General features: G+C 39.3%; 2 protein-coding genes, 1 long non-coding RNA gene and 1 other non-coding gene across 13 annotated transcripts; 1 reads left to right on the top strand and 3 right to left on the bottom strand.

Annotated features, from left to right (window-relative positions):
• Positions 1 to 5379: 5379 nt before the first annotated feature.
• LOC145545859 (uncharacterized) lies at positions 5380 to 10050 on the bottom strand. The gene is made up of 2 exons (XR_014082399.1): positions 9789 to 10050; positions 5380 to 6695 (listed from the first exon to the last, which is right to left on the bottom strand). It is a non-coding gene; the product is annotated as an uncharacterized LOC145545859 (long non-coding RNA).
• A 124629-nt stretch (positions 10051 to 134679) lies between these two features.
• Positions 134680 to 162088, bottom strand: LOC145538280 (uncharacterized). 8 transcript variants are annotated; one of them, XR_014076757.1, is made up of 9 exons: positions 161358 to 161474; positions 160835 to 160916; positions 147546 to 147607; positions 146546 to 146630; positions 146003 to 146069; positions 144383 to 144523; positions 140017 to 140162; positions 138327 to 138379; positions 135411 to 135840 (listed from the first exon to the last, which is right to left on the bottom strand). XR_014076757.1 is itself a non-coding variant. In XM_081570067.1 (8 exons), the coding sequence occupies exons 2-8, from the start codon at positions 160842 to 160844 to the stop codon at positions 135809 to 135811; spliced, it is 450 nt and encodes a 149-aa protein (XP_081426193.1). In that variant the 5' UTR covers positions 160845 to 160924; positions 161358 to 161453; the 3' UTR covers positions 135577 to 135808. The 8 variants fall into 8 exon arrangements, 3 of the variants coding, with proteins under 3 accessions (XP_081426193.1, XP_081426183.1, XP_081426173.1); XM_081570067.1 differs by lacking the exon at positions 140017 to 140162 and having other exon boundaries at positions 135577 to 135840; positions 160835 to 160924; positions 161358 to 161453; XR_014076759.1 differs by lacking the exons at positions 146003 to 146069; positions 147546 to 147607 and having other exon boundaries at positions 160835 to 160924; positions 161358 to 161481.
• A 129453-nt stretch (positions 162089 to 291541) lies between these two features.
• Positions 291542 to 565373, bottom strand: MLLT3 (MLLT3 super elongation complex subunit). 3 transcript variants are annotated; one of them, XM_081570026.1, is made up of 12 exons: positions 565175 to 565373; positions 564715 to 564785; positions 563584 to 563764; positions 412919 to 413001; positions 403643 to 403786; positions 362421 to 363128; positions 313304 to 313373; positions 311377 to 311506; positions 307908 to 308007; positions 302321 to 302392; positions 301099 to 301170; positions 291542 to 292818 (listed from the first exon to the last, which is right to left on the bottom strand). In XM_081570026.1, exons 2-12 carry the CDS (start codon positions 564715 to 564717, stop codon positions 292687 to 292689), a joined length of 1695 nt encoding a protein of 564 aa, XP_081426152.1. In that variant the 5' UTR covers positions 564718 to 564785; positions 565175 to 565373; the 3' UTR covers positions 291542 to 292686. The 3 variants fall into 3 exon arrangements, with proteins under 3 accessions (XP_081426152.1, XP_081426143.1, XP_081426159.1); XM_081570017.1 differs by lacking the exon at positions 564715 to 564785; XM_081570033.1 differs by lacking the exons at positions 563584 to 563764; positions 564715 to 564785; positions 565175 to 565373 and adding an exon at positions 461784 to 461931.
• Positions 373214 to 373341, top strand: LOC145521842 (small nucleolar RNA SNORA24). The gene has a single exon (XR_014065732.1). It is a non-coding gene; the product is annotated as a small nucleolar RNA SNORA24 (small nucleolar RNA).
• Positions 565374 to 576716: the final 11343 nt, after the last annotated feature.

The raw sequence follows: 576716 nt of genomic DNA, 5'->3' as shown, positions 1-576716 counted from the left end.
GTATCTTAAAGCCAGAGCAAGGTCTTTGCTCTGAGCAAACACCATTTTAACTCAAGAATCCTTCAGCATCATACATCTGTATTCTCAGCTTCTTTGGGCCACATTTGCAGCTCTATCTTTACCCACTTAGCACTCTCTCCCAAAGAAAAGTGAATCTCCAGGTCAAGGAAACAGTTTCTTTGCTGTAGGGGCACTAAGGCAGCAACATCATCCAAGTTCTAACCACTTCTCACCCTGTTTTTACGTCCATGAGCCTCAAGTTTGAGGAATCCATTGCAAATGTCAATTTTACTGAAAACAGAAAAACTTTTGTAAAATTATTGCAAAGCAGCTTTCAAGAATAAGGAAGAAATTGTGAGCCCTGTAGAAATAGTCCTTTATTCACATCTGGAAACATTTGGTAGAGGCACAAGGAAGGACAGATGAACTCTAGGTCTATATGGGAATTTAGGGGCTTTCTCCTTTTCTTGAACCATTTCTCTTCACAACCTCTATGGCTCCTTCTTAGTCTTCTCAGATAAGTCACATTGGAAACCTGCCCTCACAAAGTTCTCCCTGCCCCAATTTAATTCTCTTTCCCTCCTTTGTAGCTGATTTTGAGCCACACAGCCCCAGATGGTCAGTCTGGGAACAGACACAGGCTTTTTCAAAGAGACAATATTGATTCCCTCTAGACCCACAACGACCTCTTTCTTCTACCTCTTCTTACTCCAGTTCACAAGGCTTTTAATCCTCACTGAACACAGCACCCCAGTATGGATCAGAGAATGGGCCACAACTCAAAATCAAATGTTCCGATCCAGGAAGCTTTGACCAGCACAAGCAGTGTTCCATTAAGCAGGGTCTGGTGCCATTGTTTTTTACAAGGCTCTCACCAGCTGGCCTTGCTATGCTTGGCTAAGAATTAGACAAGGGAGGGAGGATCTGGCTTGAATAGGAGAGACAAGCTGGCTTTAGACACCCTAAGGACAAGCTTGAAGGGACAGGGAATAGGCGATGTCCCCCACGGGGTGGTTCTGCTTTTGCAGAAGAACCAAGAAGGCAGGAGAGGTACAAGTTTACACATAATTATCTGGCTCTGAAACAAAACCAAGATTTGAAGAACGGAATCCACTCACTCCAATTCATGCATGCTCCTTTGACTCCAGCTCTTAGGGAAAATCTATGAGGAAATAAACCAAGATTTTACTTAAAACTTTAACTTTTACAATAGGTATTTGCAACACAATGATGCTCACAGCCATCACATTTTCTTTTGAAAGCTGGCTTTCTTGGTATTCTTTTTGAAGCATCATTTATTCAGCAGCCAAAAAAAAAAAAAAAAAGAGTTGTCCTGTTTATGAATTCCACAGCTAACACACCAGCATTTAAAAAATCTGAACAATGTTAGATAAAAAATTTTAATAAAATATGTTTGTTATACACACTCAGAATAATAAACAGGATGTACTGATATTATTCCACATCTGTTTAAACAGTTTCCCAATCATTAAAACCTTGTACAAAGAGTTTTATATAAGGTTGGGATAACTAACTCTAGAATCAATAGAATTCTGCCACAACTAAGTACCTCGGAAGAGTCTCTTAATTTCTCTAAGCCTCATTCTTCCTTTGTAAATGGAGGCAGAGGATACCACCTACAGTGAGAGTCAAAAACATAATATACAATTAGCACAATGCTTGCATAAACACTTAATAAAAGACATAATGTTATTTTTGTTACTCATTTCTATTGATTTGGGAGTCATCATAAAATGTGTCAGTTTTTTTTACATAAGTGTTTATTAAAGTAGATATTAATATTGTAAAGTCCTTCTAGGCTGTGCTTTATGCTAAGTGATCTGTCACTGTTCCTGATCCTTCCTGTTTCTTAGCTTTGGCATCTTAGCCTATTATTTTTTAGAGTCCTTCCCTTTGCTGCTTTTAATCTGATCCTGCCAATGCAGGAGATGCAAGAGACACAGGTTCGATCCCTGGGTGGGGAAGATCCCCTGGAGTAGTAAATGGTAACCCACTCCAGTACTCTTGCCTGGAAAATTCCATGGACAGAGGAGCCTGGCGGACTACAGTCTGAGGGTCGCAGGTCAAAAAGAGTCAAACACAACTGAGCAACTAAGTGTGCGCGTGCACACACACACACACACACACACACACACCCTGTAAACTAAGAATACTCTTTAAGGAAACTAGATAATCTGGTATGTTTAAATCTCTGGCTTTAAATTTCCACCTAATTCTAAATAAGCAGACCAAGATTTCAAGACCTTCCTTTAGAGAGAAGCACATGGGCTTTATGAAATTTATTTCTATTCAGCCTGCTAGAAATGTCTTGGTGTGAGGACATATCCACAGGAGGAGGGGAGAACAGTGCTGTGCAGAGAGAGAACAGAATGCAAAATCATGGAGACAGGCAAGGGGGCATGTTGGAGAAGGGTGAGATGTTTGGGATGACTGGAACATAGGTAACTGTGAGGAAAGCCTGTACATTGATGAGTTTGAAGAGCTAGGACTCAGTTATTCAGAGTATTGTATAATGTTAATAAGAATGGTATAATTGTAAGTATTTTCAATATTTTTGGTGCTGGGTTCAGTATTCTACATCTTTTATCTGATTTAATCCTTGCCACAATCCTGTTAAATCTAAACTATAATTACACTGATCCTATAGTGACAAAATTGAGGCTTGGGAGGACTAAGTAAATTGCCCAAGCTTTATCCAGGACTATTTGATTTCTAATTCTATTCTTTTAACTCCCATGCTATATTCTGCCCTAGAATTAGTGTCTGTGATGATCACGCTGGGTTCCTTATGTGGGCAACGGGGAGACAAGGAGGTGTTTTAAGTGAAAAAGTATTATGATGAGATTTATTTTTAGGAAAACAACTCTGAATTATGGATTCTAGAGGAGAGAGGTGATACCATCCTTTCAGCCGAGAGATGGCTGGGAGAACTGAAGACTTTCACAATTTGTCTGGACATTCAAAATAAACCTAAACAAGACTAGAGCTAGGGCTTTGGCAGCAGAGATGAATGTGGGGCAGGGACTCTAGAAACATCTACAAGGTAGAAGCAGTAGGACTTGGGGACTGGCTGGATGATGGAAAAGGAGAAGCAGAATAGTACACTCAGGAGTTTAGCTCAATGAATAAGTGGATGGTAGGGCTACATCTATGTTGGGGCAGCGTTTTTTATTGTCTTCTAGGGAAGAGATGGCTACGATGGCGCGTATATTGTCACCCTGCTTATCTAACTTACATGCAGAGTACATCATGAGAAATGCTGGGCTAGATGAAGCACAAGCCGGAATCAACATTGCTGGGAGAAATATCCATAACCTCAGATATGCAGATGACACCACCCTTATGGCAGAAAGCAAAGAAGAACTAAAGAGCCTCTTGATGAATGTGAAAGAGGAGAGTGAAAAAGTTGGCTTAAAGCTCAACATTCAGAAAACTAAGATCATGGCATCTGGTCCCATCACTTCATGGCAAATAGATGGGGAAACAATGGAAACAGTGACAGACTTTATTTTTGGGGGCTCCAAAATCACTGCAGATGGTGACTGCAGCCATGAAATTAAAAGACACTTGCTCCTTGGAAGGAAAGTTATGACCAACCTAGAGAGCATATTAAAAAGCAGAGACATTACTTTGCCAACAAAGGTCCATCTAGTCAAAGTTATGGTTTTTCCAATAGTCATGTATGGATGTGAGAGTTGGACTATAAAGAAAGCTGAGTGCTGAAGAATTGATGCTTTTGAACTGTGGTGTTGAAGAAGATTCTTGAGAGTCCATGGGACTGCAAGGAGATCCAACCAGTCCATCCTAAAGGAGATCAGTCCTCAATATTCATTGGAAGGACTGATGCTGAAGCTGAAATTCTAATACTTTGGTCACCTGATGCAAAAAACTGACTCATTTGAAAAGACCCTGATGCTGGGAAAGATTGAAGGTGGGAGGAGAAGGGGATGACAGGAGGAGATGGTTGAATGGCATCACCGACTCAATGGACATGAGTTTGAGTAAGCTCCGGGAGTTGGTGATAGACAAGGAGGCCTGGCGTGCTGCAGTCCATGGGGTCACAAAGAGGTCGGACTCGACTGAGTGACTGAACTGAACTGAAGGGAAACATTAAAGTTATTCCTCAGAAGGAACACATTATCAAACATGCTTGGGTTAAGTAGGATTGTTTGACACAGGACTCCTCAACGTATGGCAACACTACTGTGTATTAGGTATCACCAAGGGAACAGTGCCTTAGGCCTTGGGGGATGTCCTGGCAGTGTGGGTCTGGTGCTGGCTTGGGGGTAGAAATTTTGAGCATTATTTCCCCCAGCAGATCTTTGGCAGCATTTCTGTGTCTGTCACAGGGCTTGCTCACTTGATACGCACTGCTAAATAAAGATATCTAAAAAATCCTGAAACCAGTAGCTATATACCATAAGTTGGAAATACAGTGTAGGTGAATACTAAACTGTATCTACCTCTGGGTGGAACCAAATACCTTTTTATACAAACTATGTACCACCCCAATTAAATTATCAGGCTCTTGGAATTGTCAGAATAAAGTGTTTATCAACTGAATTAAAAAAACAGAGATAAGATTTGATTAATTATTTCATGTACCTCTGGAAGAATCAGGGGAGCCCAGTACTTCACTGGAGCCAACAAGCATTCAGAGTAAATTCAGCTCAGTTGATTAGGGTCTTATTTGCCCCACAGGAAAAACACCACCTATGCCTTTGTTTGTAGAATCACATCAGCATTTTACATTGGCAGAAATATGCTCCCAGCTGCCCAAGTCTGTGGTTTCTCTAATCATACATTAAAGGACTTGCGACCTTAAATAACCCACAAGGGCTTGAATAACAGAGCTGGGAATCCCTTCCTGGCAACCACAGTGGAATCTGTTGATCTATCATTTTGCATCATGTTGGGTAGGTTAACACTTGCTCTCAAAGACCTACTAGATGGTTCACTTAGTCAGTGGCAGCCCCCAGACCAATATGACCCTCATGGGCTTTGGGCTTTTTTTCTTACTCTAAATGAACTTTTAACATATGCCAGGCAGTGTTACAAATGCTTTATAGATATTAATCTTCATTCAGTTCAGTTCAGTTGCTCAGTCACGTCTGACTCTTTGCAACCCCATGGACTGCAGCACGCCAGTTAGGTAGCATCATTATTTCTATTTAATAAAAGAGGAAAATGAGGCACAGAGAGGTGAAAGCAACTGCCTAAGACCACAGCTTTATGCAGTAGAGAAGTGAAGATTCCAATTCCTATCTTTTCATTCACAAGGTATCCACAGACGAATCCTATTCCTTCCAGCAGAGTTTTCCAAAATTCAGCCATTCACATACCACACAGGACTGATTGTTGACATACCACAGACTACCTTTAATATCGCTTATTTAATATATTTTTAAAAATCAATACATTTTTTAAAAGCTTTAGTTTTTTGCCAGGGTATAGAATATACAAACTCACACAATTCACGTGTTAATTTTTTTCTAATCCACATGAAAGTCAATTTATAACTCTTAAAAATGTTGTCCTTGTCCTTCCTAAAATTTTCCCTCTACCATCCAGGGACATTCAGTTTTCCTCTGCCTGGGCTGTAAACTAGAAGTTATTTGTTCTGCACACTAAAAATGTACAATCATTCAGCACAGTTAATCGTCACAGGGTACCTGCTATGTTTCAGGCAATGTGCTGGTGAAGACTTCATTCCACATCACCTCCTCCATGAAGCTGAGCCAGATAACCAGAGCCCACACAGATTTCTGCCTGCCCTGGGTCCAGAGTATGCACTGGGTAATTGAGAGTTTTACTGTAGACAGTCCTACTGTCTATGTCTTCTCTCCTCAGTAAGATGCTAAGCCCCTCTGGAATATTACCACTTGATCCCCAAAACCACAAACAAAAGAGCCTTGAATATATGCGTAGTGATTGATTAAAGAACAGTGTTAATGCCCATGGTGAAAGTGATCAGATCGAGACACAGGAAGAGATCAAAGACAAAGCCCCTAGTCTTTACCAGGCACCTTTCCACCATTAACTTATTCATTTGGAATTAATGTCCACAGAAGCTCTGTGTGGTAGGAAACTGAGGTGAAGAGTGGCCAAGTAGATTGCAGAAGTTCATGCAGCTGGCAGGGAGCGGAGTTGAGAATTGGCTGATTCCAGGTGAGCAGCTTTTCTACTGCAGCAGCCTCTGCACTCTGCTTCCAGCAGAAAAAGACACTTTGAGAGGAGAAGTGAAGACAGACTTCCCCATCAGGGAGAGACTCTGCAATTCCTCATTGCCTCAAAACAAGAGTCCTCTCTGCCAAGAGCTAAATTAATCAGCAATAACAAATTGTGACCATTGGCAAAAGGCTATGGAAAGAGAACTTTAGCATAGATGACCAGGGTAATTAACCACCAACACAGTTCTGAGAACCAGAGTCTTGACTAGGCTCCCATTCTCCACTCTGAGTCATCCAAATTCCGGGCTAGAGCATGGCCAATCGGTTTGTGCCTGAATGGGCTGGGCACCTGTGGGTCCGGCAGCTGCAAGGTTGTTGTTGTTGTTGTTGTTGTTGTTTTTAATCTTGGCTCCTTCACTGGGACTTAACCAGTCATGCCTGGGAGGAAGGGATGACGAGGCTCTTGACTCTGTTCAAACTCTTGGTTGGAGAGCCAGGTGGGGGCTGGCAAGGAAGAAGAAAGAAAAAGAAGAGAGCTGAATATTTGCTGCAAGTTCAAGTACAGGTCTTCAACCCTTGCTCCCACAATAATCCCACGCAAAGAGCATCATTATCCTTACGTGGAGAAAAAAACCCTAAATCCCTAAACTATGAGCTCACACCAGGATTAAATCTCCTCACCATCCTGCAAATTAAAAAAGACTGGCATTTGCTTCTACTGAAACTCAATATCCTTGATGTTTTAAGACAAAAGATGTTACCTTTAGTTACTTTTCATTAACACAATCTGCATTCTCTGGAAACAGACCCCTCAAAGTCTCACCCCTCTCCCTGCATATTTGAAGAGACTTCTAGAGTAAAGTGTGTCTCTCTCTGCCGAGTGGCCAGCGCAGGCTGGCTTCGAGTCAGGCTAAAGGAAGAAGGTGGAAAGGTGGTGAACCTTGGCACACAGAGCCACATTGTCTGCAGGTCAGCGAATGGCGGCCAGGACCTGTCCTCACACCTGCTGAGGTGTTTAGAGGCCACCAAGAAACTGCTCTGCTCCTCACTTGGGCATTCCCTTCCAGCTTGACTGGCAGGGACTTAGAAACAATAAACTGGGTATGTGAATTGTGTCAATTAAAAAATCGTAATCTTACTCAACATTAAACTCTTCCTTTTCAAACTTTTCCTTAGAAATACGTTCCTGTTTCAGTCACTTTTTCAACACACATGCCCCAAAGAAAAGAGAGGGTGGAGGTTGTGGGTATGTACATCAGAAAGTCCCTGGTCCTCTGGAAGGGAAAAACAAAAGAGCTGAATTTATCTCCCAGAATATGCTTGTCCTTGAACCACAGCATACAGGCTGTGAGGGCACCTTGTGAGTATGCCTGGGGACCAAGATAATTTCCATGAGGACATTACATATTTTGAACAAATTTTCTCCTGGTGGAAGCAAGTGTTTAATGATAATAATAGCTAATGTTTGGTCAGGTGTCAGTCTTTGAAGCATTTAACATGGTTGAACTCTTGGCCCTTCATAATGAAATTGTTATCTTGCTATAATCGCCATTCCACAGACAAGGAATTGGAAGCACAGAGTGTTTGGTCCAAGATCCATCCAGTGGAGAAGTAGGGGAGTCACATGCAACCTAGTTGGAATATCTATAGCATCCAGTCACTCACTCTTTCCTAACATTCAAGAGATGGGGCAGGATATGTGCAGTCAAGGCAGGTTAGCCTCTTCCTCTGCCCACTTTGGAGATGAACAGGCATGTGCCCTCTGCTGAGCTAACCTCTTGGATCCCACTCTCAACAGGCAGCTGGACTGGGCTCTCTAGGTGAGGAAAAGGGAAGTTTGCACAAGAACAGCATGGTCCAACTGTTAAAGATGAGTGCCAAAAGACAGGTCTTTCAGAGACATGGAGTTAAAGGGGTGGCGTCAACAAAGACACTTGTAACTGGGGTTGTTCATGAACTGTACAAAGTGAGGAGTGTTGTAACTAATGAGGAGGGGAATTAAATATGAAGCTGGGAAGGAAAAGCAGGCTCCGGGATCTCAGAGAGCTTTGCACCAAGGAATTTGATTTTATCCTGCAGGTCAGTGCTTCACCTATGCTTCCACTTTAAAATCTTAAGGGAATGATTGCCTATCTCTGTAAGTTCCGGGTCAGGAGCCAACAATCCCAAGTGTGAAATTCCTCTGGAATTCCATGTTTTATCTTTAATAGCCAGGAAACTTATGTATTCTACTCCATAATATGTTTTCATTTGTTAATGTAAAAATTACATTTTAAATTTATCACTAATGGCATTACAAAAGATCTATTGTATTTATCATGTGCCCTTGCTTACACCATGAGGCTCTTCACCTGGAGAAGGACCCCTCCCCTGGTTTGAGAATCACAGGTTTAGACAAGAGGAGCCATTGAAAGGTATTAAACTAGGAAGGGACATCATTCAATCTGAATTTTAGAAAGCACTCTGTGGCAACAGCATGGGGAATGGAGTAGAGAGGAGGGAAGGCAAAGGAGAGGGAGACAACCAGTTAGGAAACAATGCCAATATCACAGGTCAAAGATGGTGTAAAAAGCCAGAAAGAAAACAGTATTCTGAGCCCTTTAACTAGGTATGTCTCTGGAGAATAAGAACCAAAAAGAGGTATTTTTCTCAAGACTGAAAGAAATGTCTAGAATTCAGTCTAGAAGATGATCTTTGCTAGTTCTTTTAAAAAATTTTTATAATCTAATGTTGGTGCTGGATTCTCAATATTCAGACTCTGCATGAGTTTAGGGCACCAGCAAAGTAGGGGTACAGAGAGAGAAGGAAAGAGAAATTAGAATACACCATAGTGCCATCCTACATCTAAGATCTATGTCATTTTGAGAGATGAGGTTATTTAATGATTCGATACTGTTTTCATTTTTACTTGCTTAAGGGAGTGTGGGCACTGTAATCTTTCAGGGTGATGCTCCTTAACTTTAATCTAGTCCAGGAGGAGGACACCGAGTTCCCATATTTTGGGAGCCTGAGCAGACCAGAGGACACAGTAGGAGTCATGCACACTCACCCAAAGACAGAAGGGTTTTCTCAATCACCGATGCACTTTTATTGGTGGGGAGAGTCACAGAATTTACTGAGTAGTTACAAATGGTTCCACTGCTGGAAAAACTGGCATACAACAGCACCTGGAGGCCTGGCAAACAAATGTCTAGGCTTCACAATTCTACACAGGCTCACTTCTTAGATCCCATATGATGACATGGTTGGATTCAACCAATACATTTTCTCTGCCAATGGAAATAGTATTTGTATAAACAGTTAATTTGCCACTGTTTCTCACTGCAGGAATGAAACTCTTATTTTCCTTCCCAACTTAAGCCTAACTTAAATCCTGGTTTTATCAAGAGAAGATAAATTGTTAATTTTCTCTGACTCTTTCCAACAGGGCTTCCTAGTTGCTAGCTCATCATATCTGACATCTTCATTTTCTGGGCAAAAATATAAAAAAAAACCCAGTAATATTGGGGATAAGTTGTAAAATAATAAAAATTATAATAATAACATGTCTCTTATTTAGCACTTATTCTATGCCAGAGCCTGTGCTAAGTGACTTACTTTCATTGTCTCAGTTGATCTCCACAAGAAATCAATAAGATCTGTAATCATAATTATCAGAGACTGAGGCTTTTAGAAATGGCAAAGCTGAGATTCATACCGTGGCAGACAAATTTCGAGTCTGTCTCTCTTCACCTATGAGCTATATTGATTGTTCTTCTGCCAAGAAGCTTGGGTCTTCCATTCAGGGGATAACTCAGCCAGAATTGGCCTACACACATCCCATTTTGAGCTCAATATCTTTCTGTTGGTAGTACTTCCTGAAGCCTTTCAGTGATTCACTTCCGGGTCACCTCTACCCTCTGCGAGCCTTGTGAGACCTTTAAACGTCAGAGCCACATTTGTTCTTTTGAGCTACAGCACTTCTTTTCCTGGGGACATGCTATTTTCATTAGGATTAAAACTGCCCTCAGCAATAAATATTAAAAACCTGCCCAGTGAAAAGAGCAGCTTCCTCAGAAGCTTATGAGGATTAGAATTTTTAAGAAGGCCCTGCTACATACGACCACCCCTCTTCTTCGCTACCCTTTTGTGTGCTCCTGCGTGGGTGTGCTTTCAGCATCAATCAGATTTGGTATTTTGCTCAAATCCGTTCATACTAATTGTCTGCCCATATTGCTGTATGCTTTGGATAGAATGGCCGGGGGGAAATGGAACCTCACGCCTTCTCCCACCCCTGGGGGGATTCAGATTTTGTGTGCTTGATCTTCGTTGGTGGTGAGATGAAAATGCTTGCTATACACAGCGGCTTTCCTCCCTGACATTCAATGGCAGCCCTGCTGATGGGGGACCTCAGCCATCTTATTTGTTAGCGAGCCACCCACGGAAGACTCAGACCAATACAAGCCAGGAATCAGCTAGCTGGGGCATGGAGTCTCTCTGTGTGTGGTGAGAGACTTGTGCAAGTTGATTATTTGGGGTGTGGATTGTGGTTCCACTGCCTCATGGTATGAGATAGTGATCCCCAGTTTACTTGTCTATAAAATGAAGATGATAACACCTACCCATTGGGGCTGGCTGCTGAAATAATTAAAGGTGTTATAAAAAGTGTTTAGCATAAAGCTTGGAGCAGAAGAATGCTGAGTGTTAGCTTCACCCCGCTCCCCTCTCTGGCTGGAAGCCTTAATGTTAGATGAGGCATTTGTTATCCATGTTCCTAAACATCCCCAAAGACTTGTGGTTCCTGCATCGAAAACCACATTCCCTATTCCCAGCTAGTTGGGTGTCCTTGGGCCTGAGCGTCCCCATATGAATATATGAGTGTGGAATTTTTTTTTAAGTATATAGTAATTACATTCTTGGACAAATGGTACATTTTCTAGAAATACACAGAGAATTCTTTCAGCACCCAAAACTGGGTAGCAATTGCTTGATATATGGGTAGCAACTCAGAGAAACTAATGATTTACAATAAATACTGTAAAGAAAAGAAAAGTCTGGGTAAGCTCTATATTTCATCCCTCTGGCAATGAGCTATACAAAGGTTTGCATCTTAAATCAACTGGTGGTTGTGTACCAGAAGGATGTGGTCTAAATAGATTTGTATGACAGGGCAGTTACTCATCATGGAAAGGATCCCAGCTGTCATCATGGCTTCTCCCTAAGCAGTCAGTGAGCAAGCAGTTATGGAATTACAGGGCTGACCTCCTGTTTACTGCCCCAAAGTTCTCTGAGCCAGAGTCACAGAGGAAGTTCATCAGCAAGACCCAGGAGGTGCAAAGTGCAGTCAGTGCCCACAGCTGGCAATGTGACATCTAGGAGGAACCTGTTTTCCCCACTCCTTCTCGTGATTACTGGTGGCGATTTTGACAGGGGACAGAAGAGCCATACTGGTACTCTCTCAATTCAGGATCTTCATGGGCTAAGGGCTAGCTGTGGAGGGGCGGGGGGCGGTGGGAGGGGTGGGGGGAAGGGCAACATGGAGAGGAGCAGAGACGGTAGTCTTGGGGACTGGAATCCCAACTCTGCTAATCACTGACTGTGTGACCTGGGACAAGAAAACTACATTTCTCTGACTGACTATTTTTCTAGCTAAAAAATGGAGGTGATAATTCCTACTTACAAAGATCATTGTGAATGAATGTGTATAAATGTGACTGGTACTCAGCGAATGTCATTCTACCTTATATTAATGATAGTTAATATCCACACAGTGCTCCTATACGCCAAGAGCTGCACTAAGCACAGGACATGGATTTTGCTCACAACAACTCCCTATTTGATAGACAAGGAAAGTGAAAGAACAGAGGGCTCCACTGACTTGCCTGTGCATAGCTAGGATGGAGCTAGCAAATGGCAGAGACAGGCTTGACCAGGCAGATTGGATCCAGAATGCCTTGTAGTTGTCACAGGGAGGAAACTTACCTTGGATTAGAGCTTAGGGAGCACCTTCTGTGCTGCCTGTAAATATACAACAGGCATGATCTCCATCCTCAAGGATTCTACTTAGTCTCGCTGCAGAGCGAGATAGAAATCTCAGAAGTCACCATGACATAGAAACCCACAGGGACTGGAAGCTCAGAGGGAGTTGGTGACCACAGGAGATACCTATTCCTTCTCCTATGGCTTCCAGTTCCATCACTTTTTGCATCTGGGCACGGGCAGGTGTTCTGCTTTGCACCACAAGACTTCAACATCAGAGGAGTAATATTTAGACCAATAACACTATCACCCTGTGCCTCCTCAGCACTGTGTGTATACAGACTGATGAGCCTGCACTGCCTCACCAGCAATTAGATCATGTCTCTGTACAACATGTGTTGCTTCTGTGTTAGAAAAAAAAAAGCATTTTCTTCTACACTATCTACTGCTTTTTCCCCCTAGTAAAAATAATCAGTTTAATGTCCACTTGAAAAGATAACAGTGTAACACCAGGAAAATCTACCGATGACCCAAAGGGATGATCAGACAGGAAAATAGAAAGATCTTTCCTACACTTACAGTTAAAGCAAACCATATAAGACGGGTACTTTTATTAAACCCATTTTGCAGCTGAGGAAACTGAAGGTAACTTCTCCAGGATCTCATAGGCAGTCAGCAAGGACTTCAGCTCAGGCAGTTGGACTCTGAGAGCTCATGCTCTTAACCACAGAAAGGACAGGTAGGTGATGGGGACTCCAGATTGGTTTATTCAGAGTGACTGTCATTGAGGAGGCCACAGAAGTGCCTGACCTTCCCTCTTCTTGATGTCGAGTGGCCAGATCCTTCTTCCAGATGTTTCTGCCATCCCTGCCCACTCCCTGTGTCTGATGGTTCCAGCAGGGCTTGCCTGTAGGGGCTGACTGTCCTCTGCACAGCAGGGTTCTTCTTAGCTGTGGCCTCCATACACACACTCTGCCCACGTGTAGGACTGGCTTCGTGGGTGTGCATTCACACAGTGCCATGCACTGAGAAGGGTGCTGTGCTTGGTTCAATGCTAGGCTGTTGCTATCTTGAAATTCTTAATAACTTTTGCCATGTTCCTGTAGGCCTCACAGATTATGAAGCTCATTCTGCCTGCTTCTTTGGTGTTCATTTTATGTTTGTCAAAGTGGTAAGATTGTGGTCAGGTGATTTCGTGTGGCAAATCTCATAAGACAGAATTCTCTACAAAGTGCATGGAGAATGGTCACTGCAGGTGATAACATGGCAACTAGCCAAAACATTGAACACATAACACATGCTCACATTGGAAAACTATGGCTGTGACAATAGGTGCAAGACTAAAACTATGCCCCTGAGACTCTACTCCTGCAATTAGCTATGTATCCACAGGTCAACCCAAGTCCACAGCTGTTCTGTGTCCATGTGGTAGACACCCTACTGTTAGAGAAACGCACCATTATGAGACATACTGCTTTGTTTCATGAGATTTTAATGAGATTATGAGCTATCAAAGTTTTCATACCTGATATAGTAATCCTACTTTAGAGGATTTAGGTTAAGGAAATCCTTTTTTAAAAAAGAAAAAAATGTAAAAACCCTGATATTCAGTGAGGTAGCAGCAAGAAGAAAAGAGAAATGAAACTAAATATTCAGAAACATGGGGATGGTTAAATAAATTATAGATCTCAACTAGATGAAAAGTATGTGGAGGTTGATGAACTTTTTATCTAAAGGCCCAGAGGGTAAATATTTCAGGATTTGCAGGCCATAGGGTTTCTGTCATAACTACTGCATTTTGCCGTTTGCAACGGCCATAGTCAATACGTAGACATGACTGTGTTCTAGTGAAACTTTATTTACAAAAGCAAAGAATAGGCCAGATTGAGCTAGTGAGAAGTAGTTTGCCAACTCATGGTACCATCACTGAAATGACAGTTATTAAGACTGTATTAACATGAGATAGTTAATGAAAAAAGCAGGATAAAAAACAGCATAATCTCAATAATTACAACTGTGTATAATGTATTTGTCTATATTTTTAAAGCAAGTAGTAGTTGGGCTGGAGAGCTAGGATTATGAGATGATTTTCTTCTCTTTGCTTTGAGGGAGATTTTCCTAGTCTTGATATTCTTTCATATGTTTAACTCTGAATATGTACAAAGTAGATTCAGGTCCCTTCAAACCAAGTCTTTCTACCAAGCAGTCAAAGGATGATGAGAAAGCATGGACTGTGATCACACATAACAGGCTTTGCTCCCCTAATCTTTAAACTCCTATCCTTAGATGTTTCCCTCTGACTGGCATAAAATCACGTTTGCTGACCTGGGCTCAGCTGGGCCTGTGGTCACTGTGACGGTTGCCCTTATCCAGGGAAGCTGGGTGCACCACTGGGCACCTGAGAACTTGTAGAGAATTCTGTCTTATGAGATTTGCCACACGAAATCACCTGACCACAATCTTACCACTTTGACAAACATAAAATGAACACCAAAGAAGCAGGCAGAATGAGCTTCATAATCTGTGAGGCCTACAGGAACATGGCAAAAGTTATTAAGAATTTCAAGATAGCAACAGCCTAGCATTGAACCAAGGGAGGAAAGGGAGGAGAGAGAAGTAACATTCTTTACAAAGGAAGTAGAACAGTGTTGACTCTGTCTTACCGTGAATCCTTCCAGTTGATAACCGAACACAAGCTATCATGAATTTGTGTTACGAGACCACCTGCCTAAAAGACTCACTTGTTTTGTTTTGCTTTATTGAACTATGGGGTGGTCCCCATTAGTGGATTTCACTGTATATAGATTTAGTCAAAGCCATTATTATATTTAAATTTGTTGAGCTGGAGTTTAATAAGGGATTTATCCCCAAAGGAAATCAACTTGGCTTTGTATATGTGTTCATTTCAAAATACAGTATCTTGTCTCATTAAATCCCAAAGAATGGGGGATTATAACAGAAACAAAGCAGGCACTGCTTTTATTAAGCAGTCCCAACAATGTGCTGCGAAGACGGTGAGCTTTCTTTTCTTTCTTTGGGATTACATAATTGAACTTGAGTTGATATAAAGAGAAGATTTCTGAAAGAGGCAAACTTGAAAACAATATCATTTCTTAAAAAAATCTTTTTTTTCTCTTTCCTTCAAGGATCTAATACTAAATAAGAAATTTTTCTTTCTAGTGCTCCAGTCTGTTAGTTAGCACAATGAAATAATTTCCCAAACTATAGCTCTTGTTACCAATTATCGTGGAAATAGATGGGCTATATCCAAAGTCGAGCATTGAAATGTCACAATAAAATTCATGGAGAGAAGAGTGCCTGGAGCAGTCTCTTTAATTTTAATCTGCATGTACCTGATAAGCACCTCAAAGATAAAACATTACCATTTCCTTCATCCACAATTGATCATAAAGTCTAACTGGGAGGCTCTTTTCCCTTTGTACAAACTGTTGCATCTTGGAAATTATCCATGGCAAGAATGGGGACAAAGACAATCAATCACCTAGCAATCCTAAAAGTAGAAGGGCATAGGGAGTAGTGGTAATAATTAAACATGATTTGAGGGCTTGCTCTGTCCCTTATACTGTACACGTGTACATGTGTTTAGTTGCTCAGCTCTCCAGGCTCCTCTGTCCATGGGGATTCTCCAGACAAGAATACTGGAGTGGCTTACCATGCCCTCCTCCAGGGCATTTTCCCAATCTAGGGATCAAACCTGGGTCTCCCGCATTGCAGGCAGATTCTTTACCGGCTGAGCTATCTGGGAAGCCCATATGCCTTAGACTATATGTTAGCTCATTTAATCTTCTCAGTAGCCCAAGATGTAGACACTAATGCTGTACCCATTTTACAGATGAGGAAATAAGTTCAAATATCTTGCCTAAGGTCACAGAGTTAAGAACTTGCTTTTTCTGAAAAAAAAAAAAAAAACAACTTTTATTTTACTTTGGAATATATAGTTGATTAACAATATTGTGTTAGTTTCAGGTGTATAGCAAAGTGATTCAGTTATATATATATATATATATATATATATATATATACACACACACACATATATCTATTCTTTTTCAAATTCTTTTCCAATTTAGGTTGTTACATAACATTGAGCAGATTTCTGTGGGCTAAAAAGTAGGTCCTTATTGGTTTTCCATTTTAAATACAGCAATGTATACATGTCAATTTCAAACTCTCTAACTAACCCTCCCCTACTCTCTCTGCCCCCCCACCCCCAACGATAACTTTTAGTTGTATCTCTAAGTCTGTGAGTCTGTTTCTGTTTTGTAAATAAGCTCATTTGTATCATTTCTTTTTAGATTCTGCATATGAGATATTTCTCTTTCTCTGTCTTACTTCATGCAGTATGACAATGTTACGAACATATTGAGCAAAGACTTGAACTCAGGTCTCTGAGATTCCAAAACCTTGGCTTATCCAGCATGCTTCCTGCCCAAAGGGAGAGGTCCCAAAAGTTCAGGAAGGGGGTGCATTTCTTGAGTGTATCGAAGGAGGCTTTTCCCAGAAAAAAGTTCTTTTGGGTGGGGTGGAACAAAATAATTCTACCTTGTTGGCTGAATGTGAAATTATTCTATGAAACTAAGGGCCAATGATTGAACCAGGTGCTCAATATGGAGTAGAGATGGAAAAAAGATAAATAGTTCAAAATGATCAGAAACTCCAGGATCTCATACCCTGCTTCTAAAAAAATAAAAAACTTAAGGCTATTGATCATATATATGAAAATGACTTGAATTCTGGGGGTGGGAGGCATAGGATCAGCTGGTAACTAGCATTTTAATAGCTTCTCTTAGGAAATTCATACTATATCCTGTCATATCACATACATGAACTTACACACAAGCGTAGTCACTCAATTTATCTGGCTTAATAGTGGACTACATGATATACTATATATAGTGTGTTGCTGCTGCTGCTGCTAAGTCGCTTCAGTGGTGTCCGACTCTGTGCGACCCCATAGACGGCAGCTCACCAGGCTCCGCCGTCCCTAGGATTCTCCAGGCAAGAATACTGGAGTGGGTTGCCATTTCCTTCTCCAGTGCATTTAAGGGAAAACTGAAAGTGAAGTCGCTCAGTCGTCTCCGACTCTTAGTGACCCCATGGACTGTAGCCTACCAGGCTCCCCCGTCCATGGGATTTTCCAGGCAAGAGTACTGGAGTGGGGTGCCATTGTCTTCTCGATATATAGTGTAATATAGTATATATACATCGACTCTTCTTTAATATTTTATAGTATTTTAATTTCAAATATTAAAAATTCTAATTTACCTACCTTCCTCACTTAAAGAGCATGTTAATTAATGTTTTCTTAATGACAGGGTAGTCATCAGAAACTATGCATTATTGTTTTCTAAAATGATGCCTTTAAGTCTCATTGAGGTCTAGGGACTATCTGCTCCTACATTACATGACACCAGGCTGCTATTCTCTTGGAAATATGTAAGCTGCAATTTGGAAATTTCTTTGTGGTGCCAAGAAAATAATATGTGCTTTGGAGATTTAAAGACCTGGATTGACTTCCAGCTGTGTGTTTTGGGGTAAGTCATTTAAGTTCTATGACCCTAAATTTTTCTCATCTACAAAATGGGAATAAATTGTAATACTTGTACATATGACTTGCAACAAAGTTAAAAATATAAAGTAAATGGAAATTATTCTTACTATGTCACCTTTTTTGTCACTATCCTGGCTTCCTACTATTAGTGCTATTTACTCTATAAAATCCTCACTATTAATTAGCTTACTCTTTCATGCTGTGGACTGACATACTAGGTGACAGCTGGTGGTGGCTTAGTGGTAAAGAATCCACCTGCCAATGAACGAGACAAAGGTTTAATCCCTGGGTTGGGAAGATCCCTTTGAGGAGGAAACAGCAACCTACTCCAGTATTCTCGCCTGGGAAATCCCATGGACAGAGAAGCCTCGTGGTCTACAGTCCATGGGATTGCAAAGAGTTGGACACAACTTAGCAAGTAAACGACAACAAAGAATAAATAGGCTCTGAGCAAATAAAAGGCATAGTTTTCATGGCTGCTTAAAATCAGACTCCCTGTTCCAGATCTGTGATCTAGCATCTTGAACAGGATGATAAACAAGTTTTATCTTGTATGCCAACTCTGATCTCTTGGAAGTGGCTTCCTGGAATGTTGGCTTGGAAAGGACTCTGCACACTAGTCCTGGCTCAGTGTGAAAGAGGGCAGTGATCAATTAGTAATGTCTGCCTTGGGCAAGGGATGGAGGTGGGTGAGATGGGTGATACATGTACCACATATTTGCTGAAACTAATCTAGGTTCTCAAGCTTTCCTATCCAACTCAGTTATCTTCATATAAACGAGGGGGTATGTACATATATGAATATATGTGTATATAAATCCACGAACATATCCGTATGTGTATATAAATCCATTTATGTGTCTATAAAGTATCAATTTTATTGAAGTCTGAATGCATTGGGGATTCTAACATGACAAGGTTTTATTTTTCACTAATCACTGTTCTCAACTGTTATGTCAGAGGTCCCTTTGGGCATATCCCATTAGTTTTTGTTAAAATGTAGCTATTTAAAAAGGAATTAGTTCAGCCCACTTTGAAAGTCTAACCCCCGAAATATTACAGATCTCCTCTCCTTTTCTCTGCAGCACAGGCTTAGTCTATATTTCAAGAGACTTGCAGAAGTGAAGTCAAGTGGGTTTCTCCTTTAATTCCTTTTCCTACTTTCTCTCCTGGGTCAGACTCTGGGACACCCCTCCCCTAGCCCCATCCACTTCTGGGTCTTTAGATCCTCTGGAAAAGGAAAGAGCGGAGAAGGTAGGGGCCCTGACTGCCTGTCTATAGTGGGAGGCATCTTTGGTCTCACTCTGGCTTGGTCTGGTTTTGTCTGCCACTGGTAGCCTGTGCTCATGGGATGATCTCTTCATGGTTTTAGGAGGTGATGGCCATCTTCATTCCATCCCTCCATTGCTGAAGGACAGTCACGTTACTTCTGTAGACAGAGTTCCACACCTTCAATCCCTTCTCCAGATGGGGCAATCATCAGTTGGTAGCCACCTTGGGGGCCCCAGGCCTTCTGCTTCCTGCTATGGAGCCCTGAGGAATCCTTTTACATACTCTCAAAGATAAGGTGGGTGGGAATTTGTGCCTGATTTTTTCTCAAGCACAATAAACTGCTGTGGGCTATCTTGCTGTCATCAGAAACATCCAAGAGTGAGGCAGATCCCAGACTCCATAGTCACTCAAGCCCCAAACTCTAGAGGATGCGTTGAGCTCTCCCATTTACTCTCTCTCCACCCTCTGCTCCACCATGCTGGCAGGATCAAAGGGAGTCTTCAGGATCCCCATCAAAACAGCATGCATTTAACTGAAGAGATGCTGGTCTTTCCTTCACTGGGGAACCTCCAATCTCTAAATCATTCTCTTGAGTGCTCCTTTATGTTCATATGATTTGTTTATAGCTGTACCTTTTGAACCTGATGCTGAGCCTAATATCAGCAGGTCAGGCAGTCAGAAGAGAAAGAAGGAAGTAAAGTAGGGGAGAGAAAGGATGAGTTTCAACCCACAGGGATGAACTGGAATCTGGGTCAGTCTCTCACTGTCTCCAAGTCTCCAGCTTCAAAGACAGGACTCCTGTAGAAGCTGGTGCCTTTTGTCACGGCACAGAAGGCCCATCTGACCCAAGAGTTCAGCTGAAGCAGGAAATCTCACAAGAACTAGAAGAGTCATGGGCTGGGCTCTTCTGCCTTATGCCTGGAAATCAGTGAGCAGGTTCCAATAGTATGCTTGAGCTGCAATAGCATCTCATCTTCTGAAGATTGGCTGCTGCCTCACTTCTGCCTTTTGTTCCCAAGAGAATTTCTCTTGTGGCCAACCCTAGCCCAGACCTTACCAAGAAGGGGATTCTGGGAAACTAAGTTCCAGTTAGTTTGATCCAGTGTAAAATACCCCCAGGCTTAAGACTTTTAACTCCAGTGTTTCTTTCATCTCTCCATGACCCTGTCTTCCTGTCTCTCATATAGATGCAAATGGATGTAAAAAGTGGGGAGTGGATGGTGACAGCAGAGCTGATCTCTTAGTAGACCTGGGTGAGAACCAGTCCCAGGTGTTGGAATGTAGGGACCTTGATTCTTCTTACTTACAGTTTCAGGCCCCAGTCACCATTTCCAAGGCAGCAGGAAAAGTCCCACTATCTAAGACTGTATTTGCATAAGATTGTATTTTATTATAGCACTTAAGCTTCTAGCTTACAATCCCATTACATAAGACTTTTTCTATTTTAAACGAATTTTTCTGAGTGGGATGAGATCAGTACTGGAATGTGCCAGTATAGCTTTAGCTATTTAGACATTTCTATGATCACCTGAAAATGTTCACAAGTGAAATAAGCAAATTTTAAAAAGTATACATGAAAATTTTACTAATGTAGGTCTGTACCACAGAATGCAAAATCTAAACCAGTGCTTTTTAAACTATGAAAGGAATGTAAAAAATGATATCAAGTAGATCCTTGTTTATCCTAACTGTATAATCCATCCCCTTTCTTAGCAATATCAGATTTCTACAGGATCAAAATGTTATTTTTAGCTTGATTCTATTGTATTATTAAAGAACTCAGAATCCTTTCATTAGGATATTGTTTTTAGGAAAAACATATAAATGTAATAGATACTCTATTGATAGATACATACAATATCTAATTCTAGGACTTGGATTAGAAAGATATTTACTCAAGATATAAGTGAGATGTATAATAGAGAAACTTATGAAACAGTTCATGAGGTTAAGTGAATGGTGTTCTACATTGATTTCCAAGTGATTTCCTGAATATGTTTTGCTTATAATTTTTGCTACATTCACCCATATCCATCCACTACCAAAAAGGATCTGAGGTGACTGATTTTCTAGATTTAACCTAATCCTATGCATAATTCAAGATAAATAAACTATGAACTATGTATGATTTATTTTACTCCTCAACTAAAGCTGTGTAAATATTTTCTCTAAGTACTAAGTGTTTTTAAATCATAGAGGATATATTTAAATTCAGTGACTGATTTGTTGAAAGTGAATATAACAAAAAACCTCCAACGACATACACACACATAAATGTTTAGGATAAGGTAAGAGAGGATCGACTTCCACCTGTGAGTGGCAGATCTTTGGGGAGGACGCTGAGAATGCACAGGGAGGGAGAAGGGGGTAATTTGGTATTAGGGGAGATAAAAGAGGGCTCCCTCTTGTAATTTTCACAATATAAATGTGTGTTTTATTTACTACTTGTACACTTAAGGAAACAAATACTGTTCTAATGAAAAGATGACAGATTTAAACTTCAAAAAGGCATAGATCTGAATCAAAATAAAATCAATCTAAATATTCATAATAACATGTGAACGTTAATAATTATAATCTTTTCAATTTTAAAGTATAATTAATTAAAAAATATTGAAAAGCATGCCTTGGGTGATTTCAATTTTATAAAACTATTACCTGTCTACCTATCTACACATCTATTATCTAATCTATCTGTGTACCTATCTATCAAGTATGTGTCTGCTTGTGTTTCACATGTGTGTGTGGAGGAATTGGTACAAGGCTAATGTATACACTAAAGCATTAAAAAGCTCATCTCTATGTGGAGAATGCAGCCTGTCTTCCTCCTCTAATGCTGTCTGTACCTTTATTTTAAAATTTAGGTAAAAATTGTTAAATCATAGACTCCATTACATTCAATGATGTTTAAATGAGAATATGTGGGAAGAGTACTTCCTACCTGGCACTTTCCTTCTAGTCTTTATTTTTCATTTGTCCCCTTGAAGATCAGAAGTTGAGTCATCATGTACACTCATATCCTTTTGAGACCACATACTGTGTGTATAGACACAATATGAATAAGTATATTTATATATTTTCAGTATATACATATCGAAATACAGGAGTAGTAGATTGAAAGATGAATATCTTCATGTTAAAATAAGTAACTATTATTATACAAATAATTAAATATCTTCCCTTTTTTGATGAGTTACATAAATTGGGAGGGATGTGTAGGTAGATGTGCATGTACAATCCATTTTTTTCGAACAAAAGGATATAGTGATATTTATTTCCTTCTTTATGAGGAATTGTGGGAAGGCTATATATATATACAGATATATGTGTGTGTGTATAATTTTACACAGATTCATGCATATACACAAGATAAAATCTAAGGCAGCTGTCACAGTTGTAGTAATCCAAGCAGGTTGACAAAAGCTGCAGTACCTGGAGAAGGAGCTCTGTTTCTCTTTGCCCTGGAGTGTTTCCATGGTGAGAAAGTCGTTAGGGAAGAGACAAAGCAATGGGGCAACACAGGTTCACTCAGAATCAGACTGCAGACTGCAGTACCAAAGAATTTTGCAAGCACATGGATGGGTTCAGTACAACCTCCTGTATGGAAAACTCTGTCCATTGTCCTTGTGGTATTTTCTCTCCAACTTCCTCCCAAACTCCAGCTCAGATTGTAGCCCTCATGTATTGGGCTACTCCTAATAGCCATTTACTTCTTTTCCATCTGGTGTCTCTCATTATATTATTATTTGGTCCCCTCTGCACTAGCATCACTTCCCACTCTACCTGTCAGGAGCTGGGAGAGGACAGTCTGTGTCAGTGTTAGTTCTCAGCAGACTCGCCTCCATGGTTGAACTCTAACTGTGACCCAAACTCAACTCCCTCAGGTCCCTCCCTCTAAGGGACCTTAATCCAAGAACTTGATGTGAGGAAAGTGAGTTGGTTGTTACTAAAAACAAGCCAAACTAACAAACCTGGTGTGATGCTATTATCCAGCCTTGGATAATCCCTTGAACAGGCATTTACTTGCTAATAAGGATGAATATTACAGATCTGAAAGGGGTAAAAGCATATACTGAAGTACCTATTATATACCAGACATCTGTCTAGGCATGTTCACCTGAATTAACTTTTTTGATTTAAGAAGATGATAACGGACTGGTATGAATGTGAAGTGGGAGGAGGTCTGGGGTCAATACCAAAATAATCAGAATAAAATATTAAATTTAACTAGGGATATATGCTTCACTTACTAACATAAGAGAAATGAAATGACACTGGGTCTACTGTCATTCACATACTGAACAGTCTGAAAAATCAGCCTACTCAGTTATAAAAACTACAACAGACAGGACTGTTAAATCACACTCACCATATGTTTTCACAATTGATTTGAGCAAGAACATGGAAATAAAATGCTTGGTCAAAGGTTTGAAATGATCCATTTGACATAATATCAAAGTAGTGCAACAGAATATAGTTAATAAAATCAATTCACAAAGGATGGGTTTCCCATACCTGCTTTTAAAGCATATTTAATGTTAACCCCTCTGCATTTGCATGGAAACACAAAGGGAACTCCCAAGTGAGGTAAACAGAAGGTGATAGAGAAAAGGGATAGAATTACCAGCCTTGGTTACTGTTAATAATTACCTGGGTAGCAATGATTGCTTTTGGAAATTAGGCAATCTTTGTAGCTGTCACTCATTTGTGACCTCAGATTTCACATGGACTGGAAACCAAGGAGTTTGGTTCATTTCACAGGCATTCAGAAACTCCCCCACCTACCATCACCAATTCAAGTTATGTTCAAGTACTTTTTCTCTGATCTTGCTTAGAAAACATTCATCTGTGGGAGAAAAGGCACAACCTGCTTGGCCTTAAGTTACCTACTTTTTCATTTTCCCAGCTTTGGCTCCTGGTGATTTTGTTCAGGATTAGAGAAGAGTTAGCCAAATGCCCAGAGAAGCAGCTGTTTCTCAAAAACAAACCAGGAAGGAAAACAATAGGACCTCCTGCCCCTTAATCAGAGAAGGCAAATGGCTGGACAACGTGTCCAAAAAGGGATGTCTTTAAGGAGTGCCCACCATTCCAATTGAAAACGTATTTTCCAATGAGCTAAGGCCCATGGACATCCTAGAGCTAGGAACTTCTGTAAAAGACTATGGTACTTGGGCAGAATAAAGAGCCAAAGAAGACCAAGCTGACTACTCTAGCCTTTAATTTGTCACATCTCCGCGGAAATGCTTTCCCATTTTCCCAGTTGTCTCTGTAAATCAATTTAGAGCTGCTTTGCTTAGACTCCAGGCAGACAGAGTGGAATCACAGCCCTTCCAAGAGGTGTGAATTTCTCCCATTTATCATCCTGGGGGCTTGCTTCAAAGCCTGGTTGGGAGACTACTTAAAGGGACACAAATCCAAACAAAATGGGACTGTGCTGTCTGGATTTGGTTAAAAATCTTGAGAATGTGTGGCAGAAAATTCCAAACACAGACCTGGAAAGCAATTGGCAAGAGACCTCACAAAGGGCTTAAAAAAAAATAAACAGTTGTTGAACTCCCATCCACAAACACATATACACACACGCAAGCGTTGGGACTGGAATAGAAATGTGAACTTTGTTGGAACCCACAATTGGTTTTTCCGGCTTTGGCCTTCAGCAAGTAGGTTACTCCTGAATTACTGACACTGCTGCCAAACTTGACAGCCTTTTCACATTTATTGGTTCCCATTCAACCCTGTAAATATTTAAGCTGTCGGTGGCATTGGAATGTGATTATATGATCTTTCGTGATTAGAGTTAGTGGATTCTCTGATAAGAAAAGCCTTGGAGTTTATAAATGTAAAGAAAGTATAACAATATATACATGTATGTGGTACATGTGTGTGTTTGTATATCTGGATAATTTCAGTCACTGTGAAAAGAGGAGACAGTTTTAAGGCCAAAAAAGAGATCTAGTCCCGAAGCATGAAGCATCTGAAACTAAAGAGCTTCAGACTAGTATTTTCAAGTGTTTTTCAGTCTGTGGACATCTGTTGACTTACTGAAAAACACCTGAGGGGCAAAGTAAAGCCTTGTAATTCAGCCATCTGGTCATCTTCTTGTTCAAGCAGCTGTCCCTCTATAGCCTCTTCCCTAGACCACCAGACCAGTAGCTTTCAATGCTTTTTGATCTCAGTCTTTTGTAAGAAATGCTTCTTATAATGCTATACAGGATGTTCATGATGCATTCATAGATCCTGTGGAAAGAAATGTTCATAAAATAATACCTGAAGTGCATTTTGATATTTTCTATTTTATTCTATTCTGTTTTATTTTCTTTAGTGCTTGTCAAGACCCACTAAATTAATTTTATGTCTCACTAATGAATTGTGTACTGCTGTTTGAAAACCTTGTAGCAGAATTTATACTAGAAATTATAATCGCTCTGTATCCCAGCTTCTAATACTTGCTCACTTGATAAGCATTTGTTAAATAAATGAGTGGTGAATAAATAAATGAATAAGCTGAGGCTAATATTCTATATTCAAGATATATAAGGCAGGAATGTTGGCCAACCTGGAAAACGATAATTTATAAATTAATCAGAAAAGATACAAGCATAAAACAAAAGGTAAGTGTCACCCTTGGGTGGTGGGTGATTTTGGATATTTGGAAGACCTGTTGGCCAGCTCTGCCTGCTGGCCAGCTCTGACCTGTTGGCCAGCTCTACCTTTGTTGTCATTGTCTTCACTGTAGTAGTAGTACTGGTATTCAGTTCAGTTGCTCAGCCATATCCAACCCGTTGCTACTCTTTGGTAATAATATTAACTAAGATAGGAGCAATCATACTGGCCCACTCCTGTTGATCAGTGGCTGTAGACCAGTTTCTATGTCACCAGATAAAGCCATAAGATGGATACCACTAATGACGCTCTTTTGTTTTGAATATTAATTTGTTTACTTGGCTGCACCAGGTCTTTGTTATGGCATGTGGGATCTTTCGTTGTGGCATGTGAACCCTTATGTGCAGCATGTGGGATCTCGTTCCCTGTCCAGGGATCGAACCCAGGTGCCCTGCATTGGGAGTACAGAGTCTTAGCCACTGGACCGCTGGGAAGTCCCACCGTCTTGTCTTAAAAAGCTTCTACTATGGCACTTTTCTCATGCATCTCCCAGTCCAGAAACCAAAGGAACTGAAATCCTAATCACAGGTGAGTTTACAGCTGTTGGCCGGTATAGAAAAATGGCAGTGAGGTCTGTGAGAGAAGCAGAGGTGGGAGGGTCAACACCCCCATGCCAGCAGCTTTTACAGACAGCTGCTCAGTGCACAGAGAAGCGAGGGGACAGGAAAGAAGGGACGATGCATCGTGACCATTGATGAAGTGTTCTAGACAACTCTTTTGTCCTTAAAGAAAAATACTAAACCATCCTGTGGAAAACTTGCCATGACAGTAGGGAATACAATGTATTAGTTAAGAGCTTGTTCCCTGGTCAGAAGAATTTGTTTTCAAATCCTAACCTGCTTACCAACTGTGTGGCGTTGGTTAAGTTGCATATTCTTTCTTGGCCTCAGTAATAAATTGGGGACTATGTATGATCTATTTCATCGGTTTTAGGCTGTTTGAAAGCAGAGGTCACAAATGCAACTGCCTCCAGGGGTCTGAATTGAAGGGGGTCAAAATTAGGGAGTGCTGTAAACTATAGAAAACTGAAGAACACAGGTCCCATTTAAAGACATTCAGATTTACGTGCAGAAAACAGTTTCCACCTACGCCAGTTTGGCCTGCATGCCACCAGTTTGCAATTATTTAAGACAATTATCATAAAACACTTCACATAGAGCCTATCACATAGTAAGCACTCTATAAATTGGAGCTATTATTAGCTATTATTTCGTCACTTAAAAAAAAAGCCTCTGCAACTATTTGCAGATTCTCTTTAAGAGAGAAAATAAATGGCCTCAGAATTATTCCTTTGTATGTCTCAGTTAATGGCATCATTAAAAATAAACAGGCCTTGGGCCAACCCAGGGATGAAATAAGTAGAGGAGCCTGTAGTCTACTGTCTGCAGATGAGAGACTGTATATAAACTCATGGTTAGAAAGCCAGAACCATTCCTGAGGGGCAAGGAACTCATAAGGGAGACCCTTGGACCCACGTTTTGGGGACCCGTATACTGTCATAGGACCTCCCAGGTGGTACTAGTGGTGTAGGACCCACCTGCCAATGCAGGAGATGAAACAGAAGAGACACAGATTTGATCCCTGGATTGGGAAGATCCCTTGGAGGAGGGCATAACAACCCACTCCAGTATCCTTGCTTGGAGAATCCCATGGATAGAGGAGCCTGATGGGCTACAGTCCATAGGGTCACACAGAGTTGGACACAACTGAAGTGACTTAGCACGCATGCACTCATTGTCGCAACAATGAGCAGCAATACAGTCCTTTAAGGGAGTAGAGAAGAATGCATTCCTACCAGCTGATATTAAACTCCAGCCCTCCTTTCCAAAGCAAAGTGATACTAGACGGTTTTAGAATCAGGCAGACATGGGTACAATCCTCAGTCCCCTCCACTTGCAATATACAAGGTGGATTCAACCAGTCAGCCCCCCAGGAGTCTCCTCTGTCATGTCAAGGATGGTAATGGGCTAGCATTAGTGATCCAGCCACATAAGAGGGGCTCAATACTTTTAACCTTCCTTCCTCCTCATTTCCTGTGAGTTGCTTTAAGTTGTTGAGGCTTATTTTTTGCTCAAACATCATCTTGATTTGCGTCTGTGTAAAAATGGGGGCAGGAGAGTGCCCAGAGTCTCATTTGCCCTGTAGGTTCCGTACCCCTCCACTCCCTTCCCAGATTAACTCCCATGGGTCCCAAATGACCCAAATGGCTTCCCACCCTTTCCTCACTCTGCCATCCTTCAAAGAAACATGCCATTCTGCTGGGGCTTCCGCCCTGCTCACGGAGCCCATCAGGTTTACTAGTAAGCTCCCCAAAGGGTAATAAAAAGTTTATGTCAATCTCACGCCCACCTGCAGCATCTCTAGAGTACACATCCTCCTGTCCATCCTCCTCCTTTGATTCCGGGCTTTGTAAATCTTTTACCAGATGTTGTCAAAAGCCTGGCAGATCCCCAACTCCTTCCCTGATAACACTTGGTCTCTTTAAACAACCTGGCAGCACTTCTAAGTGAGAAAAAGCCCTAAAATAAAATACACCATGTTTAGTCTCTAAGGTCATTTCCTGGCTTTGTCCTGCAGTTTCTGTTTCCTCTAACTAATCACCAAGCGACAGTCCTGGATTTATTGTGGAGGCTACTTGAAAGTTTGGGTGAGCTTCTCAAGCAGACTACACACCCCCTCCATCACTCTTCCTCCCATTCGCCAGCCATTTATCACTCTCTGTGATTTAGTGAGGAGGCTTGAGGTGCGACAGTAGCAGGAGCCAGATCTTTGTCACTGAAGCTTTTCAGAAGGCAAAGGGCTAAACCAACTTGATCTGCAATGTGGAGCATTGTGGGCACAGTGTAGCCTGTGGATCACTGCTGCTCAGGGCAGCTCCCTGCCACATCCCTGGCAGAAACTGTCAAGGGGAGTGGTGTGTTCACCTTAACATGCTCATCATTCATTTCCAACTTTTATAGTGATACCTAACCTTTTTAAAAGATTTACATGGGCAAGGTGAATCACTTTATTTCATTAGTATCCACAGCAGACATGTGAGATAAGAACTCATATTATACAATTTCTTAGACTCCACAGCTCAGTATGGCAACCTGAGTGTCTTACTGCAGAGTTCATTTTCTTAACCCAAGTCTTTGTTGAGCTGTCCTATACTTGACCTGCTGTACCGATCCTCTAATGTTGAAGGGTTCCAGATTGTGAAGAAAAATAATATAGTAAAATTTACTTAGCACCTATGAAATGTCAGGCAGTTTTGAGAAACTATGGATTATTACATTTAACCCTCACAATAATCCTAGGAGTGCTTGCTCTTATGAGATCTATCTTACAAGTTCCAGTTCCATTGCAGAAGCAGAATTTGAAGCCTTTAATTCTGATCCTAGCTAGTTACTGGGACCTGTGTGTATGTCTGTGTCTGCATGTATGGTACGGTAGTGAAATGAAACAAGCAAACAGTGTGACAAATATTACAGTGTGACTAGGCTCATGTTAGAATTATACAAAGGGTGCTCTGCATGCAAAGAAAATGAGCCTATTGTGTTAGTCCATTCACACTATCATAGCAAAATATCACAGACTGGGTGGCTTACAAACAACAGAAATTTAGTTCTCACAGGTCTGAAGACTGGGACGTTTATGATAAAGGTGCGTAGTTTTGATGTCTTGTGAAAGCCCACTTCCTGCTTCATAAATGGCCATTCTCTGCTGTGTCCTTACATGGAAGAAGTTTTGAGGGGGCTCTCGTTTGTCAGACACCAATCCCAGTCATGGGGAATCCATCTTCTTTATCTTATCACCTCTCAAATGTTCCTCCTCTAAACACCATCACATTGAGGGTTAGGTTTTAGAACACAGATTTTGGAAAGACACAAAGATTTATGGCACTCACATTAAACTGGGGGTTTTGGATTGGCATCACAGAGTAGGTGATATTAGAGGTGACCTTCGAGGTGTCACCACCGCATTAGCATGTTCAATGGGATCTCTCTGGAGCCCACATGGCAGACATAGGGAACAACATATGCAAAGGCCTAAAGCCAGGGGCAGGCTTGGGCCAGGTGCATTGTGGCTGAACGGAAGGGGTGTGGTGTGAAGTGGCTTTAAGAGTAAAGCAGAGGCCAGACATGAAAGGCCTTTTTAGCTGTTCTATTGCATGAAAGGTATAAGGAGGTTTGAAGGGTTTTGAGGAAAGGAGTAGGGGGGGTCACATGTGTGTTCTTGATAAATTACCATCTAAGGGAGAACCAAAGAGAGGAAGTCATACTTGAGGTCTGTGGAGGGGGAGGCAAGGAAGAGGCTACCATAGTTACTGAGCTCAGCAGTTACTTAGGGAGAAGAACCTGAACTCCTCTCATATGATTACAATCACGTAGGAATGCATGTCCTGGCTGGTACAATTGCTTCCCTCAGGAAGACTCCAAATCAGGGGACCAAAGAACTGGACCCACAGGGTGAGCCAGTTACTGGTCACTTACCATGTTTCCTCTGCTCCTGTGGGCTCTGCGGCCTCCACACAGTTTCCTGCACAAACCCCACTCTTTCCAGCTCCCTGTCTTTGCTTAGGAAGCAGCAGATACATTGTCTCTTAGAAGGTGATGCAGCGTAGCTAAGTGATGACTTTCCCCAGCCATGGCTCCCATTTACTCCTACCTCACACCCTCACCAGTACTTTCTGCCATAGAAATCCCTCTCTGTGAGGAACATGTTTGTTACCCAGCTTAGTCTTGGCTCCCAATAGAAATGTCATGTATGCTGTGGCAATGCCACCCTGCCATTGATAAAACATAAAAGAACCAAGGACATAAATTTCATTCTGAATGCATATGTACACATACTTCATAAGCACAAAAAATCTTATTTATTGAAATGCTAAGAATTTGTTTAATTACAAAAAAATTAAAGAGTAAGCCACTAACATTATAAATAAGTTTAAAAGTAATAGAGAATAATTGTGAGGGAAGTGTGTACTATTTTTTTTTTTTTAATCAAAAGATTGCTGGGAACAGTAACTGTCTATGACGGAGTTGTTTGAGGATTCAATGAGATGGGCTGTGCACACGACTGGATGCGAAGCACAGACTTCCAACATATCAGGTCCAGGAAACAGGTTCCGAGGACAGAACTCTAGCTTGCAGGTAAGCCTCAAAGCTGACCAGGACTCTAGCCCGGGTAGACAGACAATCCAGGATTCAGTCACAAGTTGTCTCTCCTTCTCTAGGGGTAGTAGTATGTTGGTAAATGCTTAATAACCAGCACTAGGGGGAGAAAGGAAAAGCCCTCATTTGAGAGTGTCCCAATTTCTGAGGTGTAAATACTACCGTGATGACTGATTTCAGGCTGCTAATGTGATGTCAAAGGAAGCAGAGTTGGGAAGATTTGCATAGCTGTCCCTTGTGAGCCACTGTCTGTTTCCAGCACACAACTGCTTCAGGGGACTCTAGGTGTCCAGGCTGACTGGCTCCTGCCTTGCTCCTAAGCCCTGACCTATACCTTGGAAACCTGGTTATTAACCAACCATCTAGTCTGGTCCTTTGGTGGGTATTACCCTGCCCCGCTGTAATTGATTCATGCTTTGGTAGGAATTGAGGTTGGAGCTCTTGTCTCTTTCAAATGGGAGATGTGTGTGTGTTAGTTGCTCAGTCATGTTGGACTCTTTGTGATTCCATAGACTGTAGCCCGCTGGTCTCCTTTGTCCATTGAATTCTCCAGGCAAGAATACTGGAGTGGGTAGCCATTCCCTTCTCCAGGGGAACTTCATGATCCAGGGATTGAACTCAGGTTGCCTGCACAGCAGGCAGATTCTTTACCAACTGAGTCACCAGGGAAGCCCAAATGGGAGATACTCTAATTTAAATTCCCTAATTTTCTCTGTTACAATGATTTTAAATCTCTTCACTGTTTAATTAACAGAGAAGATTTGTTTCTCCTGTATTTTTGGCCCAGAGCAATTAAGCCACCAGCAAAGTTTGCAGGGGAAGGAAGGATGATCATTTAATTAGAGGTTAAATAATGAATTATTAATTATTGAATTGAGTTAGCATTCATTAATTAGTTTGTAAAGTGCAATAATTACATCTTTTGTGTTTTAATATGGAACTATTTTATAATTATCTGCTAAGTCGATTATGTAGCCATTAGCATTTTGCCCAAGGGTTAGGTTACCATTGTTTTTTGTCTTCTGCAGACTGCAGATGACAGAGAAATACCGTAACTGGGTTCTTTCACATAAATGGCATCCTGTTTACAGTAAAATGTTAGACAACTTGGGTCACTGAGTCAACTAACTCACTGCAGTTATGTAGACAAAGGGACAGACAACTCTGCATTATTTACAGTAAAAAGAATTCTGTTAAAAGAGAGTTTCCTGTTGTGAATGAAATGGTGGTGGGAGCTGGTTCTTGTGGGAAGGACCAGGCCAGGGAGGAGTGGTGGGGTGAGGTGATGATGGATGTGGGGGTGGGGAAATACACACAATGTGAGGACTACTTCTGTTTCAAGCTGGCTGAGTGCAGCTTGTGTACTTTGTGTCCAGCTCTTTGTGACTCTAAGGACTGTAGCCCACCAGGCTCCTCTGTCCATGGGGTTCTCCAGGCAAGAATACTGGAGTGGGTTGCCATTTCCTCCTCCAGGAGATCATCCTGACCCAGGGATCGAACCCAGGTCTCTTGCATTGGCAGGTGATTCTTGACCACTGTACCACCTAGGAAGCCCTTATGATGACCTAACTATTCCTCATTCCCAGCAGCTGATCAAAACTAGAAAGTGACAAGGCATAGTTCCAATTTCTTTCTTTTTCAGCTAGTATTCTTTGCTGTGTTGGGGCGAAAGACCCCTTTGAGAATCTCAAAGATACTCTCGGAATAATGTACCCAGCAACACCTGCACCAAAGTTTGAGTGCAGTTTCAGAGTTCATAGGCCCCTGAACGCCCCTCCTGAACTCATCTAAGCATTCTCAAATTCGGATGTGAATGACGATTATTTGGGGAGTCATGTTAAATGCAGATTTTGAGCTCTATACCCACAGATTTGGATTTCCTGGGTTTGGAAATCTGCATCTTAAACAACCACTTAATGGAATTTTGATGTGTCTGAGAAATGTGACCCATGGTTCTTCAGGTTAAAAATCCCGCTTAGTGTTTTCAAAAAGACTTTGAGCAGCATGAAAATAGTAAAAAGAATAAGAGCATCCTACTCAGACAGACCTAGATCCAGAGTCAAATTTCTCCACTTAACTGCTAGGCATGTCATTTCATGGTTTTAGGGTTCAGTTCCTTCATCTGTGAAATGGCTATGATACCTAACTTGCATGGCATCTAAGAGAGAAATGAATGAGAAAACCAATTGGAAAATGCTGGCCATAAGAAATGTTCAGGATCTCTCTTTTAATCTTTAGTAGATAAGGCAGAATCTTGACAGAAACAATTTGTAACAATGGAAAGAATGCTCGTTTCAGTGCCTAGGAAAAACTGAATAGTTGCTGAAGAAGTGCGTAATTTTTACTATATGTTTGTGGTATCTGCTATCAAAGTACATCATTCTAGCTTTGATACGGTCAATTATAAATATCAAGGCCAAGGGCGAAGGGCATTAGAGTAGAAAATATAGGGACCACCTTAGCACTATAAATATTTTTTAAAACATCATTGGAGTAGTGAGGATGGAATTGGCCAGAGAGAGAAGGTTACAGACATGGGGGTGGTTTTATCAAAGATCTGAGAAAGAACTGAATACATCTCAGAAACACAGCTCCAGACCAGAAGTCCTCTGTGCTTGGTTATCAACATACCCCTTTCTTACAAAATGGTTTCAATCTGCCTAAAATTTTTCTTTATCACAGGAATATTCTTCAGGTTTTGTAACAAAAATCAATACAAAAGCATAAGATTGGCTATACACAAATTCCACTTGTGAACTACATCTCAGATGAAATGAAAGATGCTTGTATTGATTTTTCGACAGCTTTCTTTAAGTCACTGCATTACATTTGTCTTCACTCCATTCTTCAAGATATTTTACAAATTGACTGAGCTACAGGGGAAAATGTGCTTATTTGTAAGCACTATGGTCACTTTAAGATTCAAAAAACCAGTAGATACTGTAAAATAGTATTGATTCCACATTTGGTGTGAATGCTCAATAGGAAAAAAAATCTCAATTTTACAGGAGTTTATATTACAAAATTATATTGGTGAACACGGGTGTTGGAAATTCATACTGTGTTTCCTCTATGCAAATATCATAAATCGTGACATTTCCCAGGTTTTCTCAAATAACCCATTGTTCTAGAATGTAGTTAAAATATACTATGTAATTAAGTAGAAAAGATAGTAGAGAAAAATGCTATGCTAGTTTTAGAAGTATAGTATAGCAGGGAAAAATAGAAGCAATAAATTTAGTGAAATATTTTTGACCAAGGTTTGAGTCCTAGTTCTGTCTTTTCCTGACTTTAGGAAAAAACATTTAAGTTCTCAGAATGTTCACATACTTTGATATTCATACCCTTAATTTGATGTCTAGAATGATATAAATTCTAAATAACCTTAAGTTAAACTATGCTGATTAAATAAGATAGTTACTTGTAAAGCACTTAGAGTACCCATCATAAAGTAAATACTCAGTAAATACTAGCTAGTATTATCAATATTCTTCCTTTTGAATTGTTGAAAATGTAATTTATAGGTTTGCTAAGAATATGCTAGTTCCTGGAAAACAGAGACCTGCAATGAAAAATGGAGCTGCAGAAGAAAATTTCTATCCAGATTTTAAAAGGGACATCTGTCTACTTTTGAAAGGTTTAAAAGCTGATGATGCTAGGTTGGTTTTCACCTCACCCAAATTTCTCAGCAACACATGTGCCTTAACTTTTCCTGGAAAGGGAATTATCAGTAACAGAACAGTTCCTCCTTATATGAAATGGCTAGGATTATATTTTAGCTCATAGGAGTAAAGAGGGCAAAGAAAAAGGAAATGGAGAAATAAAATGACTTACTAAGGTAATTGGAAAAGAATTAGTAAAAAGAGAGGATGTAGGGAGGGTATGAGGTTGCTAAGAACTTAGTGATTCTCTCTAAGGAGAAGTTGTGGAACTCAAGAGAAGTGGATTCGAATATGTCTGTATGCCATCTCTCAAGTGGCGAGGACATTTTGCTTAAGCTATTGGGCAAGAATGAATAAAGCACTGGTCCCATACAGACTATTTACAAGTCAGGTGCTTAGGGTTTGGGCAATGTCTAACACAGTGGTTCTCACCTAGGGTTGATCTTACCTCTCAGGAAATATTAGGCAATGCCTGGAGACATCTTTGATTGTCATGACTCTTTAGAGAAAGAAAGGAAGAGCAGGATCTGAGATGTGTTCTCAGGGTCTGGTGGGTAGAAACCAAGGATCCCGTTTGACAGTCCATGATGAACAGCCCAGCTTCACAACAAAATGGTCCAGCCCAAATGTCAACAGTGCCGAGGTTAGAAATCCTGACCAAATGCTAGCTCACAACATTATTTTTAGGATTATGATGACAATATTATCACTTTAAAAGGCTAGGTCCAATAATATCAGAATTGGCAGTTTAGAGAAAAAAGTGATAATTCTCCCTTGTTTGATAAAGTAAAGGTTTTGGCCTTTTGGGCTCATCTTCATTCCAGAACATGATAAACTATTTTAAAATCGAGTCTTCTCAGAATATTTCTGAAAACTAGGGGTACTGGCTATGGATCTAGGCTTCCTGGATTGAATTCCAGCTCAGCCATACTAGCTGTTGAAGCCTGGACAAGTTACTTAACCTCTGAGCTTCAATTTCTTCATCTTTTAAATGGAGATCATGAGGAGACCACCCTCAGGAGGTTGTGGGAGATAAACAAGCTGAACAATGTAACATACTTGGCCCCAAACCTAGCAGTGGAAGTGCTCCTTACATATTTGTTATTACCCTACTCACTGTTCTAATTGTTCATCCTCAGGCTGCCATGCCCAATAGCCCAGTAGGGATGTTCTTTTATTACTTCTAAGGGTTGAAGCGTGCAGGTGAAAAGTTCAAGACAGGAAGCCTGACTCTCAAGGCAGAGCTCTTTGCACATGACCCTTTGAGTAAAAATTCAGTACATACTTCAGAAACACTGAGGCAATCTGACATGTGGTGCTGTTACTTCTCCTGCCTTCTTCCCTTCTATGAGCTTTCTTCAGCTGAATCAGTAAAAATACCAGAAAAAAAGACTTTTCCCCCAAATATAAAATCAGGAATTAAGCTAAAACCACCAGCCTCCTCATTTACATTTAAAAAATACTGGCTTTACAAAAAGGAAGCAAGAATGGATTGTTAGATTACAGGCTTGATGTTATAGTGGCACGGATAATAGGGATAGCAAAGCTACATCGAGGCAGAGGATAATTTCTGCTGCTAAAGAGGCAGGAAAGATAAGCCAAGAAATGTGCTAGAATGAAAGAATCAAATGGAATTTTTTCTTAAAGTTATATAAATTTTTTAAAAAGCAGACTCAAAGTGTGTTTTTTAAGTAAGAAAAATGGATGAGTCTTAAATGGAAATGAAAATTCAATGTAATATAAAATGTCACAGGAATAATAGACTAAGAGGGAACAGATGTTAAAACTTAAATTAAAAAGGTGTGGGTGAGGGAGAAAAAGAAAGCAAGAGGAAAATATAGACAGAGTGGGGAGAAGGAGGTGACAGAGTGTGGTGGAAAGATGTTGAACCAGGCTGGACCCGTGGGTCCTAGCTTTGGTGTGTCTCACTCTGTGACCCTGGCAAAAATTCCTGAACTTCCTTGGTCCATGACCCACATGAGGGGTGAGCTAGATGGAGTCTGCTGTGTCCAGAGCACTCTGGGCTTGCCTTGGTTAATTGCAGGAGTCTAGGACAGAGCTGGAACTGGGCAAGCCTGCTGGAGTAGGGAAGTTAGGGGAGGGATTGGGTGAAAGGATGGAAGGAAGTGCAGTCCAGGGCAGAATCTAGTGTCTGGAGGGTACAAAAACAGTGGCGGGCACTAGGGGACAGAAGGAGCTGCACGTAGCAAAGGTGTTCCTATGGGTGACTGGCTCCAGCAGGTGAAGCAGGCAGGCAGGAGACTGACATTGTGGAAATTGGCAGTGAGACCCCAGTTCCTGGGCTCTGGTTTGTGGGCATGATGATACTCCTTAGTGACTCATTGGTGAGACAACTTGGAGCTCAGTGCTGGAGACATGGAGGAACTGGGCATGGGAGAGGACAATGGCAAGCAGCTGTAAGAACTAAAGGACACAGTGGCCACCAACTCACAGAAGGGAGGATAAAAGTCTCTCCCGTATTGGGAGGGGGCAGGGCTGGAATTACAGGGAAGGAAGAGCAAGGATCAAGGGTGACGTTGAGAAAGTTCTCTCAAGCTCTAATACTCATCCATTCATTCACTCAGTCTTGGGTCAACATCATATGCAGGGCTCTTAAAGTTGTGCTGACTTGTAATCACATCTCATGGCTGCTACTTCACAGCTTTGTGACACTGGGCAAGTGACTGGACATTTCTAACAGTCTATTGTGAAATAAGGTTGAGAATATCTACCTCATAAGGTTGTTGTGAAGTCTTTAAATATGTGCTTGGCACAGTCCCTAACACAAAGTATGTCCTTCGTAACTGTAAACGATCCTCATGCATGCAGTCAAGATTTACTCAACACTCGCCATCTTATGAATCTAAGTCAAGAATGATGGAACATTTTGTTGTTGTTGTTATTTAGAGAAATCTTGGTGCTAAAGAGAACAAAAGCAGGTATATGTGAGAAGTTTGAGAGTGATTTTTGCTCTGAGGAATGTGAAAAGCAGCAGAGAAACTCATGCTAATGCATACAGTGTAGAATGATTCCAGGTTTAGGGTGGGAAAGAGAGGTGGTTAAGATGGAATACAATGAATCAAATGCTGGCCGTTTTGTTGCCAGGACTTCTGAGCTTACAGCAAGACGAAAGAGGGCCTTGCCAGCTCCATCCCAGTGTGCGTCACCCAGTTCTTTTGAACTTCCACCAAATGACCGAGGCAAGCATAGCTTCAAGTACAGGAATCTGAGTTCCATTTGGGACTGCTTCTGCGAGTTCCACTGTCAGACTTGTCCTTTGTGCCTGCAGGAAAATATATCAAGTAAGTTGGGTAGTTGCAGAACTCTCTGGGATTGTCCAGAGTTCCCCACAGCTTCCACTTGATCATGGAGAGGTGAGTCAAGTCAGCCAGCAGGGCTGTTGACAGCTGGCGTCCCACCTGGCAAGCTGACCCAGGGAAGGAACACTACTTAGAGCCTACTTGAGGTGGTTTCCATATACCCCATGTGCCCGAATCCTCACACCAAACCTGAGAGTTAAGCCTTTTGTCCTCTGGTGTCAGAAGAAGGCTAAGAGTTAACTCATTTTCTGTGGGTCACATGGGCTATACAATTGGGAGCCTTGAGCACAGGCTTGCTTAACACTCTCAAGGTAGTGCTTTCATTCTTTATTTTACAAGAGGCCTCTCTGCTAATAATAGGCTCTGAATTTTTAGAACATTTAGTTTTGTAAAAGAAGGAAAGTCTAAAACTCAGGCAAGTTAACCTGTATACATGCACATGAGCTGAGTGGCGTGTGTGAAAAAGAGAGAGAAAGAGAGGGAAAGAGAGTTATTTCTTCTTTTACGTATAGAGCAACAACCCCTCTCCACTCGTTTTCATTCCAGTGTAATCTATGCACATGCAAAATAATTACTTCTTCCTGTAGGAAGTGTCAGTCCTCCAAGCAAAGAAGAAAAGGCTATAGCATATGTTACCGACACATGTTTTCGCTAGTCTTGTCTCTGTTCCGCCTGCTGTGGCAATCAGCTTTTGCAAATACTGTCACTTACCAAATACAAAAAGCATGTGAATGCCCAGCCAATCGCCTGGGATAAACACAACCAGGCTTTCTGACTTGGAACATCCACCCAGAACAGAGTCTTTGTTTCAAAAGAACAAAACCAGCCTTGTATCATCAAAATTAGAGGGGGCAGTGAGGGTAGAGGAAAGACATGGACCCAACCCAACACATGGCTTTGGGTCAACCTCATACATATGAAGGAAAATTGATAATATCTGATAGTGGGTGTGCTCAATGCAGCCAAGCCAAAGATGGGGTGGGCTCAAAAGCACTGCTGGAAGAGTTGGGATCTGGCCAAATGTCTAAGTAGCAAGTTGGGGGTCTGAGAAGCACATGCACAGAAGGGCTTTGAGCTCTGCCTCTTGGCTGGATGCCCACTCATCAAGTTCTTGCAGAGGGTGTGTTGGCAATCGGCACTTCTAATCCCAGAAGCCCTTGACAGGTAGGCTATCTGCCGAGACCAACCAAGCTCCCCACCAATCCCCCTCAGGTGCCAGACTGCACTTCGGACACAGCAGCTCCAAGAACAACGATGAGACAAAGGAGGGGAGTCTGGCACTTAGAGGGGAGAGCCTGTTGTCACGGGCATTTGTTTGGTGCTTCCTGGCCTGGTGAGTGTGGTGCTGAGAGGTGCATTGTCCCTGGTGGGAAGACTGTGGCAGGATTGGCTAGGGTCAAGAGGGCACAGCTCTGGACATCTCCAACCTACCATTAGTCTAGCACTTTCTAGAAGGCAGCCTCTAAGTATATTTATATAGTGAACAGTGACAAGAGGGTGGAAACTCCTGGTATTGGGGAAAGGACAAGAACAGTTTCATTTAAAGAGTGTCCCAAGAGACTGACATATGTGCGTGCATGCATACCTGCTGTCGCTTCAGTCATGTTCAGCTCTTTCTGACCCTATGGACTGTAGCCCGCCAGACTCCTCTGTCCATGGGATTCTCCAGGCAAGAATACTGGAATGGGTTGCCATGCCCTTCTCCAGGGGATCTTCCTGACCCAGGGTTTGAACCAACATCTCTTATGTCTCCTGCATTGGGAGGCAGATTCTTTACCACTAACGCCACCTGGGAAGCCCAACTGACATTTACACACTACTTTATATAAAATAGATAACTAACAAGAACCTGCTGTGTATAACACAGGGAACTCTACTTAGTGCTCTGTGATGGCCTATATGGGAAAAGAATCTAAAAAAGAGTGGGTGTATGTATATGTATAACTGAATCACTTTACTATACACCTGAAACTAACACCTTGTTAATTAACTGTACTCCTATAAAAATGAAAAAAAAAAGAGTGTCACAAGAAAAATCTGAATTAAGTTTGCTTCCTGTGGAGCTCTGGGATATTGAGAAGGCATCAGGGATTCCACTTGTATAAGGACATTTGAGCCTTCTGGAAGAAACACTAGAGAGAACTTTCAGAGTCTACAATAAATACTACAATCCCTAGGACTAAGCCCCCTGAAGGGACAATGGAAACGAAAGTGGCCTAAGCCTTGAGGACTGAGGCCTAGAGGATGTACCGCTTCTTCCAGGTAGGGCTGGACAAAGTGCCAAAGAAACACAAGTGATTCTTTTCTACTGCATAATCAGAACTCGTCTGATTATCCTATTTTATTTACTTGTCTGTCTTGATGCCATCATGCATACAGCTACTACTAACTCACTGGGCTTCTGTAATCTCTAGCGAAGCCAAAATCACCACAACAACTCATAAACTGGTCATTGTTAGACTTGCACATGGCTGATAGAAGCTTCATCTTGCTGTGCTGTGATTTGTCTGATGCTTGGCTGTTGACCTCTGACTAGGGCTTTTTGAGATCAAGAACCATCCTTTCTACGTCTGCCTAATGATTGGCTAATAGCACAAGGTCTGGTACAGAGTGAGTGCTCAGTATATATTTGTTGAATTTGATACAAACTTACTGATTTAGTTGCTCTAAATGTTTCTGTGTGGGGATCACTCACTCATGCATTTGGCAAAAAATTATTGAACGTCTACTATGTGCTAGAGTCTGTGTCAGTCACTGGGTATACAATGATCAAAGGGAGGTCACAGCCCAGTGGAGAAGACAGACACACACACCAAGTGGTTGCATTTATAAACCTATGATTGTGAAAGAAGAACAGATTTCTCTGAGAACATATAGCAAAGCGAGGTGGAGAAATTTCCCTTAAAAAGTGACACATAAGCTGAGATTCAAAGGGAGAAAGGATGAGGATTAACAAGGTTAAGTAAGACATAAAAAGGGAACACTTACATGCTACTCTTATGTGCCAAGACTATTCTGCTTACTTTACATACATGTGTATTTTATTCTCCCAACAGCCCTAGGATGGACCTATCATCATTATGTCTAATTGTGTAGGTGAGGACATCAAGGTGTAAGAAGTTAAAAACTTGACTGAGGTCACAGGCAGTGAGTTATAGGTGAACCTGGTAGCCTGGCCTTGGAGTCATGCTCTCCATATATAGAAGAGTTTGTACAAAGGGCCTGGGGCTTAGCAAGCAACAGATCTTCTTAACTCCAGGCTAGACAGGCTCCCAGCTGTCATCTTATCAAATCCTTCCCAACACTGACAACTCTCCTTTCCTCAGAAGAATTCTGGCAAGGGCAATATTTTTCCCTTTTGTTTTATTTGTTAGGCATCTTTCACGGTGTTAACTCACAGCCATTTTTAGAGCCAAGTCACTGAGGATGAGTGATCTAAAGGAAGGAGAAAAGGCAAGTGCCCACTCCGTGGAGTGGCCAGAAGTGTCTCATCACTTGTTGAGAGGCTTGTTGGCATCTGCTAATTGCTTTGGAAAAAGAGAAGAAAGGAAAGGAACAGGCTGACCCGGCAGATTTCTCCATTGCATCTGGAGACTATAAGTCACAGAGCAAGGAAGTATTTAGGTGAACAAAGCCAAACCTTTGGCCAGAATGGTAGCACCAAAGGCTTTTTCATGGGCACTTGAAACTGGTTGTCAACAGAAATGCAAATTGAGCCCATCTTTGTCTTGAAGCCATATGTCTTCTGGGATAGAAACAACATTTTCCCTGCTGAGAATGCTGTTCAGGGTTTACTTGGTTACAGCTTGAGCAAGTACTGCATGGTAATCAAGGGGGAATGGTAAAGGGAAAATAGAACACTCAAAGAATTATAACCAAGCTTAGACAACCTTTAGAAAGAAAAAAAGAATTCACAAGCTACTCATCTCCTATCCTCAGAGAATCTCATTTGCTGTTTGATCTCACTTACTGTCTTGCAAAGTTTTCTCTCTCCTTAAAAGTGTTTCTTCACAGTAAATTTCCAGGCTATTATCCTGTCTATCTACTTTCTCTTAAAACCCAGGACTCATTTTGTTTTTTAATTTCTAATTCCGGTCTCCACATGGAACAACCAGGAAGATCACTTAGGGAGCCTTTGTTTCTTAGGGGATTGCTGTTCCTCTCCTTGATTATGTAATTCTAGTTCATGGCACTAGAGCTTGGGAGGGGGTAATGTTCACCAAGAGTCTATCAAGGAAGACTGATGTTCAGAACAACTTCTGCCTGACCTAGGATTATGGATTATCCTATTGCATAGGATCCTGTCAGATGATCTTTAGGAAGTGCTTAGCAAAGCATATCACAAGAGTGAAAAGTCAGGTTAGATGTTAGCTATTATCATTATTAAGATAAGGGGACCAAAAGCAGTAACTGGAACCAAGATTAAAGTAAATAGGTTAGTTGTGTGTGATCAGTGAACAAATAATATGTGATCAGTCGCTCAGTCCTGTCTGACTCTTTGTGACACTTTGGATTGTAGCCTACTAGGCTCTTCTGTCCATGGAGTTTTCCAGGCAAGAATACTGGAGTGGGCTGCCATTCCCTTCTTCAGGGGATCTTCCTGACCCAGGGATTGAAACTGCATCTCCTCCATCTCCTGCATTGCAGGTGGATTCTTTAGCACTGAGCTGTTGGGAGAAGATAATAATATGAATATATAAGTAGATAGGCTGGTAGTTAGGAGTTAGGTTAGAGTGCATAATATGGGAAGAGAACACAGGGTGGGGAAGGATCAGGTGGATTGTATACCTATCCCTGCTTGATTCCTTGTGTGTTGGTTGCTCAGTAATGTCCGACTTTTTGCAACTCCATGGACTATAGCCTGCCAGGCCATGGAATTCTCCAGACAAGAATACTGGAGTGGGTCGCCTTTCCCTTCTCTAAGAGATCTTCCTGACAGAGGGACTGAACATATGTCTCCTGCATTGCAGGCCGATTCTTTAACATCTGAGCCACTAAGGAAGCTTGATTCTTTACAGCAGGGAAAACTCAGGATCAGGATGTAAATCCCAGATTATCAGCCATAACTGTCATGTATTGAGCACCACTATATGCCACGAATAATGCAAAATGCTTTACATAAGTTGTTTAAATATAATCCCCATCAAATTGTGAGTTTAGTTATTATAACCTTGGAATGTCTAGCACAGTGCTTGGCACATAGTAGATGTTCGGTACATATTTGTTAATTTTGAAACATTTTGCAACATTCTTAGTTTATCCCTTTTGAATGCACATAATTTGCTTGGCAATTCAAATATGGAAGCAATATTATAGACGTTTGCCTTTTAAGCATCTGAAGTACAGAACACATGCTGATGTTAATAAAATTTATTGCTAAGATCTTTCTTCATCGGTGAGAAGGCTTTTCTACATTGGCCTAGATTGAAAGAAAGCACCACAAGCCAATGATATGTCAAAGGGGATATTATGAAGAGAGATTGCTTCAAGTTTTACAGACTAAATTGGTAAATGAATAACAAAGTAATTAAGGGAGTCAACATTCAAAACAAGGAAGTGAAAATCTGAAACAGGCACTGAGACAAATAAGAGTATGGCTTCAGCTGGAAATACCAATTGATAGAACTATTCAGATACTAAAAGGAAAAAAAATGAATTTTCTAATATAATTCCTTTTAGTATTTTTTCTTTAAATAAGGATCTTCATTTCTCATGTGAAATAATTTTATAAGTAGTGAAACCAAGGTTTAAAAATTCTCCCAGAATAATTTAGGCCTAGGATGCTTCCCTCCAGTCCTATTTTTAATTGTTTGAGGGTAGTTTATCAACAATCCTGGGTGTTGGGTGACTATTGGAATCTTCTATCCCATTTAGAGGACAGGTATCATTGTTAAGAATAACTGTATGTTCCCTGGGATTTATCTAGAAATATAAAACTTATTGAGATGGACAGCAAACCCTATTGCATTTCAGAAATATAAGGATATAGTCTAAGCAGGAAATAGATTATTTTCTGTTTTGTAATTTTATAACGGCTATTGTTCCAGAAGCATCACATCAATCAGTCAACAGCTATGTGTTTGAACACCTATGAAAATGTCCGTATAGTTCAGAATGTCACAGTCACTGAGTAGGTATATTAAGTCATTCAGTGACTCCAGTGATTTTTTTCCCTTGGAGATCTTGCTAGCTCGTAGTTTAGTGGCTCTAATATTTTTTGGCAGTGTATAGGAACAGTCACTAAAGTGGGTGACTAATTCATCCCTAAATATAATCAATCTCTCTCACTTTCTTTGTCTCTCCCTCCTTCCTTCTTTCCCTTCCTTTCTCCCCACCCACCCCACCACACACACACAAAATCACTCACATGGTTTCAATCATGGTCCAACCAGGGAAACTGAAGCCACACTAAGTATTTATACAAAAAGGCATTTAATCCAGGTGACTGGTTACAAAGATGATAGAATATGTGAGAAGTTGCATGGCAGCCATGGAAGTAACCCAGAGATTAGCAACATCAGAAAGAACTACCATCCTGAACTGGAAGGATTTTAAAAACTCAACCATAATCAGAAGTCACTAAGTGGAAGCTAGAAATGAACTGCATCTGTTCAGAGGAAATTGGAACAATAAACCAGAAATAGCCACTTGGGAAGATAAGTGTATACCCATGTAAGCATGTGCATGCACACACACACGACTTGGTTCCAGCACCAGAACTGTCCCTCTTTGAATCTGAAGATAATTGAATCAATACAAAATAAGGCTAGCCATTCACAAAATAATTTGACTTTTCAAGTCTACTTGACTCTAAGATTCCAGAGTATTGTCTTTTAATCCAGAGTATTGTCTTTTAAGGTAGAGCCTATAAAAAGAAAGGAGTAATAGGAACCTAATAGTTACCATGTATTAGGATCAGTATTTAGTGCTTTTCAACATTATATCACTTTATCTTCAACCCCATAAATTTATCACAGTTTAAGCTTATAATGGTATATCTACCTCATTGCAGAAGTGAAAAAACTGAAGAAGGTAAATACATTGTCCAGGATAAGTTTTGAAACCCACATAAGATAGTCTGACTTAAAATTTTTACTGACAATATACAGGCTGTGATGCAACTGATAAAAGGTATAAGCTGTTCATTTGCTTTGTATTTTGCTGTTTATTGTAGTGATATAGCTATTGAAAAGAGGAGAATAACAACTTGAACTAAAGAATAATGAAATATTATATGACTTTCAAATTAACAGGAAAAATGGGAAAAATTAAATAATCAGAATAAGGGAAGAAAAGAAAAGATTAACTTTAAAAAAGAAGAATTATTGGAAAGCACATAGAAATATAGTAGGTTTATATATGTCCCTGATTCTATTAAATGTAAATGGACTAAATGCACCAACTAAAAAATTATCAGACTGGCTAAAAACATAAAACTAACAATATGCTGTTTCAAGTGATACACAGAAAACAGGATACAGATAATTTAAATGTAAAAGGGTAGAAAAAGTTTAAATATAAGAGGATAAAAAGAAAAGTTATTTGGATAGCAAATACTAACTAAAATAACAATGATAATAATACCAAGCAAAATGTTTTATTAAAAATAAGGAGGAATATTCTATAATGATAAAGTTTCATCAGACTTAAAAACCAGTCTAAATTTTATACATTATGTAAAACCTTTAGAGCATATAGAGGAAAACTGACTGAAGTATAAGAAACAGACAGTTATCACAATACCAGGATATTTACACATCTGAGTAAGTGGTAAAACAGACAACAAATCAGTATGGATGGAGAAAATGTGAACAACATGATTAACAAACTGAACAGCGTGATTTAAAAACTTGACATAATGGACACATATAGAACAGTATTGCCAACAACTGCAATAGAATCATTATAGTGAAGCATATGTTGAAATTCTCCTACAGGTTACCATATACTGAGCCATAAACTAAGACAAAGGCTCTCTCTGACATGGTGGGTTTCTTTTTCTTTTTTTAATTTCCCACCCCTCTTTACTTGCCTTGGTCTTCATATTTTATTTTGAAGTATTTCTGAAATTTATGGTGATGTTCAGCTATCTACTAATACTTAGGAGTGAAACACTAGACAGCTGGTTTTAAGCTCTGAGTATGGGAAGCAGGGCTTTCCATCATTCATTAGGGGACCCTTACTGTCACTGTATGTGGTCATTTCAATGATTCAGTTTCACTGAGAAAGTACCTTTAATCCCCTGTTTTCTCGTATGTAAACTCAGGATAGCAATTGTCCCTAGTTCATAGGGCTATATTGTAAGGATTAATGAGACAAAGCACTTGATGTGTTTCTGGCATACTGAAGTATTTACTATATATTAGCTATTATTATTTGAAGTTTTCAACTACTCTCATGGTTTTGGTATCATTGATTCAAAATGTTGATGGTACCCAGATGTGTATAAGCAATCATTTCTGTAACATGAAGATGTTATAGAAATGATTTCTTTCTGTAATATCAGCCATTTCAAACATAACATCCACTCTTTCTTCACTCAGTAAATAATCACTCAGTAAATCATCACTGTCTTAGCAAGCTCAAGCTGCCATAACAAAATACCTTAGACTGAGTTTGCATAAACAACAAAAAATTATTTCCCTCAGTTCTGGAGGCTGAAAGCCTAAGATCAGAGTGCCAGCATGGTCAGGTTCTGGTCAGGATCACTTTCCTGGCTTTCAGATGGTCGCCTTCTCACTGTGTCCTCATGTATTGTAGAGAGTCAGTTTAGTCTCTTCCTCTGCTTATAAGGACCCTAATCTCATCATGGCCTCCCAAAGGCTCCATTTTCAAATACCATCGCATCAGGGTTAGGGCTTCCACATAAGAATTATGGGGGAACTAAACAAGTTTATAACAACCACTTTTGTAATTGCTCAAATGAGAATCCCAACTCATCCTTAAATCTTCTCTTTAATTAGTTTATGGCCTTTTCTCCCCTAATCAAAATGGAAGCTACTAGACAGCAAAGACATTCCCTGTCTCCTTTGTGGGGGGTAATGGAAAGTGTGTCTGCATTGACTGTGTCTGAATCAGCATGTAAAATAGAATAAAGGCACTGAAATAAGGAGCCATCGTACTTTACAACACTGAGTTGTGAAACTTCATTCTTTAAAGGCTGGATTTGTTTCCAATTCCTTGATCTTCCTTCTTTCCAAGTCTTTCTGTTTTTGTTTTCACTTGTTTCATTCACTTCCAATTACTTTGAGATAGAGCCTCATTCTCTCCTCCATTTAGATTTTGTTTAATCTTTAGTTCTCTCTCCTTTGTAACATTTGCTGGTGAGAGCTTTACTTAGTTCCGAATTATCATGTTCTGACTGCCATTTCCAGGGCCCCTGGGCATCATAAAAAAAAAAAGTCCTTAGATTCTTGATGGTAGACTGTTGAATTTGGAAATGTAGACTCTTTTCAGTTATTTCTGGCTTTCTCTTTCAGACTGTGCTGGTAGGCCTTTGGGGCTTCATATTGCTTATTCTTGGAGACTTCCTGCAGCGTCAAAAATGACTTAAAATGATTACTATGCTGTGCATCCACATATATGACATTCAATCGCCCTACTCTTAACTGAATTTCAATGAGATTTGTGTAAATGAATCAGCAACATATGGATTTCATCCTCCCTAACTACCTCTACTCTTTAAAAAAAAAAATCAGGAACTCCACATTTGTGTTTCACTGGATATGAAAGGTTTGAAACAGAACAAGTTATGGCAAATCTGAGTGAGAGAGGCTTTCCCATTCCTGATAGCCATCTTGTCTCTCATATATCATCCTAGTCAATGATTAGGGGTTGTTAATTTCTGCTAAACTTCATTGTCCTCTTGCCTTGAGATTTTCCTTCTTTACTACAGTTCCCTATAAACCAACCCCCTACCTTTTGTCCTTCTGTCCTAGAAATAGTTACCTGTTGGTCACTTCCTTGCCCTCCTGGCACTCACATCCTAGAGAGATGACAGAAAGATACATTATTATATCCAAGGTATTCTAACACATTGTGAAGGTGCCACAATAGAGGAGCACAAAAAGAATTCTGAGGAGACAGCAACATTGGGGGCATTTTGTTTTTTCCTACCTTTTGTTTGCTTTACTTTTTACCTATTTTACTTTATTTCCTTGCTCTGGTTTCCATTTCTGGTCTTTCCCCCCCACCTGAGTTTTCTCCAGTCACATTGGCTCTTTCCAATTCCTTGTAAAAACTCTTTCTCTCCTTCTAGTGCTGCATATGCATCAAGGGTTTGGTACTTTCCTCTCCTAAACTCTTCTCCATTGTCCTGAGTGGAAACCTCACAGTTGGAGCCTTTTGCTGCTCTTAGGCTGCCTCAGTCTGATGTAGGTCTCCAGAGAACAGAGCCAGCTCCTGTGGGGCGCAAGCTGAGCGACTGCATTGAGATCTCCAGTTGCACAATACAGAATATGTGCCATGAGTGGCCAAGACTGATGAAATTCTGTCACAGTGAGGAGACAGAATGAAGTGTTGAGTTACATGAGTACCTATACTCGTAACAGATACAGTACATAGGATAGTCAGCAAGTCTGATTAATGTTGCCCTTTTCCCCGCCAATACGTGTGTTAACTTAGTCATAATGCCCCCCCAAAAAAGAAATATTCCTCTATGTAGTTTTTTTGTTAACTACAACAGTGATTGTGTCATTTCTCTACACCTTTACCACATCTGAAGCATTCTGCTAAAAGACAAGTTAGTTCTATCAGTCATGTATATGTCAAGCCAGAAGGTTCAGATTCTCAATAATGTCCCTCTAAATCACTCATGCTATTTTTAATGCTGTCATTTCTAAAAGACTAAATTTGAGAATATGACAGTCTTTACCATTTATAAAGTATTAAATAATTAGTTTTAAATATTAGTGGTCTAATCTCTACTGTTTCGGTGTACCTGACAAAGTACTTTACTAGCATGAACTTTGCGCGTATAACCCATCCATAAAGGAACTTGTGTCTTTAGCTCCTGTCTTCTATAGTAGGGGTAGATTTGCCTATCCAGTCTTTCCTAACCAGATACCAGTGACTTGTGAGACAGCTGATTATAGTTGGGACTGTGGTTAAAAGTGGAGAGAAATCTCACTGGCTCACATGGAGATAAATGGATATAATGTTTGCATTTGTCCCATTAGCCTCCTAATCTAGACATCTGAAACTCATTGTATCCTCAGATGGAGTTCCTATTCCCACAGAATACATTCATTCTTAATGATGATAATTCACATATGTGTAATTCCATTAATACCATTAAAGTTGAAGTTGTTTGTTTGTTTTCATTTGAGAGGAGTGATGATCCATTTCATTTGCTTGGTATTTGACAGTGTTCAGAACATGTTCTCATAACTCTTAAAACTGTCTGAGGTGGATATTATAATCCTCATCTTACATATAAGAAAACTGAGACTTAAAGAGATTATTTGACTCCCCCAAGCTTCTGTAAGTTGCAAGCATCAGAACCGGGATACAAAACCACATCATCAGACTGTACTCTAGTAGCTTATCAAAATTATTCCCATGTTACTTTCCACTGCACTTTGTGGTCACCTTTCAAAATTTCTCATTTTGGTAAAGACTTTAAAATAAAGTCTAACAAAGGAGCTCAACACTCAACATTAAATTTACTGTTCAGAAACTTCCTGGCTCACAACTAGAGACTTCTAAGTGATGGAAAGAGGGCAGTTAACATGTTGCGATGTTCTCTCTTTCAGCCATAACTTTTCTTCTAAGTTTATGGTTATGGTTTGGCTTTGGAGTACAAAGCCGTAAAACTTAATTGAATATAAGTCAGATCAAGGTCTTTTCAAGCTGGACATAATGTGTGTAACACAAATAGATGAATCAATATTTTTTTAAAATTTCAGTTACAAAGACCTCAGTGGAAAACATAACTCCTCACTTATAAAATCTGCCCACCATGAAGCTTATATTGTGTGACATACACAGAATTAGGCCCATAACTATTATTATTAAAAATTAAAAGTGTGCCATTAAACTCATATCTAGAGGCCCAAAGTACACTTCTGATTCAAATCTATGTACTTCAAAAAAACCCAGAAATATTTGTGGGTGAAAATGCAGAAGAAAAATGACTTCCCCATGTAAAACCTTTTACCAAGTCACATTTAAATACATTCAATTCAATAAATACATTAAATATAGTTTCCTAGTCTAATTTCTACTGTCCTAGAAGTTAAGCCCCTTTTTATTATGACAGAATAATATCCACATTCTGATATTTTAGAACGCTTCAAAATGCTACTATGATGTTATATTTTGCATCATATTATTGTAGTTGCATGGTCTTTTCCCAGTTTCTAAATCAATGCTGTCCTATCTTAAAGGTAGAGAGTGTGCCAACTACAGATTAAGTATTTAAGTATTAAGTATTTAAGCTAAGACTAGATAGTTACTACGGTAACGGTCTCTCAACTCTGTTCACTTCCTTTCCCTGGAACCTGTAAATATGTCCCCTTAAAAAGAAAAAGGAAGGTTGCAGCTCTGATTAAGTTAATTGTGAGACAGCAAAATATCCTGGATTATTTGAGTAGTCCCAATGTATTCACAAGAGTCCTTGTAAATAGAAGTAGGAAAACATCTAGAGAAGAGATTAACAAGGATAAAGAGAACTTGAACAATACTATAAACCAACTAGTAGACCTAACAGACATATAAGAAACATATCATCCAATGACAGTAAAGTACACATTCTTCTCATGTGCTCAGAGAATATTTATTCTCCAGGAAATACCATAAAACCACAGAATAGATCTCCATAAATTTGAAAAGATTAAAATCATACCAAATATCTTTTAAAACCACTGTGGAATGAAACTAGAAACCAATAATAAAAGAAAAACTGAAAAGTTTACAAATATGTGAAAATTAAACACACTAAACAACCGATGGATCAAAAAAATCAAAAGGGAAATTAGAAAATACTTTGAGATGAATAAAAATCAAAACACAACATACCCAAACTTATGGAATGCAGCAAAAGCAGTGCTCAAGGGAAATTTATAGTTGCAAAAGCCTACAGTGAAAAAGAAAACTCTCTCTCAAGTCAATGGCCTAACTGTACCTAACTTTACTCAAAGAAAGAGAAAAAGAAGTGTAAACTAAACCTAAAACTAGCAGAAGGAAGAAAATAATAAAGAATAGAGCAGAGATAAGTGGAACAGAGAATAGAATAAAGTAGAACCAACAAAATCAAAATTTGGTTGTTGGAAAAATTCAGCAAACTTGACTAATCTTTAGCTATAATAACTTGAGAAAAAACACAGAGGAGACAAATAACTAAAATCAGAAGTAAAAGTGGAGACATTATTATCAAATCTCACAGAAATAAAAAGTGTTTAAAAGAAGAATACTATCAATAGTTAAAAGCCAACAAACTGGATAACATAGATGAAATGGACTAATTTCCCAAATCATATAAATTACCAAAATTGACTTGTGAAGACCTAGAAAACTGAACAGGTTTATAACAAGTAGAGAGATTAAATCAGTAATCAAAAACACTCAACAAGGAAGAGTCCAGGACCAGGTGGCTTTACTAGTGAATTCTACCAAACAGTAAAAAATTTTAAACCAATCCTTCTCAAAATCTTCCCCAAAAACATAGGGAGAGAGAACACTTTCTAACTCATTCAACGAAGTCAGTGTTATCCTGTTACTAAAGCCAGACAAAGACATCACAAGAAAACTATAAACCAGTATTTCTCATGACCATCATTTCAGTCGCTCAGTTGTGTCCGACTTTTTGCGACCCCATGGACTGCAGCACACCAGGCCTCCCTGTCCATGACCATAGATTCAAAAAATTCTTAAAATATTAGGAAACCAAATTTAGCAATGTACAAAAATTATTACAGTCAAAAACCAAGTGAGATTTATCCCAGGAAAAAAAGGTTGACTTAATATGTGAAAAATCAACTAATATAATACATTATTGTAGCATAATAAAGGACAAAAACCTATGTGGCCATCTTACAGATACAGAAAAATCACTTGACAAAATCCAACACCCATTCATGATTAAAATCTCTCATCAAATCAGGAATAGAAGGGAATTTCCTGAATATGATACAGGGTACCTATGAAAAATCTTCAACAAATATCAAACATAATGGATAAAGACTAAAACTTGTGTACTAAAGAAATTAAAGGAGGGAAGTAGACTATTTGCAGATGACATCTTCCTATACATAGAAATTCTTAAGGAATACACACACATATGGACACACAATGCAAAACTACTAAAACAACTTTATGCAAGGTTATAGGATGCAAGAGCAATATGAACCACTCAATTGTTTTTCTGCAAATTAGCAACAAGAAATCCAAAAGTAAATTTAAGAAAATAATTCCATTCACAAAGAATGAAACAGAATAAGATACTTAGTTCAACAAAAGAAGTTGTACAATGATTTGTACAATGAAAAGTACAAAGCACTGCTGAAAGTAATTAAAGAAGATATCAATAAATGGAAAGACATTCCACTTTTATTGATTAGAAGATTCAAGAACTTTTTGTAGAAGTGACAAGATAAGGTTAAGATTTATATGGAAATGAAAGAATCTAGAATAGTCAAAATGATTTTAAAGAGAACAAAGTTTACTTACTATAAGGTTACAGTATCAAGGTAGTATAGTATTTGCATAAAAATAGCCCTGAGGATCAGTGGAATAGAATTGAGTTCAGAAATAGAACCTGACATTTATGGTCAATTGATTTTTAACAAAGGCCCCAAGACAACTCAATGAAGAAAACATAGTTTTTCAACAAATGTTTGTACCAGCACTACACACAAAAAATAAATCAAAGTAGATCATAAGTATCAATGTAACAGCTAAAAATATGAAACATCTTGAAGAAAACATAGGAGAAAATCTTCGTGACCTTTGGTTAGGTAATGATATATTAGATATGATATCAAAAGCCCAAGCCATAAGAGAAAAACTGATAAATTGGATTTTATCAAATTAGAGCTTTTGTACTTTAGAAGACACCATTAGGAAGATGCAAGAACAAGCCACTGAGTGGGTAAAAATATTTTCAAATCGTATGTCTGATAAATGCCTTGTATCTAGAATATATAAAGAAATCAATGTTCAATGAGAAGACAGTCCGGTTACAAAGAGAGCAAAATTGCATATGACTGGTTAACAAGTACAGTAAAAAGTGTTCAACATCATTAGTTATTGGAAAAATTAAAACCACAATAAGTTACCATTGTATACCCACTGAAAGTGAAAGTGAAGTTGCTCAGTCGTGTCCAACTCTTTGTGACCCCATGGATGGTAGCCTACCAGGCTCCATCCAAGCAGGCAAGAATACTGGAGTGGGCTGCCATTTCCTTCTCCAGGGGATCTTCTCAACCCAGGAATCGAACCTGGGTCTCCTGCATTGCAGACAGACGCTTTACCGTCTGAGCCACCAGGGAAGCCCACTAGAATGGCTCTAATTCAAAAGACAGAGAAGGGAATTCCCTGGCAGTCCAGTAATTAAGACTTGGCCTTTTCACTGCTATGGGCCTGGGTTCAATTCCTGGTTGGGGAATTAAGACCCCACAAGTCACACAGTGCTCCCCTCCCCCCAAAACATGCAACATCAAGTGTTGGTAAATATGTGAAGAAAAATGTACAGCCACCGTGCAAAAGAGTTTGGCAGTTTCTTAAAAGATTACACAAGCTTATCAAAGGACTTAGTGATTCCAGTCTTAAGAGTCTACCTGAGGAAAGAAAACATGTACAAAAACATGAACATAAATGTTCACAGACCCAGTGCCACAACCCAAACAGGAAATAATCTAAGAGACTAGCAACCTGACAGTGGCTAAATAAAACATGGTACTGGCACACATTGGACTATTATACAACAGTCAGAAGGAATTAAACAACAATACACACAGAAACAAGGATGAGCCTCAAATATGCCATAGTAAATGAAAGAGGCCAGATCTACAAGAAGATACCCTGTGTGATTTCATTTGTATGAAATGCACGGACATGCACATTTATAGAAACAAGTAGATTAGTGGCTGCTGAGGGCGGGGGTGTGTGAGTGAGGATTAACTGCAAATAGGCTTGTGGAACATTGTGAAGGTGATGAAAAGGTCCTAAGATCAGATTGGGATGATGGTTGCACAACTTTGTAAATTTACAACAAAACACTGAATTATGTACTTATAGTAAATAAACTATTTTCCAATAAAGTGGTTTTAGCTGTTAGAGGGAAAATAAGTTAGCCAGGGGAAAAACAATGAAGATTAAGCTCTTCTTTGATCACATAGCCTGCTGTGGTTACTTCTGTTCCAGCAGTTAATAATACTCTTTTCAAATCAGCTGCCTTATTCTCTGATTTACATTCCCCATTAGAAAGGTAAACAGAGCAAATTGATGAGTCTGGTAACTATTCTTTCCTGCTCAGGAAATTATTCCACAGTAGGTCTTTAGGTGGAGTGTACCAGTCTTGGCCAACTGATATCTCAAGCACCTGGCACTGAAGCCAGAAACAGAAATCAGGAAGAGCTGGAGACTACAGAGAACAAGGGCACACGATCTGCAGTTTCCAAGAAGATGTGGTTCGTGGAACTGTTCAGTGGCCTCCAAGAGCCCGGGGTGAGAATTGACTATCAATGTACCTGCCAGTCAGCCTGAGGCAGGGAAGGGATCCCAGCACAGAGGAGGAAAGGGAGAGAGAGGACAGGAGGAAGTGAGGAGAGAGAGCAAAGTGTTGTCAAATCACCCTATTACAGGCAATTTCTGCTACTCCTAAGACAGTATCCAACTGACGAGCCTCCAGAGACATGTGAAGGCCATTTGTATTATCAGACAAACTGAAAACATTTGGTTCAGGGCCCTAAAACTGAATCCTAGAACCTTATGATCGCATTTCATAGCTGTGGGGAAAATCAGAAAAGGAAAGACTGGGCAGAGGTTCAAAGAGGAAACGCCTTCTGCCAAACCAGGTCACTCGAGCTTCCTGTCTAAGCATGGACCCAAGGAGAGTGGGTGAGACAAAGGGTCTTATTCGTGAATCAAAATTTACTTCAACAGCAAGGCAGGCTGGGGCAGGATGGGACCGGGTTCACATCTCATTTGTACTTTTCCCTTGAAAGGCAGAGGATGCAGTAAGAACGCTAGTCCCCTGTATGTGTGTGTGGATGTTTTCATGGGCCAGGCAGAGGAAGAAGAGACACATGGGAAGAGGCGATGCCCAGAGGATGCACTTGTTTCTTGAGGGCCTGCATGATGAGCCCTGTTGGGCACTTTTCCTCTATTTAGTTCCTCTGGCAACTTTGTGAGATGGGTGTTATTATACCTACCTGACAGATGAGGAACTGAAGCTCAAAAGTTTCTTTCCTACCTGTAAATTAGGTAACATTATCCATGATACACATTATTTACAAGTAAGAACTTCAGGCTCCAAATTTTGAATGGCCGTATTATTGTTGTTCAGTCGCTCACTTGTGTCTGACTCTTTGCGACCCCGCGTATGGCAGCATGCCAGGCTTCTCTGTCCTTCACCATCTCCCAGAGCCAGTGTTACATGCTTAGTACGTGGCAGAGCTGGGCTTTAAATTTAGGTCCATGTGAGCCCAGAGCTCCTATTTTTCTTTTATAGCTCACTGCCCATTCAGGTTTGGATAGTTTAAAAAAAATGTTCAGCTTTTCAGCTTTGGCTCTATTTCTTGTTTCTGGATGATAATAAGCCAGCCAACAGTCCTCCTGGGAATTCTTTTCGCCTCTAGGGCTAGAAGAATAGAAAAACACCACCATGCCCTTGAAGCCTCACTAACAATCACGACTATAAAGGCTGGAGTCAGTGCTGAGAGGATATTATTAACAAATGGCTTAAGAAAAACCTTCAGAGCATTTGCAGCCACCCACACCATTTGTAAAATCTTAGGGAGGAAACCTGATCCAGAAAATGGTTGGAAAGAAACAAACCCCAGTATCAGAAAAATAAAAGGAGGGGGATCATTGCCTTCAGACAACTTGTTTTATCGAGAGCAATAAAAGCGTTCCAGTTGATTCAACAAAAAATAACCAAAAACAAGGTCATTTTTTTTTAAAGGCATTTACAAGACTGTGGGTTTCATTTCCTTTGCTTTTAGATCTTTAGCCTCTTATTCTGAGCAGCAGATGCGATGCTGTCGTATAAGGAAGACCACCTGCTTTCCAGGGCATCTCTGCAACAAATAGCTTTGAGGGAGAGAAGAAAGATCACAGGATGAAAAGGAAAGAATTAGAAAGGGGGAAATGGGAAATTAAGAAGTTGGCTTAATGCACATCTTCTGAATTATTCAACTGCTAAAAAGCCAACAGATTTCTTTTGACACTTGACTGTCTCACAGTGTCGATATCCATATTCTACTTTTTAAGGACCTACTTAAAGAGAATTCTGTCCATCTGCACAGCCCAGCTTTGTGACAAATTTATCTTTCTTTGCAAAATGGAGGCATAAAAAATTTATAGAACATGGGTATTAATTAAATGGTGTTTTAGTTGAGGAAAGTTGCTCAGCTTTAAAAGGATTCCCAAGGGTGGATCTTTTTGTAAAAGAAAGACTCTTTTGGAAATTAAAATAACTCACACTCACTCACTCCTTCTCACCCACTGCCACAAAAAAAAAAAAAAAGGCTTAGTATTTTAAAGTTTCAGAGTTTCTAAAAATGTGTTAAAAACTCTTACTTGAGGCAACAGGTATGACTTGATTCACTTGAAATTATAACATCAGGGGCTAATCGTTTGGAGAGAACTGTGTCCCCAAATGCCAAGGGAAATAAGACATTAAGGGAATTATTTATACAATTCTGATCATATTAACATACTCACCTGAAGCACACCAGTAATAAAAGTAATAACAGGAAAATGTCTACAGTTTGAAGTCTCAGGAAATAATTTGTTCTAGAAAGCTGTATTTTCCATATAGTGAAGGTTTTCCTTTTATTAGACACACAAATATTATTTTAAGTTTTAAATAGTTTTAAGATTTTTGTCAAATATATCATGCATTGCTTTGCCTTCTTAAACAGTGCTTATTTAGTTATAATTCATTCTATTAATACTTTTAAAAAGAATCTCAGAGAACTATTAAGCTATAGTCTAAACATAATTAGAACTCTCTTTGGTGTTGCAGGATCTTCATATTAAACATCAAGCAATAGCACAAGACTATAATAAGGCAACGCCCTTAGGAAGATAAACATACTTGGTCCTTTACTCTGTGGTGGGCATATCCTCCTTTAGTGTTTTAATTCTTGTGTCTGCTTCTTGAAGTTGCTCTGTCTCTTCCCTTATTGTCAAGCAATCACTTTTTGTTCCTGTTACAGGGCTCCTACTGACAGTACCCTCCTTCTCTTAAAAAATATTACCTCTAATATTATGCAAGCTCAGAAACCAAATGATCCACTAGAACAAAAAGGTGCTAAGTAAGGACCAAGAGAGAACCTGGTCTTCTAACATATAGCCCAGCAACCAGAAAAAAGCAGGTTGGAATAGGTTTTTTCTAAGAGTAGCATTGACAGAAGACATTCAAGGTGCAATATTTGGGACATGTTGTTTTTGTTTAGTCACTCAGCTTTTGGGGGGATGCAACACTTACTTGCATGGCTAAAGGAAGAGCCTTGGAGCTAGGCTGGAATTTTTTCTTTCTAGATTTTGCTGATGTTCTTGTGCCTATGTTTTCTGTGCTTGGGCATTCTTAGAACTTGAAACTCTTTGAAGAGCATTCTTTGTTTCTGTTAATGTAGTTGTTTAAAAGCGACTTCAGTAAACACATCTTCAAATGTTGATTTTGGGGGGGTTATTTAACCTCCTGGAATCTACTTTGCAAAATGAGCATTAGAACTCACATTTTTTTTTTTAGCCTGTTAGCTTGCTTCACTCAAGACACTGCCAAGATACAGAAGTTAAGGTCTAAGCCTTTTGGCAAGGAGATTCTTTGATGGGGCAAACTTGGCTGTCACAGTACTTCCTAGGCAACACCACCAATATCTCGAGGAGAAGAGAATCCAATCAGAGTCACACACAGAAAAATCTGAAAACTGTGGATGATGTAACGTTGATTTTGATGACACATATGCCCAATAACCATAGCTTTCTTTTTGGTTATTAAATATATTCCAGATAAAATAGTTGACAATAATTGAGATCTGGATAAATAAAATGTTTCAGCACTAGAGAAGACTAGATAAGTCAGAATAATTCTCTGCTTCAACACACAAAACACAGATGAGGCTATCGCTTCTGTGGTATTACTGCCAAAATGTAGAAGCCAAATCTAATTATAATGAAATAAATAAATACCAAATAAGGGCCATTTCTATAGAATAACTGGCTTACACTCTTCAAAAGTGTCAAGATCAAGAAAGACAATCTTAGGAACATTTCCAGACTGAAGAGTTAAGAGACATGATTAAAAAACAAACAACCCCCCCCAAAAAAAAAACCTTAAAATTGAAATACAAAGAAATTTAGGGCAAATAAGTAGGAGAAATATGGTAGAGAAAAATGAGTGACTACCAATTCCTTTTGATAATACTGCTTCTTAGAATTTGCTCTATTCAGATTCTAAAAGCTATAGATTCAGTTCATAAATGTTGTAGGAAAACAATATATCACAAAACTACATTGAATCTCTTCTTTAGACACCTTCATAATGATAAACCCCCAATCCATTTATCAAGATCCAAAAGTTTTCCTGAAAAATTCTTATATCTACATATCTTTTAAAATGAGCTGAGACTGTGGGCCTTCCACTTTCCAATTCTTCTTATATAAGGAATATGAAAATCATCACTCTATTCTCACAACAAGTAAAAAGATAAACAGACTGAAAAATTAACAACTCTTCTTGGATACATAAGAGAAGAGACAAAAAATAGACCTCTGTGCCCTAGATTGGAGAGACAGACAGGTGAATACAGGGAGTCATAGCTTACTGGAGTAGAGATTCATGAGTGGAAATCATCTGGTTGGAAACTACTTAAGTTAAAACTGCTCAGGAACAAGTGCCAGGGCAGGAAAACCTAAAGTTTTATTGACAATTACTGTAAGCTTAGTGTGCACAATGCTGAGAGTTAAAAAACTTCAGGTGACTTAGTAATTGGCAGCCCCTCATGCTTTTGTCCCTGGACAAGGGAAAGGCTACCCACTCCAGTATTCTTGCCTGGAGAATCCCCATGGACAGAGGAGCTTGGCGGACTTCAGTCCATGGGGTCGCAAAGAGTCGGACACGACTGAGTGACTAAGTACATGCTTTTGTAGGGCTTCCCAGGTGCCTCTAGTAGTAAAGAACCCACCTGTCAATGCAGGAGACATGAGACTTGGGTTTGATCCCTGGGTGGGGAAGAACCCCTGGAGGAGAGCATGGCAACCCACTCCAGTATTCTTGCCTGGAGAATCCCCTGGACAGAGGAGCCTGGCGGGCTACAGTCCATAGGGTCTCAAAGAGTTGGACATCGCTAAAGTAACTTAGCATGCATGCAGGCTTTTGTAAAATTTACCTCCAGAAACTCAACCATGTTCTCATAATGAATATTGAGAAAAATATCTTACTTCTGACAAGGGTGGGAAAAAGTAACCAGTTTGAAATACATCAGAGCATATTTCCTAAGGCCTGCTCTTAGGAGAAACTAGTTGGCTAGAGCCTAACATGCTGAGATGTTATGAGGGAAGTGTCCAACTGCAGTCAATGTTAGCCTTCTACATGGAGAAAGAAAGTATTCAACACTGGCACATTCTAGCCATTCTGTGTCACCTAAAAGCGGAGAAAAACCTGAGAAACAATTGTGAAGTTCACAATCCAGAGACATAGGTTCACTAAAAGACTAAGACCTAATCATAGGATTACAAAATTCTTCCTCTTTCCCCACACCATGCCACCACTTTACTAAACGCCTATTTATAGCAGTTCCTTTCACACAGTATGTCATGTCCAACTATTAAGAAAAAAATTAGAAGGCATACTAAAATGCAAAAAAAAAAAAAAAATACAATATGAAGAGACAGATCAAGAATCAGAAGCAGGCATGGCAGGGGTATTGAACCTATCAGTCCAGAAACTTAAACCTATTTTGATTAACATGTTAAGGGCTGTAATGGATAAAGTAGATACCACATAAGAACAGAGGGACAGTGTAAGCTGAGGGATGGAAATCCTAAGAAAAAGCAAAAATAATTTCTAGACATTAAAAATATTGCAACCAAAATAAAAATTCCTTTGATTGGCCTATTCTAGATTGGACATGGGTAAAGAAAGAATCCCTGAGCTAGAGAATATATCTATAGAAGCTTTTAAAACTATTGAACACAAAGACTGAAGAAAATGGAGCAGAATATCCAAGGACTGTGGGATAACTACAAAAGATGTACCATATGTATAATGGGAATACCAGAAGGAAAAGAGAGAAAGGAACAGAAGAAACACGTGAAACAATATTGACGAAGAATTTCTACAAATTAATGTAACAAAATAATCCATAGGTCCAGAAAGCTCAGGGAATAGTAAGTAGGATAGATGCCAAAATACCTACACCTAGGCATCTCATTTTCAACCACAGGAAGTCAAAGAAAAAAATCCTGACAGAAGTATGAGGGGTAAACAAACCTATTAAGAAACAAAGAAAAGAATTATATCTTCCTTCATCCCAAAAATCATGCAAGCAAGAAGAGAGTAGAATGAAATATTTAGTGTTGAGAGTAAAAACCACAACTACAGAATTCTGTCCCCTGAACAGTTACCCTTGAAAAGTGAAGGTAAAATAAAGACTTGTTCCGACAAACAAATTGGAAGGAATTTGTTACCAATAGACCTACCTTACAAGAAATGTTTTAAAATGCTTTTTTATAAGGAAAGAAATTAATATGTCATAAAATAAAATCTTAAAGAGAAAATAATGTAAATAAATTAAAAACTTTTACTTTTCTACTTAATGGATCTAACAAATAATGTGGGCTTCCCCAGTGGTAAGGAATAAGAAAAAGTGGTAAAGTGGTAAAGAATCTGCCTTCAGTGCAGTAGAACACCCGTAATACAGGAGACACGATGATCCCTGGGTCGGGAAGATTCCCTGGAGAAGGAAATGGCAAATCACTTCAGTATAAAAACTTTTATTTTTCTACTTAATTGATCTAGCAAATAATAGTTTGAAAATAACAATAACAGCAATGTATGTTTACATATGTGTATATATATATAATTTGTGTGTGAAATGAATATAAGAGATAAGAGAAGGAATTAATATTATTTTTATAATATGGGGTTGCACAGAGTTGGACATGACTGGAGCGACTTAGCAGCAGCAGCAGCAGCAACACTACCTGTGAACTGATAACGTTATTTGAAGGTGGACTTCAATTAGTTGTAGTTCCCAGGTGGCACTAGTGATAAAGAACCTGCCTACCAATGCAGGAGATGAGAGTCGTGGGTTCAATCCCTGGGTTGGGAAGATCCCCTGAAGGAGGAAATGGCAACCCACTCCAGTATTCTTGCCTGGAGAATCCCCTGGACAGAGGAGCCTGATGGGCTATCATCCATAGGGTTGCAAAGAGTCAGACACAACTAAAGTGACTTAGCACTAGCACTAGTATATTGCAAATTCTAGGGCAACCACTAAAGAAAAAAAGGAGTTAAAAATAGAAATATAATATGCTAAAAAAGAGAATGAATCAAATAAAATTCTTAACTGAAACCATGAGAGGCAGAAAAAGAATGGAAAACAAAAATAAGAAAATACAAAAGTGACAAATAGAAAATAGTAACAGACATGGTAAATAATGGGTTTCCCCAGTGGCTCAGTGGTAAAGAATCTGCCTGCAATGCAGGAGATGCAGGAGATTTGGGTTCAGTCCCTGGGTTGGGAAGATTCCCTGGAGGACGACATGGCAACCCACTCCAGTGTTCTTGCCGGGAAAATCCTATGGACAGAGGAGCCTGGTGGGCTCCAGACCATAGGGTTGCAAAGAGTAGGACATGACTGAAGCAACTGATCACACACATGGTGGATAATAATCCAACTATATAATCAATCACTTTGAATGTCAGTGGTCTAAATACACCAATTAAGAGATAAGATTGAGAGTGAATCAAAAAGAAAGACTCAACTATATATTGTCTACAAGAAAAATCACTTTAAATAGAAAGACACAAGCAGATCAAAAACAAATGGATGGAGAAAAACACAGCATAGTGACACTAATCAAAAGAAAACAGGAATAGCTATCTTAATTTCAGGTAGAGCAGACTTCAGAGTCTGAAGCATTATTAAAGAGAAAGAAGGGAAACACATAATGATAAAAAAGAGTCAATTCTCCAAGAAGACATAACAGTCTTTAATATGCATGTATCTAACAACAGAACATCAAACTACATGAGGCAACACCTAATAGAATTGCAAGGAGAAATAGATTAATCTGCTATCATAGAGACATCAATGCCCATCTATCAGAAATGGACACGTCCACCAGGCAGAAAATCAGTAATGACATGGTTGAGCTCAATAAGCCCATCATTCAACTGGGTATAATTAAAATCTGTAGACTATCTCACTTAACAAAGGTGAAATACACTTTCTTCTTGAGCTCACATAGAACATTCACCAAAACAGATTACATTCTGGGCCATAAAACACACCTAACAAAATAAAGAGTAGAAATCATACGATGTCTGTTCTCAGATCACAGTGGAATTAAACCAGAAATCAATGCAGAAAGTTAACTAGAAAATCCCAAAATATGTGGATAACAAACAACACACTTCTAAGTAACACATAGGTCAAAGAAGAAATCTCAAGAGAAATTAAAACATTTTGAACTAAATGAAAATACAATTTATCAAAATTTGTGGAAAGAAATTGAGGAAGGCACAAATAAATGGAAAGATATTCTGTGTTCATGAATTGGAAGATATTGTTAAATATTTCATATGCCCAAAGTGATCTACAGGAAAGCAATCTACATTCAGTGAAGTCCTATCAGAATCCCTAGGACATATTTCAAGAAACAGAAAACACAATCCTAAAACTTGTGTGGAACCACATAAGACCCCAAATAGCCAAAGCAATTTTGAGGAAGAAGAATATAGCTAGAGGCACTCACTTCCTGATTTCAAGCTATATTACAAAGCTATAGGAACTAAAGCACATTGGTATTGGCATAAAATAGACACAAATATCAATGGAAGAGAATAGAGAGCTCAGAAAAAAAAAAAAAAACACACATGAGTATCAATTGATGACTAAGAGGCCAAGAATACACAATAGGGGAAGGATAGTTTCTTCAATTTTGGACAGCTACATGTAAAAGAATGAAAGTGGACCACTATCTCATACAATTCACAAAGATAAACTCTAAATAAAAGACTGGAACATCAGACTTGAAACCATAAAACTCCTGGGAGAAAATATGGGTAAATTTCCTGACATCAACCTTTGCAATAATTTTTTAATTTGACACCAAGAGCAAAGCCATCGCTGGCACTCTCTTTGAGCACTGCCGTCTCTATCTTTGTCTTGTTGTGTCCACCGAAGGTAAACTTTTGAATCACAATTCTTTCCCAATCCTAATCAAGCTCCCACATTGAAAGTGTTGCCTTAAACCAGACTCTAAAACTCCATAAATATTCTGATTTTGCCCTCTGCCCTCTGAAAGGCACTAAAATTCTGTCAAGACAAGACTGCTTAGCCCATAGTTTATGCTTTCTACAAAAAAGTGAGGATACTTTCAGGGTGCTTGGACAAATATGTTTCATGGTCAACAAGCTTACTAATGCCTCAAGCACATTGAGCTTGAGAAATTGGGAGTTGCATTCATTAGCAGAGGTATAGGGTCCAGAGCGGCAATTACACAACTATTTGTACTGTAAATATTACCTTTAGCGTGGGGAAAATAAACTCAGATTTGTCTTATTAAGAGATTGTTTTGATGATATTTTCAAGGAGCCATCATAGTACATTTGATTGAGTTTGTAAATGAACCAAAGAGACCTCAGGCAGCATGTTCAGGTTAGAGAGTGTGTTTTGGCATAGCACAACATTCCTGTGAACTGCTAAAGCACCTAACACTTTGTAAAGAATAACAGAGAGGCAAAGCTTTCCATGGAGATCAAATTATAAAGGCCTGATACTTAAAGTTTCTATTTAATGCAAGGGCATTAGGAAAGTCTGGACAGATCCACAGAATAAGATATTAATATTAACGATTCACAGCAGCTAAGGAGCTACAAATAGTTCTTTAAAACGAGACTGCTTAGCCCACACTTTATGTTTTCTACAAAAAGGTGGAAAGAGTACTCTCAGCATGTCTGGACAAATTTATTTCATGGCCAATGAACTTTCTAATGCCTCAAACACACTGACTTTGAGAAATTGGAATTACATTCATTAGAAGAGGTAGGGACTCCAGAATTCCTAACCATTGCCATCACTATCATCAACAATGCCTCATCGTCATCCTAAAGTCATCTCAGGATAAAACAGTGCAGTGGCTAAGACTTGGGCACCTTAGGTTGGAGAGACTGTATTTGACATGTGAGATGGATATGAATCATCGGGGAATAGGAGGTGGACTGTAGTTGGATGAATAATGACCCACCAAATTTGTCTACATCCTAATTCTCAGAACCTGTGACTGTTACTTTATAGGGTGAAAAGGACTTTGAAGATATGACTGTTAGTATTGAGGTGGGAAGATTATCCTATATTACCTAGTTGGCCTGATGTAATTAAAATAGCTTTATGAGGGACATCGGAGAAGTCAGATAGATTATTAGAATTCAGAGTCAGAAAGTTCAGATTATCAGAAAGTTCAGAGTCAGAGAAGGTGAAATGACGATGGAAGCAGAGAGGGGAAGGATGCCCTTTGAAGACAGAAGAAGGGGGTCATAGCCAGGGAATACAAAAGCAGCTCACCTTAGAGCATTCAGAAAAAAGCAGCCCTGTTGACACTTGAATATTAGCCCAGGGAAACTGATTTTGGACTTCCGAATTCCAGAGCTGTAAGAGATAAATCTGGAGTGGTTTAAACCACTAAATTTGTGGCAATTTGTTACAGCAGCCAGAGGAAGCTAATACAGACAGAGACATTATACACAGTTCCACTAACTAAATTTAGATACTACATTCGTTTTTGACTTCTCATACTTCTAGGATTGCATAACAAATTATTACACATGTGAAGTCTTAACACACATGTATTATCTATTTTCATAGATCAGGAGTTCAGGCATGTCTTAGCTGGGTCCTTTGTGTTGGCTGGGTGTCTCATCTGTGGCTTGAGATCCTCTTCCAGCTCCTGTGGTTGTTGGTAGCATTCATTTTCTTGCAGCTGTAGATCTCAGATGTCTTGGAAGTTGTCTGTTTCTTCCATTTGACTCCTAGAGACTCTCTTTTAAATGACTCATGTGATTAAGTCAGGCCCACTCAGGATAATCTTTCTTTTGATTAATTAAAAGTCAAATAATTCAGGACTTCAATTAATCTTCAGAATCTTCTCACCTTTGCCAGGTAATAAAACCCAATTATAGGACTGATATCTCATTCTATTGGCAGATCCTGCTTACACTCAAGTAGGGGATATCATACAGTGTATATAAGGCAGTGAGAATATTGGGGGCTCACTTAGAATTATCCCTAACACAGATGCATAAAATGTCATTTTTAAGACATTTTAGATGACATAAAATGTTAGATTCCTAAACTAAAATTCTCATACTTCTAGGATTTACAGAAAATCTAATCCTAGCAATTGAGGAAGTTATTTCTGTAGATACATAAATATGTTCAGTGTATGTGTAGATATACAAAATATTAATAAAGTTTTACATCTGTCTGTATCTATATATTGGAGAAGGCTATGGCAATCCACTCCAGTACTCTTGCCTGGAAAATCCCATGGACAGAGGAGCCTGGTAGGCTACCGTCCATGGGGAGTCGGACACGACTGAGCAGCAGCAGCAGCAGCAGCAGCAGCATATCTATATATTCTTTGGCAGGAAATTATTGTTTTACTCATTAAGAATCTTAGTCCAACAAATCAAATTATGAAACAAGCAATCCACTGGAGGCCTAGGCTCAAAATTCAGATCTCAACAACTCTTGTTTAAAGTTCTACCCACTATACCATAATATAATCAGTATTTGATTATCAGGAAACACATTATAAGCTCAGAATTCAGATTTATATGGTGTTGATGTAAATAATTTCCAGCAGAAGACTATAATACAAGTCCTTATAAATGCTGGTGTTTTCCCTTCACGCCCCAAGGGAAGCTTTAATCATCCAACATTATCAAGTAAGTGCTAACACCGTGTTCTTATTGCCTTTTTGTAGGTATAAGAAGTTGACATGGCCTCATTACTCAATGCACACACACTATTTATGAGGTTCATGTCCTTACCATTTAATCATGGAGCCCAATAATTTATTATTCATTTAGGACAATTAATACTTTTGTTGACAAATCACTTTGAAGCTATAATTTGGCATTCCTGATTAAATCATGGCCAGTAGCCTCATGAAACTAATCAGGAAGAAATAAGAAAGGGGGAGGGAGAGAGACAGACAGACAGAAGCAGAGAGGGAGAAGAGGGGGGCAGAGAGATAGGACTTGCATCTTTATTTTTCAGTCTTTTTACTCACAATATTTTCTGGTAGAAGCCAGCCTGTCAGTACAGATCAAGTTTTTATTCAATGTGCAGACCCTCTAGTCATAGTAGGGATCTAGTAGGATTAGAATTTTCTGTAACATCCCATATTGCTTCTATTTTTCTCTCCTCATTTGTCTTTTCCTGGAAATAAGAATTTCTACTGCAACAGATGAAACTCTAGGACAGAAGCTAGGGGCTGTGGCTTCTGGTTTCAACTCTGCCTCTAACAGCTTATGTGATCTTGGCAAGTTATTGTTGGCCTTGGTTTTGCATCTGAGAAATATCAGAAGATTTTTAAACTCCATCTAGTTCTAAAATTGTATGATTCTCAATTGAACTGAATCCAAGTGAAATTCAGCATCTATTTAGTGAAACATTATTTTGTATCACAATTTTGGTATTACTACTTTTATTGCTTTTTAATAGCTTGGAGGCAACTCATATTAAGTATAACAGCAAAGTAGAAATGAAACTGGGAGCAGAAATAATGATAAAACTGCCATCTAATGAGCACTTAGTATGTGTCTGGTGCCATGCTAAGTGCTTGAAACACTTTATTTACTCCTCAGGACAATATTCTGATAGGATTATTAGCTCTACTTTACAGATGGAGAACTAGAGGCATCTTAGAATGGTTAGGTGACCTCCCCAAGCTTGCATTGCTAAACTAGTCAGCAGCAGAGCTCAAATTTGCATCTATACCACTAGAGTCTGAAGACTGTGCTTTTGAGGTTTAAGCTCTTCCAATGTCACCTGCTCCATTCACTTGCATTATGGCCAATCAAACCCAACATTGTTAGACAGTGAGGTTACCCAGACTAGGCAGCATATGCTGTTGTTCACACTCTCCTCCCCATACCCTTTGGAGCACACCAGTGGGAGACTGAATGGCTTGCAAGTGTGGGCTCATTCCTTCCTGCTTTCAAAAACTCCATAGGGTCTCTGTTTCTCTTGTCAGCATCACCATGGCTTTAAGAATCAGGGAAGTTCAAAGGCAGATCTTCCTCTGGAAAAATCTGGAAGACCACTTGCGCTACTGCAGTCCAAACAACTTGCTCTTACTAATGTACAATTGCTGGCAGAAAGTGACCTATATTTCTTTCCCATTTTAAAATAAATTATTATAAAGTTAATACATGACATAAAAATTTAAGACTGATTAAAAGGGTAAAAGTAAAAAGTTAGAGCCCCCTAGAATGTGATAGTTGGATGAACATGAGAAATCACCCTGATCCTGGGAAAGAGTGAAGGCAAAAGGAGAATTCTCAGACAGCAGAGGATGAGATGGTGAGATAGCATCACTGATGCAATGGACATGAACTTGGAAATACTCCAGGAGATAGTGAAGGACAAGGAAGCCTGGTCTGCTGCAGTTTATGGGGTCTCAAAGAGTTGGACATGACTTGGCAACTGAAAAACAACAACAACAAAAATATGTTGGTGAGTTTGTACAAGTCACTCAGTTCCTCAGTCTGGTAGGAATAGAACTAGTTCCCTGACTCTCCTGCTTTGGTGCTTTTGCTACTGCTGGAGAGTTCTGATTAAAGAAAGAACACAATATACACAAAAAGAGAATGCCATGGAAGGACCAAGGTAGAGATTGAAAGAGGCAGACATTGTAACTGCAAGCCAAGGAGTGCCAAAGAGTGACTCACCAATATATGTCCTCTTCTTTCAGTCCTGAGGGAAGACCAACCTCCAGCTGAGTACCTCTTGCCTCCTAGTTGCCCCCAAATTTCTGGGGGAAATATGAGATGGAGAGAAGCTCAGAGGCATTTTTTAGAGTCTCATTCATAGCTTGACCAATGTAGTAATGCTCTGACATCAAAGAGTTAGACATCCTTTGCAGCTGAAGAACTTTGGGGAGGAAGAGACCTCTATTACCTGGAAAAGCTCCCAAGAGCCTCCAGTGGCTGCAAACTTGATTTCTACGATTCCCAGGTCAGCCCTAGTGAAGCCTTTCTGATGTTCTTGTTTGTTTGTTTCTTCCCAACTAGCTCACTCTCTGCCTATTCTCTCTGAAACATCCCTTCCCAAACACCAGGGAGACAAAATAATACAGATGGAAGAACTGATTCAGAACTGGAGTTTAGGCTCCCTCAAAGAAAATATGTAGGGAGTATGTAAGTGCTGGTGAAGGTGGTGTACAGAGGGGCGCAGCTCTGGGAGAGGGTGTGGGGTTTGTTCTCTGGCACTGGATGGCACAGGGTTTTCCAGTAGCATCTGGGGAAAAGGGTTTTTTTCAGCCTGTTAGCATCCCTGTTCTTTATGAGTGCTGGTGGAGGGAATCCCCACTGGCCTTGTGCTGGACTGGCTTGGCCAAGCCTGTGTGCTCCACGTTCACTGTAAGAAGTAGGAGAGAGCCTGAGCAGAGTCCCTCAGTGGGAATTATAATTTTTCTATCCTCCCTAGAGAATATTTCTGGGGTCACTAAAGGACTCCCCATTACTTTCAGCCTCTCCCCTCCAGGGTGGGTATGGAGGAAATTAACCAGAACGGCAACATCAGTTGTTATTCCTTATTCAGCAGCTCAGTCATGTCCAACTCTTCGTGACCCCATGGACTGCACCATGCCAGGCTTCCCTGTTCTTCACCAACTCCCAGTTTGCTCAAACTCTCATCCATCGAGTCAGTGATGCAATCCAACCATCTCATCCTCTTTTGTCCCTTTCTCCTCCTGCCTTCAATCTTTCCCAGCATCGGGGTCTTTTCTAATGAGTAGGCTCTTCACATCAGGTGGCCAAAGTGTTGGAACTTCAGCTTCAGCAACAGTCTTTCCAATGAATATTCAGGATTGATTTCCTTTTGGATTGACTGGTTTGATCTCCTTGCAGTCCAAGGGACTCTCAAGAGTCTTCAACACCAGCAGCATCAGAGCAGCTCCTATTCTATCCTCTGCAGAGAGCCTGGTTCTGTGCTCAGTGTGGGGCTTCCAGCCCATCTCCCCACGGGTGAAGTGACCTGAAGCCTGAAGAACAAGATGGTGACGTTCATCTTCTTGTCCTTCTTCCCTTCTCCAATACAAAAATAGTCTTCAGTAACTCTAGCAGTGAGACAGGCACCAAAATCCCACTCAGGCAGGCCGTGAATATGAGCTAGCTACTTCCAGAACCATTCCACACTCCTCCAGCCCCTTCCTACTATTCTTTCTGTGCTAAGCTGGCTCCCTCTCTCCTCTGCTTTCCAGTTAGCCTCTGATCTTTCAAGTCACCTACCCTGGTTGCTCTGACCTTTTCTTTTTTCTGAAAACGAATCCCTCCCTGTCCCCAAATCCTAATCAGTAAACATTTCCCATGGCACCCCTCAGTCTGTACTTAGGAAGAAAACAACTGGGAGATAAGCTGAAATAAAGAACAGTAGATACTTTCTAGTGAGCTTAACATGGCTGTGCTTCCTGGAGTATGTATACCTTAAAATACTAGTATCTTGATGTAGTGAATTAAATGTTTGTGCTTGCATGCTAAGTCACTTCAGTCTGGCTCTTTGTGATCCCATGGACTGTAGCCCATCAGGCTCCTCTGTTTATGGGATTCTCCCCATGGGAATACTGAATGGGCAAGAATACAGGAGTGGGTAGCCATTTCCTTCTCCAAGGGATCTTCCTGACCCAGGGGTCAAACCCACCTCTCTTATGTATGTCTCCTGCAGAAGAGTTCTTTACCATTAGTGCCACCTGGAAAGCCCCAGTGAATTAAATGGTCCCCTTCAAATATATACCCACACCCTAACCCCTGGAGTTTGTGAATATGACCTTATTTAGAAAAATGATCTTGGCATATGAGTTAATTAAGGATTTTGAAATGAGATTATCCTGGATTTATCCTGGTGGTCCCTAATCCACTGACAAGTGTCCTTATAAGAGACAGAAGAGAAGAAACAAAGGAGCACAAGGCCATGTGAAGACAGAGGCAGAGACTGGAGTTTTACAGTCACAAGCCAAGGGTCTCCTGGAGCCACCAGAACCTTCTTAAACATAACCATGTTTAGCAGGTTTTTGCATAAGTCTTCCTGCAAGTTGCTGAGCAAATATCAACTTACGTGTGCTTATTCTTTTGTTTAACACAAGTGGGATTATGTTATCCTGTTGTACCTCTTGTCTTTTCCACTTAGTATATCATGGATATATTACACATTGGCCATAAAAAGATTTGCTCACCTTTTGATGACTGTAATATTCTCATTGTATGGTTCTATCACAATTTGACTATTCTCTATGGAAGGACATTTAGCTTATTTCTAGAGTTCTGCTCTTTTAAATAATGGTATGATCACAGCAGTATACAAATATCTTTGTGGTTTTGGCAACATTTTTTAGAAATGGAAGACATTTTTTAGAGTAGGTCAAAGGCCTATGTCACCCAGTTAGCTTCCAGAAGGATTGCACCCAGTTTTACTTTCACAGGATTTGAGAGGACCCGTTTCCCACATCACTGACCATATCAGGTACGATCAGCAATTTTAACTACTACTGGCCTGTATTTTTCATATTTCTCAGATGTTATTGGGTGGGGATAGGGAGAAAAATATTCCATGCCTGGGAATTATGACCTAAAACTCAAATAAAAATTCTAATTAATGGTATTTCTTCCACCTAAGGGAAAATATCCTCCCCAGACAGATTATATTGTAGCTTTATTCCCTCAACCCTGACATGTACTGTTGGGTTAATCCCAGCTGTTCCTCATCACCTTTCAAGGGATTCTCACCGTGACCTGAAAAATATTTTGACTTTTCAAATCCTGATGTGATGACTTGAATGGATTTCATGCTACTCCATTAATCTTATGCCAGAGAACCTTGTCTGTAGCACATTGTACCTGAGGTCTCTGTTCCAGTTGGCTCAGATTTTATTTGGGGCTTGTTTGACGATGATTGACAACATTCCAGGAAATAAAGATGCAAACTTGATATCCTCAACCAGAGTGCCTGCCAGAGAAACACAGGCTGCTGTATGTCTTTGGGATAAATTTCCTCCTATTAACCCTGATTTTGTGTTTGTGCACTTAAGGCTTCTCAGTTGCACAGCAGCAGATCCAGGTCCTGAAACCTCCCTTTTAAGCTAATTTCTGATTCCCAGTCCTGTCACATGGAAAGAATATGTTGGAGTGCCCCACATAACCTCCGTCTTATTGCAGTTTAGTCACTCCTGTTTGCAGAGCTTTGTGACTGACACCCAAGGCAGCAGATTTGCAGTTCTGCAAACCCACCATTCTCCTTGCATTCTTGCCAGGAGTGCTGTAGCCGGAGATCCCACAAGCTCCCACGCTCTGCAGTGATTTTCTCTCTGCATGGCTGCTCCCCAGCACCATTACCGGTTGGCTGCCTGTCAGCACTGTGAGATGTGCATGTTCCTGTGCTCCGCCCTCCTTTCCCATCTCTGGACATTTTGCTGTCATCTAGGGATGGAGAGAGAGGATGCTCTGGATATCCCACCTCTCTTCCCCATGGTGAGGGTGGGGGTATGCTGCTGACTGTTTCTTAGAAATGGACTTTAACTGCTTTCTAAGAACCAGTTAAGAATGTCACGCTATGTATATTTTACCCAGTAAATAATAACAGCCCCAAACAAACAGAAAAACAAATTAACAGCTGAGTGTGTGTGTGTGTTAGTCACCCAGTCATATTCGACTCTTTGTGACACCATAGACTGTAGCCCCGCTAGGCTCCTCTGTCCATGGAACTCTCCAGGCAAGAATACTGGAGAATTCCCTTCTCCAGGGAATCTTCCTGACCCAGAGATTGAACCCATGTTTCTTGCTTTAGAAACACAGTCTTAATCACTTGACGGCCAGAGTGTCCCATTATTTTCCTTCCAAAAAAGCCACCAAAATAAAGTGTTTGATCTGTCTGTTCCTCTGCGTTATTATGTGTCTTAATAGAAAAACATGAGGGCAATTGGGCCTCACCTTGACATGACTTCCTTGATGTCCAGGGTGCTGGTTAGCTAAGCTAATGAGGTAGTATAGTATTGGTACTGGGGATATTGAGCATAGCAGATTTCACTGGGGCAGCACATGGTGAGATCATGAATTCGAGCTTCTGAAACTTTTGTCTCTTGATTACAGTAGAGTCATGGATATTTTCTCCTCTGGATCCCCTCTAAGTTTGCCTTTGATAACACTACATAGTATCAGATCACATGAAGTCAGATGGGAGGCATGATGAACACAATGCTTTGCCAGACCTTTCATTCTTCTTAGCCTTGCTACTTCCTCTCTGGAGTTTCAGGGAAGGCTGCCTTCTATCTCTGATTTCCCCTTCTTAGCAGCTCTGCAGCACCTCACAACTGAGAATAAATGGCAGACCACGTCTTTTTCATACTGCAGCTCAGGTATGAAAGGAACCAAAAAAAAACGTGAAAGAAGTAAGAAGTGTGCCAAAAATTGGATGGAGGTCAAAGATGGAAGTGAAAAGAATCATGAAAAAGGATTTTGATCCTGGCAATGTGGCCTGATTGCAGTACCTTCTTCTGTACTGTATTAGAGATGCATTAGCAGTTGAATCACAATTTCTTTGGCCTACTGGTGTCTGGAAATCATTTTAAATACCATTTAGTAGCATTTAGGTTATTTTATGATAACACAGTACCCATTGAAAGGATTATTAAACTCGTATGTGCGGTGGCCTGGGAAAAAAAAATAATAAAACTTATCTCTTTGGACGATAATTCCCACAATTGCCCCTTCAGCAATTATTCATTTAAAAGCCCTTCTGCCTACATTAGAACCCGAGATAAATTGTCATATACTAATGCAGGGTTCTGCTGTGGGTTTCTCCTTTAGGAGTTCAGGCTGTCATTACCTACCAACTGATGCTCAGAATCCTCCACCCCATTCCCTTTAGTTTGTTGTCACTGTCATGCTGTTTTCTCTGAGCCAAAGTCATTTCTTTTCTATTCCATATACGTATTGCTCCTCTGACAATGGGTTTCCAGGGCAATATTGCAAATAATAAGACCATGGCCAGAGCTCTCTTGCTTGCCTCCCCAAATAATACCTCATTAGGAAAAGGATCTCGGCCTTTCACTATGCAATGGGGGGGATTTTGTAAAAAGCATCACTTTTCATGGCTCACAGAAGCCCATAACTCACTGGAGGGAGATAATGTTGCCAAGTAACTCCTCAGCTTCTCTGTGGATAACTGCAAGAAGAAGCAGGTTAGCAGTGTGCTAGATGACTCGGTGTGCCTTGGGAGAGTCCACATTGATCATCTCTCCCCAAGGCCAGGTTTAGTGACTTGTGTGTGTGTGTGTTAGTCACCCAGTTGTATCCAACTCTTTGCGACACCATAGACTGTAGCCCACCAGGCTCCTCTGTCGATGGAATTCTCCAGGCAAGAATACTGGAGTGAGTTATGATTCCCTTCTCCAGTTGGTGACTCAGGGTAGCCTGTAATTGGCTGGGAAAATTGGGAAACCCTACAAACTAGAATTTCCTTCCTCCATCCTTTCCTTTCTGTCTTTCCTGCTTTTCCCAGAGCTGATGATTAAACCTTTGCCATACACAACCACCTCAATAGGCTCTCCAGAGTGAAACTGTTCCCCAGACACAGCTGGGTAGAAACCAAGACTTGTTTACTGCTGGAGGCTCACTGTGAAAGTGGGCTGCCAGTTCTCTTCCCTGGGTAGCAGCACCAACTCTTTCCTGGCTTATTATTTTTGTGCGACTTATTCAGTCCAGTACCTATACCTTTAGCTTCTCACATATTCATCTGAATCATAACCAAGAAATTTCTGCAATGAAAGTACCATGAGCCTGATTGTACTTGGTTTTGAAAAGGAGAAAAAAAAAATCTTCTTCTCAATAATTTAATTATGAAAGATGTTGAGAGGTTGGGAGCACAGTTGAGGGTTTTGAGAGGTAGAGGAGAAGGGGAAAGGATTGCTTCTATTATTACATCTATTGTTTTCCTAAAACATGGTAAGCAGGACAAGTCCCAACATCTGTTTTAAATTTCTTTAACATAAGGCTTTAATTATTAGTGAATCAAAATTTTATTATTTAAACTCTTATCTTTACTATAATGTACAAGAGAAAGATTTTGATGGAGGATGAAAGATATGGAGGAAAAAGGGTTTGTGAGCATGGAGCTCCCAAATAAAAAATTTCCCACTTTATTTTCTCATCATAATTCCTAGAACTAGCCTAGACTATAATAGTATTGTCTGACTAATATTTTAATTACATTGTTATACTTAAGTATCATGAAGTACAAATGAAAAGTAAAGTTTACTCCCCATCTTACTTTTCATAATTAATGGCAAAATTTTATTGTGTACCTTTCCAATCAAAAATAGAATATTTGAATGCTAAATAGACTGTTGCATTTGTTGATTAAATATTCATTACAAGCCCTCAATAGTTTCAAAGAATGTTTTTCCAAGTATGTTTTTACTCAGACATACAGACATCAAACAATGCTCATTAATATTAAAAACCTGGCTAGTTTGCTGCATTAATTACAAAAGCCTGTGGTTTTGTTGCTTTCCCTTTGGAATTTTTTTTTTCCAAAGTAACCTGAATACAGTAGAGGAAATGCATGGGAAGTGAGAGTCCAGAGCTGACTTAGCTTCTCTTGGCAGGATTTTTTGCCCTGAAAGATACAGGATTCCAGAAGAGTGTACCCTGCCTACCCCCAGGTCCTCCTACACCACTGGACTCATAAGACCAAACACCACCACCTCTCCTCCCCCTCAGACCAAAGGACACTTCAGTAGAGTCATATCTACCAAGAATCTCACAAAATGTTCATAATGGCAGCCATCGGATATCTCCTCTCCGGTAGTACTAATGGCCTGTCCTCAAATGCTCATTCCTCCTCTCTCCCACTGTTTCATTTATTGGACCACAGGGGCTATGTTGCCAGGGCATCTGCTTCAGGGCCTCCCACTTCCATCTCCCAGGGCCCTGAAGCTTGAGATTCTTCCAGGTGAAGAGGAAAGGGTGGGGTTCTGATCCTGTCAAAGTGGCCCTTACTGCCTTCACTTGTTTAGACATAGCCTCTGGACAGTTCTTCTGTTAGGAGAAGTGGGAGTGACCAAGTTCCTAGCTAACGGCTCCTCTGTGGCTGGGGGACCTCCCCTCACAGGTATTGTTTCCATTGTTAGAATCTCATCTGTCTCAGCTACAAAGCATTTACTTCTGGGCCTCTAGCCTTTGCTACTTCATTGCTTCATCCTTTTCTGGGTAACTCTCAGCTTCCTTGTGACACACGGGTCCTAAAGCCTGAATGTATTGTCACTCCGTCATGTCCAACTCTTTGCAATCCTTTGGACTGTACCCCAGCAGGCTCCTCTGTCTATGGGATTTTTCAGGCAAGAACACTGGAGTGGGTTGCCATTTCCTCCTCCAGGGGATCTTTCTAACGCAGGGACTGAAGCAGTATCTCTTGTGTCTCCTGCATTGGCAGGTGGATTCTTTACCACTGTGCCACCTGGGAAGCCCAAATAGCCCTAACCTATTTGATATTACAGTCATCTTTTTGCATCTTATTGAATTCATTCATACCCTTAAGCACATGAAGGCTTTCCTGGTGGCTCAGTTGGTAAAGAATCTGCCTGCAGTGCGGGAGACCTGGGTTCAATCCCTGGGTCGGTAAGACCCCCTGGAGAAGAAAATGACAACCCACTCCAGTATTCTTGTCTGGAAAATCCCATGGACATAGAAGCCTGGTGGGCTACAATCCAGGGGATCACAAAGTGTCAGACACAACTGAGCTCATGACTGAGCACAGAGCCTCCAAGGGTGGCCGTGAAGATTAAATTCGCCAGAGTGAAAACAGTAGCTGAACCACATCTACCTGGTTCTTGTCTGGAGTTAGTGCTGATTTTCACTGCCTCTCCCCCTCCCCAACACACTAGTCTAAGGATTAGAAGTTAGAGAGAGAGACCTTTGTTCATTCTGGCTTCAAACAAGGACATTCATTCACTCAATAAATATTTATTGAGCACTAAGTCAGATATTGTTTTAAATCCTAGAGATATCAAGGAAGATTCTCAATCCTCCTTAGGTTCCCCATAGTACAACTGAAACAAGAATGGAATGTTTACATAAGAATAGATGTTACTAACAGGGACATAAATACAGAGAACCCAAGAAATTGAAATTATTTGGTTGACAAGATACACTTGATCTCTGTGTAGATCATGTATCAGGCCACATGTGAAATCTCAGCCTTGATTTTAGATCCAGCACTTGGGAAACCATTTACATAAATCTACTGCCTTCAAAGCCTAAACCCCTTTGCACAAGTCTCAAAGAAAGATAACATTTCCTCTCCCTACAGCTGAAATCCTGTCTTACTCTGCCTTACTCTTACTTTGCAGGAGGCAAAGTTGATATAAAATCATCGTGTATTATTTGTATGCTCTATAGCCGGTCTTTCTTTTCTTCCTACTTGATCTAAGAAAGATTTAGAAAAAGATTTGTTGGTCTTCCATGTCTAATTATCTTTCTTTCAATTTCTACTTGTATTTGTATGCCTATTTTTATTGTTTGCTTTAATCTATAATATATTTGGTTCATAAAGCTTTAGGGCAGCAGCTCCTTCTTTGTAGAATGAAACCATGGCCAAGAAAAATAGCTGTCTTGGTTCTGTTTAATGATTTCTGATGTGAATTATACTTTGATAATATTTTGATTCTTGCTTCCTTTATATTCTCAGTTTTTTAAATATACTTATGCATCCTTTTCATTTTTGAGTCACATTTTTGATGTCTCTTTGAAATAACATATAAATGAATTTTGTTTTCCATGAAATATTTTTCTTTTAAGAGGGTAGGTAATACAAACACCAAAAAAATGTAAGACATCTTGGGTTACAAACTTTGTCTCTCATAATTTCTATTGCTCCATTATATTCTCACATTTAAAAGTTTTACATGTGAGAATACAAAGGTTTTTAAATGCCTCTATAGTAAACCTATTTTTGTCTGTCACGATGCTTCAGTTCAGTTCAGTCACTCAGTCCTGTCCGATGCTGTGACCCCATGGATTGTAGCACTCTTCCAGGTTTCCCTGTCCATCACCAACTCCTGAAGTTTGCTCAAACTCATGTCCATCAAGTGGGCCATCCAACAATCTGTCATCCCCTTCTTCCCCTGCCTTCAATCTTTCCCAGCATCAGGGTCTTTTCCAATGAGTCAGTTCTTTGCATCAGGTGGCCAAAGTATTGGAGTTCAGCTTCAGCATCAGCCCTTTCAACGAATATTCAGGACTGATTTCCTTTAGGATGAACTGGTTTTATCTCCTTGCTGTCCAAGGGATTCTCAAGAGTCTTCTTCAACACCACAGTTCAAAAGCATCAATTCTTCAGTGCTCAGCTTTCTTTATGGTCAAACTCTCACATCCATACATGACTACTGGAAAAACAATAGCTTTGACAATATGGACCTTTGTTGGCAAAGTAATGTCTCTGCTTTTTAATATACTGTCTAGGTGCTCAGAAAGTAGTGATTCTAGAAGTGTGGTCTGAGGACCCATGGTGGTCCCTGAGACTATTCAGGAAGTTCATGAGGTCATAACCATGTTCATAATATTACTAAGATATTCTTTTATGGTGTTGACATTTGTACTGAAGTGCAAAAGCAATGATGCCTTAGCAAGAATCAAGGCAGTGGCACCAAACTGTGCTATTAGTTATTGTATATTCTATTTAATGATAAGGAGAGGAACACAAGGCATTTCTGTAGCACACCTGAGTATGATGACTGACTTGAGGAAAACCACTGCGGCAATTGTTTGAGCAGCAAACTGAACTAGCCACTTCACGAAACACTCCTTTTCTCTTGAAGGAACAACTAAGAGACAAGCTATGGTAAATCAAACTTCAGTATTTGTCAGGCATTGTCTTTCAAATGGACTGAATGAAATTCATTTTCAGGAAAAGAACTGACTCTATTTGTTGTCAATAATAACATTCAAACTCCAAAGTGAAAAGTTAGAGCTCTGGAAAACTTTTAAATGACCACTGTGACCTTGTTAGTAATTCATAGAAAAATCCAATACCTGGATTTTTCTGATGATATCAGTGTTGATATTAATGAATGTGATCTTTAAAATTTGTATAATGAAATGTGTCACATTTGGAGATCTGTATAACTCAGGGAAACAATATATTTTCAAATGATTAATGAATGAAGTTGTAATAATAATATATAGTGAAGATCCATCCAAAGTGTAAGATAGACTAATGGATTTGGCTATAAAGAACTGAGAATGAAAAGTTACTTAATATGATTTCAATTTCCATATCACAATTAATTAACCTTTAAAAGCTACTACATTTTAAATTTGGGTGCAGTATTTTAAAAATATCTACAATTGTCTGAAATGGCTTATACTCTTTTTACCACTACGTATCTGAGTGATGCTAGGTATTTTTCACATACTTCAACCAAACAGCATATTAAAACTAATTGAATGCAGAAGTAAATGTGACTGCTTCTGTCTTTTCCTAAGTTAAACACTGAAGAGATTTGCAACAATATACAATAGGGCCACTCTTTCCAGAATTTTCTTTGTTTTGGAAAATAGAGGGCTCTTTTCTCACAAAAATATGCTACTTATGTTAACATGAAATGGGATTAAAAAATAAATACAGAAATGTTTTCGTTAAACTCTATTTTAATTTCTAATATTGTAAATGTTGATTAATACAAACTATATATAAACAAAGTCCTTTGGGGTCCTGAGTAATTTTTAAGAGTGTAAAGCCATTGTGAGATCAGGAAGTTTGAAAATGTTGTTATACAGTATGAAACCTTATATGTTAAAAGTACTGCCAGAGTGTGACCAAAAGTCTATAGACTTTGCCTGGGTTAGCCACCTTAATCTATAAATCATTCTTTCTCTCAGGCATATCTCCTTGTGTGTATCATTTATTGTTACTTGCTATTTATTTACTATCCTTTAGGGACACCAGCTATCCATGTTGAATCCCCATTTTCCATCCTCCTCATCCTCTCTCTCATCAGTTTTACTTTCCTTTTTACTTTATGCTATGGATTTCAAGTCTGTTACCGTATTTTATACACCTTTTGTTGAAACTTATGTTGCGTTTTTATCCCAGCATTTTATCTCTTCTTGGCTTTCTATTTCTATTTCTTTATTGCAAATAGTTTCCTGATAGTTTTTTTCTGGAATAAAATCTTATAAAAAAGAGAACATTATTTTGGAAATTTAACTTTTCTCTGTCTTTTAAAAAATTATTATGTAATATTTCTTAGGTTCAGGCTGGATTTTCCTTTTGTCTTCCTTTTTCATGTTTGTCTTTGTTAGTTTTTAATTAAGTTCTTTTAAAATTTATTTGTTTTATTTCCAAAAACACAGTATTTGGCTGAGGTGACATTGGGCCTGCTCATCGCTTTTTCTGTGTTAGTCCCTCCTGTCCCCAAATCCACACCTGAAAGGTACAGTGACATGTGAGAAAAGTGAAAATGAAAGCGTTAGTCACTCAGTTCTGTCAGACTCTTTGCGACCCCATGGACTATAGCCTGCTAGAATCCCACAGAATTCTCCAGGCAAGAATACTGAAGTGGGTAGCCGTTCCCTTCTCCAGGGGATCTTCTGACACTTAACACACTGACATTGTATTAAGTCTTAATTCAATTTCCAACTTCCTGTGAACTTTCCTCTAGTTCAAAGCTACTTTACCAAGGGTCCTTTTTTTTTTTTTCCTCCACAACCTGATTCTTGGTCACTGTCAATCAATATTAAGTCATGAGAAACTATAATTCTTGGCTTATACTTTATAATAAATATAGTCCACTTCTACCCTACCTACAACCTTTTACTTAGGAGCTACAACTATGAGAATTAACTGTGCCATCACCGTTACCCCTCATCTGCCTCCTCTAGGGATCCTTAATGTTAACCTATACCTCTGATGGGAATAATCTAATGGTTGAGAGTGAGGTTGATGAACAGAGTATTCAGGTTGCCCAAGAATTCATCACACCTTGAGATGCATTCTGAGAAATTCATTTTTAATATAATTCAGCCCGTCTACATTTAGAGTCAGCAAAGATTCACTTCCAGATACTGGCAATGGGTTATCTAACAGATTTAGTGTTCAGTGTTAATGTGAGTTTTTTCTCTTTTTTCTGTTTCTTTATAAATACTCTAGTGGATACTGGGAAACAACATAATAGAGACTAATAGATTCCACTTTGAAACTGTCGGCAATACTAAACCAGTCTCCAAGTTACTATAACTCTGTGTGTGTGTGTGTGTGTGTGTGTCCCCGCGTGTGTGCATGCACTCAATCATGTCTGACTCTTTGCGACCCCCCTGGACTGAAGGCCACCAGGCTCCTCTGTCCATGGAATTTTCCAGGCAAGAATACTGGAATGGGTTGCCATTTCCTACTCCAGGAGATCTTCCTGACCCAGGGATCGAACATGCATCTCTTATGTTTCCTGCATTGGCAGGCTGATTCTTCACCACTGTGCCACCTAGGAACCCTATGAAATAGTCCTACAGTTTCTTCTACTGAAAATACAGATCAAACTTCTTGTAGGATAAACAGGGTACCCAAACTTCCCCTTAAGGTGGCTGGGGCAATCACGATATGGATGACACCCAGGTAGACTAATATCAAGATTGGATCCAGGGCTTCAGGGTTTTGAACAGTCTGAAGCAAATGGCACCAGGGTATAAATATAAAAGTAGGGGGAAAGACTCTTGGGTCAAAGCAGAGACCACTTAGTCATTAGTTCTTAGAAAGGAGAAAAGGGCCAGATATAGCTAATGAAACTCAAGGTCATTTATTCAACAATATTATTATACATATTTGCTAACTGTAAATTATATCATCAGTGCGTAAGCCTAGGAAATGTAGAAATAAAATAAGTGGGGGAGGTCTAGAACTTGTTGGAAATAAGGCTATGATGCCCAAAGTGTTTTCTTCTCAGTTGCTAGGTATCCTGATTTTAAAGATTTAAGAACTAGATACATACTGAAATATTTCCACGGCATCATACACACCCTATGTATCTTTATTTGATCTCCTATCAGTACCAACTGAATTCAGATCAAACCCAGTTTGTTCAAAGAAAAAACTGACCCTGTGTTCCAAATGTAAGTAACTCAGCATTGTGCATGACCGTTCAGTCATGTCTGACTCTTTGTGACCCCATGGACTATAGTCTGCAGGGCTCCTCTGTCCATGGAATTCTCCAGGCAAAATACTGTAGTGGGTTGCCATTTCCTTCTCCAAGGAACTTGGCATTAGGGTCTAGCAAAAGGCTTCTGGTCAGCCCCCCAAAGATACTGTCTGGCTATTTTCTCTTTATCCCTAAAGTGGGAAGAAACATTCGGATCCATCTTATCTCTTGAATAAACATGCTAGGTTATAAGTCTGCCTGCAAGTGATTTCTGAAGAATCCATATCCCACTTGTGGCTGTCTCTTAGTAAAAAGCAGAATAAAGATACCCATAAATCCAAGTCAAGCTCCCTTGCAAAACCTCTCATATTTTCTTTACTTACGCAAGGAGTAGCCTCGGGGTGGTATTTTCAGAGGTGCTCCTAGTTTCTCTTCTTTCCTCCTCTGTCACTAAATTTTGGATGCAGTGCTCCTTTTCAAACATTGATTTTAGAATACGTGTAACTTAATGAAAAGAAAGCCAAAGAGAAATAAAAGCTTTAAGACATGCAGCTAGTAATGCCTTAGCTGCTTCTGCTGTCAACAGAACAAAAAGATAAAGGTATATGTAGCAGCTGACAAATTTAGGTTAGACACCAGAGGAAATGAATATTACCAATCAAAAGATGACAATAAGAAGATACAGGTTCCCCGAGGGAGACTGCATGACTTCCTTTGTAGGTTTTTGAAAGAAATGGTTGACAATTCTATTTCTCATAGAGAATAGAGGATAGATAGATAGGGGGAAATACCTGATCACTCTCTGCCCATCCCTTACCAACAATAATTGTAAATCATATAACTGTAATAATTCATTCACCTGGAAAAGGACACTTGCCTTTATGGCCTTCTCCCTTAATTACCTTTCTGAGTTGAAATCTGCTCATGGGTTGGTTTTGGGTACTGATTTTGCCATTCTTTTACCAGGCTGATGAAAGTGTATTTATCCCATAAAGTCTTTAAACTGTGATGAACTTCTAGAACTCTTCCCCTCAAATGAATAGACAAAACAATGAAAATAGTAGGTTGCTGCAGGAGAAAATGAAGACTAACTGTTTCTTGTTTGTGTCTGAGGTCAGACCCCCAAAGCTTTCCCGAGGTTTCTTCCATGCTTCTTCTAGGGCCAGACTGAACACCAGACCTACATAAAGCAATCAAAGATTGGACCTATAGTTTGTTTTTTTTTTAATGCCTGCAAAGTAGCCTGACAAGACTCAACTGTACTTTCTAGATACCTCAGTTCTGTGATGTGTACTGTTTGGTTCCATAGAAAAATAGCTTTGATATGTAATGCTTTGATAATGATGAAATGTTAATAGGATTTTTTTCCCCTCCAGTCCTCTCCTACCCAGATATGCCCAAATTCTATCTTTCCTGACAATTTCATGTCTCCTCCCATAACCACTCACTCCTGAGCATGTTGTGCAAAATTTCTGTGTTGTGCTGGCAAGTTGCATTTTAATCCCTTGTCATGAAGTTCATTTCCATCTCTTCTCTTTTATCTCAGTTCTCAGAGTAAATGCCCCTTTCTCACAGAAGATTTCCCTGATGTTAAGATTAGATTAAGTATCCTTACTGCACACTCCATGCTCAGCTACATTTCCCTTGCACAGCTTTCATCATAAGTGAGAGATATTTGAACAAAATCTGCATCTCACTAGATTCAAAGTTCATGAGGGTCGGAAGCTTGTCCAAGTTCACTGCTGTATTACCAACATCTAACACAGTGCCAGACACTTAGTAGGTATTCAGCCAAAGTTTTAAATAATTCATTCAGTTGTAAATTTTGAATAAACCCATGCCACCATTAACACTCAAGAAGGTCAATAATACTCCTTACTACCACGTTCTCAAGTTTTCAGGCTTCCCTGGTGGCTTAGGTGGTAAAGAATCTGCCTTCGATGCAGGAGACACAGGTTTGATATCTGGGTCGGGAGGATCCCCTGAAAAAGGGATTGACTATCCACTCCAGTATTCTTGTCTGGGAAATCCCATGGATAGAGGAGCCTGGCAGTCTACAGTCCACAGGGTCGCAAAGAGTCAGGCATGACTGAGCGATTAACACACGCAAGTTTTCAGTCTTAATATTCTATTTCACAATTAGTATTTATTTAAAATTCCTTCCACCCTGATTAATTCTCTTGTTAGGGATGGTTTCTAGGTCTTGATTTTGCATTTTGTTTTTCTTTGTCATTTCCTCCCACCACCATGTCATCTTCCTGGCTCTTTCAGTTTGGAAACATGTAAAATGAAAAAAAAAAAAAAAATTTTTTTTATCCTTTCTTGGGGGGTCCATTCTGTGCAGCTTGTGGGATCTTAGTTCCCTGACCAGGGATTGAACCTAGGCCCCCTGCAATGGAAGTGCAGAGTCCTAACCACTGGACAGCCAGGAAATTCCCAAGAAAGAAGTAGCATTGTTAACGATACACTTTTCCTAGTTCGTGGAGACTGCTTACCTTGGAGCAGGTCTTTGTTCTCAGAGGACTTTTGTAACCAGCCCCCTGAGGTAGGAAAATAGACAAGAAATATTTATTGCTCTTGAGGAATGGTGTGATGGATCACTTTTGGCCTCATAAAGACCATCCCACCCAATACCCACTTGGAGATTGAACTCAGAGCTCTCTGGTCAGGCAAATTTATAAGCAGGCCAAGGAATTTCCTGGAAGGAAAGGAATGGAGATTTGACCCTTTCCCTTTTGAAAATGAATGATGCTATAACCTCTAATAACTTGAAATGGCATCAGCTCAGTTTGAAAAAATTTTTTTAAGAAAATGATAGACACTAAGAACTGCCAAAATAAACGGACCACGAGGGAAGACAGAGTACAAGCATGGAAGAGAGATCATGGTGGAAACACGGCCTCACTAATGAAAGCCTGGATGAAGAGCTGAGAACCCTGAAGTCTAGGCTTCTGGTGACACAGGATTAATACATCTGAGATTAACTCTAAGGAGAAAGACCTCCTTTTTCTCCTTCAATAATCCTTGAAGCCTCCTTTATTCTAGTGAACAGGGACAATATCTTATGGTACCAGCTCTTTTATTTTACAATACCATACCAAGTGGTAACCACAGAAGCTACAGGTCAAAGCCTGGGTTCTCTCCAGTGGACTAGATTCCTTAGTTCTTTCTTTCTCTGTAAGGAGTTGAAATTTAGCCTATGCCTTCTGCAGTGATTACGTCCAGAGTATACTGGAATGAGGACTCCCATAGCCCATGGCTGGGGCAAAAAACTTTCCATGAAATACATTAGATTTTCTGCTTCTCTGGGCAGAGAGAGTTTTGAAAAATTAATATGAATAAAAATAATTCAAGGAATATGCATAACCTCCAGTCTTCCCCAGACTGGTTAAGCAAGTCAGACAGAAGAGAATTAACATAGTAGGCCTGCAACTTAGACTTAAGGCCTGTTACCCTTAGAAAGACTCGTTCGCAAGACTAGCCTTTGGCTGGCATCTGGTGGCCTGGATTTCAGGAATGTTCCCATGACCCTAACTGATAAGAGGGTCTCACTGTTCCTAAACTGTTTGTACAACCAATATGGTTTATACTGAACATCTGCTTTCCTCCTGGGAGTCTTGCAAATTTCAGTACATGCTAAGTAGGGGGTATCTCTATGACCAGTCCCCATGAAAACCTTGGACCCTGAGTCTCTAAGGAACTTCCCTGGCAGATGTCACATGCATTGTCACAACTCATTTCTGGAGGAATTAAGTGTGTGACTCCACTGTGAGAGCGGAAGCTTGTGCTTGGTTTCCTCCAACTTTGCCCCATGCACATTTTCCTTTTGCTGGATGGGCTATGTATCCATTTGCTGTAATAAATCATAGCCATGAGTCTGACTGTACACTGAGTCCTCCTAGGGAATTATTAAACCTGGGGCATTATCTTGGGAGCCCAAGAAAAACACAAAAATAGCATACAAGTAATATCCATCACACGGGATGTCACTTTTTCAATGTGAGTAGCAGATTTTGCCAGATATTTCCATCAATATTTTAAAACATTTTCTCATTTTATGTTTTGTTATAGTATTGTTTTGTGTACAAACTTTTGACTTATTTTCCTTACACATTAACAGAGTTATTTTAATTTTTTAAAACGGTTCCTATTTCAATGTCAAGCCATTTGAACCGGAAGAGATTTTAGAAGAAATATAGTCCTACTTGCTCATTTCAAGAAGAAACTGAAGCCACAGTAGAAGAAATAAAAGATGGGCTTCCTAGCTTTAGGAATGAGGACTCTGGACATGTGGCTTTTGGAAACCACTTAAACCCTACATATGAAGTCATTGTTTATAATATTTGAATTTGTGGAATTAAAGAAAGAAAAATAATTGATGTATAATGTATTTATAGAAGGAAATTTTACTCTTACTTTAAAATTGACCCAGTTATGTTAAGAGTTCAAGAAAATCTGATGATATGTGGTACCATCAGCCTGGTAAAATGTTGTATAAATACTTAATCAAATCAACTCCAAAATAAAATCTCACCCAAAGTTGTCCAACTTCTGCTACTATATCTACTGCTTTTTTCACTCTTACCTTAACCTAAATAATTGTACAAAGGCTGGCATGGCTACTTTTATCATATTACAGCCCTATCATTCTTCTCCTCTTCTTGGTCTCCAAACTATAAGAGCACAAACTACATGAGAACTGTCTGCAACCCAAACAGTAATACGTGAGGCTATTGTTCTTATATTTTCCCTTTGGTGGATTATCATGACTCATTGGTGCATCAATTAAATTTTAAATTACTTTGAGGGAAGAGAAAATGTTGGCCCTTTGAAAATTCATTAGCCCAAGAATACTGGAGTGGGCAGCCTATCCCTTCTCCAGCAGATCTTCCCAACCCAGGAACCGAACCCGGGTCTCCTGCATTGCAGGTGTATTCTTTACCAGGGAAGCCCTTGCATCCAATTACTCAAATGATTATAAAGTTTCACATTGATCTTTCCTTGGTTTGGGGCAGGATTTAAGAAAAACACACTTCTGTGTTTCACCAGTTCTATCATATACATTTTTTTCAAGTTTTAATCTCTTGAATCAAGATTCATTTTACAATCAATGGCATATCAGGGGTTTAATTGATAGCACTTTTCCTTGAAGTAGTGTTAGTCGTTCAGTCATGCCCAACTCTTTGCGACCCCATGGACTGTAGTCCTGCCAGGCTCCTCTGTCTATTGAATTCTCCAGGCAAGAATACTGGAGTGGGTAGCCATTCCCCTCTCCAGGGGATCTTCCTGACCCAGGGATCAAACCTGAGTCTCCTGTATTGTAGGCAGATTCTTTACCATCTGAGCCAGCAGGGAAGCAAGAATGCTATTGGTTATAAGATGAAATACAGCAGGCATGTTTAATGTATCTATTAATTCAAGTAAAATATGCTGTTGGATATGTTCCTGCTCTCCTTCCAATTCTACTTTCCCCTTCTCCATCTTGCTCGGGGTCCAGGAAGCTGAACTGTGTACATGGCATCAACCAGGCTCCCTTGCCATACTTGTTTTTGGTTAGATATGGTTAGAGGGAGGCACTGGCAGGCAAGCTGGAGGGCAAGGGGAGAGTGAAGTGGGATATATATTCCCATTCTTCCCCCTTAAGGATCACCATGAATTGGATGGGTCCCCCCATTGAAGGCTAAGGCTGCTGAAAGTCCATCCATCACCCTCCAAGTTGTTCTTTGTCTTTGATCCTTGAGATCTAGGGTTAGTGTCACCATACAGGTGTTAATAGTCCTGGGTATTGCACCATCTCTTGTTGCTTCTCTAAATAATGTCTACACATCTATAAATAAGTCCTTTATTAGTCTCTCCTCAAATTTCAATCTGAATATGCCATCTATTTTTTCCAGGGCCCTAACTGATACATACTTCCTTTAGCCCTTGGACTAGAAGCATCTTCATCAGTTGAGAGCTTTTTAGAACTGCAGACACTTGGGCTCCTCCAAGTTCAGTTCAGTCACTCAGTCGTGTCCGACTCTTTGTCACCCCATGGACTGCAGCATGCCAGGCTTCCCTGTCCATCACCAACGCCCAGAGCTTACTCAAATTCATGTCCATTGAGTCAGTGATGCCATCCAAACATCTCATCCTCTGTTGTCCCCTTCTTCTCCTGCCTTCAATCTTTCCCAGCATCAGGTTCTTTTCTAGTGAGTTAGTTCTTCACATCAGGTGACCAAAGTATTGGAGTTTCAGCTTCAGCATCCGTCCTTCTGGTGAATATTCAGGACTGATCTCCTTTAGGATGGACTGGTTGGATCTCCTTGCAGTTCAAGGGACTCTCAAGAGTCTTCTTCAACATCACAGTTCAAAAGCATCAATTCTTTCGCTCGCAGTTTTCTTTATAGTCCAACTCTCACATCCATACATGACCACTGGAAAAACCATAGCTTTGACTAGACAGATCTTTGTTGGCAAAGTAACGTCTCTGCTTTTTAATATGCTGTCTAGGTTTGTCGTAGCTTTTCTTCCAAGGAGAAAGCATCTTTTAATTTCATGGCTGCAGTCACCATCTGCAGTGATTTTGGAGCCCAAGAAAATAAATCTGTCACTGTTTCCATTGTTTCCCCATCTACTTGCCATGATGTAATGGGACCACATGCCATGATCTTAGTTTTCTGAATGTTGAGTTTTAAGCCAACTTTTTCACTTTCTTCTTTCACTTTCATCAGGAGGCCCTTTAGTTCTTTGCTTTCTGCCATAAGTGTGGTGTCATCTGCATATCTGAGATTATGGATATTCCTCCTGGAAATCTTGATTCCAGTCTGTGCTTCATCCAGCCCAGTGTTTCGCATGATGTACTCTGTATATAAGTTAAATAAGCAGGGTGACAATACTTGACGTTCTTGACGTACTCCTTTCCCGATTTGGAACCAGTCTGTTTTTCCATGTCTGGTTCTAACTTTTGCTTCTTGACCTGCATACAGATGTCTTAGGAGGCAGGTCAGGTGGCCTGGTATTCCCTTCTCTTGAAGAATTTTCCACAGTTTGTTGAGATCCACACAGTCAAAGGCTTTGGTGTAGTCAATAAAGCAAAAGGAGATGTTTTTCTAGAACTCTCCTGCTTTTTAGATGATCCAGAGGACGTTGGCAATTTGATCTCTGGTTCCTCTGCTTTTTCTAAAACCAGCTTGAACATCTGGAAGTTCATGGTTCATGTACTTTGAACCCTGGCTTGGAGGCTTTTGAACGTTACTTTGCTAGTGTGTGAGATGAGTACAACTGTATGGTAGTTTGAGCATTCTTTGGCGTTGCCTTTCTTTGGGATTGGAATGAAAACTGACCTTTTCCAGTCCTGTGGCCACTGCTGAGTTTTCCAAATTTGCTGGCACATTGAGTGCAGTACTTTCACAGCATCATCTTTTAGGATTTGAAATAGCTCAACTGGAATGCCATCACCTCCACTAGCTTTGTTAGTAGTGATGTTTCCTAAGGCCCATTTGACTTTGCATTCCAGGATGTCTGGCTCTCGGTGAGTGATCATACCATTGTGGTTATCTGGGTCATGAAGGTCTTTTTTGTATAGTTCTTTGGTGTATTCTTGCCACCTCTTCTTAATATTTTCTGCTTCTATTAGGTTCATACCATTTCTGTCCTTTATTGTGCCCACCTTTGCAGGAAGTTTTCCCTTGGTATCTCCAATTTTCTTGAAGAGATCTCTAGTCTTTCCCATTCTACTGTTTTCCTCTATTTCTTTGCATTGATCACTGAGGAAGGCTTTTTTTTTTTATCTCTCCTTGCTATTCTTTGGAACTCTGCATTCAAATGAGTATATCTTTCCTTTTCTCCTTCACCTTTCACTTCTCTTCTTTTCATAGCTATTTGTAAGCCTCCTCAGACAACCATTTTGCCTTTTTGCATTCCTTTTTCTTGGGAATGGTCTTGATCATTGTCTCCTGTAGAATGTCATGAACCTGCATCCATAATTCTTCAGGCACTCTGTCTATCAGATCTAATCCCTTGAATCTATTTGTCACTTCCACTGTACAATGGTAAGGGATTTGATTTAGGTCATACCTGAATGGTCTAGTGGTTTTCCCTACTTTCTTCAATTTAAGTCTTCATTTTGCAATAAGGAGTTCATGATCTGAGCCACAGTCAGCTCCTCCTAGACCTACTGAAATGGAGTCTTCATTTTAACAGGATCCACAGATGATTTGTGTGTATATTAACGCTTGAAAATCACTCATTTAACATATCAGTGGATATAATCAAGTATAATATAGAATGTTAACAGCTTATTCCGAGACTATTTTCTGGTCCTTACTGTCTGTTGATGTATGCTTCCCCAGCTCTTCCTCCATTCTTTGAACCAAAACGAAAATACAAAATTTAAAGTGAAAATGTCCTTATCTGGCAAACCTAAAGAATCTTATGTAAGAAGTTGTTGATTCTCATCTCAAAATAGTTTAATTTTAATTTCAGTGGAGCTTTTGGAAGAAAAAGGAGAGGGAAACAGTACATACAGATATAGTAATGAACAACAACTTGGCCCGTCTATGCCAAACACCACTAAAATAAGAAAACAGTAGAGTTAACTGGACAAAAATGTTTGCCACATTGCATGCAAGTATTGGTAATTGGAGCCTCGTTTGTCAGCACTAAGCCATTCACATTGATTTTTCTACTTCTGCAAACTGGAAGTCGGGATGCAGAATGAAGAAATAATTGTCAACAAGATCTCTCTGGATAGAAAAAAAGAGAACATTAAGTCAAATTAAGAAAGCAATCCTCAGTAGTTTTTGACACTTGTCTGGATATAGAAAGCAAGGCAAAATCCCCAGGAGGTTTTAGAACCTGCGAATTTGCTGGTCTGTTTAAAATGCTCCACACATTACTCAAGGAAAAATCAGACATACCATGTAAGCAAGTAGCTTTTAAGGCATCCTTCCAGGTTCAAGAAATTTATGGGAGTGCAGTTGCAGTTATTCAACCTCCTTATCATGTAAGATTACCTCACTTTGTACTAGGTGTTCTTGAAAATTATCTAAAACTTCCTTACATTAAAGGAGAAATGTTTGATTTATAACTTGGGTTTAAACCTATAATGAGGCATTCCATTCTGAGTGATCTCATGTACCCGAAGCAATGATAGATCCAGGGTTTCAGTGAATGAAGAGCCCTGCCTGGATGGACTTTCCTCAGAGTTTGGGTCACCCCTTTTTCTCCCTGCTCACAAAGTATGGTCTCTGGGGCTCTGAGTAGGGGCTTGGCTGAAGGTGAATCACCTCAATTTTCATGGGTCCATCTTGAACAGCCCTTCCCCTACCCTCATGCAATGTCCACCTTCATCCTTAACATCTTTCTTCTGTCTAGGTGGTAGGAAGCAAGCAAACAGGGTTAGGCCTTCGATCTCTAGATGACAGGCCCACAGTTATGTGGTGGGAGGCTCCTGGTTAGAACGGGAAAAGTAGAAGTGAAGCAGGTAGCTGTAGGTTCACATCATGGCTCCGTTACATTAGCTGTTTGGCCCCGTTGACAACCTGGTCATCTGCTTGATGCCCAGAATTTTTCTAACACAAAGCCTTCTCTTGCAATTGAGTACCTTCCAATTTCAGTGCTGATGCCTTGGTCATTCAGGAATCACCTGGAAGGGCTCTTTCCCAGGCTTGGTCAAGAAAGCTTCCTTAGTCCTTTCTACCTCATAGTTCTAGGCTGCAAAGCAGCATAGCGTGGTGACAAAGAACAGACTCTGGTCTAGCCTGCCTAGGGTCAGATCCTGACTTTGTCATTTAGTAACTGGAGAAAGTGACTTCCATGCTCTGCAGCTCAGTTTCCCCTATGAAGACATAATTATTACTCTTTTAAAGGCTTGTTGTAAGGATTCAATGATTAGCATATACAAAGCACTTAGAACAGTGCTTGTTGAATAAAAGTGGGCTTTTATAACGTTTATGATTATTAGGTTCATTAAAATAGATTCTCCAATAAACATCATGACTTATGGTAAAATTTAGCTTTGCTGGTCATTTCTTTACTGAAACTCTCATTTTTGAAAAGTTTTATTAATATTTTTACTAGATAATTATTGATTATAAAAATTTGAAGAATGCAGCGCTGTTAACGTTTTAGTGGATTTGCTTTCAAATCTTCTTTTCTGAACATGTTTTTGATTCAAATTGAAATCATAAAAATAAATTTACATGTACCCTTTTAAAACAAACATAATATCACAAATATATTCCCATGCCAGTAAATATTCTTTGAAAATGTATTTTGAAATGGCTGTATAATATCACATTATACTGATACCATAAAACACATTATATGGATATCACAATTACACCATCCTGTTTGCTGTTTTTATCCACTTTTATCCTGCTTTTTTTTGTCTATTTCTAATTACTCTTCATAAACAATAATGCTTTGATGAATGTTCTTCTACATAAATTTTTATGCACTGACTTCTGCTTTCAGTCAAGATGGAATAACAGAGCTCAGATTTAATATTCCCACATTGAGACCAAAACAACAACAAAAAAATGAAACAATGGTTTCAGACATTGAACAACAGGCAACTTAGGACAGTGATTCTTGGGAGTGGAGAAACAAATGAGATAAATCTTACAATTTAGATTATTACCTTAAAAGAGGTTCCAGATCATATCCCTGGCTGGGAGAATCCAGGTGGAAGACAGTGGTTATACTATGCTGTAGAGATGGGGTTGGGAGCTCAAGAAGTCCAGGTGGCAGAGTGTTAAAGAGGAGAGAGCTAAATCTACTAGCTGGACATTAGACTGGCTTTTACAAATAATGTTGTGGGAGGTCTGCACAGGAATCCCACCCTTACCCAGTACGTGTGTGAGAAAACACTCTCTGAGACCAAGGAAAGAACCACATAAAGGAGCAGTTGGAATAACACACGCAACTCACCCAGAGCCAGGGAGAGTTATGTTCCCACCAACCCTATGCAAAAACCTCATAATACCTGGAGTATCAGGAAGAGTACTCAAAAGGGAATCACCTCAGTTGTGGGGTAAAATAAGCTGTAGAATAAAGGCTGCTCTGGTCCCACCTAAAAAAGCCTAAAAGCAAAGACCAGAAAGAATAAGCTTTCCAAGGAACTTAACTGTATCACTTGCTAGTGTTTTCTCATAGATGAAATCGGAGGAATGAAGTACATAATCACAAAAGTGCCACACTGCACCTAGGGAGAAATGTCTGGAGGAAGACAAGCCTACACTGCTGTAGAGAATGGGCAATGTTCTGGCCCAGCTATGTTCATTCATTTGTTCATTCGCTCATTCAAGTATATAATGAGCACCTATCATGTGCCATGAGCCTCCATACATTTTAGCACAAAATAGTGGAATCAGTCCATTTATAGCGCTGGTGAAAGTGAGTGTTAGTCGCTCAGTCCTGTCTGACTCTTTGTGTCCCCATAGACTGTAGTCCACCAGATTCCTCTATCCATGGAATTCTCCAAGCAAGAATACTGGAGGGGGTAGCCTTTCCCTTCTCCAGAGGATCTTACCAACCCAAGGATTGAAGCAGGGTCTCCTGCATTGCAGGTGGATTCTTTACCATCTGAGTCACCAGAGCTGGTGCTCAGTCACTATTTTAGGAACCAGGACATGGCCAATTGAATTGCACTCTGGCCAGCGTTTCTGGAATATATCTGTAAAATGAAGGGAGAGAGAAGTATCTGACGGACAATCAAACTTGGTTTCCTAAGATCAAACTGCTTCCCCTGAACGTTTGATTTGATTTGTACCAAACTCACAAAAGGATCTGCTGGTTGAGACCACCCTGTTATGAAATTTGCTGATGCAAATTTCTGGGGCAGTACACACTGAAAGTTCTGTTTTTCTCCTGTTATTGGATCACAGGCTCAATGAATGGGCTGTTTGTGGTGTGTTGAATTTCTCCCATCTTCTTTATTCCAAAATTGTCTATTAGATGGTTTCAATTTGAGACAATTTTCAAGCAATGATTGCATCAAACTAGAGTCTAATTGGGGGAAAGTAATTTCTGGCAAAATCCCAAGCCAGGAGATTTTCTATCTGAGAAAATTATATACTGAAGCTGCCAACTCAGAATGGAAAGCTTAGCAGCCTTAAACACAACTCTGCCATTGTCCATTTCTGTGCCCTGTGTTTGGTGAAGAGCCACACAGGACAAAGCAGAAGTTACTAGGATCTATTCTGCAGTTTTCTCAAGACCGCAGAATAAATATTTGTTCCATTGAAAGGAAACTTAGTGGTAATGTCTAGTCTATTCTCCCACCTCAGGAACTCAGCACAGACCATGCTATTGTTCAAACTGCTCCCTCACTGGATTGCTATTCTCACAACTCTAAATCCATCCAAAACTGGTTGAAACTTACCTTATCCAAAAGCTTTTTCTGTCTGCTCCAGCCCTCATGTATCTCCTCTCTAAATGCCTGCAGATCTTAGGATCCATAAGCATTTAGGGAGGTGTGGATTTCAAAAGAGCATTCATGGTTTATGGACTGTTGTGAAGGAGAAGGCCAAATCATCCATCATAGCACGAATCCAACTCAGAGTCTACCTCCTCCTCAAGTGGTATTCTCCAATGGGCCCTCACAGTGTCCCAGGCTGACTTCCTTTCCAGTTCCTACTGCACTGTGTTATGGTCTTTACAATGCTGGTCTCTCTCAACCACTAAACAAAGAGTTCCTTGAGGCCTGAGATCATGGCTAGAATGTATTAACATTCCCAGGATATAGTACAGAGTAGCACTGCAATGGATATTCAAGGAATGAGTGCCAAGTGAGGGAATAAATGAATGCATAAATGACTGAATTCTAGAAGCTCAATTACTCCTTGCTGATCAATTCATTGATTCTGGTACAAGGGAGCAGAAGAAGGATTGTTTTCCTCTGTGCTTAATGAAATTTGAAGATGGTAGGTAACTCAGATCATCCTTAGCAAGCATGCGTTGTACTAAGGGAAAGGAATGAGAAAAAAAAGCAACCACAGTCATTTCATAGTCATGTTAAGCCCTGTTAATACCCAAAATATATAAGATCAGTTATGTAAGACCTGTCTCCATCTTTTGTACAATTGAACACTGTCTTTTTTTTCCTACTCTTATCCCCTAGGAAACTCACCTCCACCACTTTAGAGGGAAATCAAGCCTGCCCCTCTCACTTAATTTGGTAGGATTAGGCTAGAAATGTATTTTGGCAGAGACTGATAGCCCCATGTACACTGATTATCATTTCCAGCCGAAAGTAACAGCTCCTTTCCTACCAGCTGGGTGTGGTCAAGTAACTAGGTTCTGGCCAGTGAGGTATGAGCAGAGGGGAAGCATATGACTTCTGAAAATTTTCCACAAAAAATGGAAGCGTGTTCTTCCTTCCTTTTTATCCATCTCCCAGAGGCTATAATGTGGAGGAGGACAGAGCAACAGCATGGAAGGAGACTGCATCCCTGATATTAGGCTACATAACAGCTCCTTCCATGAAAGGAGATAATTTTGTTATTTTATGATTTCAGGGTTTTTGTAACAGTGGCCTAACCTATATCTTAACTACTACTTGTTCTTTAGGCAACAAGAATCTAGCTCCTACTTCTGTATGGGATAATACTTCTAAGAGGGGACTAGAGAAAAGATATTGTATGACAATCCTAGAAAGCACTTATAATAGTCCTCCTTTTGGAAAATGAGGACACTGAAGTTCAGAGAAATCACCTACTGGCACAAGGTCACATGGAAACTAAAGAGCTTCTTGATAAAGGTGAAAGAAGAAAAAAGCTGACTTAAAACTCAGCATTCAGAAGACTAGGATCATGGCATTTGGTCCCGTAACTTCATGGCACATAGGTGGTGAAACAATGGAAACAGTGACAGACTTTATTTTCTTGGGCTCCAAAATCACTGCAGATGATGACTGCATGAAATTAAAAGACACTTGCTCCTTGGAAGAAAAACCTAGACAGCATATAAAAAAGCAGAGACTTACTTTGCCAACAAAGGTCCATCTAGTCAAAGCTATGGTTTTTCCAGTAGTCATGTATGGATGTGAGAGTTGGACTATAAAGAAAGCTGAATGCTGAAGAATTGATGCTTTTGACCTGTGGTGTTGAAGACTCTTGAGAGTCCCTTGGACTGCAAGGAGATCCAACCAGTCAATCCTAAAAGAAATCGGTCCTGAATATTCATTGGAAGGACTGATGCTGAAGCTGAAGCTCCAATACTTTAGCCACCTGATGTGAAGAACTGACTCGTTTGAAAAGACCCTGAAGCCGGGAAAGATTGAAGGCGGGAGGAGAAGGGGACGACAGAGGACGAGATTGTTGGATGGCATCACCAACTCAATGGACGTGAGTTTGAGTAAGCTCCTGGAGTTGGTGATGGACAGGGAAGCCTAGTGTGCTCCAGTCCATGGGGTTGCAAAGAGTCGGACACGACTGAATGACTGAACTGAACTGAACTGAGCGACTGAACAACAGCAACAACCCGGGTCTAATTGAGTCCAAAGCCCATACTCTTTCCACTTTATAATAACAGGAATAGTGACAGTAATATTGATAGCTGACATCTACTAAATGCTTATTACATGTCAAAATCTGTGCTGAGCATTATGTGTGAATTATCTCATTTAATTCTCAAAACAGCTCTTTGAAATACCAGCTACTATAGTGCCATCGATTTTGTAGATGAGGCAAGGGAGTTTACAGTTTAATTAAATAACTTTCCTAAAGTCATAAAGCTAGTAAGAGTCAGTTTAAAGTGTCACAGTTTAAACTGTTGTCTGACTGACTTGAGCTACAGGTCCCACCCTCTGCTTGACTATGAGTACATCCTTAGATTAAATTCTTACTCAGTTAGAAAAGGAATATCCAGCATGCACTTTTTGCCTTACCCTGTAGAGTAAGTCATCCTTCTGAATTCAAGGGTCTAATCACCATTTGGTGATGCACATGTGGCCAGTTTGACCCCAATGTAGAGCTGGTGAAAAGTAAGAGGGAAAAAACCCCCACATTTTTTTAAGTAATTTAATGCATGGGAACTATATAGTAAGACTCATTTGCCTACCTGCCACTGCCAGTGTATAACTTCTTCGCACAGTTGGTAACTTATACATCCATATCAATGAGTCATTGAATAGAAGTTGAAAGAAATTCACTATATACCTTTAGGTATTTAAGTTTAATCCTGCTAACATCCTATCAAGAAGCTAGGGATCTTATGAAGGATGACTGACAAACTATAGACATGAATAAGCTTTCATAGGCCTTTGACTGAGGTTTGAATGATGATCAGTACTTTTTTAGTGGCCATTGTGGACTTCCTCTTTTATAAAAAATAAAACTATTAGTGTTGTTCTCAAATGTAGTTTTGTTTCTGCTTTCATTTTAAATAAAATATTCTACTCTTCTATGATTCTTTTAAGTCATATGTTCCTATCAACAATTCAACCTGGTATTTGCTTCTGAAAGTCAGTTGAAAATGAGAAAGAGAGAAAGAAAAACATGAGAATAAAAAGCATTTTCAAAATTGATCTGCATAACTCAAATAACAAAACCTGACAAAGACGTTATAAGACAAGAAGATGGTAAACCAATATCTCTCATGAACATACATGCTGTGATAAACAGATCTGTGGGAGCTCCTAGTATTCATGCCCTTGTATAATCCCCTCTAATTTGAGCGCTGTGGGAACTGCAGCTTGTTTTCTAATCAAAAGAATATGGCAAAAGGAATGAGATATCACTGCATGACATTTATGTAATATGTCTTGCTAGTTGGGAGACCCACATGGCAAGGAAGTGAGGATTCTCTCAAAAAACTGAAAGCAGTCTTCAGACAATAGCCAACAAGCAACTGGGGCCTTCAACTGTACAACCACAAGGAAATGAATTCTGCCAACAACCTGGAAAAGCTTGGTAGGATATTCCTCCCTAGCTGAGCCTTCAGATGAGAATACAGCATGGCCAACACCTTGACTGCAGCCTTGTAAGACCTTAAGCTCGGACCCAGTTAAACTGCAACTAGCTAACCCATAGAAAACTGTGAGATAAGTTTAAAACTGTGTTTTAAACTTTAGGTAACTTGTTATGCAGCAATAATACACATGCGAAAATTGTCAAAAAAATATTAACATATTAAACTCATCAATACATTTCAAAATTGTGAAGTTGGTTCAACATTCAAAAATCAATTAAAAAATTTGTCACAAATGGCAAATGAGGTAGCATCATATCTTAAAAGGTGCAGAAAAAGCACTTGACAAAATTTGATACCTCCATAATAAACATTCTTAAGCGAACTAGGGGAAAAAAACAAAAACTTCTTCAATTTGATAAAGGGCAGACCTACAGCTAACATCATATTAAATGGTGTAAAACAGAATGCTTTCCCCAAAGATTTAGAACAAGACAAGTATGTCTACTCTGACCTTTTCTGTTCAACATTGTACTGGAGTTCCTGTCCAGTGCAATAAAGAAAAACAAAGAAGTAAAAGTCGTAAAGGTTAGAAAGTAAGAGGTAAAGTTGTCTTAATGCAGACACAACATGACTGCTTACATAGAAAATCCTAAGGAGTTAGTTTCCTATTGCTGCTGTAACAATTACCACAAACTTGGTGGACTTAAACCACACAAACTCATTATCCTCATAGTTCTATAGGTTAGATGTATATGAGTTTCCACATGACTGAAATCACAAGTGTTGGCAAGGCTGTGGTTCTTTCTGGAGGCTCTCAGGGAGAACCTGCTTCCTCAACTCTCTGCCTTCTAGAGACCACCCACATTCCTTGGCTTGTCACCCCCTTCCCCACCTTCAAAGCTAGCATAATTGCATCTCTCTGAACATTATTTGCATACAAATATTTTTTTTCTCCACGAGTATTTTACCTTTTAGTTTTCTTAGTGCTGTCTTTTGAAGACTAGAAATTTTAAATTTTAATTAGGCCCATATAACATATTTTTCTTTTATGGTTAGCTCTTTCCTGTGCCCTTTTAAGAATCTCTGGCTAACTCTAAGTTCCATAGGTTCTACAAGGTTTATAGTTTTATCTTTTGTATTCAGGTCTATGATCATTTTCTGATCCATTTCAAATGAAAATTTTTGTATGGTGTGTGAAAGGGGTCAAGTTGGCTATCCAACTGATTCAGATCATTTGTAGAAAAGATTAGCCTTTTTCCATTGAATTACCTTGGTGCCTTTCTTGTAAGTCAATTGATTATTTATGTGTAGGCCTGTTTGTAGACTATTCTATTCCTCATATATTTGTCTATCTTTTACCCAATATCACACTGTCTCGATTGAGTTCAGTTCAGTCGAGCAGTTGTGTCCGACTCTTTGCGACCCCATGGACTGCAGCACGCCGGCCTCCCTGTCCACCACCAACTCCTGGAGTTAACTCAGATTCATGTCCATCGAATCGGTGATGCCATCCAACCATCTCATCCTCTGTTGTCCTCTTCTCCACCTGCCTTCAATCTTTCCCAGCATCAGGGTCTTTTCAAAAGAGTCAGTTTTTCACATCAGGTGGCCAAAGTATTGGAGTTTCAGCTTCAGCATCAGTCCTTCCAATGAATATTCACGACTGATCTCCTTTAGGACTGGTTGGATCTCCTTGCAGTCCAAGGGACTCTCAAGAGTCTTCAACACCACAGGTCAAAAGCATCAATTCTTTGGTGCTCAGCTTTCTTTGTAGTCCAACTCTCACATCCCATACATGACTACTGGAAAAACCATAGCTTTGACTAGATGGACCTTTGTTGGCAAAGCAATGTCTCTGCTTTTTAATATGCTATCTAGGTTGGTCATAACTTTTCTTCCAAGGAGCAAGCATCTTTTAATTTCATGGTTGCAGTCACCATCTGCAGTGATTTTGGAGCCCCTAAAAATAAAGTCTATGACTGTTATTTGCCATGAAGTGATGGGACCAGATGCCATAATCTTAGTTTTCTGAATGTTGAGTTTTAAGCCAACTTTTTCACTCTCCTCTTTCATGTTCATCAAGAGGCTCTTTAGTTCTTCTTCACTTTCTGCCATAAGGGTGGTGTCATCTGCATATCTGAGGTTATTGATATTTCTCCTGGCAATCTTGATTCTAGCTTGTGTCTCATCCAGCCCAGCATTTCTCATGATGTACTCTGCATATAAGTTAAATAAGCAGGGTGACAATATACAGCCTTGACGTAATCCTTTCCCAATTTGGAACCAGTCTGCTGTTCCATGTCCAGTTCTAACTGTTGCTTCTTGATCTGCATCAGGAAGATTGATGACAGTTGGTAACAGATTTCTCAAGAGGCAGGTCAGGTGGCCTGGTATTCCCATCTCTTGAAGAATTTTCCACAGTTTGTTGAGATCTACACAGTCAAAGGCTTTGGCATAGTAAATAAAGCAGAAATAGATGCTTTTCTGGAACTCTCTTGCTTCTATGATGGTCCAGCGGATGTTGGCAATTTGATCTCTGGTTCCTCTGCCTTTTCTAAATCCATCTTGAACATCTGGACGTTCATGGTTCATGTACTGTTGAAGCCTGGCCTGGAGGATTTTGAATATTACTTTGCTAGCGTGTGAGATGAGTGCAATTGTGCGGTAGTTTGAGTATTCTTTGGCATTGCCTTTCTTTGGGATTAGAATGAAAACTGACATTTTCCAGTCCTGTGGCCACTGCTGAGTTTTCCAAATTTGCTGGCATATTGAGTGCAGCATTTTAACAGCATCATCTTTTAGGATTTGAAATAGCTTGACTGGAATTCTATCACCTCCACTAGCTTTGTTCTCAATTATTGTCTCAATTACTGAAGTTTTATTGTAAGTCTTAAAATTAAGAAATGTGGTTCCTCCAACTATGTTTTTCTTTCTCAATCTTTTCTCAAAATTCTTTTGGATGTTCCAGATGCTTTGCATATCCTTGTACATTTTAGCATCACTCTGATTATTTCTACAAAAAAGAAAAAGCCTGCTGGTATTTCAGTTGGAGCTACACTGAATTTATTTAGATCAATTTGGAGTAATTGACACATTAGCAATATGTAGTCTTCTAATCAGTAAACACTGTATAGCTCTAATTTTTTAAGGCCTTAATCTTTTAGGAAATATATAGTTTTCAGTGTAGACATTTTAGATTTATATGATGCTATTATAAATGGAAATTTTAAATGTAATTTTACCACTGCTTGTCCAGGGGCCAGCAAAAAACAAAAAACTAAAAACTAAAACTAAAGTTAAAAAGCTTAGGTGCAGATTGCATTTACAATGTCCTTTAACAAAAAAATTAACATCATATTTGATCTCACACCTGTCAATAAAAGTTGGTTGAGTGCCTACTAGTTGCAAAACTCTAGTTACCCCAAGAACACAAAGTTGATTACATACAAATAGATATTTTGGAGATGTTATGTCAGTGTTTATCAAAACCATCCACTTCTCCCAGTGAGTTTTTAACTCAGTGGTTCCCAATCATGGTTACACATTAGAAAGACCTGGGGTGCTTTAAGGAAACACCGATACCCGTATCCCACCCAAAGCTACCCATAAACAGAAATTCAAAACTTCTCTCTAGAGAAGTCATTCTGAAGTATTATTGTCCTCAGCATATTCATTTTGGCCATAGTGCTGTTATTCTTCCTTCTTAAAAAAAACACTCAGGCCCCTTTTTACTGTATTACTTTCCTTCGTACTCACCTAGAGCTTTATACATAGCACGCATTATACATAGCCTCAAAGAATGGGTGAGTGATCGTTTGCTAACAAAAACAAAAAGAAAAGGGGAAATCTGCTAAAGCAGCATTCCAAGCCATCTCCTGAAAATGTGTTCATTGGACTGAGGACATTTCAGTGAGGTGAGCTAGGAGACACCAAACGTTCCAAACAAGCCTGGCTGCATAATTTGCCCAGCCAGGTGCAAAATGAAAATGGAGGTGTCGTGTTCAAAAATTATGAAGCATTTCGAGACGGTGATAGGAGAGTATTTTTATCCAAGCATGGAGCCCTTCTAAGCATTGGTTCCTTTCTGACTGCACAGCTTACTTGTCCATGAAGCCAGCCTTGGTTCCCAGGACCAGAGCACTTTGTTTACACTCAACAGTTATGCATACTTGCTGGTAATCAGGAAGGCAAAGTAAAGAAGTTGATTGTATTTCCATCCCAATTGCCTTGTCGAAAACAAAAAAAAACCTAGTTCTTAATTTTTGATTTATCCCTACCTTGACTCCTAGAGAATTCACTGGAGACAGAACCTGTTCTTGTTTTGAATAAACATACATATTTTTAGAGTTGTGAGTTTTCTTTATTGACCAATATCCATAAAGCTTAAAAATCTGAGTTAAGGACTCAGTTCAGTTCCACTTTTTTTACCCAGAGACAGTCACTAAATGCCATTCCTGTAGCTTTCAGCTTTTAGCTTTTAAAAAAGCAATATCTACTGAGAACCCTCTAAATGCTTTATATTAATTTTCCCCCTCACAATAAAACTATAAAGGAGGAAATATTTTCTCTACTTTTCAAAGGACAAACTCAAGGCTCAGAGAGGTTAAATGATTTGTCCAAGAGGGTATAGAGAAATAATTAAGATCATAAACTTGAAATCAGGCAGATCTAGGTTCAAATCTCATGTTTGCAGTTGTACGTATGAGACTTGGAAAAACTACTGAACTCCTATGAACTAGATTTTCTGTAATTATATGATGGAAAGAGTAATATCTACCTCATAAGATTATCATGTGGATTGAGATAAGTAAAGTGCTTAGTACAAGGTAAGCAAACCATAAACAGTAGTGCTTATTATTAAAGTCACACCTAGTAAGTAGCAGTGCCAAATTTTTACTCTCTGTCTGAAGACAGCATTGGTAAATTTCCACTCTCTTGTTTTGGATTAAAGAAAAAGCAATAAGCATCAGTTACCTTAAAGTTGAGCTTGAGGCCAGGACAAGAAACTTCTAGAGGTAAATATTGGGGGAAATCAAAATACAGTGCTGACTAGCATTTTGAAAATAACACACCTAAGTGTTCAAGGTCTTGACTTCTCTTCCCTATTCCTGATGATTAGGCTTAAAACACCAAAAATATCTTCAACTCATAGAAGAATATAAAATGTTATCTTATGAATGCACTTACATGAGTTGACAGCCTTTCCAGTACTTTCTATCTATTCCTGACACAATGATGAACACCTGGCCCTTGTTTCCTCCTATTATGATACAGCTTTTGATGAGAAACGGCGAGGAAAAGAGAATGGGACCAGAGGATTTTCCAGGTTCCTCCAGCTCAAAAATAATCTGTGATTTTGTACTGCAGACCTATAGAGAGAAAGAGCAAATATGTCATTTTAAAAATTTAAGCTTACCAGTTTTTTTTTTTTTAATTACCAAAAAACACCCTGCTTATTATGAAAAAAATATATATCGGATAATATGAGAAGTTAGAAATTTCAAAGAAAATGTCGGCCAAGTTTCTACCCTCAAAGCCAATCTTATTGTGATGCCTTTTCTTCGGGGACTTTATCACCAAGTCTTTGCCTGTACCCTTCTGTCCCTTTCTTCCTCCTTCTTTGTCACTTACCTAGGTCTTCATGCTGTCTTTCATTATTACCACCACCCACACACTCCTTGTGTGCTATGGTCAAGCATTGAAACCTGACCTCCCAGAGGGTCCCCAATCCTCCAGACTTCTCTAATCCTCTCATTCTCTAAAAGGTTTTGAAAGCACTGGGCTTCCTTCAGGGCTTCAGCCCTCTGCCCAAGCTAACCTGGTAATGAACCTGCTTTTGGTTGGCAACTATACTCCATGGAGGCCTTACTATATTCATAAGATAAACCAGAGGGTAAGAATTTCAGGTAGCCCAATGAAAGATCCATTCAGTGGAGATGAGACCATTGAATGTATTAAACAAATGTGTGCTCAATACAACTGGAGGCAGCATCATGGCAGAGTAAAAAGAACATGGACAAACAGATGTACATTTAAATCCAACTGCTCACTAACAGGCAACTGACTTAACTTCTCTGAACCTCTGAGAAGTGGTAAGGCCAACTTCATAAGCTTGCCATGGAGCTTTTAAAAATGCAAGTATAAAATGCCTGGTCTATAAGAGTTCCTTTAAAAGATTAAATTAGTGAAAAGTGCTGTGAAATTTTTTAAAATGAGTCAGACATGATTCATGTCCTCAGGGAGCTTACTATCTAAGAGAATAAATAAGACATACATAAAAATAACATTAATATTGATTTTTAAAAACTCACTAAGACCCAGGTCCATAGACTCATTTTATAGATGAGGAAACAGAGGCTCAGAGACAGGGTAATGACTTGACCAAGTTTACGTAAGTAGGAAATTGCAAAGCAAGAATTTGAACCTTTGTCTGCCAAAATGTATACTAATACACCAAAGGTGCTTGCTTTTAACACTATTTATAAGACTAATCCTGGATACCAGAAAATACCATCTTGCTCAAGCAAAACTATGGCTTCCCTGGTGGCTCAGTAGGTAAAGAGTTCATCTGTGATGTGGGAGACCTGGGTATGATCTCTGGGTTGGGAAGATCCCCTGAAAAAGGAAATGGCAACCCACTCCAGTATTCTTGCCTGGAGAATTCCATGGACAGAGAAGCCTGGAGGATTGCAGTTCAGGGGGTTGCAAAGAGTCAGACATGACTAAGCAACTAACTTTCATCTTCACTTTCAACCTTGGATGCCAGAAAATACCATCTTGTTCAAGCAAAACTGTAGGTCCCATTTTGAAATTTTTTCTACTGTTTAGGCTGTGGCCCATCACAGAAAAGGGTTGGGAGTTGAGGCAGTAGATTTAGGGTCTTGAATTTAGGTTGTTGACCCCCCTTTTCAGATAAGACTATATATACACTCACAGAGATTCACTGTGACAACTTCAATCACATGACTTAAAACTAGTCCTGCTACTGGTTCTGCAAGGTGGCTTACAGTGGTTCAATTTAAATATTTAAAACATACCACATTTTTATTCTGTTATTTTGTTATTTTTATCCTGAGAGCTTCAAAATATGGAAAAGGCTGTACTTCTCTCCATTAATGTTCTGATTTTCATCAAGGCTCAAACAGGAAAGAATCACACCATCATATATGCAGGGCCTTAATGCTTCCACACAGCCCAGTACTTCCTCAGTAACATTGCACCCTAAGAAAGAGGAGCAAAGATTTCAAAGACTAGGGAATTTCCTCTAGAACAGTTACTACCATTACCAGGTGGCCAGGCAGCAGGATGAGTCATCAGGGCCTCTGAGTCTCTATACAGATCCTCTGGGTCATACCCAGGTAAGGTTGTCACACATGCCAGGTAGCAGCATCTTTATTCTCAACCAAATTTTCTGATAACAGCATGAAAACTCTGGCCAGACTCACTTTGATGGTGAGGATGTCCATGCTGAATTGTCATAAAACTTTCTTTTTTTAAGAAAGGTTGTGGGACTTTCAGTTTCTGGTTTGGCAAGAAAGGAGCTTGGAAATTTCAAGTCTATCCTAATAACAAGAAAAAACTGAACAAACTTAAAAATCAGCAATTCTAAGAGAAGTTGGGTCATGGAGCAAACCAGTGCCACCCAAATGTGAGAGGCAGACAGACAGACAGACACAGAGAATCACAACTCACCAGAGCAGGAAACTCTTTGGGAACAAGTGCCAGGGTAGAAATATCTGAACTGTAATTGCTGAATTGCTGTAGGCTCAGTGTGGACAAGTCAGAGTCAAAACCTCCAGGGGTACCCAGCCATCTGGGATGGGGGCACCCACACTTTTATGAGTTTTTACCTCTACAAGCTCACCCTTCTTGCTTCCCACAGGAGGATTGGAAAATAACCACTTTGAAATATGCCAAGCACTGTGTTCTTCTTTAAAAGGTTGCTCTCAGAAGAAACTTTACCCAGAGCCTTTTCTGCAAGGGTTTTTATCAGAGCCTAAATGACCTGGTGGAAGGGAAAGACCCAACAACACCAGGTGGCTCTAGACTTTCATATGGATGAAAGGGAATATCCAACTCTAGCCCATTCTAGCCATTCTGTCCCACCTAAGAGGGGACTGAGAAGTACTTGTGAAATTTCACAGTCCAGAGGCACAGACTCACTCAGAGACTGAGACCTAATCAAAGGACTTAATACAAAGCTTGCCTTCCATCCACATGGCATCACCACATTACTAACGGCCTAGTTACAGCAGTTCCTTTTATCTCATGCATCATGTACAGCTATGAAGAAAAATTGCAAGGCATGCTAAAAGGGAGAAAACAAAGTTTGAAAAGATAGAGAAAACATCAGAGCTAGATTCAGATATGGCAGAGATGTTAGGATTATCAGACCAGGAATTTGAAAGAACGATGATTACTATGTTAAGGACTCGAATGGATAAAGTAGACAGTGCTACTAGCAAAGCAGTTACCAAACTCCTTCCCAAAGTGATTCGACCCTTTTATATTTCTCTGGACACTGTATGAGGTTCCTGTGGTTCTACATTCTTACCAACCATTAGTATTGTTCAAGTTTTTGACAGGTTTGTAGGTATGAAAACATATCTTTCTGTAGTTTCAAATTGCAATACATTGGTTAGGTTTAGCTTCTCTTTGTATGTTTCTTCTTCTGTGAAACCCTGATTATAACTTTCACCTTTCAAAAACTAGGTTGTTCGTCTTATAGTCTTGTCTAGATATGAAACTCTGTCAGTTAATTGCCTTTAATCTCTCCATTTCCACTAGTTTATTCCTGGAAGTCAATCAACAAGGTTAACTTTCTGTAGAAACTTTCATCCTACATGCTTACCTAATTGTCTCAGAATTCTTTTCAGAATCTGGCAGGTAAAATTTTAAAAAGACACTTGAACACAATTGGTACAACTAAACATACTTTTTCTTTCATTCTCACCCCATAGTTAGGGAAAGTGCCGGAAATGAGTGAGTCTAAGGATCAAAAGTTTTCAACAGAATCTTAGTGAGGAATTTTGCTAATTCGCTGCTCCTCTTTATATTTTTGGTTTGAGAGAACAACTAAACATACATATATTTTATATTCATGAGTAGCCTTAATTCCCCTAATTATACCAGCTCTGAATTGTAGCAGCAACAGAAGTTATCAGGGGAGGGCAAGGAGAATGTGGAGCCAGAGGCAGGAAACTATATTGACATTGCCTCTGTCTATAGGGTGTATCATATTTTTAGGAAGAGGAGGGGAAAACTCATTCTGAGCTGGTTTCAGTTACTTACGTTACAAAGGGGATATCCATGCCTAGAACAGCTTTCATGGATTTATTTGCCAATTGACATAAATTAAAACCAGACCAAACTTCATTCCAAATCTTGTTTTTTCCTTCCAATGATTTCCCTTGTCTTCTCCCTGTTCTCTCTATCCCACCCCAAACCCTTCTCCTCTTAATGTCTTTAAAAATAATTTTGCTTTGCATACGTTTTCTGCTTTCTCAAGAAAACATTTTCCTATTCCATTCTTCCTGAGGGAATGTTTTCTTCTCTCCTTCATTCCTTCATTGTAATCCTCTCAATTATCTATGAGTCTAATAAACATTTGGAAAGAGGGAGAGGGCTCAGGCTTGTTGATTGAGTGGTTTTGATGTTTTGGGGTTTTTTTGTTTTTGTTTTTGAGACCAGGAAACTTCAGTTTAAGTCTAACATCTTCTTTTAAGAAAACATCCTTTTCATATTAAGGCAGTCATTTACATTTGAGGTCATTTTAACAACAAATGAGAACTCCTTAAAATCATAATAACTTCTAAAGCACAAAAGCTTATCCAGCTCTGGAGAGACAGCCTGCAATGATGGAAAAAATAAAGAACATTATCCTTATTAAAACCTGTGTTCAAAACTCAGTTTTCTCTATTCCCAGCATAGGGCCTCCCTGTGAGCCTCAGTTTCCTTCTCTATAAAATATTTAATGCATAGCTATGTTGTGGAGAGCTTCCCAGGTGGCGCTAGTGGTAAAGAACCCACCTGCCAATGCAGGAGACATAAGAGACGTGTGTCCGATCCCTTGGTTGGGAAGATGCCCTAGAGGAGGGCATGGCAACCCACTCCAGTATTCTTGCCTGGAGAATCTCATGGACAGAGGAGCTTTGTGGGCTACAGTCCACGGGGTCACAAAGAGTTGGACTTGACTGAGCAACTAACTTTCACTTTCGCATGTTGTGGAGATTTACAATAAGCTGAATAAAAAGCAAGTGTTTTCTCATCATTCTAGTTAGAATTATAACTTACACTTGGTCTTAGCCAAAAGGCCAAGAAACGATTAGAGTTATAACTTAAAGTGATGGAAATTAGAAGGCTGATAAGACTAAGAGGTGAACGGAAAATGAGGAAACATATATCACCTGGAACATTAACTGCGAAGCTCTGAACATCAGCAGCTACAGTAACTCCAGGCAGAAGGCTTGGGAATGAATCAGCTAAAACCATTACTAGTCCCATGGCAGCTCCTTATCTGAAGGAGAAATGGTCCCCCTATCAACGCCCAAACCTTTCCCTGAACCAGACAGCTAATGTCCCAAGGAAAATGGGGATTCTTTTTGGAAGGGAATGAGGATGCATGATACCCAAAAATCAATGAGAGCTGTCTACACAGGTTATTAGACCTAATTTCATTCCCTGAATCTTGATTTTACTTAAATTCCCTAAAATAAAATTCCAAGGAGGATATTTAAGAGATATACCGACTTCATGTGAAATACGACAGTCAACCACGCATAATGACCCAGTTCTTCTGTCTGCTCAAATCTTAACATCCTTTAAGGTTCAATAAGTCATTACTTCCTCCATGAAACTTGCCTCTGCCATCCCAAATTGAAGGGTTTTCCTCTCTTGGAGCACCACCAACCCACACTGACACCAATACTGAACATACACATGTTGCATTCCTCGCTATTTGCACGTGTGTATGTGTGTGTGTGTGTGTGTGTGTGTGCGTGACACAAAAACCTTACACAATACTTAGCCTTAATATGTATGATTTCCCTTGTCTTCTCCCCATTCTCTCTACCCCACCCCAAACCCTTCTCCTTTTAATGTCTTTTAAAATAATTTTGCTTTGCATATGTTTTCTGCTTTCTCAGGAAAATATTTTCCCATTCCATCTGCCTGAGGGAATGTTTTCTTCTCTCCTTCATTCCTCAGTTTCCTTCTCTTTAAAACATTCAAATATTTTAAAGTTCTAATTATTTAGTCAGCACTAAATATTGATACTAAAATGATTTCACAATCCACTGATGAGTTTCACAATCCAGTGAGTTTCAAATAGTTTGAAAACTATCAGAGTAGTAATGGAATGTGGACTATAGACATAAAAGAACCAGATTCAAGACTTGGCTCTGTCACTCAGATGTGTGGGCTTAAACAAGTCACTTTACCTCTCTTTGATACAGACTGTATCAAATAGGAATCATAACAAACCCTTTCTTCTACCTAAAACGACTGTGAAATGATACACAAAAAGCATATAATAACATAGTGCCAGAAACATAGTAATGTTAGCTACTATTAGTATTAAGTACTTAATAAGTAACAGAATTGGAATCAAAGATTAGAAGACTGTGAAGTGGGAAGAAAAATGTAAACTCAAATATAGTAATTTTACATCATTCTTCAAATGGACAGGATCTTTCTACAAGCCTCAGGTGACTTCACTACTATTGGAAAACCCAGGAAGGGAAAGTCATGTGTCTAGACTATATAAAGCCTTTCTTTTTAGTCAGATTATCTGAATAGTTCTCTTTCTTGATCCTGCCATGAATAAGGATGGAGAGTGACCTGGAGTTTGGAGTTTTCAATCAGGTTATAAATGTCTTCATGGATCCATCATCTTCATTCCCATCCTCCCCATGTATGTGGCCTAGTCCCGTTTCACTTCTTGTTCTCTGTTTCCACTCTCTGTATCATAATCCACATGGTAGCTCAAACTAGACATTTGGCCTCACTCCTCAACAACCCAGTCTCTATCTCTTAACAACCAATTCTACCTTCATAATATTTGTATTCACACAGACATTGCACTAATTCAGACTTTGCTCAGTTTTCCCTGGACTGTAATAGTCTTTTAAATGGTCATCTCCCCGTCCCCAAACCCACTTTCTGCTTTCTACTGTGCTCCCTGAGTATTTTTCCTAAAACATAGATCAATTTTCGTGTAACTGTTTGTATCTCCCACTTCTGCCACCAACCTGGGCTTATATATGACCCATGGTTCCCTAAAGCCTGAAAGATAATATCCCAAATCTCTTTAGTATTACATTTGAGGCTCCCTACAAATTAACCCTTGGCTACTTTTCATTCTCACCTCCTGCTACCCACACACCCTCAGACTCTCCCCACCATTTGCCATCCAATCAATGAATCACACTCATTGCTCTGCACTGGTATAGTGCTGTCCCCCTAGCCTAGAATTCTCCTGTTCTCCTTTTCTGTATGGAAAATTCCTATCCATAATTCAGGTCTTATCTTGTCCATTTATTTAACAAACATTTGTAGAGCACATAAATGCTCAAAAATTCTTCTCAGCAATGGGGTATGAAGGTGAAGAGAGAGTTCTTACCCTCAAGGATCTCTGTCTAATGGAGGAGTTGTGAAGTCCTGGGGCAAGATTAATCACTGTCTTCTCCATGCTATCCAAATACTTTGTACATAACTTTTATTGATGCCTTTATCACCTTATACCATAGCTCTATGCTTATATATCTATGTCTCTCACCAAATAGTAAATGCTTCAAAAACATGAATATCTTTCAGATTCTTGCAATCCCACAATCCACCCCAGGGCCTGAAAACCCATAAATAATGCCCACCCTAGGAACAAGAGTATAAGCCATGTAAAATGGAATAGTGTGATCAGAGATTGATTTCATCAGGACTCGTATTATCAGCTCCAGTAGGCTGTTTAAATCTTCATGATAAAAGAAAGAGTAGGAAAGGCAGGTGATTCACATGACTTAGAAATGAGTACATATTATATTCCACACAATTTTTCTTCTCCCCTCTGTCCATTTTTCAGTTTTTGTAATTGTGGAGGGACTGGGGAAAAAATGGCATCTTCAAATGTGGCCAGATAAGAGACTCAGGCTCTCAGAGTGACATTAACCTAATATTTATTACTGGATCATATATCTTAAAAGATTCATGTAAATAGGAACCCCTTCCCCCAGGATCTCAAAATGTATTAGTAGTATCTCCATTTTTAAAAAAGTAAGATTTCCTATAGAATTGAGAGTCCAGAAATTAATCTATACATTTATAGTCAATTGATTTTCAACAAGGATGGTAAAACTACTCAATGGGAAAAGAATAATATCTGCAACAAATCATACTGACACACTGGATATACACATGCAAGAAAAAATGAAGCCTGACCCTTATCTCACACCATATACAAAAAGTGTATCAAAGACATAAAACTCTGAAGAAAAAACATAGGGATATGGGGATAAATCTTCATGACCCTGGATTTTGCAAAATATTTTGCAAAAGATTCTTACTTATGATACCAAGAGTAGGAACAACAAAATTGAAAATAGATAAAATGGATTTCATCAAAATTAAAACCTTTTGTGCATCAAAAGATACTATTAAGAAAGTAAAGACAATCCACAAAATGGAGAACATACTTGCAAATCACTTATCTAATAAGGATCTAGTTTCTAGAATATAAACAACTCTTAGAATTCAGCAACAAAAGAGACAAAAAAAAAAACCCCAATTTTTAAATAGGCAAAAGACTTGAGTAGACATTTTTCCTGAAAGAAATGAACATACAAGTGACCAAGAAGCACATGAAAAGATTTTATAAATCCTTAGTCATTAGGGAAATGCAAATCAAAATAAAAATGAAATACCATTTCATACCCACAAAGATGAGCTATAATTTAAAACAAGCAAAAAAAATTTTTTTAAACACATGAATTGGTAAAGATGATGTGAAGAGACTAGAATCTTCACACTGGTAGAAGTATGGTAGAAATGTGAAATGGTGCAGCTGCTGTAGAAACCCATTGGTGGCTCCCGAATAGAAACAGAACCAATAGGACAAATGAATAAATTTGTTGTAAGGACTTGGCTTACTCAATTATGGAGGCTGAGAAGTCCACAATCTGCCATCTGTAAGCTGGAGACCACAGAAATCTTGTGGTGTGATTTAGTCTGAATCCAAAGGCCTGATAACCAAGGGAGGTGCTGGTATAGATTCCAGTCCAGGTCTGAAGGCCTGAGAACCTGGAGCACAGAACGCTAGAGTAGATCAGTGTGCCAGCTCAGCAATCAGGCAGGAAGAGCAGATTTCTTCCTTTTTCCACCATTTTGTTCTATTCAAGTCCTCAATGGATTGGATGATGACCACCCATATTGGGAAGTGCAACCAGTTTGCTGAGTCCACTGATTCAAGAGCTAATTTAATCCAGAAACACACCCTCTCACACCCACTCAGAAATAATATTTAGACAAATATCTGGGCACTCTGTGATCCGGTCAGGTTGACACATAAAGTTAACTATCACAATAAGTTTAACATAGAATTACCGTATGACCCAACAATTCAGAAGAATTGAAAACAGGTGTTCAAACAAAAACTTATATGAGAATATTCATACAGCACTATTCATAAGAACCAAAGGTAGAAACAATTCAAATGTCTACCAGCTGATAAGTAGATAAACATAATGTGGTATATCCATAAAATTGGATATTATTCAGTCATAAAAGTGAATGGAGTATTGACACATACTACCACATGAACCTTGAAAGCATTATGCTAATTGAAAGAAACCAAGAACAGAATACCACATGTCGTATGATTCCATTTGCCTGAAATATTCAGAATAGGAAAACCCAAAAGATAGAAAGTAGATGAGTGATTTCTGGAGGTCTGAGGTAGAGAGGGGAATGGAGTGACTTCTTCATGGATATGTGGTTTCCTTGGAGGTGTTGAAAATGTTCTGCAAAGAGGCGATGATTGCACAACATTGTGAATCTACTAAACATTACTAATGGCAAATTTTATGCATCATTTACCACAATACAAAAAGTCAAGATTTCCTAAAATGTTTTTTTGGCCTACCATTCCCAGTCTCTTCAACCTGAAGCTGCTGTGAAGAGATTTTCTTCGACCCTAAAACAGTCCTTAGCCAAACACCTTTGTCACCTTACCTCAATTCTCCCATGTATAATTCTAAAACAAGCTGATAATTGTGTGCCAGGAATATTTTATTTGTTTCTTAATTACTTAAAAAACTCCTATTACATTACACCCTTTATATAAGAAACTGGAGATAGCACAGTGAACAAGACAAATGAGAAATCTACTCCCAAAGAACTTAAATCACAGGAAAAAGACAGGCAGGAAGTAGATAAATGAAACAGATAATTTTATGAGCATTCACTGTTATGAGGATGATAAAACAGAGTGACATGATGGAGAAGGATAGGGAGAGGGGAATCTAGTTGAGCTGAGATTCTAAATTCAGAAAGGAGCTGATTAGGAGAAACCTTCCAAGCAAAGGGAACTCACGAGCAAGAGTCCAAGGCAGGAAAGGCTCCAATTTGTTCAGAAAAGGCTACAGTGGCTGAAGCAGAGTAAATGAGAAGTGTAGGCATGCCTCAGATCCTACAAAGCCTGTAAGTTTATTGGGAAGCCACTGGAAGGTTTTAGGAGAGAGAAACCATGATCCGTTTGATGATTTTAAAAGACCACCACTCTGGCTGCTGCGTGGAGGCTCTGTAGGATGCAGAGTAGAAATGTGGAGACCAGGTAGGACAGAGTTGTGTTAGATTTCACATGAGAGACAATGGTAGTCAGAGCTGGGCGGGAGTTGTGGAGACAGAAAAATCACCCAGGACATCTTGCCCTGTCTCTTGCTTCTCATTTTTTCTTTTTTTCTTTTTTTTGCCACTCCTGCCTTTTGGACATCATATAATACTGTATGCCAAACCCAGTCCCAGGACCTTGTCTCATCAGACTTTCCACCCATTTCCTCTGCAGGACCTACCCTGTCCTGGTCTCTGTGTGAGGGCAGAGAGAGGCAGAGATCTGAGCACATCTATGAACAGCAACAATAACAAGAAATACAAGAAAGCACAGTAGCCAAGATTTCTTCTATTTTCCAGAATATGAGCTTTGTTGCAAATACACTGGTCCAGACACTTCCTGTTTATAGAAGGAGATCCTGCAGTTCAAAGCAGAGCAGGCTTTAAAAGGAGGCTTGGCCTCTGTCATGATTCCATGTGGGCGATCCCACAGACCACAACTTGGAAAGCAGTTTATTTATCCCATTATCAATGGGGAGGGTAGACTGGGTGCCCAGCTTCTGGTCACCTCAAGTTTTCTTTCTGCTCATTCTCAAACTGAACCAGAGGCAGGTAAACTAGACAAGGAACCCAAATTAGAGAATTTGAAGGAAGGGAAAATGACATTCATCAAAATATGTCTTGGAAAACAAAACTTCACACTTCAGCTTCCTTAGGGAAGGCCCAAGTTTTTAAAGGAAGATGCCTCACATGGAAGGCAATGGCACCCCACTCCAGTACTCTTGCCTGGGAAACCGCATGGACGGAGGAGCCTGGTAGGCTGCAGCCCATGGGGTCGCGGAGAGTCGGACACGACTGAGCGACTTCACTTTCACTTTTCACTGTCATGCACTGGAGAAGGAAATGGCAACCCACTCCAGTATTCTTGCCTGGAGAATCCCAGGGACGGGGGAGCCTGGTAGGCTGCCGTCTGTGGGGTCGCACAGAGTCGGACACGACTGACGCGACTAAGCAGGAGCAGCAGCAGCAGCAGCAGCCTCACATGGATCCTGTGTTTAAAGAAAAATATAACTTTGGTGTAATAAGAAGTCAACGGCTAAAAAGTAAGATGGGAAAGAGCTGGGGGCTACAGAAGGCTTCCAATTATACTTATTTCAATGCGTACAAGAAAATGGAAAGGAAGAGAGGCTGAAAGCTGGAGGGCTCCAACAGATATTTGCAGAAGTGTGGCAGTGAGAGGGACAAAGGTCACCCTAAATTTTTTTAAATGTATAAGCAGATAGCCAGACAGCATGTGCAGGCTAATGAGTAAAAGAAGCAGTAATCTAAGTGGGTTGAACACACAGGTTTAGCATTGTAACAGAATAGCATTTACTGGCAGGTTAATCTAACATATATAGCTAATGGAGTGCATAATCATGACTGTGCTTTGGGGTAATTAGGCATAAATGATAAACAGTTTACATAATTAAGCATAATTGGTTTTACCTTTACATAACTGAACACATTTTAGCTTTTCTTTTCTCACTTTAAGTTTTCCGCATCCATTCTGCTATTAGAATGGCTGATTTTCCCTGATATTAACACTGAATTATCAGTGTTAATATTGTAAGGAAGGAAGACCAAACCAATTAATGTATTACTATGAATGTTCAGTCTCTGTCTTCTGTCTTTGTCCTCCAGAGACGTTCCTTCTTGGTTAGAACAGTTATTGGGGCTTTTCTGTTCAGAAGGAGAAAAGAAAAGAAAAACTGATACTAAAAAATTAGTGAAAAATTTGCAGAGGAAATTGCAGAGGTGCAATGGAAGGGAGTTGGATGATAGACGAAAAGAAGATTCTTTGAGTGATGTGTTATTGCATGAGAAATATAAATAAAACCTTGAAGTTATTTTGAAATTTCTTTTGACGGCTAGATTTTTTTTTTTTTTTGCCATGATACAGCTTTGAAACTGGACCACATGGATCTTGATGGTGTTGAAGACATTTTAAGTGTTTTAATGATTGCCATTATCAAACACTGACACAAGTATCTTTTAAAGGTCTCGGATCTTACTCTATCGGAGACGGCAATGGCAACCCACTCCAGTACTCTTGCCTGGAAAATCCCATGGATGGAGGAACCTGGTAGGCTGCAGTCCATGGGGTTGCTAGGAGTCGGACACGACTGAGCGACTTCACTTTTACTTTTCACTTTCATGCATTGAAGGAAATGGCAACCTACTCCAGTGTTCTTGCCTGGAGAATCCCAGGGACGGGGGAGCCTGGTGGGCTGCCGTCCATGGGGTTGCACAGAGTCGGACAAGACTGAAGCAACTTAGCAGCAGCAGCAGATCTTACTCTATAATCATCTAAATTCTATTTTCTGTCATTCCCATACTATATGTCAGGGCTGAGGACTCTGGTGTTCTATCCAATTCTCTTCTGTCAGTCTCTCTCACCCAGGATTTTCATTTTCATATGTGGAAAGCTTTGTGCACAGAATAGACTATTTACAGCTATTTGGCTGATTATAACTGCTGAAACCATAAATACTAAAACCTTGGTTTCCTCATGTCTTTCAGTTCAGTTTTGTTCAGTCGCTCAGTCGTGTCCACTGTTTCTCTGTTTGCCATGAAATGATGGGACCGGATGCCATGATCTTAGTTTTCTGAATGTTGAGTTTTCTGAATGTTAAATTCTGTTGAATCTCATGTCTTTAGGTTCAGTTTATAAATGGTGTCATTTTATTTAGAAAACTAGAAATTATATCTCAAAAGAAAAATATAACTTGTATTTTTCTATTTTGTATTATGTTTAATTATAAATTTAACAGATTAGATGCCACTGAAGGGTCCAGTAAAAGTGTTAGTCACTCAGTTGTGTCTGACTCTTTGCAACCCCATGGACTGTAGCCCACTAGGTTCCTCTGTCCATAGAATTCTCCAGGCAAGAATACTGGAGTGGGTAGCCATTCCCTTCTCCAGGGGATCTTTCTGATCCAGGGATCGAACCTGTGTCTCCTGCATTGCAGTCAGATTCTTTACCATCTGAGCAATTGGTAAGCCCAAAGGGTCCAACCCATTTACAAATTAATTAAAACATCTTAAACACTTTATGATGGGGTTTTGATGTATCAACTTGGCTAGGCTACAGTTTCCTGGTTAATTAACCAAACGTTAATCTAGGTGCTGCTGTGAAGGGATTTTGCAGATGTAATTAGCACCCTTACTCAATTCACTTAAAGCAAGGGAGATTATTCTGGGAGAGCCTGACTTAGTTCAAAAGCCTTAAAGGCAGAACTGAGGCTTTCACAAGAGGAAGAAAAAAAGGAACTCCTCCTGTGGACAAAGCTTTGGCCATGTTTATGGAGTTCCAGTCTACATATGGTCTTCTCCCCTAAGGACCTTCCTAACCCCAGACTTCTTAGCCAGTGCCTACCATCACACAAGCCAATTTCCCTGTGATAAACCACACACACACATATCATACATTCTCCTGGATCTGCTTCTCAGATTGGACTCTAATTGATACACACATTTCAAACTTGGTAAAGCTGATTCTCTCACAAACTTCAAATACGTGACAGGGGCTGACTTATAAACCCTACGAGCAAAACTTTGATTATTCTAATAGAAGAAATGTTAAATTAAAAAAAAAATAACAAACACAAAACAGGTTTTCTTAACCTTGCAAAACTGTTTACAAAGCTAACCATGTTCTTGCTTTTTTCAAATTTAGAAAATCACAAATCTAATAATAATTAAGCATTGTAAATTAAAATCACAAAGCAAAGATGCCAGCTTCTCGAAGCGTCAAATTTTCTTAAAGTTTCAAATGCCTAAAATAACTGATACAATCATCATGATAATCAAAACTTTTTTCTTAAAAACACAAAGTATAATAACTATAGGTTTAATTTATTCCCCTATATCTATATTTATTTATATAAGTTGCCAAAATTGCAATATTGTTTACCCAATTTTTTAAAAAAATCATAAAAGTAAAATTAGACTTGAATCAGGGTAAGAGAATTTATAACTCAGGCAAATGGTACGAGCAACTGAACAGTAATCTCAGCCAGCCTAAAATATGCTCAAGAAACCTCATCTCACAAATGTGTCAGAGAGTTTTATAGACAAATACTTATGAGAAGTAGCTGAACATGAATTTCAGTTTGACCTAATAAGGTAAATTCTATTTGAGTCTTCCCTGTTTTGACAGAGGAAAAACTTCCAAAAAGCTGGAGGTGTCTGAAATGAAGAGAAGGGGATGTCAATGAAAGGAAACAGAAGCAGAAAAGAGAGGCCCAAGTTAGGGAACTGATCCAACGAAGGGCAAATATTTGTTATAACCTTCATGACAACTATAACACTGAGCCGACGCTGTACAAATGGAGGGCAAGGGAAATATTTAAGAAAGCTTCCTGTAGAAAAATAGGCAAAGCTTGGTGAGGCTACAGGAAAATTCTAGTATAATTTGAGAAATGATACTTCAGGTCAGTGAATTGATTCTAAACCCTACCTGTATCGGGACCTCCCTGGTAGTCCAGTGGTTGGGACTACATGCTTTCAATGCGGGAGGTGTGGAGGGGGGCGGGTTTGATCCCTGGTCAAGGAACTAAGGAACCACATGCTGTAACTAAAGCTCCTGCATGCTGCAGGATCAAGACCTGGCCCAGCCAAATAAGTAAGTAAATACTACCTATACCTCAACTTTAGAAGAACTATGCCAGATGAAGTTAAAGGGGATGGAGGGAAGGGAGGAAGAAAGGAAAAGAAAAACCAGCAGAAAAAGAAATTAACTCCCAAGGCTGAGAAAGAGAGGTCTGGAGTCTCAGAGGCCAGGAGAACCACAGATCCCCCAGCCACTTCCAGGAGAGGTGAAGTCACTGGGAACCCGAGAAAAGAAACAACAACAACAACAACAAAAGCCTTGGGTTAAAGGATCTAAAGAGAATTTTGCATACAGTTTTGAGAATGTGGATTTAGAGACTGGTAGGAGTGAGAGTCATTAGTTTGCCAACAAAGGTCTGTCTAGTCAAAGCAACAGTTTTTCCAGTAGTCATGTATGGACGTGAGAGTTGGACTATAAAGAAAGCTGAGCACTGAAGAATTGATGCTGTTGAACTGTGGTGTTAGATAAGACTCTTGAGAGTCCCTTGGACTGCAAGGAGATCCAACCAGTCCATCCTAAAGGAGATCAGTCCTTAATATTCATTGGAAGGACTGATGTTGAAGCTGAAATTCCAATACTTTGGCCACCTGATGTGAAGAGCTGACTCATTTGAAAAGACCCTGATGCTGGGAAAGACTGAAGGCAGGAGGAGAAGGGGACAACAGGGGACGAGATTGTTGCATGGCATCACTGACTCAATGGACATGAGTTTGAGTAAACTCCGGGAGATGGTGATTGACAGGCAGGCCTGGCGTGCTGCGGTCCATGGGGTCGCAGAGTCGGACATGACTGAGCGACTGAACTGAACTGAGGAGTGAGAGTAGCTAAAGATGTAAAAAAATTGGAAAGAGAGAGAAGAATTTTCCAGAGTGTTATTAGATTCCCTTTAATTTCCTTTGAAAATTCAAATAAAGTCCTGAACTACATTTTAAAGACTTTTTTTTTGGCTGGACTGTGCGTCTAACTACAACAGCAGACTAAGTCCGGACCACTAGGCAGCCTAGGTTTTATTCAGATCACATATTTTGGAAAGTGATTCACTTAATTCTTCGATGCAGAAATAGAGAAGAATACTTTCTGTTGCTGGAAAAAGTACAGATTTATCAGTTGCTTTTTCCAACAAAGCTGATCTGCTTTACACGGGGTCATCTCTATTCTTTTATTTGGGGACTAGAAACCTATTGTAGATATACTTCTCAGGCAACACATTATGTAGGTTTCAAAGAAAATCTATAATACTGGTGGTAGTGTCCATTTATTTAGTAAGTTATTCAGCAAACATCTGTGAAGAAGTTACCACATGCTTAGCACTGGGCTTAGGTTCTGAGATTAGAGAGATAAGACACAAACCGAGAAATCTGCAGGCTGGTGAGGAGCATTGTGAATTGAGTCCTCTAGTCGTTTTGGAAATTAAGTTTGCCACAGCTATTAAAAGGAGTACAAATTTCACCCAACTCAGTAAATCCATGCCCAGAAATCTGGCCAAATGAAATAATTTAAAATCTTTGACTCTTAATTTAATTTTTAAATAATTTCAACTTATTTGAAAATTTTTGTGTTGAATAACTTTAATCAGCCAGATGTCAGTTCAAATCCTGTTTCTGCCATTTATAAGACTATGACTTAGCTTCCTAGAGTTGTGCTATCGGTAATATAAAAATAAGGATTCTAGCACCTGGAGTCCTTGTAAGTCATTGTAATTAACTGAGACATGTAGAGTTTATTGTTGTGTCTGGGACATGAAAATGCTTAATAAACAATAATGTCTTCTCTGAACCACAGAAAGTTTATACTACATGTTGTTGTTGTTTAGTCGCTAAGTTGTGTCCAGCTCTTTGTGATGCCATGGACTCTAGCCCTCTAGGCTCCTCTGTCTGTGAGATTTCCCAGGCAAGAATACTGGTGTGATTGTTATTTCCTTCTCCAGGGGATCTTCCTGACACAGGGATAGAACCCACATCTCTGCTTGGCAAGTGGATTCTTTACCACTGAGCCACCTGGGAAGCCCTATAAGTTTCTAAACATGCAAATGAGGCTGAAAAAACATGTGCCTTTTGGATTGTTTTTATTTTTTTAAATTTTAATTTCCTACAGTGTTGTTCTATAGATGAAACTTTGAGCCCCAGATTCTGAATTATGTTAATATATTTCATTGTGTTGGGGAATGTAATGCTTTTTCTTTTTCCAAAGGCAAGACACATTTTGACACGTAACAAAGAAAGAGCAATACTTCTTGGTATCCATGTACCCTCATGGTTGGATGTTCAGCCTCACTACATTAGCCACTCAATAAACATTTATTGACGATCTACAATGGGCTAGACACTGGCCCAGGAACTGGGCATTCAGAATGAAACCATGTGATTCTTGTCCTCCAGGGGTCTATTTCTGGTATTTACAGACAAATAAATCTATTATTATAGGACAAGTAAATCCTACCACAGAATTATATCCAGTGCTACTATGGGAGCCTGGAAGAGAGGCACCTGAACCAGACTGGTTGGTTAGAGAGGGCTTTCTGAGGTTGTGCTTAAGGCTAGTCTTTAGGATGATGAGAAGTAGTGAGATAAAAAAAAGCAGAAGAGTCACTCCAAGAAGAAAGGAAAGTATATGCAAAGGCAAGGAAACAGCATGACTGATCCTGGACAGCCAAAAACAATCATTCCACACTTCATATTTACATTATGTTCTCTGGAATTGTTCTTCAGATGAATTCAAACCAATTTTCTCAATTACCAGATATTCTCACAAGACAAGAAAGGAAGACTTAACTCTGAAATTACCCCCCAAATATTCACCACTTTGCTCCTTGATGTTGGCCTCTCTCCAAGAAATACAGAACAAAGCAATGATTCAGAAGAGCAAGGAGGAAGAGCATCAACTAATACATTGGTTTTCTTGGCCATGTTAATTTGGCAGGAGATTGACTCCATTGGAGGAACCAAAAGCACTGAAGATTTACCCAAAATGCGTATGCACACTTTTCCTTTAGTGCCTTTCACCTCCAATCATGAACTTTTCAATTGCATTAAAGGTAAGAAGTGGGGATGGGTAAATTGAGAACAACTGGCCAAAAGGACATGTTTCTTGAAAATATAATAAATGGAATCACATCTCACAGAGGGTTTAGTTTTAACAGTTAGAAATAAGACACAATAAATGTGGTCAAAAGTGCTCTTGAATATCTCATAAGCCACCCACAAAGAATAACATGCCTATTTCATGTTGACAACCCTGTTCTTCAGTATTGTGTGTGTATAAATGTATAATGCTGGGAGGTGGGGCTAAGATGGCGGAGGAATAGGACGGGGAGACCACTCTCTCCTCCACAAATTTATCGAAAGAACATCTGAACGCTGACCAAACTTCACAAAACTACTTCTGAAGGCTGGCTGAGGACGTCAGGCTTCCACAAAAACAGCGCATTATCTTCAAAAGAGAGAGCAGAAATCCAGCTCCACCCACCAGAACACCGACACAAGCTCCCCCAACCAGGAAGCCTTGACAAGCCACCTGTCCAACCCCAACCGCAGTGAGGAACCTCCACAATAAAGAGGAACTTCATACTACCAGAATACAGAAGGGCCACGCCTAACACAGCAATCTAAACAAGATGAAAAGGCAGAGAAATACTCAGCAAGTAAAGGAAAATGAGAAATGCCCACAAAGCCAAACAAAAGAGGAGGAGATAGGGAATCTATCTGAAAAAGAATTTAGAATAATGATAATAAAAATGATCCAAAATCTTGAAAGCAAAATGGAGTTACAGATAAATAGCCTGGAGACAAAGATTGAGAAGATGCAAGAAATGTTTATCAAGGACTTAGAAGAAATAAAAAGGAGTCAATATAGAATGAATAATGAAATAAAGGAGATAAAAGACACTCTGGAGGGAACCAACAGTAGAATAACGGAGGCAGAAGATAGGATAAGTGAGGTAGAAGATAGAATGATGGAAATAAACGAAGCAGAGAGGAAAAAAGAAAAAAGAATCAAAAGAAATGAGGAAAACCTCCGGGACCTCTGGGACAATATGAAACGCCCCAACATTCGAATCATAGGAGTCCCAGAAGAAGAAGATAAAAGGAAAGGCCATGAAAAAATACTTGAGGAGATAATAGTTGAAAATTTCCCTAAAATGAGGAAAGAAATAGTCACAGAAGTCCAAGAAACCCAGAGAGTTCCAAACAGGATAAACCCAAGGCGAAACACCCCAAGACACATATTAATCAAATTAACAAAGATCAAACACAAAGAACAAATATTAAAAGCAGCAAGGGAAAAACAACAAATAACACACAAGGGGATCCCCATAAGGATAACAGCTGATCTTTCAATAGAAACCCTTCAGGCTAGAAGGGAATGGCAGGACATACTTAAAGTAATGAAAGAGAATAATCTACAACCCAGATTACTGTACCCAGCAAGGATCTCATTCAGATATGAAGGAGAATTCAAAAGCTTTACAGACAAGCAAGAGCTGAGGGAATTCAGCACCACCAAACCAGCTCTCCAACAAATGCTAAAGGATCTTCTCTAAACAGGAAACACAGAAAGGATGTTTCAACACGAACTCAAAACAACAAAGTAAATGGCAACGGGATCATACTTATCAATAATTACCTTAAATGTAAATGGGTTGAATGCCCCAACCAAAAGACAAACGCTTGCTGAATGGATACAAAAACAAGACCCCTATATATGCTGTCTACAAGAGACCCACCTCAAAACTAGGGACACACACAGGCTGAAAGTGAAGGGATGGAAAAACATATTTCATGCAAACGGAGACCAAAAGAAAGCAGGAGTCGCAATACTCATTTCAGATAAAATAGGCTTTAAAATAAAGGATGTGAAAAGGGACAAAGAAGGACACTACATAAAGATCAAAGGATCAATCCAAGAAGAAGACGTAACAATCATAAATATATATGCACCCAACATAGGAGCACCACAATATATAAGGCAAATACTAACAAGTATGAAAGGGGAAATTAACAATAACACAATAATAGTGGGAGACTTTAATACTCCACTCACGCATATGGATAGATCAACTAAACAGAAAATTAACAAGGAAACACAAACTTTAAATGATACAATAGACAAATTAGATTTAATTGATATTTACAGGACTTTCCACCCCAAAACAATCAATTTTACCTTTTTCTCAAGTGCACATGGAACTTTCTCCAGGATAGATCACATCCTGGGCCATAAATCTAGCCTTGGTAAATTCAAAAAAATTGAAATCATCCCAGCCATCTTCTCTGACCACAATGCAGTAAGATTAGACCTCAATTACAGGAAAAAAACTATTAAAAATTCCAACATATGGAGGCTAAACAACACGCTTCTGAATAACCAACAAATCACAGAAGAAATCAAAAAAGAAATCAAATTATGCATAGCAATGAATGAAAATGAAAACACAACAACCCAAAACCTATGGGACACTGTAAAAGCAATACTAAGGGGAAGGTTCATAGCAATACAGGCGTACCTCAAGAAACAAGAAAAAAATCAAATAAATCAACTAACTCTACACCTAAAGCAACTAGAGAAGGAAGAAATGAAAAACCCCAGGGTCAGTAGAAGGAAAGAAATCTTAAAAATTAGGGCAGAAATAAATGCAAAAGAAACAAAAGAGACCATAGCAAAAATCAACAAAACTAAAAGCTGGTTTTTCGAGAAGATAAACAAAATTGACAAGCCATTAGCCAAACTCATCAAGAAACAAAGGGAGAAGAATCAGATCAACAAAATTAGAAATGAAAATGGAGAGATCACAACAGACTCCACAGAAATACAAAGGATCATAAGAGACTACTACCAACAGCTATATGCCAATAAAATGGACAACTTGGAAGAAATGGACAAATTCTTAGAAAAGTATAACTTTCCAAAACTGAACCAGGAAGAAATAGAAGATCTTAACAGACCCATCACAAGCACAGAAATCGAAACTGTAATCAGAAATCTTCCAGCAAACAAAAGCCCAGGACCAGATGGCTTCACAGCAGAATTCTACCAAAAATTTAGAGAAGAGATAACACCTATCCTACTCAAACTCTTCCAGAAAATTGCAGAAGATGGTAAACTTCCAAACTCATTCTATGAGGCCACCATCACCCTAATTCCAAAACCAGACAAAGATGTCACAAAAAAGGAAAACTACAGGCCAATATCACTGATGAACATAGATGCAAAAATCCTTAATAAAATTCTAGCAAACAGAATCCAACATCATATTAAAAAGATCATACATCATGACCAAGTGGGCTTTATCCCAGGAATGCAAGGTTTTTTTAACATCTGCAAATCAATCAATGTAATACACCACATTAACAAATTGAAAGAAAAAAACCATATGGTTATCTCAATAGATGCAGAAAAAGCCTTTGACAAAATTCAGCATCCATTTATGATAAAAACCCTCCAGAAAGCAGGAATAGAAGGAACATACCTCAACATAATAAAAGCTATATATGACAAACCCACAGCAAACATTATCCTCAATGGTGAAAAATTGAAAGCATTTCCCCTAAAGTCAGGAACAAGGCAAGGATGCCCACTTTCACCACTACTATTCAACATAGTTTTGGAAGTTTTGGCCACAGCAATCAGAGCTGAAAAAGAAATAAAAGGAATACAGATAGGAAAAGAAGAAGTAAAACTCTCACTGTTTGCAGATGACATGATCCTCTACATAGAAAACCCTAAAGACTCTACTAGAAAATTACTAGAGTTGATCAATGAATATAGTAAAGTTGCAGGATATAAAATTAACACACAGAAATCCCTTGCATTCCTATACTCCAATAATGAGAAAACAGAAAGAGAAATTAAGGAAACAATACCATTCACCATTGCAACAAAAAGAATAAAATACTTAGGAATATATCTACCTAAAGAAACAAAAGACTTATATATAGAAAACTATAAAACACTGATGAAAGAAATCAAAGAGGACACAAACAGATGGAGAAATATACCATGTTCATGGATTGGAAGAATTAATATAGTGAAAATGAGTATACTACCCAAAGCAATCTATAGATTCAATGCAATCCCTATCAAGCTACCAATGGTATTTTTCACAGAACTAGAACAAATCATCTCACAATTTGTATGGAAATATAAGAAACCTCGAATAGCCAAAGCAATCTTGAGGAAGAAGAATGGAACTGGAGGAATCAACCTGCCTGACTTCAGGCTCTACTACAAAGCCACAGTCATCAAGACAGTATGGTACTGGCACAAAGATAGAAATATAGATCAATGGAACAAAATAGAAAGCCCAGAGATAAACCCACGCACCTATGGACACCTTATCTTCGACAAAGGAGGCAAGAATATACAATGGAGAAAAGACAATCTCTTTAACAAGTGGTGCTGGGAAAACTGGTCAACCACTTGTAAAAGAATGAAACTAGAACACTTCCTAACACCGTACACAAAAATAAACTCAAAATGGATTAAAGATCTAAACGTAAGACCAGAAACTATAAAACTCCTAGAGGAAAACATAGGCAAAACACTCTCCGACATAAATCACAGCAGGATCCTCCATGTCCCACCTCCCAGAATATTGGAAATAAAAGCAAAAATAAACAAATGGGACCTAATTAAAATTAGAAGCTTTTGCACAACAAAGGAAACTATAAGCAAGGTGAAAAGACAGCCTTCAGAATGGGAGAAAATAATAGCAAATGAAGCAACAAACAATTAATCTCAAAAATATACAAGCAACTTCTGCAGCTGAATTCCAGAAAAATAAAAGACCCAATCAAAAAATGGGCCAAAGAACTAAACAGACATTTCTCCAAAGAAGACATACAGATGGCTAACAAACACATGAAAAGATGCTCAACATCACTCATTATTAGAGAAATGCAAATCAAAACCACAATGAGGTATCATTTCACACCAGTCAGAATGGTTGCTATCCAAAAGTCTACAAGCAATAAATGCTGGAGAGGGTGTGGAGAAAAGGGAACCCTCTTACACTGTTGGTGGGAATGCAAACTAGTACAGCCACTATGGAGAACAGTGTGGAGATTCCTTAAAAAACTGGGAATAGAACTGCCATATGACCCAGCAATCCCACTGCTGGGCATATACACCAAGGAAACGAGAATTGAAAGAGACGCGTGTACCCCAATGTTCATCGCAGCACTGTTTACAATAGCCAGGACATGGAAGCAACCTAGATGTCCATCAGCAGACGAATGGATAAGGAAGCTGTGGTACATATACACAATGGAATATTCCTCAGCCATTAAAAAAAATACATTTGAATCGGTTCTACTGAGATGGATGAAACTGGAGCCCATTATACAGAGTGAAGTAAGCCAGAAAGAAAAACAACAATACAGTATACTAATGCATATATATGGAATTTGAAAGATGGTAACGATAACCCTATATGCGAGACAGAATAAGAGACACAGATGCATAGAACAATTTTATGGACTCTGAGGGAGAAGGTGAGGGTGGGACGTTCTGGGAGAATAGCATTGAAACATGTATATTATCATATGTGAAACAGAACACCATTCCATGTTCAATGCATGAGACAAGGGCTCAGGGCCGGGGCAATGAGATGACCCAGAGGGATGGGATGGGGAGGGAGGTGGGTGGGGGGTCCAGGAAGGGGAACACATGTAAACCCATGGCTGATTCATGTCAATGTATGGCAAAAACTATTACAATATTGTAAAGTAATTAGCCCCCAACTAAAATAAATAAATTTATAAAAATAAATAAATAAATAAATAAATAAAATAAAATAAAATGTATAATGCCTACAGTAATAAAAACCTATAGTAAGTGGCACATATGCAAAATAACATTTAAGCCATTTTAAGGTAAATTATTTAGAGGAGCACTTGGAGAGTTTAATTTAAAAACAAACATATGATGGATCTCAACTTTATAAATCCCTGTTCAGTATTTAATGTCAGTCCAGGAATTTAAGATCTTTGTAGGCCTAAGGACTAATTCCAGCAGAAAGAGCACCGGACTTGGAATCCGAAGACCTGGGATCAAGTCCTGCCTCAGTCGCTTACTGACACAAAGGTCCTAGTGGTTTATAAATCCTTTGGTATCAAAGCCTTTTATAGTGTTTGTCCATGACAGTAAATGTTCACGTTTCTGTTTGACATTTGATGTGTTGGTCCCATGCACCAGACGTGGATATAAAAGAGCACTAGGCAGCTCAGCCAGGAACCCAGGACTTCTACCCCTTTCTGTGCTTAGTGATCAGAACTAATCAAGGATCTTTTTATTTCCCTTGAGTACTTTCACTCATTCTCTTATTTACTGCTTAATAAATGTTTAGGCTATTTTTAGAATGGACTATTTAAAAAAATATTACATAATTTTTTAAAGAGAATTAAAGAGGTTTCCCCACTTTATATATGGAATGAACAACAGCCACAGAAATCATGTGTATGATAAGTTGACCACAAGTTATTTTTCAGAAAGCAAGTCTCATTCAGGATCGACAAAGACTGAGTTCAAAAATTAGGAAACAGAGCAAACAATGGAGCTTTAACCTATCTGCCAAATTGGTGCTAAGAGGGAGGGAGAAAAAAAGGGAGATGGAGACAGAGGGAGAAAAGGAGATCAACCTTGGCTTCACTGGCTGTGCCCTAAGAATTCTAGGAAGTTATGGGTATGATCATCACTGTCTCAGGTCCCCTCATTTGTGGATCCCTCCAGAACTTAGGAAAAACAGCTAACTTGAATCTTAACCTCTACATACTCTAGCAGTGATGGCCCTTTTTATATGAATGGCTATATTTCATTTTTCAAAGGTGGTTGGTAAACTGGGTTCCTTTGGGGATTTCTACAGTATCGTGGGTCTGTTTTCCAAATAATTCAGGCTCAATAAAACTGCCAAGTGTGCTTTGTCATTTGATTTTGTTTTTCAAATATGGGTAATTTAATCCATATGTTGCTCATTCATAAAAATCTCTACAATGCAGTTTAAGATATTTTAAGAGCCACTTGTTTTCCCAGGAGATACTGGGGCTTACTTAATACTTTTCTAGAAACTATTTTTAAATCAGATTTCAAAACAGGAGACTCTCTTTTTCTTATGAAATCTGGATCCTGAAATTTTAGGTTGGGTTTGAAAAGTGATTCCAAATGTTGGGTCTTGTATTTTGTTTGTAGGCCACTTGCTCTGAGACCCATTTCCGTGGGTAAGTCATCTCAGCTTTGTATGGAGCTTAAAATCTCTTTAAAGGAGAGAAGGGTGACCAAAGAATGCAAGCAATGTTAGTCAGATCCCATTGCACAACTGTTTTAGGAGCAGGCACCCCAGGAGCTAATGGAAAGATCCTAAATTTCCTTCCTTATGTGCCGACTGTATTTTCCCAGGGAACTAAGGTTTCATTTAGAAAATTACTTTTTTTAGGGTTCTAATTATGCTGCTGCCTTGGAAGCTTGACTCACATCATGCAGACATGAAATGACAAGTCAGTTTCAGCAAGAAGAACCCTCCCCCAATGGATGTGGCTCAAGTTTTAACCTCAGAGAAGTTGTTTCGCTTGCAGGCAAAGGCCTCCTTCATGATGCCAATTCAGAAGCTCTGCCTTATTTCCTCCTCTTTCCAACTTTAATCTTCAGAAAGATAAAATCTGCCTCAAAAACAGAACAGAAATCTGTTCTCACCCCCATTTCCCCCCTGCATCACGGTCACCCTCCACTTTCTTTGGTCTGAAAACAACTGTGTAAATGCATTCACTTCTACATTGCTAATTGTTGGGGAAGCTGAGCACTCAGAGGCTGCAAATGCAGCTTTGTTTTTCCTTGCCATTTTAAAGTAGAGCTAGTCTTTTAAATGCTTTGTGGGAAAAAACTCGACTACCCAAATGGAAGAGGCCCAAGAGAATTCCCTATTACATCATGATTAAACTATAGGGTCTCCAAAGCTGACTGCCCATGTTAAAATCCCAACTCTGCTACATACTAGCCATGAGACCTCAGTCACTTTAGTCCCTCGGTGCCTCAGTTGCCCGTATGTCAAATAGAGATGATGACAGTACTGAATAGATTACTCTCAGTAATGAATGAAATTAAACAGGCATAGAGCCAGGCATTCAAAACACACCGGTGTTACCAGGATCTTTCTCCCTTCTGACTAGTTTTGCCCTGTCAGCCAGCAACACCCTTCTGAGAATCTCCAAAGATTTGTTTCAGGGGACGTACACTCCATGTGTGTGTCTACTTGCCATTTATTCCACAGATATCTAGCTAGGTGGCAGACTCTGTTAAGCGTTGGTGTATTATTTTGTTCCCCTAAAAATATAGACTCAAGATTCACTTTCATCAAATGGTAACAGAGAAAACCCACTACTCCCTTCAGCCTGTCCCCAGCTTCTGTCTGATTCAGCATGCTGAGGCTGGACGACTCAATTTCTCCCAAAGGTTTGCCTACACCAGAGACTCATTAAATGAAAAGAAGCATGGATGCTTCTTAGAGAAAAAGGCTAGATAACATCACCACTTTGTATTAACAGCGTTCACCTGGTAGACCCAGGCTCCCGACCCAGCTGAGAAGCCCCTTTTGCATGGGAAGAGTCCACACCGCTGAAAGAGACTAAGTGATGTGTTCCCTTCCGGTGCCCAGGGACCTGTGTGTGCTGCTCATTAGTGGTAAATGGTAGCTGCGTGTGGAAATTCCTGCACATTGGGGAGAGACTACGACCCTCAGGAACCATAAATCACCTGCACTGATTCTAAAAATGACTGAGATGTGGCTGGAGAGTTGTTTGTTCAGAATTTAATTTGATGCACCAGCCATTGGACCAGCTTTTATGTGGTGTTAAACTGCTACACTTCTAAGCTACTGAAGCTGACTCAGGTGTTCTGGAGGTTTTGTCTTCCTCCTCACCCTGCCCCCCCACCCCCAACTGCCAGGTTTGCAGCAAAGAGAGTGGAATACATTTCTTTCAAATCTTGCTTCTGCCCATGTTGAAAAGCACCCGTGTCAGGGGGGAAACATGCTGATCAAGTGACACAGTAGACTGTGGTGCCTGCAGCAACTGCTGCACTCACAGCTGGGCACAGCTGGATGAGGGTTAGATTTGGCATCTTCCAGGGGTGACCTCTCTATACCCTTATAAAGACCAAGGTCCACTGGAAAATACAAGCCCGGTGTATTTGTAGCTGTTGGATGCAGTTCCAACAGCAGGTGAAAAAAGAAAATATGAGCCCCTTATTTCCAGCCCTCAGTTAACTAGCCACCTGAAATCCTGATCATAGAAATTTTCACCTTCCTGCTCTGCACTGCTGCTGCTGCTAAGTCGCTTCAGTAGTGTCTGACTCTGTGCGGCCCCATAGACGGCAGCCCACCAGGCTCCCCCGTCCCTGGGATTCTCCAGGCAAGAACACCGAAGTGGGTTGCCATTTCCTTCTCCAATGCATGAAAGTGAAAAGTGAAAGTGAAGTCGCTCAGTCATGTCTGACTCTTAGCGACCCCATGGACTGCAGCCTACCAGGCTCCTTCGTCCATGGGATTTTCCAGGCAAGAGTACTGGAGTGGGTTGTCCTGCTCTGCACCTCCATGCATCTCCTTCCACACTAGCTGCTCTCTTTACCAAGCTTAGCCTGAGCCACCCATGGTCATACTCCATCTCCGAGGACATGGTGTTCCTCCTCTCTGTCCACAGCTTCTCTCTCTCCCATGTCCCTGTCTGGCTCAGGTGATTCTTCCCATGCTCCTTCACTCACTCCCTACCTCAGCTGTCCACTGGCTGGCTTCTGGCTGCACTTGACCTCCTGGCTTAACCTGAGCTCTGAGGCTAGCCATATTTAGGTGACCTTTACTCATTCATCCCTTTCAGATGCTTCCATACCCAAATGGTAATCCACATGCCCAATCACTCTAACCATCTGTAGGAAATGCTCCATTTCTGAGCTTGTCCCACAGGACTTGAGAGAAGTCTTGAATTAATTATTGCAGTTACAGTGCGTGCCCATAGAGGTCATCCTTCTAGACTCCTCTCCAAGCCATTTCTTTCTAGATGCTCTTCTTGATGGTCTTAGCCATATTTGAATTCTCCCACCTGTGAATTCCTACAGCTCTTTTCTCATAAGCCTTTTACCTCCTTAAACCTTTTAGTGTTTCCTTTGTCTAAATTATCTTCTCTGCAAGATTATGACTCTCTGGATGTAGGAACTATGTTTTTATTCATCTCAAGCCTAGTCTTTTACTTTTTTCCATTGTACATGTGTTTTGTTTGATTAATGTGGACTGAGCAATCAAATTGTCACTTGACAGTACAATCTTCAACCTTTGCACATTGAAAGTAGATGTTCATAAATCAATGCTTTTTATAAGTGATATTTGCAACAAGTATTTCTACATATTTCTTTGCTGTTATGGCTAAGTCATGGAGCTTGAATAAGTGACAGAGAAGCTAAAATTGATGAAAAACCCCACCCAACAAGAAAGAGGAATAGCAATCCTTCAGCAAAAGAGAGGAATTCAAAGAGAAGAAAAGGAAGGAGATCAGAAATGGGAAGACATTGACTCACCCAGGATTGAACTTGCTTGGATGGGGTTTAGTGAGTCAGAAATTTGAAACCTTGGATGAATTAGAGAGAAAGGTAGACAAGTAGGAATTCTAATTTACTACGGTTATACTAGATAGTACAATCTTCATAGGAAGAGATGAATCAACAAGGTCACCTGGGAGTGGTGAAGTGGTGGCCTCAGAAAATTGGGTAGAGAGAGAGCCTGAATAAGCATATTCATTAGTATGTACAGTTGACTCTTGAACAACATAGGTTAGGGGTACCAACCCTCGAGTCTTTGAAAATCCACTGATAACTTCACAGCAGCCCCTCTGTATGTATATGTGGTTCTACATACGTGGATTCAACCAAATGTATGCGGCGTAGTTCTATAGTGCATATTTATTGAAAAAAAGCCAGTATGAGTGGACTGATTCAATTCAAACCTGTAGTGTTCAAGCATCAACTGTATATGCACAGTTGTGGGAAAAAATCAATTTCCTTTATTCCTACTTGAGGGACGCAGCAAGCTATAGCATAATATCATAAAGCTGTACACTGAAGTAATGAATCCATGCTGGCCCTATCCTAGGTTGGGACCAATCTTTGGACTTAATTTTCCTATCCCTGTAGTCAGCTGGTGGCTGCCTTCTGCCCCGTCTCTGGCCCCATCAAAGGCTTTATTATCTCCTGGATTTCCCACATTCAGAAAGTCAGTGTCCAAACAAGATTATTAGTGATTTTATGCTTTTCAAATCCCTGATGGGCTATTTAGAAGCTATGTGACCTTGAGCAAGTTTCAGTGTCTGCAAGCTGATGATCATTATTTCTATGACACTTAACTATTGTGATAATTAAGAATTAATACAACATGTGATGAACCTGCTTGGTACACCCAATTTCACTACATTATGAAATCAATTATGCTTCAGGTTTTCTCCATCTGCTACATGCGTTTGCTGCTTCCCATACCTATGCTCTCTACTTTATTCCCTTCCATCATTTTATGGACTTGCCATCACAATTATCCTTCCTCCCCCAGGACTGTTCATGGTCCTCTCTTTTTTGTGGTTTACCCCTTAATCATCTAACATACTCTAATCTTCCCTATCTTGAACAAAATCTACTCAAGTTCAACTATCTTGGCTTAGTATCATACTTTCACTTCCAAAATGATTGTTAAGAGTGTTCAGCTACATACTAACTCCATGTCACAGCCTACAATCTCAATTAACTATAATCTAGGTTATAGATTCTACTAGATTCTATCCTACTTGAAAATGCCCTTTCTTTTGATTCTTTTCAATAACCTAGTTTATCACCAAAACATTACTTGCATCCTTGAATCATGACACTTTCCTTTCTAGAAATTTCAGTGCCTTTAGAGAGTAAAATTCTGAGTCTTTACTTTAGCATTCACTCTCCATGACCCCAGTTTATCTTTCTACACCTGATATTTCCATAAAAACAAAATTAAAATAGAGTTTCCTGATGAAAGAAAGTTCAGAAAACTTTGCTTACTATTCCCTCTTTAGAGATTCTTAACATGTATTGTGATACTAATGGCTCTATGAGGAGCTCTGGGGCTTCCCAGGTGGCTCAGTGCTAAAGAATCTGCCTGCAATGCAGGAGACTCAGGTTAGATCCCTGGGTCAGGAAAATCCCCTGGAGAAGGAAATGGCAACCCACTCCAGTATTCTTACCTGGGAAATCCCATGGAGAGAGGAACCTGGCAGTCCATGGGGTCTCAAAATAGTTGGACACAACTTAGCAACTTAACAACATGAGGAACTAACTCTTCGGGAAAGAAAACTTATTCAATAAGTAATTGCCTATTGCTCAGTAAAATCTACAAAATGTTTTTATTACTATTTGACTTTTTAGTGAGCAAGTCTTGATTCAAGTTGTTTTTAAGCTACTAAAATAAGTATTTTGGGATCTATATTTGTTTGCAGACCTTTCCAAGCCTGTTCTAGGACTTAGACATAGTGTGTGACCAGTATCAACTGGGTTTCTAGGTTGCTTCCCATCACTAGTATAAGCATGACTTTTTCTTATTTAAAAAAAGTTTTATACCACATTTGTCCAAAATGAATAGGAAGGCAATGAACTATAGAGTCTCTATAACACAAATATTTTCTTTGACTCTCCCAAATGGCTCATTTCTCAATATCCTATATGACTCAAAGGGAGGATGAACAGACTTTTTAAAATTACCTCCTAGAGCCAGAAGTCAAGCTGATTCTGTTCAAGTACACAATGGTATGTATAATTTACAAGTTTATGAAACAGACATGATTATACACAATTTTACCAACGATAAACCAAGGCTCAGTGTCACCCACCAATTAAGTGACACTTTATTCAAATTCAGAAATGCTGGTTCTAAAAATCTTTACTCTTTGCACAAAACAGAAGCCTTTACCAATAGTGAGGCAAACAACAGTAGCATGCCAATGCAGGTGATGAAAAGGAGGCCACCCAAGAAAAGAAAACCATTTGGCCTGGGTGATTGTCTTTGCCAAGAGTGGTGGGAGGAGCAGGAACTGTAGGTACCAGGTGCCAAATCCAGTCCTACCATGTAGAACCAAAATGAAGGAAACCAAAACAAAGAAAAAAAAATCCAATAATGTGCTCAAATTGCCTCAACTCCTGCAAAGCTATTTGCTCTAGGAAAAAATCATCTGCAAGCCATTTTTCTCTCCCTGTCTTCATGCTGATTATCTGGTATCACAAAAATTTGACTCGACTATGCCAAGTAGGTTATCTGCTGCAGAAGATGATGAAAGAAGAAACTGTAAGCTTCCATTAGAGCCACTGACTGTGTTTTATACTCTTTTCTCCCATATGTGTTTCCCACTTCCTAATGATTAAATTTTTGAATATTCATTGAATGCTGCTTGAATGAATGAGTGAATGAATGAAAATAGGTTAATATAAGAGAACTATTTAAATTCCCTACCAACCCCTTCATTAGTTTTGGCAGCCTAAATATCTATGGGGGCTTCCCTAGTGGCTCAGATGGTAAAGAATCTGCCTGCAATGTGGGAGACCCAGGTTTGATTCCTTGGTCGGGAAGATCCCCTGGAGAAGGGAATTGCAACCCACTCCAGTATTCTTGCCTGGGAAATCCGTGGACAGAGGAGCCTGGCAGGCTACAGTCCGGAATAAGACATTTACAAGTAAAATGCTTTCAAAATGTGTATTCTGAAAAGAAGAAATATATCAACATTGCTTGTGGGTGGCTGAGTACATCAGTCATCAACATGTCAATATTTCTACACATATGAATGTAATATTTTGATAATGCATTATCACAACACCTAGTGTTCACTCAACACTTCCATGCATTCCTGACCTCAGAAGCAAATCAAACTGTATCTTGTGGATCTACATTGAGTGCAAGCCCTACTGATGGAAAAACCTCTCTGCCTACAAGACACTGATATTCTTTATATGTTACCTGCCAAGTTGGAAGAGTACAATGAAAAAATAGTGGCTTGGTGACAGCATTTCACTAGATGTTAGAATGACATGATCAGAAAATAAAATAAGAAAACTTTCATTCTTGATGCTTTTCACATCTTGGACCGTCTCTGAAAATCCAGTTCTATAAGGCTTTTTCTGCAAAATTATTGGCAGATAGGAACTTTTCAGCTAGCACGTGTCAAAGCCTCCGCCGGGAATGTAAACTGTACAATAATTTTTTTCTGTCTTCAGACACCTAGAACAGAAACCTTAAACACCCAAGTGTCAAAAGAAGACAGATAACCCAATAAATTTGCTAGAGCAGGGACAGGGAAAACAAACACAGCCCTTCTGTTATACAGACGTCTGTTAACTCGCTCGGACCACTAGCCTGAAACCTCAGCCTGCCACACGTCTTTCCTGTCGGGCTGTTTATTTAGACTCCTGTAAAGCCTCTTGGCACCCATTTTTTAATTTCAGCTTGCTTCTTGTTAGTTTTCTGAAAAGCATAGCAAGATCCACTGTTTAACAAAAACACACACAAACCAGGGAAGGAGGAGATGGATAGTGGGAGGCAGTGGGTGCAGGCAACTCCCAGCAAGTGCAAGAAGACCACATTCCTGGTCCCATTTGTTTATAATGGGGTGCAAGGTTTGCAACTCGGGTCATTCCATCATGCGTGCTTGGGTTTAACCCTCTGTCCATCCTCAGGAAGGATTTTGCTTCACGTAGGCTTGTAGTCTGCATTCACTCATGAAACATTTTCTTCATGCTCCTTGCTAATGTGGGTAAGAAAAAGAATCTTCAGTGGCACTTGATATTTCATCCTGGTGGCTTTGATCAGAGGGTTCAAGGAGGCTGCAAGCAGTCATCATGTCCCACTAAAGAGGAAAGATAATAGGCTTTTGAATTCAAAGATCATCATCAAGTAGCATTATTTTTCTTCAGTGTGACTGATAATCCATGAAGCAGCAACTGTTTATCAAGAAACTGTTGCATTCAAAGTGTTGGACCTGATCTATGGGTAAAGTGAACATATTTTGCGAACCAAAAATTGGAATTCAGAGTCTTGCATGAAATTACTGTGGCAGGTTCCAACTCAAGAGGCAGTCCAGACAATGAAGTGTGGGTGCCTAAAGTACTGGAATTTATAGGCATTTTGATGACTTAGGGGAACCATGTTAAAGACTGTTTAAAAGTGGGTTGCTTATTCTGCAAAAGCATGGCTTAGGGTCTCTGTAGTTATGGGGAATATAAAATTTCTTCATCTCTGCACTGTCTCTTGGCTCCCAGCCTTGTATAGTTGGAAGCAATCTCTCAGTTTTCTACAAGCCCAAAGACTCAATTTATACTTCCTTTATAGTGTTCATCAGTTTCTACAGTGAATAGTAATTTATCCTAGAACATAGTGATTTCCCTAAAATTGTGAGGTTGTCAGGGACTGTTGGGTAAGAGAAGGAAAGAAAGAGATTCTTCAAAAAAAAAAAGTAAATTTCACCCATAATTCCATTACATGTGTGTGTGTGCATGTATGTCTGTGTGCCCACATGCACATATGTGCATATAAAGGAAGAAGTGACAGTCTCAGATTATCTCTAACATACAATCCCACCCCTCCCCCAGGATTAATCACATTAGTATTTAAAGGCATTACTTTCCTAGATTTTGTTCTGGTGCTTAAATCTGATCTATAGGTATATACATATATGACACAAACAGCCACATATATACTTCTTTTCCACAAAGATGGAATCTACTATACCTATTGATATACAGCTTGTTTTTATAATACAATTATATGTATATCTGATGAAGTACATATTGTTCTATGCATTCTTTCTAATAGTTGCATAGCATACCTTTAAATAAACATACCGTCTTTTATTTAACTAATTCCCCAGACGGATGAACATGAAACTCATTGCCAACTTTTGGTTTGACAAACAAGGCTGCAATTAACATCATTATGTATATTTTTTCATGGTTGTTGTTGTTGTTTGTTGTTTAGTTGCTAAGATGTGTCTGACTCTTTTGAAACCCCATGGACTGTAGCCTACCAGGCTCCTCTGTCCATAGGATTCTTCAGGCAAGATTATTGGAGTGGGTTGCCCTTTTCTTCCTCAAGGGATCTTCCTGACCCAAAGATTGAACCCATGTCTCCTGCATTGGCAGGCAGATTCCTTACCAGTGAGCCACCAGGGAGGATGAAATGGTTAGATAGCATCACCTACTCAATGGACCTGAATCTGAGCAAACTCAGGGAGACAGTGGAGGACAGAGGAGCCTGGTGTGCTACAGTCCATGGGATCACAAAGAGTTGGACACGTCTTAGCGACTGAACAACAACAAATGTATTTTTTCACTGATTTTAGTTACTGTTTCTGAAAGATATTAATATCATCCTAGAAATAGTGATGCTGACAACCGGGTCTTGTCTTTAGTTATTCATGTCTCATAAGAAGGAATTTGAGATGGAAGGGGAAGAGATCATCAGCAACATAAACACAGAAGGTCTGGAAGATAAATGTTAGCAGGGTCCATCCATATGCTGTTGGGAGAAAAGGAAGCCTGAGTCTCTAACTTCTGGTGTCTGGTCTCATTGGGAAAGGATCTCTGAGCAAGCAATGCTTCCAGCTCTCTTACGTGGTCATTTTAATTCTAATGATTATTAGGTAAATTTAATAGCACTGAATTCCTATAACTCATTCAGATTCTATTCTCACTAAGCAACATTCTCTGCCAAGTCTGTCTTTTGGGTTTGTGTAACTCCTCCCTTGAGACATGGATCCTCCCAGCATGCCCATGAAATTCTTGAATGTACAGAATTACTGTCCTCTGGGCCATTTGAAAGCCATCTTGTCATTAATGTGGCCAACAACTTGCCCCCATGCTCTATCTTCAGTTACATGCTTGGATAGATGATGGCAAGCTTCTAGAAGGCAAGAGCCACAGTGGTTTGAGTTTGTCAGTCCTATAGCTAGAGAACAGTGGCAGAGGGGGCACTGACTGCTAAGTCGGTTTCTCAGCATCTTCACATTGAGATCTTCCTGGTGCAGGCTGTCATCCATGACATCAGTACTGCCTGCAGTTGACTCTACTGTCTTCAGTCTCACTCTCCTCAAAATCGCTCTTAAAGAGCATCCTATTGTTTATAAAATAAAGTATAATCCCCTAAGAGCTGACATTTAAAACCTGAGTCCATCTTAATTTAGTGGTCCAATTTCTCACTACATTACACCTTTTTTATTCCCATTTCCAGGTCTCTGCTTCTACTATTCTTTCCACTTGAAAGACGCTTCCATTCCCACCACGCTGCCATTGAGAAACACAAACTGTATTTGTAAGCTAGAAGGTAGAAAAGTCTCACTGAAGGGTGGGAACTTCTGTGGAAATGTGAAGGTTTGACAAGACTGGAGACTTCTGTAGGGAGAGAGAAAAGTTTAGGACAAACCAGTCAGAGACCTAGCTCCCTCCCTCCCATCCCTGGCTTTTCTTTTTGAGCTATGGTGGTTAACCAAAGAATAAAGTCTTTTAATAATTAAAAAACATTTTCATAAATAGTCACTATTGTGTATCTGTATTATTTTTATAAAGGTAAAATTGGCATTTTATCTCAACCTTTCTTGGGTGGCCAAGGTATAAAAGCTGTGAAACAGAAATTAAATCTGTATTTGTTAGATTAACATGATACTGTCCCTTGGGACTGAATAAAAAGTGAATTATTCAATGAGGGGGAAGAAAACTTTCTAAACTCGACCAACATGATGCTTATTTTCTTTTTGAACTTGGTTCGTTGACACCGCCACCAAGCAACCATTTATGAAGTTGTTTTAGAAATAACTTGGCCAAGTTGGTCAGATTCTCCATGTTAAACTCATTATAAGTTTAACATTTTTTTTCTTCAGAAAAACATAGAGATTTTTTAACAAGTCGTTAAATATTATTCTATAAGGCAATTCAAAATCTAGAGCACTTTATTCAGAAGGATTCTTATTTAATTTTATTATATTATGTGGAATATGTAATGTTTTCCAAGTTTCAAGGATAAATCTTTCCTAAAAGTTGCCCTGACTTGCTGTTTACCTTGCTGTAAAGAACAGCGAGAGACCCAACCATGAACCCATCTCAAATGAAGTTCAGATTTATGGTTGGATACCATTGCTGCCAATCAGTTCTGCCCCCAAGAAAGTTATAAAAAGATCCAGGACACCTCTCTCCTTTGAATTGGATGTCCAGTTTTCTGAATACCCCCACCTCCAAAGCTGAGATATCCAGATCTGCTATACTTATGAAAAAGGTAAAAAATTTCACAGAGCATTGAAAACTACATGGCAGTATATTTTGTGCAATAAAGCTTTAACACAAAAATAAATGGGCCACGTAATATCAACTTGACTGGTTTCTAGATCTCTTGATGTCTGGAGATTTCTGCTTTATATCTTATTTTGGGAGAAATAAAAATTGGGCCGAAGCTGGAGTAAGGAGCTAATTCTGAGTTTGGCAAGTGTCCAATACAGATGTGCAGTCAATAGGTGATCAAACAGAACACAGCTCTAAGATTCAAGCCCTTAATCAGAGCTAATGATTTCTTTCTAATGAAAAAATTCCGCTACCAGTTTCGGAGGACGGCCTGTGTTCAGGACCTATTTTACCAGTCTTGAGCGGATAGCATCATGAAACAGTGCAGTTAACCAGGGGCAAAGGAGAGGGTGGGATGAACTGCGAAAGCAGCATTTACATATGTGCACTACCGTTGTATAAAATCGATAGCTAGCAGGAAGCTGCTGTATAACATAGGGAGCTTAGCCCAGCACTCTGTGACTACCTAGAGGGGTAGCGTGGCAGGGGTGGGAGGGAGGCTCAAGAGGGAGAAGATATACACTTTCAACTGTTCGCATTGGTGTATGGCAGAAACCAACACAACTTTGTTGGAAAGGCTTTTAAAAGAAAACCAGCCAAGCACAAAAAGAATGAGAAGGCAAAACAGAACTATCTCAGGAGAGGAAAGGTACAAAGAGCTATCTGAGGAATCTGTTTCCAAACCAGATACAACTTACCCTTGAAGTTAGAAAAAACTATCCGCCTGTACCTTTGATGATGGCGCAAAGCCATGAGAGACATTTTTCCAGGGAGAGTCGAATGTGAATTATGACTAGTTTAGAAGAAAATGCCTTTCACAGGAAGTCTTTGGCAGCTGTGGAAGCTGGATTTAGAAAGGAGTTAATTTAAGTGCACAAATAAATGGAATCTATATACATGGGTATTAAGAATGTCATTTTTGACATTTAAAAAGAATAGATCTTGACCTCAGTTGGAATATATATGTGATGTGTCTCCCATCTCATTCCTAACATCACTAACTGGTGCATTACAACATGGAAAGTAAATGAAGAGAAATGGCATTCCGTCACTGGATCAACATGTTATTTTAGAAATCCCACTTTTAACACAAGGAATATGTTGACAATGGATGGAGCGTGCACTCTCTGAAAACCTCACACAGCGCTGGTAAATCACCCAGAAAGCCAATTCTATATAAATGCTTATGGAACCTCTAAGGGGAAATCCAAAACTTTTTTATTTTTAAATCACATCAAAAGTGAAACAGAGTCTTCCAGCAGCAACAGACTGGGAAAGTGAATGGCAAAACTCGGGTTTCTTCCTCCACTTGGGAAGCCAATCTTTTCTTCCTTTATCTTTAAGTTATTTATTTTAATGGGAGGCAATGAGGGCTTGTGTTTGTATCCAGGTTGATTCTAAAACATTGAGTGGATTTATGTAACAAATCCTCAGGAGGCAAAAGATCCTGATGAGAAACTCATCTTGCCTAACTTGTAACCACAGTATCTAATTCAGATGACCTCCTGGTAATTCCAAGAGCTTTCCTCTCTAATTCCAGTCCAACTTGGCTGTTGGGCCTCAATTTTCATCAAGCTTCTATTCAGGGCTCAGCCACACACACAGTAAATATGCACATCAACCATGAAGAGATTTAATATTTTTGTTTGTTGGTTTTGAATTCAATTGAGCTGAATTTGAAACATTTAGCAAATAATCACTTTCCAAGAGGAGATTTTTTTTCATTTTGAAATGACCATGGTTTTCTTTAGTGCCATGTCTAAGATCAGAGATTGGCCAACTTTTTCTGTAAAAGGCCGGATAGTAAAAATTTTCCGTTGCAATTCCTCAATTTTGGCGCCGTAACACAAAAGCAGTCATAAACAGTACATCAACAAGTAGGGCTGTGTTTCAATAAAACTTTATGTAGACATGTATTTGAATTTCATATAATCTTCATGTGTTAAACAATATTATTTTTCTTTGGCTTTTTTTCCAACCATGTAAAAATATAACAGCAATTTTTAACTTGCAGACCGTGCAAAAACAGCAGGACACATTTGGTCCAAGGCCCAAACCTTGCTGACCCCCGTCTGAGAACTTCAGAAGGGAAGAGAATGCCAAAGGACACTTCCAGGAGTTATTAAAAGATGCAGCCCCTTCCTCAAAGGTTAAGGTCAACTAGTTATGATAGTATTGTTGTCCATGAAATATTGTCTGATTTGTACCTAGGCACAAAGATGATAACATCATCCTTTCCCACACCTCTGTAGTCAGTGTGGTCACATGGCTTAATCTGGCCAAGGAGATATCAGAGCAAGTGACAGGTGCCCCCCGGGTGAAAAATGAAAGAGCAAATACATGACTTAACAGATTCCCTTATCAAGTTTAAAGCAGTTATAAATGGCAAAGTACCAACTACTGACCTTTAGAACAAGAAGTAAAGTTCTGTTGTATTAAGCCACTGAGATTTGATGGTGATTTGTTATCATGCTTTAGCCCAGCCTGTACTAAATGAAATCAGCTTGCTGTACATTATGATCAGAGAACACCTATGGCTTCTTAAAATGAAACATTTAAGCCCATTTCGGCAGGAGCCAGTCACTTTGCCAACTAAAAATCAGCTACTAAATACATCATGAATTTATTATCCTTGAGTCTTTTGACTGCAGAGAAAACCGTAAAAAGTATAGATAATTTTAAGTGATACTGTTCAGTGTAGATGAAAGTATTATAAGGTAGGTCATTTCATAATCTGCTGCTCGGAAAATAAACTTCTGGAACCTTTCTGGAAAGCCACTTTCCTATACATCAAGATCTTTTACAATTTTTCAAACTTTTTGACTTTGAATTCTACTGCTAGGAATCTATCCTAAAAAGATAATTAAGAATCCAGGCAATTATTTATGAATAATGATATCTATTCTTATTAAAATAGCAACAACAACAAAAATCTTGAAAACAATTGTACCCAACTTTACAGCCAGTAGTCTTGCCTGGAATCTCCAGGCAAGACAGAGGAACCTGGCAGGCTACAGTCCATAGGGCTGTAAGGAGCTGGACATGACTGAGCGACTGAGCACACACACTGTAACAACAAAGCTCAGTGGCTTAATGTATTCCCTGCTCACTTTACAGTCTGATCAAGTATTTGGGGATAGCCTCTGTCTGATATGCCAGCATCCAGTTTCTGCCATTTCATGGGACCACCATCTTCCAGGGCTCCCATGGTGGATCCACTGCATTCAGCTAGCCGTAAAGCAAAGAGAGCTAGTTAGGAGGAAATGGCATACACCATACTTTCATTCCATTTGTCAGAAGACAATCGCGTAACCCCATGTGACCACAGGGGAGGCTGGGAATGTAGTCTCCTTGTGCGTTCAGGAAGAGGGAAGGAAGTTGGGAAACATCTAGGCTGTTTTTGCCATGTTCACTGCAGGCAACTGCGATGGACTGTCTGCTTTCAGTTCTCGAAAATACATACTCTGCTTCAGCTCCAGTTCTTTACTAAATGGACTCTTCCACTCAGTCAAGCTTTTCCTGCCAGATTCCAAATTGGTTTCGAATCTGACCTCTGAGGAGCTTTTCTAAATTGCTCCAGTCAGAATGAACTTGTCCCTTTCTCCACGGTTCTGTTGCATGAATCTCTACTACAACCCTTCTCAGAGACTGACTTGTATTAGAGGAAATCATGTATGTTTCTCAATCAGAGAGAAGGTGCTCTGGTGCTTTCACACAATGGGCTCTCAGCAAATGTTAACTCCCTTCCTTTGCCTTTCAATCAACATCTGCTAAAGCTAATGGAACAAAAATGCACTGGCCAGCACTTCACATTAATGCTGCAGGTTTTAGCTCTCCCCCTTAGCAGATATTATATGAAGAACAGTTATAGGAAGGTCCAGAAGAACCATCCAAGAAGCTCATGGGCTTTAAACCCTCGTTGGGGATTGATTTAAGAACCAAAGGATCTAGCATAAGATTTCTTATTCCTCTGATAATCCTGTCGTATTTTGCAGATTTTAAAACCCTCTGTGGATTTTTCCTATTCCTGGAAAATCCAAGTTCTTCTGTAAATCAACTTTTCAGCCCAGTGGGTATAAAAACAGCCTGTGTAGTGAATGGGCTTCAGCTTTGCTGAGTTTGCAGGCAAACGGAAAGAAAAGCAAAGAAATAAAATAAAAGTGAGAGGTGTGAACCTTCCCCATCCATCTTAATGGAGTGCTAACCTTCCTGCCTCAAGGTGACCATTTGAATTCTAGAACTATTAAACAATGAGCTGAAATCCAAACACTCAGTCTGGGAGTGAAGTCTCCTTGAGAAAGGACAGCTGTGTCCAGTTTTGACTACAGTTCGGGCTTAAGAAAACAAACACACACCAAACGAAACTGATCTTGGCTGTCCTCTGTCAGCTTTAGGCTCTAGAATCTCCCCTCTTTGCTCTGCCCTGAAAAATTCACCCTCTTTAAAAGGTAGATGGAATGCTAAGCATGGTCTTACTGTTCGAGATGGCACCTGAGTTGGGGAAACTTAAATCAGAGACTATCTTTCATCAAGGAATGTACCTCTTAGAATTTAGAATCTCAGCAATGGTTGGTGTTCACCATTTGGAATGATTGGTATGGTGCCAAGTATTATACTTGGCCCTGCTCGTTTGAATCAGGGGTCAACAAACACACATGGATGATATGGTAGAAAGGGGCCAAAAGAGAACAAAGACTAGCCGAAAGAGCTTAACAAGAACCCAGAAAGAGCGAACAAGAGTACTCGTTTCTAGAGCATTCTGTTTGATAGCCTCCTCCTTTACAAATAAAAGAATTGGAACCAAACAACAAACAACTGCCTCTTGTTTCTGATGTTTGGTAGCGGGGTGAAAAAAGAACACCTGCCTGGAAGTCAAGTCAGACATGGGCTTCATTCCCAGCTTTAGGACTTAGCAAGCTGCTTTACCTCAGGAAAATGCCTTAATTTCCCTGACCTAGGCACCTCATCCTTAAAATATGAATTACAACATTGCTTTGTAGTTTTGTTAAATTTTGAGAACTAAAGGATATCTTGGATATAATCAGCAATCAAAATTGTACTTACTCGTCTGTGATGAATAGGGACTCAGGAGAAATTTTCAGGGAGTCTTTCCTAATAACAGACATCCCTTTAGATTCTCCTACCACCTTCATTTTGCCTGGCCAGTGGCTGCAAACAAACCAACAAGCAAAATCCCACAGGAATCTATATGAAGAAAAAAAATATTGGAAAGCAAAACACCAAAAGGTGAACATCATTTTGGATTTCAGGGAGTTGGCTGGTTTTTGGTTTTTCCTCTTTGTCTGCAGTTTCCAAATTTCCTATGTAAGCATATATTAAACATTTTAATAAATATTTTTGACCAGAAAGAAAAGAGTGAAAAATCAACAAGCACAGAGTAATCAGTAGACTAGTTTATTAAGCAGCTGTTTGCAGGTTGTTAGACATAAACCATGCAAACCTACTCTCCAGGTTTTATGGGCGAGTTCTAAGTGTGGCTATTCCATTCCGTGTGTTTGATTTGCTTCAGTGTATATGGTTACTCTATATACCAAATGCTGTAACACATTAGGGAAAACACATACAATCCCACCTATCTGAAAATCTAGATCCTAAAAAAGTCCTGTGTGCATATTAAAATGATAAAATCAAACTATGTGATGCCTAAGCAAAAAGTGAGCACATTGGAAAGTGGTAAGTGAGGAAGTTATACTAAATACAGACAGCACAGTGTGTTTTTAGGCAGAGAACTCCAGTTCCCATGGAGTAATTCGTGTTGGTGGAAGAGATGGTAAAGGAGTAGAGAATCCAGGGTAGGTGAAAAACAAATTAGAAATGATTAAAGACTTTACACTGAGGATGCAAGAAATGCAACAGAGAAGGGATGTTGGGAACGGGATCCTGGAATTACGATGATTGTAGAGAAATTCACATGTCTTCGGCGCAAAACAAAAGAGTTGTGATCCTATAGTTTTGTTAGGTAACAAAATTACCTATGATGCAGCTATAATCATGTTAACTTTTTTGCCAAGTTAGTGTTGTTTAATGTGGAAAATTGGATACCCTACTTAATCAATGTGTTTGGCTGTATATAATAGAATGTGTCACTAAAAGTGATTTGAATAACAGAAGCCTAGAGGTAAAGTGGTCTCAAGGTTAATGACTCAGTAACATCAAAGATCCAGACTCTTACAGGTAGTTTTCTCTCTGCTACCCTCTAAGTGCCATGACTCCCCACATAGCTGCAATATGACTGTGACCATTCCAAATATCATATCCCTATACAATCTCTGACTCTTTGTAGACCCCATGGACTGTAGCCCACCAGGCTCCTCTGTTCATGGAATTCTCCAGGCAAGAATACTGGGGTGGGTAGCCACTCCCTTCTCCAGGGGATCTTCCTGAACCAGGGATTGAACCCAGGTCTCCTGCATTGCAGGCAGATTCTTTCCTATCTGAGCCACCAGGGAAGCCCTGTACAACCTCCTAGAAAGTAGGAAAGAGTCATAATGGAGGTGGGCAAGGAAAGCCAGAGTAGCAAAGGATTTCTCCCCATATGTCTCTCCATCTTTATCAGCGAGAAAGGTATTTCACAGAAATTCCCCCAACAAACTCCTCTGTATAGTCAATGGTCACCACTGGGTAAACGGCCACTTCCGTCAAGGAAGGTAGGAAAGCAAGTACCTGCATTTTCGATTTCTGATGTGGGCTGTGGTCTCTACCGCCATGAAAAAAACAGGGTAGCAGTTAGCTGTTGTGTAGAGAATCAACAGTAGGCATTACAACTACTGTTTGTAAAATAAAACACGTTCATTCTGTTAATTTACTTTCAAGTTCTCTATTCCTGCAAAAAATTTGCTATTTCAGCAAGTGATTCAATGGGGTTACTTTAGCAGATATTTCTTAAAATAAAAGTACCTGGACTCCATACTACGCCCCCACCACATACACACACGCATACACACACACATACATGCACACACAGCAAACACTCCTAATACTTGCCTCTATTTTATTTTGTTTTCTCTTTGCTCTTTCTAAAATATTTGTTCCTTGGCTGAAATTACAGAATAAGATAATCTTACAATTACAAAAGATAGTGTTTATTTCTTGTCCTTTGGATTTTTGTGGACTTCCCTTTTTGGTTTCAGATGATATTACAGAAATTGTGATAACAACAACAAAACCCCCAGAAGCCAAGAATATGTGGTTTCTATGACTGTTTACCTTTTTTTCTGCAAAGTTTGAAAGCAATATTTCGCAAACACTTTTGAAATCCCACCATAAATGATGAACATTTATTCATCAAGCACTGAAAGAAAATTAAGCAAAAATAGAAGTTAGACAAAAATATAGTGCATAATTAAAGTAGCTTCTATTAACTTACTCAGATGCCATGAACATAATTTCAAACACCAAAGGTGAATATACATTCACAACAGTTTAATTTTTAAACAAATAAAAATGATGTATGAATATCATTTGAAATCAAAAGCTGCCGGTCCTGAAGGGGTTAATAATAATTAAACAGTGAAACAAAAAATAGGCGACAAATTTTCATCTGTTTTGTTTTACTTTCAAATAAAAACTAAATGGAACACAAAATAAGAAGAGCAATTTAAAATTGTCATGCATTATAGTAATTGCTTTGTAATTAGAACACTTCATCTTTTATAAGAGCTTATTACCTGTATAGTGCATTCATCTGCACAAATATTCCTGAATTCCCTAAGGTAATTAGTTTCATGAAATATTGCTGGATGGCACATCCTCCCTCTTCATTACTCCTGAGATTTTATAAAATACAAGAACTCTTACCACAGTGTTATGTTGTGAAATGTAATTAACAGAAAATACTGTATGATAATCCATGCCCATTACTTGGGCAAAATGCAGAGACCCTAAGTATTCCTAGATGACCTAATCAACCAAACCAAATTTATCTCACAAACCTTGACACCTTAAACCTTCACCAGAGAAGATATTAAAGGCCTTGGAAAGCATCTGATTTTGTTAAGCATCTCTTAACCACACAGCTTCCCAAGACTCCATACCACACAATGAATCTATGAAATGACCCAGGAGAATTCCCTTCAGCTCCTTTTCAGTGAAGTCCTCATCTCTCTAATCCACTAGAGCCAATCCCACTTCCCTACTGGCTCCTCTTTATGATGTCTCTATTACTGTCTTCTTGGAAGCCATAGACCATAAGAGATCTTTCACTCACCAGTACTCCACTCAAGGAACATATGTTGTTGAATTTTCTCCAGTAATTCAGAAGAGAGGAATCTAGAAAGTAGGAAAGGTGACAGTGCTAGACAGTGACATCATATAGTTTTCTTTCCCTTTCCTGTTCATATTGAATCCTGCATTTGCTCTTCTATCTACTGATTGTTCCACCAATGTCCAGAGTTTACCTGTGTGTTAAAGTCTTGCACCCTTGCTCTATTCTCTTAGTACTCAAGACAAGAAAATTATTTCTTTTTAAAGGTAACTATTGTTCAGCATTCCAGCATATCAACGAACATTTCCCCAAGTCAATAGCACAAAGATCTAAGACCAAGGTAAAGGAGGGAAAGGTTTTGATTCATCAAAATCAGAATTGCAATTGCTTTTCCAGTTAAGAGCAGCTGTCATGAGAAGTGATTGGTTCTGAGACTAGGGTGTCTACTAAAGCCACTATCACTTGTGTCCAAAGCAATAAGACAATAAAAATGATTTTTAAACATTATTATAATTTTCTTAGATCAATTCATTTGTTGGACACCAACTAAGTCCTCATTATTTTGATAAATAACTAGGGTCAAGACATAGGAAAAATAGAAAACGCAATAATTTTGTTAAAATGAAAATATTTTCTATTCAGGAGAATTATTACCAATGGAACCAAATCTCCATAAAAAACTATAAGATCAACAAGAGGGAATAAATAAAACTTCACATGATCTACACATTTATCATTATCCAAAAATGCTACACACTTCAAATTACCCATAATAAATAATACCAATTTTCAAATTTCCTCAGAGCTCCACTTTTACTACATATTTATGAATGTAGAGAATAGAATGAGGTGGCTTGAGGGACTCCGTGAGAAGGGGTGAAGAGAGTAGAGTACCTGGGATGAAACACAGAAAAACAATCACTCTCAAAAAGATAAAATTATTATTAATTGCTGAAAGATGTGTCTTGATACATAGTTGTGAAAGGGACTTGAAAGTAAAAGATGTTGGGGAGGGCAACTTCAGAGAAGCATTGCTTCTAAAGGAGAATCAGATAAATACAGAAAATAAGGTGACCTTTGGAGATGTAACAATGAAGAGAAAGAAATAGAAAGGAGAAATAAAAATTAATATTCTACAGAAATTAGATAAATAAGATACCGTAATCATTCTTCCTACCCTTACCACCATCAGCATCATACATTACAGAAATTTCACTACATGATACTAAGGAGGGCACTTTTGAAACTAGAAAACATGACCACAAAATACCTAGAAATGAAATCTAAAAAGCAATCCAGATTAATGCAAAGATCCTCCAAGGATAACATAAGAGAACAAAAACTGACTCTCAGTTGAAAATTCTGTCCCATGAAACATAGGAAGAAAAAACAATAACCCTCAAAGTAAATGAAAAATCCTTGAGCAATTATTTAGAGAGACATTTTAATGCCTAGAATCAGAAATTTAAAAACTAAAAATAGTGAATTGCTGGAACTCAGGAAAGAAATTAAAGAAAAAAACAATTATGAAACACTGAATAAATTACTAGTTGCATAAGGGAGACTAGATATAAATGAAAATTTAATAAGAGATATTGAGAAAAGTTAGGGAAACAAGAGCATGAAAATGAGAAAAGAAGGAACAATGACAAGAGTAAAGAAGGCAAAAAAAAGTCCAACATATATGTAACTGGAAAACAAAATTATGGCATGTTTGTACACGGTTAGTGGGAATGTAAACTGGTGCAGCCACTGTGGAAAATACCATGGAGGTTTCTCCAAAACTTAAAACAGAACTACCATATGAGCCAGCAATTCTACTCCTGTGTTTACATCTGATAAAATCAAAAACATTAACTCAAAAAGACACACACACCCCAATGTTCTTAGCAGCATTATTTACAATTGCCAAGTTATAAAAGCAACTTGTGTCCATCAACAGATCAATGGATAAAGAAAATGTGAATACACACACACAACACACACACAATGAGATACTACTCAGACATAAAAAAGAATGAAATTTTGTCATTTGCAGCTGGGTGGTCTGCATTATGCCCTCCAAGTGAAATAGTCAGACAGAGAAAGACAAATACTGTATGATATTGCTTGCTTGTGAAATCTAAAAAAATACAAAAAAAGAAAAAAACCTAGTGAATATAACAAAACAAGCAGATTCACAGATATAGAGAACAAACTAGTGGCTACAAGTATGGAGAGGGCAGATTGAAGAGGGGAGGGTACTGTAAAATACAGGGAAAATTGCCAATATTTTGTAATAATTATAAATGGAGTATAACCTTTAAAACTGTAAATCAATATATTGTATACCTGTAACATATAATATACATCAAGTATACTTTAAGGAAAAAATACTGGAAAAAATGCTGTATCACGGAAGTGAATATTTAAACTATAACCAAGTAAAATGTTCCAGAAATTAAAGAGCATTTAACTCTATATGTTGAAAAGACCTACCTTATGTTGGGAAAAATTGAGATAGAACTATTCTGACCAACCACTAGACCTAACCTATTAAACTATTACCTTTAAAAAACAAAGAAAAAAATCACCAGGAACTTCAGGCAAATGAACAAATTACCTATAAGGACCAAAAAGTCCTTAATCTGATACCAGAGTTTACAAGATCTATTTTAAAAACACATCCATAGTGAAGTCGAATTTTCAAGAAATTCCAAGGAGGAAGTGCAAGTCAAGAATTTTATGCCTATCCAAGGTTTGCTTCGAGTAAAAATTATAGAAAAAAATTTTGAACATCAGTAACTCAGGAAATATACACATGAGTCATTTCTAAAGAATCCACTAGAGCAATGTTTCTTAACTTTTTATTTTCCCATTATTGCCCCCTAAGGAGTCTTTTAAGTTATGCCTGCACACACACACCCACAATCATGAAATGTTAACATCTCACATGCACTGTTTATCTGTTTATGTACTGTTTTGTTTTTTTTTTCAAGATTATGTGCCATTGTATATCTAAGAAATTTTCACACAAGCCCCAAGAACCAACTTTTACTCTCTTGGATGTACTGAAAAACAAACTATTCTTCTACTAGGAGATAAATGAAAAATTTTGGAAAAGTACTGATGAAGCATATATTTCATTGTAAAGTTAGAACTAAAGTAAATGGTGGGGACATAAGTTGAAAAATAGTATTTAAACATCTTGAATTCTGACAAAGTATAAAGAATATTAACCATCTCTCACCAAAAAAAAGAAAATGAAAAAGGAAAGAGAAATGGTAAAGTCAAATAAAATCAATTTACTACTGTATAGGTAAGAGGTTGATGTCAACAGATACCTATTTAATATAGACAAGCCAGAGAATAAAAGAATAAGCAATATATATTTATAAACCACATATGAGATTCCAGACTGGAGGAGAAAAAAACACTATAAAGGACAGTACTGGAACAAAATTGGCATATGTTCAATAGATTAAAGCAATGTGTGAGTGTCAGTCTTGTATTTTGGTTATCGGTTCAGTTCAGTCGCTCAGTCGTGTTCAGCTCTTTGCGACCCCATGAATCGCAGCACACCTGGCCTCCCTGTCCAGATTTTGGTTATATCTGAGGTTATTGATATTTCTCCCGGCAATCTTGATTCCAGCTTGTGCTTCATCCAGCCTGACATTTTGCAGAGATAAAATTTCCAACATCTGTTGGATCATCGAAAAATCAAGAGAGTTCCAGAAAAACAACTACTGGGCTGGAAGAAGCACAAGCTGGAATCAAGATTGCTGGGAGAAATATCAATAACCTCAGATACGCAGATGACCCCACTCTTCTGGCAGAAAGCAAAGAAGAACTAAATAGACTCTTGATGAAAGTCAAAGAGGAGAGTGAAAAAGTTGACTTAAAACTCAAGGTTCAGAAAACTAAGATCATAGCATCCAGCCCCATCACTTCATGGCAAATAGATGGGGAAACAGTGGAAACAGTGAGTCTTTATTTTTTGGGGCTCCAAAATCACTGCAGATGGTAACTGCAGCCATGAAATTAAAAGACACTTGCTCCTTGGAAGGAAAGCTATGACCAAGCTAGACAGCATATTAAGCAGAGACATTACTTTGTCAACAAAGGCCTGTCTAGTCAAAAGCTATGGTTTTTCCAGTAGTCATGTATGGATGTGAGAGTTGGACTATAAAGAAAGCTGAGCACCAAAGAATTGATGCTTTTGAACTGTGGTGTTGGAGAAGACTCTTGAGAGTCCCTTGGACAGCAAGGATATCAAACCAGTCCATCCTAAAGAAAATCAGTCCTGAATATTGATTGGAAGGACTGATGCTAAAGCTGAAACTCCAATTACTTTGGCCACCTGATGCAAAGAGCCAGTTCATTGGAAAAGATCCTGATGCTGGGAAAGATTGAAGGCTGGAGGAGAGGGGGATGACTTAGGATGAGATGGTTGGATAGCATCACTGATGCAATGGACATGAGTTTGAGCAAGCTCCGGGAGTTGGTGAGTGACAGGGGAGCCTGGCGTGCTGCAGTCCATGGGGTCGCAAAGAGTTGGACACGACTGAGCAACTGAACTGAACTGCTTTATTGACTATGCCAAAGCCTATGACTGTGTGGATCACAACAAACTGTGGAAAAATCTTAAAGAGATGGGAATACCAGACTACCTGACCTCCCTCCTGCGAAATCTGTATGCAGGTCAAGAAGCAACAGTTAGAACTGGACATGGAACCACAAACTGGTTCCAAATTGGGAAAAGAGTATGTCAAGACTGCATATTGTCACCCCGCTTATTTAACTTATATGCAGAGTGATGGCTACACAACATTATAAAGCAATCCTAAAGGGGATTTGATCTGAGCTAGGAAGACATGGAGGATATGGAAGGGCAGAAAGTGAGGGCCCATTGAGCATGAAAAGCAGAGAGGACTTGACAAGTTGCATGCTTCCATGAAGCAACGTGGCACTAGGACATTTTTGTTCTTACCTTAAAGGCACTTCAATAAAATCTTTTCCTTCTAGAGTAAAGCCTCAGTGAAGCTCAGGTGGGTCAGGTGTTCAAATAAGCAGCTTAAAAATGGAGTAAGGAACCTTCTGTGTTACTCACTCAGTTGTGTCTGACTCTTTGCAGTCCCATGGACTGTAGCCCACCAGGCTCTTCTGTTCATCAATTCTCCAGACAAGAATACTGGAGTGAGTAGCCATTCCCTTCTCCAGGTGATCATTCCAACACAGGATTGAACCCGGGTCTCCTGTATTGCAGGCAAATTCTTTATCATCTGAGCCACCAGGGAAGCCTCCAATGAGCCTTCTATTCTTCTCCAAATAAGCCATTTTTCTGAGTAAAGTGATGTCTTCTGATTTAATTAATTTTAAGTTAGAGTCAAGTGATTTATGATTTACAAACTTGTAGCTGCAATTTTAGTTAGATGAGTCAGATGGTAAATCAAACCACAGAGAAAGAACCAAGAGCCTGAGGATCAATCAGAGACCATTCTAACTGAAATTTCAAGTATAAAAAGAGAGGTCAGCAAAGGTTTGGGAGAGTAGTAAGAAACCTCTTGCAAGAACATAGTCATTAAAATAACTTTGTGTAATCTCCCCCACTAGAAATAAACTCTGGAAGGATCTGGAAACAGCAACATCTTGGGAACACAGTGTACTATCTTGCAGATGAGAAATGCCAGCCAGAGACACTGTTGGACATGCATAAATTTTATTTCCAGGAATTCAGCCAGGGATACAAAGGAGAGAGTTAGTTGATATTGATGACTATGACTCTTAGGTCTATTTTGAATATAAACATCCATCTCCATGCCTGTTCTTCTCTCACTAGTTTGAGAAAATGGCTAGTCTTGATCTATAACATACTGAAGTTGAAAAATGAAAAAGCAAGTTGCAAAATCTGTAAATACACACTTAATAATGTAAGACTTTAAGTTCTGGAAAATATACACTAAACTTTTAATAGTTACTTACAGTGGGAGGTGTGTGGGGAGGATGGTGAAACAGGGAAAATTAGAACTTCCCTACTATTTATTGTTCCTCATGTGTTTTTTTCCCCTCATGTGCTTTAATAGTAGCAATTATTTATCAACACTTGATATGTACTAGGTGGGTTTCCCTGGTGACTCAGACAGTAAAGAATCCACCTACAACACGGAGTTCAATCCCTGGGTTGGGAGGATCTCCTGGAGAAGGAAATGGCACCCCACTCTAGTATTCTTGCCTGGAGAATCCCAAGAACAGAGGAGCCTGTCGAGCTACAGTCCATGGGGTTGCAAAGTGTCGGACATGACTGAGCAACTAACACTATGTGCTAGGCACTCTTCTAAGTGTACATCAGATGCATTAACTCATATAATACTCACCTAAACCTCATGAAGTAGGAACTATCATTATCCCCATTTTGTAAATAGGAAAACTGAGGACCAAGATTAGCAATTTGCCCAAGGTCCCACCCCTGGTATGTCAAAGAGCTAAGATTCAAATGCAGGTAGAATTGCTCTACTGTACTGTACCTTCAAGCACCCAACAATCAGATACTCAGAAAAGAAGCAAAATTATAACTCATGTAAGGAGTATGACACTTAGAAGGAACTATTGCTATCTGGACCATACATTTGTGAGTCCTCCTGCCCAGAACCATTATCATCCATGTTGGAGTTGCTGTTGAATTTCTTGGCCTCATCACAAATGCCTGAGCCTAGGGCCAGGATGGGTAGGACTGGTTGGTATGGGCAGAGCAGTGGCACCTGACTCAAGCTGTCCAGTCAGAATTGCCCTTCTGAGTTTCTTCAGCTGGACCTGGAGGGGCATAGAGATCCCCATTCGGTGGTGGGAGCCGTGGGCTATGAGGCTCCGAAGGGCTGGAGTAGCCATGTTTCCCATCCTTTGGCGGACACACAGTAAGTGAGAAACAAGGCAGCGAGTAAACTGAGAAGCATCAGAGAGGGAGAACTTCAGACAGGGATCGCCTACATCTTGAGCTACGGTGGCCCCCAAGGCCAAGGGGCAAGTCTCCTCTGCCGTAGCCTGTCTGTTCCACTCTCTGTCACTCCTGAGAGACCTCCCATCAACCTTACATTCCTTTTCTTGTCTATGCAATTTTGACCTGGGTTTTAAATGTTTTTGCCTCTACTATTTTGATCTGGTTATTGCATGCGGCAACAATAAATCATGTTTATCAAGGGGAAAGGGAAGCATTTTGATATTTTTGCTCTAAGGGCCCAGAATTTCAACTTTTGATGCTAAAAGAATTTCATGCAGTAGCTCCAGAGAACAAAGAAAAATGTATAGTCACTTTAAAGAAATAAATTTACTACTTAAAAAAGTCATTAATTCACAAAAACTTGTAGTTTTGAGCATAGTTATTCTGACTGTATGTCTCCATAGAAAATATTAGATGAACTGGTATTTATTTTTACTCATTTCTTTGAAGTGCTTTAGTTTTTTTTCACTTATTCTTCATAATATGGGTCTTTTGTCAAATATATGTGTGTGAATTTGTTTTATATTTTCATAAGACTTTTTATATAAACTTAAAAAAATACCTTATCAAACTTTATTTCCTGGCTCCTAAAATAGTCACCAAAAGTTCTGCTGGTACTGTATTTACTTCACCTATTTCTCTACTCACCGTCTTTAGAAGGAAATATTCATTTCCTTTCTATAAATTATTTCTCCCCAAGGAGCTACTTTGTCTTCTCTGAAGCAACAGAACAATACCTACTCTAAAGACTCAGATCAGAGCAGATAAAGAGGTACAAATGACCCTTTTTCCTGAGGAGCAGGACTTCAGGAAGAGGTGTTGACACTGGTTATGGGATCTGATCAAGTCTTGAGAGGAAGTGTGTGGTGTGTTTGGAACCTACAGCATAAGGCTGGGGAGCCAAATTCTAACCTGTAGTAGCTCAAGTGAATAATAAGTTAATTAAATACATCCTAAAATAAAAGTAAAATATGCAAGACAAGAAAACTAGTATTTATTGAGTGCCTATTATGCCATATGGGCTTCCCAGGTACCTCAGTGGTAAAGAATCTGCCTGCCCATGCAGGAGACACAAGTTCGATCCCTGGGCTGGGAAGATCCCCTGGAGGAGTACGTGGGGCAACCCACTCCACTATTCTTGCCTGAAAATCATGTCGACAGAGGAGCCTGGCGGGCTACAGTCCATGGGGTCGCAAAGAGTTGGATACCACCGAGCACGCACACATTATGCAATATATGGTATACTATGTGTAATTTCAACAAATACTCAGAGTAACTCTAAAAGCAAGAAATAAGCACCCCTCCTTTGAAGATGAGGGAAGCTGAGTTAAAGGAAATTACATAAATTGCCCAAGCAGACATCCTCAGTAAGTGGAGAGCCAGAATTTGAACCCCTAATCTGTAGGCCTCCAGAGTCCCTGCTTTCCCACTATATCACACTACCTTTAAGCAAGCCATTATTCTACTTCATCTATTCTAATAATTACTCTACCATTGATAGCATCCAATAGGCAAGAATTTGGATTGATAAGTTTCTATTTATTCCTTTTACTATAAGCTTAAATATTTTCAGTCGTACAGGTACAGGTAAAAAGGTGATGATTTGAACGCATCGTCATGAGTCTATATCCACAAACAAAATCACACTGGTTTTCCTAAGCCGATCTTGGCAAGACAAAATGTTTCTTTAAAGGCAATAAGTCATTGCAAGGGTCCTGCAGCCCATCAGCTCTAACTATCCTCGAGCGTGAGACTGCTGTCTGCCTCCCCACTGCAGCCTGCAAAGGGCTTTATTATTACCAGCCGAGAGCCACGGCAGCTGAAGGGCACATTGTCACTACAGTTTGCTCTCCCACATGTCAACATATTCTGAGAGCTAGTGACATCTGATTTTAGCTCTTTGCTGCCTTCTATTCCTCTGGCTTTGACAGATTTTAATGAGACAAATGCTAGCTGTGGGTTTCCTGTCTCCACCTTCCTCTACCTTACCCCTCAGAAACTCACTTTCTGCTGCTGTCTTTGGCAAAATGGCAAATTCAACACGACAAACTACTGATAAGGTGAAGTAGACTTATGCCCAGAGGGTAAACTTAGCAGAGCTTTCCCACCCCATCTGACATTGACCCCTGCCTTTACCTCTTCAGTACTGGCAACCAGACCTGCTCCTGACATTCAGGGATGTCAACATCCAGTGACTCGTGAGAGAGCAACAGTTGATGCTTCCATGACTCTTATGTAACAGAAATGCTAGGATATGTGTTGGGAATTGTGAAGTGACTTAGCAGCAGCAGCAGGTTCTTAAGCAAGATGATAGATTAGTGGTTTCTTAAGGAAACTTGGTTGAGTCAGCCCAAATACCTAGGAGGATGCTCAGAATAATGACCATTTATTGAGGATTAGTTACATGTCAGTTACTTTGTGTATTTTTTTTTAATCTGTGACTTAAGCTTTTTTTATTTTAAATTTATTTATTTTTTAATTGAGGGCTTCTCTGGTGGCTCAGACAGTAAAGAATCTGCCTGAAATGTGGGAGACCTAGAAGGATAATTGCCTTACAGAATTGTGTTGTTTTTCTGCCAAACATCAATATGAATCAGCCATAGGTATATTGTGTGTATTTTCTTAATTATTCTCAAGGTTGAACTATCAACACACTCCTATGATGCTGAAAGACCAGCTTTCAGGTTGGACAGACTTGTATCCAAAGTTATATTTCTATCACTTGGGGGGATTCCTTCAGTTTGAAAAGTTTCTTTCCATATGGCTGACCTTCATCTAGGTGAACCGAATTATTGTGATCGCCTCTTCCCTAATCTGCTACTAGGTTTCCTAATATCACAATTTAGATGCTCAAAGTTTGGGGGCAGCTGCAAGAAAGAGGAGATCCTAGAAATCCTGAGTAGGTGGGGCAAGACTCTTGGCACACACAAGGTTTAGGCCTTGCTCTCCTGGAGAGTGATCACTCATAGATTGCCCTGTGGTGCAGAGCAGTGGAATGTCATCAGGACAATGGTTCTGAGGTAGTGTTCCCCGTCCCCTCCAGCTTGGTCAGAGCATGTGAGATATTGAGAGGACAAAGGGAATGACAGACGTGGTCAGGGGTTCCTACAAGAGACCCAGACTATGACATCATCACAGCTGAGAGCCAGGTAGGATTGTCAAACACCAGCAGATGCTGGTGCAAGTCCAGAGGCCAGGTTGGGGCCCCTTTCACCACCAACAGAAACTGGAAAAGGACACAGAGGCCAGATAACCAAAATCTTAACAATTGATATATTTGAGCAATAATCTGATTTTCTACCTGTCTGAATGTTCTAATATCTCTTTAAGAGGCAAGAATTACTTTTTAAATTGTTTTATAAAAACTATTTAATAGTTCAGTGCTCCCTAGAATGATGATAAGACAGAAGTTTGTTTTTTTTCTTTTTTAAACTGTCTTGTTTTTAAAAGTTACTTAGAAGAAACACTTCCTGGAGAGAAGATAATGTTCGACTGACCCTAAAATCGAGATCCAACTTAGTGACTCATAACGGGATGTGGGAAAAGAAATTTTATTTCCATTTGAGCATGTATTGAGTTCTTTTTATGTGCTCAGTCCTCAGATAGCTGGGGGGAAGACTGAGTATAATACCTGATTCCTGATTTCAAGAAGCATTTTTTTAAATTAACTGCAATAAAAATATGTCCTATTTCATGTTATGAAATGTAAATACAAGAAAGAAGTTCAGAGAATAGGAAGATGAGCATGAATGGGAGCAAAATGTCTCCATGTATTCTCTACAGACACACAAGGGATCCCCCTCGAGGACAGTCATATGTTTGTTAGTATATTTAAGGTTCTGAGATGTCTACAGCAAAGGGAGGCATTTAACTTTGAATAACTATTAATACTATCATTTCCCAAATGTATTTGACAATAGGAGCTCTTTTCTCATGGAATACCTTTAGCATCTTGCAGAGTTGCCCAACTTCAGAGCTACTGTTGCCAGAAACAGATTTATGTAGGATACGCTGTGGAAAATTCTTCAAGAGATGGGAATACCAGACCACCTGACCTGCCTCCTGAGAAATCTGTATGCAGATCAAGAAGCAACAGTCAGAACTGGACATGGAACAGTCTGGTTCCAAATCAAGAAAGGAGTATGTCAAGGCTGTATATTGTCACCCTGCTTATTTAACTTATATGAAGAGTACATCATAAGAAATGTTGGACTGGATGAAGCACAAGCTGAAATCAAGATTGCCGGGAGAAATACCAATAATCTCAGATACGCAGATGACACCACACTTATGGCAGAAAGTGAAGAAGAACTAAAGAACTCTTGATGAAAATGAAAGAGGAGAGTGAAAAAGTTGGCTTTAAACTCAACGTTCAGAAAACTAAGATCATGGCATCCAGCCCCATCATTTCATGGCAAATAGATGGGGAAACAGTGGAAACAGCAACAGACTTTTATTTTGGGGGCTCCAAAATCACTGCAGATGGTGACTGCAGCCATGAAATTAAGAGACACTTGCTCCTTGGAAGAAAGTTATGACCAACCTAGGCAGCATATTAAAAAGCAGAGACATTACTTTGCCAACAAAGGCCCGTCTAGTCAAAGCTATGGTTTTTCCAGTAGTCATATATGGATGTGAGAGTTGGACTATAAGGAAAGCTGAGTGCCAAAGAATTGATGCTTTTAAACTGTGGTGTTGGAGAAGACTCTTAAGAGTCCCTGAGATGGCAAGGAGATCCAACCAGTCCATCCTAAAGGAAATCAGTCCTGAATATTCATTGCAAGGACTGATGCTGAAGCTGAAACTCCAATACTTTGGCCACCCAATGCGAAGAGCCAGTTCATTGGAAAAGACCCTGATGCTGGGAAAAATTGAAGGCTGGAGGAGAAGGGGATGACAGAAGATGAGATGATTGGATGGCATCACTGACTCAATGGACATGAGTTTGAGTAGGCTCTGGGAGTTGGTGATAGACAGGGAGGCCTGGTGTGCTATAGTCCATGGGGCTGCAAAGAGTCAGACACAACTGAGCAACTGAACTGCACTCATTCTGGGCCTTGAAGAATGGATCACTTTTTTGATGGGCAGAGGATGGAGGATGGAGAGAATCCTATGGAAGTGAAAGCACAGACTCAAGACATCATAATTAGGGTCCAGATTGATCCTGAGAGCTGAAAGCAGGCCTGGAGGGAGTGAAGGAAGTCAAGTGGTCCTTTTGTAAGGATCAGAGGGGTGTTGAACAGTGATTTACAAAACATGCACCTAGGACTACCTGCACCTGAATTTTCTGGGGTGCTTGTTGTAAACTCTTCAGCCTCAATCTCAGTTCTACCAATGGAAATTTGCATTTTATAATAGCAGCCCAAGTGATTCTTAAGTGCTCTAAAGTTTATAGAGTGAAAGCCAGGCTAGAGAAGGAAAAAAAAAGATTTGACAGGAAAATGAAGTTCAATGGAAAAGGCTGATACCCCACACTCGTGCTTCCATTCATCTAATGTGTATTGAGCACTTGCTGTATACCAAGACCAACCCGAGGTGCTGGGTCTACCTTGCAGGTTGTGACTGGAAAACCCCAGTCATGGTGTAAATTACATCCAATGATCAAGTATGATACACTTACCGTTTGTTTGTCTGCCCCAGGCCACTTGACCAGTTCTGAAATTTTGGCTTCTGTCTCATTCTCGAAACCCATCCCCACATACTCTGCCCCATTCAAGTAAGCAAATTTCTGCCCTGGTCCATTGCTTTGTGCCTTTCTTTTGTTTACCCACTTATTTCTGGCCACCTGCATCTTCTCTGCACTGCCTCTGCATTCTTGCCTTTCTAACTGAGCTCCTGCTAGCTAACAGACTGACCCCTCTGGTGCAGACTGCCTCCTCTCAACCTCCCGCTTGGAGCTTCATGAGTGTCCACTTGCAGACTCACAGTCGCTGTGCCTGGACTGCCTCACTACTCCTTCATGTTGAACCCCTTCTTTGCCGACCACCTACCCAAACTACAGTCGACTTTTGCTGTTGATCCAGGTGGTTTTGTAGAATCAGCTTTGGGGTCAGTCCTAAGTTCAAATCTTAGTTCCTACATTTTTCAGCCATGTGACCTGAGGAAATAGAATTATTTCTCTGAACCTTAGTTTTCTCAACTGAAAAAGGGGGATGGGTAATAATAACGCCATTCCAGATCATCAAGAATGAAACATGATGGTCTATTTTAAGCTTCTAGTGCAAACCCTGGCACATAACAGGTGTTCAATCAATGAGAGGAATTTTATTCATCTTGGGCATCTTTGCCTTCCAGATTGTAATTTTCTTTTAGCACCTACCTCCATACATGTTTCCACAACTTCCAGGGATGGGGGCTGTTTTCTGAGTCCTGGCTCCATGTACACTCTGCAAAAGTGGCACCTATATAACTTTTAAAAGATGATATGTGACTAGTCCACCATCAAGGCTAAGATTAAAAGCCATGAGAGGAAGCAGTGTGAAAACAAAACATCAAGATAGTGTCCCTCAACCAACAGAGCAGGTCCTGTTCTCCTCCACTCCCCATCCCATCCATGCACCCAGGCTTGTTTCCAATGGTGTCAGAACCATTTCAACCCCTGCCACTGCTCTACCACAAAACAGACCTTGGCTGACCACAAATATGGCATTATCCTGATAAGCTCATGGGTTCTAAATAACTCCTGTTTTTTTGAAGGCAAATTTCCTGTCCTTCATTTAATTGCCCTATAATTTGCCAACCACAACAAGGCTAACATTTCCAAGAACGGCTAGTAAAGAAATAATTCTCTGTCTACAAGTTCTTCTTTCTCATAGGTTAAATATCTTCTCTCCATCACTTACTTGATGAAGTCCGTACTTCTTAGCCTAGGGCACAAGGGCCTATATGATCAGGTGCATGTTGCTCACCTCAACAGCCTCACCTCCTGCCACCTTTCCATTCTTAAGCCTTTTGCTGCCGTCATTCTGAAATTCTTGCAGTTCTAGAACTCTCTTGTCTCCCTCTATTTGTACATACTGTTCTCTTTGCATCCTTTCCCCCAGTTCTTTGCCTGGAAAACTTCCATTCAGGCTTGTCATTTCCTCTAGAAACCATCCCATCCCCTCCCCGCCCAGCCTTGGCTAGGTGCACCTTCATGCTGAAAACATTTGTGGCTTTGGTGGCAAAGCACTTATCAGACTATCATAATGAAGCGTGGGTTGACAGTCAGTCTTGCCTACACCTTTGCCACTCAAAGTATTAGAAATGCAGAATTTCTAGGTCCTTCTCAGAGTCGCTGAATCAGAATTTTTGTTTTAACAAGATCTGCAGGTGATTCCTAGGCTCATTGAAGTATGAGAAGTCTTCTCTAATTTAAGACAGACTTTTGAGGTGCCTCAGGAGGAGAACTTGTCTTTCATCTCTGAATTCCCAGTACCTACGACGGTACTTAGAACATCATAGGGGCTTTTTGGCACCATGCCTGTACCTGAACCCCACCTGGCCTCCCGATTTGGGTTTGTATCCCTATTGAGAGAGGACTTGAGCAAAACCTGTTTTTAAGAGAGGCTTTTGTAGTACTCCTAACACGAGCAATGTTTTATGGGGCCCACGTGACAACATAGAGCCCCAGATCTGGGGCCTGACCAGGATCACAATGGTCCTTACAAGAGGGATGCAAGAGAAATCAGAGATGGAGGAGTAAGAGAAATGACAGCAGAAGCAGAGGTCAGAATGATGGAAGAAAGGGATCAGGAGATGAGGGATGAGGCCAGAGATCTAAGGGATGAGGACAGCCTCTGGAAACAGGAAAGCAAGGAAATAATTTCTCCCCTAGAGCTTACTGTAGAAACCAGCCCTGCTCAAACCTTGATTTTAGCCCAGTGAGATCCATATTTTAGACATCAATCCTATAGAACTGTAAGGAGAATAAATGTGTGTTGTGTTAAGTCTCCAGATTTGTGGTAATTTGTTACAGTAGCACTGGAAAGCTGGTATAAGTAGGAAAGCTGAGTAATTCTTATTAATCTGAATTTCTCTGTTTAGATAAGCTAGGGCATGAAGTAGCATCTGGGATACTCAAGCTAAGCTCCAACAGCCCTGGTCTGCCAGAAACTGGTTATATTTCCAGCGGATTGGCTCTTGGAAAGCTCTAGAAAGAAACCTACTCCCTTGGGTGGGTTGGAAGTGGGAGGGGAACAAGGGCCTGGTTCTATCTCAGTTTCAAAAGCATTTTTTGAGCAGATTTACTACTCCATGCAAGAATGTTCTCCCAAAGGCATCTTCCTAGCCTAACACCCCAAGCAGTTCTCGAGAGCTGAAGCTTCCAGAGAACAACGATGAATTTGTCATCCTGCATTGATAAATCAACCACTGAATGCTCTGGAGTCTTGATGGGGAAAGTTAGTCATCACAACCATGGAGTGAAAAGCCAGGGGACCATCAAGGCAGAAAACCAGTAGCTTCTATTAATAAATCAATCCTTTCCCAGAAGAACGTTAAAATTTTTTATGACTGTTGGTTTATGGAGAAACCTTAAAGAGAAAAAAAAAAGGAGCGAGCAATTTCAGATCTGTCTAGACCATGAAATCCACATGACATTATGATTCTTATGGGCCATTTGAGCTCTTCTCTTTGAAAGATCTCATTAAGAGTGGAGCTCTCTCTGCAGCTTTGAATTTCACATGGCTTGAGCCTCCCTTGGGAGAGCTAACAATGGTCTAGGTTCCAAAGAATCCCAGACGCTCAACAGTTTCCTTGGTGTCCACAGCTAAAGTGACTCTCAAGATCTCTGCAAATCGCATTACTTTAGCTACGGGTAACTGATCCTGAGCCCCTGTAGAGGAGGTTTCTCCTGAGTTTCCAACCCTACACAAAAATGGCAGTGACCGCCGCATGATATTGCTTCCAAAGGGGAATGCCCATCTCACCTGCTTAGAGCAGTGTTGTTCTCCGTCCAAGGGCAGCAGGGAGCGGAGGGGAGATGGGCTGTTTCTCAGGGTCTCTGACAGCCACCGACAGGGGCCCAAGCCCCGAATCCAAGAGGAATGACAGCTTCATTCCCAGTCCCCCACCGGGAAGCTGAAGCAGAGGTTAATTAACTTCCTCTCCAGCAGTTTCCTGGGAGAGTTTCCATTGGTTCCTAGATGTATGAACCCACAACACTCCCTGCAGGAGACCCGGAGAAGTAGGCAAAACTAGCTTGTTGCTCACTGGGTCTTTGTTTTGAAGTGAGTCAGATAACTAACTGCCTCTACATGGAAAGTGCAACGGGCAGCACAGTCTTCAGGGAAAATAGATGAGGTTTGTATCTGGCTTCTTAAAGGAATCCTTTTAGGATCCCTTCCTCTTATAGACATCTTCCTACTGCTCTCAGATCTATGTCCTGTCAAATGAATCCAGTTGAGACAGGTAATATATGAAAATTTTAATTGTTATATGCATTTAATAAACATATAAATATCTACTCTGTGCCAGAAACTGGAAAGAACAGGTTAATAAGGAAAACGACATTTAATGAGCGTCTGCTACATAATACATCGTGTGCTCCTTTATACTTACAACTTCATGGCCTTCCTTTTTTAGATGAAAAAAATGAGGCTCAGAAAACTTGAATAATTTACCCATCATTATGCAACTAGTAAATTACGCACAAAGCAAGAATTCAAGCTGATTCTCTCTCACTCCAAGCCTCGGGTTTTTCTGTACTAATTATGAACTAGAAATCTGGAATGAAAAACAAAACAAAAAACCTAGGTTCAAATCTTGGTTTTGCTATTTAGTTATTATATGACTCTGACCCAATAACTTAAATTCTTTAAATCTTAGTGTTTTCCTCTTCAAAAGGGGGATGATAAAAATAAAATCTATTTCAATGAGATAATGTTTATGTGTTGTTTAGAACAGTACTAGGTACACAAAAAGTTCTCAAAAAGTATTAACTATACATGATTGGATATACTTTCACTCTTCTAAAATTAATATCTGTGAATTGACTTTTGAAGATTGTTTCTCCAATAGAAAAATCTCAGATTGAGTGATCTCGAGTCACTCAAGCTCATAAAATTGACCTAATCAAGCTGTAGCCACCATGTTTTCTAGACCATTTTTTCTTGGGACAGACTTTTAGATCTCTTACTTCCACTCATGAAAATATCCATTATTGCTTTCAGTTTGTAAAGTATCCTTGATGATCTCCTTAGTGATTGTCAAGTTTTTTTATAGTCATTGTTTTAATAGACATAAAAATATCTCAAAGAATTTTTGTAGAATCACAACTTCAAGATCCTGACTCACTTTTTTCCTATAAGGTCTTGAGTTCATAAGTGGTGCCCTCCCTTGCCAGGATGGTTAACAGGGACTAAATCCTCACCAAGAAAAAGTGCACATATGAGGGGGTGGTTGCCTCACAGATGGGGAGCATTCTGGGAGTATCTGGTAAAGCCGAGAGAGCACATGTGACTAGGTAATCCCATTCTTTAGCCGCTATTTCAGAGAAATTCTCACATAGATCCATCTGGGCCTATGTACAAGGAGTGGCCCTCTTGAGAAAATATAGTTGTATTGACAGGTAGAATGTTGTGGTGAACGTCCCCTAAGGATTACTATGCAGCAGGTAAAAGTAATAAATCCAACTTAATTTCAGCAACATGGGTAGATCATTAAAAAATCTAGGGTTGAAAAAGAGTGAAACAACAAAAAAACATTTAGGTCAATTAGAAGCATCTACACACAAGACAACAAGACTTATTTTTGAGGGCATGCACATAATTTATGGATACTGTTCAAACATATTAAAGGGGCTTGCATTGACCAATGAAGATAATATGCTGTGCTGGGGGTTGGGGGCAGGATGAACTTAGCTTTCCATAGCTCAAATCCAACCAAAGAAAACAAAATACAAGAGAGATGCAGGTCAATTGCACTAGGCATGAAGAGAAAAGCATTATTACCCAAATCTGAAAAGAGGAAACAAAGCTTCAAGGAAGGCATGGCATTCTAGTAGCTCAGGAGCAGGATTTCCATGGGCCAAGGGGGAAAGGCTTTTGAAGGCAGAGGCACAAACAAAGACTCTGAAAGAAGAAGTTAATTCCAGAAAAGGATCCCACGTGTGTATCAGAGAGGGGTTGGAATGGAGATGCTGAGAAGGTCAAGGAGATGGGTAAAAACTGGAAGGGAAAGCCTTCAAAGCCACCATAAAGACTACATTTTGAATACATTGGGCAACCAGGGAATGTTTTAAATTTGGGAAGATGTACGTATTTTTAAAAAGATATTCCAAGAGTCAAGTTAAAAGTAGACGAGGAGAGTATAGACTACAGTGGGTAGAGCAGAAATAATTTAGATCACCATCATGTGGACATTTGTTATAAATGCAGATTCCTAGACCCTATTTCAGTTCACTGTGCCCGAAGGTGTCTAAGTAGAGCCCTGGAGTCTATATATTTTTAAACTAGCTCCCAGGTGACTCTTAGCTCACTGAGGATTAAGAACTATGTCATTTTCAACCATGGCAGCATACAAGAATCAGTTGGGAAAAATTTTAAATTCTTGATACCCAGGCAACTAATCAGACCAATTAAATTGAAATCTCTAGGGTGGGGTCTGGGCATCAGTATATTTTAAAGCTCCCTAAGCAATTCTAATGTGCAGCCCAGACTGAGAACATCCTGCACTCCAACAAGCCTTCTTTAGAAAACTCAGGAGCCAGCAAGACTTCTCTTCATTCCATCTTCATTTAATCTCCAGCTAATTTGATTCTCTGCTTAATTGGATCAAAGCCTCAGGCTCTAAATCACTTATATTAAAAATATAAATTACCCAATCTTTTATTTCAAGAACCCCCAGGCACGCAGTATAGTGCTTTTCCATCCCCGGTTCTGGGCAATTGACATTTGATTATCATAAAAGGACTAAAGTTGGAATTAAATACAAGTAGCAAGATCCTTGCTCTGGTTTGGTCTGATGAAAAGAAACAACGCCAGGTGGTAGAATATGGCCACATACTTCGTATAGTAAGTACACCTTGAAATTATATACATTTAAAACTCAAACATACACAGATATGAGATGCATACACCAATTAAAGTGACAGGAATGGGTTTGAAATAAAGAAAGCAACAGGCTAGATTTGCAACCTTGAGCAGCACTAAGATACATAAATTATGCCTTGGGCTTCTAATGTTTTTTGGTCAGTGAACAGACTTCTGATTTAAAATGATGCCTGGCTGGAGTTTCCTCCTGTATCCTCCCAGTTTCTCACTAAAATATCATCTATGGAGGCACAGGAAAACAAGGAAACTTGAAAACTCAAATCACCCAAAACAAAGACTGTCAACTGAGGGCCAGAATCTGGGAAGACTTGCCAAATATTAAACAGAAGGAAATAGAATGTATTTTTTTAAAACCCCACTGATATCCTCTAATGAAATGCAGCTAATCCTTTAATGCAAAAATAAATATCTATCAAATGAGATTCTAAAATTAATCCTGGATGCTGAAACCCATAACAAGATAGTTTGTTTAGAGATGAGAAATATTTAGGATGTTAATAAAGAAAAATAGAAAACATAATAGAGAAACATACAAAAATAATTGAATAATTGGAAACAGAAGGTTCTTGAGTAAGAAAATGCTATATTGCTACTGAAAGTAATCTGTGAATTCAGTGACTTCTCTATCAAAGCCCCAATGGGGTGTTGTTTTGATTTTATCTTATTTTGCTTTAAAATGTGGCAAAATGATTTTAAGATGAATTTGACACAATCATTGAAGAGGAAGTGGCAAGAAAATACTGGCATGAGAGATTTTTTCTTATCAGATTTTAAAAAGTATCTTAGAACAATAGTAATAAAAACATAGGAATAACAGAGGACTAGAACCAGTAGACTGGAGAGTATATAAATATGAAATTTAATATATGATCAAATGAGGCATTTTAAATTATCAGAGAAAAAGATTGAGCCGGCTCTCTGGGAAAACAAAATTGAGCTCTCCCTCTGTTTTTACCCTGGGTAGGATTCTAAGCAAATCAACGACTTTAAATGTTTAAAAATGAAGAAGAGTCTTTCAAGCATATTATGAAATCCAAAAATCAAAAAATAAAGACTAATAAACTTGATTATCTGTAAATCTTAAATTTGTGTGCAGAATAAAGAAGTAGAAGGAAGAAGAAGAGAAAATCCTGTCATCAACCAGTATTTATGGGCTTCAGATAGGCAGTACTCTTTGGAGGCTTAAACCCCCACTCCGGATTCTGCGAGACCCTCTGCTTTCTCCCCAAGATTTCTGTACACACCCTGCGCTCAGATGCTCATGGTCACTACTCAGCTTTCTTAAAGAACCCTTGATCTAACTCTACATATATCTCCCTCTCTTTGAAGAGAGAAATGAACCAATTTGGTTACCTTGCTTTGATTTCCTCAAAATCTCAGACAAAATATTTACATATTTAATGAAATTTATTGAATGTCTATGGTGAGGAAACATGTACAGCAATAGCAAATTAAATATTGAATAATTTTGTCCTAAAAACTACTTCATACACTCCACTGATTGGAAGAAATGATTAACAGTATTTTTCTGCAGGCTTCAGCCCCCAGCTATGTCATCTAGCTCCTTTTCTCCCAGTATTTTTCTTTACCTCCTGTATCCTCACTTCTCTGCATTTTTCTACTTCTGAAATTTCTATTTTATTGCTAAACGTAAAATACATCAGAAAAGTTTAAAAGTTAAATAGCAAACACCTACATCAAGAAAGAGATCATTGACACTCTAATACACTTCTCAAAAGAAAACCACACACACATACAAAAATACTCTTCCCCATCACAACTACTCCTTCTAGAAACAGCCAATATTTTAATTATTGTGCATTCTAAGCTGCTTCAGTCGTGTCCAACTCTTTGTGACTCTAGGGACTGTAGCCCACCAGACTCCTCTATCCATGGAATTTTCCAGGCAAGAATCCTGGAGTGGGTTACTCTTTCCTTCTCCAGGGTCTAATTAATTTTTTAAATAATTAGTAATCATGTCCTTGTTTTTCTTTGTAGGTTTACTACCTGAGCATACATCCCTAAACTATATAATTTAGTCTCTTTTTGACCTTTGTATACAAAGAATAACACCTGCTGTGTTCTTTATGCCTCTCTTTTCTTTCTCCCAGTCTACGTTAGTAAGATTTATCCATGTTGGAGCATGTAGCTTTAATGTATTTGTGTTCACAGCTGTATAGTTTTCCATACCACAATTTATCTATTCTGTGTTAATGGATATATGAGTTCTTTTCAGTTTGAGGAAATTATAAACAAGGCTTCACACACACATATAGATAAATATATCTTGATATAAAAAGTATGTATATTTGTAGAAATTTATATATGTATATATATATATATATCTCCATCTCCCTTGGTCATGGGATATATGTATCTACATTAGGAACTTTTCCTAAAGGTTTTACAGTCCCACCAGCAATTTTTAAGAATCTCTGATATTCCATATTCTCAAAAACATTTAATGGCAGTAAACATCTGATAGGTGTGCTTTTCTTTATGTTTTAATTTACATTTATCTGATTATTAATTATGTTTTAGAAATTTTCCATATATTTATTGGTTATTTGGATATTTTCTTTTGTGAGACAAACTCCACTATATTCAAATATTTTGTTCATGTTTTAAATTGGTTGTCTGCTTTTTTCTCTCAATTTGTAGGAGTTCTTTAAAAGTTGGCTTTGTTGGCTTAAAAAAAAAAGGAGTTGGCTTAAAACTTAGCATTCAAAAAACTAAAATCATGGCATCCAGTCCCATCACTTCATGGCAAATAGATGGGGAAACAGTGAAAACAGTGACAGACTTTATTTTTGGGGGGGGGGGGCGGTTTCCAAAATCACTGCAGATGGTGACTGCAACCATGAAATTAAAAGACGCTTGCTCCTTGGAAGAAAAGCTATGACCAACTTAGACAACATATTAAAAAGCAGAGACATCAGTTTGTCGACAAAGATCCATCTAGACAAAGCTATGGTTTTTCCAGTAGTCATGTATGGATGCTAGAGTTGGGTCTATAAAGAAGGCTGAGTGCCAAAGAGTTGATGCTTTTGAACTGTGGTGCTGGAGAAGACTCTTGAGAGTCCCTTGGACTGCTGCTGCTGCTAAGTCGCTTCAGTCGTGTCTGACTCTTAGCGACCCCATGGACTGCAGCCTACCAGGCTCCTCTGTCCATGGGATTTTCCAGGCAAGAGTACTGGAGTGGGGTGGTCCCTTGGACTGCAAGGATACCAAACCAGTCAATCCTAAAGGAAAACAGTCCTGAATATTCATTGGAAGGACTGATGCTGAGGCTGAAGTTCCAGTACTCTGGCCACCTGATGTGAAGAACTGACTCATTGGAAAAAAACCTGATGCTGGGAAAGATTGAAGGCTGGAGGAAAAGGGGATGACAGAGGATGAGATGGTTGGATGGCATCACCAACTCGATGGACATGGGTTTGAGCAAGCTCCAGAAGTTGGTGATGGACAGGGAAGCCTGGTGTGCTGCAGTCCATGAGGTCACAAAGAGTCAGACATGGCTGAGCGACTGAACTGAACGATAGGAGTTCTTTATATATACTGAATGTTAATACATGTCAATTATATGTGCTGGAAAAATCTCCCACTTTTCTCTATTTTGTTGTGTCTTTTGTTTATAATCTTCCAGCACTCTACTGTGTTTAGCTGTCTCTTTGCTTCATTGTTTTCATATAAACTGAACCCTCATGAAAGTGAAAGTGAAAGTGAAGTCGCTCAGTCGTATCCGATTCTTTGCAACCCCATGGACTGTAGCCTACCATGCTACTCCGTCCATGGGATTTTCCAGGCAAGAATACTGGAGTGGGTTGCCATTTCCTTCTCTGGGGGATCTTCCCGACCCAGGGATTGAACCCAGGTCTCCCGCATTGTAAGCAGATGCTTTACCACCTGAGCCACCAGGGAAGTCCAACCCTCCTATTTATGATCTAAATTACTTATTAATGTATTCTTGTAAGCAAAATTAAATTCCCACTTCAAAAACTATCATGGCAGGTATTAAAATGATAAAAAATTTTATCCCACTATACAAGGTTAAGAGACAAATGAGTAGTGTTTTTTAATTTTTTTTTTATTGGAGTATAATTGCTTTACAATGTTGTGTTAGTTCAGTTAATATTCTGAGTATACAAAGAAGTCCTAAGCCATAAGAAAAAGTCAAGAGACAATTTTTAAATGGATAAAAATATGAACAGGCAATATAAAAAAAAGTATTTACCAAAGGTCAATAAACACATGTCTGCTTAATACCATTAATTAAAGAGATGTAAGTAAATATAATTTTACATAAATATTCATCTCTAAAATCAATGATATGAAAAAGCTTCACTAACCTCTGTGCTGGTGAAAGTGTGAGAAATGAAGGCTCTTGTGAACAGTAAATATAAATATAAATTTGCTTGAATTTGGTGGAAAACTATTTGACATTATGCATTAAAGATAAAATCATGTCCATACCATTTGAATCTAAAACCCACCTTCGTTAAGTTCACCTTAAGGATGTAATTGCCTAGATATGAAAAGACAGACATGGGAGCCTCTTCACTGCAGCATTATTAATAGTAATGAAGAGAAATGACATGCCCAGCAGACCCTCAGGCTAATGGATGGTTTCACAGGATGACAATATGTCCTGCAGGCTTCAGCCTGCATTGTCTATGAGTAGATTTCAAAAGGATGACCAATAGCTGGGTTTTTTGTTTGTCCAACACTTGTAGTCAACTTTTTAAATGTAAGTTTATTGTCTTCATTTAAAAATTAGTAGATTTCACTTCAAGCATTGCCTTAGAATTTCTCTAGAAAAATCAGCAACTCTGAGCTATCTGTATCTCCACATGATAACAATCAGCTGAAACTGGAGATAATCTCCTCTATAGTTTGACATTTTCTTATACCATTCCTGGACCACTTGTGTATGTTAACTGCCTAATACCTGTGTTTTAAGTGTTAGGTATAATAGTAATTAGACTAATAATTCATTACATCTTGCCAGGGGCATTGAGCTATCAAAGATTTGATACACCCACCTTTTAAATAACTTCTTTCTCCTAATTATAAAAGTAAGGCATAGCTGCTATAGAAAAGTTAGAAGCATAGAAATGCATAAAAAAATAAATGTCAGTAATCTGATCCCTCCTAAAGATAACTCTGTTGGAATTTGTGTATATATAACTTGAAATCATGCATTGTATTCTGCCATTTTCCAGACTTGCATGTCCAAGTCATTGCAATGAAAGCAATATTGCATCATTTTGATAACTGTGTAATATTCCATGGTACAGATATACCATAGTTATTCTTCTAAAGTTGGACATTTAATTAGATTCTTTGTGTTTTGTGGGGGGAGGGGTCTTTTGGTGTTTTGGTTTTTTTGTAATATATAATGCTATACTGAAGATCTTTTACTATAGTTTAATGAGTTTTTGTAATATCTGTAAGAGGGATTCCCAGAAATGGTTCTTCTGGATCAAAGCATATGAGCATTTTTAAGGTCCTTGATATAGAGAGGAATGCCAAATTGTTTTCCTAAAGGTTAGTTGGATCAATTTGTATTCTCACAGTAGAAAACAGGCCCGTTCTTGTTTGTATGTTTTCCCCAGGATACAGATAGTTTGGGGGCCATATCTACTGTGATTGCTTCTAAAGTCAGTTTAATTCTGTTGATTGGGGTCATTATCTATATCAGTTAACACCTAAATAACTTTCATCAATCAGAGTCTTGCCAGACTCCAGAATGAACCAAAGTAGAACTGAACCAAAGAGACGAATATCATTTCTAAGATCAGGTCTGCACACTTGCCCACATGCGTAAAAGGTGGAAAATGAAAAGGTACCAGAAACAGTCACCATGACCTCCCTGACTTTCCCTACAAATGCTTTCCAGAGGGCCATCTCCAAAGGCACAAGTTCACTGAGGACTTTCCTGCCACTTGGCTGCATCAACAAGAGTGAAAGGAGTTACAAAGTGATCCACTTTCAAAGGCAGTTCCCTCCAGATGTGTCAGCCCCAGATACCAAGCCTCCATACCAGATGTGATCCCTGGGAGCTGAGGTGAGGGGAAGAGCTTGGTGTGCACAGCTGCAGGTGATGAGGTCATCAGCACAGTTTGGGGAATGGATGAGTTCACTCGGGAAAGGAAAAAAAATGTCACTTTTCTTTTTTCTTGTTTGAAGTCACTAAGCTTCAGGGTTCAGGAGGGAATTGTTGCTCTGACTTTATTCTCTGGGAGGCGGGTGGCTGCCTGCCAGAGGCAGCTGCACGCGGGGTCATTTGCATTGCATGTCCTCTCTGGTTTTGAAGGGGAGCTCTTCCTTCCCTTAGACTGTCTGCTTCTTTAGAGTCAGGGCCACTGCCTCACGCAGATTGTATTCTCCCTTTAATCTTTTCCCCACCCCTCTCTCTCCCTGACTTACTCCATGCAGTTTAACAAGCTTCCCAGACAGGTCCCGCAGACTCATCCCAATCACTTTGAAAGCCAGCTGGCAGACAAAGGAGGAATTATTTCCTACACTCCTGGTGGCTGGGTGCTGGAGAGAGGTACTTTGGGGGACACACGGGGGTTCCCTTGAGTCTCTCCCTCTCTCTCACCCTTCACCCCGAGGTGCTGACACCTAGGATCTGGGACCTCAGCTGGGTCTGACCTCCTGAAGCACAGTTAAGATTGCTGAACTTTCAGCTGGCCCTGACAAACCTAATGGGGCCCTGAGAGAGCAGTTTCCCAGAAGGAGAAGCAAATTCTCTTTTGTGTCTGGGCACATTCTTGAAGTTTCACCAAGGTGATGCCGGGGCTAAAAGAGATGGAGAGCTGGTTCTCTGATGTGGAGAAACTTGCTTGCAGTACAATGAGGCACCTCTTTTCTTTTGGAGGGTGCAGGGAAAAGAAAGCAGAGAGGAGTGAGACAGAAGATAGCCTAGGCAGGAGACAGGGACACAAGGCCTTTTTTTTTTCCCCTGCAGAAAAAAAAAGCTCATTTCTAGTGAGCCAATTGCTTATTAAGTGACAAGAATGTTTCAGGTGTCATTTTATTTTCTCTCTCCAGTTAGAGATGATTTCAGCCATTACTTTAGAAATGATACCAAATGGAGAATAAGTGGTCCATTTCAGTTTGATCTTTAAAACTCAGACTGGATAGAGGCCATGTACCTTGAACCAATCAAAAGAACAGAGAGGTGTAATAGTCACTGTTGAGCACCTATGTCACAGAACAGCCACCATGTTATTAAGCCTCAAAATATTCCTCCTATCCTTAGAGAATCTAGCAATCAATAAAGCGGAGAGCTGCTTGGTAGTTTCAGATGGACTTTGCTACTTCCCAGTGGCATTTGGGAGGTCTTGATTCTTACTATTAATGTTACTATGAAGCATCTTGAAGAGGCTTTAAAATTTTAATTATTTAGTGTGAGAGTACTTCTAATTATCTAGAATCTAAATAACCATTCTCCTCAATATTTTCTCCAACAATCCACTCTGACAGTAAACAGGCCAAAAAAAGGGGGAGCGGAAAGTAACATCAGACATTTAAAAAAAATAAAATGTTTCAAAGACTATCACAATCTCCCAAGCTTTCTGATATCCAGTTTTTATGGTGAAGATACTGAAATGCTTCAAGTAAGAAAGAAAAGAGCTAGGGCTTCCCTGGTGGCTCAGTGGTAGAGAATCTGCCTGCCAAGGTAGGAGACATGGGTTCGATCCCTGACTCGGTAAGATCCCATATGCCTTGGGGCAACTAAGCTCAAAGGCCATAACAACTGAGCTCTTGAGCTGCAACTACTGAAGCCAGAGTGCCTGGAGCCTGTGCTCTGCAACAACAAAAGCCACCACAGTGGGAAGCCCACACATCACAACGAAGAGTAGGCCCTACTTGCTGTAACTAAAGAAAAGCCTGCCCAGCAGCTGAGACCAGCACAGCCAAAATAATAAATAAGTAACCTTTAAAAAGCCTGTGTTTAAAAGGAAAGAAAAGAAGAAAAGTACCTTTATTTCCCTGCCATTTATACCAGATGCTGGTTAACACTGCCACACACCTCATTTTGTTTAATCTTCATAATAACTTGGCAATATATTTTATCCCCATTTAACAGACTAACTTCTGATTCCATACATTTCAAACCCAGTTTCTCCTCCGTCATTAAGTACATATTTTCAGTGCCAAGTACCAGGGGACATTTTCATATGGAGAGTTATCTTCTCCCTGTGCCCTACCTCTTTGTGTCACATTGCCAGTCTGAAGGCATGTACCTGGAAGCCACTCTTATACTAAGATGGACAGCGATAAAGTAACCATACGAAGAAGTGACTTTGATCCTCATAAATCTAACTCACTAAAGCCCAAACTGAATGAATCTCCAACTCAACTGCTTTGTATCACTCCAGCTCCCCAAAATGGGGGAAATACAGAAGTCGAAACAGAAGCAGCAGTCAACTCATTGGACTTAAAAATACCTTATTTTTGCTACAAATATGTGAACACATTGCTAGGATCCCTCTCAGGGCCTCAAAAGGGGCCCAGAAGCTTAAGCTTTATTAGCTTCATGGTAAATTGGCCTCTGCCCAGGGATCCTGCCATTGTCCACAGCTTTTGGCATTGACTTCAGAGCTTACTTCATGCTTGTCTGAATAGTTTTGCTGGTAGCTTTATGGGTTGATTGGACTTTGGGAAACAACCAAAGTCTTTTGGACTCAAATGTCATGGGGTTCAGGTAATTGGTCAGGCTGTGGAGTCCCCTTTTAAAGGCAAAGGGTTTTCTTCTGTTGCTCATTAACTATATCTGGGAACAGTTCTCTGAAACAGGGATTGGCCCTGCAAACCAAAAAATACAGCCCAGGATCATTCCAAGATCATTCAACAGAGTACTCGCATCTCTCAAGACCCAGAGTCCAGCCTGTAACTCAGCCAGTTGTCTTGTTCCTTCAAGTGCACAGAAAGCAGAACCCAGGGCTGGGCTGCCCCTTGGCTGCACACGCCAGACATGGGGGATTTGCTTATCCTTACAGCTAACAGCTCTCAGGAGCTGTCTTTGGGGAAGGGTTTTGTTGGGCCCAAACTTCATCCCATGGCTTTAATCCCACTGCATTTGTCATCTTCAGCCTCACTGAATACAGAGAAAGAGAGGCTTCAACCAGCTTGCCAGAGAGGTAAATAGGTTTAAACTTCACCACAGATGGCCTCATCTCTCAGTGCCAGATTTTCATCAACAACTGGTGTAGCTAGTGACATGGCAAAGAACCACTGTTAAGCCTGGCTCTTGTCCACCTTGCTGATAACAGAGACCACGTCGGAGAGGTGGGGGGGGGGGGGGGAGAAAGGGCCTGATGGTTTAGGGAAAAATGGAAGTGAGGGATTGAGGGGTGAAAAGGGAGGCATCGTGTTAGAAGCTGGAAAAAACGCTGCAACAGGAAAAGAATGAAAACCTAAGAATATTTTGTCTTATTTATTTATTTACTAATTGCCTGCCACATTCCATAAAAGACTGATTCCCCCCCACCCTTTTTCTTCTGAGTTAGAGCCAGACCAAGCTGTCCTTTTCGTTTTCTTCTTTGGGTTTATAGGGAGGGGAAAGGTAACGGTTAAAAATGACTTGTTATTTTAAAACTTCATTCTTTGTTTCTCCCTATGTCATCAGCCTCTACTTTCCCACTATTCTCAACTTCTTTTCCTCAAAAACAGGGCAATTACAGCAAGTATGCATTTGCCAGTGCTGGACGGCCATACTTCAGCAGTTAACTAGAATGAGGAGAAAAAGAGAGAATCACACACAAAAAATTAAAGGAAAGGAAAGGAAAAACATGAACTGACCTGTAATCTTTGAGAAGTTGCCAGAATCCTTGGCTAACAAACCAATTCCATTCCACGGTGCATGTGCATGGGTGTGTGTGAGTGCACTGCACATCTCTAAGCCCGAGTGAGCACAGAACATTCAACTCTCCATGAATTGCTGGGATATATGAGGCATAAGAAGTGCTACTAGTGGCAGTCATGGTCCACGCAATTATCAAAGAACTGCTCTCCTGATCAGGTTTTGTGCTAAACACACCAGAAAAAGAAAGGGAGCACCGATGGCTGCTTGCTTGGCATTTCTTTGTAGTCCGGGTCTTTTCTTCCCCTGAGGTGGTTGTTGTTGTTAACCGGGGTTGTGTGAAACCCCTTCTGTGCAGGACCGAGTTTCCGCTTTGAAGCCGGAGAGTCTTTGTTCTTCACCTAAGTTGGTGCCATTTTCGACAGGAGCATTTGTATTGAAGTCTGGTCAATGCCTGCCACCCAGAATTCAGTGAGGCTGTTTGCCAGGTGGGAAAACATTGTGATAGTCGGACCAGACGGGACAGGGTGGGTTGGGGGCAGAGGAAGGATGGGGAGGCATTGCCTGTGTGTAAGACACTGTAAAAGTTGGCTTGGATTTGGGGGGAGTCAGCGTTCACAGTTCTCCTCTGGGATTTGAATGCTCCAAAAAAAAGACTGTTTGGGGACAGAGAAGAAGAGGGGAGAAAAGCAAGTGGGATGTATTACTGGATTATAGAAAAAGAAGTGGGAGGGAAGGGTAGAAATGTATGTAATATATAGAATCCCTTGGTAACTGGCATTGAGACCAGGAATGGATTTAGAAGGTACGAGCATGGAAAGCAGTAGTTTTCAGGGTTTCCCCAAAATGCTTCTTCCAATTTTACTTTTTGAAATTTATACTCAAAAATTTTAATTTGGAAAACAATTAGAATGCGTTTTGAATCTCTAATGCACCAACATGAAGTGGATTCCCATTTACCCAGAGCTAGGTTTCAAGATTGGCAAATATTGCTTTTTAGCCAAATTGGCTTGTATATCTTTAAATCTCACATTAATTACATATATCCCTGAATAATGATGCTTATTCACACTAAAGCTGAAGAAGCACTGACCTAAAGGGATAAACAAACAAACAAAAAGAGTGGGTTAGCTTGTCTGTTATCCTTTCCCAGCACCATCCAGTCCAGCTGTGATGGAGAGTAGAAACCTCTCTGGGGCTTGGCAAGAGGATTTACTCCTACTCCTTTCAGTGTGGAGCCCCCATTATCTAATACAGAACATGATTCTTTAGTTGTTGTGACAACTAAGCTAGATGATGTAGTTCCTTCTTATGGCAGGGAGTTGTCCCTAAAGTTGCATGTAAATTTGCTCCTAATTCAGCTCCACTCTATATCAAAGCATTCACTGTTGGCTCAGTCAGTCCTACTGTGGATTAGCAGGTGAACTCAGGCAAGTCACTTAAGGTCTCTTCAATTCTATGTATCCATGGTCCAGATGGCTTCAGAATTCCCTTCAGTGAGAACTGTTCATGCTGCTATTAATACAATTAAAACCTCATCTTTAGGCTGACAGCATCATACTGGGCAGTAAGTGTGTGCTGCATTGTAGTCCCATGACAGGGTCATTCAGTTAGGGAGAGGTGGTCAGCATATGAAATAGCGAAATTTGCTCTGTCCTGGAGACAGAAGCTGTCCCTCACACTCTGAATGAACACCTACAATACTGGACTTGGGGCCCAGGGTAAAATGGGAAAACACATTATCACTAACTAGAAAAAAATACATCTCAACCCAAACTCTAATGCAGGGGCACTTCATCATTCCCGATTTTTGAGATGACCTGTAGTATATACACATTACAGGCTCAGTCACTCAGTTGTCCAAGTCGTTGTGACCCCATGGACCATAGGCCACCAGGCTTCTCTGTCCAAGGGATTTCCAGGCAAGAATACTGAAGTGGGTTGCCATTTTCCTCCTCCAGGGGATCTTCCCAACCAAGGGACCAAACCTACCTCTCCTGAGTCTCCTGAATTGGCAGGCAGATTTTTTACCACTGAGCCACTTGGAAAGCCCCACAGTGTGTACCCATTAGCAGATACCTAATGTGTGAAAAGGAACCCTTTCAAATCAACATTATTATAGTATTTATTCAACATTTATTTATGGATAGAAACTCTCCATCTAGTAACAAAAAAAAAAAACGTGTGTTCAGGAACAGATCCACATGACTAATTCTTTGGCTGAAATAAGCTCAATATACAAAAGAAAATTCAACAAAAGTTTATTAAGAAGCAGATTCAGAGTTTGAAGTTAAAGGACTTAAAAATATTTTAAGTATAGATGTAGTGAAGACTTAAAAGCCAAAAATTATTGCTTACATCCTTTGAACTCGAAATGAAGATGCCCCAGAGGCATCTTACAGGTTAAACCATCAAATTGCATTGGCTGGGAAAGCATATACAGTAGCTGAGACAATAAAGCCTTCTATAGTTGAATTGCTAAATACCTGCTATATGAAAAGTCAGTAAAAAGAATTCAAGCACCGTCACATTCCAATACTACAGTAACTCCTTGAATTAAAGGTTTAGCTGGAAACATGAAGACTGAGTTGCCCTCTTTTCTGTACAATTGTACTTTTGCCTCACAAATGGGAGAATCTACAAACAACGATTTTACTTGTATTAATATTTGTCCAATATCAGCACCAATGAATCATTAAAGGAGATTATCCATTATTTGAATGCCTGATAACAAGCATGAGTAGTGCTGAAATAATATTCCATACATTTTCTAAAAAATCTGTTGATTAATTTTGGAAAAACCACATTGACCTTGTGTTGATGTTACAAAATAATGGTGGATAAAACTGCTCACATAGGGCTTCCCTGGTGGCTCTGCTGTAAAGAATCTTCCAGCCAATGCAGGAGATGTGAGTTAGATCCCTGGGTTGGGAAGATCCCCTGGAGAAGGAAATGGCAACCCGCTCCTATATTCTTGCCTAGAAATCTCATGGATTTCTAGGAGGGGAGCCTGGCGGGCTACAGTCCATGGGGTGGCGAAAGAGTCGAACATGACTTTGTGACAAGACAACAATGACAAAATGTAGGTTACATCTCAATATACAGAAACGACCTTTGAAATACTTAGAACAATATGATCATAAGATATGAAAGCAAATAATACCCCCCAAAATTATAAACAATTGAAAAAAGCTGCTTGCATCTTGGCACAAATCACAGTGATTGCACCAAACTGTGCCAGGAATTACTGTATTCTTTACACACCGAAAGTAAAAACAAATGCTTGTTGCACTTAAGGTGATGCTTGATGAAGCAATAAGATTACTTTTTATTAAACTTGACCCTTCAGCCCACATTTAAAAATTCTGTGACAAAATGGCACGTAGACTCAAAGCACTTCTGCACATTGAGATACAATGATTTACTTCTATGAACATATTGAAGAAAAGCACTTATGTGCTTCAGTTGCTGAATTACTTTTTCCATGGAAAGCCATTTTTTACTTGAAAGAATGACATATAAAAACTGAGACTATTTCGAGCTGGGTATTTGGCTGATGTTTTCTAGAAAATGACCTAAGTAAACCTATAGCTTTAAAGAAAACAGCTGATACTATTCGTTGCCAGTGATGAAAGCAGAACTTTCAAACAAAACTGCAAATTTTGGTAAACTTGTCACCATGAGCTTTATGGTTTCCTGATACTTGTGTTCTCTTCTGATGACATCAACAGTGTTGTTTATGAATTTTGTAATGTCTTATGTTTGTGATATTTTATTATGTTATTACATATTTCGTTTATATTATGATTTGATGTTTTACAAGGAAACACATCTGTGGTTGACTCAGTGAACCAATATTTTCCAAATAACTAATACCTGATGTTACAAAATCCTGCCTGGTTAAAAGATCCATTCAAAGTACAAAGAGAACCAATAAATTTTTGTGTGACAGCATAAAAAAAAGGTTATGGATTAGTTTCAGATTCTACATTTCAATTAACTTTTAGGAAACTACCACTTGTCAAGTTTTGGTGGAGTGTCAAAGAATTTCCACAATCATCTGAAAAAGCTATTGAAACACTTCCCCCTTTTCCACCTACACAACTGTATGAGGCTGGGTTTTCTTCATGTTCTTCAACCAAAATAACATATTGTACACTTTTCAGTAAATTTTTGTGAAAGAAAAAGAGCAGTAAGATATAGTTACTTTGAAAATATTTATGCTAGCATGTAATTTCTTTAAGAGAGTCATTAAATTCATCTTTTACAAATTTGTTTTAATTTCTAATAATATATATAGCCCTCGTAAAAATTTGGGGAGGTATTCAATGATATTCAGGAGAATAAAGAAGCCCTAAAGCACAGAAAAATTGATGTTTTTGAACTATGGTGTTGGAGAAGACTCTTGAGAGTCCCTTGGACTGCAAGGAGATCCAACCAGTCCATCCTAAAGGAAATCAGTCCTGGGTGTTCATTGGAAGGACTGATGTTGAAGCTGAAACTCCAATACTTTGGCCACCTCATGCAAAGAGCTGACTCATTTGAAAAGACCCTAATGCTGGGAAGGATTGGGGGCAGGAAGAGAAGGGGACAACAGAGAATGAGATGGTTGGATGGCATCACTGACTCATTGGACATGAGTTTGGGTAAACTCTGGGAGTTGGTGATAGGGAGGCCTGGCGTGCTACGGTTGATGGGGTCGCAAAGAGTCGGACACGACTGAATGACTGAACTGAACTGAACTGGAAGCCAAAATACTTGAGAACTGTGGAATTATTTCATTTTATCTTACTCTGTCTCCCTCACTACACTGGGCTGCTCAAGAATACACACTGTATTCTATTTGAATCTGTAACTATCCTCCCTGCTTGGTATTTAGTAGATACTAAGTAAACAATCACTATAGGAATGAATGCATCAGTGATTCAACTTTAGTGTCTGAAATTTTCCTGCATTCTGTAATGCTGTTTTTGGCCTCACTGATCAAGAAAAACTCCTGCAATCACAATGTCCAGGTTGTGGAGAAAAACATAAAGGAAAGATCACACATTCTTTCACATGCTTTCCAAGATCCTCCATGACATCCCCTCTAACCTCGCCTCCACCACTCCCTGCCTGAGACTTTATATTTCAGCAGCATCAAAGTGCTACTAGTCACATGCTTGATTAGTGCCCCCAGCATCCACAATCAACACACACACACACGTCACAGTTCCAACCCTGAACTTTGAAGATTCAGATCAGGCTTGGACATGAGGCATCTCTCTATTCTCTGTGCCACCATAATACCCTATGCTTCATTTTCTCATTGCACATGCAATACTTTGCCTATAATTGCCTCTTTGTGTGTATGTCTTCCTTTCCCGACTATCACTTCACATATTCTTATATCCTCAGTACCACACATAGACTCTCACACCTAATAGGTACTTAATAAGAACGAATTACACTGAAATGCTTCCTCTTCATGATAAAGCTTAGGTGTAAGTCATCCAAACCCCAGTCAATTTCACTTCCTTTTATTGAACACTTACATGTAACAACAACTGTGGTGAGCATTCGGGATTATAAATATTTAAATCAGTGACCTTACAGTCCAATGGAAGAGAGAGAGACTTTAAATGACAGACTACAATAAGCAAGCTATATACACGTGTTTCTACAGAGCTCAGGAGAAGCATAGTCCTTCAACAGATACCTAGAACACCTTCCATGTGGCAAGACACTTGTGCAAGACCCTCATGGAAGCGTGTGCCCTCAGTAAATGTAAAGTCTTGTGAAGGAGACGGGCATTAAACAAACGTCACACAAATGAGATGCGTAATTACAAACAGTGAGCAGGACTGGGAAAGAAAGATCATAAAAAGAATACTATCATCAGGGATCAATTTTGACTGGGGAAGGAAAACAGATCAGATTAGGTGTTTTTGAGAAAGTGCCCTGAATGTGCAGGTGGGTGGGCGCGCGATGGAGTTAACCATCGGAGGAGCAGAGTACTGAGGAAAGCAGTGAGAAGGGTGGGTCATTGGCTGGGGCAGAAGGCTTGCCATGAACGTCAGCGCTTGCCAGGTTTGATGGGCTGGAGAGCTGGAGGAGGAAGGGAGGAACGACTATGGTGCAGCACCCAGGCCTGAAGAAGCCTAGGGCTGAGTTTGGATACTTCCGTTTTCCTCTTGTGATAGGCTGAACCGCGATTCTGCGTGGTCTGTATTCATCTCACATAAACCCTCACAAGATAAATAGAGCCTGTTTCCTCAAGTAACTACTGCTAAGAGAAAAGTTTTCTTATGTATGTTTCCATTGGCACTTCCCCATAGGGCACCTAAAAACTTGATTTATCATAAATGTTTCACCCAGAATACGTGTACAGTAGTATGAATGTAGCATATTTAAATGCACTCCTCAAACACATTTGCTGGCAGTGATCACAAACCATAAATAAAGGAAAAAAATAGCGCAGCTGTGGTTGTTTCCAGAATAACTAGATAGACCCATATTCGGGATACTGCCCAGAAACTGAAAAATAGCTGAAGAGAGTTGTGGCGATATTATGGAAACACTCATCTTGGGGCTGGGACCAACTCTTACTTAAGGGTTGGCCCCTCCAACGAGAGGAATACTAGCAAGGCTCCATAGTATTTTCAGCTGGTTTGCTAAAAAAAATAGGGAGGGAGAAACCAGGGCTGACCAGTGAACAACCTACGTTCTGTCGAGTAATTAAGGTCCACTGCCTAAGTGGCTCAGTGCCTGCCAAAGCAGGATATGTGGGTTTGATCCCTGGGTTGGGAAGATCCCCTGGAGAAAGAAATGGCAACCCACTCCAGTATTCTTGCCTGGGAAATCCCACAGACAGAGAAACCTGGAAGACTATAATACAGTTCATGGGGTGCAAAGAATTGGACACAACTGAGCAACTGAGCTTGCACACATCTTAAGGGTAAACCCCAGCTTAACCATTGAACTTGCCCTGTGACCTCGGTTGTTTAACCTACCTGTCACTCATATGTTCCTCTGTAAAATGAAATAATACCAGTCACAGGTGTTAACGGAGATAATGGAAATCCATGCTTAGCACAGCATTCACTACAGGTCATCTGTTCTTACCATGACTCCCCAGCCTCAATAAGTCAGCAAGGAGGGTTTCCAAGGCTCAATGTGCCAGGCCTCAAGACCAGCCTAGCTGTCTGCTTCACTCCCATCTGTAACCACTCATTTGGCATCTAAAGGACATAGTTATTGTAAGGAATCACCCCGTTTTTAGTCTTCGTGCAGATAGCACTCATTTCATGAAATCCCAGCCAACCAGCCTTGTGAGATTTTACCCTCTTCCTTATTGCTGTAACTTCTATACCCTGTAAAAAATATTCTAAGAAAGTTCTCTATTGAAATCTAAAACATGGTTCTAAAAGAGCCCTTTCTTCGCAGAATTTGCCAACTGCTTCCTTTACGCTTTTGAACCGACACTGCTGTCTTGAGAAGAGCAGCCCCCACCCCTGCCCCTCACCTACACTCCCAGCTCGGGGGCGCCCGAATCCTCGTTCAGACGGGAGCACTTTCACGAGCCCTCACTTGACACCCACCAACATCCTGAAACCAAACACCCGCCATATTCACCCAAGACTGGGCAAAGCATGAAGTAATCACAGATTTTGATATTTTTCCACCCTCAAGCCCCCTCAAGGTCTGATGTGTCTGTGTGAGAAAAGCGACTCTCTCTTACCTAACCCACAGTGGAACAAGGATCAGGAGAAACCACATCAAGATTGTGCTTGGTGAGAAGTTAGAAAGACTTTCAAAGAATGCATTTGGCTTAAACATTCCTGAAATATGAAATAACTGAAATAACATGCCTCCCTGACCTTTGCATAGGGCCTTTCATTGGAATATCTCAGGACCTCAAATGAAAGAAAGTACTTAGAATCTTGAAACACTTTTTTAAAACCTGCAGACAGCTTAATGTGAGGGGTCTTGTGAACAGTTCGTTGTCAGGAGTTTCTAGCAAGTGTTATTTCTTCCTGAATTCCAAGAACCGAGTGCTCTGAAGTTTACATTCACACAGGATGAACAAGCCCACCACAGCATTAAAAAGGACAAAATACCTGATGTGGTTTTCTTTGAGGGACAGGGTTAACACCGGTACACACACACCCAGACCCAGTTTCTGGCAAGGTGGCAGAGAGGCAGGTGGCCTCCCACAGTTAGGGCCATACTAACATCACTCACACAAGTTAAAACAAGTGCTGGGAGCCAGAAAAGTAATTTATGACAATAAACAAATGGCTCTTAAAAAAAAAAAAAAAACCTGTAGGGTGATAGAAAGCAGTGATAAAAGACAAACATTTGGCTAAACAGCATTTAATGAAGAAAAAAAAATGGACAGAATCATCATGCTGAAGGTTCTCATACATGTGAAGAGTGCTGAGTGATAGGGTTTGTGAGTAACAAGAGGGGAAGAGAAATCTGAAATGAGGTGATCATTGCAGTCACACTGCTGAATTCTTTTCTACTTCAGTCTGGACAGTCAACATAAATCCTTCAGCTCTAGAATGGGTCCTGGAACAGGCAGAGGTTTTGTAAGGTTTATGGTTTTTTAGGTTTTATGAGGAGAAACTTGACTTTGGCATTAGGAAGAAGAAAAAAAAAAATCATTATATTACAGCCATTAAGATGTATATCTGATTCCAGGACCTCCCTCAAAAAAGCTGCTTGTGCTCAAGGTAAGAAAACATTGTGCAAAGTTTTAATAAGCATTTGCTATTCTGATTGGTATGGGCACTTGTCTTTCCCACCTTTACAAAAAGCCCTTTTACTTTTATGATTATAAAATAATACACACTAATCTTACAGCTAAGAAACTCAGAGTGAATATTGAAGTCAGTTACACATGGATGTCAGTCTAAACAATTGCACTAATTAATTATGGCTGCAAAAGCAAGTGTTGTTTATAAATTATTCTTAAAAGATTAGGTATAAAATATAACAAATAATAATTATATCAATAATTGAATAAAAATAATTTAGTGTTAACTACTCAAATTATGTTTTCAAAAGTTGGGAAATATGAAACTGGAAGAAAATATGAAAAAATATAAGAATATTAAATTCTTTGTCTAAAATATAGGATTTCCAAAGATTCGTGTTTATTTTTTTACTAATAACTAAGGAGATGTTGGTCAAAGGACAATTTTTTTTAACTTTTTTATTTTGTATTGGGATATAGCTGATTAACAGTGTTGTGACAGTTTCAGGTGAACAGTGAAAGGACTCAGCCATATATATATACATGTGTCCATTCTCCCCCAAACTGCCCTCCCATCCAAGCCATCAAAGAACAACTTTTTAACTTAGAAAGAAATAGAACTGAGGTAGAAAATGAGCCTTCTAAGCACTGTAAAAAATAAAAGTAAGTAAGTTACAGGCTACATGGGGGAAAACAAAGACACCTACAGAGAATAATTAAAGTATGACATTAGAAGTAAAATCAAAATAGCTACATCAGTAAATGAATTGAAGTCATTAAAATACAAAGAACTTCAAAATAAATTTTTAAACTCAATGATAGTTTATTAAAAGTGAAAAATTTATTAAGGTTTATTAAAACATAAAGTAAAAAAGATTTAAAAATATTAAATGTATTCCCTTTCCTGCCCCCTGGAAAAAATATAGGTGTCACAATACTAGTACAATAAAAATGAAAGTTCATGGCAATAAACATGAGACACAATTATAATTTCATGTGGATAGGTGGTTCAATTCATAACGAAGACGTGAGTCAGCATATTTTGCGTGCCAAACTCATTACATACAAATGTATAAAGGAAAAATGTTTAAAATAGGGGAAAGTGACAGAAAAAAAATAGAACTGACCAATGAAAAGAAACCTCTCAGTTTTAGATGGCTCTCTAATGCCAAAGTACCTGGGACATGGAGGAGCTGAAAAGCAGCTATTGATAGGAATGATTTATTAAATCATTCTACAGATATCTACAGATATCCATCTCAAACATTGCAGAGTACAGATGACACTTTTTTGGCTCCTGTGAAACATTAACAAAACCAGAGAGGGTTGTGTACATGTATAAAATGTAGGTAAATACATATATTTATAAATAGTCACAATCAAATTTATATAAAAGATAAATATTTATAGAGAAGCTATGCTTTTAAGAAAAACAGAAATTTTATCAATCTCTTATAAAATTGACCATATTGTTAAAAATCTTTCATTTTATTTTATTTTATTTATTTATTTATTTATTTTTACTTTACAATATTGTAGTAGTTTTTGCCATACATTGACATGAATCAGCCATGGGTTTACATGTGTTCCCCATCCTGGACCCCCCTCCCACCTCCCTCCCCATCCCATCCCTCTGGGTCATCCCATTGCCCCAGCCCTGAGCATTTGTCTCATGCATCGAACATGGAATGGTGTTATGTTTCACATATGATAATATACATGTTTCAATGCTATTTTCCCAGAACGTTCTACCCTCACCTTCTCCCTCAGAGTCCATAAAACTGTTCTATGCATCTGTGTCTCTTATTCTGTCTCGCATATAGGGTTATTGTTACCATTTTTCAAATTCCATATATATGCATTAGTATACTGTATTGGTGTTTTTCTTTCTGGCTTACTTCACTCTGTATTATGGGCTCCAGTTTCATCCATCTCAATAGAACCAATTCAAATGTATTTTTTTAATGGCTGAGTAATATTCCATTGTGTATATGTACCACAGCTTCCTTATCCATTCGTCTGCTGATGGACATCTAGGTTGCTTCCATGTCCTGGCTATTATAAACAGTGCTGCGATGAACATTGGGGTACATGGGTCTCTTTCAATTCTGGTTTCCACGGTGTGTATGCCCAGCAGTGGGATTGCTGGGTCATATGGCAGTTCTATTCCCAGTTTTTTAAGGAATCTCCACACTGTTCTCCATAGTGGCTGTACTAGTTTGCATTCCCACCAACAGTGTAAGAGGGTTCCCTTTTCTCCACACCCTCTCCAGCATTTATTGCTTGTAGACTTTTGGATAGCAGCCATTCTGACTGGTGTGAAATGGTACCTCATTGTGGTTTTGATAAAAATCCTTCATTTTAAAAGTCGAAATAAGCATCAACCATTTGAAAGTTTTAAGATGTTCCTTTAAGCAACTCTTTATTAAAATAAAAAGTAAAAACTGGAATTATATATGATTCATGAAGTAATTAAATAAATACCATAACCTCTAGGATGAAGGCAAGTTTATATCAGATAAAACTTCAGTCTTAAATATTTTAATTGTTAAGGAGGACTAAATATAATAAGCTAAGCATTAAATTTAAGAGGCCAGAAAGCAACAAATTTGTAAGAAAAATTGGCAGAAGGTATGGAGGAAGAGAACATAAACAATTAACTTAAAAGTAAAAAAATCAGTAAATATATTCAAGCATAAAAATACTTTAAAAAGTTAATGTAATTTCCCAACTGCCTTTCCTTAAATCTAAAAAAGAGAAAAATAGGAAGAAAAAGGTGTGAATAACCATAGACGTGAAGATTTTTAAATTGTAAGATCATATCCTGATTTTGTATACTTTTATGCTAATGATAAATGGACAATATTCTCAAGAAATAGACATTATGAAACTTGGCTCCGGAACTTAAAAAAGTGTATAAACTAATAATCCAACTCAAAAAATTTGAAAAAGCTGTCAAATAATAGCAATAATATATTTTGAGTGCTTACTATGTGCTTTGCCTTAGATTGGGTACTTTATTCACCACCCCGATATAACAACCCAGTAACGTAGGTATTATACACATTGCTCTGATTCCTTATCACTCTGTATTTCTCTTATCAAAAAACTCATTACATTCTGCTGTTGTTATCTGTCTTCTCTACTAAACTCTAAACTCCACCAGGCTCAGTCCACCATGAGCAGCCCCTATATTCCCAGCACCTACATTCACATAAAGCCTGAGACATAAGGGTAACTCAACAAACTATTAAAAGAGTGAGAACACTGGGAACTCATATAGTATGTAGTGTAGTGTAGGGTAGTATGCTATGGTAGGGAAAAGCTACAGTCCAGTCTCACTTATGTGGGCTCCCTGGTGGTGCTAGAGGTAAAGAACCCGCCTGCCAATGCAGGAGACATATTGAGATGTGGATTCAATGCCAGGGCTGAGAAGATCCCCTGGAAGAGGGCATAGCAACCTGCTCCAATATCCTTGCTTGGAAAATCCCATGGACAGAGGAGCCTGGCAGGCTACACTCCACAGCACTGCAGAGTCGGACATGACAGAAGCGACTTGGCATGCACGCGTGCACTCACTTGAATGTGAAAACCCTACCTAACATATGTGTGTGTGTGTCTTTAACTGTGATGTAAAAGTTGCATTCCTAAGAAACCTCATATTATTGAGAAATGTTTTATTAAAAAATTCTTTCAGTGGGATGAAGGGGAAGACACACAATAACAAAGATGTTTTCCTACAGAAAGTTGAATAATTTTTAATAGAAAACAAAATGTGTAACTATAGCAAACTTACACCGAGCAAACCTATCCTTTGGTTATGATGCATGCTTAAGTCAAGCCTTTTCCTATATCACCCTGTGTTGTCATTAGCCCAGGCCCTTATACCACTTACTAATGTTTTCACCTTTATCAGACCACTTTTCCTTTTTTTCTTGTACTATTTCTATTGGTAGGCTGATGACTTGAGCTATCATCCTTATAGTGCTCAGCTGTGCTATGTGCTAAGTTGCTTCAGTCATGTCCGACTCTTGGCATCTCCATAGACCGTAGTCCACCAGGCTCCTCTGTCCCTGGGATTCTCCAGGCAAGAATACTGGAATGGGTTGTCATTTCCTCCTCTAGAGGATTTTCCTGTCCCAGGCTTATGTCTCCTGTATTGGCAGGAGGGTTCTTTACCACTAGTGCCACCTGGGAAGTCCAAGCCTGGTGTTTCCAACCCTTTTCTGCCCCTGAGGTAGAGGACCTGTGACCTAGGCTGGTCCCCTGAGACTGCCTCAGCCACAGTGAATGGCCCAAGAACTGAGCACTAATCCAAAATAGGTGGACCTTTTAACCCTAGAGAGAAAGCATGTCTGTTCCTCACACTTGTTCCTGGCCTTGTGGTCTTGCTGTTTAGCCATTACTTCAAGTCTTCGATTTTCTCAATATCCTCCCAATAAATCCTTTTGTGGTGTTGGCTGTAGTTCAATTTAGCCTGAGTCCATTTCTGTTACTTACAAGGGAGGGAAAAACACCTTAATTGATAGGCCTACTTTTTAATGATAAATCCTAAAGCCATTCAAACAAAACAAGAGGATTTTTCCTTCCATTTCCATTGCAGTGTTAATACCTGGTATCAGTTAGTGCCTTGGGCAGTTAGTCCAGTGCAAATGTGTTTCCTAAATAATGCATCATATTGTATCCAATTTGCCTCAGGAAAATGTGTGCTGTGAGAGAAACACAGTCCCTGGAAGAACAGGATGACCTGTCAATAAATTAAGCTTGATTTTGTTTTCTTTCTCTGTCTCCTCTCTCAAAGAGGAAATAGAACAGCCTTAGTCTCACAGAGTCGGACACAACTGAAGCAACTTAGCAGCAGCAGCAAGGAAGAGGTGAGGGGATGGAGTATGGGAATAAGCATATTTAAGAGACTTATACAAATCTTGGCCTCCAGAGGTAATAAACCTCTACAGATGTGAGTTGGACCATAAAGAAGGCTGAGCGCTGAAGAATTGATGCTTTTGAACTGTGGTTCTGGAGAAGAATCTTGAGAGTCCCTTGAACAACAAGATCAAACCAATCAATCCTAAAGGAAATCAATCCATTCCAATGAATATTGGAAGGACTGATGCTGAAGCTGAAATTCCAATACTTTGGCCACCTGATGTGAAGCGCCAACTCATTGGAAAAGACCCTGATTCTGGGAAAGACTGAGGGCAGGAGCAGAAGGGGGAGACTGAGGATGAGATGATTGGATGGCATCATCAACTCAATAGACATGAGTTTGAGCAAACTCCAGAAGATGGTGCAGGACAGGGAAGCCTGGTGTGCTGCAGTCCATGGGGTCAGATACGACTGAACGATTGGACAGCAAATCTATCTTTATCAGAGAAGAGAGAATTATCAAGTGTTCCTGTTACAGTGTCAAAAAAGAAACATTTATTTTTGATATTATGGCATACACAGACCATGATAATATTTGAATTGCACATTGGGGTGAAAAAAAAGAGGTTGGTCACCACCTTTGAAGTTAGTTGTGGGGTTCCCAAAAGACAATCCAGCTAACAGCCCTTGGTTCTGACCCCCCATCATTGTCTCTCATGAGGCAGTGATGATCCCCATGCCTCATCTGTAATAGGTTCAATGGACAGGTACCCTGTGGTTTTCAGTAGCCACCACTGAATAGAAAACTCGTTCAGTTTTGGAACAAAGGTTTCTCACAATATGCTCATAAATAAGCCTCTATAATAATGCTTCTGATCAAGCACATAAAGTTCCCGGCCTCAATTGAGAATAATAATTAATAGTCATGATTGGCTGTTTTCATCTTTTTTCAAGAAAGAGAGGGAGGAAAAATAATTGAATGTGTCTTGAGCCCATGAAACCTCAAACACATAAAGGAAATCTGAGCAGGTTATCTTGAAAGACTCTTAAAAGCTGGTTAAAAGACATGTGTACATATGCTCACCAGAAGAACACAAATTTTCATGACAGACCCAAACTGAATATATTCATACAATAGAATATTATATACTACTACTACTACTATATACTAATATTTATATATTTATATTTATATGTAATATAAATATAATAATAATACTAATACTATACTATAATGAAAATAGGAGATGTATAACAATGCAACAACAAACATGAAACTCACAAACATAATGTTGGATGAAAGAAGCCAGGTGTAAAAATCACCAACGATATATAAAGTTCAAGATCAGGCAAAACTGATCCATGCTATTAGCAGGTGAGTGGCGATCAGAAGAAGATATTACCATAGTGGGTGAGGGGAAGCGCTTCTAGAGTTCTGGTGATGTTCAACATCTTAATCTGGGGGCTGGTTAAACAGGTATGTTCAGTTTATATAATTCATCAAGGTGGAAATCTATTATTTGGGCTCTTCTCATATGTGTACAATATTTGATATTAAAATGTTTACTGATAATATTTAGAAAGAAGAACAAGCAGAGGATGTGTCTTCTAGGCCTGTGAGTCCTAACCTTTTTAAATGTATGGCACTGAGACAATGGTAATATTTGAATGCACTTTAGAGTGAAAAGAGAGATTGGGTATAGCATGAAGAACTGGCCCAGGGGCTCTGGCTTCCCTGGGGACTGAGAGGATCAATTTTTTTCAGAACCCTGCTTTGTCTTCATTAGCAGGGAATCTATGACTTTTCCTTCTAGTCAGAGAGATCTGAGTGCACAGACAGGAAGGACTGGAGGAACATGGCATCAGACACTTAGACCCTAAGAATCACATCCTCTCTTTGTATCCATTGACCTTCTGTGGCTTCCAAATTCAATTAACCAGGTTTGACCACTGCACAAGCATTAGAGACCCCATTTGTCTTAACTGTGTTACCCCACTACCCACTAGGGCTCTCACCTTACTACTTTCCAGATCTCTTTCTCCAGAAGAGTATCTGTTTCAAATTATCGTTCCCCATGTTTTGGATTCTCCTTCTCCAATCTGAATCACATCTGGCTATTTCCTGCCTATATTCCTGATCTCAGGCTGCTTTTGCTTTGCTTTGCTATATTCACTGGAACTTTCAACACCTTCCATTTTGCATCCTTCATGCATTTTGTTAAATCAGTTATATCTGTCTTTCAATGATCTCAAAGAAAACAGTGATCTGGGAATCAGAAGCCCCAGATTTATTTCCTGAGATGATGCTATGTGGCTTTAGGTTAGCAGTTTGCCTTCTCTGGGTATGACCTGTAGATTGAGGTGACCGTTTTCTTGGCTCTCCATCAGATAATTTTCTTTGGGAAGGAGGTTCCCATAGTGATGAACCTGGAGCTTTCAAAAGATATTCAGGGGAAAATTAATTTTAAACAATGAGCTGTGTGCCACCATCATTAGAACCTATATCTCCAAATCCATCCTTTCAGATACTCCTGTTGGTTGTCACATCATAGTCTCCATGGATTCTGCCTTTCATATTTGTCCACTCGTCATTGGTGTTTCCCATTTGACTGTTGGTAATGGAACACTTTCTACATCATTGATCTGTAATTAGACTTTGATATTCTTCTCTGTACTCACCTTGTTAATCTTAAAGCTGGAAAGAGAGATATTATCTTTGCCAAAATAAAAAACATGTTATCCTAAGGACCTGTGAGGCTTCATCCATTCTGCTTTGAAAAGCAATATTACTGACCATATGGTCCCTTTTCCCTGAAAGCTTGGAAACTGGGCCAAATTGGTAGCTGGATCACAGAAGCGTGCTCATTTGACCTGCATGTCTCCTTTCAAATTTCAGGGCACCTCTTTACAAAGAAACTGGCATTATCAAAAAATAGACCTCTGGCATCCTCCAGGCAATGGTCTGCTTCTGGTTTTTTCAACATCTCATCTTTGAATTATTGGTTAATGTTCAGTTAACAGTCCCTCCTTGATGCCTTAGAAATCTCAGTCATGTTTCTATTACTTTGAGTTCCTGCCACTATGGATATGCTATTCCTTCTGACAGATTTACTCTGGTTTGAAAAGCAATACTGGGATCTACATTTTATATTTACCTCATTAAGCAGATGATGCATCTTTTGTTGCAGGAAACTTCACCTTCCCTTTGTAAAATATAAAAAATTTCAAAAAAGAAAACTCAATATTTTAATTTCAGAACTTCAGTATGATGCAAAGGTAAAAATCTAGAAAAATGTTTTGTAACTTTCTAAATATATCTCTCCTGTCAATCATTGCCCTCTCATTTAAAATATATTCTTATGGCTCATATGGTAAAGAATTTACCTGCAATGCAGGAGACCTGGGTTCAAACCCTGGGTTTGGAAGATGTCCTGGAGGAGGAAATGGCAAGTCACTCCAGTATTCTTGCCTGGAGGATTCCATAAACAGACAAGCCTGGCAGGCTACCATCCATCGGGTCACAAAGAGTTGGATGTGACTAAGGAATTAACACTTTGATATTAATTAGACATTGAAGTGAAGCAATGGGGTAAAACTGTCAATCTAGAATTCTCACTTTTTTGAGACAAATTAGTCCCAAGTCAGTCCCTTCTTTACTCCTCTTGGGGAGATAGAGTCATCACCAAGCCCTTCAGCTGCTCAGAGTCCCTAAATGGCATATGGTGAGGTACGGATCCCTCCAGAACAGGATAGAGAAAGGAAAGGATGGGGAGATGCAAAGGACCCTAGATCTTTTTAGGTAAATGTGGGGCAAATGAGTAACAACAGCCCTTAGCCATTTATAGTTTTAATGGAGCCAAGGTGACCCAAAATCATTTGGTACTCAAGGAAAATGATTTTGTGTATGAGGGGACCCCAATGATGAAGTGTTGGTGGCTTAATTCGCATTTTTTTAAAAAATGAGAAAGTTAGGAAATTGAGAAAGGAGAAGTGTTAATGAAAGAGTACCTCTGTTATTGAGGGTGAGGGAGGTAGAGACCAGGGCTTCCCAGGTAGCTCAGCTGGTAAAGAATCCACCTGCAATGCAGAAGATCCCAGTTAGATTCCTGGGTCAGGAAGTTCCCCTGGAGAAGGTATAGGCTACCCACTCCAGTATTCTTGGGCTTCCCTAGGGGCTCAGATGGTATAGAATCCGCCTGCAACGCAGGAGACCTGGGTTCAATCCCTGGGTTGGGAAGATCTCCTGGAGGGGGGGACGTGGCAACCCACTCCAGTATTCTGGCCTGGAGAATCCCCATGGACAGAGGAGCCTGGCAAGCTACAGTCCATGGGGTTGCAAAGAATCGGACATGACTGAGTGAGTAAGCACAGCAGCACAGAGATAGAGACCTCCAATTATGATTTACTCAGTGGGGTTTTCTCCACTTCAGTATTCTTGCCTTGAGAACCCCATGAACAGTATGAAAAGGCAAAAAGATAGGACACTGAAAGATGAACTCCCCAGGTCGGTGCCCAATATGCTATTGGAGAGGAGTGGAGAAATAACTCCAGAAAGAATGATCGGATGGAGCCAAAGCAAAAACAACACCCAGTTGTGGATGGGACTGGTGATAGAAGCAAGGTTCGATGCTGTAAAGAGCAATATTGCATAGGAACTTGGAATGTTAGGTCCATGAATCAAGGCAAATTGGAAGTGGTCAAACAGGAGATGGCAAGAGTGAACATCAACATTCTAGGAACAGTGAACCAAAATGGACTGGAATGGGTGAATTTAACTCAGATGACCATTATATCTACTACTGTGGGCAAGAACCCTTAGAAGAAATGGAGCAGCCATCATAGTCAACAAAAGAGTCCAAAATGCAGTACTTGGATGCAATATCAAAAATGACAGAATGATCTCTGTTCATTTCCAAAGCAAACCATTCAATATCACAGTAATCCAAGTCTATGCCCCTACCAGTAATGCTGAAGAAGCTGAACGGTTCTATGAAGACTTACAAGACCTTCTAGAAGTAACACTCCCCTAAAAATATCCTCTTCATTAGAGGGGACTAGAATGCAAAAGTAGGAAGCCAAGAGCTACCTGTAGTAACAGGCAAATTTGGCCTTGGAGTACAAAATGAAGCAGGTCAAAGATTAACAGAGTTTTGCCAGGAGAACGCGCTGGTCATAGCAAACACCCTCTTCCAACAACACAAGAGAAGACTCTACACATGGACATCACCAGATGGTCAACACCAAAATCAGGTTGATTATATTTTTTGCAGCCAAAGATGGAAAAGTTCTATACAGACAGCAAACACAAGACCAGGAGCTGACTGTGGCTCAGATCATGAACTCCTTATTGCCAATTCAGACTTAAATCAAAGAAAGCAGGGAAAACCACTAGACCATTCAGGTATGACCTAAATCAAATCCCTTACGATCATACAGTGGAAGTGACAAATAGATTCAAGGGATTAGATATGATAGACGGAGTGCCTGATGAACTATGGATGGAGGTTCATGACATTATACAGGAGGTGGTGATCAAGACCATCCCCAAGAAAAAGAAGTGCAAAAAGACAAAATGGTTGACTGACATGGCCTTACAAATAGCTATGAAAAGAACAGAAGCTAAAGGTAAAGGAGAAAAGGAAAGATATACCCATCTGAATGCAGAGTTCCAAAGAATAGCAACGAGAGATAAGAAAGCCTTCCTCAGTGATCAATGCAAATAAACAGAGGAAAACAATAGAATGGGAAAGATTAGAGATCTCTTCAAGAAAATTAGAGTTACCAAGGGAATATTTCATGCAAAGATGAGCACAATAAAGGACAGAAATGGTATGGATCTAACAGAAGCAGAATGTATTACAAAAAGGTGGCAAGAATACACAGAAGAACTGTACAAAAAAGATCTTCATGACCCAGATAATCCCGATGGTGTGATCACTCACCTAGAGCTAGACATCCTGGAATGCGAAGTCAAGTGGGCCTTTGGAAGCACCACTATGAACAAAGCTAGTGGAGGTGATGACATTCCAGTTGAGCTATTTCAAATCCTAAAAGATGATGCTGTGAAAGTCTACACTCAATATGCCAGCAAATCTGGAAAACTCAGCAGTGGCCACGGGACTGGGAAAGGCCAGTTTTCATTTCAATCCCAAAGAAAGGCAATGCCAAAGAATGCTCAAACTACTGCACAGTTGCACTCATCTCACACACTAGCAAAGTAATGCTCAAAATTCTCCAAGCCAGGCTTCAATAGTACGTGAACCATGAACTTTCAGATGTTCAAGCTGGATTTAGAAAAGGTAGAGGAACCAAAGATCAAATTGCCAACATCCGCTGGATCATCGAAGAAGCAAGAGAGTTCCAGAAAACATCTAGTTTTGCTTTATTGACTACACCAAAGCCTTTGACTGTGTGGATCTCAACAAACTGTGGAAAATTCTTCAAGAGATGGGAACACCAGGCCACCTGACCTGCCTCCTGAGACATCTATATGCAGGTCAAGAAGCAACAGTTAGAACTGGACGTGGAAAAACAGACTGGTTCCAAATCGGGAAAGGAGTACGTCAAGGCTGTATATTGCCACCCTGCTTATTTAACTTACATGCAGAGTACATTGAGCGAAATGCCAGGCTAGATGAAGCAGAAGCTGGAATCAAGATTGCCATGAGAAATATCAATAACCTCAGATATGCAGATGACATCACCCTTATGGAAGAAAGTGAAGAAGAACTAAAGAGCCTCTTGATGAAAGTGGAAGAGGAGAGTGAAAAAGTTGGCTTAAAACTCAACATTCAGAAAACTAAGATCATGGCATCTGGTCCCATCACTTCATGGCAAATATATTGGGAAACAATGGAAACAGGCTTTATTTTGGGGGGCTCCAAAATCACTGCAGATGGTGACTGCAGCCATGGAATTAAAAGATGCTTGCTCCTTGGAAGAAAAGCTATGACCAACCTAGACAGCATATAAAAGAACAGAGACACTACTTTGCCAACAAAGGTCCATCTAGTCAAAACTATGGTTTTTCCAGTAATCATGGATGGATGTGAGAGTTGGACTATAAAGAAAGCTGAACGCTGAAGAATTGATACTTTTGAATTGTGGTGTTGGAGAAGACTCTTGAGAGTCCTTTGGACAGCAAGGAAATCTAACCAGTCCATCCTAAAGGAAATCAGTCCTGAATATTCATTGGAAGGACTGATGCTGAAGCTGAAACTCCAGTACTTTGGCCACCTGATGCAAAGAACTGACTCATTGGAAAAGACCCTGATGCCTGGAAAGATTAAAGGCAGGAGGAGAAGGGATGACAGGGGATGAGATGGTTGGATGGTACCACTGACGTGATGGACATGAGTTTGAGTAGGCTCTGGGAGTTGCTGATGGACAGGGAAGCCTGGCGTCCTGCAGTCCATGGGGCTGCAAAGAGTCGGACACGACTGAGCGACTGAACTGACTGAACTGACTGAAGGGGGTTTTGTAAACCCCAGGACATTCCCATTAGTGGATCATTTTGCAGACACATTGTTAACATGTATGGCAAGAGAAGACTGTGTATACTTGCTGGTGAAGTGAACCGAGGGACAGCCTCCTGTTAGCTGTGGATGGCCACAGTGCAGAGTGGGTTTCCAGGCAGACATGGGAAGCACACTGGGAGCCTGCAGCAAGGAGGTCTATTACCTCTGCCAGTGCTGGAGCAGGTCACTGATGTTAAGAGAAAAAAGAACCAGAAAAAAAAGTGAGAAAAAACAAAAGAGTAGGGATTTTTAAGTAAGTCGCCTAGAGCTGGAAGAAACATTGTTTTGTTCTTCTTGAGCCTCTTTGGCATGCTGCCTTGACACTAGGCCAGTCTTGGAGATTTTGATAAAATTTCCTGAATTGGATGGACTTGGGCATTCTAGCCAATACATTGTCTGTGCCAAGCTTCTCCTAACTGGCAAGTAGTGCTTATGTTAAGCAATTCTTAATAGTACCTTCATTGGTAGATTATTAAACTTTAGGTAAATCAACAGTAGCTCTATATCAAGAAGATCAATGAGCCTTAGCACAGGATAATTGCCAAGAACACTTGTATTTCTTGTTCTTGCATCTGTGTGGTCTTTGGACATTGGCATGTTTAGTAGGGCACATGATGGAATACTGCGTGCATAAGTACAGTTACTAAACTTGCTCCTGGGTCCAGTTGTGCCATGAATAGCTATGTGATGTTTGGAAACTGACAACTTCACAATTTCCTCAATTCGAGCTGTAAAACAGGAACTAATAGAATAGTGATTAAAAGCAATGAATGCATCCAGCACTATACTAGATTTTTGTGGGGCCAGGAGGGTTAAAGAAATATGGCTTACTTCCTGCTTTTAAACAGTTTGTTTTCCCTACCTAACAGGGTTGAAAATACTACATGGGGTGGTTTATATGCTTTGAAAAAGTGTAACATACTATATAAACACAATTTATTATTGCATTTAGTAAACAAAACCTGCTGGTTCCTATTGATGAAAATAATTTGTTTTCCTGACAACATGATGCTTCCATGTATTTCTCAGTGATTCCCCATCCAAGAAAATTCTGTTAAGGTCAGTGATAGCATCCTATAACACCATCACTGGGCAAAATGGAGGTCATCCTTTCTTCCTTTGTCATTCCTTCTTCTATTTCCAACTGACTCCCCTCTGTCCTCCCTTACAAGGGCCTGGTGGAAAAATAATCCCTTTGTTTCACCACTACCTTTGATGCACCCCCATGCTGACTCCAAACAGCTCATGTTCACTAAAATTGAGCTTTCCTCCTATTCTCACATATTCAATCAGAGCTCCAGATGGGTAAGCAGGAGATCCCAGATGGCCTGACCACTTCCTGGATCATAAAGCTTCTCAGTATATAAAATAGAAATCTCTTTGATGATCCATGTATTTGTCAGGATTTGTTACACAACACATGTCCCAAGCAAGTCTCCTGTGGTTTCCAGCACCTCTGTCATAAGCCCAGAAAGACAGTTGGTTAGTTTGTTTGTTTATTTAGCTTTCACTTGGGCAGTTGGTTGCAGAGTTTCCTATTTCTGTTTCTTCTGCCTGCCCCATCATCTTTTAACTTAGAATGCAGTCATGATGCCCTTCCTTTTAAAAAATACATGAATGCTAAGATCCAGGATGAACTGCTGATTCTCTGCAATAATACCATGTTCTTAATTATTGGAGATTATTTCTCATCATTTATTTTTAAATTTCTTGGCTCTCATTTACTTAACTGGAAAATATCTAATTCAAATAAATTTCATCCCCAAAGGAAATGGTCAAGACAAATCTTCCGTTAAATATATGTATTTATTTAACAAATATGTAATGAAATCTTACTTTGTGTCACACTGTTCCAGATGCTCAGCATACAGAGTTAACAAAATAGATGAAAATCCTTATCCTTGTAAACATACTCATTCTTATCTTACCAGAACTTATATATTAGTGAGAAAGAGAAACAGTGAAAAGAATAAGAATGAGAAGGGAGGGGGGAGGAAGAGGAAGAGGAGGGGAAGAAGGAAAAAGAGGAGGAGAAAAAAGAATAGAGAAGGGACCATATGAGGGTGTGTGTATTTTTTTTTTTTTAATTGTGTAAGTTCCATGGAGAAAAATGGAGAGGACAAGGAGGAAGCCAGGAGTGCAGATGCAATTTAAAATTTTAAGTGCGAAGACTCGACAATGGGGAACAAAGGAGAAGCAGAAAGATAGTAGTGGCTTAGGATAGGGTGGTGACAGTGAGAGTGGTGAGAAGTGATCACTTTCTGGGTTTATTTTTAAATTAGAGCCAACAGGATTGTTAGCAGACTGAATTTGAGAGAAAGAAAAGAAAGTTAACATGAGAGAAACTAACTTGGGGAAGAAGGTGAAGGACTTGTTTCAGATGATGAGGGTAGCAGAGGTGATAGATATTTGAAGAAAGAGAAGTTATGAAATAGTAATTTAGGAAGAAACAATGTAGGAGAAAAAATATCTGAAACCATAAGAAATAACAGTTTTCTAAAATCAAAAAAAGACATGAGTCCTCAGACTGGAAGTATATAAAGTCTTAAACTAAATATATAAAAATAAATCCACATGTTGCCACTATAATGAACCTGCAGAACATCAAAGAAAATAAGACTTTTAAAGCTCTCAGATAGCAGGCTTTTCCTTAGCTGCAATCAATGCCAAAAAATAACAATACTGTCTTCAGGGCTCACCGGAAATAACTGTCAATCTCCAATTTTATGCCCTAACAACCTTTCAGTTGTAAGACAAAAAAGAAGTCATTTTCGCCATACAAAAACTTGGAGTATTTACCACTTACTGATCCTCACAAAGGGAACTATTAAATGATCTACTTCAAGAAGAAAAATGAACCCAGAAGGAAGAAACAAAACAGCACACACACAACATGCACACATAAAAATAACTATTTATTTTGAATTTTTAAAAGTACAATAGAAGCTTTGAACTCAGTAAAAAGATGGGGTGGAGACACTGTTCCTTGGTAGTAGAAGCAGGCTAATGGATCTTGTAATGTTTGTCAGGAAGATAGAATTATTACATAGCTAAAGGTTGGTAGAAAAATGTATGGTTAAATATTCTGGTAAACATTTAAGAGTAATAAATAAAATGGCAGGAAAACAATCTAGTTTATAAAACAGAAGAAAGAAGAAAAGAATGTGGGTATCTGTCTATGGCCATACCCAGGTGAACACACCAAGTCTCCTCTAATCGCAGAAGCTAAGGAGGGTTGGGCCTGGTTAGTACTTGGATGGGAGAATGTAGGTATCTTATTAGTCTACTAGAAGAAAGGAAGTAAAAGAAAATAAGCAAGAATGAAGAAGGCAATCAGAAAACCTAAAATAAAAAAGGTAGAAGTAAACCCAAATAGGTCAGAACACAAGCAATGTTAAGTATTTTAACTTACCTAATAAAAAATGAAAATAAGAAGCATCAAACTTGAGAAGGAAACCTCAAACCTCTTTTTATTTATAGGTGATGTGATTGCCTAAAGAAAATAAGAGTCTACAAAGTTAGAATCGGTAAGAGAGCTCAGGAAGAGTTTATACAAACATCTGTCACGTTCCCATGAACTAGTAATAACCAAAGAGAAATGTAATAGAATAAAAGTTACCACTCAAAATATCAATTAAATGTGTTTTTTTAATCTTATGATACATCTAAGAAAAGATATGCTATAATTTTATGCAGAAGACTTTAAAATAGCATTGAAGGACACAGAAGCAGACCTGAATAAATTCAGGGATATACCATGTTCACTGAAGGAAAGTTTCAATAGCTAGAGATATCAAGTCTTCTAAAATTGATGTGTCAATTCAATTCCAAACAAAATCTAACAGAAACTTCCAAGAAATTTAATAAAGTTAATCATAAAATTTATGTGGAAGAAAAAAGGACAAAAATCACCTGGAAAATTTTGAAAAACAAAATGAGTAGTTGGACCCTATCAAATACCATGATTTATCATAAAGCTATAGCACATAAGTGATCATGATATTTGTGCAAGTGAATAGACAAATAGTTCAATGGGATAGGATAGCAAGAACTAAAAACAGATCTGTGTATAGGGGGAAAATGGACACATTACAAATTAGCGGGATAAGATGGATTATTTAATAAATGGTGCTGTGATAATTGGCTATTTATGTACAAAATAAAATTATATCCCTAAGCTACATCCTAAAAGAAAAAAAAAAACTATGGGTGGATAAAGATCCAAGTGTGAAAAATAAAAGTTTAAAATTTATTTAGAAGAAAATAGACTGTTTTTATATTTCCATGCTAGAGAAGAATTTCATAACTGTACCCCTAAAAACCACAAAACCTAAAGGGAAATATAGATAAATTTGACTTTATAAAAACTTTTAACTTTTGCACATGAAGAGACACCACAAAGTAAAAAGTCAAGTCATATACAGGGAGAAGGTATGATCAAAATTAACCCAAAACAAAAGGAAAAAACATATATATATATATATATATATATATATATATATATATATTCCCAAAATACATAAAGAACTCCTGTTATGGAACCAGTCTGCTCACCTGCTCAGTACAGCCGATCTACTGACACCAGGCTGTGGTGAAGGAAAGTGCAAGTTTATTGCAAGGCCAACCAAGGAGCGAGACAATGTGGAGTTGGCATCATCAACCTGGATCCACCTGGCCTGGGCCTTGTGGCAAGCATACAGTTAACTTCTTCTACCTTGTGGGGATTTCAGTAGCTGTAAAATAACTCAAGGATGTGGCTCAGAATATTATCTCTACCCCTTAGGGAGGAACTAAAGGTCCTTGATTTTGTTTAATGGCTTAACTACTAATATTTGTCTTGCTTGACTGTTTTCCTTTGTTTCTGCATTTTCTCACTTTTGGGATTAAATCTGTGCTTCAGAACTCAGGAAAGACCTAGGAAGCTAAAGTTTTTCTACAAACAAGAGGCACGGGGAGGACATAGGAGTGGGGAGGGGGTGGTCTGTGGACCAGAAGGCCCCATAGGGTCCTGTTTGATTATATTCCTAGAAGTCACCAAGAAGAACAAAAGGCAATGCATTATGAATGGTCAAGTTACAAAAGGGAAACAATACAGATTCACAAACCTGAGGAGCTGCTCAATTTGAGTTGTAATCAGAGCAATTCAGTTTACAACACTAACGATATAACCACTTCTCAACCATAAATTTAATAAAAATTAAAGTCTGAAAACAATAATAAGTATCCCCATTCATGGCGGGTGATAAAACCATAGCTGGTAGAAAAATAAATCAGTAAAAACTGCTTTGCAAAGCCAGGTAATATCTTCCAATGTAGATGCTATACATACCCTTGGCAATTCCTCTTCTAGGCAAATCCCAGAACGGTGTTTCTAAAACTTGAGGTTTTGACCCATTAACAGATAATGAGATCAATTTTAGTAGGCAATGAACAGAATGGAGGGGGAGGGGGAAGAGAGGAGAGGACAGACTCAACACATTTAGACTTTGCCTCGTCCATGAATATGTGTGTGTAGATGAGGGATATAATTTTGCTTTATTTTCTACATAAGCAGCCAATTATTCCAGCACCATTTATTGAATAATCTATCTTGTCCCCACTAATTCACTAAATTAACGAAATCAGTTTAGTGGGAATGAACAGAAGGAAGGGGAAGGGTGGAGGGGGAAGAAAGGGAAAGGTAAGAGGCAAGGTGGGGGGAGGGGAAGGGAGAGGGGAAACATCAGAATGTATCACAGGTTGGAAGATGCAATCAGTGCTAGCGGTGGCCTGCCCAGATCCCCTTTACTGGGTGAGCACACTCACCCCACCTGCTCTATTAGCTGCTAACTGCTCAAGCCTGCACTTTTACCGCGACTTGCCGGTAAACAGAGATGAGCCTCTTCACCTGGAGAAGTCTGGGCAGTTGCCCCGCCCCATCCCCACGCCCCCCAGGTGGCCAGCAGCCAATGGCTGACGCATGAGGGGTATAAAAGCCAGACTCGCCCCTGGCACGGTTAAGCAAACTTGCGGTGCCATTTGTAGCTCAGGTTTTTACGTTGGATAAACGGAGACTAGTTTTTTAGCAGAAACCGCATCTTTCCTAAGCTTCTTCGTCCCCTCTCTTGTCTTTCTCACGCCAGCAATACTGTCTCAAGCTCTGCTGTTCGGGGAACCTGACCTAAGGCCTAAAACGGGGGGTGGGGGGTGGGGGGTGGTAAATGCTTTTAAGGGTGTGTGTAGTTGAGGTCTGAGTGCTCAGTGGGTAAAGAATCCCCCTGCAATGCAGGAAACACAGGAGACGTGGGTTGAATTCCTGGATTGAGAAGATCCCCTGGAGGGGGGCATGGCAATCCACTCCAGTATTCTTGCCCGGAAAATTCCACGGACAGAGGAGCCTGGCGGGCTGTAGTCTATAAGGTAGCAAAAGCGACTGAGCACACACACACGTAGGTGAGAAGTGTAAATTAGGGTTTTAAAGATTTGAGCGCTTCTGCTCCAGAATTTTGTAAATGTGCACAAGGAGATAGGGACATAGGGTCTGTTGTGAAAACTCGAGTGCAATCTTCTAACAGTAAGAGCACAGATAAAATGTGTGTGAAAATAACAAACCCCTTGCTCACGTTCGCCTTACTCCAGGAAGGACTAAGGTTGAGGAAATGTGGGAAATTTCAGTCTTTACTGGAGGTGGGTGGGGGCACTGGTGATTCTGATATTTTTTATACTTCTCTTTTCTATACTTCTCTCTTTATTTGAAATATTTAATGAGCAAGATAAAGGCCCTAATCCTCATTCACTTGCCCACTCACCTTCTCTTATACACCCCCGATAAATGAGGAAGCAATGTGTTTCCCACTCTTTGATGTTATGTAACTTAAGTTTCTCTTGTTCTTTATTCTAAGGATACACAGGAGAACTGGGTTATACGGAGGCTCAATAATAATAAACTCCTGGTCTTTACAATCAGCTGGTGCTCTCAATTGCCATGGGGCTGAGGTTATTGTTTAATTGTGGTTCTTGTTTACTCAAGTCTTTTGTGAACTAAGAAAAATACGTAGGAAGGAGGGAAGGCGAGTTGGAAGGAAAAAGTCAAGTGAGAGAGCAAAAGAAACTGAATCCCACAGTTTGAGTGAAAACTCCGTGGTTTAACATGAGGATGGTTCATTTCCTTACAGTTCCTAAGGGTGAATCGGAACCGCTTGGGAGAAAGCCCCTGTAGTCAATTATATTTTTGACTGCAGGTGACTTCCTTTTTTGATTTTGCTTTTTGAATGCCTAAGGAAATCAAGGAAAAGCTGATGTTCCCTCCCTTACCAATTGTAGCTTCTCATGCCGCAGTTCCACAGGAGTAGAGGCTTCCCATTTTTCTGTGTAGAAGTTCCCAATAATTGCATATTTTCTTCCAGCTCATTTTGGAGTCTGGTGAAACATATGGGAAATTTGCAGGAGATTGAGTCCATCAGCCAGGCATCAATCTGGAATGATTTGTGGCCATGTACATATAAAGAGACCATAGTTGTCCGCTAACTGCATACATATGGCATCCGGGAATATAAACTCACAGCCTTTGCCTTCAAAACCACATGCTACCCAGGGAAGTAGAAGCGTGGTTCACAACATGTGGGTTGTGACCTGGAGGAGTCTGCCAACTTTTGGCAGGTGGGCAGCTAGAGATGAATTGTGTGCCTACTGCAATTTCCTTTCTTTGAGATTCCCTTGGGTGTACGTGTGCACATACTCTCTAGGCCATAATATATACCTGGAGTGGAGCTGCAGCAATGCTGATGAAGACTTGGACCAATACATATACATACTCCTGTCTCGTCATTTTGTGGGCACATTCTTCCATCTGTCTTTATTTTAAATACATTACAGATACATGTTTATATATTTCATGGACCTGTGCAATTTTTGTAATCTCTATCAACCATGTGTGTGTCTTACAGCCCCTATGGGGAAACCTGACCGTCTGCAAATACGTATATCTAGCCAGGGAGGTGGGATCTGACTAACATCAGGGAAATAATTTAAGACTAGAGTATTTGTTCTAAGTTTGAGTTAACAGGAGTAGGGGGTGTGAGGGAGGCCCTACTTGAATAGTGGTCTTTCTTGTTCTTGTATCAGAAGCAAATTTCCCAAATCTTTTCTAATCGATGAATTTTATTGTTCATTCTATAAATCCAACATCCACAGTAACTTCATCTTAGCATTGTGAGAAAGTGAGTCCCTTTTAGACTATTTGACTCTAGTTGGTTCTGAATGGCTTGAAATGTTGCCTCTTTGCAAATGGTCAGATTTTCATATATGCTATGACACAGTCAATTGCTTTAAAATATAAATATGTTATGTTGGCTCTGCTGCAGGAGTCAATTAAATATTTTAGCTGCACTTTGCCAATGAAAATCTTTGGTTTGTTTATGGTTTCTCTGGTATGTGATGGTGTGTAACCTCACTTTTCTTCAGGCTTGTGATGCTGTAGTAACCTGGCAAAGTGGTCCATACCTATTTTCATCATCTTTCTGGTGTTTTAATAACCATCCAGCCATGAAAATATTTAATGACAGCTCAGCCCCTTGAGTTGAAGGTCTTGTGAACTAATACATAATCTTTTGCAAGCTTACACGTTTCAAAGAAATAGCCTTAGCAGAATGAATTAAAGATGACTGCTGCAGAAGTCAACTATGTTTCTGTAATGCACTGTAACAAAAATAGTGTCTGCTACACCCTTCCAGGAGAAGGCAATGGCATCTCACTCCAGTACTCTTGCCTGGAAAATCCCATGGACGGAGGAGCCTGGTAGGCTACAGTCCATGGGGTCGCTAAGAGTCGGATACGACTGAGCGACTTCACTTTCACTTTTCCCTTTCATGCACTGGAGAAGGAAATGGCAACCCACTCCAGTATTCTTGCCTGGAGAATCCCAGGGACGGTGGAGCCTGGTGGGCTGCCGTCTATGGGGTCGCACAGAGTCGGACACGACTGAAGTGACTTAGCAGCACACCCTTCCAAGCACAGCCATCAGCATAACCTTAGGGCATTCCAGAACTATCTAGGCAGCCAATTATGTTCAATCACCTGAGCTCAGGCCCAAAGACTTGATCTCTTAATGTGATTGCCTGAAGTTTTCCCACGTCTCTATTGGGATAACTGCTTCAACCATGTCTCATACTCGCGGCCCAACAACTAACTAATACTACCACTCGGGGGATTGTGTGGTATGCAGTGTGTGTTTTTTCCTAAAACTAGTCTCAAAAAATTACACTCCATCTACCATGAAAACAAACTGTGCCGTTTTAGCTATTTGGAATTCAAGTCTAGACCCTCATTTTTGTCCAAATGGGACCTTCACTTCCCTCTACAAATGGGCTTCCCCAATAGCTCAAGCAGTAAAGAATCTGCCTGTCAATGCAGGAGACATGAGTTCAATCCCTGGGTCAGAAAATTCTCCTGGAGGAGGGCATGGCAACCCACGCCAGTGTTCTTGCATGAAAAATCCCATGGACAGAGGAGCCTGGCAGACTACAGTCACAAAGAGTAGGACATGACTAAGCACGCATGCACATTCCCTTTACGAAATCAAAGGGCCCGAGGAAGTCAGTCTTGTCAGGTTATCATTTCCCCCCACATCTTCACCTCTTGTAGCACAAAGAAATGCAAGAAGCGTTGACATGGCAAAATCCTTCACTTGCATATTCTAAGTTCACAAATTTTCAAACATTATGCACAAATTCTTTTAGTCACAGGTCTTGAACAAATGGAAGTTGCAACTGCTTTGACCTAATGTCTCCACAACTTGAAGATATGCTGAACTGTGTTTTCCAAAGATCAGACCTTATGGCTTGAAGTCAAAGGCCTCAGATTTCTTTTTCTTCTCTTCTGCAAGACACTAGCTTTTCTCCAGCTCTTGCTCTCAGGTACAGAGCACCGGCTCTGGTAGGAGGGTCACAGACGCATCAGCTGTGCATACAGTTTACTCAGTTTCATGTACATAGGCATCCAGAGCAGGAAAATTGATGGTGGAGTATGAATTCCCAATTACGGGAGTACACAATCAAATTAAAAGAAAAAAAGAGGGAAAACATTAGTGTGGAGAACAAAGAGGACAAAATAACTCAATCTTCCCAGGTGCGCAAGTGGTAAAGAAACCACCTGCCAACGCAGGAGACATAAAAGACTCAGGTTCAATCTCTGGGTCAGAAAGATCCCCTGGAGGAGGGTATGGCAACCCACTTCAGTATTCTTGCCTAGAGGATTCCATGGACAGAGTAGCCTGGCAGGCTACAGTCCACAGGGTCGCAAAGAGTCAGACACGGTTAAAGGGACCTAGCAAGCACCAGGGAGTTCAAGTGGAAGGGATAAACTGGTTTGCGGGAGGATGGGCACCAGGAGTGATGATTTCCTCAGATGCTCCCTACTATAGCCCTGAGAGGGAAGGAGAACCTCATCCTCCCTGATCCAGGAAGGGATTGAAGCCTAGACTACAAGCAGATTGTGATGGCTCTAAGATGGATTCAATCCAGTGTGGCACCCAGGCCCTAAACTATTGTTTACCCCCCAACCCCACGTGTAGCTGGAAGCACACAGAAGAGAGACCTCCTTCAGAGGAAGGAGAAACGATAGTGAGGCTGAGGCTGCTCACTCTGGGGAAGGGACAGCTGCTAGCACTCCATGCAGGATGAAGCACTGTAGTGCCTGTAGCATGTGGATTCTTCCAGAAGGCCCCAAGGCCACCAGCCAGAGCCAGTCATCTCTGAGAATGCAGATTTCCATGGAGTCATGGAAGAAGATGCCTGCTTTAGGCCAAAGAAAGGAATTTAGCAAACCTGAAGAACTTGGAGGCAGGTGATAAGGGGCAAGTTGTTATAAGCTATGTTATTTCTCTCCTTGCTCTTTTGTAACCCCCACCAATCCCTGGAGGAAGACATGCTATTGACATTTATTTCTTTTACATCGCCATAGCTCTTCATGTGCCTTGAGTCTGTGCAAAGCTTGTTAACTTGACTAGAAGTAGTGTATCACAGTGGTTAGGGATTGAGATTCTTAAGTCTGACCAAGGTTCAAATCCAGACTCTGCCACTCAGTAACTTGTGTATTATGTGATCTTGATGAATTGCCTTAGTTTCTTTGTGCATTGATTTTTTTTTAAATTCTTATTTAAGTAATGAAGGCACAGTGCTCATACCCACCTCAGACTTTAGGGGAAGGATGAACAGACTAATAGACATAAAGAACTAAAATAGTGTCTGGCCCATGTTAGACACTCCATAAACACGATGTACAAGTTTTTACTTGTTAAAATTGGAGGCCCTTGAGTAAAAAGGGCCTCATAAAAGAAATTTCATTCACACAATAGACTGCAAATGTCAGGCCTTGGGCAAGGATCTAGAGATAACAAAAAAAATTGTGCTACTCAATTCATGACTTTGTCAACATCTTCCTGCAACAGTTTACCATCTTAATTTCCTTATCTTATGCTCTTTTTCTTCCCTTTTCAAAAACTATTTTTGCAATAAAATATTAATCACAGTGGATAAACTTGGATTTTTCATGATTTTTCTTTAATATTGGTCACTTGCATTCGCTATAGGCTTCCCAAGGGCAGGGTCTGGGATCTGTCTATTGCTGTATCCCCACTGTCCAACCCAAATTCACATATGAGATGCTCAATGAAGGTTTGAGTGAATAAATGAGCCAAGAGGAGGAATTATCGTTTTCCAGAAGTTCTCACTAAAACTCAGCACAGCAACAGAGATAGGTGGTAAGTGTTAAATATCTTACCACCAGCAGTCATGATGTGCTTCCTGAGAGTAAACCACATGCTTCTCTGTGCTACATAAGTCATTTCTCTGAAAGATAACATGGAAACCCTGCCACCTCATCTTCAGGTTACTTCCTCATCTGAAACCAGGAAATGTGGCATCTTGGTAGCCAAGAGGTAGCTTGCCCTCAATTTAAATATTCAAGAGAGGATACATAGATACTATTTTAGTAGGAGACAGAGAGGAGAATGTATCTGAAATAAGTGTCCTCATTATACATGGATGGCTGTTTATTGATTTCCAAAAATCTTTCTGACAGTGTGTTGAAAGGGAAAGGGTCCTGAAAGTAAGCACTCTGCATAAACTACAGGTTGTGAATCAAATTTTCAAAGATAAATTTTTCTCTGCACTTATTTCTCTGCCAAAAGGATGGCCACTTCTCTTGTCCAGATTCACTGTCACGTTTGAGAAACACAGAGCCAACTTGAATCTCAACCAATCAAGTCTGGGCTTTCCGGCCAGCAAATGCTGAATTTACAATCGTGTACTCAGAAACCCCTGAATAATTGAACTAAAAAAAGACAGCAGCATCCTGAATAATTGAAAGGATTCTGCTGCATAAAATCAGTCTTCTCCAGCCCTGAAAAGTAGAATTGTTTTCACCTCCGGTGGGTGGAACTGTTTGCATAGTGGGTCACAGCAGGAAGCTTGTTGGGGCACTGGTACCAGCCAGTGGGGCGATTATGCTATCTGAAAGGTATGCGCCTGCGATTTCTTAATGATGGCTGCCTGCTTGTTTAGTCCTGCAGGTAATCAAGGATGGTTATGGGGAAACGTGAGCCAGATCAATGAAGGATAGAGGAGGTGGGGACAGACAACCACAGTGAGCCAGCAGAGCGAGGTGTGCCTCACATTGTCAGGCAAAGCTGGAGACTGAATCACAAAAGCCAGAGGCTCAAAGGAGCCCTCCAATCTGGGGACTCAGGGTTGGAGGGAACCCCCAAGTTATGCCTTTGGCTGACTGCTGCTTTTGTGATCCTGAAAAATTTGAAAAGGCGACCTTTCAGGAAGTGTTTCATTCATTCATTCATGTATTTATGCTTTATTGAGCATAAAGTATAATCTTATATATATTGGGCATTATCTTCAACAATAATGATGGCGCCCATTTAACAAGCACCTTCTAGGTGCCAGGCACTGTGCTAAGTGAAAGTAAGTAGTATTACCACTTTTATAAGAGAAACTGAGATGCAAAAATTTCAGTACCTTCCCTGTGGTGTTGGGGAGGTGGCAGAGCTGGGACCCAAGTCTTTCTGACATCAGAGTCCTTGTTTCCTGCTTCACAATATACCATCTTCCTCTTGAAGGTTTTCCTGAGGATTTCTAGCTGATAAGTAGAAGCTAATTTGTTGGGAGGAGGGGAAGAAGAGGGAGGGATGAATTAGGAAGATGTGAGAACATCAACTAGTGAAGACCAGAGATACCCTTGTGTTGGGAATGATTTGCTTTTCTCTTTATTCACCTGGTGCTGAAAAGAAGTCGGGCTTTTATTCAATAATTCTTAGTAAGACTTGATCTTAGTAGTCTTCACATAGTTCTGGGGAATAATCCAGACCTTTGTTCTGATGAGTGACTTAGCCCTGTCTTGGTGTGGAGGGTCCTCCTTGTCCCCCAGACAGAAGTCATCTCATAGGTCCCATGGTGTAGTGTAATTTTGAGTTGCAGACATGGTTAGATGGTTCTGGAAGGCCATGCTCCTAAGGTTCATTGATCAAAGTACTTCAGAAGGCCTGGATAAAGGTGACCTCGCTGCTCCATGACTCAGGAGCCATCTCGGCCTCATGGAAGATCCAAGGGCCCCAGGCTGGAAATGGAAGTGTGGGAGGTCCAGCTGAGCCTTAAAAAAAGAGGCCTGCTCCTGACTATGCAGACCCAAGTGCATTTATGAGGTTCGACACCTGTCAAGTGCTTGGATACTTTCATATGTTAATTCACTTCACCCTCACACTCACTCCAGGAGGCTGGGATATTTCTCATATGTTATGAATGGGGGAAAAAAACGAACTCAAGAAGTGTAGCATCTCATTCATGGCCAGGCACCCTTTACACAGACAAGTTGAAAACACAGACCCACACACCCAGCAGCTTGTTCTTTTTACAGACTGAGAGCCCCCTTAAGTCATCTATATCCACATGGAAACATCCCTTAGACTGGACTTCTGAGTACCTTGTTCCAGCCCCTCACCCCAGATCCAGCTGGAGGTGAGGTTGATGAAAGGGGTCATGTTCTGGAAACTCATGACTATGGAAATCACAAATGAGAACTAAGCTAGTTAGACAATAAAGCAGTCTATGCTTTAGGTGTGGTCTGGGGAACCAGCACATCCCTAACAAGGATACAAATGAAGGGCCTCACTTGGCCTCCTTTTTCCCTCCTCAGGCTCCTTCCAGCTCTGAGAGGGCCCTTGCCTGCCTGCCTTTGGACACTCAGTTGTGCACGTCCAAGCTCTGGGCAAGCGCCACCCAAACAGCCAAATCCTGGAAGTGGGCTGGGGCTAGGGTTGCCAGAAAACATACAAGATGCAGTCGAACTGGAATTTAGATAAATAATAACTTTTTAGCATTAAGCATGTTCTAAATATTTCATGGGACATAATTATACTAAAATTTGCTGTATCTAAAATTCAAATTTAACTTGGCAGCCTGTATTATTTGCTTCCTCTGGCAACTCCAGCTAGGACCCCTTGGTGAGGGAGTTCCAGGAGACTAGGTATCCAGTGCACAGTCTAAAATGTAAGGGGGGCAGGGGGGCAGCAAGTGGTCCCCGGGTAGGCAGAACTATCCAGTTCCCCAGACTCCTTGCCTCCCGGGAGGGGCCCTCTAAAGCCTGGAGCCTAAGGTAGGGACTCCTGGTGCCCAGATCTAAGAGCAGTACTGGTAGAAGGAGGCTTGGAAAGCCAGCACATGGGAGGGAAAGGCCTTCAACTGTGAAACAAAGAGACTGGGCTCCACCATGAGCCCTGGGCAAAATCACCTGAGCCTCACTTATCTGAACTGTGTGTAGAATGGAGGCTTTCCTGGATTCAGAAACCTAGCCCGTGCTCAACACTTAGTAGGTCTCAATACTAGCAGCTTTTATTATCACCTTAAAGGAAGATCAATAGTAGGAAAATGCTGTGAGTTCTTCTGCTTCCTGCTTTCTGTTGTTGAGTTGATTGACCTCAGCTGAGCTGGGAAAAAGTATCATATCAATGTTTCTACTGCTTATACCTGGATTAGGAATGATCACTCTCTGCTCAATGTAGCAGCCAATGAAGCTCAAAGAGAGAGACTGGGGCTAAATATCCCACAAGAGCTGAGGGCTTATTCTGTTCCCCACCTGCCCTCACTGTTCCTCAACACCTATATCTGGGCTGGTAGGTAGGTGAGGCACTGTCCTTTCCAAGGGGAGCATGGAAGGCAAGGAACAGAGCAGACACCTTGCCTGGCCTGAGGTGCCATGAAGTAGTTACTCACTTACCTCATAGACTTGTCTTCTGTCTTGTGTGGAGCCAGCCAGCCTTCTATGAGAATTTAAGCCCTATCGTTGTAACTCAGGGCTGCAGGGCTGCACACAGAGGGAGCCCAAGCAAGCTCACCCCCAGGCAAAGTGCTCAGTGTTTGAGGAGAGAGGTAAATGAACTTGGAAAATCATGAAAGCTAAGACTCCTTTCTTAATTTCACAGTCTCATTCCTAACCACCACCCCTTGGAATCTGACTCAGGGTATCTTTCTGCTTAAAAGTCCAGAGTAAGAAGTAAGTGAGTGGGGGTGGTAAAGGCAAGGTGGTTCAGAGTCAAACTGATCAGCTTCCTTTTTAACTTGGGTGATTTAATGGGCGTAGAATTTTTTTCGAACTTTAAGATATCCAGGTTTCTTTCTTTTGCAGATTACAAGAGTTTAAATTGACTAGGGGCTGAAATGACCTTGTTCAGGGGCTTGGACTGTCCCTAGGGCCATTGTGGTTCTGCATTTTGGTGCAAGCAGATGAGATGGTGAGGGGGTGGGGGTGGGGGTGGGGGTTCCCAGGAAGAGGCATTACCCAGAGTTCAGATGGAGATCTGTCAATTGAGGTGATAACACTTCTCCAGCCTCTTCTGCATCTCTGAGGGTCTCATGTAACCAGATGTAGAGCCTTTGTCCCTGAAAGACCATTGCATGAACGGCCTCTCTGCCACATCCAGGTACATTCACGAGTCTTCATAAAAAGTGAAGCTTCTTTTCCCTCCTTCCTCTCCTCCCTTCAGATCCACCCTTCTCCCAGAAAAGGGACTCTTCCTTCAACTTTGTTACAGTAATGAAGAAAATATAAATGAAATGATAAAGTGCAGATACCTTAGCTAATAAAAACCATATCCCTTTAGAACCCCCCCCACCACCTGCAAGGACACATAACCATTTCGCTCACCGGGTAATAATGCTGGGTTTTGTTGGTTGTTTTTTTTTTGCCCCTATTCATGTTAGTATCTATGAGAGTGACTGTTCAGACAAATACATGGCTTTTCAGGCAGGAAGGGAAGGGGGCAACAAAGGATGAGATGGTTGGATAGCATCACCAACTCAATGGACATGAATTTGAGCAAACTCCAGGAGATGGTGAAGGACAGAAGCCTGGCATGCTGCTGTCCATGAGGTCGCAAAGCGTTGGACACAATTTAGGGCTGAACAACAACAACAAACGGCTTTTCAGCTTGAATGAGTTTTGAAATCAAATAATTAAGCACCTACTACAAGTAATAAAATAAGTTGCCAATTCAATTCAGCAAATATTTTGACCGCTAGGGCAATGGGTAACGTGATGATCAAGAGCGAATCCTGACTCCACCACCTACTAGTTGTGTGACCTTGAGCAAGTTACTTTAATCCCTTCAAGCCCAGCTCCCTTACAATATGGATTACAAAAATACTGCTTCATTGGGTTGTCATGAGGAATCATTGAAATAATGTATGTTAAGCATCCATCACAGTGCCTGGCACTATTGATTGGTCAAGGAATAAAGATAATCATGTGGTTTCTGTCCTTTAAGGAGCTTACTACCCCAAGTGAGAATAAAGGCAGAAAATTGCCACCTCTGCTGGAAAAGGATATACTACTGTGCTCAGTGGATATATTAATGAGGATTCTTCAAAGAAACAGAGCCAACAGGATATACAGACATAGGGAAGATTTTTTTTTTTTTTTTTATGAGGACTAGTTAATGCCATCAGAGAGGCTCAGAAGTCACATCTTCTGCTATCTGCAAGCTGAAGGCCTGGGAAAGCCGGTGGTGTGGTTCAAGTCCAAATCTGAAGGCCTAAGAACCAGAGCAACTGGTGGTGTGTAAGTTCTAGTCAGAGTCCGAGGGCCCAAGAAATGTGGAAGCCAGTAGTGCAAGATCCAGACCAAGTCTGAAAGTCCAAGAAGAGGAGCACCAGTGTCCAAAGGCAAGAGAAAATGGATGTCCTAGCTCAAGCAGAGAGCAAATTCACCCTTTCTCTGTCTTTGCATTCTATCAGGCAGATAGGATACCACCCACCCACACTGGTGAAGGCAATCCTCCTTACTCAGTTTACCTATTCAAATAAAACACTATCACACACACACACACAAAAACAAAACACTATCACACATATATCTAGCAATTATGTTTTACTATCTGGGCATCCCTTAGCCCAGTTGAACTGACACATAAAATGATCACAGGGGTCCATGAGCCACTAAACTCCACACAGGCATAGGTGGACAGGAGGTAGAGGAGTTTAGGGGGCCAAGCCAGGCCTTGAAATTTTACTAGCCTGCACTGAACGGGTTGAAGGGACAGAAAGAGCAGAGGTAAGTCATACCATCATGACTTCTAAAAAACACGGTCACCGTATTTATTGTCTATTTCGACAAATACCTGGTCCCTTCTAAATCAAATTAGTTGCACCTACTCTTAAAGCTTACCCCTTCATTCTCCTTGACATTTTTCTCTAAATTTTAATGACCTCCCAGCCTTGTTCCCTAGGGGCTCAGTGGTAAAAGAATTTGCCTGCAATGCAGGAGACTGCAGGTTTGATCCTTGAGTCGGGAAAATCCACTGGAGAAGGAAAAGGCAACCCACTCTATTTCTTGCCTGGGAAATCCCATGGACGGAGGAGCCGGGCAGGCTTCAGTCCAGGAGGTCACAAGAGTCAGACATGACTTAGTGAGTAAACCACCACCAACAACCTTGTTCACCAAACACCTCTTCTGCCCTGAGTATCCTATCCACCATCCCCCATTCTAGTACTAAATTAGCATCCCAGCTCAGTAGTTCTGGCCCAGTTCTCAGCCAAGCTCCAGGAGATTTGACACTCTTTGTCTTTTCCACAATTTCCACATGAGCTTGGCTAAAATACTACTTTGCCTCAGTGTTCCTGTTCATAAACAGACACATGAACTCTGGCTACCTAGGTAAAAGGAGTCTGGTAAGGTGCACAAGCCTACAAAGTCTCAAGAAATAGAGTGGGAAAAAAAAAACCCACTTAGAAATGGGCTTCCCTGGTGGCTCAGTGGTAAAGAATCTACTTGCCATTGCAGGAGACACAGGTTCCACCCCTGGTCCTGAAGGATCCCACTTGTCATGCAGCAACTAAGCCCGTGCACCACAACTATTGAGCTTGTGCTCTAGAGCCCAGGAGCCACAACAAGAGAAGCTCGCACACTGTCTACAGTAGTAGCCCTGACTCTGCAACTAGAGAAAAGCTCGCCAGCAACGAAGATCCAGAACAGCCAAAATAAATAAATAAAATTATTAAATAAGGCCAAATTAAAAAAAGACAAATAAGTAGCGAAAAAGGAATGGCATCTGACTCGATTCACTGGGTTGGTGAATGCTGCTTACAGATCAGCTGGAGGCAAGGAAATCCAACTGAAAGCTCAGGCTCCAGCAAGATGGACCTGTATGTGTTCAGAATTATCCCCCAAGTTAACGACTAACTGCAGTTCATCCAACAGGAGATGTCAGATCTCCCATAGGAGGGTCCCAACCTCTAAGGCTCTAGCACAGGAAGGGGAAGGGACATTGGAAGAGACGGCTGGTGACTCTGGCTCACACTGAATGTGTTGGGGTTTTCCTCCCCTCACCACATCCGACTCTAGGATGCAACACCTGACAAGGGAAAGAACCTCCTCCTAACTGGCTGCAAGAAAAACATCCTGAGGCTAATTAAAAACAGACCTTAAGCTCAAGTAGAAGTAAACATCGCTCAATGAATGGCTTTGTCATTTGCCAAAACCTCACTTCTTTGCTGCCTTCATTTAGTTAATTAGCCTTTCACTGTCGATCTGCTGCTGTCAACTAGGCAGCGTATGCAAACCACATCTCTAGCTCCAGTGGGCTCCTCAGTCTTTGAAAGATGGGAGGGAGGGCGTTGTAACCAACCTACAAGCCAATTGCAAAATGAAAAGTTTTATTTCCCATGCATAAGGTGCCAAGATCTTTCTTCAATAACCCAGCAGAGTTTTCTTTCTCTGCTGGTGGAATTTCAAATTAGCAGAAGCTTCCGTGGTTTCTTGCAGACCACCTCAGTTACAGATGAGAGGGCCCCCCAACCCCCCATTTTGCGTGTTTTCACTTCTCCTTTTATTGCTAAGCTTGCCCTTACATTCTTAACTTTCTGTGCACAAGTTTTTTAAAAACTATAAATTAGCACCTTCATTCCCTCATAGTTGACATCTGCTGCATTTCAAGTGAGAATGCATTAAAATCACCTGTTCATGAAACTATCGTTATCATAAAAGCATATAAGCAGAATACTGACCTTCTGGCTCCGTCATTTTTTGTAATTGTGTGTATCAAATATTTCATAAATATGAGATATTATAAAACTTCATAGCATACTAAACAGTATATAACACTGTTGGTGAATACATGTATAGAAGTAGTACAAATATTCGAACATGCTTGAAAATGATAAACATCACTTTCAGCAATTGAGATCTTCCACCCAGGATACTTTTTTCTATCCAGATTGTAAACATGTTTACACACACACACTATTACATGTACACACACACTCTCAATTTCCTTTTATATATATATGTATATGAACAAAGCATTCTGGAGTTTGTCTTAGAAGACTTCATTCTACCTTTAAAAGAGAAGGAAGGCAGAGCAAGTGAGTTTGTTGATGTGGGGGGTGTTCACGACCTCACTTTCAAGGGTTTTGACTGCCTTCCAGTAGCTCCCCTCCTGGGTTCATTTTTTGAGGCAGGCTCAGGCTTGGCTCGAGGCCAGTGTGACAGTCAAGGCTGGCGAAGTCTCTTCTTTCAGAGATTATTTCTCAGGTTTCTTTGTTTTACTGGTGGACGGGAGGAGGGACAGTGAGCAACCGGGAATGGGAGGGAGAGGGGATCAAGCGGGAGTTTCTCAACTCAAAGCGGCGTGTCCTGCGGCTGCCCCAGCCCGAGAAGTTGTGCTCACATGGCCAGGCGCACAGCCCGGGCGGGAGGGCTTCAATTAATCCAGCGAGTCTGGGCAGCCAGACTGATCCCTTTGAGAGGCTCCAAACCCAGAGGAGCACCCCTGACTCCAGCTGTCTGGCCAAGGTGGTTTCGAAGAATGATGAACTCAAGGGAAAATTAAAAAAGAAAAGATAAAACTATCAGGTTAAAATACGTGCCTTTAAATAGCTATGGGCCAGACACCAAAATGAGTCTTTATAAGCTTCCAAGGAGACAATTAAAGGAATTGGGAACAAGCTGAAGAACCAGATGATTTCAGCGTTGGAAACAGCAGAAGGAGGGAGGAGGATCAGAAAGGGGGACCCCAGGCCAGCAGTGGGGGAGGATGAGCAGACCGACCTCACTTCCAGGCCAGCCAGAGGAGGCCCCCACCCCACACAGAGCCCTTGTGAAACGTGTGCCCCTAGATCCTGCCGGCCTTACACGGGCCTTCAGCGGGGACTGAAGAAGAGAGAGGGCACCAGCGCTGAACATCTTTGAAATTCTGCTTGGGTTCCAAATGAAAAATCATTCTGCCTTCAAAGCCTAATGGAAGTTTGGTAGAAACATGTGCTTCCCCCTTAGGTTCAAAAGACTAATATCCCTCCCATTTCTCTGTGCATTTATATTTCCCTTTCTCAAGCAGAGAGGAGAAATGATAAGAGGCATCCTATAAAAGTAGGTATTACAGAATAACAGTACTGCTCCTTTATAAAAGCAGATGTTTCCATATTTTCTTTAAAACAGAGAAACACAATTTGCTTTAAAGTCTACCATAGTACCAGTGTACTTAATACCAAAAAAAATCGGTTTTTGATAGGGAATCATGATTATTTACTTCTATTCCATTTAAAAACAGTGTGTTGGCAAGTCAGATGTCAGAAATGATGTCCATAAACCTTGGCAGGAAATAGCATTGGGTGCAGATTATAGGGAACTTTCACATCTTAAATCATTTATTCCTATAGAGATTTTCTTTTCTGATGAGAACATTTTAATTTTATAATATGAAAAACAAAATTTATTGAGCAGAAATCCTGTAATAGGCCCTACTAACACAAAAATGGTTAAAGATCTCACTGCCTATTTCTGCCCTAAAAGAGCTTGCGTCCAATAGGGGAAGAAAGGCAGGTGAAGAGGAGCAAAATGACAAGTGTTAAAATCGAGTTAGGTGATGACATACCTGAAGGAACAATTCTTTCTGTAGGATAACTACCAAAGAAAACTATACCTCAATGATACTGGTGAAAGCAGAAAGGTAATCAGAGACAAATAATAAAGGCCAAGAGGAATGAAAGTCTGACATTTTCTGGAAGCAGAAAGGAGCCTAGTGTGGCTGGAGTGTGGAGACAGGGAGAGACTGGAATGGTTGGAGGTGGGCTGGGAATGTGGACTTGGAGCTGGAAGGCAGTTCACCAAAGGCTTAGATTGCTGTGCAAAGGAAGGTGACTGCTAAGAAATAGAGGAAGGGAATAATCAGTTTAGAACCCCTTGGTCTTCAGAAGCTGTGTTGGAAGGGAAAGGAGTCTTTCAAAAACAAGAAGCATTTGTAGTATGACAGTGTTAGGGTAGACTGAAACAGGGAAAGGTGAAGTCAGACTGGATCTACTGAAAAGATAAGGTGAGCTTGAGGATCAAGTCGGAGAAGGCAATGGCAACCCACTCCAGTACTCTTGCCTGGAAAAGCCCACGGACCGAGGAGCCTGGTAGGCTGCAGTCCATGGGGTCATGAAGAGTCAGACACGACTGAGCAACTTCACTCTCATGCATTGGAGAAGGAAATGGCAACCCTCTCAATGTTCTTGCTTGGAGAATCCCAGGGACGGCGGAGCCTGGTGGGCTGCCTTCTATGGGGTCGCACAGAGTCGGACATGACTGAAGCGACCCAGCAGCAGCAGCAGCAGAGGATCAAGTTCCTAACGCAGTTCCTAAAGTGGTTGGCTAAAATAGGAAGTACTAAGTAACACTTAACATTTACCATGTGTTGCTATGTGCTAGATCCGTGCTAGTTTAATTCTCACAACAGCCATCTAGGGCAGGAGCTATTATTATAACCATTTTACAGATAAGTAAAATGAGGCAAAGAGAGGTGTAGTAAAGAGCTAAGATTACAGATGACTAGATGAGGCAGCCAGAATTTAAATGAGGGCCATTTAGTTCCCTGGACACTTACTACACGTATGCTCATGGAGAAGGAGACATAGTATTTAAAGGGAAAGAAGTGAGATCATGTATGAATGTAAATTTTGAAGTTGCTGAAAGATATCAAGACAGAAGAGGGCAGCAAAGGATGAGATGGTTGGATGGCATTGCCAATTCAATGAACATGAACTTGGGCAAACTCCGGGACACAAGGAGGTACAGGGAAGCCTGGTGTGCTGCAGTCTATGGGGTTGCAAAGAGTCGGACACAACTGAGTGACTGAAAAACAGCAAATCAAGACAGATGTCCAATAAATCATTGGAAAAATAGGCCTGGCACGTGGAGAAAGATTCATACAGCAAATATTTCTTGAGTGCTTATTAGGTACCCAGCTCTGTGTCAGAGTTGGAGTTATGACATCATCAAAATAGTTAGCATCCACAAATGGAAAGTACCTGTATTCCAGATTTTATTATTTTTGGCCACATGGCGTGGCTTGAAGGATCATAGTTCACCAACAAGGGACTGAACCTGTGCCCTCAGCAGTCAAAGTGCAGAGTCCTAACCACTAGACTGCCAGGGAATTCCCCTTCCCTTTTTTTTTTTTGGTAGAGTATATCAATTTTTTTACCCTGTTCCCTGGTAGCTCAATGATAAAAGAATCTGCCTGCCAATGCAGGAGACATGGATTCCATCCCTGGGTCAGGAAGAGTCTCCTGGAGAAGGGAATGGAAACCACTCCAATATTCTTGCCTGGGAAATTACACGGACAGAGGAGCCTGGCAGGCTACAGTCCATGGGGGTTACAAAAGAGTCATACATGATTTAACAACTAAACAAATACCAAGTTTTAGTCAAGCAAATAATTTTCATCACAGAACTGAACACATACTCTAAAACAACTCAAAGATAGATCCTTCTATAAAATAATTCATCCCTTTAGTACCTGTTTATATAACTTTGGAATGATGCCTACTGGTTTTCAATTAAAACAAAATACCTCATAAATGTGTAAAAATTCAGTTAGGAAGAAAGGGTTCATTTTAATTTTATAAACCACTTAGCACATGGTTGGGCTGGGGAAATAAAATGTCTCCATCACTCATGCTGATAGAACTTCATAGGAAGCCCACAGAAGTGAAGAGTTCCTCATAGGTAAATGGAATGCAGACCTCTCTCCAGAAAAGAGAGAAGAAAGTCAATCACAAAATTGAAGATCATGGGGAGGAAGGGAGCAACCCCTGTCCCTTGGCCTCAGCTGTACAGTCCACACAACCACCGACCACACCGTTCACAAATATTGAATACTACTTAGATTTTTGTGGGCTAGCAGGATTGCCCATGTAGGTTCTTTGCATTCATACCACCCTCAACCAGAGCCCCCCACCCCCACCCCAAACACAGCTGTTGAGTTAAATCTGCTCTCTGGCTCAGCTTTAAGGGGCTGGGGTACCAGGACCCATATCTAGTTCCAGAGAACACTGCTATCCTGTATTGTTTCTCAGTGCCAAATGACCATTACACAGTGTACTACTGCATTATTATAAAATGAGATTCCTTTCACAGAAAAGCATTTGAGACCGTTTATGTCCTGAACTTACTTAGCCCCCCTCTGCTAAGTACGTCAACTGACTCGCAGATACCATCTTATGAAATCTTCACAGGTTTCTTCACTGGAAATATTTTTATGCAGTGACTTGGAGCGCAAAGGCATTTCCATGAATGCATGTCCTGGTTGACAGCAGGTATTGATTTATTCTTCCACTGGAGAATCAGCAGATCATTTTCTTAAGCAAATCCTGTGGGGGTCCAGCTCTCACTCGGGCAGCAGTGGACCCTCTCATATAGTACATCTTGCCTCTCTCACCATACTTGCCTCTCTACTCCATACTTCTCACCACCAACAGTTTTCAATTTAGAGGCTTTTCAGAAGACTCACACACACACACACACACACACACACACACACACACACACACACACACCCTCAAGAGTTAACAGAGTGTAACAGTTAACAGCATATGCTTGAAATCAAGCTCATTTACTGTGTGAACTTGGGCAAGTTTTCTAACATCTGTAAAATCCAGTGTCTTCATCTGTAAAATGGGAATAATCACAGTCCTTCTCAATATGCTCAAGAGAGTTGTTATAACATACAAAGTGTTTGGACAAAGCTGGCAGGTGGTGAGTAGACAAAGCTGGCAGGTGGTGAGTCCTCCATGTGTAGTGGTTGATTAGATCCACCTGTCCGTGTGCGTAAAGCAAAGAGCCAGGAAGTGGATGTCAGAGGACCTGGATTCTAGATGCAGGTCTCCCACTCCCACTAACTAGGTGAGCTTTCTTGATAAAGTCAAGTTCTCTGAGACTCAGCCTCTGCTTCCTCAGGTGGAATGAATTATTCTCACAGGGGCTTTAGGGGAAGTAACTGCAGCTGGGGGCCAGTGGTGGATACAACGGGCCCTGCTAGGAGCTCCTGCTGGTCCACAATGGGTATCAGACGGTTCAGGAAGGTTATTGCCTCAGGGACTTAATACTGGTTGAAGAAAAATACCCCCAAAGAAAAAACATTTCTCTGGCTCTGCCTCACAAGCAGAATTCTGAGACTTCATTTCCCTCTCTTATCAGGAGTAAAATAACTACCCAGCCGCAATCCTATGTACAACTATATCTCTGGCATTTATTTTTCTGAGGCACCTACATGGCAGAGCTCCTGTAGGGTCTTTATAGACAATAAAGTATCCATTAGACAGTCATTGCCTCCAGAGATTTGCTTCTGGTTCTTCCTGCCCCTGCTCTCTTTCTCCCTCCTTTTAGAAGCTGCTCAGTGGAGCCACAGAGCAGCTTCAAAATTGGGAAAGGAGTGTGTCAAGGCTGGTTGATATTTAGACCACAGGTAATAATGAGCCCCCCTTCTCATGCCTATGGCAGACATCACCAATCAATAGTGGTTCTTTTCTAGTGAACCCAAGAATCTTTTCCAACACAGCCATTCAGGAGCCAGTATCACACAATTTAACCTGGCAAGTGAAGTGAAACTTGTGTACCTAGGCACTAGGCCTTAAGGAATGAAAACTCAAATCCCTCCAACAGGGACTAGGCTGATCATGGAAATAAAATGGGTGGGATGTCAGTCCCCATGGACACTTCATGTGAGAGTGCTGAATGAAGCATCATCTGTCCTGGATGAAGGAGCAGCCAAGTCGCTTCTGCTAATGTCTTCCCTTGTTGAAGTGCATGTTCAACATTGCTTTATCTTCATATTTTTTAATAAAAACCTGGGCATGTGAGCACGTATCTCAAAATCTCAATTTTTCAACACTATGCAGCCTAAACAAAATGCATGTTTGGGTCACACTCAGCTGAGAGGCCATCACTTTGTAACCTCTGCTATAAGCCAAGTCTGTAATCCTTGCCTTTCTCTGAATTCTGAGCATCTGGGTAAGTTTCATGACCTGATTTCCTGGAAGCACAGCTCTCACCTCGATTAATGAGATCCCTAAGATGCATCTGGATGAGCCACTTGTATATGCAAGGCACCAGCTGGCTCCAGTGTTTGCCTCCTCCAGACAGAAGGGTCAGCGCTAGTCTCTGCCCAGCGTGGCTCCCAGTGAACCAGACGACAGTGGAAAAGGAAAGGCCTGTTTTCCTTAACATTGGCAAGAGGAACCGGAGAGAGGGGTCTGACCAATGTTTGGGAAAATCTCAAAGGTTGCATATTGTCTGAGAATTTCCAACTCTATCTCTTCCCGAATGTCTTGGGCTCTGTGGTACTTCCTCCCAACGAGGTTTCCCAGATATGCCCTCAGTCTTACGGTAGTTTTTTCCTTCTTCTATACCCCCAGCTGTCTCAACACCTAGTCCCAAATTAGCAAGAATGTCTCCCAAAAATGTAAGACACCCACTCCAAATTGTCACACTCTAGAGCCCCTTCTGGCTCCAGGCTCCCCTATGAGCCTTCTGTTCTGCCTGACTAAGCAGCTGGTGCTTTGCTGCTCTGAGCTCCTGCCATCTCCCCTTTCATTATTTCCTCAAGGCTCTCTGACCTTCCAATGGGATCATTAGTTAATCTTATCAACTAATTTGCTGAGGAAAGACACAAGGCTCTTGGCCTTGTAGGGGAAAATAACAATGGAATTCTAGAAACCGGGCACCCATCTTTGTAGTCTGTCTCAGGGCAATTATCTCTGTAGCAGGTATTTGCAGGCAGGCTAGAGGGAAGGCTTGACCCTTAGACCTTAGGTGGGTAGGCATCACTCCCATAATTATCCTAAAGGAGGGGAAAGGGAACAGTGTGATACAGCCCAGAAAGAGGCCTGATCTTAGAGAAGACATGTCTACTATATGCATGCATGTGTGCTAAGTCGCTTGAGTTGTGTTCGACTCTTTACAACCCTATGGTCTGTAGCCTGCGGGCTCCTCTATCCATGGGATTCTCCAGGCAAGAATACTGGAGTGGGTTGACATGCCCTCCTCAAGGGGATCTTCCTGACCCAGGGATTGAACCCACATCTCCTATGTCTCCTGAATTTGCAGGCAGATTCTTTACCACTAGTGTCACCTGGAAAACCCATCTACTATATGATCTTACTATTAATATCTCAGTTCCCATTTATGAAATAAAGATACTAACTCCAGCCCAGCCCTCTTCCCAGGGCTTTTATAAGACTTTATCAAATCATTTGTGAATGAGTCTTGAGTTAAACAGATGGGTAGCTATTAAAGAGTTGCATTTAGGGCCATAGATGCTTGAATTTGGCATGACTTCAATAATCACTGCTTGCATTGTCTCACTTCTGAGGGTTACCAAGTGAACAAACGGAGAAAGACAGATCCCACTGCTATTTATCATAGGCTAAGTTTCCAGGGCAGGGGTCTCAGCCTAGACTCTATATTAGCATCATCTGGGGGAGGTTTATAGACCATAATGTCCTGAACCAATTAATTCAGAACCTAATCTCTTGAGGCGGTAGGACTCAGCCATCAGTACTTTTTTAATAGCCCCTCAGGTGATTCTCTGCAGACAGGATTGAGAACCCCTGCACCAGGGTAAGTCAGCAGCATAGAGATTAATGGGAGTCTTCTTCCTTCAATCATGCAACCACACTTGAGGGACAGAGTGACACAATCAACTCACCAGGGGTCAGAGCACCCTTGGTTTTCTTTCTCGGCAAGTGGGTCAGCATGCTACGTCATGACCCACTCTGGACGTTGCATTTACTCCTCAGAACTACTGGAGGTTTCATGTCAAAGGTTTTAAAAATGTGACAGGGGCTTGGAAGAGGGAGGGCGGTGAGGAAGAATCGTGTGGGAGAAAGGGAATATGAAGTTGAAAGAAAGAGATAAAAGCAAAAAAAAAAAAAAGAGAGAGAGAGACAAAGACAGGCAGGGGGTGGGGTGCAGAGAAGCAGCAGCAGAAAATAAAACTGCTGATAATGGCTTTCAGAATTCAGACCTGCTTTCAAACCATATGGCAGAGATATTAGCTTGCCTGTAATTACTACAACATTCTCAACTGCAGAATGACTTTCATTAAAACCCATGGATTGAGGCACTTAGAATTTGTGAATAATTTTGCTTTGAGCTCCAGCTCTATTATGCTTCTGTTTGGAGTTGATATTTTTTAGGGAGAGAGAGACTCCACTTGTTCATCAAGCAACTATTTTGGAAATAACGCTGTCAAAATCCACTTAACGAGCATTTGTTGAGCACCCATCATGTGCCAGGCTGTGTGCTAAGAGCTGGGTAGTAGGAATGGATAAAAAGGACTGATCCCATCCCTTGGCCACATCCATTCAATAACTATGTTCAGGATAAACAGCGTGCCAGGCACCCTGTGAGGTGCTAGGGGAGAACCCTAGAAACTGACAAGAATGCAGGCAACTACTTGTAGTAGGGTCACTTGAGTATAACCCATCAGATATCCATTAGGCTGCTTCCAGGGATGAAGGAAAGAACATGGTAGATGCATTTATCCTTGACTGCAGGGGTACCTAGAGTGACAAAAGTGACCACCACTTAGTGAGCCATGAAAGAGGCAGAGGTGACAACTTTCCATTTCCTGATGCAATCAGGTTCCAAGCAGATTCCGGCATGGAAAATGCCCCTCTCTTTCTAGAATGGAATGTGACCAAAAGAACTCCCAAGTTCAGGGTTTAGCGCATTTAATATCTATACCATCCTTGCTAGCCATTTGCCACTTAGCCCAGAGAGAACAAATTGCTTGCCATCCCTGATCAATTGGTAATGACTGCTCAGAGTACTGCTGATAAGGTTTCTGAGCTCAGAGGCAAAATGTTTGGAGACTGAAAGGTAATGTCTGCCATGGTGTGGCATTAAACCGTATAGTTTTCATCCCTCTCTCAGCCTCATCTCCTTTGTTATCTATTGCTGCACAACAAACCACTCCCAAAACAGTAGCTTATTTTCCTCATCAGTCTGCAATGTAGGCAATACTCACAGGAAACAGCTGGTCATAGATTAGGGCAGAAGATCTCCTTCTAAGATAGCTCATTCACACGGCTAGAACATTGGTCCTGCCTATTGGCTGGGAGCTCAGATGGGGCTACCCACTAGGGGCCTCGTTCCTTTAAGGAGCAGCTTGGGCTTCGTCACAGCATTGTGGCTGGGTTCCAAGAGACAGTAAATGAAACTTCTGGTATCTTACGACCTGGTCCTTAATACTGACCAAACATCCCTTCTGCCATATCCTGTTTGTTGAAGTGGTCACAGAGCCTGCTCAGGTTAAAAAGAGTAGAAAAAGCATCAACAAAGTTGTGGCCAGCTTTCTGCAAACAAATTTTTCTATTTTGTGAAGCAAATTGAGTCTAAGCTTCAACTGTTGGTTGAGTTTATCATAAAAGTGATGGGGTGGGGAGCTCGAGACTGATGACTTGGGGAAAATGGTTTAGAATGTGAGAACTATCCTTGCAATCGATTCTGTGCTGCTCTCTCTGATGTCCTTCCTGGTAAGTCTCTGCTCTCCTGTACCCTCTCAAGAACTTCAAAGGTTTAGTTCTTTGTGAAGGCAGAGCACTGCCAAGCCTTTGCCAGTCGTTCCAGGAAGTGGGCTGTCTGTACCTCATAATGTTTTCCTCTCTCTCTCTCTTTACCAACTGAGGCCTCCACTTTCCACATTGTGTCTTTTGCCCAACCTCTACTTCTAGGGGGTGATTGTCCCAAAGCTTCTCTTCTTGTCCCACTCTTCCAGGCTCTGTCATAGCAATATAAAGGCGGTGGCTTTCCAAATCTAGCTGTCAATTTCTGTGCAGGGGAGGGGATAGATCATGGTTTCTAGAGCTGTGCATTAGGAAGGGTTTTCTGATGAGCCCAGGGAAGGGAGAAGGTTATCCTACCTCCCCTAGGTAGTAGAAGCCACTTTTGGAATTAATAAATTCTAAACAAGTTTGTGGCTCTTTTTTATTTTTATTTGCTCCTGCCATGCCCATTGAGCATGAAGTGGCTCCCAAATAAAGAAAGGAAACTGGGAGAAAAAAAAAACAACAGAAAATTCTAACATGCACACTCTCTTCCCTAAGGTGAATGAATGTGCACTGACAATCCTATTCTTTTTAGAACAAAAAAATTCTTCTATTTGCCTTTGGTTACTGAAAGCTTAATCACTTCGTATAATCAGAGGGTTCAGCACTCTAAGGTACTAAGGTACTCTAAACCAGAGGCACTATCAACCTGGTTTTAAAATTGGTTGTGGGTTTTCCAAGGTATATTATTTCAGCTTATCCACAATGTCTAGGAATTCTCCCAAGACTCTTGGTCTGCCATATATACTACCAGACTGATTTGATCCTAATTACAATTAGTGATAAATACTTGGTAAAAAATTTTGAATTTAACGATTATAGATTTCCAGACAGGCTGCCAAAATAGAAGAAAACTCTCACCTAAGTTTTAGAAATGTAAAGCTCCTAAGATTAAAATCTGTCTCTTTGTTCTTCAATTTGGTTAACAACTACAATGTCATAACTGTATTTTTTTCATGTAAAATTTGCTATTTTTTATTGGTAAAGCCTGGTCTTTGGAAAGCATGGAAAACACCAAATTATTTTTTTAAAATCACACCATCGACAAAAGACAGCATTGTTTGCATTTTATTTCCCCAGAACTGATAGAAAAAGGAGAAATAACGCTGTAGTACATTATTCCTGGCTACCCAGATTACTCAGAATTTTACTTTTGAGGAAATAGAACTGACCCTCCCAAAGGCTTAGTGTTCCACTGGGGTCAGACGCACATAGTTTGAATCTTGGTTTTGGGCTTTTCCTACCTGAGCAACCCTGGCAAATCCATTACCTGCAGCTGCCTCAGTTTCTTTATCTGTAAATGAGAATCATCAGGACTGCCTTCTGGACTTTTGTGAGGGTTGGAGATATATATGTAAAGCTTCTAGCACAGTGCTTAGCAAAGGGAAGTGGTCAGTGTTGGCCCAAAATTAACTTTTAATAAATTTGTGAACTGGATTCTTGAGGGACTCCTAACAGATTTGCCAGCCACAGGAGTCTGAGCCACCTGCAACTTGGCTGCCAGAAATGGGCCTTCACCTCAGCATAGCCCAGAAATAATTAGGTCTTGCTAGTGGTAAAGAACTTGCCTGCCAGTGCAGGAGATGGAAGAGATGCATGTTAGATCCCTGGGTCTAGAAGATCCCCTGGAGGAGGGCATGGCAACTCACTCCAGTATTCTTGCCTGGAGAATCCTATGGACAGAGGAGCCTGGTGAGCTACAGTTCATGGGGTCACACAGAGTCAGACATGACTGAAGCGACCTAGCACACTAAAACTGGAAAAATGGCTCTTTTCCACTTGCTATGTTTGCTCTATTACAGGTACCCTCTCACTTCATATTTGGGCATCAGCCTATATAAAATGGAAGCTATCAAGCTAGAGCATCCACCACCTGGATGCTCCACTCTGGCTCCTCTTAACGGACTTCCTCTGCAGGAATGTTCTCCCTCATTCTCCCCATTCTTCTCATCATGGTCTCCTTGCCATCCACGCTGGAGTTGGTACATTTTTCCATTATCACATGTCTCTTTCTAATCTGCAAAGTTGGTTTTAATGTTTTTTCTTCAACAGGAATTTTATCTTCACCCCCCTACTACCCCCTGTACCTAGCAGAGCAGCACTTAGTAAATGTCAATAAACATTTGCTCAGTAAATGAATCAGAGTTGAGTAAAAGGGTGGATAAACAGAATATGTGTAGATTCATCTGCACCTACAATAATGCTGCGTGCTTTCCATAACCCAAGATCCAAGCCATTTTCCAGATCATGAATGATGGATGTTCACTGTTTCCTCTCTTCACTACTGATTTGTTCTGAGGTTAACTGGGGAGGTATTGATCAGCAAGGTTCACCAAGACCTGGGAAGGGGCGTCTTTAGGGGAGAATTTGTTACAGTTCAGGTCACCACGTGCTTTCTGGTGAGACACTAGGAAGCTTGTAGAATTCCAAGGGCACATTTTCCACTGGACTCCAAGTGAATGGTGGCCCCTGCATGACAGTGCCCTCTTTTTATGTGAATGACGCCCTCTGGAACAGTTATAGTACAGTGCTAGTTTCACCCTATAATGTGTGTCCCTTTGGGAAGAATTTTGCAATAGTGCTGCTGGAATAAAGCCAACCCTAAACACTTCCATGACTGTAGGGAGGAAACCAGCTTATCCACTTCCCTTGGGCCCTCCTGGTGTCCTCCTTCAAGCCCCACACAATTAAGGCTCTGAGTAAACCTCAAACCTGACAGAGATACACATCTCCTCCTCTCTCGCCCCGGGCTCTTACTGGTCTCATTCTTGCTCTGCACCTCTGGGCTGGCCAGGTGTCTGGAATGACTAAATTTTGACAAGAGACCCAGAAGCCACTTCCTCCTGCCAATCTGACTTCTATCACTGTCAGCCCTGAGGGCCCCCATCTCCAGCAATACCAGGCAAACTGTCAGCACTCACTAAATAATACAAGAGATCAGGAGAAGCTGATGTATAACAAAGGCTGTGGAGAACAGGGGCACTGAGGTTACTATGCCCCCATTCAGACAGCTCCAACCAAGCTGAGCCACTGACTGGGGTAAATTCCACAAACCACTCTGAGCCTCAGTTTCCACATATATAATGTTAGGATAATGATACCTACTCTACAGGATAGTTGAGGGAATTAGAGTTCCTATTCAAGTGTCTGAACAAAGCTGGCTCCTATTTAGCCCTTGATCAGTAATTGTGGGCTGTTCTTTCTCAAATAACTCAGTTTATCTCCTCCACTCTGGGCAGGACCAGCAAAAAGCTGCAAGTCAGATCAGTTGACCTTGGTTCACATACTACAGCTGAACCTTGTCCTTCCTTAAAGATTTTTTTCTTATGAAAACGCCAAGTCAAAGAATTTCTAAAACGAATCTTTCCTCCATGGAATGGTGAAGAGTTCAGCTAAAGCATTTAAAACAATTGATTCCATCACTCACTCACCAGAATTCGGGGCAAAGGGCAGTCTCAGGTTCAGGTTCCTCCTCTGAAGATGGGAGCAATGATTGATATCTACATCAGTTGGTCATTGCAAAGATTAAGTGAGATAATATGGAAGATCCTCTGGGACAAAATGTTAGTACTAGTTCCTCCCATTCCTAAAGTTTCCATTTTATAGAAAACTGAGATTTAGGGACTTCCCTTGTGGTCCAGTGGCTAAGATTCCACTCTCCCAATGCAGGGGGCCCATGTGCCACAACTAAGGTCCGGTGTAGCCAAATAAACAAACAGTAATTTTGTTTTTTTCAAAAACTGATGTTTAAAGGGTTACGCAAGTCACTTAATCTCTATGGATGTCATGTGTGCATGTTAAGTCGCTTCAGTCATGTCAGGCTTTGTGCAATCCCATGGACTGTGGCCACAGGCTCCTCTGTCCATGGGATTTTCCAGGCAAGAATACTGGAGTGGGTTGCCATGCCCTTCTGGAGTGGGTTGCCAGGGGATCTTCCCGACCCAGGGATCGAACCTGCATCTCTTACATCTCTTGCACTGGCAGGCGGATTCTTTACCACTATCACTACCACCAGGGAAGCCCCTCTATGAATGGGCATGCCTATAAAATAGGTTGATATAAAAGGCCTCTGAGGGACTCTCCATGCTAAAACATGTAAGTCTCTGAGCTACAGTTGAGGCATGGAGTCACCACTGTTATATCATCTTCCTGATGAGTGAGCACTGAAGTAGACCACTGAGTGTAGGACTCAGACCAAGATCCGGACCTTGGGTCCATCAGCATGGCACTGTTACCTTTTGAAGGATATTTCCAGGCCAGTCAGAGAAGCAGCACCCTGAAAATGTCCTGGAGCATGTCCCTGTTCTTACAGCACCCACAGCAGGGGAGCCACGTAAATGATTATCCATACTTTTGAGGTCTCTCCAGTCACATGAGCATCACAGCAAAGAGGACAGGTGTGGCTGCTGGCAGAGCACTGGACAGGCACTGTCATCCCCTGTGTGGATTCTGTACAAAGGCAGAGATTTAAGTGTCCCTAAGTGATGGTGACTCTTGAGAGTCCCTTGGACTGCAACGAGATCCAACCAGTCCATCCTAAAGGAGATCAGTCCTGGGTGTTCATTGGAAGGACTGATGTTGAAGCTGAAACTCCAATACTTTGGCCACCTCATGCAAAAAGTTGACTCATTGGAAAAGACCCTGATGCTGGGAAGGATTGGGGGCAGGAGGAGAAGGGGACGACAGAGAATGAGATGGCTGGATGGTATCACCGACTCGATGGACATGAATTTGGGTAAACTCTGGGAGTTGGTGATGGACAGGGAGGCCTGGTGTGGTGCGATTCATGGGGTTGCAAAGAGTCGGACACAACTGAGCAACTGAACTGAACTGAAGTGATGATGATGATAAAAGGGAGCTGAAACTATTTACAATATCTAGAACATGGAAGAAACCTAGATGTCCATCAACAGATGAATGGGTAAAGAAGTTGTGCTACATATACACAATGGAATATTACTCAGGCATAAAAAGGGAGCACATTTGAGTCAGTTCTGATGAGGTGGATGAAACTAGAGCCTATTTTACAGAATGAAGTTAAGTCAGAAAGAGAAAAATAAATATCGAATACTAACGCATACATACAGAATCTAGAGAGATGGTATCAAAGAATTTATTTATAGGGCAGCAATGGAGAAACAGACATAAAGAACATACTTATGGACATGGGGAGAGGGGAGGAGAGGGTGAGATATATGGAGAGAGTAACATGGAAACTTACATTACCATATGTAAAATAGATAGCCAGTGGGAATTTGCTGTATGTACCAGGAAACTCAAACAGGGGCTCTGTATCAACCTAGAGGGGTAGGACAGGGAGGGAGATGGGAGGTTCAAGAGGGAGGGAATATATGTATACCTATGGAGAAGGAAATGGCAACCCACTCCAGTGTTCTTGCCTGGAGAATCCCAGGGACGGGGGAGCCTGGTGGGCTGCCGTCTATGGGGTCGCACAGAGTCGGACACAACTGACGCAACTTAGCAGCAGCATGGCTGATTCATGTTGAGATTTGACAGAAAACAACAAAATTCTGTAAAGCAATTATCCTTCAATTAATAAATAAAGTTAAAAGAAAAAGAAGGGAGCTGAAGAAAAGTCATCCCATCCCTACCTTCAGATAACTGCTTTTCAAGGTTTCACAAAGGCCCAGGTTTCCTTATTGTACACATCCACTAAGCACCTAATTGGCTTCCCTGGTGACTCAGTGGTAAAGATCTGCCTGCCAAGGCAGGAGACACAAGTTTGAACTCTGGGTTGGGAAGATCCCCTGAAGAAGGAAATGGCAACCCACCCCATATGCTTGCCTGGAGAATCCCACGGACAGAGGAGTCTGGCAGGCTACAGTCCATGGGGTTGCCAAGAGTCAGACATGACTGAGTGATTAAACAATAAGCACCTAATACATGTTTCTTTCTAGGGCAATTCAGGAAACACACATCATCATAAGTCACGGTGTTCCAAAACTTCCTGAAACATGAGAGCTACATTTCACAACCTATATTCTTAACACCAAGAGGCTCTCCAAATTCAATAGGTCCCACATATGTGAGTTTGAAAATTTCTGCATCCCTAGAGATTTACAGTGCACTTCATCATGGCCAAGGCACTGAGCAAAGAAAAGAAAGAAAAGAAAGCTAGTTTGATTTTATTTAATTGACAGGTCAAAACTTAATGTAAAACCCAAGACATTTTTTTTAAAATGAGAAGCAAATGTTTTTCAGATCGAATTTGGAAACTACCATGCTATAATTTTTAAAAAACTTTTATTTTTAAAATATTTTTGGCTGTACTGGGTCTTCATTGCAAGGGCTTTCACTAGTTGCAGCGAGCAGAGTTACTTTGTAATTGCTCTGCGTGGGCTTTTCATCGCAGTGGCTTCTCTTATTGCGGAGAACAGGCTCTAGGTGCAAGGGCTTCAGTAGTTGCAGCTCAAGGGCTCTAGAGCACAGGTTCAGCAGTTGTGGTGCACAAGCTTATTTGCTTCGTGGCATGTGTAACTTTCCCAAACCAGGGATCGAGCCAGTGTCTTCTGAATTGGCAGGCAGATTCCTATCCACTGAGCCCCCAAGGAAATCCATCCTATAATTTTAAATGGAGATTAAATGCCCTCTTTTCACCACAAATAATGGTACATTCACTATGTTGCAAATGGTTTTCACCATCACTATCACCCACACACATTCCCATCCCTACCCATCTCAGGTATCATGTTGACTTTGGAATAAGAACATGGCAACTGCTTGCTCATATCCCACTTGGAACTCAGCCTCAAGGTTAGTGTGGCCTCTTTAGCTCACTGCAGGCCCAGGCCTCCCTCCCCTACAGCTGCTCTTTTCCTTGGGGCTGGGGTTGGGGGGAGCTCGAGTAGCAGTGATCCTCATTAGTGGTAGGGGAAAGACAGCATTCTGACTACAGGGATTCTGACCTTTAAAGGGGTGTTGGGTAGGCAGTCAGGGGAGACCCCAAGGTGAGGCGTTAGTTGTCCCACCCTTCAGGGAGCTCCCATACACCCTCTGAAGGCATGTTCCCAGAGCCTAGAGCAGAGTCTGCCGCATGCTGGGTGATCAATGATCAGTGAATGAATGAATCACTTTTGCGCATTGCAGGACATCATGCCCTTCCATATATGGGAGAATCTTTGCCTCTGGACTGTGACCCCGTAAGGGAAAATACATGTCCTCTTAGTTTTGTGCATGTCCACACTGGGCCCAGTTTGGAGACTGGGTGAATGAGTTGATGAGTGAATGACCTTGAGCTTCTTGGGCTTGTCTTCTGGGTGCCAAGAATTGGAGGTAGAGCACCCAGGCCTCTCTCTATTTTCTCTTCTCTCCCTTTCCACTTCCTCCTCCTCAACTGGGTTCTCTGCTACTTGGTTCCTGTGCTGGAGGGAGGGAGAGAGGGACAGGACTGGCCTGAGGAGAAGCAACCCCTCTAGCCATGCATGCATGAGGAGGTTCGCACTGACTGGGAACCAAGACTTTGGGATCAGCTCCCTCACTCTGAGTTGGTTCACAGCACTTTGCTGGAGGTTGCTCTGGAAAATTGGACATGCAGGAGGAGCCGGGAAGTGGGGAAGGAGAGAGGATGTTGGGGTTGATGGAGGACAGGCGTAGGAAGATGGGACAGGGGGATTGGGAAGCACCAAGGAGGGAGCTCCCAACCCCCACCCCAGTCACTGGCCACGAGCCCCAAGCTCTTCCTTTGCATCAGGCCTCTAGTCCCACCTCTTCAGGCTCACCTCTCTGCTCTCACAGGATGCAGACACTCTCTCAGGGCCCATCTGAAGACTTCAGTTAAGACCTTTCCCATCTGCCCACTGCTCACAGGAGGTAGTCCCTGAGCAGAAATAAGTGCTGTGTCAGGGGAGGAACAAGAAAGTGGGCTCTCAGAGGGGTGTCCTTCCAGGACACTTAGGACCTGCCATTCTGGGACATCATCTCCAACAAGGAGCCACAGGAGCAGCACTCACTGTGGACACTTTCGCAGCTAGGGATTTTTTTTTTTTAAGGCACAATTTTGCAGCTAAAGATTTGAAATTCGCTGCTTTGACATTTTGCAAGTGACTCCAGTGGACCACTGGGGAGCAGACTCCTTTGTCACTGTGCCTGAGGCATGAATTTCAATGTTCAAGAATCCAGGCTGGTATGGGGGGGGAGTCCTAGCCGGGTCCTAGATGTCACCTAAACCTCACCAGTTTTGTGGCTCACTTAATACAAATGTGTATGAAACTTTCACTTTCCCTGGTAGGGTAGCTGTTATTATTATACCAGTTGTATAGATAAAGAAATGAGATACACATGTGACGCAATGCTCATTTGATTTGGGGAATTATGGATATAATCCTCTCAGTAGGAAGAAGTGAAGTGAAAGTCACTCAGTCATGTCTGACTCTTTGTGACCATGGGCTTCTCCATACTGGAGTGGGTAGCTGTTCCCTTCTCCAGGGGATCTTCCCAAACCAGGGACTGAACCCAGGTCTCCCGCACTGCAGGTGGATTCTTTACCAGCTGAGCTACCAGGGAAGTCCATTGGAAGTGCATGCATACATGCTAAGTCACTTCAGTCGTGTCTGACTCTTTGCGACCCCATGGACTGTAGCCCGCCAGGCTCCTCTGTCCATGGGATTCTCCAGGCCAGAATACTGGAGTGGGTTGCCATGCCCTTTTCCAAATTAATTGGGAGGGCTGATGCTACAGCTGAAGCTCCAATACTTCAGCCACCTGTTGGGAAGAGCCAGTTCATTAGAAAAGACCCTGATGCTGGCAAAGACTGTAGGCAAGAGGAGGAGGGGATGACAGAGGATGAGATGGTTGGATGGCATCACCGATTCAATGGACATGAGTTTGAGTAAACTTCAGGAGATAGTGAAGGATGGGGGAGCCTGGAGTGCTGCAGTTCATGGGGTCGCAAACAGTCAGACATGACTTAGTGACTGAACAACAGCAACAAGCCACTCAGGAATATCCACATACTTGATTCTGGATCCAAACCCCAGTGCCTCATTTCTCAGTTCATCTTTCCCTCTCACTCCTTAATTTCCCAAACTCGCTTCTCATTCATCTGTTCTCAGCTCTTAAGTTCTGAAGGAGGTGGGGTACAGTGAGAAGGGGGATATGGGGAGAGAGCAGAGTTCTGGATGTCTCTTTTCATCCCCAACATCTGTTTCCTCTGCTTTCTTTGTCTCCCTGACATCAGCTATCCTTTAACATCCAGACAAAATCAGCCCCAAATCCCCTTTAACCAGCAGGGAGAAATACAAGCTCCCCTCAAGATTTCTTCAGCTTCTCAGAATTGTACCTTTCCCTAGTCACCTCTATCTCATACTTGGTTTTTACTGAATTTGTCAGTCAGGGTCATCCAGGCTTTTACTGTTGCTTTTTAAAAAAAATCCCCCTCTTGGTATTGACAGAGACAAAGAACTCAGCCCCTTCCTCTTAATGTCTTAATGTACTTCCCAGTCTCACTCACATGGAAGACTATATTTTTACAGGAGGTTGGGGATGATGGTAAGGTGTTTCTACACAGTACCGTCCAGCCTGTAATTGAAGAGCGTTATCATGACTATTTATAGCAAGCCTGTCACTCATCCTCTCCATCTCTCTTTGCTACCCAACCTCACAGCACCCGACCCCCCCCTCCCCCCCACCCTGACCACCACCAAGTTCAATTTTATTGTTTACACAAAGCCTTTAGTTGTCTCCTGGTTGCCTTTCCCCCCCCAGGTGACTTATCAAGGAATTCCTCTAAAATAAGGCTCTTTCCCTAAGCAACTCTGGTATCTACTGGAAAACCAGTAGATATGTTTTCTTTGTCAGCCCAAACTTCCATCCTACTCATTCATTCATTAGCCTAAATAATAAATATTTACTCAGTGCCTACTAGGTGAGAGTCTGGGGATGCAAGAGTAAACAGCAAGGCAATAATCCTTGTCTTCATAGAGATTACATTCTAGGGAACTCTGCAAACCCTCATTTGGGAAATAAAAAGGTTTCAACACAGTAAAAGCTTGAAAGTTGATGTCTTAGAATATTTAAGAAAACATTTAGAGTCAACCATAGCATGTTGCTAATTTTCCTATTTATTCCTTTTAAATGGAAGGGGGGATGCAGGGAGAAACTGGCTCCCGTTTTTTGGAATCCAGTTTCCTTTTTTACTTTCCTCCTCTTTGAAAGGACTATTTCCTCCTCTATTCTCTTAGGCTGTGCTAACCACCTCCTATTTCCTGCTTAACCCTCTCTGAGATACACAAAACTGCACTTCCTACCCTACCCCCACGCCATCTCACCCCTGCCTTCAAGGTTATTATATCTAAGGGTTCCTTCCCACTGAGCCCTGTTCCCCACTCATCTACCTCACCACGCTTTCTTCTCCCACCTAAATTAATTCTCTCGCCCTATTTTGAAGATGTTATCTGTGCTGGCGGGATGTGCGCCTTTGTAGGTCATTAAACCATCTCCCATATAATTTACAGATCCCTCCAATGATGCATGTCTGACTGTAGATGTCACCGACAGATGTCTGGGGAGTTCATTCTACCCAGAATATGCTCTCCTGCAGTTTTAAGAGTTAGACTGTGCATCTTTATTCTTCCTCTCCTCCTGGGCTAGTGGGTTTCACCAGACATGTGCTGCTGTTTCTTTTATGGGATTTCCTTTTTAATTTCTCCAGCCCATACCCAACAGATCATCTTTGGAAAGTCACTTTACAACTGGCTGAGATTATCAGGACATGGAAGGCCTCTGTCACAGCAATACTAGGTGCAACAGACGAGACCTTAGATGGGTTTCTACAGGTGTCTCTATTCCTGCGACATCTCAAGAAAGAAAAGCTCCAGCAGGAGACTGGTGCAGATGTCACAGATGAAAGGAAAGCATCTAACAACATGCCCTACACAAATGATTCTATACTTTTATTATTTACCTGGACTCTGTCTTGTTAGAAAAAAAAATTGGGGAGGGAGGCTTCAGAGGGAGGGGATATATATATACCTATGCTGATCCATGTTGATATATGGCAGAAACCAACACAATATTGTAATTATACTTCAATTAAAAATAAAGTTTAAAAAAATTTGAGGAGGTTTACAAAAGGGCACATAATATTATAATATGTAAAACCCAACAAAAAACAGGATGCAGCAACATGGATGGACCTAGAGATTGTCATTCTGAGTGAAGAAGCAGTAAATTGTATGACATCCCTTATATGTGAAATCTGAAAAGATATCATACAAATGAACTTATTTACAAAGCAGAGACTCACAGACTTAGAGAATGAACTTACAGATGCCAGTGGGGGACAGGGGGGTAGATAGAGGAAAGGGGGTTGGGACAGGTACACACTGTCATATTTAAAATGGACAGATAACCAACAAGGACTTAGTGTATAGCACAGATAACTCAATGTTATGCGGCAGCCTGGATGGGAGAGGAGTTTGGGGGAGAATGGATACATGTGTATATATGGGTGAGTCCCTTCACTGTTCATCAGAAACTATCACAGTATTGTTAATTGGCTATACTCCAATACTAAAGATTTTTTAAAAACAGTAAGGAAATTCAGTTAAAAAATAAGGATAGAAAAATGAAAATATCCTTTTGCAAGAAGTGTATATAACTTGCCTGTTATGAGAGTCTTTGTAGATCTTTGAAGGCACTGACTAGCTTTGGCTGTGAGCTTCCTCATGGCCAAAGCAAAGAGGAAAACACAGCTTCACATGAAGCCCATCTGGAGAGGGGAAGGAGGTCCTATTAGGGCATGTTTATTTTTTCACAATGACTTGAGAGTATTCTATACATCTAGTGGGTGGGGTCAGTAAGCCTAAGTATCCTGCAGTACATAACCCTCCACAGCAGGGTTGTCCCATCCAAAATGCCAATCACACACCTTTGAGAATGACTGACTTTAATGATTCATCGAGTCTAAAAGCCAAAAATTCAAACTAGTAATTCAGGAGAAGCACTGAGACCAGAAGACAATATCCTTCTGAGACCTAATAGGGACTCGGTGGTGTAACAGACAACATCAAGACCCTCTAACAGATATAAGGAGGAGATTTCTATCACCATTCCTAACATCATCCAGAGAGAATTGCTGTTGAGGGGTTTCATGGTTTGACGTAGCCCTTAATGGAAAAGTTCAGCCTGACAAATCTGTCCCACAAATGTGTGAAATGAGTGCCAGGTTCTGTTCTAGACCCTGCCCTGGTAACCCTGAGTGTTATAGACCCCATCTCTCTCTCAAGGAACTGATCTTCTAACAAGGCCACAAACCCTTCAAAAGCAAGTTAGGAAATTGACCAAATAAAACCCCAAACTGTCTCACTTATCTCTCTGATAAACATATAAACCAGTCTTTGAAATAAACCAATAGACTGATTAGGCAACTCAGAACAAGGAAGAAAAACTATGGCAGCAACCTCTGAAAAGTCTGTTTTGTTCTGGTCAGGGTGCTTGGTGCAAGCTCTAGAAATTTACTTTGGCTCCCATTGGCAGAAGAGAAATTTGTTGGAAGATTACCAGTGACCCTTGGTATGTGTAGGAAGCCAGAGCCAAGTGAAACATCAGTAGGAGATGCTCTACAGAGCCCAGCAGCGATGCCCTTGGTATGGCGCAGCTACTGTAAATGAAGATGAAGAGCCCTCAGTGCTTGTCACGCAGTCCTGATCCAAAATCCCAGGCTGGGATCTGATTGGCCAAGCCTAGGTCACACTTGGCTGCCAGGGGGAAGATGAAGAGCATCCACCCTCAGCAAATTCTACAGAGGGAGAAAGGCTGTGTGTCCAACTACTACCACACACAATAGAGGATGCACACAGCTGAAACATGACACTTGTCCCCAACACCTGATTTACATCTCCGCTCAATCAACAAATGTGTGCTTGACACTATTCTGAGCACCAAGGATGTGAGTGAGGAGACCAAAGTTTCTGCTCTCATGAAGTTTATATTCTAATGTGTGGGTGGGTGCTAGAGTAGATAACCTCACAAACTAATTAAGACACCATGTGTTATGGCCTCAAGGACTCTGGGTATAACAAAAAGTGGGGTTAGAAGAGCTGGGGGCTACAATTCTACATAGACTGGATGGGGGTGTCATGTCATACGGATGGGGGGTCATGCAGGTATCTGAGGGAGGAAAATTTCCAGCCAAAGGAACAGCAAGTGTAATGCCTGAATCAGGAGCACACTTGTTGTGTTTACAGACCAGCAAGGGGGCCTGTGGCTGGAGTGAAGTGGATGGTGAGACTAGACAAGCAGTGGTGGTGAGGAGATGATGCAGGGTGCTCTAGGCCACGTTGGGGACGTGGGCTTTAACCTTAAGTGAGCTTAGAAGCCCTTAGAGAATTTGATCAGAAGAGTGGCTTGATTCAACTAATGTTTGAACAGGATCCATCAATCTGCTGGGTTAAAGATCAACTTTTCAGGTGCAAGGGGGAGACCAGTTCACCCCTAGTCCCTCTCCCGACCACTGCCCTATGACTGTGGACTGAAGAGTTTATAGGCAAAGGGGACCCTGGCGAGGTTCCAGACAAAACTGTATTGAAACTCAGGAATGTGAAGGGCCCACTGCGTTTTACTGTCAGGGCTGGGGGGAAAACCAGGCCTCATAACTTGGTCCTTGGCTATTTTCACCAAGCTGCAATGACAATAGAGGAAGCTTGATGTCTCTTTTTTTTGGCCCAAGGATGATGGAGCATGGCTTACATGTTAGAGATGAAGAGACTGTGTCCTTCTCAGGCCTCTCCCCTACACTGGGAAAGGAATAGAAGCTTGAATGGCAGCACTAGACATAACAGTACCTTTTCCTGCTTCAGTCGCCATCCATGTGAAAGAGGTAGTCTTTATGCAACTACATGTTGTGACATGTGACTTTCTTCCTCAACCTTCACCCCAGCCTGACTCCGGACAATAGGTTCAGGCTGGACTCTTGATCTGAGCTGTGGAATCTGAAGGCTGGTCAGGCAGTTGAGATGACGCAGCCTGGCACAAAAAAGAAAAGAATGGCCAATCGGAATCCCTCTCTGGAATCTGAATTAAGAAATACCAATAAAAAGAGGTTCTCAGCAGTGGTATTTGAAGCTAAAAGTAAATATAGATGTAGAGCTGGGTTAAGGCTTATGGCAAACAAGTGGTGAAGGAGCGGACCTACAGAGAAAAGCACAAAGGCCATGAGTACTGTGGTACCTGTAAGAGTCACAGGAGAGGCTGGGTCATACTCATGCTGGAGCATTCACAAAGAGAATCACGAACCATCTCTGTTCAAATTCCCTTGAGTCACCTTGCCCTAAGACCAGCAGGGCTGCTTTTTCTGAAAATGGGTATATGTACAGTAGCATCTATTTCTGAATGTCCAGGCCTTAAAGTACCCACCTCTGCGTAGCCAGTCTCCACATAGGAACACACCTAAGATAATGTCACACATTCTCCTTAGAACCACCCCTTCATGTAAGTGAGATCATACAGTATTCTTTCTCTGATTGACTTATTTCATCTAGTTTAATACTGTCTATATTCATCCATGTTGACCCAAATGGCAAGGTTTTTTTCTTTTATGGCTGAGCAATATTCCATCATATGTGTATATATAACACTTTTTTATCTATTGGCACACACATAGGTTGCTTGCACATCTTGGCTATTGTAAATAATGCTGCAGTGAATATAGGGGTGCTGATATCTTTTCAAATTAGTATTTTCATGGGAAAAATACCCAGAGACAGAATTGCTAGATCATATCATAGTTCTGTTTTTAGTAGAACTCCATACTGTTTTCCATAGTGGCTACACCAATTTATATTCCCACCTACAGTGCACAAGGGCTCCCTTTTCTGCTCTTCTTTCTCAACATTTACTTCTTTTCTTTTTGGTAATAACCTTTCATACAGGTGTGGGGTGATATCCCATTGTGGTTCTGATTTGCAGTCCCCTGATTAGTAATGTTGAACATCTTATGTGTCTGTTGGCCATCTGTATGTCTTCCTTGGGAAATGTCTATTCAGATTCTCTGTCCATTTTTTTAATGGGTTATTTGTTTTTTTTCTAATGTTGAGTCATGTCAGTTTTGTTGTACATTTTTTATATTAGCCCCTTATCAGATGTATCATTTGCAAATATCTTCTCCCATTCAGTAGGTAGCCTTTTGGTTTTGTTGATAATTTTCTTTGCTGTACAAAAGTTTCTTCATTTGTAGTCCCATTTCTTTGTTTTTGCATTTGTTTCACTTGCCTGAGGAGACATAACCGAAAATATATTGATAAAATTTATTTCAGAATGTTCTGCCTATGTTTTCTTCTGGTGGGTAAATGTAAGACCTGACACTATAAAAGTCTTTAATAAGTTTTGAGTTTATTTTTGCATATGGCATGGGAAAGTCCATTTTCTTTTGCATGTAGCAGTCCAGTTTTCCCAACACTCCTTACTGGAGGCTGGACAGTAGCTGTAATTTTGATGTGTCTGTGGGAGGAGGTGAGCTCAGTGTCTTCTACTTTTGCCGCCTTGACCTCCCTCCGAATCTTCCTTTAAAAGAACTAATGTTGATAGTGTAAGTCCATCAGCAACTCATTGATCCATTTCTAACCAAGATGTCTGGACAATTCTCCTGCCAGACTAATAGCTCACTTGGCTCACAGAATTAAATGCTGGGGAGTTCTAGATTTTATACTATCTTGTTTAAAGTATAATTAGAAAGATAAGATCACATTTTAGAAGACAGAAAAATCTTTTCTCAGATGAATGAACTGATCATTTCATCCCCACCATAAAAATAAGTCTTCTTCCATTGGCTTGTGGGGCTGGTCACAAGTCCTGGCCTCAGGGACTCGCTCTCACGGCATTAACGATTTTCATCTTTCAAGCTAAGTATTTATAAAATTTTCCAGTAGAACCATCCAGGGTCAAAATTGAGATTCCCATCCTTAGGATCTTCACCTGTGTGCGCCTGCCAACTAAATGAAGCAGTAAGGACTGGCAGGAAATGTAGGCTGTTGCCAATGGCAGTCATTGTCTTAGTTTGGATCTCCAAGAAGCAAAGTCTGAGATGGGGATTCTTAAGAAGGCAATGTATTAGGGGAGTGTGCTCAGGAGAAAACGAGCAAGAAAATGAGAATAGGGCTGAGGAGAAAACTAAGGAAGGATATGGCTAAGATGGCTTCAGTGTGGTCCCATCGGGAGCCCTGGGACATAAATTGTACCACAAAGTTGATCTTATGTTCAGGAAGGATTACCTTCTACCCCTTGTCAGTCATCGGCCTCTGGTGGGAGGTGGGATATGCATAACCTCCAGATGGAGACAGCCCCCATGTGACCAAGGGCAACTCTGTGAAGATGGCAACTGTGAGTTGCTAGGAGCCAATAGAGAGCACTGGAAGACAGGGTGGATCCACCTGGTCAGGAAGGTCTGGGCCAGTCACCCACTCATCCTCTAGAAGCAGCAAGAAAGATGGGGTGCAAATTCTCTTCACAGGACAGAAGACACTTTGGGGCACCTGAGAATTCCTGAATGACTGTATAAACATCAACTGTGACCACTGTTACCAAAGAAGCAATCTCTAGTACTGGAGCAATGTCAGATTTTAGATTGATGGTTTTGATTATGTCTTTGTTTTTATTTTAAACCTGGGCCCCTATAGTGGGCTGAATGGTGGTCTTCCTCAAAAGACATATCCATGTCCTAAATCCCAGAAGCTGTAAATGTAACCTTACTTGAAGAAAGTGTGTGTTGGGGGGGAGTCTTTGCTGATATAATTAAGGATCTCAAGATGAATTGGGCTTAAATCCAAAAACAAGTGTCCTTAGAAAAGACAGAAGAGAAAACACAAACACAGAGATAGACATGTGAGGATGAAGACAGAGATTAGAGCCATGCAATCTACAGCCAAGGAATGCCTAGATAGTGCCCCCAGAAGCCGGAAGAGGCAGGGAGTGGAATTTGTTCCCTAGAGCCTTTGGAGGGGGTGCAGCCCTACCAAAACCTTGATTTTGGACTTCTGGCCTCCAGAACTGCCAAGGAATAAACTTCAGTTGCCTTAAGCTACCCAGTTTATGGTGGATTATTACGACAGCCTCAGGAAATTAATACAAATCTCTTATCTGCCTAGTGTTTTTCAAGTTAACTACTCAGAGCCTCAGCTTCCTAATGTGTAAAAAAGGATAAAGAATCTCATAATTTTGTTTGAGGGGAAAAAAGTACATGGGCACTCAAGAATTGACATATAACAGATGTTCAGTGAACCTTACTTTCCCATCTCTTTTCTACCTATACTGGCCCTAAACGAAGCTGTATGAAGGAGGTTCTCACTCTGTATTCCACTATGGCAACCCTAACACCGTAACCATAGAACCTTAGCCCCTTTCCTTGCACAGATGTATGATGGGGCTCTGCTACCAAAGATCAAAATAAGGCCAAACAGAAAATTTTCAGTAAAGCATAACTTCAATGATAGCCTATTGGAGGATCAAATATATACATCTTATTTGTAGAGAGTTTGAATTTCCACAAACTGAGCACGATTATGTAACCAGCATCCAGATTGAGACACAGAACATTACCAGCTTCCCCTCTCCCAGAAATTTCACTTGTAGTCCTTTCCAATCACTATTCCACCACAAGGGAAACCATGATGCTGATGAATTTTGCCTGTTTTTGAACTTTATGTAAGTGGAACCATATGTGTTTTCTTTTGTGCATGTCTCCTTTTGTGCCATGTAATGTTGATGAGACTCACCCATTTTATCTGTAAGGGTAGATTGTATGTTATCATTGCTGTATAACATTCCATTTGGGGACTATACCATAGTTGATCTATTTTACTAATGATGAATATTTGGGTTGTTGCCAATTTTGGCTATTACAAATGGTGCTACTATAAACATTCTAGTTTATATCTTTCAGCAAACATGCTTATGGGCTTCCCAGGTGGCTCAATAATAAAGAAACCACCTGCCAATGCAGGAGATATGTGTTCGATCTCTGGGTCAGGAAGATCTCTTCAAGAAGGAAATGGTAACCCACTACAGTATTCTTGCCTGGAGAATCGCATTGACAGAGGAGCCTGGCAGGCTACAGTCCATGGGGTCACAGAGTCAGACATGACTGCGTGACTAAACAACAGCAACAACAAAACATACATAATGGGTTAATCTGGGAAAACTGATCTCCCTATAGTATTAAATCTTCTAGAACATGAACATTTATTTAGGTGTTTTAAAATAATCTCTCAACAATGTTTTATACTTTTCTTTGAAGTCTGTCAACATCTTGCCTTAGATTTACTCCTAGTGTTTTATTAATACATTTTTGATGCTACTGTAAATGGTACTGGGACTCTGTGGGAGTTTAAGGGTGCTTCCCAGGTGGCTTTCATGGTTAAGAACCCACCTGCCAATGCAGGAGACATAAAAGATGAAGGTTCAATCTCTAGGTTGGGGAGATCCCCTGGAGGAGGAAATGGCAACCCACTCCAGTATTCTTGCCTGCAGAATCCCATGGACAGAGGAGCCTGACAGGCTACAGTCCAAGGGGTAGCAAAGAATCAGACATGACTGAAGTGACTGACTGACTGACTGGGATTTGAAGGAGATGGAAATTTTCAATAGCCTGAGCTTTACTGCCTCTGCAGACAAGGAATATAAGATTTCCTTTTATTAAAATTGTAGAAGGAGGAAAATTATTCCAAACTGTTAAAGCTGGCAAAGGGGAAAACTGCAAAGGGGAAAACAAATAGGATCAGAGGTTGCAATTAGTCCATTTCAGTCATTAATGACAAATTCCAATTTTCATCATCAACGGTATCTAATAAGCCCTAAGAAACCCTTTTCCAGTAAAGTACCCAAAAGAAACAAGTTGAAATTCTGTGGTTTATGTAAAATAGATTAATTCTCTTGATCTTTGGCCAGAGTTTAGTACTTTCTCTGATTTCAAAAATTTGAAAAGGGAGACAAAATCCAACATTTATATACTCTATTATGTGTCAAGTGCATTTACATAATTATCTCTTAATTCTCATGATAAACCCATATGCTGTTAGCATTTACTCGATTTTACAGTTGAGGAATCTGAAACACATAGAGATTAATGTCCCAAATCACACTCCATCAGTGATAGAAATGCAAATCCAGGCCTGACAGATGCCAAAGGTAATTTTCCCCTCCTTTAAAAGTACATTAATTAGTATCTTTTCAACTATTAAAGGACTGTTCATTATAGAAACTCTGAAAAATATAAAGTATGGACAACTGGTTTTTGTAAGTACATATTTTTCAGTTAATATTGCTTCATGGTAACTACCTTATAATTTTACATATCCTTCTGACATCATTCTAATGTCTGTATAATTTTTTATTAGTTAAATCCAGCATATTTTTTTAACCAAGTATCTTTCATGCTGGACCCTTAAATTTTTTGTGTGTGGGTTATTCTTTTTTTTTAAAATTAATCTATTTATTTTAATTGGAGGCTACTTACTTTACAGTATTGTAGTGGTTTTTGCCATACATTGACATGAATCTGTCACGAGCACACATGTGTTCCCCATCCAGAACCCCCCTCCCACCCCCCTCTCCATCCCATCCCTCAGGGTCATCCCAGTGCACCAGCCCTGAGCACTCTGTCTTGTGCATCGAACCTGGACTGGCGATCTATTTCATGATAGACCCTTAAATTATTTGTTTTTCATAGAATTGATAACTCTGCAATGAACTACATAGGCATTTATATCATTACAACTTTGCATACACTTACAATTTCTCCTTTTATGATAAATTCCTCAAAATATTCTCCCAGGTTAAAGGAATAGACATATGTGAAGGCTCTTTAATATACCTGACCAAGTCCTCCCCCCTACACCTGATGCCCCATGCCCTTGAGATGGGTCACTGTTCCCTACTCCCCACTGTCTGAGAGAGTGGCCACCACTTTGTCTTTGCCTGTGTTGGGTTTTATCACTTAGAAAAATACTTCACCAATTGGATAAGTTTAAATCATATAAATTTATATTTCTTAAATAATAGTGAAGTTGGACATTTACTTAGAGGCCGCGTGTATTTTCCCTTTTGGATGCCAGTGTTTCTCAGAATATGGTCTTCTGGATTACCTGTGTTAGAATGCTGAGATGCACAGGGAATAGGCAGATTCCTGAGTTTCAAACCAGACTTGATCAGACCCCCAGGTGGTGGCCTCAGAGGGGAATCTGATTCAGTTAGCGCTTTGTTATCAATTCATATGCTTCTAGACTTTGATAACCACCATCCTCCTCCATCCTGCTTCTGCCAAGTCTGTCCCTAGGAGCCACAAACCAATAGCCAAGTCTTCATTCCATGAGAAGCAATACTCCTCACAGGATGCTCTTGCTCATCTATATCATGTCAAATGTGCTTTCAGGTACATTAATAGTTGCAGAGAGATTTGTTGAATGTAATTGTTCAAACCTGGCCATGTGAATAAGCTTAGAACACAGTTTCAGTGGTTCAGGGTAGGCAGCCACTGTGAATTCAGCCTTTGTGCCTAGCAGGATACTAACTAGAGGACAAAAGGAGAGATCTTAAAAACAGAAGGTAAAATTTTTATTTTGAAGTGTTCAAAAAAAAAACAAACCTGAAAGCTACACCTAGAAAGCCAAGCAAAATAATATGCCATCCAGTGCTGGCCTTCGAGGGCCAGAGGGGAAGTACAGCTGGGCGGGCTGCTCAGCCTCTCTGAGCTCACCCCCCTCCACTGACTCTGGTCTCATCAAATAGTGACAAAGGAATTGTTTTTCCTGAGGATGGCATGCGTATGTTTACAGGCATTTGGTTTCCGTTTCTCATGCCTTACAGGGAGTTCTATGGACATAACATCTACAGTGGTATTATTTGGGGGCCAGCTATTTTTTATTGTGCCTTTGTAATTCAAATAAGCAAAACTTAATTTCTTTAGCAGTTTTAGAACTTTATAGCCCAAGGAGTACCTATGGGTTTTTATTACCAACAGGCCAAAAGACCCAGATCATAGACCAGGACTGGTAGGATGAGCAGTTGATGACACACCAAGTTCTAGGATGCAGACCGTGTGGGAACCTCTTAAGGAAACAAGCTAAAAATGTTCTCTTCCTGGGAAGGAAGAGAAAATAGTTTTATGTGTGGAGCCCCTTAGCTCTGAAGGTGCTACATGCTGTTCGTACACTCCCTCCTTTAGCCTCATGACACTGACCCAAGGTGGGCTGTTCATGTCTTCATGTGGTTGGTACCCAAGCCATGATGACCTGACCAAATGAAGGGTTGTTTTTACTTATGTGCAACATGTGTAGAGAAAGTGCCTTTGACAGAGTTGGTGTTCCATGGATGATTAGAGATGAATGAATGAACAAAGGAAGCAATGGCAGACACTGAACTGTGGTTTACTGATGCCAAACCCCTTCCTCCTGTTGCATCATGCTGACACTGAGGGCTGGGAGTCAGCAGAGTTGCCTTTTCTGGCCAGAAACTATGTGCTGGCTTGACCCAGAATGGACATATTGGAATGGTGGATTCATAAACATGCTCAAAAATTCAGAATTTAATCACAGGTCTCACACACACACACAGGTGCCATACAGTGATCATAATCAGGGCTGGAATGCCCACTTCTTGAGCTCTACTGCCCCAACTTCAGCTGAGCTCTGCCAGGAAGAGAGCAGACAGGGCTCCCTTCACCCTGCTCCCAACCCCGCCTTGAACCCTGCCACTTTCCCAGCCCAGCAGAACTGTGCTCGCTGCTCTCTGCTGAAACCCAGGGAGGGAAATCATTTTCTTTCTAGCCATGCTGAGTGCAGCATGCAGGGTAAGGCTGAACTCTGTCAAACAAACAATGCAGAAAACCCAAATTAATACTGAGATGGACCCAATTCTCTGACAGGCGTGTTAAATGTGATTAAAGCTGCATAGCATTCCCTGCATACCCATCTGCTGCGTCGAGGAGCCCACAGCTGTTCTAATTTCCGACGACGTACAGTTTCTTGTCAGTTGTGGCAAAAGCGTCTCATCTTGCACAGTCTCGGGGCCCTCCCTCCCTTGTCCGCTGGCCCTGGCCAGCTTCTCTAAGCAGTCGCTGATACCCACATGCCTCTGGCCAAGGGTCTGTGGAGGAATGTGTGAGCCCTGGCTGGTGCAAAAATGTGTGATCACAGGGAAAGCTTAGCGCTTTGGCTGCTGGAATGAATCTCTTGGATCCTAAGCTGTGGTGACGCCACCACCTGCAGCTCCTGCTGGCTTAGGCTGTGGGATGAGAGGAAAGATCAGGCACGAAACATTTTGGATGCTAAAGGGAGCTGCCCCTGAGCAGCCCACCAGCCACCACAGAAACAGCTACCATAGGAACAGATTCTGAAAGCTCTTGAAATCCAGTGAGATCCTGAAGACTGAGGATCCTGGGGAGAGGGAGAGAAGCAGAGACAGATGGGGTTCTACTGGGTGAGGGAAGGGGGGTCCACAGAGGCCATTGGAGACCTTGAGACCCAAGGGCACAGAAAAGGCAGAGGACAGCTAATTTGGGGATAAGAACCAGGCTGGCCAGCATCTTCACGAAAAAATTTTAAATGTTGCCCCCTGTAGGAGTGTGGCCTTGAGCCAGGATACACAGCCAGGCAAGCATAGGATTGTTGCCCTACTTGTCCCTTTGACCAGGAGTCCTCGTGCAGTGAACCACTTGTGCAACCATTCCCACCAGCTCTGGACAGAAGAAGAGGTCAAAGGTTGCCTGAGGAGATCACCATCTGAAGCAGGGAGACAAGATGAGGGGAAAAATACCTGCCCTCAAGCAACTAAAAGAATAAGGCTAGCATATGAACGTGGAAAATACAAGGGAGCCAAAAAGAAGAGCCAAGAGAGAAATAGGAAAACAGAGTAGCAAGTGGATTCAAAGAAGCTGAAGTGTCTTCTTAGCTTCTGGTGGTTTGCCAGCCAGCTCTGGCATTCCTTGACTTGTAGATGCATGTCAATCTCTGCTTCAGATGTCACAAGGCATTTCCCCATGTGCCTCCACCTTCCTGTGGCTTATAAGGACACCATTCATATCCAAAGGAATTCTTTCTAAAGGACTGATTGTTGCTTTACATCCCATATGAAACAAAGCATCATAACTTGCTCCACCCAGTTGACCAGCCTGGGCAGGGCTATTGTTTTCTATTCTGGGGAAAACCTGGGCTGGGGCTTTTACTTGTCTCTAAAACAATTCAAACTTTTCCCTCAAAGCCCCTGGTTTTTAGGTCTGATGAACCAGTACTATCACAAGCTAAATGCAGAAAAGAAGAGCTCTGGATTAACAGAAAAACCTAACTGAGCATAACCCCCTGAGTTCTATCAAAGATACCAGAAGTTACCTATTGATTTTCTTAAAGAAAAAAATATGAATTGAAAAAGAAAAGCTGGTCATTATATGAGAGCTACAGTTTAATTCAATAAACATTTGCTGGACAAATATTACATTTCAGGCAGGAAGGATGCAAGAAAAATAAGACATTCTGATGTCAAGGGGTGTCTGGTGGTGACAGAAGTACCACATGCAAGGCCACAGGACACCAAGAGACAATGTCAGGAAGTCACGTTCCTTCAAACCCAAGCTCTTCCTTCCCCTAAACTTCAGATCACATCTGTACCACTCTAAGGTAACTACAAAATTTCAGTTGTCAGCTGGTAACAACACCCATTTTAGATCAGGTATAAAAAATCAGAAACACACAGATCCATCTGTGTGAGTGTGTATGTATAATACACATAGACCTATACAAATACAGTGTGTGTATGGATTTTTAAAAAAAACCAAGTCGGCATCAAAAATAAAACCAACTTTATCACAGTCATCCTATGCCCCAATCTAAGTTGAGGTCAGCTGAGAATGTCAAATAGCACAGAAAAGTCACATTGAGGAAGCAAAGACATTTTATCCTTAGTGAGGATAAGAAAAAAAAAAATAGTCATGTTTGAGTGCTTATCATGTGGCAAGCATTTCATTTGTTTCACATCATTCTTTTATTTAATCCATGTATTTGGATTGTCTCATTTAATCCTTACCTCGACTCTGAGAAGAAGGTCCATAATTTCCTCTTTTTTACCAGTGAGCAAGCTGAGGGTTGACAAGCAATTGACTCAATAAATGGCAGAACAAGGATTCAAACCTAGGTCTCTTGCATTCCAAACACAATCTAGGGGAAGGTTCTAGAATGAGCCCCAAGGTCCAGGCTGGGCTCCAAGAGACCGTATCAGCATCACCCCAGTTTTACATTAATTCTGATGCAGGAGAGAAACCACACGAGGAGACCAAAGTAGCTGTATCCAGGGGCGAGGGTGAGGCTGTTAACAGGAAACCAGGCTGCAGCTTGGAGGCCAAGGGTTCTGAAACCTTGGAGGAGGAGGGGAATAGAAGCTGAGCCTGGGAAGGGTTGGACACATGGACTGTGAGTGAAGCAGGAGTGTCTGGGCTTCTAATTAGTCATTGGTGGGCCTGCCTGCCTAAAGGACAGTGCAGGTCTGGAAAACACCCAGAAGACTCAACAAATTCTCACTGGGCCTTCCAAGCAGCTGGCACCTCCCTGGCACATTTCCCTCTGCAGCAAATAGAAGTACTTACCCAAGAAAGAGCCAAAGCAGGCCCCATGCAGGCAGCTGCCAGGAGTCCCATGCAGAGTCGGGCAGAGCTGGGTCTGGCCTGTGACAGGTCTCAGATACATCACAGGTAGCTGCCTGGGGCGCTCCCTTGGAGAGGCCAAGCACAGTCCAAAATGTGGCCCACAGGCTTCAGTGGTCCTCCTGACCAAGCCTTTTTAGGTCACAGACGATGCTGTGTTTATACTCCCCGGGACAGAACATCCTTTGCTCATAGCCCACGCCCCACCCCCACCCACCACCTCCTTCCCTTTGGCAAATGGCTGGACTCTTAGCAATCTGCGCAGATGTGTTGTGAATCACTGTCAGTTCAAGTACACAGTATTCCCTGACTTGAACCCCCATCTGCTTGCCCCACATACCTCCCACTCTAAGTGCTGATGGAAGCCAACTCCACAAAGCAGAAGTTCCCTACTCTCAGCCACAGTCAGCCACAGCAGGCAAGGCAGCCACAAAACCAGCTGGCCAAGACCCCAGATACAGAGCCAGTGTTGCCCTAGAAGCTTGAGACCCCCACAGCCCTGTGAGCAAGCGCAGATCACGTCTATTACAAGGATGAGGAAACAGGCTCAGGGAGGCTGATCTGCACAAACGCTAATGTGAATGAAAGAGCTGAGATTCAAAACTGGATATGTTCTTTCTCATAGACAACATCTCAAATCAATTATTTTTATTAGCAGTCATAATAGCAGCAGCTTCGGGGCTACACCCTGTGTTAAGTGCTTCATATGTATTAAGTTATTTAATCCTTCCCAAGAGCACTGAGGAAGATAAGGATTATGATCTGTTCAGAGATGAGACTCGGGCACAGAGAGCTCAGCAGGCAGGAGAGGATGAGGAAGAAGATGGTGAGCCACCCATCCTCTGCAGTCCTCATTTCCTTGACTCCTCTCCTGGCAGAGGCTACTCAGCAAATCTGAGCAGACTGAGACTCATGTGACTTGATGTCCTTATTAGGTCCTCTACAGACCCTTGCTAGAGGTGGAAGGATCCGAGGGGATGGGCAGCCATGGAGTGTCTGAGTGAAGGTTTGGTGGTTGAGATATGTGTGTGTGTTGGGCTTCCCTGGTGGCTCAGCCATAAAGAATCCACCAATCAATGCAGTTTGATCCCCGGGTTGGGAAGATACCCTGGAGAAAGAAATGACAACCCACTCCAGTATTCTTGCCTGGGAAATCCTATGGACAGAGGAGTCTGGTGGGCTACAGTCCATGGGGGCACAAAAAGAGTTGGACACAACTTAACAACTAAAACAACAACAAATAATATATATGTATATATAGATATGTATTGGAAAAGACGATGGCACCCCACTCCAGTACTCTTGCCTGGAAAATCCCATGGACGGAGGAGCCTGGTAGGCTGCAGTCCATGGGGTCGCTAAGAGTTGGACACGACTGAGTGACTTCACTCTCACTTTTCACTTTCATGCATTGGAGAAGAAAATGGCAACCCACTCCAACGTTCTTGCCTGGAGAATTCCAGGGATGGGGAGCCTGGTGGGCTGCCATCCATGGGGTCGCACAGAGTCGGACACGACTGAAGCGACTTAGCAGCAGCAGCAGCAGATATGTATGTCTATATATACATTTCAGCCTCATAAAATTGCTCCCTGAGGAAAGCAGAGAAAGAAAAGGTGGGTTGGAGAGGTCTTGAGCTAAAGAGACAAAAATGTACATTGGAAAACTTGGAAGTTTCTAAAGACCATGGGAGTGGGCAGGATGAGGCAGGGCAGGATGGTCAAAGGAACAATAAAAACTAATGCTTCCCTGTGGCCAGCCCTTCATCCTGGGTCACAAAGAAACTTCACAGACTCAAATGCATATTTTATTTAGCAGAGACTCAAATATTCTGTGTATAAGGCAAGATGACATAGGGAAAAGGAGCATGGAAACTTGGGAAAGGATATTGAGCAGGTGGGAATATATGGAGGGTGGTCCCAAGAGGAGCCGGCCATGCCAGAAAGAATATTGATGGGCTCTGGAATGAATCAAGTGAGTGATGGCAGAAGCTATCCCAGCATCAGTCACATCCAGCCACACTCCTCATGCTCCCTGGAACACGATCCCCCCTTGAGAGGTGTCCTGTATCTCAGTTGGATGTTTCTCTACTTCATTGGTAATTTTGGCTCCCATGGGACAGGAAAGGATGGCTCCCAGCGAACTCATGGAACTGCTATATTCCTGAAGACCTAGAATGGTCCACAGGGGATTGGAGAACAAGCTTCTCTACTTCTCGCCCCAAGACCAGCACCAAATTCAGCTTTTATTCACCTTCACTAAGCATCTGCTAGGCCCAATGCTAAATGCAGGTCTAATTTTGAAGACAAGGAAACTTGCTCCGGGAGGGGGCATGCCCAGTCATAGAAATCATAAGTGGCAGAGCCAGGATCCAAACCTTAGACCTCATGCTCCACGTTCTCAACACGCCATGTTGCCTTTCAGAAACATCAGCCAACTCTGTGCTTCTGTGGCAAACATCATGTTCAATAATTCCAATTACTTTGAATTCAGAAAAATGCCTATCAGTTAGACCAAGATCCACAATATAAGCTTATCTTTATATCTAGTACTTGCTGAGAAAGAGAGTGTGTGTGTATGTGTGTGTGTATATATATATATATATATAATGGTATTTTGAAATAGAGATAGATGATTGATAGATGATAGATAATGGGTAGATGATGGAAAGCTAGATGGACTTTAAATTAAGCTTTGGTCTTAGCTCCTCCATCAAGCTTGGTGATCTTGAAAAAGTTTTCTTTTTCTGTAAAATGACCCTGTCAAACCCTCTCTCACAGGATTCTTGTAAGAACACAGTCTCTAACAATGCCTGGGTACTCATAGGCTCTCACTAGTCTTCTCTGTCTTAAAACTGCCCTAGAATTGTGTCCAAATTTCACAGCAAGAACCCAACTCAAACATTGTTGAAAACATGCAGAGCGTCTGTTTTTAACATCAAGTTGGCCTGGAGGTCTAACAGCCTGGTACCCATAACGTCCCACCCAAGAACCTTTCCTTCAAAACAGGTTCCTGTTACAGAAACAGCCAGGGTTTTCAATATACTCCCTCTCCTCATAAAAATGCCCCAACCAGCTAAAGCCATCCTGCTTAAAATATTCAATTAATACTCGCACAGCGGTCTGGTCCATATTAAAGACTCTTGGGGACCATGTCTTAGGGGCAGCTCTTTGTTCTAAGCAGCTCTATGTGTTACAGATAAAGTACTGGAGCGTGCTTTCTATTAAGAGCAGAGAGGCTGGTCTGCCCACTGCTGCAAACCCCTTTTGTCATCAGAGTGACACATTAAAGCATAATCCAAGAACAACACACAAACACAAACAGTGGAAATCCACCCACTTAGTAAAAGGAGTCCTGGTAAAACCGCAAGAAAGGGCTGGTGATTAGCCGAGGGGATTAAAACTTGGATGAGCGCTGCCTTTACCTCAGCTCCCCACTGAAGAGGCCACAAACTCATTCTGCTCCCCAAGCAAACAAGAGCCAACCTAGAGGCCCTCGCTGTGCTCTATAGTCCCCTCCAGCATCTTCTGGGCTTCAGGTAAGAGGAGCCTGAGCTAACAGTCTGCCCTTGTCAGGGGCAGGCCCACCCTCTGCCCACATTTGTCTCCCCAACTGGAAACTGGCAAATGCTTGCTTATACTTTTGGGTGTTAGAGAAGTTGTTGTTGGCCTTGTTGTTATAAAATAGTGTAAGCTCAATTTTGAAAATTTTGGAACAAACAGGAAAATAGGAAACAAAGATTAATCTTAATCCTTCCACTAGAGGTGTGCATGCATGCTCAGTCAGTTGTGTCCGACCCCTTGGACTGTAGCCCACCAGGCTCCTCTGTCTGTGGGATTTTCCAGGCAAAAATACTGGAGAGGGTTGTCATCTTCTCCAGGGGATCTTCTCCACCCAGGGATCAAACGGGCATCTCCTGCCTTGGCAGATAGCTTCTCTACCACTGCACCACCTGGGAAGCCTCAGGATACATCTCACTTCTTCTCTGTGCACAGTTTCACATGACGATCCCATAGATTTCCACTTTATTTCCTGCCTCTTGTCTTACTGCTCCTCACTGAGCACTTCCCTTTGTCATTTCTTTTTCCTCACGAAGGAGGAAACCACTGTAGACTGGCCCACCAAGACTATAAGCCACCATTTCCTTGTATAAACATGGAGATTCTTTGAATTTTTCACTACTGTAATCAGTGCAATGATAGCATCTTGCTACATCAGTCTTGGTCCATTTTTTGGATTATTTCCTTCAGGCAGACTCCCCCAAAAGGGTATGGCTAAATCAAAGACTAGGAATATTTTGAAAGTATTGGTGTCTTTTGCTAAATTTCTCTCTCAAAATGCTGTACCACTGTATTGCCTACATGTGAGAACGTATATGTCACTACACTTTAAAACTATTTTTTAGTTACTAAGATATATAGATAGCTACATTTTTTAAAGCAGAAAACCACCAGGAGGCTGCTGTCCTTTTTCATGTATCATAAGAGCACAGTTACCCCCCTCTGCTGCTCCTTCCATTTACACAAAACAGAGTTCTGCGCCCCCTAAAAGAAGGGGGCACCCCTCCTTCCACCTGAGTGAATTGCCAGGGAACACTGAGGGGTTTTGCAACATCTAACATGGTTGAGAGCAGGGATTTAAACTTTGGCCCCTGTACTGCAGCCAAGATCTTCGAAGAGTTTGTTTATTTTTCTCTACTTCTCCCTTTGAAAATCAACAAATTTAATGCATTCGTTTAAAATCCCACAAGTCTGTTCCCTTTCCCAGGAGCAGAATGAAGTAATCTAGTTCCCACGTTCTGACAGCCCGGTCTGGGGGCCACAAAAGATGATAGCCCCCAGCCTCCGTAGAGCCAGGGGTGGTTCAAATAACTGGAGGTTTGCTAATACAATCAAGCAAAAGGACGTCTGCACCAAAGCCTTGGAGATCTTCGAGCGCTTAGCTACCCATTATTCCTTCCTACCAGAGTTTTCTCCACCTGACTGTAGCCAGCGCTTGACATTTAACTGAGCTTTGCTATCAGAAGATTGCATTGTTGTCTTCTTAGAGTTGCATGTGATGTTTTTCTTGGGTAGGTGGAGCCTCTTGGTGTAACCTCAGTGTTTCAGGTCTCTGCATTCTGTTCGAAGCTAACACAGAGACGTGGAGGTGGGCGCTCAGCTCAGTGTGTGCCGAGTATTCTAGGCTCTGGGGGTTTGGATAGGTGAGACTTGGGAAGTACCTTTAGCCTTATCATCCCTAACCAACAGTGACCACACAAGATGTCCCCAGGCCCACTGAGGGTCTCAGTGAGGTTACATCTCATGATGTGGTGGTAAAGCCATCCCAGGCATGGATCTGTTAGTTTCAGGTTTTATGCTGAGTGACTGTGAGGCTAGCTTCCGTTTGCCCTCTGAGGGCCTGGGTGGGATTTGTTGCTGCCCCTACACAGTCTCAACCTGGGTCTATCCACTTAAGTGACAGGCAGGCAGGTTAACTATTTCACTGCTGCATACCAGCTCCATCCCACATCCCCCTAACTCCCAGCCCACAGCCCTAGGCGTCCATTCTGCAAATGCTTACCAGGCTCGGGGGGAAAACTGACCATCTGACCTGAGTTCTCCTTTTTTAAAGGAAAAGAAGATATTGAGAACGAGTTCATTGTACTGAACACATTTAAAATTTGTTTTAAAGTTTTAAAAAATTACAGAGAAGAATTTAAAAAACAAAACAACTCATCAGCCAAATATTCCTCATGGTTATTTTATATAAAACACATCTGTAAGTTTAGAAAGTTTAGGTTATTTAGAAAGGTACACAGTTAAAAGTGTGAAAAGGCAAAGTCTTACTTTACCCATCAGAATAAATATAAAACTCACAATATATTTTTCCTATTTAATTATGCACACTTTGACTCATACCAAGAGCACAATCCTTATATAAAATGAAACAGCCTTGCACTATTTTAATCATTCTGCTTTATAGAGGAGGCAACTAAGGTAAAGAGAGAAAAAAAATAAGTAACTTGCTAAAATCTCAGAGATACTAAGCAACAGAGCAAGGATGTCTGTCCAGAGTCACTGGACCATACATCCCAGCTCCTTACAGTTCACCTGGGTCATCTGATAACAGACCAGCATTTCTGCTGCCAGATCAAGCATCCACCAACCCATGCCCCTACTCAAGTCTCTTAATGTCTCTCCACTTCATATGCCCTCATTGGGGAACTGATTGGGTATGGGAAATACCATTTTGAGACATGCTTTTTAAAGAGAATGGACTCTATCAAGCAGGGTGATAACCATTTTAGTAGTTACAAAAGAGTTAGTGTAGGTGACTACCTCTTCCTGTTAAGGGCTGTAAGATAATAGCTATTAACATCTTAATAAGATTTAGGTCAAGAGTTGGCAGTAATAGTTGGTGGTGTGTGTATGGGGTGGTGGTGTTTGTTTTCATTTTTTTGTGTTTTTTTTCTTGCCTTACACCCCTTTTGAAATGGGAGGGAAAGGGAGATGGAGGTAAGCAATAAAAATGAAATAGTTACTAATTATTTCCAGTATCTACAGTGTAGTGGGCACTTTGCTAAGTGTTTTACATGTATCAGCATATTTAAGCACATAACTCTGAGGTGAAAACTATTATCCCAATATATGCATGAGGACACTGAGACTCAGGGAGGTTGTGCCATCTATCCAAGACCACCCAGTGGGAAAATGGTGTTAGGGTTAGTTTGCTAAGGCTCCCGTAACAAAGTACCACAGACTGGGTGGCTCAAACAATGAGCATTTATTTTCTCATAGTTCTGGAGGCTGGAAGTCTGAGATCCAGGTGCTGGCAGGGCTGGTTTCTTCTGAGACCTCGTTCCTTGACTTGTAGAAGGCTACCTTCTCCCTGGGTCTTCATGTGGTTGTCCCTCTGTGTGTTTCTATGTCCTCTCTCTTTTTATAAACTCACTAATCCTACTGAATTAGGGTTAGTTTTGTTCAGTCATGTCTGACTCTTTGCAACCCCGTGGACTGTAGCCCACCAGGCTTCTCTATCGATGGGATTTCCCAGGAAGAATACTAGAGTGGGTAGCCATTCCCTTCTCCAGGGGATCTTCTTGACCCAGGGACTGAACCTGAGTCTCCAGCACTGCAAGCAAATTCTTACTATCTGAGCCACCAGGGAAGCCCTATTGAATAAAGGCCCACCCTAAAGACCTCATTTTAAATTACCTACCCCTTTAAAGACTCTATCTCCAAATATAGTCACATTCTCAGGTATGGGGTTAGAACTTCAACATATGAACTGGGGAGGTGGGGAGTGGCAATTTAGTGGATAGTAAGTAGTTGAGTCAAATCTCAGCCAAATCTGATCCAAATCTGTGATGTTGGAATCTGGTTTTGTTTCTGTTGCCTTATGTTGCTTTGGAATTCAGAAAGATTCTTTAACACCTTTGGTCGGTTTCAAACTGATTAAGGGAAGGACAAAATTGACAATATCTATTGATATTTATCATCACTATAGCTCTTTTAACCATACTGAGCAAAGAAACTCGAGGCCCAAAGCACAGCAATTGATTTGTCTCTACAGTAGCAAATGCAAGATAATGAGCCTTTATGTAGCCAGATTGCTTATTTTCCCCCAAAGGCTCCACAGATAGAGAAAGACCTGAAGACATCTGCTTAGCCATGGATGGGATTTAGGTGCACATTCTTGGCTGGGATCAAGACTTATATCCACATCCTGTCTAGGGACCCTCAGGCAGAGTTACCAGCCCAGATCCAGCCATGTGGAGTGCCCACAGGTAGAGCAGGGCATGGCCAGATGGCTGGGTCGGGCGCCTTTGTTTCCCTTCATGAATAATACAGCCATGCCCCTTTACATTCCCTTATGTTCTCATCCCAGATGGACTCACTTGACTGTTACCTCTATAATTTTTACCATGCCTATATTCAACCTATGGTATCTTTTTGTGTACAACTGCTCTACAATGTGGGATTCGTTTCTGCTGTACAACATGAATCAGCTATATGTATGCATATACCGCCTCCCTCTTTCAACCTATATTATTTACTTTTTTTGAAATCATCTTATATGTTTTATCTAAATTTCTCTTCAAAAGGAAGATTTATAGAATTGTCTTAAATGAAAAACCTATATGTTCTGCTACAGATAAAAGGTAGCCACAAAAAAGTACAAGAAAACAACATATGCTATTAATGTCTAACTAGATAGAGTTGCCCATAGAGTTGCTCACTGTCTCTATCTGTTTATAAGGGGGGTGGGTCTGGGGGAGAAAGAATATGAGGAAATGTTAAAGAAGTGTTTGAGACATTTTAGTATTAAAGTGAGATTTTCTTCGAAATTAGTTGGAAGGTTGGAAATAAACTTAAAACGGGAATAGCTCTTACCCAATGATCGATGTTTTCTGGGTCTCTGTCCTACCTAAAATCAATTCCAGTCACATCTGGGAAATGCTGCTTTCTATTTTTCAAAGCACTCTCATGACAACCCTCTCACATAAGCAGAACAGATATTTTACCCTTGTTTTCTAAGTGGAGAAAATTCCAGCAAATTGTAGGCACTCTTAGAACCTCCTAAACCCCAGGCAAGCCTCTTAATTAGAGTTGAGAGCTGGGCGACTGTTCTTGGGGGCCAGGAATGCAATCCAGACCTAGGGAGGAGGGGACAGCAGGAAACACTTACTGCTGAAGAGATGACTTTCTATAGTTGGCTCAGCCCCTCTGCTGGTCTCGAGCCAAGTGCTACACAACTGGAAACCAAACCTAGGTTCATACATACACATGCTAGACCCAAGCTTCCGGAACCTTGTCTGACCAGGCTGTGGAGGGTGTGGGGACAGTTTCTGCTTATCCCAGGGAAGGAGGGACTGCTCTCTCTTCTCTTTGCTCAGCTGCAGCAATTAATTTGACCACAAGATTTACCAGGTCTTTCCTTCCCTGCCTTTGTTTTACAAATAGCTATCCCAGTTCTCAAGTCAGAGGACCCCTCAATCCTGGCTCTTAAAGTGTCACCTGGGAGCTTGTCAGAAATGCAAATCTCAGTGCTACACCCTCCCCACCACCCTCCCTACCACACAGGTCAATGGACTCAGAATCTCCAGCTTAACCAAGTCTCTGGGTGATTTGAGAAGCATTGCTTTAAAAGATGGCAGTCAAGACGTCATCCTGGACTCAGGCCATGGTTTGTTCAGCTGTGTGACCCCCAGGCCCAGAGCTAGGAGCCACTGCTCTGAATGTTGCAACAAGGACATGCATGGTTCTCACCCAGGGTCTCCTTCTTACCAGCTAGGGGCTATTGAACAAGTTACTCAGCCTTTCTGGGCCTTTGTTGTGCATACGTACATGCTAAGTCACTTCACTCGTATCTGACTCTGTGTGACCCTTGGACTGTGGCCCACCAAGGCTCCTCTGTCCATGGGATTCTCCAAGCAAGAATACTGGAGTGGGTTGCCATGTCCTATTCCAGGGGATCTTCCCAACCCAGGGATCGAACTCACATCTCTTAAGTCTCCTGCATTGGCAGGCAAGTTCTTTACTGATAGTGCCCCCTGGGAAGCCTGGGCCTCTGTTGGTTTCCCTGTAAAACAAGAAAAACAAGATCTACATCCCAGAGTAACTGTCCATGAGAAGCCCTGCCCAGCTCTTCCCCCAGTGACCCAGCGTGCTCATGCAGCCCACAGGCACGAAGCACGAGGTGTCCAGCCTCTTCTCCATGTCCTGGGGCTACAGCACTGAACAGGACAGAGAGGATCCTGCTCTCAGGGTACTTCCACTCAAGGGGCTAGAAAAAAAAAAAAGACAAGATTTTCAGTAGTGATAAGGACCTAGAACAAAACAAATCCCATGAGAGAGAAACAGGAACGGGTCTTGGCACCATGAACAGGGTGGTCAGGCATGGCGGGTCTGAGGAAATAACATTCCAGCCAAGATCCAAATGAAGGAAAGGGGCAACCATGCGGAGATGTGAAGGCAGAGCCTTCTGGACAGAGGGTACCATGGGCAGAGCTGGGACAAGCTTGGTACAGAAGAGGAAGAGAAAGCTCGGGCTGGCTGGTGTGGAGGTGTTAGGAGATGAGGCTGCAGAGATAGCTGGCTTCATTTCTATCACCATGACGATCTCTCCATGGGCTCATCCTTCAGCTTTGTGATCATTCACACCTGCCCATCAGCTCTACTCTGAAAGTCACTCATGTTCACTGGCAAGACAGAAGGCAGAGAGGCTCGGAGACCAAGAGAGCTCCTTGTCCCAGTGTCTGGCTTCACAGGGATGTACCTGCCTGTGTTCTTAATAGGGAAAAAAAACTGCAGACCACCCTCAAGCGCTTTAGAAGGGAGAATGAGACCCTCCCAGGAATATAGCCCCATGGGCTTTGGCTAGAGGGAGTGGATAGACATCTCTAGGGTGGGATGATTTTCTGCTAATTTCACAGATAAGCCAACACAGATGTCAAATAGTGTGAAAAGCATTCCCAAAGCCATCAATAAGATCAGATTTGGAATTTTCACCAAATTTTCACCAATTCAGGGTGTTAGCTCTGAGCCAGACCTGGTAGTTCAAGGTTGCCTCAATTGTGTGAGCCAGAATTCAGGGAAGTTTGGGGCAGAAGGGAAAACAAGTAGCTTGTCTCCGAGGCTTACATCTCACATGACACCATGTTATAGATCCAGAATCACAGTTCCCCAATAATAGTTGCTGCTCCTCACTTGATCCTAACAACCCTGGAGGCAGAGGAAGTCTCCCCATCACAAAGGACAGTTCTGATGCTCAGAACAGTCTGGAGGAGTCACCAGAACTCAAAAGCAGATCTTCTGGCCCCTGACCAGTGGCTTGTGAAGTGGATGAGATATAGCCATTGGTGGCATACCCATGTCCTTCACAAACTTTCCTTCAAGAACATCTTTCCCTATTCCAACCTCCTGCTGGCCCTTCCCACTATTGTCATTGCTAACTTTGGTTTACCCTCTCCTTGCTAGCTCCATTTTTGTCCAAAGCATAATCCAGGATAATCTCCCTAGTTTAAAATCAGCACCTTAGGGACTTTCCGCATGGTACAGTGGCTAAGATGCTGAGCTCCTAATGCAGGGAACCCAGGTTCGATCCCTGGTCAGGAAACTAGATCCCACATGCTGCAACTAATAGATCCTGCTTGCTGCAACAGAGATAGAAGATCCTGTGTGCCACCACCAAGACCTGATGCAGCCAAGTAAATAAAATAAATATTAAATCAGCATTTTCACTTCCCTTTGCCATGTAACCTAACCTACCCCCAGTTTCTGGGAATAAGGACTTTTTTTGGAGGGGGCTGACTATTTAGCTGACCACAAGCAGTATCCCCCTGAGCTGCCATTACTTGGCAATAGCTTTACACTGTGGAAGATTTACTGCCACACTTGAGAATTCACCACTGTCGTCATCACCTTCGCATGTCCAAACACTCAGCCAGGTGTTTCTAGTTTGGGGTGATTTCATCGTTAAGAATCTTTAATTCTGTAAACTCTATTGGCTCGATTCCTTTTTTAAAAACTCTTCCTACATCAGAAGCAAGAACAGTCCCTCCCTTACCTCTCCAAAATGTTGGGACTTAGAGAAAAGTTAAATTCCACTTTGAGTGCAAATCAAACCTGCAAGATTCAGTTTCAGGGGAAAAATGCACTCTGAGCATTTCAGCTGGAGAAGGGGTAGCCATTTCACAGTCTTAATGAGAACATATTTGCCTCTGACAGTCAACCTAGACAGTGTTAATAGCTGTACAGTCTCTGTGCAGTATGCAGCATCCCACCTCCACCCAAATGGGGCCATTTGCTTTGAAGAATGCCTCAGAGGCTGCACAAATGCATTCAACTAGTTCCTTTGCTAATTACATCACACATTCCGGAGGTACCGTGGCTGGCTGAATCTAATTACAGTAAATGCATCTACATGGAGATTTCCAATACACCCAGAGAGAGGTTTTGAAGATTTCAAGCTTTGGATTAAAAAAAAAAAGGCTGTAATGGAGTCTGGCCACATTGTTCTGTTGGTCTGGGGTAATATAAACACGAGGCAGGGCTCTGTGTATCTGCTTCTTCCTGCCATAAACCCTTGAAGGGGCCATAAGGAACAGTGTGCCTTCCTCACTGGATGGCTCCCCTTAGAGAATTCAGTACTAAGAGTACAAGTATCCCAGCTCTTTGGGAAAATTCAAGACTCACACCTGCTTCTTTCATTTCCAAACCTTTACTGAGCATCAGCCTTTATTAAGAGCTCTGGGTGGTGATATGGGGAAGACAAAGATGGTTAGGTAACTCAAGGTAGGCCAGTATGTGGATGATCCTGAGCAGTCTTATTATTTGATGCCACTTTTAATGAATATTCTTTAGGTATTTGTTAGATATTTACTTAGCGGGGATGGGGAGAACATGATTTAACAATCATTGCAGGTAGGAGTAAATTCACTCACTTGACCTCCACTGGCTAAAATAAAATATTCTTTAAAAATTGACCATTTTCTAGAATTTGGGGTTTTTTTCTCCCATTTTTAAATTATTATTTGTTTCCAAACCAGACTACCTCTTAGGTAGAGGGATACATTGAAGAGTTTTGAATTCAAGCAAGAAAATAATTCATCCATTGCCAATAAATATCCCCCTACCACCATTATGTGGTTTCAGAATTATGGCTGCCACCGCAGGCCACTCTCCCCTGGGTAGTATGGCCGTTGGTTCACTGTGAAAATTACACGTGTGTGTCACAAAAACTCTCAGCAAGCTTAGGTGGACCCTGGAAAGAGACACTGTCTTTCCATTCCAGGATGCTATCTACTATAGCAGGAGAGAAATTAACTCACATTTTGTCATATACATGAGTTCATTGGCACTATGCACATATTTTTTTTTCATTTATTCAGCAGATATTTATTATGTTTTTGGAAGATCCCAAATACTGAGCCTGCTCCAAAGAACAGCTCAAATAATGACCCTGTTCATATCGAGTTTGAATTTTAGTAAGGGTGTGGGGTGAAATAACAAACACTGAAATCTACAAATTTCAGGTAGTGAGAGGTTCTATGATGTACATAAAATAGGGAGAAGTGATAAAGAGCTAAAGTGCTGGGTATTTAAGAGCTCAACAGATACTCTGTGACTGTGGAATGGAGAGCAGATTTAGGTTTTTATTTGTAATTGAGCTGAGAAGTGACTAGTGAGGAGGATCTGCCCAAACAAAACCCTGAGAGAAAAGCAGTCCGGGCAGAGACAACAGCAAAGGGAAAGGCCGAGCTGAGCTTGTGGCAGGAGGAACAGACAGAAGGTTAGTGGTGCAGCAGCAGAGTGAACGAGGGGTAGCTGAGGAAAGAGAAGGGGAGAAGGGACCCAGACCTTACAGGCTATGATAAGGAGATTGGATTTTATCCTAAATACTAAAGGGAAACCACTAAGGGGTTTAATAAAGGGAATGACATGATCCAATTTACTCTTTTAAGAGATTATTCAATTACTGTATGGAGAATGGATTATGGTGGGGAAAGGAGTAGAAATGGGATGAATGCTTAGGCACATTGCAACAGTTTAAGCCAAAAATAAGGGCAACTTGGACTATGGTTATGATTGTCCAAGGGATGTGATGAGAAGTAGCTGAAGTCAGGAGATGTTTTGGAGGTGGAGCTTTGTGGATTTACTGATACTGCAGTGTTTAAGATGTGGGAAAGGAATCAAGGGCAACTCCAGTATCACTGGATGAGATGGGGCAATGTGGTGGGGTGGAGGGGGCTGTTGCATAAAAAATCAAGAATTCTGCTTCAGACGTGATACATACAGTGGTATGGCCTGGATTTGTATACATCAAGTTGGCAGTTGGTTGCAATTGCTCAGTGGACAGGTCAGGGAAAGAGATATCATTTTGGGATCATTCCCTGTAGACAGTATTTAAAGCCATGGGACCAAGATAAAAGTGTAGACAGGGGTTAAGTCTAGTGATGCATTAGTGTCCTTCATCACATAGGTGTTCCTGGAAGCTGTTTGGTGTGTTCACTACTTACCAAGCTCCAAACAAGGTGCTTGCTCTCTAAGGGAGCTCAGTGCATAAGGAAAGATGGCTGCTGCTAAGTCGCTTCAGTCGTGTCCGACTCTGTGCGACCCCATAGATGGCAGCCCACCAGGTTCCCCCATCCCTGGGATTCTCCAGGCAAGAACACTGGAGTGGGTTGCCATTTCCTTCTCCAATGCATGAAAGTGAAAAGTGAAAATGAAGTCGCTCAGTCGTGCAGGTAGTTACAAATCAGAGTATTATGTGTTACGTGATGTTAAAAGATGAGCTGAGTATTGTGGGAAGGTAGAGAAGAAGATGACTAATAGCCTAGGTCATAAAGAAGACGCCATGCTAAAGAAGGTATTTGAAAAGAGCTAATCTAAGTATGGGCTTCCCTGGTGGCTCAACGGTAAAGAATCTGCCTGCCAATGCAGGAGACGTGGGTTCAATCACTGATCCAGGAAGATCCTCTGGAGAAGGAAATGGCAACCCTCTCCAGGATTCTTGCCTGGAAAATTCCATGGACAGAGGAGCCTGGTGGGCTATAGTCCATGGGGTTGCAAAGAGTCAGACCCAACTTTGTGACTGAACAACAGCAACAAATCTAAGTATAGGTTTCTCAAATAAAGGAGAGGAAAAGAACATGTGCAAAGCATGAAGCAGGCCATATTGGTAAAGTTCCATAAAACAAACAAAATATATATCTGTATTTCCCATGCTAAAAGCTGGAGCCATGCTTAATGCAAAGACATGAAAAATATTCCCATTAAAATCAGCAACAAGGCAAAGTTTTCCATTTTCACTACTACCTTTTAACACTGATCTGTCAATACAATCAGAGAAGTTAAGGAACTAATGAGTTTAAAACTTGCTAGGTTAAATTCTCAGTATGTGTAGATGATATGATCATAAACCTAAGAGGAAAACATAAAAATAGGGAAAAAATTAAAATGAATATGAAAATTCAAAAAGGTTGTTATAAACAAAGTACTAAGAAATCAGTAGCTCTAAATATAGGAACAATAGTCAACTGGAATATATAGTAGAAGAAAAGGTCCTATTTATGGCAACCCAATGAATAGGCTAACTAGAAATAGACCTAAACTTTGATTTCAAAGAAAATACTGACAGAACTTTATCTCACTAAACAAACTAATTTTAAAATGTATATGAAAAATGCATAGTAACAAGAATATCTAGAGAATTCTGAAAAAGAAAAGAAAGGCAGACTGGTCCAACCAGCTGGTATTACATAAAGTTAGAATAATTAAAACATCATGGGACTGATTAAGAAAATAAAATCAGAAATAAACTCCAAAACATATGAGAATGTATAATATGACAAAGGTAGCATTTCATATCAGTGTTTGAAAAACACAATTCAGCAAATGATACTGAGACAACTAGGAAGCCATTTAGAAAAAAAAATAGTTGGATTACTAAATTTATTCATCAGATCAAAGTAAATTCTGGTTAGGGGGAAATCACTAAAAAAATACTGGAAGAATTATTTTATAATCTTAGAGAAGGAAAAACCTAAGTATGGGGGGAAATCTGAGAAACAAGAAAAGAATAAAATTGATAAACTCAAATGCATAGAAACTTAAAATTGCGTCACAAACAGAAGAAAGTTGAAAGACAACAGCAAGAGATGTAGGAAAGTTTTTATAACACATGTATCAAAGGACCAATTCTCTAAACACACACAAACACTGTAAATCAATTTTACAGAAAAAGACCAAAACACAATAGAAAAATGGACAAAGGAGCTGATCAGACACTCAAACAACACACACAAATGCTAACACACATCTATTACAAATAAATTTAGAACACCTAAAAATGTTTAAGAGATAGCAAATAAACCAGATTTCTCACATTTTAAATTGGCAAATATTAAACCCCTGAATGCAGCCCTTTTGGAGACAGTATAAGGAAACAGGCCTCACTGTGTTATTGCTGGGACTGTAAATTGACACAACCTCAAGGCAGGGTAAGTTGAATACTTCCATAGAAACCATAACACGTATATCCTTCAACCCTGCTATTCCACTTCTGAGAATTTATCCTACTGGCACATGTGCAAAAAGATATAGCCTCAAAGCTGTTCTTGCAGCATTGTTTCTATTAGCAAAGGAAATAATGTAGGTGATAATCAGTAAAAGACTGGCCTAATAGATTATAGCATTTCCTTACAATGTTTCAACAGAAGCCATTCAGAGATGATATGCTCTATCCGTATAAATATGGAATTACTATCAAGATAGTGTTTCAAAGTTTTAGAATAATGTGAAAATTTTAGAATTTATTATTCTAAATCTCTAATCTACCATTTCTGCAAAATCAAACAAACAAAAAAAATGCATGCATTTATGCATGTGTGTGTAAGAGACCAGTACCAGTGATTGCCTTTAGGGAGGGGAACAAGATGGTTGAGATATAGAGATGGGAAGGACTTAACTTTTCACATTTGGATCTCTGGAATCATGTGCATGCATTACCTCTTAAAAACCAATTAAGCAGCAGAAAGATGAAGACCATAGTCATTTTACCTTGTGATTTGAGATTACGTTATGCAGTGGGAGGAACGGAGATGAAACTGAATAACAAAATGGATCTTGTGGAACTATGAACATTAGAATGTTCTTAACACTTAGCAAAGTGCCTGGCCCATTTTAGGTGTCCAATAAATGTTAGCAATTATTACCCACAGATTACATAACAGAATCACACATCATTTAGTGAGGTGGGAGGTTTGATTTTGCAGGTTTAACTAGAGTAGAGTGAATTCTCCTGTTACCCTTTCTGTGTTGCACATCCAGATGGTGGAGTCTGGTGAGAGCCAGCTGTGAGTCCCGAGGGCCTGACTGTGAGGTGAGAGCTTGCGCTTGGCCTGGAGCCACATCTGGTACCCAAGTATCAGCCCAGAGGACATCAGGCCCAGAACACACCTTTCTTCTTAGGTAAACAGACCCTGCAGTAAACACCTGTCCATCCCTTAGCACTTGAAACTCCCCCAACCAAACGGGGCATGTGCCCACCTCTTGAGCACAATAAGGTATGGACACCTGACCCAAGCCAAGCCAATCAGATTTTCTTCTTTGGGAACACGGAATTTGAACCAAAGGAGAGTCAAGTTAGCTTGCCTGTGAGGCTAAAAGTGTAATCTGTACAGGTGGGAGTTGTGGATTAGAGCAGCAGAAAATTTCTGTCCTCCCTGAGGAAAAAGGAGGACTTTTACTTTTCACAACAGAGGGTTTCCAGTTTCTGATTCTAATCTCTTTCAGAGGCACAATTACATTAGTGACTTTGTTTTTCATCTGGGTCCTTAAAATTTGTGCCTTTTTACCCCCTTAGGCTAGGTTAACTTGATTTCTGTTTTTCTGTTTTTGTTTGTTTTCAATGAAAACATCCAAACCAATACAGGCAGTGAAAATAGTAAATCTCAACCTCTTGATAGTAACAGAAGATCGATCGTGGGGAGAGCCAGAGCCTGCCCATGGCCCTCCCAGCTCCTCCAAAGACTCACGTGCCCACAGCTGGCCTGGAGGCAGAGGAATATCTCTGAGTGGGCTGCCATCTTCGCCTCCTCTCCCATCTAACACCTTAGGCAAAATAGGATGTCCCTGGAGCAGGGGCCAGAGGCTCTCACCGCGTGTTAAGAATCCTCATGAAAGCCCTGGGCTTCCAGTACAAACTCAGGAGTTGGAATTTCCTGCTGCTTTGGCAGGAGGAGAGCTTTGAGTCAGCTTTGATTTTAAGAAAATAAATAAGTGTGCATTTTCACACAAGAATTGTGGACTGAGGTTCTCAGCCACTCGATTTGTTTCATGTCAGACTTCCCTAAGTCCCTGACAGCCAAGACAGTCAGCCTTAGCTTATGGCCCGGTGCACGACTAAGTGCCTGTCAATATTTGCTGAATTGAGCGAACGAGCAATCTTGGAAGGCAAATCTTGGAAGAGTGGGCATTGGCTCCATGAGGCCTCTGCGCTCACTGTCCTCTAAAGCTGGTTGCCACAGAGCAGACGTTGCAAGACGGCCTGGGTGGTTTCTGTCTAGGCAAGCATCCCTTCCTGGCGAGCAATACCTCCGAAGCTGCCTCGCATGTCAGGGCTTCATGCCCATCTTTTGAATTTTCAAGTGCCCCAAGCTATTGTGAATGCATTCTATGTTTATATTCCAAGCAGCTTGAATCTGTGCCTAGCAAAAATGCAAGTTGGAAAGTTAATTCATTCCTTTATGTCAAGGTAATTGCAATTTCACCCTAATCCTCTCTTGTCAAAGACGTTTCTACAATGCAGGGAGTTATCTTTTACAAGAGACACTTCAAGGTGATTTAATAACAGCACTTGCTATGAGTCACATTTTCCCTGTAGTCATCCACTCTTTGGCTTGGGAGAATAGAGTTTCAAGTATAGAAGACAAAAGGCATTTGGCTAGGCTCAGAACCCATTTACACGCTCTCAGCCAAATGCACACCTTAGAGAAAGAACACCCTAATAAGTACTTGTATCGAAGGTGCTAAACAGATCTTTCAAAGCAATGCCATTTTTGTTTGTTTGCTTTAGGGCAACTGCTATTCATGCAGGGCTCTGAAAATTCTTAAGACATTTAGGAGTTTGACAGCTGTGAACAAAGGGGAAATTCAATATTGAGATCAATTATTAATGCAAAAAATATTTTGAGTTTGGATTCAGGTGCACACAAGGTTTGCCTGCTAGCTGCCCTCACCCAGCTTAGAGTCTACTGAGTAGCTTCCTCGTTCTCACTTTCCTTCTCTCAATTGGAATACTAGGAATTTATGTACTAGAAATCCTCCTTTTTCTCTTTTTATTTATTTTTTACCCTAGCTTCCTAGTAAAAGGAATAAGAGTGGATTTCCTTGATCTAACAATTTTTCCCCTGCATGGTGGGGGAAAACTTCCATATGCTTTATGCTTCCTATTTCTCATCTCACACTAACTCATACCAAAAGGCAGAGAAAGAGCACTGGCTGGAATGTGGCTAAGGATGAGGTGACTTGCGTCTAAAAAGCCAGCAGGTGGCTCCATCTTGAAGATTTCTTGGCCCCAGAGAGGTCAAGTCTTCTCCCCACAGCCCTGCCTCTAGAGCTATCATCTAATGGTAACATCCACCCCTGAGAAATTCCAGCTGAAGAAGAGAACTCTCAGGAGAAACTATCTTCAAAAGACCAATCATAGTGTTTCCCAGAAAAATATACACAATACACTAAATCAAAACTAGACAATTAGGACAGGAGGACCCCTTTGCCAAGTGCCACCTACTCCCACCTCCAGTTGGAATTCCCTGGGCATGCCGGCACTGGCGTTACTTGCTGGAGGCAGATTCCTACCCATACTTACAAAAACCCAAATTGGCTGCTACTCATGGACTTCTTAGCGTGTCTCTTTCAACCGGATTTCTAAAACAAGGAACAATGTAATTGGCAGGTAACGACAGGTTAACAGGATTGTCTTAACAAGGTACTGGTGCATTTTCAGTTGACTTTCGCTGCCCAGGATGTTCTATACAGAAGGAAACCAACCTGTTTGAGCCACGGAAATAGATGCCAAAACACCAGAGAGCTGTAACCCAGACTAAAAGAGTCAGGCTTGTATCTTAATGGGGGGGGGGGAGGCTACTTATTCATCCTTGTGTGATGTCATACTTTGAATATGATAAGTTAAGATATAAAATTACTTAGGAGTTTAGCTGCCTTGAAACATTTGTGAAATGAAACAGGATAGAAGTGAATTAAATGGTGCAAGGCTTTAACTGTCTATGCGACACTTGCAAAACTTAGAAAAACAAAAGAGCAATAGCAGCTGTCTCTGTGCTGACAATCATTTCTTCTCCCAGAAATTGACTTTGCTTGGTTGAACCTATTCTTTCGCCTTAACTGAGAATCTAAACTACCAGCAGAGTACCCTTATGTCCAGGAAGGATTCCTGTGAAAATAGAGCAGAACCTTTGAACCGGGGCTCCTTACCACAGCCCCCTGTGGGTTTGAGTGTCTGAGTCTCCCTCCAAGGGTCCCACCGTGTCACCAGCCACAGCCCTGTAGGGAGCAACTCTCCACCCTTGCCTTCCGTAAGTTGTGTAACTCTCTCCCTGATGACCTTCGTATGAGCTAATGATCCCACCTGAAAGGCACAGACACTCCTTATGTGATTTCAAGACAGAGACTTAAGCTGCCATAACCACAGAGGGTTTAGTTAAAGCCCAACTAAATCTCTAGGTGTGGGGCCCTGGGTTCTCTCCAGGACTGAGAACCACTGATGTACATTAAAACAGCTGTCTTGGAACTTTCCTGGTGGTCCAGTGGCTAAGACTTCACACTCCCAGTGCAGAGGGCCCGGGTTCCATCCCTGGTCAGGGCACTAGATCCCACATGCCACAGCTAAGAGTTTATATGCCACAACTGAAAGATCCTGCATGCTGTTGTGATGATTGAAGATCCCATGTGCCATAACTAAGACCTAGTACAGCCAACTAATAAAATATTTAAGAAAGCGACTGTCTCTCTTGACCAAAATATGTGGGCCAATAATACACCCTGTCTTCCTGACAAATAATACAAAAAATTGTTTTGGCAAGGTCTTTCTGTCTCCCCCCAGGGGTGGTGACAAGACAGCTGGAGAAGGATGGCTTTGGGGTAGGAACACAGTGGTGCCAGGATCCAGACGTGTAACTCTCAAAGCAGCTGTCAGTGCCCTAAAGTGATCCAAAGGGAAGAGCTAAAGGGAGATCTTTACTATGAGATAGGGTGAGGAGCCCCAAAAGGAAGCTCAGGCAGTGCTAAAGGGGGACACAGAGCAGGGCTGTCAGCAGGGAAGGGCAGTGATGGTTTATAGACAGAAGGAAGTCAACTCCCACATGGCACACCCAGTGGGATGGCCATAAGCATGGACCTGCATCCCTGGGTACTCCCTCGCCTCAGCTCACTGGGTGCTTAAGGTCTTCAGTGGCTATAGTTAGGTTCTGCATATGAAAGGCAACTTGGAAGGGGATGTGGGTTTTAGTTCAGATCAGCAAAATACGTGTATACTTGCCGGGCATCAGGTCCTAGGGTTTCAAAACACTCAACATTGATACAACTCAATGATAAGAAAGTTAAAAACCGAAGCCACTCTGGAAAACCCACATGAATCAGTCACTGAATTATGGTTTTCCAAAGAAACAGAACCAATAGGATATCTACAGACATATAAGAGGAGATTTATCATAGGCATCAGCTAATGTAACACTGAAGGCCAAGATATGCTACCATATACTGTCTGCAACCTGCAAGCAGGAAAGCCAGTGGTCTAATTCAGACTGGGTCCAAAGACCTGAGACCCAAGAGTGGCAATGTTTCTGGGGAGAAGAAGAGAAATGTCTCAGCTCTAAGAAGAGAGAGAATTTGACTTTCTCATGACTTTCTGTTCTATTTGGGTCCTCAGTGGATTAGATGATGCCTGTCTACCTGGCTAAGCTACCTGTGGTCATTGGCACTCCAATGGGGCTCTGGCCATGACAACCTATTTGCTTTAACCCAACCACACTACTGGCCCAAGGATGGTCCATGACATTTGGGATGTCTTGCTCTAACAACTTTAGAGTAACCAATCCCACTTTTTTTTTTTTTCTACACTGCACAAAACTTAAAAGTATTCTCTTAGTAAATCATGTTGGGTCTCTGTTGCTGCTGCTGCTGCTAAGTCGCTTCAGTCGTGTCCGACTCTGTGCGACCCCATAGACGGCAGCCCACCAGGCTTCCCCGTCCCTGGGATTCTCCAGGCAAGAACACTGGAGTGGGTTGCCATTTCCTTCTCCAGTGCATGAAAGTGAAAAGTGAAAGTGAAGTCGCTCAGTCGTGTCCGACTCTTTGCGACCCCATGGACTGTAGCCCACCAGGCTCCTCCGTCCATGGGATTTTCCAGGCAAGAGTACTGGAGTAGGGTGCCATTGCCTTCTCCGTGGGTCTCTGTTACTGGGTCCTATATTCTCTCTCCAAGCTCAGGAGCCCAGAACTGAGTCTTAGTTGCATATTAGAATCACCTGAGAAGCTTGAAAAAGGGTTGGTGCCTGGTGCCCCACCACTCAAGATTCTGATTTAATTGTGCTGAGGTGGGACAACGATGATAGTATTTTTTTTTTTTAACTTTGCTAGGCTTCTTAGTATTTCAGCCAACTTCTGCTCATTGTTTTTAGTGAGTAGGCACTTATAACCAACCTCCCTGCCTGATTAAATGCAGCACCTATATTTCCTCCTTGATGCTGTTCAGCAATTAGCCATCTCCAGTTTCCTAAGTGGAAATCTAAAGATTACAGGGACCTTCTTGGCTCATTGGAAGCCTGATATTTTTAATGAAATTAAATATACCAACTCTTCTTGGTGAATTTATTCTAAGATGTTTCTAAGAATTCCCCATAACATTGAAGATTGGTAGTGTGAGTTTATTGACTCCCCTAGCAGGAAGGTGTGTTTGTGGAATAGAGTTCTCCTTGCCATCTTCCAAACCTCTTCCTACTATCTCTGTATTTAATGGCCTTAAAAGTACTGACAACGAGGCAACCTGCATTCTCAATCCAACTTTAATCCAAAAGTCTTCGTCATCAACAATGTTTTTATCAACTGCAGAAAAATCTACTCCCAAATTCTGCCCCATTTCTCTCCAACTTACAAATAAAAGAACAAACTAGTTGACTGACCCGCTTGAATCTTCTTATCTTGAGGAATTTTTAAGCAATGCTTATGTTACGGGTTGGGGAAAGAAATGGTGAGGACCGAATTCACTTGAGGCTCTCTTTTAGTTTCTCAGCGAACTTCAAATATGTCATCTCTTGATACTTATGTTTAATCCTCATTATGAAAGTGGGAAAGTGAGTTCTCCACCCTGCAGGAATTTCTCAAGGCTCTTTCAACCCAGTCAAAACACCAGGTCCTAGTTCTGAGATACTTTTCAGACTGCTGTGCCTCCTGGATTTTCACTACATTTTGTCTGTGTTGCTACAAAATTCATAATCATGGTTTTATTAGCTGGGTTTGTTTCCTGTCTCTCTCCCATGAGGTCCTTCAGAGCTGAGGCTGCATATTTTCTTCTAAATATATCCAACCTGACACAGGAGGTACTCAAATGTGTGGCCATAAAGAATGACCCAACAAATGAAGAGTCAGTTCCCTCCAAAGCTGGCTGAAAGTGGTCTAGTTGGAGGACAAGAGAGAAAGGTCAGGACCGCGGATGCCCTAGCAGGGCCTGGACTGCAGAGATTTATTGCTAAGTCTTCTGCTTTTGCCTCCATTTGTCCACTGTTGTTTTGCCAATCAATATCATTAGTTGTTGAATAACATTCATTTATACATTATTTAGTAGGGGCAATCAGTCAAAGTCCCCATGATTGTGGCCCAGCTTTTTAAACTTGCCTCTTATCTGTAAACACATTTCCTGAGCTGCTCTATCTTTTCATCTTGTCTAGGTGATCTATAGCAATATCCCTGAACCTGCCTATTTTCTTTTTAATCCCCTGATGGATTATAAATAGCATGCTCTCAACCTTCCCAAAGCTTTGAAGGCAAATTCCGGCTTCCTAAATTACTATCAACCCCTGGCTCCACACTCAGACCCCTTCAGGAGACTGCACTCCTTCTCCAGGACAGACACACAAAGCCTCCTACACTTCTGTGCCCTCGGGCTGAAGTAATACTACAGCAACTACCAATGTGTGGAAAGAAAGCAGGTGAAAGAGAACAGTGAGTAAGAGGGAAGAGAGAGCCACAAGAATAGATGTGAGGGAAATCCAAGGAATACAGACATGAGGCCAGGAAGGCAGAAATGAGCAGAGGGACCCCGGGAGAGCCTGGGCTTGCTCTCTTTGACATTAAGGCACCGCACTTGTGGTAAAACACCCAAGTTAGTCCAACCCGCTCTGATGTCAATGCCATTATAAGAGGCAAAATGGCCTGGAAAGAACTCAACTGTCTGCCTTACGGATCCTTTTTACTTTCTGCACAGAGAGAAAGAGCCCCATTACCCACCTTCCTAGATTTCAGACAAGTGCCTACATCAAGGCACATTGTGGGGTTTGGGACTACAGTTTTTTGTTTTAATTGGAGGATAATTGTTTTATAATGTTGTGTTGGTTTCCACCATACAAAAACATGAATCAGTCATAATTATATATAGGTCCTCTCTCTCTTGAGCCTCTCTCCCCGCTCCCATGCCACCCCTCTAGGTCATCACAGAGCACCATGCTGGGCTCCCTGTGTTACAGAGCTTTCAATTCACTTTAATGAACACCTCAGGATAATCACTTACAACAGGACTGAGCTTCCAAGACACCTTTCAGTCCCTGCTTGTAAAAGACACTCACAGGACAAAGTGGAATCTTCTATTCCCCAGCTCCCCAGGACTGCCACTCAGACCAAAGATGAGCAGCCAGGGTGCCCTTCTCAGGTTTCCATTCTTTCTGTGGATTCACTTTGCATTTCCGGGTTACAGCCTAATCCACTGAGAAGCACTTATTCTCAGCAAACCTCTTGAGCAAGCTCTAAGTTGCTGCTTCTCAGTACAAGCTCATTTAACTAGAATGTAGCTGCAAGAGGGGAGAATTTTTTGTTCCCTTCTGAACCCTAGCCGTCTAGAACAGTGTTCTGAATGAAACACTCCTGAATAAATAAATTAAGATATTATTCTTCCCTCCATTTTACAATTGAGAAAAGTTTAGGGTGACTGATTTTAAATTGTCTAGGTCATAGAGCCAATACATGACAGAGCTACACAAATAGTAGTAGGGCTTATCAACCTCCCTCCCCAAGCTCAGCATGCCTCTGGGAAACATTTTTGCCAGGATCACTTAACTGGGGGTTCAGTTCAGTTCAGTTGCTCAGTCGTGTCTGACTGCGACCCCATGAACCACAGCACACCAGGCCTCTGTCCATCACAACTCCCAGAGTATACTCAAACTCATGTCCATTGAGTCAGTGATGCCATCCAACCATCTCATCCTCTGTCCCCTTCTCCTCCTGCCCTCAATCTTTCCCAGCATCAGGGTCTTTTCAAATGAGTCAGCTCTTTGCATCAGGTGGCCAAAGTATTGGAGTTTCAGCTTCAACATCAGCCCTTCCAATGAACATCCAGGACTGATCTTCTTTAGGATGGACTGGTTGGATTTCCTTGCAGTCCAAGGGACTCTCAAGAGTCTTCTCCAACACCACAGTTCAAAAGCACCAATTCTTCAGTGCTCAGCTTCCTTCACAGTCCAACTCTCACATCCATACATGACTACTGGAAAAATCATAGCTTTGTCTAGACAGACCTTTGTTGACAAAATAATGTCTCTGCTTTTTAATATGCTGTCTAGGTTGGTCATAACTTTCCTTCCAAGGAGCAAGCGTCTTTTAATTTCATGGCTGCAATCACCATCTGCAGTGATTTTGGAGCCCCCCAAAATAAAGTCTGACACTGTTTCCCCATCTATTTCCCATGAAGTGACTGGACCAGATGCCATGATCTTAGTTTTCTGAATGTTGAGCTTTAAGCCAACTTTTTCACTCTCCTCTTTCACTTTTATCAAGAGTCTTTTTAGTTCTTCTTCACTTTCTGTCATAAGGGTGGTGTCATCTTCATATCTGAGGTTCTTGATATTTCTCCTGGCAATTTTGATTCCAGCTTGTGCTTCATCCAGCCCAGCATTTCTCATGATGTACTCTGCATATAAATTAAATAAGCAGGGTGACAATATACAGCCTTGATGTACTCATTTTCCTGTTTGGAACCAGTCTGTTGTTCCATGTCCAGTTTTAATTGTTGCTTCCTGACCTGCATACAGGTTTCTCAAGAGGCAGGTCAGGTGGTCTGGTATTTCCATCTCTTTCAGAGTTTTCCACAGTTTATTATGATCCACACAGTGATTTTGACCAAAAGAAGAAGCAGAGATGGAAGATGATGATCAAGAAATCAGTGGGAAGCCAGATCTAGAACTTGCTGTCAAATCTCACATTTCCTCCAAAGTCACTTAATGTGCGGGTTCTCCTCTCATCACTGTTGAGATGAACCACATTGAATCCTTCCTTAAACATATACCACAGAGCATTAAAGTGAAGATCACACAAAATTTTCAACAATTTGAGGAACTCAGTTATGTCTGACTCTTTGTGACTCCATGGATGGTTGTCTGCCAGGCTCCTCTATCCATGGAATTCTCCAGGCAAGAATCCTGGAATGCATTGCCATTCCTTCACCAGGGGATCTTTTTGACCCAGGGATCAAACCCAGGTCTCCTGCATTGCATGAATATTCTTTACTGTCTGAGCAGCCAGGGAAGCCCTTGTAAATAATTTGAAAATATTTGCCAGATGACATTTCTTAGAGAGGGAAAGGTTATTTAAATGAGATAAGGCAACTTCAGAATATGCTAGGGTCTGTAAGCTCCTATAGGGATGATACTTTGCTTTCTTCTCCCTGATTATCTCACTGAGATTGACCCATAGCAGACATTTGATAGATGTTTAGTAAACAAATTAATGTCACTGGAAAAGAAATTTTAGATTTTCCTAGAAAAATATTGGATACTGGTCATCTTGTCCGGGTCAGCCAATTACATCCACCTCCGTGAAAATGATGGTGACCATTTGAGAAATTTGGTTGGGGGCCATAGAAGCTAATCACATTTGAAAAGAAAGTCATAATCCTAATGGAAAGTTTGAAAAACAAAATATATAACTAATAGAATGGAACTTCCTTGATAACAAGAGAGAAACCCGGAGCAGAATCTGTCATGTTAGTTCTGCCCAGGAATACACAGGGATGGGATGTGAGTTCCACAAGTCAAGCTGGGAGGTGGGCTGCTTTCCAACTACTAAAAACATTCCAGAAGGAAAGACAAATGGCCATGACTTAGAAAGCAGAAAGTTGAGTTGGTGAAGCATAAACAGGCAGTCTACGGAAATCCAAGCTGACACCTTCTAATATATATATCTTTTCTTTCTCTGTTCCCCCATACAGGCTTCAGAGTTTTGCCACATTTCCTCTCAGGGGAGGAGGATGGAGACCAGCTAAGGAACAAAAATTCCTTCTCTGTTTCCTTGAGTCTGTCCAGGGTTCTGGGATATTAGGAAGTGCCTTCAAGTTCACAGCTCTTTCAGGTCAAGAAATAACATTGCTCCTTATCCACTACCAAGCTCCATCTGAGAGGAAGGTTAGTGCCCCAAATGAGGACTCACCCAGCTGGCAGCTCCAGATTCCTTTTATTGACAATGACAACAGAGGGAATCTCTCCTTAAGTGTCAATTGGATCTAGTGACTTGCTTCTTATGAACAGAATATAGAAAAAGGTAATGGATATCACTTCCATGATTAGATTATAAAAACAATGCCTTCCATCTTGCTAGCAGACTCTCGGCTTGCTGGCTTCTCTTTGCAAGCTGTCAGCTAGAGAAGCTCACACAGCAAGAAACTGAGAGTGTCCTCCAGCCAACAGCCAACAACGAACTGAGGCCCACAGTCCAACAGCCTGTGAGGAACTGAATCCTGCCAACAACCACTAAATGAACTTGGAAGCACATCATACCAAACTGGAGCCTTGAGATGACTATAGCTTAGCCAGCCAGCATCTTGACTGCAGCTCTTTGAGAGGCCCTGAGCCAGAGGACCCAACTAAACCAGGCCTAGACTCCATAGTAACTGTGAGATTAAAAAATCTGTGGTGTTTTAAGCTGCTAAATGTAGGGGTAATTTGTTATGTGGCAAGAGATAACTAATACAAGGGTAGCAAAAATATGAGATGCATGTTGCAGAGGTTCATGCTAAGGGTACCATGAAAGCACAGAAGTTTGGGGTCAGAGGATACTTAATAGTATACTGTTAAGTATACTGTGGAGGGAAAGAGTAGGGGACCCTACCTAACAATGCAAAGCTGGCCTTGCTATTCCTACCCACTACAGCTGCCCGTTTATCTGGTGGGTGAAGCCCAAATTTGTTTGTCTGGCAACAAGGATGGCCATCATGTGGCCTTTGCCTACTTTCCCAGTTTCACCTCTTGTTTTCCCCCTATCTGTAGCCTATCTTTGAGTCAAATCAAATTAGATGTAATTGTTCTCAGTACTTTCCCCTTTGTCCATAGTGGGCTCTCTTCCTGGAATGACTTCCCATACCAGGTGTTACATGCCTCCTGGGTTCTCTGTGCAACTCCATGCAAACCCCCGTACCTGGCCCTATGGTGACTCCCTCATACCACACAGTGCCCTACCTGCAACTTCTGTTTTTCTTGCTCTGTTTTGTTACATCTAGCTCTAAGCCCTGAGCCTCTTCTTTGAGCTGGTATCCTCCAAGTCAGCTCAAAGTCTGGAAAATCCCTCAGTCAGCAGCCAATGAAAGAATAACCATGGGGTGAACTTCTAGGAAGATGAACAATTATTTATTGGCTAAATTATAATTTCTATCATGCTATTTCTATCACCTGACACTTTTAAATCAGTGGCATCTTATCTTGTGGATGCCTTCCATTTTGAAGAAAGAGAAAAATTGATGACTTAGTTTGTCAAAAATTTTGCTTCCATACAAATAAACTTATTGTCCTGAGAAATTTCAAAGCAAGATCAATAAAGACCAATAATGACCCTTGGAGAAAAAACTTTGAATTCTATGAAAGTAGGATGACTTGAAAAAAAAAAAAAAGGATACTACTCCTCCTCAGTCAACTTACTGGGAATCACCATCATCTTTGGTCTACAGAAAACATCCAAAACCTAAGTTGACATCTCTGTTCCTTTAGGTCATAAGTCAACACTGTAGTCAAATTTGTGGAGATTCCACATGACAAGTGATTTTTGAGTTTTTATAAGTTGGTGAGGTATGAGGACACCATTAGAGGGCTGGGGACTGAACTATGTAAATGTGCTGGAAAACCACCTTTGAGGAGGATTGGATGATTCTGTACAAAAATTCTGGAGCCTGAACACCCATACCATAGATCATATTGAAGCTAATATAGTTACAAAGGAGAAAGTGACATAATTTCAGGGAAACAATTTTTCCACCTTGGTTACCGAGTTAAAGTCATGAGGAAATAATCCATTTACTGAAAGGCAAAACTAAAACAAGAATAAACAGTGATCTTCTTATGCTAGAAGTGCTAACAAATTGGATCGTATAAAAGAAACTAAAAATGTATACCTGGTGCAGGAAACAATCAGGAAACATTCAATATTTCAGTGCCAACATGTTGTCTCCATCAGAGGAAATTTGATTGGTGCCTTAAGTACCTCTGCTTTATTTACACCCAGATCTGATACGCCCCATTCCTATGCGTGGTACTTTAGAGTGGTGGTCCCCAACCTTTTTGGCACCAGGGACTGCTTTTGCAGAAGACAGTTTTTCCACAGACCAGGGGGTGGGAAAGGGATGGTTTCGGGATGATTCAAGTGTGTTACATTCACTGTGCACTTTATTTCTATTATTTTTACATCATTTCTATTATTTCTATTATTATTACATCAGCTCCACCTCAGATCATCGGGCATTAGACCCCAGAGGCTGGGGATCCCTACTGTAGGACATCCCTCCCTCTTTCTTGCTGTGAACTTATCAGATGACCTAACAAGGAAATGATACATCACTGTCCAGACAGCCATCAACAGAGCAGAAAATCCAAGGAGAATCAGTTAAGCAAACTAGCCCATGCTACTCGTGCAATGCCCCATCCTTGGTATGCCACCAAAGCAAGACCAGGGCTACTGGCCACAGGGGCAAATCAGCCAAATGCAGGGGATTGAGAGTGGATTTGTGGGCTAGATTATAAATCAGTGGAAGTAAAGGCACAACTTTAAGTTCTTGGCCTCAGGATCCTAAGGCCAAGTGGCTCTACAGTGCTTCCTACAATTTCCAGGTAAGAGTCACCTAGAGAACTTGTTAAACCTATAGCATTTTAGCTGCAGCCCCCAGAGTCTGGATCAGGAAAGCTGAGGTAGAGATGGTTCCAGAAATCCGCCGGAACAAGTCCCTGATGAACACTGGGGATCCCTGGGAAACACAATCCTGATAGCTGAAGGTGCCAGAAGATTGTTGCTAGGATTGTAGCCTCCAAATCTGGTGGCCTGTTAGAAACTTTAACCATCAGGATCTGTGGCCCCTATTCTAGGCTTATTAAATCACAATCTCTGGCAGTGGGAACCAGGACTTTAATTTTTACACTCCTATCCTGGCTGCACATTAGAATAATCTAGGGAGCATTTGAAATTACCGATATCCAAGGCTTCATGCAAATGAATTAAATCAGAGCCTCTGGAAAAGGAATGGCTTGTAAAAGCTCCCTGGGTGATGCTGATAAAATCAGACCACAGCTCAGCATATGGGAATCACTGGGCTAGATGGTGTAGGATGATGCTGACGTCGTCAGGTTCTCATCTTTATTAAACAAAACAGAGCAGCGAGGAGCAACTACACACTGACTGGGTGGCGGCAGTGCAGGGCTGGTTCCTTTGTTCTGTCAGCGCCCCAGACTGCTCCCTGTGCATTGTTTGAACTAGTTATTCTGATGCTGGGAAAGAGTGAGGGCACAAGGAGAAGAGGGTAACAGTTGATGAGATGGTTGGATGGCATCATGGACTCAGTGGACATGAGTTTGAGCAAACTCGGAAGACAGTGAAGGACAGGGAAGCCTGGTGTGCTGCAGTCCATGGGGTCCCAAAGAGTTAGACATAACTTAGTGACTGAACAACAACAAATTTACTCCAGGCCATTCTTTAAAAAGGTTGTGAAACTCGGATCAGATTAAGAAGTTTGCCATCAGCAATGGGAGTGAGAAGGCTGGGAGCCCAGAGAGGCTGTTTGGTCTGTCTGCCAGTTAAGGATTTGCATATTGCCCACATGATGATATTGTTGCTCAGGAGGAAGAGTCTCTGTCCCAACAAAGTGGGAGGGAAATTCTGTAGCCATCACAGCTACATTTTCACAAGCTCCTCAGGAGACTGGTTGGCATATGGTAGATACTCAATAAATATCTGTTGAATGACAGACTGAATTTCCATCACCACAGCCAGAACCTTAAATAACCTTTCAAGATGGTTCACTGTGGATTTTTCAAAAATCGTTACCACAGTCATCATCACAAAGTATGATGCCATGAACTATTAGAACTGGAGGCAAAATTACTTTCATTTTTAATGTGGGATGGACAAATTCTCCTTAGTTACCTAAGTAGAACTTATTTCCTTAAACTTCCAGAAGGATGGGGATTTCAATACTGGCATCTTCCCACTGTGGTGGACACAGTAATTGTCCCCCAAAGATGACCACATCCTAATACCTAAAACCTGTGAATATATTACCTTACATGGTAAAGGGGCAAGTTTGATTATGATTAGTAAAGAATCTTGAGATGGGGAAATTGTCCTGGATTCTCGGGATGGTCCAAAGGTAATTACAAGAGTTTGTAAAAGATGGAAGGAGGAGGCAGAAGGTAAAAATCAGGGAGATGTTTTGAAAAGCTACACTGCTGACGTTGAAGATGGAGGAAGGGACCGTGAGCCAAGAAATGCAGGCAGTCTCTAGAAACTGGAGAAAGGCAAGGAAACTGATTCTCCCCTGGAGTCTCTGGAAGACTTTGTGCAGCCCTGCTGACATTCTGAGTTTAGCCTGTGCTCAGTCGCTTCAGTTGTGTCTGACTCTTTTCAGCCCCTTCAACCACAGTCCACCAGGCTCCTCTGTCCATGGGATTCTCCGGGCAAGAATACTGGAGTGGGTTGCCACTTCCTCCTCTCCAGGGGATCTTCCCAACCCAGGGATTGAACCCACATCTCCTATGTCTCCTGCACTGCACACAGATTCTAAGTTTGCATTGTTTTAAGCAACTAAGTTTGTCATAATTTATTATAGCAGCAATAGAAAATTAACACATCACATAATTAAGAGAAAAAAGAATATAGGGAATAGTAGTCACTAAAGTGGCATTTCTTTGCCTTGCAACATAGCAAAGGGCTATACGGGGGTCCTCTACAAAGCGATATGCCCAACCATATCCCATCAAAACTGTGGTATGGCTTTTAAGAGTACAATACTGAAATAAGAGTTACGGAGATGCTTGCTATAAATCAGATCACAGGATTACAAAATAACAGTTCAACATGGTTTACATATCTGCTTTCAAAAACAAAAGGAGTAATATCATCGTAAGGTCTATATGACAACTGAGCAGAATGTCTGTCTAACCAAGGTTACAACCGTGGCCTATTCCAGGTGAAATCGCCAATAATATTGAGAGGATGGTCATCCAACCAAATACCCTTTACCAAAATAGTAAGCCACGGGTGCCTTAAGATGGCAATGATGATAACAGTGTACACTAATCCCCCTTCAGAAGATGTTATGAAGTCATATTTGAAAGGACAGGCTCTCTCTCTGTCCTTCTAAGACCCTGGGCTTCCTAAGACTGGAAAGTTTGTAGCCATACAAGGGGGAAAACCAAATGGGCTCGGAAAGGGGCTGAACCTATGACCTCAGCTTCACCAACATTATCTCCACCAAACAAGCTCACCAAGGGAAAATATGTTCAATTCAGTTTAAGGTGACCCAGCCCTGAGGCCAACAAGAAACCTGAACACTGTATCCTATTACCTCTGCCTCCTTTTCTTTTCCAAGGGCTGAAAACAGCTACGAAAGTAGCAGTCAGTTGTGTAACTGATAACTGTTTTGCAAAAACGTGCATGTGAGGATGGCCACTTCTCACGGCTGTTTGAATCATGGGCACATCACAGTAGGTGGACAACTAGAATAAAGACATTTGAGGCTGAACAGCAAACAGCAAAACAGGTCCTGCTATGTGTTGGCAAAATTCTCAACCACAAGAGTGAATCAGAGGCTCTCATCAGACTCCAATAGCAGAATCACAGTAAAAATCACTCCGTTGCATGTGAAGTGCTCTTACAAGTATCTCATCTGCATAACAACCTTAAAACAGAAGTACATTCTTATTCCCATCTCACAGATGAGAAAACCAAGTGTCAAGAAAGGTTAAGGCTTAAAGGACTAGGAGTGGCAGCTCTGGGGTTCAAAACCAAGCCTTTCTGACTCCAGCATCTGTGGTTTTTGTCCCCATAATACACTACCTTTAAAACAGTAGCAGAATAAGGGAATTTTGGAGAACAAGGCAGTAGAGTGATAATGTAGCTACCCCCTTGCAAGCCAAGAGGTTTATTTACAGTCATTCATTCATTCAACATTTTTGGAATCTTCGTTCTGTCTCTAGTAGGAATTATACCTATGCAACCTGGAACCACAAAAACATCAAAGGATATCACATGGCAGGGCATGGAGGCAGAGTAGAGAGCAGCGAAATTCCAGAACACACTCCAACAATGAGCAGGGAGAGGGTGTCAACCCCCAGGAAGCAGCAGCAGGAGGCAGAGTGACTCAGCAGGTGGCAATGAAGAGGTGACATTTGGTGCAAAGGTGGCAGATATCCTGTGTGGAAAAACACCACAACCTCAACATGCAATAGGCTCTGGGAACAGGGCCAGGGACCCAGCATGTCGGGTCCATACACATACCTGTATGGTGCAGGTATTATAGAAAGGACTGATCGTCTACAGCCTATTCACCTATTCAAATGATAGGCTCCGGTGTGGGGTGGGTCGGGGGGGCGGCAGCTGATGATGAGGGATGGCCCAGGGACCACTTCAACACCCATAGATCTTCAGCAACATTGAAAATGCCCTTTCCAACCTGGATCCTAAGGGCCTGCCCCTACCTTGAGGGGGATGCTCTTCTGTTACCATACATAACCCAACCACTCTTTATCATGTACAGGCAGAAATCTAAGGGTAGAAGCAGAAATCTGAGGGTAAAATTTCAGTTCTCCATGTCCAATAGTGCATTCCTTGGAAATACAAGGCCCTGCCACATATCCTAGTTTGCCAAAGACAACCCACTTTACTCACATTGACCTGGGATAATTCTCCAATATTCCAGTTTGGATGGTAAGTGGTCACCTAACCCAGAAAACAATTTCTGGGGATATTAACAGCTCTACTGTTCTTCTGTGAACCTGCAGCATCCCAACTTTAGGTTGTAAGCCTTGAATGAAATATAGTATAAAATTATGTTGATCAAGGAACTTTAAAGCAAAACATCTGTTACTGTCTTCTGCAACTCCTGTTGTTACATACAACATAAGAAATAGTGTTCAGGTTAAACCAGTTTGGTGGTTGTTGGCAGAATATATGACTTCCCAGAGATTTACTAGAGGAGTGTGTGATGAATTTCCAAGAGGGTCAGATACTGGGCAGTTTTCCCAAACTCGCTTTAACACAAAACCTTTTTTCATAAAATGTCATAAGAGGTCAGTGTTTTACAAAATACTCCATTTTCACTCAACAAACATAAGTACCTAGTTTGTTCAGGATTTGTTCTAGGTCCTGGAGTCAGCAGTATAACAGGACAAAGCCTTTGTCTTCATCAGGCTTACATTTCAGTTGCGGGGGGCGGTGACAGATAGGAAATAAACCTGTAAACAAGCATATATTATAATGTGGAAAACAATGATCTATTCCCCCAGTGATGGATATTCAAAATAAAGACCACACAGTCATCAATTCTCAGGAATATTCACGAAGCAACCTGTCTTCAGACAAAGATCCGTGTCTCTCAAAAGCCATGAATCGATGGGCACCTTGTTTTCTGAGTAGAAGTCTCCCAAAACAAGTCTCCCCCTTTGAACTGAGTGTACTTCCTTTGTCATTAATATATATGTGCCTTTGGGGGGAGTCTATCTGCCTTTGGCTTTTGTTCGTGGACCAGATTCATAACATGTGCTTTTAATACTCTTTCGTGTCCTATCTAGACTGAGGTATTATTTAAAATAGCATCCCTTTCCAAAGAAACGTGTATAGTTGCCTAGCACCCAGGGGATAAATTAGAACAAATGGAGAGTTACTGCATTCTATGCCATACATCCCATCCCCTGGAGCTGGGACACAGGACAAGGAGGTGCTTTAAAATACCCGCACATACACACAAACCTCCTACCCTTTGATTCTGTGCAGAACAGAGACTCATATTTAAATGAAGAAGCTAAGTTAAAACTTTCCCTCCTGGAACAAAGCAAAAGGAAAGCCTCTTTATGTTGCAAGGGCTATAGATGCCAGGGGCTGAGCCTGTCCCAAAGCTTCCCTCCGTTGCTCAAAAACTAAGCCAGCTTGCTGCATTTAGCACTTCTCCCCAGACCACCCACCCAGACACGGATACACAAACCACATGTGTGAGGAATGCTGTTCGGCTAGGAAATCGGTATCAGTATTTCAGCCTTATTACTTGCACAGACGGCCCTTTTAGTGCGACTCATTTGTTTTATCTTTTCAATAGCTTTGATTATTTTCTTTTAATGGCCTGGATTTATCCTTTTCTACCCTTTTGAAACTTCAGAGCTCCACAGTGGGGGCCACATGTGCTGGGAGACATGGTTACGAGGCAGAAGGAGCAAATTGCTTTGCCTTCATGCACCACCATCTCCCTGTTCCCTGTGGCCACCTCTTCCATTCACATGATCCCAACGCCCTGAGTTATTATCAACGTGGACTCAGGAGGCTTCTCATTCCAGCAGTAGATTATTTTAGGGCCCAGTTATAATTAATGGTGTTTTCTCATTTGTGCCTTGTATGTCTCTCCCTAGCGCTTGGGAACCACACTGGTTACCCTTCTCTAATTAAGGGGAAATTAAGACCAAGAGGCTGTGCCGACAGCCCAGGGCAAGTTAACAACCTCTGGAAAAGACTGGAAATGCCTCCAAGAGGAAGAGGCCACATAAACAGGAAGGTGTGGATACTATTACTGGGTGGAGAAAGCAGAAGCATTGAAATGTGCTCAGACTTTTCTAGTTGGGTGGTATTCCGGGCAAGGGAACCCATAAAATATCCTTGGTTGCTCCACTAATCAGAACAAATGAGTCCTTTCGTGTTGGACACCACATCCCCAAATTCCCAAGCAGAGAGGTCTGGGCATCAGGCCTCACTTCAGCTGCCATCTCTCTCTCCAGGACTCCCTGGGTATCCAAGTGGGAATGCGATTCTGAGTATGGCGCGCGGGGCAGTGGAGGGGGTGGGTGTGGGGGTTGGGGGGGAGGTTTTGGGGGAGACTGAGGTTCAGTGCACTTCCCATGTGAGAGCACTTGGGAGATGACATCCTATCTTCAGCAAGCCTGGGATGCTAATCCTGACTTTCTCCATGTTGGAGAAAATGCAAGGCCATTATTTTAAAATAAACAAATGAACATCTAGGCTGAAACAAGGGGAAAAGATAGTCCAATTCAAGCATGGTCATTAGAAAGCTTAGCTGTCAGATGAGCCCATCTGGGACTGAGGCTTCCACACCTAAAACCAGTTGCTAGTTGATAAGATACAAAGCAGTCCACTATCTTCCCCTCAAGGGCTTGTCACCTGAAGATAAGGTTTCTCAAATCTGACCTCTCTCTACTCTTAAGCAGCATTACATAGAGCATTACATCCAATCCCTTGGTTCCTTGCCAAACCAAAAGCATTCTCTGCTCTCTGTTGATGTAGTCTTTCTCTTTCCTGTCTAAAGAAGGTAGCATTTCTTGCCGCTAGAGTAAAGGCAAGACCTTTGTTAAGTTTGTAAACAGAACCTCCCAGAGAAAAAAGGGGAAAGAGAAAAAAATACCATATGCACAAGTAACCTGGTTTATTCCAAGAATGTACCCTACCATTTCTTGCCCAATCTTTGCAGAGCTTAAAAAATGTACTGGTTTTAGGACACAGAATACGGTGCTAGATCCTGGGGACTCAAAGATGAATGGAACAAAACTGCATCCCCAGCTGTTTCTCAACTCACCATTCATTCTTCCTTAAGACTAGCATCACTTCTTGAGAAAGGCTGGGGGCTCATTTTTCTTGTATGCAAAGGGAAACCAAACCTTGGTCAAATGACTCTTAACAAATCAGGAAGACTGTACACTGAAAAGAAAATGGAGCCACAACAAATTTGATATGAATTTAAGTAAAACACCTATTTCTGTCCATCTGTACTTACATTTCAACATGGGTTTTAGAGATGGGAAATACATCTTAACGAATGCCTTGTAGTTCACATAGTAGCATCTACACACACATACACAGTGTATCTTTCAACATAACTACACATACACACTCCATTAAAAAAAGATACTGACAGATTTGTAAAACGTACTGGCCTTGCACTGTTAATCTCAAGAATACAATTACTTAATTTATTTTTGCACTGCATGGTAGCTCTAGCCACCATTAGGGATCTGTCAGCATTTCCATCATAACTCTATTTTCAGAATACTGGAGTACAAGTGCCAAAATACATATTTACAGTTTACAGACATTGGTGGCTTTGTCTTCCTTTGACTTCTTCAATGCATCTTTACAAGGGATATTCAAGGATGGCAGTGCCTACATAATAAAGCATCATAGAAAACAAAAGAGGTCAAAAGATGTAGACTTCCAGCCCAAGACTAGACTAAACCATGGGAATCAACTCAACATTCATTGAAGTTGTAGTAGTCTGTACATCATACTCATAGCTTTAGAGCAACAGTCCAAAGCAAGATTTTAAGATGTGTGTACGTATGGAGTACATAGCATTAGTACACAAAAGTGCTGAGGGTGGAAAGTAACAAGCATACAGCAAACTACTCCAGAACAGATCACCTCCACAGTGAGAAAAATGAACACACACCACCCAACAGCAACACGGGCCATTTCCAACACGAAACATCCAACTCTGTTACCGAGGGACAGCTAAAACATTTTAAGAATAAAGTCTGTTTTAAATACAAGTATGTCAACTTATTCACACGTGTGGGGCTCTAAATAGTATGTGGGATGGTATGCTAGCTGAAACTTTTTTTTTTTAAAGAGTAGCTGAGTCTGTAAAAGTTACCAGCAGAAACATTTTTGGTGGAAGACATGTTTAGTGGAAGAAAACCAATTTTATTGGTTCTTCCCACAAAACAGGTGGGTAATTATTCAGATTACAGCAATTTGCTTTGCAATTTAAAAATGTTTAGGACACTCTCCTAGGAATTTTTTTCCTAGAGATTTTGTCTCCTGATCTTAAGTTTTTATGTTCTCCCCTACTTTGACACACTATGCAAGCATATATAGACATATCTATTTGTCTATATCTATTTGTCTACATAAACAGAGGTGGATTATAGTGAAGAAACAAAATAGCTGCACGCATTTTTGTTGCTAACATGCCTGCTATAAACTAAGCATACCTTTTTCTACATATCCAGCTGCAAAACCAGAGGCAAATGCTAATTGATGGGGGGGGAAGTTCTGTACATAAATTTTTTTCCCCTTTGAATTGCTGAGGGAAAATTTAAAGTTTATTATACTCTGGTTGGCTTAAACCATATTCACACTCACCCAATTAATTTTATTGGAAACATCTCTCTCTATATATATGTATATATATATACACACATAAAAGAAATTAAACCCTGCCATTTTCCCTTCATGCTTAAAAAAACCTGAAGCCACTGTTAGAACACACATGTCAAAAACATCTTAACAGGTTTCAAAGGTGAGTGTACGTAAACGTGGCAGAACTCAGTGGGTTTTTAAGTATAACTATTAGAATTTAATTGAAAGGGGATTTATCATTTCTGCATTTAAAAATCAGATGAGAGCAAGAGTTCAATTTCTAAAAAAAAGGTTAACAATATGACTCTTATTCTATTGGAATTTCATGGAAAACTCATTTTTTTGTCTCTGTGAAGGGTTAAGTTTTCCTGAATTTTATCCATTCCAGACAATATGCTGAAGACATTTGCTTTATTACCTAAATTTTAGGCCTAAAGTTTATGACTGTAATAGCTTCCCTTCTTACTATCCTTTTTGTCTGCTTGCTTCTTATGTTAACCAGTTTCTTGGTCAGTAACCTAGGGAACAAAAACATCTTTACATTGCCTAATCACAGTTTTGGTCACACAATTTAGACACAAAAATAAAAATGGCCCACACTACATATATACATTTCTAGTTAAACTGCACAGATATTTTAGTTAAACTACATACATTTCTGGCTTAATTAGAATGTGTGAATTAACATTTAGAAAAATTTCAAGATTTTTAAATGTCGCAAACAATTCCATATAAGCATTGTCCACCCCTTTCACCTGTAAAGTTAAAAAAGAAACAAAACACAACTAAAACCACGCAATTCATCAGTTACCTAATGTTCAAAATGACTCTAAGTTCCTCTGTGATTAAACAATGAGAAGTGGACTACAAAACAAATGCTTCAAGGATGGTCATGCCAATCATAAGAGTCATAACGTTATTGAAAAAGTACATTTGTCCTCAGAGCGGATGCTTTTGAGAAGTAATTTACAAGGAGCACGGCTGTATTATAATTTTTTTTAAGGAAAAAAATAGTGTCTTTGGATAGAAAAAAAAACAATGTAAAAAAAAAAAATCCCCTTTTTAAAATGCAGAAATAACTCCATTATCAATCTGCATTTACATTCCTGCCCAAAAGAATGGGTCTGGAAAGACCATTTTTTGTACAGACCCTAGTTAATCTCTGTATGAAAAGACAGCATCTGGCGTGGGAATCAACAAGGGAGATACTGGTCTATTAGCACACATAGAGACTTTCTTAAGGCTGATCCAGTGAACGAACCTTTGGATCCAGAAGTATTTCTTCGTTTTCTTTTCTTTTCAGTTGAATTCCTAGCACAAAAACTTGGTGCTGAGCTGTTCTTATTTTGCATGTCTCCACTTATGGAGAAGTTGGAATAATGACACCAAAATTACTTTGGGTTTTTTTTTTTCTTTTAAAAATAATTTGCTTTCTTTTGCATGCCACAGGACAAATTTCTAGTTTCAAAACAGGGTACATCAAGAACAAAAATATCCCCCCTCCCCAACCATCTTTATTGTCAACCATCTTTATTGTCACCAACACAAGAAATCCTTCTGGAAACGTAAGCAAGTGACTAAACAGATATTGAACCATTGAATCTACAAGTTAATACATAATCTTTTATGGCAGAATAATCAAGAGTTTTCCCCCAAAGAAAGATTTTAATTTTTCAAATATAAAAGAGTCTAAGAGGATCATATGCAAACAAACAAAAATCTCTTACTCCAGGTTTGATGGTAAAGATGGGTAACACACTGGCAGCTGAAGAAAGCTGAAACTCTTACTAATAAATAGATCCAAATTAAGAATTTCTACAACATTTCTTTAGAAAACAGAATCAGAATTCCTTTTTTTTTTTAAAAAAATGATGATCCTGTGGAATGCATTCACTTCCATATTTATCTAATATCATAACAGTGAAACAGACACAAGGATGTTGATGACAGCTCAACAATGTAGGATGCAGGACGTTTACAGGTACACATTTGTTTAAAAGTCCTACAGGTTTATTGACTAAGGCTAGACAGCAATTCATATGATCCTATTTGGTGCATTTACTACCATGGTCCAAGATCATTCATTATATGGATACAGCCAAGGACTGTAACTTTCAGGAAAAAAAGACCACAAAGAAGAAAATCAGGGTGGCTATTTGGTCCCCCCAGTTGATCATTTGTGTCCTGGAACTGGAAAAAAAGGTGGAAAATACAGACTGCAACGAGTTAAGGGACTTGGAAAAAGTTGCTGGAGAGTGGCACGGTATACGGAGTAAGGTCACTGGGCTTGGGATGGCAAGGGCGCTGCATTGAAAGAGCATCCACGGGACCGAGAGATTAGAATGTCTTGTGGTGTCATTCCCTCAACGACTCTATAGTATGCGATTAATAAATAGATCAGTTATGTAATAAGGCAGTGTGTTGAATATGCATTCGTCCTGTGGAATGAACCACCACAGAGAGAGACACGTGATACCATACACATTCTTTAAGTTTTCTCGTGTTGTGTTTGATCTGTTTGTTTTCAAGGCTATCCAGGCTGACTCTTCCCGGTGATTTCCTTGGAGAGAAGAGTGGTCCACTGAGGCTGGTTTGCTGAACCTCTCCTTTATCAAGAGATGATGACTGGCTTTAAAGAAAAATAAAGCTGAAGGTTGTTTGCTTTTTATTTTTTTCCCTTTTGGTTGCATCATTCTGAGTGTTTTCATATAAACAAACAAGGAAAAAAAATCACAACCCCCCAAAAAAACCAAAAAATAATAGTTTTTGATGCATCCAGTTGTTGTATCCTCAGGATGTTCCAGATGTTTCCAGGTAACTCTGTAGTTTACGAACTGTGGTTTTGTCCAGCGAGCAAAGGTCAAAATCAAATGTTGTGTTTGTGATATGAAAGTGTCCAGTTTCTTCTATAAGGTTCACAATCTAGAGGAGTGAAGAAGAGAAAGTTTAGGCAATAGGCATCAAAATGAAAAAAGAGAGGGAGAGAGTCAAGTATGGAACCCAAGGGGTTAAGAGACTCATTTATAGAAAGAAGGTCCCATATTAATGATGGCACCAAACTACCTCTTAGCCAGTTTGGTAGGTCAAAGGAATATTAACCCTTTGAACTTCTCAATGAAAGCAGATTACCTGTTCTCATCATTCATATTCTTTAAACTGATTCCTAACTTTTAAGTCATCAACAGACTATTTTACTATAGGGGTGGGAGTGAGAATGGGTAGTTAGTGGGAGATACAATTTCAAGACCCTTTTAAAAATTAGTTGCTGACCCAAAGGACAGTGGCTGTACTTAACAGATGAAAGGAAATTCCAGCCTAGGAATAACAAAACTCCTCATAAAAATATGTACATGCAGAACACATATCAACATAATGATCATTTTTCTTTCTGATTACCTTATTGTTGAAAGTTTAGAAAATGCAATAAACCAACCAAAAAAAGAAAAATAAACCATTTCCATTTCCACCTCCCTAAAGATATGGGTAGTGACTATAGAGGGGCTCAAGGAAGACTTCTGGGGTGATGGGACTATTTCATTGCTTGATTTGTGTACTGGTGACAAAAGATGTGTTCACTTTGTTAAAATTGATCTAGCTGCACATTTTGTTATGCTTCCACAAAAAATAAATAAAAATCTATATTCATTCCATCAGTCATGTTCAGTGGATGGCCTCAAGTATTTGGAGGTAATAAGTATTATCTACAGAAAGAAAGGATGCCTTTGTCTCCCTGTTTGGAGTAGCTATACCTCATTTCTTGAATTGGCTCCAACTTCCAGAAATATGATCAACAGAAGTGGTGACAGAGGCACTGTTGGTTTTGCCTGGTTTTCTGGAGGACACCTTCTAAGGTTTCGACATTAACAATGATGTTGGTTATGATTTGAAAGAATTTTTTATCCTGTTATGTGTCTTTCTAGTTCTATTTTACAAATAATTTTATCAGAAATAGATACTGTGCCTGGGTAGTGTGGGTTTTAGGTATGTTTGTTGTGAGTAAATAGGGATGGAGGGAGGTTAATTTTAGTAAGCTTTGTGAAGGAAAGAGGAAAGGCACCATCAAGATGAAAGAAAAACTATTTGTGCAGAGAAACCAACTGGCAACCCATTTGGCTTATTTGTAGTTGTCTGTTATCCTCTATCACTTGCTTCTGTTCTTTTTCATTCAATCATCCTAAGAGGAGTAATTTTAATTATTCAGTCTATTATTTATTCAATGAAGTTTTAGATTACCTAATCTGGAGTTGAAAACAGCAGAATGGAAACTTTTGACCTTCTCTTCTTACAATTAGTTTTCTTCAAAAAACAGTAAATTTGTGAACGGTTCCCTATGGGTCAGTGGCTCTCAACAGAAAATGCGCTCCCCATTCCTGACATATTTGACTGCCACAGAAACATAAAAGGCACAGTGAACCTCAATCCAATTAATTGCACAACTCCAGACTGAGCTGTTATTGCCTTATTCAACTTCCGGAACTATTTTTCACAGATATAACTATGGGTTTAATAACAAAACCAGTACTCCCCTTGCAAAATCGTGACAGTCACAGCAGACTGCCTACCTCCTATTGATGTGTCCCTTCTTTCCTAGCAGAAGCTTGACTTTCTGGGAGTGGCAATACACCCAGCTAAAACACTGGCCTCCCAGACCCACTGGCAGCACTGGGCAGACACTGCTATTCACAGTTTGTCAAAAGTCACTGGGCTTTTAGGAAAAGTTTCAGAAGGGTATGGACTATGGGCAGGTGGCTTTTGCCCTCTGCTCCCTTCCTGTCCGGAACGAAGATGCAACTCTGGAAGTGCAGCAGCTGTCTTCCCCTCATGTGGATGAATCAAAGATATGAAAGATGGCAGAGCAGAATGGCAATGAGTCTATGTCCTCAGTTGCATCTTTTAAGCCACCACACCAAACATGAATCACTTACCTCCAGGCCTGTTATTATATGGGGTGGCAGGGAGGCAGGATGCAGGAGTAGAGAGGGAGCCTTACTTGCTTAAACCACTAGACTCAGTGTTCAATTACATGCATCAAGAGATTATCTGAAGGCGTGTTTCTGATTATGGTTACAGTACGACATTCACGTAAGAATTTATCAAGCTAGATCTTATTAACACTAAAGATCTAAAATGAACTCTCATTGGCTTTATTAGTTAATAATGACAGGATAAGTCACCCCCATACATCTATATACATAGAGAAACACGCACACACAGCTATGTCCACAAATACAAGCCTTTCAAGGCAATCCAATAGTTACTATATATTTAACATTAATTGAATTGAGTACTTTCCAGAGTAAGTTATCTTTTTTGCTACATTGATTAGAAATACTAAAGACCAACTGAAAATGTGTAAACTTCTGTACAGCAATAAACCGCCCCTTCAGAGAGCTCTTTTAGGATGGAAACAAATAGCCTTTCAACTTACGCAATAGAAACAAATGACAATTATCCCAGAGTGTGGCTCCTCTTCTCAACCAGCTGGCCAGCAGGTAAATGGCCAAGCATTCAGAACAGAGAATCTGAATTTGGCATACTGAATCCTAACTCTTTTCATACTGTTCATGGGGTCCTCAAGGCAAGAATAATGAAGTGGTTTGCCATTCCCTTTTCCAGATCATGGCATCCAGTCCCATCACTTCATGGCAAATAGATGGGGAAACAATGGAAACAGTGACAGACTTTATTTTGGGGGGCTCCAAAATCACTGCAGATGGTGACTGCAGCCATGAAACTAAAAGACATTTGCTCCTTGGAAGAAAAGCTATGACCAACCTAGACAGCATATTAAAAATCAGAGACATTACTTTGCCGTCAAAGGTCCATCTAGACAAAGCTATGGTTTTTCCAGTGGTCATGTATGGATGTGAGAGTTGGGACTATAAAGAAAGCTGAGTGCTGAAGAATTAATGCTTTTGAACTGTGGTGTTGAAGAAGACTCTTGAGAGTCCCTTGACTGCAAGGAGATCCAACTAGTCAATCCTAAAGGAGATCAGTCCTCAATATTCATTGGAAGGACTGATGCTGAGGCTGAAGTTCCAGTACTCTGGCCACCTGATGTGAAGAACTGACTCATTGGAAAAGACCCTGATGCTGGGAAAGATTGAAGGCAGGAGGAGAAGGGGACGACAGAGGATGAGATGGTTGGATGGCATTACCGACTTGATGGACATGAGTTTGAGCAAGTTCCAGGAGTTGGTGATAGACAGGGAAGCCTGGCAGTCGCAAAGAGTCGGACATGACTGAGCAACTGAACTGAACTGATCCCGACTCTGCTTTTTGAATGGCATTGGACAAAACATCAGAACCTCTGAGCCTCAATTTCCTCATCTGTAAAATGGAAACAATGCCACCCATTCTACCTATCATGCAATGTTGTTTAGAGGATCAAATAATATACAGAACATGAAGCTTCCTTATAAGCTGAAAATTGCTACATAGATGAGGGCAACATGATTATGACTACCATGTAAACATAAACTTATCCTTAATTATCCAGGAGGTAACTATACAGCATATGAGTTTTCACACCCAGTGCTTTTTCCTCTGCCCCTCATTGACTGTTGGCCATTTCATCAGCACTAAAACAAATGAAGCAGGGAAAATGCCAAAAGCTAAAAGTCAGAAAAGATCTCCTTGAAATTAAAAAAAAAGTATAATAAAAGTTTGCAGGAGGGAGGAAAGAAAACAGGGAGAATAGCAGCTGAAGGAAAGGTGAAATAACAAGGGATTTCCCTGGAGGGTCAGTGGTTAAGATTTTGCCTTCCACTGCAAGGAGTGTGGGTTCAATCCCTGGTCAAGGAGCTAAGATCCCACATGACTCACGGCCAAGAAATCAAAACATTAAACAAAAGCAATACTGTAGTAAATCCAATAAAGATGTTAAAAATGGTCCAAATCAAAAACAAAAAAAATCTTTTTAAATGACAAACTAAAACTACGATGTGGGGGTAAAGAAGTACAGTCCTACATTTTCTCTTGAAAATGACAGGTAACTCACCACCATAAGAAAATAAAATTCTGTGACTCAATCTGCTGCTGAGTTGCTTCAGTCGTGTCCGACTCTGTGCGACCCCATAGAAGGCAGCCCACCAGGCTCCACCGTCCCTGGGATTCTCCAGGCAAGAACCCTGGAGTGGGTTGCCATTTCCTTCTCCAATGCATGAAAGTGAAAAGTGAAAGTGAAGTCACTCAGTGGTGTCCGACTCTTCTCGACCCCATGGACTGCAGCCTACCAGGCTCCTCCGTCCATGGGATTTTCCAGGCAAGAGTACTGGAGTGGGGTGCCACTGCCTTCTCCGGTGACTCAATCTAGTTGCTTACTAATTACTAAACAATAAGTAGAGGAAAGAATAATACGTTCTAGAAAAGGCCACTTGGTTTTAAAGCAAATAAACACATTTACCCACTAGGACATTCAACCCCGTCACCTCACGGGCATTGTACTATTTTGTAGGTTCCGGGGCTTCAATTACAGTTCTCCTGCCTCCTCCACAAACAGCGCACCCCATCCCGCCTGCAGCCACAAACACACAAAGAAACGAAGGGGATCTGATCAATCTCACTAAATGAGCCCTACATTTTTATGGGAGCTTGTAAGAATGCATCAAGGTGGAGGCAAAGACGGCCTTAGAGCAGTAGCAGTGCCAACAGATGGGGCGTTCGGGACTATTTGCCAATGGGAACAGCATTAATGATTTGAATTATTAGAGCATGAATCTATACCCTCAATTAAGTAAAGACTTCATAAAGAAAAATAAATGTGGGTTCCTTTCCAGGAATCCTGATAGTTAGAACATCAGAAACACAGCATTAACATGCTTTATGGTAATGACACAAGCCACACAGCCTACAGACACCACCCTGCTGGTCCCTGAAGGATGCCCCGCTGCCGTGCCATAGGATTCACCGATCTGCAAATGCACATGGTGCCACCCTGGTGTCGTTACCTTACATCATACTGCAATGATGAATCCAACTCCAAAATAATAGTAATAATAAAAGACAGAGTGACTGCAGAGTGGGAAAGTAGGCAAGGGCACACGGTATGTTATAGGTAGTGAAAGAGGAAGAGCATGTAAATGCTGAGCTCATTCTTCAGATGATGGTGGTTGTGACAACATTTGTGATGGATTATTGCCTGCCGCATCAGCTTTGGAGGGGGTACTATGCAGGTTTTTTTCTTTTAAAGGGTTAAGATCCACTTGTTAAGTCTATGGCTCCTTCCTCCAACCCTGGTTATAAAAGTCATAAAAAATTATAAAAGTAAATTATTTGTAGTCTGATTTTACATGTATTTGCATATATATATATATATATATATATATATATATATGTATATATGTATGTATGTATATAGGCTTCCCTGATGGCTCGGTAGTAAAGAATCTGCCTGCAAAGCAGGAGACGTGAGTTTGATCCCCGGGTTGGGAAGACCCCCTGGAGAAGAGAATGGTAACCCACTCCAGTATTCTTGCCTGGAGAATCCCATGGACAGAGGAGCCTCGCGTCTACAGTCCAGAAAGTTGCAAAAAGTCAGACACAACTGAGCGACTGAACACACATACACAGACACACAGACACACAGACACACACACACATACATATTTTAAAAGGATTCTTTTCACCCAAAGCAGCCTCTTCACTGAGTGAGAAGTCATGAACAAGTTTTGCTTCTGTCTGGAGGGGTGTCAGGGCTGGGGTGAGCTAGGTCTTCCTGCAGAATGGCCCCTGCTGTGCAGACAGGGAAGCCCCCTCTATGGCTGTGACAACATGTGCCCTATTGGGGTTAGGAGGTGGACCAGCAGGCTCCAATCTTCAAGGAATTCTAAAATACAACAGGAGATTCTCCAGGGTGGAGAAGATCATTTTCGGCAAAACACTTCTCAGGGAGAGTTTTCCACGTTGTTATAACACTCTGCCATACCATTTATTCCCCATCTCCCTAAAGAAAATTCTAAGAGTATAATAGCTGTTACCTAAAGTGCTGAACCAGCCTCTAAGGAAGCCCTGGTTTTCCTCAGAGGTTATTTTTTTCCTCCTGAGGAGGATGCAAGCCCAGACTCAGAGCTGGAACTGCAAAAGAGTTTAGAAGTGTTCAATCTCCCTTTCCAAATAAATGTTAAACATGTAGTTTAAAGAAGAATGAAATTATTAGTCAGTCCGAGGTACTGACATCTCTGGTTTTGACTGGGTCCACTGTACTACATTTTTACCTTACGGAAAAGGCCCTTAAGAACACAGCCTCTCTTGATCCAATGCTTTCTGTTCATTAACCTAGATGCCGGGTGCCAGCACTGCATGACCCCAGAGTAAAAGAGATAAACCACTCTTTGTGAGCCAAATAAAAATGTCAGGCCAGATTTTCTGATAGGATGCCTTTCATAGGAAAAGAACTGGGATGCGATCCCGGGCTCACTAGAAATCCTGTCTCAGGTGCTGCGGTCTGCATGGCAGAGAAGACGTAGACTCTGTGGAATGCAGTCCACAGGATGAGCAGCGCTCAAGGTGGAGAATAACATCAGTGCTCAATAGTGCTATGCTTTACAATAGGAATTAATTAAGCAGTAAACCGTGACAGGACATGCATCATGGTATCATAATCACAAGCCTCAGCTGCATTACAAGGCAAAAGGCCAAAGACTGAGAGCTTTCAACCGGCCTGGGAATGCAATTAGGTTGAAACGCTGTGGGCCCTGGAGTGCCTTTATGCCAGGTTAAAAATTCATAGATATCACTCTCTCCCTCTAGAATGCTAAAATAATCCACTTCCATGAAACTCTCCAGTCAAGCCACCTTCCCTCACAATGCTTTCAAAGGTCAAAATAAAGGGCAATGTGAAATCGGGAATCCCAAAGACACCCCATGGTAAGACCCTGCCCAATAGCCTAGTATCCTTGATTCACTGGCTGGCTTTCTGTGAGAAGGGGGTCCCAGCACTGCCTAAACATCTATCTTGCTCTTCTATGAGACACTATTTAGGCCCAACTTGTGCAATAATAGCTTTATTAGACAGCTTTTCCACAGTGGTTCAGAGCTGGTGCTCAGGAAAAAATGGGAAAATCAGCTAAATAGATTTACCATCACCATGCAGGCAATGGGCCCCAAATAATTGCCAAGTGGCAGGCTAATTGACTAATTTTCAGTTGTACAGAAAAAAACTGAAGACAAATACTCTCGATATACTAGGACATGTCTTAGAGTGAGCCACTCAGATCTGCTCCCTGACCTATTACACACTTAGATAGACATGCAAGAAATGCAACTTATCCTCAATTAAGAATTATAGGTCTCTAGTCTTCTGTTCAAGTCTGAAACTCTAGAAGGTTTAAAAAGCTTATCAGACCAATCAGGGAACTTGGAAAGTTTGAGAGTATGTATTTATAGATTTAACCAAAAATGTACACAGAATATAAATGTGACCATCAGCCATTAAATATTAAAAACACACACACATATACACACAGCTGGGGTAGATTAAGTACTAACATCAAGTCATTTGAAAGCAGTCTTTAAAAAAAATTCAAGCTGTGAAATAATCTACAAACCTACCCTGGAATTTAGAATACAACCTTCTCTTTGGGTTTTAAAGAAAAATTATTTTATCTTTAATTTCTGATGCAATGGGCATGCATGCTGTAACCGTATGAAAACTAAAAACCACCCTCCTTCTCAAAACATCAAATTGTACTAATAGAAATGTCCCCACTCTACAAGTATTCCACAGTTGAGTTCATAATAATAGAATGTATGTTAAACAAGATAAGACAAAAGAGGAAAATATTTATTTTCCTTAGAATAGCATTGGCAAAGGTTACTAAATTGAATCACAAATGTTTACAGCACTTGACTGCAGTTCTTATCACTGTTTTCCCATGAAACCAGAAGCCTGGCCCCAAAGGTTTCTGCATTCCTCCCATGTCCTCCTTCAGCCCACATGACAGCATCAGACGGCTTAAGATCAGTATATTGCAGCATCGTCACTTCCCCAGGGGCTCCGTTTTCATTGTCTGCGGCACCAAGGAAGCCCCAAAGCAGACTTCCAGGTAGCCTTGGAAATAAGCCCCCTCCCCAAACACTCTGCAGGTGGCACCGGCCCAGAGAGCATGTGGCCAGTGAGGCCTCCAGGTGCTATCACACCAGCGCAGGACAAACCAGACCTCAAGGCTTCTGGAAAGGGTGGTGTTCAGGAGCCTTCCTCACCTGCTGCAGAATGTGTCTTTCCCTCAATGTCATCAGCCTTCTGTGAAGCTCTACCAGTTCATCGAGGTATGCCTGAAAGAGAAGGGTGTGCCCCCAACGACAAGCATTTAGGAAGCAGTTCAAAGCTAAAAGGGTAAACAAGTAAGAACATACCAGAGGTGGTTAGAGGTTGCACATTCTACCTTCTACCCTAAGCTGTGTGGATGCACTGCCCAAGGCCTCTGCAGACCAACTCTCCTTTGTCCAAGTAGGACTTTTTCAAGGCAGCTTTTTCACAAAAGGCAATTTGTGAACTTATTTGCTCTCAGTAAGATCCAAGTGAACAGGATTAACCCTCTCCCAACAATGCCTCTAAAGAGAGAAAGGGAATTCAATGAAAAATTGTGCGCTTAAGCATATTATCACAGTACATATTCTTTTTTTCAATTATTCTTCCATCTTAGGCCTTTTTCTCTTAGTTATAATGTTTCTAAGTTTGAACATGGAAGTATCAATGCACATTACTAATTACATAATTAGGGCAAATTAGAGAGGGAAAAAGAAACACCTCTCCTGGTCATATCTAACATGGCCAGTGAACAGCAAGTAATAGGACAGAAGAATGTCTTATGAAAAATAGAAGTCACTATCCAAATTAGCACCTGGCTTGTCAAGAGTTCCCCTGAAAAGGCAGAGGTGCACCTTCATGTGCTCAGACTCGTGTCTTTGTTAGCATAAATGCATGGGTATTCTTTGTGCCATTTGCAATGAAAGCAAATAAAGGTTTGTGAAGCATTATCCAGGCCTACCCCGATCCTGCAAAACATGTGAGGACCCTGCTTACAACAGGACACAAACCCCCAACAACGCTTGAAGTCAGATTTTGGATGCGTGACTGCATACTAGGGGAAAACGCACTAGGATCAAATGTCCTGCTCACTTAAGTCTGAGATTCCTTAACCCTCCACCTCCACCACAACTCTCACCTCCTAATTCCACGTGCCTGAAATCCCTTGGCAATCATGGATAGCAAAAGGCCAAGTTTATCTTGTTTACTGGAGATGTAAACAAGACTTGGAAAATAAACTACAAAGCACTGGGAAGAAGCGCCTGTCATTGGGGGATTTCAGGCCCTTCTGATGAAGAAAATGAAATGAGAACCAGCAAGAATGATCAAGAGAAACACAAAGAAACAGAAGAGTGTCAGTGCTATGATACTCACGGTAACAGACTAGAAACCTACCTTGTCACATTCACCATTCTTTATTTGCTTATCTGATTTGCTTTGCTTTATTGGACTTTTCACTTCAAGAATCTAGGGATCAAAGAGAACACAGTTAAATTTGATTGCTAGCACTGCTTGGCTAATCTGCCACATAAACAAAGGCACTATGAATGAAATGCATAATAACATCACTTTCCAAAGAGCATTTCTCCTCCTCACATTTTCTTTCTTCTCCTCTAATCTGACTTTCTCTGGGAAAATAAATTACTTATATCCGAAATGCTGAGTCAGGGCAATAGAACTTAAAAAAAAAGTGACGATAAGGAAATTGATCTAAGCTTCCAAGGCTGCTTCTCTTTAGTGACAACACTCTCACACGTATGCACAGCAGCTGAGTTGTAGTGGATTACAGTCCCTTCCGGCAAGAAATTTTTCTTATTCATCCTGTTGTTTCAACATGACTACCCGTGCTCAGTGCAGTAAGGATGATAAGACAAACACTCAAATACCCTTTCTAGTACCTGCCTCTCAGATACTAAAAAGTACTCCTATCTACTAAATTGAGGAAGCTTTGGAAGTGGAGGTGGCTGCCACACTGGCTGCTCCCAACTTGGAATCCTCCTACTCAAGAAATAAAGAGCCAGGACCATCTTCTGTATTCTAAGAAATAACGTGTTTACCCATGATAAAATACCCAGTGCCTTTCCTTTGATCTGAACCAATTATAGCTTAGGTTATGAACAGCAGTTTTGCATACTGTTCAGACTGTGGGGAGTTACATTTCTAATTAATAAAAAGGAGAAATACATTATTACTTAATAAACACAGTTGATTAATTAGAATTTTCAAAATTGAGAATTATGGTTAAAATGATGAGAACCACTGAAATTATGAGTGTTTACGGACATATAAAAACATAAAGGCAAAGGTAATTTGTCTTTTTCATTATATTCTCATTATAATCTGAAGCTAATATTGAGGAAGAAAATGCCAATAAAGGAGATACTGAAGAAGTTTACTCTGGTTTAGCCCACACACAGTCTCACAGTTCTGTTCAAAGGTCTACCACTTCCAAAATGCACAGAAGATTTTTAAAATGAGTCCACATTTATTTTGTAATTTAACTTGTGGAGAGAGCATTAATTGGGCTCAGAAACCCAAGTTCAGGTACCAGCCCTATCACTCAATGTTTCTTGAACTTTGACAAAAATGAGACAAATAAAATGAGAGCTAGGAGCAAGGGAGCATCCAGGTTCCCATTTAGCCATGAAATGTTCTACTGCTAATAAGCACTTTACTTGCTGAGGATGACATTCTAGAAAAGACCAAATACTTCTCAAAAGGAATACATATTTGTTTGAATTTAGAAGTGAGCTCCTAACAGCATCTTGCCTGAGAATCGCCTTTCTTCCTTCGTTTTTAAGATTAAGACACCAGATGACCAACGTGACCAGGCTAATTTCAAACATAATGCTTCTGGCAACACAAGGAAATCACTTAATCGCAGAGGCAAAGCAATAGTTTTTAGTAAAGGAAACCAAACACCCCCACTACATTCAGAATTCCCTTCTCTATTTTGGCTGCAAATGAGACCTCGAGGGAATGTTCGTTCGCACTGAGACCTAGGAGTAAGTAGGTCAGTAGATGGCACTCCTCGCCAACTCAGATACGGGGCTGGGCCAAGCAGAGTCGATCTGCTGTGAATGCAGGCAAGAGGAAAAAAACAGCCCCTGTCTGCCCGCCTTGTGCATTAGAAAACTGAATTTTGTTCCCATCATATTCTTCCCCTGAGTACCCCGCCATTCCCTGCCCCAAGTCACTGTTCTCTGGGGACCAAGTGACCGAGAACTCTCTATGGGCACACAGAGTTGTGAACTAGGTTGAGAGAGTTCCACCACCTTCTCTTCAAAGCAGAAAATAGAACACGCAGGGCACTGAAATCCCATCCTACACATTCCATAAGTGCTGCGGCACAGGAGGCCCAATGACACTGAAATCCTGGTTTCTTTCTTCTGAAGCTGCAGAGGCAGGAACAAAAGCCCGGGGTGTCAGTGATCCGCCTCGAGTTACTGAGTGGCTGCCCAGAGAGGGCTCAGTTAATCTTCCTGCTTTGATCTCTCCCTGCTCCAAAATAAACAGCTTTGTCAAAACCTCATTCTGAGAGCTGATCCATGCTGAAGACAATTGTTTTATTTATGATCATTTCTTAAGGAAAAGACTCCAGAATAGAAAAATACGGCACCTTGTCTTCCACAGGCCGATTTCAAACCAGTTTAACTGGATGGACCCTTTCATTTCATTCAACACGCCTCGCAGGCTGATAGGTGATTTATGATATTCTGAATATTAACTTGGGTCCGAAGGATCGCTTCCTTCCTTTGAGCCTCCCCCCCCCCGCCCCGCTTCAATACTTTCAGCCAAAAAGGATCTATAATTTTGATTTTGTTTGAAATTCACGTAAAGAAGTTTGAAGTTAAAAAAAAAAACCACTTTGGTTTAAATGGCACAGCATTATTCTTCTCTATTAAGCTGTAGGGAGAAGAAACAGCCACCCAGACTGCTGAGAGGCACCATGTATGCACGTGATAGTCTCTGAAAATAGAACTATGATGAGCTGCACTTCTATCCTTAATCTGAGGATCTGGCTTGAGAATCAGATTTTCAAGATTATTATTTTTCTGTATTCTTTTGTGAGGACTGACAACTCAATTACTCAGCAGATGGATTCTCTACCGCTGGGTCTTTGATGTTAACGATCACTAGTAGCTCCTAACAATACTCAGGTTAATTACTTGCTTTGTTGACATATGGCTCTCTCTCTGTTCACTTTTTTTTCCAAGAATTAGAAATGTTTGACTCAATGAACACTTTCTCTCTTCCCCAGTCCCTAGAAAATTGACAAAAGGTAAGGAAACCATAGCTTTGCCTGGTAATAGAAACTTTGAGGCTATTATCAACCTACAGAGAGAGAGAGAGAAGAGTCAAGGGATATGAAAGAAGAAGACTCAAGAGTCTGCCCATTTCACAGTTTGGCTTTCCCGGTATGTTTTCACTTATTTTATGTGAAATTTCAGATCATCTCATCATCATCACTATCACACTCACAAACACACACACACACACACACACACACAAGACTAAACACACTCCAGTTCCAAGACACTGGTCCAAAGAGGAAAGCACCCTTGGGGTACCTATATTTCCTACCCTAAAAGTTAAAAGTAAAAGCATATGGACCTCCTTATTATGCTTATAGGTGTATGGAGAAAGTGACATATAACTGAGTATTCCTGACAGATTGATGACTCACATGTGTGAAGCTACATTTGTCAAATAAACATATGCCAAGAAACCAGTAGTATGTTGTTTAATCGGATAAAGTAATTTTTACCCTTTCTAGATAGATGGTACCATTTCAATTTTGTTTTGTTTTGTTTTTCATTCTGCCAGACAGTCAATAAAAAAAATGTCTGACAAAGAATCTAAATCTTTCCCTGAAACCAGGGCCAGGTCAAGACTGCAGCAGGTCCAGGAAGAGACTGGGGCAGTTCTGTCTGCAAGGCAAGATGATGGCTTGTTGGAGCTGCATTTATTTAGCAAGCATAGTTTTCACTCCACCTGGGAACAATGCTGAAGAAGACTTCTCTAAGGCACAAAAGCACATCCTATAATGCCCTGCACTCCTGGCCCTGCGAAGGCCACCATCACAGCCCAGGAAGAATCCTAATTCCAATACACCACCTACTGGAAGCAGAAATCAGGCCTACCTAAGTTGAAATTGGATATAAAAATATATTCAAGGTCCAAGTGCTATTCTACTGACAGCTCACACTGAAGCACACACTTACAAAAGAATCCTCAAAGTTACCTAGTTAGCTAGCCTAGGGCCCTTCTCTACTGACTGGCAATGATGATTATACCCGTGGTCCTCACTTTCCCCTGACATGCTTGACTTTGGAGTACTGGGCAGCCACACTTGAGGTGACAGCTGGCTGGGTCATGGGTATGGCTGGCCCTGGAGGTGGGGAGACACATGGAAACACGGACTGTTGGGAGTTAGGATAAGGAAGAAGAAAGTACAACTCCTTGCAGGCCAGTCTGTAATGGATGATGAGGTTGGGCCTGCAGTCACATGCAGGACACAAAGAAACTGCAGTTGAACTGTAACTGGTGAGGTAAAGAACACTGATATTATTCCTACTTAAAAATGGAGGCTTTAAGTTGTAGATCAATTAAATGAGGAATTTTAAATTTTAAGAGATTTTTGCTTTACATGAAATTTGAAATGAAAAAGTCTTCAGCTATAAAAATCACATTTTCCACATAAAAGAAAGATCACAAATTTCAAGGACAAGGCCATTTAAAACAACAGGTAGGACACCTGTGAAACAGAATAATTTTACAAACCACATTTTCAAGTTAACATTCATATGGTAACCTGAATTAAGCAATTATTGTGAGGTCTTGTGGAATCTGTCTAAATAAGGAAAAAAGAATAACATGGTAATAGAGAATCAACCCAATGCATAATGAGGTTTTTGACAATACTTGAAAACAGCTTATTTTAGCAAGTGTTTAAAATAATCATTCGTTTAACAAAAGCTCTTCATCACAGCTTTGCAAGCTTTGCCTAGACCTATCCAAATAACTATATTCTTTACTCTGATTATCAAATTAATAAGCTTTCCTTTAGCTGGATTTATAACAACAGTGATAATGACCATTGTTTACTCTATATTTTATAAATGATTCCTTACAATCCCGAGTGATAATCCTTTTTTCCCAGATAAGAACAGAGGCAGAGCACCTATACTAGCCATATATCATCAACTGTTTGCCAAGAAGTATGAACCATGTTTCATGCTCTTTACACATACTTTTTTGTCACCCTCTCAGTAGCCAGCCGGAGAAGGCAATGGCACCCCACTCCAGTACTCTTGCCTGGAAAATCCCATGGATGGAGGAGCCTGGTAGGCTATAGTCCATGGGGTCGCTAAGAGTCGGACACGACTGAGCGACTTCACTTTCACTTTTCCCTTTCATGCACTGGAGAAGGAAATGGCAACCCACTCCAGTATTCTTGCCTGGAGAATCCCAGGAACGGCAGAGCCTGGTGGGCTGCCGTCTTTGGGGTCGCACAGAGTCGGACACGACTGGAGCGACTTAGCAGCAGCAGCAGCAGCAGCAGTAGCCAGCAAGGTAGACATTAATATCCCCATTTGCAGATGAGAAAACTGAGGCTAAATTAAAACTTTTTTTGTACCAATAAACTACTATAAATCAGTAAAACAGAGAACCAGGCTTCATACTAGCTCCAAAGGTCATATTCTTCCTAATTGACGGGGAAAATATACAGAAATCAGTAGTAAATGGGCAATACTTTTTGTCACCATCCTGTCCTGCATCTATTGACATCTAACTAACTCATCCAATGTCATACTTTTGTGACAACTTAAGTTGTTTTACCCTGTGTGTTTAGTCCTAAGCTTGTAGATTCCCAGTTATTTACTGTCAAGAGGGACTTTGTTTAAAATTTAAGGGGTTAAAAAGCCTGGCATACTTTGAGTTCTGCAGAATCATGAGAAGTGCAGACCCAGAAGCTTACCTGGTTGTTGTTGGTTTTTAATAAGGGTGGCGGGGGTTCATGATGTAGGGGTGAGGAAGCAGAACTGCTTTCACTATCACTGCCATCACTTAAGCTAACTCTGAAAAGAAACAGAGAAGTCAGTCGCAGCATTACAGACAATTCTTGAAATATCCAAAGAATTAGGGTAGAGAGCAAGGCATCCAAACATTAATCATCGGGAACTTGTTTTAGCTCATACAATCGCTACTATGTGCTGGCGTTTACTTGTTTCTAGAAACAGGTTAAACGTTTGACTTGCTACTTCTCATTTAATAATCTCCATTTCATAGATAAGGAAACTGAGACAGACTGGATCATTCACATAGGGTCACAGAGGTAAGAGTGTTGGTTCTAGGATTCAAATCCAAGCAATGTGACCCACAGCCCTGGTAGTCAGCCAGTATATTTTGCTGCCTTCATTTATTCATTTATCTCCCTGTTCCAGCTCCATCCACCTACTGTCATAAGCTTTTCACCCAAGCTGGAAGTTCAGCAAAATCAGACAGTTCACAGGTTACTACCCTTTTCCCCCTTCCTTTCCCTCTGCCTATTTGTTACAGGTGAAAATTTTGTAAGTACGGCTAAAATACAGGGTGCAGGAATGGAGGTAACTGCTAAGAAGAATGTGGACCATGGCCCTGCAGGACTGACAGTTCAGGGTGACATCTGAGGGTGGGAGGTGTGAAGCTCAACATGATAGACCCATCACCAATCATTTCCACTGTGTCATGATGCAAAGTTGACCCTAGTTCCGATACAATTCTCTGGAAATACACCACAGAACGTGAAAAGACGGTGTGTTTGGGAAAACTGCTTTAGAAAAATACAATGTCTTTCAACAATGAAAGACAATAAAAATATCACCTCCTCATTTTCTTTTTCCTTTCCATTCAAAATGGAATTTTCTTTCAGCGAGAATAGGGGATATTTCTTTATTCACTCTGCTGAATGTATGCACTCTTTTAGAAATGTCCTTCAGTGTTTGCTCCCTCTCTTTGGTTATATAGTAACATAATACAATATTCTTCTCAGAAACAGAAAATGCTTTAGAAATCAGGATAGTTTTTCTGTTGTTCTGAATAGGCAATCACATTCCAGCCCTGTAAGACATTCAGATAGACAAGATACAAGACAGGAAATGAAAAGGATACACTGGGACATCCTTTTTGGAAAAAACTGATGGAACTTGTTTTTCTTAACTAAATTACATTAATGAAGTGTTCAGTTGAAGCGCCGCTTTAAAATGCTTCTTGACTGAAGTGGAAGGCTGAGTATTTAAACTGATTAAACAGTTGAGACTTCACAAGTGCAATGAAGATCAAATGTTACCCGGGCACGGGCTGTGCCAATAGCATATGTCAGGAGGGAGAGAGAGCCTTGCAAACAACATGCATCACACATCAGTCAATTCACAAACATGTATGATCTGACCCATGTTGACTCAGGGGACAAGGCAAAGAGGGGACAGGCCACAGCACATCACAGAGTATCTAGATCTTCTACATACTAATAGTAAGTTGGGAGATGTCTAAACTGGTTATGCATTTTTTCACCAGCTAAATGCAAAAGCAGTCAGTGGTCAGGATTTCGATTGTTATGAAGATGCTCCTCACCTACAAGTGTCAGTTCGTTTTTAGGTTTTTTTTTCTTTGCTCCATCAGTTTCCTTCTTGTCAGATTAAAAACTTGTAAAGGGAAACATTATAAGGCCAAGACCATAAGGTTCCTTATGTCTCTCTTATTTAAAAGGAATACAGATGGGCGATTTTGGGAGGTGGAGAAAAAGGAATTGAGTACAGCCATAAGGAAGAACCACTGAGAGATGTGACAGGGTATACATTCTAAGGAGATTCTTCTCCAAGGACACGAAGGAATTACCAATTAGCAAACATATGGTCTGTCCAGTTTAGGTTAAGATCACATCATTTTTGGGAATTTTAGGGCCTGCTACCCAGTAATGGATAATAGGAAAAGACTTAATGCAATATATTATCAGTGTAATTGGATTTTAAGTTCAAATAGATTCATATTTTTTCCTACTCAAAACCCATTAAAGTAAGCACAGCTATTTGTTTTCCTCATGATAAATAAAATCCTCGAGGCAATTTCAAGTTGACTATTAATTATAAGTGACATGAATTAGCATCTTTCCAATGCAGAAGTATGCCTCGCTGCATTAAAGCTACTTAAGTAATAGTCAGCACACTTAAAAGGAATTTAGTTTCTGGAAAACACACAGGTGATCCTAGTTTTAATTAGGTCACACATAATTCATTGAAATCAATCATGCATTTGTAACTACAAACAGCAAACACATTTCCTCAAATTCTGAATTATGAATACCTACAGCAACGAAGCTACACAAATGCTTCAAATGAAAGCAGAGTTCATTTCAGCAGCCAGTCCTGCCACCCTGACATTTACTTTGAAGAGCAAAAGCTTCCAATAGGACTTTTTCTCTGTAAAATTTACAGAGGAAAAACCTCTCTTTTCTGAGAACAAGGGATAAATAGTTCCCTGGGGAGCAGTGAGTGTAAGCATGCCAAGGTGCCCCAAGTTAAACTTTGTACGGTGTATAATCTATAAAAATAGTATATATTATATACAAATATCGTGTATTAACATCTATATATGGAATCTAGAAAGATGGTACTGATGAACCCATATGCAGGGCAGGAATAGAGATGCAGACGTAGTAAACCGACTTGTGGACACAGCTGCTGCTGCTGCTGCTGCTAAGTCGCTTCAGTCGTGTCTGACTCTGCGCGACCCCATAGATGGCAGCCCACCAGGCTCCGCCGTCCCTGGGATTCTCCAGGCAAGAACACTGGAGTGGGTTGCCACTGCCTTCTCCAATGCATGAAAGTGAAAAGTGTAAGTGAAGTCGCTCAGTCGTCTCCGACTCCTAGCGACCCCATGGACTGCAGCCTATCAGGCTCCTCCATCCATGGGAGTTTCCAGGCAAGAGTACTGGAGTGGGGTGATGGACACAGCACGGGGTGTTAAATAGTTAGTGGGATGCTGCTACATAACACAGGAAGCCCAGTCCGGCACTCTTTGACTGAGAGAGGTGGGATGAGGGGTGGGCGGAATCGAGGTTCAAAAGGAAGGGGTTTTATATATATATATAGACAGAGAGAGAGAGTTATGGCTAATTTGTGTTGTTGTATAGCAGAAACTAACACAACAGTATAAAGCAATCACCCTCCAGTTAAAAAATACATATGCTCTATACTATCAAATTACTATGCTGTACACCTGAAACTAACATAATATAGTAAGTCAACTATACTTTAATAAAAAGAAACAAAACAAATTCAAAATACTTAAAAAAAATGAATATGACTATTTACTTGCCATCGTTTTTGGTGTTTCACATTTTTGCTCTTAGATCCAGTGAAAAGGTATGATTCTATCCCAGGGAACCTCATCTCTACCAAGACACTCACCTGCGACTTCGGCTGCCCCCTCTATTTACAGGTCTCTCCATTTCGGAGTCATTGTCATTATCCTCTGCCTCATCTGATTCCTCCTCGTTGTCATCAGAATGCAGATCTTTCATTATAGATCTTAAAGGACCTGAGCAATGACAATGAACCACAGGCAATCAAATACACTTAGCCGTAGCCAACACAGGTGGATAGCTCACCAGCACAGAACATTGCTTAAAAATTACCATCATCAGATACAGTTATACAATTTACATGATAAATCTGGTAGTTTCTGGAATGCAACCTCTGCCAAAACACTACTGCTTTCATAATACATGTCCCAAAATGTTCTTTAGAAAATCTCTATTTCCTAGGAATTTTTTTCCTATGCATTTTTCTTCCCTAAGAAAAATCACACCTAAAAAGAAACAGAAAGATCTGTTAGTAAATTGAATGTTTTGTTAGGTTAATCCATGTATTGAAAAGTTGAGACTAATAAATCACCATGGTTGTAACTTGTTCTTAGCAAGGCAGCCTTTGTGTGGTAGTTTTTGATCTATTAAGGTTTAGCTGTTCCTTTTATTTCAAGGTCAATTTCAGGTCAAGCAAGCATTTCAGTCAAGTTCAGATTATAAAGTATTTCAATTCCATGGTTCAATGTCCTATTTCTGATCTTCATATTGATCTTGGACACAAGGTCTTGTTGCAACAATTTTGTGTAGCCAATTTTATTTTACTTTTTAAGAATTTCCTGGCAAAATATTAGCATGAATTTACATAAATAAGACCATGTAATAAATCAGTGCCCAGAATATTCAAAACAGTATCCACTATTAGATGGGAAAGAAACGTCAAGGCAGAACTAATTTTATTCTAGAATATAAAAAAAAAAATTAAATTCACAGAAAAATGCATTAATGTGGCTTATTTTCATCATACTATAAATGTAATGAAATCAAAATAGATATTTCTAATCTTAACAGAAGAGATTGTAAAGACAATGGAGAGAGTGAGAGAGGCACTTTCATCCTAGATCAGCCAATTCCTACAGGCTAATCTGTGATAGGAGTATCTGAGCTATCATTGCCTTACTTCTAAAATAAGTGTTGACTCTGTGTAATCTCACATTCTGCAAACTCCAAATTTCTCTGCTTTTGTAATGGGCTTTTATCTTGGGAAGTCAGTGGAACAAGAACTCTAAACAGCCAAAATGAACAGTGTCTTTTATTTTTTTCTGGAAGCTTAGCCTTAGCCTAAACGCACACAACACAATTTAATCCTTTTCAAAACATGCAAGGCCATCAGGAATTCAATGTGGTCAATCAAAAAAGGTAATGAGCAATGTGATGCCCAGAAACAGATTATTTCTTGGTATAATCTGTTTCCCTGTTTAAAAAAATAAAAAAATTGAAAAACGGGCCTGTGTTTGTAGAGTTTCCACACATGAAAAATGGAACATATATTTAGTTAATGTTTCAATTTAAATTTTTTTACTAAATTTATTTTGAGTTTCAGTAAAAGAAAATATATTCCAAAGACAGAAAATTAACACTCACAACAGAAAAAAGTCTATTAATCTGTAGAAAAATAATAAAATGAAAGATGTCGAGGAGGGGGACTAAAAACCTATTTCTCTCTGTCAAAGCCTCTCAAGTCTAGCTTTCGCTATTGTATTTCCTTTGGGAACTCCCTGGAATGGGCTGTGTCTATAATCCTTTTGTAAAATGGGACTCTGATGGCAGGGACTGGAAAAAGGGGAATTTCTAGAGGCTGGCCTCATACATCAGAACAATACTCAAGTGCATTCCTAGGGGAAATAAATACAACTGCATAAAAGCCAAGTTATCATTCAAATAATAAAACAGTAGAAAATAGGCCATAAATCAAGTCATTAAGATGTTTTATGAGAAAAATGTCTCTGAGCTGGCCTGGGAGATGTGGATACCTTGTTGCCTGGTCTGGGATGGTGTGAAGCTGGAGCTGGAGCTGGAGCTGGCAGGACTGGGTTGTTCAGACTTGAAATAAGAAGAGAAAGGCATCATCAGTTAATGTATAGGACGCTACACACCTAAAATTAGAAACACTATTGTTGCTCAAACAGATTTTGCCCTACAAAAACAGTCTGACACTGTGCAAGAAAAAGGACTACAAATTGCCTCATGTCAAAAATGCTAACACAGGAAAGTCAGTGTCCTTTTTGTTTTGTCCACAGTATTTTCATTAGATGCAGAAACAAGTGTAAAACCTCAAGGATAAAGAAGGACACACCTCATAAGGCAAGAAATCTGGCTTTGATTCCATTCCTATGTTTACTGTCATCCACATTGCTTTCTGAAAGATACCTTGATTACCCTTTCTGCAATGTTTGATTGACTCAACTGGTTAAAACATAGTGGTAATGAGGCCAAGGTCATTAGTTCAATCACATTATGAGCCAGTTAATTTTACTCTGGTCCAAGGCCATGACCCAACCCTAACCCCGTTCATCCACAGTTCACAAATGGAGACCAATGATTGCAAGGAGACCCGGCCAAGTCCCACAAATGAGTCAGGGGAAAATGTTCCCACCACTTAAAACAAAAAACACCCTTTAATTCCACAGCACAGTGATGCAGGGAAAGAGTATCATGTACACACCTCACTCTCAACGCATTCTCCTCATTCCTTAGTATTCAGAACAAGTCCCATATCCTCCTTGACCTACCAACTCAGAGTTGTCTTTCTTTCTCAAACCCACTGAAAATGTGGATCACCTGTTTGCTTGGAAGATCTGCTATGGAATCATGCTACCTCTGATGTGGATGTTTTTTCTTTCCAGTAACCTGCCAGCACTTGAAAAAGCTGGGATTGGAGCCTCTGCCTTTCACTTCTTGCTATGCCCTCATACTCAGCAACATGCACTGCATACAACAGGCACTCTTTCTCTCTGACATTAGGCCCTCTGGTCCACCATCTGGTTTTTTTTTTTTTTTCATTTTAAATTAATTTATTTATTTTAATTGGAGGCTAATTACTTTACAATATTGTAGTGGTTTTTGCCATACATGGACATGAATCAAGCCATGGCTGTACATGTGTTCCCCATCCTGAACCCCATTCCCACCTCCCTCCCCATCCCATCCCTCTGGGTCATCCCAGTGTACCAGCCCTGAGCATCCTGTCTCATGCATGGAACCTGGGTGGCGATCTATTTCACATACAGTAATATACATGTTTCAATGCTATCTGTTTTTATGAGACTTTCTGGTAGGTAACAATGGGAGGAGAAAACACATGGATAGAACTGTGCAGAGAAATTGATCATGCCATCCAGACACTTGAATTGTACATATTTAAGGCCCAGTTTGGGCTTCTCTGATGGCTCAGATGGTAACGAATCTGCCTGCAATGCAGGAAACCCGGGTTCAATCCCTGGGTCAGGAAGATCCCCTGGAGGAGGGAATGGTAATCCACTCCAGTGTTCTTGCCTGGAGAATCCCATGGACAGAGGAGCCTGGTGGGATATAGCCCATGGGGTTGTCATTAGTTTAAAATAACTTAATGTTGATCAATTTGGCTGGAAGAGGGCATTATTTTTCTCCCATTTTTAATATGCTCATAGTTTAAACTACATGCTCATGTCACTTGAGAAACTTCTGAGGTCTTGTCATGGACAGGACACATCTACGTTGCTCAGTGGGTGACTATGTTTATCACGGCCACATGGAGGACAACCTGGAGCACAATCAGAAGCCACTCCATGAGGACGAGAATCTCAGTTCCATTCACACTGCAGTTTCTCCCCCTTAATCTTCTCAGCTCCCCTCTCATCACTGAATCCACTACCCCCTCCCCTCCAAGCAGCACCAAGCTCCACAGACTCAGACACAAGGAAGCACTTTCAGGCATTCCTAATGCATACTTCATATCCCGAGGCTGGATGGGAAAACAGGTGTCAGCAATCTACCACTCACCCTCCAGGAAAAGAGCCAGACGGGACCTCTAATGAGCAGCAGGTGGCCCACCAACCCACCACCCCTGCAAGATTTCCTTGAAATTTGCAGCACGAGGTCCACATTGCTATTCATGACCCACAAAGAAGAGCCAGTAGACAAGTATAGAGGCCTGTGGGAGGGTACCCTTCACTTGGTCCAGTGTCTTCCACTTCCCAGACCCTGTGGTGAGGCACACAACTGAAAGCGGATGCGGCACAATGCCCAGCTGCAAACATTTCTCCCGGGGTCCGTGGAGCACTCCCTTTCCTCTCCATGTTGCTCTCTTCAACTATGAAAAGTGTCTGCAAACAGTAATGTTTTGATAGTTCTGGAAACCATTTTGGAGCCAAAAAAGAGGTTTCCTTAGAGAGAGCTCCAATCCCCATCCTGCCTGGCCAGTAAGTGCTATGCTGGACTTCGAGGAGATGTTCTGCCAGAGCTATTTGCTGTGAGTGACATTAATTAGGATCAAGAGGACAGTGGCCGTCTCTCCAACTCCCCCATGCTAAATGTGACCCATCTGTCTCAAGCATCATGCCAATGCCGGAACCAAACCTGGAGGCAGCCTTCTTTTAGTTTCCTAACCATAAACAAGGCTAATAATGCCACAGTTGCTAACCATCAGAAAACTGGCAAACGGTAAAGAACATAATACAACCAGAGCAAAAGGCTTTCTAGTCAGTGTTTATCATTAACACCCTGGCTCTTTCACCAAGCATTTGAAGGGGTTTACAGTAGAAGACACATTCAGTGAGAATATTAAAATGGAAACTTTAATATGGAAACTTTTCATGGTTGAAAGCAACGGAGGTGGATGGAGGATAAAAATGTTGAATGGTGGGCAGAAAATTCCCATGTCCAGAAAGTTTTTTGCAATCAGGACAAGGACTTGTAGAATGTGAGAGCTAAGGAGACCTTTGAATCATCAAAAGGAGTGATTGTCATACTTCCATGAGCAGTAGAGAACCAACTGGGAGATCTGGTAAAATGCAGATTCCTGGGCCCCACCCACAGTGTCTAAGTCAGGGATAGTGGTAAGAACCTGGATTTCTTACAAGTCCATTACAAAATGGATTTTCTATGGAGGATTATTCTTGTCCAAGACAAGTAAGAAAAACCGCATGTTTACAACTCCTAGAAGTTAAGTCCTAGAAGTGTTGTTGCTTCAAACAAGAACACCTGTCAATGTAGGTCACATGACAGGACTTGTAAAATCTGCCATTGTTCCTTATACTTGGAGGAGATTTCCTCCTTAGGTAATCAGAATGCAGAATTTTCATCTTTTCTAATGGGCAACTATTTTTTTTAACAAAATTTCAACATGATCTTTAAAACAATAAAAATAAAGAAAAGGTGGGAGAATTATATACACCTTTCTTCAAGAGAAAGGAAGAGGATATGGTATAATTAAATTATTTTAGACGTATTTTGGACATATTGCTACTTTATTTCCACAAATTTTCTATTTTGTTTAGAAAAAAAAAACACATACCCTGCAATAAAGATTATCTTTTCTTTGCACAAATATTCAGACTTTGTCAAGGATGAGTACTAATCAAAGAAGAAAACACATATGTAATACACTTTTAAAAGACTACCTCATTCATGATGGATATTAACTAAATTTATCATAGCAATCATTTCATAATATATACATATATCAAATCACTATGTTACATACCTTAAACTGATATGTTTTATAACAATTATATCTCAACAAAACTGAGAAAAAAAGACTACCTCATTTAGTTTCTCTACTATAAGAAACTGAAGATAATCAAACTCAACTTTCAAATAAACATTTGATTTTAAAGAAAACTGACATTCAACATCCATTCTAGACAATGTTCTTCATCCTATGAACACATTCTTATCTTACCAATTCCAATTAATAGATAATATATTGTGAGAGCTATGTCAGTAAAAGGTAAGGTAAAAGTTAAGCTAGGATATAAATATTAAAAGTTACAAAATAACACTTAAATTTAACAAGGTTAATGCAACAGTGAATTGTCAAAAGGCTAAAAACAACAGGGTTTTAATCTTCATTTGGTTTTACATTAATAACTTTTTCAAAATAAACATGCTAAAAGAACAAAACCTTATTATACAGAAAGGTATATGAAAATAAGATTGGAAAAATCAGTCAATAACTCTAGCCTCTTAAGGGATCTTTGTGTAGATCTATCATGGTCTTTATTTCATTTGTTCTGCCATGAAAAGGGCAAGTAGTGCTATGGACTAAATGTGTTCCCCCCACCCCCAAAAATTGTATGTTGAAGTCCTAACCCCCATGTGATGGTATCTGGAGATGGTCTTTGGGAGTAATCAGGTTAGATGAGGGTATGAGGGTGGGGCTCTCAGGATGAGATTAGTGCCCTTATTTAGACAAGACACCAGAGAACTTGCTTCCTCCCTCGCTTCTCCTATGTCAAGACACAGTGAGAAGGTGACCAGTTGCAAGCTAAGAAAAGAACCCTCACAGAGAAGCCAAATTGACCAGCACCTTGATCTTGGACCTACCTCCCAGCTTCCATAAATAAATATATAAATAAATTTCTGTTGTTGAAGCTACACAGTCTATGGTATATTATTATCGCAGCCAAAGTTGGCTAAAATAGCACAACACATTTTTAATCTCCATTTACTGGTGATGCAACTGAAGCACAATAAAATGAAGTGACCAATGGGGCACTCTGGGCTTCTCAGGTGGCTGAATAGGTAAAGAACCTGCCTGCAATGCAGGAGATATGGGTTCAATTGCTGGGTCGGGAAGATCCCCTGGAGGAGGGCATGGCAACCCACTCCAGTGTTCTTGCCTGGAGAATCCCATGGACAGAGGAGCCTGGAAGGCTACAGTCCATGGAGTTGCAAAGAGTCAGACATGAGTGAAGTGACTGAATATAAGCATGGGTAATATTTAGGTGGATTACAAGCAAGTTTTGTGACTTCTAATCTAGCCCTCTTTATACTACACCTATTAACACTGAAGAAGAGCTATCAGTTTAAAGCAGAGTTCTGAACATACTAACACCATTTTATAACACTAGGGTCAAGGAACAAAGCTTTCTATGTCACTGGGAAACTGAATATCCCTCTAAGGGACAGCTTGTGAGCAGCATCCGAAGCAAACCAGTGGTAAAAACACTTCACCCCTGGGGCTGTATGTCTGTATCAACTGCTTCTAACATTCATCCAATCAATACTACATTAGATCCTGGCTACTCACCTCACTAGTACAGTAAGTTTTTTTCTTTTTTTCAAAAAGCAAGTAAGTTTCCCCTGTAAACTATCCTGATCCTCTTGACACTGACATTGATCAAGAAGGCTGGCAAACACATCAGGCAACACACTACAATCATTTATTTTATTTGCCTTCAAGTGTGAACTATCGCTTTCCCCAAGCCTTCTATACAATTCCCATGAAATCTAGGGTTTAAAAAAATAGATTTAATGCTTTAAATAATCTGTTAACAACTCTTTCTTTGAAACCAAGATTTAATTGGAGAAAAGACACTGGAGTAGGAAGCTGGAACCCTTATTGCCAATTACTCAGGTCTGTGGAAGAAACCACACCTCTCTTCGGCAAAGCCTCTCCATTTATAAGTATTAGGACAACTTGAGTGAATTTGATGTTAAATTATAATTGTATTTAGTCTCTTGGGCCCTTGTGTTATCAAAAGCTATCATTATGTCCACCATGTGCTGGTAATAGAGGAAGATCCTAAGAGCTACCTTCCCTATGGTTAGCGAAACAGGAAAGATCTTTATTTCTATTATATTTTCAACTTACAAAGTCATTCTGGGTGCCAAGATAATTGGCTTTACACTGAGGTGCCTCTGTTTTTACAACTGCTTTGTTTTCTTCATTATTATTGTCATCTTCACTATTATTATTAAATGCTGTTAACATTTGTCACCATCCCTCCCTGTCTGAGAACACAAAATCCCATTAGGAAACGAACTGGCCTTGGGGAACAAGGTCCTATAAATCTTTCCATAAGACCCTTTTCCACACTTGAGGATGGCTATAATTTTCTTTCAGCTTCTTCTCTTTTAAACAGAGAAGCCTCAGGTCTTTTATCTCTCATCACCAGTTGTACTTTGAAGGCTGCTACTGACTATTGTGGACAGAACATGTGATCTTTCAAAAAAATCCAGTTGTTGCAAGATGGTGCATGTGCCAGATGTGTTCTGAAAATCACTCACTTGTTAAGAGCTTTAGGAATGAGAAATTATCTGGAAAAGACCATGTACAGTTGTTCCACCTCTAAGCATGTAAGCATTCCCTGAGTAAAGACTGCACACAGAAGTTGAATTTCACAACTGGCCATTAATTATACCACCTATTTGTAATGTTAGAGACATCTTTTAACTAGTCTTTTTTTTTCTCTTTCATACATTTTAAAGATAGAGGAAGAAAAAGTTACAAAAGAGTTTAGAGCTATAATGCCTCACAAAAGAGAAACAGGAAGAAGAAAAAAAAAACAGTTTCTTGATAGAATTGCCCCATAATCAACTGTTATTGAAGCTGAGGAATGGAAATCAAAACACCACTGCTCATCAGTGTTTTGATAAGATCCCTTAACTGTTGTCAGAACTACTATTCAGTTGCTTGTGAAATAACCCACCTGTGTAGTGCACGAGACACGAAATAATGAAAAAGCATTGGTGGATTCTTTGTATAAGGGCAGGGCCCAATTGAATCAAGTACTAAAAGTACATTTTACGTGGTTATAACTCTCAGTTTTGGATTGTAACATTTTAATATTAGAGTAAATTAAATAGAATGAATTCAGAGTATCATAAACATGGTAAATAATTGAAATCAAGTAAAACAGAGATATATCTAAAGAGATCATCTTGACAAGACATTTACCTGCATTTCCTTGTTAATTTTAGACCTTTAAAAAATGGCTTACTTAAAAATGGTCATAGAGTATTTGACTGATCCAATAGAATCTTTATAGACCTACACAAATGTCAGGACGTTTTATTAATTTTAATCTTTCAGCTATCTTAGAGAATTTTCCCTGTTAAATGTGACGCTTAGATTTACTACCATAGCTGCAGCATTGAGTTCATTTTATTCACTAAATGCTTATATCCACGGTATTTGGACTTCCAAAAACAACCAAAACTCACTGAGGAAAAAAGTACTGGTTTAAAATTAACCAATCAGCGTGACGGACAGGGAGGCCTGGTGTGCTGCGATTCATGGGGTTGCAAAGAGTCGGACATGACTGAGCGACTGAACTGAACTGAATCAGCATCAGGTTAAAAATGCAACACTTCTCATGGTCAGTCTACACAACAAAGATTGTTTATAGTTGCAACAACTGCTTCTTTACAAACCTTGTGTCTTCCTAATTAGAGTAACAGTGTATTTTTCAGGTTATATTACTGGAACCCTTTCTTCTGGATGATAGCATATCAAAGTTCCTTGGGTACGGATACACACATGTGTTCACAAAGATGTGTGTAATTTAATCCATAGGGGTAAGAGAAAATAGGACCTTTATTCATGTTTATGTTCTGTCTTTTCCTTGAAAATTTTCAATTTTTTGTATGTGTTTTCCTATACATGTTAATATGGCTATTATTATATCTATAATTTGGAAATATACATATACTGGGGACATATGTCTATTAAGAGAGAAGAGTTTTAATATCAACTCTACAGATAATTGTCAGTTTTAATTCTGTACTTTACCTGCTCAAATCTTAATTGTATGACAGATTTCAAATTCTGGGGTGGTATGTGCTAAACCTATAAGGCACCATCATTACAATTTACTCAGGGATTATCCAGATTTTTGTATTTTGTGCTCAAAATTGACTTACAGCTTAAATGTTTAATTTTTAAGTTAAACAAAAGTATTTCAACAGAGTTCCTTCACAAATAAGAGGTAACACAAACCTATTTAAAAGATTTTAAAGTGCACAAATGTCTTCTTAAAATAACAGCCCAACGAAAAAATACTCTACACGACCTCCTTCTCCCCAAAATTTAAAATTATCTTCACTGTGGCTCTATTTGAAGCTCTCATTTTATAGTGTTGGCTGAAAATTACACAATATTAAGTGAAACTGAAAAAAATTTTTTAAACAGCCTAACATCTACATATTTTAAACTTGCATTCACTTCTCTTAAAATGTTAAATACTAACAAAACATTTTTAAAAATAAAGCTATTTTTAAAAATTCCCTTCTATCAAAAAAAAATGAAATAAAATAGCAAAAACACAGCACATTTAAAAGATTGTTCTCATGTGAAAACATTAGGAGGTGAATTTTTTGTTCTCAATGTACTGCCTTAAAAAACATGGTATTTCGAATCAACAGATTCCCTATTAGTAATATTAGATTCTTGTCAAGAATAGGAGGAATGTTGCTGCTTATAAGGCTGTAAAGGAACCTACATTTCCATGCACACATCTTATATAGGCCTAACAGTTGCTTTTCTTCATAAATCAATCTATTGTTGCACTTCATAATGAGAAGGCAGATTTACTGCCTTTTACCGCCTTTTCTCACCATCAGAAAGATGCCTATTTGGGTCATAGAACGTTTCTCTTCTTCAAGGGTGTTTGGGATTAGGGAGGCAGGGGCAAGAACCTTTAACATCTGCTCCCTTCAAGTGAATGACACCTCCAGTTCTCACAGCCGGAATGTTGAAAAGCAAATACCCATAAGTTGATAAAATTCTCTAACCTGAACAAGCACAACACTTGAAATCCACTGAAGACACACACATCTCTAAAACACACATTTGGGATTTGAGGGTTATGCTGTAAAAAACAGTAAAACATATCATTTTGATTGCTAACATTGTAATTCAAATGCCATGAAATCATCATCATAGTTAGAACAATAGGAGTTTAGAATAGAGACCTCTGAGCCCATCATCTTGAATTTTCTCTAACGCTGAAAGACAATCTAAAGTGCTGGGCAGTAAGACTAACCATTTGTCATCTCAATATTTTGTGCAGTAATAACAAAATAGTTTATAATATAGACGTACACTCTTCTGTTTTTATTTACTTAATTTATTCTTCCCTTAGGGAGAAATATTTAAGAATTGTGAACACTAAAAACAAGAGAAAGACACTTGTCAGCATCTAATGCTTAACCATCTGCCTTTTAAAAATATACACACATGTACTTACCCGCTCACTCTAGTTAGGCTAAACATTCTTAGCAAGTAAGTAGATTTTGATGGATCTAAACAGAAGTTTCAGTAACATAGCTACACTTTTGGAAACACAGCTATCTTTAAACAAGGCATCATGATTTCTATGAGCAAATGCAATCAGCCATAAATTAACAGCAAATAGACACCATCCAAAACAAATAAATAAAGTGAGGCAGGTATTGGATTCAAGGAAGAACGTCTATTTTTTGAAGAAAACTAAATTATGTCTTCTGTCCATGAATATGGAGTATTGCCTAGTGAGCTAACACTTCTTGTTACTTTGGGCTATCTTTTGTCACTTAAGCAATGCTTTCTGACAGTTTTACAGGCTGTTATCCCAAGGACTTCAGTATTTATGGCCTTTATTCACTTGGGCTTTCTGCTCTTATCCACTAGTTACTAATCACTAAATAGATTTTTTTTTTATGGGACTGAAATTAGCTCAAAGGATGTCCTTCGACAATGGCAGCTCCGGACAGTACCGGCTAAAGGTCTTCTCCTCAGCCTCTTCCTTGCTCTCCTCAATTTTCTCTTCCTTACAAACAAGTTAATGAGGGTTCAGATCCACGCTGTTCAATTAGAGCAACAGCACAAATGATTTACAGCATTCTTAGAGGACAGTTTTGAACCATTTGTGAATTGATTCTCAGAAACTCATTCAATTTCAATATCTCAAGGATGATTTAAAGACCTAAATTCATTTTTAATCTTCATGAAACTTGTAGAATCATTATTCAGGAAAAGCTACAAACCTTACTATACATACAGTATTTATAGAGTGACAAAGTCTACAAACCTTACTGTACACAAGCATGCATGGACATTTCAAATATATACATTATATTTTAAAACTTCAGCACATTTAGTTCACAATATGGCACTCAAACTTCTCCCTAGACAATAAAGGCTACTTACTACCTTTTTATCCACTACATTTAAAAGAGCCAAGTGCTGAAAAGCAAGTAGAAAACACAGACGCTTCTTTCCACTTAATAGCATTTGATTTAAAACATCTCCTAAGAGCTTCGTTTTTGTCTTATGAACAATGTGAAATGTGTAATAGATTACGTCCTCTACCAGCTGGCTGCTAGAAGCTTTAAAGTCAAATTACTCTGGAAAGCAGTGTATTTTTATAAACTAAAAATCTGAAACAAAAGTAAAAATACTGATATTATTACTCTCATAAAATTCTGGATGAACTGAGCAGACGCACAATTTCTTGAGTGTGTGCTAAGCAATGGCGTGGGAAGGGAGAGGGGGAGGGGGAGAGGGAAACTAGCTTTGAGGAGCAGCAAAGCTCCACTTAACTGCTCTACAACACAATTTACCAAATATGACTCTTCCTGGAATGAAAGGGATTATTATGATCAGCTTCTGTTTTCTCTGAAATTATGCTGGAATGAAGCATTAAAAAATTTTTTTTTTCTTAAGTCTTTAGATATTTCCATATCTGGGTAAAAACAATATGTTCTACTCTGTCAGAAAAACAGTTTTAACTTACTGAGCTTAGTATTTACATGAAATTACTTTGCCCATTTATATATAACATTAACTATTTGGACATCGAGTGACTGCATTTAATTTATAGAGACCCATATGGTAAATTCTTCTTGAATATGGTTCCAAGAAATTTATTTCTGCCAATGAATGTGTATGCTTTCTGAAATTCCAAATATACAAGAATATAACTCTATTTCTATAGGAAATTTTGTCTAAGTCTGAATGAGTGCTATGTTCTTTAAATTTTGTTACTTCTCTTAGTTTATATTTGTCACATATATTAATATGTAAGCCTAATTCTATTCAAACTGTCCTACAGTATGACTGTTAAAGAAGTTAAAAATTAAATACTTATATAAGAATTTACATGCTCATAAATTAAAAAAAAATAAGTTAGTATATCTAGGATTATCAAAATAATATTAAGAAAACAGCATTTTAATGTGCAATTAAATGACAGCTAATCTGTATCAAATACTCTAGTGGTTACATGACAAGGAGTGTCCTGTTATTTTTTTCCATAAGTTAAAGATAGTACATGGCTTGCTTTTACATCTAAAAATATGTGAATGGGAAAAGAAAAACACTTTGTGTGCATGGCTTTGTAAAATATGATAAGCTATATAATTATAAAAAAGGAAGGACAGTATTATTCTTTTCTAAAGGAAAAGATTCATTTCAGATTAGTAAGATATTTATGTCTAATAGCTTCTCTTAAAAAATAAATCTATAATACAATAATCATGAATAGAAAAACTTCAATTTTAATAATTCCTGGGTAGATAAAATACATGTAAATACTTCAAGAGCATAGGAGAAGGGCATCTTTTATTATTCCTACCTTAAATCACACCATTACTCCACTATAAAATGAGTTATCATAAAAATTATACCTCATTTTATAAATACTTTAATTTTTTATTCTAATTTTTCTTAGATTATAGCATGCTTGATGCAAATCAGTGATCTAAAACTGAAATTCTATAAACCAAAACCTGCAGGTCTTTTCCTCGTTTCACCACCCTCACCCCTTCACCCTTTCTTTCATTACCTTGTAGAACATCCTAGAAGCTATCTTTCCTAAGAAGTTACTGCTCATGGTAAATAAACTTAACATACGGATGGCCTTTAAAAATCAGAAATACAGCAAGCAAAGAAATCACCCTCACCTCTTTTAAAAGAAAACAGAGTAGCCCTCAGGAAAACAGAAGTGCCCCAAAGTTCATGTGTGTCGGCAAGGACTTGAGAGCTGTTAAGAATGATCCTCTTGAAAAGAAAGAAGTCTCCTTAGGCACCCACATGTATATTTAGATTAGATTGGCAGTTTAAATGACAGCAAACACATGGTCATGACTTCCCAATTGCTCACTCATCCAACACACACACACAGGCTAATCAGAAGCAAACATCCACCCTGAGCTGTTTTAGAAACGGGCTTCTTCCATCTGATACAGCCGTATGTGTGGTAAGCATACTTTCTGCTGGAGAGGTCAGATGTCAAACACTGAACAATCTCTCCTAGTTCACCCGGATCTTGAATCACATTGCTTGAGTTTTCCAGGACATTTCTCTAAAGAAAGTCTGACTTATCAACTTAAGTCACTTGAGTAAACTGCCTGCTCTGTCTAACCTAACCTGCAGAGTGTTATGAAGTACACAGTCAAGAAATGGCCATGGGAAGGTTCCAGGATCTATTTGTCTTAGGAGTATTTTAACTGTAAGACTTGCCCATCCTATCAGTAATAGCACACACTCCTATTCCGTAAACAGAGCAAAGTCACTACAGAGGATCACATTTGCTTGTGCAAATAAAGAGTAGCAGAGTTAAAAGGTAGAGATACTGAACATGAACTTTAAGCTCCTATTCATTACTGGGGTTCCAATAACATTTTCCATTATATAAAGGGGAAAAAAAAAACACAGAGGGCACTATTTGGAAGCAGCTATGAACTACAACACTGTTGTGCTATATATGTTCATTTTACACTGTGTTGTATATATGCACATATATTGAGATTCATAAATATTAAGATGTGTTAGATTTATAAAGGGATTCCCTAGTAGATCAGTGGTTAAAGAATCTGCCTGCAATGCAGGAGACCCCAGTTCTATTCCTGAGTTGGAAAGATCTCTGGAAAAGGGACAGGCTACCCACTCCAGTATTCTGGGCTTCCTTGCTGGCTCAGCTGGTAAAGAATCGCCTGCCATGCAGGAGACCTGGGTTCGATCCCTGGGTTGGGAAGATCACCTGGAGAAGGGAATGGCTGCCCACTTCAGTATTCTGCCAGGAGAATTCCATGGACTATGAAGGCATAGGCTACCCACTTCAGTATTCATGGACTTCCCTGGTGGCTCAGATGGTACAGAATCTGCCTACAACATGGGAGACCTGGGTTCAAGCCCTGGGTTGGGAAGATCCCCTGGAGGAGGGTATGGAAACCCACTCCAGTATTCTTGTCTGGAGAATCCCCATGGGTAGAGGAGCCTGGTGGGCTACAGTCTATGGGGTCACAAAGTCAGACACAACTGAGCGACTAAGCTCAGCACAGATTCATAAATATTAAGATGTGTTAGTAAATGAGATGCAAAAATTCAAATGCTCTGTGATAGAAGAACAAGTTAGAAGAAATGACAAACAACTTTGCAATTGGATCTAATGTCAAATACTCCAAAAACTCAAGACTAATATGAGTGTGAAGGTGAAAAGGGTAGGATAATAAAACGATTTGTAGCTCAGGTTCTGGAAAATCAGGTCTGGTTTGAATCCCAATTCCACCATTTTCTTACTGTGTGACCTAAGCCAAGTCATATGATTTCTCCAGGTCTCAGCTTCTTCATTTCTAAGTGAGGAAATTGAATTAATAACGGTACTAGTTCATATAGATAGAATGAGAACGTAGTTAATGCAAGCAAAGCATTTAGGACAGAGCATGGGATAAATGGGGCTTCCCAGGTGGCCTAGTGGTAACAAACCCATCTGCCTATGCAGGAGATATAAGAGACACAGGTTTGATCCCTGGGTCGGGAAGATCCCCTGGAAGAGGGCATGGAAACCTACTCCAGTATTCTTGCCTGGAGAACCTATGGACGAAGGGCTATGGTCCAAAGGGTCGCAGAGTCAGACATGACTGAAGGGACTTAGCGTGCACACACACACGCATGGGATGACTAAAGAATTAACTACTACTATCACCAAGAAGAACCTTGAAAGTCTGATATGAGAAAAATCATGTCTGAGTCCATTTGGCTTGTCCACCTCTCACCCTATGACAATCTTCCCTGAAATATATTGGACACTTTCAGAAATGAGGCAGCCTCCTTCAACTGACCCCAAATTTATTTTCCCTCAAACTTCTCTTAGAGCAGGGAGCTAGCTGGCCAAATGCATCATTAAATGCCGGTATAAAAAAGATAGCCTAGAAAGGACTTCCATAGGACAAAGATGAGAATGAAAACATGGCCATTAATCTAAATATAAATCACCTACCAGAAAGTAATAATTACTGGTCAAGTAACTTATTGATCAAGTAATAATTAAGAATTTGCAGAAAAATGAAAGTGAAACTCATTTAGGACATTCCACTGACTAAGATTCAGAAGTTTATCCTCCTACAGAAAAATGAGGAGCCTCAAGAGTATCAATAAAAAGATCCATTTAAAGGAAATATATATCATGACATGTTCTTGATATTTCATCTCAATTTTACAGATGTACACACTTCTGTCATAGGCTAATTTGTCTTAATACTAAGTAGAAAGACAAAAACAGATGGATTCTGATGGTTTAATGGCAGAAATATTTGTCCTGTGGTCTGTTACTTTATAAAAGTATTAGTATGGAATTCAGAAGTGGGGTGAAACCTCAAACTTAGTTGAAACTCCTTTATGGTGTCTGACAAATTAAGATTGTAAGTAGTCTTTATTATATAACATCTGCTCATGTGGTAACATCAATGTCAAGTTATTTCCCTTTTTTCTTTAAAAACCACAGTCACTACATGCAGTTCCTGCACTTCTTGTTAAGAGGTTTTGTTGTATAGTCAAGTAAGCAAATTTGACGTACTTGAGAAATAAGATTATTTCCAATGTTCATACTATCCAAAAACTTGTTTTTAATATTCATCTGTATCTATCATTAAAATGTAATATAATCTAACACAGTTATCATCAATAGGATGCAGGTGTCAGATAATTATATTAGTATCAACACTACAGGCAAATTAAGATTTCTTCTCATGAGATGGAATTCTGATAAATATCAATTCCTTGGTTTACTGAATCCTGAAGATCAAAAGGCCTTGCATATGGCACTAATAAATCAAACAGAGTCATCAAATCTACAGTCTATTTTCTTTGGCTAAAACTGCAAAGTTTTACTCACAGAGCCTTATCTACTCCTAAAAATTCTCTGCCAAACCAAATTTAGCTTACCAAGAGTACAGAAAATATAGCACTCCCCAGCTGCACCCTCCTGGGACTTTTGAAGTGCAGGGATACTATTGTGTGGTCTAGGATATCTGGTCTTTTCCTCTTCTGTGCTTTTCTACATCTCACAACCAACTGAAAACTCATCCAAAAAGTAAAACACTACCCCTAGGTTCAGACTGAAAAGTTACAAAATACTTTGACTAATTAACAAGACCAAATATAAATAAAGGTGCTAAATAAAAACTTATAAGTTATGATGAACATATACACACTAAAAATACTAAGATATCTCACAAAATTTGTCTCTCAAATACCAAGAAGAATTCCTGATGTTGGGAATTCTACAAAAGTATTTATAGTCTAAATAATCACTTTCTGATAAACTGAACCTAAACTGTGTGTGACTGTGGTGTTATTTAAAACAGAAGGGGCTAGGAAAAGATAATATAAGCAGGATGAAAGCCCAGAAAAAATTCCACTATTTTTCAGTTGCTTTCTCTAAAGAGAATATTCTGATAGAGAAACCATTCTCTTTCTTGTTATTTCCAATCTTGGAAGAAATACACAAATGAGTGATGGAATCAGGTTGTCTCTAATTTTTTTCTCTATAAAACTAGTTTGTAGCTTTCAAATTTTTTTACATAACTATACTGAAAACATACAAACAAAAACAACAAAATGTATTTCTTTTGCTCAACTGAAACTACCTTAAAGCAGTAAGAAATACTCCCTTTTCATGCCCAAAAGGAATTTAGAAAGGTTTAATAATTTGTCCCAATAAGCAGAAATCTCAGCTAAACATTTTTGACCACTATCCAGAATTTTTCAATATTTGCACTGTTACGTAAAACTCAAAAATCCTTTGTTGTGAGGGCTGGCCTGTGCACTGAAGAAGATTCAGAAGCATCTCTGGCTTCTACCCACTAGATGCCATTAGCATTGCTCCTTCTCCATCCCCTCCCCCACACCCAGGTGATGACAAAAATGCCTCCAAACAGGAAAGACCTTCTGCACAGCACAGGGAACTATATTCAATATCCTGTAATAACCTATAATGGAAAGTGAAGTCACTCAGTAGTGTCAGACTCTTTGCAACTCCATGGACTGTAGCCTACCAGACTTCTCCATCCATGGGATTTTCCAGGCAAAAGTACTGGAGTGGTTTGCCATTTCCTTCTCCAGGGGATCTTCCCCACCCAGGGATCGAACCTGGGTCTCCCGTATTGTAGGCAGACGCTTTTACCATCTGAGCCACCAGGGAAGTCAATGAAAAAAGAACCTGTAAAAGACTAGATGTGTGTATGCATATATGGTACCCCACTCCAGTACTCTTGCCTGGAAAATCCCATGGACGGAGGAGCCTGGTAGGCTGCAGTCCATGGGGTCGCTAAGAGTCAGACACAACTGAGGGTCCTTGCTTTCACTTTTCACTTTCATGCACTGGAGAAGGAAATGGCAACCCACTCCAGTGTTCTTGCCTGGAGAATCCCAGGGACAGGGGAGCCTTGAGGGCTGCCAGCTATGGGGTCGCACAGAGTCAGACACGACTGAAGCGACTTAGCAGCAGCAGCAGCAGCATTCAATATGTGTGTGTGTGTGTGTGTGTGTATAACTGAATCACTTTGCTGTATGCCTGAAATGCTGTAAATCAACTATACTTCAATAAAATAATTGTTAAAGTTATAATCAATATATTCTTTAAAAAGCCTCCAAACATTGCCAAATGTCACAGGGTAGGAGAAGGAAAGTCACCTAGTTTGAGAACCACTTCTCTAGACTAATATTTTCTTTACAAGCCAACTACAGGAGTTTCATAGACTCATGCACCATGAATTGACATGGCATTTCATTTTAATAAAGTTCTAATTCTGAGATCTCCATGAAATGATACCTTTGGTCTGACAAGATCCATTTCAATGGGCTCTCTCTGGTATTTATGCAAAGACGCATTTTGGAAAAAACTAGAATCTCTTCCTTCTGCACTATTTGCATTCAATCTCTCCCTTTAATATTCCGGCCTGTCACTTCACGCCACTTTAGTTCTGGGTTGAATCCACCATAGTCCCTTAGACTGAAATCAAATTCCCATTTCCAGTTGGCACTGCCACGTCTGTATTCCACACACAGAATGAGGACAGATGCATGCCATTTGGTAAACAGTGTCCAGAAAGCACTTTGTGAGACTTCATACATAATGTTATCTGAAGCGAGAAAGGGTTTCCAGTTAGAACTGGTGGATACAGAGCGGTATTATGAATCAGTTTACATTTAGAGAAAGCTTGTTCTGAGCTTGAAGTGACACAAAACAATGTTTACAGAATAGCTTCCAAGGCACAGTTTGTCACAGAGTGGAGAGAAGGATCAGTCAAACAACTCTCTAGTCAGGAGTCCTAAGACTACTACTCCCTTAGAAGCCAATAAACCCAAAGTCTGACAAGTTAGCCTCTGAAATTGGGGGTTTTCTTCTTCTTGGCTATAGATTCGCTAAAGAAACACCAAGAAAGAACTAGTCTGGTTTCTGTCATCAAGATTTGTTTGGAGGCCCAAAAGCTGGACAAATGAACCTTGCGGGAGTGGACAAAGTCTATTAATAGAAGCTTTCAGCTGCCACAGACATCACTGGAGGTGACAGGACCCCATTCCACAGATGCCCCAAGCTTCTGTGTTAAAGATGTGCTGGAATGATACAGCCCAAGGAACACATGACTGCACTGACTATTCCAGACCTCAGAGAATTCCCGGTAAGGAATGCCAACTGCCTTTTAGGGCTATTAGTATTAGCCAATCTGCTCCAATGGTGATAGCCATGTTACTTTCTGGATGTGTGTGTGTGTGTGTGTGTAAAACTCTACACTGTTCTGAACTGAACCTAGATAATGAATTATAGTCCAACTATGGCTGTTTTCTCTGATATCCATTATTAATCTACATACAAATTCTGCTTCTTAGGGAAGATGCCTTTTATACCCTTTTCATCACTGATTAACTCTGCTGTTCTACATTTTGCTTTGTGTATGAGTTATCTGAATATTGACACTAACTGCTATATAAGGATGAGGGTGAGGCTATAAGTGAAAGTGAAAGTTGCTTAGTCGTGTTTGACTATTTGCAAACCCATGGACTATGCAGTCCATGGAATTCTCCAGGCCAGAATACTGGAGTGGGTAGCTGTTCCCTTCTCCAGGTGATCTTTCCAACCCCGGGACTGAACCCAGGACTCCCGCATTGCAGGTGGATTCTTTAACAGCTGAGCCACCAGGGAAGCCCAAGAATGCTGGAGTGGGTAGCCTATCCTTCTCCAGTGGATCTTCCTGACTCAGGAATCGAACTGGGGTCTCCTGCATCGCAGGCGGATTCTTTAACAACTGAGCTACCAGGAAAGGAGGGTGAGGCTATAAAGTACATCTTACTTAGCATTCTTTATAGAAAAGGTTGATAACCTTTTCCCTGAAAGAGACCAACAGTAAAGTTTTAGACTTTACTTCTATACATTCTTTGTCAGAACTACTCAACTTTGGCCTTGGAGCGTGAAAGCAGCCACAGACAATACATAAACAAATGAACATGGCTGTGTGCCAAGAAAACTTTATACAAAAACAAGCAGCATGCCAGATTTGGTCCAAGAAATATAGTTTGCTAATCTCTAACCTATAAGGACTCAGCATAACTTCATACTTACAGTGGGTTAAACCAAGTTTCTCTGATTTAATTCACCATATTATTTCTCCTGCTTCATTTCTGTTTATATATACAACATACGTTGTGGTTTTATTTTGAAAAAAAAGAAGCAGCAGCTTAATGATATCAGTCACTAGCTATGTGGCTTACAACTCCTTTAAGACACTCTCCTCTGGCAACTAAATTTTATCCCGTAAAAAAGCAGTGTTCTGACTGTGTTGTCCAAGTTTCTCACAGTTACTACAGAGACATAACTGTTTTTATTATGCTGAAAAGTGAGTTTTCAAACTAATTATATTATTGATTGGACTTCCCAGGTGGCTCAGTGGTAAAGAATCTGCCTGCCAATGCAGGAGACATAAAAGAGGCAGGTTCAATCCCTGAGTTGGGAAGGTCCCCTGGAAAAGGAAATGACAACCCACTTCAGTATTCTTGCCTGGAAAATCCCATGGACAGAGGAACCTGGTGGGCTACAGTCCATAGGGTCGCAAAGAGTTGGACACAACTGAAGTGACTTAGCATGCATGCACACATATTGTTGATTGTATACAAATAAAAATCTCATTAATTAAATAAATTACTCTTTACCAGATAAACAGCAATTCCTCTGACAAAGCAGAACCTTGGAAATGCAGCTGAAAAAAAGTTACAAACTTAGGATTCCAAAGTCACTGCAAACACCTACAGGAAAGCTATCCAATGGGTTACTCATTTATCAAGTGCAATTCATGAACTGTTCTAAAAGTTCAAAAGTATTTAAAGTGGGTAAGTTGCGGTGCTGGAGAAGACTCTTGAGAATCCCTTGGACTGCAGTGAGATTAAACCAGTCAATCCTAAAATAAATCAACTCTGAATATTCACTGGAAAAGCTGATGCTGAAGCTGAAGCTCCAATACTTTGGCCACCTGATGCAAAGAGCTGACTCACTGGGAAAGACCCTGATGCTGGGAAATATTGAAGGCAGAAGAAGAGGGCAACAGAGGATGAGATGGGTAGATAGCATCACTGACTAAATGGACTTGAGTTTGCGGCAACTCTAGGAGATAGTGATGGACAGGGAATCCTGGTGTGCTGCAGTCCATGGGGTTGCAAACAGTCGGACAAGATTTAGCTACTGAACAACAACAAGTTTTAGGTATCTGCAGGGTCAATTTCTGTAAACAGAAATATAAGACAGGCTCATGGTGTGGGTGGGGGGAGTTTGTAATGTCACAATCACCCAAAATAATATCTAATCAAATACACATTTGTGCTTTAAGTTCAAATTAACATTTAGAAAATCAATGTTTTGATCCTTATCTAGAAGAAACTTACCACAGTATAATCTTTAACCACACTGATTGCTGTGTAAATCTCAAAACAAAGCAAGCAGATCAAGTACTGGATGAGGAGAAAAACTTGTACTTGATTGTTTCTTTTGAATACTTATTTTGTTCTCAAAAACAGTAAAACTGATCAACTAAAAAGAAAAACCAAAGGTTGATGAAGAAGATGGTAAAATTTATCTTAAAAAAAGGAAAAAAAACCTATTTCCACCCCCAGAAGAATCTCCTATTAAAGAACAAAAATGTAATTGTCAAAAACAAACTGCCAACTCCTAAAATGTCCATGTTTTTTGAAATAGTTGCATAACTATGTATGCAACTACAAATAATAAAGGTGTGGGTGGGGGCATATTGTCCTGAGGATACCTAAATGACTGACCCAGAGGGACATTCCATAGGGAGAAAAACAACCCATCTCCCTGAACAATTACCAAAATTCTCCAAACTTTCTCAAGATGCTCAGAGGTAAGAAGAAATAGAAAAGTTATACCAATAAGAATGTCAGGGATTCTGAATGCTGTTGTCAGATTAGAACATAGTATTTCATCAGTAACTCATTATGTAAAAATAGCAGTATTCACAGTAGCCAAATATGAAATCAATCAAAATCTCTTATCAACTGATGAGCAGATAAGCCAAATGTTGACTAGACATGTAATGGCATATTATTCAGCCATAAAAAATGAAGTTCTGCTACATACTACAGAACAGATGAGCCTTGAAAATATCATGCTAAATGAAAGAAGCCAGTTACAAAAGACCATATACTATGTGATCCCATTGGCACGAATTGTCCAGAAGAGACAAATCTATAAAGACAGGAAGTAGATGCTCTAGGGCTGGGGGAGATGAAGGAATTGGGAGCTGATAACTAAAGCGCAAAAAGTTTATTTGGAGGGGACAATAAAAATGTTTTAAAATTAACCATGGCAATGTTTGCATAACTTTGAATATACTAAAAACCACTGAATTGTATACTTTAAATGGGTGAATTACAGGTAGGGGAATTATATCTCATTAAAGTTGTTCAGAAAAAACTATAATGAGTATATACTGATACTTGTTCATTCAATTGTTTTCCTTTTTCTTATTCTGTCCAGTAAGGCAATTTGATTCAAACTCCATGTTTTTAAAGATTAAAATATAATTAAGTTATGTATACTTTGGGGATATTTAGTACATCAGATTATTATGGCAGTTTTTAAAATGGAAATGTTATGAGACTCAACCAAGAGACTTTAATGGTGAATTTGGCAGTAAAGTTTCCAATGAACTACAGATAAAATGTAAAATATTAGCCAAAGAAAATAGTAGTAGATTTGATAGTGTTACATTAAGAAGGATATAAATTAGAAAAATATGTTGAGATATTTGGAGATAAAAGGTGGTTAAGTTTAAACAGAAAACTGAAAAGTGGGATATTCATTTTTATCCAAGGTTGTAAATATAGGCAGGGCTTTGAAAATAAAACTTAGACCTTATTACACAGACAAAGATACACTCACTGGCAAAGAAAAAGCAGCATTTAGGTAAAATGAAAATAGAGATGTAAGTATACAGACAAAAATAAAAATCAGATAAAAATCAGATGAAAGCACCGATCACAAAATAATCATAAATTAATTCCTCTGTGTAAAGCATATCAGAAAATTTTGTATGTCAAGAGCTGTCTTTTATCGACTTGTTCTTATATGCCTTATACGTTCTTATATGTGTGTCTGGCAATGCATTAGCACCCTGGGAAAATAGTGCGGGACAATCCAGATATGATTACTAACCCACAGGCTTTCAGTCTAGCTTATGATTTAACATTAAACTGCCTTTTGTTTTACTTTTACAAAGAACTCTAATAAATTGGCTGCTTTTATTTCAACATTTAAAATCAAAGCTAGAAGTACAGATTAACAGATAAATCACTTCCTTCCCATAATGGCAGGACAAATTAGATATTTCATAGGTTCAACTGAGGTGTAACTTACATGCAGTAAAATGCACAAATCTGGATATATAGTTCAATTAATTCTTACATAGGTATACACTCAGGTAGACACCACAGGTCAAGGTGCAGAGTAGTTCCCTTGATAATGATTATATATATATATATTTGCAACTATAGTGTTGATACTGGATTGCTTGCTGGCTCCCAGCAACTCTCCTAGAACACTGGACAGAAGATTTTGTAAAAGGCAAACCAATTAATATTAGTCAATCATTCTGAGGAAATAAAACCACATCTAGATGACTGGTTGTCTTCACATAGAAAATACTAGCTCATTTCTAGCAAAGTGAGAAAGATGGGATAAAGGAAGCAGAATGGGTTCCTGCAGAATGGACAAATAGAAGTGGTAAATAAGAGTGACTTCACATGGGAGGAATTCTGTTGATTTTCCTCACGTTTATTTTGCAGGGAAAGTAGGTAGTAGGAGAAAATTGTTACTATAAGGCATGGAATCAAAGCTAGATTTGAGGGCAGCCTAGGAGAATCAAAGAGCAGCCTGAAACACATGGAATAATTGTTTCATCCCATCTACCCATCCATCTGGGCTTCCCTGATGGCTCAGTGGCTAAAGAACCCACCTGTAATGCAGAGACATAGGAGATGGGGGTTCAATCCCTGGGGCGAGAAGATCCCCTGGAGGAGGAAATGGCAACCCACTCTAGTATTCTTGCCCGAAAAATCCCATGGACAGAGAAGCCTCGTGGGCTCTAGTCCAAAGGGTCACAAAGAGTTGGAAATGACTGAATGACTAAGTACATATACCCATCCATCTTTATATTTATTTAACATTTTCATTAGAAAATAGTCCAGCCTGTGAAAAAGACCCTGGGCTTATCTGTCTCCTGACCCACTTCCTGTATCTACCTCTTTTAAATTTAATCACATGCTGTTGCATCTAAGCATTATTTCTATGAGCTACACTATTTTTTCTACAACAAGGTAGGGCAAAAAGATATGTCATTACCAAACGTCTCTGTCTAATGTTGAAGTTAACTGAAGGAAGCCAAGGATGTGACAGATGTCTAATGAATAGCTAGAAATTATGCAAGTTTGGGAAAGTTAAGGTTTTAGTATATATCTACTCATATTTCTTCCATCTTATTGCACTACAGCCCAGGTGCTACAGAAGCTTAAAGACTGAAAACAACTAAAGAAAAAGACAAAACTATATGGAATTCAATAGAGGGAGTAAGAAGGGGCCTATCAATGGTGGCTTACCGCAAAAACCAGCACACCGGGTGGGTAAGAGAGACCCTCCCTGGGTAAATACCGTACAACTTGCTCATCTTAGGCTTCTCCTGAGCTGCTTTATCCTGCCTCAGCTCCCTGAGTTGCCTAGAAGCCAAATCCTGTTGATCAGAGCACTGAGTTACTTCCAAGAATACCATTTCAAAAAATAAAGAGAATTATTATGTCTCTTTTCCCAATCTTGCTTCCTTAAACCATGACTGGTGGTTCCTAGACCCATCAGAGTTCACAAATTGCTCTAAGAACTCTATTTCTATTTTGTCAGCATCTTTAAAATGTGGCACCAAACACGTGACCCAGATGTGGTCTAATGGGGGCAGCAGGTAATGGAGTTGTAATTTCCCATGATTGACACACAGTGTTTCTATGAATACAGTCTCAGATGAAACGAGCTCACAGAGCACTGGTGAACCACTGTAACCAAGATCATCATCCCACCCCTCCCCACCTTAAAAACTGTCTCTAAGGTCAATGTCCCTTATCCTTTACTAATCAAAACAATTACTTGCTTTTAAATGAAGGAGCTTACATTTATCTCTGGTAAATTTCACTTTCTTGGGTTTAGCCCAGCATTTCTGTTTGATAAGACTTTCAAATCATAATTCTCAAATAATATGGAATATATGATCCTCCCCATTTTTAGGTCACTGGTGAGCATGCTTTCCATAATTTTAGGAAACTCACTATAAAAATAACAAACAGGACAGCAAAAATGCAAAGCTCTGCAAGAGATCTCCACAAGGGATCTCTTGACAGGCTGACATAGATTTTTTAAGTGCACTGTTCAGGAGGTACAAATCCACCTGTCTCAAGAACCATGCAGCTTTCATATCTCCTCACCCGATCTTAATGTATCATTAAAAGACTGATGAGTCACTGTATTCTCCAGTCAACCTTATAATTAGAATATTAGATTCCTTAAGTACAATAAAGCTATTAGAACCTAGTGACAGCCCCAGTCTTTTGCAAATGCTTCTTGACTACATATTTCAAATTCAATTCTAGAGTTTTATTAGGAAATAATAGAGGACTTATCAATTCAGTTTCAGAATAGAAGGAATTGTGAGGTCTACTCATAGGAGAGCATGCTTACTTTATCACTGTTGACTGTTGCACTTCCAAGGCTAAATACTACTACTACTCCCTGTAATACTTTCTTTAACAGTAGCATATTATATTACCTTCAGTGGACTTGCTGTAAAGATTTCCCATCAATTTCACAATTATTCAATGATGGTTTGGGTTATTTGATAAGAAAAGGCCAATGTCTGAAAGTTGTAAACATGTAATGCCTCTTTTTTTTTTTTTTTAATGTTTATTTATTTGGCTGTACCAGGTCTTAGTTGCGGCACATGGGATCTTTAGTTGGAGCATGTGGATCTAGTTCCCTGACCAGGGATTGAACCCAGGCGCCCTGCACTAGGAGCACAAAGTCTTAGCCATTGGACCACCAGAGAAGTCCAATGCCTTCTTTCTTTACCCCAAAAGCTATGCCTTGCATAACTATGTTTAATTGCCTGTCAAAAGCAGTGCTAATTGAGAGGGGGAAAAGTCATTATTGGCCCTATGTAATAATTAATCATGCTTTTTAAAAGTACCAATCACTTAACAGAAATGGCTATAAGACCACAGACAATTGGAGTAACAAGAAAAAGTGATAACCCTAACTTGAGATACTTTATACTTGTTACTGTCATCATTGATTTTTAAACATATATAATAAATTGGTTCTGATTATTTGATGCTTTACTTGAAAGCATTTCATCATTGATTAAGGAGAGCTATCATTCCTGCAAAGCTTCACATCTAATGAAGAAAGATTCAGAGCCATTTTAATTATCCTTTACAACATTGCAATCAAATCTCAGTGCCACCATCCCTGCTTCGAGCCAGGTGAGGAAAATGACTCTTAAACACTTTGTAGAATTTTCACCAACTCCTCCACAAGGAGCTGGCTGGATTCCTATATAGGCTACCAGCTGCAGACTAAGAGACTCAACACAGAGGTTCTGACTCCCCAGAAAGAAGAGAGGACCTCTTCCAGACTCAGAATCGAGTTTTCAGGGGGAGGTAGGGGGACTAGAGAAGCTCTTTCCAACCTGAACACAGAATAAGATGCTAGGTGTGCCAAACAGGAGGATGGTGAGCAGTTTTAAGATATCTGACTGTGGTTCCACCTACCCAGACAATGAGCCAGTTGGTAACCTGGCCCTGATAAGAGAATTAACAGTTCAAATCTACCAGAAAGCCTTAATCAGGGGTGGGGGTGTTGGGTAGAGTTGTGTAAGGAGGGGAGTTCAATGGTGATAATTTAACTCAATATCCCAGTAGGAAAATTTGGGGTTCACAAAGAAGACATCAACTCCACCAAGACAAGAGAGGAGAGAATTGCCCTACTCAGAAGACAGAGTTGTAACTTTCCTCCATCTATCTTTGAGAGATCACCTTGTCCAGGGGTTATCTTTATTTACACAGGCTGTAAGATACACTTGTAAAAATCACGGAAAGTATTCTCAACTTTTTCCTCAAATAAAACTGGAAAAATAAGGAACAGAGTAATAGAAACAAAAAAGCCTGGGGAAATAAAGCTTCCAGAGAAAAACAGAAAATCCTGGCCTATTTTATCTTTTTATTTTTTTAATGAATCTATTAAAAAAGCTGTGTCCTGATATTGTGTTGGCGGGTGGGGAGGAATTTCAGTGCAAGGTGACCCATGTGAGAGAAAGGCAGCTAAAAAGAAAGGCCCCACAAGAGTCATGAAGGCCATAATCTCCCTAAGTTCATCGGTCACCACCTGTGAAGCTCATACTGTATTTGGAGAACCAACCCATAGTGTCTCTCAAAGCAACAGATGGATCAAATGAATTAGTCGGAGCCCTTCCCAGGACGCCAGGCATACAGCACTTTGGAGGGAAGGCAGTTCATCAGTGCATCCTGCCGACAAGAGCCTGACATCTGCTTAATCTTCTCCCTCAGACTCCAACCCCACACTGGATATTTCAAATGGGTAACAACGTGAAAGCTCCATGTGGACTTCCCTTTCATTATTATTATTTCAAATGCTAAATGTTATCTACTTAAAGATCTTACCTTGGCTCCCTGCCTTGGCAGAAGGCAAGATTTTTCTGCTAATAAGGGCCTGGAGGATTTACAAGACCATGGGAGTTTTCAAAATATTCCTACATATTCATAATAGTCAAATTAATAGATCTGATGCCAGATGTAAAGTGGCATTTTATAGGTAGCTTTAAAAGGTACTAATGGAGTAACTTTTAAAGCTACTTTAGAACAGGCAGCCATGAATCTAACCTACAAGCTTGTTGCCTTTTGATCTTGGATGTGTGCTCACTGTCCTATAACTAACTAATCAGAAAAGGTTTGGCATATTTCTTCCCTGGAAAGATATCTGGCATTCAGGAAAGAAATTTAGATTAAACACCTTTCAACTCTCCTCTCTGTAACAATTAAAAGCTTTTCCTTTGACTTACTGACATGGTTCACAACCACACACAATGAAGGCAAAATAAATCTTTCCTGTGTGGTACGTTATATGCTCTTAGATGGATTAAGACATGCTATCCATGTCTGCATTTTTACAGGTTTTAGGTCTGCTAAAAAGCCATCACAATTAGTGACAGCTCAAGTAGCAGGTAAACACGGTGAAGGAAAACCACTGATAAGTCTACTTTGGGATCTTCTGACCCTGAAGTCAGGACAGACCTGGGCTTGTTTTCTGAGCAAGCAGAGTCCCCACCTTCATAATTCACAAGCTTCATCGGGAGACAAAAGGAAATATACTGGGCGACGTGTGAACAAAGCATCCACAGCAGCAATTTTACATCAAGCAAAACAAAATGTGTCAACTAGAAGAATAAAACACTTAGTATAGATCGTGTTTTCAGCTATGCATTTAGATAAAGTCATCTCTTTAAAATCTTTTGAGCAGCAATTTAAGATTTGAGAAGTCCTTTATACAAATAATCCTGATAATCCATGAGGTGGGGGTTATTAGAATCCCCATTTTATTAAAAGTAAGGAGGAAGGGGGAAACAAGTTGAGAAATATTCAGATTCTACTATATTTACAAACTAGCAATGATGTGTCATTTGGTTCATGCAATTGTGGGAGCTCTTAATCACATTTCAGAAATTATGAAATTAAGATTCAAAGAGGTTATTTTGCCTCAGATCACAAAGCTAGCATAACTGTCAGACCTGGAGCCTTTTCCTAGTTCTCAAGACTTCTTCTGGGATACTGTTTTCACTTGGTTTATAAAAATGCATGGTCTGTCTTCCTCACCAAAATATGACAACTTGCTTTCTGGGCCTGACACACTATGGTCACAAGCAGATACCTGGGTCCAGAGTGCATTACATAAGCACACTGGTGCTTAAGGAAAAGGTGGAAGGCATAGATGCTGCCAAACTCACTGATCCGATAATCTCATTTGGGAAACACTCTATCTGAGAGTTCAGATAAGAAGGAGATCATTGTTCACAAAACGGAGTAACAGGGGAAAGGAGAGGAAAGACATGGATGTTGATGCAGTCTCACCTTATCTCAAGGTTCAAAGAAAAAATACCAGAACCATAGGTGAAGGGCAGGTAAGATTTCTGGCTAGTGAACATCCATCAGATGAACAGCTGAAAGATTCTAGAACTAGTTAAAAAACTAACTCACATCCCTTAAATATTTTACTTTAACTAAAAGCTTATAAATATTACTATATGTTATTCATTATAATATACTATATTATATAATAATATTATATGCTAACAATCATATGTTATATATATGTTAATGATTACATATAATATAATATTGATACATATTAACCAACCAATTTTTTGATGTAGGATCAAGAAGTTTACTTTGAGGGAAAAAGTCCTTGTTAAATAAACCACCTTCAATACATTATCAGTGATTACCACCTATAAGCAAGAGTCCAGAGACTTGCATAGTTATTGAACAGGAAAAGTCCTTCTAGATGCTTAAGGTTTTCTTTCTTCCCTCAGTGTAAAACCTTCACTTCACGTTTCAATTTCGTTTTTTGCAGAAACAATCACCTTTTGTGTACGTTACTGGTTTATATAAGATTTAACTAATTAATGCAATTACAAGTGGAACACTCATACACGTTTGAGAACAACTACTTGGCTTCTTGGTGAGTTTACCATTCAACCCGTGGAAGCAGGAGGGTACAGTAGAAGAAAGCACCCCCCAGTGATAAGCAACAGCGAGGATGTTTCATAGGCAAATGGAGAGCCCTGTTAAGAGCGCAGGCCCATCAGGGGAGCTTCTGGGTGCAGACCATGCAGGGTCACTTAACAGCTGGGTAGAGGGGCTGCCGTTCAGGGCACACTAACACACAAGTTCCAACTTAGGAGATGCCCAGAACTGGAGATAGAAGGGAACACATCTTGAAGACACTGCAGATTCTGTTCCAGACCACTGTAACAAATAAATATTGCAATAAAGCTAATGCCACAGACTTTTTGGTTTCCCAATGACCATCTATTAAGTGTGCAATAGCATCATGCCTAAAAAAATGTATACATTTTAATTTTTAAAAAATATATTGCTGGGACTCCCCTGGTGGTCCAGTAGTTTACCTTCCAACGCAGTGGATATGTATTCGATCCCTGGTCAGGGAGCTAAGACCCCACACATTCCACGTCCAAAAAAGCAGAACATAAAATAGAAGCAATACTGTAACAAATTTATAGACTGTAAAAAAAATGGTCCACATCAAAAAAAAAAAAAATCTTAAAAAAAGATTTCTAACTATCATCTGAGCCATAATCCTTTGGTTGGTGAAGGGTTTGAAATATTCCCGGAATTACCAAATAAGACACAGAGGCATGGAGTGAGCAAATGCTTGTGAAAAAAATGGCGCTGATAGACTTGCTCAAAGGAGACTTTCCACAAACCTTCAATTCGTAAAAACAAACAAAAAACCCCACAATATCTGTGAAGCACAATAAAAATGGTTACGTCTGTGTGAGTTTTAGGATACCTTAGTAAGGTTTCGAAGTACATATGCTGGGGCAATGTCATTCCTTAAGATAAGAGAAGATGGATGTGGTAACATTTTCCTCCCCAAAATGATGGCTGCTGTGTTTGGTGCATTTTTTCTTTTAATAGATTCAACCTCCCACAGTGATAAACTATACTGGTTATGATTTTAGTCTTTTAGTGTAATGATGACTCTCTTAAAACCACCCTTAGAAAGGCTAACAGTCTTTGATGACTATAATTAAATATATATTTGAGTATAATTAAACATATATTTGAAAACTAAGCTGATAATTCTTTAGGGAAACTAAGTGAATCCCCCATGTCTTGCTTCTCTCAGCATGTTATTGTTCAGTAGAGCTCTCTCTCTTTTGTTTTTCTAACAATGCTTGCCCCTTGTGGTTAGGAACTTAAATTGTTTGTGAGTATGTTTTCATTCATTCTTCCACATATACAATAAGCATTTAATTGGACAGTTGCACATACTCAAGTGTGATGGTTTAATAAATTATTTAACAACCAAATTAACATTATTAATTTAAACTAATCTGTCATGGTCATTATGCAACCTGAGGAAACAGAAGGGGGAAAAATAGTTCCTTTAATACAAGTGGTTTTTTACCAGTTCATTTCAAGAGTACATATAAACATCAGAGAGAATATAACCATATTTCATGATCACAAAGACAGCAAAAACAAGGTGGTCGTATAGCTTTCATGTTATCACGCCTCCACACAGTCCCTATAGGAAACAGGGAGGCAGAAATTTCTTTCACTTCAACATCCTGTTATTGAAATTTCTCTGAAAACTATTTGCTTTTTCAAAATACAGAAGCAAATGTTTTGGGATTGTACACTCTGACATCCCTCTGTTGTCTCAATAAAAGATTAATTTGTGGTCCTTGCCTCCCCTTTGTTATTTTTGTGGTTTAATACCCCTCATGATAGAATCAGTTAACAACAAAAAAAAAACCTCAGGTCTTTTCATGGGCGTTTTCAAGAGCTCCATACTCCTTGGCTAGTTTCTGTCCTCCAACACAAAGGCAAAGGCTACAAAGACTTCTTGGTCCCCAATTGATCCCAGGATTCTGTTGTATAAACTTATTCGTACAAGGGTGGGTTATTCCCTGAACTGTGGTCATCTAAGAGGGCCAAGACTGGTCTACCAGGGAGTCTCCCATTCTCTGTGGCCTGTCTACTCTAACCCCATAAAGGGTAGGAGCCAAGTATCACATTTCCAGATCATCTGGATGTATTTTCAGTTAAGACACTGCAACTATAAATACATAAGTACATAAATCAGTTAAGAGACGTCAATTACAAATATATAAACAAATCTTTGCACTTTTTAACTCAAAATTTCTTGAGCACCAATTAAGTACCAGGCACAGTCTGAAGTGCTGAGAAATCAGATATTAAGCATCTGTATCTTCCCTCTAAACAACTTACTGATCAGGAGAAAAACACTTTAATATGAGACAGTAACAACTATAATCAAAATATAGATAAACTGTTAATGGAGGGAGCACACAAGAGGGAGGGATTCTTTTAAGTGGGGCAGATTATTTAGAAAAGTTTCAGAGGAAAGGTGAGTATTAATCAGTGCATAAAGGACCAACGGCATTTCATGAGTACATTAAATAGCATGGGATGATCAGGAATTTGAAGACGGCTAATATATTAGGATCACTAAAGTATAAGCAAGAGCAAAGAAAGATGAGGGTGGATAGGACACATTGAAGAAGTCTTAAAAGCAATGCTTAAAAAGCTAGCTATTGTTAAAAGATGCCAGGAAGCCAAACGTACTCTTTTGAAAACTATTTTTTTTTTGTTTTTTTTTTAAAGGGAAAAGAATCAAACACCATGTTTGACTTTCCCTATACAAACTAACTGCTGGTTAAAAAAGGGTAGAAGAAGAGTTTCTCTTGATAGGTGAGTTCTGGCTGATACTATCTATGAAGAAAGAATGGTGGGATAAAAACACCACCGATTCACAACCCATAATGAACTAATGCATCCAGGGTCCAAGCATCAGTGGGTACTAACCTCACGAAAAAAGAGATTAAGTCACTTTATAGGCCTCCCAGTGAAAGAAAACAACTCTGTCCATGAAATAGTCTTGCCCCAAAACCAAAACCAAAGACCTAACTTAAATCTGGCCATACCCCTAATTTACAGAAAATACACCACAAAGATACTATCAGCAAAATTCAAACTGAGAAATTTTATAAGGCAAACAATCCATTTTTTTCTTACACTTTTACAGAAAAAAAGAGAGATGAGAGGATCTACAGACTTGTTGTTCAATCACTAAGTCTTTTTTTTTTAATAATAAATTTATTTATTTTAGTTGGGGGCTAATTACTTTACAATATTGTAGTGGTTTTTGCCATACATTGACATGAATCAGCCATGGGTCTACATGTGTTCCCCATCCTGAACCCCCCTCCCACCTCCCTCCCCATCCCATCCCTCTGGGTCATCTCACTGCCCCAGCCCTGAGCATTTGTCTCATGCATCGAACATGGAATGGTGTTCTGTTTCACATATGATAATATACATGTTTCAATGCTATTCTCTCAGAACGTCCCACCCTCGCCTTCTCCCTCAGAGTCCATAAGACTGTTCTATGCATCTGTGTCTCTTATTCTGTCTCGCATATAGGGTTATCGTTACCATCTTTCAAATTCCATATATATGCATTAGTATACTGTATTGGTGTTTTTCTTTCTGGCTTACTTCACTCTGTATAATGGGCTCCAGTTTCACCCATCTCAATAGAACTGATTCAAATGTATTCTTTTTAATGGCTGAGTAATATTCCATTGTGTATATGTACCACAGCTTCCTTATCCATTCGTCTGCTGATGGACATCTAGGTTGCTTCCATGTCCTGGCTATTGTAAACAGCAGTCACTAAGTCTTGTCCAATTCTTTGTGACACCATGGACTGTAGCATGCCATGTTGCCTGGAAAAGCTATAGATTAAAAGTGACCTAAAAGACATTTTTACAAATTACAAAATGTGAGCCTTACTTGGGTCCTCATTCAAACAAACTGTAACAACAAAAGGAAAATTTATGACCTTTTGATTCTATTGCAAATTTGCCCAGTGACTAGATATTTGATATTAAGAATTATTAATTTGCTCAGATGTGATAGTGATATTTTAGTTCTGTTTTTTAAAAGTTCTTACCTTTTAGATATTCACACTGAAATATCTACGAGTAAATCAATATGACATCTAGGATTTTATTAAAAATTATACTGGGGGAAGAGTAGATGATACTACAGTTGAAACAAGAATGGTCATCTGTTAATAACTGCTGAAGCTGAGAGATGAATGAACAGGGAGGTTCATTATACTATTCTGCATATTTTGTGTGTATTTGAGATTCTCCATAATAAAAGATTACAAAAAAGAGAGAACTTAGTATTTAGCATACATAGGATCTGAGATTTTGAAACAATGAGATACTCTAAAAATAGTGATATTAAAGATATTTTGAAAATGACCCATAATACCATTTAACTAGTTGTTTTAGATTCTTTCACGTATCTCCTTCCAGAATCTATCTATGTTTTAGATAGTTATATAGAGAAGGGTCTGAGAATGGAAAGAGACAAGTAAGCAGTGATTGTCCAGGAAGAGATTATAGAATAGAAAAGAAACTGAGGATGGCAAATTAAGGTTGGTAGAGGAAGATCAGTTGCTGGAGGAGACTCACAGAGAATGATTAGAGGGGTCAGGGCAGATATAACAGGGCCAAGGAATAGAACAGAAAAACAAATCAAAGATGCCGGAAAGGTAAAATCCAATGCTTAGAAGATATTTTCTACGTAAGAATCTGGAAGGCACTGGTGACCTTTACCGGTGGCAGCTTTAAGGTTAGTTTCTAAAAGCCAAACCACAATGGATTGAGGAATGAGCTTTTGAGATGTCTGTCAGAAGGAAAAAAAGAGAAGAGATGATAGTGTGAAGAGCATCAGGGTTAACTGGAGAGCTGAAGGCAGTATGGGAGGCTGGTTGATGTGAGATGCTGTACTGTCTTCATTACTCTTGCAGAAGAGATTAAGGAGAACAACAGGACACAGAGGCAGATACAGAAGATACTGGAGGGTAGGAGGTAGTAGGACCCAACTCAAGTTCTACCTGGTAAGAATATCAGCTTGTCCAAGGAAAAGCTTCATTTATGCTGGAGGTTTTTAAAGCTCTTTCCATGTTTTTATTATTAAACCAATATTAAGGCCTCTGATTTGTCAGATATCTAAATGTGCCATTTTCTGTTTTGTCCATATCGTGATTTATTTTTCCCCTGAAGTATACCAAGCCATGATTACTCTGGTTGGTGTCTTCCCCATGACAATCAAGGATGACCAGGGAACAGGTCTATCAAATCTTCCACCAACTAATCTCTGTAATACCCACCGAGACTAACACCCTATCCTCACTTAGACATGACATGAGGCTTTTCAAGGAGATTCTGCTGAGGATGTGAAGTGTGAAGGCCATTCATTCAACAAAGAGACGTAGAGTGAGATGCAGGACCAGGAGGTCTCATGCCTAATGGGTAAAACTACTCATTAGGAAGCAGATAAAAATGTTCAAGTGGAGAAGAGTTTGAGAAAGGGAGTGAAGGATGTGTGAAGGGTTATCAACTGTCACAACTGGACATGACAATGGCATATCAACTAGGCGCCTACCTTCTGAGGGCCTTTTTGGGGGGCAATGGGAGCATCCTGATTTTGGGCAGGTTATAAAACCTGGTCTCAAGGTCTCTTCTGCAAAAGACAAGTTGTAAAAGGAAATTTCCAAAGTCTTCCTGCTTTTAAAAATGCTAGGATTTTCTAAAGGGTGAAATAAATTCTGTATTAAAAATAGATGTTCATGGTTTCCAAATTTGGTCTTATATCTTTAAAAGAGTACATAGTAAGCTGTGGAGGGTTTTCTAAAAAGAGAAGAGAGACAACAAAGCTATTAATATGATGAAGATAAAAAGACGGGCAACATGGAACACATCACCTCCTTCCTTTAAACCTCAGTTTTGGGAGAGGGATCTGAGACTCACTGGTCTTATTGTTCAATCCAAGGAGGACTGTGTATGGCTTATCTTTAAAAATGGAGAGGAGGGACTTCTTTGACTGATGGTCCAGTGGCTAAGACTCAGCACTCCCAGTGAAGGGGGCCCATGTTCAATCCCTGGTCAGGGAACTAAATGCCATATGTCACAACTAAGAATTTGCATGCTGTGCCTAAAAAAGATCTCACATACCACAACTAAGACTTGCTACAACCAAATAAACAAATATTGTTTTAAGTATGAAAAAATAAAAACATAAAAGTGGAGAGGTGACTTGCTGCATGTTTCTGAAAGTTAGTTGCTAGACAGTGAAGGCAAGCTTCATAAGCAAGAGTAAGGCATGATTCTCACCTAAGGTTATCAGATAACCTAGCATTTTAAAATAACCCATCATGGGACTTCCTTGGCCATCCAGTGATTAAGACTCTGTGCTTCCAATGTAGGGGGTGTGGGTTCGATCCCTGGGAGGGGAACTAAGATCCCACATGCTGTGTGCAATGTGGCCAAAAAATAAATAAATAAAATAATCCATCAAAACATCAGCAACAAATTTGATGTTCACCTTTAATTAAAATAACCCCAGAGAATAATGAGAAAGAGGAGGAAATATGAAAACAGAGTGAGCACTTTACAACTCTGAAAATGTGTCAGATCACCTCATGTAGAATCTGTCAGATACTAAACATTTTAATCCAGAGTGGACTTTTAGCAACACTCTGCTTTGATTCACACTATGATCTAAGGTTAGGCCAAGCAGAAAGTGACACCTTAGAAACAGTACTGAAATTAAAAATACATGATGACTGTGGATTATAAATCACTAAATTCCTAGACCACAGCTTTGCCTCTTAATCTTTACAAGAACACCTACCAACACTGGGTCTTCATAGAACACTATTAGTAAATTACTAAACAAAAATGTTGTCTTTGTCTATGACATATTTAAAATGTTTGCATGAATTAATACCTGAGTGGAAGTTTGCATTTGTAATCTCATCATTATCATTAAAATCCACATTCTACAGCCTGCCACTAGAAAGTTGATTCGGTTTCATCTTTAGATTCCAAGTTGATGCTGGAGGGCCATGCCTCCTGGCCTACCTCTCCTGGGCCCAGGATGAGGGCCCAGGGATGGCCATGTTCTAGGACAAGGGAACTCTACATTCCTAATAGTTTCAAAGGATTAGATCTGGTAGACAACATGCCTAAAGAATTATGGATGGAGGTTCACAACATTGTACAGGAGGTGGTGACCAAAACCATCCCAAGAAAAAGAAATGCAAGAAAGCAAAGTGGTTGTCAAAGGAGGCTTTACAAATAGCTGAGGAAAGAAGAGAAGAAAAAGGCAAAGGAGAAAAAGAAAGATATACCCATATAAATGCAGAGTTGTAGAGAATAGCAAGGAGAGATAAAAAGCCTTCTTAAGTAAACAATGCAAAGAAATAGAGGAAAACAATAGAATGGGAAAGACCAGAGATCTCCTTAAGAAAATTGGAGATACCAAGGGAACATTTCATGCAAAGATGGGCACAATTAAGGACAGAAGTGGTATGGACCTAAAAGAAGCAGAAGATATTAAGAAGAGGTGGCAAGAATATACAGAAGAACTATACAAAAAGGTCTTAAAGGCCCAGATAACCATGATGGTGTGGTCACTCACCTAGAACCAGACATCCTGGAGTGTGAAGTCAACTGGGCCTTAGGAAGCATCGTTATGAACAAAGATAGTGCAGGTGATGGAATTCCAGCTGATCTATGTCAAATCCTAAAAGATAATGCTGTTAAAGTGCTTCACTCAATATGCCAGCGAATTTGGAAAACTCAGCAGTGACCATAGGACTGAAAAAGGTTAGTTTTCATTCCAATCCCAAAGAAAGACAGTGCCAAAGAATGTTCGAACTATCATACAATTGTGCTCATTTCCCAGGCTGGCAAGGTAATGCTAAAAATCTTTCAAGCTAGGCTTCAGCTGTATGTGAACTGAGAACTTCCAGATGGACTTAGAAGAGGCAGAGGAACTAACCAGAGATCAAATCACCAACATCTGTTGGATCGTAGAAAAAGCAAGAGAATTCTAGAAAAACATCTACTTCTGCTTCATTGACTATGCTAAAGCCTTTGACTATGAGTACAACCTTAAGACAATACAATGTGGTAGATGGGAGCTCACACAGTCACACTGGCCATGTCCTAGCCTCTGGTATAACGTGTAAGAAAAAAGCCAGTAAATCAGTAGATCAGTAAGAACCCTTGGATAGACTCTAAAGAACCACCACTTCTCAATATATTCTGCAATTCTACTTCTTTGAAAATGATATAAAGCATGAGTTGATCAGCACTGTGGAAATCAAAGCCAGCTCACTGCACCCATTATTCATAGCCAAGAACCCAAGTGCTGTGGCCTTGTTGTTGTTTAGTCACTAAGCCATGTCTGACTCTTTTTGATCCCATGGACTGTAGTACACCAGGCTCCTCCGCCCTCCACTATTTCCTGGAGTTTGCTCAAATTCATGTTCATTGAGTCAGTGATGTTATCCAACCATCTTATCCCCTGCTGCCCGCTTCTCCCTTTGCCTTTAATCTTTCCCAGCATCAGGGTCTTTTCCAATAAGTACATGACTAATACATCTTACTTCTTATTCCCCGCCTTTCACTGAACTGTGGTACCACTGCAGGGGGTCAGAGGAAACCAGAATTTCAGAGAGTTAATGCTGCTAATTAGACTTTTTTCTTGAAAAGATTTAATCAGTCCCACAGTGGTTTTAATTTGATGCAATTTCTTTCTTTCTCAACAGGGTGTAATCGATGGTACAGTACCTGGGCTTTGGAATGGTTCAGACCTGGATTCAAATTCTAGTCCTGCTGCTTTCATATAGTAACATGAGGGGGAAAAAAATCTATCTCACATATTATACAGAATAAACATACAGAATAAATAAGAGGCTGCAGGGTGAAATGTGACTAGGACGTGCCTCACATGAAGTCGAGTTCAATTAATGTTTCCTTCATTCCTGAGAAACCAGTTTGATAAATTAACTGCAGGGACTCGTACGTAAAAGCTCTCTTCATTTCCAGTAAGGTCTATACAGACTTGTCTACATTTGTCATCAGTTGTTTTTTCTCTCCTCAAGTGGTTTCCTCCAATCAAAAACTGCCTTCTCCAGACTTCCCTGGTAGTGCAGTGGTTAAGGATCTGCCTGACAATTCAGGGGACACGGGTTCAACCCCTGGTCTGGGAAGATCCCGCATGCCATGGGGCAACTAAGCCCATGTGCCACAACTACTGGAGCCTACAAGCCCACACTCAGCAAGAAGAGAAGCCACCACAATGAGAAGGCCGTGCACTGCAACTAGACAGTTGCCTCCACTCACTGGAACTAGAGAAAGCCTACACACAGCAACGAAGACCCAGTGCAGCCAAAAAAGGAAAAGAAAAAAAAAAAAAGAATGCCTTCTCCTACCCACCTACCCCTCAACCCCACTAATAATGCATGCCTCCCTTCCTTCAAAACTGAGCCTAAATTCCAATGTTGTACCATCAGTACCACCTAATATGGTGTTTGTAATATGGGAGTACCTACCACACAAATATTTTCAAATGTCATTAAATAAGACAAATGTAATCAAAGAACACTGAAACCAAACATGTTCAGAAGGAACTGTTTGTAGTTACTCAAAGGGACATGATGATTTTATCATATTTAAAGCAAAAACAGAAGAAGAGTCAGAAAATAAAGCAAGGGTCAACAATTTAATTTTCAAAAAACCAGTCCTGTGATTCTAAACACTGAGGTCCTAAACCAGGGCACTCTAGTAATTACCTTGCTTATTTACTTAAGTAACATCTGAGGACCCCATACATATATTTTCTTCCCATGACCAAGCGAGGCAAGGAAATTTCCTTTTCTCTGTGTCACTGACTCTGACAATTTCTCCCTATCGCAAGCCCCCACCATCCCCATCCCCCACGTCTTCAGAATTCAAAGGCAAAGCCTGTTGTCTCCACACACTTCAGTAAATGCTTTTCCATTTTCTTTCACCTAATAGAAGGATCTTTGACTTTATCTGGGAACATCTCACTGTGCAGTCACCTTTAGTGACCTAAAGAAGCCTCTTAGGGGTCATTTTTCTTTGTGGACCTTGACACTGCCTTGAAAGTTTACAGTCATAAATTGTTACCCACTGAGAACAATTTCTCAAACTTGGTTAAATAATTACATAGACACCAAAAGAAAACCACCCTCTACCTAAATCCACTGCATTATCTTGTCTCCTAATTCAAGGAAAGCCCAGTCGATGTTTTGAATACCTTAGAGGCATTATAACATGAAGTTACAGAATGGAACTAAATATTCAAAAAGAATCTTCAAACTGGAGGACAGCATTTGTTATTTGGTGGCACCTTCTGGGAAAGCTCAAAATTACAGCTCAGCTCTGTTAAACATAAATTCTCACACAGAAGCAAGGTGGGGAAACTTCTGAGAGCTGGGAACCAGTGCTGATGATGCATTACAATAATGTTAAAATTCAGAACTACGAGGGTCAGTTTTATTTTAAGTGAATATGTTTATGAAGTGAGAGGTCCCTGGATGTTTCATTGTACATCCCGCAGTTCTGACTGTGCATGCCAAACCCACCCAGGAAGACAACCTGTCACCTCCTGAAGGCTGTTGGTAGAGCCCAAACAAATGGATAGGTCAAAGAAACAGGATTCATAAATGGAATAAGAAATACGGTATCAAAGGCTTTCATCGAAATACACACACACACACAAGAGACTTCCCTGGTGGTCCAGTGGTTAAGATTCTGCACTTCCACAGCAGGAGGCAGGGTCCTTGATCACCGATTGGGGAACTAAGATCACCCATGCCACGCAGAGTGGCCAGCACACAAATAAACACAAAAGGCTTTCACAGCAATGACGCCAATTTCATGAAGCACATCTCTGTAATCACAATATGAATGCCTGGAATAGTAAGATTTGCTTCACCCCTGAACTCCTCTTGAGTGCATTCTCTACCAAGTAGGATCAAACTCTGGCTCTACTTTAAACACGGTGATGTTGGGCAAGTTTCTTAATCTTTGAGCCTCAGTTTTCCCATCTATAAGATGGGAATAATGAGTCTTTCACAGAGTTGTTTTGAGAGTTAAGTGAGTTAAAACAAGTGAAGTACTTAGAAGGGTGACTGGCACATAGAAAGCACTGAAGGAAAGTTTAGCTACAAATATCAGGCATCCTGATGACATGGTAAAGCTAGTTGTGCAAATACCACGTTGAGTCACATCCTTGACTTTGTGTCTAGATAACAGATGGGACAATGACATAAAAATCACGGGCCCTAGGGTAAGAAACAAGAATGCACTGAATAGGCAAAGCAGCTTCCTTGAAGGAGGCTCACAAAATTTACTGGGAGAGAAAAAATTCAATACAAGCAAGTGAAAATGGTGAGTGCTGGCAATTCTTAATGACAACCAACTCTTCAATGTAGGGCCCCCTGTCTGTTCATGACCCTCAGCTACCTAAGGGCTTCTAAGGAATGCTGCTAAGGTGCTTCAGTCGTGTCCAACTCTGTGCGACCCCATAGACGACGGCCCACCAGGCTCCCCCGTCCCTGGGATTCTCCAGGCAAGAACACTGGAGTGGGTTGCCATTTCCTTCTCCAACGCACGAAAGTGAAAAGTGAAAGGGAAGTCGCTCAGTGATGTCCGACTCCTAGCAACCCCATGGACTGCAGCCTACCAGGCTCCTCCATCCATGGGATTTTCCAGGCAAGAGTACTGGAGTGGGTTGCCATTTAACTTAAAAACTGAAAAACCATTCGGGCATGGTATAGCACCCAAACAAGGAAGAGAAAGAGCCTCTTAGTTTTTTTTTTTTAATATATCGGTTTAATTGTTTCAAATCCTTTTTGGAATAAGTGAGGAATGTGGCTGAACAAAGGACCAGTGGACTGGCTAGGCTGTCCCTCCTCCATCTGATCACACTGAGCACAGACAACAGACAGCAACCAACCAAGCATTAGGAAACAGGTCAGGTGCAATGTCTCCTGGCATCCAACAAAGTTACCTTTCTGCCAATGATGTTAAAGAATGTTCCATCCCAGGGCTACATCTATAGAGGAGAAGTACACACCTTCAGGTACTGTTTACTTCCAGTTATAATACGCAGAGAATAGGAGTCCACAACAAGAGAGAACCCCCCTCCCCAGAGGGTCAGGGCAGCCCTTTAATGAATGGCCTCTCCAGCTGCTCACACACCATCCTTACAGACTTTACAGCTCTTGCATGTGCTGGAATTACAAGCCATTAAAAAGCCACTTTGAAAGCACAATAAAGACCTTCTTCTCTGACTGCCACAGCGTTCCATCACATAAAAACCTGAGGCCAGTGCTTCAACAGCAGGACATTTACTGCCAGCTCCAGACAGTGTAAGCAGGGCAGGGGACAGGGCGGGGCCAGAGGAAATGAGGCACCACAAAAGTTGGGTGGAGGAGGGAGTGGGGGGGTGCAGGGAGGAGAGTTTCTTTTTCCTTCTCCTTCCTTTTTTTCTTTCCAAAGAAACTTTCTGCTAAGCTGGTTTGAAGTCTTTACTCTGTATCTGAACCACCAACCACTCTCAGGAAAACCCACTCTATCTGATGAGATTTCATTGTTCTTTGTCGAGATTTTATCTAAGAAAACACTTTGGTAAGCCAAACTATCAAGATATGATTAAGATTTCATTTCTCACACTGCCAAATGTAGTCTGCCCATTTACAAGGAAACATAATGAAAACTTTTAACTTCTGTACTTTTAAATTACGATTAAATCTCTACAAAGCAAGATTAAAAAACAAAGTGAAGGCAATGATAAGGAAATTACTACCATAACTGAATCTGATCATAAATGGTTACTTCAATTTTCTTTTACTGTTTTTCCCCCTTTTCTGCTATGAATACCAAACTTCCTCATATCACAAAACAACATCAACTCAAAACTTATCTTTAGAAGCAGAGTTACATGAAAAAGAAAAACTAGGGAATTACAGTTAAAGGATTTTTTTTTATTCTAAATTAACGTTTCAACAGGTTAATGAAAAACAGAATTACAAACTTTTAGTTGACCCAGATACACTCAGATTCTTCCCCTTTCTTGCTGCTAGTTAGTGCCAGTTACTAGTAAGAACAATCACTTGCCACAAGTGACCATTATGGCTACAAAAAGATGAATTCTTCAACCAAGAACAGCTTTACTCTAATGGAATTACCTAAGTTCTGAAATGCAAACTATTCTTAATGCTGACGTTTACACACCCAACAAAAACAGGCCCTTATCATGTTTTCAGTCTTTGCTAAATGTTCACCCACGATAAAAACAGTCCTTCTGCCTCCCTCCCCACCCTCCCAGCTTCCACCTCCCAAATTCTGTAAAGGAAAATTATTGATGGACTTTCATGTGACAATATTAGGTTTCTTTATAAAATGAGAAGCATTTCAGGAATTTCAAATCCTATTTAAAAATTGCTCTTTCAGTCATATTAGTAGTAATCCAAAGAAATCGTTTCTTAGGATATCTTCTTTTCATAGTAATAGCAATTACTATAGCAAAAATCTACCAAGTGCCTACCAGTGCAGTACTAGGTAAGCCCTAGCCCTTTATTTCATTTAATTAAAAAGCTAAAAAGACCCTGGGAAACTTTGGCTTAACTTTAGATTTAATACTGAGATTCCCTATCCTGTATTTTTCCAGTTACCATATTATATGTACACATCACTATCAAGGCCATATACCTCCTCAACACAAAATCCAGGGCAAAGTGACATATATTTCAAGTGCTTTTTCCCCTTTAAAACATTTAACCCACACTTGAAAAAGTCCACTAGAATTCTAAAGTATTTCTGAATATAAAAAAATCTCCTTCAAAGCTATAGGTAATAAGGACTGCCAGAAGCCAAATCATGGCACAATAGCTCATAACATTTTTTGGTTAGTGTGTTAAGTGCTTTACCTAAATTGACTATTTTCACAATAATCCTAAAACGTAAAGGCAATATCTCTATTTCACAAAAATAAAAAAGAAAGAAAAGAAAATTAGAAATATAGAAGGTCAAATTATTTGCCCAAGATTACTGGTGGAGCTGGGATTCAAAACACAGCTTATCTGACTCACAGATTTAGAGAACAAACTCATAGTTGCCAGAGGGGAAGAATGGGGGGAGGGATAGTTAGTGAGTTTGGGATGGATGTGTACATACCCCTATATTTAAAATGAATAACCAACAAGGACCTACTGTATGGCACAGGGAACTTTGCTCAATGTTATGTGGCAGCCTAGAGGGGAGAGGAGTTTGGGGGAGAATGGATACATGTACATATATGGCTTGAGCCCCTTTACTGTCTACCTGAAACTATCACAACACTGTTAATTGGCTATACCCCAATACAAAATAAAAAGTTTATTAAAAAAACAACGACAAAAACAGCCTGACACCAGAGTACAGACTCCTAATTACTTGACTACTACCTCCCTACCCACATGCACATCAACAAATAAATGGTTCCTCAAAAATCATATGGGCATATAAACCAAGGATGCACTTCTTTTTTCTCTACTCATATACAAAGTATATAAAATTCAGGGACTTCTCTGGTGGTCTAGTGGTTAAGAATCTGCCTTTTAATCCAGAGGACATGAGTTCAATCTCTGGTAGGGGAACTAAGATCCCACATGCCATAGAGTGACTAAGCCCACCAACTGCGAACTTCTGAGTGCATGCCACAAATGGAGAGTCCCTGCTCTGCAACAAAAGACCTCACGTGTGCAGCTAAAAGACCCAATACAGCCAAATAAATAAATAAGTAAATATTTCTAAAAAACCAAAGTATATAAAAATCATAACCAAGAAACATATGAAGAGAATCAAATGAAGAAACATACGGATCAACAATCTAAGCTTCCTAATCCATCTTAACAGCATTTTTATTTTTTAGATAAAACCCAAATCTAACTTAATTATGGAAAAGCTTCTTTTAAAAAATTCTTCCTTTTAATCCTAACTATCCTGTGCCAAGACAAGATACTTTCTTTATAGACATACCAGGTGAATAATCTTTTTCCCCTGGCCTTTCCCAATTCTTCATACTTGGTTCAATTTCTTTTTGTGTCCTTCTACTGTTCCCAAAGTCCATGAACTCTGCCTGCTATGTGTAAAGTTACCCTCTACCCGGCCCTCCACCAATGAACATAAATCTGACTGATGTTCAAATAATGAAGCCGGAAAGGTCCTCAGACAGATCAGGTCATCTGATCCTACTTACTCAGATGCAGACAGGCTCACCACCAGCACAATGGGAATGGTGTCCTTGAAGGTGGGTCTGTCCCAGGCTATCCAATTCATTGCTTGCCAAGGGAGGCTAGGGGTAGCTTAGTGCTCTCCATTACAATTGTTTCCTATTCCTTTGGTCTTAACCACAGAAGGGTCACCAGGTAGCAGAAAGGCCAAACACAAGCTACCTTAACCAGTGGAGAAAGGGAATTTCAGCCCTCTTTTATCCTCCTTTGCACACATAAAGTCTTTTGGACCCTGGTTTACTTGAAACAACTTTTAGTCAATCCTTTCTGTTCTACCACCTATATTTAGAATATTAAACCAATAGCAGCAACAATAAAAGCACTACTAGAAAACCAATAAGGAAAGTACAGTTGTTGGATTTTATACCCAAATAACCCCAAAATAAAGCACAGCAAAGGCTAACAGAGTTTTGCCAAGAGAGCGCATTGGTCATAGCAAACACCCTCTTCCAACAATACAAGAGACAACTCTACACATAGACATCACCAGATGGTCAATACCGAAATCAGATTATATTCTTTACAGCTAAGGATGGAGAAGCTCTATACAGTCAGCAAAAACAAAACTGGGAGCTGACTGTGGCTCAGATCATGAACTTCTTATTGCAAAACTCAGACTTCAATTGATGAAATTAGGGAAAATCACTAGACCATTCAAGTATGACCTAAATCAAATCCCTTCAATTATACAGCAGAAGTGACAGATTCAAGGGATTAGATCTGATAGACACAGTGCCTGAAGAACTATGGACAGAGGTTCATAACATTATACAGGAGGAGGTGATCAAAACCATCCTCAAGAAAAAGAAATGTAAAAAGGCAAAATGGCTGTCTGAGGAGGCCTTACAAATAGTTGAGAAAAGAAGTGAAAGGCAAAAGGAGAAAGGAAAGATATAGCCATCTGAATGCAGAGTTCCAAAGAATAGCAAGGAGAGATAAGAAAGCCTTCCTCAGTGATCAATGCACAGAAATAGAGGGAAACAATAGAATGGGAAAAACTAGAGAACTCCTCAAGAAAATCAGACATACCAAGGGAACATTTCAAGCAATCAAGAGAGTTCCAGAAAAACATCTACTTCTGCTTTACTGACTATGCCAAAGTCTTTGACTGTGTGAACTGCAACAAACTGTGGAAAATTCTTAAAGAGATGGTAGTATCAGACCACCTTAACCTGCCTTCTGAGAAATCTGTATGCAGGTCAAGAAGCAACAGTTAGAACCGGACATGGAACAACAGACTGGTTCCAAATTGGGAAAGGAGTAGGTCAAGGCTATATATTGTCACCCTGCTTATTTAACTTATATGCACAGTACATCATGTGCAATGCCAAGCTGGATGAAGCACAAGCTGGAATCAATATTGCCGGGAGAAATATCAATAACCTCAGATATGCAAATGAAACCACTCTATTTTTAGTATATGTGCTGCCTAAGCGAGCACCAGATGACACCACCCTTATGGCAGAAAGCAAAGAGGAACTAAAGAGCCTCTTGATGAAAGTGAAAGAGGAGAGTGAAAAAGTTGGCTTAAAACTCAACTTTCAAATGCAGTAAGATTAGACCTCAATTACAGGAAAAAAAACTATTAAAAACTCCAACATATGGAGGCTATACAACATGCTTCTGAAAACTCAACTTTCAAAAAACGAGGATCATGACATCTGGTCCCATCACTTCATGGCAAATAGGTGGGGAAACAATAGAAACAGTGACCGATTTTATTTCCTTGGGCTCCAAAATCACTGCAGATGGTGACTGCAGCCTTGAAATTAAAAGATGCTTGTTCCTTGGAAGAATAGCTATGAAAAACCTAGGCAGATATTAAAAGGCAAAGACATTACTTTGCCAACAAAGGTCCATCTAGTTAAAGCTATGGCTTTTTCAGTAGTCATGTGTGGATGTGAGAGGTGGACCATAAAAAAAAGCTGAGCATGGAAGAATTGATCCTTTTAACTGGGTTGTTGGAGAAGACTCTTAAGAGTCACTTGGACTGCAATGAGATCAAACCAGTCAATCCTTAAGAAAATCAGTCCTGAATATTCATTGAAAGGACCGATGCTGAAGCTGAAACTCCAATACTTTGGCCACCTGATGCAAAGAACTGACTCACTGGAAAAGAAACTGATGCTAGGAAAGATCAAAGGCAGGAGGAGAAGGGAACGACAGAGGATGAGATGGTTGGCTGGCATCATCGACTGAATGGACATGAGTTTGAGCAAACTCCGGGAGTTGGTGATGGACAGGGAAGTCTGGCACGTTGCAGTCCTTGGGCTTGCAAAGAGTCGGACATAACTGAGTGACTCGACTTAACTGAATACCCAAAAGTCTTTAGAGGCTTTCCTTGTAATGATATGCAAACGACTACAAAAACCCCCATTACAATCGCTGGATAGGTGGCTCTAATATGTCATGAACCATCTTAAAAATTTCCTATCTACCAAACGGAATTACAACTCTAACTCTTCATTCCAGAAGGTTTTTCAAGATATTGCTTTGGATACATTTATCAAGTTGAACATGAAATTTAGGAAAAGTTGCATCTTAAAAATTACATATGAAAGGGAAGGAGCAAGAATCAAACAAAACTAAGAATACACAGAGTTAGTTAAAGAGGAAGATCATTTGTGATAACTTCAGGTAGAAAGATCACTCAATAGTGCTTTATGGGGACTTCCCTGGTGGTCTAGTGGTTAAGATCCGCCTTCCAATGCAGGGGACATGGGCACAATTCCTGTCAGGAGACTAAAAACCCACATCCTGCAGGGCAACTAAGCCCAAGTGGCAAGTACTGGGCCTGTGCTCTAGAGCCCAAAAGCTGCAACTACTGAAGCCCAAGAGCCACAACCAAAATTCAATTCAACCAAATAAATAAGGAATTTTTTTAAAAAATAGTGTTTTATTAATGTTATTTGATCTTCTCACAAATTAGCAAATATTCAAGAAAGGTGTGTTTCAAAATTTTGATGATGACCTACTACTGTAAGAAATACACACACAGTCTCTGAAATAAAAATGTCACAAACCATTACTTACCCATACTAGTTACAATATATTCTTATTTCCTTTTTTAATGCTGGTGATGACATGCTAAATTGATTTCATGGCTCACTAGTAAATCACAAACCACAACTGGAAAACCTCTGTTCTAGAACAACTACAACAGGACAGAATATGGAGAGACAAAGTTGCTAAACTTGACGATCTTGATAGACTGGTCACACCCCAACAGCATCAATGAACATTTCAGAGTGACTTGAAATAAAAGTCAAACATACCAAGAAAGTTCAGTATTGAGAGCAAGTTGTGAATTAAGAGGAGAGGAATAAAGCAAAGGAGGAAAAATAAATGCTTGTGAAATCCATTGCTTTCATCTCCATTTCACAAATGATCACTTTAAGGCCTTTACCAAACGCTGGATCAGATTACCCCATCTCCAGTGTTTTATATGCTACTCTGCCCCTAATCGGAGAAGGCAATGGCACCCCACTCCAGTACTCTTGCCTGGAAAATCCCATGGATGGAGGAGCCTCATAGGCTGCAGTCCATGGGGTTGCTAAGAGTTGGACACAACTGAGAGACTTCATTTTCACTTTTCACTTTCATGCATTGGAGAAGGAAATGGCAACCCACTCCAGTGTTCTTGCCTGGAGAATCCCAGGGATGGGGGAGCCTGCTGGGCTGCCGTCTATGGGGTTGCATAGAGTTGGACATGACTGACGTGACTTAGCAGCAGCAGCAGCCCCTAATCTGATTTAAAATTTTGACATGAGCTCAAAATACTCTACAGAGAGTAGGGAGGAAGGAGGTGGTCTCTCGATCTGATGCCATGTCCTAACCCTGGCTGCCTTTCTACCCAGACCAATGCAAATGGAGAATCCACTAAGGCCTCCTAGCCCTTGCCAGCCTTTGAGCTAGGAACTTTAGTGTAGCCTCTCTATGTAACAGAAAGAGAAGTATTCTAAAATAATCAACAATTTTTAGCTAGAAGTCTTCCCTGACCATTGTCTAGAAATACTGACAACACAAAGAGATTAGTGGGACCAATCATGACTGATAAGTAACAGCAGAGGGCCAAAGTTAGAGAAAAATGGTAAGTGAGGAAGAGATAACTTCATAGTAAATAATGCTCAGTCTCCAGAAATAGAAAGGAATAACTAACAGTACTGTCACTAGAAATGTAGGATCTCCTACATTGGAAGGAGGTTAGAATAGATAACCTGAAATTCCTTTCCAACTCTAAGGAATCTATAATTGTAAGTTTAAGTCTTAACATCGGAGAAGGCAATGGCACCCCACTCCAGTACTCTTGCCTGGAAAATCCCATGGACGGAGGAGCCTGGTAGGCTACAGTCCATGGGGTCGCTAAGAGTCAGATGACTGAGCGACTTCACTTTCACTTTTCCCTTTCATGCACTGGAGAAGGAAACGGCAACCCACTCCAGTATTCTTGCCTGGAGAATCCCAGGGATGGCGGAGCCTGGTGGGCTGCTGTCTATGGGGTCGCACAAAGTCGGACACGACTGAAGTGACTTAGCAAGTCTTAACATCAAACAATATTTGGGGAGATTATTAGATGGCCAGATGTTCTTTAAGGAACACACAAAAGACGATACTACCCATCAGCAAACCTTGTAATGAAGATTATACACTCTGCCCCTTTCCAAATGGGCAGTTAGATTATGGGGGGAAACATTAAATATTTCATTTTCAAAATACCATTATCTGGTTTCATGACACACATATACATCAAAATGTATCAAGTCATACATTTAAAATATATAGTATATTGTTGTAAAAATTTTGCCTCAATAAAGGTACTAAAAAAATACTATCACCAATTTTTAGTCTATGTAAACAAACTAATTCTACTACAAAAAGATCAACACTGTAACTGCACCCTAATATTTTGTTTCTTTTTAAAATTTACTTTCTGATGCAGTCTAGTTTCATTGCATTCTTCTCACTTGCCTAAATCCACAGTCACTGCAAAACACAGCAACTAAGTCCTGATGAGCATCTAGATTTTTCAGCTGCTATTCAAATGACCCATTATTATACTATGGAATATATCTTCCCTTAAACAACTTAAATCATAGCCTACACATCTTCAGATTCCTTAATGATTTCATTTCCTTCTTTCTATTGGTCAAGGAAATTCATTTCTAGGCCATGTCTCCTTTCCTGTCACCATTTTATGGTGCAACTGTCATTTCTTTTCCTCCATCTTTGTCCTGAAGCTATCGAAAAACTAACACAGGAAAGGAGAAAAAACAAGCAGACTACTCACATCAGACTTAGAGGACATATTCTCTTCCACGTCGGAATCATTGGGATCCACAATATCGTCAAATGGCGGTAAAGTTGATTTCTTCTTCTCTGACGTCTCACTTTCAATTTTGACCTTTCCCATCTTGACATGAGATTTATCTTTTGTCTGTTTTTTATCAGCAGAACAAGTGAGTATCAGTGGTGGTGCGCTAGAAAAACTTTTAAATAAAGTCTCTGAGCTACTCTTTTTCCTTTTTTTGGCTGAGAGTTCTTCAGAATCGGAAATGAGGGGTCTTTTACTAGGAGCCTTCTTATCTTGCTGTCCACTGGTGATCGTGAGTAAGTTACTGTCGGGTTTTGGCTCTTTTGACATGGGTTTCGGTTCCTTGAAGGCCATCTTAGGAACGATTTTTTCTTCTTTCAGTGGTTTATTTTCTTTGGGTTTCTTAGAGGATTCTTTGGAAGATTTGTTGTGATCCCTGGAAGGTTCTTTGAAGGCACTTTTATGTTCTCTGGAGTCTTTAGAAGGTTTTTCCTTGTGCTCCTTCATTAATTTGTGAGGCTTGGAAAAACTGGTGCTGCTGCTGCTGCTGCTGCTGCTACTGCTGCTGCTGCTGCTGCTGCTGCTGCTACTGCTGCTGCTGCTGCTGCTACTGCTGCTGCTGCTGCTGCTGCTACAACTGCTGCTGCTGCTGCTGCTGCTGGTATGGATACTCCTGTTAGGATCCTGCAGAAAGGTGGGAAGAAAAGCAAACTCTCAAAATGAAACGTCAATGAAGGCTAAACGCCAGTCCCCTTGCACTCCAGCTCCTCAAAATGATCCTCTGTTGAGTGCTCCCAAATGCATTTTAATAGAACCCGACAACCGACATAGAACAGGTGGGAGTAGGGTATGCAAGCAACAGTGAGTCCGGGCAACCATGATCGAGAAATTTAATGAGTCAAGTTGTTTTCTCAATCATGACAAGCATGGCGTTCTGAACATTTCAATTCAACAAATGTTCGCTCCATGCTTGTCCTAGAAGAGACAAAGCTGGGTAACACATGGCCCCCACTCTTAATAACCATGACACATCTATGATGAATAGCTAGCTGTTTTGGAGCCACCTATAAAGGGCTATGATGACAACAGGAGGAGAGGGAATTAATTCTGTGGGGGGGATGGAGAGAAGAATAATTCAGAGATTTGTGGAGAATTAACACCTCAGTTAGGTCCTCAAGGATAAGCAGGTAATTTCTAGAAATATGAGAATGAAAAGGTGCATGGAGACCATGGATTATAATGAACTAAAACAACTAAAAGAGATTATATCTAGGGAGTGGCATGCAACTACAGCAAAGATTGAAAAGGAGGTAGGAAAAACAGCAAAGGGTCACATACTGAGGTAGATAATATTCAATTTTAATAACTTTTTAATATGAAGAATCACAAGACCTCAAAAAGAAATAAAATAATTCTCAATTTTAGATAAAGAGCAATTTTTTTCTAACCAAACTTATTCAGTTAAGGAATATGTCTCCCACCCACTAGCAACAACAACAAAACCAAAAAAAGGGAAGAAATACACAAGGAAAGGAAAGGAAAATCTAAAAGAACAAAGATTTCAGGCTTCTTGTTCAAGATGGAGGAGTAGAAAGACGTATACTCATCACCTCCTGTGAGAGCACCAAAATCACAACTAGCTGTTGAATAACCATCGACAGGAGAATTCTGGAACTCAGCAAGAAAAGATACCCCACATCCAAAGACAAAGAAGAAGCTACAGTGAGACGGTAGGAGGGGCACAATGATGATAAAATCAAATCCCAAACCTGCTGGATGGGTGACCCACAAATTGGAGAACAATAATGCCAAGGAAGTTCTCCCACTGTTGTGAAGGTTCTGAACCCACATCAGGCTTCCCAGACTAGGGATCCTACAAAGAGACTGGGAATCCCTAGGGAATCTGCTCTTGCAGGTCAGAGGGACTTGATTATAGGACTCCCACAAGACTGGAAGAAACAGAGATTCCAGTCTTGGAGGGCACAAACAAAATCTTGTGCATACAAGGACCCAGAAAAAAGGAGCAGAACCCCTATAGGAGCCTGAATCAAAACTACCTGCTAGTGTTGGAGGGTCTCTGATAGAGGTGTGGTTGGCCGGGGTTCACCACAAAGACAGGAGCCCTGGCAGCAGCAGTCCTGGAAGGTCCCCCTTGGTGTAAACCCTCTTGGAGTTCACAGTTATCCCTACCATAGAGCCCACAGACCCCAGTGCTGGGTTGCCTCAGACCAAACAGCGCAACCCCATCCATCAGCAGATAACTGGATTAAAGCTTTACTGAGAAAGATCCTGCCCACCAGACCAAGACTCAGTTTTTCCCACCATCAATCCCTCTCATCCAGATGCCTACACAAGCCTCTTAGCCTCCTCCATCAGAGGGCAGACAGAAGAAGCAAGAAGAACCACAATCCCACAGCAGCTAGAACAAAAACCACATTACAGAAAGTTAATCAGAATGAAAAAGCAGCAAGTTATGTCCCAGATGAAGGGACAAGATCAAACTCCAGAAAAACAACTAAATGAACTGGAGATAGGCAACCTTTCAGAAAAATAATTCAGAATAATGATAGTGAAGATGATTTAGGATCTTGGGAAAACAATGGAAAAGATGCAAGAAATGTTTACCAATGACCTACAAGAACTAAAGAACAAAAAGAGATGAATAATACACTAGTAGGAATCCACAGTAGAATAACTGAGGCAGAAGAACAGATAAATGACCTGGAGGACAGAATGGGGAAATCACTGCTACAGGACAGAATATAGACAAAGAGAAAAACAAACAAAAAAGTGAAAATAGCCTAAGAGACCTCTGAGACAACATTAAATGTACCAACATTCACATCATAGGGGTTCCAGAAGGAGGAGAAAGAATAAGGACCTGAGAAAATATTTGAAGAGATAATATCTGAAAACTTCCCTAACATGGGAGAGGAAATCGTCAACCAAATCCAGTAAACACAGAGAGTCCCAGGCAGGATAAACCCAAGGAGGAACACACCAAGACACGTAGTAATCAAACTGAAAAAAATTAAATACAAAGATAAATTATTAAAAACAACAAGGGAAAAATGACAAACAACATACAAGGGAATTCTCATCAGGTTATCAGCGGATTTCCCAACAGAAACTCTACAATCCAAAAGGGAATGGCATGATATATTTAAAGTGATGAAAGGGAAGAAACTACAACCAAGAATACTCTACCCAGCAAGACTCTCTTTCTTATTTGATGGAGAAATCAAAAGCTTTCCAGCCAAGCAAAAACTAAGAGAATTCAGCACCACTAAATGTTTTACAATGAATGCTAAAGGAACTTCTCTAACCAGGAAACACAAGATAAGGAAAAGACAAACAGGAAATAAACCCAAAACAATTAAGAAAATGGTAATAGGATCATACATATCAATAATTACCGTAAATATAAATGGATTAACTGCTCCAACCAAAAGACACAGACTTGGCTGTGGAAATGAAAACATGTCTATTTCTGTACTTCTACTTAGCACATCACTTTGCTTGACCCCCCAAATCATATGTAACTATTTTATATTGTTAGGCTAATCATGTTCCCATCATGGTTTACAAATGTAATTATCTTTTTTTTGGTCTGGCTGTTGATTGTGAAAACTGATAAACATCTTTTACCATTGTGATTATGTAACTATTACTCATTTAATACCATTGCATCATGATTGGTCAACAGAAAAATAATAGAATTCTATCTCACCAAAACTACCATTTAATAGAAAAACCTGTAATCACTTTTTAAAATTCAGATGCATATCAGAATTATCTTGGAAAATTTGAAAAATATAAATGCCCATGTATTGCTTTTTTCCTTCAAAGCTCCAGATGTTTCTAATGAGCTACTGCTGCTGCTAAGTCGCTTTAGTTGTGTCCGACTCTGTGCGACCCCATAGACGGCAGCCCACCAAGCTCTGCCGTCCCTGGGATTCTCCAGGCAAGAATACTAGAGTGGGTTGCCATTTCCTTCTCCAGTGCATGAAAGGGAAAAGTGAAAGTGAAGTCGCTCAGTCGTGTCTGACTCTTAGCGACCCCATGGACTGTAGCCTACCAGGCTCCTCCGTCCATGGGATTTTCCAGGCAAGAGGACTGGAGTGGGGCAGCCATGTTCAAAAACAACCAAACTATATGATGATCTTTTACTTTTATCTAGTTTGTCTCACTTTTTCTAGTTCATATTCAGAGCTCCCATTTTATTTAGTTTACGTTTTCCAATTTCTCCATCTCTTCCTTTTTTTCTCTTTTTTGATATTCTTTCTCAAGCCTTTATCAGCATAGTAGAAAAGCTTTTGTATACATATATATAAATAATATGCATACTATATATATTTTAGAAAACCTATGAACTTTTTTGCCTAACTAAAAATTTATGACATTTTGATTCCATTTGTTTGACTTAGTATGAATACAATGCTAGATATCTAATTAAAAAAACAGACATGCAACAAGCAACAAAGGTTTACTGTATAACACAGTGAACTATAGTCAATATCTCATAATAATGTAAAATGAAAAACAATCTGAAAAATAATATATGCATATATGTATAACTGAATCAACCTTGCTGTATAACTGAAACACTGTAAGTCAGCTATACTTCAATAATATATAAATATATATAAAGCAAAAATAAATAAATAAAAGAACAAAGATTTCACCTAATGGTCATCAAATGGACTGAAAAATTTTCAGCAATTACTATTGTATAATCATGAGGAAAGAATTAATCTCTATTTCATTTTAAATGTGTTACCAATATTTTTACTCATCTAAACACCTCAGAATATAAAACCTATAAATAAGCTTTCTATCTAGGAACACAATCTGAGTTCATACTCACCAGTTTCTGAACCTCTGTCATTAATAGTAAGAATAAGAAACAGAAGAAGTAGATTTTTGCATCTGGACATGCAAAAATCCAGCCCCATACTAAAAGACAAGCTCTTTCCTGCTTACTTCCACCTCCTAACAGAAACAAAGGCAATTGAACATCCAGGTTTTCAACTAGAACTTGTATCTTCAGACCTGTTATCTTTCACCTCTAACTTACCCACTGAAGTCTAATGATATGTAAATTAATTTTATATTCCTTAAATATCTAGCAGGACCCAAGAAAGACCAGTAGTCAAAGACTATGCTTTTCATGAAAATGAACAATCTACCAACTGGGTCTATACAAGAAAAAAAAAAAAAAAAAACACAAAAACAAAAAAACATACAAATATATATAGATCAACTTCATAAAGCCTTACCCCAAATGAAAAATTATTATTTTATGATAGTGTAATATACATTTTTCTTATTACAAAAAGTTGTATCTTATTTGCTCAACAACAAAATGACATATACCAATTATTCCATTTATTATTCTCAAGCGATCATTTGATTTAAAAATTCTAAATGAATGAAGTTACTAAGCAAAGACATGCTTTTACCCATTAAACTAGATAATTCCTTATAAAATATTTTAATCTGAGATTTAAAAGCAGAACACTAAAGACAGTACATATTCATATTACTGAAAGGATGTTATTTTATAAATTCTATTATAAGACATTTCCTGGCATGTTAAACAACACTATGAATAATTAGTATAAAGTATAATGGACAAACTAAATTAAGGAAGAACATTTTGAAATCTAATATCCTTGAGGTTTTTTTTTTTTTAATTGGTTTGTTAACCCACTGAATTTTGGCAATTTGCAAACAGTATTCTAATTATGGCTCTAGAACACCCAAGCACTGCTGTTTAATATTTGGTCTTCATGGAGTATTACATACAGTTTTATAAATACACAAATTTTAACCTACTAACATATTTTCTAGAGTTAAGAATTTAAAAATAATATTTCTGCACCAAGAAAAAAAAAGGACTTCTTAGGGGTCCTTCCATGATTTATTTTCAAAATCCTTTTGTAGGACAAACTGAATTCTTAAGGCAAAGTACATAGTGGTAATGACACAGGTTCTTGTGTCATAGAAAGTTCAAGTTCTCGTCTTAATTACATACATATGATGTTAAGTACAAAACTCAAGAAGTTTTATAACTTTACTCCCCATGTTGGTCTAGGTATTAAATGCCTACTGTCACCTTTTCACCCACCCAACAAATCTTAATATAAGCGAGTAACCAATTATTCTTGCTCCTTCCACTTTATCAAAAAGCTTTCTTCAAGCTAAAGCAACTCAAAGTTAAGAAGGGAAACATAAAAAAAAAAAGAAAGAAAGAAAAGAAAAAAAGAAGGGAAACATATTTCATAATAACACCCCAGACAAAAATTTAGACAATAACAAAAAGGTGAGAGAACAGTTTCTATTCCAGAAGGTTGCATTTTTTTGGCCTGGGCTTGTGATACATGGCAAAGTTCACATGTAGTCACTTGCCTCCATATTCATACACATAATAAATGTAACAGAGACTTAGATACAACGTCAGGAAGTAAATTCTTACTGACACAGAATAGAAGATTTCACTAATTCTCAGCTTATCAATCCCATTAAATTGGGGATCAAGTCACTGACTTTTAAAATTTTTTACTGAACTATTAACCTCAATATTAAGTGCCACTAAGCTGCACAGACTAATTACCATTCAATGTGAAGTTTACACATGTTGTATAATTCAAATTCTCTTTGTCTGAGGCTGATTAGCACAAATATCAATATTAGGGAGAACATGTGTGCATAATTCGAATCTCAAATATTTAAGGTCAATGTTTAAACATAAATATACATATGTTTGTACTAACTTTACAACATATGAATATAGGGTACAGTATTTTCTTTCATCCACTGAGATTCAACTGAATTCTTCCTTGTTTTAATTTTCTGGAACAGAATGGGTCCCTTTAATTCATAATCTCTTCTAATACTACTTGTTGGCAAGTCCAGTAGATGGCTTATGAAAAGAACAGATTATGACTATTGGCCAGAATAAGGTTTTCTGATTATACATGACTTTCAATGTCCATGTTACTACATCTTTTTTCTAGCACCACTGATAACACAAAGCTGATTCTTCCTCCAGCTCCTATTTCTTCATCTATCTATCCTCTTATTCTTGGTCTCTATCCTAGTGTAACTGGCTTCTGTGTTGCGTAAAGATATTCAGATCATTCATATCTCATTTAATAAAATTTGCATAGGGACAAATAAACTCTCAGAAGTGTATGTAAAACCAAGAAATTCTCCAAAAGGAGTTTATTTATCCAAAGTGCATCTTAAAAGGGCATTTCCTAGAATAGTCCAAGTATAGTACAGTCCACTTCCTAGTAAAGTCCAAGAGGTTATGCATAGGATGGGTTGGAGAAAACCGTGACTGTCAAAGATAGACTTTCCAAATAGAAATTTCTTCTGTAATGCCATTAAACACATCATAAAGGCACAGAGGGATGAAATGCCAACTGAGGCTATGAATAAAACATAAAACTTCAAGACTCTGGGGGAAAAAAGAACCTTGGATTTGACTTACTTCTCCACTTCAATCCCAAATCCAACCCATTTGCCTCTCTTGAGCCAGTCAGTGATACAGAAGCCAGCAGGTAGTGAGCAGGGCCTAAAGAATGTGGCCATGGATTATAAGCATCTTGAAAGAGGACTGGTGTAGGACTTGCTCTGCTCTGGGCTCCAAGCAAGACCTAGAAGAGTTCTACACATACATAACTGCACAAATGTGTGCTCAGGGGGCACTCAAGAGGAGAAGGAGTTCCTTTTCCTCTTTAGGCTGAGAATGCAAGATTAGAAGGAAGGCACAGCATCCTCCAAGTATACATGAAATATACAACATGCCTGCTGCTACAGTGCAGGCTGAGATTTTTTATAGGGTTAAAACAACCTAAGGTCCACTAACAGCTCGACCTGAACCCCAATGCACATGTGAACCACAAACCCAATGACAGGAGAGAGAAGGAGAGAACAGACCTAACAGATTTCCCTAAGGATAGGGACAAAACAGTGAGGTCAAAAATAGTGTGACTACTTAAGAAGAGTCGAGTAGAGAGCAAAAAGTAATTTCTACAGATTTTGAGAAAATAAATTAAGTGAAAAATTTAAAGGTAAAATCTTCAAGCTGAATAATTCAGTAGATAAATTAAAAGAGAAGATGGACTGTAAATGGTGACTAAGAGTGACTAAAGGATTAACAGGAAGAAATCTCAAATCATGAGCTGAAAATATGAAGAGGTGAAAATCATAAAGGAAAAAGAACAAGGCCTTGAAGAACAGATTAAAGCAAACTAACTAACATACCAACCACAAGAAGAGTTCCAAAAGAGTCTCTAGAAAGGGGAAGAGAAAAAGATAATAGAAGAGAGGCAATAGCTAAAGTAATATGAAAGAAAATTTCCATGAACTAAAGAAAAGACTGAATTGCAACCTTAGAGCGCATTCCAAGATCCAGGCAGGATAAAGAAGAAAAATGAACACCTTCAAGAATATCACACTAAAATTCCTAAACTTTAAGGATAAAAACAAAATCTTAACAAGTTACCAGAAAGAATAATTACTTAACACTAAAACATAATCAAGTTAACATTGAACCTCTCATTTGTAATGCTGGAATTGACAAGAAAGAACAGTAACATCTAGATTTCTAGGAAAAAAGCAGTACAAGCTAAACATCCTTCAGTGGGAGAGAAATGTTTTCCAAAATTTAAGGATTCAAAGATCCTATCACCTACTGCCCCATTTAATGAAAGAACTTCAGAAAGGATTCTAATGGATCAATAACTGAATCAGAAATAAAACCATTCACATAAAAAGAAACAAAGAATGTAATTATTTTAACTTCTATACAGAATTAACTAAATGAATAATAAAATATACATAATACATAATAACGAATTTTTAACACAGAAACGTCTAACAGAAATCTGGACCTAAAAATTAAATTGTCTCCAAAGAAACTTAGGAACATTAAAGGAGAGGATTAGTGTGTGAAGGTGAGGGAAAATGTTGGTATCATTTTTCATGTTAAAACAAAGGGAAAAATTGGAATTATGAACAATCGAAAGGGAAGGTGGCCAATAATGAAATGGAAAAATATAGAATAACTGACATATAAATAAGGGGAAACTGGGAAATAAATATAAACTTGAAAATATATACTAAATTAAGAAAAATGAAAAAAGTCACAAACATAAATAAGTAACAAGGTAAAAATTAAAAAAAAAAAAGCATTACACATTAGAATTCAAAAGAAAGCTGAATTCTCCCACTAAAAGACAGACTGTTAGATGAGTTAAAAAGACGAAGGTCATATGCAGGCTGTTTATAAGAAACATTTAAAATTGAATGACTAGGAAAAGTTTAAAATAAAGGGAGGAGCCAAGAAATATCAGCTAAAGTTCCCTCCAAAGAAAGCATGAGTGTTATATTAATATCACACAATATGAAATTCAAGGTTAAGCTGACTAAACAGCATAAACATTTTAAAAGTTAAATTATATAAAGCAAAGGGCATTGAATATGCAAAAAAACTTATTTCAATGAAATAAGAAATCAGTACATTTTTGTCAGAAATACAGATAGACAAAATAAAGTGAAATGAAAACAGAAATAGTGAAATTGATTAATACAATCCACAAACTTGATTTAATAACCATGCAAAAAACTTCCTATCTCTTAAACAAAGCTTATAGTTTTATATGTACCTATGAAACACTGATAAAAATTAATCATAAAGGTATCATAAAATGAACTTTAAAATAATCTTTTAAAAATATTTGAACAGATTGTATTGGTAGATCATACTCTAGTAAATTAGAAAGCTAAAAAACTAAAAACAAAAGAAAATCAGTCAAAAGAAAATAATGAAAAGATTGTTTCATATAAAAAATATAGGGGCACAGGAAAACATTTGTTCAAAAGAAAATGTATTGTCTTTATTGCATTTTTTATTTTTAAAAGCAGAAGAGGAGAGAAACTAGGCCTAAAAATATACTTACTACTCACTCTAAGAAACTAGAAAAAGGTCCACAGATATAATACCAAATACAATAAAGTAAATGAAACAAATTTCACCAACATTTCTGCTCTAAAATAATAGTGTTCAATGTATACATAGGAATCAAATTCTAAAGAGAAATTTAACAAGTTAATTCTGATTTAAAGGAGAGCTATAATCTACTTTTTAAAATCTACTAAAGGAGGTCATCCCATGGACAGAGGAGCCTGGCAGGCTACAGTCCATGGGGCCACAAATAGTCAGATATGATTTAAGAACTAAAAAACAACAAAGAGAGGTCAAGTTTCTTGAATTTAAAATTTCTTACATGTAAAAATCATGATCTTCCATAAAAGGAATAAAATCAGTGAAAGGATAGCAATTTATAGATATCAGTATCTCAAACTAGGTAGGCAAATACCAGAAGATAGAATCAAACAGTTCAAAACGGTTGAAAGAGAGTCCAGGGAAAGGATGGAGCAAAGTGGACCGCTGATGATGTTTATAGGCTTTTAGCACCATTTGGGAGGAGAAGGCAATGGCAACCCACTCCAATACTTTTGCCTGGAAAATCCCATGGACGGAGGAGCCTGGTGGGCTACAGTCCATGGGGTCGTGAAGAATCGGACACAACTGAGCGACTTCACTGTCACTGTTCACTTTCATGCATTGGAGAAGGAAATGGCAACCCACTCCAGTGTTCTTGCCTGGAGAATCCCAGGGACGGGGGAGCCTGGTGGGCTGCCATCTGTGGGGTCGCACAGAGTCGGACACGACTGAAGTGACTTAGCAACAGCAGCACCATTTGAGTTTTGTACTATAAATGTTTTATTAAAAATAAATATTATGGAAGAGTATATTCTTGTTTATTGGCAAAGCTGTCACCATTTAATTGGTATCAGATTCTGACTTGCACAAGTAACATTCTTCACTTTAAAAACCTGCAGTGTGCTGGGTTATTGGGCAAACATTAAACTATTGTTCAAATGTTTCTAGGAAAAATAAATAAATAAATAAATAAAAATAAATATTATAACACAGTGAGATGGTGAAGCAGAAAACATTTCAACAACAAATGATAGGATTAATTTTGAAAAATGAATCAAAACTTACTTAAACATCAAGGCTAAAGAGAGGCAACAAGGCCCTAAATTTAACATTTATCAGTCAATCGATAGGGAACTGAAAGAACATTACACAAATGGAAAAGAAATGGCATTTGAGAATAGTAACAAGGGTCTTTCATTCAATAACAATCTAAATGGCCTGTGCATAAAAAGAACATGAAATATTTAGACTACAAGAAGGAAAAAGAAAAGCATGCCATTAAAGGACACAATGCTTTGGAATGTTTTACTTGTTTTGATTTTTTAATAATGTTGTACTGTTCTTGAAGGTGATACTCCACCAAGAATTTGAGAGAACTCTACAGTACACCCCCACAGCACAGAGAGAGAGAAAGAAAAGAAAACCATTTCAAGATCTGTCCAGGGAGGGGCAACAGACAATTTGAGGAAATGAAGACTCATCCTCAATTCCTCAATTTGCCTGGATCTAAATAAAAAACAACAAATAAAGATATAACTACACCTATAGCTGCTGTTGCTGCTAAGTTGCTTCAGTCGTGTCCGACTCTGTGCAACCCCATAGATGGCAGCCTACCAGGCTCCTCTGTCCCTGGGATTCTCCAGGAAGGAACACTGGAGTGGGTTGCCATTTCCTTCTCCAATGCATGCATGCATGCTAAGTAGCTTCAGTCGTGTCCAACTCTGTGCAACCCTATGGACAGCAGTCCGCCAGGCTCCTCTGACCATGGGATTCTCTAGGCAAGAATACTGGAGTGGGTTGCCATTTCCTTCTCCTACAGAGATACAGGTAAGTGTGGATTTTGCACAAATGACAGAAGATGCAGCAACCATTCTATCAGTTAAGCATGAAGCAACAAGTAACATGAAAGAGCAGCACAAGATGATGTTGATCATTCCACAAGAGAATCTAAACAAAAATAAGACACAATCAGCCATACCTGGCTAGGAGTCCTGCCAATTCTTTATAAAGACTGGCCTTAATAACAGGTACAAAGAGCAGTTACATTTAGGAAACAAAGGAGACCCATTTGAGGACTTTTAAAGAAAAAGTCAATATTAACAACTATCCACCTAAGGAGGATCACTCAGGAGCAATGTGGGAGAGAGGCTGGAACAGGCAGAGGGTGAAAAAGGAAGGCTACTCAGGGAACTACTGTACTATGGGATGTGGTGGTGACAGTGATGGTGGTGAGAGCAACAATAATGGCTCACTGAAACACTTACCAGGTCCAGACACTGATGTAGGAGTTTTACCATTATCTTATGAGCCAACTCCTGTTTGCCCACTTTCCAAGTGAAAAGACTGAGGCACAGAACCCAAAATGTCCAAAGACACATCCATAACTTAGCACTACAATTGAGATTTAAGCTCCAGCAGTCTGCCTTCAATGCCCATACTATCAATCACTATGCTTCTATTGACTCTCAGAAGGAGAGCTGTTTCCAAACCAACTTTTAATCTTGCCAAAATAACCTGAGCTGTAAATGAAAGAAAGATGGGAAGAAACAGGGAGGGAATCAACGGCTTTCAAATAACAACACTGAACATGCCTGCGGTCTAGGCGTAACTATATAAGGAAGTTCTATTTAGTTCCAGCAGAGGGGGTACAATATATTACTTTGGGGTAGGTATTAATAGCAAATAACATATTTTGAAACCAGAGGCTCTTCCTGTATGTTTCAAGTGACTTAAACTTCAAGTCTTTGGTTACTAAATAAATATTTCAAATTTGATGGACATTAAAATAGTTGTGTTCTGTCTTAGAGAATGAACATATGGTCACCAAGGAGGATGGATGAGGGAAAAGGATAGTTACTGCATTTGGGATGCACGTTGTACAATACAAGGACCTACTGGCTCAATGTTATGTGGCAGCCTGGATGGCAGGGGAGTTTGGGAAGACTAGATACATGTATATGTATGGCTGAGTCCCTTCACTGTTTACCTGAAACTATCACAACATTGTTAATCAGTGGTACTCCAATACAAAGTAAAAAGTTAAAAATACAAGTTGTGTTCAGAGGGCGTGTTTGATATTAGAACATCAACCTTTCCTGTAATATTCTTTCAGAACATGTTATCTTTAATCATTTTAAAGAGTATCACAAAATTATAGGAAACATTTCTCTCGTAATTCAGTTTTCAAAATCAATGTAAAAATCTGCCACATTATCTAATTCAAAATAACAAAAATTTATAGTGCTCAAATAAAATAAATGCTCACCCTCCAAAAGGGTAGGTTGAGGAGATCACTGAATAAGAAAACTGGAGAGATTTTATAAAGGCCTCCGTATTTGGAAAGAGAGGAAACTGGGGAATTTTAGCATAAAAACAGGAGGCAATAAAGAAAAACAATAATTTTTAAAATCACAAAATAAATGTTATATAAAAAAGAAAATATGATAATAGTATATATCTTAACAGTGGCAACTTTTATAGTAACAGCTGTAAACAACATTTACTGATTTTCAACTTCTACATTTTAACCTGCTCAGCTCTACCACTTCCTAACTGACTTAAATTTCCTTGTTAGTAAACTGGAGACTATAATATCAACTATACCATCAAGGTCAACTAGATGATTAAGTAGATTTAATATATGTAAAATACCTGTCTGTGCATATATGTATGTATTATAAAATAACATATATACATATTCTACATGCAAAGTGCTTGGCACATAGCTGGAACCATGTACGTACTTTCAATTACCACCACTAGCAGCCAGGAAATTAAAAGACGCTTGCTCCTTGGAAGAAAAGCTATGACTAACCTAGACAGCATATTAAAAAGCAGAGACATTATTTGGCCAACAAAGGTCTGTCTACTCAAAGCTATGGTTTTTCCAGTAGTCATGTATGGATGTGAGAGTTGGACTATAAACAAAACTGAGCACCAAAGAATTGATGCTTTTGAACTGTGGCATTGGAGGAGACTCTTGAGAGTCCCCTGGACAGCAAGGAGATCGAACTGGTCAAAGGAAATCAGTCCTGAATACTCATTGGAAGGTCTGATGCTAAAGTTGAAACTCCAATACTTTGGCCAACTGATGCGAAGAAATGAGTCATTTGAAAAGACCTTGATGCTGGAAAAGACTGAAAGCAGGAGAAGAAAAGGGGACAACAGAGGATGAGATGGTTGGATGGCATCACCGACTTGATGCACATGAGTTTGAGCAAGCTCCAGGAGCTGGTGATGGACAGGGAAGCCTGGTGAGTTCAGCCCATGGGGTCTCAAAGAGTCGGACACGACTGAGAGGCTGAACTGAACTGAACTGAATTATTATTACTACTACTGCTACAGACAAGCACAGAAAATCTAAAACTTTAATTATATAAGACGCTGTTATCACCTGTGACAATGCAAAAGTAAGTGTTTCGATGATAAACATGTAAGATAGATACATAAACAGAGAAGGGAAAGAAACTCTAGTATACCCTGAGGCTACAAAGTTTACAATCAGGAAACAAAGTCCATGATCAGTGGAACAAGAAATAAACATGCAGCAAGCTATATCCAAGGTAAGAATTCAAAAATGGTATCATACTGGGAGGAAAAGAGAGCAAACAGATTGGGTTCTCGCACAGAAATAGAAGCATAAGCACATAGTTTGGAAACTTAAAAAATCTTAGGCAGTAAACCTAGAACTTAAAAAATATTAAAGAAAAGAGTAAGAAAGTAAGTTAAAGCACTTCCTTCTAGGAAATGGAAAGACTGGGGAAGAATACTATATAGGACTTCTGGATTTTCTTAATACCATCCTTTGCTAATTCTTTTAAACTATGTAAGTGCACTATTTTGGCAGAAAATACATGTCTTCAACCTCCCAAATGTATTTTTGCATTCTCTCCTCTTCATGTACCCATTTACACTTCAGAGATTTTATGAAATAAACTTTGTGTTTGAAAAATAAAAAGAGAAGCTGTTCAACTACATCACTGCTATGTGGTTGTTTAGTCCCTCAGTCAGGTCCATCCAACTCGTAACGGCCCCATGGACTGCAGCATGCCAGGTTTCCCTGTCCTTCACCATCTCCCAGAGTTTGCTCAACTCATTGTCCATTGAATTGGTGATGCCATCCAACCATCTGACCCTCTGTCATCCCCTTCTTCTGCCTTCAATCTTTCCCAGCATCAGGGTCTTTTCCAATTAGTTGGCTCTTCCCATCAGGTGGCCAAATTATTAGAGCTTCAGCATCAGTGCTCCCAATGAATGTTCAGGGTTGATTTCCTTTAGAATTGACTGGTTTGATCTCCTTGAGATCAAAGTCTTGTCCAGCAGCACAGTTCGAAAGCATCAATTCTTCAGCACTCAGCCTTCTTTATGGTCCAACTCTCACATTCATACCTGATTGCTGGAAAAACCACAGCTTTGACTAGATGGACCTTTGTCACCAAAGTAATGTTTCTGCTTTTTAATATGCTGTCTAGGTTTGTCATAGCTACTCTTTCGAGGAGCAAGTGTCTTTTAATTTCATGGCTGCAGTCACCATATGCAGTGATTTTGCAGCCCAAGAAAATAAAGTTGGTCACTGTTTCCAGTTTCCCCACCTATTTGCCATGAAATGATGGGACCAGATGCCATGATCCTCGTTTTCTGAATACTGAGTTTTAAGCCAACTTTTTCACTCTCCTCTTTCACTTTCATCAAGGGGTTCTTTAGTTCCTCTTTGCTTTCTGCCATAAGAGTGGTGTCATCTGCATATCTGATGTTATTGACATTTCTCCCAGCAATCTTGATTCCAGTTTCAACTTCATCCAGCCTGGCACTTTGCATGATGTACTCTGCATATAAGTTAAATAAGCACGGTGACAATATATAGCCTTTATGTACTTTTTCCCCAATTTGGAACCAGTCCATGTCCAATTGTTCCACGTCCAATTCTAACTGCAGCTTCTTGACCTACATACAGGTTTCTTAGGAGGCAGGTAAGATGGTCTGGTATTCCCATCTCTTTAAGAATTTTTAACTTTCTGTTGATGTGGTTTCAATGTTATCTCTTTTTTTTTTTTTCCTAAAGCAAACTACAATCAACCACTAAGCTACAAATTTAGCTTGGATACTTAGATTGCATTTTGAATTTTATTCACTATACTAAGATCATTAAAAGATGAAGAAAACAAAACCTATAAATCATATTCACAATTGAGAAATGGAAACAACTGAAAAAAATTTATTTCAGTTCTAAAGTGAGCAGAATTAATAGTTAAATTTTCATTTCCTTAGCCTTCTGTTCAAAAGCCTTAACAGTAAACCTAAAATATGTCTTCTTCAAAATTAAAAATATATTGAAGTACTATATGTGCATGTAAGTATGAAATTTAACTGTAAGGTATCATTTGCAAGAATATTCAATATTTTACAAAATAATACTCCAAGTAAATTTCCAAATGTCTTCCTTTCTCAAATGGTTAGTTTTAGCTATGTTTTATGTACTAAAAAATACTTTTGTTTCACAATTCAATCTCATTTAAAATGATCCTATTTATATACTACTCCCTCACTTGCTATGGCTTTAAGTCTATAATTAAGTACTGTTAAAGTAAGTTATATTTAGAAGACTTTGCAGTTTCAAGCAAACTTCTGTTTACATTTATGGTTTTAAATTAGAAACTCAAAGTAATAATTATATAACTTCTCTTTCTAGATATATATACTTAACTTTGTACAATTTCCATTTTCTTAAACAAGCTCTAAAACATATTGGCGAGATCATTTTGGTCTCTTTCAGTACTAGCTGGAATTCTGACAATGAGCCTTGATAAGTAATTGTTACTCACAAAAAATACTCAAATCTTCAATGTTTAATGTGTAATACTAATCACAATAGTGTGGCTGGAGGCATAAGATGAAAAATGGTGCCCGATATATAAAAATTCAATAAATCTACTGTAAAAATAAAAAACCCAAAGAGAGATACAATTAAACAAGGGGAAAATATAATCAGGGTTAGGCTATCTTGCCACCTTCTCTCAATAGTTCTTCAATTCATATTTATTGAGTCACTAACAAGGCAAAGCACAATGCTGAAACTGCTAGACATACCATAGTTTTTTTGGGGGGAAACCCTTTTAATTGGGCAATATAGTAGACTCTTTGGGGATACAATTAGATATTGGATAATTATAAAACTCTTCACTGTGGAGCTTATTAGAAAAAAAAGAAAGAAAGAAAATTCCAAGAGTGATGAGCATATAAAAGAGATAGAGACGGAAAGAGAAAAGAGAAGGGAAGAATTAAAAAGTGAACTGTGAGCTACAGTCAGGCATGAGAGATGAGGATGCTTAAAGGGCATCATAGGTCCACATTCTCATGAGTTTCTAAAGACCAAACTTGGGGCCTAACTCAATGGGTATGAGTTTGAGTAAACTCCGGGAATTGGTGATGGACAGGGAGGCCTGGTGTGCAGCAGTCCTTGGGCTCGCAGAGTTAGACACGACTGAGCAACTGAACTGAACTGAACTGAAACTTGGGGCCTACAGCATATTTGGAGATGTGAACTTCAGACTCTCTCAGAAATCCAGGAGAAGCCTTGATAAATCTGCCACGGGGGAAAAGTACTCTGAATTCAGACCTCAGGATTGCCAGAGTTCAACTAAATCAAATAGAACTCACGATTTTAAAATATCCCTAAACACAAAGAAATGAGCCACTATGATCTGAGAGTCTCTAAAAGGGTCTTAAGGGTCTCAGATACTGGAATCATCAGATGCAGAATATAAAATAATGACATAAAAGTTGTGGAAAGGGAAAATGTTGGAATCCAAAGCAATAAGAGATGAGTTTGCTCAAACTCATGTCCACTAAGTTAGTGATGCCATCCAACTACCTAATCCTCTGTCGTCCCCTTCTCCTCCTGCCTTCAATCTTTCCCAGCATCAGGGTCTTTTCCAATGAGTTGGCTCTTTGCATCAGGTGGCCAAAGTATTGACAGTTTAGCATCAGTCTTTCCAACGAATAATCAGGACCAATTTCCTTTAGAATTGACTGGTTTGATATCCTTGCAGTCCAAGGGCTATCAAGAGTCTTCTCCAGCACCACAGTTTGAAGCCATCAATTCATCGGCACTCAGCCTTTTTTGTTGTCCAGCTCTCACATCTGTACATGGCTATTGGAAAAAACACAGCTTTGACTATATGAACCTCTATCGGCAAATCGATGTCTCTGCTTTTTAATATGCTGTCTAGGTCTGTCATAGCTATTCTTTCAAGGAGCAAGTGCCTTTTAATTTCATGGCTGCAGTCACCATTTGCATTGATTTTGGAGCCCAAGAAAATGAAATCTTACACTGTTTCAACTTTTTCCCCATCTATTTGCCATGAAGTGATAGGACCGGATGCCATGATCTTCACTTTTTGAATGCTGAGTTTTATGCCAGCTTTTTCACTCTCCTCTTTCACCATCATCAAGAGGTTCTTTAGTTCCTCTTCACTTTCTGCCATTAAAGTGGTATCATCTGCATATCTGAGGTTGTTGATATTTCTAGGCTCTCAAGAGTCTATTGTTAAATTTTCGGGAATTTTGTGAACAGTTTTTAAACAAGGCTTTTGTGTGTATGTGCTCAGTTACTCAGTCATGGCTGACTCTTGCAACTCCATGGACTATATGTAGCCTGCCAGGCTCACACCATGGAATTTTCTAGGCAAGAATACTGGAGTGGCTTGTCATTTCCTGCTTCAGGGGATCTTCCCAACCCAGGGACCAAACTCCCTGTCTCCTGGGTCTCCAGCATTGGCAAGTGGATTCTTTACCACTGTGCCCCCTGGGAAGCCCCAAAGAAGGCTATTACTAAGTGCTAAATGGTAAAATATATATATATATATAAGAAGAAAAGTATTAAAAGCAGAGGTAACAGATAATCAAAATTCATCACTGACTAGTTTACTACATTTACTATTATCTGTGTTCTTGAGGTTATTATTGATGTTTATTATATCAAGATGGTGGAAATACTTCACAATTACATGCTACTGCATGTCTACTTTCAACTCTACAATTATTGACATAACATGGTAATAGAGTACACCACAGAAATAAGCAAACACTAAAAATCAGGAATGTTTCCTCCAGAGAGGGAGATGCTATATCTCTAGGGGTATAACCCTGATTTAAACAGATAACACACTTCAAAAAATCAAGAGAAATATTTTCAAAGCATTGAAAGTAAACATCCATCTAGAATTGAATAATTAGCAAAACTACTTTTGATAAGAGGGACAACAAGCAAAATTTATAGAGTTAACAAAATTGAGAGTTCACTAAAAGAAAACATCACTAAAAGAACTTCAATAGGATTTACTTCAGGAAGAAGGAAAAGGCATTCAATAAGAAATTATGATAATACAACTAAGCTAAAAACCAAACAATTATTTTGATCTAAAAAATTTCCATACATTTGGAATTGTAAAAATATATTTCTAAACAATTCACAGGTAAAAGAAGAAATTAAACTGGAAAATTTCAAATTTACCATATGGAACTAAGAAAATACTACATATTAATACTTGTGGGATGTAAATAGTTAGAGCAGCAATTAAGAGAAAAAATTTTAGCTTTAATGCTTACATTTGAAAAAATGACTGACAGAGAATTTTGCATAATAACTCAAGCAAAAGCAGACTATAAAGATTTTTTTAAAACTAAAAAAATTCAACAACATAAGAAAAATACTTTGCATAAAGAATCTGCCTGCATTGCAGGAGACTTGTGATGGACCCCTGGTTCAGGAAGATCCCCTAAAGGAGGAAATGACAATCCACTCCAGTATTCTTGCCTGAAAAACCCAATGGACAGAGGACCCTGGCAGGCTACAGTCCATATGGTCGTAAAGAGTCAGACACAACTGAGCAACTGAGCATGCATGCACAATAAAAACCAGTCTTCTCACTAAAACTGACCCAAAAGGAAGTAAACATCAAGAATAGTCCTTCATTTAAGTCAAGTATACAGTTTAAAATCTTCCTACAAAGAAAGTATCAAGCCCAAAAGATTTTATAAACAATTATAGGAAAAGACAATATCAAACTTACAGAAACTCTTCCAAAAGATGAAAAAGAGATAACATTTCTCACTTCCTGCAGTGAATATTATCAAGTACAAAACTTGCCAAGAAGAGTAAGAGAAAGAAATATCCAAACTTACCTCAAGAATATGAATGCAAAAATTTTAAATAAAATATTAACATAATTAATCCAATGGAGGAGGGACCCTAATAGGACTAGACCAAATTGGCTTTATCAATATTCTTAACCAACTAGTACTAGGAGATAAATTCCTTAACTTGAAGAAAGATAGCTACTGAATTCCCATGCAAATATTATTCTAAATGGTCATTTGTTAGAATTATTCTTTTTAAAATCAGGAATATTTATACCTAATATTTTACTGACACAGGACCACAAAAGGCAGGGGAAAAAAGAAAACTGAAAATGAGAGACATATGTCATTATTCATATGATATGACTGCTTACAATGAAAAACAAAAGGAGCTTTATGGGAAAATTATTGGAATTAATAAGTTTAGTAATATAGAAATATGCAAAGGTAAACTGCATGTTTACACATCAACAAAAAAAAAGGGAACACTTAATATGCTATTTATAATAGCAATAAAAAATATAAAGTTCCTAGGAATAAACAAACCATAAAACTATCTAAACTTTTATCAGAAATATCTTAACATTTCAACAACACTAAAGAATGCCTAAAAGAACTCATAGAGAGATTAGCTGCATGGATAAAATTGTTATCTACAAATTCAATGAAATTTCAATCAAAATCCCAACAGAGTTTTTCAAAGAACTTAAATTAAACCTAAAAAAAGAAAATGTAATAGAACTTGTCATGCCATACAGCAATTATAAAACTATAGCAATTACAACACTGTGGTATTGCTGCAGAGATCAATGAACTGATGAAGGGAAGAGAGTTGAATCACATCCCTCCAACAGATTCACAAATATTTGAAAATCTGAAATTTGACAGGGTAGGCACTAGAGATCTTTGAATAAAGCATAGACAACTCAATAAATTGCTCTGGGATGGATTTTCTATATAGGAAAAAATTTAAATTAGGCTCTTACCTCATACCATACATAAAATCAACTCCAGATGTTTGAAAATATTTAAATGTTAGGCAAAACTTCTCAAATTTGTTGAGAAAAAAAATACAGTAGATCATCTATATGACTATGGAGTAGAAAGCATATTAACAGGACACAAAAATAACTAGTTATAAAAAATGTGACATTAAAATTAAGAATTTCTATCAAAAGATATAAAGAAAATTAAAAAACCACTCAATAGGCAAAGTAGGAAAAGATATCTATAACAAGTATAACCAACAATACATTCATATTTCCAGAATTAAAAAAAGATCTTCAACAAATAAATAGAAAAATTAGCAGAAGACATGAACAAACATTTCAGAGAGGAAGAAACATGAATGGCCACTAAAATGTATGCTCAGCCTTATTACTAATTGCTTAAATATAAAATAACAGTGAGATATTGTTTAAACACTCTATAATGGGCATTAATGAACAAGTTTAACTAGAAAAGAGAGCAATAGTACTTCTTTACCCATTGCAGATATAGGATTCTAAACTGTGGCAACTACTATATAAAATAATAAAAAGTTAAATATGTGAATGTCCTATTGAGACAGGAAGGGTGCAGAGCACAACCTTTAAAAGAATGACACAGCTGTTGAAGACACGACATAAACTGGTTAGAACCAACCAGGTCCAAAATGGTGGATGAGTCGACTTCCAGTGGACCTTGAGCCTCATTATATGCTCACTGTTACTACATTAGCTAATGACACATTCACAGGTGCCATGACAGTTCTGAGACCAATCATAAAAGGCCAAAAAGTAGGTGGTGGCCCAATTTCTGGAAATCCCTGCTCCCTCCCCAAAATAGTTGGAATACCCCTCCCACTCACTCAGTTCAGTTCAGTCGCTCAGTCGTGTCCGACTCTTTGCGACCCCATGAACTGCAGCACACCAGGCCTCCCTGTCTATCACCAACTCCCGGAGTCCACCCAAACCCACGTCCATTGAGTCAGTGATGCCATCCAACCATCTCATCCTCTGTCGTCCCCTTCTTCTCCTGCCCTCAATCTTTCCCAGCATCAGGGTCTTTTCAAATGAGTCAGCTCTTCGCCTCAGGTGGCCAAAGTATCGGAGTTTCAGCTTCAACATCAGTCCTTCATGAACACCCAGGACTGATCTCCTTTAGGATGGACTGGTTGGATGTCCTTGCAGTCCAAGGGACTCTCAAGAGTCTTCTTCAGCACCACAGTTCAAAAGCATCAATTCTTCTGTGCTCAGCTTCCTTTATAGTCCAACTCTCACACCCATACATGACCACTGGAAAAACCATAGCTAGACAGACCTTTGTTGGCAAAGTAATGTCTCTGCTTTTTAATATGCTGTCTAGGTTGGTCATAACTTTCCTTCCAAGGAGTAAGCGTCTTTTAATATCATGGCTGCAATCACCATCTGCAGTGATCAGATCCCACTCATCATAATGATCCCACTCATTAGCCTATGAAATTACCCACCCCTATAAAAACTGACAACCCCCCACCCTGGAGCCTCTCACCTTCTGAGATAGCCCATACTTTGTTTGTGGAATGTGTTTCTTCCACAGACTCTTGCCTTCTGAGATGGCCTTCAATCTGTTCATGGAGTATGTATCTACCTTAATAAATCTTCTTTCACTTTACTACAGCTTGCTCTTGAAGACTTTTCTGCACAACGCCAAGAACCCACACTTGGTGCCCCATCCCTGGGATAAGCCTGAGACTTGGGACATGCATGACCATCCTCTGGCCCCCCACTTTCTTTCCTGAAACACTGTGACTCGGCAATTTCATTCATGAGTATATACTCTATAGAAATATTTCTCAAATGTGGTCAGCAGGCCAGCAACATCACTATTACCTGGATACCTACTAGAAACAGATTTTTAAGCTCCATCCCAGACCTACCAAATATGACTCTATACAGCAAAGCCCAGGAATCCTCACATATACCGACTCTCTTGGTGATTCTCATGGGCCCTAGAGTTTGAACCACTTGTTTAGAGCAATGTTATCCAAACAGAGCTTGTTAGTGAGACTGGAAAGCAAGAGTGGATTGCATAGCTATTTATAAGTCAACCTGTATAAAATAAAGTAGATTCAGTCCCATGTAGTAAAGGTAAGTATTGACTTGTAAAAGTTTTGTCTCATTTATCTATGTATACTTCTGTGAGGGGGTGTTTACTTTATTATGGAAAACATATTTCTTACTATGGGTCACAGTCATAAAAGTTTTAAATCCACCACCCTAGAGAAACTTTTGTATATGTGTACTGGAGACATGGCCTAAAAAGTCTAGTTTCATCATTCAAAATAAAACAAAATAAAAAGGAGTAGTCTAGACATCTAGATAACAAGAGAATAAATATACCAATTATACTATACAGACTAGTATAATGCAGATAAATCAATAATATGCAATAACAACAGCAAATCTTACACAGTGCTGATTAAATAAAGCAAATCACAAAAAATTACATACAGTATCACACAATTTACACAAAGACCAAAAATAAGCAAAGCTGAACAAATAGAAGAACACATAAAATTGTGGTAAAACTATATTTAAAAGCTCAGGAAAATTCAGGAGCACAGTTACATCTGGGGGACACAAAACAGTGGACTGTAGAGCTATATACAGGTAATCTGAATGGCACTAATGTTCTCTCATTCTTAAGCTGAATGGTGGACTCCTGGTTGTTCTTTTTATAATTTACACATAAAATACGTTTAACCGTCATATATATCAATTATAGCATAACATTTTTATTTTAAGAAAAACTCGTAATACCAGATGTCAGAATCCTCGAGTTTAGTAAGAGAAATAACACATTCAGATTCAATGGACACTTACCTATTAGCTGCTTTGACCAAAGCACACACATTGTCTCATTGAATCCTTTATGAGTCCTGAGAGGTAGGCACTTGGCAAAGAATAGGCAACCAAATATATTTTGAGTGAATAAATGCCCAAATAATTTTCTAATTCAAAAAGAGAGTTTGATTATATACTATGTATTATGGTCCTACCCATAGGAGTTGAATGAAATAAGAGATGATTAACTCTAATAGAAAGGAACTTATGCTCTATTCTTATTGTTTCTACATTCTAATACTTATTACCAAATGTATAATGAGAAAAATCACTTTTCTTGCTGGAATTATCTCTGGTTAAAGGTAAGAAAAAAATTAACAAACTATAGGGTAGAGCTAACTAATATAACATTTCTACATTACTAGGATTTCCATTTTGCACTTAAAAGCTGAGTTAGCTATGTGCAAGGCACCAGTTCTCCTCAGGGTAGGGAAGAGCAGAGCTATAGTGATACAAGAAAATAAATTACCAAGGCTAAAAAAAACTATGACATATTTAGTTCTATGAACTTTAATAAAAACTACAGTTTAAAAAGTGCAAAGTCAAATCCTTTTTTCATTGAATACACATTAATATAAATGAACATACTGGAAATGGCTGCCTCACAAAATTATTTCCATCCTTCACAAAGAACTATTTCCCTTTACAGCGCTCCCACAAATGTATGCATTTGGTTTTTCAAACTTAATTCATTGTTGTGTTTCCCCCCACTACCACCCTCAGAACCTGGAATAGTGACCAACCACTAACAGACACAAAGTATTTGTCTTTAATGAACTTACAAACTTATTGAGCATTTATAATAGGCACTTGGGGATGCCAGATCAAAAGTGTTATAATATATATACATATATATATACACATATATATATATGTATGTGTATGTGTGTATCCATGTTGATGTATAATAAATATAAGAACAGAATTTAATTTAAGGAGGAATGGGGATATTTATATTTTCTCTAAGTGTCTCCCAATAAAACACTTATTAATTACAAAGGTGAAAAAAAAAGTAATTTGCAGTGGAGAAGCCAGTTGACACCATCTGAATCAAGTGTTCAGAGTAATACTGCAGTAGTAATGGTAGGGTACAATGGAAATCATGATCGTATGATTGGACACAATGAGAGGAACCCAGTATCACTTCTGTAATATTCCTGCCAGAGATGCATAGACTGAATCTGGTCATGAGGAAATGTCATACAAACCCAGATCGAGGGCCAACTACTAAATAATCAGCCTGAAATAATTCAAAGAAGTCAAGAAAAGACCAAGGAACTCTTCTCAGTTGATAGAGACCAAAGAGACATAATAACCAAATGCTATATATGATTTTACACAGGATAATTCTGGTATAAAAACAAAGGATATCAGTGCAACAATCTAAAACTTGAATGGGATCTGAGAAGTAGAGGCTGGTAATATATCAGTGCTTCAGTGCTAAATCCTGCCTTTGATAACATTAACATGCTTATGTAAGAGAATGTCCTCGTTTACAGAAAATAAACACTCATGTATTCAGGGATGATGGAACACTGTGTTGGCAACTAATTTTCAAATGCTTCAGGAAAGAAAATCTCTTTGTATTAATAACTTTCCTATAAGTTTGAGATTATTTCAAAATTAAAAAAAAAATTAAAGTATATAAAGGATTTAGAAGAACCTCATGTCTTAATCTGTGCCCACTGGACTAAGGAACCCGGGGAGGGATATCAAAATCAGAGGATGTCAAAGAAGCAGCCTCAGTCTGTTTAATTTGCTCACTTGGTTCTCTCTCCAAGGACCCATATCATGTTAAGAAGAGCTAAACTGCACCATGTTTCTTCTGCTGCTGCTGCTGCTAAGTCGCTTCAGTCATGTCTGACTCTGTGCGACCCCATAGACGGCAGCCTACCAGGCTCTGCCATCCCTGGGATTCTCCAGGCAAGAACACTGGAGTGGGTTGCCATTTCCTTCTCCAGTGCATGAAAGTGAAAAGTGAAAGTGAAGTCGCTCAGTCATGTCCGACTCTTAGCAACCCCATGGACTGCAGCCTACCAGGCTCCTCCGTCCATGGGATTTTCCAGGCAAGAGTACTGGAGTGGGGTGCCATTGCCTTCTCCGATGTTTCTTCTCTAAGTGGAATCTAAACACCATTCCAAAACAAACTAAAGCTTTCTAATAAGTTATATTTGTCAACTAACTCGAGGCTTTCCTAATATAAGAAAAAGCAGTGGTTTGATCTCGAAAATGCCAAATGACGTTGCATTTTTAGACCATACACAAAAACAAAGAAAACAAACACATCTGATCTGGGGCTCTAGTTCATCTCCTCTCAATTAAAACCAATTGTTTCTCTTGAAGTAAAAGACAGTAAACTTATAATACAAATTCAAAGATGTCTTTGGAAACAACTTATCTATTGCTCATTTGGGAAAATCTGTTGCACATGGTAGACTCTGTTGTAGAAACAAAACAATTTTATATACATTCATTATAATCATCTAAGTGGTATACACAAAAGACCAAAGGAGAAAATGTTGTTTTTGCCATCCTTGGTCTTCAGAAGCCCACAGAACCTGCTTGAGGTATGATAGCAATGGGGTCCAGTGAGAAAGTTTCTGGTCCCCAGAAAAAGCAGTGAATGACTCAAAGTACTGCAGCTTTTTCTCCTAAAAGCACACCCAGGCAGCCTGGACAAACAGGTAGACACTTGTCTTTCTTTCCTTCTTCTTTCTGTTCCTTTTTCTTTTTTTAAAGAAACCAATATGGGTTATTTTAGTTTTCTGAGAAGAATGCATTTTCCCTTGAAACTGATGAAGAGTAGAGTTGGTAGAAAGAAAGAAAGAAAAATCCAGTGTTCATTCATTGTATACCTAGCATCTGGCATTAAGTATGGCCCATAGCAGGCCCTTAAATATTTTAAAAGTACTTATGCTTTCTAAGGATAAGGCAAGTGCTAAGCTTAAAAAAATACAAACACACACACACTCAGATGGGTACCTGAAGACAAGGGATAGGACAAGACCTAGCAACACTTAAGAATGTCCTCTCAAACTTGATTTTCAGAAGAAAGAGAAATCAGTTTTGTTCAAGGAATTTCAATATATGAAGCAAGAAACAAAAGGGTAAAAATCTGCCAGAAGTCTTGTAGGATTTGAAAGGCATCTTGGATTTGAGCCAAAGGCATCTTGAGCCTGTCCTACCTGTCCCAGATGCAAATATTCTGAACCATCTTCAGGTCACGTATCCTGATTTTGGTGCATGTGTGTATGCCTGTGTGTGTGTGTGTGTGTGTGTGTGTGTGAGAGAGAGAGAGAGAGAGAGAGAGAGAGAAGGGAGAGGGAGAGAGAGAATCTCAAGAAGTTAAAAGCAGTTTCCCAAAGAAGTGGCAAGCCAGCCTCAGTAAGCTGATTCTAATAAAGCATATTACCAGCCAACTTTCCAACCCTGAGGAGAAAAATCTTTTAATATCTAAGCACTCAAAATCACTCCTACCCTATGACTTATTTGCATCTCTACTTTCAAAAACCTGGGAGATTACAAACTTATTTGTTGACTTTATTACAGCCTTTTTCACATGCTGGTTAATGCCAAGAAAAACCACTTCTAAAGTCATGCATACCCTTGCTATTCAACTGAGAAAAAAGACTCCAAAAATTATGCTTGTCTCTAATTCACGGAAAATGAAAATGCAACCAGTCCCCACAGATAAGCTGATTCTGGCTAAAGAAAATTTGGGTGGTGGGAGAACAACTTCCTAATTATCATTTTCTTTACAGAAATTGGATTTTCAGACACAAGAGAAATACAGAGAACTTCAGTCTACAAAGCAAGAAACAAAAGGATAAAGTCGGCTACCAGCAGCAAATGCATGGCTCTACTCTGGCAATTTATCTATTAAGGGCTTCGGGTTTAATCCCTGGGTCGGGAAGATCCCCTGGAGGAGGGCATGGCAACCCACTCCAGTATTCTTGCCTGGAGAATCCCATGGACAAAGAAGCCTGGCAGGCTACAGTTCAGGGGGTCGCAAAGAGTCAGACACGACTAGGCAACTAACACTTTCAGGAGGGTACTGGTGTATAACAAGCTTGTCGTAATGGCCTGAAGGCAACTAAAAGAAGTGACCCTGGAGATTTATTTTTAATACTTTGTCTCTTTTAATTGCATTTTTAAAAGAAAACTAACATTCCTCTATGTTATGATAGAAAGAATATGCCAGAACAGTGAACAACAACCCTGACTCCACTATGCCTTGGTTGGCCAATCATTTCAGTATTTGACCACTTACGCATTTACAAAGCAGGAAGCTTGACCTATTATATCAGAGAGTCTCTTAACTATAAAACTGCATGTAAATGCATGTTTTTCTCCTTTTACAAATGAGGAAGCAGGAGGATAGAGATTAGTGATTTGTCCAAAGTTAAATAGTTACTAAGTGCCAATGCCAGCATGGGGGGGGGGTGCCTGTTTCCTAGAGAAGTCTACTCTTTCCACTACTGTGCTATGGTTTCTTCATCAAAAGACATCAGAATAAGGTGTTCAGAACACAAAACAGTGAGAAAGTGACCACCTACCACAGTAATCCATATAGGTTTTGTAGGTACCTTCAGGGCTGATTAATCAAGGAAGATCTTTGTGCCTGTGAGACATTCACCCCCGTGTTGCTCTGCAGGTCAGAGGCTCATACATCTTTAACCTCAATGCATTTTCTTTTAAGAAAGGTAAATCAGAATAAGTATTTAATTGTAACATGTTTTTCCAATTAAAAAGAAAAAAAGAACTGAAGCCAAAACCAGGAGTATGTATATAAACCACAAAAATCCCTTCAGGAGAAGAATAGAAAAGAAGATTCATACAAGATGACCCCAGGGGACATTATAGATGGAGAAGAGAAGCCCAAGAAACCTGACCCTGGCAGGGAACATGATGGACATAAGAAATGGAGCCCTTCATCAAAAGGAAGAAGAGTAATCTAGGGAAAAAAATACAGAAGGGACATAAGGGAAAGAAGACTCATGAACTAGTTCCAGCCCTAGCCTGGGGAGCTATCCATGTGCTGTGCTCAGTCACTTCAGTTGTGTCTGACTCTTTGCTACTCTGTGTACTGCCATCCACCAGGCTCCTCTGTCCATGGGACTTTCCAGGCAAGAATACTGGAGTGGGGTTGCCATGCCCTCCTCCAGGGGATCTTCCCAACCTGAGGATTGAACTTGTGTCTCTTATGTCTCCTACATTGGCAGGCTGGTGCTTTTACCCTTAGCACCACCTGGGAAGCCCAAGGGAACTATGACAGCGAAAGTGTTAGTCATTCAGTCATGTCCAACTTTTTGCAACCCCATTGACCTTAGCCCAGTAGACTCCTCCATCCATGGAATTCTCCAGGCAAGAATACTGGAGTAAGTTGCTATTTCCTTCTCCAGGGGATCTTCCCAACCCAGAGATCAAACCCGGGTCTCCCACATTATAGGCAGGCTCTTTACCATGTCAAGAGTCAGATCAGATAAAGCGCATCTTAAATTTGGAACAAAGCCAGAAAGAAGAAACACCAATACAGTATACTAACACATACATAGATAAGGTATTTAGTTAATCGGTAAATATAACCCTGTATGCGAGACATCAAAAGAGACACAGATAAATAGAACAGTATTATGGACTCTATGGGAGAGGGTGAGGGCTGGATGATATGGGAGAATGGCATTGAAGCATGTAAATTATCATACGTGAAACGAATCGCCAGTCTAGGTTCGATGCATGATACAGGGTGCTCGGAGCTGGTGCACCGGGATGACCTGGAGGGATGGGATGGGGAGGGAGGTGGGAGGGGGGTTCTGGAAGGGGAAAACATGTACACCCATGGTGGATTCATGTCAATGTATGGCAAAACAAATACAATATTGTAAAGTTAAAAAATAGATAAATAAACTAATTCAAAAAAAAAAAGTGGAAGGCATTGTTAAACAAGAATGGTCACTGTTAAGCTATAGAGTAACCCTAATCTGGAGCACATTGATGCTCTCTTTACCATAGCATTCAGAGCTCAAAATTATCAAAAAGGAAATGTCCACTTTATTTCATCATTACTTAAAAAAAAAATAAATCACCACCCACTGTGTGAAATTCCCAATAGCAAAGGCTATATTATTCAGCTGGTCTTCCAGTTTTTGTAGCCATGTCCTTTCAAAGTGTCAGCCTGGTTTAGCACAATAGTCTGATCAAAAGCCTTCTTGCTCCCTGTTCTTAAACCAGATCTTTATAGTGATCTGTGGATGACAAATAATAGTATCGTAAGGTAAAAAACACAAAGCAAAGGGGCAGAATAAGCAGCCAGGCTAAACCTTGAAAGGACATGGCCATTCAAAACTGGAGAACAAATTTTCAAGAAAGTTTTATTTATTATTTCCCTAGAAATAATAAATCACTCCGGTCTAGACTCTCTCAGGCAAGACAGTTTTAACATCAAAATCACTTTTTTGGCCTGGACCCATAAATAGTGCCACGACTGTAAATGACTGTCCAGATGGTGCACAAGGATGCTTGGCCAGTGGGATAAGGACTAGCTGAGGTCCAGCCGTGCTCATGCTAGCCATGCCACGTTCTGCGGTCTAGGGTTTCATGAGGCAGAGGAGGAAGCGCTTATTTCTAATTTGCCCAAAGACACCATGGACACAGTATGAACAGACTTCTGTCTGTATAACCCACTCAAATCCATCTCTTCAGTCACCCAGAGTTCACGTGAAGACTCAAATTTGCAAGGTTAACCAAATTTTATTATATTCCCTTTTTACTCAAACTATAGTTAAGCGGAGTAGTTTGTTTTTTGGATAAGGCATTCTTATTTTACTCAATGTTTCCATTAATGTCTTTTTATATTTAGGGCTTCCCTGGTGGCTCAGACAGTAAAGAATCTGCCTGCAATGGAGGAGACCTGGGTTTGAGCCCTAGGTGGGGAAGATCCCTTGGACAAAGGAATGGCAACCCACTCCAGTATTCTTGCCTGAAGAATTCCATGTACAGAGGAGCCTGGCGGGCTACAGTCCATGGGGTCACAAAGAGCTGGACACTATCGAGTGATGTAACCATTTCATATTATCCACAGGTCTCCAATCTACCCTATAAAGGGCAGAAAGGCAAAAACAGCATTTACAAAGACAAGCTACCAAATCTACACCTATAATAATCTATATTAAAATATAAATTTTTCCAAATAACAGACCTAATTTAGCCCATCCCACTGCAACAACAATAAACCTAGACCATCATTCTTCTGTATTGTGAGAACCATTAAGAAACAGCCTCAAATTTGTGAAAAACAAATTTTCACAAAGTTCTTTCATCTTTAATTTCATCTATAGTATTTAGGCCTTAAGCCAGTGACTTTAATTTTGAGAAGTTGAGAGCATAAGGAGAAAATAATAACAAAGAAAAACATAGAACACATTACCAGTAACTTCTTAACAAACAACCAAAAATTTTACATCAATGCTCTTAAGTTTGAGAACATGTTTCTATAAAGAACAAAAATAAAGTAAGTCATATAGTCTAAAATGTATGAAATTCATGTTTAATATATTAAGTGCAAAACACAAACATTTTGTATAATCCTATCTACATGAAAAATGCAATGTAAAATACACATTACAATCACTAGAGGGATTAAAATGATTCTTCTTCTTTTTGCTTTTCTAGAAAGTCTACATTGTTCTAAAGTTAGCATATATTTATTTTAAAATCTGTTAAAAAAAAAAAAGAAACACAAGATTCCTTCTTGAGGCTAAAGCAAGTTCTTTCTTAGCAGAAAACCATCATTATGTCAGTCCTGAAATGGAAATATTTCATTTTCACCTTTCTAGGTAATAAACAATGTGGTTTAAACAAAAACATAGTAAAAACCTATTGAAAAAAGAGGCTGTGTCAATGAATAAAATAATTATTTTCTGACTGCTTAACTATGTACCACATTTTATTTAATAATCTCGGAAGGAAGGGGATAATTCAGATTTATACCAATCTACAGCCCAGGGTAAATTAGTAGCAGATTCAAGAATTGAATTTGTGCCTTTAGATTTCAAATCAAACATTCTTTATACCACACACCATGGCTGTGTCCTTTGTGGAATAAAGGGTATTATATTAAACCACCTACCATTTGTCCTCACTCCTAAAAAACAAAACAGATATCTATTTTAAAAGTCTCAGACATTTATTTTCTAAACTGCTACAACAGATCCTAATCACTGTCAAATTTTCTTATAACTTACAGAAAAAGAAAAATTCAGAAAATAGAATGTTAATCTTTGTTTCCCTTTCCCTTTTCTACTCCTTCCTCCCAAATTGTTTTTCTTGTAATATTATAGAGTATGAACCCAAAAAATATCCAGTGGTGACGATCAACACAAAAATTCCTTTACCATCCTAGGAGTCTGGGAATGGATTCAGATATATTAGATAAACTTTCCGTGCAGCTTTGAAACTAGGGCATAAAGAACCACCTGAGCCAAGAAGGGAGAAAGAAAGTGAACCAATAGTTTTCAACTATAGTATTTTTGTATTTAGAAAGAGAAAGAATTGTTCATTTCTTTACTTGAAATTCTCCAATTTCTTCTTTTCTTGGCTTTTTTTTTTTTGTGCATTGGAGACAGGAGCTAGGGGCAGGGCTATGTGACGGTTTTCTTTCAGATATTACAGAATTTCCTTTCAAGACTAAACTAAGGTTGCTACGCAGGGTCAGCTGAACAGCTGCTCCTGAGTGGTCAGCCGAAAGCAGCATGGCACACCATCCAGCACTAACAACTCAAACACTCGTCACAGCTTTTCCTATTCCACACTCCAGGAATATCTACCTGTTTCTTAGTCAGGTTAGCCTTTGCTAAACTTAGGCAGTAAAAGTATCTGAACTCTGGACTCACTGAAAATTGTGCCTCTATATTTTTCCCTCCTTACTGAACAGGTAAACAGGTAACCTAGAAGAAAGGAACAAATGAAGGCAGGAAGGTCTATACCACAGATGCTTTTTTGGTGCGTATTTTCAAGTCTTTAACTGTCCTTCAAACAACATATGTGATTTTCAGAAGATGTTAAACTATAAATTAACCATGAAGTATGCTGAGTGACATAAATAACTTTTCTATTATCATGACCATACTTTCCAATTGATTTCATAACTTGGACATTCTAGTTATCATTTGTATGTCTGTTCTACTTTCATGATTTAATTCTCCAGATCTTTGGTGAGGGGCAGGGGGGTGGGAGTCAAAGAAATGGAAAGGAAAAAACACTAAATATGACATAAAATTGACCTCAATTCTGAGAAACAACCAAATAGATGAGGCTGCCTGCTTGATCCTACATTCATTTAAATAAATCACCTTTTATCAGTGCTGGTGAAAAACAGCAGCATCCTTTTATCTCTTGAGGCAGACGTTTACAGGATGATATATATCGAAAAATTACATAAAGGCACACTAGTCCCAAAACAAATATCCAAAAATTCAATGAAGCTGTCCAGTAACAGCAACTAAAATAATTTTCTATGTATTATTTCCTTTGAGTTATTTTTAAAATAAGCAGCCAGCTATCCCTCTCTGGGCACTATTAAGATGAGTTTGCCACAAAAGCCACTTATATTTTTAGAAGCCAAAGTCTTGACAAATCAGTTCCGAGGAACATAATTTGTTACATGCTAAAGAATGCCTGAAAACACAGACCTTGGTTAAAGAGGCTTCCTTATCTTTTTGTAACCTTTCCAAATGTAAGTATGTGGGAAGAGTACTCATAAATTTAAGCTGAACCGAAACATTTAGAACATCTCCAATTTAGAACACATTAAAATGCGGTCTTTGAAGGAAATGAAAATGGCTTTAAACATATGAAAAGATGCTCATCATCACTTGTAAGAGAAATGTGAATTAAAAATGAAATATCATTTTTCACTCATCATATTGAGGGGAAAAATGTTTAATGAATCACTGTATGGCGAAATAGGCACTCTTACACATTGTTGATGCAAGCATAGAGTAGTATAACATCCTTGGCAGGCAATTTGTAAATGTCTATCAAAATCTAAATTCCACTTTGCCTTGGAGCCACGATTTTACTCCCAGGAATTTATCCTACAGATATACTCATCCATATGCACAAACAACTATATAAAAGGTTATTCACTACAGCATCGTTGGTGGCCTGGAGGAAGACTCATTATATGTCATTTTGTATTGGATGTGTATTTACCTATTAAAAAAAATTAAAATTTGAGGGGAAGAGAATGTGATCTGTACTGTTTAGAAATTCAAAGTGTTCTGAACTCCCCTACAAAAGGAAATAGTAAACCATCCTACACAAGATTCATTCCAGAACCCTGAGATCAAATGCTATGTTCAGATGGCTTGACACGGCTGCATTAGTGAAAGCTCCTTATCATAAGATCCCTTTGGCCCTTTAGTAACCAAAACCCTTTGTTGGGAGTCCACTGTGGGCCTGATTTCTACTTCACAATAAGTAGTGCTTCAAAAAATTCCAATTTATTCCTTGCAAAAACATATCAGATATAAATGAGACTGTCACTCTGAGAAACAGGACTGCATTATGCTGCAGACTTAACACAGACTGAAAGCATGTTCCCCATGTCTTCTCCAGCAAATCTTGCCAAATGGGCGTCTGAAACGTCCTATTGAAACAGGTGGTGTCTGAACAGAATTGGATTTCTGCCTATAGAAACCCTAGTTTTAACAACTGCTGTGGTTAGTTTTAATTTTCAGTCCTCAGAATTAACTGCTTGCCAGCGATTCAGAAATAGACTGAACAACATGTTTAGACCTTGCTCTGTTTAATTGAGGAAAGAAAGAAAGGGGGAGAAAAAAAGCCCACCAACACCCTACCACCATCCCATAAAAAACAACAGAACCAAAGCAGACCACTTGATTTCTAGGCCAAAAAAAGAGAGCAGCTGTAAAACAAACTCAACTCTCTAAAGATGATTGCCCCTTTTGTGCCTTCTTCATAGATGCACAAGATGTACATACATACTCGCTGAACACACTACTTAGGAAATCTAAGGGTTTTGAGAAACTCTTAATCTTCTGGAAATTTAGAATTAAGAATAATGGTAAGAATCGATCATTTTTCTAATGAAAATGGACATCTTAAAAAATGATATTGCCAACAGACCTCTGTTTCAGTTTATACAAGCAAAATACAAACAGCCAGAATGTAAATTCCTTGAATAAAGATACAATGAGCTAATTCCCTTTAAACCCAATGGGTTGGTCACACTCGCTGGTGAAGAAACACATATTCTTGTGAATAAAGCTAGGGTAGCTTACACTAAATAACGAACCTTTTCCACTGTACCTTTAAGTGCTTGATATAAAAATGGATAAAAGCTCTAATTTTCTAGGCCAGCAATCAAAGAAATAGTAATCCAGGGACTGGTTATCTACTATGAGCCGCACAACGTGGTTACACATTCTCAATGAAGGAAACACTATCTTGACCACTATACAGATGATGAACTGAGATTCGAAAACATGTAATAATTTTCCAAGGGTCATTCATCTAAAAGATGACAGAGATGGGGTTTTAATTTAAATTTGCCTGATTTCAAAATGTCTCCAATTGTCTCATACTCCCTTCCAAAATAAAATTCAGAGAGATGAGTTAATAAAATGACAAGTTTCAGTTATATGATGAACAAGGTATCATTGCTTTGCCAACACCCACATAAAAGCTCATCCTCTCTCAATGAAAAGTGATGGATGTCAAATCCTTCTGCATTTTTCAGTGTGACTGAATTCCAGCTATTAAGAAGGTGATCAAGTAAACAGAGAGAAAACCATCTATTGTGATCATAACTCCTTAAAAAAAAAATCCTGACATCATAAGAAGCATATCTGAAAATCCTTCCACATGGATTCATCATTTCATGAAAAAAAAAAGTCAGTGAAAGTGAGAGTTGCTTCCTAATGGGGTACATTTGATCCTTTTGCTTATAACTCAAGTATAAATAGATGACATCAAGTCTGGCCCTCAGAAGTTTACAGCTCACTGTCCTCTACCTCTCCTACCAACCAAAGAAGAAAACAAGATCTCAAAATGAAGGCAATCTCCTTCCAGAAGTTCTTAGATTATTATTTTCCATTTTTAACCTCTGGCCTGGTTTAGTTACTAAGTTGTGTCTGACTCTTGCAGCCCCATGGACTGTAGCCTGCCAGGCTCCTCTGTCCGTGGGATTTCCCAGGCAAGAATACTGGAATAGGTTGCCATTTTCTTCTCTGGGAGACATTCCTGATCCAGGGATCGAACCTGCATCTCCTGCATTGCAGACAAATTCTTTACCAACTGAGCCACAAGGGAAGCCCCTTTCTGACCCCTATCTTCTGTCTTTTTCTTACACAGGCCCCAGAGAGGCTGGCTCGTAAACCAAATCTACAATTTCCCTATAAGGTCCAATGACATCTCTCATTTAGAGAAAAATACCTGTGTGTAAATAAAATCATTTTGTATTTCTGTATTCTCTGAAAATGATGCTTAAATCCAAAGATGTCCTTTTCACAATTTTTTTTTCTCTTTTCTTTGAAAGCAACGATTCCTTAATTTTAGATAGCTATTCAAGAGAAGAACATAAGTTTGAAGAAATGTAAGTTTCTTCCAAGGGGGAAGCACATCAAGATTTCTTTGACACTATTTAGAAAAGAATTACAACATTTTTTTTAAAAAAAGAGTAAAAAGAAGAAAATCTCACTGACCCAAAAAAGAAAAAAAATAAAGTTGTCATATAGCTTACAGGTTTATAGATTATGAAAATCTGCAATTTTTCAAGATTCTTCTGGCAAAATGTTCTTTGGAATCATTTTCTTCTGAAAGCTGAAAAGCATTTTCTAAGATGCTGCCAGCTCTAAAAACAACCTTTCTGATCCCTTGAAAAGCCAAGTTCTACTTGTAATAGTGCTATGTACTTTTGTTTTCAAAGAAAAAAAGTGAAAAGAAGGAACTACAGCCAAAATGGTAAGTTTACTCTACTCATGCCTGAAGCTATACATGATTTCACATAGTACATATGAAGAAGGGCTATTTTTTCCTTTAAAAACAACATATACCTCCATGGTACATATGCAATATTTAAATATGAGGAAAAACAGCACCCCCTTTCACCCCAGGCTCCAGTTAACAAAAAAAGTTTTTACAAAGAGACAGTCAAATACATTTGAATCGGTTCTATTGAGATGGATGAAACTGGAGCCCATTATACAGAGTGAAGTAAGCCAGAAAGAAAAACACCAAAAAAAAAAAAAAAGAAAGAAAGAAAAACACCAATACAGTATACTAATGCATATATATGGAATTTGAAAGATGGAAATGATAACCCTATATGCGAGACAGAATAAGAGACACAGATGCATAGAACAGTCTTATGGACTCTGAGGGAGAAGGTGAGGGTGGGACGTTCTGGGACAATAGCATTGAAATATGTATATTGTCATATGTGAAACCGAACACCATTCCATGTTCTATGCATGGGACAGATGCTCAGGGCTGGGGCAATGGGATGACCCAGAGTGATGGGATGGGGAGGGAGGTGAGAAGGGGGTTCGGGATAGGGAACACATGTAAACCCATGGCTGATTCATGTCAATGTATGGCAAAAACTACTACAATAAAGTAATTAGCCCCCAACTAAAATAAATAAATTTATTAAAAAAAAAAAGCATCAAAAAAAAAAGAGACAGTCAGTTTATACAAATAGACATCGAAAGCAAAGGCAACAAAAGCAAAAACAAACAAGTGGATCTACATCAAACTAAAAAGCTTCTGTCCAGCAAAGGAAACCATAAAAAAAATGAAAAGAAATGGGAGAAAATACTTGCAAATCATATATCTGATAAGAGATTAATATCCAAAATATATAAAGAACTCATACAACCCAATGGCCAAAAAAAAAAAAAATTCAAACAGTATGATTTTTAAATGGCAGAGAATCCGAATAGATGTTTTTCCAAAGAAAATATACAGATGACCAACAGGTGCATGAAAAGTTACTTGACATCACTAATCATCAGAAAAATTCAAATCAGTAATAGCTTATTGATAGCCATTGATAACAATGGCTATCATCAAGAAGACAAGAGATGGTAAGTGTTGACAAGAATGTGGAGAAAAGGGAACCCTTGTGTACTGTTGTCAAGACTGTAAATCCTACAGTGCAGTCACTATGGAAAACAATATGAGCCTTCCTCAAAAAATTAAAAATAGAACTACATATGATCCAGCAATCACACTTCTGGGTATATACCCAAAGGATATTAAAACAGGATACTGAAGATATAATATATCTGTCCTCCCATGTTTACTGTAGCATTTTTCACAACAGCTAAGATATGAAAATAACTAAAGTGTCCATCAACAGATGAATGGATAAAGACAATGTGGAGATTTGTGTACGTGCATGCGTGCACACAACAGAATATTATTCAGCCATGAGAAGGAAGGACATCCTCCCATTTACAACAACATGGATGAACCTTGAGCACATTAGGCTAAGTGAAATGAGTCAAACAAACTGTATGATATCGCTTATACGTATAATCTGAAAAAAGTTAAACTCATGAAAACAGAGGCCAGAATGGTACTTACCAAGGGCTGGGCGAGGGGAGGTGCGAGAGAAGGGAAGGTATGGATCAAAGAGCACAAACTTCTAGTTATAGGATGAATAAGTTCTAGCGATCTGATGTGCAGCATGATGGTTATAGTTAACAACTAAATTATATATGTGAAATTTGCTAAGAGTAAGTCAAATGATCTCATCACAAAAGAGAAATGGTAATTACCTGATGTGATGCAGGTGTTAGCTAATGCCATGGTGATAATGATTCTGCAATATACAAGTGTATCAAATCAACACACTATAACCTTAAGTTATACATCAATAGTATCTCCATGAAGCTGGAGAAACAGATCTCCAATCAAATAAAAATGGCTCATAAGACAGCTGACACCACGACAGACTGCATTAATAGTAAAGAGTCGGACGCTACTTAGAGACTGAACAACAACAATGATAAAAATTAAAATGTCAGGTGAACAAAATATAAGGTATCCAAAAATCTCAGTAAGACAGTTCAATAGTTCAGATTCTCCCATTTTCATCAAAGACTATTTTAACTCTCCCATGTGAAATGGACAGAATCTATGAGATTACTAGCATTTCAAATGAATTTTTAAATGTTAATTTTACTATAAAATTTACTCAAGTCAGTCACTTAAAGAACTTATGTCAAATAATGGGTGTGCTTGAGTACTTCACATTTTAGAGTTGTCAAGACACAATGTAAATCTAACAGGGGAAAACAGGCAGGCTTCGAATAGCACTTAAAGAAATACAAAGAAGGGAAGTTAGAAGTCAAGGAGGATAATTCTGAGATAAAAGCTGAGTGGAGAGAAAGACAGAAATCAACGAGAGACCTTATCAGGGTGCAGTGCTGCACTCTGCCGCATTATCACTGACCTGTAACCTCTTCTCCAGCTCACAAACAACCCTTGAGTACTCCAGGACTAAGTGGATGTTTTAAAAAGTTCTTGTGTCATATTTACTTTTTCCGACGACCCTTATCAGAAGCTTGATGTACTCAAGCTCCATAATTCACACACTCCAATTACCTACCTAACCACATATCCGAGAGGAATAACCAGAGGCGTAAAATGCCACCCTCTTTAAAAGAAAAATAATGGAAATGATTAGGAGTTAAAATGGACAGGCTCATTTTTAAGGGCATAGTCACAGATAAGTAGCATCAACACTGTGCTCTAAATAACTAAAAAGAATCAAATAGGGTTTATTTAAAAAACATTTCTGAATAAATATGTAATAAATCCCTAACTTTAAAATAAGTTGTATTACAAAAGCCCATTTCTTTACAAAGATACATTTCCCCATGAAGTACTATAACATGGTCATTCATTTCCAAAGCTGGCCCATCAATATCTATTTAACCCATAATCTACTGACATGCAGTACAGTGTATAACGAAATGTGGTAGATGTTCTTGTAGAACTTCAGATGAATGTTGCCCTGTATAAAATCCAATTCTTTCCTACAAAGGTCTCAGGTAGAGTTTATCAGTGAAAGGAGACATCATGAGAAGTTACCATCTACATATCCTTCATATAATAAGCTCATGAATGCAAAACTTCAAAAACATTTCAGTAAAACTAAAGGAAGGAAATCCTAAAGAATGCACTGGGAAAAAAAGGAAAAAATATATATATAAAAAAAAATGCACTGCAAAATGTTATGGGATCTGAACTGCCTACATAATATGACACAGGAAGTTCAGCTAAAGTAGAAGCTGATGGTCCCAGTAGCACTCAATGTTAAGTAGATTTCGGCTCATCAATGTTTGTGCAGCTGACTTGGCTGCAAGCAAATATTCCATGTTTATGAGAAATTCCACTTAAAAGTTTTTCCCTATCCTAGCCAATTCACATGGGCAAAAACTTACCATGCTAATTATCATTATCTTAAAAAGAAAAATCCATCTATTACCTACACACAATTCAAACAAACAAAAATATGCTTTTAAATGAGAAATATGTAATTTGAATGAGTACATCTTTTCTATTAATTTTGACCTTAAAATTTGGACAATATAATTTTTAATATAACTTTCAATACACCAAAATAAAATTAAGGCACTGGTTTTAACAGAAAATAGTTTGGGTTTGGATTGTTGTCGAAATAAATCTGAACTGCATAGACTACATGTGCGTGCTAATTCACTTCAACAGTATCCGATTCTTTGTGACCCTATGGACTGTAGCCCATCAGACTCCTCTGTCCATGGCATTCTCCAGGCAAGAATACTAGAGTGGATTGCCATGCCCTCCTCCAGGGGATCTTTCTGACCCAAGGACCAAACCAGAGTCTCTTGCATTGTCTCCTGCATTGCAGGTGGATTCTTTACCGCCGAGCGACCAGGGAAGCCCAAATAAGACTATAAGGCTGTTGTAACCAATAATGTAATTTCAGACTCATACCTACTTAAAATATTGTTTGCTTACCTCCTCTTTTCAAACCATGGGTAAACAGTGAGGTCATTAAGGTGCTTCATTTCTTTTACCTCTCTCAAAACACTATCGTACTTCTTGATACACTAGGAACTAGCTTTTTATGGGAAGGCTTTTCATAAGACAGTATCACTTACCCCTCCTGCCTTCAGCAACTTTCTTCTGAACTCCTCTGTGGGGTTGTTGAAAGTCAGCTTTTCACAGCGGAGGTGATTCACTGGTGGATGGCCTTCAAGATGCAGGAATAAGTCATAATCAAAGCGAACTTTCTTAGGTTCTTCCTAGAAGTTAAAAAAAAAAAAAAGAACACAGAGAGTTAGGCATAAATAGAGATTTAGAAAGCAAAAGTTTACTCCTGAGAAGGATCAGAAAAAACCCAGAGGTCTAACAGCTATAGTGTCAAAGAAGTACTGGGGGAAAAAAATCATCATGGAACTATCTACAAAGCAAAATGGAAACATCTGAAAAATTAGTTTCTTGTCTTCGAGGAAAACTGAAAAGAATAAATTCATCATCTTTCTTGCAATCTCTCAAGAGGTATACACTACTAACACAGTCACTCAACTGGAACCCTAAGACACCCCTGAAGCCACTCTTCCTCCCTGGACTCTATCACCCTACACCCATCATCAAGAGCTGCCATTTTCTCTCTTAAAATATTTCCTGAAGAAGCCCTCTAACCCATACCTAGCATGCCCTTACAAATTGCCCAAACTACTATAAAATCCTCCCTCTAGCAGTTCTCCCTACTTCAGGGTAGATTATCAATTCCTTCTTCATTCAGGCCTCCAAATTATCCATATGAAACAACCTAGCCATTTTCACTCCTTGATTAAAATTTCACAAGTTCCCAATGCCATCAGAATAACAATCTGAGCTCACCTATATGCCACTTAGGATTTTCAGCATCTACTCTTGGTTCCGTATCTCACCATAGCCTTTCCACCCATCTGATGGTCTAGCCACATGCTGTGGTTAGTTGCTCCCAGATTTTACTCATTCTCAGTTAACTCTGGATTTCACTCTTGCTTTACATTACTATGGTCATTATCTACCTCCATTTCTCCACCTTCTGCTTTACCTGGGTAACTTCTACTCATCTCTCTCTATTCAAGTTTTATTGGGAAGGCTTCCTTGAACTCCAATCTTAACTGCCTCTCCTCTGTTCTGTGTGCCCCTCTCTCTTATCCTTGCCATGTCTTAGAATAACTCTCTTCTTACTATCTCCCTTTACCCTGCTGGATCATAAGATCTTTGAAAGTAGGAATAATGGCTGTGTCATCACTGTACCCTCAACAACTAGCTTAGTGCCCTGTGCATCATAAAAATGCAATAATGCCTGTGAAATGAATGAACATATGGCATTTTCCTGGAGGACAAAACAGCACCATATCCAAGAGAACACAATAATTATAATTCCATGGTACTCAAGGTTCTACTCTCCAGCCGTTACTTTAGCTAGCTAAACATCTAAACCTTTCCACTGTCAGATTCTCAGGCATCCACAGGGAAATGAATACTCAGTATAATAGTAACAATAATATGTTCTTTAACATTTATCTCATTTAATACTCATAGCTCTCCTTAGGGTCAGCTGTCAGCTCTGTTTCACAGAAGAGGAAATTAAAGCACTTAGAATTTATTACTTTATATAAAAGTCCTTGTGTATTATACATATTAACCATCTCTGTGAAAAGTTACATTTTTTTCATTTGTCATTAGCTTTGCCATTTTACTTTTTTAATAACAGCTATTTATAGTTTTTTAATAATAGCTTTATTGAGAAATAATTCACATATCATAAAATTTACCCATTAGGAGTGTAATACTTACTGGGTTTTAGTACATTCACAGAGTTATGAAACTATCACCACCTTCTAATTTCAGATTTTCATCACTCCAGAAAGATATCTCAAACTCATTAGTAGTCATTACCCAGTCCCCCAGATCCTGCATCCCCTGGCATCACTAATCTATTTCTGTTTCTATGGAGTTGCTTATTCCAGACATTTTGCATGAATACATGAATATACATAAAATATGTACACAATATGTGATCTTTTGTGACTGGCTTCTCATACTCAGCATGATGTTTTTGAGGTTCATCCATGTTGTAGTATGTGTCAGTTCCTTTTTACGGCTGAACAATAACACACCAAATGGGTATTCTTGGTTTTGGTTATCTTGGTTTTGGTTATTTTGGTTATCCATTTGTTGGTAAATAGAAAGGTGGGTTGTCTCCATTTCTGGCCATTATGAACAATGGTGTTATGAACATTTGTGTACAAGTTTTTTTTGTATGGACATACATTTTCATTTCTCCTGGGTATACACCTAGGAGTGCAATTTCTGGGTCATAAGGTAACTCTATGTTCACATTTTTTAGGAACGACCTTACTGTTTTCCAGGGTGACTGCACCAATTTAAAATCCCACCAGCAACATGAGGAATTTGTGTTTTGTAAATACAGTATTTTCTAAAATTACACAGTCAAATAAATGATGTTTCTCTTTTTCAAAAAAGAGTTTGTTATATTACTAATGTATAATATAACAAAGTGATTTGAACCCAGTTCTTTTGACTAAAAAGTCTTAGCAACCGAAACTGTCAGAATGTAGGCATTACCTACTACATATTCATGGGTTTCACCTCTTGATTCAAACTTACCTAAATCATAGTCTCTACTCATTCACTCACTATCTCTCACTTCTATTACTCATCTGACAGAAAACTTGCTTCTTCCGTCCTTGATCAGAATGCCATTCTCTCTCAGGGTGCCATTTTCCTCACATTTAAGGGCATTCCTTCTTAGTTTTCATCACAAGCTGCTGCGTTTCCTTTTTCATTGACTCTTAAATGCCCTTTATCTTTTCCCAAAGTTCCCCAGGGAGACAAGATCCGTTTACAGGAAGTTAGTTCCTCCTACATGACCATGACCCCTCTCTTTACCTCCAGCCCAGCACTTGACTCCATTTGTTCCTGTCTAACCACATCTCCACTGGGGTGAACCGCAGCAACAGCAAAGTCAAGCATTATCCTAAACTGAAGTTATCTTCATGTGTCCTTTCTCCTATACCCTATACGGTGGCAAACAGAAATCTTACCACTTACCAAGGCTAACATACACAAACATCATCCCTAACACTTTCTTCTCCCTTACTCATCACAGTCAAAGTGTTCCTGAGGTCTGTTCAGTATTCTTCCTTAGGAGCTCTCAAATCTATGCCCTCTGCTCTAGTCACCCTAACCACTGCCTTAGCTTGGACCCTGATCATTCCTCATCTGGGCACCTCTGTTTTTAACCTTACCCCCTTCTACCACCCACAATGACAAGAGAGTGATCTTTCTAACACAAAAGTCAGATTACATCTTCCCATTGACATAAAAGCCTTTAATGGCTCATCATTTTCTACAGGATAAAATCCCACTTCCTGGTAATAACCATTCCAGTCTTTTAATACCTTTCCTGCATTTCCTTTGTGCTCTTACTATGCTCTGTTCTTTCACAAAGGTGAAGCACTAGCTGTTCCCCAGTGTTTCCTACTATCTCAATTTGCCTTTCACATATAGTCTTCCCCATTGTCAAAAATGTTTCCCCTTGCAGCAAACTTTCCTCTTTTAATGCAGACTCATCATTCAAGACCTAACTGAAGCAAGAACTCCCGTGAAAAGTCTCCCAAGCCCTCCCAACCCATCTGAATTAGACATCCCTGTCATAGCATTCCTTTACTAATGTAATTATCATAATCATTTTTTTTAGCTTATCTGCCTTTTCTCTGAATTGCAAAATAGTCATTATAACCATCGAATTCATTTGAAAAATAAGAAAGGCCATTTTATATCTTACAATTGGGAATGCAAATTGGTAAAGCCTTTGAGAAAACACACTAGCAGTATCTATCAACATACTAAATGCATACAATGTTTAACTCAGTAATTCTGCTTCTAAGAATCTCCTCCACAGAAATACTCAAATATGTGTGCAAAGGTACATAAATGTAGATACAAATGTAAAATAAAATGTTCAAGGTAGCATTGTTTATAACCGACAAAAAATATGGATAATCTGCATGATATCATTACCATGGAATACCATGCAGATATTTCCAAAAACTTGGAAAGGCATACCAGTAGGGGAATTAAAGGCAAGTCACAGGAAAATATTAAAATGTGATATATTATGCTCTTGCCAACCTCTACACAGACATACTTTTTATCTATGCAAATGCATGGGGAGAAAACTGGAAAGGCCATACCAAATAGTTAACAATGATCAGATGAAGTGAAAGGAATAACTCCTAAGTTTTATTCCATTCACTTTTACTAGCAGTATACTCCTCCACACTTTTTAAAGGAAAAAAAAATACACTGATGAATATAATAATTACCAGAAGAAAAAGAGTGGGGTAGTAACATCACTTTACAGTTCACATCAGTTTAAAACCAAGAGAAAAAAGAAGAAAATAAAATCACTTTTCAGTAAAACTAATGCTAAATGACCACAGAAAGTGGCTATCTTTGTATGAATCCTAAGGGCAATTTTCTTTAAAAATTTTTTTATTTTAAATAAAAAAAAAATAAGAAAAAGTACCCAGAAATTTGTGTTCGGACCAACTGAATATCTTTCTCAGAGGGCTGACATCAATCTAACGTCAATCTATGCTCCATAGAAAAGATTCTTCTTCAAAGTTCAAACAAGGAAGCACGTATTTATTCTCCATATAAAACGAATACATCTCCTAGAGGTTGGAAATCTGGTTTTGGCAACATTAAATTATTCCTCTCAGTCTGCTTCAGTTCTTGACATTTACTTATGCACTTTTCTGAGGACAGAATGAAAGAGAGAAGCATGGGATCTTTTCAAACCTGAAGTGCTACAGTCAATTATGTTTCAGTGGGCCTGTTGGTTTAGTTTCTGAAACACACATGATTCTCACAGACAGGCTTGTTTCATTGCATACAACCACAAAATAAGAGAATAAACAAACAAGAACTCAAAGCAAGCACTGACACTCCACCACCCCTCTTGACTCTGACCTCTCAAATGAGTGAGCAAAACTGAAGACAAGCTTATTGTAAGCAGGAAAAGTACTAGGATGGAGATGGGACCAAGGACAGGATGATATATACTGAATATGTGGTGGCAAGCCCCTTCCAACACCAAGTGGAGGTCTTTTGCTGCTTTCTCTCATCCTTTATGAAAACTTGAGATAATACTTTTTTACAAACCATTATTATAATGGATGTTCTTTCTACAAGACAGAGTTAAGTAAACTCCAGGGATAAATACAGTGATATACGCTCAAAAGAAATGAAATGAACATTCTGGAGAAATGGCCCATACCTACTAAATGTTCACCCATGGGTCATTTCAGTAGGAAGAGAAATAAGAAATATATTCAGCTTGGAAATCCAGAATAAAAGACAGCAAAATTTTAGTTTCTAAGATACTCTAAGATAAATTAAAAGAGATGACACAGCAATAATTTTAATTAAGGAATCAATAACATACAGAAAAGTACTTAAAATACTACACCCATTCATCTTCCACTAAGTTTAAACAGATGATAACACTTTCACCATGTTAGTTTGCCTTTTTCTCTAAAGAAATCAAGTTTTATAAATACAGGCCTTCCCATCCCTCTTCCCCCAGTAAGCTATGCCCTTTGGTTCCTGTGCTGTCCTGTCCACTTAGGCTCTTGGACTACATATGTGTGTCTCTGTAACCTCGTTTATTCTTGGCTTCATACGTAAGTGATGGCTGCATACATAAGTGATATCATAACCATATACAACTACTTCTGTAACATTTAAGTCATCATTTTTGTTTTATAGACATGTCCATCTTGCTACATTAATTGCTAGACAGCATTGTGTGCATTATTAACCCATCAGTAATTAACCCACATCTCTTACAATTAGGTATATCGTGGCAGAGTGGTAAAGAATTCGTCTGCCAATGTAGGAGACACAAGGGATGTAGGTTTGATTCCTGAGTCAGGAAGATCCCCTGGAGGAGGAAATGGCAACTCACTCCAGTATTCTTGCTGGGGAAATTCCATGACAAGAGGAGCCTGGTGGGCTACAGTCCATGGGGTTGCAAAGAGTTGGGCACGACTGAGCACATGTATGTATGTATGTATGTACTTTTTCATATTATAAACACTGAAATACTTTTCATTGTTCACCTGGGGGGTGGAAAACGGGAATTATTAAGTATAAAATCTTAAAGAAAATCTAAAACTAGAAAATAGAAATCAACTAATCTGGACACTAAATAGAATATCTACTAAACAGTGGTCAGCCAACATGTCTATTTCACAGTGGCTCCCAAGGAGTAACTATTTTCCATCTCAAGTGCCTCTTTCTTCTTTCATATTTTAAGAAATTGAAACTTCCTCACAAGTGAATAAATAGTATATCTTTCAGTCACAAGAGTTGCTCCTCAAATTACCAAGAAGGCCGCGTTTGTGTGTGCCCACTTGTTACACACATTACTTGCTGCCTCTTCATCCTGCATTTATTTTCTTTTTAAAGCAGGTGGATGAGGAGATTCCAATTATTTCTGTAAAGACGAGAACTTGGCAGTTCAGAAAATATATTCCTCTGAAGAAATGAGAGCTTGTAAAAGTGACCAGAGAAGTTAAAAATAAAGTAGGAGGGAAGATACTTCATTGCAGCATTATTTTCTAACTAAATCTTTCAATGTATCTTTCATACACTGCCGGTAGAAATGTAAAATAGTACGGTCATTTTGGAAAACAGTTTGGCAGTTCTTCAAAAAGTTAATTTAAACACAGAGTTACCACACGACCCAACAACTCCACCAAGGTATATGCCCAGGAGACTTGAAAACGTATATCCACACAAAAACTTGCATATGAATGTTCATAGCAGCAGTATTCATACGGCAAAGATGGAAACAAGTCAAATGTCCATCAAATTATGAATACGAATATAAATAAAACGTGGCATATACAGTGGGATACATTATACAATGGAACAGTATTCAGTTATAAAAAGGAGCAAGTATTGGTACATCCTATAACATGGATAAACCTTGAAAATATACTAAATAAAAGAAGCTGGACATAAAAGGCCACACATTGTATGCTTCCATTTATAAGAACTGACCAGAATAGGATATTACATAGAGAAAGGAAATAGATGAATGGTTTAAAGGAAACAGATTAATCCCAGGAGTTGGGAGAGGAAGAAATGAGGAGCGATTGCTGATGGATGCAGGGTTTTCTTATGCGGTGATGAAAATGTCCTAGAATTAAACAGTGGTGATGTTTGTACAATATATTAAAACCCACAGAGTTGTACACTTTTGAAGGATGAATTTTATGATGTGTACATTATATCTCAATTTTTTTTAATGAAGGAAAAAAGAAAGCTAAAAACTAATTTCTTAAGAGAAATCTTGAAATGAGAAAAAACAAATCCATACATCAGTGTGAAAGCATGTCATATGAACAGACATAAGCACATCTCAACAAATTCTGATTTGATGAAAAACATGTGAACATTTCAGTGATATTACTACTGAGGAAGGTAATTATTCTAGCAAAGAGTGACTTCTTCTAAGGAACGGAAGTTAAGAGAATTGCCAATGGAGAGAAAGACCTAGATTAAGAGTCTGGTTTTAACACCTTCCAACTGTGTGTGGCCTTGGACAAGCCATGTGATCTTTTCATGACTCAGTTTCCTTTCCTGTAGACTAGGAATAACAACCTCTCAAAAGTTCTTATATACCAGCTGAATAAAGTAACATATGTAAAAGGTTTAGCAAACTGCCATGGACAACGTAAACACTCAAATACTTGCACAGAAATAGATTATGTGTAATACTGTGTAATACCACCAAATAATGTTCCCAAAATACAAATATAAAGAAAAACAATTTAAAAGGGTACTGTGTAGGAGGGTCATGGAGCAGCAATGTGGCACATGAGGAAACTGGCTGTTGAACAAAAAATTTACAAATATGGAAAATAAAATCTACCCCTGTTTTCTACACATTCCAACTTTGCAGGATAGTTTCATAAGAGCTTATTTAAAAGCAAATTATCTCTTAATCACAAAGAGACTTTTATTGAATTGAAGGCTGGGCCTTCTATACATTGTAAAAGTCAGTGGAGGGACTTTCATGGTGGACCAGTGGTTAACACTTCACCTTCCAATGTGGGGGATACGAGTTCCATCCCTGGTCAGGGAGTTAAGATTCCACATGCTTCTCAGTCAAAAAACCAAACCATGAAGCAGAAGCAGTGTTGTAACAAACACAAGACTTTAAAAAAAAAAAACAAAAAAACAATGGAACACAATATTGCAAATCAACTATACTTCAATTAAAAGGAAAAAGAAAAAGTTGGTGAGACAGTACTCCAGGAGTGGCTTATTAGGCTTCTCATACTTACCAGTGTCTGTTTACCTGGAAGGCCAGTAAACATGCAGATTTCCAGGCCCCATCCCAGAGATTCTGACTCAACAGATCTGGGCTAGAGCCTGAGAATCTCATTTCCAACCAGCTCTTGGGTGATACCAATGCTGCTGGTCCAAGCACCAGACTTTGTGGAACACTAGCTTTGATGACACAACTTCTAATATCTCAATTCCTTTTTCAAAAAAAGTGAATTATCTCACTTTGGGGCAGGCTTTAGGAACTATGATTGCCTTAGTAATCAGGAAAGGAATGAAAGAAAGAAAGAGGGTGATTAAAAATAACAGCTAGTATTTACTAAGTGCTTACTTACACATGAGGCATCATTCTAAATACTCTGCATTGCTTTATTTGATCAACTCCTCCTAACCACTTTACGAGGTAGGTACTCTTATCCTATCCCCATTTTATAAATAAGGACAGTCAACCCCACAGAGGTTGAGCAATTTGTCCAATATTATATAGTCTGTGTGTTTTGCCATATATGTAATGCTGAAATTTTTAAAATCCAGTAGAATCCATAATATCCACTTCCTGATATAACTGTATATATGTGTGTATCAGATAAAGATCAGATAAAGATAAATAAGAGACAATTCTTCGAAAGTCTCAAAATTCTAGAAGTATGAAAACGAGAAAAAGATCATTTCACTGAAAAGCCATAATTTCTCTTCTCTGTTTTATAAACATATATTAATATTCTTTTTCAAAATGATAATCACTCTTCTCTTAAAAGAGACATTTAATGAATTTCACATAATCTGACTCTTCAGAACTGAAATTATCTTTCTCTAGCCACTTCCTCTTTATTTAAGGACAACAATAGCCAAAACTCCTAGAAGACAAATTTAACTTTTATTTTAAAACCATCTAGTGGTAGAAGTGCTTATAAATCAAAACTATTTTAAACATTGTTTGGTTAATGAATGATCTTCTATTGAAAGATTAATGAGTAAAGATTACATACCTTGTTTTTAAAATAAACCTCAATTGGCAAAATGAAACCAGCATACCCAGATTCTTCTACTTTGTAAGGTGGATCTTTGCACACTGAAACATTAAAAAAAAAAAAAAAGAATATGTGAGATGAGAGTTATAGGCAAAAAGACATTCTTCTTTCCTTTAAAAACAAGAAAAAATAAATAAATCCCATCCTTCCACCTACATCATTCTCAATTTTCATGGCCCCTTGTCAAGCCCCAGCTAACTCTCTGAGTTATTCTTTATTTCTTGTTTAGAATCTACAATAATAATATTCCTATATAAATCAAATACATTAGTTATTTATTCAAGTCTTGATAAGGGACAGAGCATCAGTGTCAGCCATGGTCATGAATGACTTGACCTCAGTTGTTAAACCCTAATGCTGCCCTAATGCTTTAGGGAAACTGAGGACAGCTCCTTGTGACCCAAAGCTTGAAAACAACTATCAGTTTCCTAACAAACATACTATCTATGTCTAGTCTGATGTATATCACTCCACCCCAAAGCTCTCAGTTCTCTGAGATATCCTAATTTTCATATCAAAAAGTGGCAGGACCACCCTCCTTCCTTAGAAAAATCCCAAACCCAGTATCTCCCAATGTCATTAAGACTCACTCTTCTCCATTACTTCCACCAAAGAATATTTACTGAAATATTGGATACATATAAACACTTCAAATCTATTTATATTATAAGAATACATAAGAAACGATAATGTTTTTGTATTCTTACGAAGAAAGACTTATTTAGACTTGGGAAATGAGATATGCCCTATGAAGCTAAATATGAGTCACCCCACTAAAATTTCTATTCATTCAAAATCAATCACAAGCCAACTGAAACTATTCTAGCTAAGGCTGCATATTGGTAGTCAGCATCACAAAGAAGTAGAAATGTACATGCTGTACATCAAGACCATACAGCACACAACCCAGTTCTGCAGAGCTCCAAACTACCTTTTCAACCTTCCTCCTTTTGTTACCCACCAAACCTCTTATGCTGCCTCCAACCGCATTGATTCACCACCAACAGGCTCAATATTTCCCACCTGTGCTCCGTCCTCTTCCTGTCTCTCATACTTTGATGCTACTCTTATTATCTTCTGCTAGTTCCAATCCCAGTTTCCTCACAAAGCCTTTCCAGCCCACAAGGTAATATCATCTCTTCTCTCTTTACCTTCCTGAAGCATAAACTGTCTGAAGCACTGATTTGACACTTAACAGACTTCCTTATTATCATATATTCAGGGACCTCATCTCTAATTCCCTTTCACTCCTCAAGGACAGAAACATTTACTCAGGAACATGAAGAGTGTCCAGTGCTCGGGTACACCTAGATGCTAATCTGGGGTCCATCTCGAATTAGCCAGGCCACCTTTGCAAAGTTACACCAGTCCTCTGAGCCTCAGGTGCCTCATCTGGACCATGTAAGTATCAAACAGGATGATTTATGTAGAAGACCCAGCACAGGTCTTGGCACACACAAGTTCTCAAGATGGGACATAAGCGAGGCAGGAACTCTAACCTGTACAATACCCAATGGTCACATAACTTTTTCCGATGAAAACAGAAAAAAGAAAACAAGTACAAAGCCCTGGATTTGATTAGAAGACTGAATTCCATGGCCCTGGACTAAGGATTCTCTAGACAGCTCCAGCTCCACTCCTTTTAAAAGGGAGGGACAGGTACACAGTGCTATATTTAAAATGGATAACCAACAAGGACCTACTGTATAGTGCAGAGAACTGCTTAATGTTACTCGACAGCCTGGATGGGAGGGGAGTTTGGGGGAAAATGGACACATGTATATGAATGGCTGAGTCCCTTTGCAGTCCACCTGAAACACTATTAATCGGCTATACTCCAATATAAAGTAAAAGTTTAACGTAAAAAAAAAGAAAGGGAATATGAGTTAAATAAATAATTTTTAAAAGAGAGAAAGAACACCATGTATACATTGTAAGCACGGCTGTCAAGACTCGAGAAGATTATATATGTGGGGAAATACAAGTCTAAGGCATTTTTAATGCAGAAGATGAGGATGATGTACTTAAAAATTGGTTAGACATTCCATGAATACAAATACGATTACAAACAGTTATACTGAGGACAGGATTTTAACATTAGGCTATCTCCTGTAGCCCACTTTAGGAAAATTTCCCCAAACTGACATCAGAAGAAGTAAATGATGAATGAGGCATCTCACCTGACCTTACAAGTTTCTCTAATAAAAAAAGAAAAAAGAAAAAGGACTCAGAGTGGCTTCAGCCCATCATCCACTGACCACCTGCCAATCTACCATGAATTATCAAATACCCTGAACATTGAGTGGGGGCGGGATGCCACTAAATGCATGGGCACCCCCACCCCACCCCACCCAGAAAGCTAGTATTACACCCATGACATTTCCAGGCTGCAGAGCCCCTTTTCAGAACAGCAGTTTCACTGGCCAGATTGCTTGGGATTTAATCATGCCAATGTCATTTGAAGGAAGTTTATTCTGTGGGCTGCTGTACATGCCAGAGAAGTTATAGCTGTTCCCTTATACACCCTTTTGTATAATTCATTTTCTCTATTCTGCATGCAAATTGCTCCTATTATAGAAAACAGCTGTTAATAAGCACATCTTATAGTTGACGGTCTTAGTTTTCTTTTTTTTCCACCCTCTAAAGGAAATGATCTGTTATGTATTACTATTCCATAGAAGTCTGGTTTTATAAGAAACTGTTTACCAACTCATACCTCAATTATTTTTAAATACAGTATTTTTCATCAAAATGAACAATGTCTGTTGAATACCCTGAGTTCTTAATTAGAAGCAAACAACAGAAACGTTTTATTCACAGTAAACAGGACAGAAAATCAGTAGCAGTGCAAATACAAACTTACAGTTCTAATCTGAAAAAAAGTCAAATTGGGGGAAGTAGTTTGGTTTATTTATTCAACTGTTTTAATTAACATGAGTCTCTAACCCTAAGAATCTATTAAGATCTATGTAATAAGATGCCAAATGTTGTAAGTTATTGAGGGTATACCCATCTTTAGAAAGCCATCAGATCTTTTTAGGTGACAATAAAATGAGAGATTCATATTCACGTTTAAATTATATGCATTAATGCAGTAGAAATCACTGGGAACTCTAATTCCTGTCAAAATCCAGCCCAGATGTTAGCTCTTTCAGAACGTCTCCCTGTTTCTCTTCCAAGCTTCTCCTGCTGTACTTATGAGGCAGGCTGTTAATATTCATTCACCTCTCAGACTCCTCACTAGACTAAGCAACGTAAGGTCAGCAACACCACCATTATTATTTGAGCACAAAATAATAGGTGCTCAATAAATGTTGAATTGACTTTCTTAAAGACTCATGCCACTCTTGATTTGGGGGTTAGTCAACGCAAACTGGTATATGTAGAACGGATAAACAAGATCCTACTGTATAGTATAGCACAGGGAACTATATTCAATATGCTGTGATAAGCCATAATGGAAAAGAATACAAAAAAGAATCTATGTATATGTGTTACCAAATCACTCTGCTGTACAACAAAAATTAACACAACATTATGAATCAACTACATTTCAATTTAAAAAAAAAAGACTCATGCCACTCTTTGCTGATCTACCATTGCTAAGGAAGTTGCAATTCCACCAGCAGAAATGAACTGATATTAACCAGTCAAATTCCTCTCCAAACTCCCTACAATCAACATAATATTATAAAAATGGTAAAAGTGATAAAAAGTGTTGCCACAGAGAGGTCTTCTCCTGAAAGTTGAGTAACTAATGTGGAACTGGTTCTCACTTTTGTTAAGGACATGCCCCAGCTGCCCATCGATAATTATTGCTTTTACTTTATTCATTGTGCTCAGCCCTCTAGAAAGGAAACAGACTAAACTCTCTCTAGTTTATGTAGAGACTAGTTATTACCATGGCTTTGGGCCCAATGTCCCTTCCAGTTTTAGCATTTTGGACTCCTTCTCTTCCTGCTTCCGTTGCACCACATCAGAGCCCCTAAGAAAAGTGAAGCAGGTAATATATGGCCATCTTGCTGTCCCCAACTGTTCTGTGCATCTAGGATTAACATCTAGGCTGGGCATCACCCTGCCACTGAACATGGCCAAGACTACATTCCTGACATTTTGAAAAGAACAAGAATCAACAGTTGGATTTTTTGTTTTCATAAGCACATGCTTGCATGTGTGCATGCACACACACACACAGATTCTGCCATTGTTTCTATTCAGCCCATTTCAAAACAAGTATTTCCAAATAACAACGACAGCAAAAATGTGTTCCCACTTTGTGTCACTTCCTTATTTCTCTGAAAATGTATTAAAGATAACATCAGGCAATTTGTGAATTGTATTGTTGAGTTGTTTTTACCTTGTTGACTTTTTTTTTCAAATTCAAATGCAATTATGAAAATCTAATTGTTTTCTATGCAATAGACAACAGTGGCCACATGAGATAACTGCCCAAATAACTTTCACAAAGTTATAAAGAAGCAAGCTAGATATAGTTAGCTAGCTGGGCAGATGTGAAACAAATGGCTGCCTCCTCAGGATTCACCACTCCAGGACCAACTCAAATAGACCTCAGCTGGAAAACCTTCAGCCAATACTCCATAACAAAAATGGCCTTGTCCCTCTTCTGGGTTCAGCCTTTTTTCTCATTGATCCCATTAGCTAATCCTAATATACAAGCTATGATCAAGCCTCACCCTCACACTAGATTAATTCTGTGCTTTCCAATGGTTACGGTTGTGTCTCAGGCCTCTTTTCATCTCTGAACCCAGCCTACTCTTTATGAAACAGAGTAGAATTAATAAAATGTAACCTTAGTATGACTTCAAAGGAAGAGATGGAGCAAGCCTGGAAGTTGAGAAGAAATGCCTGGGTGGCCAACAGAAAGTATGAGCCCGAGTTTTGCATCAGGAAATTAACAGCATAACAGAACAGTCAGTATAAGAAGAAACACTGAAAATGATGAAAACAAAAACTGGTAATATGGAAGAAGCTTATATACTTCCATAGAGAATTCACACCATACACACTTAAGAAATTCACATCCAAACCCAGGAAGGGTAAAATGGATAACATATATAAAAGAGGGGATTGTTAATTTTGAATGTTACACAAAACTCCTAGATTTGGAGTAAGAGTTCACGACTCCAAATTGGCTATATTGAAAAAATCTTAATGATGATACATAAAAATAGCTTCATTGTTTAGTAACTTGGAATCTTCATGTATAGACTCAGAAGACCCATGGCTCTCTCCAGAAGGGGGAGAAAATAGAGGATTTTTTAAAATGTATGCAAATTTTCAGCTTTTGGAGGAGTTACATCACTAGCCCACCTAGCTGAGGTTAAATCAATACATTTCTTCTGGAGAAGACATAACCACCTTATTAAAATAAGACCCCCTTCATAATCATTTCTTCAAGGATCATATAACAAGCCAGCAAAGGAGCAGAAAATGGCAACCCACTCCAAGATTCTTGCCTGGAAAATCTCATGGACAGAGGAGCCTGGCGGGCTATACAGTCCACAGAGTCACGAAGAGTCAGAAAACAACTGAGCACGCATGCACACACACACAGATTGCAGGATTTCAGTTCCCTAAAACCCAGTACACAGCTGTGAAAGCACAAAGTCCTAACCACTAGACTGCCAGGGAATTCTTGCCATGTCTTAAGATGTCAGCTATCTAGGTGCAAAATTCACCAAAACACTACATCATATACTTCAAAGTTGCAAAAGGATGGATTTTAAATGTCCTCATCATAAAAAAGAAATGAAAATTATGTGATGGAATGACGGTGTTAGCTGATGCTATGGTGGGAATCATTTTGCTATATATAAATATATCCAATCAACATGCTAGACACCTTAAACTTACATAATGTTAATGTCAAGTATATCTCAATAAAACTGGAGGGAAAAAATCAGCCAACAAAGTACAGAGATTGCCTAAAACAACATATCATTAAGAAATGTTAGGAAATATTAAATATAAGTCTTCAAGCTTATATCTTTCACTAAAGTTGATAGCACTGACACCAGTTTGTCCCAAGTTCCTTCAATATAACTCAGTATATAGCACTGCTTCAAATGACTGGCCCAGTGGAAACACATATCCCAGCTAATATGATGAGAAAGAGCAAAACTAAATCTTCAGAGAAAGTTCAACCTAGAGACAGACCTAATTCTTTTATTGAGAATTATTAAATCAAGAGATCTATCTTAAAGAGACTATCACTTTTATTTCTATTTTTTTTATTTTTTTATTTTTTTTTATTTTTTTTTTTATAAATTTATTTATTTTAGTTGGGGGCTAATTACTTTACAATATTGTAATAGTTTTTGCCATACATTGACATGAATCAGCCATGGGTTTACATGTGTTCCCCCTCCTGGACCCCCCACCCACCTCCCTCCCCATCCCATCCCTCTGGGTCATCCCATTGCCCCGGCCCTGAGCATTTGTCTCATGCATCGAACATGGAATGGTGTTCTGTTTCACATATGATAATATACATGTTTCAATGCTATTCTCCCAGAACGTCCCACCCTCACCTTCTCCCTCCGAGTCCATAAGAGTGTACTATGCATCTGTGTCTCTTATTCTGTCTCGCATATAGGGTTATCGTTACCATCTTTCAAATTCCATATATATGCATTAGTATACTGTATTGGTGTTTTTCTTTCTGGCTTACTTCACTCTGTATAATGGGCTCCAGTTTCATCCATCTCAGTAGAACCGATTCAAATGTATTTTTTTTTAATGGCTGAGTAATATTCCATTGTGTATATGTACCACAGCTTCCTTATCCATTCGTCTGCCGATGGACATCTAGGTTGCTTCCATGTCCTGGCTATTGTAAACAGTGCTGCGATGAACATTGGGGTACACGCGTCTCTTTCAATTCTGGTTTCCTCGGTGTGTATGCCCAGCAGTGGGATTGCGGGGTCATATGGCAGTTCTATTCCCAGTTTTTTAAGGAATCTCCACACTGTTCTCCATAGTGGCTGTACTAGTTTGCATTCCCACCCACAGTGTAAGAGGGTTCCCTTTTCTCTACACCCTCTCCAGCATTTATTGCTTGTAGACTTTTGGATAGCAGCCATTCTGACTGGTGTGAAATGATACCTCATTGTGGTTTTGAGACTATCACTTTTAAAGTTAAACCTTGGGCAAAATATTTTTCAGGATACCATGTTGCAGAAGGTCCATTAGGGAAAGCTACATGGAAAATGATCTCCTAGGGAAACTAGAGAAGTAAGAAAGAACCTCACCATATGTGGCAGGAGCATCTTCATTTCAATGCATACTACCACATCAAAAAAAAACCAAACTAGTCGTTAGAACTGTTAGTAGAAATGTAAGTTTTCAGAGCCACTATGAAAAAACAGTATGGAGGTTTCCTCAAAAAACTAAAAACAGAACTACCATATGATCCAGCAATTTCACCCCCAAGTATATACTCAAAGAAAACAAAAACATTAATTGGAAAACATACAGCCATACCAATGTTCATAGTAGCATTATTTACAACAGCCAAGATATAGAGGCAACCTAAGTGTCCATCAACAGATGAAAGAATAAAGAAGATATGGTGTACATATACCACGTGAAATAGCACTCAGCCATAAAAAATAATGAAACTTTGCCATTACAACAACATGGATGAACCTGGAGGGTATTATACTTGGTGAAGTAAGTCAGACAGAAAACAAATATGTTATCACTTTTACGTAGAATCTAAAAAATAAAGTAAAACAAATCAATGGATATAACAAAACAGAAAGAGACTCACAGACACACAGAACAAACTAGTGGCTACCATTGGGGATAAAAAAAAAAAGAGGAAGAGGCTTGATATAGGTAGGGGATTAAGAGGTACAAACTACTATGTATAAAATAAATGTACTCATAAAAGCTACAAGGATATATTGTACAGCACAGGAAATAGAGCCAATATTTTATAACAAGTTTAAATGAAATATAAGCTATAAAAATTTTGTATCATTATATTGCACATCTGAAACTAAATATAATATTGCTTTTCATTATTTAATCAAATATATTAAGAGCCACTGAAGAATCTCACTTCCTAAAATAATCACCTCATGATTTTTGGAAGAGTATAAGTCACCAATCCTTGGGACAGTTCTTCAGCATCAAAGTTTTACCCAGTTTTATCCCAGGTTTTACACTTGGTCCCTCTATCACTGAGACTGATACCGCTTCTTATTTAGAGGGAAAAAAGGAATGGAATGTCTTCAAAAATAAAGTTATTCTAACCTTCTCACTTTTTTCAATTATGTTAGCCTAAATAATTCAATTCAAGAGGCACTATATAATCATAGGGCTACAAAGATAAGGCTGGCTTCCCAAATGCCTCAGTGATAAAGAATCCATTGGTCAATGCAGGAGTCACAGGACATGTGAGTTTTATCCCTGGGTTGGGGAGATCCCCTGGAGAAGAAATAGCAATCCACGCTAGCATTCTGGCCGGGATATTCCCATGGACAGAGGAGCCTGGAGAGCTACAGTCCATGGGATCCCAAAGAGGCGGACACGACTGAGCGCACACACACAGAGATAAGGCGGAATCCTGCTCTCAAGCAGATGACAGTCTAGCCAAAGACACTGTCCGCTAAGTGCAGGTTCTATTCTAGGGACTGGAGATAGAGTGATAAACACAGCTGACATGGCCCCACACTTATTACCCTTATGTCTACTGCTCGGAGGCAGGGAGGACGAAGAGAAGAGAAGAAAAAAGACATGTACAAGAAAATACTGAGAGAGTATTGGATAATAGGGACTTCAGTGAAAATACAGCAGGCTGATGTGAAGAAAATTGGGAGTTCCTCCTTATTTTAGATGAACACTTCCCTCCCTGAGAAAGTGACATTTAAGCTGAAACCTCAAAGAAAAAAAGGAGCAGGGTATGTGTTGGCCAGGCAGGAAAAAGAGCCCTATTTATGATGCTTACAGAGACAGATGTGTAAACAGCCTAAAGAAAGCCTGTCTTTACACCTGCCTCCAGGGCTGCTTACCCGGATTTTCCTCTTCAACTGAGGTGAAGGCTACTTCCTCCTTCCTGAACATTCTCTCCCATTCTGTATTCATCAGTTAACACTCACAAAGGTTTGGCTCTTACAATCTCACTGTTTGATTTCTCAAATCTTAAGTTCTCCCAATGCTATGAACTCCCAAGAAAAAAAAACATCTACTTACAAAATCTGCTTTTTTTTTAGGGAGATACAATTGTTGGGAATTGTATAATCTAAAGTAAGAGTTGTTTGGTTGCTTTGTTTTAAGTCTGTCCCTTGAAATAGAACTCCTAAACACAGTACAGAAGGAAGCATCTGGACTAAAGAACACCAACCACAAAAAAGGAGTGGATTTTAAGTGCAATCTGAGAAAAAGAAAGATCATAAGTATAAGCTACCTACTCAAGGGGAGGGAAACAATGCTGCAAGGGGGAAAAAAGCACATGGATCAAGAAACAAAGGAAGAATACAGAAGTGATGACACTTGAAATATCAGAATACAGAAGCTACGATTTTCTCCCTTTCATATTAAAAGGATATTTTTCAACTTAATTTTTTTCTTTTAATAAGTGCACAGTGTGTAAGAGTCACTTTTAAATGTGGTACATCCATCTTTTCATGTAGAGCATGCAATTCTTAATATTTGCCCTTTAAGTATTCAATGCAAAGGATGATGAAGTGATGTTACACACAAGACAGATATCGACTGCATTAGGGTGACGGAAGTGGCAGTGTGTTATAAAAATAAATAAATATAGTCAATTAAAGTTAACACTCATTTTCTGTTTTAAAAAAATATACAACAGCCTAAAAGATCACTACAACCTAACTTCACAGAAAGTCCAAAAGATAATCATCCCCAAAAGGTCAATGATCCAAATTTTCTCTTCTTAATTTATTTTTGGTTTATTCCCTTTTCAATAGGAAAAAAAAAATACTTCCAGGAAAGGAATCAAAATTGTCCTAACTTTAGAGAAAGAGCTAAAAACAAAATTCCTTTTCAGCATCTTGTGGATTCTACTTTGTTTTTCCTGTTCAGCATTTCACACAGAGGTAGCCTGTCCTAAGTATCCTAATTGATTTAAGCTCCATTAGATATTACAAATGAAGACAGAATGGGGCAATGCTAATATGATGACAACTGTTCATACATCATGCATCCAAGAATGTGGTTCCTGTCCAGCCTGATGATCTTTCAACCTTCCCAAATAAACCAAGGAAAATACTGTAGCTCCACTCTCGTAAAACAAGGGTTTTAAAACTGATTCCAGAAAACCCTACACTCCAGCAGTATGCATTGCTTTCACAAAAGCAATAGAGCACTAGCCCCAAACAGTGAAAATTTAAATAGCCAAAGGACCAATCCTGTGTTTCAGATACAGAATTAGGGCCCTTTGTATGTGAAAAAAAAAAAAAAAGAAGAAGAGGTAAGCCATTGCTAAAATAAAATCTGATATCACTGCTCAAATGTACATTATAAAAATTTAACCATATCATTAAAGTTATGATTGATTTTTTTTTCCTTGCTCCCACTAAACACAGTAGTGATTTAGTGTTTTCTGTCTGTCCTGACTATAAAAGTGAGCTACACTTATTTCTCAGTGAGATTTGCAGTTCTGGCATGTCTTTAAGCTAAACAGAGATAGATAGTAAGAGGAGAAAAACCAGCTTCTACTCTTCGTGAAAGGGTCAAATTTTATAAAATATCTTCTTATTATCAAATGCAATACTAGTTGTAAGGTACTTCTCATGGTCTCTGAATTCCAGGATTTAATGCGGGAAATAGTACAAACATAAAAGAGAAATCAGGATGAACACAAAACCCACTAATAGTCAACATTATAGGTCACTTCAGTTCAGTCGCTCAGTTGTGTCCGACTCTTTGCAACCCCATGGACTGTAGCACGCCAGGCTTCCCTGTTTATCACCAACTCCAGGAGCTTGCTCAAACTCATGTCCATTGAGTTTGTGATGCCATCCAAGCATCTCATCCTCTGTGGCCCCCTTCTCCTCCTGCCTTCAATCTTTCCCAGCATCAGGATCTTTTCCAATGAGTCAGTTCTTCGCATCAGGTGGCCAAAGTATTGGAGTTTCAGCTTCAGCATCAGTCCTTCCAATGAATATGCAGGACTGATCTCCTTTAGGATGGACTGGTTGGATCTCCTTGCAGTCCAAGGGACTCTCAGCGATCATCTCCAGCACCACAGTTCAAATGCATCAATTCTTCTGCGCTCAGCTTTCTTTATAGTCCAACTCTCACATCCATACATGACTACTGGAAAAACCATAGCCTTGACTAGATGGACCTTTGTTGACAAAGTAATGTCTTTGCTTTTTAATGTGCTGTCTAGGTTGGTCATAACTTTCCTTCCAAGGAGTAAGCGCCTTTTAATTTCATGGTGGAAATCACCATCTGCAGTCAGTTTGGAGCCCAGAAAAATAAAGTCAGCCACTGTTTCCACTGTTTCCTCATCTATTTGCTATGAAGTGACAGGAGGGGATGCCATGATCTTAGTTTTCTGAATGTTGAGCTTTAAGCCAACTTTTTCACTCTCCTCTTTCACTTTCTTCAAGAGGCTCTTTAGTTCTTCTTCACTTTCTGCCATAAGGGTGGTGTCATCGCCATATCTGAGGTTATTGATATTTCTCCCAGCAATTTTGATTCCATCTTGTGCTTCTTCCAGCCCAGCGTTTCTCATGATGTACTCTGCATAGAAGTTAAATAAGCAGGGTGACAATATACAGCCTTGACGTACTCCTTTTCCTATTTGGAACCAGTAGTTTGAGCATTCTTTGGCATTGCCTTTCTTTGGGATTGGAATGAAAACTGACCTTTCCCAGTCCTGTGGCCACTGCTGCGTTTTCCAAATTTGCTGACATATTGAGTCTGAATTTGGCAATAAGGAGTTCATGATCTGAGCCACAGTCAGCTCCTGGTCTTGTTTTTGCTGACTGTACAGAGCTTCTCCCACCTTTGGCTGCAAAGAATATAATCAATCTGATTTCGGTGCTGACCATCTGGTGAGGTCCATCTGTAGAGTCTTCTCTTGTGTTGTGGGAAGAGGGTGTTTGCTATGACCAGTGCATTCTCTTGGCAAAACTCTATTAGCCTTTGCCCTGCTTCATTCTGTACTCCAAGGCCAAATTTGCCTGTTACTCCAGGTTATTGATATTTATCCTGGCAATCCTGATTCCAGCTTGTGTTTTATGCAGCCCGGCATTTCACATGATATGCTCTGCATATAAATCAAATAAGCAGGGTAACAATATACAGCCTTGACGTACTCCTTTCCCAATTTGGAACCAGTCTACTGTTCCATGTCCGGTTCTAACTCTCGCTTCTTGACCTGCATACCGATTTCTCAGGAGGCAGGTCAGCTGGTCTGGTATTCCCATCTCTTGAAGAATTTTCCACAGTTTGTGGTGATCTATAGAGTCAAAGGCTTTGGTGTAATCAATAAAGCAGAAGTAGATGCTTTTCTGGAATTCCCTTGCTTTTTCTATGACCCAACAGATGTTGGCAATTTGATCTCTGGCTCCTCTGCCGTTTCTAAATCCAGCTTGAACATCTGGAAGTTCACGGTTCACATACTGTTGAAGCCTGACTTGGAGAATCTTGAACATTACTTTCCTAGCATGTGAGATGAGTACAATTGTTCAGTAGTTTGAACATTCTTTGACATTGCCCTTCTTTGGGATTGGAATGAAAACTGACCTCTTCCAGTCCTGCTGAGTTTTCCAAATTTGCTGGTATACTGAAGTCAAGAGACACCTGGAGTAACAGGCAAATTTAGCCTCAGAGTACAAAATGAAGCAGGGCAAAGGCTAACAGAGTTTTGCCAAGTGAACTCACTGGTGATAGCAAACACCCTCCTCCAACAACACAAAAGAAGCCTCTACATATGGATGTCACCAGATGGTCAATACCAAAATCATATTGATTATATTCTTTGCAGCCGAAGATGGAAAAGCTCTAGTCAACAAAAACAAGACCAGGAGCTGACTGTGGCTCAGATCATGAACTACTTCTTGCCAAATTCAGACTTAAATTGAAGAAAGTAGGGAAAACCACTAGACCTTTCAGGTATGACATAAATAAAATCCCTTACCATTATACAGTGGAAGAGACAAATAGATTCAAGGGATTAGATCTGATAGCCTGAAGAACTATGGACGGAGGTTTGTGACATTGTACAGGAAACAGGAATCAAAACCATCCCCAAGAAAAAGAAATGCAAAAAGGCAAAATGGTTGTCTGAGGAGGCTTTACAAATAGTTGAGAAAAGAAGAGAAGTGAAAGGTGAAGGAGAAAAGGAAAGATATACTCATTTGAATGCAGAGTTCTAAAGAATAACATGGAAAGATAACAAAGTCTTCCTCAGTGATCAATGCAAAGAAATAGAGGAAAACAATAGAATGGGAAAGACTGGAGATCTCTTCAAGAAAATTAGAGATACCAAGGGAACATTTCATGCAAAGGTGGGCACAATAAAGGACAGAAATGGTAGGGACCTAACAGAAATAGAAGATATTAAGAAGAGGTGGCAAGAATACACAGAAGAACTGTACAAAAAAGATCTTCATGACCCAGATAATCACGATGGCGTGGTCCCTCACCTACAGCCAGACATCCTGGAAGTAAAGTCAAGTGGACCTTAGGAAGCATCACTATAAACAAAGCTAGTGGAGGTGATGGAATTCCAGCTGATCTATTTCAAATCCTAAAACATTATAGGTAGGGACCGATAAACTGGAAATCTTGGGAACAAACTAGAGAGAAACAAAGAGGGAGTCAGTCACTGAGTTTCATTTTGTGTGTTTAAAGAAAGCAGGTATGATACTGCCAAAAGGAAGAAAAAAGTTTTAATGAGTGGTAATCATTCTAGAAAAAGCTTAGTAGGAAAAGATTATAGTCCATCTGGAGTGTGGGAGAAACATTCCAGTGGATGGGTAACTTTATTAGGGATTTCTTCGTGGTTCTTTTCAATCTTGAGATACTAAGGAAATAAGTTCCTAAGAGGAAGGTTAAAAAACAGGATATTAGAAAAGAATTAAGGAGCCAATGGCTAGCAGCTTTAATCTTATTTGGGAATAATAGAGAATCACTTAAAGTTTTTTTGAAAATAGAAATAACGGTATCCAAATTAAGCCCAATGCACACTGACCTGTTGCTCCAAATGAGCCAAGAAAAGGGGGAAGAGCATAAAATTAAGACTGAACCTGAAGAAAGAGGAGGAAAAAGAGGCTGCAAGTTAAGATGGTCCCAGAAAACTACTGTATCCCTAATAAAAGTGAGAGAATTCTCAAGTATATGGCCAAAGTTTACTGAAGGAATTGTAAAAATGTTCGCTAACCTAAAGCAGAGCCTCTTGAAAACTTTTATCCGTGGGTGGCATTTTGTGGCGGAGGAAATTATATGTAACATGGAGGCAGAAGAGTTTATAGTCAAGAGCCAGAGCTTTCGAGAAGAACTCCGCAGTTCAGATCCCACTTTGGACATTCACATAATACATTCTGTTTTCTCAGTTATAAAATGGAGTTAATGCTATTACCTACATCATCCCTCTCTTGAAGCTTTAAGAGATCATCCACGCTGAAGGCATAAATGAGATAATCCCTACAAAGCTTTACAACACTTTCTGGAAACTAGAAACCATCCAGTAACCTAACAGTAGTCAAACACAAACCATAAACATTAGAGAACTTCTTTTGAACTTTCCCCAAGATCTTTCCAAAAAACAGATTTAAATTTACATACTTAGCATCAGTTTAATTAAACATTCTTCTGTCTGGTTTTATTTTGAGCCTTAGGGATCCTTGACAGGGATAGATGAAAGAGGAAATTATTCTTCACTTTGGAATTCTTTCGATTCAACTCACCACTAAAAGTCCTCACAGGAAGTTCACAGTCAGCCCACCTTCAAACTCATGAAGCCTAAACTAGCACAGACTGTGAAAAAGCCATAAAGCTTCTAAGGTTACGTATGGGCCTCCCTGATAGCTCAGTTGGTAAAGAATCCGCCTGCAATGCAAGAGACTCAGGTTCGGTCCCTGGGTAGGGAAGATCCCCTGGAGAAGGAAATGGCAACCCACTCTGATATTCTTGCCTGAAAAATCCCATGGACAGAGGAGTCTGGCAGGCTACAGTCCGTGGGGCTGCAAAGAGTCAGACATGACTTAGTGACTAAACCACCTAAACCAAGGTTATGTATTACAAACAGTAACACTAGAATACAGTACTAAAACAAAGCAATAGAAAAGAGAAGTGTAATCCAAATCTGAGTCCTGTGGTGTAGTAACACATAAATTAGCAAGAAATCAAGAGACGTGGTTCTGGCTTCATTTCTACCACAAATTTGCCATCTGACCTTTGGAGAGTTTCTTTCGCCACACACTCTAGAACTCGTCTGTGGTATAAGGAGCCACCAGGCAGCTTCTAGATCTACAATTCTGTTATTCCAAAGACAAATCATATATGTAACTTCTATTCTAACTTGAAGGCAAATGCATTTTACCTTTTAGTATCTTCTTTTAAGCATAAAACATCTATCAGCTAAATACCATATATCTGCTATAACATAGCCAGGAAATTAGGACAAAACAAAAGAACAACAGAAACAAAAGAGATTCAGAATCACACTTGAATTATTAAAAAGGTTTCATGGTAAGTGCTTTTCAGAAGAGAATTTTTATTAGACTAATAAGTAAATAAATACTGAATTTCTTTAATAGAGGAAAAAAATTCTATAAATTAATTTTCCTTTTTCTACTTTTCATTTTGATTATGAAGTCAGACTAAATCTACTAAGTGAGAGCCTGTTTTACCTGCATAAATCAAACTAGAAATTCGATTCCTCGGGAATTTGACACAACTGAGCAATAGTAGCAGATCAGCTCAAGTATTAAGGAATGAAATATCAGAACACACTGGCAGCATTTATGAGAAGCATCATGCTTTTAAAAAGCTGAAGTCAAAAATTAAATCAACTGTTTGCACATTAGGCATAACACATTATGTAAAAAAAAAACAAAAAACCCTTGAGTGTTATAATTTTACTATATACTACACTTGTAACACCCTTGTTCTTGATCACACTGAAACATATTACATTGCTTTTTAAATAGAATGCACCCTGCCACAATGCACTCAATATTAATAGTATTGCAGAACAACATGCCCATATGAAAGACAGGCTGATGAATAGGTTTATGTCCTATTCAAGGAGATGAAACAGCTCAATAGCAAGATTAAATAGGGCTCCTGCCAATGGCTGAATCTTAAAGTCAAAGAGAAGAACACAACTCAAACCAAATGTTACAGGCAAAGGTCAAACAAGAGAATAATTAAGACCCTAGCTTGAAGAGCTAGCTAATGTTCGCTCATTCAGTGTAAATCAGAAGAAAAATTCCTCCTCTTAAAGTGGGACTATAAAAATTTTTACTGAGTTGGCTTCAGAGATCCATTATAAAACTGAATGAATGAAGGTGAACTAAGTCCCAAAATAACCTTTAGAAGGAAACCACTCCTATTATGGAACTATTGCACCTTAAATGCAAAATTCCCTACTGTCATATTGTACTTTAAAAATTTATTCTAGATTTATTAAATATCAAATATTAATAGAAATAATAATTTTGCTAAGAGCCTTTTGATTAATTCTTTTGTAAAACTCTATTATAAGCCAATTCATTTATATAAAAAGAAAGTCTATAAAGAGTAAACCAGCAATTTATGTTTTCAGGGGCTTTTTTGTTTGTTGACTTAATTTTCCCGCCACTAGTCCCAGCCCATTTTAACAGATTAATGGATGAACATATTTCTACGTACACACACTAGCTACAGAATGGAAACACAAGCCCAGCTATAAGAAAATCTGGGAAATATAAAATAGTGCTAAAACAATAGGAAAAAAGAAAAGTTGCTTTTCTAGCTAGTAAATATTTTGAAGGCATTGTAATCCCATCTGGAGAAAAGCTTACTACATTGAAATTTATCATGGGACAACAGGTACATTTGTGTTTTTTAAAAATCATTCTCTACATGCACTGTCATACCCTATTTTGAAAACTCACTATCTAACTTGTTTCTCTTCCAAATAATCATATTTTTGGACAATTTCACTGATATCACCTAATAAACTAAGTAAATTACACGAATTAATATGCATATATCCCTATAATGCCCATGGAGTAAACACAATCAATAAGAAAGAATACCAAGAAATCAAATAAGCTTTCCTGACTCTATCAATTTCTTTTCCCTGTTATTCTATTTTCATGAAGAAATGCTGGTAGATAAAATCTAAATCCATCCAACTATGGTTTGGGCTCAGGGAGGGTGGAAACTAAACAACAGAACTGAAAATATCATAGGAAGAAGTTTTTAACATTTTATAATGAAGATTTATTTATAACTAAATACATTTGTTCTCACACATACTCCCATCCAAATAAGCACATACCTTATATTGCAAATAAGTCATTTTCTTTCTTGTGACAAATAGCAGAGAGATATTTAGAAACAGCAAATTTCAAATAATTTCTCCTCAGAGATAATAATAAAGGTATGATTTATTTAACACCTTTCACCAAGTCCCTGAAAGATGGCTGATGTCAAATAAATCTATAACGTAAGGAAATAAGTAGCACAAGAGCCTGCCAGCCACCCCTTTTTACAGATGGAATATGACAACTTAAGCAATTTACCCAGAGGTCAGGGAGCTAATTCCTGGCATTCAATCAATAGATATTTATTAATGGCTTCTATGCCCAGCACTCTGTACTGAATGCTTGGATGAAAAGTATTATCTTCTTTTTGCTTATTTGCAGCTTCTCAATTTTCTACAAAAAAAAAAAAGTCTTGTACAATAAAAGAAAAATGTTTAAAACAACAATAATATGTGATGCTGAATGAATGTGGAGAAGAACAAGGTATCTGGAATATGGAACATTTGGAAAGCAAGAAAAAGTGACACCAAAGTCTCCCATCTGCATGTCCCTTCCAACATATATACCTTTTCCTATGAAAAAAACACAATATACCAGTAGTTGAATTTTATAGAGAAATCTAATTTAGAGCTAACAAATCTGTATTCTCTGTCTTGCTCTGACATTTCCTAGCTGGAGTAATTAATTTTAGGCAAGTTACTTAACTTCTTTCTACCTAAGATTCTTCTATCCATAAAAATTTTAAAAAGTATCACTGTGTAGATCCAAAGTAATACGTAGGCAGTTGTAAGAAAATCATATTATAATTGCTAAATTCCTACAATTTTGCCAACAGTTATGCATGTTTTTACTAAGTAGGGACAAAGGAAAGGTGCCATTGAGACAAAATTTCTGACAAACCAAGAGTTTGTTATTAGAGATATTACAACACAGCCTCTGTCTGCCCGTATGAATATCTCCCACCATTTCATGCTCTCAGTCTCAAGTAGAATCTGGATATTATGCCCCTGCCAACAATGTAGCAGGGAAGATAAAGACCTTAAAAAATTAATAGATTAGGATAACATGATTCTGTTAAACCATTAAAATGAATGATATAAATTTGGAAGTTTCTTAATTAATTTCATGATTAATTTGGAAGTTTAATTAATGATTAATGATATGAATGATCTAAATGTGGAAGTTTAATTCCTTTACCAATATAGCTTACTTGGACTTCATATTTTATGAGATGGTTTTGTTATATCTCCATGGCTTTAACCCTGGTTTCATTTAGATAACGTGTATGCCTATCAAAAATAATGGTTTCTTGAGATTCGTTTTGATATTAAAAATTCAGATATCATTTAACCCTACTAGGATTTTCAGTTTGCCTAAATTTGTTGAGATAACAGAAACTATATTAATAAGCTGTGTACTGTGCTAAGTGTGTGTGTGTGTTAGTTGCTCAGTTGTGTCCGACTCTTTGCAACCTCATGAACTGTAGGCCACCAGGCTCCTCTGTCCATGGGATTCTCTAGGCAAGATACTAGAGTGGGTTGCCATGCTCTCCTCCAGGGTATCTTCCCAACCCAGGCATCAAACCTGCATCTCTTACGTCTCCTGCATTGGGAGGCTGATTCTTTACCACTAGCACCACCTGTGAAGTCCATTAATAAGCCAATGTGCAAATTTTTCAAATCATCAATAGATTTCCTGAGTTATCTGCGATGGTTCCCACCATTACCACCATGGTCTAATTATTTCCAACAAATGTGCTACTGGCCATTCATTCATTCCTTTCATAAACATTGTACACATTACATACCATGACTAAAAATGCAAGCATGAAAAAAAATGAGAATCTATCCTTGAAGAAATCATAAGCTAGGCATTTTCTATACAGACATTTTAGATCCAAATTAAGAAATTCAATTAACTCCCTTCTCTCCTTCTCCAGGCTGCAGTATTAAATGAATACAAGTGCCAAGCCTCTAGTACCAATAGTTGAACATTCCAGATAGGACAAACTTCAGGACGGTTTGAAACTACGTATGTAAGCAAATGCATATTTTAATGCAACAGCTCTTAATCGATACCAAGTAAACCCAGTTTAGAAACATAGTAAGTTCTAAACCATATGATTTTGTTAATCATGTTAGTTCAGCCACTTAATTATAATTCAATCCTCTCCCAGTCAACCTAGAGTCAGTCAGTCACCCTCTCGAACAGACTTCAACTGCCATTCTTTCCATTTTCTGTGGTGTTACCAGCACTACACTTAAAAAAGTTTCTTAGCTAGGAAACAGAAATCAGTTTAGAGTCCATTAGACCACCACAGCAGTGGCCTCTGGACCAACAACATGACCATCACCTGAGGAAATTGTGCAACACGCCAGCCAATTCTTGGTCCTCACCCCAGACCTCTTGCATCAGAAGCTCTAGGGAAGTCTCTGGCAATCTACTGCCCGAAGTTTTCCACATGATTCTGATGCCTGTGCAAGTGTGAGAAACACTGCCCTTGAGCCCTTCTCTCACATACTCAGCCTCGTCAGAGCAGAAAGTCTCTCTGTGAATCACTTTTTCTCACTGCTTCAGTTACATGGCTGTTTTTTCCTCCACCAACTGGGTGAAGTTACTTCCTTCCAGATAAACTACATCACTTTCTAATACATGATTAATTTTGAAAGGACCAAAGGATTGTGTACAATCATCCCCTACCGTTTCCTTTTCTAACAGTACTTAATAATAGAAAAACTGTTATAACATTCAACTTCTCCCACTGTAATTTGTCTAAAGAGAGAGAGAGAATGAACAACAACAAAACGAAATGCTCAGAGTACCCTTATGATTCTTAATGTGATGATAACACAAGAGTTATGTGTGTTTACTGCTCAAGCAGTGCCTACCAGGAAGACACAGACATGGTCATAGAAGGAACTTTCAAAACATCAGAGGCTAAATAACAGTTGCTTTTCATTTGTTGAGTAGGAGTAGGACTAGGTCCCATAGTCAAGCTTAATCCACTAGATAATGTGCAAACTTTTCCCATAAGAAATGTCAAGAACAAAGTAATCCCATAATGTCACTACTATGAAAACCATAATCCTATAAAGAAAAAAAAAAAAAGCAAAAGACAACAAAAAAAATCCAACTGTGCTAATAAACTCAGAGCAAAGTAGCTGCAGGCTGTTTAACAGTAATGAACTCAAAGCCTGGCCCATGTACAACAATGGGGCACAATACATAAATAATTATTGTGCAACTTGCAAATTCTTACTGTACTTTCTAGTCATTGCACAGATAGAATTTATTGTACCACACTCTTGCTTGATGTCTGTTCCTAGAAGGCTAGAGATGATGCCCAATAGAAGCAGGAGCATCAAATTTGTCTCTACTCAAATGCCTAGAGACATGAAATAATGTCGACTCCCTTAACTGATAAAATAACCAGTCCCTTAACGCACCAGGGCCCTGACCTTGCTGCAGCTGCTTCTGATTTGTGAATGTCAGCTGGGAGTATCTTTTTCTGTCTCTTGGCTCCTAAACTTGTAATATGTCATTCTGAGGAGCCTACATTATTTCTATAACTCTAATTACTGGACTGATTTGAAACCAAAGATTCTTTGGTAACTTCAGCTCAAGACCACACAGAAACTTTTATAACAACCTATTTAAATGAATGAATTGTGTAAACTGGAAAAGAAGGTTTGGAGTAGTGGTAAAGAGTCTGTAACTGTTATTGTCTAAATGCCGGCTAAATCCAGAAGACTAAACACCTTGAAAATTAGGTTTGGGCAGATACATTAATGTTCAAATGCAGCTGAGAGTACTTTCATTTTCAGTGACTAGCTGGCCCACAATCAATATTCACTTTACTAAGTCAATTACTTTCAAGTTATTGCTGATAAATGAACTAACCCTACCTTGTCAGTCTGCTCCTGTACATGAATCCACTTACTCATATATTACAAGCCTCAGTCTGAACACAAAAGCCTCTGCTTCATTCAGCATAGACCATGAGCATCCTACACACCTTAGCTTCTATCCCGTCCTGATCTGATTTCACCCTACATACAGTTCCCTCTCTGATCTAGCTGTTAGTTCAAGAAGACAGTGCCCTACAGGCAGCCTGACCAAAAAGGATAAAAAAAGCAGACCAAAGAAATACCCTATGACTGTAATTTAATGAGAGCAGCTTTCTCCCACAGTTCTAAAAGTTAATTCTGAAGACAATATCCATGAAAAGCACTTTAAATAAATATACTCATTTGCAGGGATATGTTGTAAATACTTCTAGTCTAAAGCCCATCAAATACTTGTCAAATAAACTTATCAAATATCTTTAAATGGTTGACAGGTGCAAGAAACAGTGTCCTAACTGACTGAGGACTTTATTGTCATAAGTCAATATCCAAAGCTCATGGATGAACTAGAATAACTTGATTCTATGAACTGGCTACAAACCACTCATCAACCCAAAGCTTTGAGGTCACCTGACATTATAAAACAATTGCAAGAGAAAAGGAAAAGAGAGAATGAAAAATCCTTTGTCTTACAATTTGATTCCTGCATTTTAAAGGTCGGTATGATTTATACAACCTTAAGGCTCAAAGTGAAGTTATTTGTGCTGATGGGAAGGCAGTCTAGAAAGCAGAAATTCAAACACAGCAGAAATGCCAACCATTTGATTGTTAATGGCTATGCTTTCTACAGTAAATTTTTATAATGTGAAAGAAGGCAGCTAAACAGATATCCCTCAATAATTCATCTAAAAAAGGCACATTAATACCCCTAAGCCTTAACAAATTTTCTCAAAGATAACCATCAAATCTCCCCCTCTGAGAAGCCATCCTGCACTCTACTCATTTGATATAATTTTCAAATTCTGATCTGCTGCATTAAAACTAAGGCACAAATCACCTTCAGTGAAGAAATATGTAAGAATGTGTGAACATTTATTAAACGGGTTCATACAATTTGCTACAATTAGGCTAAGGTATTGAATTAAGTCATGCAGATATTAAAGGCAATCCAACAGCATCAGCAATGTACCATTTACAGCTGATGGGAAATGGTGCTTAGCTCACTGGGACTGGCCCAAAGTCCCTGGGTCAGGAATGGGGGCCCCCACGGGTTGTATGGAAAAATCACATTTGACTTCCACTGCTTTTATTTACATTACCTACCTTTTCCAGAAAATTGACATATTCTAAATATGAGGGCCACTGACCCACCAAAGTTGAGGTCCTCCTTCAAAATACAGACATTGTACAGATGCATAGAACAATTTTATGGACTCTGAGGGAGAAGGTGAGGGTGGGACGCTCTGGGAGAATAGCATTGAAACATGTATATTATCATATGTGAAACAGAACACCATTCCATGTTCGATGCATGAGACAAAGGCTCAGGGCCGGGGCAATGGGATGACCCAGAGGGATGGGATGGGGAGGGAGGTGGGTGGGGGGTCCAGGAAGGGGAACACATGTAAACTCATGGCTGATTCATGTCAATGTATGGCAAAAACTATTACAATATTGTAAAGTAATTAGCCCCAAACTAAAATAAATAAATTTATTAAAAAAAAAAAAATACAGACATTGTGAGTGTTGAACGTAGCATATAAGTCAGAGTGCTGCTGCTACTGCTGCTGCTGCTGCTAAGTCACTTCAGTCATGTCTGACTCTGTGCGACCCCATAGATGGCAGCCCACCAGGCTCTGCCGTCCCTGGGATTCTCCAGGCAAGAACACTGGAGTGGGTTGCCATTTCCTTCTCCAATGCATGAAAGTGAAAAGTGAAAGTGAAGTCGCTCAGTTGTGTCCGACTCTTAGCATGCTATTCAGCAACAAAACTGTCCCGCCCGGGCAAACCATACATTTCACTAAGGCATATTTCCTAACTATCAAATATGAGAATGCTACCTAAAACTTTTCTCAACTGTTGCAAATTTACTTGATCCAAAATCAGGTAGAATATGATGGTCTAAACATCAGTCCTTCTACTTGGTGAAGACATTTCTGGATAAAATATCTTATGATAAATAAAGCTAACAAAACACGGGAAAACTAATACAATACTTGAGCAATGTACACACTCTTTCAATTTTGTGCCATTTCCTCTACAAGGACTGAAGGGGCAAGTCAGTGGGTTGGTTCTCTAAACAAGCTAGAGAAGACCCAAATCAGAGAAATACTTTACAACAGAATCCTGAGACAGCAACTTTACTTTGATGAATATATCCCAGAGTCAAATATGTCATCTAGCAAAGGTTCTCCATACACTCCAGCATGCCTCACCCACACGTTCCTTCTTTATACTATGCAAATATAAGTTACAGCAGTCACTTGTGAAACAGTACAAAAAAAAAAAAAGTCAACAATTTACACCTTTAAGACAAAAAAGAAATGGCACCTTAATTCAAACATCATGGAGAAATCGATATTTGAATAAATGGTGAAGTGAAATCGCTCAGTCATGTCCGACTCTTTGCGACCCCATGGACTGTAGCCTACAAGGCTCCTCTGTCCATAGAATAAATGGTAACATAATTATAAACCACAATTAAACAAAAGTTTTCCGAATTATACTGGAACTCTATTAATCATATCATACCTGGTTGAAATTCCTTAGAAACACCAGTGAAACCCAATCTTCTAAAAATTTGAAACGAAGAACATTTTACTTTCTAAGACAGTGTCTTATACTGAAACCCCGCTATGTCCATCTAAAAATAAGTGGCATCGTCATCCTAAAGACTGATATTTTATTGATTTCTCAACCTCAAACACTAATTGTTAATAATGAAGATGATAAAAATCATCAGTTGGCTAAAATGCCATGGTTTAAATTCATGTCAATTACTATGGAGCATGTTAAGGAATCTATTCTTTAAAGCAAAACAAAACAGTCTTTATCATCTGTGAATAAAAGCCAGGCTCTAAAACCTATGGTCTTTTGTTTTTTCCATCATGCTATAAACATGCTATAAATAGTCTGACAGACAGCTTCACCTTCAACTGAACCAACCCTGGCTACAACAGGGATATGGACTTTTGTCTCCTCCCTTCCCTGGGGCCCAGTGGGATAAATGCCAGAGGGATTCCACGCAAGCTTTAGATGTCTTGGACTTAGACCCTATTTGTTTTGGAACCATGGGTCCCTTTCTTATTAAATTCTCCTACTTGCCAGGAGAAAACTGGAACAAAAATGCAAAAGTCTAATGTGTTGACTTCAAGGTTTGTTCCATCAGTTATGATAGGAAATTTCAAGCCTTTTTTTTTTTTTCTTTCTTTTTAAGGCAATAAACTCGACAAGTTGCTTATGGCCTTTGCTTTTTTTGAAATAGGCTTTTAGAAAAGTGAAACAGAGGCTCTGGTTTATAACTGCATTTGACTAGCAAACCCTGATGCAGTTGCACTTGCATCTGCAATTTAAACTCTTTGAAAGTAGACCTCCAAAAATGAAAACAAACCCAAAACTGAAGCGGACCGTTAACCTATGACCAGAGGGATGATAAAACTGGACAGAAAAAAAACTCAGTGATACCTTCTTCTCCCACCTGCTCTGGGGTCCGTGAGGCCTAGGCCCAGATTCAGTCACACACACAGCTTCTCCCTGAGACTCCACTTCTTCCATAAAATGAGGGATGAAGACAGTCTCCTTTCAGGCTCTACAGTCCTTCCATTCCAAAGAGACACTGAGAAGAACCAGTCCTTAATGGTCTGAGTTATGTTTGCAAGCTCACATCTACCTGAACACAGGATGCTCAATCACTGGGATATAAAAGTAACAGAGAAAATTTCAAAGAGAAAAAAAAAGTTTCTATGACTGTATGTTTCAAATTACAAACCAGTAAAACATTTAAATATGTAGGGTTTTGTTTTGTTTTGTTTTGAATTGCATTGCAAAGCCTTTGCCAACTCCACCCCCTATTCACAAGTGCAAAAGTAGAAGCACAATCCTTGTCTAGGTCAAGAAAAACACAGCCTCCTTCAGACACAAAATGCCCTAAACTTTGCCTTAGGGGTGAGTGTATGAGGGATGAGGAGGTCCTTTGCCACCCATCTGTGACCTGGGATTCCTGTTAAACTGCCAGTAGTTGCACTAGGGGCAACATCCTGTCCTCGACCTCTGCACTCGCCTCTATGATACGTGCACTGAAGTTAACATGGCATACATCCCAGTGTTTAGAGGGTGCTATAAACACCACTGGCTCTCCATGAAGAGGTAACCAGAGGAGAGGGGATGCAAGATCTGTGCAGAGTTGTTAAGCCTTGTTCTGTCCCCCTGTGCCTAGCACAATACCTGGCACAGAACAGATGCCCGATAACCCTACACCAGTTGACAGCACAGACAGATCTCTTGAAAGTTCACCAGAAATGTGACCCAGAATTCCAGCTGGTGAACAGCAGAGGGGGACACTAAACCCTATGCAGGGACAACTCAAACTACTGATCGTAGTCTTACAAAGGCTCCAAGATGAATTAAACATCTCTTCCTCTGCAAATGATCGAAGCACTTAAGATGGAAGAGACAGCAATGGCAAGGTGAGAAGAGCTCAGGTCTGGGAATAAGATGACCTGGTTTTAAATTCTAAATCCGCCACTTAATAGCTATGACCTGGGGCGAGTCATTTTAACCTCTTAGCTCTCCTCCAGTGTAACAAGGGAATACTACTTACTTCACAGTCTATAGCTGTATTTAGAAAGGAGGCCACATCTGTGAAAGCACCTGGAGGGAGGGAGGGAAGGAGGTGGGGAGGCGGGGACAGAGAGGAGCGGAGGGAGGTGTGGAGAGAAAAGAGAAGAGAGGGAGGAGGGGCTGGCTTCAGCATGGGGAAGTTCCACTTCTAGGAACTCAGAACGGAATTTTCCATAGCAGGCCGGAGTAGACTAGCAGCTGTGGGAATGCACTTGAGAGACTATGAAGAAAGACATCGACAGGACCCGATGACAGTTTGAATGTGAAGGCTCTCAATTAAAGAGATCCTGGCCTGCCCTCCTCTGGCAGGGCCTGAACTCGTTCCCCCCGTGTTATTCCTAACATGATGGATCTCTTTCATTACTGTGGAGGAGGAATAATTCGGAAGGCACTGCTTAAAATGGTTTCCTTTATATGTCTAATGTCCTGGTATGACATAATCCTGCTGGCCCGTTTGGTTTTTTATTTTTTTTTATTTTTGGGGGTGCAGGGGCGGGGGATTGTGCTGGCTCTTTTTATGGTATTAGGTTTCTCAAGAAAGTTTTTAACTTTGTACTAGAGCCCCAAGGTGATTACTGTGAAAGGTGCTCTTTAAGCAATAGGACAATTTCTCTAATTAACTTGCTTATTATGTTTTTATTGTTGTTGGCCATTCTTTACATCTGGAGCAAACTATTTGCCTTCTTTCTTAAGGCATTTTTTTTTTTTTTTTTAAAGAAGAACATAGGTGATTCCATGCCTCCACTGCGAACAAATTCCTAAAAAAAGACTGAGAAGTTTTTCAAATTAGTGCCCAGTTCTAAGCTGAGACCTTCTGCTTGGAAGAGTTAACTTATTTAACTCAAAGCAAGCAATGTAGACAGGAGAAAAGAATAAGACTTAGAGAAAGCAGGTACTGTGGTTTATCTGGATTGCCACTAACTAGGTAACTATAAGAGTCAAGGTGAGACAAAATTTCCCTGTGACTCAATTTCCTTAATCAGACATAAGTGGCAGTATCTGTCTTCACTTTCTTGGGATGTTGTGAAAAACCTTTTTAAAAAAAATAAAAGTATTCTAGAAATAAAGAGTATGAAAATCAACATGTGAAATGTCACAGGGATAACAGTATTTATTTGTGGGTAAAACCAAATTTGAATAAAGACTGTGAAATATTTCTCAGGGAAATCACACACAACATGTTTTAATTTCCATAACTTATAACAACGCTGGTGTATATATTACACAACAGGCTGACTCATGCCTAGGTATGAGTAGAAATTTCCTAAAGCCCAAGCTCTGAACCAACCCAACAATGTAAAAGGTGAAAATATCATAGCCCATAACAAGGTACAGTCCTTTCCGCAAATACAAGAGGTATATTATCTGCCCCCTTCCATTGCCACACCCTGTATCCTTTTTCCCACCAACCTGGCCTTTGGAAAGCAGGTTTAAGGTAAAAAGGAAGCAAAATGCGAAGGTAAAACACAGGAATTTAGCTACTCAGTCATGTCCAACTCTTTGTGACCCCATGGACTGTAGCCTGTCAAGCAGCTCTGTCCATGGGGATTCTCCAGGCCAGAATACTAGAGTGGGTATTCATTCCCTTCTCCAGGGGATCTTCCCAACCCAGGGATCGAACCTAGGTCTCCCACATTGCAGGCAAATTCTTTACCACCTGAGCCACCAGGGAAGCCCACAGGAACTTAAATAAAATAAAAAATTAGCAGAAAGAACTGATGCTATTTCCCTGAGAGCCAAACTATAGGCCACAAACCTGGGGCCTTCCCATTTCAATCCTTCCTGTGACCTTACCCAAAACAAGGGGGCCTAGAAATCAGTATGCGTGTGACATAGCTCCTCCACTGGCTCCTGGGACTAGGCCTTCACTGCTTTTACTCCCAGCTCCTGGTCTTTCATACAGAGGCTTCTAGAGCTAGAAGTTTCCCTTCATGCGAACAGATATACCTGAATTGTCCCAGCAGAGCAATGACAAATTGCCACATGGAAACTCAATGACGGTGAATTGACAGCTTCAGGTGGAGCCAGTGTTGGCCTACACCAAAGCCACCTCTCTCTGCAAGGAGGGTCAGGATTCCTTTTCCTCCATATGTTGGAGAGACAGCCTTGCTCTTCTGGTGGGCACTCCAGAGCAACTGTGCTCTTCAAAACACAAACGTGTTTCTGAACAGCCCAGCAGAATTAAATCATAACCCAATTAATTCACAAAACACTCATGTACTCACTTAAACAAGCCTTCCTACACTTTCAGAAACAAGAAAGGCCATTCATTAAGAATCCATTCATTTTCAAATCTCAGAGTTCCTCATGTAATGATGAGTACACAGTAGATACTCAATTGGTTCTCTATTGACCACCTGTTAAGTACTAGATGCTACACGTACAAAGATCACCGGAGCAGAAAGGCCCTGTTTAAAGGAGAACAAAAGACAAACGTGTAGAAATAAATTATTATAATGTCAGAATTGCACTGTTAGAAGTAACGGCAAGGTAAGGGTCAGAAATGGTTTCATAGGAAGTATTTAAGAAATATTCCTAAAGCTAAGCCTTCAAAAATAAGCATTGTCAGTAAAAACTTACTTATGATTCAACAACCTGAAGTAAGAAGAGAGAATGAGAGTGAGAAAACTACTGCCAGTCACCCTACTGAAGCCAAGCTTTCCTTGATGAACTCTCTAAGTTTGGGGCAGCTGGAATATTCATACATTTTTCCTAATGGTGAACCTATATGTTTCAGCCAGAAAGCTAAGAGTTATTAAATCTCTCTTTCAGATTCTTGGCCAATTCTTAAATCAAAACTACAGTGAGGTACCACCTCAAGCCAGTCAGAATGGCCATCACTAAAAAGTGTTCTTGTTCTTCAGTCACTAAGTTGTGTCCGACTCTTTGTGACCCCATAGACTGCAGCACACCAGGCTTCTCTGTCCCAGGGTGTGGAAAAAAGAGAACCCTCCTACACTGTTGATGGGAATGTAAATTGGTGCAGCCACTATGGAAAACACTATTGAGGTTCCTCAGAAAACTAAGAATAGAATTACCATATGATCCAGCAATCTCACCCCTGGGCATATATCCAGAAAAAACTATAATTCAAAAAGATACATGCATCCCTATCTTCACAGCAGCACTAGTCACAATAGCCAAGACATGGAAACAACCTAAGTGTCTATCAACAGATGAATGGATAAAGAAGATGCGGTATACACATACAATGGAATAATACTCAGCCATAAAAAGAATGAAATAATGCCATCTGCAGCAACATAGATGCAACTGTAGATTATCATCCTAAATGAAGTAAGTCAGAAAGACAAAGACAAATATCATACGCATACCTATATGTGAAATCTAAAATATGAAAAAAAAGAGCCTATCTGTAAAACAGAAACAAAAGCAGGGACATAGAAAACAGAATGGTGGTTGCCAAGAGAGAGGGTGGTGGAAGAGAGTAGGATTGAGACTTTGGGATTAGATGCAAATTGGTATATACAGAATGGATGAACAACAAGGGATATATATAGCACAGGGAACTATATTAAATATCCTATAATAAATCATAATGGAAAAGAATATGAAAAAGAATGTATATATGCAAAACTGAGTCCCTTTGCTAGAGAGCAGTAATTAACACAACACTGTAATTCAACAATACTTCAACAAAAAATATATTAAAAACCCTTACCAAGGAGCCACTGGGGAAGCCCCAAGAACAGTTTAAGAGACACCTAAACGGGTAGCCTCAAATTCTATAGTTATCTGATTTTATCATACCTGATGTCACTGTGAGGTAGCTACCAGGAATTAGGAATCAAATTGCTCCATTTCCACCCACACCAACTCCCACCCACCCCACCCCCATTCCCCACCATCTAGATCTTCCTCTCAAGAATGTATCATGGGTTAACAATGCCTTGTACTTCTTAGGCATGGAGCGTTGGGAAAAAAACGTAATTACTTAATGCACACTTGGAAGAGGTTACAAGCTGCTTATCAAAGTCAAGACTGTGAAAAGTTAAAACAGTATTTTTCTAAAAGTCGAACAAAGGAAAAGTTCCTTCCTTAGCACTACAAAATAAGCAATGCCATTGATGTGGGCCAAAATCACCCTGATGGTAACTTGAGCCAACTACGAATTCAGAGAAAAAAGTTTTAATTTCTTCCTGTCACTGTCAGGGTGGTGGGTGGTTTCCTATTCAGTCAGAGCACATAAACACAAAAGTCAATGATTTAAAGGGTCTATTACCCACGGGAGGACATGATTTTTAAAAAGACCTTATGGATACTGCAGAGCAAATGGAATGCGGAAAGAGTTGGCTGTCCGCTAAAATAACTGCGGTGGGCCAAATCCTGACTACATGTTTTTTCAACCACAGCCTCATCTGGTTAACTTTCCTATGATTTCACCACTAGAACCAAACTGGCAAATTGTCTTTCAAATGAATATTAAATTCCAGGGCCAGAAGGAACAGAGAGGTCATTCAAAACACCTGCAATTCAAGATGACCAAACCTTAAAGCCATCCTCAAATAAATAAAAACGTAACAGCTTCTTAAAATTATGCAGAGAAGGCATTTTAAATGCCTAACTTGACTGGCATGCATTTATTGTGCTTGGTATTTCAGGAAATATTTATTGACTTCTCACCAAAGTCTCTCTTGCTGTAGTTTATTCTTATTTCATCATTTCTTATTTCATCATTCCAACTACGTTTTCTACAATTTTAAAGTATACATTTCAAGCTCTTTTCATCTCCAAATCAAGGCATTACATTTCATTTTTCCTGTAGTTTTTGGCAATATACAATCTATTACTATCTTAGACATTTTTTTCTTAGAAATTTAAGCTAACTTTGAATTAGATAAGTTCCCACTATTAGCTCTCCACTTTAGCATGCAAATGAGAAACCAACTTTCTTAATATACACAGAGAGGACACTGTTCAGTGAGAAAGATTTTTGTAAACACTGCCTTCTGAAAGTTCATCTTCTAATTTTATCTTCTTAGCACACCAGGCCCATGAGCCTCTCCTAACTCTTTACCACTGAGTAGATAATTCCCCATTTCTCCTGAAGCTAAATCCTCTGACACACAGAGATCTTGTACCTACCTTCCTGTTCATAAATCTTCACAGTCTCAGTACACAATCCACCTGACATCTGAAACCTCCAACCTGAAGAAATGTGTTCTAAACTCAGTCCTATTTAGATATCTGTCAATCCAAGAAACTCTGCTAGCAGCCAGACATTTCATCATCACATCATCTATTTTTCTTAGTCACTCCTGAATTTAAATCTCTAAATGGTGCTATCTCATAAATATATGATACCATACACTATTAGGAGTCTCTACCTATTACCAGTCAGAAGGTTGAACAATAGATTATCATAAAAATACAAGTTCTAATAAGCCTCAAAGACAAGAATGCATTAGTGACTCAGATAATGTAAGAGGTTTTAAAGGACTGGTTTCATTTTATTGTCACAATTTTTTAATCAAAGAAAAGTTCAAATGGGTGTACATTTACTTCTCAGGTGATGAACCCCTTTCGTGACAGGGGACACCCACCCATCTATTCTTTCCATTTACGTATCCCTATTGTTTTTCTTGTACAAATCATAAGTTTGACACATTATCCCATAGCCTGTCAGGTGATTGTTTATATTCTAAAAACAGGTCTTCCACCTCTTAACTCACCCCATCTCCAATTTTCTTTGCTGATTTCAAAACTGTATTTAACTCTTCAGATGCTAAGAATTAGAACTGACAAATGACAAGTGACTCTGGCATCTTCAGGTGCAAAAATATTGTGAAAAAGAAAAGAACAGCTGGAGGTCAACAAGTATGAATTATTTCAGAATCCTTAAGGGAAATGGCAACCCCATACCCAGTAACCCTTACCAAGGCAATCGATCAGAAATACTTCATGGGATACCATCATGGGTACTCAAAATATCACTGAAAATAATTACAACTTTTTGAAGTAAAAAAAATATATATATATATATTTTTTTAAATGACAGACCAGGAAAACATTAACACCATATTTCAAGTGTAAGATGCCACTGACTGTAAACAGATGTAACACTACTTTATGCTACACTAGAAGAAAACATAGCCAGGAAAACTCTAACTTAGTACTGAATAGTAGACATAAAGGACTTTCAGAAATGTTAAAATGTAGATCTTAAAAATCTATGAAATATAGCAGTGATACAATTACACTTGAGTATTTGTGGGTACATGAGCACATTATAAGAGATTTGGTTAAAGAAAATGTGCTCAAAGGGGTAATCCAGCAAAGCTGATCAGGGGGTGAAGTATCATCAAATCAAATTTATTTTCCTTCTGGTATCACTATATTTTCCATTTAGGCCTATTCAAAATTTTGGTGAAAATGGTTCTCCTATCAGACTCAGTTCAGTCACTCAGTCATGTCCAATTTCATGCAACCCCCTGGACTAAAGCACGCCAGGCTTTCCTGTCCATCACCAACTCCCAGAGCTTGCTCAAACTCCTGTCCATCGAGTTGGTGATGCCATCCAACCATCTCATCCTCTGTCATCCCCTTCTTATCCTGCCTTCAATCTTTCCCAGCATCAGGGTCTTTTCAGATGAGTCAGTTCTTCGCATCAGGTGGCCAAAGTACTGGAGTTTCAGCTTCAGCATCAGTCCTTCCAATGACTATTCAGGGTTGATTTCCTTTAGGTTTGACTGGTTTGATCTCCTTGCAGTCCAAGGGACTCTCAAGAGTCTTGTCCAGCACCACAATTCAAAAGCATCAATTCTTTGGTGCTCAGCTTTCTTTAGAGTCCAACTCTCATATCCATACATGACTACTGGAAAAACTACAGCTTTGACTATACAGATCTTTGTCAGTAAAGTAATGTCTCCGCTTTTTAATATGCTGTCTAGGTCTTCCTACTACGTACCCACCTGGAAAAACACTACTCATCTTTCAAATCTCAACCCCAAAATTACTTGTCTTCCCTGCCTTCCTCATAAACACTTCTCTGACATGTTCTTAAATTCCTCCAAATTACCAATTTCTCCTCTGGAATCTAAATGAGGATACTTATCCTCATTTTACTGAACTTGAAATTTGCTTCTCCATCCCTGCTACTATCTGTAACCTATAAAATCTGCCAAAAGAACTATTCTTTTATCCTTTTATTTTGCTTGACATTACCAGGGCCTAGTATGGTGCTTAACCCCAAGTATTCAAAACAGCTGATAAAATACTAAAATTTTGAACATAAGAACACTATGACCCAGAGAACAATAATTATATAATTGTACTCACATCTTGGATATAGTTAAGGACTGTGGCAAAGGTCTTTGAACAAATGAATCAAACTTATACAAATTCCCTTCTATAAAATCTATAGTTATTTTTCTTAATAAGATCTTTAAAGCAACAGCATATTCAAGCCTCAGTTAACAGCTTGATTTTTACATAAAAAAAACCTGTTATATTTAAATTTATTTTGATCAGTGAAATTCTTTTAGGGAAATATAAATCCCACACATGATTTTAAGGCAGTTTTCACTAACTGGCTCCTAGGACAACTGATTTCTATATGTATGAAAATCTAAACAATTTATTTTATTTTCAAAGAAGACATTTACTGTGATATACATTTAATTGTTTATTTCTCATATGCTCTAAACATAAAAAACTATGAAATGTCACCAACATAATAATAACATACTGAACACTAACCGAAGACTTTTAAAATAACACTAGAAAGAGACATATGATATATTTAATTAATAAGTTTTTTAAAAACAAAACTGCTATACTTTATGCTTTAAATTATCCCATATTCATTAAAGAATATATAAATACACACACACATATACGTATGTGTGTGTGTATATGTGTATGTGTATATGTGTGTGTGTGTGTGTGTGTGTGTAAAGTGATTTAATACATACAGAAAACACTAGAAAGCTACAAAACAAACTTAACAGTGATACGCCCCTGGGAGTGGGACTGGAAAATAAGCAGAGCTTTTTATAATCTTAAAATGATAAACAAATCAATGCCATTAACTGCAATAAGGCTGAACAAACAAATTTTACTTGGCCTAAAATTTTCACTGTATTTCATCAGTTGTCAAAATGATGATAAAATTGTAAGAATGGATTCTGCACACAGATGGACAGATCATATTATTTTCGGCCATAAAGTAACACTTCCCTTACATGCCAAGTTATGGTCAAGTCATACATTTCCTAAAATGTATTTTTGTCTGTCATCAGCTATACTCAAGCGCTGAGCTCTGCTTTTTGTGTTGGCCAGAATGGTATCATTGAACTCTTGTATGTCAACAGGAATGACCACTAATAGCACCGTAATTCAAAATTATTTTGAAAATCCTAGTGAATATAATAAAGATTTAAAAAAACAACCAAGAGCCATACATATTTACTTATAGAAGATTACTGTCTACTCAGAAAAATGGGTCCCTGGTTGGGAAACTAGTCCCACTTGCTGCATCTAAGACCTGACGTAGTCAAAGAAAGAAATGAAATAGTTTTTTTGAAAAGAAAGTCTATTGAAAAAGTATTAGTATCAAAAGGATTTCCAGAAATAAGGTAATATACAATAATATATTGATTTCCTTCATGGCCTTAATAACTACTTTCTGGAATAACTACTTCTGAAATACAATGGAACAGAAGTCTCCACTCATAAAAGCAACAATAAACGTAATGAACTCAAGAAATACAGATTACCTATAACTAAAGCTATATAACTTTAGTGAGAGAAACAAAAAAATAAGACCTGAATAAGTGAAAAGACATGACATACTCTTAGACAGGGAAGATGAAATATCACAAAAAGATTAATTTCCCATAAATCAATCCATACTTTTAACACAGTTCCAACAAACATCCTGTCCCCTATAGGCCAACATTAACATAAAGTGGTCTTGATGATTAATGAGAGAAATGGGGAAAGCACACTAGTTGGCAATCTTCCAAAGAAAAGAGCAGCTAGTAAATATATGAGAGGCTATTCCACCTCACTGGGATCAAAAAATGCCAAAAACAATTTTTCTAAAAGATTGGCAAAGAGTTTAAACTAAGATAAGGTCAACTTATACAACACAAATCAGTATCAGACACATTGCAATAAATCTTTCTACCTATTCTTCAAGGTTCAGCTCATGGTTTGCCTTTATGAAATTTTAAACTATTTGGCAAAGGTACTCCCACAATGCTCCCAGAGCCCTGTATGCTTGCTCTTTTCAGTAAATGTCTAGAAGCTCCCATGAACTGGTTTACTCTGCAAAGGTAAGGCACATACATTTTAGTCTTTATATCAGCATTTGTTGATTAATAAAAAATTGCAATAGACAGGAATCTGGAAGGAAATAAAAAGTCATTTAACTATCCATGACACTGTAACAACAACAAAACCACTTTAGAATGTTATAGAAATGCACTAATGATTATCAATTGTTGGTTGTCAAGATTCTAAAACAGAGTAACTTTGTGAAAAATAAATTATTTACATACATAATCAGCTATGTTCATCACCTAAAAGTATAGCACAAAGAACATCAGTGAAAATGTTCTGACACTGGTACAGCAAAGTTGCAAGATAGAAAGTGAAAGTGAAGTCACTCAGTCGTGTCTGACTCTTTGCAACCCTATGGACTGTAGCCTACCAGGCTCCGTCATCCATGGGATTTTCCAGGCGAGAATACTGGAGTGGGCTGCCATTTCCTTCTCCAGGGAATCTTCCCAATCCAGGGATCGAACCCGGGTCTCCTGCATTGCAGACAGACGCTTTACCGTCTGAGCCACCAGGGAAGCCCAAGACAGAAGTAGTCAGTACTAAAAGGTTTCTCATCTCATCTTCATGTGTTCTCCTGGTCTCCTAGGTGTTAATGAGGAGAAAACAGTAAAAGGGCTCTTTGTGAAGCCATGGTTTCTGTTTACCTATGTCTGCATGCTAAGTCGCTTCAGTCGTGTCTGACTCTTTGTGACCCAATGGACAGTAGCCCGCCAGGCTCCTCTGTCCATGGAATTCTCCAGGCAAGAATACTGGAGTGGGTTGCTATTCCCTTCTCAAGGGGATCTTCCTGACCCAGGGATCAAACCCACATCCACGTCTCCTGCAATGCAGGTGGGCTTTTCACTACTAGCCTCCTGTTTACCTGTAATTCTGACTATTCAAGGTCAAAATCTTGCTGCTATCTGGCAAAATCACAGGACCTTAATTACTAGAATGCAATTCTATTTACATTCAACAGATCACTCAATTGTCTACAAAAAGAACGAATGTGATTATAATCCTCCACTGGGAGAAGCTTACAGACACTATCCAGAAGACAACCTAAGCCATTTTTTAATTCAAGCCTTGCTTTCCCATGCCAAAAATCAGAAAATTGGCTCATATTCTTTAATCAATACTATTCAGAAAACTCCTTAGTTATCAGGCAAAGTATCTACAATGCAAATGGTATAATTTGTCAATAGTACATTCTTATCAAGCTGATTTCAAACGATCTGTGGCATATGAGACATACTGCTGTCAAAAATCAAGGCATTAGCTGTCTTAGAAAACAAGGAATTTTTACCATTAAATACTAGTAGCACAGACTAAACATTCAAGATGGAAAGTCAAATAACCTGAAGAAAAGCTAAGTTGAAAATATATGTTTGAAAGATATGAATATCAGTAAAACCCATAACTCAAACTTCAAAGCTTTACTTTCTTCATTCAAAGACTCTCTATTTTAAAGACAAGTTATATCGTCATATAGTCCTAGTGTTGAAATCCTGCAGATGAAAAGGATTCAAAATATACAAGGCAGGTAAAGGTTACTTATTAATTCCTTAGGCAGTAAATTAAACAGATGCCTATAAATCAAGCCTTCCTCCTTGTTCCTGGACCCACCCCACTCAGGCTTTGAAGGATAAATTCTTAAAGTGAACATTATAAAAACAAACCAATTAAGTCAAATTCATAGAAACAGAAAGGAAAATGGTGGTTGCCAAGAGACAGGGGAGAAAAAGGATGAAGAGTTATTGTTTAATGTGTACAGACCTTCACTTTGGGATGATGAAACAGTTCCAGAGATGGAGAAGGGTAACAATTGAACAATGTGAATGTTCTTAATATCACTGAACTATATACTTCAAAATGGTGAAAATGGTAAATTGTATATATATTAGCCACAACTTTAAAAAAGTAGTAACCAGACAAGTTGACCCATAAAAGTTGAACGAGGTACGTCAATATTAAAAAAGACTGAAAAATTGTCAATACTTCAGAAAAGTTGAAACAGAGTGCTAATCACTTCCCTGATTATATGCTAATGACTTCAGAAAGAATCACCAATTCCTCAACAAACTAAATAAATACACTTCTAATTTATTCTGGTAACAGGATAGCTTTTCAAAAGTAGTCCAGAATAAGCAATACAGAGAATGTGGCTCTTTCAAAGAGATTCTAAAAGATCTTTCTCCTGAAAGAAAATCTGGTTTTTTAAAAAAGCTCAAATTCAGTTTAAAAGTAGTTGACGGAAAAAAGCAAATGCCCAGTCTTCCATGAGAGAAACTAGACTGCCAGATGAAACTGCAAAACATATAGAAAGATCAAAGAAATGGTGAATGGACACTGTTGATCCTAGATTTAGAGAGAAAGGCATTTTTGAAAGGACTAACCAAGCATACTGAATGTTCACCCAGCCCTTGTGATGAAATTCAAAGGCGACAAGGTAAACAAGGAACTTTGGCAAAAGGTGCTTAAATTTTCTGATACAAAAGAGTTACTTTACATTTTGCACCTTTTTAGGTGGAGAGGAGACAACATCTAAGTGTCAGAAAAAGCAAGAAAGATTAGAAGACATCATTTATGAATGAAAGGAACAAAGTAAATACTATTCCACAAAAGGATATTAAACAAACTCATTTCTCCTGGTATAACACAGGATTATAGGGGTAAAGGTTGTAGCGAGTGTAGAGCTGAGGAAGTCAATATAATGAAAAAAGTAAAAGAAAATATATGTTTTTTTAATTTTAATGAGTAGAGTCCCTGAGACAAACAGGTTTTCATATCTACAGAGAAAGGCCTATGGAAATATCTTAAAAACAGTATCATTAGATGGCTTTAACCATTTTTTTCAAAAATCTTGCCATCTTAAAGGTAAGAATTGCTACCCTTTTTTCTTGCCAGGTCTCCAATAGATCTAATGAAATCAAAATCATCAAACAAAGACTGAAATTTGTTTATCATGGAAAATCCAAAAACGGCAAGAGGAACAGTGGCTGATTATCACCTTACAGATGTGTGTAGTCATAGGTTCAACAGTTAAGGATACCACCTCGAAGAGGCCAATAGGGTACTTGCTTCTGCTGGGGCAGGTGGTCACCTTTACACTTAGCTATCAACAATGTTCTATACTCACAACCTATCTTCAAATACAAGTTACAGAAGACTCGGGTAAAAGTACATACAAGCCCAACAAATGCTCAAAAAGCATAAGGCAAAGAAATTCAAAACATGTGCTCCAGTGACAAAAGGTCAGTTGTGGCAGCTTCCTGTACCCTTGCACCCAAGCTATTTTATCTTTGTGATTTGATGACAATCAAAAGTAAGAAAAAAGGAGAAACTCAATGTTATGATTCATCTTTCCAAGGAGGCACCAGAGATATTAAAACTTTCACACTACTGGTAATGATTCAGAGAAAGAAAATGAATAGAATCAAAAGATAAATTACATTCAAGTTATCAACCAATGGCAGATATTTAAATAACTATATGACAAACTCTAAGGTCCTATGGATATGAAAAGTAAGGACCAGTGCCTACCTACAAGGAATGTACTATTTACTCTATGATCCTCTGGTGAAGATACAATTTCTTTCTTCATTGTTGGTCGCCTTTAAGACAACTCTTCACTACCATTTTTGAGCACCAGGATGGGGAGAATTTCAAAGCTGTACCTCAAGATTCCTGTCCTCTGGTTATTTGATCAAACACTAATCTAGGTACTGCTGTGAAGAGATTTTGTAAATGTAATTAAGGTTATTAATCAGCTGACCACAGGCTATGGAGACCATCTTGGATTATCCAGACAGTCTCGAGCTGATCACGTGAGACCACAAAGTGGGGAGCATTCTCCAGCTGTAAAGAGAGTGATGTGTTACAAGAGGAAGAAGAGATGCAGTAGCAGAAGAGAGGTTTCCCAGTTGAGAAGGCTGTGCCGTGCCCTTGCTGGCTCTAAATGTAGGGGCCCACGAGCAAGAACTAGAGAGAAGCCTCTAGGAGCTAAGGGCTGGACTCACTGACCATTCACAAAGAAACACAGACCTCAGCCCTACAACCGAAAGGAACGAGATTCTGCCCACAATCTGAATGAGGCTGTGAGCAGATTCTTCCAAATCTTCCAGTAACAGGCCAGCTGACCACACCTGGATTTCAGGCTCATAAAACTCTGAACAGGGAAACCAGGTAAGCCAATCCTAGCTTCTACAGAAACATGAGATAATGAATGTGTGTTGTTTTAAGCAGCTAAATTTGTGTTAATTTCTTCTGGCAGCAATAGAAAATTAATGCAAGCACTTACATGAAAGCGCTAGGACACAGTAACTCATTTAATTCTCATAACAACCCTGAAAAGTTATCCCTCTCCGTTTTACAGATGAGGAAACTGAGAATAGAAAGGTTAAATAATCAGCTTACTTGCAAACTGGAATCACTAATGATCAGAGTGGCTTACATATACTAAAGGCATTGATAATAGAGAAAGAAAATCAGGGGAGAATACAGGCCAAAAATGAAACATATTATTTAGTTTATGGGAAAGACTGACAGACACAATCAGTCACTAAAATGTCTATAATGAGAGGAATGAAATTTGTTTCCTAACCTTCAAAGTGTTATTGCTAAAGACAACAAAATATTTTCAAGAATTTGGGTTTCTTTTGAGATTCAGTCAAAATTCAGGTATCAGCAACTGTTACATTCTAAAACAGTAATTAACAAAAGTACAAATATTTTGAGGGGAAATATGCAGAAACCTTTAAACAACCATATATAGACCTTGAACTTTACTAATTAATAGTACTTTCCTCGAGTGATGATGTTTTCTTGTTGGACTTTTAATCTTAAAATCTTGATTCCTAGAGTTGGAGGCAAGAATCTCAGAACACAGAACATCCTTGGCTGATAAAATACAAAATTTCCTCTCAAATAAACCAAGCTTGGATTTCCAACATGTAATGGTAATTTAAGTCATGAAATGAACACCTACTTGGTCTTTTATGTATGAATAGTGTACTTGTGTTGTTTTAGATTCAGTAATAAAAGATTTTTTAAATAGCCTATTTAGAAAAAACAGAGACATAATTTCCAGTTTAAGAAATTTATAGGAAAAATTTTATATCTGGCCATAGTTAAAATTTTCAAAGCTAATGTCCTATTTTTAAATGTCTTTGTTATTATGAATTATGTACATGCATTGATATCCATCATTAATTTGCAGGTGCTCCTAACGTAAACTGCATATACCTATTTAGATTTTTTTAAGGCTACTAGCATACTAATTATAATTTAAGCAAAGTAGGTGGCAAGATCTTTCCAACTTGTACCCTTCCTACAGGCTAGGAAAGGAACTTAGAGGTAATTTGGTCATGTTCTAGTTCTTAAATTGGATGGTAAATTCATGGATGTCCATTGGATAATCTTGCTTTGTAATTTACACATTACCTATGTTGTCCTATATGTACTAAGTGCTACATAGATTAAAATTAACAGGTGGTACAGTTTCTTCAAAGTATAGTCACAAAGATAAAAGCAAAATTATGAATATTGTATTTCATGACTTCCTACATGCATATAGACACTAATGTCTTGGAATTTATAGAAAAAAAAATCCTTTACAAAACTTCAACTATACAGAAGAGCACAAAATAGTTGCAATCCAGAAAAATGAAAATCCACTTAAAAACCAAAATTTCTAAACTAAATTAAGAACTTTAGTAAACTATATATAGAAAATACAGCTTATAGATCTGGTCTTGAAAACCTTTAGGTTTGGCTATAAGTCCTTTATGGAAGACTATAGGGTAACTAATCTATTGCTGATGAGCCAGAAGTCTGGGGTTGTTTTTAACTTTATGGAGTAGCTAGGATGGATCCAGTTTACAGGATGGAGTATCTGGTTGATTATCTTACCTCTAAAAAACTGGCTAAGTATTACAAATCAGTCTTCAGTCTGAATTGTAAGTTGGTTTCTGTTTTTTTTTTCTACTACAGCTATTATTCTTGTCTTTTTTTAATTTGCTTAGTGAATCACAAGTATCTCAATACTTTTGCCCTAAATTAAATTTCAGAGAGTGAGGCATTAAACATTACAAACTTCTTATTATTAGAAACTTTATCATCAAGTGCTCTCTTATTCTTATTTATTAGCAGAACATTTTTTTAAGGCATTTGCCATGTAAACAACTCATTTCCTTAGAAAACATCTTACCTCTCAAAACTTACCAAAGGACAAGTTTCTGGCCTTTTCCCCCCATTTCAACAAGTGTTAAAAACAGGTGTCAAAGATAGAACCAGGTTATTCTGACCTATCCAACTCCAGCTTAGCTTCTAACACCTTGTCATAACATCCTTATGGGATACAGTGGCTAAGCAGTAAATAATTCGCCTGGAATGCAGGAGATACAGGAGATGCAGCTTCAATCCCTGGGTCAGGAAGATCTCCTGGAGGAGGACACGGCAACCCACTCCAGTATTCTTGCCTGGAGAATCCCATGGACAGAGGAGCCTGGCGGGCTACAGTCCAAAGGGTTACAAAGAGTCAGAACAACTGAGCACTTTCATAACGTCCTTATTTTTTAACACCCTGGAAAGCTTAGTAACTTCACAGATGAGCTTTTAAGGAAAGGTTTTCTATAAGACTTAAGAATATTAATTTCAGTTCTGGCAATCTGACCTAAGCAGAAAATTCTTATCAAAGAATAGCATCATACTCTTATGATGTTCATTATAGTATTATTCACCTGCATGCGTGCTCAGTCACTAAAGTCATGTCTGACTCTTTGTGACCCTATGGACTGTAGCCCTCCAGGCTCCTCAGTCCATGGGATTCTCCAGGCAAGAATACTAGAGTAAGTTGCCATGTCCTCCTCCACGGGATCTTCCTGACGCAAGGATCGCACATGAATCTTCTGCATCAGCTGCATTGCAGGCAGATTCCTTACTGCTGAGCCACTAGGGAAGGCTGATATTATTCATCTGAGAAAAACATAGAAATCCACTTAAATTCTGATAAGAAGGAATGGCTACCTAAGTGGTATACCTTTTATAAATGGAATATGAAACAGCCATAAAAAATTATGTTCACTGCTAAAAATGTACAATTACATGAGAAACAGCTTATGTTACAGGAAGTGTGAAGAAAAGGACAATTACAATTTTTGAAAACTACATTGAAAAATATTAGAAAGGATACTGGATATTTTTTGTTTTTTCCCAAAAAGTATATACAATGTACATACACAATTTTTTTAGTAACACCATAGCTACAGTCCTTCTGCTCACATTTTACGGCATGCAGCTATCAATACCTCCTTGCTTACTTTCCCAGAATGCATACTTCTAACATTCAATAATCTGAAACACAGATGAACATTTTTCATATAGAAACTAATAGCCTCTGTCTTTCAGAGGACACACTTGGGTGTTTATTATCTGAAGACTATTAAACTATCATAGTTAAAAATAATTGGGCTATCAATTATTATTATAGCAGATAAACACAATTTGACTTTCAGGATCCCTGGGGATTCTTTTTCCCACACATGTCAGGATCCTAAAGAATTTTCACTGTTATTGAATGATTTCTATGATCCATCACATCATCTATAGAGACACATCGTTCCCCCATTCTTCAGGGAAGATCAAATTTGTGCAGTAACCCAGAAAGCTTTAAAGATGATCATTTAATCTTCAATTACATTACATGGGTTTGACCTAAATTTAAGAAAAACTAGGTTACTTTAAGAAATAAGCAAATAATTCCTTGAAGTAGTTGATCTTATCTCCCTCTGAACATTTTTTTCTTAATCTCAAATTTCATATTTCAATGATATTTCCCAGATAAATCCAGCTGCTTGAAGTTCTCTTTGAAAATATTCAAAACCAATACATTTTAATAGCACTTGGGGCAAATTTATCAACATTTTGCAGGCTGCCCTTCTTTAGGGGCTCAAAAAAAAAAAAAAAGACAGTTAAAAAGTATTTTCAAATTAGTCTCCCATTTTCATTCTCAAACAGACAAGTTTCCCCACCATGAACATTTCCTCATTACTAAACTATTCTTCATAACCAGTCAAGTTGGCCCTGAGTTTAATACCCACCACACACTCATTTTTATTTTATATACATTGACATTCAATGATATAATTATTTTATTAGTTTTATAGATACCAAAGCGATATTTCCAGGGGAAAGAAGTAAGCCCACAGTTGTACTGTACATATATACAAAATGATTTTTTTTCCCCCCTCACAGGGAAATTTGCATCTTGATGAGAGGTTGTCTTTTAAACTAGTCTACTTTCGTACATTTAAAAAGGTAGTAAATTTATAGTTAGTTGAATGGGAAATGCTTGTATCTCATTCCTGCCAAAACATAAGCAAGCTACTTAATTAAAGGGAGTTCACCACTATCTTTTCGTCCTCAAGGAAAAACTGGGGATTGTGAAAACAGCCGTTTCTCTGTATTTCCACCACACTTGCTCTGTGGTGTTGAATACTATGCTCAACCACACCAAAAATGACACTCAGAAACGCCTACTTCCTTGCTTCTCAGAGTGTGGTTCACAAATCAGTGACATCATCACCTGGGAACTTGTCAGAACCAAAAATCTCAGACTCCACCCCAGACCTACTGAATCACAATCTAAATTTACCAAAATGCCCAGGTCGTTTGTCTGTACTTTGAAGCTTAAGAAGCACTAGTCTAGAAGTTACAGTAGAAGGCAGCACGGCAAACCATCTCCTGCTTGCATGTGCTAAGTTGTTGTGAAAAGCTGCAGAAAATCTACAGTCAGCAACAAATAAATCATTCCTAGAAATTGTTAATAAATCTTTTAATTAGATCGTCTTTCCACAAAGACAAAAAACATGCAAGTGACTGATGCTTTGTGCCTATTAACAGGATTTCCACTGCACTATCAGAACTAGATATTTTTTAATAACAAGCTGAAAATACATACATCTGTTCTCCATTCTCTAATAGAAATCTTGCTAAAAGATTTTTCCTCTTCTGTTCAAACCTAAAATGGATCTTGTGGATGAAATCTATTTTTAATTGTTTCAAGTTAAAAATGAGTCAAGGAACCTTAATAGAAAAATCCTAATTGATCAGTTTTAGGAACCAATCTAATTCACCTTATAAATGAATGAAGTATGCACATTTATATCAAATATATAGCCCTTATCATAGTCTGTGGTCTCATAGGAGGTCTCACAAGGAGGTACCTGTAACAAAGGTCCTCACTTTCAAGAATAACTTTCATAAGAAAATATCAAACGGCAAGTTTCTGGGAATTAACAATACAATTGACTCACAGAAGTGTAATTTATATGACTTTCCAAAGGTGGATCCAATATGTAACATGGTACACCTGTACTGACCCATGCTCTGTTAGTCTATAGATCTTTAAACAAGCTGCTTCTATAAGGACTTCAAATATAGCCTACCACAAAAGTGTTTGGGGAATAACTTTATCCCCCTACAATCGTAGTCTTGTTCTAAACAGAGCCCTTAAGTAAATTAAATCTTTAGAAAAACACACTTTTTTGTTTGTAAAGAAAGAAACATTTCCTGGATGCCAGAGAATGTTTCCTTGAGAAACTGTTTATGTTACTGTGTTGAAAAGGTGTTTATGTTGCTATAAACACCTTCCTTGTAAGAGAGTATGCAGAGTTTCCCCATTGTTTACATTGTAATCAGCCCTTATTCTGAAAAGATCTACCCTGATTCCTCATGCCTGGATTCATTCTTCCTCCATTCTGTCCCAATTAGATCACTCTCAAAGATACTCTGTATTTGTTTAGCAAGATCAACTTATCTCACGTGAACAAGGGAGCTTAGGTTCATAATCAGGACTACAATTACCAACCTCATTAATGAGCAAGCTGTGGTGGTTTGTGCTACTGTCAACTTCATTAAGTAGAAATTACATTTCCTGGAAAATTCTTCTCTGTGTAGTTCCAGGTTAAAGTTAAAAGTAGAACTGGCCTAGACTTGGAAGGAAGGATCTGCATGGATATGGCAACCAATATTCTCTGAAGGTTGTCATGGATAGTACAGTGAGAAGACATGGCTGTGTAGGCGGGTTCAAGCTTATCTTTGCTCTTCTCAGATACCTGTCCAATTTCCAAGCTGGCCCCTCAGGTCAATAGTGATTCCAGGCCCATCAACAGACCCATAGATGGTAACTACACGGAGGCACAGCCTTCCACAGACCCGCTCCCATGAGCCGTGTCTCATGTTTGGCTTCTCAGGCTAACTAACTGGAGACTTCACTGACACTGTGACTTGCCTCCTGAACCTTCAATTACCAAGCACTTTTCATAAATGTTAAGGTATAATTTCTATAATAAATCTCTTACTCAATAATCAATTGTAGTCTTCTTCCATGATTAAACCCCAACTGATTTGAAAGGCTTGGTTTACCTGTTAGCTCTGCATTTAATGGTCTCTTGCCATTAATGACATGGCATATTCAACAGTAAATGGCACAACAAAGTTTGCTTGCTGATGCTCAGCTGTGCTAATATACGGCCTAAGGTTTAAGCCTATCACTAAACCCTATCTTTTTCCCATATAACTTTTTTCTTTATGTTCTGGCTTCATTGAGACATAATTGACATGTAAAAAATTTCATATTTAAAGTACGTAATTTGATATGTTTTGACATGAATATACACTGAGAAAACTATCATCACAGTCAGTAAAATGTACATATCTATCAACCCCAAAATTCTTCTCACCTCTCTTTAAAATTCTTTCCCCTATCTGCCTTGCCCCATCTCCCATCTCTAGGCACCACTGGTGTACGCTCTATCACTAGAATTATTTTGCATCTTCCAGAATTATATATACACATGGAATCATACAATATGTACTCTTTTTTGGGGTGGGCAGGGGTGTCTGTTTTCTTTCAGATTCATTCATGTTGTTGTGTACATTAATAGCTCCTCTTTATTATTTAGTAATGTTTCACTATGTAGATCTCCAACAATTTATTTATACATTCACTTATTGGTAGACATTTGAGTTGCTTCTAGTTTGGAGCTATTACAAATAAGGCTCTCATGCACATTTGTGTAAAAGTCTTTGCATGGACATATACTTTCAAGTCTGTTGGTTAAGTACCTATGATTAGAACTAGGAAGGTATATGCTAATGTTTTAAGACACTGAAAAAATATTTTCCAAAGTGATCAAACCTTTTCAAGTATCGATCAGCAATGTATGAGAGTTCTGGTTGCTCCATAAGCTCATCAACATTTGGTATCGTCAGTCTTTTTAAATTTAGCCATTTTAATAGTTAAAATGGTGGTGTAATGATATCTCATGGTAGTTTCAATCTGCATTTTCCTAATGACACATGATACTGAGCATCATTTCATGGGCTTACTTGATTTTGTGTATTTTCTCTGTTGCAGTGTCTGTCCAAATATTTTGCAATTTTTTAGCTGGATTGCTTTCTTATTACTGAATCTTTGATTTTGTTATTTATCCTAAGTAGTCACTAAGTCATGTCCAACTCTTTATGTCCTCATGGACTGCAGCATGCCAGGCTTCCCTATCCTCCACTATCTCCCAGAATCTGCTAAAACTCATGTTCATTGAGTCAATGATGCCATCCAACTATCTCATCCTCTGTCGCCCCCTTCTCCTCCAGCCCTCAATCTTTCCTAGCATCAGGGTCTTTTCCAATGAATCAGCTCTTTCCATCAGGTGGCCAAAGTACTGGAGTTTCAGCTTCAGCATCAGTCCTTCCAATGAATATTCAGGGTTGATTTCCTTTAGGATTGACTGGTTGATCTCCTTTCTGTCCAAAGGACTCTCAAGAGTCTTCTCCAGCACCAAAATTCAAAAGCATCAGTTCTTCAGTGCTCAGTCTTCTTTATGGTCCAACTCTCTCATCGGTATATGACTGCTGGAAACTCCCACAGCTTTGACTATATGCCGATCTTTGTTGGCAAAGTGATGTCTCTGCTTTTTCAAGGCTATCTAGGTTCATCACAGCTTTTCTTCCAGGCAGCAAACGTCTTTTCATTTCACTGACTCGTAAACCCTTTAAATAATCTAGATTCAATTCCTTTGTCAGACATATGCTTAGCAGATATTTTCTCCCAGCCTATGGCTTTTCATTTTCATAACTTTTGAAAAGCAGAACTTTTTTCATTTTCCCTACTTTAGGCACTAAGTCTGTCATACTAAAGCACAACATTTTTGATCCTGGAAGTCTGAAATCAAGATGACCAAAGTGTCAGCAGGTTGATGCTCCTGCTGAAAGCTCTAGGGTAGAATCCTTTCCTGACTCTTCTAGCTTCTGGTGGTTGCTGGCAATCTGTGGAACTCCTTAGCTATGGTAGCATAACTCCAATCTCTGTGCTGTCTTTGCACAGTATTCACTGTATGTCTCTGGGTATCTGTATCTTCATGCTGCCTCCTCATAAAGACACCAATCATTGGCTTTAGAGCCACACTTAATGCATTACAATCTTAACTTGATTACATCTGCAAAAAACCCTATTTCTAAATAAGATCATATTCACAGGTGAGGGGGTTAGACTTTCATCCTATGTTTGGAGGGGGTACAAAATTCAATGCACAGCAGGTGCACAGATTTTAATATTTTAAAAAAAAAAGCTCACTGAACGATAAATTATTCAACATGAGTTCTAGCCTCCTTGACAACGGTCTGTTTTTGCCTCTTTCACTGTTCCCATAGAGATATCCCCAAGCTCATTTGCAGAATGTCTTGCCCATGGTCTTACTTCCTCAAAACAGATGGATTCCTTGCAATAGAGTCAGTTTAGTTTAAGCTTCTGCTCTTGGTTCATTTGTCCATACCAACTATTAGGTAAATGAACATGATGAAACAAAAAAGTTGCCATGATTTTCTCTTTTATGATCTCTCCCCCTTTGTCTTCCCCCAATTAGAGTACTAAATTTGGGAGGAACAGGGTTAGTTACAGTTAGTTAGTCAGTGTTAGTTGCTCAGTTGTGTCTGACTCTCTGCGACCCCATGGACTGTAGCCTGCCAGGCTCCTCTGTCCATGGAATTTTCCAGGCAAGAATACTGGAGTGGGTTGCCATGCCCTTCTCCAGGATATCTTCCTGACCCAGGGACTCCCGCATTGCAAGCGGATTCTTTACCTACTGAGCCACCAGGAAAGTTAGTGACAAATCTAAATCTAAGAGATGCATCTAATTACAGACCTGTCTTCCTTCAGCATCACCTAGAAGAAAATACAAATTGCTTCTGCAAAGAAACATGTTCTAATTATCAACTGTTGCATAATAAAGCACCCTAAACTTAGTTTAAAAACAATAACAGCCATTAACTATCTTTCCCTCAGGACTTTGGGAAGATCTCGTTTCTCACTTGGCAGCAGTCAGATAGTGGCTGGAGCTGGAGCGACAGGGCTCTCGGGAGGGTGAGGGCCCTTTCCTGTGGTCTCGCCTCAAAACATGATGGCCTTAGGACACTTGGACTGTTCCTATGGTGGCTGCAGGTTTCACAATCAAGTCTTGCTTTCCAAGAAAACAAAAAAAGAGGAAGCAGCACTGCCTTTTATGATCTCATTTCCGAAATCACAAAGGGTCATTTCTGCAGGACTCTGTCAGCTGAAACAACCACAAAAGCCCACTTAGTTTCACAGGGGAAAACATCAACCTATCTCTTGATAAAAGTGTCAAATCAAATTGGAAGAAGAATATGTCAGATGGGAGATAGCACTGTGGAAATCTTTGGAAAGCAAAATCTGCCCCAGAACATATCTTATGTCTCCCTGGGGCTCTGCTCCATTTACATTAAATGCCAAGTTCAAGGTATATACTCAAATTCCTAGCACTCAATATTTTCCCCATTCTTGTTTCTGCCAATATTGTTTTCCATCTTGACTCCTATGGTCTAGCATACACTAGTGATTTAGGTCCTATGGGTGTTCTGTGTTATAAACAGTGGATCCAGAATTCTTTACTCAAAGTCATACAGAGAAACTAATGGCAATCACTTAACTCTCTGTAATTAGCAACCCCCTCCATTCCAACCTTCTCCTCATGATGAAGGCCCAGAAACCGAGGTTCCACTCTAGCCCTACCGAAACTTATTCAGAACCATCTACAATTCAGTTTCAAATCATTCTTTCATGGGTTTGAAGTTAATCTCTCACTGTAAGACACACACACACACACACACACACACACACACACACACACACACACACACACACACCCCAACACCTTCTTCAGTCAAATGTGAATGTCTTTTGGGTCATGCATCAATTATGGTTCATGATAGCTATTCATTAGTCTGAGTGTCAAGGAAATGTCCCATGATCGTTTCTACTTCCATAAATCATGATAAATCTTCATTCAACTACACCATTTTTAGGCACTTCCTTTAAGATTCCCTTCTTTTCTATAAAATACAATGGAAAATAAACTAAATTTCATACAATAAATATTTATGGAACCCTGACTGCATGCCAGGCCTTCTGCCATATGCTGGGCCACAGAGAGAAGTAAGGCACAGTCTCGCTTCCAATATGGGAGGCGAATTTACCAACAACCACTATACAACTTCACCACAAACAAGATATGACTAAGGCTTAAGCGACTTGTTTAAAACCATAAATAAAAGAGATTACCCAGGTAGGCAAAGAGAAAACATAAGAGCCCAGATTTATAGAGAAGACATGGCTGGATAAGAAAGCACCAGTGAACTTGAAAGTTCCTCTTACAGATATACTCCAGGTCCTTGACTGTTTGTGACCAACCATGAGGCTAGAAAGGCAGGCAAGTGCTAGTCTGTGTTGTTCCTTACACAGTATCGTGAGGAGTTGAGTTCTACAGACAACAAACAGCGACTAAACACTTTTAAGAGGTGAAAAGACTTAAGGAGACCCAAGTTTTCAGAATGACAATCGGCCACTATGTGGGAAGTGGTTTGTGGGAAAAGAGCCTGGAAGTAGGAAAAACTACTAAGTTCAGGCAAAAGGAAAAATGGGCCCAGGAATGGAATGAACAAAGCAATACAAGAACATCCAATCTGGTGACAGATACCTTGAACCAGGGCTGGAGGAGAGGCGGGCGATAAAAGCATCCTGTCAGAAAAAGAATCTACAGAAGTTGGACAGCATCATGTGTCAAAGTCAAACAGATCAAAAGGCTAAGAGAGGAAATAAACCAAGACGACAGTGATTTTAAACTTACTTTCTGCAGGAAGCTTGGTTAATTATAGAACAACATCACTAAATGACACCCTAAGTGACAGACTATGAGCTAAGTACATAATCACAAACTCAAGGAGAGTAACTTTTCATCCTGGTGATTGTCTTACTCACCTTATAAACCATGTTTCTCTACTACCACAAAACTAGAAGGTAGAAACCAGAGGCCCTGAGATGTCAGGGAACAAGAAACTTTAAAAACAAAGTCATAAAGAGGAATAACAGGATCAAAATGGAATCTGTACAAAGTACACATATATAACAGCAAAAATAACAGCTGGCAGAGGATGAAAATTGTAAGAGGTTAGCCTGTAAGCTCTCAAATAAAAATGTTCCTATAGGAGTAATTCCTCATCCATTCTTACTTTGGCTGTAGCCCTTCTTCCCATGCCTCACTTGAAGATGTCTGAAAGGCCCCCTGGTAGCAAGCATGTCTCTTACTACAGACAAGAAATGAGCTTCTAGTTGCACCTTCAGCAGGTGGGTTTTTTCTCTTCCCCTTTGCTTCTCTATCCTCACCTTGGGAGGTTTATATTACAGGTGAGCAGTAGGTCTGGCACATAACATTAGAATATCTCCAAGCACTAACTGTTCATACTAGCTACAAGCATTACATACCACCTCTGCCTGATCCACCTCTGCCATTTTTCAGCTGTTTTTTGTTTCATTTTGTTTTGTTTTAATATTTATTTATTCATTTGGCTGCACCAGGCCTTAGTAGTGACATGCAGGATTTTTAGTTGCAGCATGTGGGATCTAGTTCCCTGACCAGGAATCAAACCTGGGCCTCCTGCACTGGGAACATTGAGTCATAGCCACTGCGAAGTCCCTCACTGTTTTTAATGTAAGCTGAAATATCTTTCATGATCCATCTTCACATTCCCAAAGACAGCAAGGAAAATATGCATTTCTGTTTTGTCATCTCTGAAAAATAAGCGACAGTGGTCACTGACAGGGGTCACCTACCCCACTTGTCCAAGAGGAGAGGCTGGTGAGCACTGTCGGGGCACTGCTGGCTTTCCCTTGCCGCTGCAGCCTCTCCATCCTGAACAGTTTCCAGAGCCATAACCATCGAGTAAATACTATTTTTTTTAACTATTAAATATTAAACACCCATACAAAGCCAGTCTTCAGTGAAACATGTTGTTGGTATAAGGATACAGATTTCTGGCTTTGAATCACATCCAGTTATTATGCATTCCAAATCACATGCCAAAATTTTAATGAACTTTCAAATTTACATTTATGAAAACAGACCTTGGCACACATAAATGGGTTATTTTTCCATATCACTTTTCAAAAGGTGCCTCGTAGCTAAAATGATTCTGAGCTGTCTTCTGTCATTCAAAATGAACTCTACAAAAGAACTAAATGTTCCTACTTTTACACTAATTTATTCTACATTGGTTTTACTCAGCATATGGTAAACATATGGGAAAGAGAAGTGTATCTGGAAGCTGTTAGAACTGCATGTAATCAAAATCTACCAGTAGAAATCTAATTTGATTAATTGAAAATTAAAGTAGTAGTTAATCACTAGCTATTTGAGAAAGTAGGGGGGAGTGGGTATCACTAAAAAATTAATCCTTCTCAAACAAAATTAATTCTCTTTGTTCCAAATCAACATTTACTATTCAAGTGGCAACAGCAAGACTTGCCAAGGTACTCCTAAAATCTTCAGTGGGTCAGCCCTGGCTTAACGCTAAAGCGAGCGGTAAATTTTAAAAATGAAATCTACTTTTGGCAAAGAACTCTGTTCCTTAAAACATCACTTTAAGAGCTAATTGATCTTTTAAGAGTGAAGGGGATAAGTGGAACCCAGATCAAGTTTTCTACCCATATCTAACTCCAAATTTTCATGCTGACGTACTATCTACAAATTCACATAATCTGTTAACTGTGCATTTAGAGCAATCCGCTTTCTACCAAAAGAATATCAGCATCTGATGAAAAGCTGAGAGAATTTTTCTTAAGTCTAAAATTGCCTGCTTTAAGTGACCAGGGCCTAAGGTCAAAACTTTTGTCATTTTCTAAAGATGACAATGGTATTACCACAAAAGATATTTATGGTATGATCAAATTTTATATAACCTTTCTAAAGCCTGCTTTAAAAGTCAGACCCTTATTCTTCCCTCCCGAACCTGTGGGATAACACAGTAATCAAAACCAAAATTAATCCCCTGTTGAAATCTAGCATATTATTTCTCAGGATTACTCAATTTCCTCCTGCCCATGCATGCAAGATTTTGCTTACTAACTATAGCAAGTTCACTGTCTTCTTCAAAGGAGGAGCCTCAGTATTAGAAGAACATTAATCAATCACATAATTCCATGCAGCCTATCTCTAAAATGGAAAAAACAAGTCAAATCAGGATAATAGATAAATCAACATTTTAAATGTTAAATGTTAAGATCAAAAAAAATAAAATGTAAACTAAAAGTGCATGTTACAATAAGAATACATCATCAATCCAAATGAAGTTAAGTTCATTTGGTTAACCTCTAGGTTAAGTGTCAAAATATAACACATTGAAAAAGAATAAAAGAAAACAGCTTATACGGGGGTTGAAGCAGGCATACTAAATGTGAAAATAAGGAATATTAATTGAATTTTACATTCCCTGCTGCTTAATACAAAAAGGGATGTTCTATTTCAGTGTTATCACAATAAAATATTTTAGAGTCCACTACTGACCAGAATCACAAACAGTACCATTGCTTCTGAGACTGCTTTAAATTTAAAATATTGCAACTTTCCTCTCATAAAGTTCATTTGTATTGGCCCCAGAAAATTCAAAGTAAATGCAAAACCCACAGAATGCTTGAAATGCATAATGAGGACAACAGATCTATTCCCTTACCTTTCCCTCATAGTCCACCCTTGCTATTTTATGAAAAAAAAAAAAAAAAAAGTCTTCAGTCTTATCAGTTTCCTTTCACAAACACTCTGCTTCATGTATCCTCCAGAGGCCCATCCAGTAAAGGCAGAATGAAAGTGTTTACAGATGGTAGAAAGAGATAGGGGAGGATAGCACCCCTGAGCCAACACTATCTTCCCAGGATCTAGAGACCTAAAGAGAAGAAATTCTAGTCCACAAAACCCCAGTCATAGCTTTAGTGAGGAACTGAAAGTAAATCTTAGAGGTAAAGAATGAAGACAAAACATGGCTAAAGATTCAGGCTATAGGAAAGGATTAGACAGATAAGCACAAACTGCTTTACAAAGTCAGACTCCAAACAATTCAAGTCTATAGAAACTAGCCTCTTGAATTAAAAAGAATGAAACATAAAGGAGGACAGTTTTTAAAAAATGTTTTAAACCCAGATGGCGAACTATATTTGCCATATTCACTAAAATAAGTATAAAGACTCCATCATCCCAACTAGGAAAAAAAAAAAAAAACTATGGCTAAGAATCCCAAATTTTACTGTACTCAAACCATTTCTATTTTATGGTATCACTAATTTATACACCTGTCCTCTCTATGGCCTCAAGGAACTAGGAACCAAAAGAACATGATACATGATTTCATTTTAAATCATTCCATTTTAGAAGTCAAGTTATTCTGTGTTTGGAGAAGGGTGGTGAGGACATGATAAGGAATTACAAGCCAAAATAAGCCAGTGGGAATTAGAAGTAGGGCTCTGCTCTTTTCATGCAAAAGAGATCCCTATTGTGGTAGGCACCATGTGTTTCTAAGTATGCACAATGCCCACAGTTAACATTTTGTGAAGATCTAAATGAACACCAAGTCAGCTTGGGCTCCTCAAATTCTCTCCTTTCAGAGTCCAGACTGGGCCCCCTTCACATTCTGGTAGTACAATAACTGGCTGGCTACCTAAGCTGGTGATCTATTTTTTTGAGTGTGTTCACTCTGGGCAGTATGCTCATTAAAATGTGTGTTGAAAGGTATATTTACTTGGTTCAAATTTCAGATGAATATAGTGGGAAGAAATGTTTACTATATTCTTTGTAATTCTTCTTTATCTTCGGATAAAAGCGGTTATTACTCTCTAGTAGTGCCTGGTCTGAGTCATTAAAACATCCTTGTTGGAAGATTGTTTCTTTTCTACCTTGCTTCTTCTCCCGAGACAAGTACTCATTAACTATCTGCACTTGAGGTTTGAGTTTGTTTTTAAGCATAAATAACTGAAATACTGAGTGATATACCATATTAAAAACAGCTCACCAGTGCAAAACTAATTATACTACAGTTCAAATTGCTTTTGTTATGTATATATCAATTCATCTTTCACTAACAAAATAACTTATACCTTCTATCACATGTATCTTTAAAACAGATTACAATTGTTTCACTAATATGACAGATTTTTGTTTTATATTCTGCAAAGTGACTTCAGTAACTCTTATTGTAAGAAGAACTATCAATCAGAGCACAATGCAATGGCCAGGGTACAATATTTTTAAAACAAGTTAATTTGAATCTGGTAGGCACCACTTACAAACCTGGGCAGGCCACTTGGCTTCTCTGAAAATCGGAGTCCTCATCTAAAGATGAGAATATCAACATTACACCCTATTTACCTCAGGGATATTAAGAGGATCAAATGTGAAAATGTTTTATATATCCTAAAAAGCCTATACAAAACCATAAAAGAAAGAACTGATAGGCTGAATTACATAAGCATTTACTATTTCTGATTGGCAAAAGACAAGCGATAAACTAAAAAAAATATTTTCAACACATCTGTCAATACCTCTAAAGAACTCCAAAAATTTGATAAGTAAAAGAACCCAGGAGAAAAAAAAAAGATGATCAAGAAATAGAAAAAATTCAAATAAATTAAAAAATATACAGAAAGATGTTCAACCTCACTGGTAGGCAGAGAAATGCAAATAAAAGATCAAGTTTGCTAAAAACTGGCATTCTCATACACTGCCTTTTTGGAGGACAGGGGATAGTATGAAAGTCTACAGTCTTCTGGAAAGATACACACATTATTTAAACTTTAAAAGTCATACATCCTTCAATTATGGGCTTCCCAGGTAGCTCAATGGTAAAGAATCCACCTGCCAAGCAGGAGACATGGGTTCAATCCCTTGGTTGGGAAGATCCCCTGGAGAAGGAAATGGCAACCCACTCCAGTATGCTTGCCTGGGAAATCCCATGGACAAAGGAACCTGGAAGGCTGCACTCCATGGGGTCGTAAAAGAGTTAGACATGACTTAGCAACTAAACAACAACAAAAACATCCTTCAATTAAGGAATCCCATTTTTTGTATTTATTCAACTGAACTTAAAGCACCAGTATTTAAGATATATATTCAGGGATATTTTCATTACTGTTTAGAAGAACAAAAACTGGAACTGCAGTTTCCATCAATAGCAGAAAAGCTGAATAAATCACAGTTTATTCTCTCTATAGAATATTTATCCATTAAAAATAATAAATTCTATGTCTGCATCTGTTGATCTTGAAATATGTCCAAGATACATGTATGCTGAACTGAAAAGTTCAAGTTGGAGATTCATATAAATGGCATTATCTGGTTAAGTTTTTACATGTCTATTTTATTAGCCATATGAGAAAGATGTGGAAGAAACATACCATAATGTTAATATTGGTCATCACAAAAAGTTGATACTGGTGGGGCCAATTGTGTTTATTTGCATATGTGTATGCAGGAACATTTATTCATTTCTGGAGTGACTGACTTATGAAAACTAAATGTATTACATTTTATAATTTAAAAAATTTTTGAGAAAAAATAAGATGAAAAGAAACTGATTGTGCCCCATATTAGAAAGAATACATACAAATACGAAATTAAAAATAAATAAACAATATTCCATATATTCTTTCAAATAGGAAAAAAGAAATCTACCAAGACAATCAAAGTATAATACAATGAGTTCTATGCTGAATACTTTACAATATTCTATCTCATCACTCCTTGTCCCAAACTGCTACTAGAAGTAAAAATAAGAGAAGTAGAAAAAGTTAAGCTATGAAACATCATTAAACACATCATTTATAGATGCATAGATACCACAGGTGCTAACACATACACACACACACACACACATATTACTCTGTCACAGAAGGGAAGGAAAAGCAAAAATGAGAAGACAGGTACCTGCTGCGGAAGTTGAGGGTAGGGGATGGCAAGAGTAGTCACAGCAGACATTAATAATCAATCATGTGTTCATCGATATGGAGCTGAGAATTCCAGTCTCAGAACTGAAAAGCAGGAGAAACCCATCTGCCTTCCCTGGCTCAGAAAGGCAGATACCCTAGCTGTCTTTGCCGGAGGAAAAATGTTTCCAAGTCTGAACCAATGATGAGATGCACACCCTTGCCTACCCTTTGCTACCTAAGCAGTTCAAGAGCAAGTTTTCAGAAGTATTCCTTCAATAAAAGCTACTAAAATGCTCATTCTTGATCTGCCTCCAAGAAAGGCTACAATGGTGTAGTTTTATGGATTGTGGAACAATAGATCCCTCCCCATCTGGCGGCTGGTATGAAATTCCATTAACAAACATGCTTTCATTCCATAATACATCTTTCTTAATTTCATATGGCAACAGCATACCAGCATGAATTGGTAATACCGGATACTTGCCCATTTTGATAGGTCCTCCTTACCTTTAACCAGCAGTTATTAAATTGTGACCTCAAGACTAGCAGCATCAATACCACCTTGGAACTTGCTGGAAATGCAAAAATAATCAGGCCTCACCCTAAAACAAATGAATCAGAAACTTCAGGGAAGGAAACCAGTTCTTTTTTCACCCAGCTTTCCAGTTTGTTCTGATTCTGATAACCACTAAAGTTTCAGAACCACTGCGTCAAACTACCCATGTGAAAACAGCATCAACATCTGTAGGTGTTTTTATCCTGCAGGCCTGCAAAGTTTAACAGCAGTAATGCTATTTCAGTAGTAGCATAACATGTAACATATTATTAAGTAAATTTCATTTGTTATTTCATTTTTTTTTTAATGTAGCTAATTTTTTTTCAAGAAACTCTGTTCCTAGAAGTCAGTAACTGAGGTTACTAAAATAGCTATGGCAGTCATCAGAACTGCCTCTAACCTCACTGCCACTGACAAAGCAAAATACATGACCAATCCCTCCCCATACTAAGGATACAGCTTGCAGAGCCTGCCTTTTGGCTGGAACTCCTGCTGTTTATGGTATTTGCCTTTTGTTGCATCACCAGCTGTAAAAATGACTTTACTTAAATGTATAAATCCATATTCCACTGTATAGGACAATTCAACAAACACAGATGATCTAACATCTACTATACATAAGATACCATATGAAGAACAGCATGGAAGGCCCTGACTTCAGCGAATTTACAAACTAGCTGGAGAATACCATGCAGAATGTGGCAGAGACTCCCATATTCCCACCAAAATCTGCTCCTCCCCTCCATGCTTCACAATATTTCCTGGCTTCCTTTGCAGTAGAGTGGTTATATGAACAGCTCTTACTAATAGAATGTGAGAAGTGATATATGATGTTAGACATCTTAGGCTTTAAACCATCAAATATGTTTCTTCTTCTGTCCTGTCCCCAGAAAACCTGGACCTGGTGGCCACAGGGCTTCAATCACGCAAATGACAACAATGTGTCATGGGATGGGGACAAACAGAATTGAAAGGAATCTGGATCTCTGAATAAACACAGGTCCCTCAACCTGGATCATACCTATCAAGACTCACATAAGTGAGAAAAACATCTTTGCTATTGAAGCCACTGTATTCTTAGGTCTCTTTGTTACAGCCGCCTGGCATAGTCTGACTCATCGACTATCTAAATCCTTATATACTAAGTGGCATACAATACAGAAGGGGCTGCAGAGAGGTATTCCCCTCTATAGGGGGCACCAGAGAGAAAACAGAAGTTGTAGGAGCCCAGTAGTAGAAAAGATTGTCAGCCCCCTAACCCCAAACCCCAAGCAAAGTAGAAGAAAGACATGAGAGAGGGTGTGGCCTGATTTGCTAGGGAACAAGCTACTGTATCTGGTGCTGAGTCATAATGCCATTCACAGGGATTTCAGTTTGATGGCCTTACGTAGAGTTGTGCCTCAGTGAGCCCTGAGACCGCAGTCGTTCTGAACTGCTTCTGAAACCCTGATGTAACCTCAGACTATCCACTCAAAACTACATGTGCAAAAAAAAGTTTTCACACATAAAAAATTTCCTTACCATTTCAAAAGGCTTGTGCCCCACACACCAAGTTCATGCACAGACTCCCTGATAGAAATGTTTTGTGATTGAACTTATGTCTGAAAAAAAATGATGTACATTCTGCATCAGAACAACATAGATTCTGTGAAGGTTTTCACGCAACAAATGATGCACAAGCAAATGTCACAAGATGTGTTATATTATGTACCATGGGAATATAACACATAATGACAAAGAAATACAAAATGAAAGCAAAGTCACTAAGAAAGGCATCCAGAAGATGTAGCCATAAACCCCAGGCCCAGCTCCAGGTCTTTACAGCTGTGAACACTGAACATTAGCCCAGCTTCAGATGTGCCCCCCTGACTCCTACAAGACTTCACCAACCCCAGGTGTGATGTACATGAAGGAGGAAGCAGCTCCATCATAAAAGCTTGGAAACAATGTCAACACTAAGTGGCTCTTCTGATCACAACGAGGCTTTATATATGCGTACTGAAAAGCTATAGCAACTTTAAAAAATTGATGTAGAATTGACATATAACATCATGAGTCACTGTCTGTAAATACTGCAAAATGATCACAGTAAGTCTAGTTAACACAGTAAATTTTTTTTAAATCACAGTCCAATCTGATAGGTAGCCTTACAAAAATAAATAGAAAAGCATAAAATTCTAAATATATACACAGCCAAATACTTTGCTGTTGCTAAGTCGCTTCAGTCGTGTCCGACTCTGTGCGACCCCATAGACGGCAGCCCACCAGGCTCCTCCATCCCTGGGATTCTCCAGGCAAGAATACTGGAGTGGGTTGCCATTTGCTTCTCCAATGCGCGAAAGTGAAAAGTGAAAGTGAAGTCGCTCAGTCGTGTCCGACTCTTACTTTAAATTACAGTTAATCAGAGAACTTCAACAGTCTTACTGTTCTCATTCTTCGGCTTATCTCCATTACTTTCATTACCTATCAGGTCCCCCTGTTGTTCCTCACTTTCTGTGACTATGGAATGTTATTTTATTAAATACTTGTCATGTCAAAAGGCGCACACTACTATAAAAGTTTATTTGCGATGCTGAGCAGAAACACCTATTTCTCTTTTGTCAAAATGTATTATAATGCTCTATCACCTACAGAGTGTGTAGTATGATTTCCAGATACACTTGAGCCAAGAAAAAAAAATCTATTTTTCTCCTAAAAGGGTACCAATAGTTGCAATGATGTAAAAAGATTATGTGGTAATCTTGAATAGACAACGTATTTCATGTTTCCAAATATCTTAGCAGATTCAATAGAAGACTAAAAGGTAAAATCTCTCCTAAGTATATTATTTTTACACTATCATAAGATAATTGAAAATGTGTTCTAATAAACTTGACTCACACATTTTAAGTACCCACTGCTGCTGCTGCTGCTAAGTTGCTTCAGTCGTGTCCGACTCTGTGCAACCCCATAGACGGCAGCCCACCAGGCTCCGCTGTCCCTGGGATTCTCTAGGCAAGATTACTGCAGTGGGTTGCCATTTCCTTCTCCAGTGCATGAAAGGGAAAAGTGAAAGTGAAGTCACTCAGTTGTGTCTGACTCTTAGTGACCCCATGGATGTAGCCTACCAGGCTCCTCCGTCCATGGGATTTTCCAGGCAAGAGTACTGGAGTGGGGTGCCACTGCCTTCTCCGAAGTACCCACTAAATTTTCAGTAATTTGCTGGAAATTACTAGCCAGTTTAAGGATATATGCTCCACTTTATTAACTATAAGAAATAATTATACTTAATATGGTATCTGTATTTTTTAAACCAGTTTAATTCAATTTGTGAATGAACATGTACTTACTGCCCACGTGGTAGTATAGGTTTTTCTCAGACTTTAAAGAGTTCAAAGTCTAATGTTTCATAATGCTTACTGAATATCAGTGTCATTAGAATTCTGAACATATAACCTTAGAGACATAAAATGGTGTTAAAGTCTATACTAGGATTTTTTTAGTGGGCTATACAAACAACATCAAAATAGAATCTCACACACTTAAATCATAGCACTATCCAGAGAGGAACAAGAAGAAATGGCATTCAGTAGCAATGATCACAAAAGTTGCCCCGATCTAAATACTAGTACCCAATAAAAGAAACCAAGGCTCTCTGAAAAACTGGTTGAACCCAGGGCTGGGCAAATGAAAACATAAGATGCACTTGGATAGTCTCATGGAGTCAGAAAATTAGAAAACAGGGCAGTTCTGGGGGTGGGAATGGAAACACATCTTAAAGGCCCAGGAAGCAACCTGCAGGAATTCCCACTGGCCAAAGTTGGGACAACTTAAATAACAAAATACACAACAATAGTAACATGGAAAAAAATATCCATGTGGCACACTGATATAAACAAACAATCAGGGAGAAGTGACAAATTTTCTTTCTGGAAGAATTCCAGTTAATAAATGAGAAGAAATAAATAAAACTTATTTAGAACTGCTGCAGGAAAATTCATGGATGAATGCCAAAACAGGTGGGCAAAAGTTTAGGCAGAAACAAAATATCATGCAGTCTCAAAAGCATCTTTCCCAAAATATTTAATAATCACAAAGAGAAAAACAGCAACTTTACAGGGGTATCCTGGTAGATACCACTGAAACCAAGGGAACAAAGTAACAAATATTGACAACACGCAGCCCCTGAGATGATGCACTGAGAAGGGCTCAGCAAGGCTGTGCTAGTCTTCCCAGTACCACATAACCACAGTCTAATCATGAGCAAACATCAGATGAACCCCAAATTCAGGGATATTCCACAAACCACCTGGCCAGGACTCTTTAAAAATATCAAGGTCATGAACGACAGGGAAAGACTGAGAACTGCCACAGACTGGAAACTCAAGAAACGTGACAGCTAAGTGTGATGTGGGATGTGAGACTGGATCCTGCAACAGAAAAAAAAGGATGTTAGTAGAATCGATAAAGTTAAAATAAATTCTATATTGTACCATAACTGTTCTATGTTTATTTACAATGTTAATGTAAAAGGAGCTAGGTGAAGCACGGACAGAAATTCTTTTTCCTATTTTTGCAAATCTTCATTAAATCTAAAATTATCTCAAAATAAGAGCTGTGGAAAGCACAACAGAAAAAAATAAACCAACTGCACCATCAGCAAAAAATTACTAGCTATAAACCTGACAAAACCCACAAAATAATTATAGAGAACATTATAAAATTTTATAGGACATAAAAAAGAAGGCAGGAGTAGGGTAAAATACACTAAAAAAACGGGATAAAAAAAGCTAACAATTCTCAATAAAGGATAAGATGGATCACTGTTTTGAATTTAAAAGGGGCAGGGACTATTTTCATTTTGCTGGTCCTGTAATACTTTTTTAAAAACTTAATGGTTCAGTTAACTAACAGTGAGTTCAATCTTCCTACATGACAAAGATCTTCCTTCATGACAAAGATAAAAGAAAAAACAATGCTTTTAAAAAATTCAATCAGTGAATTGAGATATTAATAATGTTACAAAGAATCAAAATTAAGGATGAAAAAAGAGAAATAAAAGTTAAATAGTCCTCCAAAACTAAAAAAAAATAATAATAATAAAAGGAAAACTATAGAAATACTTATGAAACAGAAGAAATTTATGTATTTAAATTAAGACTTCTAACAGTTCTCCAAACACTTCTAATGTGGTGTCTAGACTGGATTTGAAACACAAAAAGGATATTAGAATAAAAACTTAAGAAGTCTGAATAAAGTCTGGAGTTTATTTAACAGTGATGCACCAACATTAGTTTCTTAGTTTTTACAAAAATTTCATGGTAATGTAAAACTTTAACAATAGGGAAACTGGGTAATAGCTACACAAGAACTTTTTGTACTGTCTTTGCAATTCTTCTGAAAACTTCATTCATTTCAAAATAAAAAGTTTATTAAAATATATGTCTTATAATTTTCAGTTGTAGAAAACAGTTCCTGCATAGGAGCATGTCATTTTATTAAACCATATTGGTGTACTTGATTATATGGCAGATATTTTTTTCACACATGTACATACATACATTCATTCCAATCCCAAAGAAAGGCAATGCCACAGAACTACCGCACAATTGCACTCATCTTACACGCTAGCAAAGTAATGCTCAAAATTCTCCAAGCCAGGCTTCACTAGTACGGGAACCATGAACTTCCAGATGTTCAAGCTGGATTTAGAAAAGGCAGAGGAACCAGAGATCAAATTGCCAACATCCGCTGGATCATCAAAAAAGCGATAGAGTTCCAGAAAAACATCTACTTCTGCTTTATTGACTACGCCAAAGCCTTTGACTGTGTGGATCACAACAAACTGTGGAAAATTCAAGAAATGGGAATACCAGACCACCTTACCTGCCTCCTGAGAAAACTGTATGCAGGTCAAGAAGCAACAGTTAGAACTGGACATGGAACAATGGACCGGTTCCAAATCAGGAAGGTGTACATCAAGGCTGTATATTGTCACCCTGCTTATTTAACTTACATGTAGTGTACACCATGAGAAATGCTGGGCTGGATGAAACATAAGCTGGAATCAAGATTGCCAGGAGAAATATCAATAACCTCAGATATGCAGATGATACCACACTTGTGGCAGAAAGTGAAGAACTAAAGAGCCTCTTGATGAAAGTGAAAGAGGAGAGTGAAAAAGTTGGCTTAAAACTCAACATTCAGAAAACTAAGTTCATGGCATCTGGTCCCATCACTTCATGGTAAACAGATGGGGAAACAATGGAAGTGAGAGACTTAATTTTCTTGGGCTCCAAAATCACTACAGATGGTGACTGCAGCCATGAAATTAAAAGACGCTTGCTCCTTGGAAGAAAAGCTATGACAAACCTAGACAGCATATTAAAAAGCAGATATATTATGCTGTAAACAAAGGTCCATATTGTCAAAGCTATGGTTTTTCCAGTAGTCATGTATGGATGTGAGAGTTGGACTATAAAGAAAGCTGAGCACCAAAGAATTGATGCTTTTGAACTGTGGTAAATGAGAAGACTCTTGAGAGTCCCTTGGACTGCAAGGAGATCCAACCAGTCCATCCTAAAGGAGATCAGTCCTGGGTGTTCATTGGAAGGACTGATGCTGAAGCTGAAACTCCAATATTTTGGCAACCTGATGTGAAGAACTGACTCATTGGAAAAACCCTGATGCTGGGAAAGACTGAAGGTGGGAGGAGAAGGGGACGACAGAGAATTAGATGGTTGGATGGCATCATCGACCCGATGGACATGAGTTTAAGTAAGTTCTGGGAGCTGGTGATGGACAGGGAAGCCTGGCGCGCTGCAGTCCATGGGGTCGCAATGAATTGGACATGACTAAGTGACTGAACTGACTGACTGACATACATACGTAACTCATGACACACATGGTTGAACTCACAGAATATCATTGTCTCAAATGGAATAAGTTGAGCTACAATCATATATTGGCTCACAAAACTTATCAATTATCAGTTAAAAAGTATATGAGTTTAGTTTGTACCAACCAAGTCCCATTCCAAGTGCTCTGAATTCCAATTTCTTTTGTGTAACATGAATCTTGTAAAATAGAAAGGCATGTAAATAATTGGAGGATCATGTAAAGACTAATACAAGAAAACAATTAGAGAATAAAGAGAAGACGACCAGAGTAAAACCATAGAAGAGTTAGGTGCACAGAAAGAAGGGACGACTGATTACCTAGTAGGTAGAACAGACTGTTTCCTAGAGGTGATTGTTGAACTAGACTGGAATGAAGAATGGATACCTGGAGAAGGAGAGAGAATGTCTCAAAGGCACAAGGACAGGAGAATTCAAGGCACATTTGAAAGTGGCAAAATATTAAGAGAGAATGCTGACCCATGGCCACAGTACAACAACTACACAAAAAGCCATAGAAGCAGTGGTGGGTGTTTGTGGGTGTGTGTGTAAAAGGGAGACAATGGATGTTAAATGAGTTCAAAACTCCCAAGATTCACAGGAGAGGAGTATTTAATTGTAACACAAATCCAAGTCTCTACAGAGACTCTTGGTTCAAAACCATATTACCGTAACTCTACCATAAAAGGAAGATTTAAACTGCAAAGAATTTTAAGTGTACATGCTCTAGACAGGAAGAAAACAGTAGGAAAATGTGTTCTCAAACACTGTATGAAAAAGATGACAGTGCTTTCTGTTCTTTAAATCAGAATTGAATCCTGGATTTAATGAAGAGAAATCTCTTATTGTCCATGATGCCATAAGCAATTAAGACCAGCTAGAACTCATTAATTGCTAGAAAAATAGCCATAGTATGCTCATTCTATTTATCCAATGCAGTCTGGTATTCAAGATCAACAGCAATCTAAAAAGGAGATGTAAAAAATGAATGCATACGAACCAAAGAGAGAAAGACATCATTTGATAGTAAAAGAGACTCATCCTTTAATTGTCATAAGTTTCTTAATATTCTTGAAAACATATTGTGAGGAGTTTCCTCATAAACTAAATGTAAAAATGTAAAGCACATTTATTCCTAGAACCCAGAATCAAGTTTTGATACAAAAAAAATTTAGGAAGAAATAAAGACCCTCTTGTTATCACCAAACTATTAATGTTTTTTAAATTATCACTAAAGTAGATGAACAAGCTTTACACAGAAATCCCTTTGATAATTCACACTTCAAATAGGACCACCAAAGTCCCCTCTTTCAGCTTTGAAAGCCACCAAAGAAAGCGTTAGTTTAAAAAATTAAAGTAATCCTGTACTGTACTTATTGTTCTTAGACCTGTATTCTACTTCTGCTTTATTGACTACGCCAAAGCCTTTGACTGTGTGGATCACAACAAACTGTGGAAAATTCTTAAAGAGATGGGAATACTAGACCACCTGATCTGCCTCTTGAGAAATCTGTATGCAGGTCAGGAAGCAACCATTAGAACTGGACATGGAACAACAGACTGGCTCCAAATAGGGAAAGGAGTACGTCATGGCTGTATATTGTCACCCTGCTTATTTAACTTATATGCAGCGTACATCATAAGAAACACTGGGCTGTATGAAGCACAAGCTGGAATCAAGATTGCTGGGAGAAATATCGATAACCTCAGATATGCAGGTGATACCACCCTTATGGCAGAAAGTGAAGAACTAAAGAGCCTCTTGATGAAAGTGAAAGAGAAGAGTGCTTAAAACTCAACACTCAGAAAACTAAGATCATGGCATCTGGTCCCATCACTTCATGGCAAATAGATGGGGAAACAGTGGAAACAGTGACAGACTTTATTTTGGGGGGCTCCAAAATCACTGCAGATGGTGATTGCAGCCCTGAAATTAAAAGACTCCTTGGAAGGAAAGTTATGACCAACTTGGACAGTGTATTAAGAAGCAGAGACGTACACCAGGATGACCCGGAGGGATGGGATGGGGAGGGAGGTGAAAGAGGGGTTCTGGAAGGGGAAAACATGTACACCCATGGTGGATTCATGTCAATGTATGGCAAAACAAATACAATATTGTAAAGTTAAAAAATAGAAAATAAACTAAAAAGCAGAGACGTTACTTTGTCAACTAAGGTCTGTCTAGTCAAGGCTATGGTTTTTCCAGTAGTCATGTATGGATGTGAGTCATGGATGTGAGTTAGACTATAAAGAAAGCTGAGCACCGAAGAACTGATGCTTTTGAATTGTGGTAAATGAGAAGACTCTTGAGAGTCTGTTGGACTGCAAGGAGATCCAATCAGTCCATCCTAAAAGAAATCAGTTCTGAATATTCATTGGAAGGACTGATGCTGAAGCTCTGGCCACCTGATGCTGAAGCTGAAACTCTGGCCACCTGATACTTAGGCAAAGAACTGACTCATTGGAAAAGATCCTGATGCTGGGAAAGATTGAAGGTGGGAGGAGAAGGAGACGACAGAGGATGAGATTGTTGGATGGCATCACCGACTCGATGGACATGAGTCTGAGTAAATTCTGGGAGTTGGTGATGGACAGGGAGACCTGGCATGCTGCAGTCCATGGGGCCGCAAAGAGTCAGACACGACTGAGTAACTGAACTGACTGACTGTACTTAGACGTAGATAAACTGGGTACTAATGCTTAAATATTATTTGGAGGAAAACAATGAGACATTTTAAAATTAGCTTTACCTCTCTGAAATATTGACAGACTCTTTCTGGATCCCAGTACTAAAGTCATTACTCTTTAGAAGATAGAATTATTGCCCACTAACAGAGTTACACTTAAAGGTGGCTCTGTTTGTCTTATATCAAATTTTGAAGTCACATGTAATATTTATTCCCTCTTGTTTCAAACATCCAGGGAAGTTCCTGCTCAGCATGTGTAGCATAAGGAAGAAAATAAAAATAAATAAAAAGTAAGTATTCTGTCTCTTAAAATACTATTTGTACCAAGACCATAATTAATAGTATCCTTATCCTGGTTCTTATATGACAATCTCCATGAAAACATCTATGAAACTATTCCATAGTACAATGGCATGATAAAATATTTCTGCCAGATGAAATTTACTACATAAAATAAAAATTTCCTTTCTAATTTTCTAAAGCAGAGGAACAGAATGACTGACTAACCAGAAAGAACATTTTAAAATAGAAATACTGAAGAGCGTGCCTGGGGTGCAGGGTCAGTGGCTGTTGTGAATGGTCCACCACAAGCTTTATCAATGGCCTCAGGAATGACTACCACACATGCTTTCCCTCCCATTCAGAGGAATCCAGCCCATCTCTGAGTGAGGCTCCGGATGGTCACTGATGGTTCCCAAACTACACAGCCCCCCATCCCTGCTTAGTTGTTTAGATGTATCCCCAAGGGAGACAAGAAATTAAAACTCTTCCTTCCCAAGGAACACAATAAATGAAAGACCCTTGTGTGGCAGCCAAGGCAGCCTCAACAGTCTGGAAGACCACCTACTCACTAGGAAGGGGAAGGGGGTTGGGAAGCACAGGATGAAGACACAAAGGACAGGGAAGCAGGCATGAACCAGAAACTGAAGAACTAAAGAAGCAGGACTGGACAAAAAGGAGCAGTGAGAAAAGCACTTGGTTCCTTAACATAAATAAGTTCTACTAACAGGAAGACAAAAATCAGTTTTTGAGTCTTGTTTGTTTTTTTTTAAGGGCCAAGGTTTTTAAATGAAATTTAAAGCTCTTGTTTTTGTTCCTCCTATCAAATGTAACAGTATCCCCACTACACATGCTTCTTATTTCATTCATTTGTAAACCATTCCTGTCAACTCTCAAATGCAGGTCTAGTCAATCTCAAGGTCACTGGGCACACATGCTTCTCTGTTTAATAGGTTTGGGATACAACGTCTTTGCTGTACGATTTTTTTTTAGCTCTTTTAATGTGTCAGTTCAGGCTTTTAATACCTTTCATCAAACTATTACTCATAACTGGTCTCACAAGACCCACGGTAGTTTAGCTTGAAGTCTGACCCTCTAAATTTACATGTTGTGACATTCTTTGAAGGCGTTTATTAAAAATCATGGCAAGGGTATTTGTACTGAGACCAAATACGAAATATCTTTTGTAATTTGGGCCATGGCTAAGGAAGACTTGGAGGTCGACAAGGTTGGGGGGAATGGAGAGTGGGTAGGGTTGCTGTAGAGAAGACATGCGTGTTTAAGATTAGAAAGCACTAGAATATCTCGTGTGAAAATTTTCATAAGGTACTAAGAATATAAGAATCAAGTAAAACCAACAAATGTTTATTAGGCAATTAGGCACCCATGAACTGCCAAGCACTTCACTGACAATGATTAACTTTTTCTAAAGTAAACTTATTGAAGTTTAGTATACATGCATACAGAAAAGTGCAGCAAATCCTAAGTATACAGCTTGAGATACTTCTCAGCAAATCAACAAACCAGAATAACCACCACCCAGTTCAAGAAATACATTATAAGCTTCTCAGAAGTCTGCTCCTCCAAACTCAACCTATCCAAAGGCGGTTGTTGTTCAGTCACTCAGTCATGTCCAACTCTGCGACTCCGTGGACTGCAGCACACCAGGCTTCCCTGTCCTTCACTATCTCCTGCAGTTTGCTCAGACCCATGTCCATTGAGACAGTGATGCCATCCAACCATCTCATCCTTTGCCCCCCTCTTCTCCTCTTGCCCTCAGTATTTCCCAGCATCAGGGTCTTTTCCAATGAGTTGGCTTTTGGCTCCAGGTCGCCAAAGTACTGGAGCATGATTCTTTTTTTGAACTTTCTAACAACAGAACTGTGGAACTTTTGTGTCTGGCCTCTTACACAGTGAAAGGCATTCATACTGTTGAGCATAGCAGTAGTTGGCTCATCTTTCTAATGTACAAAATTACATTTTTCCAGTGTAGAAATATTCAATAATGTATTTACCATTCTAAAGTTAATGGACAGTTTTAAGTTATTACAAGTAGTTCTGCTATGAATATCCTTGTACATGTCTTGTACATGTACACCCACATACATACACACATTTCTAGAAGTTGAATATCTGGACCATTGAATATGTCTATATTTAACTTTACTGGCAGTTTTCCAAAGTGCTTGCACCAATTTACATTCCTACCAACAGAGTTAGAATTTCAATTATTCCACATACCTGTCAACACTTTATTGTCTTTCTTAATTTTAGCCATTCTGGTGAGTGTGTAGAGGAATTACACTGTGGTTTAATTTGCATTTCCATAAGGACTAATGAGATTAGGCAACTTTCATATGTTTGTTGTACATACTAGACACTCATGGAGTGTCAGCTGAGGTCTTCTATCCACTATTACTACTGGGTTGGCTGCCTTTTCTGTATTTTGATTTGGCCAAGTCCTTTATATATTCTAGATACAAGTGCTTGGGAAGAAGTTTGTGATCTGTTTGATACAAACATGATATATACACATGAAAAAGGTCTACCTACTTCTAAAGTCTATGACTTTTTCACTAAAGATCCTACATCTCAACAACCAAAGTTATTGTAAGATTTAGTTTCCACCATGGTAGCTCTTGAAAATCAGTAATTAGATTAGAACGCTGGAAGTTTCAGAACTTCGTATAGGTACTGCTTGCCTTCTAACATAATGCATTTCAGAAAATGTGCTCAAACTAAATATCCAAGAGTTGAATCTGAAAAGTCCAACAACAGACCTGCTGAAGTGTCACAATTCTAAAACACTATTAATTCAGAATGACATCATTTTGGAACATCTTTGGGTGAGGAAAAAAGACATTAAATGAACACATCTATAAAGGAACACATTTATTGTAAGATCTGAATTTGATAAATGAGACAAGTGGTACACCTTAGAATCAAAGAAGCAGAGTAAATGTTATAAGAAATGATCTATTCCCAGTGCAACAGTTTATTAAAATCCCTAATTATCACTCACGTTTTTAGAAACAATCTTCAACAAAACAGTTTCAGCATTCAGTAGTACATGTTCATTAATTGTGTTCTTTTACTTCATCATTAAACACAGCTTAAATCTAATGAGCATCTAATTGAGGTTAAAGACCCATCCTAATGATTTCCATCTTTATTTCAAAAACATTAAGATTACAGGCTACACTACTGTGTATGTGCATATATAAACACAAATACATACGTGTTCACAAACACAGAAACCTTTCTGTGATTTCAACTTATTTTTATAAAATGGGGTAATGCAATTAAGGATTTAATGGATTACACAAATATATACTGCTGTGTAGAGAGAGAGAGCAGGCCACCAAAACCCTACTGCTATATGGAAAGCAGCTAATATTATTTTCCGCCACCGACTGCTGTAACAACTAACCACAAACTTGGTGGCTTAAAACAACACACACTTAATCTCTCACAGTTCTGGAGGCCAGAATTCCAAAAGCAGTTTCTCTGAGAATAAATTAGACATCAGTCAGGTCACACTCTCTCCGGAGACTCCACGGGAGAATCTGTTCCTCACCTCTTCCAGCTTCTGGCGGTTGCAGGCGTTCCCTGACTTGTGGCCCCACCACTCCCAAACTTGCCTTCATCTTCACATTGTCTCCTCAGTGTGTCTGTCAAATTTCTCTCTTCTTTTCTTAAGATCTTAATCAAATTTACAAAATACTTCTTTTCCATATAAGGTAAGATTTACAGATGCTGGGGACTAGGACTCAGAGACAAATCTCCAGACCACATTCTGGCCTATTACAGCATCCTGCTGCAGGGTTCTTTAAAGTACTCATCAGTTTGTGTGTCAAAGTCCAAACTGTAGGGAAGGGTAATGCAGGGAATTGCAATCCATACCGCATGAAAGTTCAGGGTGAAGTGAAATACGATGTCCAGAAAAATCAGACGGCCAGTGTCATCCTATAAATATCCATTACAAATAAGTGCCTGGCACAAGGTTATCAACTCTGGCTAAATATTAAATCACCAGGGAGCATTTACAATTACTGATTTTACAATTACTGATGCTAGGGCCCCACCTGAGATCACTGAAATTAGAATCTGGATGTACAGCCCAGATTTGGGGATTTTTGTTTACTTGCTCTTTTTTTAAACTCAGGTGATTTGAATGTGCAGCCAAGATTGAAAAACCACCATCTCCAGTAGAAAAAAACAAATAAGATGGAAAACTTACTTATACAGGGAAAGATTTGTTTGTTTTTACAACCAATTTAACGGAACCACTTTTCCTCCTTAGGGAAAAAGAGTATCTTTAATAATCATATTCTTAATTTAATTTGAAAATATGTTGAGATCTTAAGTTCTAAAAACTTAGATCTGTAACTCTTTTAGCCAAATTAGAATATGTGAACAGGATGGCCAACCGAGAAACTGTACGAAGTTTCATTACAAGGAACCTCAAGTTCGTTCATTTAATTGACACAGCTTTAACAGGCTCAGAAGGTAAAGAGTCTGCCTGTAATGCAGGAGATCCAGGTTCCAGCTCTAGGTCAGGAAGATCTCCTGGAGCAGGGAATGACTACCCACTCCAGTACTCTTGCCTGGAGAATTCCATGGACATAGGAGCCTGGCAGTCACAGTCCACAGGGCCGCAAAGAGTCGGACACGACAGAGCAATTAACCCTTAACAGTATTAAGCACTGCTAGCCTAGAACAAGCAACTCATGGAAATATTCATGTTCAGTTCAGTTCAGTTCAGTCGCTCAGTTGTGTCCGGCTTTTTGCGACCCCATGAATCGCTGCACGCCAGGCCTCCTTGTCCATCACCAACTCCCGGAGTCTACCCAAACCCATGTCCATCGAGTCGGTGATGCCATCCAACCGTCTCATCCTCTGTCGTTCCCTTCTCCTCCTGCCCTCAATCCTTCCCAGCATTAGGGTCAACTCTTCACATGAGGTGGCCAAAGTATTGGAGTTTCAGCTTCAACATCAGTCCTTCCAATGAACATCCAGGACTGATCTCCTTTAAGATGAACTTGTTGGATCTTCTTGCAGTCCAAGGGACTCTCAAGAGTCTTCTCCAACACCACAGTTCAAAAGCATCAATCCTTCGGCGCTCAGCTTTCTTCACCGTCCAACTCTCACATCCATTCATGTTACACTGAGGATATTTTAGAATTATGCCTACTGTTTCATGATTTTATTTTTATATAGAAAATCATTACCAAGGCATGGGAAATGACAGTCAAAACTCAAAGATGATAAATCAAATTTTCTATCACCCAGGTTAATTATCCAAACTGAGGATTTTATATTCATATCTCTGGCTCCTCTTCCTTCTTTCTGCAACTGCTCTTTTATCCAGCTACCTAGGGGTTTTTCAGCACCTTCATGACAAAGAAACAAGGGAAACTCAAAAGTCAATCGATTCTATTTCTAAATATATATTTTTTGATGTATATGTATATACATATACATGTATATAGGTTGAACAACCTATATATGTCAAAGGTTGAACAAACAATGTTACTGTTTGTTAACTCTGCTTAGAAATATCTTTATTTGGTTGATCAGTATGATAAGTAACTACAAAGCCAACAACAACAAAAAAAAACAGTACCTCAATAGACTGATTTCACAGATATAGGAGGATCAAATCAGGAAGCAATAAAAAGGCTGAATTTCTACTGTTACCCCTATTTGCCATTATGTAAATAAAAAATTACCAAGATGAGAACATACATGTCTTAATATGAAAACCATGAGAAAGAGTCACTACACTTTTAAATTGAGATATGCATTTCATTTTTATACAATGAAAAAGCACTTCAAAGTCCCTTAGGAAATATTCTACCCAACTCACCTGTCAAATTTTCCAGAGTTTAAACAGGCCAAGATATAGAGGTTAAGGTGTAGTTCCTAGCTGACATAAAGGCGAATTTATCCAACAACTTTCAAAATCTGAAAAATGCTCTTCAGAAAATCACATCTATTTTTCACATTCTGTTTCCTGGTAAGTATCTTCACAAAAACAATTACTGAATATAAACTGGTATTCGGTCAGCTACAATCTGAAAGTCTTTTGTAAACTGCTTATACATTTTAGAGACTTCCCTGGTGGCTCAGAGGTTAAAGCGTCTGCCTCCAATGCGGGAGACCTGGGTTCGATCCCTGGGTCGGGAAGATCCCCTGGAGAAGGAAATGGCAAACCACTCCAGTATTCTTGCCTGGAGAATCCCATGGACGGAGGAGCCTGGTAGGCTACAGTCCACGGGGTCGCAAAGAGTCGGACACGACTGAGCGACTTCCCTTTCCCTATACATTTTAGATGAATTATGGATTATATCTTTCATTTACAACATACTTCTTTGTATCCAAATTTATTTTAATAACCTACTTATATTCTTTGATACCTCTTGCTTTCCCCTCAAAAAGAAAAACCCAAGAATAGCCTAGTTTTGCTGTTGGCTTTCACCATGACAGAGCAACCGTTGTTTTCTCCTCTCTGTCCATTGCACAGTTGCTTTTTCAAATACATTTTCCTTTCAACTCTGTATTCATTTTGTTTTCTTTTTATCCTTTTTAAAGCACTGCTTGTCTTTAATTTTTTGTCACATACTTAATTAGGATTTCATCTTGGTGGCGGCCACTCTGATTCTATAGACTCCTCATTGAGAAGCAAGTTTTGCTTCTTATTTATCTTCCCCTAAACTTTTTTCTCACTTTCACTAGCAACTTTAATTACAATCAATTTCTAAGACAGGAAGCATGACATGAAATGTGTCACTACATTTTATATTAGACTAAGAAACTGTTGATTCCATAAACTACAAAACAGCAGTTAAAAGCAAATTTTAAAAATCTTTGAGGTAAAAGATGGCTTGATGTCTCCTCTCACAGTTCCAGTAAGGCCTCTCAATTTTATCTGTTTTAACAATCTGTGTAAACTAGTGATTTACAGTAAAGCTAAAAAAACCCTCAATTTTAGTTTATACAAAATAACTAAAATATTTATAAATCATCCACTATTTGTTAATACAGTGATAGGCAGCAGTATTCCAAATCCCACAAAAATGACCAAATTAAATTAATCTCAAAGTTGTTTTCATAGCTTCATTAAAGTACAGATTTGGTATTGGCCCCTAAATGTCATGATTTCAAGTGAAAGATTAAACCTTACAGCCTTCGTTTAATCTGTAAAATTAAGATATTCAAACATATGATGAAGTCTTTGCAATAATCTAGAAAATATTGCTTGACCCTTTAAAAAGATTCACCAGCAGCACTTTAGAGCATTTTTTTTGCTGTTATTGTTGTAGATATACAGTATGGAAAACCTAGTAAATGTAGAAATCTATATAAAAGTTAAAATCATTCATCAACCTAACAACCAGGATGAACCAATCACAACACTTATAGGCTAGAAAAAGACACCAATGTGATAAGTGTTCATAAATGTGAAAAATTTACATAGTTGCATCACATGGTATATAATTTGGGCCTACTTTTTCAACTTATATCATGAACTCTGTCCTCCATCACTAGAATACCTAAAGAAATAGCATCTTAGTGGCTGACATCTACTTCCAGAAAATTTAAGTTACTACACAAATGCAGTTTTTCAAAGGAGAAATATTTAGCAAATTTATTTGTGAAATTTTGTAAGACATATTTTTAGAAAGCTCCTCTGGAGAGGAATTATTCCAACTTTTAAAAAGCAAATAAGATAAACAGCAATGGCAATGACGGAAAAAAAAAAATCTTCATTACAGATCCTTGTTTAGTCTTACATGGCTAAAAAAGTTGGGGAAAAGTCCAACCAAAACAGTGATCCTATGTTTCTGCTTCAGTCCTATATATACACAACCAAACAACTTTAAGTTTAAAATTAGTTATGAATTGACAGAATCATGTGAAAAGTTCTGAGCTTCAGGGACACTGCCCTTCATTTTTACCCAATCTTGTCCTACCTGGATGCATGGAAAATGAGTTTGAAATAAAAATTAAAAATATGCTGCTTTCTGCAAAGTCCTCTCAATAAGCACACGAAACCCACAAGCACTCACAAAACTAGAAAAAAAAAAATTGTTTAAAGCCAGCACTAACCATGATCTACACAAATAAGAAGGAGCATTCCAAAATGCAAATACTAAGTCTTCCACAGGCATGTAAACATTAGGAAAGATACTCAGCAACAGTTCATCAGGTCTAACCCCTGGGAGCTCTGGTGCCAAAGAGGCCAGAACCTGCAATGTTTTTTTAGACATGATGGACTTTTAATAGAAACCAAGAGGAAGGAAGGGAATGTACATCCGAAAAAAATCAATCCGAAAATATTCAAGTAATGAGAGACAAAAGAGTTACTGAGAGAAAACTGCATTTGCTCAGCAGAAACAGACACTGCAAGGAACACATTTAAGGTTCCAATAGGTACTATGGGACAGGTGCTGAAGTGGAAAGGTCTGGGAGGAGATGTTCCCCACAATTAAGGATCATCCAGGAGACCTGAGGAGCTGATCATCTCAACCCCCACCTGCTCCACATCCTAAAGATACCACCACATGTTCGAAACCTGTTCAATACTGGCAAGTGTTAAAAACAGACAGAAGTGGGAGGATGCCAATCCAGACATATCTCAGCTAGAAATATCCATGCAAGGCAGAACTTTGGCCCAATGAGGTTGTTTTTGAATCCATTGAGAGGCAGACAGGGCTATGTGATTCTATTACTAAACAGGAGGTTGTAGCAGTTCAGGGGAGAATGCCTCAAACTTACAAAGACCTCCTGCACTTATTAAATACAAAAAAGCTTTTAAAAGTCCATCACAGGTATATTTCTGACTGTAATTCTTAAAAGGGGATTTTTTTTCCTTAATGTAGTCAAGCAGGCAAAAAGCCAATCAATCCATTAGAAAAATCAAAGAGAGAGAAAGCTATGCTTTGTCATTAATTCAGTCATGCAAAAAGCAATACTACAGGCATTCTTGTTTGTTTTTTAACTGGACAGCAGTGGATAAATGGATAGCAGAACAGGAAGTGGACAATGCCTTTGTAATATTTATCCTACAACTGAGACAGACCTCATACTTCTGATTCACACCATGCCCTTGGGCCTGAGGAAGTGTCCCAAGTTTCAGGGGCACATGTAAAGATAAAAGAAGAAAGCATGTTATCACGAAAAAGTTGTTTCTGACTCTAGATTTTGATGACTATCATTTAGGCAGAAAGAATACACTGACTTTATCCAATTTTTTTCCCTCAACCCCCTTAAAGTGAGAATTTCATAAAAACCACTATTGTTGTGTTCAGTTGCTCAGTCATCTCTCACTCTTTGTGACCCCTTGGACTGCAGCACACCAGGCTTCCTTGTCCTTCACCATCTCCCAAAGCTTGCTCAAACTCATATCCATTGAGTAGGTGATACCATCCAACCACTATGCTAGGTTAGGTGGTAAATTTAATATGCTATGTCCCTATGGTTCTTTTGTTATCAGTCTAATGAGCCATAATTGACCTGGAAGAAAAAGAGTCCCTCCCAATTTAAATTCATTCTTGAATGCTGATGAGTATTCCTGAAGGGTGATCTTTTGTATACAGAACTGTTTTAATAAAATCTACCATGTGAAATTTTTTAAATTACAAAATTATTGCATACGATAGCCAAGGCTATTTCTTCTCGGCTCCGGTATGTGACTCCTCCTGCAGGTAGTGGCCGTTTAACTAGAAAAACAAAAACACTGCCAACAGGCACATACTGTGCAGAAAATATAAGTGCTACATTTATAGACAGGAGCAGCTTTGTAGAGCATCTAAGATCGGCAGCCCAAGTGAAGAACAACCATCTGGTTTTTCACTTATGACCAGGGTTTCTCAGCCACACAAACATCCAGGAGCATGAAACCTAGGTGTCTGCACTGCCCACTGACAAGCTATCAATGGAAAGCCATTAAGTAGCCAATTATTTAAGGTCATATAGGAGGTATTCAACATAAGCATTCATGGACACTTACCTTTCAGTTAATGGCAGATATTAAAAAATGTTACACATTCCAAAATGGCTTGGAAAAACAGACAAGTATTCAATGTTATTACAGCTGGGCAAGAAACTGCTACAATTCAATCAATGTGGACTACCATAGAGGATTTGGAGAAGGCAATGGCAACCCACTCCAGTCTTCTTGCCTGGGAAATCCCATGGACAGAGGAACCTGGAGGTCTACAGTCCATGGGGTTGCAAAGAATCGGACATGACTTAGCGACTAAATAACAATAACTACAGACAACTGGTGCTATACACAGGTGTGTCTCCCTTGATGCCAGAGATGTATACTACAAAAGTGAAAATATTCCATTTGTCTGATGGAAGGGGTGATGTGATTTTTAATACACCAGAGAAATGCAAAATATAGAGAAAGATATGTGTAACATTCCTTTTGTACAAGAAATCTTAGATTCACTTTCTTATTCAAAGAATGCTTTTACTTCCCTAGAGATGATCATCTCACCATTCATGAACATCTTGAATTATAAGCTCTAGTCCAAGATTTTCCTAATAAAAGAACACTTAAGACTTTTCATTCACTTACAGCTTTAAAAAAAAAAGGAAATGAGGGAGGATGAAGGAGTCCTGACCCTTGATATATATATATTGCAAACAAGTCCTTGGTTCCAATGTGAACTTTCATCTGTTTATTTTTCAAATTTTGGAATAATTCAAATAAAGCAACACAAGCTATAAAAGTTCAATGTAATTAAAACACCAAGAAAATGAAATTTAAAAGCACTACCATTAAGTTTTAAAACTTAAGATCCTTCAGATGATTTATTGCAGTGTGAAAATAAAGTCTAAGTTGCAAAATTTATTTGACAGACATGGCATATTATAAGCACTCCAATATCAAAGCGTCACCATGGTTTATGCTGTTCAAATACATTAATCTTCATCTTACCCTAGGTTTTACACATACATTAAAAAAACTAATTACAAGCCCGAAGACAAATGATAAACTACACAGCATCATTTGTAATATCCCTTAACATAAATGTAATGTTCATATAATCATTAAAAGATTTGGAAACCTCCTGATCTAAGACTGTATAATCTCCTGTTACACCATCTGGGTGTTAAGAGTTCTCAATGACAGAAATAATGTGTGCCTGATTTGTTCATTATTTCTGGTGGAACTAGAAAGGCTGGTCACCTCCGAACCCAAGAATTTAGCAAGTGTTCTAGCTTTTAACATTCAGAGTAATAAAACACACACTTATACAGCACTTAGTATGTACCAGGCACTGTATTTAATTCACTTTGCCCTCTGAATGTTCCTGTGAGAATTTCTGAACGTTTCTGTTCAGAGCTTCTAACATTACCTTCATTTTATAGATGAGGAAACTAAAACAAATATGCAAAAAACAATTACTTGCCCAAAATTTACAGCTAAAATTCATACCTGAGCAATCTAGCTCCAAAGTCTTCATCTTTTTTACCACATTTCTGCCGTACAGCATATTAAACAATCCCAACCGTCCCTCCCAGTCTTCCCACCTCCATCTGAAGATCAGGAATACCTGAGAAGGCAAGCATTCCTAACTAAATGCACACCATCTGCCGTCCCTTTGGAATAAGTAGATTCACATACCCACATTGTTCCAAACATGTTTGAGGTAAAAGGAAAAAAGAGAAAATACAAACTCCCTTATTCTCCTGGGAAAGAGATACTGGATACAAAAGATGTAGCAAGTTATAAATTATAAAGAATTAGAGAAGGTATTATCAATAGAGTTTTCCAAACAGTCCTACTGAGATCCTTAAAAACATGAAAAAAACTGAATGCTTTTTAAAAACTACTCTGAGATAATCAAAACAGTATGGTACTGGCATAATGACAGACATACAGACCAATGGAATGGGTATACGGTCAAATAATCTTTGACAAGGAGCAAAGACTACTCAATGACAAAAAGACTCTGTAACAAATGGTGTTGGGAAAATTAGATATCCATATGCAAAAGAAAGAAGTTGGGCCCTTAACTTACATCCTACATGAAAATTAACTCAAAATGAATTAAAGACCTAAATGTAATACAACTTCTAAAAGAAAACATAGGCAGGGGTGAAGCCTCATGATACTGAATTTGACAAGGATTTCTTAAATATGACACCAAAAAAGCACAGGCAACACAAGAGAAAAAGACACAAAGGCACTATATCAAATTTTAAAACTTCTGCACAACAAAGGAAACAATCAAAAGAGTGAAAAGGCAATCTATGAAATGGGAAAAAATATTTGCAAACCATGCATCTGATAAGGAGTTAATATCTAGAATATACAAAGAACTCCAACAGCTCAATAACAAACAAATACCCCAATTTAAAAATGGATAAAGGATTTGAATAGACATTTTTCAAAAAAGATATATAAATGGCCAAGAAACATATGACATGATGCTCAACATCACTAATCACCAGAGAAATGTAAATCAAAACCACAATGAAACATCTTATACCTGTCAGAATGGCCACTATCAGAAACAAAGAGAGTAATAAATATTGATGAAGATGAGAAATTGGAACCCTTATATACACTATTGATGGGAATATAAACCGGTTCAGCCACTATAGTAAACAGTATAGGTGTCTCAAAAAATTAAAATAGAACTTCTGTATGCTAGTATCCCACTTTGGGTATATATCTAAAAGAACTGAAAACAGGATTTTGAAGAGATATTTGCATACCTGTGTGAATTCCAGCATTACTCATAATAACTAAGCAGGGCTTCCCTGATGGCTCAGATGGTACAGAATCCACCTGCAATGTGGGAGACTTGGGTTCGATCCCTGGGTTAGGAAGATTCCCTGGAGAAGGGCATGGCAAACCTACTCCAGTATTCTTGCCCGGAGAATCCCCATGGACAGAGGAGCCTGGTGGGATCCCAAAGAGTCAGACACGACTGACTGACTAAGCACACAGAGCAACATGAGTGTACATGGATGGTGAATGGATAAAGAAAACACAGTATATTCATACATTAGAAGAGTATGCAGCCTTAAAAAAAAAGAAAGAAACCCTGTCATATGTTACAACATGGACGAAGCTCCAGCACACTACGCTAAGTGAAATAAGCTAATCATAGGAAGACAAATACTCCATGATTACACTTATATGAGGTAGTTATAGGAGTAGTCAAATCTGCTCAGGGAAACAGAAAGTTGAATGGTGGTTGCCATGGGTTAGGGGGAGGGGCGAGGGGGGAAGTTGTTAGGTGAGAGTGTAGAACTTCGGTCATGCAGGAATAGGGGGCAGGTTCTGGAGATTTGCTGCACAGTGTACATACATGTGGTTGACAATATTTCACTGTAAATTGGAAATGGTTGGGAGGGTGTATTTTGTTATATATATTTTTGTGGCCAAAAGCAGGAATATATTACTTATACCTAAAATCTTATTTAACGACCTCATATTTCAGTCATGCCTCTTTAACCCTATTAGATTTAAATCAACCGCAACAGCAAATCTATTTGTAAAACACTCATTTGAAATCATAAAAGGGTTCAGGGTTGAGATTGTTTTTCATATTCAATAAACATTAACCTTATCATTTTACTTCCAGATGATTTTTATTTCTCATGAACTCTTCCAGAACACGATCTCCCAAAACACAGGAACATCTGAGTATGTTAAAAAGCTTCCAAAGACACAGATAGGGGGAAACAACCTAATACAGCACTGCCCAATAGAAAAAGAATATGAACAACATATGCAATTTAACATTCTCTAGTAGCCACATTTTTTTTAAAAAAGTAAAGATATTTTTGAAATTAATATTAAAAATTATTGTGGCATTTTACATCCTTTCATTCATACTAAGTCTTTAGAATCTAGTGTATATTTTACACTTACAGCACATCTCAATTTAGATGCTATGTTCACTGGCACTACTCGACAAGTATCTAGGTTTCAAAAAATTTACAGCTGAAAAAGTAGATTCACGTACCCAAGTTGTCTTAAACATACTTACAGTTTTCTAATAATTTGAATCAAATCTGATTTAAATTGTAATTTAATTAAAATTCAATAAAATTTAAAATGCAATTTTTCAGCCTGAGACACATTTCAGGGGCTCAACAAACACCAGGAGTTAGTGACTACCAAACTGCACGGCAAGCGTTTCTAACAGGAACATGAAAAGGCATCAGTTTCTTCTGTCTTCATTCTCCTTTAGTCCTACGACATTCATTTATGATGACTCTCAAGGTATCTAACTGGTGCAGTCCCAGATTAGCCAAGAAGTTCCTTCTCCCCAAGGAAGCTGTTTTTGTTTTTCTGGAAAGCAGTCAGCATTTGATGCTTGAAAAATAGGAAATGAAAAAAGTGTAAGTCATCCAGGGCAAGTGCTAAATGCAGATCAGATTTTACATCCCACTGGTGTGCTTACAGTAAATGAATTTTCACTGTAATAATTAATTGTTGGAAACACCATAGGTAAAATATGCTAATTATGTGAAATTGCCCTAACATCCATTTGGAATGGGCTTTATAAGAGTAAGAGCCAAAAGAAGCCACCCCCTAAAAAGGGAACCCTTCTACACTGTTGCTAAGAATGTAAATTGGTACAGCCACTATGGGAAACAGTATGGAGATTCTTTAAAAAGCTAAGACTAGAGTTACCCCATGGTCCTGCAATCCCACTCCTGAACATATACCTGGAAAAAACAAAAACTCTTTAACTCGAAGAGAAACATGTACCCCAATATTCACGGCAACACTATTTACACCAGCCAAGACATGGAAACAACCTAAATGTCCATCAACATATGAATGCATAAAGAATGGATACACATACACACAATGGAATGTTACTCAGCCTTAAAAAAAAAGAGTGAAATAATGCCATTTGCAGCAACCTGGATGGACCTAGAGATGGTCAGACTTAGTGAAGTAAGTCAGACAGAGAAAGACAAATGTCCTATCACTTATATGTGGAATTTTAAAAAATGACACAAATGCACTTATTTACAAAACAGAAATAAGAGTCACAGACATAGAAAATAAACTTACGGTTACCAAATAGGAAAGATAGGGGAAGGATAAATTAGAAGTTTAGAATTAACAGATACATACTACTATTTGTAAAAGAGATGAACAACAAGGACCTACTGGATATAGCACAGGGAGCTATAGTCAATATCTTGTAATAACCTATATGGAAAAGAATCTGAAAAAGAATATACATACATACATAATATACATACATATATAATTGAATCACTGTGCCATACACCTGAAACTAACACATCATTGTAAATTAACTATATTTCAATTTTATTTTTTAAATAAAAAGAAGTCATCCTCTGTCTCAGGTATAATCTTTCCTGGGAATTCTGGGCAGCAGGGTGATTAAAGGGCAGCAAAGAGCTGCAAAAGAGAAAACTATTCATGTGAATGTCTTTGAAAGTTACTCATGAACAGTATTCTTTGTTGGGAAACTCAATCTGCTCAGACTGACCAACACACTCATTTTACTCAAAGACATTAACAAAAATGATAAAATTAAACAAGGTGTTACAAATACAGCCTTTCTTGGACAAGGCATAAATCACTCAAATCACCGATAAATTATGAGAGCCTCCTTAGAAACTTCCCAAAAGAGAAAAGGCAACAAGTTATAATGTGTGTGGATCCAAACACTGGACTGAAAGATAATATTGACAACAGGCTTTGCTTTCTCTACAAAGAAACACCATTTCTGTTGCCACGTTAAAAACATGGTTTATAGCAGCAACAACTAACTCTTAAAGAGTAATGATAACAGTAATAACAATAATAGCTAACACATGTGTGTCACTCTGTGCCAGGAATTGTTCTAAGCCTATATTACATATTTCACATATATTGTTGAATCTGCACTCTGACTCTATAAATATTTTATAACCCCCACTTAGAAAATGAGGAAAGTAAGGAAAATGCAGTTAAATGAACAGAGGTCACACAGGTGATTGGCAGAACAACACCTGAGATTTGAACCCCAACAGTCTGACTCCACAGGACATGCTTATAACCACTACAATGTAAAGCCAAGACTGTTGCATTCACCATGGCTGGTTTGAGAAGAACGTAAGACCACTAACTACCCAGACCCTCAAACCCCAACCTGACAGATGATACCTCTCCCAACCTCGCTGCCCAAAGATGCCCAGTGACCTTTCCACTGTGATCTTTGTCTCTTTTCTTAGCATACATAGGTAGAAAATCTGGTTCCAGAACATTGTCAATACAATCACATTAGGGAATTTCTATCCCCTCGGCCCTCTCCAACCCCAGGGATTTCCTATAGCTGAATGTTGATCCCAACAGAAATCCTGTGGCTTACCAGTGATTGACAGGAACCTGTGAACCGGGTCCTTGCTTCCAATATCACAAACTCCAAACCACTTTGAGTTATGGGTGCATGAAGCATGCACTGAAATCTCACCTACAACGTGAAAACTCACAATTCCACTTTAGACAACATTTCCAATCCCATACTGTTATATATATAGGGCTGATAATGAATTGCAAACTGTTTCAAGTCTCACTCCTCTTATTTGCCCTAAATGCTCAAAGCACTTTATGAGGGAGGTGGCTTATAAATAATAAGGAGACCCCCAAGTGGAAGAAAGAGGAAAAAAAAGAACCTAGATATGCAGCCCTTTCTAAATCAGAGATAGGTATTTAACCACGGCTTTCTACTCTGCATGTTCCTATTGAGTTGGCCAAAAAGTTCATTTGGGTTTTTCCCTTTAACCATCTTACAGAAAAAACTTTTTGGTCATCGAACAAACTTTTTGGTCAATGTAATATATAACTCACCTTTTCCCTCCATTTAGATTTCTTCCTTAGTGGCACTGGTGTGTATCTATATCTGTATCTATATCTATATAGATATATAATATATGTAATATATATAAAGAAATCATATATGTATATGTGTATATATGTATATATACACATGTGATTTCTTTAATATGTTAAAGCTTGTTAATATATTTAAGTCTTCTTTAAATGACTAATTCTATTGAGGAAAAAAAGTACTATGAAAATTTAACAGGAAAAGAAACATAAACCAACATCTTGGCTAAAATTTCCAAATGGTCTTTTCAGCCAGCAGACATGACGGTAAAGTACAACATCCCCAATCTTGAATTTATTCTTGGGCACCCCAAGAATAATACCATACCTGGTCTAACTTCTAAGGTACTCCCATACTTTATAACTGAATGAGCTTCTTACAGCCTATGCGACTCTTTAAAGTATTCTACAAAGGAAAGACTGCTTTTAAAGTACTCTACTCAACCACTCCACTCAGCCTCCTGCCCCAAAGGTGATATTTGCCTTTTTCGATTCCCTTTTGGTAAATTATTACTTGGAACTGCATTCCTTGGGAAAAGTCCAGAGGAAATATGTTCTAATTAAAGGAATTTACCAAACATTCTAAGCCCTATAAATTCTCCTGATTGGTCATGAATTTAACAACCATCCTTCCCTGTGACATTTTCAATTCAAAAACAAACCCAAAGCAACCCTCAAAGCTAAAACGTGCTGAAATTCCAGAATCAGAAAACAACTTGCTTAGTGACCAAGATGGCACCATTTCTGAGTTCAGTATTGAACACGGAGTTAATTATACTATAACCAACTTTTCATAAACGCTCAGTGATAATATATACAAACTATTTAGCTGGAGGCCCCCAAATACAAATTCTATGAAAGGAAGCAAACCACATATTTATTACAAGCTCTATGTTAACAGAATTTGATATCATTTTTTATTGAGCATTAATAACATACCCTATGAAGACAGTAATATTGCCTGAGATTTATATAGAGTAGATTTTTATAACCTCTTGAAATTAATGTTAATTGTTATGTCTATACTCAATCCCCATCCCGGTATGTGCACATACACACACACACACAACTGTTGATAAAATCAACAATTACACCTGCTTCCCTTTCTCAATTGCCAAGTCATCAGATCCACCCACCTGGGTACCCTTATGACTGTAAAGTTTATGGATTACTTATTTCTCATGCTTTTTTCCTGACACACTGTAACTGCTTTCCTTTTACAGAACTCTGATCAATTCTCAGAAGTTAATGGGGGAGGATAGTAAGCAACAGAAACAAAGACGTTTTAAGATTTTTCTTTATTACTTGGAGGCTTGTTTGCAAAGAACTTTACAGTCATATTAGAGCCTTCTTACAACACTCTAGAAAAGACAGCATTCTTAATCCTATTTAATGCAGAAAAAATAAGGTTAAGCAAGCTGCAGAAGGCCACCCAGTAGATCCAAGGTAGAGTGCAGATACCAGGTAGCAAGCACCACCCTTTAAAAAAATTATCCTTTTGGGGCTCTTCCCTGGTGGACCAGTGGCTAAGACTCAGAGCTCCCATTGCAGGGGGCTTGGGTTCGATCCCTGGGGAACTAGATACCATATGTTTGCAACGAAGATGGAAGATCACGCTGCAACTAAGACCTGGAGCAGCCAGACAAATAAATAATTTAAAAAAAAATTATCCTTTTAATTTCCTAAGCTACCAAAACTTTATTTTTAATTATGGCTGACATCACTCACATGAGAGACAGTAATCTTTATCATTACAACCACCTCATTACCTCTGGCACCACTACCAGGTAAGACTCTAGTTGGTAAGACATCTCCCTGATGAGTTTTTATGGATGTTAAAAGGGGAACAAATAGAGATTTTGAGAGTGAAGGGGATGAGAACAGAACCTAGAAGGTCAATAACTGGTACAACATTAAGGATAAACTTTGACTTTCTGATCAACTGTTGTTTTTAAGGCCCCGAAACACTCTACCGTGGCACTCTTCACAAGTAATATATCAATGTATACACTGGGCAATACTGCAATTTGTTATCCAAATAAGCCTTAATTTACTTGAAAAATAATTCTGATAGAAAGTTTACGAAGTCAAATTCAAGACTGCAGTATTCAGTTTAAAAAAAAAATCACATAGAATCTTTTCTCCCCTGGCAAGATCCCAAAGACAAAACAGTTTCAGTCACAAGCCTCATAAGACTACATCCTAAATGTTATTATAGGTTTATTAAAAAACCTATGCCAAAAAATAAAGGTTTTTTTAAAACAAAAATTGAAAAACATACACTAAAACACTTTTTCTAATAAGGATATTCTTTGCATTAGATATCCAGAAAGAACTGGAGAAAACCTGAGAATCTGACTTTTTACTATGAGTAATGAGTGCTTATTCTTCACCACCAGAGGTCAGAATCCAGAAGGAAGTCCTTGCTTTATGGTCACACTTTTATACTTTAACTCTATGCATGAATCTCAGAGAAGTTTTAAATGTAACTTCAAACAAAAAAGCCCTCAATTCTCAACACTAATTATAAATCTGTAGAAAATAGGTTCATCAAGGAAAAAGAGACAGGAGGCTCTCATTTTGGTTATTTCTTCTTCCAAAATAATTAGAGGCACTTACATTCACATCCGCAAAGAGGTTGCAGTCCTTGTCCATGCACATATCTCATTCACAACAAAGGACAGAGGAGTGCCATATACTGGGCATGGTTTTAGGTGCCTTAAAAACACTAAATCAGAATCTTCAACCATACTTCTGAAGTCCACCAGCTGGTCTCAGCTCATCCCTAACATTCAACAAATACTGAACACCTACTAGGTCAGCCGGAGAAGGCAATGGCACCCCACTCCAGTACCCTTGCCTGGAAAATCCCATGGACAGAGGAGCCTGGTAGGCTACAGTCCATGGGGTCGAGAAGAGTCGGACATGACTGAGCGACTTCACTTTCACTTTTCACTTTCATGCATTGGAGAAGGACATGGCAACCCACTCCAGTGTTCTTGCCTGGAGAATCCCAGGGACGGGAGAGCCTGGTGGGCTGCCGTCTATGGGGTCGCACAGAGTCGGACACGAATGAAGCGACTTAGCAGCAGCAGCAGCAACTAGGTCAGCTTCTATGCTTTGCATCAATATTTTGCCTATACATAGGGAATACTGCTCATTTTCTTGCCTCAGTCTTAGAACAGGTTTTATCCCTTACCTATGATTGAATATTCAACTCCAAATATTAATGTCAGTATTCACTGGGGCTTTCTCAATGAAGCTGGCCAAATTACTTGAACTTTTAAACACTCTTATCTAGATCTAGAACACAGGAAACAAACTGGAGCCCAAATGTGTAACTAAGTTTTCAGAACTACATTAGATGCTTTCCTAACTTCTCAAAGGCAGGAAACAAATAGTATATATTTTTTAAATTTACAACATGCAAATACAGACATTCACAACACTTCTAGCGAGGAAAATGTCTCTAGAATATTAAATAACTAATTTACATGAATTTTTAAAAACTGTTATCACAAATCTTTGAATCAAGTATTTGTCTATAAACAAAAGCTAATCAATTATAACAGTCCAGTAGCTTTCTATATCCTTGAAAATGATGATACCTTTCCTATAAAAATTTTCCTTTTCTTCTCTATTCAATTCCAAACACTGCTTTTTCAAACTAAATAAATTTCACATCTATGATTTTTAACTAGCATCACACTCTCTGCCTAACATTTTTCATACAACTCCTCATTAAGGAGACATTAATGATTTCAATCAGACCAATTTCACTTCCTTACCCCAAAATTTAATTTCCTGTACAGTATTGCTTTCATTTCACCTCTGGAAAAAAATCTTAGTTCAAAATTTTTTAAAGACCTCTGTTTTCTATTTAAGAAAATTCATAGCCTGGCTGAATATAAATGAATATAAGTTGTTACAAGTTCTGTTACCACTCTCTGACAGAGGAAAGCTGCTAGTACACTCATAAAACCAGTCCCACATTCAAGCCACTGTCCTTCCTTAAAGCTCTTATAAATTACTGAACACAAAAAGATGGGTGATAGGAATAAAATATGTTCATAGAACATTACAACAGACAACATTACATGAAATAGGAAAGAAAGTCAATGAGAGAAAGATTCTTATTTATTGGGCAAAACTCTGACAAGGGCACCTACTTTCCCTCTTTAATATACACAGGTGATGGCCTCCATATAGCAGATGCTTAAAGCTACTGAATACCTCCTGCATAACAATATACTTACCAGAAGCATTTTGTTTATTCTCAAATTTGGTTTGGTTTTGTTGGGTTTTTCGGGGGGGGGGGAGTTTAACTATTTGCATTTGTAATCATAATGAAATGAGAGTGAAAAGTACTACCTTTAAAGAATGAAATGAGGGTGAAAAGAATTATTTTTAAAAAACCAAAGCAAATGCTTTTGCAAATACTCAGTGAAGCTGCTGCTGCTGCTGCTGCTAAGTCGCTTCAGTCGTGTCCAACTCTGTGCAACCCCATAGACGGCAGCCCACCAGGCTCCACCGTCCCTGGGATTCTCCAGGCAAGAACACCGGAGTGGGTTGCCATTTCCTTCTCCGGTGCATGAAAGGGAAAAGTGGAAGTGAAGTCGCTCAGTCGTGTCCGACTCTTAGCGACCCCATGGGCTGTAGCCTACCAGGCTCCTCTGTCCATGGGATTTTCCAGGCAAGAGTACTGGAGTGGGGTGCCATTGCCTTCTCCGACTCAGTGAAGAGGAGCATCTAAATCAATATCGGCCCCAACAACTTTGGCTCAGCTGGTAAAGAATTCACCTGCAATGCAAGATACCTGGGTTCAATCCCTGGGTTGGGAAGATCCCCTGGAGAAGGGAAAGGCTACCCACTCCAGTATTTAGGCCTGGAGAATTCCAAGGGCTGTATAGTCCATAGGATCTCAAAGAGTCAGACACGACTGAGTGACTTTCACTTTCACTTTCCAATAACTTTGGGAAGAGAATTTGAGACTAGAAGTAAAAGAATGATTTTAATCTGCAAAGATTCTAACCTCAGATTACAGAACTTCAAATTCTTGCTTCATTTTTTAAATGGATGATGTATTAGTGTGTGGTTAACACAAGAAAAACCACACAGAAAAAACACTCAGAACCCCAATCAGTGGAGACATATTTCACACACACTCATTTTTTTTTTTAATGATCATTCCTCAGGATATTTGAGAATAGGATATATTTATGTTTTCAGTTAAAATGCCTAAGATAAATGTATATATCTTAATTATTCCTAACTAATTAACTAACTAGAGCTAGGCCCAGTAATAGACTCATATCAAACTAAGGGTTTCAGGGAACTGAACAATGATATGGTGGCCACATCACCAACCCCCTTCCCCACTGTGGCCAGCCCAGTCTTCTGCCAGCACTCCTCCCTGAAGGTCAAGTAATGGACCCCACAAATCATCTTCTTAATCTAAACATAAACTGGATTCTCCAGTTGATTTTCATGCTGGAAATAGCATTTTGGTGTAAAAACCAGTCTCCCATGTAAGTCTAAATGTATACAAGCACCCAAACGACACTTTTAGAAGCTAAAACTGAATTCTTGAACACGCAGAGCTGAGCGAATAAATTTAAACCTCACTGATACACTACATCCTACAACAATAGTCTTCAAACTGGGCTATGTTTACCCTTTAGGGTACATGAAAACTGTTCTAGAGGAAAGAAATCAATTTCTCTATCTTCAACTGCTTCAAACCCTCTGTCCCAAAAATGACACGGCTGGAAATGTCACCATTTCTTTCCTAAGCTGCCCTTTCCTCACTTGCTCAAGTAAGGACACTTCTCAGACATCTCACCAGGGATACAAAACTTTCAGAGCACCAGAGAGGAAAGCCACTTGATACAAGCTAGTTGGAGTGCAAAGAATCCTGTAAGAAATAGTGACGTCTACAGACAAGAAAGCAAATACTTCTTCAAGTCAGATTGCTTCAAACAAAACATGAGGATCCAAGCTTTGCATCTTCAGTCAATTATTAAACCTAATTTTTGATGACAGATCATTGTGTGAGTTTTGCCATGTAACTTCAGAAAGTGTCCAAAGGATTGGCTGCCTGTGACATAATACTCCTCCCAGTTTCATTTTTGGGAACAAGTTCTTTTAGTTCCTGCATATGTTAAAAAGAAAGAGAGAGGGGAAGAAAGGAAGGAAGGAAAGAAAAAAAAAGAAAATAAGTGATGACTAATCTTTTATCAGCTACTGAAAAATGAATAATTTGTAAGAGATAAGTTTTAAAAGAGATACACTTTTACTTTTTATTTTTATTTATCATATATCAGAATTTGTAGCATAACCATGCTATTTTCATCAACTCTGTTCTACTAACTATTGAAATGTTTAATCAACTACTTCTAGATTGAGTAATTCTTACAGGTACAAGACATTTTTAGAGTTTTTATACATTTTTATAACTATGACATGAAAATCAACAAAAGACTCTGAAACATGAACATGTATTTAATTTGAATAAATGCTGGAGGAGAGAATAGGATAAAAAATAATTCAAGGTTAAGGGGACAGATAAGTTTCCAATTAAAAAATCTGTTTGTTTTTGTTTTAATGAATGGTGGCTGGTATGAAAATGTTCTACACTTAAGAGCATCATGTAAAAAGGTTTATTTTTAAATGTAAGTTTTTATAATATGCTTGAAATTATCTTTTGATACAAACTGAACTTGTGGTGAGAGTTTAGATACAGTACAAATCTGAAGACCACAGAGCCACACAATTAGAGCCTGTTGGCATTCATGGACTCTCATTCAGAGGAATGCTCCAGCTACCTTTCTGGCCTTTACTGCACTTGGAGTCTAAGAAACATCATTTCCTCCACAAACTTTTGTACTTCCTCGCCCCCACATTCTTGTCCAGACTGCTGACTGCCAGAAAGACAGACCCAGTCTTCCTTCAAATTCTACCTTTCTCCCTTGAAAGATCAGCTTCTTCTGCTCAGGTGCTGTGACCTGCTAAGTTGGTAAGAGGGCCAAATAATATAGTGGGATTGACAGCATGGAATAAGGTGACAGATGGCATCATCTCAAATGCTGGCTCTGCCACTCACTAACTTAAACCAGTTACTTAATCTCTCTATGGTCTAGTATCCTCATCCATCAAATGGGGATTACAACCAACCCTGCCTGTTAAGGGTTGTGTAAAAATTGAACGAGCTAATGCATTAAAACCCTCAATACTACTTGACACAAAGTTTTTGCTACATCATCATCAGTAATAGCACCACCAACCACAATTATTACTGCCTGCATGCTCAGTTGCTCAATTGTGTCTGACTCTTTGCAAGAAACTCTTTGTCCTACTCTGCAACCCACCAGGGTCCTCTGTCCATGGGATTCTCCTGGCAAGAATACTAGAGTGGGTTGCCATTTCCTCCTCCAGGGGACCTTGCCCACCCCAGGACCAAACCTGCATCTCCAGCATCTCCTGTATATTGTCAGGTGGGTTCAGTGTCACCGAGCCACTTGGGAAGCCCAGAATTATTACTACAACTACTATAATGACACCCTATGTCAGGCCACCATTTAGCTGGAAGGAACAGGCAAGAACATCAATCCACCACATTTGTTCCCTCCTGGAGAAAGACGGCTAGTGAAAGCATAACTGGGTCCAGAAAAACTCTACACAGATCAACTCATGTTAAGAGATAGGAATATTAGCAAGGATATTATAATTAACAAAAAATTCTACCCAGGCCTTTCTCAGGGTCTCACTTTTTGTGTTTCAAAAACAGAAAAATCTAGTAGCAAGAAATACAGAGAAAGGGCCCTAAGAACAAACATCTGGGAAAAGTCACACTTTTCATCCTTGGGGCTTCTTTCCATTCCTTGTCTTGCATCAAGAGACAATTAAGTGGAAAATAATTGAGGTAGAGGGAAAATCTCTATCCATGACCAAGAAAAACCAAAATAGAATTGTGTGGATTCACTCTTCAAACTGATATGCTGGTACAGTGGATAAGAATCCTCATGCCAATGCAGAGGACACGGGTTCAATCGCTGGTCCAGGAAGATTCCACATGCCCTGGAGCAACGAAACCCATGTGCCACAACTACTGAGCCCACGAGCTACAGCTACTGAAGCCTGCCTGCCTAAAACCTGTGCTCCACAGCAAGAGAAGCCAGCACTATAAGAAGTCCATGCACTGCAACAAAAAATAGCCCCACCCTCCACAACTAGAGAAAATCTGCACACAGCAACAAAGACCCAGAGCAACCAAATAATAATAATAAATAAATAAACTTTTAAAAAACTGATATGGATACCACTGCCTGCTCCCCTCCAATCATTGTGGCTTAGAGCTGGCTGTAAAAAGAAAAGTGCAGGAAGGAAGCCAAGAAGAAGACCACCATAGCAGCCCTGGAGCACATGGGCTGGCAGGTGTATGGCTACAGAAGAGCTGATTTCACTGACTACAACAACAGTCCCTTCCACCAACATTCCCCCAAATCACATCTTTAGGAAAGCAAAGTTTTTTTAAAAAGTAAATAATTTGTCATAATAAATATGAGCCTGTATTTGATCCTGATAAAGCATCCTTCTAAGCCAAACTGCCATAAACCTAACTTATCAACAGCAATAAATTTAAACATAACTTGCACCTAAAGTAAACCAACATCCTTGCATCCCAGGTGGAAGAATGGGTTCTCATCAATTCAGTAGCACACAGGAGTATTAGAATCACCTGGACTGTTTGTCTGAAACACAGCTTCCAAAATTCCCCAGCCAGCTGTTTCAATCTGTGGTGAACTGAAACTGTGATTCCCTCAGTTGTGTCCGACTCTTTGTGACCCCATGGACTGCAGCCTGCCAGGCTCATATGTCCATGGAATTCTCCAGGAAGAACACTGGAGTGCATAGCCATTCCCTTCTCCAAGGGATCTTCCCAACCCAGGGATTGAACCCAGGTCTCCTCCACTGCAGGCAGATTCCTTACCATCTGAGCCACCAGGAAAGCAAGAAGCTGCCTTGTTAAACAAACTCTCAGAGAACTCTTGAGTATATCCACTATAATTTTACAACCACTGCCTGGAGGACATCCCTGGAATATCAGGCAGTAAATGCTATTCATTCACTCTGCCCACTTGGAGAAACTCAGATATGTTGGTGTCATTTTCATCAGTGAACTCTGGCTCCACAAGGCTGGAACCAGGACTGCAAACTGCTCTGGGTTGGAAACTTCCCACGCTGACAAACAGGGGAAGGGGAGAGCATCTTTCCCACAGCATCAGGCGGCACAATCCTGGCATAAAATCCCAGTTGGCCTGGCTTGGATGATGAGACCACACTGCTGTCTTCCTGTTAGATGGGGGACGGTGGGCAGAGACACTGAGTTTGGTTTGTCCTGTCCTGAGTCCACTGCTGGCCAACATCCCCGTAGCAGGAAAAGGGTCAGTCATGTCTGACTCTTTGAGACCCCATGGACTGTAGCCCACCATGCTCCTTTGTCCATGGAATTCTCCAGGCAAGAATACTGGAGTGGGCTGCCATTTCCCTCCTCCAGGGGATCTTTCTGACCCAGGGATCGAACCTGTGTCTCTTATGTCTCCTACACTGGCAGGTGGGCACTTTACCACTAGTGCCACCTGGGAAGCCCAGAAAAAGGGGGCTCCCTGCAAATGTGGCCCCTGGAGAATCACTCCTATTGAGGCAGTTTCCCTCATTTATGTCTACAGGTTTATATAAAAATATTAAATTATTATACTTTATAATATGACTCCATTTTAAAATTTTGATACAAATGCAAATATTCTGGAATATGCGTGTTCCTAAAACAAGCAGTAAAGCATGCTGGTTCCAATCCTTAAAGACGGATGTTTGAGTACTTACTAAAAGATGAGAGAGACTCTTAACTTCTGTTATGAAAAAGTGACTTAAACCAAGCTCTAGCTAACTGGTTGAAGCATGTGGTGTTCAAGTTAACATTCCAGTTTCCAAGCTGCTTTCATGGGGGGGGGGGGGGAGCCTCAGAGGGGGTTTCTACATCAGAGTGGGGGGCAGGAAGACATGCTCTGGTAGGCTGAAAACCCTCTTCATTTTGGTAATCCATCTTAACTTACTGACTTGCCCCTCCAAATAAATTGCTGGGTTTATCTGATGAGGGATATTTGTTTCAAAGTCTCTCAGTGGGGCAGCACAGTGGCATCATGACAGGCCCAGCCAAAAGAAACCTTACTGTTATGGAACCTTTGGCCAAGTCACTTCGCACCTTTGAAATGAGTCACACTGTGTCCTCCAATTTGAGTGACTCCTCCACCTGATTTATGTAGGATAAAGTACTTCATACTATCAAATGTTGGGTATCTGTTATGACCACTGCCTGAAGAAGTGTAAAACAAATATTTATGGAGCAGTCATTCATGAATGCTTGACGCCACTAACTTCCTCAAGAAGTTGTGATGAAGAGAAAAACTGACTTTCTGCCAAATACGAAGGTCTTGTGTCACCAAGAGGACCAATGTGGACTCAGGTGATGGGGTTCTTAACCCTACTCATATACTAACCAAGTTAACCAGTCATTTTGCTCTGGGGGAAGACAAGTAACCTCCTTGTGTGCTTGGGTTCATCAGATACAAAATGAGGGAGATGGAGAAGGAAATGGCAACCCCCTCCAATATTCTTGCTTGGAAAATTCCGTGGACAGAGGAGCCAGGCAGATTACAGTCCATGGAGCCACAAAGAATTGGACATGACTGAGTGCACACACACACATATGTACACACACACACAGAGGCAAAAGTACCTTGGACCCAACAAGAGTCATAATGTGACCTGGATTGCCATCATCTTCCCAGAGTAGACTTGGTAGACTGAGCGTTCCTAGGATATGGCAAATGTAACCTCCCAGGGCTGTGTCATGTAATTTTTAAACACTGGAAAAGTCCCTGATGCTGAAAAGATTGAGGGCTGAAGAAGAAGGGGGCGTCAGAGGATGAGATGGCCAGATTGCATCACTGATGCAATGGACAGGAGATGGTGAGGGACAGAGAGGCCTGGTGTGCTGCAGTCCATGGGGTCGCAAAGAGCTGGACACAACAACAACATCCCCAGTCCAGTGCCTGATAGTCAGGACAGGCTCAACCAATGCTTTCTAAATAAAGTGGATAAGCAAATGAAAAGAAAAACAGATGAGGGAGAGTCAGGAGACATTAGGTCTGAGAGCTCTCACTCCATGACCCCGTTCTTTTCAAGACATCTCAGGTGTTGTTGCTATTTGTACCAACAAAGATAAAGAATATTGTACGATTTAGGTACAAATTCATTACTGCCTGCTTATTCCTGCTGTGGGTTCTGGAATTATAAGCCTGGGAAAGAGCAAAAGAATAGCTGCCATGCACAAGCTGAGAGAAAAAAAAAAGGAGAACATCTGGATACCCAGGCAGCAAACCTTTTCGAATATGCACAACCAGAAGTTATGCAATCATTTAAAAAACTAAAAAGCCACAACTGCTATTTTGGAAGATGCTCTCTGTGAAAATTAACAAAAGGGAAGAAGTGATATATTTATACATACTAAGGAAGCACGATTTATATTAACTATACTATCACTTACTCAACAAATATTTACTGACTACACATTACAAGCCACGAACTGGGAATAGAGCAGAAAACAAGACAGAAACAGTTTGTTTTCTGGAGCCAGATAAATAGCAGGAGAGCCAGGTTAATGAAAATTAAAGAATTAATTATTACAAAAGCAGCGGCCACTGCACCAGAGAAGAATGTAAAGGGTGTGCCCAGAAAATCTAATAGTGTAAGAAGCTGGGTCTGAGAGCCCTGAAGACTTTCCCCAGGGAATAATAATTTATCTAAGATGTGAGGGATTGTAGAGATATCACATGCTAACAGGAAAGAACATTCCAAACACAAAAGAATAACCTTGGAATCGATCAAATTTTATGTCTATAGGGCTAAGTTTCAATTCCTGTTCTGCCCTCCAGATTTAACCCTACCTATGAAAGCTACTTTATTTAAAAAAGGTCTATAAATGGAGACTGTTTAGACAATTTAGATGCACTGCTGAACTTTAACTAGAAAACAAAGGCATCAGGGAATATGCAGCTACTTTAAATAAACAAAACACTACCTTAAAAGTTATACTCATTGTGATCATAACAGAGCACGTATATAGTCATTAAAATCAAAGGGAAGAATGAAATTGGATCATTTGGAGAGATGTGGATGGACGTAGAGACCATCATACAGAATGCAGTAAGTCAGAAAGAGGAAAAGAAATAGGAAATATTAACACATAAATCTGGAATCGAGAAAAATGGTATGAATGATCTTATCTGCAAAGCAGAAATAGAGACACAGATGCAGAGAATAAATGTATGGATACCAAGGGGGAAGTGGGGAGTGGGATGAATTGGGAGACTGGGATTGACATATATATATATGTGTGTACATATATATATACATACACACACACACACACACACACACACACACACACACACATGTATATACATACTGTGTATAAAATAGATAATGAGAACCTATTGTACAGCACAGGAAAGTCTAGTTAATGCACTGTGGTGACTTGAATGGCAAGGAAGTCCAAAAAGAAGAGGCTATATGTATATGTATGGCTGATTCATTTTGCTATACAGCAGAAACTAACACAACATTGTACAGCAACTATATTCCAATAAAAATTAATCTTAAAAAAAGGTAGGGGAAGATCATTGGCACACATATTTTCCTTCTGTCCTTTGAAAAATAATCAAGAAACTCAAACTCTTAATTCTGAAGACTATCCCCAAGACAATTACTCTCAAAATAAATTAGTATAATTTAAAGTTTTCCGATTAAGAGAAAACTCTAGTCCCTTCCAGAGACCACCTGGGCAGCCTCAGAACCAATATTGCTCTATGTTAATGATTCCTGGTTTTAATCATCATCTTTATGAAAAACAAATAATCACTGCATTCCAGTTGACAATCCATGTTCCAAGTTTCCTTTCAAAAAGTTGTCTTTAAAGTTCAAGGCAAACAGAAACCACGATACATGGTTGCTTACAGAACTGACAAGGACTCCTTTACTCCAAAAGACCTGGTTGGCATCAATGATTCAAGCACATTATGAAAATCTCCACACCACTCAAAAAGTTTTCAAGTACAGAACTGAAGTTTACATCCACAAATCTGTTTGATCTCTGCAGTTGCAAAACCATATGGCACACAGAGAAAAACAAATTATCTCTGCTTATGAAATAAGAACCTTCTGTAGGCTTTGGGACAAACCAACAGCTACAATTGTCCTACTTGCTGTATATCACTATAATTTAACTCTCTCTGATCCTTTTGAAGAATTGAGAGTTTGGATTCTGTTTGTCTATTGGAGGAGGGGAGCGGGTGATCAGGGGTAAAAAGGAAGCTAGATCACCACTGGGAGATGGGGAGAATATAACAGTAACCTCAGACACAAGAATTTCCATATTCTCTTTCTACAGATATTTTATAGGTAACACTTTTGTGCTTTATTTAATCACATTTATTACTGAGGAAATAGACAAAGCCACACATGTCAATATTTACAATGCAGGGCAGAGAGTTGTGCTGGTAAAAAGCCTATGTCATTTATTATACTCTGTCATTTCCAGAATAAAACCAGTTTCACAATCCATGTAATTCCCTACTCAGCAACTACATAGAAACAACAGCAAAAATACAGCCTGGCAAATGAAATTAAGCAATTTAAAATGTGGTTAAAATTTGCTGTCCCTGCTTCCATTCCTGCCACTAGCCTCCCCTTCCACCACTATTATTTACAAAATAAAAGCTTAAAAATAATTTACACTTCCAAAAGCAAAATGTATCTCTTTCTATCTCTAAAGTAGTGAGCAAAGGGATTTAAAATCTGATCTGAAAAAAATAAATAAATAAATAAAATCTGATCTGACACTAACAGGATTTAAGAAACTACTTCATAAATATAAACAGCTAACCAATGGGACTGTTAGCACCAACAAAAACTATTTCAGAGACAATTTCATTAAACAGATCCAGAAATGTAATAAAAGAAAATGCAAGTGAAGAGTAACAACAAAAAAGGGCTGAATATTCTTAGAGGCAGCAGGCTCACCTCCCATGGATACACATATGATTTTACACAGAACGTGTATTTAAGGAGTGTATATATAGGGGTATAATTTGCATTTCCTAAGAGAAGACACTACTCTTAAGAAGAACAGCCTCACAGCCCTGCCCCTCTTTCCACTTGCAGGCACTGGGTTTGTGAAAGCATTTCCCTATCGCTTGATGTGATGCAACAGGTGAGGCAGTAGGTTCTCCAGGGAAGGCCTGGCTTTGAGTCATAACTAATGAGAGTTGTGGGATTGCAAAAACCCTGGGTCACAGAAGCATTCCTGGCATTTTGTCTTCATTTTACTCATACTGTACCCAACCCAACACCACCTTCCAGCAACACTGCATCCCACCACCACCAAACCACAGCTGGCTTGAGACATCCAGAGGGATCCAGAGACCCGGGACGGAGGAGCGCGACAGCCTATAAGAACTGTCCGGCAGGCTGGGGAACATTCCCAAGAAGCAAACTAGGCAGGATTCAAGGGAGGAACTGTATCTCTTCTGCTATGATCACCTCCAAATTTAAATACCTTTAAATCATACAGATTACACATACAATCCTGGGAAAATCAGTAACACTTCACTGGGTAACAGCATTAAGGGGTTTACCTGGAATTCGATCTGCTTATCTCTGAATATACTTACACTCGTTTTAAAAAAAGATCACTTTCTATAGAGATGTGAACTACAATGGAGAACACCTTTTATTCATTCACTATCTAATCTTGTCCCCAGGCCAGGTCCCTACTGAGGTGGAGCAGCGCATAGTCGAAGACCACCTTTTCCTTTTCTTTTCTTTTGGTTGACAGTTTATTCAGATCAGCTGTTCTAAATACATTTCTGGATTGTTTCAGTGTGGAACAGAGAAACAGCCCATAAATGTCCACAGGGACATCTAGAATATGCAACATCTCTACCTACTCAAGAATAACCTCAGCTTTTCTGCCTTCCCACTGGCACTTCTAACTCCTCCCACAACCTAAAAGCTTCTTGGCTGGATTAGAAAGCTCATTGTTTTGTTCACTTTTCCCTTTAGTGAAGGCCTTGTCTACACCTCTTGGCTACAGACAGAGAGAACAAAGGGTAGTCAGGCCTATAGATTTCTGTACTTGACCTTCTTTATGTGGTAAAGATGTTAGTGTCCAAAATTGCAATAAGAAAAGAAGAATCTGAGTTGCAGAAATGACAAACAGAACCTACAAAAGAAGGAAAAAGAAAAAAAAAAAAAAAAACAGCCTGAAGTTCTTTGTTACCCAGTTTAGGATGTAAGAAAAAAAAAGGTGACTTCTCAAATAAGTAAAAGAATCTAGCAAGGACAGAAATTCACTGAACAAGGAAACACCATCTGCATTTTTTTTTTTTTTACAGTTGCATGTTGGTGTTTTCCTGTTTTGATAAATGAGACACTGACTGATATACTTAGCCAAATATTCTGATCTGTCATCATTCTAAATATATGGGCCCATCTTTCAGCAAACAAATTAGCAGGTAATTATCACTGACTGCTCACCCTTCCCTGGAAGCTCTATAAATATAGTGATCATGACTGGCAGTTAGTGAGCTTAAAACTTAAAATACTACTAACTTCACTGGAGTCACAAAGCAAAAGTCCAGAGTATCCATCAAAAGGAAGATGTTAGGGAAAGTCTCGCGCATTGAAATTCTTCCAGGAGAGGGAAAATAAGGAGACACCCCCTTAATTTAATCATGGAGAAAAGAAGAAAGGATCTCGGATGATGAATGATTCATTTTTTTTAAGCGTGTCCAAGTTAGGATGAGCCCCAATTTTGGGAAAACTGCAAACTGAAAGAAAAAACAGCCCACTCCTCCCCCCAAGTCCCCCTACTAAGAGCAACGTAGAGCATATAAGCTTCCAAATACAGTAAGAGCTACAAAGCAAGCCACAGCCTTCAGGACTCAGAAATGACTCATGCCGTCTCCAAGATTCTGATTTAAACAATGACCAACTATTTTCTGAGGGCAAAAGGGGAGTAAAGTTCTTAAATCATTTAATTCTGCCAATTAGTTCTGCAACTATGGCATTAAAGAACTATGGATATTTATCCACTGGAAGTGGATCAAAAAGTGGACTCTCTTAATGCCTATTAAATAGTGCTGATTTTCAAGCATCGCTGCCCAAGGTCAAATCTGAACCAATGTGAAAGCCTCCACTTCCCCATCACTAATCCCTTGAGCCATCCATTCTTCCAAAAGGCAAATGTTTTGTAGGAAGGGGAAGAAATACCACACAGTATGTGTAGGCACTTCATATGACTGCTTTCTACGCTCAACTCAGCTCACATACCTACCATTTATCTATGCTTAAAGAATGAAAACACCCTGGAAACTTCCAGAAGTGATATCACTACGATATTGACATGAACAGAGAATCAAATAACTAAGTGCTTTATTCCACATAAATTAGGTAAAATCTCTGTGATATTGACTGACCATGTATTTTTTTGTGGGTATGTAGCTTTCTTCCGGAGAAGGCAATGGCACCCCACTCCAGTACTCTTGCCTGGGAAACCCCATGGATGGAGGAGCCTGGTAGGCTGCAGCCCATGGGGTCGCGAAGAGTCAGACACGACTGAGCGACTTCACTTTCACTCTTCACTTTCATGCACTGGAGAAGGAAATGGCAACCCACTCCAATATGCTTGCCTGGAGAATCCCAGAGACGAAGGAGCCTGGTGGGCTGCCGTCTATGGGGTCGCACAGAGTGGGACACGACTGAAGCAACTCAGCAGTAGCAGCTTTCTTCCATCAATTCGAAAAATAAAAGGACGCCCCCTTCAGGGTGTGTTTCCAACTGACAAGATTATCTCCTGCAAGTGTTGTTGTTGTTGTTCAGTCACTAAGTCTTGACTGACTCTTTGCGACCCCATGGACTGCAGCATCCCAGGCTTCCCTGTCCCTCACTATCTCCCAGAGTTTGCTCAAATTCATGTCTGTTGAGTTGGTGATGCTGTCTAACCATCTCATCCTCTGCTGCCCTCTTATCCTTTTGCCTTCAATCCTTCCCAGCATCAGGGTCTTTTCCAATGAGTCGGCTCTTCATATCGGTTGCTTTTCACGTCAGAAAGTGTGCTGTTGGTCAAACTACACAATGGTCAAGTTTAGGTTCCATTGAGTTATCAGCTACACTTTAAAAAAAAAAAACTGGGGCTCAGGAGCTGGAAGAGATGAGTTTAAAACAAAAACAAAAAAATCACTGTGAGTCATTAGGCAACTGTGCCCTTGGTGGGGCAGAAGACCTGAGAATTAACTTATCAATTCATAGCCCAAAAGGGAAGCTTCCAAAGTGCCCTAATTGACCCAAGAACTTAACTGTTCACTTTCTTTATGGGACAGTTGCCCTAAAGACTTGGAGAAGGCAATGGCACCCCACTCCAGTACTCTTGCCTGGAAAATCCCACGGACAGAGGAGCCTGGTAGGCTACAGTCCATGGGGTCGCTAAGAGTCGGACACGACTGAGCGACTTCACTTTCACTTTTCCTTTTCATGCACTGGAGAAGAAAATGGCAACCCACTCCAGTAATCTTGCCTGGAGAATCCCAGGGACGGGGGAGCCTGGTGGGCTGCCGTCTATGGGGTCGCACAGAGTCGGACACGACTGAAGCGAGTTAGCAGCAGCAGCCCTAAAGACCACCCCGCCACCCTCCTAATATAATGCGTACTACAATGCAACCTTCAACTTAATGTTATATTCCTACTGAAACAAAGCTAACCATAGTCTAGTTTAATTGTTCACTTCTAATCATGTCTACTTACCAATTACAGCACTTTTTCAAGAATATATTTGAAGTATATTTAAGCAAATATGTTCCAGGTCCCCCAAGAAAATACAATTGCATGCACCTCTCCACTCTCCGGGAAGGAAAAGCTGTATTGCCCAAAGAGCTGGTGTATCTAGTCACTACTGAAACTCCAAACAAAACAAGGGGCTCCATCAGTGTTGGGCACATTCTTCTCTCCTGCATGAAAAGCCTTCTCCCTGTCTCTGCACTTCCCCCTCCTACTTAGGGAGGAGTAAAATCTTTCAAAAAATGTGCCTTGGCCTCTGCTCTCCATGGAGCTAATCACTTTCCCACTGTATTTTTATATGTCTCTTGTATCTATCACAACATATCTTCTTTTTATTTTAATTGCCTGAACAGTATATGCTTCTAACCGATTTAAACATTACCTAGACATCTACAGTAAAAACAGGTCCACTCTCTCCCCCCTCCAACCCCTGCTAACCATTTGATATGTATCCTTCCAGGCCAGTGTCTATACTTAAACATGTACCTGTTTGTCAGTTTATATCTGTCATATCTTATAGACTACACACCCAGGAAAATCTCCTACCTCCATTCCCACCCAGAGCTGCCTTCAGGGACAAATAAGATGTTGACTTGGAATCCTGGTTCCAAAACTACTCAACAATTGCAATTTAATGAGAAAAATCAACTAACAGAATCACTAAGCTACGAAAAATTAAATACAGTGACCAGAAATAGCTACCTGAATATACTCTGAAGTATAAGAGGTACGTGGGGGTGGAGGTAGAGGCGGGGGAGTAGAAACTGTGACAAATCACATTTTAAAAGTATATGTCGCTGAGATATTTATGAGTTAAATGATGAGATGTTTAGGACTGAATGCAAAATAAGTCCACTCAGAGAGAGGGAGGAAAAGACGCTAGGTGATGGTACTGGTAACACAAGACTGTCTGTGATTTAACAACTGTTGAGACTAAGTAGGCTTCCCAGGTGGCTCAGTGGTAAAGAATCCACCTCACAACGCAGGAGACGCAGGAGACTCAGGTTTGATCTCTGGGCCGGGACAATCCTCTGGAGAAGGGAATGGCAACCCACTCCAGTATTCTTGCCTGGAAAATCCCACGGACAGAGGAGCCTGGGAGGCTACAGTCTATGGAGTCATAAGAGTCAGACATGACTGAGCAACACACACATACACATTTAGACAAACAGTGAATACTGTTATTATACTACTCTCTCTACTTTCCTGAAGATCTTTAAATTTCCAAAATGAAAAGCAAGGGAGTGGGCCATGAAAGTACGTATATACATACAGTCAAATACTAATACTAATGACCCCTCAGTGGAGAGATTCAGGATTATTTTATTTTCTTCTATGAGCTTTTTCAACAAAATGTTATCACTTTTGTGTTCAGAAAGTGAATACTTACTGTTAGCTTGATGATGATTGCTAAAATATTTCTGGTGAAGAACGATGCTCTTATCTAGATGCCTTTAGAAGCCACTCCTGTCACAATAAACCAGGTTGTAGCAAAATCCAAATTTAAGAGAAAACCACTGTGCCCTGAGGCACACACACCCAGAAATCCAGATAAAAAAAAGTTTCAAGCAAGGATGTAACAAGTACAGAATGAAAAGAATCTGACAAAAATATCCCAATAGAAAGTAAAACAAATTAATTCCTTTTCCTGAAGGGTAATATCATCTTTTAAAAAGGCTTATTTTTCCCTTTCAGCTAACGTTGATTGAGCCCTACGTACAAATAACTTGACTGTACTTTCACCTAATCCTCATAATAACCCTGAGAGGAAGTTCGAGTATTACGTCCTTTTCAGAAATGAAGAAACTAAGATTCAGGGAGTTTAAACAGAGTGGAGTTGGGAGTAGGGATTCCAACCAAGAATGTGATCACATCTTTGTCTTCAGGATGTCTGAGAGAAAAATAGGAGCGGGAACTCCCAGGTGGATAGAGAGAAATTAATCTACTTCAAAAAATTCCCAAAGTAAATAACCCAGAACCTGGACCCTGTTAGCATTTACATTCCTTCTGTCCATCCTCAAGACCAAGGGAAGAAAGTGAGTGTAAAAGGAATATATCAAGAAGAATTAAAAGTTTCATAAACTAATACACAAGCCGATGATTACTACCTATAATAAAACTCCAATAACCTGGTGGCTCATTGGTAAAGAATCTGTCTTCAATGTAGGAGACACAGGAGATGCGGGTTCAACCCCTGGGTCAGGAAGATCCTCTGGCGTAGGAAATGGCAACCCACGCCAGTATTCTTGCCTGGAAAATTCCATGGATAGAGGAGCCTGGCAGGCTGCAGTCCCTGGTGTGGCAAAGAGTCAGACACGACTGAGCATGCACACAAACCAGTGCTATGAGCAACTCAGGGATGCCCTCAGTGTTCAGAACACCCAGTTCTGAACAGAGAGAGATTTGCAGTAAAGAGACATTTTCAAATCCCAGCTTCGCAGTTTACAAGCTCTCTGACCCTAGGCATGTCACCATTTAGTCACTTCTGCTCTCACTTTTGGTACCTATTAGTGGTATCAGCAAGACCTATTTATATGGTATTTATATGTAGCATAGCACATATAGCAGCTAGCATTTGTGGAATGTTTATGTGCTTAGCACTGTGTTATTCACAACCCCCTCTAAAGAAACCAATGTCATTCCCATTTTACTAAAAGTGAATCTCAGGGAAGCCAAGAAACTTGCTCAAAATAACTGCTAATAAGCAAAAACTGTCTTTTAGATCCCCAAAGCCCCCAGGAGCTGGATATTGCATGCATCAAGACACAATGATGATCCTTGAAAAATAGGCTCACTCACTCAATGCAAGTCATAAGTTCACCCCACAGAGCAAGCATCTATGCTCCCAAATTAACACCCAAACAAAATGGTTACCAAGATACCTTAAGACTTTTCAAAGTTTAAAGATGTTAGGAAGATTATAGAGTAGATTTCCTACAACCTATTTAAAACTTGGATCTTATGAAAGATACACAAACTGATGATAGCAACCTATAATAAAACTTTAGCAGATTGGTGCCATGGGAAACACCAGTGGCGTCCTTGGTATTCAGAACACTCAGTTTCAGAAACAGATTTGGAGTAGGGAGACAATTTCAAATCCCAGCTTGCAGTTTACAAGCTCCATGACCCTAGGCATGTCATCATTTAGCCACTACCAATCTCACTTTAGGTCCCTATTAGCAGCGATAACAATACCTATTTATATGTAAAGCGCCTAACTCAGGGCTTGGCTCTAAACACTGAGCAGACGCTCAGTAAAGGCTTCATCCCCACATAAAGCACTGCGGCCAGTACCAGCCAGCATTCTTCCTCCTCAGTAACCCCAAGGGGAAAATGAACCCTCAGCTCCCCGTTTGTGGATCAAAGTAATACCCCCGGCTGGCCCAAACTACCGCCCCTCCCCTCTCATAACACAATAACATCTTTATAGTAAAGATCCTCAAATTGTGGGGATTTAGTTCAGTAACTCTCTTATTTTGCAATACTATAATTTTACTTTATTGGACTTTCAGATGAGCTTTGTTTGGCATTTGATTATTTCAGAGCCAACTTCCCACTTAAAATTCTAGACCTTGGCTTTGATAATAGAATATGAAAAGTGCCAGGACATTATATCTGTCCAAGGGACAAAAACTCTGTAAGCAGCCAGAGATTGTTTTATTTGTTTATACAGTGACAACAGTCAGAATTCCAAAGAATCAAGTCATAGAATCTTAATTTTCTTCCTTAGTAGCTAATTCTGCCTTATTAGCTTGGTAGTCATAAAAAAGCTACAGAGTACTCACACTCAGAGTATTTTGCTTTTTCAATTTTGTATTTTGTTATCCTAATGTTTAATATAAATTAGAGTAAAATTAATAAGGCTAACCACTGCATTTTCAAGCAAACATATAAAAAGTATCTCTCCTACATCTATTACTGTTTTAACAATATTTCAAGCTAATTACTTCAAACTACTTTTGTTTAAGATTTTTGGAATGTCTATGACAACAAAACAGATTTAGAGTATGCATATTTATGACATGAGGGCAAAAGGAATTCTGAATCTCTTTCTTAGTTTGTTGTTTTTGTCAATGTGATACAGAAATTAAACATTTAAATAAAAATTTAAATCCAAAGGCCTGCTTTAATGAACAACACTTCAAAAATAAAAAAGATTAAGTCTCAAATTAGCTGACAATTCTGGGAATTCCTCACAATACAGACTGTTCTCCTTCAAAGAACAACCCCTTCCCCCCAAAAACCTACTGGTCTAAATCCAGACCTAACAAATTCCATACTTTTTAATTCTTTCGACTCTCACTTCCCAGTTAGAAAAGGCAGGGTTAAGGACTAAACAGACTCTGACCTTTAAGTGTAACTTGAAAAAGCCATAGCCTGAAGATGAGTCATACAGAGACTTTGTAAACTAACTACACAATTGCTAGACTGTATTACATACAAAGAAGCTGCGAGGAAAACTACTCACTGAAAATAGAACTACATGCCTTTGTAGTACAAAAACACGCTCAGTCACACAAACAAAACCATGACCACCAGTCATACACACATACACATCACCCCTTAACCAACAAAGATGTATGTTCATACAGTGCCATTTAACTTTGTAAAGGAATGTTTTATTTAAGTTTAATGAACTCAGGTGAGCTTACAACTTCTAGATTTCTCATTCAACTTACTAGCTTCAGAAACAAAGAAAATATTTCTGACCTACTTCTTTATTATCTGAAAGAAAATTAAAATAAGAAAACCTCTTCTTGCTCAAAGTGTTTTCTCCATGAATAGATACCATCTCTTTTTTTAAAAAGTATACACTTACATACAAAAAGAAGTACCTCCAGGCTGCTGTCTAAAGAAAGCTTTTGGTTTGTTCTCCTGTTGATCTTTTCATGTTGCCCATCAAGTTTGAAAACTAGGTCAGAGTCAAAAAGGATTTTTTAAAAACTACAGAAATATGATACACATACCACCACTAAAATGGAAACAGAAAAAGGCCTAGAAAAGAAGCTAGAAGAAATTCAAATAACTTTAAATTTTTAAACTGGATAAAAATAAAGCTGCAATAAGCTAAATGCTACCTGAAATATAAATTATACACTCTGACACCATTTAAGAGGGCTAAACAAGGCAGGTTAGATATATTTCCATCCTGTGTCTCCTTGGTAACCTGGAATCAAGTTGCTGCTATGCTGTGCTTAGCCGCTCAGTCGTGTCCGACTCTGTGAGACCCCACAGACTGCAGCCCGCCAGGTCCCTCCATCCATGGGGATTCTCTAGGCAAGAATACAGGAATGGGTGGCCATGCGCTCCTCCAGAATCAAGTTGCTACCTCCAAAGTATTTTTGAAAAATGAGCTATAGTAGCAATAATCATAATAGTATTTATTGAACTATTCTATGCATGATACCAATCATCTATCTCGTTGAATCCTCCCCAAGACACCAAACTATACATTTTCTCATTTCACAGGAGAGAAAACTAAGATACAGAGGCCAAAGGACAAAAATTTTTGCCTTTTACTTTTTTATTTTATTTAGAGAGAACTGACTGGGGTAGGAAGAACTGGTGACTGGCAATCCCTTTAAAGAATATGGATTCATTTAATGTCTGTGTTCTTACACTGAAAATCAAAATCACCTGGAGGGTTTGTTAAAACACAGATTTCCATGTGCTGAGGACCACCCCCAGGGTCTCAGATTCAATAGGTTTGAGGCAGAGCCCAGGAATTTGCACTTCTAACAAGTTCCCAGGTGATGCTGCTGCTGGAGAGCCCATATAGAGACCCACTGTTTATACTATCACAGTGAGATACACTCAATATCTAGAGATGCAATAAGTGAAAGTGAAAGTCGTGTCCGATTCTTTGTGATCTCACAAACTATACAGTCCATGGAATTCTCCAGGCCAGAATACTAGAGTGGGTCGCCTTTCCCTTCTCCAGGGGATCTTCCCAACCCAGGACTCAAACCGGGGTCTCCTGCATTGCAGGCAGATTCTTTACCAACTGAGCTATCAGGGAAGCCCAGAGATGCAATAAAAGAATGATAAATTGGGTATCACTGAACCTAATTCCAGTGTCTGAATTTTCAAATTATTTGATTTATACACATTTTGAAGAACAAGTGTTCTGTGAGAAGTCGCTAGAGTATAAGGTATGGTATTTTCAATCAGGATTAATTCTGTAACACGGCCCAATGTCTATTATCTTGACCCACAATAATCCCATGGAAACATAACTCTTTCTACTTGTCTTTTCCAAAATTACATTCTGCTCCTTATAATGATTTATCCCCGTATTTGATATATCTAATAATCCCAGTTAGAACAGTAGGGCAAAAATTTCAATGTACTCTCTCCTCTTTCATATTTTAAAGATCTTGAATGTTCAGACACACAAAAACATCACAAAGTAGGACAGAATACTAACATAAATATTTAGACAACACTGATATATTTATGTAGAAATGAAGTCTCAAATTTTCAAATTACAGAATAATCAAATTTGGTCCAGGACTATTACCATTTATCCATAACTTTCCAGAAGTTATGGACATGGAGAAATGATCTCAAAAAAAAAATACATATATACTCAATATCTTAAAAAAAACCTATAATGGAAAAGAATCTGAAAAAGTATATGTGTGTGTGTGCAACTGAATCATTTTGCTGTACACTTGAAACTAACACAACACTGTAAATTAACTACACTTCAATTTCACTCAATGAAATTATCTCTGCAAGACAAATAGCCCCAGGTTCAGTGGAGATTTCCATTGGTCCATCTTTGACTTCTGTATCAATAAGTTAATAACCACTTGGGCAACTACTACACACTTGTTCATTCACATTATCCTAGCCCCTGGATTGCACAACATAGAACAAGAGAAGATCACACTGCCAGAGCTTCTGCCATACACAACGAGACAGATCTGAAAGGAAGAGGGAGCACTATCAGGCAGGGCTGTGCTTCTAAGGCTGAGTGAGGTCCTGGTATTAAGTCCCCAGTTGCAAAGCCAACAGCCAACACCCACACCATTTTGCTGGCTTAGGTTATGAGGTCCTGATCCCAGTTGCTGTAATATGGGAGGCTCCTTGCCTGCTCAGCTTTTTTATTGCAGCCCAGGTGGCAGTTTCCCTGGCTAGCCAGTCCTACAATGTTATTAAGAGAGTCTTTCTTAGAAATTCAACCCAGAGCCTGCTCTTCCAGCTCCTCCAAGATTCAAGAAGGACCTAATATCCTATACTAAATCCCTCCCTGCTGAACCTGGCTGGAGTGTGTGGTTTCAACAGGTTTCAACAGGTCAATGCCACTAAACAGAAATGGATTCTTTTTAACTTCTTATCACTCGTGAAAGGAAATGCTCCATAGCAAGGGGAATGAATAGAATTTAGCACAAGGAAAGAGACAGACAACACTCAGGAAGATCTGGATTCTACCCCAGACTCTTGCACTGATCTTCACTAAGTGGGAATTTAAGAACTGCTAGATGGATTAAAAATAAATCTAGGTAAATCACCCCTTCCCTCAGTATGTGTTCTGAATATTATAAGAGCATAATGAAAAAGAGTGATTGATTAACAATCTGATTCATTATCTGAAAATGGGAAACCTATCAAAGAGAGAATGACAGATAAAGAAAACTATGCTGTTCAATACAGCAGCCACCAGCCACATGTGGCCATGGAGCATTAGCAATGTGACTAAGTGCAAATGAGGAACTGCATTTTTTATTTTACTTAATTAATTTAATTTTTTAAAATATAATTGATCAATAACCAGAAAATTTGAAAATGTTTGGAAAAATTCAAGTATATGAATCTGTTTTTTTTTTTAATTATTTACATATTTATTTGGCAGTGCTGGGTCTTAGTTACAACATGTGGGATCTTTAGTTGTGGAATGTGCAATTTAGTTCCCCAATCAGGGATCAAACCTGAACCCCCTGCACTGGGAGTATGGAATCTTAGCCATTGGACCACCAGGGTAGTACCAAGAATCTACCTTTTCAACTGCATATTTTTATGAAATCTAAACACAAGCCAGACTTTGAAGACTCAGTACGAAAAAATGTGAAACACCTTAGTGATTGTTTATATTGATTACATATTGAATGATAACATTTTGGATATATTCAGTTCAGTTCAGTTCCTCAGTCAAGTCTGACTCTCTGCGACCCCATGGACTGCAGCACGCCAGGCCTCCCCGTCCATCACCAACTCCTGGAGCTTGCTCAAACTCATGTCCATCAAGTTGGTGATGCCACCCAACCATCTCATCCTCTGCTGTCCCCTTCCCCTCTTGCCTTCAATCTTTCCCAGCATCAGGGTCTTTTCCAGTGAGTCAGTTCTTCACATCAGGTGGCCAAAGTATTGGAGCTTCAGCTTCAGCATCAGTCCTTCCAATGAATATTCAGGACTGATTTCCTGTAGGATTGACTGGTTGGATCTCCTTGCTGTCCAAGGGACTCTCAAGAGTCATTTTCAACACCACAGTTCAAAAGCATCAATTCTTCAGGGCTCAGCTTTCTTTATGGTCCAGCTCTCACATCCATACACGACTACTGGAAAAACCATAGCCCTGACTAGACGGACCTCTGTTGGCAAAGTAATGTCTCTGCTTTCTAATATGCTGTCTAGGCTGGTCATAGCTTTTCTTCCAAGGAGCAAGCGTCTTTTAATTTCATGGCTGTAGTCACCATCTGCAGTGATTTTGGAGCCCAAGAAAAGAAAGTCTCTCGCTGTTTCCATTGTTTCCCCATCTATTTGCCATGAAGTGATGGGACCGGATGCCCTGATCTTAGTTTCCTGAAAGTTGAGTTTTAGGCCAACTTTTTCACTCTCCTCTTTCACTTTCATCAAGAGGCTCTTTAGTTTTTCACCTTCTGCCATAAGGGTGGTATCATCTGCATATCTGAGATTATTGCTATTTCTCCTGGCAATCTTGATTTCAGCTTGTGCTTCATCCAGCTTGGCATTTGGCATGATGTACTCTGCATATAAGTTAAATAAGCAGGGTGACAATATACAGCCTTGACGTACTCCTTTCCTGATTTGGAACCAGTCTGTTGTTCCATGTCCAGTTCTAACTGTTGCTTCTTGACCTGCATATAGATTTCTCAGGAGGCAGGTCAGGTGGTCTGGTAGTCTCATCTCTTGAAGAATTTTCCACAGTTGTGGTGATCCATACAATCAAAGGCTTTGGCATAGTCGATAAAGCAGAAGTAGATGTTTTTTTCTGGAACTCATCTTTTTTGATGATCCAGCAGATATTGGCAATTTGATCTCTGGTTCTTAAACAAGTTATATTGTTAAAATTAACTTCAATTATTTCTATTTTTTTAATATGATGACTAGAAAACTTAAAATTACAACCATGGCTTGCCTTCTATTTCTACTGGACAGTGCTACCTTAAGGGTTGTAAAACATTTAACAGTTTTTGAAAACAGGGTTAAGAATAAGGATAAATCAAATTAGCATCACAGAGAAACAAGGGAAACATGCTTTTATAAACAGCCAGGAGGAGACTTAAAAAGTGTCTCTCCAAAAAAAAGAAAATACAAAAAAAATTTTTTTTAATAAAAATGAAAATTAAAAAAAATGAAAAACAAAAAAGCATCGCTTCAAATTAAACGTTTAAGTATCCTAGTAATTTACTCACAAGAATTCTGACCTATGCATTAACATATATAAATCTTTATTAAAAAAAAATTAGCAGGAAGCTGGTAAGAGCCATTATGGGGGTACACAAAGTTAATATTCCACAAAATAGCAAAGTATGAAAGGTATGAGGAAATGTAGTCTTGTGGTTAGAGTGAAAGAGCTCTGTCTTCTAACCCTACCCTTTTCACCTAGGACTAAGCCCAAAATCAGGTTAGGGACACAGAGGGAAGACCAGACAGGACACAGGAATACCGTAAATGTGAAGCGGGCCTCCTGTCTGCTGACTTATAGAGGTCAGTGTGGGACACGTAGGGAGGGAAAAGGATGGGCCGATGGCTTTATTTTCTTCAGGCAAGGAGCAGATATGGGGTGAATCCACCTTACAAGCAGGCCCCAGGTAGCTTTCTCTAAGTACAACTAATTAAATCTCACCAGACTTGTGTGAGGTAAATAGGGAGCAAAGCGGTCCTCAGTTATACTAATGAGGCCCCAAAAAAGCAAGCTCTTGCTTGTTGTCACCTTAGTGAGACCCAAGTGCTCTGGCTTAGCGACCACAGTCTCACAATAGAAAGAGACTACCCGTCTCAGTCATGGACGGGCACACAATGGCCCCCACCTCCTTCTTCGCTCTCTTTCTTCCCTGTGAACATTTAGTAAGTCCTTAAAACAAACAGAAAGGTCACATCTCTTCTCTCCATCGATGGAAGTCAACCAAAGTAAATCCATTGCCATAACTAGACAGAGACAAGAGTTACATCTAACACCTTGCCTTGAGTTAGTAAGATTTATTTTTTTTCATGTTGAACTGGAAAAAAAAAGTCTTATTAAGCCAATCTCTTGACAAATACCATTCCACAGACACACTGGCACTCTTTTCAGTCCTGAATAAATTCAGATTGGGACCCACCACTGGTAAGCTACAAACTTTCATAAGATAAGTTCTTAGGCTCTCTTAACAGCTTTTTAATCCACTTACTTTCAGCAGTTTTATCTAGAAAACTCGGTATATAATAAGTTCGAGAGGAGACCAAGGTTTCAATCAAATGCAATCATGGATGGAATAAATTGAAATACCTTGTATCAGGTGACCCCTGAATGATGCAGGTGTGAACTGTGTGCCCACTTTATAACAGATATTTTTTCAATATCACAATCTGTGGTTGGTTAAGCCCGATGATGCCGAGGAACCAACTATGAAGTATATGTGGACTGATACACACGTTGTTCGTGGGTCAATTGTAGTTTTCGTTTCAGACAGGCGAGCCTTACCAATGTTTCCCTTTTGCACCCCCTCCCCAAACATGCCCAGGTAGCACCCAGAAATAAAGCAGTCAATGCTCATTTTTATTTAAAATAGCTGCCATATCAGACACAGCATTCTTATCACATCATATCAGAGTGCTGAAAGAGACAGTACCCCACCCTCTAGTTTGAGGGACTAGACTAGACCTACAACAACTAACACAGGGCCAACCTGCCTAACCACCTAAAGAGAAAAGCTTCTGTCACCAGACTTTATTTTTAAATATATACTATATTCCAAACAAGCTATGCTACGCTGCATTTGTTTATTCACAGGAGAGGATAGTGCCAAATTTCAATTCAAGATTATCATAGATATACCCTAGATACACCCAATACTTTTTGGTGCTTTTTAAATTCAAGTTATCAATAGATTCATTTATCACTTAGGGTTGATGGACAAACCTTTCAAGATGTTTCATTTCAGAGGACGGTTGAACTCAATCCCTGACTTAAATGTAGTAAACCTGGACAATTCAGATGCTGCTGTTTCTCAAGTTCTTTGATACTAAAGTGAGACAGAAGTTAATGTTTACCTTCGCAGTATCAATGTGAAGTGGTAGTGGGGGAGATTTTTAAGCAAAAGAATTACATAAACAAAATTAAAGAGGTGTTAAACAAATTCTTTTCATTCCCTTTAGAAGTTCCATTTACATACTCACAATGTAAACAGCAGCCACAGTAGAGCTTTGATCTGCTAATTACAAAACATTTTTATCGGCTCATCAAATCAGGAGTTCTAAGAGGCCACTTTAATGATTAAAAGAGCAGCCTGAAGAAGTCTTCTCTAACTCACTAAAAATTCTCTTGGAGGAAAAAAATGATTTTTCAACAAAAAAAGGCTATGCAATTCACCTTTAACCCTTGGGGTGGTTGGCTCTATTCTAACAGGCAAATCTCAAACCAAGGTTCAGGAACAAGGACCACTGATTAAAACGCTCAAGCTCTTAGGGCCCTGACTAAGAGATACTCAGTCCATGAAGCTCCTTAACCTGATCTACTACCCACGCAATGACAAGGAAATGCTATACAATTTTATCAAGTACCAGGAAAATATTTCACATCCAACATTTCTTCACAGATCTAATCCTTCAGTTTGGTAAGAGAAATACTATCACCTTTGGTTCTTTCTCTAAATGATAAACAACAACAGAAATGCATTTGAGGGTGTCTGCTGCTGCTGAAGGACAGTAAATCCCTTCCAGTTGGAAGATACCTCCATTTTTCTCTTTTGTTTTTCTCTCACTTTTAAAACAACAGAACAGAGTCTTCTACCTGATACTCAATTGGTAAAAAAAACTTTTTGAATGCTTTTAATTATCTTAATTCCAGTCCTCTATAAAATTAATAAACTGTTCATTTTAGAGCAGTTTTAGGTTTATAATTTTAAAACGAGCATAAAATACAAAGAGTTCCCATATATTCCCTTATTGCATCTCACTTCACCCCACTACATTCCTATTTTAAGCATCTTGCACTGGTGTGAGACATTTGTTGCTACAGATGCACCAAAACTAAAGTTGATCGTTTACATTAGTGGTCACTCTTTGTGTGATAATTCAACCAGTTTTGACAAATGCATAATCTTTTGTATCCACCATTACAGTATCATACAGAACCATTTACTATCCTAAAAATTCCCTGTGTTCCACTTATTCATCGTCCCCTCCCTCCCCACAGAACCCCTGGCAACCACTGATCTTTTCACTGCCTCCAAAGCTCTGCCTTTTCCAGAAGATCATAGAGTTGAAATGAAACAATATGTAAGCTTTTCAGACTGATTTCTTTCACTTAGTAATATGCATTCAAGATTCTTCCACATCTTTTTGTGGCCTGATAGTTCATTTGTTTTATTACTGAATAACATTTCAATGTATGAATGGACCCCAGTTTGTTTACCCATTCACCTACTGAAGAACACCTTGGCTGCTTCCAATTTGGGGCAATTATGAATAAAGGCTGTTATAAACATCCATATGTAGGTTTTTCTGTGTGGACCTAAGTTTTCAACTTATCTGAGTAAAAACTTAGGAACACAATTGCTGAAGGGTATAGTGTATTGGTCTGCTTGGGCTGCCATAACAAAATACTATGGACTGGGTGACTTAAACAATGGAGATTTATTTCTCACAGTTATGGAGGCTAAAATGTCCAAGATCAAGGTGCCAGCTCATTAAATTTCTACTGAGAGCTCTCTTCCTGGCTGGTAGATAGCTACTATATTCTCACATGACTGAGGTGTGGAAGGTTGAGGAGGAGAGCTCTAGTCTCTCCTTATAAGGATACTAGATTAAAAAGCAGAGACATTACTTTGCCAACAAAGGTCCGTCTAATCCAGGCTATGGTTTTTCCAGTGGTCATGTACGGATGTGAGAGTTGGACTATAAAGAAATCTGAGTGCCGAAGAATTGATGCTTTTGAACTGTGGTGTTGGAGAAGACTCTTGAGAGTCCCTTGGACTGCAAGGAGATCCAACCAGTCCATCCTAAAGGAAATCAGTCCTGAGTGTTCATTGGAAAGACTGATGTTGAAGCTGAAACTCCAATACTTTGGCCACCTGATGCGAAGAGCTGACTCATTGGAAAAGACCTTGATGCTGGGAAAGATTGAGGGCAGGAGGAGAAGGGGACGACAGAAGATGAAATGGTTGGATGGCATCACCGACTCAATGGACATGGGTTTGAGTAAACTCTGGGAGTTGGTGATGGACAGGGAGGCCTGGCGTGCAGGCCATGGTGTCGTAAAGAGTTGGACATGACTGAGCGATTGAACTGAACTGAACTGAATACCATCAGATCAGGGTCTCACGGTTACTATCTCATTTAACCTTAATTACCTCCATAAAGGCTCTGTCTCCAAATGCAGTCACACTGAGGTTTTGATATACAAACCTGAAGGGGATTCAAACATTCAGTCCATAACACATGTTAAGAGTACATTTGGCTTTGTAAGAAATTTCCAAATTGTCTTTCAAAGTGTCTGTAACATTTTATACCAGCAATGGATAAGAGTTCCTATTGCTCCACATCCTTGTTAGCATTTGGTGTTGTCAGGGTTTTAGATCTTAGCCATTCTAATAGGTGGGAAGTAGTATTTCATGTTGTTTTAATTTGAAATGTTCTAATAACACATGACATGGAGCTTCCTTTCATGTGCTTATTTGCCATCTGTATATTTTCTTTGGTTAGGTATCTGCAGCATATTCTATTCACTATTCTAAATGTATGTTTTCCAAAGTGTGGTCCTACAGGCACCTTAGGGCTTCCCTGGTGGCTCAGCTGGTAAAGAATCTGCCTACAATGTGGGAGACCTGGGTTCGACCCCTGGGTTGGGAAGATCCCCTGGAGGAGGAGGGCACAGCTACCCACTCCTGTGTTCTGGCCTGGAGAATTCCATGGACTATATAGTCCATGGGGTCGCAAAGAGTTGGACACAACTGAGCAACTTTCACTTCTAGAGTGGGATCACCTGGGCTGCCTGCGAGAGATGAAGAAGCTTGGGCCCCATCCAACACTAACATACGGACTCTTCTTGGGTTTCCCTGGTAGCTCAGTGGTAAAGAATCCACCTGCCAATGCAGGAGACTTGAGTTCAACCCCTGGGTCAAAAAGATCACCTGGACGAGGAAATGGCAACTCACTTCAGTATTCTTACCTGGTATACAGTCCATGGGGTCACAAAAGAGTTGGACACAACTTAGCGACTAAAAAAGGACTTTTCTTAATACATTCAAGAGACAAACGTTAAAGGGACAGATACACAGTGGGAGACAGGAGAGGATGCTGATTAAGAATCACCAATGGGTAGCCTCACTCTTACTGGACTGACTTGTTAGAGACCTGCATCCTTATCTTTTCCTCACTGGAAGCTGATAAATTCTTTCAAAAAGAATAAATATAATATGGATGGGTATTCTGCCATGATCAGGAAGTCAAGGTTACTCAGTGATGAAAAAAGGGGGGGTCAGAATAGGAATTGAGTTGTTTGACCTCAATCCCCCAGGAAAATCACTGGAAGCAGGGTGAGGGGTGGTGGGGTGAGGTGGGGGAAGACGACTGGTTCTACTCCTTCAAAATAAGCTAAACTAACCTGCCAAGAAAGAGAGGAGGCAGAAGTTGGGCATGCAGCTGGGAAGCTGAGATAAGCAAAATACCATGGAAGCAAATTATTCAAACTATGACAGGTCACAAATCAAACTCATTTTTAAAGCCCTAATAAGCCTCAAAGAGTGTTGGTTTTTTTGTTTTGTTTTGTTTTGTTTTTTACTTCTTTCCTTCCAAGGAAGGAAGGGAGAAAAAGTAGTGGAGCAGTGGGCCTTGCTGGTGAGGACAGGAAAAGAAACAGTTGCCCCTTTTCTAAGAGATGGGGGTGGGGAACAGAAAAAAAAAAAGCAAAAATGTAAGAGAATAAAAACTATTCCTAGCATAATATTCTTATCTATATTCTACATCCTTTATTTAGATTTTTAAGTTTGAAATGAAACCTCCAATCTGTTTTTAAACCAAAAGCACGATTCTTTCCTGAGTAGTAAATCTGATTAATTAATTTTCTCCAAACTTTCTAGGAAGTAGCCAGCTGATTCAATAAAATGACAAGTACAAAATAAAAGCCATGATTTCCAATAATAATATACTACTACTAATAATATACTATTATTATATAAGTTCTAATTTACTAATTTAGAATAATAATATACTAATTTCTCTTAAATATTTTAAACAAAGTTGGTTTTTTTATTTATAGTTGCAATTTTACATACTATCTTTTAATCTCAACAGTAAAAGTTGGTATTTTAATTACTGCACATTTGCAATAGATAAGCAACTGGGGAAAAACTATTTCCCAATAGGTTCATATCTACAAAGAAAACTTTTTTAAAAAACCAGTAAGACACACAATAGATTAAAATGATTTTCTTTCATAGCTAAAACACTAAGCTATAATCAACTGTAAATCAGATTATTTACTCTAAACATTCTTTTGGTAATAGCATATAGTAATAAATTTCTTAACATCACTGATTTATTAGCATTTTACCATTTACAACACATTCTTATACATAATCTCTTTTTTACTCAATCCCATTATCACTATTCTGAGTGGAGTGGAGAAAGCTGATCTGCCTATCCTCATTCTACATAAAAGAAAGCAGTCTCTTGGAGATTAGGGAAGCTTTCTTAGTACATGGCTTTGAGCACACAGTGAAGCTAGAATTCAAACCCAGGACTCCATCTCCAAGACAAAGAATCCCCCTACTCTTTCCACTCTGCAATACTATGATAATGTTTAAATTATAAGACACAAAGAAAAAATCCATAAAGTTGTTTTAGAGTATATTGGGAAATCTTTTTTTAAAAAGAATTTGAAGATTGTGCTCATAAGCTTTGTATCTCTCAAGTTCCCTCTGTAATAATAATAGCACTAATATTTCAGACCATGGTGTTAACCGATGATTTCTAGGCAGCCCTCTACACTGCAAGTTATCTGCCAGCACAAGACATTCTGCAGGTAATGAACAGCCTGTTTGCAGAGTCATATATGCCAGTTGTTGGAAGCTGGAAAACTTCTGTCTCCCTTTCTTTTCACCAAGCATTCTAACCTAATAAGCCTCCACAGCGGCTATATCCATTTCAATGGGCAACAACAACTCCCTTCAAGCTTCTAAACACCCAAGAAGGCAGGATAGACAGAAATGGCAGTTATGTCCTAGGAATTTCAAATCCCCTTTTACATTAGTGCTAAGTAAGGACAGTCCCTACACTTTTTTGCTATCCTGACATTAAAAAAAAAGAAGAAGAAGAATACAGGAGACATTTAATCACATTAACCATCACCATCCCCACACCCAAAACATATCTATTCTAGTGAAATACAAAATAATATCAACATTTTGAAGACTTGAGTTTCAGGGGGGTTATAAATCCATATTACTTTCAAATAATGTTGGCACTTTAGTAAATGTAGTAGCACTTTTCAACTTGTTGGACCTCTTTTTCAAATCTAGTGTATTGTTCTTCCTAATTTATTCAGTTTTTTTCTAACTTACCAGGGCAGGACTCTGAAGATGAGTGAAGTGGCTCCCCCCACTCCACAGTGGAGGTGCTCCAATTCAGAATCACCAAGGAGCTTGCTTAAAATGCAGCTCCCCAGGCTGCACTCGAAAAGGCTCTAAGTCAAGTCAACATGACTGGGAGACTGTCCAGGAAGCACCATTTTAAGATGACTCCAGTGTAGGTGATGATCTGACAAGTGTGTCCAGCAGATGCTGCCACAAAAGGACTCACCCTGGCCCACAGGACAAACTTATAAATGGACATTTTAAAACAACCTGCAGGTACCGAAGGCCATAAAAAGGAAACTGACTCCAGGTGAGGCACCAGGGGCATTCCAAATTCAGGGGGGCCAACTTACACGAAGGAACAGAATATTGAAAGGTCTGGGGAACAAAGAATCATCTGAAAAGTAACCGATGTCCTAACGGTGGACTCAGCCTCTGAGCAGTATCTTGCCCTGTAAAATTTTTCACAGAAAAAGATTTTTAAGACATAGGTGTTTAAGCAAGGAAGTGAATGACTGCATGTATACAAAATGTGAAGGACAATTTCTAAGGAAGATTAAGCTGAAAGCAGGAAAATGACTTCTCCAATGGAACAGAAAGGAAGATACTAGAGATCTTCCTTACAGATACTACTCTTTCCTACAGAAAGAGATACTACAGAAACAGAATGAATGGAAACTGGTGAGCTGCTGCTGCTGCTGCTGCTGTTGCTGCTGCTGCTGCTAAATCGCTTCAGTCGTGTCCGACTCTGTGCGACCCCACAGACGGCAACCCACCAGGCTCCACTGTCCCCGGGATTCTCCAGGCAAGAACACTGGAGTGGGTTGCCATTTCCTTCTCCAGTGCATGAAAGGGAAAAGTGAAAGTGAAGTCGCTCAGTCATGTCCTATTCTTCCCGACCCCATGGACTGCAGCCTACCAGGCTCCTCCATCCATGGGATTTTCCAGGCAAGAGTATTGGAGTGGGGTGCCATTGCCTTCTCCAACTGGTGAGCTAACAATCTTATTACCATATTCTACTCCCAAGTGAAACCAATGAAGACTTACATCAGAGAGAAAACAGGGTGAGTTCACAGATGGACATTTTAGCTATTCTAATCACATATCTCAGTAACACCAACTGGAAGATGAGAAATTGGATTTTAAAGCTCACAATCCATCTTTTCTTTAGCCTTTGGTTATTTCTAACGTATACTGCCCCTTCCCTGCTCTGTAAGTAGCTTTAGATACAAATCAGAATAATTATACATTACATTTTAATACACAAATAATTTTTGACAAATTAAATGTAATATATATACATTAATACACAGCACTATTGCTGGATCATATGGTATTAGTCTGCACAGGCTGCCATACCAAAATACCATAGACAAGATGACTTAAATAACAGACTTATTCTGCCACATTTTTGAAGGCCAAAAATCCAAGATCAAAGTATCAGCCGCACTGATTCCTCCTCCTCCTTGGCTAGTAGATGGCCATCTTTTCCCTGTGTCTTCATGAGGTCTTTTCTCTTTAGGCCTGTTTTCGAGTCTCCTCTTGTAGAAGGACATGATACTGGATTAGAATCCATCCTAATAATCTCATTTAATCTTAACTGCCTCTCCAAGGGTTCTATCTTCAAATCCAGTTATATTCTGAGGTGTAGGGGTTGTACCTTCAACATAAAAATACGGCAGGAGAGAGGACACAATTAAGACAATAACACTATTGCTAGCTATATATTTTTTTTCATTTAAAATAAACATTACTTCAGAAAGTTTGAAAATCCCCTTAATAAAGCTCATCAGCAAAAGAAAATGAAAAACAAACAACAACAAGAAAACCACCATTACACTCTGGACTCTTCAGACCCCTCTTAGAATCCATGCTCACTTCAGGAAGAGGATTACCAAGAGGTCTGTTCCATCATTCCAAGATCAAGAATCAGCTCTAAAACTATCCTGGGAATTTTAAGTCACTCCCTAAGGGCAACAAAATTTCAGACAAGTTGCTTTCACACCCATCCCTGGTGATAAAACCAAAGGAGCAGTGAACGAGAAGGAAAAAGGAGAAAAAAAAAAAAGTTTACATAGTTACATTCCAACACGTGCTTCCAAAGCTGTTAAGAGTATGATGGCATCCTTGATATCCATGCCCAGAACTTAATAAGAGCTCACAAAATTTGCCTAAACTGTAGCTAAATCTACAGAGGCACAAATTTCTTCTGAAACAGCATAACTCTTCAGAAGCCATAGCATATTTAAAAACAAGAAACAAGGGCTTCAATACTATAAATTAAAATGACCATAAACATTTGACTAGAATTAGTTCCCTCCCCCTACACTCACCTTCATCATATCTCAACATTTAAAAATTATTGGAGAAATTAGAGTACACAGAAAACTTTATATTATCACATATTTCTCTAAACCATATAGTCAGACAGAAAGCATTTGCCAAGACATAAACTGTTTCAAAAACTATATAGCAATGGATAAAAATGGAGGGGGCGGGTAATGGAATAAATCACTATTCCCTTAAACAGAAGTACCACTAAACTAAGAAAATAATCAATATGCAATCCCAGTGAAATAGCTAACCAGGTTCATCACAAAGGATCATCAGTAGATGCTAAAACATTACACAAACAGTAATGTGTAATATGGGCTTCCCTCATAGCTCAGTTGGTAAAGAATCTGCCTGCAATGAAGCAGACCCTGGTTCCATTTCTGGGTTGTGTACTAGGACATATGAAAGATACAAAGTATCATCACATGGCCACTTTGTAATTACAAGAGGAAAAATGTATCTTTTCAATAGCTTTTGCCACTTTCACCAAGTGATAAAGTTCTGTATCACTAATACTGGGATAATCAACACTAAGTGCCTCCTGATGTGAAACACAACAAGAAATACCTATGGAAGTGTCTTGCTAAAAATATTTAACCTAAATGGAATAAACTTATAGATCTAACTCCAATTCACAAGAAAGAAAAGGAATAGAAAATTCAAGTTAAACGAGTCTATAAAGAAATGATCAAACAAATCCAGACTGTAAGAGGTTCTATAAAACAACTGGCCTAGCCACCTATAAGACAACAATGTTAAGATCAAAAGTGGGGAGAAGGTGGAGGCAGGGGAAATGTCCTAGATTAAAGGATACCAAAGAGACATGACATCTTAAGGCTAATGTCAAATCTTACATGTGATCAATGGCTTTGTGGTTCACTGGAGAAAATTATTGTTCTTAGAAGATACACTGTTAAGGACTTAGGGTTAAGAGGTCATGATATCTGTAATTTAATTTCAAGTGACTGAAAGGTATAAATATAAACAAAGAGATAAAGTACATGAAGCAAAGCATTAATAATTGATGAATGTGACATTCCTTGTACTACTTTTCAACCTTCTTGTAGCTTTCAAATTTTTCAAAATAAAGTTGAGGAGGCTATAATTTCATGAAAATAAAAAATAAAAATTGTAGGGATGCTCAAAACTACAGACTTGCGTAAAACTTGATGGCACCCTGATTTGGGAAAAGACAAATTTAGGAGACAACTGGATGTTTAAATAGACCTGGCATTATATGGTATTACGAACAAACTGATCATTTATTTCTTGAGTGATAATGATAATATTGTTACCCAGGATAACATTCTGGGTTCTTAGGGGATGTGTGCACTAAGTATTAAAGTCTCAAGTATGGTGAATGCAACTCACTTTTAAGTGATACACACACAACCAAATATGGTTGCATGTTAATGAATGGTGGCATATGAACATTTGCTTCATTATTCTCTCAACATATGTTTTCTTTTCATCCTAATTAAATGTTAAAAAAACATATATGACCAAAGCCTTCACATTTGCTTTTACACTTAATGAAGAGCTTACTAAATTCTTAAGAGCGTATGGGGGGACTTTTTAATAACACAAAATTCCATTTAAAAAGCAGCATACCTAATACTTTAAAATATTATTTACCAACATTTCAGTTACCTATTATTTTTCAGTTCAAAAGAGACATTGTGAAGATACTCCAAGGTCTTAAAAAAATGTAACACATATTGTTTCTGGGTTGGGGAACACAAGGAGATTCAGGGAGAGTGGCGAGCTTGGAGAGAGCAGGGAAAGAACTTCACGCCTTTCTCCCTTCCCTGTCCCTAGGCATCTCCTCCATCTGGCTGTTCCTGACTTACATCTTTTTATATAAGCTGGTAATCTACATGGTAGACTAGATACACTGACTGACAACCCTGTGAAAACAGCCAATGAGAAGGTGGAAAAAATTACTTAAAATTTGAACTGGCAAAAAGGTTAACTAATAAGAGGCCAAAAGCTTAGAAAGGACATAAAAACCTCATGTGAGAGGAGGCTTCCCCATACCCAGAAGAAGGAAGCACCCTAATCTAGGAAGACAAAGGACAGTGAAGAAGAAATTTCAACAAACAGGCCCTGTTAAATTTCTCCCAGTTTACTACAGTTACCCATACGTCTCAACCTATCTTACTTCTTCATGACCACCTATCCTTTATTAAACCTTGCAAAAAAATACACAGCTCTGTTTCTTTGGTTCTTCATTTCCTTATGAAGGCTCCCATGTCACATAAAACTTATTTATATGCTTTCATCCTGTCGAAAAAAAAGTGTAATGTATACTTTTGAATAAAAAGTCCCATCAGATCCTTTTCCTCCACTTTTCATTCCCCACAAAAGCACATGGACCATCTTAATTCCTGTAAAAAGAGTGGATATTACCATTTCTCTAGTCCTGTTCTGTCCAATATGGCAGCCACTGGTTACACACAACTTTCAAACACTCGAAATGTGGCTAGTGGTTAAAGAACAGAATTTTGCGTTTTATTTAATACTAATTAATTTACATGTAAATAGCCACACATGTCTAGTGGCTATTGTTTTAGATAGTGCAGCTGTAGCATATGTACAAAAATCTAGGCATGAACAGCAATATAATTTACAAGCTTAAATTAAGGACAGGTTTTAGGGAAAAGCATTTTATAAGCTTTTATCACCAGCTAATTCTAAATCAGGAATTGCCTCCTTTGGACTTTCTTACAGCACTTTTTCTTTACTACAAAAAATAGGTCCTCAATAAAAGTTTGCAGAATGAAAGTAATAAAGCTTTAAACCTACCCCAAATCAATAGAATTACCAGAGAAATTACTGCACTCAATCATATGTATAGGAATGCCCTGATTTAAGATGTCACAATTGTCAAGACTGATAAAAAGAACTGATTTATTTGCAGGTTTCATTTAAAATAATAGGCTCCTTTAGCACACTAAAAATATGGTTTCACTTACAAAAAGTTATTTTAAACACACACTGCCAGAAACATCTATCGTATAACGTAAAATATGCCTGGCCCAGAATAATACAAAACATTGCTGCTACCTTGTACCATATTCTGTCACTTATCTATTATTTGACTTTGAGTAAGTTATCTAAATCCTGTGCCTCAGTTTCCCCATCATTAAATCCAGAATTACTATATTTACTTTGTAGAATTATTGTAAGATGTACTGGATAACACACTAAAATCACACAGAAAAGTATCTACACATGGTAAGTCTTCAATGAACAGTCGTTACCGTTTCCTATCAACTAAGAGCTTGAATTTTTGATGAATGGAAACAAAGCAAACATACATATAAAGTAACTTAGAGTAAAATCACCAAAGCAGCCATATATACACTTTTAATTAGGTCTTGTTCAATCCAGGAAGCAAAGCTCTTTTAATAAACCATACTGGGGCAACCAACAACCCTGGGGCTCGATCTCTGGGTTGGGAAGATCCTCTGGAGAAGGGAAAGGCTACCCACTCCAGTATTCTGGCCTGGAAAATTCCAGGGACTGTATTGGACACGACTGAGCAACTTTCACTTCAATGTATAACTAAAGTTATTACTTGTGTCAGCATTTTTATTAATGAAATAACAGGCTTATTGAGATAGAATTCACACACTATATTGTCACCTTTTTTAAACATGCAATTCAACGGTTTTAGTATATTCAGATATGTACAACCATCACAATTCTACAATATTCTCCTCATTTCAAAAAAAGAAATCCTCTATTCTTCAGCTGTCATCTTCTCTTCCCCTCAAAGTCCCCGGCCCAAAGCAACCACTAATCTACTATCTGCCTTTATAAATTTTCCAATTCTAAGCTTTGATATAAATAGAATTATACAAAATGTGGATTGCGACTTTTTTTTTATTTTTTCACTTACCACAATGTTCTCAAGGTTTATCCATGTTGTGGACTTCCCTAGTGGCTCAGATGGTAAAGAATCCACCTGCAACGCAGGAGACCTGGGTTTGATCCCTGGATTGGGAATATCCCCTGAAGGAGGGCATGGCAACCCATTCCAATATTCTTGCCTGGAGAATACCCATGGACAGAGGAGCCTGGTGGGCTATAGTCCGTGGAGTCGCAAAGAGTCAGACACAATTGAGCAACCAAGCACATACACATCCATGTTGTAGCGTGTATTAGTATTGCATTCTTTTATGTGGCCAAATAATATTCCATCATATGAATTTACCACATATTACTTATCCGTTCATTATTTCATGGACATGTGGGCTGCTTCCAGCTTTTGGCTACTGTGAGTAATGCCACTACAAAAACTGATGTGCAAGATTTTGTGTGGACATATGTTTTCATTTCTCTTAAGCAGATGCCAATGGGTAGAACTGCTGGGTCATACAGTAACTCTATGTTTAATTGTTTGAGGAACTGCCAGGCTGTTTTCCAAAGTGGGTGCATCATTTCACCTTTGCTGCAACAGTGTGTGAAGGGTTCTGATTTCTCCACATCCTCACCAGTACTTGTTACTGATTTTTTATAATACCCATCCCAGGAGATAGACTATGGTATCTCAATGTGCTTTTGATTTGTATTTCCTTGTTAATTAATAACATTGAGAATATTTTCACATGTTTATTGGCCATTTGTTCCTCTTCTTTGAAGAAATGTCTATTCAGATTCTTTGCCCATTTTTAATTGGGTTGTCATATTACTGAGCTGTGTATGTAATCTAGATACAAGCCATTATCACATACATGATTTGAAAATATGTTCTCCCATTTCATGGGCAGTCTTTTCATGTTCTTGAAAGCATCCATTTAAATAAAAAAGCTTTTAATTTTTATAAAATCTGATTTATCTAGTTTTTCTTTTGTTGCTTATACTTTTGGTATCATATTTAAGAATGCATTCCCTGCCAAACTCAAGGCTATTCCTTGACAAAGATTAACTCCTATGCATTCTTCTAAGAGTTTTAGTTATAGCTCACATTTTTGATCCATTTTGAGCTAAGTTTTATGTATAGTATAAGGTAAGGATTCAACTTCATTATTTTGCATATGGATATCCAGTTTGCCCAGCACCATATATCAAAAAGATTATTCTTTCCCTACTGAATGGTCTTGGCACCCTTGTTGATCTGAGACAATAGGTTTAGTTCTGGACTCTCAGTTGATGAACATGGGTTATTTTTCACTTATATATTCTTTAATTTTTTTCAAAAATGTTTTATAGTTTCAAAGCATAAGTTTTATGCTTCTTTTGTTAAATGTATTCTTAGTATTTTATTCTTTTGATGCTATTATAAACAGAATTGTTTATTTCATTCTTTGAAAATTCATAGAGAGTGTATTGAAATACTATTGACTTTGGATACTGATCTTATATCCTACAACCTGGATTAACTCATTTATCATGGGGGTAGTACTAGTAGTGTTCCAATTTATAGGATGACCACTACACTAATTAGGTAATTCTTTTAGGTAATATGCAGTATGTGTTAAATACCAGCTATTACTACTAAAGTACTTTTATATATTAAGTACTTTACAAAAGTATCTTTATAAAATGTTTATGCAACACCTCCCATGTGCAAAAGTGTGAGTGATACAGAGATAAAAAAGAAAGAAAAAAATCCTATCCTTAATGAACTAGCAGTCTAAGAGCAGAAATAGATCCTACCTGTCCCTCAAGTGATTTGTATAGATACCACATTAAAAGTTCAGGTAAGCTATCTTTTGCAACAAATTTACCTTCAAACACTCTTGAAGAGGCTCAGGAAGCTATTACTTTGAACCATGCAAATGAGGTTTAGCCCTCCTTTTCCTTCATGCACACATACCCTTTCAATGCCTCTGACCAGACTCTTCCATATTTCTTGGGAACACAGTATGGTTGCAGAGCAATGCTCCTACACTGCCCTTGACCAGTATCACAGGAAAGTTTTAGTGTCTCCCAATTAGTATCATTGTTCTTTTCATTCTCTGAAATCTATTTCATGCTTTTGAATTTCCAGAAAAGGGAAACAGAAATGGGGAGGCAGGGAAGAGGGCGGCTGGGGGGATTACAACAGGTAAGGATCCGCCAGGACTTCAGTCTCCAATCCTACTATCCCACAGAAGTTTACTAGTGTTTTTTCTCTAAAACAATTTCATTCCAAACAGCCCTTTAAGCTGAGACACCTGCTTACTGTTTTAAAGCACTGTTTATAAATCAACCATGCCCTCTTTTGTCTCAGCAACATTTGCTTTACTTCTAAATAACTTTTAAGTTACAGTTATTTGTTGGAACAATAACAGCCACAACCTACAAACCAAAATTTGTGCCACAAAGTCCAGTCCCAGCCCAGATCTATCTTTGGCTCCACAACAGCTAGAGGTAAAGAAGAATTTCGTTGTATTGTTCAAGTTGGATCTTAAACTGTCACTGGGGAAAAAAAACAAAGCCAAACAACATAAAATGCTTTATAAACCAAAAATGGTACAAAAGATGAAAAGAGACTCAGGTTGAAACATGTGTTACATAAATGGAAACACAACTGCACTCATCTTCAATCTCAACTTGCCCATTTATGCTCCCACAAAACTCCATTCTTACATCAACTATAATTCTTACACTGAAATGTATCATAGTATCTGCTTACAAATCGACCTACCCTTCTCCCCACAAGTTCCTGAGCTTTTCAAGGTCAGATAAGTCATATAACTGCACAGAATTTTAAATGTGGCCCAGAAGTAGGATGAGAGCAACATGGGGCATTTCCATCCCACCCTAACCTGACCTATCCCAGAAGTTTTTGAAAATGGCTTTATTTTGCTTCTTCCCCTCTATGTGATTCAAAGGCTAACAGAAAGCTGACATCAGTCCTCCTTCAAGTGAAAAAGACTACAACCTCAGCGAGGTACAGCTCAGATCACACTGTCTACTGATGAAGTGACACAGCATGTAAGAGAAGTGACACAAAGGTTCTTTAATTACCAGAACTAATTATTGGTAAAAATCAATCTATGTAAGTTTTAGCTAACCTACCTGATAGATAGTACATATCTGAAACTTCACCCTGCTGAAGTGTTGAGCCTTGTTAAATGGGACCAAATAAAAGTGACATTCTCAGTATTCATCCAGCAAAGCTGGTGGAAAAACTGACCCATCTGTGCAAATCAGAACATAAGTTTCCTATTTTCTTTTCCAAATTAGAGTTACTTTCTTCAAGCACTGTTCTGCTGCTCTAGGCTTCTGATTAGGTGGGGGAAAGGAGCAAAAATTAAAGGAAAAAGCAACATGTTCAGTGATCAAGAGATGCAACAAATTTCCATTTATCCAGAAGACACAAGTCACCAGAATTTTCTTGATTAGTACCATGCAATGATGAATGATATTTACAGATATGTTCCCAAGACTTGAAGTTCCTTGAATGCCTAAATTTCCTTTGAAATTTCTGAGGGAAAATTAAATCACTTTCTAAAACATTTTAGTAACAGGATGTTTAGAAAGAAAGAGAGAGGAAGGAAGGAAGCATGAAAGCTACTACGTTTTTTTCCTTCACCCATGATAAGCACCACCAACCAAGTACTGAGTACTGCACTAAGCCAGATCTATGTCTCAGCATCCTTCTCATCAGACCAACCATGGAATTAGAGTCATGACCTAGAATCACAGAAGAAATAGGGTATAATAGTGGTGAGCTTGAGATTTGGAGTTTAAATCTTAGTTACGCCACTCAAAAACACATACAGCCTATATAGAAGGCTGAGTGTTGAAGAATTGATGCTTTTTGAACTGTGGTGCTGGAGAAGACTCTTGAGAGTCCCTTGGACAGCAAGGAGACCAAACCAGTCAATCCTAAAGGAAATCAGCCCTGAATATTCATTGGAAGGACTGATGCTGAAGCCGAAGCTCTCTAATTCTTTGGCCAACTCATGTGAAGAGCCGATGGAAAAGACCCTGATGCTGGGAAATACTGAAAGCAGGAGGACAAGGGAGTGACAGAGGGTAAGATGGTTGGATTGTATCACCAACACGATGGACACAAGTTTGAGCATACTCTGGGAGATAGCAAAGGACGGGGAAGTCTGGATGCTACAGTCCATGGGATCGCGAAGAGTCGACCACGACTGAGAGACTTAACAACAACAAATTATTGAAAAAGCCCCAGTTCTGAGAGTGACACATGACAACAGGCAAAAACTGAGTCTATCCCCAGCCAACAGGACATAATGTCACACTGTATTCAAGCCATACAGACCTTGGACAGCTTATTTAATATTGAGTCTTGGATCTACATCTGTAAAATGTGAATAACAGGGTATAGAGTTAAAACTTCAGTAACTATAAATTGCCTTCCTACTCCTGTTCAGCTATATAACCCTATATTCTACCATGCTAACCCAGACTTCAGAAATTGAAAACATCACACAGAAACACCAATCATGTGAGAGATACTGGATAATTTTTTAATCCATGTAATTTTTATCAGACTTTTCATTTGCAGTTTTTTTAGCTTAATTCAAATTCTGATATCTCTGATTAGTAGAATTAATCTCTCAAAATTTTGTTTCCACAGCTTTGCTTTTTACAGCTTCATAAAAGCATTCTTCTTATTTTTTGGTGGGGGGCGGCAGGAGGTGGGGCGGATCATGACTGATGCCAGGCTAAGTGCCCTGAGTAGATGAGAACTGCTTCAGTTCCTATTGTTATCTTCAATGTTTGAAGAAGTTCCTGTCGCATAGTAGGTACTCAGAGTTGGCTGAATAAATGATGACTACTTTAGAAATACAACTCTTCACTAGCCCGCCCTAACCTCACAGTACATCCCCAACCCATAAAGGTGATCTGTAACTATCTATGTCCTTATCTTTCCCTACCTGAGTTTTCATATTCCTGAGGAGTACCAGCAACCCAGACTGTTTCTTCTCTATAGAGTGGTTTCACCTACTTCCATAGAGGGAATCCATCTTGAAATCCAATTAAGGTTTTTAGAAAACCTTAATTTTAGAAACCTTTTAGAAAATTGCCATTTTAAATCTTTATTCAGATGCTCCTGATCCTTCACACAGATTACTAAGTTGTAACTCTTCATTCAAGTAAAAACAAAACTGACTGTCCCAATACCAGATTTATCTCTATGGGTTCTCACACTTTTTCCCTACACTCCGTGAACTCTCTTTGTCCAATCAAAACTACAGGGCTTCCCCCCAGAAATTAAGGAACACTTGACAAAGACCATTCTCCTTATTATTGGAGGATCAGGAGCCGATGAAAAAAATTAAAAGCAAATTAATACAGTCTCAATTTGACAGCCCTAAATGCCTCCAGTGGTAAAATGGTTTTAAATTGTAACAAAGCCCCATGGGTCCCTAAGGCATTTCTAGGGTTTCTTTAAAAAAAAAAAAAAACTGTAGTCAATCACAGTCATGTTTGCTTTTTCTCTGCACAGTTGCCCCCAGACTCAGACTGCTCTCGGGACTGGGGGGTTTCAAGGCAAAACAATGAAGCATTTGACAACTTCAAAAGGTCTGAATGACATTCTGGTAAAACAAACTTCACTTTGGGCTGCTCACTGGCTTACAGTCACATCATGATACACTGCCCACCTTGAGCTTGGAATATACTCGAGGTGAGAGTCCCAATTTATTCAAAAAGACCTCTATGAGCTGACAGATTAAGAACAGTCATTCAGAAGTTCTCCTGCATGTTTCCTAAAAGCCAGGAAAATTTACCTGGCAAATCCTCACCCACTACTACAGTAAACAACCTGTGACTGCTTGTTGAAAATATAATTTTCATTTGGAAAGAAAAAATTCACTGTAGCAGCAGCAAATGCCTCTTATCCCGAGCTAAATAACAACAGTAAAATGAAATATTAAAGGTCTGTTAGAGAATGGAAAGCTCTGAGATTTTCACTGTTCCTCCTCCAGAGAGTTTCTTTTGCTCCACAAAAATAAGTTTAATCAGATGGGAACGGGGGGAGGGGGGGAATCTGCCAACAGAAAGAAGTATAGTTTCAGTGTGAGTACAATATTAAATGTCCTAAAAGCAGACAGTTCCTCAATAACGTAGCTTCAATAAAAACTTCCTAAACCCCTTCCTTTTTTGTTCCTTTGAGAAAATGGTGAAGCAATTTGCATTTACAGCTTAGTTCCTGTTTCCAAAATACCCCTTTAACTTTTTCTTTTCTCTTTTTATGGCAGGTATAAATAGCACCAAATTGTCAAATCACAGCTATTTTGTGTGCTACCTATACAAATAGGTCTGATTTCTGGCCAGCCATAAAACAATTACTGCCGAATTCCTCTGGCTCTTTGATATCCAGCTTGTCCACAGGGCTTCAAAGCTAGCCTCCAGGACTTTTCTTGGGGCACTGCAGAGAAACAACCTCAACAGAAATACAGAAGATAAAATGCTCCCACTCCTATAAACACACAAAGACATAACTACAGAAGTAAAATAATTCACCAGCATTGTGGTGCGGTTTCTTCCCCGCAAAGGGACGTAAGGTGACCAAGTACCCTGAATTATTTTTTAGCAATGGGCATCAACTAGACTTTTACCCCCTCATGCATAGGGGCATATCCCCATTTTCAAGCCACCAAAAATTAAGAATTACTTCACTTTCAAAGAAATTTTCTGATTCACTAGAATAACATATCCCATGGGAACACACTGAGCTTGAACGAAAGTTCAGCTTCTTAAGCACATAAATAATTGTATATCACAGTATTCGTGCAATGTTGCAAAATGCATTCAAGCTAGGATTTCTTTGTGTAAGGTTAAATCTGGTCAGAATATCAAGTAGAGGAAATTTATGGGTGATTGTACATTTTGACTATTAATAGGACTTTATTATCACATGACTTATGAAAAATCACTACTTGTAATGAAATGGGATGGCACATACAAATACCTAATATATATAGCACACACATGTGCTCAGAGTGCCAGTCAGCCTATTTCCTATTAAGCCACAGCAAAATCAATATACACATCTACTACAAGGAAATAAATGCTAAGTTCCATTAGAGAAACTTCTAATTGGACATCTTAGAGGAGTGACAAATATGATATGATTATAAAATCTCCCACTACCCAGGTTCATATAATAAAACTTTATCAAGGTTGATAGAAACATGCATACATACATACTTATATCTATACCTATATAATATGCACCCAAAAAGACATCACTTTTTTTTTTTAATTCTTCCTACCAACAGCAGCATGCCAAGTCAGTTTTCCCTTAACCCAATATTTTTGGCAGCTCTATCATATGCCAGTTAGGTGGAAAAAGTATTTCACAGATTAAGTATCTGGCAAACGTGATTCTGAATCAAAAGTATAAACGATAGTATCCTTGTATATATGAAAAGAGATCATTTCAGACACTTTACTGTAGTAAAGACTACATTCGCACCCTAAACCTGCCTCTTATTTCTCCTTCTCTTTACCACCTGAAAAAATCAAACACTTTTAAAATATTAATCCAGATTGGATTTCAGCACCCTTCCATGACCTTACCCAGGAAACCACTTGTACATATTTTTCCAAAGACAGAAAGCCATGTTGTTTTTTAAATCTACATAATAAATCAACTCTTAGTGGTACATAGATGAGCTTTCCTCATTATAACTGGAAAACTTGCCACTCAAAATTAGAGCCACCTGTTTACAGCTCTGATCTCAAGTACATAGCTTTTATCTCAAAGGTCAAAACTGGCACCTAACATTGGTACTATATTTCCTCATAACAATATGATTATGTAATCTCTCACATTTAATTATATTTTTCCCCTTCTGGATTTTTTTTTTTAACCTAGGCCAAATGCATTAACATACAACAAAATTCTCAACGTGAATGATAAAAATGCATTAAAAGTAACCTTTAATCCATGCTATTAACTGATTTTATTCTATTTTGGCACGTTTGAAGTAACTCATCTAAGGATTAGTTAGGCTTTTCTACACTTCTTTTTTATCAGGTCTCTACCATTCTTGATTTAGTTTTGAGAGAAAAGGGTTTGCAAAAACTATAATAATCTCACAGCTGGAGATGGCTGGAAAGTCCGTTAGTACTCATTGTGCCCTTAATTTGCAGGAAGCCTTTGTGCTCTTCTACTCCTCGTTTTACATGCTGAGCAGTTTTCACTGATAAAGTACTTATAGACCAGTTATTTTAGATTAATGAAAAGCCCAGTAAAATTTTATGTAAAATGGCTGTGAACTTTGTCTTTAAAACATTGAAATGTACCTGCAGTCTTGATTGCAAGAAATTCTTAACCCTGATCACTTGCCTCAATAGTTTTCATGTGAGCAAGCAAGAGCAGTCTTAACATTTCAAGAAGTATTATTTTTCAAACAGAGGAGAAATCCAAAATTTTAAACTATGAATTCAGATTGAATGGCTCAAGCCTCAGGGCAAACAGACTGATTTAATCACATAGCGGTAGGTTTCCAAATCTTGCCCTCTTTAGCCTGAACAATAAAGTATTTCCCTGCCCTTTAAACCTCTAGCAATAATGCAAACACATTATACAAAAGGAACCCAACATCGTTGGGATTTTTAACATTATGACATCAATTTCAGGAGTAGATGGCATTGTTCTAATTTTACACTTATCCAAAACGAGATGTTAAAGTCGAGGACTTAGTATTTCCCCTGAATTTTGGGCCCCAAAAAGGATATTTAAATATCCAGTTATAATAGATTATAAGTCACACTCTACTTTCACAATTTTTAGAATTCCCTAAAGGTCTTCAGATACAAATGCAAAGTCTAACTTTGAAAGGTAAAAGCTGAAGTTTTTAAATCTATCTGAATATAAGCAAAAATGTTGAGCTCTGTCATATTCAAGACATGAAACTATTGTAGTAGAGTGGTAAAATTACTCATTTTCTGCCATACTGCCTTCCCATAAATTAGAAGTTCAAATCATAATCACAGAGATTCATATCTAACACAACAAGTGTATCACTCATATTGAAGAAAGTAAACATATCTGCAAAGTAGAAATGATCGTGTCTGAAACTAACAGGGTTAGACAATTTCTTTTGTGAGACCACAGGCAAAATCTACAGCAGCTGTCTAACTTTGCCTGTAACGATCATAGCAAAAGCTCAAGGAAGTGATCCAATACAGCCCTGGTCTTTAGTAACCAGATCGTTTCTATTTCATTTTCAGCCAGGGGACTGGATAATGCAAACAAAATTATTCCTCAGTCAGTAAGTTTACTTGACAAGCTAATTTTCACCAACCTTTAACTTTTATTCACATATATAGCCAGAAGAGCTGTTTCTTTTTTGTGTGTAGACAACCTTAATAAGTTTTAAATACTGGCTACACAAGATAAACTTCAGATGACTATCACTTCTTTAAGCCCACTTGTAAAAACTACGGGAAAACTTTTTAGCTACTCAGGGACTAGTACTGAGCTAAAAAAGAAAAGGCAAACATTTAGTCATTGCTGTAAGCTGTTGAGCCACAGAGCTTTGAGTCTACCAGTGAAGAAAACTACAGAATTCATACCATTTTTACATGACCTGAAGCAAGTGTACACTGATTTTTGTAAAGGAAACAAATTCTTTAAAAATTACAATTTTCCACCTAAAACTATTGACATTGTTTAAAACAAACAAAAATGCTCTCTCATCATTTATCATAATTCATTTACTTATCAATATATCTGAGATGCCTACTCCTAAATTCTCTACTTAGCCTATGGAAAATAGATAGGTCAGACTTCGAACTAATCAGGACTTACATTTATTTTAAACAGAAATTCAATATTCTCCATAAATTAATTTTGTGAAGAATGTGAATAAGGAAAACAAAGTAATCAAATCAATAACCCAACAAAGTTATGTTATCACTAATGACAGAGTTACACTAGATATTCCAAAGTAATCTTAAACTAAATTATATAGGAATAGGCATGAGTGCAACATTCCCCATTTCCATATTTACAGAGCATAAGTACATGTATTGTTTTATTCACGTTTAAGTAAAAAGAATTTTTTTCTAAAAAGCGATTTTAATCCAGTATTTAATGTATCATTCCAATCCTGTGTGTTTGTAAGGTTTGGCCCAAAGCAATTTTGGTTATAAATTTCAGGGTAGAATACATTTATGCTATTTGCCACAGCTAAGAGGTAATGATGATAAAAATACCTGCTATCCTTTCTGATTATAACAGATCCTATCATTTTACACTATCTCCATAAGGAGAAATAAGGCTTCAATTAATAAACATTTGGGAATGACCACTAGGTGTTGGTTTCTTAAAGGAGGAGAATTAAAACAAACAAAAAGACACCTATGAACTAAAATATACACACAAATGAGTATTACTGAATTGACATATATACAAATGTCTTGCTTGTTTTAAAAAGTAGAACTCAAACACTGAGTTAATATGTGTCATTTTTAGGGATTTAAGCCATAAATTCTTCTAATAAAATTCAAATAAATTGGTTTGCCAGTAATTAACGATGGGACTTCAATAGTGTAAAACTATCTCTGTATATTCTCTATGGCTTGGGAATTTAACTAGTTATGTTCAATATAATACATTTAGTGGGTCTTGGAGCCCACTGCCTGTAAAAATCTCCCATGGAGATTCAAGACCACCCATTGAAAATAGTAGGACATTATTGCCTCCAGCAAGAAGCGGGTACATAGGACTAGTTATTCAAGTCTTTTAAATACTATTTTATTGAGGGATTGTGGGAGGTGGGGGAGGGAGAGAAGGGGGATTCATGAGTGGATGGGGGAGAAAAACTCATAGAAAAAAACAGCAATTTCTAAAGCAGGGGTTCCTATAGTATCCCCCTTCCTTATCCCACGCCCCTCCTTTTAAACAACTACGTAAACAAAGTAATAAGTGCTCAATTTCAGAGAATTACATTATACTCCATTTGAACAGGCTACAAAGTACTTTTATTTGAAAAGCAGCTTCTCCTCTGTTATAAACAGTTTTACTCTGCACCAATTTCAGACAAGAGAAGATGACTAGGGAGATGGGAGGTGGCATTAGGAAAAATTCACTCAGTGTCTTTCAATGCCTTAAAGAGTTGATCCAATAAAGATCCTTTAGAGGAAACTTTAAGTCTATTTTTTTCCTCCAAGTAAGCAAATCATACAGGAGGGCTTTTCTTTTCCAGGGTACTGCACCCTGTCTCTTTAAATTCCAGGCCTGCCCCATTTCCCACGCATTCAATGAAAGCAACACGTTTGCTGGCCTCCGGCCCACAATGTCAAGTAGTTTTCTTGCTATTGAATTTCAAGATTATTCTTTTGGATCATTTGCCCTTTAGTTTTAAGCACGCCAAAGCAAAAATAATGTCTTTCTACAATAACATAAAGAAAACTCTGAGGTCTTTACAAGTAGAGAACACCTTGTCCTTTAGTTTCCCTTTCACTGCAAAACATGCTCCCACTCTATATGCTCCAAATAAGAGCCAGCCACACATTTTCTTGGTCGACCACAGCTTTGTCTGTCCTATAATAAAATTCTATGAGTATATTTATTTAATTTATGCCAAATTGGGAAGCTCTTCTTACAATCTGCAATATTCAAACCAAGTCTTCGTACTGTTGAAACTTTCAAGTCTTCAGTCTGGTACCCTAAGTGTTCTTTTAAAGTTTTCAAAACAGTTTCAAAACAAGCACTTTATTTTCTATATCTGCAATTAAGACATCTACATAAATTAATTTAATTAGGACAATAGGAAGCAAACATGGTAAGTTGTAATCAAGGTGCCAAAGAGTGGATTTTCCTCATTCTCATACACACCTTAATCTTGAAGAAAGGAATCCAGGCCACTCTGAATCCCATTTAGGATTCTCTCAAAAAGACCAGAAATAGTTAAATAAAAATTTATCAGCAGAACTAAATTAAAGCTCTGTGAAATATATTGTTATTCCAAATGCTACCCAATAGAACTTGAAGTGACAATCTTATTCAAGGAGCTAATAAAGAAACGCTCAAATCACCAACATCAATTTTTATATTTTACATTCTAAGGTAGAATTAATCTGGCTACCTACTGAATATAATTTATGATTTTTGTAAAAGCATCTAACACTAAAGGGAAAACAGTTTTGTTTTTATTTGACATACAGTTTTGCTATGCATTTGAGTATAATATACTTGTAATAGTGGTTTTTTAATGTTAAAAAGGCAAAGATGTTTTCCCATTAATCATAATATTGTGGACTTAATCAGATAAACCAAGACTGCTAAGAGACCTTTTAAGACAACTAAAATCAACTCCCTCATTTTGCAGAAATTATTTAGGAATATTCACATCAATCTATCTGCATTATCTATAAAACATGAAATTACATTTTATTTTCTTTTTTTGACTTCTAGTTATTTTTGAAGTCTATATATCGAACAGTATTGAAACACCTTTTAATGCTAAATACTGTTTGTGTTTATGCAGTTATGCATCAATTCTCCATCCAAAAAGAACTACTTACTTCCCTGCCCCAAACGTTATTTTTGCCTTGGTTTTGGCAGTTGTTTTTGTACCTTTTATTTCTCATAATTTAATATGTAACTTCCAAATTATATACATGCATGCATGCTAAATCACTTCATCGTGTCCAACTCTGTGTGACTCTATGAATTGCAGTCTGCCAGGCTCTCTGTCTATGGGATTTTCCAGGCATGGATACTGGAGTGGGTTGCCATGCCCTCCTCCAAGGGACTCACAAACAAGAAGTGGATATTTATTTCCAACTATGGATCCCATTTATTCCTAACACACCACCATATATGTAAGCATAATGACAGTTCTTTCATTTGCAGACAATTTTTAAGTCAGATGTAGGCTCTGGAAATTTTTCTCCACTATACATCAAGATAAACATATTAATCAACAAAGTTATATTTATCAAAATTCTACAGATTAAAAAGGTCAAACTTCTCAAAACATTCCTAAATACTCCAAAAGTGTATGTTCTACTGAAATAATAAACACAGTTGTCTTTCTATTACAAAGAAAAATTTATACATATATCATGTACTTATATATCAAGTTAATCTGATTAGTTTTACACCTTAACACAATTAATTGTTAAGAAAGGTAAGAATATGATTTATATATGTCTCTTTAAAGGTTACAGTCAACTTGTGAAACATTTATACATATATTCATAGTAATATTAAAAGAAAACACTCAGAATGACAGGGTGGTTAAATTTCAAATATCAAAATATGAAAATGTTCCTTGGGGAAGACATTTCTGTTAATGCTTCAAGTGAGATTACTTTTTAAAAAAACTAAAAAGCTTATTGTAAAAATATCCTTATGTACATTTAAGTATCTAGTTTAACTTTCACATTAGTATGCATTATTCAAGAAAGCTTGAAAAATCCAACAACTTTTACTGATGACAAGAATTTCCTGATATCCCACCTCTCAGAGATAACTTTCATTAACACTGTGTGAAGTATTTTCTTCCCATCTTTTCACTGATGTATTTTTATCTGCCATACAATTCTCCAAATGTGGATAAAGATGAACAATTCTGGCCATTTGCCAGAAATGTTTAGTTCATAAAGAAAATGAACTGAATCATACTAAAATCAATGGTCATGATAAATCCAAAAAAAAAGACTCCACAGAAAGATACTAAACCAAGTAGCATTAACTACAAGCTACTGTGTAGCCTTTACAAGTATGAAAATTCTCATTCATTTGCTACTCTCTTTAAAATATCTGCATTTGTGTATTTTGCATAATTAAATTCTTGGCTCTAGTTGGTCAGTCAACAATTCCCATTAACAAGCTGGAGTGATAACTAGAATAATTTTTCTTTAACCTAAAAGTTATGCAGCATGTTGCAAGTGAAGGCTGAAAGGGCACTTGCTTTTCAAGGCAACTTCAATTAAGCATCTGCATTATTAAACAGAAAGTCCTGCAAATATGTTGAGTGATCAAAGATTTGACATACTTTCTTCTAACCTGTTCACCTGGTAATGTAAGTCTAAGTCCTCACTTATTACTCTATTGGTAATAGATATATAAATAGTTACCTGAAACATGATACTTTCAAAAAGCAAAACAAGTGACAAAATTTCAAGGTCTGGCTTGTGTCATATGAAATTTTTTTTTAAATTATCAGTCAACTTTCATGAAAAAAACCAATGATCCAATGACCTGGTCAAGAGCCATATTAGAGAGAGAAGTTTCAAATAAACAGTCTCATGAGTTCCTGAACTGCTCCAACCTACAAGAAGTAGTTGAGAGTAGGTATAAATGGCACCAATATAGTCAGAAAGTAACTTTTCATAACCCAAACTTAACCACCTACTTGGTGAATTATCCACATTATCATCTATTTCCCTGATATTCAACAAGTCTTTTACCCATTTCACTGTTCACACACCATTTAAGCAGTGTAATATTCCAATATACTGAAATTCATGTCAACATTTTAGTTTTTTTTAATCATTCTCCAAACTGCTACACTTTTGAAAAATGAGAAATTAAACATATCAACACATGTCTATTGTCTAGCATGATAACCAATATACAGCTGAAATGTAATAAGTGGTAGGTATCTCATCATTATTTTTTTTAAAAAGGTAAATCAATGACACACTCAGCATGTATCCTTTTTTAAAAACCAAGGAAAAATAATATTTTAGAGCTGGAAAAGCCCACAGAACTTACTCAGTCCAAACATATCCCTTTTACTTCCCCCGGCCAGAGTCTTTTCTGCTGTATTGCTAAATACTGCTCCTACCAGTTACTGGAATACATCTGACTCCTATTTTTAAGCTAAAAGGCTAGTTTTATTTCACGGATTAAGTAATAAGAAAAAAAAAGAAAAAAACTTGGCCAAGTTGCTCAAATTTGCGTCCAGTTTTTAAATAAGCACTTGAAGTAGGTAAGAAAGAAAGAAAAGAGAGAAAAGGAGAAAAATTCATTTTTGCCTATAACTACTAAGCTAAAACATTCTAGAAAATGTGATTCTGGGCCAACACAATGTTTTTTGCTAAATTCAAGTGGTGGTTCTATTTACATGAAGTCAGTTATTAGAGGTACAGAGGAAATAAGTTTCAGAAGACTGAGTAATAATTTACCACTTAGAGGAGGGGAAGCCTAATCAGGATTCTAACTCTTTCTGACTTGCGATAACCACTTTGATATTATACCGTTGCCCGTGTCTAGACTACATTGATTAAAGGTATGAGTACTAACCATAGTGATAATATTGGTCCTAGCTCCTTGGATGTGCAACTCTAAGGCAGCACAACAGAAACAACAGATACATACACAGGAAAGATGAGCACTGGGCTAGCTGAAACATGTAATGAAGGCTTTGTGCTCCCTATGGGGAAGAAGGTAGCTCCCCACTTCCCTGTACTACTTCTGGGCATTAAGTAGGAAAAGTTATAAAACAAGCATCTCTGATTAGACAATCTGGAGCTATGTCAACATTTTGCATAACTTATCATACTAAAGGGCTTCCCAGGTGGTTCAGTGGCAAAGGATCTGCCTGCCAGTGCAGGAGACACAGGAGATAAGGTTTCAATCCCTGGGTTGGGAAGATCCCCTGGAGTAGGAAATGACAACCCACTCCAGTGTTCTTGCCTGGAAAATTCCACAGACAGAGAAGCCTGGTGGGGTACAGTCCATGGGGTCGCAAAGAGCCGGGCACAACTGAGCACCACACACACACACACATCCCACTGTTAATAAGAGCAACAAAATCCCAATGGCCTGAACTCTGTTTTTCCGTAAAAGTCAGTACAAAACAGCTGCTTATATTATAGGAACAAGGAAAGAACCCAAATGAAGAAAAACATTTCATAAAATAGAAGAATATTTCTTCAACACAAAGGAAGCTTTCATTATTCAGCAGCTCCTATCAATGGAGTACTTCGGGTAGAAGGTATGGATGACACGAAGTCTACAATGAACCTTCGTTTGTTTTTTTTTTCATGGTTCTATGTAAATGAACTTTGTTTTTAAACATTCCAAATGTTATAAATGCTTATCCAAATAAATAGACACATGGAATCATCTGACCTTAATCATCCCCAATACTACCCTGGGAGGAAAGGCAAGAAGACTACAAAACCTATCTGCAAAAATTAAAGGCATCATGCAGACTAAATTTATATCCAGAAACATTAAGAGAAAGTAAATCTCTCCACTGTCTAGGCCACTATTATTGTATTAATATTTTAGGAAATTGTTCATGTATATTTTGCTCTTAAAAATCAATACATATACATAGCATTTGGACTAGTATTGATGGGAAAATAACTAACTAACGATTTCTGCTGGAAGGAACAAAGAAAAACATTCGTATTTGGCAAAATTAAATATATTAAAATTTATTTGCTCTGAGAATATCAATCTTCTAACATGGGTCATAACTAATTAAATTCAACTGATCTTTATATTCACTTATGAACATTATTTCAAATAAATGGACCTCAGAATTAAGCTCAGTATAAGCCATAATTTTCTTTCATAAAAAACAATGCATTGATTTTATCCAAAAAAGGTAACTGTTAACTACTGACATACCAACTAAATCACACCCAGATGCTAGACTCTTTGGGCCTTGATCACTACAAACTTAACACACGTAAGTTAAAAAGATGAGGTTTTATTTCTTAAAACAATGTTCTGTATCCTTCAAAGAGCTGGAATCTTACCATGGAGGTGGTGGGGGTGGAAAATATCAGGGAATATCTACCGTTCAGACGCAATTTTTCCTAATGATTTAATCTCAAAGGAAAACCTTAAATTAATCCATAAAATGAATTTGATTTTACCCAAAAGTGGTTATAGAGAACCTCTTCATTTTAAACGGCATCTACCATGGTTACCACCACTTAATTAAGTCCTAGATCATGTCTACAAAAGCAGTTATGGCTGAACATTTATCTGCTAATATAAGTGAATAATTACACAGTGTTTTAAAAGTAAACATTTACCACCATTTATTACTAGTTATCTTTGCACCAGCACACTTGTGACTCATTGTGTCTACATGCGAGATCACTTCACATTTCTAGGCTTCTGATTAAAAGTAAAATGAGAGGGTAAACAAAGATGAAGAATCTCAAGAGTCCTTGCCAACTCTAAAAGACACAAGCACATTGAAGGCAGGGACCTCCTCTTTCTGTTATTTACATCTCCCCCAGTCCTTTCACTGTATCCTGCACATACAAAGCCTGTTGGTTAAGCACATTACCATGCCCACAAATTATATTCTTCCACAAAACCCCAAAACCAGACAGGAAAACAAAATAAAACAAATCAATTTGGCAAGATTAAAAACTTATGTATGACAAAAAGATACCATACATTAGGCTACCAAGAAACAGAAACAAAAATGAGACAAGATGTTTTCCACACAAATAACAAAGAATTAACATCCCACAGACAAGGCAAATCTTCTTTATTTTAAGACAGAGGATATAAAAAGAAATCAATATAGGCAATTTCCCTCTGTTTTCAAAAGAGGGAATGTAAATGGTCAGTAAGCATACAGAAAATGCTTAACCCCATTAGGAAACAGAGAAATGCAATTGAAACAAAAAGACACTACTGCAGCTAATAACAAAAATGAGAAATTTTAAAATATTCAATGTTGGCAAAAATGTAGAGAAAATGATACTCATTCCCTGACAGAATATAAACTGTCACAGCTACTTTGTGGAGCAATCTGACAATGTCCATTGCAAATGGAAGCAGACACAGCTGGTACCCTAGATCTATATCCAAAATCTTCCTCATTTGCACAAGGTAGCAAGTACAAAGATATTCACTGCCCAGAACAAAAAATGACCCATATATTGCTTAATAGGACAGAAAAGTTACTATAGAACATACTCCTAAACAAAATACTAAGCAGAAAAAATTAAAGGGAATGAATTGGGTCTCTAAAGATAAAATGGGGAAAGGTTCAAGATGTATTGAGGCCAAGAAGGGTGGGGGGAGCAAGATACAAAATGATTTACTCAAGGAAATGGCCTTGAATTAAATAGCTTTTGCACAATCTTATGCATATACTAAAAACACTAAATTTTCCACTTTAAAAAGGTGAATTTTATGGTATATGAATTACATCTCAATTGAAAAAATGATTCACCCAGTAGGATACACTTCGTGAAGATTTTAAGACACAATATACTATCACCTGTAGCAGTATAAATGTGCAAATGTACATAAATAGATGGGGAAGAGATCGAAGACTTAGAAGAAAAGATTGGGAATCATTTAAAAACTTGAGCCATATCTATAATACTTAATTCCCTCAAATCAAACAAGGAATCAAATAAGAAAAATAAGCCAAAAAGGACCTACTATATAGCACAGAGAACTCTACTCACTATTATGTAAAGACCTAAGTGGAAAAGAATTCAATAAAGAAGAGATATACGTATATGTAAAACTGAATCACTTTTCTATATACCTGAAACTATAACACTGTTAATCAACTATACTCCAATATAAAATAAAAAGTTAAAAAAATATGATAAAATGTAAATATATGTTCATTCTCAGTAAAGGGATGTGAATGTTTATTTTATTATTCTTTCCTTTGTATTTTCCTATACCTCCCTTTTTTGAGGATACAAAAAGGACTCAAAACAAGCATTATCACCAACAGCAAATGGTAAATATGTATACACAAAGATATGTGGCATTACTAATCAAATAAATGCAAATAAAAATGAGGTATCAGTTCATGCAGCAGATTGGCAAAGATTAAAAAAAACCTTTTAATCCCCAGTACTGGCAGCCATGTGGGGAAATGGGCAGTCTCCCAACTCCTAAGGAAGTATAAACTTGTACAATCTTTTTGAAGTGAAGTTTGGTAATGAATGTCAAAATGTAAAACCTATATACATAAGAAAATTATTGAAAAAACATAAAAATAAATGTCAAGGATGTTCATCAGAGCATTATTCATAACAAATTAGAAATGAGAACAATATAAATTTTCAAATAAACAAATCTATATTTAATGTGATACCATCAAATTCAGCTTTAAAAAGATATCCCACCACATACCACAAGGGCAGGAATGCTCATCTGTGTTTTATCCCCAACTTCTAGAAATACTCTAGGCACATGATAAGAGCTCCAAAAACCACTTGCTGAATAAATTATAATTTAAAGTTAATTTGTGTGTGTATACAAATATAAACATAATTATAAAAAGATGCCTACCAAAATATCAATTATGGTTATCTATTAAGAATTTGCAGGTGACTCCTTTCTTGATATTTCTATGGTTTGATTTTTCTACAGTGAACATATATGTATAAATTAGAAAATATAATTTTAATTTGTATATAAAAAATTAATATATGCATTCTTCATAAAGGCTAAACTGTAAAACTGTGCAATGTAATGTCTCAGTTTCTATGATAACATCAAAACTTGTCAACTACCTGTAATATCATCTATAGGAAATTATTTACCCAAAAACTCTTTTCAGACAAATCATATTCCCAAAAGAAAATATAGCACTACAAAATAATGAGAACCACAAAATATAAGAGAAGACAAGATTAATAAATTAAAATATCTGTTATGAGGAAGAGAATGAAGTAAAGAGATTCTGGCCACACACACACAAAATGTTTTAAAAGAATATAAATTTGTATCACTGAGACAAGAGAATCTCTCCTACATATTAGCAGCTTGGTTGAGGAGTGAAAACACAAAAGCTGAGGGGAAAAAAACCTACAGAATTCTGTATTATTTCCATTGGGACAGTGTGAAACATTGTTCTAGAGATCAAAAATATCCTGAAATCTGGCCAATAAAGATTAAAGTCCAGTAAGTTCAGTAATATATTGAGTCCTTGCTTAATTACATAACTGCTATAATTGTGTTTAACATTTCCCCCATTCCCAAGTATCTAAACTTTTCCAAGTTCTCTTTTGAAGACTTAAGTCACTAAGAGATTAAAAAAAAAAAAAAAAACACCAAGAAAGTTCCACATCTTAGAACTGTAAAAGCTGTGTTAAGTAGTGGGTATCATTGTATTAGATGATCAGGAAAAGACCTAAAGGGCTCAGGTTGGTCCATGGGAGACCATTAGAAGGAAACTTCAAAGAGCCAAGAGAAGGAACAAAAAAAATCTTTAAAGAAAAATTATAAAACTGACTGATCTCCCAGATTTGTCTACCTCCCAAAGGTACTTCTACAGAGGGTTACCCAAAATAATAGATATAAAAGGCTTCTGCATCATAAAACAGGCAGCAATGTTAACTATAAAATATAGCCAGTAAAACCAAGCTTGGATTTTCCTTTTTGGAAAAAAAATGTGTTAGATAATTGTTACACTGGAATTTAACCATGCAAATACCTTGGAAATTTTATCCTTTCTCTTTCCATTAAATAAGTATTTTTATTAGCAACAATAATAGTGGTTACAAAGAAAATCACCTTCCACTTCTTAACAGAGCTGTTTATCTGTGTCAGGTAGTATTATGCTTATTTTATATCAGAGGTTCACCGAGTATAAGTCTGCGGATCCCAGGATGCCCATAACTTTTTCCAGGAACTGGCAAAATTAAAACTATTTTTATAACAACTCTAAGACGTTATTTGCCATTTCACCCTTGTTCTCTCATAAGTGTACAGCAGAGTTTTCCAAAGACTACATGATGAGTGGTAACACAACAGACCAAATACAGAAGACATAAGCAGATCTGATGGTCTTCTATTAAGCAAAAGATTAAAGAGACTGCATACAAACACAAATAAAATGATGCTACTCTTCTCACTTTTCTTTTTGTTTTAGAAGATAATTGTTCATTAAAATAATATCTATACACTCACCTAATGGGTTGATGATTGTTATTCTTAAATTAGTAAGTAATTTGTTTAAACTATTTCTGGTTAATTTCAAATACAGGCAATATTAATACATACAATTTACATAAAAATTCCTAAGTCTAATTCCTCCTCACCACTGGTCAACAATATCTACCCAAGAAAGTTGAAGAGCACTTTTAGAGAACTACATGGTAATCCATGTCCAAAAGGCAGTAGCATATACTGGGCCTTTACTTTTGTTGTTTTGTCTTAAAAAGTAATGAGTGCTCATTTGAAGGCTTTAAATGTAAAGAATTAACATTTATCTTTAGAAAAGTCAAACACTACAAAAGAAAAAAACCTCTCATCACCACCAATACCATAGCATCCACTTAAGAAAGCTATTAGTAAGAGTCTGATGTTCATTCATCCAGAATTTATTTTATCCACATACATACATATACTTTTTATCTGTATAAGCACATTTTTTAAATGGGATTACATTGATTACCTTATTTCACCTAACATCTCTTGAAGATCTTCCTGCATCTACAAATAGATTTACCCTCTATTTTAAATAGATCACCAAGATCTAACCGTACCCCACTGAGGTCCCTTCTATGGATTGCTTCCAAATGTTTGCTATCAAAATACAGTCAAAAAAATGCTGTAACTTTGTGTAGTTGTGAAGCTATATCTGTTAGAAAATTCCTAGAAGTAAAATTGCTGGGTGGATGTGCATAAACATTTAAAATCTTAATAGATTTTGCCAAATGTCCTCCAAAATGTCCGTGCCCAATTTACATTCTTACTAACAGCATATGAGATTTCCTCTAGCAATTCAGCTTTTTAAGTGCGCTTTGGTAAATTATACTTTATGTTGCTTCAAAATGTCAAGCTGTAAAACTGTTCTCACTGGTCGTCTTAATTCCATACAGAATTCTACACAAATCTTGTAACACTCACTGACTATCAGTATAGTCATCCACCTCTTTTTTTCTTCTGTAAACCTTTTAAATATCTCAGGAGACAAAATACACCAGGTGCACACAATATTTTCAACTAGTAAGCCCTTAAATTTTAGATACCCTGATAAAAAGTTATTCAAACTATTTCGGAAGACTAACACAAATCAGAACTACACAGTAAAACTGGGCTCAAACACTTAAAGGGAAGTTACAAGTATAGATTTACTGCGCTCTATCTGCCCACTCAAAGGACTAAGGCTACAAATAATAAGCTATCAAATCATACCAGTGGCCAAATTAGCTTACATAAAATAATAAGCAACAGATTTCATATCATAAATGTCAATGGAACAGATTGCAATAGCAAGGATGGCAGTAATTGAAAAGAAAGTTCACTCAAATTCACATCATACTGAAAATGAAAACATTAATATTTTAAATGAAATGTTTTGAATGTGACTATCCATTTCAGTCATATCAGACTATTATAAATCTGTGATAGTAATAAATAAGATATGGTCTTTTTTTGCAAGCAGATAGTTTTAAAATGCATCATAGTTTGACATGCCTATTATGTAAAGCTAATGGATATTCCAGGCTGCACTATTTCATCAAAATCTCCTTTCTAGGATTTTGTGCTAGTAGTTTTAAATTGCAACTGTCTTTAGGACAGAGCAAAACCTTATCAATTCAAGTCCAATTAGTTCAGTTTTGAAATGGCATATGTAATTCTCAATGGACAACAAGTTGAATTTACTGTAATTTTTTTCCCCTACAAGTTCTCATAATATTACTATGGAATAGAGGAAATCAACATGAAAATCAATTTGCTTTTCCAAACCAAAGATTTATGAAACTAAGAACTCATCCATCTTAATGGCTTGAGCAGTTCATCCTCAGATCTAAATCCACTTCTGTTTATCAACTACCATACATTTTGAAAGTGACTTAAACTGGTATTATTAATAGCCATTTACAGTTTACAGTATGCATTTCTTGTAACTCAGATTTCTCACAAAGCCATTTTTGCAGTCTCTCCCATTTTCAATCCTCTTATTTATAGATCTATAATATCAAAAATATAACACTTTAAAAGGTACAGAAGTAGACTTAGAAATGCCTGGCATTCTTATTCTGGATTTATTCTTATCATTTCAAAAGACCTCATAAGCCAAAAAATAAGTCCCCAGGATTAAGTGGCATGTTTGGTGTTACTTGAATTTACAACTAACTATTCCCAATGAACAGAGAAACCTCTTGCAATCTGAATCATGCGTAATTACAGTATGACAAGGTCTCTCCTGGGCTATGTAAGCTGGCATTTTTCCCAGGACTTGTCACATCATGGGAAGCACACATACAAATAAAACTCCAAAAATAAACATTTTGAAACAATGGCTTATAGACTACATCAAGAAACTCCACAATTGAGAATAAAAATTGAAGAACCCTACCAACAAGCAGACATCTCTCACTAGAGGCGTCTGAGAAGACCCTGGTGTTATCAAACCACTTACCACACCTAGCAACAAAACTCCCAGGTGTGGGCTGCACAGGCAGCACTCTCACGTCCCCTCAGGCTGGACAGAAAATCATTAAGTATGGGAAATAAAAGGAGACATCACCACACACACCCACTGAAGCAGAGAAACAGTGGTGAAATGTGGAGAGGTTGATCACCTCTAATTTCATAATGCCAATTTGTGGATTGTTAAGGAGCCTAAACAAAGTTACCTTAAGAGCTACATCTTTGGCCAACTGGCTTAGTTTTCCTAATACAATAAATATGGCTTTTTTGTTGTTGTTGTTGTTAAGGGTGTTTCACCTGGAAGTGAACGACAGCCACGTAGTCCTAACAGCGGGTACCAAGCAAGGGTCTTAGAAGGTGGTTTCTTTTGTTTAAACTCCTCGGCTGTGGCTCTATGGACAGATGGAAAACGAAAAACAAGATCCCAAGAAGCATCAGACCCAAACTCACAGAGGGACAGAAACTTGACAATACTCATCTTCATCACAGTTCAGAGGAAAAATTAAGTATACTATCTCTGGCTCTCTTCTTATACAAAGTGCTAACAAAATCTAAATGTTATTTCCAATAGGCCATGCATATCCCTACCCCTCTGTGAGAAGCTGGACTCATTTATTAACCAACCAGCAAAGCCCATCAAATTCAACTGTTGGAGTTTTCAAGAGCAGCTATAAAACAAACCATTATAGGCAAAACATACAATCCTAAGACCTATTACAGGAGCTCTGGAAACAAAAATAAGCGTCAACACAAACCTCTGCCACCTCTAAGGCACACAACGTTTCTCCTTTCTTTATTCAAGCCCTAGAATGTTCAATAATTTCCACCGTAGCTCTAAGCAGAATGGATTTATTATGATGTTAAGCTAAGAAACTGCAGGACTTCTAGATGCCAATAAAGATTATGGATCAAATGGAAGATAACTGCTAACCATTGTGTCCACTTAGATAAATAAACCTGATCACAAACAAAGCACCTTATTGTATTTGTACTGTTACCTCCACTAATCCAACTAAAACAACGGGACAGTAGCTTTCCAGAGGCTGAAGGGACTAGAAATTGGGATTTCTCAAACCTTCTTTAAATGTCTTGTAAAATAACACTCCGTTCCTCTTTTTTCCAAAACTGTCCTTTACGGAAAATGTTTTGAGACCTCAGAGGCTGAGCAGAATTATGCAAACCAGACACCAAGGCTGCTAAAAACCAAGGTGAAGGAGGGCTGAAGGAGAAGGCAAGACAACACCATTCCTCTGAAACTTAGCTTCGACCTCTGGCAGGGACCCTCTCCCCTGCAGATCACATCGGGCAAACACTTATGAACCTGGCTCAAAATCGAATGAGCAATCAAGTGCCATTGGGGGGCTAAGGCGCCCCGCTTCCCCTACTCCCAACTGAACATAAAATCCTGACGGTGGGAGGTCGGGGTGGATAACCCACAAAAAAGAAAAGTCTATGACAACTGGCACCTAACGCCTCACACAAGGAGGAAGGCAGAGAGGATCCTAAAGACCGGCGACTTCTCCAGACGGAACAATAACTACCTCCCATGCATCCTTTGCTAACAACACAGGTAAATCTCAATTTCTCTAGGTTTAAAAAAAAAAAAAGCGCAAGCTGTTTATTCCCTCCAGCCCCACTCCCCACGCCTCCAAACCCAGCAACTAATTGCAGTTTCCCCGCAGAATCCGCGGCTAACCCCAGAGGACCGGTGAGAGCTAGCTTGGGATGAATAAACACTCGACACCTGACGGTCCTTTCTCTGCGGTGACTTTCAAGGAGCCGAAGTGGCGCGCGCGCGGGCGGGAGCGGGGACCTGGCCAGCGCGGCGCCGCGCACCCCGGTCCCGAGCTACGCCGGCGAGCGCGACGCGGGGGGCGGGGAGAGGGGCAGGGGGACCGCCCGGACCAAGCGATTGTTTCCACCGCCAGCAAAGACATTTTTTATCAAGCTCCTTTTGTATTCGAGCCCTACCTCTTTTTGGCCTAGGAAAGCTTTCGTGCAAGTGGAAGACGACTTTCTCCACAAAGTGCTGTATGTTACTGTGCTCCGGACCGCGCACGAACACCATCCAGTCGTGGGTGAAGCCCTCCACGGTGGGTTTTTTCCTCACCTGGGCGCGGTGCCCCAGCTCCAGCTTCACCTGCACGGCACACTGCGGGCAAGGGGGAGGAGAGACAGCCTTGAACAACAGGAAGGCGACCGTTCGACACTGAACATTGCGCCTGACATTTTTTTTTTCCTCCTTCTTGAAACGCACATAAAAGGAAACGGCAGTGCCCTCTGCATCCACGTTTCACGCGCGTGGGCGCGCACACCCCACACCCCCCAAATGCAGCCTACCCGGCCTGCCCGGCCCCCGGTACCCCCGGGCCCGCATCCATACAGGCCGGGATTGTAACGGAATGTTACCCCCGATCTGGAAGGGGGTCCGGTGGTCGGGGCGGGGGGCAGGATTAAAAGGAGCGAGCACAGTCAGCCACTACAAGCACGGCAACGAATGCATCGGAAACAAATTAGACAATTAGGAGGCGATGCCGGGGCGGTTGCCCGCCGTGGGAGGGGAGGTAGCTGGGACACCCGAATGGGGTTCTCGCGAGCCCCCACCCCGAAAGTGCCGCGGCGACAGACACACGCCGAGGAAGTCTTTGTGTACGTGTGTGTGTGCGTGCGTGTGGAGCGCTGTGCCAGGCGGAATGGAAACTACAAGCAGCCTCTGCCGATGGGCACAAACTCCCGTGTTCTTACCACGGGATTTGTGCACAACAAAAATGAGACGTCGTCACACACACACGCACACACGCCCTCAGGAAAACACGCCGAGGCGTCCATAACTTAATGCACCCCGCACCCCCCAGCGAAAAGCCCCACGCGATCGGCGAGGCCAGCCTAAGAAAGCCCCCGCAACACACTTCCAAGAGCCAAAGTGGCCCCAAAGTACCTCCCACCTCCCCCAAAAAATGAAATTCAGAAAGGCAGGGCGGCGGGCGGACAGCCCCGGAGCCCGGACTGCGCACAGCCCGGCGCGGGGGCAAAGTTGCGTGCAGCCCCGCGGCTGTCAGCCCGCTCACTCCGGCTCACACTCGCGCGCAGCGGAGAACGCACCATCGTAGCGGCCGGCGAGGCTGCTCGCCGCGTCCCCCGACTGTGCCCGCGGCTCCCGGCGGCGGCGGCGGCTGAAATATGGCTGAGTTATTATTCGCCTCCTTCCACCGTGTGTGTGTGTGTGTGTGTGTGAGTGCGCGCGTGTGAGCGAGAGTGCGCTTCTTGCGATTGCAAAGAGGCGAGGAGGGAGGGAGGCGCGGGGGGTGGAGGGGCGAGTGTGTGTTAGTGTGTGAGTGTGTGTGTGTGTGTGTGTGTGTGCGCGCGCGCCAGGGAGGGGGGTGGGAGGGAGGGGAACGGAGGCTGAGGGAGAGGCAGCAGCTCCCTGCAAGCCGTACCAACCTTTCTCTAATTGGAACCGCTGAGCGCTGGCGCTGTCTGGGCTGCGGTGGCGGCGCAGGGGCTAGGGAGGAAAGGCGCGGGGGGGGGGGGGTCTTTTATTATTATTTTTGCAGGTACTTACCGAGCTAGCCATGCCTGGGGGCCCGGAGGTTTGCTGGGGTGTTGTGTGGTACCCCCCTCCCCCGCCCCCCTCAGCTGTAATTCATGAAGAGGCTGCTATGAATGAGAGCGCGCCCAGGAGCGGAGGGTAGATGGCGGACATTCTCTGCCTTTTTCCCCCCGCGATCGCTTGCTCGCTCGCTCGCTCGCTTATTAAACTCAGCCCCAAAAGCAAAAGCAGCAGCAGCAGCAGCAGCTCCAGGGCCAGAGGATGAGATTCCGGAGCATGCGCCGTGGCGCCTGACACCGGGGCTCCGAGCCTCACGGGGCGGAGGGAGGGCGCGCGGGCGGGGCGGAGCGCGCGGGGAGGCCGAGCGAGCGAGCCAGGGGGAGCTCGAAAGAGCCAATCACCGGCCACCTCCCGAAACCCGGGCTGCCAGCACCGCCACACTGGAACGCCTCGCTTAAAGTAACAGGTTCCTGCTGGGGGGTGGGGAGGGGGGCGGGGAGGGGGCGCTGGAGTGGGGAGAGCGGCCAGCTGGGGAGCCATCCCAGTCTCTGTGTAAGCTCCTCTCGCCCTACAATAAAAAACGGATTAAAACTGCTGGAATGTAGCCACTGCCTAGAGCCCCCAGCCTCCGGATAAAGGGTGTTAAATTAAGTCTTTGGCGTTAGTTAGCACGCTCCAGGAAGGGAGGGGGCTTTCTTTTACTTTCCACCACGTCTTTTTTACGGTTTTGTGCTGAAAAGGCAAGAACTCACACCCAAACAAACTTATTTAAAGACAGAGCGAGAGAAATGCCACCCTTTCAAACAGCATCTAAAAGCAATCGCTCAGTTTTATAACCGGCAATGATTCCCTGGCCCCCTTTCCCATCCACACACCCCGCCCTTCTGCTACCGCTACCGAAAATTTTAAAATGAAATGAACAAGAGCAGAAATAAGAAGGCTATTTCCTTCCCAGGGATAGCCTCCAGCGTTGGTAATCCACAAATGAGAGGCACCACAGAGCTGTGCCCAGGTGAATGCGAGATACCTGGGAATGCTGGGTGCAGACCTTCCGGGACCAGGCTGGGGGTTGTATTTTGCGGGAGGTTCCCACTCCTGACAGCCTGCTGGGTTGCATCAGAACGTGAAAAATTGTCCTCTAAGGTCGCGGGGGGCAACTGGGAGTCTTAAAATAGCAGATAAAGTTAATACTGACTGTAATGTGCATAAATTGGATTATAATCTTTAGGCGTATTGGTGACAGCCAACGTAATCCATCTCTGGGTATTAATCCTGTTAGGCTCCCGGGTGATAACCAGTCGCAGGAGTGCTCCCAGAGTCGCGTTCCTACAAAGGTTTCCACTCGGATTTTACTTGGTCTGGATGGCCGAGGTAGAATAGCGCAGACACGCGTGGGGCGGGGTAGGAGGACTGACTAGCTTCCTTTAGTAACACAGACAACCTTTACAAAGGAAACGGATAAGATCTAGACGATTGATTTGAAAGTGAAAGATGGGTGTAACTTCGGTTCGTTATAGAAGGATCCTTGCATCTTCCTAGCCCTCATTCCTTTTTTTGCTCCCTTTATCTTCTTTCTTTTCTCCCCTTTTTCCTACCTCCCAACTTCTTTCTGAATCTTTCCCCTGATTTCATTCTCTTCTCTCTATCTTCCCTCTTTACTTGCCTCTCTTTTATGTTTTCGGCTCAACTATATCGCTTTCTTCTTTTCATATTTTTCTTTCTTAAAACCACGAAAGCAAGTTGTCTGGGCCCTTGGATTAAAGAGAGTGATATAGGGGAAAGGTGTTAGCTGGGACATCAGGGATCCTCGATGTTAATTTGTCAGTCCTTCCAGCTGCTCACATGAAGATAAACAGAATCAAATCTGACCGTTTCTGGACAATTTTAATTTCCACTGCAAGGTTCCAACTTGAGTGGTTTGAACCACTAAAACTGATAACTCTGCTCTCTCCCACTTAAAACCAAGAAAGCTTCTTTTACCGGTGGATCCCAATTCCTCCCACCCTTTTCCTGGACCTAGTGAAATAACTGGACCTAGTAAAATAATGGAGAGAACGGTTGTGGATAGAAACATTTTAATCCAAGTCCAAGAGCTTAGATTCTCAACTAACCCACATGGACATTGATGCATGTCATCTTGCAGGCATATGTGTGCTTGTGTCTGTGTTTGTGTATAAGAACTAAGTTAACATGCACCCAAACAAACTGTGTTAGGATCTAAGTGAGGGATGGACCTACTTGCTATGCATTATTAAATTTTTAAATAAAATAATCAAATTGGAAAGAAGTCCTTTGGAATAATAAGATAGAAAACTGATGGCTATCTGGATGTGCCATTAATTAAGCCGTTTTCTATAAAGCACAACCATTAGGCAGCGAGTCTAGCTTAGCACACGGGTGAAAAATAATAATCCATTCTTCGCTTGAGTTGACTTTGGGGTTTGGCTAACTTCTTCCAAAGCCATCAGGGCTGTCGTGGGATTCTCTCTATGATCCATACTGCGCTGAGGGACTGATGTCTCCTTTCTGAATTACGTGCTCGCAGAATTCAGATTTATTCCAGGAGTCATCTAAGCCATAGAGTCAGAGAGGATCTTTTACCATTATTTCTCCTTTCTCAAAGAATGCTGTAAAAACCGTAAGGGTAATTCTTTCTCCGGACCCTGGAAATATAGATTCCGTCAGTAGATGGCGCACGGAGCCCTTCCACGGACGTCCTTATGTGACCTCTTTGCAACAACAACAAAAAAAAACCAGGATGGGGGGAAAAGAAAGAAAAGAAAACACAACCCTTTATACTCCAGATTCTACTTTTGGGCAAAGGAATTTATGCCAGTCTTTCAATTTATGCCAATATATACTTACAGCCTATTCTAGAAGCTATTAATTAAAAGGATTCAAAACAGAACTAACAGCAGGTTAATTTTGTATTGAGCATATCTGAAGCTCTTTGTGTTTCAGGTGAGGTACAAATGTGAAACAACCCTTTCCATACTGGACAATGTAATTATAGAAAGTATTTTGCAAATAAGTTTTTCAACCAATTTTTTTAGTTCTAAATACCACCCCCCAAAAAATTAAACGGAAGTGATGAGGGATAAAACCATTTATTTATCCAAAAAAACACTTGTCTTACCAAAATTCATACTGCAGTGCTTGGCAGAGTGTGAAGCACCATAGAGTTAGTTTTGAGGAGCAGAAAAGAAAAGCAATCGACATCATCATGTCAAATAAAATACTTGATGGAGAATAAAAGAAGAATATGTCCGGGATGGATCTGCACTACTGGATCACTGCTACCACCATGGCTACTCCCCTGCATCATTTTCTGGTTCTAGTCCTTTTATTGACAATTGATTTGTTTCATTTAGAAGCTGAGGCCAGTTTGGATGCTCTAGCACCACATAACTCCTTTAAAGAGTAATTAGGGTGTTGCTTCTTAATACAATTTTACTTACTTGTGAGAGATTATTGATGTATAAACTCCATAGTCAGATCAATTAAAATTAACCCTTGCTCATTCTTTGCTGTCTGGATTTTGGGGGGAAAGGAAGAATAATGCATGGGAAAAAAATAGATAATGGGATACACATAACCAAACATCTTGCAAATATTAGATTCAGAATAATTAGGGATTTTTTTCCATAATAGTGCACTTTTTCTGTATCCTTCACCCATATGTTCATTCACCAAAATGATATTTCTCCTATTCCATGTGCCAGACACAGAGCTAGGCTCTAAGAATATAAGAATGACAGGGTTCCCACTCTCAGAGTCTATGACCCAAGGGAGATACTTTACCAAAACCTTATCTCTGTTTTAAATTTTATAATGCCTAAATTTGGGATATAGATGTGTGTCACACATAAGCAAGCAGCATGCAAATTTGACTCAAACATCCCAAGGATAGGAAAACCGGTGAAACAAGATTAGAATCCCAGGAGCATTGTCCTTATTCCACCTTTCAATAAGGTAGAAGGGGAATAGCATCTTTTTTGCAACAGCAGCCAAGTTAATTTCTTCTTCTTTGATCTGAAGTGTTTTCTATGTTCACCTTATTGCAGCTCTTTTAAGGAAAAGAAAAAGAAACTCACAGTCAAAGAAAGCTTACAAAGCCTTTCAAGATTATGAGCATATTTTCTCAAAAACAGTCTCCATTTTTTTATGGAAATTTTTGGTCAAAATGTTGTTTTTTAACATTACATTTAATTCATAGTTCTAGAATAGTGTATTGGGAACCCCTTAATAGTACAAACCATTACCACTTTGAAAAAACAATTGCTTTGATACCCACTTAAGCACCTAGTCCAGAGATAAGAAACACACAAAGCCATTTGAACCACCAGAGCCTCTTCATGTGTAAATTATTCCCTGAGAGTAATTTAAGCAATGTACTTATACACTCAGAATACAAGAGTGCCTCTGCAATAATAATTTATTAATTTAGTGGGCTGTGTCCCTAATTTAATAAATAGCACCTCAAGGCCTGAAAATTAATCAAGGATGTTATATAAGACCTACAAATGAAACAAGATAAATATTGGAGGCAGTTGATATCATGTGATTGAAAATGTCTTCCTAATATATACAAGGATCCCAGTGGAATATTTATAGGTAAAATACATGTTAAATTAAATCTGCTTGCTATAAAACAAGCTATCTAAAAAGTAGACCGTTTTACTCTATGTGTCTCTGGCATCTCTTCAAAGGCCACTGCACAATTTCCTATCTTTCTTTAAAGAATGATTTGACCTCCTTGATTTTCAGTGCAAATTCTGTTTTTGTGTATGATTTCACCTCTCCTATTCATATATTACAATAGGAATGGAGAGTTAAAACAACCTAAAATCATAAACTGTATTTGGCCTTATTTAATAAAATGGAAAAATATTGGGCCTATGAACTAATGTCAACAGGTAAAACTTCAATCAAAAGTGCAAAAGAAATTTAGGAAAAAGAAATTACTCCCTTCCTTGTATTAAATGACTTGAGAGTGGTTTGAAAATAATACTAAGCCTCTGAGAAGTGAGTGATTTACTACTTTCTGGTAGGATCAAGTATCCTGGTTGAGTTAAACTATTTACAGTCAGCTCTGAATAATCCATGAGCATATTATCCACTTTGTAGATAACCTACAGTGACACAATTTACGTGGGGGGTTTTTGTTGATGTAAGTTTATGTTAGAGTCAGAATTTTTTTTAATTGTACAAAATGTGCATGACTGCCTCTATTCGTCAGTTTCCATTCATAGTTTTCTCATAGAGAAGTCCACATTTCCTATCTTTAGTGCTTTGTCCAAAGTCCAAAGACCTCTTTTGGACCCCACTTTCTAACTTTTATAAGCAATTTCTTATCCCAGAGATAGACTTATTTGGCAAAAGCTATTGGTCTAGGAAGCAACAGAAATTGATAGGAAAGAAGGACTACTCATTTACCAGTGTGGTGAATCAAAAAAACTCCTAAGGACTATTATTATTTATATAGTTCTAGTATGTATTCTTCGTGAAATCAAATAAGGGAAAGATAGGGAAGGATGATCTTTTTTTAAAATAAAATATCATTTATTTACAATATTATATTGGTTTCAAGTGTACAATATAGTGTTCAATGTTTTTATAGGTTAAACTGCATTTAAAGTTATTATAAAATATTAGGTATATTTTCTATACTATGCAACATATTCTTTTTTTAATTAGTTTATTTATCTATTTTTTAACTTTAAAATATTGTATTTGTTTTGCCATACATTGACATGAATCCACTATGGGTGTACATGTTTTCCCCTTCCAGAACCCCCCTCCCACCTCCCTCCCCATCCCATCCCTCCTGGTCATCCTGGTGCACCAGCCCCGAGCACCCTGTATCATGCATTGAACCTGGACTGGCGATTCATTTCACATATGATAATTTACATGCTTCAGTGCCATTCTCCCATATCCTCCCATCCTCGCCCTCTCCCATAGAGCCCATAATACTGTTTTATTTATCTGTGTCTCTTTTGATGTCTCGCATACAAGGTTATCTTTACCAATTAACTAAATACCACATATATGTGTTAGTATACTGTATTGGTGTTTTTCTTTCTGGCTTACTTCACTCTGTATAATAGGCTCCAGTTTCATCCACCTCATTAGAACTGATTCGAAAGTATTCTTTTTAAAGGCTGAGTAATATTCCATTGTGCATATGTACCACAGCTTCCTTATCCATTCGTCTGCTGATGGGCATCTAGGCTGCCTCCATGTCCTGGCTATTATAAACAGTGCTGCGATGAACATTGGGGTACACATGTCTCTTTCAAGTCTGGTTTCCCCAGTGTGTATGCCCAGCAGTGGGATTGCTGGATCATATGGCAGTTCTATTTCCAGTTTTTTGAGGAATCTCCACACTGTTCTCCATAGTGGCTGTACTAGTTTGCATTCCCACCAATAGTGTAAGAGGGTTCCCTTTTCTCCACACCCTCTCTAGCATTTATTGCTTGTAGACTTTTGGATAGCAGCCATTCTGACGGGCGTGAAATGATACCTCATTGTGGTTTTGATTTGCATTTCTCTGATAATGAGTGATGTTGAGCATCTTTTCATGTGTTTGTTAGCCATCTGCATGTCCTCTTTGGAGAAGTGTCTGTTTAGTTCTTTGGCCCACTTTTTGATTGGGTCGTTTATTTTTCTGGAATTCGGCTGCAGGAGTTGCTTGTATATTTTTGAGATTAATTGTTTGTCTGTTGCTTCGTTTGCTATTATTTTCTCCCATTCTGAAGGCTGTCTTTTCACCTTGCTTATAGTTTCCTTTGTTGTGCAAAAGCTTTTAATTTTAATTAGGTCCCATTTGTTTATTTTTGCTTTTATTTCCAATATTCTGGGAGGTGGGTCATGGAGGATCCTGCTGTGATTTATGTCGGAGAGTGTTTTGCCTATGTTTTCCTCTAGGAGTTTTATAGTTTCTGGTCTTACATTTAGATCTTTAATCCATTTTGAGTTTATTTTTGTGTATGGTGTTAGAAAGTGTTCTAGTTTCATTCTTTTACAAGTGGTTGACCAGTTTTCCCAGCACCACTTGTTAAAGAGATTGTCTTTTCTCCATTGTATATTCTTGCCTCCTTTGTCAAAGATAAGGTGTCCATAGGTGCATGGATTTATCTCTGGGCTTTCTATTTTGTTCCATTGATCTATATTTCTATCTTTGTGCCAGTACCATACTGTCTTGATGACTGTGGCTTTGTAGTAGAGCCTGAAGTCAGGCAGGTTGATTCCTCCAGTTCCGTTATTCTTTCTCAAGATTGCTTTGGTTATTCAAGGTTTTTTGTATTTCCATACAAATTGTGAAATTATTTGTTCTAGTTCTGTGAAAAATACTGTTGGTAGCTTGATAGGGATTGCATTGAATCTATAGATTGTTTTGGGTAGTATACTCATTTTCACTATATTGATTCTTCCGATCCATGAACACAGTATATTTCTCCATCTATATGTGTCCTCTTTGATTTCTCTCACCAGTGTTTTATGGTTTTCTATATATAGGTCTTTTGTTTCTTTAGATAGATATATGCCTAAGTATTTTATTCTTTTCGTTGCAATGGTGAATGAAATTGTTTCCTTAATTTCTCTTTCTGTTTTCTCGCTGTTAGTGTATAGGAATGCAAGAGATTTCTGTGTGTTAATTTTATATCCTACAACTTTACTATATCCATTGATTAGCTCTAGTAATTTTCTGGTGGAGTCTTTAGGGTTTTCTATGTAGAGGATCATGTCATATAGAAATAGTGAGAGTTTTGCTTCTTCTTTTCCAATCTGGTTTCCTTTTATTTCTTTTTCTGCTCTGATTGCTGTGACCAAAACTTCCAAAACTATGTTGAATAGTAGTGGTGAGAGTGGGCACGCTTGTCTTGTTCCTGACTTTAGGGGAAATGCTTTCAGTTTTTCACCATTTACGATAATGTTTGCTGTGGGTTTGTCATATATAGCTTTTATTATGTTGAGGTGCAGTATATTCTTGTATCTCATTTATTTTACGTATAGTAGTCTGTGCTCTTCAATCTCCTACCCCTATATTGCCCCTTCCCCATTACTCTCCTTACTGGTAACCGCTAGTTTGTTTTCTCTATGTGAGTCTGCTTTTGTTACATTTATTCGTTCTATTCTTTTGATTCCACATGTAAGTGATAACATACAATATTTGCCTTTCTCTGGGAAGGACTATCTTCTGAACTGTAATGGTAGCAATGTGGCAGAAATTTCAAGTTTTAACAAGGAGATAAAAGTCACTGAGAATAAAAAAGGACTTTACTTATTTCTATACAATTATACCCTTAATATATATTATTTCAATCTTTTGGCTTCTGCTTCATGACTTTGACATTTTGGTTTATTATTAATTCAATGCATTCAATTAACTTTTATTGGCTGTCCATTGAAGGTCAGCCACTGTTCTTGGTCCTTTGAAAAATCAGGCTACAAGTATAGGATACCTTTAACATCATCATTTATTTTAAGTCATTTCATAATTGTTGCCTTAGAGTTGATAAGTTGTTACAAATAATAAAAGATGTTATTAAGCACTTAACAATAAACCTTTGTTATTCACTTATATCTCTATAAGAAAGAAAGATTTAGCCATGACATTGGCAATAATCCTTACAAAGAAAAAGGAAGAAAGAAAACATGGTTGAAATTCTTTACTATGGTCACAAACAGGTACCGAGTGTACTTCCAAATCAAAATTTCATTTTTAAGCCTACAATTGATCCATTTGGGACAATTTGAGTCTCAAAAAGAATCTATGAGTCTGTAATGATACTTTGAGAAAACTAGCAAGCAGATAAAAAGAAAAATGTCTCCTCATAGAAAAATACTAGCTAATTAATGTATGTAAAAGGAATGATAGACTTTGAAAGATCATTGTCTTGCAGCAACCAATGCAGTAATAGATTTAGTCAAAACTCATCAATATATGTTGAAAATAAAGAGTGAAAGATTTTTGGAGAACATATTATTCACAATGATATCAAGCCTCATTGCATCATCCCACAGATTCCATATTAATTACAAAAGAAGAAAAGAGTCTTTGCAATGGAGAAATCTGGTGGAGATCACTTAACCAAGTGACCATCACCAATGATAAGACGATCTGACATGTCCCTCTTGATATGATTAATAAAAAGCATACAGCATCACCTATGTCATATTCCTGTCAAAAATGTTTGCATCTTTGAGGAAGAAATCAGACAAATCCAGGTCATGTGGGATGTTTTACAAGATAACTGGCCTGGATTCTTCAGAAATCAATATCATAGTTGACTTCTCTCCTAAAAAAGTGAGGAAATGTTTCAGACTAAAGGCAACGAAAGAAACATGACAACTAAATACAATACCTGATCGTTAACTAGATTCTAGATCCAATAGAAAACATATAAACAAAAAAACAGTCTAAGGAAATTCCTGAAATAACTGGGGAAATTTGAATATGTACTATATATATGGTAGCAGGGCCTCCCTGTTAGCTCAGATGGTAAAGAATCTGCCTACAATGCAGAATACCTGGATTCGATCCCTAGGTTGGGAAGATCCCATGGAGAAGAGAATGGCAACCCAATCCAGTACTGTTGCCTGGAGAATCCCCATGGACAGAGGAGCCTGGCAGGCTACAGTCCATGAGATTGCAAAGAGCTGGGTACAACTGAGCTACTAACACACACACACACATATGGTATCAAGGTTAAGTTAAGTGGATGTGCTAATGACTTTGTGGTTATACAGAAGACTCTCCTAGTTTTTAGGAACTACATACTGAAGTGTTTAGGAAAGTATTCTGATGTCTAACTTATAACTTACTCTCAAATAGATTAATGCAAATAATAAATAAATCCATTGTTATACACAATTATACGTTGAGAGCAAGAGAGAATACAAATGAATTGAAGTGATTATTGCACTACATTTTCTGTAGGTTTTGTTTTGTTTTTTTCTTAAAGTATAAGTTTTAGGGGGAAAATGATCCTCAAGATTCAAAACTAATTTCTGGATTCACAGTTCAGTATAAGGGTTTTCAATAGCGTGTGTTTTTGTTTCCTAAAAAAAAAAAAAAAAAAAAAAAAACTTAACAAGAACAAAAGTAGGGGAAATAACGAGAGAAAATATTGTAGTCAAGAGGATTTTGTTTGAAAGAAAAGATAGAAGATCAGATTTGGTGGAGAGTGGGCACTCGATACTTTATAATCTTTCCTTTATGCTCATCACCAAATTTGTTTTTGAATTATAAAAGTGTGATGGCTTTTGGTTGACTAACAGGTTTAAGGTAAGCATCTTTGGTGATCTTAGCTTTTCTCCAGTAATGAAGGGCTTCAAAAGGGAGCAAGATGCAGGACAGGAGTCTGGCATGCCCTGCTGAATTAGTGGCAGTATTTTCATGTGAAGGTTCTTTCAAAAGTAGATGCTGTATGTGAAAGGTTTCCTTCATGAGATTACAGCAATTTAAAGGTCATTCAGTTCCACAGATCGCTTAATTGTGCACCATTAAGCATTTCTCTAAAAGAAGTGTGTGTGTGTTTAATAGCATTCAAGGACTGCCAATATCAGCATTGTCTAACTTAGAAAGATTATTTTTTTTCATGGCTTTTATCACTGACCCGGTGTATAATGCCCTGACTTTCCTTTTTTATTGCTCAAGGGCAGCTGGGTGAGTAGCCTTGGCTCATTTAGAAACCATCTAATACTTTTGTTCTCTGTTAATATTTTCTTTAAAGGTCACCTACCTCTGACACCTGTCAGGTTTGCACTTCTCAGAATCAGGAATAGGACCTTCTCTTGATCCAGTACAGGCTATGCAGTGTCTAAAGACTGGACAGAGTTTTGAACAAATAGCAGATTAATAAATTACTCTCCAGGCTCTCATTCTTAGGGCCAGGATCCTAGTGAGGATTTTTTGTTGTCATTGTTAACCATATACCAGAGAGAGGAATGGGTAAGAGCAGATAAAACAGAAGCAAGGTAGAGACCTCTGTGTTTCCGTTCCAAATTTCAGAGATTAGAGTACACAAAGGCACCACTCTTTCCTCAAAATGTCAGTCAGGAGCAAAGAAGGTCATCGAGAAAAACAAGTGGAGAAAAAAAAATCAGACTCCAAATAAAGGACACATAAACAAGATAAATCCAAATCACTTTAAGGAAAAAAAAAAAAAGCTAAACCACAAAACAAAATGTATGGGTATTATAAATAAAATAACTTTACTGTAAAAAATTTCTTTACTCTGAGGGTAAAGATTTTAGAGATGGATTTTGATTTTGATTCGGTAACCCCAGTGTAGTAGCTATGACTGCATATAATATAGTCCATATAATTTCTCAATTAATTAGTTGTTATACTGTGGTTCTTACCCAAACTGTGGTTACTCTGTAGACAAAAGCCACCAGATTGTCCTTCAGAGATGTCATACCTCTTAACTTTTCCTTCAGTTAAGACTTTTAATTCTCATAGAAATGCATACAGCTGTGTACTGCTCCTGCCATACCCCAGACATTTTGATTAAAGATCAACACATTGGCCTACAAGTCAAAA

This window comes from Giraffa tippelskirchi, chromosome 1 (assembly GCF_054371585.1).
Source record: "Giraffa tippelskirchi isolate mGirTip1 chromosome 1, T2T-mGirTip1v1.2.pri, whole genome shotgun sequence".
Classification (NCBI taxonomy): domain Eukaryota; kingdom Metazoa; phylum Chordata; class Mammalia; order Artiodactyla; family Giraffidae; genus Giraffa; species Giraffa tippelskirchi.
This window is presented reverse-complemented; position numbering and strand designations above follow the sequence as displayed.

Excerpts from the sequence above, each read along its gene's own strand:
- LOC145538280 (XM_081570047.1), bottom strand. Across the intron at positions 146,631-147,545 it reads GTTCCTTGAGTGGAGTACTG|TGCTTGATGAATAAATGTTC; the intron begins GTGAGTGAAAGA and ends ATTTTCTTTCAG. Across the intron at positions 146,070-146,545 it reads CAAACTTTGCAGAAAAAAAG|CTAACTGCTACCCTGTTTTT; the intron begins GTAAACAGTCAT and ends TCTACACAACAG.
- MLLT3 (XM_081570017.1), bottom strand. Across the intron at positions 313,374-362,420 it reads ATATGTCCTCTAAGTCTGAT|TCTGAACAACCCAGTCCTGC; the intron begins GTGAGTAGTCTG and ends TCTTATTTCAAG. Across the intron at positions 301,171-302,320 it reads AGAATGGTGAATGTGACAAG|GCATACCTCGATGAACTGGT; the intron begins GTAGGTTTCTAG and ends CTTCTCTTTCAG.